Source organism: Hyla sarda, chromosome 2 (genome assembly GCF_029499605.1).
Source record: "Hyla sarda isolate aHylSar1 chromosome 2, aHylSar1.hap1, whole genome shotgun sequence".
NCBI lineage: Eukaryota > Metazoa > Chordata > Amphibia > Anura > Hylidae > Hyla > Hyla sarda.
Window position 1 is genome coordinate 361,883,001 of NC_079190.1, and position 576,716 is coordinate 362,459,716.

Consider the following 576,716-nt stretch of genomic DNA (forward strand, 5'->3'; position numbering starts at 1 on the left):
CACCCTGTCTCCTCATGTCCCCCATCATTCCCCCCTCATCATCCCCCCACCCTGTCTCATCATTCCCCCTCATCATCCCCCCACCCTGTCTCATCATGCCCCCCATCATTCCCCCCTCATCATTTCCCCCTGTCTCATCATCCCCCCACCCTGTCTCATCATGTCCTCCATCATTCCCCCCTCATCATCCCCCCACCCTGTCTCATCATTCCCCCTCATCATTTCCCCCTGTCTCATCATCCCCCACCCTGTCTCCTCATGTCCCCCATCATTCCCCCCTCATCATCCCCCCACCCTGTCTCATCATTCCCCCTCATCATCCCCCCACCCTGTCTCATCATTCCCCCTCATCATTTCCCCCTGTCTCATCATGCCCCCCATCATTCCCCCCTCATCATTTCCCCCTGTCTCATCATCCCCCACCCTGTCTCATCATGTCCCCCATCATTCCCCCCTCATCATCCCCCCAACCTGTCTCATCATCCCCCATCATTCCCCCCCTCATCATTTCACCCTGTCTCATTATCCCCCCATCATGTTTCTCCAGTGGTCTTCTACCTGCGGACCTCCAGATGTTGCAAAACTACAACTCCCAGCATGCCCGGACAGCCAACGGCTGTCCGGGCATGCTGGGAGTTGTAGTTTTGCAACATCTGGAGGTCCGTAGGTTGAAGACCACTGTATATGCTGTTCTTCCCCCTTCCTTACCTGGCTGCACTTCGGCTGTCTTGTGGGCTGCGGTCAGTGAAGCAGATGAATGGCGTCCTCTCCCGGCTCCTCCCGGCAGAGGACGTCACTCTTCTGCTTCACTGACCGCAGCCCACAAGACCCCCCGCCTGACCTGACCTGACGAAGCGCAGCCAGGTAAGGAAAATAAACAAAACTATGAAAAGCGGGGGGAAAAGGGGGAATGATGAGGGATGGGGGGGGGGGGGGGGGAAGCAAGAAAAATGAAAAGTAAAACTGTCACTTGTTTTCTCCCGCACTATCCACAGGTACTGGTGGATAGTGCGGGAGACGCTGATTAAAAGGTAGCGCAGATCCGGACAAGGTAGGGCTCATTTTAATCAGAGTCTCCCGCACTATCCACCACACCAGTACCTGTGGATCGTGCAGGAGAAAACAAGTGACAGTTTTCCAGAGTGCGGAGGAGACGCCGCTGGTCACTGATTTAAAGTGGCCGCGGCCGTGCTGCTAATACTTAACAAGCAGCCGCTGCTGCGGCCGCTTTAAATCAGTGACCAGAAGACTTATCGGCGTATAACACGCAGGCAGACTTTTTGCCTTAATTTTAAGTTTTAAAAGTGCATGTTGTACGCCAATAAATACGGTATTTTTCTCTGAATTAAACAGGGATATTGCCTCAATTATTGCCAAGACCAGCGCTGCACAAGATCCACTTTTTGCATTCTTTTTATCATTGATCATCTGACCGAGCAACTACTAGTCCTGTTCAGGGGGATCGCAAGCTGCAGGAATTGGCTATTATACGTGTAAAGAGCCATTGTGCTCTTAGCGCAATGCAAATAGGGGAATTCTTTCCTTACTCAGCACTATTTTGGGACATATTTCATCAAGGGTGCGGGTTGTTTTTCTTTTTTCTTTGTCTGAATAGAACTCTGACCTCAACATTTTAAAATGTCTTTGGGATAAACTAGAATAGAGATTGTTAGTCAGGCCTTCTACTAGGGTCTGACATATTCTTTTCTAGATAAATTGGAAAAAAAATCCTACAGACAAACTCCAAACTCTTGTAAAAAGTCTTCCCAGCAGAGTGGAAGCAGTTATATCTGCAAAGGGTGACCAACTCCATATTAATGCCTATGGATTTAGAATGGATTGTCCCAAAAGCTCATGTAGGTGGAATTTGTAGGTATCCTAATACTTTATTCCATATACAATCTAAATAATATCATAGTACCAAACTCATTTTTATCATCACTGAGTTAAAGGAGTATACCAGGAAAAAATGTTTAAAAAAAATTTCTATATCAACTGGCTCCGTAAATTGCATCTATTAAAAAATCTTAATCCATCCAATAGTTATCAGCTGCTGAAGTTGAGTTGTTCTTTTCTGTCTGATAACATTGCTCTCTGCTGACATCTCTGCTTGTCTCAGGAACTGTCCAGAGTAGGAGCAAATCTCCATAGCAAGCCTCTGCTTGCTATGGAGATTTGCTCCTACTCTGGACAGTTCCTGAGACAAGCAGAGGTGTCAGCAGAGAGCACTGTTGTCAGACAGAGAAGAACAACTCAACTTCAGCAGCTGATAACTACTGGAAGGGTTAAGATTATTAATAGAAGTAATTTACAAATCTGTTTAACTTTCTGGAGCCAGTTGATATATATATATACATATATATATATATATATATATATATATATATATATATATATATATAAAAGTTATTTCCTGAAATACCACTTTAATTTACTGGGCTGATGATTTAGTGCCTTTTTAATGCCATATCAACTGAACTTGTTCACATGTAGGTTGTGATTGTTTTTATAGTCCTTCTTTGTAAGGTAGCTTGTTGTTTATATAGGTTGATATTTTAGGGAACAATATTAATCATAGGCAAAACAAGTGCCCTAGTTATACAAGCTATGAAATCATAATGTTAACACGATCTGAGTTGAGTCCAAAATAATGATTGATGGGAACTTTTCTCCTTAAATTTAGATCTTCCACATGTAAATTTAAAGGTAGGTACTAACCAAAGTTCTACTTTATCAAGTTTGTGAATCTGAAATGTCTCCTTCAACGTGATGATAAACTAGACTGCTTGTAAGAAGGATGAGGTTCTGGCATATTTTAGATGACCATATCTCTTCCAAATGTACCATATCTGTGATTTGAAGCAGCAACACAGGCCCATAAAGGATACTAACATTTTATTTACCTTTACATCAATAAAAAATGTCTTTTCATGAAAGAAGCTTCCGCAAAAATAACTTCAGATGAACAGAACTGATTTTCAGTTGCAGAAATGTTTGGACCAATTCTTTAAATAAACAATCTTAAGGAACCTGATGAACTCCTTGATAGTTGGTTACTAATAAAATGCATGTTGTTATATTGTAAATATGTTCATTAGCTTGTTCCACATTGTACTGGATGAGATATTAGTTGTCCTCGGTAACATGACATATAAAGCTAAGCAACTTACAACCTTTAGTATTAGGCTATTTAATTTAAAAAGAATATGACAGCTGGTTTACCTGCACTAAATCCAATATACTGGGTTATAGTGTGGGTGCAGAGCTGTAAAATGAGGGGTCATTTTTTATTGCTGAATCTGTGCTGAATATGTGGCTAAAGATAATGCACTCCAGAGCACATTGATGGCTGGGAGCTGGCTCACCTAGCTCCCCTGCCTCCTCAATATTTCTCCCCTGGTTGCCCCCGCTCGAATATTCAGAGTATTTGGGGGGAGGTGAGTGCCTGCTCTGAGAGCAGAGCGCAACCACCGTTGCCTTGCTACACGCGAAAGTCGGGTGTAGTGAGGCTTCAGATAAGCCTTCCGCCCGTCGCAAGTTCTGAGTTCTGAGCAGACATGCTCTGGGCTAAAAACAGACACATCCATTTGCCCTACTAGTAAAAATGCCGGGAGCCGGGTGAAGGCTCATCAGAAACCTTGCTATACCCGACTTCCGGCTTCCCCATGCCATCTCTCGTGTCCTAGTGAATTTGGAATTTTAAAGCCAGGGGCCAGCCAGGGGAGGAATATTGAGGAGGCAGGGGAGCTGAGCAAGCCGGCTCCCCACCTCCAATGCACTCTGGAGTGCATTATCATTAACAACATAAACATCCATTACTCGGCACAGATGCGCGAAAAAAAAGTAAGTGACCCCTCATTTTAGAGCTCTTCAACTGCACTATAACCCAGCATATTGGTATTTGTGTGTGTGAAACAGATTTTCTTTAAGGTTCCTGCTTTTATCTTTGAAATAAAATATTGAATGTGTTTATTTATACATGTAAGAGCAACAAACAAAGGGTGCACTTACCATAAATATCACTCCTGTAGTTGCCATGAGCCTTTGGAAAGTTAGTTTAGCTTAGGTTGACCCAATCCTCTTTGCCATAGTATATGTGAACCTACATAGCTATCCCCTTAGATTTCTCAAAGGCGCAAAGGAAAATACAGAAATCAGGCGCTCCTGGAGTATTATCAAAGGAGATATGAGTGTAACCTGCAGTCATAAAATATATTCTCTATTTCTGGTATATGTTTTTATTTATTTTACATGTGCATGAAATAAAGAAAATAATTGTTTATACCATATGATAGTTACTGGAATTGTTTGGAACAGTGATTTGAGAAATGACCCAAATTGCGTAGTAAAAAAAATAAAAAATCATTGCTACCATTCCCTTTATATTGTAGGCACCAAGAAGTTAACCCAGGATGAGATGGGGTTTAACAAACCTTAGTATCACACAGTCCTATTCTTAAAAGAAAGTTACAGGGGCAACCCACACTCCTCTACAAAAAATGACTAAAGAAACAAGCCAAATAATAATCCCACATAGTTTTTTCCCCTGTGACTTTTCCTTCTCTATGGCACTCACATACACCGTCTGTGGTACATCAGATCAGCAATCTTTGGATAATCCATGACAGAAAAATATATCTTTACACTACCTTGAAGAAATAACAGCTATGGTCAGAAGGGTATTACATGAAAAATCTAAGCCCCTCTGTTGATGCTAGTTTATAACCTCAGATCCACTGTCCTGGGCCAAATGCATAGCACTTGTTACACCTTTACTCAGATCATTGGAAAGGGGGTAAGGATTAGCCTGAGACTGAACTACCCATTTCATGACCCTGAGGCTGGGATTACATAGTGCACTGGTTCTATATCACTGGTACATGTCTGGATACTGGCAATAAGCTATAGTGGTGTATACCACAGTGTAATAGCAGCTGCCCCATTCACTTTAAAGAACCAAACATAGTGATTATGCTTGGTTCATTTCCCGAAATTACAAGAATTCAAAAGTGGAGTCTGCTGCACTTTTAAGACCCACGTATTAAAGTATACCTTTGGAAAAAAAAGAACTCTACAACTTCCTCTGTAGTATACAGCAGCTGATAAGTACTGGAAGGATTAAGATTTTTTAATAGAAGTAACATACAAATCTGTTTAACTTTCTGGCACCAGTTGATTAAAAAAAAATAATGTGTTTTCCACCAGAGTACCCCTTTAAGGTTGCTTATTAGTTAACATTAGGGGTTTACCTACTAACAGTATTTATCCCTTATTCACAAGATACGTGATAGATGCACAATTGTTGGGGGTGCCACTACTATTTTCATTAATGATGGTGGGAGTAGCCATCATGAAAGTGTACTACCTCCTCATTACAGAGACTGAAATCCTTTTGGTTGGGTTTGCTTCCAAAGATCATTCATTCATCATCAATTGCAGGATAAATGCTATGAATGAACCAACCCCTCATATAACATATCTGTTGGTTTAGCATAGAGAAGATATAAAAAGTAGTTATCTAGGGCAACTAGGTGGATCTGTTATAACATTTTATTTAGTCTAAATTTAAAATATACAGAGCTCCAAATTTCTCAAAGACTACTCTATCTTTTTACAGCCACGACCACAGAGACTGGACTGCATAGCGATTTAGACAGCACCAATTGGACTCCACCATAACTTATCATCTAGGGTTAGCAGAAAGAATATTAAAGGGGTACTCCGCCCAAGGGATAGGGGATAAGATGTCTGCTCTCAGGGATCCCACTCCTGGGGACCCCCATAATCTCTCCTGCAACACCTGCTTGGGGTACTCCGCCCCTAGACATCTTATTCCCTAACCAAGGGATAGGGATAAGATGTCTGCTCTCAGGGATCCCACTCCTGGGGATCCCCATAATCTCTTCTGCAACACCTGCTTGGGGTACTCCGCCCCTAGACATCTTATTCCCTAACTAAGGGATAGGGGATAAGATATCTGATCGCAGGGATCCCACTCCTGGGAAAACCCCTGTAATCTCTCCTGCAACACCTGCTTGGGAGTACTCCGCCTCTAGACATCTTATCCCCCATCCAAAGGATATTGGATAAGATGTCTGATCGTGGGGGTCCCGCCGCTGGGGACCCTTGTAATCTCTCCTGCAGCACCTGCTTGTTATCAGTTGCACAGAGCAAAGATCGCTCCATGCTGATGACTCACGATATAGGGACCGGAGTATCGGGATGTCACGGCCCCGCTCCCTCCTGCTATCATGCCCCGCCCCCTCACTGCAAGCTTATGGGAGGGGCGTGGTGGCGTGCTGTCATGGCCCCACCCCCTTGTGCCATCACGCCCCCTCCCATAGGCTTGCATTGAGGGAGCAAGGCAGGACTTCACAAGGGTGGCCCGTGATGTCATGATACTCCGGCCCCTGTATCATGAGTCATCAGCACAGAGCGATTTTTGCTCCGTGCAGCTGAAAACAAGCAGGTGCTGCAGGAGAGATTGCGGCGGTCCCCAGCGGCAGGACCCCCGCGATCAGACATCTTATCCCCTATCCTTTGGTGTAGATTGAGGAATCCAGGTATTAGGAACCTCACCTTCTCTACTGTGCCACTGGCCTCAATGATATAAACATCATTCACTCCCAACTGCTATAAATGCTGATCAGGCACCTTAGTATGGTTGTATTTATTGATGCTGGTCTTACATAGTACTACACATTTTGACAGTTTTCTGTACCACAGTAAGCAAATAACATAATAAAAGATATCTTTTAATAAAGGTTCCTTTTTGTGGCATTTCAGTATGCCAAACTATAGGTTAAACACATCTTACATTATTGTTATCAACGTGAAAGTGTTTATGTTGTTTATGTAGAGTGAAATCGTATGTTGCTTTACTAGGAATAAGCTTGAACAAAAGGCAGTGATAAGCTTTTGTGTTCACTATAATTGGATGAGCATTGCCAAGCTATAGTCAAGACTGTGTCAACTCTAAATGCAGTACACACAAGAAGTGGGTAGACCATAGATCAGTGTGAACAATAGAATAAGATAAAGAAGCTGATCCACAAAACATTCACAAGCAAAAGGGCCACAGATGACATGCAGCATGTTATGTAAACACTGAACATTGCCTTTTTGTCATTGCTGTCTGTATTGATTTTTCCTGAGAGCAGTGCAGGGATCCGTGATATGTAAAGGATCGCCTTTGCATTAAGAGAATTGCATTCGAATGCACTCTTGAAATTTCAGTAAGCTGGGTGTAAAAAGATCAACCCCCATAAAAAGTTCAAAGTTAATGAACTGTTGTATTGTAAATAGCCTGTAAGGGTCACCCCAAGCATCCATAAAGCTCCAGATGTAAAAGCATTTCTCTTATTACACAAAATCATCAAAGACAACACAGGTCGATGATTATGTTGTCACATATAAAGGACATACAAGATCTTCAGAATACACTATAAATCGTAGTAATTCAATCCGCAGTCCTTCGTACCAGTGGAACTCTGGCTGATAGTAAAGAGTAATAATAATGCCATGTCAGTATTTCTCCCAGGTTTCCTGTGAAGAAGAACACTTCAATTTACATTCATCGCTCACATAACAACAAATATTCACACTGACATGAGTCTGCTTTAGTCCGCTCTTAAATCTCTCTCCGTTTGATTGTCCATTTTTTACCATGAAAACATCAATATATAACATTTCAGGAGACTACAGACCAAGACGAAACCAAATCACATGTACATGTTCCTGCTCTTTTCTTGAAGGTCATGTATGGACCATTTGACCTATTGGTTGTATGACTTGCTGTAAAGGAGGTAAGAGATCTTCTGCAGGATTCTCAAACAAGTACGGAAGTTGGTGCAAATATTCAGCCATTGAGCTTGGTTTTCTTTTCACGGAGTAGGTGGAGGTTTTGGTGAAGGGCATGAACCTTGACTGTCCAAACTAGCAGTTCGACCTTGCCACTGTGAAGAGAACAGGATATGTTAGAATCAGGAAACAATATCATCACATTTAAAAAATAAAATAAAAACACATTAATAGCACAGCTTTTTTCTTTAACCTCACTGGGTACTGATGTGATCTAAGAAGAATAAAGAAGATGTTTATGAGACTGATTTGGGTTAAGAGGTTAAAGGGGTACTCCGGTGGAAAACACATTTATTTCTAATCAACTGGGGGCAAAAAGTTAAATAGATTTGTAAATTATACAACGTAGAGAGTTAGAAAGGGAGAGAGCACACTAAAGGGTTACTGCACCTGTCATGGAGATACTGCGTGGTATCGGTGGCCTGTAATAAGTCTCCTGCGGGGAGCACATACGAAATGTATGACGTATCAATAAATGTAATAACAAAGGCACGTACGTGCACTCACCGCTCAACGGAGACAGCTCGGTATAATAGTCTGGTCCGCGGAAGGCTGGGTCACAGCATTGGTGCAGGTAAGTGGGCGCCTCCTATACCGAGCTGTCTCTGTTGAGTGGTGATTTCACGTACATGCCTTTGTTATTAGATATGTAAATTACTTCTATATAAAAATCTTAACCTTTCCAGTACTTATCAGCTGCGGTATACTGTACTTATCAGCTGCTGTATAGGAAGAAGTATTGTTCTTTTCTGTCTGACCACAGTGCTCTCTGCTGACACATCTGTCCATGTCAGGAACTGTCCAGAGCAGGAAAGGTTTGCTATAGGGATTTGCTCCTACTCTAGACAGTTCCATTTTGTTCAGAACGCTTGGAGCGGGTGGCCGTGATCATGACGTCACGGTCACACACCACTTGACGTCACACCATGCCCCCTTCATTCATGTCTATGGGAGGGAGTGTGTCACCCATCACCCCCCCTCTTATAGACATGAATGGAGGGGGAGTGGTGTTTGTTTAGAATGTCGGGTGCTGCGGGAGATTGCAGGGGGCCCCAGCAGTGGGACACCCCGCAACCAGTAATCCTATCCCCTATCTTTTGGATAGCACCAGAGTACCCCTTTAAAGGAGCCTTTGGCTGTTTGAGAATGATGGGGTTGTAGTTTAGCAACAGCTGGAGGCTCCCTGTTTCGGAACCCACTGGCAGAAAGGGTCTCTTCACATTATACATTTTTTAACATGTTTTGTTAAAACATAAAAACATGCTAAAAAGGCACAAAAAAGAAAATATGAACAGATCCAACTTAGGGTGCATTCACACCCCGTTTTGTACATACGGGTGCCGAATCTAGTGGGGGAGGGGCAAACCGGGTGCTCCTGTACCCCGGCCAGATCAGCCCGTAACTCCATTTACTTTAATGAGCTGACAAACGGTGACTCCGGTCGGCTCAGTTTTGACCCGTATGCGGTTTTGGACCGGACCTAAAACCGTAGTATACTATGGTTTTAGGTCCGGTCAGGAAACCGCATACGGTTTGCCCCTCCCCCCGTCGGATCCGGCACCCGTATGTACAAAACGTGGTGTGAATGCAGCCTTACCAACCTTGTTCCTGATGGTATTCTTCTGTAGCTCCGCCTCTAGTGATTTCATAATTAGAGGCAGGGCTACCGAAGACGAGGCCCGGACCCCTGGAAGGTTAGTAAGTAGATACGATTCAGCCCCTTTTTCTGCTGTCTATCATATTGATATGCTTTCAAATATGCTTGTTTCTAGTTGTATTTTGTTAAAACCTTGCAATTCATACTTACAACTATGGCTGTATTTCTTGTATATCCTGGCTGCTTTATGAAAATAAAGAATTGATAAAAAAAAATATAGATAATAATTTATATCCTCACTAAATTTAAGTGGAGCATTTAAATTTATGTTGATGGTAAAAAAGTTACATTGCTTTTACATCATATTCATTATTTATTGTATAATTGTGAGTCTTTAAAGGAAACGTCCATCTAAGCAGATCTAAGTATTTAAGTAAATTATTCAATTTACAAACATTACTTTGATAAAATCATAATGAAAAAGTCAGAGTGGTAGGTACAAACACGCTATATAGCAAAAACTGAATACTTATAATATATTTATTAAAGTGATAATATTAACCACTGATTATAAATTCATAATAAAGCAATTCATTATACACACAACATGGCTGTATTCAGCATTTCTTAGATGCAGAAGTCATTTCATTTATACAAACTGTGTAATAAATAAAAGTTTAAATGATCCAATAAATTATTCAATATGGTACTAGCAATATAATTTGGAAATTCATATTGATACAAAAAAGTATCAATAAATAAACAGTCAACAACAAAAAATGTTTGATGAAACTATCATAGACAGCTATTTCTTTGAAATTGGACACAGAGTTTTTTTTATTTGAGAAGACTTCCTCTAAAGAAGATATAAGGTGTAAGGCTAGGTTAACACAGCTGTTTGCATACAACCGGATAAAGGTCCAATTGGCTCTTTTTTTTAAAGCCGATTAGAAACGGGTCGGATGCAAATGGCTACTAACGGGTCATTACGAATCCCATTCACTTACATGGGGTCCATCGGTAACCCAGTAATAAAAAAATAAAAAAAGAGCTTGCACTATTTTTCTCCGCTAAACTCTCGTCCCTCTGGCCGGATTGCTGACGGAACTCGAATAGCGGAGTCCGAAGGCAATGTGAACAACTTGCGATCAAGTTACCTTAAATAGAGGAATATTGGATCGATCTGTACTTGGATCGAAATTTTTTTATGATTTTACGTTTTTATTGTACAGGTGTTTTTTCATCCCATAGTGTCAGCTTTTTATTCGATTAGGATATTCCCATATGGAAATCAATTCCCGGCCAGTAGTGTGCCATCAGAGTGGGTGTTTAGTGCGGCAGAGGCCATAGTCACCCCAAGGAGAACTTGTCTGTCCACGAAAAATGTGGAGAGACTGACCTTTTTGAAGATGAATCAGACATGAATCAGCCAGGATTTCAATCCACCAATGCCTGATGCATCAGAGTAGATTGACCATGGTGCCACACCAACACCCACTCTGATGGCACACTACTGGCCGGGCAGGACAGCTTTTCAAGGGCAAACCCTGCTAGTTGCAGTCACAATTCAAGATTGGCTGCCCAGAAGTCCAGCAGATCTTCAAGGTGTGTTGGCATGGTCATGTCAAGGTATGCCACCACCTGCTGGTTCAGAACCTGCTCCAGGTCTACCTGCTGCTTATGAGTTACTTCACTATGTGGGTGAAGAAAGCTACTTATCGGCGACTGCTGATGGAGCTGGTACTGCTCCTGCCAGCCCACCCCACCCCAGTTGCAGACATTCCTCAGCATCAGACCACAAGTAAGTATTTAGGATATGCATTAGCTAAAACTTAACTTTTCTTAGGATAAAATATATGCACCCCAATTTTTTTTTTAGAAATCAAACAAAATGAAAGGTGTGCAAAAAACACCATGTGCCACCTACACCACAAAGTATTGATGTGATGCAAAGACCTCTAAAAGGTGGAAGGGAACAACGTATGGTCCATTGTAACCGGTGGGGGTAAAAACCTCCCTTGTAAGGCCCTACTCTCGCATTATTAATTCCCTTCTTGGCAAGTGTTACTTGCCTTAAAAAAGGGTGGCCCCACACAGCACCCTCTCCCAATTTCCACCTACAAACACTGCCGTTTCACAGGGTTTTTAGGAGGAAAAAGGGAGAGTTACCTGTGTGGGGCCGCCCTTTTTAGGGCGAGTAACACTTGCCAAGAAGGGAATTAATAATGCGAGAGTAGGTCCTTACAGGGGAATTTTTTACCCCCACCGGTTACAATGAACCATATGTTGTTCCCTTCCATCTTCTAGAGGTCTTTGCATCACATCAATACTTGGTGGTGTAGGTGGCAAATCGTGTTTTTTGAACACCTTTCCTTTTGTTTGATTTAAAAAAAAAAAAATTGGGGTACATATATTTTATCCTAAGAAAATTATTACTGGTTAAGTTTAACGTAATGCATACCCTCAATACTTACTTGTGCACACTAAGACTTTTACAAAAGAGACCTTTTTCTTCTGCCTACCTGCCTCAACTACTATTCTGATCCTGCCAACCACCTGATGCCACACATCTGATGCCAAGTTCTCCTTTTTTTTACCCACCTTCATCACTGGATACTGGTATTGCCACCCACTGCCCCCCTATGTCACTGGATCACTTTCAGGACTCCTGATGCTGCTGATGTCACCTCCAGACTGTCTCATATTGCCACCATATGTTCTCCTCATGCTGATTCACAATAGCACAAACTCAACTGAGTTCCTCCTTATGCTGATGCCAGCTCCAAGTCATCTCATTCTGACACCATATGTTCTCCTCATGCTGCTGCCACCTCCAGGCTGTCTCATTCTGCAACTATATGATCTCCTCATGCTGCCGCCACCCCGATGCTGGGTCATTCAGCCACTATATGGTCTCCTCATGCTGCCGTCAACTACAGGCTGTCATTCAGCCACTATATGGTGTCCTCATACTGCCTCCACCGCCACGCAGTGTCATTCGGGCACTATATGGTCTCCTCATGCTGCCGCCAACTACAGGCTGTGTCATTCAGACACTATATGGTCTCCTCATGCTCCCGCCAACTTCAGACTGTGTCATTCAACCACAATACGGTCTACTCTTGCTGCCGCCAACTCCAGGCTGTGTCATTCAGCCATTATATGGTCTCTTTATGCTGCCGCCAACTACAGGCTGTGTCATTCAGCCACTATATGATCTCCTAATGCTGCTTCCACCTCCACACTGTGTCATTCAGACACTATATGGTTTCCTCATGCCGCTTCCAACTACAGGCTCTGTCATTCAGTCACTATATGTTCTCCTCATGCTTCTGCCACCTCCAGGCTGTGTCAGTGTGCCGCCATGTGGTCTCCACATGCTGCTGGCACATTAAATAAAACATTTTAGGTTCATCTATTTGAAATCTTTTAACATGTTTTAAATATTCGCTCATTTCTAATTACTACAGCTGATATGTAAGCAGTATAAACAAATAAATAATGTGAACAGCAAGGAGAGCCTTTCCGTGAACAAGAGGCAGTAGGAGACGTCAGAAACAAGAGGGGAAACATATACAGAGCAAAAAAGACATCAGCCACCACTATTATCTCAGAAAGCATCCCAAAGGGACCAGACTTCATTAAGACGGGCCAAAGTATTATTCAAACTAGTGGTCATATACTTTATGGTTTGCTACCCTAGAAATGTAATCAAGGGATGAGGAAGGGGAGGTGCACTTTCAGTGGAGAGGGTTAAGGCACCTTCCAGGCGTCAGCAAATGGACGAGCATCTTGGCACTGCCCACTGAAGGTTTTGAACAGTCATAGCTAATAGTAAATTAAGAGGAATGAGGGGAGATGTTAACATCAAGAACTGACCATATGGTGGATCATACCATCGTCTAATAGTCTTGAATGGCAGGGCAGTCCCAAAATACGTTGTGAAGTGTTGCGGGAGCCATTCAACATGACCAATTTTTTGCAATAAGAAGGGTTTGTGATATCACACATAAATAGCTTGTATTGAATCTCCTTATTTTGGATACAGACAGAGGATTTAGCAGTCTGCTGTCAGATGACGTGGTAGGCTGATATAGGTGGGGCTCACCGAGATCACGTTCCCACTTATAGGGGTACTACGGTGGATAAAAAAATGTTTTCAAATCAACTGGTGCCAGAAAGTTAAACAGATTTTCAAATTACTTCTATTTGAAAGTTATGTAGTTCTTTCCAGTCTGACCACAGTGCTCTCTGCTGCCACCTCTGTCCGTGTCAGGAACTGTCCAGAGAAGGATAGGTTTGCTATGGGGATTTGCTTCTACTCTGGACAGTTCCTGACACAGACAGAGGTGGCAGCAGAGATCACTGTGGTCAGACTGGAAAGAACTACACAACTTTTTCTTTAGTATAAAGCAGCTCATAAGTCCTGGAAGGCTAAAAATTTGAAATATAATTTATTTACAAATTTATTTAACTGTATGGCACCTTTTGATTTGAAAACATTTGTTTTTCACTGGAGTACCCCTTTAAGCATGTACACAAATTTAGGAAAAGTGTCAGAGCCCTGTAGTTTTAAAGTGGTTTTAAGTTGATGCAAAAGTTACGGTGGTAGGCAGTAACCTACGGTAACTAACAGCTTAATAAAAAACACATGGCACGATCGGATTTTATATAGTTTTTAACACTAATATAAAGCTGCATGAAGTATCTCTTTTTGTTGGCAGATGCCTGCCGGTGTTAAACAGATGTTTTGAAAGAAGCAATGGCTTTTTCCAAGGGTTCCAAAATGTTTCCTTTTTGAGAATTGCGATAGGATTGTTGACATTGTCTCAAATATAATAAAGTACTAGTAAATAGTGAACAAATAGCTTTTGTAAACATTGGAAAGTTGAACAAAATATCAAAAACTTTTCATTTTGGGCATTGTAAGCCTTCCAAAAATTCTTATTTTTGATAGAATTGGTGACCCAAAATAGTGATGAAGTAATAGTTTTTGTATCAAAAGCAAAAGAAAGTATCCCTTTTTTGGGAATCATGGGCTGTGCATGGGTAGGCCTGGCTGGTAGTAGCGGCAGCAAGTGTGATGGTCAACTGGTGGTAGTTGTAGCCAGCAGACAGCAGGCAGTAGTGGACTGGTGAGAGTTGTAGAACTCTGCGGACAGCAGGCAGTGGTGAACTGGTGGGCATTGAAGCAGCCAGAAGACAGCAAGCAGCAGTGGACAGGTGGGAGAAATAGTAGCCAGAGTACAGCAGGCAATAGCGGACTGGTGGGATCTGTAGTAGCCAGTGGACAGGAGGGGTAGGGATGGTACTGTCTAATCATTGGCATCAGTTAGTCAAGACAGAACACTCATGGCAAACTGGGCAAGTTCTGGTCAATGGTCTAATCTGGTGACCCAGAAGTCCCTGGGGTTAGGGGTCATGGTGTCTGTCAGCCTTTTTGTTCAGGTGGTGGTGTACATCCCTTTGGTGATGATTCATTTTAGGGTGGAATATGTAAGAACTTTGTCATCATGTACTCCAACGTGAAGCTGCTGCTGCTGTTCTTGCCTCTTGCAGGGGGAGTGCTGGCAAAGAAAAATAGAGTATTGCAGCTGGCAGCATAAAATCTCCCTATAAAATCTCATCTATCCTTCCTTTCGGAAGGTTAAAAAAATTCCCTCATTGTGGCTTTATACCAAGGGTCTAAGAGTATGGCTATCCAGTACTCATCTCTTTCCTTCAAGTGTGCCATATGCTTGTCCGTATGCAAGCAAGAAAATATACATCTCGCCATCTTGGCCAGCTTTTCTGAGGGCCCAGCTTGTTCTACCTCCATCCCATACTGCCAAGGTTTATTATCATGGTCCTCATCATTATCATCACCTTGTATATGTTCCTTATCCCTTTGACAGATTCCATCTTCGAATCCTGTTCCTCAGGTACCCCTACCCCATCTTCCTCATCCAACTCTTCTTCAAAAAGAACACTATACTGATAACAGTGGGATGTGAACCTTTAGTTGCCTAAATGCTGCGGAATCATCAAGATGGTATGGTAGCACCTGTACAACTAACAACTTTGTCAGGTGTGAACTAATGCACACATAAATAGGAATACTATTGTCATAGACTCTCCAATGGTAAACTGATGTGATAGAGTAGGAGGACAAGACAATAATGAGGACAAGACAGAGAATGTGCTGCCTGTGGATGAGGCCTGGCTGCTACACTGATCTGGAGGAGCAGCAACAGCAGGGACCAGGTTTTCTTCACACTGTGAGGCATCTCTACTGCCCAACACAGCCTTGTGATGCTGTTTCATGTGCCTAGGTAGAGATGTAGTTTCTATACTCATAACTTGGTCACAGCTGTTTGCAGAGATGACACAGTGCCATGTTTTTTGCATCTGGTAAGGTGGAAAATAATTTTTCTCATGGAAGAATACCCGACAGGACAGGTAAACCACCACATTTTTAACGTGTCAAGTCTAATGCACACTGTGCACACCAGGAAAAGTCTCATTGATAAAGTGATGCAGGAGGCCACTGAGTTCTTGAAAATGTTGAAGAATTTTTGGCTGATCATACCAACAGGCCTATGCCAGGTACATTTTGCAGATTTTCTGGCCCTACCTCTCCTACACTCTTCTTTGCACATTGTAGCAATACCCTCCTGCTCTAAACGTGTCACCTCCTCGTCATCTGGTTCCCATGTCCATCCAAAATGATGTCATCATCAAACTCCTCCTCCTCCTCATCCCAACCACTTCTCTCATCATGAACTTCTAATATCTGATCATGGGCATTTTGCTCCCCCTCAGCACATTCACCATAATGTCTCCCCCCCTCCCCCCCCACGCCTACCACCACCAATCCCACTAGTGCTATGCTCAGCTACAGCTTCCACCTCTACCAGAGGACATGGCATAGGTGCTCTTTCCTCTAGCCCTTCCTCTGTCAACCATTCCTTTAAGACACATTTATTTTAAATTAAAAAAGATTTGGAGGTTATTGTAATGCTGTGGAATGATTTGGATCTTACCAAATTGCCAAGTGGTGGAGAAACTGCCAGTCGACTTTCTCTCTCAATGCTTTTAAGGCCCCTTTCACACTGCCGTTGCTCCTCCGAGAACAGCTGTCAAAGTTTTTTTTCTTCTTTTTTTCTGATTTTAATGGCCATTCTCATTACGGGGAGCAACAGGCAACAACGAGTCCCAGTGTCTCCCATTTTCTATTATGGGGGCCACTATGCGCTGTTATGAATAGCGGGAGAAAAAGTCAGCACAAGCAAGTAATTCTTCTCCCGCTATTCTGCCCGGCTCTCCCGACGGCCGTCACACTGCCGTGTACTAACGACAGTGTGAAAGAAGCCTAACATGTATTTATGTTAAATCCAGATAGAAATGCTGTACTTTTATTAAACCCAGAAAATACATGTGACTTGTCCTTAGATAACTATACCACCTACACTCTCAACACTTTTAAATGCGTAGTTATGTTAAAGGGACATTCCAGTGGAAAAAGTTATACAGATTTGTAAATTATTTCTATTTAAAAATCTTTACCCGTCAAGTACTTATCAGTTGCTGTATGCTGCAGAGGAAGTTGTATAGTCTATATCACACAAGAAGGAGAGAAAAGCAGAGCGCTCACCGTTCTGAAGATCGGACAGGCATAGGAGACTTCGTCCATGGACTGAGTCGGTCTCAAGCAGGGAGGTGGCAGCTGGATCCGGGGGAGTTTCAGACGCTGGGCCACGGATCGTATCACGCCCCTAGGCGCTTCATCAGCCTGGTCCATGGCCCGGCATCTGAAACTCCCCTGGATCCAGCTGCCTCCTCCCTGCTTGAGACCGGCTCGGTCCATGGACGAAGTCTCCTATGTCTGTCCGATCTCGAGAACGGTGAGCGCTCCGCTTTTATCTCCTTCTTGTGTGATATCGTCATTTAACTCTGCAGCGTGTAGCGCCACCTTGATTGTGTACATTACTCACACACCTGAACTGTTACCTGCGCAGTACTCTAGTGGATATACGGGGTTAAGGCTGTGCCGGCTTATTCAGCTTCTTTTCTTTGGTGTTACATTGAAGTTGTACAGTCATTTTCTCTCTGACCACAGTGCTCTCTGCTGACACCTCTGTCCATGTCATGAATTGTCCAGAGCAGGATAGGTTTTCTCTGGGCATTTGCTTCTACTCTGGACAGTTACTGACATGGACAGAGGTGCCAGCAGAGAGCACTGTGGTCAGACAGAAAATAACTATATAACTTCCTCTTTAGTATATAGCAGCTAATAGGTACTGCAAGGATTAAGATTTTTAAATAGAAGTCATTTACAAATCTGTTTAACTTTTTGGTGCCATTTGATTTAAAAATATTCTTTTCCACCCAAGTACCACAGGATTCCCCACCATTTCCAGAATGCGGCCCAAGTTTTAATTATGAATTGAGCGGTGAGTTTTGTCCTGCTGTTCCATGCATTCTCTATGGGAACTGCAGCTTCGTATGAGTCAATGCTTCAATGAATAAAAGGGCAGCAAACATGCAAATCCCTGCTCCAATCATAATTATACCCATTTCCTGTTCTGGAGTTCCCAGAATCTTTATCCTTCCAGTACTTATTAGCAGCTGTATGCTACAGAGGAAATTCTTTGCTTTTTGAATTTCTTTTTTGTCTTGTCCACATTACTCTCTGCTGACACCTCTGTCCGTGTCAGGAACTTTCCAGAGTGGCATAGGTTTGCTATGGGGATTTTCACTTTCTTGGGTCATTTACCTAATAGTGGAGAATTATTTGCCTACTAGGGGCATCTGCCGAATGAGGGGAAATTTCCTACCTACTGGGGTAAACTACCTAATGGAAGGATCACCTACCCTCTGGGGACATACCTAACTGATCAACCTAACCCCCCGCCCCCTAACTGATACTATGCAGGGCACCAAGGGGCATTATTTGGGGCAATGAGAAAAAGTGTGGAGCTTAGATGTTTGTCTGGCAGTCACAAGTCATGACTGTCTTCATGGTGGTCTAAGTCAGATAGAGAAGAAAAAGAAAGAGAATGATTCAGAGAGAGGACGCCACCTGTAAGTTACTGGATGTAACTGCAATGTAACCTCTTATGCAGTGTGCAGAGCCTGTGTAGAGCTGGGATCCTCACTATGTTGTCATTGTATTAGGGATACTTATCTGTGCACAGTGGTTTTCATTCAGTGTCAGTACAGTGGTATAGTGGTGAGGATAACAATTTTAGCACGTATAATGTATTGTCAAGCGTTATATATGCTAAAATCTGCTGATTGGTTCCCTTTATGGTAGCCACCTGTTTTTACGTTAACCCCTTAAGGACCACGTTTTTTCGTTTTTGCACTTTCGTATCTTCCACCTCACCTTCTAAAAATCAGAACACTTTCAACTTTGTACTTACAGACCCATATGAGGGCTTGTTTATTGTGCCGCCAATTGTACTTTGTAATGAGAATTCAAATAGAGAAAACAGACATGGTCGCTCACCCACAACATGCACAATGATCTAAGGCTTCTCAGCAGCATTTATTAAAAATGGGATGGGACTTTGATGGGACTTTTTGATTGCTTTTTATGAAAAGATTTTAGGGTATTAAAAGTGACCAGAAATAAGCAATTTTTTTTTTTTTTTTACGTGTACGTCATTGACCGTGCGGTTTAGCTAACATTATATTTTTATAGTTTGGACATTTACGCACGTGGAGATACCACATATGCTTATTTTTTTACATATATATATTTTTTTAAATGGGAAGAGGGGGGTGATTCAAACTTTTATTCAGTAAGAGGTTAAATCACATTTATTCACTTTTTTTTAGCCCCCATAGGGGACTATTACATGCAATACTTTGATTGCATACACTGAACAATGCTATGCCATAGCATAGCATTGATCAGTGTAATCTGTGCTGGATTGCTTCAGCCTGGATCTCAGGCTTAGAGCAATAGAGCGATGATTGGACAGCGAGGAGCAAGGTAAGGCTCCTCCCACTGTCCTCTCAGCTGTTCGGGGCGCCGCTAACCGGCAGTATTTTCTCCCGGTTTAGACACCGTGATCAACTTAGATCGCTGCATGTAAAGGGTTAACACCGGACATCAGCCCGATCGGCGATGTCCGGTATTAGCAGCGGGTCCTGGTTGCTGATAGCAACTGGGACACAGAAGGTACGAAGCGTGCTCAGCTCCTGAGCCCGCTTCACATAATGAGAGTCGGCCATGGGCGTAAATATACGCTCATGGGGGGAGATTTATCAAAACCTGTCCAGAGGAAAAGTTGCCCAGTTGCCCATAGCAACCAATCAGATTGCTTCTTTCAGTTTGCAGGGGCCTTGTTAAAAATGAAAGAAGCGAGTTGATTGGTTGCTATGGGCAACTGGGCAACTTTTCCTCTGGACAGGTTTTGATAAATCTCCTTAATGGTCGTTAAGGGGTTAATGGCCTGGTTCAATTTTTCAAATCTGGCTTGTGTCTCTTTAAGCGGTAATATCTCCGATATTCTTTTAGTTAGCTTTTAGTTTTTTATGACATATTGCACTTTATACTTGACAATTTATATAGCTTTTTATGTTCCTTTTACAACATAATTTTTTTTCCCTTTTTTGTGTTGGCATGTTCTGACAGCCATAACTTTATTTTTCTTCCAACGCCATTGTGTGAGGGCTTATTTCTTGCCAGATTAGCTGTACTTTTTATTGGTACCATTTTTGTGATACAGGCTATCTTTTCATCTTTTTTTACTCCATGTTTTGGACCAAAATTAGCGATTTTTGCACTTTTTTGTTGTTGTGTTTTTTTTTTTACAGCGTTCACCTTGCAGGATGAATAACATTATCATTTTATTGTACAAATCATTAAGAAAGGGACATTTTAAAACCTTTTATTTTTATATTTTTCCCTTTTTCCTGTCATACTATGCTGCAGTACATCTGTACTGCAGCACAGTATAACTGTCAGTATACACTGATATGCAGTCTGTGTAATCCAGCCTATGGCTGGACCTCACAGGCTGCCATACTAAGCAGACAGGAGGTCATTAGCTGGCTACCTGCTGCCATGGCAACCAAGACCCCACGATCGTATAGCGGGATCGCTGATGGTGAACAGGGGGAGCCCTCTGCCCCTGTCAATCCCATAGATGTCGGGATCAGGACTGATCACAGAATCTTTGGGGTTAATGCTGCCGAGACCGGCGCGATCCCGGTCTTGGCAACTGCTGCGGGACCCTGGCTGTGATTGACAGCCGGGTCTCGCCAGCAATCTCCTGCAGTACATTGCGCTGAGCATGCGATTGCTATGACGTATGCATATGTCCAGTTACATTAATATATAGCTAACTGGTTGTATGCATACGTTCTGGGGCAGGATGGGGTAACTCTCCCCCATCATACTTGAGAGGATGAGAGTTGTGTCAAAACTTGTGTACACCAGAGATCCTCTGATACTCTAGTTGGGAATCCTGACTTTGATAGGAACTGTTTACAATAAAAGAGTAATCTAGAGATAGAAAATGTTTTACAATGGACTCGGGGTGCTTCCAACATAAAAAAAAAAGAAACCAATCTGCCCTATTTTGATTCCCTCCAATGGCTACTCTTCTGCTCCTGACTCTACTGTACTGCTCCTGTCCTCAATGTTCCTTAAAGGGGTACTCCGCTACTCAGCATTTGGAACAAACTGTTCCGAACGCTGGAGCAAGCGCCGGGAGCTTGTGACATCATAGCCCCGCCCCCTCATGAGGTCACCCCCCCCCCCCCCCCCGCCCCATCAATGCAAGTCTATGGGAGGGGGCGTGACAGACGTCACGCTCCCTCCCATAGACTTGCATTGAGGGGGTGGGCGTGATGTCATGAGGGGGCAGGGCTATGACATCACGAGGGGGCAGGGCTCTAACAGTTTGTTCCAAACTCTGAGCAGCGGAGTACCCCTTTAATGGTTCCTGCTTTCTCTTGTTGTCCCTTCAGGAAATACTTTCTTGGTCAGTCACTGTCTGCAGCCGTGAGCTGCCTTGATCACTGACTAGCTGGTGAGTATGGTTTCTTTGTGAGTATGGTTTCTGTGTCCGCGGTAAAACTTTTTCTATCTCCAGAATCCTTTCTAAATTCAGGTAACCAATATCCATTTCTAGGAAAAAGCTTCAATATTTACAAGTACTATTTTAGAATATTTTACTAAAGAACACTTTATTTAATTTAGCGCTCTACTTTTAGTTCCACTCCAAGTTTGTTTATATTTTGTACACTTGTTGATTATAGCAAACCTATTGAGAAAGCTACAGGATATTTCAAATGAAGCATGCCTCCATTATTTATGAGTCAAGAGGTTGAAAGAAAGCAGGTGCAAGAAGAATCGGATAAACAAATTATAAGTGCTTGAACTGCTTTAGAGGAAACCATTAGACATTTTGTTATTAAATGAGAGTACCATTAAGGACTGTAGAAAAGTGTGCTCTTCCCGAAAAATGGATTCTACTTGTAACCTTGTTTTTATATAGTGACAACCATATATATTTGACTAGAAAAGTCAGATAAAATGTTAGGTTTTCATTATGTCGCAGTCTCAGAGATAACATGGCATATGAAAGCTATGGAACAAACCTCTTTAAATGACTTCTTCATTTCTACCAATGGATGCCAGTGTGTTATAGGCTTTCGGGGATATGCCAACATTTCGTTCCAATGATCTCGTCCAAGGCCTTCTGTGTTATTACCAACTCGACACACCCCAATAATTTCATTATGTCCAACCCTAAATAGACAAGTGGAATGTACATTAAGAATTTTCAGTATTGTAATATTTCGAACAATGAACAAGTTACAAGGCATATTTTATACATTTCATTTTAGTTTTGTTACTTAAATGTATCAGCACCTTCAAATATATACAGTATATAGACTATTTTAAAGATTATCTTTCCTGAAGGCTCCCAGAATTTTCATCTTCCAATAACGATACACTGCCTTTAAAGGGGTTCTCCGGTAGAAAACAATTTATTTTAAATCAACTAGTGCCAGAAAGTTATACAGATTTGTAAATTACTTCTATTCATTTTTGTAACCCTTCCAGTATGTATCAGCTACTGTATGCTCCACAGGAAGTTATTTTCTTTTTGAATTTCTTTTACGACTGACCACAGTGCTCTCTGCTGACACCTCTGTCCATGTCAGGAACTGTCCAGAGCAGGATAGGTTTGCTGTGGGGATTTTCTCCTTCTGTGGACAGTTCCTGACATGAACAGATGTTTCAGCAGAGAGCTGAATAACTTTCTCTGTAGTATACAGCAGTTGATAAGTACTGGAAGGGTTAAGATTTTTTAATAGAAGAAATTTCCGAATCTGTTTAACTTTCTGGCACCAGTTGATTTAAAATAAATTGTTTTCCACTGGAGTACCCCTTTAAGCCTATGCTTTGGATCACTATGCACTGTCTAAGGGATCGATAGACCGTTTGCGAAAGTCCCCTAGGGGGATTAAAAAAAAATTGGAAGAAAGATATTAAAGGGCTACTCCAGTGGAAAACTTTTTTTTTTTTTTATCAATTGGTGCCAGAAAGTTAAACAGATTTGTAAATTACTTCTATTAAAAAAATCTTAATCCTTCCAGTGCTTATTAGCTGCTGAATACTACAGAGGAAATGAGGAAATTATTTTCCTTTTGGAACACAGAACTCTGTGCTGACATCATGACCACAGTGCTCTCTGCTGACATCTCTGTCCATTTTAAGAACTGTCCAGAGTAGGAGAACACCCCCATAGAAAACATATGCTGTTCTGGACAGTTCCCAAAATGGACAGAGATGTCAGCAGAGAGCACTGTGGTCATGATGTCAGCAGAGAGCTCTGTGCTCCAAAAAGAAAATAATTTCCTCTGTAGTATTCAGCAGCTAAGTACTGGAAAGATTAAGTTTTTTTAACAGAAGTAATTTACAAATCTGTTTAACTTTTCTGTTTAACTTTCTGTTCTGTTTAAAAAAAATTTTTCACCGGAGTACCCCTTTAAAATTCAAATCCCCCCCCCACCCCCAACCTTGCAATTTTTTAAATAAATGTACCTAAACTACAAAAAATGAGCAACTGATATTTCTGCTTGTGGAAATTCTTGAACTTCTTAAATATAACATTAATTATACGTATTAACAGAAGAAGAAAAGACAAGCAGCACTCACCACTTTATTCCAACTTCTAAAATACTCCCAGGTCTAGTAGGATGAAAGAAAGCTTCTACAGCAACAGACATTTTGCACAAAGTACCAAACTTTTTCAAGTAAGGTTTTGTTCCGAACGCTTGGAGCAGGCGGCGGGGGTCATGATGTCCTGCCATGCCCCTCGTGACATACACCACGCCCCCTTAATGCATTTCTATGGGAGGGGGTGTGGCGGCCACCACGCCCCCTACCATAGACTTGCATTGAGGGGAGCATGATGTGATATCACGAGGGGCCTGGCTTGACGTCACAAACCCCCGCCTCCCGCATCAAGCATTCTAAACGAACGCTGGGTGCTGCACGGAGATCGTGGGGGTCTTAGCTGCGGGACCCCCGTGATCAGACATCTTATCCTCTATCCTTTGGATAAGGGATAAGATGTCTAGGGGTGGAGTACCCCTTTAAGTGTTCAATGCCTGTTGCCAAAGTAGCTATTTGTCCTCCTACCCAATTTGGGCATCTTAGGAGATAAAATAAACCTTTTTATTTTTCTCCTTCTCTCAATATGTCAATCTGATCTAATACTATAGCTGAGCACCGCCATTACACAATTGTTTTTTCTCCGTTTGGTTGTGTAATAGAGAATTTTGGGACTTGACGTATCTTTCTGTGCATAATGTTATTTATCTTGCACAGTGAAGGTGGTAAATGATAAGAAAATATCCATTTATCAGAAATTTTTTGTCATCTGACCTCCCACAAAATCTATATATATAAAACTCAAGGTGTGTATGTGTGTGTGTATGTATGTATGTTCCAGCATCACGTCCAAACGGCTAAAGATATTAACATGAAACTTGGCACATATGTTATTTATATGTCAACAACAAACATAGGATAGGTGATTTAACCCTTAATCACCCCCATTTGCCAGGTGCGGGGTTTATGTTTAAAGTCCCATGCAAGTCAATGGGAAATATATGTTACTGCATAACTTCCAAACGGAGATATTTTGATAATACTTGGTCACATGTTACTTATATGTCCACTTAAAATATAGGATAGCTAACTTAACTCTTAACTACCCCCATTTGTGAGTGTCAGGGTTTTTGTTTAAAGTCCCATGCAAATCAATGGGAAATGTATGTTCCCACATAACATCCATAGGGCTGGAGAAATTTCAATACCTGGTACACATATTACGGGTTGGGATAGGAGGTTGGGATAGGAGGTCGAGATAGGAGGTCGAGATAGGTTGGGATAGGAGGTTGGGATAGGAGGTTGGGATAGGAGGTTGGGATAGGAGGTCTGGATAGGAGGTCGGGATAGGAGGTCGAGATAGGAGGTCGGATAGGAGGTTGGGATAGGAGATTGGGATAGGAGGTCGAGATAGAAGGTTGAGATAGGAAGTTGGGATAGGAGGTCGGGATAGGAGGTCGAGATAGGAGGTCGGGAAAGGAGGTCGACATAGGAGGTTGGGATAGGAGGTCGAGATAGGAGGACGAGATAGGAGGACGAGATAGGAGGTTGGGATAGGAGGTTGAGATAGGAGGACAAGATAGGAGGACGAGATAGGAGGTCGGGATAGGAGGTCGGGATAGGAGGTTGGGATAGGAGGTCGAGATAGGAGGACGAGATCGGAGGACGAGATAGGAGGTCGGGATAGTAGGTTGGGATAGGAAGTCAGGATAGGAGGTTGAGATAGGAGGACGGCATAGGAGGTCGGGATAGGAGGTCGAGATAGGAAGTCAGGATAGGAGGTCGAGATAGGAGGACGGCATAGGAGGTTGGGATAGGAGGTCGGGATAGGAGGTCGGGATAGGAGGACGGCATAGGAGGACGGGATAGGAGGTCGGCATAAGAGGATGGGATAGGAGGTCGGGATAGGAGGTCAGGATATGAGGACGGGATATGAGGACAGGATATGAGGTTAGGATATGACAACAATATATGAGGACGGGATATGAAGTCAAAAGCTTCCTGCGGCAATGCCGAGTATTAAGCTAGTATGGGAATAAAAAGTGAGAAAACAGTCACATTTTCTCTCAAATGGTAAAAATAGATCACTGGAAATAAATTTACCCTCACAGAACTCAACAGACCAAAAAACAAACATGTATAGGGGTAAAAATATGGCAATGTACAGCTCTTTTCTGTAGAACAAAATAAAAACTACCATATAAGCATTTGATGCCATAATCATACTGAACTTCAGAATAAATGTAACACGTCTTTTTTAACACAACATGTTTTGCAATACATTAGATTTAAAATGAAAAGTGCTGTTGAAAAGTACAACTTATACTGCACAAAATAAGTCTACATATAAACTTGCAGATGAAAAAAATAAATGATTACGGCTCTTAGAAGGTGAATAGGAAAACAGTGTGGTGGGAAGGGGTTAAGCTTTCTGTGGTGTAAGCTTTATTTGAATATGGCAATTTTTTTCTGCAGTCAACATTTATAATGTTGTTTACCTGTCATAATCCATAACTGAAATAAGCAGGCTGACTTGGTCCATGCTCTCTGGTGGGATGTCGAAGATAATGGCCTCGTTATATGTAGGGTTTAAGGTATTCTTCTTTATAGTTGTTTTCTTCTTTTTCAGCCTACGTCCATCACAAAGCAGGGACACTTTCACGTACGGATCTGTAGAGAAACATGATGACATTCCTTCTTAATCTTGTTTTCAACTGTTTTAACATTAGCAGAAAGCTCATATATTTTGGGGACAGAGACAAGTATATACTTAAGCACAAACACAAGTTATAATCATTCATGTGATGTCACTATCAGAGGTGAGGAAATCTACTGTAACTTTGGCCAAATACGAATCTAACAGATCACCCATGGATTAGTTTGGTCTTACCAAATTAGTTCTTACCAAAGTGCTTCATTTGCCTGGAAAATCCAGTATGACAACCTGAGATCTTCTGGAACTGTATCCACCTTTTCCTAACATGCTAAAAGTGGAATTAATTTTAACAACCGATCCATTCAGTCGATTGGGACACAACTATAGTCCTATAGTTACTGTTGTGCTTACCTCTAGTCACTGGTTTAAAACCTTAGGTAGACATGACATCTACCTATTTTTGTGAGTGCTGTTAGTCAATTGGGAAAGGCAGGATGGGTGAAAGGCCGACAAAGCAGAAAGTTCGACATCATCTCATATAACTGTTCCTTTTATCATAATATTAATTCCAAGCATGTATGACCTCCAACGAATCATTGGGTGAAAAGTGATCACCCTTGTAAATGGGGGAGCTAGGAACCATAAGTAAAGGGAAAGACATGGAAGAAAAAAGATGGCACTGCAGTGGCGCTACCCACATTTAATCAGTAGACAACCCCTGATCCATTGTGGATAGCCCCACTGCAGAGCCATCTTGTTTCTTTCTCATCCTGTCCTTAGTCATGGCTGTTTAGTGTTAAATCTTTGCGCAGATATTAAATCTATAATGACCCTCAATAAGTCTAACATAATTTAATGCTTCTGCAGGCATGTGTGTCCTGCATAATGAGCCCAAGACACTGGGCACACTGCGAATTTTTGACATAGTCACAAGGAGAGACACCAGCACAGGCCCACTCAGTATTCAAGCTGTTGGTGGTATCTGTAACATAGAAGCTCTATGTTGTCAGGTATAAAGACAAATCTGAAATATACCCGCACTCACCGCTCAATACGTGACTCGATGCTCCTCCATCCGGGGCTGACCGAGGATACGGGCTGCAGAGATGGACGGCGCTCAGAGGCTAACTAGCCGTGTTTTCGCGCAAGAATTCGCTTCATCTGCCTCATGGAGGCATTCTTGCACGAAAACACCGGTAGTTAGTATCTGAGCCCCGTCCATCTCTGCAGCCCGTATCCTCGGTCAGCCCCGGTTGGAGGAGCATCGAGTCACGTATTGAGCGGTGAGTGCGGGTATACTTCGGATTTGTCTTTATACTTCACATACTGATATCTACTCTATTGCATCCCGGCACCTCCGCAGACTCAATATTGGATAGAGGACTGGCTAAAGCTACCATCACACCATACCTGGTCAGCCATTATTAGCCGAATAGAGCGTGCTGCCTGAACCTGCATTTTGTCTATGTTGTCAGGTTTTAAGAGTATTGAGGGTAGTCTAGCCCTTTGGTTGTATTCCATTCACTTACCAGCTTGAAACATCAGAACTGTTAAAAAATGTGAAGAACTAATAGATGCATTATATCTTTTACAGAAAAACTGAAAAGTAAAAAATGGTTATAAATAACTTCTTAACCGAGCTATCAATTCCAGATGTAGGCAAAGTTGTAGTCCTATGTGGGTAGAATAGCAGATAGATTCATAGATAAGTATCATTAGCTTAGTTTCTAGTGCTAGGCGTATGTTGCTAAAACTATTGATAGACTGGTTTTTGCAGTGTGTAATTTATCATTAGTTGGAGTTCTCAGCTTTTTCATGGCCTGTGTGCTGGTACATAAACCATATAATACATTGTCCCTGGATTTAAGCTTGAAAATAAACTACCCCCTGTGTGATGTCAATAATGGGGCATTTACTAAATTCTGCACATAAATATAAATAAACCTGGTCCAAAAGGGAAGGTCACTATGAGTTGCATACATCTTTAAAAAAAAAAAAAGTCAAAACTTAAAATGCATCAATTCAAAGTAAAATACACAGCATATATCAGTAATAAGGTCTCCACCATGTTATTTAGTTTAAATGGGCCATGTCAGATTCAAAATTGTTTTATATGTTGTTTCTTATGAAAATTAAACACCTTTTGTAATTCGAAATAATTAATAAAGAAAATGGCTCCTGATATTCCCACCACTAGAGGTCCCCATACCTACTGGGACACTAGGCAGTCCTGCAGCAGCATTAGCTTGTCCATGAGTCATGGACAAGAGATGACTCATGGACAAGGCTGCACGAACAGACACATCAATCACCTCCCACCACCACAAGAGAAGGACACGCCCCGTTTCCCTGAGAGGATTACTAACACTGTGAGCTACTGAAAAGAGGTATTTTTATAATCGATATAGGGGAAAGAGGCATAAAAATTAGATGGTCTGGATTAGGTACTGAGTAACATATTAAATATTTTTTTTGTGTGACATCTGTTAGGTACGCTTTAAAGGGGTACTCCAGTGGAAAACTTTTTTTTTTAAATGAACTGGTGCCAAAAAGCTAAACAGATTTGTTAAATACTTTTATTAAAAAATCTTAATCCTTCCAGTACTTATTGGCTGCTGAATAGTACAGAGGAAATTATTTTCTTTTTGGATTTTATTTCTGTCTGCCCACAGTGCTCTCTGCTGACACCTCTGTCCATGTCAGGAACTGTCTGGAGCAGGAGAAAATCCCCATAGCAAACATATGCTGCTCTGGACAGTTCCTAAAATGGACAGAGGTGTCAGCATAGAGCACTGTGGACAGACAGAAAATAAATCCAAAAAGAAAAGAATTTCCTCTGTAGTATTCAGCAGCTGATAAGTACTGGAATCCTTAAAGGGGTTGTGCGTTGTCCTGACTTTCAGAGCTCCTCTCGCAGCGTTCGGAAGTTCATTACTCCGAACGCTGTGTGCGGGCTTCCGTGTTCGCGGCCGCCGGGCGTGACGTCACGCCCGGCCCCTCGTGACGTCTTGCCCGCCTCCTCGTGACGTCTCGCCTGCCCCCTCAACGAAAGTCTATGGGAAGGGGGCGCGACCGCTCACGAGGGGGCGGGCGAGACGTCACGAGGGGCCAGTCGTGACGTCACGCCCGGCGGCCGCGAACACGGAAGCCCGCACACAGCGCTCGGAGTAATGAACTTTCTGACGCTGAGAGCGGAGCTCCGAATGTCAGGGCAGCGCACAACCCCTTTAAGATTTTTTCAATAGAAGTAATTTACACATCTGTTTAACTTTATGTCACTAGTTTATTTAAAAAAAAATGTTTTCCACCGGAGTACCCCTTTAAGGTTTTTACTCTAGAAAATTGATACAAAAATGAGTCAGAAGTGGGGTAATAAATATAACAGGTCATAATTAATTAAATATTTACTTTTAAATGTATCCAGCGTTGACATGTGTTATGCATTTTATTTTTTTTTTTAATACTTTATTTTTGATTTATTATTTCCAACAGGGAACACAGATAAAAGAAGAACAGGGAAGGTCATATGGTCCATCCAATGTCAAATCTACAAGGAGTATACAGTTACGTAAATATACATAATAAGGTACAGAAGAATAAAAAAAAAAAAAGCAGGAATACAGGAAAGCAATACAGAAATCGTAATGTAAGGCACTACAACTGTTCGATCCAAGTAAACCATGCATCAATACGTTGTTTAGAAAGTCCTAACCGCTTAGCTATGAGTCCCTCAAGGGTGAGATTATTGCGTATCTCCGCTTTAATGGCTGGGAGGGCAGGAACGTCTGTTGACTTCCAGCACCTAGCAATCGCCGTTCGAGCCACAGTGAGAACCTGGAACAGGATCGTAGTGTGTGTGGGAAGCAACAATTCTACACCCAGAGTTAACAGGGCCACCTCTGGACCCCAAGGGAAGGGAACCATGAGTAAGGAGACAAGCAGGCTCCTCACTTGCTCCCAGAACGGTCGCACTTCAGGGCAAGTCCACCAGACATGTAACAGCGACCCCTCTTCCGCCCTGCATCTCCAACACAATGGGGGGACCGATGGGAACATCTTAGCCAATCTGACAGGGGTGTAGTACCATCTATATAGTAGCTTGCGGGACGCCTCAAAGTGAGAAGCACACCTAGAGTGTTTCTTAGGTAAAGAAAATGCTAACGCCCACTGTTCTGAGGAGAATGTCATATTCAGGTCCCGTTCCCACTTGTCCTGGAAGGGGTAACGCTCCGGGCAATCTAATTTCACTATCTCAGAGTATCCGATAGCAATGCCTCTCCGAAACGTCCCCCCATCCAGGAAATGGGATTCGTAAGTCGTTTTAAGGGGAACCACTGGCCACTGTAGGGATTGTATAAAATGTCTCAATCTAAGATATAGAAAAAAGTCCTTATTAGGAATCCCATATTTAGCAACTATCGTGGAGAAAGGAAGCAAGCCATCCCCATCGACTACATCAGAAAGGAATCTGATACCTCTAGTCACCCAGTGTCGGAAGTCAATGTCAGGAAGGTGCAGGCCAATTGCTTCCACAGGAACCAGGCTTATCCTAGGGGGGAGTAATCTATTGCATATAGTAGACCTACTCCACTGTCTGACTGCAGCAGCTATCGTAGTGTATGGAGAAGGGGGCGAAGAGGTAGGATTGAAGCGGAGAGTCCATAGGAAATAGAAAAGTGAAGGAGAGGACAGAAGAGATGCTTCAATTTCCACCCAATGCGGCGATTCCACCTGCCACCACCACTTCTTCAATTGATCTAATATAACCGCCTGATAGTAAGCCCTAATATTAGGGACTCCCATACCCCCCCTCTCTACAGACTGATACAATAAGGCTGCTCTAACCCTGGATCTCTTCCCCGCCCATATAAAGCGGAGTACCATCCTCTGGAGTTGTGCTATATAGAAAGCTGGTACTATTACCGGCAAATTCCTAAGGAAGTATAGGATTCTAGGTAGTATCATCATTTTAGCCGTGGCTATCCGCCCCGCCCATGAGATAGGAAGGGAACCGTACTGTTCCATATCTTTCACAAGTTGTGCCTTCAGGGTGGAAAAGTTCACTGCCACTAGGTTGTTGGGGTGGGGGGTTAAAGATATGCCTAAATAAGGTATCTTCTCTGAAGCCCACCTAAAGGGAAACTGCGTTTTCAGTGTATTCTCCAAATCTATAGGTACGTTAAGTGCCAGGATATTGGACTTAGACGCATTCAGTTTATAATAGCTAGCGTGACTGAAGTTCTCCAGTATCTCCATCACAGCTGGTAAGGAGACCTGAGGGCGGGAGAGGCACAGGATAACGTCATCGGCAAAAAGGCCGATTCGGTGATCTGTGGGGCCTACTCTAATGCCGGTGACAACGGAAGATTCTCTAATCCATTGTGCAAACGGCTCCATAACCAGGGTAAAAATTATTGGGGACAGGGGGCACCCCTGTCTCGTCCCGTTGGTCAGGGAAAATCCCTCAGAGAGGGCACCGGTCGAGAACACCCTAGCCGAAGGTAAGGTGTAGAGGGCCATGATCGCTCGCCCAAATGTGGGAGGAATGCAAAACTTACAAAGAACCGCTCGCAGATATCCCCAATGAACCCGATCGAACGCCTTCTCCGCATCCAAGGAGAGGAGCAGAGAAGGCGTTCGATCAGTGTGGGCCTTAGTAATCAGGCTCAGAAGGCGTCTCGTGCCATCTAGGGTCTGACGTCTCTGCACAAAGCCTACCTGGTCTCTATTCACAAGGGAAGGGAGAAAAACATTAAGTCGGGATGCCAACACCATAGCGTACAGCTTGATGTCACTATTAAGCAACGAAATGGGCCTATAACTACTCGGGTCATCAGGGGGTTTACCTTCCTTAGGGATGGTGACTATCAAAGCCTCTAACATCTCTTTTGGGGGCTGACCGGAATCACTAATATTGTTAAAGACCCTGGTTAAATAGGGGGCAACTAGCGTGTCAAACTTCTTATAAAAATCATTCAGGAGACCATCAGGTCCCGGCGACTTACCCTTTTTGAGGGAGCGGATACAAGAAATCACCTCCTCCTCCAAGAAAGGTCTACTAAGTTCTTCTGCTTGGTCAGGTGACAGAGTGGGCATAGACACAGACGAAAGGAATGAAGAGATAGTGTCAGCAGATGGTTGGTGTGTCAAGGGGTCCTGGCCTAGGTTGTATAATTTGCTATAGTAACCCGCAAAGCAATCGGCCATTCCCTTCGGGTCAGTAAGCTTGACACCTTGTGAGTTAGTCAGGTAAGCTATTCTAGATCTAGCCATCTTTTTCTTCAACTGCCTAGCCAATATGGAGCTCGTCTTATTACCCTGCCAATAATACGTCATTTTAAGCCTCCTAAGTGCCAACTCGTGTGAGTGTAAAGACAAGGCGTGTAGCTCAGCATGCAGCCGTGTGAGTTCAGCAGCAGCCGCCGGTGAGAAGCATTCTTTGTTATGCCTATGTAACTCAGCCATCCTCTGTTGCAATTGTAAAGTCCTGGACACTCTCACCTTTCGCTCATGTGACGTCTGGCTAATGAAGTGGCCCCTAATGGTAGCCTTAAAGGCACACCACAGGGTAGTGTCGGTCACGGACCTATCATCATTAATCTGGAAAAAGGCAGGGACGACTGCAGCTGTGGCCTCAGCATACTCAGGATTATGCAGAATCATGGGATTAAGTCGCCAGACCGAAGCTGGGTGATGTGTGTAAGTTTCCCTGATGGAAATACTAATGGGGGAGTGATCAGACCACTCCAGCGGCATGATCTTAGTTTGTGCTAGTAAAGGAAGCAGAGATCTAGACACCAAGGTATAATCTATGCGGGAGTAAGTCCCATGTGCAGTAGAATAGAATGTAAAGTCTTTCTCAGTAGGATGGGTCACCCTCCATGCATCATACAGCCCAAAGGCAGAAATCATAGAAAAAAAGCTAGTCGGGCCCGGCCTAGAGGATGGAGCTGTAGCGTCTACCTGCGGCCACATAGTCATATTAAAGTCGCCCAACAGTACCACATGTCCCTTTGCTACTTTTTCCACCTGACGTAGAAGTGACTTAAGGAACATACATTGATGACGATTAGGTGCATACAGAGCTACCAGCGTGTATAGCACACTATTGAGCGTGCATATCAAAATTATGTATCTGCCGTCAGCGTCAATCTGAGTATGTTGTACAGAAAAAGCCACCGAGTCCCGTATGGCAATGACCACCCCCCTCTTTTTGTGTTGAGCGTGAGAGTTAAACATGTGGGGGTACCTATGATGTTTTAGACGCCCGGCGTCTTCTACATTTAAATGAGTTTCTTGCAGGGAGAGAACATCGGCATGCAAGCGCTTGGCCTCATGCCACACTCGGGAACGCTTGAATGGCGAGTTCAATCCTCTAACATTAATAGAAACCAAGTTAAGTACCATTGCAAGGCATAGAAAATTTCACAATCACCGCTAACATTTTCTTAACAGTAACAAACATCAGCACTAGTAACTTCATCATATCTGTGCAAAAACAACCGTCAGGACTTGAAGACATGTACCTTAATGACCTAGACAGGACAGACCAACATACAGGGGTAAGACACCAACAAAGGGAGAACAAAAACAGGAAAACCACAAAAACACAAAAAACAATGAAGGCCATGTGGTAAGCCTCAATGGGGGACAGGAGAAATCGTAATATCCGCAGCTGGGCCTGCAAAAAAAGAAAAACTAGTCTGTCTAGGAGGTACCTAGCACAAGGCACAAAAAGGTTAAACAGGACCAGAGAAATTGTACCAGTTCCAGACGTAGCAACCCGTAGCAAGTAGTCCACACAGCATAGGGAAAAACCAGAGAACACAGCACCTTCACCTCACTTAGTGTTCTTTCGTTTGCGGTTAGTGACCACACTCCATTCCTCCTCCACCGCAGGAATGGAAGAAGTTCCAGAGGCCTTCTGGGATGGTGAGGTAGCAGATAAGTTCCATTCACTGCATAAGCGCTCCAGCTCAGCTGGCGTGGACACCACTTTCTTAGTGCCCTCATGAGTAACAATCAACTTGACAGGGAACCCCCATTTGTAGGGAATCCCTCGCTCCCGCAGAACTTTAGTACCAGCACTGAATTCCCGTCGCCTGGCAAGGGTGGCCGCTGAGAGATCCGTATACAATTGCAGTGCAGCAAATCGTTCAGGTAGGCCCGAGGCAGTACGAGCAGCTTGCATAAGGTGGTCTTTAATGTGGTAAAAGTGCATTCGGAGAATCACATCCCTCGGCACAGAGCCGGGGAGAGACTTCGGCTTAGGCAGTCTGTGCGCCCTGTCTATAAGCAGGTCAAGAGCAGTGGAATGAGGAAGAAGCAATGTGAAGAAGTCAGTCAGGTAGTCCTGAAGATCCTCCGTTTTGATAGACTCCGGCACCCCTCTAACCCTAAGATTGTTGCGGCGGGAGCGGTCCTCTACATCTGCAAGCTTTAATTTAAGGGCCAGCACCTCTTCCTCCAAGGAGCTAGTCACATCCACCACTGCATTATGTGAGGCCGTGAGCTCCGCCATTTTAGTCTCAATATGAGAGGTACGGTGCCCAATATTAGCCAGCTCAGACTGTATGCTTGTGACCGCCGTATTGAGGTCAGCCTGTATGGAGCGTTTCAGTTCCGATAGTAAGCCTCTCATGATCTGCTCTGTGAGCGGGGCTTGGGCACCCCCCTCAGAATCTCTCACAGGCAGACCCCCTGGCAGCTGGATATCTGAAGGCCCAGGGGAGAGTCGTACCTGAGGTGAGCCGGTCCGTGCTGCAGAGCCACCGGGAGCGGACAGAGCTGTGGACGTCAGAGCCAGGTGATGGTCGCTGCTTGCCCCGGAGGAGGTCGAAGCCGGAGAGACATTCCCCGCCGACGGTGATGTTGATCCGCTTGCAGAGGGCACTCCGGCCTGCCGAGGCGGGAATACCGCTGCGCCATCTTGGGAGGTCTCGGCGGCGGGGAAGAACGCCGTAAGTTTCATGGGGCTTTTCTTCTTGTTACCTCTCGTACGGGTCATGGTTCCTCTGGCAGATAGTTCCCCGACCAGCGGCGGTCCTTGAGGAGCAGATTAGGCAGGTACAGACGCTATGAAGCCGCTAGCAGGCCCAGAGGAGAGCGGAGCACAAGAGTTATGCGACCGCCGCCATGCGCTGCAGGACACGCTGTGTTATGCATTTTAGTATTCATATCCAATGCCCAGAACTCTTACAATTTCACAAAACCTAATAAAAAAACTTATTTTGGCTTTTATAAAAACTAGCCAAACATTAGTAGGTCAGTCATTGTTGGGCAGAAAATATATTTTTTATTTTCTTTTTTAATTTGAGTTACTTTTAGAGTCCATATGTAATATCAGCTTTTTTGTTTGATTATATTCTCAAATGAAACCTGTAATTACACGAAATGCATACTCCATGACTTGCTGCATCTATATTGATGTTTTACCACAGCATAAAGGACTATATCAAAACTTAAGGTCACCAAGAACGCTAAAACAGTAATGCAGAGAGAGAGACTTCTCCCGGCTCATAATGTATCAGCACTGTTATGTATAATTATAAGGTAGCCATTCACTGCATTCTGTTCTCAATTACAGATCATTATCCTATTAGCCATAGCTACTTAGAGCCATGCACATGTATTCCTGAATAGGGTTTTTATGCTCATTTACACCTTTAATGCACAGAGGGGTATTTGTTTAATTAGAAATGTAATTACAACTGAAAACATTACGTCATATTAACTGGTGTTAACAAAAATGGTACACTGTGAAATTATGCTAGAACAACATGTATACCAGTAACCCCACGCTTAAATAAATATGAAATTATTAGGTGTTAATTCCTACAATTTAAGGTTGATAAATAATTTAAAAGGTTGATAAAAGATTGATTTATAATGTAAATATATAATATCATTTAAAAGGGTTATCTGGCAGGAGGGTATTTTTTTTTTTTTTACAACTTTGTACATATATAAAAAAAAAAACCTTTACTTACCTTCAGAATTCACACGGTGCCTCCGGTGTACTGCTCTGATCCCTAGGTGTGATTCTTGTCCTGTCCTGGGGTGACGTTGGTGCCCAGAGTGTCGTCGGTGCCCATGCTCATCCTTAGCCAATCACTGGCTGAGACAGAACATCCCCTATATATATCTCATATTGCCCCAAACACCAGCATTCCTTAAAGACTTCTTACTTTATGGTAGTATTGATAAAATAGCCATAGTCAAAATCAGTGTCAAATCCATGGAACAGGTACAAGAAGAAAATCTCACAGCCTTTAGGCTAGGTTCAGACTACGGAATTTCCGCAGGAATTTTCACTTTGAAATTTCCGGCAGAAATTCCGCTTACTATAATGCATAGTGTAGTGAATGGTTTTCCGTTCACAAATTCACACTTCGGAATTTGTGAAGCGGAAAATCCGGATGAAAAATCCGCAAGAAAATTTCCGCATGAAGAAAGGGGTTGCTCTTTCTTCAGACAGAAATCCTAGCGGAACATATAGCAGTCTATAGGAGACTGCAGTGTCTGCGCGGTCCTGGTGCCGACTAATTCAGTCAGCGCAGGCGGAACTCGGAATCTCCGGGTGGAAATTTTCTGCCAAGAGTTTCCATAGTCTGAACCTAGCCTTAATTGTAGCCTAACATTTACTGTGCCAGCCCATGAGGGAGAAGTATATTATTTATAATGAATACTCAGTTAGAATAGGATTGGACATTCAAAACATGTCATCTGGGAACACTGGAAGAAGCATGCTTGGGGGATTTGGCATAGAATAGTTGATTTTTTTTTTTGTGTAAGTCCCTGGTTTATGCAAACATTTGAGACATTTGCCATTTTACAAAGAGCTAAATGGTTGTGGTTATTGAGACAGTTTGGTCTCATAAAACCTAGATTTAACTTTTTGGCCTCAACTCAAAGCATCATGTCTATAGGAAACCAGGCACTGCTCATCCCCTGCCAGATACCATCCCTACAGTGAAGTATGATGGTGGCAGAGTCACCAATCAGGAAATCTGATTAGTGACAAGGAACACACATATTCTTAATGAAAATTAGATCCAGAGCAGACTGGGCAGACCATTTATTCCCATTTCCTGTGTGTTGAGATTGGACCAGGAGATGGAGATCAATCCCGGTGAGTGTTAAAATGGCAGCGGTGGGTTGGAAGGTGAGTAAAGCTTATTTTCTTTTTTACCCAGTCGGCCCCTTTTAAAACTAAGACACGGGACTAGGTGAGTGGAGCTCCCCACCTAGGGGACTACTTACGGGTGTTGCGGGGAGCAGTTTATAAATTAATATTCTCACCACCCCTGCAGGCAGAAACGTCCGAGGATAAAGATTTTACCATACATAACCCTTTGCCAAGCATTATATAGGGTAAAATCTGATGATTGGTGCCCTTTAAATGGGAACTGTCAGCTTCAAAAACTTTCCATTTTTTGTACATCTTGGTAAAACATGAATATTTCTAATATACTTCATAAGAAAATGTTATTTTCTTTTTTTTTATAGAAATCATGGCTGATAAAATCATGGCTTTGTCCAAGCTGAAGCACAGGCATGGACAAAGTCCAGTAAGTGAGGGTGGACTAGCACTTATCTGTGCTCTCCCATGTCTGATAGGACATAAAAGAGCACATAGGAGTATTATCAGACAGGAGAGAGCACAGGGGAGTGCTATGAGACAGGAGAGAGCACAGAGGAGTACTATCAGACAGGAGAGAGCACAGAGGAGTACTATCAGATAGGAAAGAGTACAGAGGAGTGCTATCAGACAGGAGAGAGTACAGAGGAGTACTGTCAGACAGGAGAGAGAACAGAGGAGTACTATCAGACAGGAGAGAGCACAGAAGTGTACTATCAGACAGGAGAGAGAACTGAGGAGTCCTATCAGACAGGAGAGAGCACAAAAGGGGTGATATCAGACAGGAGAGAGTACAGAGGAATGCTATCAGGCAGGAGAGAGTACCGAGGAGTACTATCAGATAGGATAGAGCACAGAGGAGTCCTATCAGACAGGGGAGACCAGAGAGGAGTACTATCAGACAGGAGAGAGCACAGAGGAGTGCTATCAGACAGGAGAGAGCACAGAGGAGTACTATCAGACAGGAGAGAGCACAGAGGAGTACTAGCCCACCCTCACTTACTGGACTTTGTCCATGCCTTTGCTTCAGCTTGGACAAAGTCATGATTTTATAAGCCATAATTTCTATAAAATGTAAATAAAATGTATTTATTAAGTATATTAGAAAGATAATGTTTTGCCAAGAGGCACATCATATAAAAAGTTTTTGTACCGGACAGTGCCCATTTAAGTTTCATAACTACAATATCAAAAATGTAAAAACTGTCATGTGTTTACTTTTGTATTTTTCTGTTGTTATTTTTTTAGACCACATTGAGGGTTATAAATATGTAATGATGCAGGAAATCAGGAATGGGTGCAGTACTTTTTCACAACACTGAATACAGAAGTATACATATCACAGAGACATCCCAAGAAAAGAGGACCTAGTTCGGGTTAATTTATTAAACCTTTTACCAAAAAGTCATAGTTCATATAATCTGAAACTTTTGGTATTCATTTAAGTAAATTCCCCCAAATAGTTGCCACCATTTTAGTGATCAGAAGAAGGGTTAGGGTTCACATGGCCTTTATGCTAAGGTAAATGGAGCTTTGATGGTCAGTCCACTGAAAGAATAGACATGTGCATGTCCTATTTTTTTCCTCTGTAAAATACCGGATACCCTATAGCCCCCTTTTAAGTTAATGGGATCCATCTGGACCAGGCAGTGTGAGTTGTGCTCCGACCTATTTAGGATGCACTTGGCATATAAAATAGAACTGAATGGACCCTGAATGGGATGGTTCATAATGGCCGTGAAACTTAGCATTAGGCTTAAAGGGGTAATCCAGGCCAAACCTTTTTTATATATATATCAACTGGCTCCGGAAAGTTAAACAGATTTGTAAATTACTTCTATTAAAAAATCTTAATCCTTCCAATAGTTATTAGCTTCTGAAGTTGAGTTGTTGTTTTCTGTCTAACTGCTCAATGATGATGTCACATCCCGGGAGCTGTGCAGTTCCTATGGGGATATTCTCCCATCATGCACAGCTCCCCGGACGTGACATCATCATTGAAAAGTTAGACAGAAAACTTCAGAAACTAATAACTATTGGAAGGATTAAGAATTTTTAATAGAAGTAATTTACAAATCTGTTTAACTTTACGGAGCCAGTTGATATATAAAAAAAAGTTTTTGCCTGGAATACCCCTTTAAGGTTAGAGTTAGTAGGATTGGATGCAGTTGAGTACAGTCCTTAGAAATCTTAGAGTGTCATACAAGACTTTTCAGGTCAATTGGGGCACTTTCCGCTTGGATTGAATTTATTTGGTGCGAATCCAATACGATGAGCGATTCTACCAAATAGGAAGTTTTACTCTTATGACTTTTTTTTAACCCCAGCCATTCATGCTGTCCTTCATTTCTAGGGGGATAGGGGGGATAGCAATAGCAAGACTGTCCTGTCCCACAATGGTAAAACATAAAGCTCCGCACTGGTTGGATTATAGAAATTACCCAACTATTGACAGCTGTAATAATGAAAGTTTTAGCTTGTAAAATACATATTTTTTCACATCTCTAAGGCTTATATTGTCCTTAGTACTGTACATTTTTCCATTGGATAACATGTCTTGCACTTGTCAAAATAATTGTATTTCATCCTAGTGTGCAGATGAATTGATTCAGACCTCTCCTATTCGCTTATTAGGTCAGGTTTGGATTCTTAAATGATTGCAGTTTTATTTCTCTGTAGTCAGCATAAGAGGGAAGCATCGCCCTTCGACATAGTTCTAGCCAATGTGTCAATTATATGTATGGTGTTGCCATGTCGGTATAACACTCTAGCTTAATGGGGTCAGTAAGGCAATGCTCCCTTGTTACCTGACTTGACTACTTTTTAAATTAGTAGTCCACTATATATAGTCTTATGTTGTCTAGTTGTGGACTAATACCATCTAGAGTACATATCACATTTTCTAATTATGTTCTGTGTTGATCTCTGAGGTACTTTTCAGCCTGTCCTCCCTTCTAATATTATCAAGTACAATCCTCAGTGCTGCATAGTATAAATACATTGACCACAACCTTTCTGTCCTTTAGGTGGGGTTCACGCTGCATTTTTTCCTTATGTTTAATGTGTATGCTATGAAAGCTCCCATGTATATGCTAAGCATCTCCATAATGGTCCATAGTCACACAGAGTCTAACTTCAATATCACACAAAATGTATGGAACAGGGTTCTAAGCTACATTATTTTCATACTCCGCCCCTGGCATCTTATCCCCTATCCAAAGGATAGGGGATAAGTTGTCAGATCGCCGGGGGCCCGCTGCTGGGGACCCCGGGGATCGCCGCTGCGGCACCCCGCCATCATTATTGCATAGAGCGAGCTCGCTCTGCACGTACTGACAGGCAATACAGGGGCTGGAGCATCGTTACGTCACGGCTCCGCCCCTCGTGACATCACGGCCCGTCCCCTTAATGCAAGTCTATGGCAGGGGACGTGACGACCGCCACGCCCCCTTCCCATAGACTTGTATTGACGGGGGTGGGCCGTGACGTCACGAGGGGCGGGGCCGTGATGTAACGATGCTCCGGCCCCTGTATTTCCCGTCATTACGTGCAGAGCGAACTCGCTCTGCACAGTAATGATAGCAGGGTGCTGCAGCAGCGACTGCTTATTTTTTTTTGGGGACTTTTTTAAATCTTTTGATTGCATATTCTGTTCAATGCTGGCTTGGACTAGTAGATCGCGTGAGAGCGGTTTACACCCAGTTAAAGGGACCAGGGCGTACAGGCATGCCCTGAGATTTGGGAAAGGGGGTGTAGACATACGCCCGGCGTTTTCAAGGTGTTAATGACTTTTACAATAAAACAATAATGTTATTTATCCCACACGGTGAACAAAATAAAATAAAAAAGCCCAAGAATTGCTAATTTTGGTCCAAAATGTAAAATAAAATAACAAAAGGTAGCATGTATCGCAGTCACACTTTATCAGCCAGAAAATAGTTTTATTGTGCTGTCAGCAACAGTCAGATAGGTGTGGCCAGGTTTCGCAATGCCCCACATCCGCCACGCCTAACCCCTGTAAGTGAGCGCTGGGACCGCTGTGTGATTGACACACAGGTCCCCAGTTCAAGTGCCCTGATGTTCTCGATGTGCGGGCTGGTGTGACTCCACTGAGCCCTTACATATTATGTGCACCTTTATGATATACAGTGCCCGTTCTCCTCTTTGTGCTGGAGACGCGCGACTTCTGCTTTCACTAGAGGCGGAGAGATTGCTTGCTCCCTGCCTCTAGCACTGTACAGATGCACTGAGCTGGTGGCAGACAACTGGAGTGACCGCTTTCTCTCCGCCTCTAGTGAAAGCAGAAGAAGCGCGTCTCCGGCACCAGAAGAAAGAAGAGGAGAACGGGCACTGTATATCATAAAAGGTGCACATAATATGTAAAGGCTCAGTGGAGTCATGGCGGCTCGCACATCATGAACATCAGGGCGCTTGAATGTTCGGTCGGTCCCAGCGTTCACTTACAGGGGATAGGCGTGGCGGAGGTGGGGCATTACGATCCCCAGCCACGCCTATCTGACTGTTGCTGACCGCACGATAAAACTATTTTCCTGCTGATGATAAAGTGTGATAAACAGCAGCCAAAGGTATAGATGCATTACAAGTGTCATCATCTATACTATCCTGGTATTAGTCTGGGGGGTACAATATCCATGACAGTTGCGCTTTAAGGACTTAATCCCCCCCCCTTACCCAACTTAGGCTGGGTTCACACTACGTTTTCTCCCATACGGGAGCGCATACGGCAGGGGGGAGCTAAAACCTCGCGCTCCCGTATGCCTTCGTATGCGCTCCCGTGTGTCATTCATTTCAATGAGCCGGCCGGAGTGAAATGTTCGGTCAGCTCATTTTTGCGCCGTATGCGCTTTTACGACCGGACCTCAAACCGTGGTTGACCACAGTTTTAGGTCCGGGGGAAAATCGCATACGGCGCAAAAATGAGCCGACCGAACGTTTCACTCCGGCCGGCTCATTGAAATGAATGACACACGGGAGCGCATACGAAGGCATACGGGAGCGTGAGGTTTTAGCTCCCCCTGCCGTATGCGCTCCCGTATGGGAGAAAACGTAGTGTGAACCCACCCTCAGACACCAATATTGTAATGAGATGTGTGCATTGTGTTTATAAAACTACAACTCCCAGCAGGCCAAAGACTGGCCGGACATGCTGGGAGTTGTAGTTTAGCAACAGCTGGAGGCACCCTGGTTGGGAAACACTGGTATGTATGTGTGTGTGTGTGTGTATAGATAAATATATACACACACACACACATACACACACTCATCCCCCCTACCTCTCCTTCCCTGAAATTCAAGATAAGGCACTTACATCTTCATTCTTCCTCACTGACCTCACAGCAGCTGGGCAGTGTATACAGGACAGAGATTGCAGACATCCCCACTTTGCTGCTTTTTGTTAAAGGGACAGAATTTTTATCTTAAAGAAGATTTATAAAAAACAAAGAGATGCAGAGCAAGGGCAAAGAGGAGGAGACAGCCGAGCTGCTTAATTTATGCTGTCTCCTCTCCTAGCAGAACCAGGAGCCTGATCAGCAGTAGGCAGGGAGCCAAGAAGACAATCTGAGTGATCACAGCCCCTGCATCTATCCCCCTTCCCCCATTTGATAGTCTTGAGCAGCCCGGCCAGGAGCCAGCACTTAAAGGGGTTATCCAGGAAAAAACTTTTTTTTTATATATCAACTGGCTCCAGAAAGTTAAACAGATTTGTAAATTACTTCTATTAAAAAAATCTTAATCCTTTCAGTACTTATGAGCTTCTGAAGTTAAGGTTGTTCTTTTCTGTCTAAGTGCTCTCTGATGACATGTGTCTTGGGAACCGCCCAGTTTAGAGGAGGTTTGCTACTGGGATTTGCTTCTAAACTGGGCGGTTCCCGAGACACGTGTCATCAGAGAGCACTTAGACAGAAAAGAACAATCTTAACTTCAGAAGCTCATAAGTACTGAAAGGTTTAAGATTTTTTAATAGAAGTAATTTACAAATCTGTTTAACTTTCTGGAGCCAGTTGATATATATATATATATATATATATAAAAGTTTTTTTCCTGGACAACCCCTTTAACTCCTGTGGAAACAAGTCCTGTGGAAACAAGTAGAAAACAAATGTTTTCAAATCAACTGGTGCCGGAAAATGAAACAGATTTGTAAATTACGTCTATTAAAAAAAATATTAATCCTTCCAGTACTTATCAGTTGCTGTATACTACAGAGAAATTTGTGAATTTCTTTTCTGTCTGACAACAGTGCTCTCTGCTGACACCTCTGTCTGTGTCAGAAACTGTCCAGATTAGAAGTAAATCCCCATATCAAACCTCTTCTGCTCTGGACAGTTCCTGACACAGACAGAGGTGTCAGTAGAGAGCACTGTTATCAGGCTGCAAAGAACTTCACAAATTTCTCTGTAGTATATCTGTAGTATAGAGCAGCTGATAAGTACTAGTAGGGTTAAGATTTTTAAACAGAAGTGATTTACAAATCTGTTAAACTTTCTTGCACCAGTTGATTTGAAAACAATTTTTTTCCACCGGAGTACCCCTGTGTTCTCCTGTATTGCACAATGCCAGAGGATGGGACACAGAAACTACTCAGTACAGCCTCCAAAACACCCCCTTCCCTTGCATGGTGACGGCCCTGCACATAAAAGATTTTATTGATATAATCAACCATATTAAACCAAAAGGGGCACCTGGCAGAGGAGCATCAAACGGGCAGGGGCTCAAGCCCCCTTTCTAGTCTATGTGGGCACATCTCTTCTTATCTTATCTTAGTGTTCCCTTTATTTTTTTGAACAGTGTATACATATATATTTCCCCATATATGTTATTTCCTTTTGGGATCAGTATAAATTATCAGTTTAATCTTGGCAAGTGCAACTCACCATCAAGTGCTGCAACTACATTTTTTATTTTTGGGCCAGGGCAACACACCGTGCAATATTGACTATTAAACCGTTTTCTCCACTGCTTTACAATTTGTTATGCCATATCGAGTTTCCCCACCTGTGTTTTTTAACTTGTTCTGTGTATGTATGTTTTGGAAATTTTGTTTTGGGATATACTTTCTGTGATCATGTTTAATAAAATTTATTGAATAATGAATTGTTTTTGTGAATATTTATTGGCCATTTTTTTTGCTGTTTTTATTCCAAAACAAACCACCTCAGTCACGCCTTAATGGACCTTGCTTTGTTCTCTGGGTCACAGTCATGCTGAAACACAAAACAGTCTTTCCCAAACTGTTCCCACAAAGCATACACTTGTCCAAAATGTCTTTGTATTGTGAAGCGTTAAAGGGGTACTCTGCTGTTAGACATGTGATCTCCTGTCCAAAGTATAGGGGATAACATGTCTGATTGCAGGGTCCGGCTGCTGGGGACCCCTGCAATTTCTGCTGTGGCACCCCAGTCATTCAGTGCACAGAGCAAACTCTGCGCAGTGCCGGATGGCTTTGTACGAAACATCACGCCCCCTACCATAGACATGGTGACATCACGTCTCCAGTCCTGGAAAGAATGAGCTTTTAAAGACTGGAGACGCAGCCCTGCATAGAATGCGGGTGCTGCACAGAGATCGCAGGGGCTCCCAGTGGTGGACCCCCCATGATCAGACATCTGATCCCCTATCCTTTGGATAGGGGATAAGATGTCTTTGCCTGGATAACCCCTTTAAAGCATTAATGCCATTAATGTAAACCTTTGAGACTTGTTTCAAAAGTTTAGATTCCTCCAGGTCTTACAATAGTCCTAAGACCAGCTGCAATAGTAAGTAATAGCCAGATGAAGTGCACGCATTACTCCTCGACTGTCAGTCAAATCGGACTCATTCACTGCATTAGTCCATGGAGAGAATGAGTCAGATCTGTTGGTTGACCAGGCTTACCGCTATGACTTCTGCAAGCTATGACTCACAATTGCAGCGCCTCTCTAAAATGAGATCGAGACATCGTATCTAAACTTATGACATGTTTGGGCGATAACACATTAACTCTCTTTAGGATGAATGTTAGACTGATTTAAAGGGGTACTTCCGTGGAAAACTTTTCTTTTTTTTAAAATCAACTGGTGCCAGAAAGTTATACAGATTTGTAAATTACTTCTATTAAAAAAATCTTAATCCTTCCAGTACTTTTTAGGGGCTATACTACAGAGGAAATGCTTATCTTTTAAGATTTCTCTGATGTCATGACCACAGTGCTCTCTGCTGACCTCTGCTGTCCATTTTAGGAACTGTCCAGAGCAGGAGAAAATCCCCATAGCAAATATATGCTGCTCTGGACAGTTCCTAAAATGGACAGCAGAGGTCAGCAGAGAGCACTGTGGTCATGACATCAGAGAAATCTAAAAAGATAAGCATTTCCTCTGTAGTATAGCCCCTAAAAAGTACTGGAAGGATTAAGATTTTTAAATAGAAGTAATTTACAAATCTGTTTAACCTTCTGGCACCAGTTGATAAAAAAAAAAAAGTTTTCCATGGGAGTACCCCATTAAGTATGCTTTTATGTTAGGGGGCTTAAAGGCGTACTCCAGTGGAAAACTTTATTTTTTATTTTTTAAATCAACTGGTGCCAGAAAGTTAAACAGATTTGTAAATTAGAACAAAAAACTGTTTATTCGGATCCCATAAAACCGCATGCAAGCGGGACTCAGCCAGGCAACCGACAACCAATTATCAGCGTGGACGCGTTTCGGGTATACACCCTTTGTCTAGTGCTGAGACAAAGGGTGTATACCCGAAACGCATCCACGCTGATAATTGGTTGTTGGTTGCCTGGCTGAGTCCCGCTTGCATGCGGTTTTATGGGATCCGAATAAACAGTTTTTTCATCGTACCACTGGCTACCTATTTCTGTTCTGTTGCCTATGCTGGAGTCTACAGCCGTGTTGGGTGTCCTGAGAGCTGACCTCTCCTACTTTAGATTTGTAAATTACTTCTATTAAAAAGCCTAATCCTTGCAGTACTTATCAGCCACTAATAACTACTGGAAGGATTAAGATTTTTTAATAGAAGTAACTTACAAATATGTTCAACTTTCTGGCATCAGTTGATTTAAAAAAAATAAAAATAATAATAATAATTTCCACCAGAGTACCCCTTTAAGCAATTTTTTAGTTCAGTTTATTTTTTCTCAAATGCCTATATACTTTCTAAAAAATACATTTAGAATGATGATAAAATAATTAATAGTCTCTTTTCATTTCGTGTATGATGCCTTGTTAAATGAAAGAGCTAGCATGTCTAAGGAAACCCTTTCATCCATGGTAGACAGATCTTAACAGTGATGCCAGTCAAAACCTATTACTCATATTAGAGTGTAGAAATAGAGAACGATATAACAATACAAAATATCAATCCAGGCTGAACAAGGACACAATGATAAATTGATTCTATACTTTATGTTGGGAACAATGTGAATAAATGCAACTGAGTGAATGATAACATAGTGGCAGTAGATGAATAAATCTTGTCAGTAGGCACTATACACACCGTATAACAAAGGCTTTTGAAGTACAGAGGATGCTTTCAGAGTAGTTGGACTAAGACTATCTAATCCTCTGGATGCAACAAAAAAAATGACAAAAAAAAATTAGGAATATACATGTCATGACTGTAAAAGCATTTCTTTGAGAAGGGAATACTTGGCCTTACAGAGGGACCATTTTATGTGTATGGACCCAATGCGTACACTGTGCAATGGCATAAAGTTCTGGAGGTGCTGCCATGTTCACTTTGAACCAGAAGCAAAAAGAGAGGTAAAAATTGTACTTGATGTTTGCACCGTTGACTATTTGGCCAGAACACCCTGTAATTTACAGCTTCCTAGCTACATTTTTTGAGAAAGGTTCACTACTTATCAGCTCCCCCCTCAGATACTGTTTTAATGTAACTATTTTAAAGGGCTAAGGCTTTGGTGCACAAAAAAAAAAAATGTTATGGGGCTTTTCATGATAATATTTAGTTTTTTGCAACTGTGAAGGACAATAAAAATAATGGCAGCTGGAAAACATGTGAATCTCCCACTCTCCCATAGAAATGCATGGAAGGAGTGTGTCGGCCACTGTTCGGTGCTGTGGTTGACAATAGAGATGAGTGAATTTACAGTGATTCTATTCGTCACGATCTTCTCGGCTCGGCAGTTGCTGACTAGCCTGCATAAATTAGTTCAGCTTTCAGGTACTCCAGTGGGCTGAAAAAGGTTAATACAGTCCTAGGAGAGAGTCTCCAGACCACCAGAGCTGGAAAGCTGAACTAATTTATGCAGGCTAAAGTCAGCAACTGTCGAGCGAGAAGTTTGTGACGAATCAAATCACTGTAAATTTGCTCATCTTTAGTTAACAATGCTGCGTGCAAGAGGAAGGTAGGGGCGCCAAGCAGGAGATCACAGGAGAAACTTGTCCCCTATCCTGTGCATAAGGGATAAGCAGTTACAGTAAGTACCAGGGGGTTCCCCTTTAAGTGGAGAACTGAATTTGTTGGCACAGGCTAGCTGGTGACCCTTTATTTTTTTCATTTGGTCTGGGGCCCTGGGTTCATTACTGCCAGTATTGCTCTGATGGTGGACTGGACACCTGGCAACAATAGTAAAAGCTCCTGATTGAAGGTTAATTTTTATAACTTGCTAGGGTCTAAATGGAACCCTATTCAGCTGCCCCGGAAAAACAGACATTGTGTCACCATAGAAACATAGAATGTGTTGGCAGATAAGAACCATTTGGCCTATCTAGTCTGCCCAATAATCGGGATCCTATCAATAGCCCCCGGTCCTATCTTATATGAAGGATAGACTTATGCTTATCCCATGCATGTTTAAACTCCTTCACTGAATTTGCAGAAACCACTTCTGCAGGAATGCTATTCCATGCATCCACTACTCTCTCAGTAAAGTAATACTTCCAGATATGACTTTTAAACCTTTGCCCCTCTAATTTAAAACTATGGGGGAGATTTATCAAAACCTGTGCAGAGTTAAAGTTGTCCAGTTGCCTATAGCTTGCTTCTTACATTCTTAAAAAGGCCTGTGAAAAATGTAAGAAGCAAGCTGATTGGTTGTGTCAGGCCCAAGGCCTGATTATTAAAATCCGTTATGTGTATTATAATTGTAACTGTGTAATGTGTTATCCAAGACATGGGTGAGAGGTTATTCAGACTGTGTTTTGTGTATTGCATTTTATTGGCGGGTCTGGCTGTTTGTTTACATCTCCTTTGAAGTCAAAGGATTTTTTGAAGTTATGCATTCTGGTCCCATCATATAATCAAACAGATAAGGGGCCAGGAAGAGAGAAAACCCCCTGGTGGGGATCAGAGGGGAGGGGGAATGGAGTCTCCCTCCCAAGAAAGCAGATATGATATTCAAAACAGTGCTAGACTCAGGTTGTTCAAGGCTGTGCAACAAGCTGACAAGACCATTTTAAGAACAGCTGGAACTCACTCATGGACTGCTATATCATCATGCTGTAAGAACTTCATCTTTTGTTTTCTGAACTTGCCTTACTAAACTCTTTTATATATTTTGTAACTGTATGTCATTTGTTTCTGTATTTTTATATAGTCAGCACTGTGATACCTTTTATCCGATTAAATGTTTAATTAATCAGCTCTGGTTTTTGATCTCTAAATATATGAGCTCACGTTTCTGAAGGAGGCTCTGGTAAAACACGTTTATCTAAGGGTTAATTTGGTGATTTGCTGGGACTTGTAGTGGATACCCAGAGGTCTGGCGGTTTTAACCCTTGCACCATCACACTCTCTCTAATGTCTTGGCTGGACCGATAGGGTGTGATCGTGACACCTGGTGGCAGCTTCGGGATATATTTAGAGATTTTTAGTGCTTGCTGGATTTTACCTGTAAGGAAATCTTAGCAATAAAAAAGAAATTGCATACATCTTCTTGTGTGTAAATTCCAAAGACAGAGCTCAGTGCTGGTTTAAAAGACATACAAAAAGAGTGCAAGACAGTTCTGTCCTCCCCATCTCCTGTTTTACCTCCTCTGTCTCATCTCGGAAATATGGAGGCATATCCCAAGCAGTCCAAGCATGCACTGGAGCTAATGTGCCAAGAAAAGGACATCCCTACTGCAGGAAAGAACAAGGAACAACTTATTGCTGATCTTGTGGAGTATGATGCCCGTGCAGAAGAGCTGAGTGACATGAGACAAAGTCCTACAGCTGGAACTGCCATCCAAGGAATGATATCTACTGGGGAATACAACATTACTCCCCATCAGGACAGTACTCCACATGAAGCCTTGGACTCTTATATGCGGACTGCCTTACAGCACCTTGGGAATGTGGATGCCAATATTAAACTCCAACTGCTTCTCCAGTACCAAACTGCAGAGAGAGACACGAGTGGCAGAGAGAGAAGCCCAGGCACGAGCCGCAGAGAGAGTGGCACAGATACAAGCTGCAGATAGAGAGGCACGAGCCACAGAGAGAAAGGCGGCAGAGAGAGAGGCCCAGCGGAGGCATTAACTGGAGGTTCTGAGGCTGAGAGGGGATGCTTCATCCGCACGGAGTGATGTGCAGGATCAAGGAGACCACAAACCCCGCTTGGAAAATTTCCCCATGTTGGAGAAAGATGGTGATCTGGATGTGTTCCTGAGGGGATTTGCCGGCAGTTCCATCTACCTAAGGAACAGTGGGGACGATATCTAACCCCACGGTTGCGAGGGAAAGCTATAAATGTGTTTGCTTCGCTTCCCTCTGAAAGTGACCAGGACTATGAGGCAATAAAATCTGCCCTGCTAAAAAGTTTTAATCTGACTCCAGAGGCTTATCGGAAAAGATTTAGGACTTTGCAACAAAGCGCCACAGAAAGCTGCACTGAACATGCAGGTCAGCTAAGGACTGCATTCAGGCAATGGACTGGGGGCCTACAAGTCACTACCTATGAGGTCCTGGAGGACTTGATGGTACTGGATCAGTTTCTCCAAACACGGAGCTTTGAAGCCAGAGAGTGGATTTTGGACCGCAAGCCCAAGACAGCCATGGAAGCTTTGCCAACAACCGGGCGCCAGCAGCAAAGCGTGGATCTGCACAAGCTGGAGCAAGTACCTGGAGGGGAGCCACACAACCACAAAGCACCACCAGGTCAGCCGGGAAAATCTTGCCATCATTCCCAAAAGCAACAGGAGCCACATTGGGTCAGGGGGACACCCGCCGATGTTACAGATGCAACAATATTGGGCACCTGAGTGCCACTTGCCCGAACAAAAAGAATACTCCACCAGTAGCTGGAGGACACACAGCCGTTCTTCTGGTGTCCGGAGCGGTGGAGAAAAGAGCGGATAACCTGCAGAGTGTAACTGTGGGTGACCGGGTGACAGTGGGTTTGCGAGATTCTGGAGCCTCCTTTACCTTGGTGCAGCCTGAAGTGGTGGATACAGAGGACATCATCCCTGGAAGAACCATGGCTTTAAAAGGAATTGGAGGTGTGCGGCCTGCTGTGCCCATGGCTCGTGTGTACCTGGATTGGGGTACAGGCAAAGGTTTGAGGTGGGGGTCTCTGAGGACATCCCTGTTAATATTCTGCTTGGGAATGATTTGGGTCGGATGCTCTGTCATTATGCTCCAGAGGACACTACCTGCACACCGGAAGGGCTAGGAGAGAGCCCTGTTCATTCTGAGGTACTGTGCGAGACTTTGGGAGACACTGCGAGATGTGGAAACTGGGAAGGAGTGCAGGGGATTGATAATTGTTTACCTGTGACTGAACCAGTAATGTTTTCCAAAAGTGAAATGGGGTGTATTGAAAAATGTGGTGACAATGCATTGCCAATGCCAAAACCTAGTGGAGATGGGCTAGGGGGAGGGATTGGTGTGCCCCTGGTGACATGTAAGGATGAGGGAACAGCAGTGAGTTATATGTCCCAATCCTGTGAGCCTAAGAAGGAGGAGGGAAGGAGTGATAGCCCTGTTTATGATGCCTGTATTGTTATGTCTGGAACTGAGGGGGAGGAAGGTAAACCCCAGGGAGGCATACCAATGGTGCCAGTGGTAACGCGTCAGCAGCATGCCAGGGCTGCAGCTTTAACAGGAAGGGAGGATGGTGATGCAAGGGGCAAGCTGTGTGACTTGCAAGCCCCAGCAGAGGAAGGTGGAGATGCTAGTTCACCTGGGGGAAATGTGCTCCCTGATACCACAAGATGGGGGGAGGGAAATGAGCATTTCCGGGAAGCTCTGCGCAGTGACCCTTCCCTTGAAGGGCTGAGACAACTTGCTGAACATACAGGTGTTGACACAGATGGGCATCGGGTATATTGGGAAAATGATATCTTGTACTGGGAGTCCCTTTCCAAAGGCATGCTAGGGGCCCAGGAGAGAGAAGGCAGTTAGCGGTTCCTAGGCAGTACAGGAAAGAGCTGCTGAGGTTGGCCCATGAGACCCCCCTGGCAGGACATTTGGCAGTGGCCAAGACAAAGTCCAGGTTGACACACAATTTCTACTGGCCAGGTATGGGCACTGCTGTTGCCAATTATTGTAGATCTTGTCGTGTCTGCCAGAGGGTGGGTAAGTCTGGGGATGTTACTCGTGTTCCCCTAGTTCCCCTACCAGTCATATCTGTACCCTTTGAACGAGTGGCAGTGGATATTGTGGGACCTCTAGCTATATACAGCAGCACAGGGAAACAATTTATTCTCACTGTGGTGGATTATGCAACTAGGTACCCTGAAGCTGTTGCCTTATCCTCTGTCCGGGCAGATAAGGTGGCAGATGCACTGATCAGTATATTCTGCAGGGTGGGGTTCCCCAGAGAGATGCTCACTGATCAGGGCACCCAGTTCATGTCCAATCTCATGCAAAGTCTCTGTAAAAAGGTGAATGTACAGCACTTGGTAGCAAGCCCATACCACCCCCAAACAAATGGTCTCTGCGAGAGGTTCAATGGCACCTTGAAGCAAATGCTAAAAACATTTGTAGAATCGGAGGGCAGAGACTGGGAAAAGTATTTACCCCATCTGCTATTCGCTTACAGGGAGGCACCCCAAGAGTCTACAGGTTTCTAGCCTTTTGAGTTATTGTATGGTCGCAAAGAGCGGGGACCACTAGATTTAGTTAGGGGAGAATGGGAAGGGGGGGCTACATGCCCCTGAGACTTCTGTGGTGGAGTATGTTCTGAGATTCAGGGACAGGATGCAGACATTGACTGGGCTGGTACATGGCAACCTCACAGCAGCACAGTCCAGGCAGAAGTACTGGTACGATCGCAATGCAAGGGACTGGGTCTTTGAAGGGGGACAGAAGGTAATGGTCCTGAACCCCATTAGGCAGAATAAGTTGCAGGCGGCCTGGGAGGGTCCCTTTACCATTTTACGGTGCTTAGAACCCACCATGTATGTAGTAGCCCTTGATGAGAAAGGTCAGAGGCAGAGACAGTACCACATTAATATGCTGAAGGCATACTATGACCCTGAGGAGGTGGTACTCAGTGTATGTAGTGCACCAGAGGAAGGGCTGGGTAGTCATCCCTTACTTGATCTAGTGGAGGAAGCTAAGAGCCAGGGATCCCTTCAGGATGTGGAGATCAATCCACAGCTCTCAGATGAAAGGAGGAGGCAGCTTAATCAGGTACTATGCCCCTTCAGTGCGATCTTTGCCTGGGAATGCAGGGCCTGTGGTGTCAAGAAAAAAAATAGACGGTTAATGGAGACAGATCTATCAGCCTGGCAGGCAAGATCTCTCTGTCCCCATCTTAAAATCCTATCCTATTAAAATCCTATATGTGTATTATAATTGTAACTGTGTAATGTCTTATCCAAGACATGGGTGAGAGGTCATTTAGAATGTGTTTTGTGTATTGCATTTTATTGGGGGGGGGGGGGGGGGGGTCTGGCTGTTTATTTACATCTCCTTTGAAGTCAAAGGCTTTTTTGAAGTCATGCACTCTGGTCCCATCATATAATCAAACAGATAAGGGGCCAGGAAGAGAGAAGACCCCCTGGTGGGGATCAGAGGGGGGGGGGGGGGGAATGGAGTCTCCCTCCCAAGAAAGCAGATATGATATTTAAAACAGTGCTAGACTCAGGTTGTTCAAGGCTGTGCAGGATTTGCTGGGACTTCTAGTGGATACCCAGAGGTCTGGCGGCTTTAACCCTTGCACCATCACACTCTCTCTAGCGTCTTGGCTGGACTGATAGGGTGTGATCGTGACAGGTTGCTATGGGCAACTGGGCAACTTTGCCTCTGCACAGGTTTTGATAAATCTCTCCCTATATCTTCTTGAGGTAGTTTTTCTTCTTTTAAATATGCTCTCCTTCTTTACCGTGTTGATTCCCTTTATGCATTTAAAAGTCTCTATCATATCCCCTCTGTCTCTTCTTTCTTCCAAGCTATACATGTTAAGGTCCTTTAACCTTTCCTGTTAAGTTTTATCCTGCAATCCATGTACTAGTTTAGTAGCTCTTCTCTGAACTCTCTCTAGAGTATCTATATCCTTCTTGAGATACGGCCTCCAGTACTGTGCACAATACTCCAAGTGAGGTCTCACCAGTGTTCTGTACAGCAGCATGAGCACTTTTCTCTTTCTACTGCTTATACCTCTCCCTATACATCCAAGCATTCTGCTAGCATTTCCTGCTCCTCTATTACATTGTCTTCCTACCTTTAAGTCTTCTGAAATAATTACTCCTAAATCCCTTTCCTCCGATACTGAGGTCAGGACTGTGTCAAATATTCTATATTCTGCCCGAGGGTTTTTACACCCCAGGTGTATTATCTTGCACTTATCCACATAAAATTTCAGTTGCCACTCTTCTAGTTTTCATAAATCCTTTTCCATTTGGCATATCCCTCAAGGAACATCAAACCTGTTACATATCTTTGTGTCATCAGAAAAAGACATACCTTACCATCGAGATCTTTTGCAATATCACTAATGAAGATTAATGAAGACCTTGCTCTGAATAGTCTCCATTGACTACAACCCTCTGCAGTCACTCAGCCACCACCTAATCCACTCAAAAATATGGGAGTCCAAGCTCAATGGCTGTATTTTATTAATAAGTCTTCTACGACAGACAGTGTCAAAGGCCTTACTAAAATCTAGATATGCGATGTCTACTGCCCCTCCGCCATCTATTATTTCAGTCACCCAATCAAAAAAAAAATCTATAAGATTTGTTTGACAGGATCTCCCTGAAGTAAACCCATGTTGTTTTCATCTTGCAATCCATGGAATTTTAGATGTTCCACAATCGTCTCCTTTAGTAGGTTTTCCATTTATTTTCCCACTATTGATGTCAGACTTACTGGCTTATAGTTGCTTGATTCCTCCCTACTACCTTTCTTGTGAATGGGCACGACATTTGCTAATTTACAATCTTCCGGGACGACTCCTGTTACCAGTGATTGGTTAAATAAATCTGTTAATGGTTTTGCTAGCTCACCACTAAGCTCTTTTAATAATTTTGTGTGTATCACATCAGGCCCCTGTGACTTATTTGTCTTCACTTTAGACAGCAAACGTAGAACATGTTCATTTGTAAAGACATGCATCAAACGATTCATTAGTCTTCCTCCTTAATGGAGCTCCTTTTCCTTCTTTTTCTTCTGTGAAAACTGAACAGAAGTATTCATTAAGGCAGTCGGCTAGCCCTTTATTCTCTTCTACATACCTTCCTTTCTTTGTTTTTAATTTAGTTATCCCTTGTTTTAATTTCCTTTTTTCATTTATATATCTGAAGAATGTCTTATTCCCTTTTTTCACAGACTGAGCTAGTTTTACTTCTGCCTGCGCTTTAGAAGTTCTTCAAACTCGCTTGGCCTCTTTCTGCCTAGTCTTGTAGATTTCCCTATCTTCATTGTTCTGGGTTGTTTTATAATTACTAAATGCTAGCTTTTTGTTTTTTTATGATTCTGGCCACTTCTGCTGAGTACCACAGTGGTCTCTTCCTTTTTCTGCTTTTACCGACAAGTCTTATGCAATTTTCTGTTGCCTTAAATAATGCGTCTTTTAAGTAGTCCCATTTCTCCTGGACTCCATATAATCCATTCCAGTCTGATAAGGACTCATTAAGACTAATCTCATTTTTGAAAGATCTGTTTTTCTAAAATCTAAAACTTTTGTTTTTTTGTGGTGTGACTCCTTCACTGTTCTTATACTAAACCACACTGACTGGTGATCACTAGATCCCAAGCTTTCGCCTACAATAACATCATGCAAAATGGCATCCCTCTGGGTTGGCTCCTCAACCACTTGTTGTAGAGATAATCCCAGTTGGGAATTTAGAATATCTGTACTCCTGGCAGAATTAGCTAATCTGGTTTTCCAGTTTATATTTGGAAGATTGAAGTCTCCCATAATGATAACTTCTCCTTTCATTGGCATTTTAGCTATTTCTTCAACTAATTCTTTAACTTGGCCAGGTGGTCTATATATCACACCTACACCATTTACTGCATGATTACCAAACCCAAACTGACTCTATGTTGGCCTCACTAACTTGTATTAGGTTAGATTTTAGACTATCTTTAACATATAGGGCCACTCCTCCTTTCTTGCCTTCTCTGTCTCTTCTGTATAAAGAGTACCCTGTAATGGATATGTCCCAGTCATTACTTTCATTAAACCATGTCTCAGTAACAGCCACTAAATCTACACTACGTTTAGAAGTCCTTACATACAGTTATACCTCTTGATTTATTATTACAAAACTTTAGTTCCCATCTGGAGCAATAGATTTTATTTGATACTATATAACTTTGATCGCATGTTTATAAAAAATAATAGTTCTTTATCTGAGGTTACCAAAAAACACGGGGAATGAGTATTGCGCCTTTAATCTTGAGATAAATCAGAAGCATCACCTTGACATTACAAAATAAAGTCAATGTTGATTTTCGGATCATCTTATTATACAGATCCACATGTATTACCACAATTTGAATAAATCTATTAATCCGTTAGACACTGTGCGCAACCTCTATTTATGATAACATTTTTCAAAAAAGATAAAAAGGAAAAATGTTTTTACTCTTAATCTTCACATCTGGAGCTTACTGAGATTCGCTTATCTTTTACATAAACCTTTTGGGAAACAGACGTATTAGTATAAACATTACTCATGTAGACTGGGAAGTGCTTGGTATCAAGTTCCTCCATGATGCATGGCATGTAAGCCAGGATTGTGGTAGAGTAGTATAAACAACAATTATAACACCAAAATACAGATTACTTGTGACTGGCTTTTATTTGGCCTTCTCTGTAATTTCAATTAACAGTGTCACTGGCAGAAAAATACTTTGTTTAAATACATAAAGAGCAATGCTACTGTATATAGTAGTGCTGCTACCACCATCCAAAAAAGTTATGTACTGTACAATAGCAGTATCACACATTGTCACACAAACTAAGTACCATCATACAGTACTCAAATCATTCCCACATGCAGAAACTAAGTTAGATTTCTGTGCATAAAGTTATCAGATAACACTTATACAATGTAATCCACAAATACTGGTCCAGGGATGTACAATTTTCTCAAATATTCATCTACTTAGATTCCACGCAGATCCCAGTCATGCCGTCTCAGCAGTAACTTCCTGCTCAGCCAATCACTGGTCACAGTGACCTGCCTCACTCTATGATTTGGTGATTGGGCAGTTTCTGCTGAGAGGGTGCATCTCTGGAGCAGGAGGATGCATTGATGAGCAGGAACCAGGTGAGTAAGGATGATTTTTTATTACCAGACAACCGCTTTATGGTCTCTTAAAAACATATGTTTGCCAGGCCATATGAGCCTTCCAAAAAGGCAAGTAATTCAAACTGTGTGCACATTAGTCAGTATAGTTCTAGGTGCTAATCTACGTATACTTTTTTTTTAGTATATACTATACTGTGGTGGCCCAGTACAGGATGTTGTTTCCCCGTACTCTTCTCCTGCCCTGTCAGAGTACCATTATGTCCTCAGGGCCCCCTGCAGCGTAACCCCCATTGTAAATATGTTATTCCTTATAAAGAGTATTGTACCTTTAATAGTTTGTACCATGTGATTAAAGTTATACCATGTGATTGTTGACCAGGAGGCATTAGTGACCAGATGATCCCCCAAGTAACCTATCTGCTCAACCTTTATCACACTCAAAGTTGAAGCTGGTCTTAGCTGCTAGATTTCTTTCCAGTGGTCCTGGTGTGGGTAATGGCTGGCCCAGAGGACCAAAAGATCAACAACAACAATTACTGAGCAGGGATCGTGGGCATCCAATAGTAAAAGAGTGCACACACTCCATGGGCCAGACCAGAAAGTGCAGGGGAATAAGCCGTAGAGTTGTGGCCAACAGCAGAGAGTGGGTCATGGACCAGGAGCAGGCAGTGGTGAGTGACAACAGTAGGAACTGCAAAGGAATAGAGAGGGCGCAACCTAGCGCATTACCACTTAAAAATACAAGGGTGAACAGAGGTAAATACAATGCTCACCCAGGATGTTACACTCGCCAAGTGTAACAATGGAAAAAGGCTTGTGTGAAAGTGTGCCGGCAGCCGGTCCACCTCAGGACAGACAAAAAGCCAAGAATCCTCCAGGGGAGCGGCGGACATCAACAGGCGCTGGACACACTCGTGGGGTAGAATACACTTTAATCACCCATCATGCAACGCGTTTCACAGATTATCTGCTTCATCAGTAGGAACTGACCACTAGTGTCACAAACCTTACTACAGAATGGCAATGCTTTGTCTCCTTGCTGTGGATGTGCTGTCATTCTCATATATTTCTTGCCACAAGCAATAGGAAGTAAAATGGATGTGACAATGTGGGGAAACTCACCCTGTTTGACAGGGACATAAGGTGTAATAAAGATAGAATGGTCAGGGCACAGATCAATGCAGTCAGAAGGATTTGTAGCTTGACACATCCTTCATAGGTTATAATTTAAAGACATCGACTGTTCAAGTGAAAAAAAAATTATATTTTTCCTCTCATTTCTGGATTCAGCTGGGCAAAAGAAATAAAAAGTAGAGAGCTTCTGCCGCATAGATATTCTCCTTTGTGTGAAATGACAAATTGATAGAGTAAGGCTGAATTCACATTACGGTAAGTCACTACGGCTGCCGGGTTCCGCTGGGAAATTTAAAAACTGGGTGCTTCCGTACCCCAGCCAGACCGACGCCGAAACCCTTTCACTTTAATGAGCTGACCGGAGTCAGACAATGACTCTGGTAGGCTAATTTTTGCCCCGTATCTGGTTTTGTAACTGGACCTAAAACCGTAGTATACTGTCAAAACTGGGAGCTCCCGTATCCTAGCCTGACCTCCGGTCCGGCTGGGATAAGGGAGCTCCTGCTTTTGACATTCCCCAGCCAGACCCGGCAGCTGTAGTGACTAACAGTAATGTGAATGCAGCCTAAATACATTCATATAGATATTATGGAAACCAACTTTTCTGATGGATAGTACTTTGGCTTATATTATTACGAGCATATCAGATATGAAAATTCTTCTGGTGCAAAAGTTTACCAGCTTTGTGGGTTTTCTTTTATCATGTCCATTTAGATGCAAGTTTATTAAGATTTTCATTTTCATTGTATAAACAATCATACAGGAAAACTCACACAAAGTAAGCCAAGGGAAATCAGACTCTCCTCCCTGTTTATGTTAAAATAGTAAATATACAGAGATAAGCAAAATGCACCTATCATACAACACATTGTGCAACATAATAAAATGAATAAATAGACGGCAAGAATTTGTCAGCTCAACACACCGCAAAAGTTCTGTCTCCCATCGGGTGCACAGTAGTGTGAGAGCACTGATGAGTCTAATAGGAAGATACAACATGAAGTCCAGCACTACACAGGATTGAATAACAGGTATAAGCTATCATGAATAAAAATCATTTTTATCTTGCTGTTTGATAAAAATAAAGCAACAAGTTTTGATAGATAGTGCTGGACTCCATATTGTATATACCTATTATAATCTAATAAAATCTTCAATGTTTTCACTTAACCGTGTAACATAAAATAATGAGAATTTTCCATACCTGAATAACCAGTGATGTCCATTGCTTTTAGATTTCTACACTTTATTACTGTTAAGGTCAGTCGTCCTGCTGTAGGTAGGTAACATAAGGAAAACATGATTTCTCCAAGGTCCACACTTTCCTTAAAATATAAAAGAAATATTTTCTTAGTCATAGTTAAAAATATGAAATATATTGTATAAATATGTCAAACTTAAACTTTCTTAGTATGTCACAATATCTCGGCTAAGGGCCTTTTTAGACTGGTTGATAGGGGGCAGTCAAAGGGTGCTGGCCTTGCTAAATGGCCATCGTTCTCTGAACCTTCACAAGGGTGAATCAGTTTTAGGGCCCATAAAATTGAGCAATGACATCCGCACATCCCCTGTCTACACAGAGCGTGATATCGATGATTTAAATCCCCCAACAAACTCAATAATGAAGGTTCCAGAGTACCCCTGTTTCATGGAGAAGTAGTGCACAATTCAATTCACTGCAGGAGATGAGCAAACTTCATCAAACTATGACAACAAATTCTAGTTCTTACCAAACTAGTTCTGTCTGAGCCTGTATTTCCCCAACAGCCCAAAAATGTGTTATAACACTGTAAAAAAGCCCTTAAAGGGTACCTCTCATCAAATAAACTTTTGATATATTTAGATTAATGAATGTTGAATAACTTTCCAATAGCATGTTTATGAAAAATATGCTTCTTTCTATTGTATTTTTCCCGATCAGTCCTGTCAGCAAGCATTTCTGACTCATGCTGGAGTCCTAAACACTCAGAGCTGCCAGCCTGCTTTGTTCACAGCCAAACAGGCTGTGAACAAAGCAGGCTGGCAGCTCTGAGTGTTCTCCTTTGCGAACAAAGCAGACTGGCAGCTCGTAGTGTTTAGGACTCCAGCATGAGTCTGAAATGCTTGCTGCCAGGACTGGTAGGGAGACCCCTAGTGGTCATTTCTTCAAAGTGGAAAATTGAATAGAAAGAAGCATATTTTTTTAATAACATGCAATTGTAAAGTTATTCTGCATACATTAATCTATAATATATCAAAAGTTTTTTTGATGAGAGGTACCCTTTAAAGCCCAATATAACACTTTTAGGTCACCTAGTAGTGTATTTGTATACTTCTGAGCTTTTTTAAGGCAAAGTTAATTTCAAAGTTACAGAAACATGTATGGCTATGGGTAAACAGGTTGTGTGACTAGAACGTGAAGAAGCAGTGGCTTTTTACATGCGGTTATTCCTGTTTAGAAGCATAGCAACAGGATTGACATCCTAGAGAGTGCCCAAAAGTGACAAATATTATAAAACAAAAATAACCTGGCACGCAACTTTCAATTAAAACAGATTTTGCACTGAACAGCTGTGTTGATCAGTGCTTAGTTTCCCTCACAGAGATCTTCATCTAACACTTGTAGTGTCTAAAATGGCTGCTGAGACTATGTGCATGGGCTTTTATAGTCGCTTTGACATCAGCCCTATACTGCCTTCTGATTGCCTGGGAGAGCTGTTTGAAAGGCTTTACAGGATTCCCTGAGATACTGTCATCCTTCCTTCTTTTCCCTTCTGCCATGTGGCTGATTTATTTTGGTAAGTTCTGCCGAACCGAACTGCCTAAAGTACAAGTTGTAGCTAAACTGAACTTTTAGCTAAGTTCTGACCGAACTTGGATTCTACAGGTTCGGTTTGCTCATCTCTGTTCACTGCTATGGGATTGAGAGTCATAGCTAAGCACGATCTCCATCTGTCTCATAAGTGAAAAGAACAATGGCCATTCACACATGACACCCAGAGACCACTGATCTAGAGATTGTTCGGGATCAAGGTAGTCAAACCCCTGCAGTCACACACTCATCATCTATAGAATAGATCGTCATCAATCTGGTGATAAAAATTTGCGTTCCTTGGCTCAAGAAAGTCTTTTTCTCAATTTTTTTGTAAATGCAATTCTGCCTAATTCTCACAGTGTATTCTGAACAATTGATGTTGAGATGAGCTTAGTGAAGTATTTATTTGCCCTCTAAAGCCATATATGTTTGGCTAACAGCTAATCATCTAGACTCCACCGTATTCTCAGTATACACAGTACAGTGTACATCTTTATTTCAATAGACAAGTGAACAGCGAAAAATGGAACCTGGTACAGCGCTGAGATGTTCATTCATGACATATGTCATTTATGTCACAAATGAACATCTCTTGGATCCAGCGCTGTACCAAGTTCCATTTTTTGCTGTTCATTTGTCCATTACCATACTGGACCTGGTGTTCCTAGGACCGGGAGGAACACAGCTTGCAGGACCATATTATAATTTTCTACATGCTTACAGATTTTGTGCTCTTAGCGCAATTGTGCAGGGTGAGTGCGCTTATCCTGTATCCACTTTTATTTGGTATAAATACTTATTTTACTAGGGGCGCTTGTCTTCCTTGTTTTTTTTCTCTTTCTCTAATCTTTATTTCAATAGGAGAGGGGAATCAGTTGTTGCCAGACAACACATTTATTTCAATAAGAGATGTAAGAAGTCACTGTCAGACCCCCCTGGCAGCGGCTAAACTAGTGTTTCTCAAGCAAGGTCCTCAAGTACCCCCAACAGGTCATATTTTCAGGATTTCCTTAGTCTTTCACAGTGGATATAACCTTGGTGATGCCTGATTCACTGACCATAATTATATCACCCATGAAAGACTAAGGAAATCCAGAAAACATGACCTGTTGGTGGTCTTGAGAACCGCACTTGAGAAACACTCTGCTAAACTTTGTGTAGGAACAAGAATTTAAACTCGTGTGATATTATTTCTAACAAGAAAAATATACCACAAACCGTGTTAAAATGTTTCTATCTGTCTGGCACCTTTAACAGCTTTTTGTGCCTAAAGGAGAAAGGATTATAGCTCAAGAAACACATTTTCATCAGCATAATCCCACTCTGGCTGTAGACACAGTCTTGATAGTCCATGCCATGTAAGCATCCAGCGCAACAAGCTGCTAAATCATAAAAAAAAAAAAAATTTATATGTACATTTTAGGACATCTTTAGGTGTTGACTTTGGCCCTCTGAAGCCATATTTTTCCTTTCCTATAAAAAGTTATTGTTCATTTATGGTGTAACTAAGCAATAGTGTTGCTCGCGAATATTCGCAATGCAAATTTTATTCGCGAATATCACATATTCGTGAATTCGCGAATATTCGCGAATATAGCACTATATATTCGTAATTACGAATATTCATCTTTTTTTTTGTTTTTTTTCACAGTACACATCACAGTGATCATCCCTCTCTGCTTCCAGCTTGTGTGGTGTAAAGAAGGCTCTAATACTACTGTGTGAGACTGTCGTGCGAATTCTCGCACATACGAAAATTTGCATATGTAAATTTTCGCATATGTGAATTGTCGCTTATGCTAATTTTTGTATATGCTAATTTTCGTATACGCGAATTTTTCGCATACGCAAATTTTTCACATATACGAAAATAAAACGCGAATTTTTTCGCATATGCGAATTTAGCGAATATATGACGAATATTCGTCCATATATTCGCGAATATTCGCAAATTCGAATATGGCCTATGCCGCTCAACACTACTAAGCAATAATGAGACCATTTCCAATGCTTTATTCTAGTGAACTGGGGCATTATTAGTAGGTCTAACATATTTTTGTGTAATGTTCATTGCCAACATGTAAAAATTTGGGATTTTTTACATACCGACCTGAAGCAATACAAAGCAGAAATGGCTATTTCACAGAGCCTGAATAAACCAGTAATTCCAATAGATGTTATGTACACAACCAACAAGAGACCTTTATCCACAAAAAAGGGTATAAGTGTCTTATCAAAGGGTGTGTCCAACCACTGAAACCCCCCGCTATCTCCAGCCTGGCGCCCTGGTGATCTAAAGATTTGTGTTTAGAACATTGGCCTTGTGGATGGAGAGGCTGTGGTCTACACACCCTCTTCATGTACTGTCTATGGGAGAGCCGCAGATATATGAGTTCTGTACTCAAGTATGTCCAGCTCTCCCATTGACAAGGAGTGCCGGTGTTCTGCACACAAATCTTTAGAACACCATGGCATAGGGCAGAAGATTGCGGGATGTCCCAGCAGTTGCCCTACGCTGTGGATAGGGGATAAGAAGAAAAGCACTAAGGTTCCCCTTTAAGGCTTCTGAGAACTGTCTCATTTATGCATCATCAGTCTAAATTAGTCCACATTGGTGAAGAGTTCAATGGCACCAATAGCAGTGAGTTAACAGCATTCCTTTCTTTTCAGAGCAGATATCCCATGTTTGTAGCAGTTAGAGTAAGGCAGGGTTCACAATATGATTGTACCCCCCCCCCCCCCCCCCCCGTGGCGCGAATACATAGGCAACCTGTTAAAAAGGGGTTGCTAATATATATACGCGCACGGACAGACACCGGTACTAATGACTTCAGTGGTCTGGACTTAGCTAGTGACTAGGTTCAAGTACTCTAATTTCCACAACGAATACATGTTTGTACTTAGGCTCAAAAGTGCAACGGACCAGGCTTTTGCATTTGAGTCAATACACACATGCTTGCAGGAAATGATTCAAATTTTGTCACTATGGGACTATGTGAGGTGGCCCAGTATGGAGTTGTTACCCCGTACCCTTGCTGCCCTGTCAGGCAGCCTCTCAGCAGTGTCCCCTGCCCACTTTGTTCTACTGAAATTATATATTATTCCCTATGTTATGTATATAAGAATGTTGTATCTTTAAGAAAGGTTAACATGTGATCATCAGCTGTCATGTGAGTTGTGAAGTAATTGTTAACCAGGAGGTATCAGTGACTATGTGACCTAAGGGTAACCAATGGGACCCCACCAGAGTCTCCCCATAAAAGCCCTGGGAGGAGTCTCTTCTATCTCTTAGTTCCTGAGTCTTTGCTGAGGTGCAGTCGAGCCTAAGAGTGTGTCTGGAGTCATAGGAGGCCTCAAGTCAAGTCTGCAGCCACAAGCTACAAGTCTACAAGTAAGCTACAGTCACAGCCTAGTCTGTCTCCAGTCAAGTAAAGTCAGTCACTGTCAAGTCAAGTCAACGTGGCCTGCACTAACTTTTCCAAAACCACTGCAAGTCCCAGCAAGCCCTTAAGGTCTAAGAAGTCACTGGTCACCCCCTTGGGCCCGGCTACCCTGTATAGACTGTACCATATGCCACTCAGTAAAGCTACCATTGTCTGTAACTTGACTTCTTAGTCCTTATTGCCCCCCGTGCCTAGCCCAGGATCCATCGGTATACCTTAGGGTGGTATTGAGGATAAACCATGCCCTGGCGTCACGAATACAAGGGGTTAATGCCATCTACCCCTAGGGTAATTCCATCTACCCTGCATTTCACACCCCATACCATATATGTTTATGTCAAAAGGGGCCCGTGCCATACATCAGCAGGCATTTTGTCAAGTTGTTAACCTAAACATGCCAAGGAGGGCAAAATCATAGTGTAAATTTACCCAAAGCCTTATGGAAGAGGTTAAACTACTTTACACTTCCTTATTAAACTGCCTTTGGATATGAAATGATCTTTAGGGATTATTATTAGAAGTGGACTAGATATAACAACATTGCATTACTTATTATGTATTTATCTTAAAGGAACACTGTCAGCCTGTTCACTCTCACTAAATCCAATACACTGGGTTATACTGTGGGTGAACAGGAGTCCAATAAGTGGTCACTTACTTAAATATGTCCAGTAGGTCCTGAGATATGTCCCCCAGAAGATCTTCTGCTAAATTCAGTGAATCGCCCACAGGGGGAGGGGCAATTTGCATATACTTTGTCTGTGACTCTACTTCACTAGTAAGTGGAGTCACAGAAAATGAATATGTAAATTGAGCTGGTGAAGCCCTGCCCTTCACATAATTCACTGAATTTAGCAGAGAATCTTCTGGGGGACATATCTCAGGACCTACTGGACATATTTAAATAAGTGACCCCTCATTGGACTAACAAATTGGTGTTTGGATCACTAGAAATCAAGGGGGACATTTATCAAGGTGTTTAAAGCCTTTTTTTTTTGCTTATAAAATTTGCACATGCACCTTTTTTTTTGCTTACAAAAGTCGCACATGAGGTGCAGGGGAGCTGGACAGAAATACTAAACTACACTGTAATTTCATATTTACTAGGTGGTGCAGTGATTGGCCAAGACCAACCGGCCAATCATGGCACCGCCCGGGAAATATGAAATTACAGTGTAGTTTCATATTCCTGGTTGGCTCTGCAACCCGTCCGCCCACCCACAACTACCACCGACCCGCTAGCCATTGCGACTACAATTCCCAGCATGTCCTCACTGTTAGGGCATGCTGGAAGTTGTGGTCTTGCAACAGCTAGCGGGCGGGTTGTAGGTGCGGACCGGTGGCCAGTGAGCAGCTGGTGCCTCTGGCTCTTGCTAAACTACAACTCCCATGACGGGAGTGGTATTTTAGAATTGAGGAGCCTCCAGCTGTTGCTAACCTACAACTCCCATAACAGGAGATATAGTTTAGGAACAGGTTGCCTCCAGCTGTTGCTAAACTACAACTCCCATGATGGGAGTTGTAGTTTAGAATCAAGGTGCCTCCAGCTGTTGCTAAACTACAACTCCCATGATGGGAGTTGTAGTTTAGGAACGGGGTGCCTCTAGCTGTTGCATAACTACAACTCCCATGCCGGAAGTAGTAGTTTAGGAACGGGGTGCCTCCAGCTGTTGCTAAACAACAACTCCCATGAAGTGAGTTGTAGTTTAGGAATGGGGTGCTTCCAGCTGTTTCTAAATTACAACTCTCATGACGGAAGTTGTAGTTTAGGAACGGGGTGCCTCCAGCTGTTGCTAAACTACAACTCCCATGATGGGAGTTGTAGTTTACAAACAGCAAGACTCCATCTGTTGCTAAATTGCAAGTTATATATTGACATAATGATGGGAGTTGTGGTTTAGCAACAACTGGAGGCTCCCTATTTGGAAATGCTACTTTATGGGTGTTTTCCCTAAGGGAGGGCACCATAAATGTACTAACCAATTTTCCATGTTGTTTTCTTCTCATTTCAGATCCATGTATGCAGAGGACTTCTTCATAATCAGTGGACAACGTGGATAACTAGTATTTTTTTTTTAACATTAATAAAATGGTTAATGTGGGCTTGTGGGGGAGTGTTTTTTGAATAAATGTTTTTAAAAAGTGTTTTTTTTATTTACTTTACAGGTTTAGTAGTGGAAGCCGTCTGATAGACAGAGTCCTTTACTAAGCCAGGCTTAGCATTAGCCACAAAAACAGCTAGTGCTATCCCCCAATTATTACCCCGGTACCCACCGCCACAGGGGTGTCGGGAAGAGCTAGTACCAACAGGCTGGGAGCATCAAAAATGGCACTTCTGTGCCTAGGCAGTAATAGGCTGGCGTTATTTAGGCTGAGGAGGGCCAGTAACAATGGTCCTCGTCCACCCTGGTAATGTTAGGCTATTGCTGCTTGGTTGGTATTTAGCTGAGAAAGAAAAAAGGGGGAACCCATATTTTCATTCTCAGCCAGATACCAACCAAGCAGCAACAGCCTGACATTACCAAGGTGCGCTAGGGCCATTGTTACTGGCCCTCCGCAGCCTAAATAACACCAGCCCTAGGCCCCTGATCGCCATTTTTGATGCTTTGGGCCTGTTAGCACCGGCTCTTCCCAGCACCCTTGTGGCTATGGGTACTGGATTAGTAATTGGGGGTTATCACTAGCTGTTTTTGGGGCTAACGCTAAGCCCCGGCTTAGTAATGGATTCCGTCTATAAAGACAGATTCCACTACTAAGCCTGTAAAGTAAATAAATAAAAAAAAATAAAAAAAAACACAACACTTTTCAAAAACTTTTATTCCAAAAACACTCCCCCACAAGCCCTCGTTAACCATTTTATTATTATTATTATAAAAAAAAAAATGCTGGTCATGGATTTAGCTGCAAATGCTCTGCATACACGGATCTGAAATTATAAGAAAAAAAACACTGAAAATTGGTTAGTACATCTATAGAGCCCATAAACCAGCGTTTCCAAACAGGGAGCCTCCAGCTGTTGCTAAACTACAACCCCCATTATTTCCAGACAGCCTTTGAGTGTCTGGGAAAGATATAAGTTGTAATTTAGAAACAGCTGGAGCCTCGCTGTTTAAAAGCTACTCTTCCCGTTTTGAAAAAATGAGCCCTCACACATCCCCGTATATGGAAAAATAAAAAAGTTAGAGGAGTCAGAAGAGGACAATTTTAATTGTGCTAATTTTCATATAAATATATATATATATTTTTTTTTAAGTAAAACAAAATTAAACCTGTATAAGGCCCCTTTGATGGGAGTAACGGGAGGAAAAAATGTTGCATGATGTATTTTTCCTCCTGCTATTCTCTCTGGGTTCCCCACGGACATCTGTTGTGTCACAATAGCAGTGTTAAAGAAGACCAAGTTTGATATAATTTCAACTGTATGGACCTACAGAATACATAGAATGTGTCATTTTTACCAAAAAGTGCACTGGGTAGAAATGGAAAATCCTAAACGTTACAAAATGGCGTTTTTTTCCAATTTTTGTCCCACAAATAGATATATATTTTTTGTTTCACCATAGATCTTTTGGTGAAATTATTGATGTCATAACAAAGTAAAATTGGTGGTGCAAAAAACAAAGCCTTATATGTAAGGTGGAAAATTGAAAGCTTTATGATTTTAGGAAGGTGAGGAGAAAAAAAAACGAAATTTCAAAAACAAAAAACTCTTCGTCCTAAAGGGGTTAAAGAAAAAATAAAATAAAGAAAAAATAAATAAGTATATATATCTCGCATTTTTTACAGAGGAGAGGGTGGGGTTACAAAATGGTCTTCTGGAGTCATTTATTGGTTTTTGCTTATGTATGCCAAATTTATCAACCTCCTGCGATAGTATAAAAAATATGCCACACGCAAGCAAAACCAAAAGCAAGAAAAAAATGCCTACAGAACTCGCTTACCAAATTAACGATGATAAATGTCCATGCAAGAGATTGTCTTTAGGGATGAGCAAATCAAATCTTACAAATCCAAATTCGTTATGAATTTCCGGAAAAATTTGTTTAGCCACGAATGCGAATATCGCCGCAATTTGATCGCTTCATTAAACTCCATTTAGTGCAGTCCAGGCTCCAGGGCATCTAAAATGGCGGATCCATATGTCAGGACCTGGGGCAAGGAATCCTGGGAAGGTGGGAACAAGGGTAGGCGGAATGACCCAGAATCACGTGCAGCATGCAGCCTATCAGCAGCCAGTCGCCCCTGTGATGTCACAGCCATACATAAGGCAGCCATCTTGCGGTCAGTCACTTCAGCCTTTTATTGCAGAGAGAGAGAGAGAGACAGACAGCGCTGTGTGTTGCACAGAAAAACATTTTTCCATCAGCGATTCACCTCCTAGTCATATCAGCTTTCTGTTGCACAGAGAGAGGGACAGAGACCAGTGGGTGTTGCACAGAAAAGCTTTTTATTACAGCAGTGATTCACCTCAAGCCCAAATCCAGCCTAGAAGCACTAATAGGGAAGGGAGTGAGATTGAGAGAGAAAGTGAAATTTTGGGTGTAGTACACAGCAACTGTGTGCTGCAGCACTGGTGTGTACTGCTGGTGTTGTACACAAATACTGTTTTAAGTGTACTGGAGCGCATTTCCCTCCCCTAATAAGTGCATACCACATACGTACATCTAAGTGGTGTACTATTTTGTTGCTGTTAAAGCCTTAAGGGCCTAGATTCTGTGAAAGGCCAGGCAAAAGTACACACCTTCTGGTGTTGTAGACAAATACTATTTTAAGCATACTGGAGCTCATTGTACTCCCCTCATAAGTGCATACCACATATGTACATCTAAGTGGTGTACTATATTGTTCCTGTTAAAGTCTTAAGGGCCTAGATACTGTGAAAGGCCAGACAAAAATACACACCTGCTGGTGTTCTAGACAAATACTGTTTTAAGCGTAGTGGAGCACATTTTCCTCCCCTCATACGTGTATACCACATACGTACATCTCAGTGGTGTACAATTTTGTTCCTGTTAAAGTCTTAAGGGCCTAGATACTGTGAAAGGCCAGCCAAAAGTACACACCTGCTGGTGTTGTAGCCAAATACTGTTTTAAAAGGAGTGGAGCGCATTGTCCTCCCCTCATATACGCACTAAGTATGTCATAGAGATATTTGCTAGAATGTTCACAGAGGAGTGACGGAGGCCTGAATTCATAAGGCAGAGGACGCAGCAGACTAGGGGCGAGTGGCAGCAGGAGTCGCAGCGAGAGGCCTGAGCTCCCAGTATCAGCAAGCGGTCGTGTCTCGATCAGCAACCCATCTCCCGTCATCGATTGGTTAACACGGTAATCCACTTCATCACAAGTGACATCTGACAACCCCAGTCAACAGTCGGTAGGATCCTCAGACACAACCCTCAGTTGGCATGGCCCAGGAGCAGTCCCTGTCCTCCCCTTGCCTCTTTCCTATGCTGTTCCCTCCTTCAGAAGTATCTTATGCTGTGGGTTCAGCTCCACTATTTACTGAGGACGATCTAGAAGAGGACGGTTAGCAGCTACTGCCCAGCCAAGAAGTGGAGGAGACATCCACTGCTTCTTTCGCTAGGCGGGCAAGTAGTGATGAGGAGAGTGACGTGAGAGGTGGTGTTGCGAGCATTCAGGATCCTGAAGCAGACACTGTTGAGGAACCTGAGGAGGAAATCAGTGATGTGCAGAAACAACTCGATGATGATGAAGCCGATAGCACTTGGGAGCTGGGTGCAGAAGGGGCTTCATCATCATCATCATCAGGAGAAGAGGGTTGCAGGTTGACCATGAGGCAGCAGCTGAGCCAGCAAGGTAGTAGCATGGTTGGTAGTCAGCACGGTGGCAGAAGTGGAAAGTCTGGAGCCAAACGTGCCCGGGGGAGACCACCTGCTTTGCGGCAGCCTACTTCCCGGCAGTTAGTGGAACAGGGGTTCCTGGAGTCAGCGGCAGTAGCAGTCAATCAGTTCTGACTGTTGGTGGAAAAATCAGCTACTTGGCGGTGTGGCAGTTTTTCATCAAGCATCTGGAGGTTAACCTAGCCACATGCAAGATGTGTTGGCAGAAGGTAAAGCGTGGCCAGGGTCCCAATGTTGGCACCACGGCCCAGCATGAACATATGCATTGTCACCATAAAGTGGCCTGTAAGAACCGTGGCTCCGATCTGGTGGTCCAGCCTGCTGCATCAACCAGTGGTACGCCGCTCCCTTTTTCAGCCAGCCAAGGCTCCACCCCCTCAGCTGAAGGGAGCTGTGTGTCATACCCATCTTCTCTTGCTCCAGATGCTCCTGCTCCTCCTACTTCGAGTCAGTTACTCCGCCAGCAATCCATCAGGAAGCTATGTCCAAGAGGCAACAATATGCGCCCACTCATCCAACGGTGCAGAAGCTGAATGGGCTCCTGTCCGAGTGTCTGGTGCTGCAGTCCCTCCTTTTTCAAGTGGTGGACTCTGCACCTTTCAGAGAACTGATGGCTTGTGCCAAGCCATGGTGGAGTGTCCCAAGCCGTCATTTTTTTGCGAAAAAGGCAGTACCAGCCCTGCACAATTTTGTGGAACAGAAGGTGGACCAGTCCTTGAGCCTGTTGGTGTGTACCAAAGTGCACGGCAGCGCCGACGTGTGGAGCTGTAACTACGGTCAGGGACAATACATGTCCTTTACGGCCTGCTGGGTGAATGTGGTTCCTGCACAGCCACAACAGCAACTTGGACAGGTCACGCCGCTTCCGCCTCCATGCTCTCAGGCCGTTGGTCCTGTGACAGTGTGCAACTCGCCTCCTCATCCTCCACCATGTCCTCGGTCTCCACTGCCCAGACAAGTCTCAGTGCCCCTCCAGCATACCATGTGTGTAAGTCACGGCGGTGTCACGCAGTTCTTCACATGGTTTACCTTGGCAAACGGAGTCACATAGGGGAGGAGCTGCTAAAAGTAACTCATAAAGAAATTGGATCATGGCTTACTCCACAAAAACTGGAAATGGAAACCATGGTGACCGACAATGGGAAGAACATCGACAAGGAAGCCTGAGACATGCGCCCTGCATGGCACACGTGTTCAATCTGGTTGTCAAGCGGATCCTGAAGTGTTCCCCCCATCTACAAGACATCCTAACAATGGGAAGGAAACTTTGCATGCACTTCAGCCACTCGTACACTGCAAAGCACACCCTCCTTGAGCAGCAGCATCAGAACAGCATCCCCCTACATAGTCTGATTTGCGACGTTTCCATACGTTGGAATTCCACCCTGCATATATTGGACCGACTATGCGAACAGAGAAAAGCCATCACTGATTTCTTGATGATCCAAGCGGATAGGGGGACTCCCCTGTGTAACTTCAATGTCAACCAGTGGCAGCTTATCCGTGACACCTGCCGTTTGCTCAGGCCCTTTGAGGAAGCCACATTTTTAGTAAATTGCCAGGATTACGGGATGAATGACGTCATTCCACTGCTTCATCTACTACAACACGTGTTGGAAACAATGGCTGGTCAGGGCACTGGAGACGTCTCACGGCCACATGAGCCCTGTAGGTGCTGAACTGGAAGAGGAGGGGCACAGTGGAGCACAGTTTAGGTTTCGGGAGATGGGAGGTTTTTCTAGTTATCTGACAATCCCAACACACCTTGAAGATCCACTGGACTTCTGGGCAGCCGAACTTGATTTGTGGCCACAACTAGCAGAGTTTGCCCTGGAAAAGCTGCCAGTAGTGTGCCATCAGAGCAGAAGTTTAGTGCGGCAGGGGCCATAATAACCTCAAGGAGAACTGTCCACAAAAAATGTGGAGAGACTGATGTTTGTGAAGAGGAATCAGGCATGGATCAGCCAGGATTTCCACCCACCAATGCCTGATGCATGAAAGTATATTGACCATGGTGCCACACCAACACTTCACAAATATGGATAGTGCAAAACATATAGGTGCTGATCCACAGTTACAGACATTCCTCAACATCAGACACAAGTATTGAGTACATGCATTAGCTAAAACTAATACTTAATATACTTAACCCCTTAACGACGCAGGACGTATATTTACGTCCTGCGCCGGCTCCCGCGATATGAAGCGGGATCGCGCCGCGATCCTGCATCATATCGCGTCGGTCCCGGCGCTCATCAACGGCTGGGACCCGCGGCTAATACCACACATCGCCGATCGCGCCAATGTGCGCTATTGACCCTTTAGAAGCGGCGGTCAAAGCTGACCGCCTCTTCTAAAGTGAAACTGAAAGTGACCCGGCTGCTCAGTCGGGCTGTTCGGGACCGCCGCGGTGAAATCGCGGCGTCCCGAACAGCTGACCAGACACCGGGAGGGCCCTTACCTGCCTCCTCGGTGTCCGATCGACAAATGACTGCTCCGTGCCTGAGATCCAGGCAGGAGCAGTCAAGCGCCGATAATGCTGATCACAGGCGTGTTAATACACGCCAGTGATCAGCATAGGAGATCAGTGTGTGCAGTCTTATAGGTCCCTATGGGACCTATAACACTACAAAAAAAATGTAAAAAAAAAAGTGTTAATAAAGGTCATTTAACCCCTTCCCTAATAAAAGTTTGAATCACCCCCCTTTTCCCATGAAAAAAATAAAACAGTGTAAAAAAAATAATAAATAAACATATGTGGTATCGCTGCGTGTGTTAATGTCCGAACTATAAAAATATATAATTAATTAAACCGCTCGGTCAATGGCGTGCGCGCAAAAAAATTCCAAAGTCCAAAAAAGCGTATTTTGGTAACTTTTTATACCATTAAAAAATGAATAAAAAGTGATCAAAAAGTCTGATCAAAACAAAAATCATACCGATAAAAACTTCAGATCACGGCTCAAAAAATAAGCCCTCATACCGCCCTGTATGTGGAAAAATACAAAAGTTATAGGGGTCAGAAGATGACATTTTTAAACGTATAAATTTTCCTGCATGTAGTTATCATTTTTTCCAGAAGTGCGACAAAATCAAACCTATATAAGTAGGGTATCATTTTAACCGTATGGACCTACAGAATAATGATAAGGTGTAATTTTTACCGAAATATGCACTGCGTAGAAACGGAAGCCCCCAAAATTTACAAAATGGCGTTTTTTTTTCGATTTTGTCGCACAATGATTTTTTTTCCGTTTCACCGTGCATTTTTGGGTAAAATGACTAATGTCACTGCAAAGTAGAATTGGCGACGCAAAAAATAAGCCATAATATGGATTTTTAGGTGGAAAATTGAAAGGGTTATGATTTTTAAAAGGTAAGGAGGAGAAACGGAAAAACCCTTAAGGGGTTAAAGGGGTACTCCGGTGAAAAACTTTTTTTTTATTTTTTAAATCAACTGGTCCCAGTAAGTTAAACAGATTTGTAAATTACTTCTATTTAAAAATCTTAATCCTTCCTGTATTTATTAGCTGCCGAATACTACAGTGGAAATTATTTTCCATTTGAAACACATAGCTGTCTGCTGACATCATCAGCACAGTGCTCTCTGCTGACATCTGTCCATTTTAGGAACTGTCCAGAGTTAAAGGAAATCCCCTTAATTTCCGCTGTAGTATTCAACAGCTGATAAGTACAGGAAGGATTAAGATCTTTTAATAGAAGTAATTTACAAATCTGTTTAACTTTCTGGCACCAGTTGATTTAAAAAAATTTTTTTTCACCGGAGTACCCCTTTAACCAAAATGTTTTTGAAATCAAACAAAAGGAAAGATGTGCAAAAAATGCCATGTGCCACCTACACCACCAAGTATTGATGTGATACAAAGACCTCTAAAAGGTGGAAGGGAACAACGTATGGTCCATTCTAACCGGTGGGGGTAAAAACTAAGGAACGACCGATATCGATTTTTTAGGGCCGATACTGATAATCTGTGGCCTTTCAGGCCGATAGGCAATAACTTATACCGGTATTACAATATAAATTATCAGCTATTTCTCCACCCCCCCCCCCCCCCCCGGCCCCAAAGAAGCGGCTGCAGATCATTGATTTAAAGCGGGCGCTTTAAATCAATGAACTGCAGCGGCTTTTGCGGGGCCAGAGACCGCCGCCGCCCGCTTCTCTCCCCCTACCTGTCCTGGGGTCCTCCTGAGAACCAAACGATAAGGAGTTCAGGTCAACCCAAGAAGGGATCCAAATCCCCTTTTATTAACCCCTTAAGGACCGGGGTTTTTTCCGTTTTTGCATTTTCGTTTTTTGCTCCTTGCCTTTAAAAAATCATAACTCTTTCAATTTTGCACCTAAAAATCCATATGATTGCTTATTTTTTGCGCCACCAATTCTACTTTGTAATGACGTCAGTCATTTTGCCCCTAAAATCTACGGTGAAACGGAAAAAAAATCATTGTGCGACAAAATTTAAAAAAAAAAAACGCAGTTTTGTAACTTTTGGGGGCTTTTTCGGTAAAAATGACACCTTATCTTTATTCTGTAGGTCCATACGATTAAAATGATACCCTACTTATATAGGTTTGATTTTGTCGTACTTCTGGAAAAAAATCATAACTACATGCAGGAAAATTAATACGTTTAAAATTGTCATATTCTGACCCCTATAACTTTTTTATTTTTCCGTGTATGGGGCGGTATGAGGGCTCATTTTTTGCGCCGTGATCTGAAGTTTTTAACGGTACCATTTGTGCATTGATAGGACTTATGGATCGTTTTTATGATTCATTTTTAAATGATATAAAAAGTGACCAAAAATGCACTATTTTGGACTTTGGAATTTTTTTTGCGCATACGCCATTGACCGAGCGGTTTAATTAACGATATATTTTTATAATTCGGACATTTACGCACGCGGTTATACCATATATGTTTATTTTTATTTTTATTTACACTGTTTTTTTTTTATGGGAAAAGGGGGGTGATTCAAACTTTTAATAGGGGAGGGGGTTAAATGATATTCATTCACTTTTTTTTTTCACTTTTTTTTTTTGCAGTGTTATAGCTCCCATAGGGACCTATAACACTGCACACACTGATCTTTATCATTGATCACTGGTTTCTCATAGGAAACCAGTGATCGATGATTCTGCCACTTGACTGCTCATGCCTGGATCTCAGGCACTGAGCAGTCATTCGGCGATCGGACAGCGAGGAGGCAGGTAGGGACCCTCCCGCTGTCCTGTAAGCTGTTCGGGATGCCGCGATTTTGCCGCGGCTATCTAAAACAGCCCACTGAGTTAACCGTCACTTTTTACTTTCGCTTTTAGCTGCGTGGCTCAGCTCTGAGCGCGCGGCTAAAGGGTTAATAGCGCGCGGCGCAGCAATCGGCGCTGCGCGCTATTAGCGGCGGGTCCCGGCTTCACTATCACGCCGGGCCCGCCGTGATATCATGCGGGGTTACCGTGTAACCCCGAGTTATATCACGGGAGCAGGACAAAGGACGTACCTGTATGTCCTTGGTCCTTAAGGGGTTAATATATACTCCAAGGCAGCTCTTGATCAGATGGATCCTAACAAATCAATGTATATTCCGGCCTCATATGTACCGTCACACTACTTCTTAAATTTAAAGATTTTAAAGATTTTAAGGATAGGGACCTCCCAATGTCTCAGATAATGATAAATCCAATGACATCAAGGTCCAATTATTTCAATTCCGTTGCTTTCACACCTATATACTGATCAGGGCACGTCAGATGACCACTCCAGTCCCGATCCCTGCCAGTGGTCCACTCAGTGGTCCACTCCCTGCCAGTGGTCATTCAGACACTATATGGTCTCCTCATACTGCCGCCAACTCTAGGCTATGTCATTCAGCCACTACATTGTCCCCTCATGCGTCTGCCACCTCCACGCTGTGTCACTCAGCCACTATATGTTCTCCTTATGCTGCCACAAACTCCAGGCTGTGTCATTCAGCCACTATATGCCGCCGCCAACTCCAGGCTGTGTTATTCAGCAACTATGTGGTCTCCATATGCCTCCGCCAACTCCAGGCTGTGTCATTCATCCACTATATGTTCTCCTCATGCTGCTGCCACCTCCAGGTTGTGTCATTAAGCCACTATATGGTCTCTTCATGCTGCCACTAACTCCAGGCTGTGTCATTCAGCCACTATATGTTCTCCTCATGCTGCTGCCACCTCCATTCTGTGTCATTCAGCCACTTTATGGTCTCCTCATGCTTCCGCCACTTCCAGGCTGTGCCAATTCGCCACTATTTGATCTCCTCATGCTGCTGGAAACTCCAGGCTGTGTCATTCAGCCACTATATGCTGCTGCCAACTCCAGGCTGTGTCTTTCAGACACTATATGGTCTCCTCATACTGCCGCCAACTCTAGGCTGTGTCATTCAGCCACTACATTGTCTCCTCATGCTTCTGCCACCTCCACGCTGTGTCGCTCAGCCACTTTATGTTCTCCTTATGCTGCCGCAAACTCCAGGCTGTGTCATTCAGCCACTATATGCCGCCGCCAACTCCAGGCTGTGTTATTCAGCCACTATGTGGTCTCCTCATGCTGCCGCAAACTCCAGGCTGTGTCATTCAGGGAGAGTAACACTTGCCAAGAAGGGAATTAATAGGGCGAGAATAGGGCCTTAGAGAGGAAGTTTTTACCCCACCTGCTACAATGGACAATATGTTGTTCCCTTTTCGAGGAAAGTGTAAAAAGGGCGGCCCTACAGAGGAACCAATCCCTATTTCCACCTAAAACCATGGGAAATTGCAGTGTATGTAGGTGGAAATAGGGAGAGGTTCCTGTGTGGGGCTACCCTTTTTTGGGCGAGTAATAATTAAGAAGAAAGTAATTGATCATACGAGAGTAGAGCCCTACAGGGGAAGTTTTTACTCCCACCAGTTACAATGGACCATACGTTGTTCCCTTCCACCTTTTAGAGGTCTTTGCATCGCATCAATATTTAGTGGTGTAGGTGGCACATGGTGTTTTCTGCACACCTTTCCTTTTGTTCGATTTAAATAAAAAAATTGGTACAATATATTTTATGCTAATTGGGACAATATATTTTATCCTAAGCATATTATTAAAAGTTAAGTTTAACATAATGCATATCCTCAATACTTACTTTTACAAAAGTGACCGTTTTCTTCTGCCTACCTGCCTCAGCTACTATTCTGATCCTGCCACCCGCATGATGCCACACATTTGATGCCAAGTTTTCCATTTTTCACCCACCTTCGTCACGGGGTACTGGTATTGCCACCCACTGCAGCACTCTGTCACCGGGTCACTTCCGGGACCCCTGATGCTTCTGATGCCCCCTCCTCATTCTGCCACCATATGTTCTCCTCATGCTGATACCAGCTCCAGGCTGTCTCATTCTGTCACCATAGGTTCTCATCATGCTAATGCCAGCTCCAAGCTGCCTCATACTACCATATGTTCTCCTCATGCTGCTGCCACCTCCAGGCTGTGTCATTCAACCACTATATGGTCTCCTAATGCTTACACCACCTCCAGGCTGTGTCATTCAGCCACTATATGGTGTCCTCATGCTGCCGCAAACTCCAGGCTGTGTCATTCAGCCACTATGTGGTCTCCATATGCTGCCGCCAACTCCAGGCTGTGTCATTCATCCACTATATGTTCTCTTCATGCTGCTGCCCCCTCCAGGTTGTGTCATTAAGCCACTATATGGTCTCTTCATGCTGCCACTAACTCCAGGCTGTGTCATTCAGCCACTATATGTTCTCCTCATGCTGCTGCCACCTCCATTCTGTGTCATTCAGCCACTATATGGTCTCCTCATGCTTCCGCCACTTCCAGGCTGTGCCAATTCGCCACTATTTGAACTCCTCATGCTGCCGCAAACTCCAGGCTGTGTCATTCAGCCACTATATGCTGCCTCCAACTCCAGGCTGTGTTATTCAGCCACTATGTGGTCTCCTCATGCTGCTGCCAACTCCAGACTGTGTCATTCAGCCACTATATGGTATCCTCATGCTGCCGCAAACTCCAGACTGTGTCATTCAGCCACTATGTGGTCTCCATTTGCTGCCGCCAACTCCAGGCTGTGTCATTCATCCACTATATGTTCTCTTCATACTGCTGCCACCTCCAGGTTGTGTCATTAAGCCACTATATGGTCTCTTTATGCTGCCACTAACTCCAGGCTGTGTCATTCAGCCACTATATGTTCTCCTCATGCTGCTGCCACCTCCATTCTGTGTCATTCAGCCACTATATGGTCTCCTCATGCTTCCGCCACTTCCAGGCTGTGCCAATTCGCCACTATTTGATCTCCTCATGCTGCTGCAAACTCCAGGCTGTGTCATTCAGCCACTATATGCTGCCTCCAACTCCAGGCTATGTTATTCAGCCACTATGTGGTCTCCTCATGCTGCTGCCAACTCCAGGCTGTGTCTTTCAGACACTATATGGTCTCCTCATACTGCCGCCAACTCTAGGCTGTGTCATTCAGCCACTACATTGTCTCCTCATGCTTCTGCCACCTCCACGCTGTGTCACTCAGCCACTATATGTTCTCCTTATGCTGCCGCAAACTCCAGGCTGTGTCATTCAGCCACCATATGCTGCTGCCAATTTTAGGCTGTGTCATTCAGCCACTATATGCTGCTGCCAATTTTAGGCTGTGTCATTTAGCCATTATGTAGTCTCCTCATGCTGCTGCCAACTCCAGGCTGTGTCATTCAGCCACTATATGTTCTCTTCATGCTGGCACCACCTTCAGGCTGTGCCACTCATCCACTATGTGGTCTCCTCATGCTGCGGCCAGCTCCAGGCTGTGTCATTCAGCCCCTATATTTTCTCTTCATGCTGCTGCCATTAGTATTATTTCACTAAGCCAGCACACACCCTATGAGTGTTACAGCAAGTCAAAGTGTTCTACACCCCTATTGAGGCTCTCTGTAGGCCTGAAATAGCCATTTTTAATAGCGATTTGCCACAAATAAATTCAGATCAAACCAATTTTTTGTGAAAAATTCGGCGAATTGGCCGAATCAAATTTTTCGAAAATTCGCTCATCTCTTATTATCTTAGCAGTGAATAAAAAACTGCTCTTGTTATTCAAGTAAAATTCTATTCGTCAGCTTCAAAGTGTGGATAAAGGCCCTAAAGTGGTTATAACTCATTCTAAGTTGATGTCAGCAATCCTAACTGCAACAGGCTTCTGCCGTACACTGGTTTGCAGCTAGAAATCCGCTCATTTGAAATAACTACATTTAATGTCACAGAGTCAGCTATACTACTGTCATGTATTCATTTGGATGGTTAGCATTGTTTACTGTAGAAATACGAAAGATGCTGAATCAGACATTGTGATGCCAGCTGGAAGGCTTGCCTAGAATCTAACCACATGCTTCTGCACTAAAATATATACATCGGGCAAAAAAAGGGCTGATTGACGGAGAATAATTCCTTATAATTAAAACTCGGAGCTGGATTATTCTTAGCTTCAGGGAGATTGTTGTTATAGATATTAACTCATACTATGCAAATATGTCTGTAAAATAATATGGAGTGTGATTTGTTACAGTAAATATAATAAAGAATTTGTTTATATGTATGTAAATGAAAGTATATAATAAAACATAGATCTAACAGTTTAACATATCTAACACAGGACTCCTTATGACTTCACTTTATGTGTACACAGCAATACTTTACAGAACTCATCCATAGTGATGAGCGGCAGAGGCCATGTTTGAATTTGCGATATTTTGCGACTGTATGGATGAATATTTGTCCTATATTTGTGAATTTCGCATATTCATTCACTTTTTTTTCCATGCATAATTCGTAAAAATAAAAAATAAATCTTTCAACTAACTACTTTCCTGTTGGTTGCTAGGGATGTTGCTAAACTCTGTCAACTGTATTTGCATCCTTCTCATTGGCCCACAAGCTAAAAAATGGAGGGATCAGTGTCCTCTGGAAGTGCTGATAATTGCAATTTTTTGCATATTCGCCTTCTTTGGACAACAAGCTGGAAGCAAGGAGGACTGATCACTTTTTATTTACACAGTGCATATCATTGTGATGTGTACTGTGAAAATAAAACGTCATAACGTCATAACAAATATTGTTAGCTATATTCTAAATATTCGCGAAATCTCGAAGTGCCAATATTCGCTGTAAAAATTTGCTATATGAATATTCACGCTCAATACTTCTCATCCAGTTTTCTCTTTATTGTAAAGTTAGGATATCTAGATTACTAGATTATAACATTTATATTAAAAAGACTCTGTTAGAAATCACTTCAATGCTATATATATATATATATATATATATATATATATATATGTAGGGATCAAGTCCTGGGAAAAAAAAGTGTGGGAACTCACCCAAGATTTCTACTCAAGGGTTGGTCCTGCAGGACTGTTGCTAATGGGAACAGTGTGCCTGCTGTGGAAAAAGTGCAGGAACTCCATTCCCATGTGTTCCCATGTATTCCTGCAGGACTTGAGCCCTATATATATATATATATATATATATATATATATATATATATTATATATATATATATATATATATATATACATATATATATATATATATATATACAGTACAGACCAAAAGTTTGGACACACCTCATTCAGAGTTTTCTTTATTTTCATGACTATGAAAACTGTAGATTCACATTGAAGGCATTAAAACTATGAATTAACACATGTGGAATTATATACATAACAAAAAAGTGTAAAACAACTGAAAATATGTCATATTCTAGGTTCTTCAAAGTAGCCACCTTTTGCTTTGATTACTGCTTTGCACACTCTTGGCAATCTCTTGTTGAGATTCATGAGGTAGTCACCTGAAATGGTTTTCACTTCACAGGTGTGCTGGTTTGGAGGAGGAGGTGTGATGGTGTGGGGGTGCTTTGCTGTGACACTGTTGGGGATTTATTCAAAATTGAAGGCATACTGAACCAGCATGGCTACCACAGCATCTTGCAGCTGCATGCTATTCCATCCGCTTTGCCTTTAGTTGAACCATCATTTCTTTTTCAACAGGACAATGAACCCAAACACACCTCCAGGCTGTGTAAGTGCTATTTGACCAAGAAGGAGAGAGATGGCTGCATGCCAGATGACCTGGCCTCCACAGTCACCGGACCTGAACCCAACCGAGATGGTTTGGGGTGAGCTGGACCGCAGAGTGAAGGCAAAAGGGCCAACAAGTGCTAAGCATCTCTGGGAACTCCTTCAAGACTGTTGGAAGACCATTTCAGGTGACTATCTCTTGAAGCTCATCAAGAGAATGCCAGAGTGTGCAAAGGAGTAATCAAAGCAAAAGGTGGCTAGAACCTAGAATATTACATATTTTCACACTTTTTTGTTATGTATATAATTCCACATGTGTTAATTCATAGTTTTGATGCCTTCAGTGTGAATCTACAATTTTCATAGGCATGAAAATAAAGAAAACTCTGAATGAGAAGGGATGTCCAAACTTTTGGTCTGTACTGTATACATATACAGTATATACATATACACATGCACTACAGCTAATTTGCTTTATACATCTAAATGGTCTAAATAGACTTATTTCTGTAGTATGTGTATGGATTTCTGTGCATTCCACTCAGATGTAGGGAACAGTTGCAGAAATATGATATACAACTCATAGTAACCCACTCCACTATAAGCACTTTATCCATTAGCAGTTTCTAGCTCAATTGTTTTAAATGATTTGTGTGCAAAATTTCTAATAAACCTTGTGAGATTTTAATATATAGAAAAGATGGGTATTTATGGATTACCTAATTGGTAATCTATGGGTATATGAAATTAAATTTCCCTCCGTATATTGGTCTATGTATTGGTATTAAAGTGCTCCATTTAAACTGAACAAATTGATATTCTTGGTAGGTGGTATTTATATTGCGTCCAAGTGGCAATCTCCTGTTCTCTTGTTTTCTATGGTTGTTGAACAAGTTAATAAGATCATTATTTCGGAAAAGCTTTCTGCTATCCAGGCTGACCCTGGTTATCTTCCCCCTCATTCTCATGATGGGCCTTATTATTTGTCCTTGTGATTATTTTCACACCCTCTCTTGTTTTGTAATTCTATAGTTACCTTGCTCTGCCCCAGGATGGTTTTGTCTATCCAAAATTACTTCTCTTATTGTGTATCCCTATGTGTTATCCGTAACCTTTACTCTCAACACCCTCCCTTTCCACCCTACCCTTATTCCTCTGTTCTTGGACACACAATTTCATCGTATTGACTTATTCTTGTGGCTTAATAAATTTCTTTGTTTGGCACTTAAAACTATAATGGGATGGTTCGCATCACTTCCATGTTTTTGGATCCACTCATAGTTTTGGCTAGCAAATCTTAAAATAAAATACTGACTAAAATACTGCCATGTGAAAGGGACTTCACAATGATGCAATCTAGAATGTTATTCTATTGAGGAGTTAAAGGGGTAATCCAGTGGAAAACACATTTTTCTAATCGGTTAATGGCAGCAGGCTAAACAGATTTGTAATTTTTTTCTATTAAAAAACGTAATCCTTCCAGTACATATCAGCTGCTGTTTGTTCCAGAAGAAGTTGAGTTGTTCTTTCCAGTCTGACCACAGTGCTCTTTGCTGACACCTCTGTCCATGTCAGGAACTGTCTGGAGGAGGGGAGGTTTGCTATGGGGATTTGCTCCTACTCACAGTTCCTGACGTGGACAGGGGTGTCAGCAGAGAGCACTGTGGTCAGACCAAAAAGAACAACTTAACTTCCTTTGGAAAATAGAGTAGCAGATAAGTACTGGATGGGTTAATTTTGTTTAATATAAGTAATTTACAAATCTGTTTAACTTTCTGGCACCAGTTGATTTGAAAAAAATAAAATAAAATGTTTTCCATTGGAGTACCCCTTTACCCCTTTCAGATTCAGAATCTTTTTATATGTTTTCCATCTTGGCAAAACATCAACCTTTCTAATATACTTTATAAGAAAATTATTTCCTGGCTCATGGCTTATGAAATCATGGCTTTGTCCAAGCTGAAGCACAGACATGGACAAAGTCCAGTAAGTGAGGGTGGGCTAGCACTTCTCTGTGCTCTCTCCTGTCTGATAGCACTCCTCTGTGCTCTCCCCTGTCTGATAGGACTCCTCTGTGCTCTCCCCTGTCTGATAGCACTTCTCTGTGCTCTCTCCTGTCTGATAGTACTCCTCTGTGCTCTCTCCTGTCTGATAGGACTCCTCTGTGCTCTGTCCTGTCTGATAGGACTCCTCTGTGCTCTCCCCTGTCTGATAGCACTCCTCTGTGCTTTCTCCTGTCTGATAGGACTCCTCTGTGCTTTCTCCTGTCTGATATTACTCCTCTGTGCTCTCTCCTGTCTGATATTACTCCTCTGTGCTCTCTCCTGTCTGATAGTACTCCTCTGTATTCTCTCCTGTCTGATAGTACTCCTCTGAGCTCTCTCCTGTCTGATGGTATTTCTCTGCTCTCTCCTGTCTGATAGTACTCCTCTGTGCTCTATCCTGTCTGATAGCACTCCTCTGTGCTCTCTCCTGTCTGATAGTACTCCTCTGTGCTCTATCCTGTCTGATAGCACTCCTCTGTGCTCTTTCCTGTCTGATAGTACTTCTCTGTGCTTTCTCCTGTCTGATAGGACTCCTCTGTGCCCTCTCCTGTCTGATAGGACTCTTCTGTATTCTCTCCTGTTTGATAGTACTCCTCTGTGCTCTCTCCTTTCTGATAGGACTCCTCCGTGCTCTCTTCTGTCTGATAGAACTCCTCTGTGCTCTCTACTGTCTAATAGCACTTCTCTGTGCCCCCTCCTGTCTTATAGCACTCATCTGTGTTCTCTCCTGTCTGATAGGACTCCTCTGTGCTCTCTCCTGTCTGATAGCACTCCTTTGTGCTCTCACCTGTCTAATAGTACTCCTTTGTGCTCTCTCTCCTGTCTGATAGGACTCTTCTGTGCTCTCTCCTGTCTGATAGTACTCCTCTGTGCTCTCTTTTGTTTGACAGTACTCCTCTGTGCTCTCTCCTGTCTGATAGTACTCATCTGTGCTCTCTCCTGTCTGATTTGACTCCTCTGTGCTCTCTCCTGTCTGATTCGACTCCTCTGTGCTCTCTCCTGTCTGATAGGACTCCTCTGTGCTCTCTCCTGTCTGATAGGACTCCTCTGTGCTCTCTCCTGTCTGATAGCACTCCTTTGTGCTCTCACCTGTCTAATAGTACTCCTCTGTGCTCTCTCCTGTCTGATAGGACTCTTCTGTGCTCTCTCCTGTCTGATAGTACTCCTCTGTGCTCTCTTTTGTTTGACAGTACTCCTCTGTGCTCTCTCCTGTCTGATAGTACTCCTCTGTGCTCTCTCCTGTCTGATTTGACTCCTCTGTGCTCTCTCCTGTCTGATTCGACTCCTCTGTGCTCTCTCCTGTCTGATAGGACTCCTCTGTGCTCTCTCCTGTCTGATAGGACTCCTATGTGCTCTCTCCTGTCTGATAGCACTCCTCTGTGCTCTCTCCTGTCCTATTAGACACAGAGGAGTGCTAGCCCACCCTCACTTACAGAACGTTTTTCTATAAAAATAAATACTTATTGCGAAGTATATTAGAAAATGTAATGTTTTGCCAAGATGTACAACATATAAAAAGTTTTTGTAACTGACAGTGCCCATTTAAAAGGGGTTATCCAGAATTATAAAAAAACTGAGTTTATTTCCACCAAAAACAGCACCACATCTGACCCCAGGTTGTGTGTGGTCTTGTAGCTCAAGTGAATGGAGCCAATTGGTTATACCACTCACAATCTGAAAACAGGTGTGGTGCTGTTTTTTTTGGATAACCCCTTTAAAGAAAAGGAGTGATCAACATTTAGACTAGACCCTTAGTCCTCTTTGCAGATGCCAATGCTTTTTTTAAATCATATTTTAGCCCCTTTTAGCCCCTTTAAGAGCAAACTTGGATCTTTTGTAATGATACTTTATTTTAAAAGTAAAAGATAAAGTAAGTACTTATTAAGGAAAAAGAGGCTCTTAGCTACAAACTTTTCATATTTAAAATATTTCTTTTCAGAATGAGGCATCTGTGCAATACCTTGTTACTCTAAAAAGTCACTCTGCTGAATTGCTTTGATGGTACTCTTAGGATACACTTGCCTACAGAGGACTTGCAATAAGTGGATTTCAGAACAGACATAGAGTGTATATGGATGTATAGTGAGATTCATTAGAAAATACAAATGAATATTGATGAATTCCGCACAAAATTTTCTTTTACAAAGTAGCATTTCATCTTTCAAAATCATCTTCATTGTCCACTAGTGGACTGAGAATGCTTTTACGTATGGCATTTATATACAGTTTTTATTCAGTGTTTGAAGTGAAAACTTAGATTGGATTATAAACAATAAGTAGAATTAGGTTGTCGATAGTCAAAACTCCAAAAATCTAATTCTACTTCCTTTAAGATATACTTCTAACATTGTCTTCAAAAACTGCTTATAAAACTGAATCAAAAAAGCACATCTGAAGTACCATAATAAAGTGTTGAGCATAGGAAAGATTTATGAACTCATAAAAGTGCTTCACATAAAGTATCATAATGATATTTCAATAATTACAGTTCTATAAGCCATAAATGATTTTCAAAATTAACTTATATACTAAATGAGAATAGCTAATGACAGAGGCATAGCTTTTAGCACCTGGGCCCTGATGCAAAATCTGCAACAGGGCCCCATATGCCAATTATGATACTAGTCTCTTATGGGACAGATGTGCTTTCGGGCCCCCTTAGGCACCTGAGCCCGGTGCAACTGCTACCTCTGCTACCTCTAGAACTACGCCCCTGGCTAATGAATATGGTATATGCAGCATATTTAAGAGAATATATGCTTTGGCCATTCCCCTTTCTTTAGAAAAGAAAGATAAGCTGATCAGTGGGTGGCTGGCGGACTTCCAATGGTAAATTGTATCCTGTATCGTAATAAGACAGTGTCACTGTAGATGAAATAAAGCATTACATTTTCTTTAAAATCTGTTGGTCATCAATATACTACACCAACATACTGAGCTGTCTACAGTGAAATGCCCTTTGCTCTGGTACATAGATGAATGTCATAAACTGGTATCCCATTTTTTCACTTTCCCTAGAGAATATATCAAAACATTTGACTATATGACACTTCCTTTGAATAAAACCATACACCAATTGGCCATCATGTTAAATCTAATGACAGGTAAAAAGAATATCATTGAGTATCTTGTATCAATACAACCGGTGGGCTATAGTAGGGCACGACTGAATAGTCAGGTCTTGAAGCTGATGTTTTGGATGCAGAAAAAATTGTAAAATGGCAAAAAGAGAAAATGGCACATACCCAAATTTGTCCAAAAGTAATGTCTAGAACTTAGACATCAGATGCATTAAGTCTTGTAAGTCGGGAGGTGAGGACTCCTTGGACCAGACTTGGTTTCGTGACACATCCTGCAGATGCTCAGATGAAGATCTGAGGAGTTTGGAGCTCAACACTACAAGTTGATGTCAATAGTGTAAACTTTTTCGCATGTTGTTCAAACAATTCCGAACAACTTTTAGAGTATAGCATGGTGCATTATTCTGATGAAAGAATTATTAGAACATAATATTACCATGAGGTGCTTTCTCTGTCTTGGTAGGTGGTATGTGTCAAAGTAACACCCACATATCTGTAAATACCAGGACCAAGGTTTGCTCGAGAAATCTTGTCAACACTGCCTCAGCTAGATTGCCATCTTCCCATTCTGCTGCCATTTCCTTCTCAGGTAAGCAGCTCATGTGCACCCAGAAATGTGAAGGATGTAAAAGAAAATATAATTCATCCAACCAAGTCACCTTCTTTTATTGCTCCAAGGTTTAGTTCTAATTCTTATATGCTCATTGTAGTTGTTTTCATACAGATGAAAATCGAAAAATTAGAATATCGTGCAAAAGTTCATTTCTTTCAGTAAAACAACTTAAAAGGTGAAACTAATATATGAGAGAGACTCATTACATGCAGAGTAAGATAGTTCAAACCGTGATTTGTCATAATTGTAATGATTATGGCTTACAGCTCATAAAAATCCCAAATCCCCAATATATTACAGTATATGATTTAGGAAGCCATGTTATCTGCTGGAGTTGGTCCACTTCATTAAGTCCCTCTACCAGGAGATTTTGGAGAACTTCATGCTTCCTTCTGTAGATGTGTTGCATTACTGAAATAAATAAACTTTTGCATGATATTCAAATTTTTTACGTTTCACCTGTATGTGAACCTGAGCCAGCATAGGCTGTGTTCTGACATATTTCTATCATAGATAGCATTTATGTATTTTTAGCAATTAGTGGTACTGTAGCTCTACTGTGGAACTGGACCAGACAGGCTAGCCTTCACTTCCAGCAATCATTTATTGGTCATGGGTGGCCATGACGCTGACCTTACCTGTCTTTGCTTGGGCCACTGTTAACGGACAAAAAATTTGGCACTTGTCACTCAAGCATTTGCTTTCCCATATGTTTTGCTTCTAAGTCATTTAACTTAAGAATGTGAGCTAATATGAACTTATTATGAATTGGACAGGATACCATCCTTTTTCTATTTCTCAAAAACTCATTCAAGGGGAGTTAGTAATAGTGCTCATACATTTTCAATAACTGAACGTACAGCCTATCTCTCTGGGTCTTGCCAAATAGTGTTGCTCGCGAATATCGCATATTCACGAATTCGTGAATATTCACGAATATAGCACTATATATTCGTGATTACGAATATTCGTTTTTTTTTTTTTTCACAGTACACATCACAGTGATCATCCCTCTCTGCTCCCAGCTTGTGTGGTGTAAAGAAGGCTCTAATGCTACTGTGTGAGACTGGCATGCGAATTTTCGCATATGCGGAAATTAGCATATGCTAATTTTCGCATATGCAAATTTCCGCTTATGCTCATTTTTGTATATGCTAATTTTCGCATACGCTAATTTTCGCATATGCGAAAATAAAACGTGAATATTACGAATATGCAAATTTAGCCAATATATGACGACTATTCAACATATATTACCAAACATGTGAACATCTGAGACAACCGAATGTTCATGTGCTGTCTATGGGAAGGAGTAATCTAAAGCCAGATTTATTCTTTTGAGAACGAAATAGTTTGGTGGTGATAATCCAGCTTGCCTTACTCTTCTCTCCACCGAGAGTTGGCCAAACTCCCCACCAACATAGGTACTAGGTGTATGGGCATCTTAAGTCTAACTGTAAGGCCCCTTTCACACTACACTTCACACTTACTCCATTTTAAAGATCTTTACGAAGTTCCGTCTGAAATCAGCTATAAAACGGCAGTTACAAAATCCTATACGGCCGTTAGAAAATCCCATAGACTATAGCCTGTTATTAAAGGAAATCTGTCATCAGAATCACCCGCACTAAACCTGTTACACAGGCTTGTAGTGCGGGTGATCCTGATTAAAACGCTCCTTACCTGGTTAAAAACGGTTCAGCGGTTCTTCAGATATCTATATCTTTAGTTTTCTGTTATTCCCTGGCTTGGGACTCAGTGGGAGGTGTTATCATCTGGCACTCGGCCACACGTCATTCTAGCTGGGCGGAGCTGCCGCCCGGCTCATGAATATTCATGAACTTATCCTCATAGTCTAACTCCTTTTTCTAGGTCTGGTGGGGAGGGCCGCGAGGATAAGTTCATGAATATTCATGAGCCGGGCGGCAGCTCCGCCCAGCTATAATGACGTGTGGCCGAGTCCCAGATGATAACACCTCCCACTGAGTCCCAAGCCAGGGAATAACTGAAAACTAAAAATAAAGATATCTGAAGAACCGCTGAACCGTTTTTAACCAGGTAAGGAGTGTTTTAATCAGGATCACCCGCACTACAAGCCTGTGTAACAGGTTTAGTGCGGGTGATCCTGATGACAGATTTCCTTTAATAACGGGCTATAACAGGTTAAAATGGCTATTAGAAAAATCCAATGGACTATAATGGGATTTTCTAACAGCCGTATAGGATTTTGTAACTGCTGTTTTCAGCTGATTTTCAGACGGAACTTCGTACGGATCTTTAAAACGGAGTAATTTTGTAGTGTGAAACAAGCCTAACCTGTCAGCCATTAGACACCAGATAGACCCAAATAAGTAGGTCACTAATGTCTACAGACCAGCTTAAAGGGGTATTCCAGAAAAAAAAACTTTTTTTTATATCAACTGGCTCCAGAAAGTTAAACAGATTTGTAAATTACTTCTATTAAAAAATCTTAAACCTTTCAATCATTATCAGCTGCTGAAGTTGAGTTGTCGTTTTCTGTCTGGCAACAGTGATCTCTGCTGACATCTCTGCTTGTCTTGGGAACTGCACAGAGTAGAAGAGGTTTGCTATGGGGATTTGCTTGTAAACTGGGTGGTTCCCGAGACACATGTCATCAGAGAGCACTTAGACAGAAAATAACAACTCAACTTCAGCAGCTCATAAGTACTGAAAGGATTAAGATTTTTTAATAGAAGTAATTTACAAATCTGTTTAACTTTCTGGAGCCAGTTGATATATATATCTAAAGTTTTTTTTCCTGGATATCCCCTTTAAGTTTGAAGTGCAGTCATTTGTTTACCTCTTGACTGTGCATTATTACCTAGAGATATCACTACCTCTAGATCCACATGCAATGTAATGTAAATATATTCGGGAGTAGAAAAGAGAACAGTTCCCTATGTCTACAAATACCAAGCACATAGGGGAGATTTAGCCATACCTGTGCAGTAACAGTGGAATAGTTGCCCATAACAACGAATTAGATCTTTTTTTTTTAAATGTAAAGGCTCTGATAAATTGAAGATGAAATCTGATTGGTTGCTATGGACAACTGCACCACTGATCCCCTGCACAAGTCTTGATAAATCTCCCCATTATCTGTAGATTACAGACCTGTCAGGCTACTATATAGATAACAGGAAGTAATGAAATCTCTTGGAGTAAACCTATGTAGTAAAACAGATAATCTGGCAGAAGAATAATGAGATTCTTTTCTTTATGTTGTTATGAACTGTGTGGTCTGAAGGAATCCGGATTGTATAGCCAGGCAAACAAACAAATGATGTAATGTTCTGTATTGATCCAGTGGCATTCAGCTAAAATGCTAGATAATGGCATCAGCCCCTGTAGATTGCACATATGCTATTGCAGAATGATAAGATAGATGAACAGATTTGCTACTTGTATGCTTAGAGATGGTGTTGAATCAATTTCATTATGTCTGCAATGCGTTTGGGATAACAGATAGACTAATGTATCTATACTGGAACAGTGTTTCTATATTTCGCCATAAATATTGATGTAGCAAAGCTTATTTTCTTTACTTTTCAATATTTCTTTTTTGTACTGGGGTTACTGACATATTGGTAGCGTTATCTGATATGCGGTAGAATGGCATGCATAGGAGTTGTGGCAAATAGCTATAATTCTACTACATTTTATAGGATCTCTATCGCTTAAAAATACATAAACAAATAAAGTTAGTAAAGATAAGTTATCTACCTGATCCCCCACTGCTGCTGTTTAGACAGTGCCCGGTCCCCATTCATCACCGCTTTCTGCTTTCATCTCAATGTTTAGGATGTGCCGTGCAACACATCATTGGTCATAGTGGCAACCCGGTTCAGACAAAAGCAGGAAACACTGTTCAGAACGGACAATGTACCATCAGGTGGGGGATCCGTTAAGAGAGTATAGCTTATTTTTTATTTTTAAGCAAGCCTGAGCCCATTAAAAATTGTGGTACTTAAGTACCCCTGTGCTTTAGGGTCCAAGACGTAAAGATTCAGAAATTGACCAGCAGGTACAAGTCAACGATGTTTTGACAATTGTGGCCTAAGGGAGGACCTGACTGATGGGCATTGGTATGGAATGTGCGATTCACCAAATAAAAAAAAATAAAAAATTGTTTTGATCCAATAAAATTCTCGGTGAGTTTTTATTATTAATGTATTTTAATAATGTGTTTTATAAAGTGTGTGTGTTTCACTTTTTTCTCTATATTTTTACATTTTTTAGGTAGTACCCGTGCTAGTAGACAGATCGTCCCGTATAATGTATAGATGCGGGCGGTTTTCTCACATCCAGATAGGAGGGAGATGAGCAGTGGGGAATAGACTGACATATCCCTGCTGTGCCCTCTGAATGCGCTTGGAGCAGGTCAGGAATCGGTGGCGGCGGTGAATGAATGAGGCAGCGCACAGGGGGGACAGGTTAGGTACCAGCAGCAGCATGGAGTGGAGCGCTTTAACAGCACACAGAGGGGACATTCTCCGCTCCTCCTCACTGTCAGATACGGAGATGAGCAGCAGGGAATGGAATGGCATGTCGCTGCTGTGCGCTGTGACAGTGCTAGAAGATGACTGGGCAGCAGGCGGGGGGGGGGGATCATACATATACACATTGGGGGAATATAATTAATATACTTAAGTCAGGGGGAATGTGATTATACAGTAATTAGGCACACTGTAAGTTTATACAACCCGCCAGGAGCCCTGAATGGCTCCTCAGTACCAGCCATTCAGGGCTCCCGGCAGGGAATTAAAAAATGAAAGTAAAAACACATTGTACAGCGCAGGGGAGTGGGGCATGCCGCCCGCTCCTCTGTTTAATAACTTTTGAACGCATCGGGTCTCAGAAGTGAGACCCGATGCAATCAATCCCTCAGCCCCTGTACTACAACCCCCATCATGGAACATGAAGTGAGTCTGTTCCATGAAGGGTGTTAGTACAAACACTAATGTAGCCTCCCCAGCTGCCAGCAGACTCCCGCAGCAGACTCCCTCAGCCAGAAGTCTGTTCCATGATAGGAGTAGTAGTAGTCCCGGCTGCAGGAGTCTGCCGATGGCTGATACAAATGAATGAAAAACTGATGCAAATGGAGGCCACTAAATGGCATCCCTTTGCATCAGTTTGCATCTGTTATTAGAATGGTTCGTTTAGGAGGCAATAACGGAGAAAATATTAACTTTACCGATCCAAAAAAGTGATGGAGACACCTTTTTTAATGAAATTTCATAGGGTACCATTAAAAAAATGTTACCAAAAATACACTATTTTGGTCTTTGGAATTTTTCTGTGCATACGCCATTGACCGTGCAGTCTAATTAACGATAAGCATGCGGGGATACCACATATGTTTATTTGTATTCTTATTTACACAGTTTTTTTTTAAATGGGAAAAGGGGAGGTATATCTTACTTTAATTAGGGAAGGGGTTAAATGATCTTTATTAACTTTTTTCCCCCTTTTTTTCCCCCTTTTTTTTTTTGCAATGTTATAGCTCCCATAGGGTGTTTCTACTGCTTGACTGCTCATGCCTGGATCTCAGGCACAGAGCAGTCATTCGGCAATCGGACTCCAGCTGTTCGGGCGAAACAGCCCACTGAGCTAACCGGCACTTATTAGCTTTCACTTTAGACATGGCGATCAACTTTGAACGCTGCATCTAAAGGGTTAATAGCGCGCGGCACAGCAATCAGTGCCGCGCGCTATTAGCCACGGGTCCCGGACGTTGCCGTGGCCCCTCGTTATAGAAAGGGAAACTACCCAGGATGTACATGTACGTCCTGGGTCGGGAAGGAGTAAAAGGGGTACTCCGATGGAAAACCTTTTTTTTTCAACTGGTGCCAGAAAGTTAAACAGATTTGAAAATTACTTATTTTTAATCTTGAGCAGGCGGGTCCCGCAGAATCATGTGAAATGCCATAGGGGGCTGATGAAATGGCAATACGGGGAAATACAATTACACATTTTACACTTTTACATTTTCTATTAAAAAAATCTTAATCCTTCAAGTACTTATCAGCTGCTGTATACTACAGAGGGAGTCCTTTTCCTTTTAAATTTATTTTCTGTCTGACCACAGTGCTCTCTGCTGACACCTCTGTCTATGTCAGGAACTGTCCTATGGGTATCCTTTGTCAATTTGTTTATACTCTGGACAGTTTCTGACATGGACAGAGGGGTCAACAGAGAGCACTGTGGTCAGACAGAAAAGAAATTCAAAAAGAAAAGAACTTCCTCTGTAGTATACAGCAGCAAATAAGTACTGGAAGGATTAAGATTTTTAAATAGAAGTCATTTTAGGGATTCCTTGAAATGTCAAAATCCACTTCCACAGTTTCTTTGCTAATAGAAGATCATCTTTGGGTAGGTTGAATATTTCGCAAAAAAAAATATAGATAATAAATTCAGTGATATATTTTTGTTTCTGACAATGAATGAAATCATTTTTATTTTAAACATTAACGTCTTCTCCCAAACATCTAATAAAAAATGAAAAGTGAAATTTGTGCAGATGGTTTAAAGCTTCCTGGAATAAATGGCAAGGGAGTAAAGGTCCATTTGCTTTACCTCCTAACCTGGCAAACACAGGATAAATCATTTAAAGTACATTGTCAATCTAATTGTTCAAGTGCAATTATGCCTTTACTGCTCTTCTGATATGTTCCATATCTCGGAGGAATGACAAGAGTACACACTTAATTTGCTTTTTGTCAGTGAGCAAATTTAAACAGATAAATAAATACACTTACAAGGGCAGCAGGAGGCAAACAAGATGTGACAGCTTGGCATTACACATTTCATCTTGAAACAAATTAAAGTTATTTCTATAATACAATATCAAGTGAATTGTGCATGTAGTAATGCCATGCATAGCAACCCTTGAACCGTTTTCTCGAAAGCACATAAATAAAATCACATTTTCTAGAATGGTCATGGCCCTGCAAAAGGTTATATCCACTATCTACCCATGTTTCTACCTTACAAATCCTGCAAAATTGATATGTCCTTAAAGGGGTACTCTGCCCCTAGACATCTTATCCCCTATCCAAAGGAGAGGGGATAAGATTCCTGATCGCGGGGGTCCAGTCACTGGGGACCTCCGCAATCTCCCTGCTGCACCCGGTGTTTGTTCAGGTGCAGCGACAGAGGGTTGTGACGTCACAGCTACGCCCCGCTCGTGACATCAAGGACACTCCCCTCAATGCAAGTCTATGGGAGGGGGCGTGACGGCCATCACGCCCCCTCCCATAGACTTGCAATGAGGGGGCGTGGCCGAGATGCCACAAGCGGTGCGTAGCTGTGACGTCACGAGCCTCCGCATCGCCAGTCATCCAACACGGAGCGAAGTTCACTCGATGCACCAGAAGTCTGGGGTGCCGCAGCCGAGATCATGGGGGTCCCCCCTTTAGATAGGGGATAAGATGTCTAGGGGCGGACTACCCCTTTAAAGGTTTTGCCTCCTAATTTGGAAATTGACATGAGGATAAGCTGATCTCCACAGATCTATCTGCTAACATTTTGCCATGAAATTACCATCACCTGATCACACGTCTTGATGAGGCCACCACATGTGAAATGGGGTATTACAAGTGAGCCAATCAGATGAATAGCCAGCAATGTAATATATGAATGGCTTGACATTGCAAACAGAAAAAGTATTGGGCACTCACCAGTCTATAGAATTTTTTTTTTATTCGTCTCAGCATCATAACACATGAAGTTGTGGGGGATATGGAGACAGAACAGGGGTGTCATAAGCCTTTTGACACCTGTGCTCTGACTCAATACCCCCACAACCTCATGTGTAATATCACTGAGATGGATAAAATAACATTTTACAGAGTGGTGAGTGCCCAATACTTTTTCTGTTTGTAATGACAATATAACACTATTTTATGATGAGCAGCACCAATAGTCTGTTACTTTGCACTGCGGTTTCCTAAATGGCGTCTCGTATGGAGGATACCTATACCTGATGGTCTGTGGCAGTGTCACGTGTATTAGACTTGTGTGTGCGTGTATTATATAAATGGTCTGTGTCTCTCAGATTGAGAGTAAATACTTTATAGAGGCTTTTTAATTTTATTTTTTATTTTTTTTTAGAGGCAGTTTGGAGTTATGAAGTGAAAGAGTCATAATATTAGCACTTATAATGAAAAACAGGTGAAATTTTATAACCATGCAACATTTAATATGACCCACATCACTATCAATGTCTATGTATGGATATAAACTTTTATGCATCTGTCAGCAATGGATGCGAATGAAACACTTGAACTCAATTAGAATGTTTTTTAACGTACTAATTAATAAAAGACACAAATGCAACTGCATAATTAAAGGGAACTATCTATTTTTTAATGGGGAGTACACAGGGCTCTATATTATTGTGTGAGGGCACAAACAAGTCCAAAATTCTATGTGGATGAGACAAATTGGACCATATTGCTATGTAAAAATACAAAGGGGGGAATATAACTGTGTGGGGACACAAATGGAGCCATATTACTGGTTGTGGGACAGTAAGGGAAGTAATTTTACTGAGTGGGTACCAGAGCATTATTATGGATTGGGAAATAATACGAAGGAAAAAAGGTGAGGATGGAGCTGAAGATTTATGTAGAGATACACGATTCTATATAAATCCCAGCACAACTGAGGCTGCCCATGTACCCTTGCTAAAATCTATGCCAGCTCAGAGCTGGTGTAGATTTCAGCTACAATTTACACCTGCAGGTGTAATTATAGTAAATTAGGTATATTCGGGATGTAATGCCCCCTTTGCACAAAGCCATGCTCACCATATGCCAAGCCAGTTTGGCAAGCTCAGCACAAAGTGTCAAAAAGTCCCAACATTTTGCTCAAAGTGGATATTTGCACAAAAATTTTAGACTTTATGAAAAATGTCGCAGGTGATAAGTTTCCCCTAATGAGTCTAAGATGTTTGTCTAGAAGATTCTGCAGAGGCGAGTCATGACTGTAAGTAGTTATCATAGCAGTTTGGGCCAGATGGAGAAAAGGGAAAGTATATTATTACAATCAGTTAAGATGTCTTAGATGTTAAGATGTCACTGGATGTAACTGCATTGTAATAACTTATATGGTCTGCAGAGCATCTGTGAAAAGCTAGTACCACTACAGTAAAATCTCCACTAGCGAACACCTCCCAATAGGGGGCACCACTCATTAGCCGACAGTTTTTAATTCCCCGGCAGAGTCCCATAAGACTTAATGTATTTGCACCCTCCGAATAAGGGACACTCCCAATAGCGGAAGAGGACACTCCCAATAGGGGACAAAACAAACCCAATAGTGAACAAAACACACCCAATAGGGGACAACCAGGCTCTTATGCCGACCATACCTTGTACACAGGGCGGCCATCGGGAGGTACAGCCAAAACCCCAGTAAGAGGCCCAGGCTCCCAGGGGGCCTTGGCCCCTGCTGCACCCTCTGCAGCAGCCCCAGCACAGAAGCAGGAGACCACTGTTTAAACCCCCAGTGCCACTTTATTTCACCTGTGCCAAATCATCCCCCCCTTTATTATCCCCTGTGCCACATAATTTCCCACAGAGGGTGGTAAAGAGGGGGGGGGGTGATGAATTAGCACAGAGGGAAATGAAATGGCACAGGGAGGATCAATGGGGAAATTATGTGGCACAGAGGATAAGGGGGGATGATTTGGTAGAAGGCACACGGGGAATAAAGTGGCACAGGGTTTAAAGGGGGTGGGGATGAAATTGTACAGGGGGTGATAAGTGGTGATTAAACGGCACTGGGAGATTCTACTGTAATATTGCTTTTTATCATTTTTTATATGTAATTACACTCTGGAAGGAGAACAGTACATAATTTATTTATTTAGAAATATTTTTGAGCCATTTCTCCAAATAGAGGACATCTCTTAATAGCAGACATTTTTTATTCCCCTTGAGTGTCCACTATTGGGAGATTCTACTGTATATGGTCAGCATACAGGGAAAGCATTAGCCTTTGTATGGTGGTATTATTTAGTCACCGTGCGGTGGTAATATTTGATCATAGGAGGTGATATTATTTTCCCTTTGTATAGTGGTATCATTAGTAATGTTAGCATTAGTTCACTGGGTTTTGTACAGTAACAGTAAGGTGGTAATCAGGGGCAGACTGACAGGTCAGGCACTCGGGCTCTGCCAGATGTCCCGTGCCTGAGTGGGGGCCCAGCTAGCTGCCAGTATTTTTATATTTTTTTACCTTTTTAATCCTAAATCCCCCCCACATCATGCAGTTTCTGGTTGGGCAGTCACTGAGGAGCAGAGATCTCCACACACAACACAACAGCACTGACTACCCGACCGGGACCTGCTCTTTATCTGTGTAATGTCACAGTCATGTGACCACTGCATGTGGGGGCAGAACTGAAGGACCTGTGGTGATGTCACAATCATTGTACCACTACATGTGAGGGTGGAGCTGAAGGACCTGTTAAGCAAAGCAGCCAGAAGAGAAGAGGGAGTGACCCGGCAGTACAGCGGCCATTACAAAATAAGGGGAGAATAGCGGGACAAAAATTAGTGCATGTGCTGTCTTTTTCTCCAACTACCTCTTGCTATAAACAACAGCACCCAACAAACTCCGTTATAGTCAATGGGATCCATTGTGACCCATTGTTGCCCGTTGTGCCCCATCCTGATAAGGGTCTATGAAGACAAAAAAAAAAAAAGGTCTGAAAGGATGTTTTCGTTTGGGGAACAACAGCACTGTGAAAGAGGCCTTAGTTCTTCCTGTATTATACTCCCAGGGCTGCAGTCCCTTCTCTGGTATGTTGTAACTGTATAAAGTAAATATTCATGTACAGAGTAAGTAATCTAATTGTACACAGTGACTTCACCAGCAGAGCAGTGAGTGCAGCTCTAAAGTATACCCGATGTTACTCCTGAGTAGTGTTGAGCGGCATAGGCCATATTCGAATTCGCGAATATTCGCGAATATTCATCATATATTCGCGAATATTCGCATATTCGCAATATCCTCGTTTTATTTCCGCATATGAAATTTGCGTATGCGAAAATTAGCGTATGCGAAAATTAGCATATACAAATATTAGCATAAGCAAAAATTTGCATATGCGAACATTAGCATATGTTAATTTTCGCATATGCGAAAATTCGCACACCAGTCTCACGCAGTAGTATTAGAGCCTTCTTTACACCACACAAGCTGGAAGCAGAGAGGGATGATCACTGTGATGTGTACTGTGAAAAAAAAAACAAAAAAAAAAAAACAAATATTCGTAATTACGAATATATAGCGCTATATTCACGAATATTCGCGAATTCGCGAATATGCGATATTCGCGAATAAAATTCGTATTGCGAATATTCGCGAGCAACACTACTCCTGAGTTACATCTTGTATTAATCAGGAGCAACATCTGGTATACTACAGAGCTGTACTCACTATTCTGCTGGTGAAGTCACTATGTACATACATTACGCTTACTCACCAAGCTACCAGGCCCTTTAAAACTGCACAGTGGCTGGCTGGCGCAGGCACATCTGCAAAAAAGCAGCAAGACTTCCGTGTCCCACCAGAGAGAAGCACAGAGGAGAACGTGCCTCTGCCTTTTTCATCTGCTGCTGTAAACACATTTCTGGTCCAACATCCCGGCTGCTGGTTAGTTGTTTAATATTAATTGTACTAGAAGCGATGTCAGGAGTGATATCAAGGAGTACTCAGCGATATCAGGGGAGGATGTCGGGAAGGGTAAGGGGGGTACGGCGGGGGGCGATGTCAGCAATGATGTGAGGGGGCAATGTGCGGGGCTGATGTCAGGGGGTGATGTCAGGGGAGGACAGTGAATAGCGTAAACATAAAAATTGCTTATTTTTGGTCACTTTATATACCATAAAAATATTAACAAAAAGCATCAAAAGTCCCATTTAAACAAAAGTGGTACCAATAAAAACTACTATGAGCCAAAAACTTAGACCTCATACATCCCCGTATATGGAAAAATAAAAGTATTGTACGGGTCATAATACTGCAATTTTATGCATATTCATTTTCTTTTTTTTACAAAAAGTTATCAATTTTTTTTAAGTAGTAAGAAAAAATCCTATATAAACGAACCCCCCAAAAGTTGCAAAATTGTGTTGTTGCTTTTCAATTTTACAAATAATTTGTCTATATTTTTTTATGTATTAGAAAATGTCTTTATTGTATGTCAGCAGGGCATCTATATGGATGTGGCTTACACATAAAAGGGTGCATGGGGACCCCAACAATGATCCTCTATTGCCCAGTTTCTGAACTTTGAAATATATATGTACTACACATACATATAATTTATTTATTATATTTTTATATTTTTGGGGGGTGAGGGTAACCAAACATATTTGTATATACCCTGGAAATGCTGATGGGGGGGGGGGGGGGGAGGGTGTAGTTCAGATCCAAAAATTTCCCTAGGGATAAGGGATTTTAGTTTTGCCCCTGTCTTAAATTAAAAATTTTATCAAATAAATCTATCTATGTATTGTATAAACATAAAGGGGTGCACTTTTCCAAAAGTTGTCAGTATAATAGAAAAACTTTTTGATATCCTTACCTTGTAAAATCAGATTGAATCCCCTGCAGTTCTCCCTTGGCTCTCAGTAGTGAGCAGAGCTGATATGGCACAGTGAGGCATCAGATGAAGTGAATGATACAGCTAATCATTGAAAGCCATAGTGGGAACAGCTAATCTCATGCTATGAAAATGTTCTGATTTCTCTGCACTCCAGCAGTGATACCTTTTTATTGTCAACTTTGTTGTATGAGGCCTTGATTTTCACAGAACAAGTTACAGTTCTCTTAGGCTCTATTGTGTACATTTTTATTATGGGTTATGTTATTCTTTATTCATTTCCTTAAAGTTGTTCACTTTAAAAATATGTGCTATCTATACTGTGAGGAGTTCAGAAGTGTTCTTAGTGCCTCTGGCAAACCCCCCACCCCACTGTCACACCTTATGTCTTCTCTTATCGGCATCATCCTCTTTCCTTTTCTTCTCCATCGGGCTCTGACCGCCATGATGACTTCTTCAGCCAAAGATGTTTTCAGCATCTGCAGGACAAATATCTTAGACTCTGCATTTTTTCCGCCCCCTCCCCTTCTCTATACAATCTTCCCATCTATAGGCCTACAAAATGTAATAATGCCCCCATGGTGTCCTGCACAATAAACGTGTGTAGGATAGTAGGTCCAACTTTAAGTAGGTATATCCTCCCAAAATTGGCAGGTAATTACCCTATTAGGTACGTATTTCCTACAGCTGTTTGTTTCCTCATTAGGTAGTTCCCCATAGGTATGTATGGCCTTTGATAGGTAGTCCCCCTAATAGGCAAATACATCCTTAGTTTGGCAGATTGCGCTCCCCACTCAGTCCGAATCTATTCGATGCTTATCACTATTAAAAACTGCTATTTATGGCATAAAGAGAGCCTCAATGGGGGTGTAGAACTCTTTGCCTTGCTGTAACACGCATAGGGTGTGTGCTGTGTTAGTGAAATAATACTGTTATTCCATATGACAAGCAGATCTGAGGCGTTGCTTATAGAATTACTGTCGCAGAGCGGCACAATAACAAAGCCTGGAGGTGGCATCAGTAGGAGGAGACCATATTGTGGCTGAATGACACAGCGTGGATGTAGCTGAAACATGAGGAGACCATATAGCCGCTGAATGACACAGTGTGGAGGTGACGGCAGCATGAGGAGACCATATAGTGGCTGAATGACATAGCGTGGAGGTGGCGGCAGCATGAGGAGACCATATAGTGCCTGAATGACACAGTGTGGAGGTGGCGGCAGCATGAGTAGACTAGATAGTGGCTGAATGACACAGCGTGGAGGTAGTGGCAGCATGAAGAGACCATATAGTGGCTGAAAGACACAGCATGGAGGTGGCGGCAGCATGAGGAGAGCATATAGTGGAGAAGGAAAGGAAGTTCCGGCTCCCAAAGCTGGGTAAAATTTCAAGTTTATTTCTTCATATAAAAATCCAGTGCACGAGCAACAATAAAAACATAGAAAAAGAGCAACACAAAACGCACCAAAGCGTTTCGACTTAACGCTAAGTCTTAATCATGGCAACTACAATAACCAGCATGTCTTCCTTATATACCCTAATGTCCCATAATGAATAGAGGAAGGGTGGGGTATGTAACCCGCCCATGGGCTTAAACCCGCAGGTGAAGCATAAGTTCATCAAAGGACATCTGAATTTGTTCAAATGTATCAAAAGATATATATATCAAAAATGAAAAAATATATAGAAATATAAAAAAAGGAAAATATATAAATTAGATGCAGGGATACATATCACCAGACACTTATGCAAAACATTAGTAAATATAAGATAAATCATGTCTGTAGTTGAGTCCAGACGGGAAACGTGAGTCCATGCATAGGATCCAAAATGCTTCCCGTCTGAACAAAGCCTTACACCAATCTCCCCCTCTCCGGGGAGGGCGTACTCTCTCTAATCCTGTGACCTCTATCCTAGGGACAACGCCATCATGGTTATCAACTATATGTCTTGTTATGCCCGACATAGATCTATTAGTAAATTGGGTATTTGTAGATAAGTGTAAATGTTCCTGAATTCTAACTTTAAGCTTTCTACTGGTGCATCCCTGCATCTAGTTTATATATTTTCCTTTTTTTATATTTCTATATATTTTTTCATTTTTGATATATATATCTTTTGATACATTTGAACAAATTCAGATGTCCTTTGATGAACTTATGCTTCACCTGCGGGTTTACGCCCATGGGCGGGTTACATACCCCACCCTTCCTCTATTCATTATGGGACATTAGGGTATATAAGGAAGACATGCTGGTTATTGTAGTTGCCATGATTAAGACTTAGCGTTAAGTCGAAACGCATTGGTGCGTTTTGTGTTGCTCTTTTTCTATGTTTTTATTGTTGCTCGTGCACTGGATTTTTATATGAAGAAATAAACTTGAAATTTTACCCAGCTTTGGCAGCCGGAACTTCCTTTCCTTCTCCGTGATTACTCCACCTGAGGACTTGGCCTCAGAGATTCATCCGAAGCTCCCGCTGGTTCAGGTGTATTGTGCCACGATTCCTTGCATCTTGGATACGACTGGGTAAGCTGATATACCTTCCTTTTCTATTGCCGAGACCATATAGTGCCTGAATGATACAGCGTGGAGGTGGCGACAGCATGAGGAAACCATATAGTGGCTGAATGACACAGCTTGGAGGTGGCGGCAGCATGAGGAGACGATATAGTGGCTGAATAACACAGCCTGGAGATGGCGGAAGCATGAGGAGACCATATAGCGGCTGAATGACACAGCCTGGTGTTGGCGGCAGCATGAGGAGAACACATAGTGCCTGAGTGACACAGCGTGGAGGTGGCGGCAACATGAGGAGACCGTATAGTGGCTGAATGACACAGCGTGGAGGTGGCAGCAGCATGAAGAGACCATATAGTGGCTGAATGATACATTGTGGAGGTAGCGGCAGCATGAGGAGACCATATAGTGCCTGAGTGACACAGCATGGAGGTGGCGACAGCATGAGTAAACCATATAGTGGCTGAATGACACAGCGTGGAGGTGGCGGCAGCATGAAGAGACCAAATAGTGCCTGAATGACACAGCGTGGAAGTGGCGGCAGCATGAGAAGACCATATAGTGGCTACATGACACAACCTGGAGTTGTCGGCAGCATGAGGAGACCATGTAGTGGCTGAATGACACAGCCTGGAGTTTGCGGCATCATGAAGTGAACATATAGTGGCTGAATGACACAGCCTGGAGGTGGCAGAAGCATGAGGAGACTATAAAGTGCCTGAATGACACAGCGTGGAGGTGGCAGCAGCATGAGGAGAACATATAGTGGCTGAAGGACACAGCCTGGAGTTGGAGGCAGCATATAATGGCTGAATGACAGAGCCTGGAGGTGGCAGCAGCATGTGGAGAACATATGGTGGCAGTATGATACAGCTTGGAGCTGGCATCACCATGATGAGAACATATGGTGGCAGAATGAGAAAGCCTGGAGCTGTCATCAGCATGAGAACATATGGTGGCAGAATGACACAGCCTGGAGGTGGCATCAGCGGTGGCATAAGCACAAGGAGAACATATGGTGGCAGAATGAGACAGCCTGGAGGTGGCAGCAGCATCAGGAGTCCTGAAAGGGACTCGGTGACAGAGTAGTGCGGTGGGTGGCAATACCAGCACCCGGTGAGGAAGGTGGGTAAAAAAAGGAGAACTTGGCATCAGATCGGGGTGGCAGGATCAGATTAGTAGCTGAGGCAGGTAGGCAGAAGAAAACGGTCTCTTTTGTAAAAGTTAAAAATAAGGTGCAGCTCACAACAGAAGGACCGAGGCAGTTAAAGCTAAAGCCGGACCCCACGGCAACAATAATGTAAAATAATGAAAACCTATAGCTTATGCCTCTAGGACCTCACCAATGGTGCATAATGGTGGGGGCAAAGATAGATATAACAGCGTTTACTCAGAAATTGTTTTTAATTCGGATTATAAAATATAAAATATAATATATAAATAAGTAAAACAGTAACAAAATATCACATTACACTGGCACTATCTAATGAAAATCTTCCTGGGCCCTAGTGAGATATCCAAAATATAAAAAAGATATATGAATAAATTAATATTCTAATGAGTCCATAAATCTGCAGATAAAAAATGATAAAAATAAATCCGCAAAAGGTGTTTGGGTTTATGGCAAAATGATTGTAACATAAAGTCAATAAAAGAAGTTGATGAATGAATGATACAGAGTATCTCTCACCACTGCTTCTGGCTTGATGGATTGTGATAGATGAGCCTTGTGTTCCTCGTGTGCCCCAATAGGTGGAGGGGGGCACGAGTTGGTATGTCTCCCTTAGCAGCCCCGTTGGCAGGGGGGCGCAAATAGATGTTGCGTACCGTGAGCTCCGATAGCGGAGGAGCATGCAGCAGTTTCAGTGCTGGGGACCTCGTTCGCTGGCCGGCTTAGCACAGACGGCACTAGTCTGGCACTCCGGCAGGAGTGTCAGTCGGCTCGGGTGCGACAACGGGTCTGATGATGGTGGTACGGCGGGAGCAATGGAAGGTCCGGGATGAGGCTATGCGATGCAGTAGATGGTAAGGTTGCAGCCAGGCAGGGCGGAGTAGGACAGATTTAACTCCTCTGTTGCCAGTGTCCATCTGCAAACATCTTGGCAACAGATGAGTTAAATCTGTCCTACTCCGCCCTGCCTGGCTGCAACCTTACCATCTACTGCATCGTATAGCCTCATCTCCTGCTTCCACGTGGGACGCCAATCCCGGACCTTCCATTGCTCCCGGCGTACCACCATCATCAGACCCGTTGTCGCACCCGAGCCGACTGACACTCCTGCCGGAGTGCCAGACTAGTGCCGTCTGTGCTAAGCCGGCCAGCGAACGAGGTCCCCAGCGCTGAAACTGCTGCATGCTCCTCTGCTATCGGAGCTCACGGTACGCAACATCTATTTGCGCCCCCCTGCCAACGGGGCTGCTAAGGGAGACATACCAACTCGTACCCCCCTCCACCTATTTGGGCACATGAGGAACACAAGGCTGCGACTCATCTATCACAATCCATCAAGCCAGAAGCAGTGGTGAGAGAAACTCTGTATCATCCATTCATCAACTTCTTTTATTGACTTTATGTTACAATCATTTTGCCATAAACCCAAACACCTTTTGCGGATTTATTTTATTTTTATCATTTTTTATCTGCAGATTTATGGACTCATTAGAATATTAATTTATTCATATATCTTTTTTATATTTTGGATATCTCACTAGGGCCCAGTGAGATTTTCATTAGATAGTGCCAGTGTAATGTGATATTTTGTTACTGTTTTACTTATTTATATATTATATTTTATAATCTGAATTAAAAACAATTTCTGAGTAAACACTGTTATATCTATCTTTGCCCACACCATTATGCACCATTGGTGAGGTCCTAGAGGCATAAGCTATAGGTTTTCATTCTTTTGTAAAAGTCTTAGTGTGCACAAGTACGTATTAAGGATAAGAATTACGTAAAACTTAACTTTTAATAATATGCTTAGGATAAAATATATGGACCAAAATTTTTTTTCAAATCAAACAAAAGGAAAGGTGTTCAAAAACAGCATGTGCCACCTACACCAGCAAGTATTCATGTGATGCAAAGACCTCTAAAAGGTGGAAGGGAATAACGTCCATTGTAACTGGTGGGGGTAAAAACTTCCCCTGTAAGGCCCCACTCTCGCCCTATTAATTCCCTTCTGGCAAGTGTTCCTCACCATAAAAAGAGCGGCCACACACAGGAAACTCTCTCTATTTCCACCTAAAAACCTTGGGAAATGGCAGTGTTTGTAGGGGGAAATAGGAAAAGGTTCCTGTGTGGAGCTGCTCTTTTTAGGGCAAGTAACACTTGACAAGAAGGGAATTAATACTGCTAGAGTAGGGCCTTACAGGGGAAGTTGTTACCCCCACCGGTTACAATGGACCAGATGTTGTTCCTTTCCACCTTTTAGAGGCTTTACATTACATCAATACTTTGTGGTGTAGGTGGCAAATGGTGTCTATTGCACACCTTTCCTTTTGTTTCATTTAAAAAAAATTTTGGCTACATATATTTTATTTTTATCCTAAGAATATTATTAAAAATTAGATGAAGCAGTGGAATGATGTCGTTCATCCCATAATCCTGGCGACTGACTAAGAATGTGGCTTCCTCAAAGGGCCTGAGCAAACGGCAGGTGTCACGTATGAGCTGCCACTGGTTGACATTGAAGTTACACAGGGGAGTCGCCCTATCCACTTGGATCATCAAGAAATCGGTGATGGCTTTTCTCTGTTTGGTCCAACATATGGAGGGTGGAATTCCAACGTGTGGAAACGTCGCAAATCTGAATAAGTTGGGGATGCCGTTCTGATGCTGTAGCTCAAGGAAGGTGTGTTTGTGTACGAGTGGCTGAAGTGCATGCAGTTTCCTTCCCAGTGTTAGGATGTCTTGCAGATGGGGGGGAACACTTCAGGAACCACTTGACAACTAGATTAAACATGTGTGCCATGCAGGGTGCATGTCTTAGGCTTCCTTGTCACAGGGCAGACAAGATGTTCTTCCTGTTATCCGTCACCATGGTTCCCATTTCCAGTTTTCGTGGAGTAAGCCATGATTCGATTACTTGATGAATGACTTTCAGCAGTTCCTCCCCTGCGTGACTCCGTTCGCCAAGGCAAACTATGTGAACAACAGTGTGACACCACTGCGCCCTGCACACATGGTATGCTGGACTGGCACTGAGACTTGTCCGTGCAGTGAAGGCTGAGGACCCGATGGAAGATAATTAGGCGAGTCGCACACTGTCACAGGACCAATGGCCTGAGAGTGTGAAGGCGGAAGCGATGTGATCTGTCCAAGTTACTGTTGTGGCTGTGCAGGAACCACATTCACCCAGTGGGCAGTAAAGGACATGTATTGTCCCTGACCATATTTACAGCTCCACACGTCGGCGCTGCCGTGCACTTTGGTACACATGACAGGCTCAAGGACTGGCCCACCTTCTGTTTTACAAGATTGTGCAGGGCTGGTACTGCCTTCTTCGCAAAGAAATGTCGGCTTGGACTCTCCAGCTCGGCTCGGAACAAGCCATCAGTTCTCTGAAAGGTGCAGAGTTCACCACTTTAAAAGGGAGGGCCTGCATCACCAGCAACTTAGACAGGAGCACATTCAGCTTCTGCCCCATTGGATGAGTGAGCGCATACTGTTGTCTCTTGGACATGGCTTTGCCGATGGATTGCTGGCGGAATGACTCGAAGTAGGAGGAGCAGGAGCATCTGGAGCGACAGGAGATGGGTATGACACACAGCTCCCTTTGGCTGAGGTGGTGGAGCCTTGGCTGGCTGAAACAGACAATGGCGTGCCACTGGGTGATGCAGCAGGCTGGACCACCACATCGGAGCCACAGTTCTCCCAGGCTGTTTTATGGTGACGATGCATCCGAGTGACAAGTTGTGTCTGCACGTCACTGATGTCCTCCTCAGGTTCCTCAACAGTGTCTGCTTATGGAGCTTGAATGCTCACAACACCACCTCCCACGCTACACTGCTCATCACTACTTGCCCGCCTAATGGAGGAAGCGGCAGATGTCTCCTCCACTTCTTGGCTGGGCAGTAGCTGCTGACTGTCCTATAGTAGATCTTCCTCACTAAATAGTGGAGCTGAACCCACAGCTTAAGATACTTCCCAAGGGGAGAAAACAGCATAGGACAGAGGCAATGGGTGGACAGGGACTGGTCCCAGGCCATGCCAGCTGAGGTTTGTGTCTGAGGAACCTACCAACTGTTGACTGGGGGTGTCAGATGTCACTTGTGATGAAGTGGATGACCGTGTTAACCAATCGATGCTGGTCGAGACACGATCGCTTGCTGATACCGGAACCTCAGGCTTCTCGCTGTGACTCCTGCTGCCACTCACCTCAAGTCTGCTGCGACCTCTTTCTGATGAATTTAGGCCTCTGCCACGCCTCTGTGCACATCCTTGCACTTCTCTGCCTGACATACTTAGTATATGAGGGGAGAACAATGTGCTCCAGTACACTTAAAACAGTATTCGTCAACAACACCAGCAGGTGTGTACTTTTTCCTGGTGTTTCACAGTATCTAGGCCCCTGAGACTTTAACATGAACAAAATAGTACACCATTTAGATGTATGTATGTGGTATGCACTTATGAGGGGTGGACAATGCGCTCCCGTATGCTTAAAACAGTATTTGCCTACAACACCAGCAGGTGTGTACTTTTGCCTGGCCTTTCACAGTATCTAGGCCCTTAAGACTCTAACCCCTTAACTTTAACCCCTTAACTTTAACCCCTTAATATTTACGTCCTGCGCCGGCTCCCGCGATATGAAGCGCGACCCCGCATCACATCACGTCGGTCCCAGTGCTCATCAACGGCCGGGACCCGCGGCTAATACCACACATCGCCGATCGCGGCAATGTGCGGTATTAACCCTTTAGAATCGGCGGTCAAAGCTGACCGACGCTTCTAAAGTGAAAGAGAAACTATCCCGGCTAGTCAGTCGGGCTGTTCGGGACCGCCGCAGTGAAATCGCGGCGTCCCGAACAGCTTACAGGACACCAGGAGGGCCCTTACTTGCCTCCTCTGTGTTCGATCGAAGAATGACTGCTCCGTGCCTGAGATCCAGGCAGGAGCAGTCAAGCGCCGATAACACTGATCACAGGCGTGTTAGTACATGCCAGTGATAAGCATGAGAGATCAGTGTGTGCAGTGTTATAGGTCCCTATGGGACCTATAACACTGCAAAAAAAAAAGGAAAAAAAAGTGTTAATAAAGGTCATTTAACCCCTTCCCTAATAAAATTTTGAATCACCCCCCTTTTCCCATAAAAAAAATAAAACGGTGTAAATAAAAATAAAAATAAACATATGTGGTATCGCGGCGTGCGTAAATGTCCGAACTATAAAAATTCACACAAACACACAAAAAAATTCCAAAGTCCACAAAAGAGTATTTTGGTCATTTTTTATATCATGAAAAAATGAATAAAAAGTGATCAAAAAGTCCGATAAAATCAAATATCATACCGATAAAAACTTCAGATCACGGTGCAAAAAATTAGTCCTCATACCGCCCTGTACGTGGAAAAATAAAAAAGTTATAGGGGTCAGAAGTTTACATTTTTAAACGTATACATTTTCCTGCATGTAGTTATGATTTTTTCCAGAAGTACGACAAAATCAAACCTATTTAAGTATGGTATCATTTTAACCGTATGGACCTACAGAATAATGATTATGTGTAATTTTTACCGAAATATGCACTGCGTAGAAACGTAAGCCCCCAAAATTTACAAAATGGCTTTTTTTCTTCGATTTTGTCGCACAAGGATTTTTTTTCCATTTTGCCATGAATTTTTGGGTAAAATGACTAATGCCACTGCAAAGTAGAATTGGTGACGCAAAAAATAAGCCATAATATGGATTTTTAGGTGGAAAATTGAAAGGGTTATGATTTTTAAAAGGTAAGGAGGAAAAAACAAAAATGCAAAAACTGAAAAACTCTGAGTCCTTAAGGGGTTAACAGGAACAAAATGGTACACCACTTAGATGTACTCACAGGTTATACTTAATAGAGGACAATATGCTTTTAGTGCTCTGCTCAACCTAACTGGCTGGCTACTATTAGCTTTTCAGTTGTTGTACACACCAGTGCTGCAGCACACAGTCGCTGTGTACTACACCCAAAATTGCACTTTCTCTCTCAATCTGTCTCCCTTCCCTATCATTGCTTCTATCCTGGATTGGGGCTTGAGGTTAATTGCTGCTGTAAAAAAGCTTTTCTGTGCAATACACACTGCTCTCTGTCCCTCTCTCTCTGCAATAGAACACTGATGTGACTGGGATGTGAATCGCTGCTGTAAAAATTTGTTTCTGTGCAACACACACTGCTGTCTGTCCACCTCTCTCTCTGCAATAAAAGGCTGAAGTGACTGGCTGCAAGATGGCTGCCGATTATATAGGGCTGTGACATCACAGGGCTGTCTGGCTACTGGTAGGCTGCATGCTGCATGTGATTCAGGGTCATCCCACCAACCCTTGTTCCCGCCTTCCCAGGATTCCTTGCCCCATATCATCACATGTGGATCTGCTATTTTAGATGCCCTGGAGCCTGGACCGCACTAAATCGAGTTCAATATAGCGATTTGTACAATTTAATCGCAGCAATATTTGCATTTGTTGTAAATCAAATTTTTGCCTGAAATTCATAACAATTTCAGATTCACTCATCCCTACTCCCCACCGTTCAATTAGGTAAACATGTTGGTAGATAGCCAGACAGGTAGCTAGCTAAGTATGTAGATAGCCAGGAAGGTATGTAGCCTGATGTAGCTAGAAAGCTTGGTAGGAAGTTAAGTAGCTATGTATATAGGTGCGTAGATACATAGGTAGGTAGGTATCTGGGTAGGTAGGTAGCCAGGTAAGTAAGGTGATCAGTTAAGTAGTTAGGTAGGTAAATAAGTAGGTTGGTAGCTAGGTATCTAGGTAGCTGAGAAGGTAGGTAACCATGTAGCTAGGTAGATAAGTAGGTAGGTATGTAGCCAGATGGGTAGATAGCCAGCTGGGCAGGTCACCAAGAAGGTAGGTAGGTAGCCAGGTAAATTAGTAGGTAAGTAGCTTGGTAGGTAGCCAGGGAGATAGCTATGTTGGTGGGTATGTAGTAAGTTAATGAGGTAGTAAGCTGCCTATGTAGGTGGGTAGTTAGATAGGTTGCCAAGTAGATAGCTATGCCGGTAGGTAGCCAGGTATCAAGCTGTGAAAGTAGGTAGCCAGGTAGCTACTCAAGTAGTTATGTAGGTAGGTAGCCAGGTAGGTAAGCAGCTCATCCCCTCCCAAATAACAGGATGATAAAAACAATAAATACAAAAAAAAACCTTATGCTTACCTCATGTCCCACGCAGCAATCTCTGCAGCAATATAGCCTGGTCACGTCTTCTTTCCTCGACAATGCATGGGATAGAGGTCACAAGTCCCAGTGTAGGCCGGAGGCCTGTTGCTTACACTGAAAGGTGGCTTTCACCTGTATGTGTGTGTATGCATACAGCTAAAAGTGGCACTTGCTCGCCTGGGGATCTGGGATTCTCAATTAGAGAGAAATTGCATGTACCAGACGGGCTCCTGTGCTTTACCTATGCCTTTACTTCTTCGGGTAAGTGATTGCCAAAAGGTAGGTATGGCTACCTGTGCTGGGCATTGACACAAAGCAGGGAAGCAAAATCAGAGACTGCATTAATAATGTGAACCCCACAAGAACAATGCAGTTCCCTTGGTTAGAAGAGGTAAAGGACTTAAGTAAACATCATGATCACATAACCATAAGCCAACAGATACTGCACCCAGTCTGCAGAAGAGGTAAACTAACTCCTGACTCTCTCTCTATCCCACTTACAGGATCTCCTGTGCGTCTTCTAGTGATATATGCTTACTGCTGTTGCGGAAGCTGTGGTGCTTCTAGTGAGTATTATATGTCCTATGTAGTGGTATTTGGTTGGCATATCACTGTTATTTCTAAGACCTGAAAAGTTAGCTTAGAAATAAAAATACAATTCTAATATCTCTTCAAACTATTCTAAATTATAAATACATCTGAATAAAAATAATAATAATGCCATAACACAAGCTCAAAAATTAACATTCCTGCAGGGCAAGAAAAATAACTAAAAAATGACACATTTGCGAAAATATAAATACTGAATAACACGCCTGACATGCTGCGCAGTCACTTAAGGGGGAATTGTCACAAAGCGAGCTTTATCTCAAGGAAAAAAGAATCTCAAGATGCCAGATCTACTACTGGAAACCAATTAAACAATTGTTATGTCACTAAATGCTGACAGCCATATAGAATGTTACTTAATTAGCAGATGGTGAAGTGAGGGGTGCGCTGCCCCCTCTTACCTAACTTCTTGTTGTTCATAAAATGGTAATAAAGACTGATTCTGCTATTTCTAATAGGCTTAAATTATCTATGCTGTACAGGTACAAAGTATACATTGTTAGTATTCCCTGACATGGGTATTCCCTGACATGTCCCCCCCCCCCCCCCCCCCCATGTACCTAGTTCATGCCACAATAGTGGCCTTGTGGCATCTACTGGGGAAGTATATGTTGCCATAACTTTTTCTCACAGGAAAATGTGGCCTACTAAGCTTTTCTAAGCAAAGAAGGCAATAAAATGTGTACTGTGAGATCACTATTTTCCTTTCAAAATACTCAATATATTCATAAAACCTACTGGACCCTATTATAAGTTACTAAAGCCCATCAGATACCACTGGTATCCATTATATATTCGATATTGGGCAGAAGATTGCGGCTTCCAGCTCATCTACAGAATATTCTGTAATGCCTCATAGGTGGGGTTTACTCAGAATGAGAGTACAATATCCGTCAATGTCTAGAATATTAGGTACTTCATGGTAGATTTATACAAACTATGTAAATAAGGAAGGATTACTCCATTTTATGGATTTAATAATCAGTTTTTAACCAACACCAATAAATGGTGTTAATATACTTTCAAACTATCTCTGAAATCATCATGAAGTGGAAAAATACAGTGAAATATTCTAAATTGTTAACCAACAATGGATTGCACAATATATATATATATATATATATATATATATATATATATATATATATTGCAGTGCAGGCTATTATTAGATAATAATGTAGATACCGCTGCCCCAGCGTTTGTAACATTATGTTCCAAACACTTGGAGAAGGTGGCGGGATTGTGACATCATGATTATGCCCCCTGTGACTTCACACCAAGCCCCTTAAATCAATTTTATGGGAGTGGGCGTGAGGGCCGCAATGCCCCCTCCCATAGACTTTCATTGAGGGGGCATGGCATGACATCATGAGGTGCGTGGAAATGATGTCACAATCGGGCCACCCGCACCCAGCATTCTAAACGAATGTAGGGTGCTGCAAAGAGATCACAGAGGTCCCAGTGGTTGGACCCCCGTGATCAGACATTTTATCCCCTAAACTTTGGATAGGGTGTTAGATGTCTAGGAGTGGAGTACCCCTTTAATACATATTTTAGTTGATGTGGCACGCATGGGTTGTCCGTCATCTTGAATTCTATTTTCTCTCTGATATAGTTTTACTAATGCAGCTTACGCGATTGTGGTAGCCCTTGGGGGGTGTTGGTAGTGGGGGTATTGTTTCGGTAGATGAGGGGTTAAGGTTAACCCTATAGTTCGTGACGCCAGGCTGAGGGGTAGTATGCTGAGATAATTCTCTGACCTATCGCCGCCCTTCCCAGTAACGATAGGTGCATATAATAAAAATGACTGAAGATCCACAAGGTAGTTGAACTTTAACTTGAAGAACTTTACTTAAATGATTGCGGTACATCTAATGAACAATAACAGTCTCAGGCAAACAGTCTCTATTTATCTCAATGACTGACAATTTTTGCGGACCTTGAAATAAATTAAAGTCTCTGAATTTAGGGTAATTATTGCAGATCCATCCGGATTTAGGGGATAGATAAGGTCCGGTGATCCTGCAGAGTGCTTTGGGATTGATACACTCTCGATTCTAGATATATCAGCCGTTGCCGCAAGGCACAGGCCTAACTCACTGCGATATACAGCTGCGCAGATTCTGCTTGTTTGACAGCCTGGGAACAAGAGAGAGAACAATGGCCGCCGCTCCCTTATATGGGTAGAGGCGGGGCAATCTGATTGGTCCGAACATCCGTCACTCACTGTTACACAGTGTGATAGGATTGACTACGTCACAAGGACCTCCAAAGGTCCCAAAGCAGAAATACCATAGAGTTCACCTAACCACGTGACCTGCAGGTCCTGCTACGCTATAGACAGGTAATTAACTATTTATAGGCATTTATATCATATTTACATGCTTCCTAAGTAAGCTATTAGTGCAATAACTATCTGGATGAGAGGTGACTAGGAGTGAACTAGACAATGGGGCCCCCGACATCCTAGGGACTCTGGCTAAGGGGACCCACACACGCAGGTACCGGATAGGATACGGTACCGGGACACCACACGATGCTCTGGCTTTGCTGACATAGAGGGGGTGATGTCTCATCACTGCACTTGCTCTGACTCCTATCTAAGAACAGCAAGTGATAGATGGGTGTCATAGATATATGATACAGAATCAGCCTGTGTCCCTTACTGCCTGTCAGCTTTTACACACAGAACATGGGTGTCAGGTTGCATCTCATAGTACACAGTAAAGAATCTACACGCAGCAGAGACAGACAGTGAAGTTGAACAAATCTACAGCTAATCATTGTATATACTCATCTACTATATCACTGCTCTATTGGTCCCATAGATCTGGCATCAATGGAGTCTAAGGGATGCAAGGAGGAATCTGACAGATGATGATGTATACCTGTAATTTACAAAAAGTCAGTCACACTGGAGAGACAGACATCCTGCCTACACACCAGAGCATTATATTTCTTGATTGTCAAACTGGGATCATATAACTCCACTGCAGTGATGAAATGCATGGATACAGCTGAGTTGGGATAAAACAAAAAAACACTGCAGGAATATTGGTGGGGAATTTGCAGTATATGACAAAAACTAAACCACTTCTTAAAGTTAAAGTTTCCAGCCTGTTTATATCTGAAAACATGCAATATGTAACTCCTATTGGCATTAATAGAAGTTGCTAAAATGTTGTAGCCCTGTGAGCTTTACTGTTTACATAGCCCTCTGAGCTTTACTGTTTACATAACTTCCAAGGTGTTAAAAATTTGTTTTAGAAAAAGGAACACTGAATTGTCGGGATGGGAATAGTAAATCTGGGCCAGTGGGATACAGTGTCTGGAGATTATGTTAGGCTATGTTCACACAGTAGAAATTCTGTCATTCCGTTCCAATTCTGTTTTGCATAGCTTATGGCAGAATTTTTGCAGTTTTGCAGAATTTGAGCAGAATGTCAGTGGAATTTCTGTGTGCTTAAAATACACAATTCTGTGTTGAAGCCCTATTGACTTCAATGAGATTCCACCCGGAAGTCTGCAATATTTAAAGACATGTTCAATGTTTTTGCAGAATCCGGAAAGCAGAATTTCTGCTCTGGAATTTATGCAGCGAAAATTCAGCTGTGTGAATGAGACAGCAGAATCCCATTAAAAAATCCCCATGAAAACATTATATCATATATTTAGTGTAAATAAATGTGTAAAGATACACAACTCAAGGTACCAAAATAACTAATATACTACACCCAAACAAAGACCCACAGAAGTATGAAAAACAAATATAACTGATGATCAAACCCAAAGATACATCGAATACCAAACGGAGGCACAGACAATAGGATCCATGATGAAGAATAATGTGACCTGTGTTCCACTAAGACCCCATGGGTTCTGTGGTAAGCACAATTTCCTCGGGAGTTGTAATACCACACACAACATGAGGACAGGTGTGGCACTGTTGAGAATGGGGGAAAATGCAGTGTGTACAACAGCTCCCTCCTTCCTATAGAATATACTCTGCACAAGTGTATTCATTTAATACCACTCTGGATATTTTTGATCCAATGCAGGGCAAAATAATCAAGTAAAATATTTTACAATATTATGAATAAACTAATTGATTTATCCAAAGATGAAGAACTATGCAATTGGCAACATAGTAGGTGTGTAACAATCATAGTAAAATATTGATATCAGTTATGATCACTATGTAAATAGACACAATTTAGCTGTGAAATTTGGTCAAGGTGATAGTTGGCCTGTAGATGGCACCCACAGATCGCGAACATAATAGCTGCACATAGCGTAATGATGTATAATATAGATCGCCTTCAAATTATTGATGTACACTACAGATTGTGGTTGAATCACAGGGAACAGTCTACACTCTCTATAATGTATAGCACATAATGGTATATTGTGTAGTATTATAGCAATTATTTTAGTTATCATAAAACATGTACGAACAGTACATAAAAAATATCCTTGTTGTCAATTGCTTCTTATGTAATACCATGGTTGCCAAAGGGACAACTGCACAACTGCATGGGTAAACTGGTAAGACCATAGCAAAATACATTATCAGTAGTGTACTAAAAAAAAGTGTACCAATGCCTAAGAAGACATATCTGATTATATAAATAAATAATAGTAAAATAATAAATATAATAACAACCTGAAGTTATCTAAGTTTATTGTTTTCTTTATGGAACTACATGTTAGTCTTTTTACTCCATAGGTAGGTTCTATGTTATGAGCTCTGTGATTTCATTTAACGCTATGGGTTGAAGAGTGTGAAGGCGATAAATCCAGTACATCTCCTGTCTGGACAATGCCTCTGCTCTATTTGATATTTATGGAGAAATCTGGTCAATGTGGTAGATACAGATTGGAGAAGGGTCCCCAGAGAGGGTCTCCCTACAGTGTCAAGAGAGGCCATGGAGTTGATAGTTCTCTTTGATATTGCATTGATGCTGATTGAGTCTAATGTGCTCCTGTCTGGTCTACTGTTTCGGGCATTTGCAGACGATTATATATATGATAAAATTGGATTGGCAGTTAAAGAATTTTTTGATTGGGAATTGTTCTCCTGTCTGCTGTCTAGAGAAAGTTCGTAGCTTGTTGTAAAATGATACCAAAGCAGAGACATCATGCTTTCCCGCACTTGAAAAATCAATAAGGGTACTATGTTAGATGGACCATTTGACAATGTTGCTTTAGCTGGCTTGGAGCTAACATTAAGTTTAATGGCCCTCCTGAAGGTGACTACTGGCCTCTAGAGCAGGACAGGTTTGAAAAATGGATACAGGAATAAGACGTGCCAGTGCTTCCATAGTAACTTCTTCATCCCCTGGTGGGCATTGCCGTTGGTGGTAATGAGGTTGATATTATTGATTTGCCTCCTAGTGGTGTTGTTTGTAGTGGTATGAAGTTTACTAAGGCATTCATCCTGAGATCTGTCCTTAAGTTTTTTTGCATGCTTATTTTAGTAGTTGATCCGGTTAACCTTTTGCCCGTTTCTTAAAGGTCTGATTATCAGTATAGTTTTTCCTTATTCTTTTATATTGTACATATGGCACAATAACCTTCTACCTGTGTTGACCACTGTTGAAGGGTAAATACCTGTTTGTGTCCGCGGCCTTGAAGTAAGTAGACATATTAATCTTTTCACCTCTATACATGATGTCCAAGTCCAAGAATTCTATTTTAATATTGAAAGGGATATTCCAGGCAAAAACTTTTTTTTATATATCAACTGGCTCCGGAAAGTTAAACAGATTTGTAAATTACTTCTATTAAAAAATCTTAATCCTTCCAATAGTTATTAGCTTCTGAAGTTTTCTGTCTAACTGCTCATTGATGATGTCACGTCCCGGGAGCTGTGAATGATGGGAGAATATCCCCATAGGAACTGCACAGCTCCCAGGACGTGAGTCATCAGAGAGCAGTTAGACAGAAAACAACAACTCAACTTCAGAAGCTAATAACTATTGGAAGGATTAAGATTTTTTTAATCAAAGTAATTTACAAATCTGTTTCACTTTCCAGAGCCAGTTGATATATAAAAAATGTTTTTGCCTTGAATACCCCTTTAAATGTTTCATCCATTAAAATAGTTTCTGTTCTTCTCCAATAGTGCTTCAGCCCTTACCTGATTAACTCCATTGGATCACTTTAGTGTGCTCAGTCCAGGTTAACTGGCAGCCATCGGACATCTATATTGTAATGGGTCGTGGCAGTTGGTGGATCCTCTGGGCCTGTGTGGATGATGACGTGAGCCGTGCCAGGGAGCGGAGTCTAAGGTGCCGCTGGTTTTCACCAGAGACTGCCGCAAGGCGGCACCCAGGCCGCTACCCATGGCACGACTAGTCCACACAGGTTGCTGGGAGACTGGCAAAACATGGTCAAGGTAGCAGAAGGTCAGGGCAGTTGACACAGGTGCAGGGTCAGGTAACGAAACAAGAATCAGGAACACGCATATCAGGAACACAGAAACACAGTATGCTTTCTCTAGGCCACAATGGCAACAAAGATCCGGCAGGGAACAAAGGGAGGAGCTGATACTTATAACAAGATGACAGGTGATTACACTTAACCGAATGAGTACTGGCCCTTTAAATGTAAGAGCTCCGGCGCGCGCACCCTAGGAGGCAGGGGCACATGCTCCGGGGCTGCGGGAACAGAAAGACCAGGGAGGTGAGTGATGGGCTGGGATTCGCATGCGGGCACATCCCGCGATGCAAATCCCAGCCCCGCTGGCAGCGGGGACATAACAAGAGAGCGCTCACGGCCAGCGTGTCTGGCCGGAGTGCAGATGTTACATATCTTCTACATGCAAGGTTCAGTATTGCGCCCCGGGCGCGACATGTAGAGATGAGTGCATACAACACTGGATAATGGCACTTAGAGCGCTGATGTGTTCCTTTTTTTTCTTTCTTACATATAATTCAAACATTTTTTTTTTAAGGCTTTAACTTTCATTTCAATACATGATAATGCCTGGACCTCCCCAGCAGTCAACATCCATGCCAAAGGAGGTACATGTAAATTGCCACTAGTGCAGGCTGTAGCACCCCAGTTACCAAGTACTGTAGTACCATGTACCAGCTCCATTCAGCATAGCATAAAAGTGATTATCCAGAATAGAAAAACAGAACATTTTTTTTCCATAAACAGCACCACACCTATCCTCAGGTTGTGAGTGGTATTACAACTTGCCTTTCAATGAAACTGAACTGCAATACCATACACAACTATCTTCCAGAAAAAAGGAAGGTAACCTGTTATTTCTGTTCCTGTGCCAACTTGCACAAGATGTTTTCCTCAAGGAAGGAATTTACTATAGAAAATAAATTCTATAAAAGAAGCAGCAGCCACTGAATAAAATACTTTCAATGGAAGACGTCACACTTCATGAAAAATGGGTAGTGTCTGTTTAGTGATGTCTATGTCACAGTTTCAGATATGTTTTAGACAATTGCACTCCTCGTGAGCTACACATATCTATATATTCAATGTCGATTTGAACTCAATCAGGCAAAACAGAAAACAGTGTAAGTGTAGGACACGCTGTGCAATCTATATTGTTGTACTTGAGAAATGCATGCAAAGTAATAATGTATTGGATTTTCTACATGTATACATGCCAATTTATTAGCATCACTACTGTGTTTTTATTCTTGCTGTTTATTTCTCTTAACTAATTATAAAGAAACCCATCACATAAAATACTTTAATTACCCTTTCCAGTCTTTTATAAGCCAACAAAGGGTTTACTTTGGTAATTTCCTGCTATGAATTTAATTATATTTTCTCCATACAGCCCCGGAGTGTAGAGTACCATTTTTACGAGGTTCTACTTTGAAAGAAGTAATAATTATAGCACGTAAAAGCTATCATAAATTCATTCTCATGAGTACATTTCTGTCAGCCAACAGGTGGCAAAGACTTGATGCCCTCTTAAGGTTCTGTGAGGGTTTTCCGGCATTGCAATAATTCTATTCTAGTAGATTGGTCAATAAAATCGCCTTGGAAAAAGCCATTTGCTGAAAATTGTACATTGGTGAAAATAAATACTCTGTATGGTATTTCAAACTCGGAACTCAAAAACACACAGGCAAACATAACAGTATTCTATAAATAATGTAAATCTGATTTATTTTTATTTCATAGAGTTTAGTGACTAGAGATGAACGAATCGAATCTGATGAAGTCAAATTCATTCCGAATTTCCTGAAAAATTCGATTTGGACCGAATCAGACCTTCATCTCGATTCGAAATAATGAATTTCTTTATTAGCGACACGCCTACGACTGTCCTGTATTATGTATAGATGTGAGCGGCTTTCTCGCATCTAGATAAGACGATCGCAGGGGGTGTCAGGAGTGACATCCGCTGTGATCTGTCCTTAACTGCAGGTACTACTGCTCCCAACATGAAATACACTCTGCTCCATGCTGGGAGCTGTAGTATCTGCATTAATAGACAAATCGCAGCGGGTGTCACTTCTGACACCTGATGCAATCGTCCTGTATAATGTGTAGATACGGCAAGCCGCTCTTCTCTGGTCCCACCGTAGCATGAGTATATGCCATATGTATACAGTGTACCTATTATTCATATTTCCCACAGAGAGCTGTGAGTGGCTGGAACCATCTGGCCAATCACAGCTCTCTGCGGGAAATATGAATAAGTAATGTGAATTCTATTCACATAAATGGCCGGCCGGAGTATAGTGCAGAGATGCGAGCGCAGGAGAAAGCCGCTCCATCTCTACAATAGATAGGACAATCACATCGGGTGTCAGGAGTGATTCCCAGTTCGATCTGTCTATTAGTACAGGTACTACAGCTCCCATCATGGAACAGTCTGTTCCATGCTGGGAGTAGTAGTAATACCTTAAAAAAATAAAAAAAAGTGAAACAAACAAACACTTTATTAAACACAATATTAAAATACATTACTAATAAAACATTTAAAAAATGTATTATAAATTAAATTGTAAAATATATTATTTCTACATTTAAGTGGCCCCTTTCTACATTTTTATTATTGTCGGCTACATTTTTAGGTCCCTGTCTGCCCACATAAATTGATCCCTGTTTAAAAAATAACTAACATTTTTTTTTGGTGGGTTTATAATTTTTATACACCCAAGAATGGAGTCTACATTTTATTATATTCTGCCAGAGCAGAGAAAATCATTAACTGCAAAGGTCTCAGGTAAAATATGTGGTTAACCACACTTCATTTGCAGAATAAGTAGGTCAATTGACTGTTCTCTTGTGGTTTATCAAATATTTAACCTGTGACCTTTGTAGCTACTGTTTATTGATAATGATTATTTCAGCTCTGCGCTGAAAATAAAAATAATCTCTATGTGGATTTCAATAATTTCCTTATGTATCACAAAAATAAAGAAATAAAAGATGTAAAACTGATACTGTGGCCATGCCTTAATTTGTAGGCAACACAATTTAAATGTTTTAAAATGAAATAATTTTTTATTAAAAAGCAGTGAACAATTTTTGTGAGTTGGGAAGGGAACTGAGAGCCCCAACCATCCGATATTAATATGCAAAGCAGCCTTTGAAAATTATTAGAATACTGTAATATAGTATTACAGTAAAGGTTAAAATAGAAAAATAATATTCTTAGTCTGGTGCTTTATATATATATGTATATATATATATATATATATATATATATATATATGTATATATATATATATAGCATTCAATATTTCTAGCTGCGATGTTCTGCATAAATACTTTACACTGCCGTGTGCAGAAGATTGAATCAGCTTGTTGTACAGGTCTGCCGGGATGGATTTATTTTGCTAACATTTTTTAATAAGGGGGTATAGTGACAAAAAGTACCACTTTTATATATATATACTAGGTTTATATACAAAATACACCCCTACGACATAACAAAAGGTGCCATTTTTGTTTTCATCTGACTTTTTGATCACTTTTTATTCATTTTTTATATGGATTTCAGGCTTGGAGAAATCAATCGCCGATTGGACGTGCAGGAGAAAGGTAAGGCACCCTCCTGATGCGTCCTAGCTGATTGTGACATCGCAATTTTACCGTGATGGTCCCGATCAGCCCCACTGAGCTGCCGGGAAGCTTTCACTTCAGATACGGCAATCCGGACATCTTCCTGAGTGGCGATGTCTGACATTAGCCATGGGTCCTGGCTGCTGATAGCAGCCTGCACAGTGCAGGTATGATGCAAGCTCAGCTCCTGAGCTCGCTTCATAACCCTCCCATGCCGCAGCGCCATTTAGAAACAGTGTTTTGTGGCAAGGGGTTAAAAAATTTTAGCAAAATAAATCCATCCCAGCAGAACTGTAAAACAGGCTGATTCAATCTTCTGCACACAGCAGTGTAAACTATTTCTGCAGAACATCGCAGCTAGAAATATTGAATGCTATAAATATATAAAGCACCAGTCTAAGAATATTATTTGTCTATTCTAACCTTTACTGTAATACTATATTACAGTATTCTATTAATTTTGACATGCTGCTTTGCATGTTAATATCTGCTGGCTGGGTCTCTCAGTTTCCAGCCCCGCTTAAAAAAAATTTCACTGCTTTTTAAAAAAAAAATTATAAATTGTGTTGCCTACAAATTCAGGCATAGCCACAGCATCAGTTTTACATCTGTTATTTCTTTATTTTTGTGATACATAAGGAAATTATTGAAATCCACATAGCATACTTTTTTATTTTCAGCGCAGAGCTTTTCTCTATTTCTTTAAATGTTTTAAGTAGTACTACTACTCCCAGCATGGAACAGACTATTCCATGATGGAAGCTGTAGCACCTGTACTAATAAACAGATCACAGCAATTGACCCAATGCGATTGTCCTTTCTATTGCAGAGATAGTGCGGCTTTCTCCTGCGCTCGCATCTCTGCACTGTTCTCCGGCCAGCCAGTGATGTGAATAGAATTCACACCACTTATTCATATTTCCTACAGAGAGCTGTGATTGGCCAGATGGTTCCAGACACTCACAGCTCTCTGCGGGAAATACAAATAATATGTATATATATGGCATATACTCATACTACAGTGGGACCTGAGAAAAGTTGCCGGCTGGCCGCATCTATACATTATACAGGACGATCGCATCGGGTGTCAGAAGTGACACCGGCTGCGATCTGTCTATTAATGCAGATACTACAGCTCCCAGCATGGAGCAGAGTGTGCTCCATGTTGGGAGCAGTAGTATCTGCAGTTGAGGACAGATCACAGTAGGTGTCACTCCTGACACCCAATGTGATTATCCTATCTAGATGCGAGAAAGCTGCCCGCATCTATACATTACACAGGATGATCGCAGCAGGTGTCAGGAGTGACACGCAGGGCAATCTGTCTATTAGCACAGGTACTACTGCTACCATCATGGAACAGTCTGTTCCATGCTGGGAGTAGTAGTAATACCTAAAAAAAATAATAAATAGAGAAAAAAAGTGAAACACACACACACTTTATTAAACACATTATTAAAATACATTACTAATAAAATTCGCATAGAATTTATTCGGATCAAATCGATTTTTTTGAAAAATTTGGCAAATCGGCCGAATAAAATTTTTCTAAAATTCGCTCATCTCTATCGGTCACATAACTACGGAAAAACTATATTTTGCCCACTTTATTTTAATGTTTGTATTGGGAATATTTTTTGTCACAAAATGGGTCCGTGGCAGTACAGAGGGAAGAGAACCTTTAGAGAAGCAGAAAGGTAAGCTATACTGCTAAGGGTTGGATTGGGCCCTGTATGGGCATTGACTTTTCATTTGGGATAAAGAGAAACTATATACATTAATTACATAGGCAATTTATGCACTATTTTTATGGGCAATGAATGGCACAGTTAGACTGGACACAGTATGAACGCTTTTAACAAGCACTGTTTATCTAGGACTGAATGCATTATTTATCTGGAAACCATATGGCACATCTTAAGCTGATTACTGCAAGCACTATGCATCTATGGACTAGATAAGTTAATCATGGAGTTAATGTAATACTAACTTTCTGTATGTTTGGATTGGAACAACCATGGCATGGTATAAAAACTATGATTTTAGTTATCGGGCAGGATGAAAAAAAATGCATAGTTTATTTTTTGTTTCTAGATACAAGGTATATTTGGAGTATTTTAGTTGTTTATGTGACCTCATTAGTTTTGGAGGAACAGTATACCGGTTGGATTATTTTGTTGCATTCCTCAAATAATTCCCTCATCGGCCATTAATAGGAAACCTGCTGTATAAGATTTGTATCCTTAGTTTCATTAGTGACACACTTATTATATACAGAGGTCCCTAACTTACAATGGCCTTAACGTACAATATTTCCTGGATCATTGTAACTTGAAACCATACTCAACATACAATGCTACAGATAGTCCAGATCTGCAAAACGTATCAATGGCTGGAAGAACAGACCAATCAGAATGGGCATTTCACTGGGAAAACCCCGTGTATTATTGAAGCGTGTGCACTGACTGGCTGTGTAGTAGCGCCTCCCTACAGTACAGGGTGGTACTACATGTTTTGTACTACTCTTTATCTGTGCCAGGGTTAGCTGTTCCTTTGGATACTAGGTGAGGACAGCAGCATTTTACTTTCTTGGGGCACTGTGTACTGTAAAGGACCCTGAAGAAGCTCCTGTCCTCTAAATGAACAGTGATTTACAGCTTCAATCAGCTATTTCTAATTGTTATATGTAAGCACTTGCATTATCTATATTAGTCATCTACTTACATTTTCTTTAATCCTAACCTTTTCCTATTTTGGATGACATTTTGGGGGCTTCAGAACCAATAACCAGTTCTCCATAGAGCTACGGTCTCAACGTACAATTTGAAAGTATTTCTGAGATTATATATATATATATATATATATATATATATATATCTTAAAGGGGTTATCCAGCACAAAGGTTTTTTTTCAATAAATATATCCAGACTGTGTATTAACCTAAAAGAAGCCCATACTTACCTTCCATGCTCCACTGTAGTTTTGTTAGCATGCCATCCGGTCTCCGGTGGACTTCACTTCCTGAAGCTGCAAACAATACTTTACATTGCCGTTAGGCCAATCACTGGCTGCACTTGTGTCCCACTTCAGCCAATGACTGGCTAAGCGGCAATGAAAGGTATTGTCTGCTGCACCAGGAAGTGTAGTTCTCCAGAGACCAGGCTATCTGATAACGAAGCTGCAGGTGAGCAAGGAAGGTAAGTATAGGCTTTTAATTCTTTGTTTTGAATGTCTGTGTCAGGGAAAGCTATAATTGTATAAGTGACTCCTTCTTGAGGCATATTTATGAAATGCGATAAGCATAGATTAAATACTGTAAACTTACCAAGAGTAATAACGGACGTTATTTTGTGACGGGAGAAAGTAACGTGAGAAAAAGTGCATGCACTATTTCTCACGTTACTTTCTCCCGTCACAAAATAACGTCCGATATTAACAACGGGCTATGACGGGTTAAAACGGATAATGTTAAAATCCCATAGACTATAATGGGATTTTGTAACGGCCGTTTAACAGACGATTTTCAGGGTTTTCATAACGGATCATATAACGGATCTTTAAAAACGGATGAATGTATAGTGTAAAAGGAGCCTAACCTTAACAAATATCTTGAGATTTGAAAAATCAGGTTTCTGAGCTGCTTTGTGCAAAATCAGGAAAACATGACAGAAACACTAGAGAAATCTGTTGGGGAAACTCAAAACGGCAAAAAGGTTTAAAAAAAACTCTAAAAGGGTCAGAGTTCAATAATGTAACTCTGGCCTTTGTATAAAAATCATCACTAATTTTATTTTCATATTTTCTAGGAACACATTATTAGGTAAAAAATACTGCCTTTCATACCTATTTTACTGCATTTTTTCCCCTTTATTTTGCACTGTGTGACCTTAGCCTAAAAGTTTTTCTTGCTACCTTAGATGAACTCCTGGCTGCCTCAGATAATGAATTCTGAATATCATGTTTCAGATTTGTCTTGTCTCTTGTGCCATTGTTTAACACATCATTAGGTTTTACAGATTTAGATGCTTCTTTATGCCAATATCTGCTTCTGCAGGTTGTAAGTTTTGGCTGTTTCGTATACTATGATTATGCATAAAATAGTTCTCAGCTTCCTTAGTCTTAATACCTTGATTCATGCTTCTATAATCCCTATGCTTTCTTTAAACAATAGTGTCAGTGGAGTTGAACTGTTTAAACCTCATGACCCCTGCAGTCAGATTGATCTGCTTGCTTTGATGTCATTAGCACAGTCTGCCAGTGTATTAATCTGGAGCGACAGTGGGAAGACAAAATAAAGGAACTATTAATTCCTAGATACTTTTCTTTCTAAAGATTTCAAAATGCCACTGTATATTGTTGGAATTTCTAAAGGTCACTTTAATATTTTCTTTGCATGATTCACCATGCATTTTTAACATCTTCATTTTTTTATAAAAATTTGAACAGTTTCTCTTAGACACCTTGTAGCTGTCCCCTTACAGTTGTTGTCCTTCTGCTCTTCTACCCCCTTCTGTTTATCCCTTTCTTCTTGTATGCCTCCTTTTTCTCTTCACAGTTCGTCTGTTGCCTCCTGGACTGAATGAACTCCGAGCATTCCTGAGTCATGGTAAGTTGTTTCCATCCCCCTCCATTCCCAATGGCTGAAATTACATTGTCCACCCTTAATGCCAAGGATTTTAATACTCCCGAAAAGAGGGCTCAATTACTTTATAATTTCTACAAACAGAGGACATACATCCTATGCCTCCAAGAGAAGCATTTTGAAACTGGTAGCTCCCCTCTCATCTCGAACAGATGCTACCCAGATTGGTTACATAGCACCAACCCTGATGCCAGGATGAAAGGGGTCTCCCTGGGCTTCCATAGATCTCTCCCTACAACGGTTCTCAACTGCCAAATTGATTCCCTTGCCCGATATATCTTTGCCAATTGAGAACAAGCAGGACAGAGATTAGATAGCATATTCTGTCCTCACCACCTGCTTTCGAATGTCTCTTCTACTGAGATTGGTGTGATGTCACTTTCTGACCATGCCCCTGTTGCATTCTCCTTCTCACTACCCTCTTTTGCGAAGCCCCATGCGACATGGAAACTCAACAAATCTTTGTTACTGGACGCTCTTTGCCTCCAGGAACTCAAAGACTCAGTGACTAACTTTGCATCAGACCACAGTAATGACGATGCGTCTCCTACAATTCAGTGGGAAGTTCTGAAATGTGTCCTCAGAGGAGTCCTGATGCGGCATGGGGCGCGATTGACAAAAGAGGCGGCTGTGAAATATAGGGCCCTCCACTGCTTACACTTGAATCTCTTCATAAGAAAAATAGATCTGAGACAGTACTACGTGAACTCATACAGGTTCGTCACAACCTACTGGCCCATAGGAATAAACAGTATAGCTACTATAGACAAATCACAGGTAAGAAATTGTATGAATGGGGAAACAAAGCAGGGCAACTCCTGGCTAGGGCCCTGAGAGCTAAGAAGTTGTCATTGTTAATCCCCTCCATCCGCACTTTGGTACCCTAACACATCTGTCACATGACATTGCTGAGGTCTGTAGATCTTATAATTCTTCCCTCTATAACCTACCTAAACCCTACTCTCAATCCGATGGAGACGCTCATCCTCTTTCCCTGATTATGTCACCTCCACGGCTCTCCCTGCCCTCTCGCAAGAGACAATACAGGCACTGGAAACACCTTTCACCGTAGAAGAGCTAGAACTAAAAGCCCAGGCCCAGATGGCTACCTCCAAATTCTATAAATCCCTGCGCTCGGAACTCTCAGGTGCCCTGCTGTCAGCATTCAATGTGGTTGACTCCTCCACTCCGCTCCCACATTCCTTTCTTCGGGCCTTCATCACGGTTATCCTTAAAGAGGGGAAAGATCCATCCCTCTGTCCCAGCTATCACTCAATCTCCTTGATCAACACAGATGTGAAACTTTATGCAATACTCATTGCTAACCAGCTGTCTGGCCCCTTTGAGACCCTGATCCACCCAGATCAAATAGGCTTCATTCGTAACCACAAAGCTAGAGATAACACCTTGAGAGCGTTCTCTGTGATTCATCATGTTCACTGCACGAAAATCCCGCTGTTATTACTCTCATTGGACTCTGAAAAGGCTTTCGATCGGGTGGATTGGGGTTTCCTGGGGGCCACCCTGACACAGATTGGTATGGGTTCCCTAATGATGGCCAGAATAATGGCCCTTTACTCGCATACTGAAGCCCAAGTCTGCATTAAGAGCTTACTATTTCCTCCTTTTGAGATTGGTAATGGCACAAGAGAGGGATGCCCACTCTCCCATCTGTTCTTTATGTATGGAACATCTCCTGAATGATATTCATCAGAATCCATATATTAAGGGCCTGGCCACCCCCTCGTGCCATTACAAATGCTCTGCCTTTGCAGATAAACTCCTTTTATTTGTTTCTTCCCCCCAGACATCCCTCCCCTCTCTATTGGCTTCTCTTGCTCGCTACTCCTCAAGGCCCTTAACATTTCCCTCACTTAACAGATGGTCCAGCTCCTTTCTCTTTATATGCCACCCACATTCCCTGAAGTACTTAGGAATACAGGTCCCCTCTAATCTCTCCGACACCTTTAAACTGAACTTCTCCCCTACTTCAGTCTCTTGGATCAGATTTATCCAAATGGGATTGCAAGGATTTTTTGTGGCTGGGAAGAATTAATATATTAAAAATTAATTTTACTCCCCCGACTCCTATATCTATTTTCTGGTGTTCCAACCCATATACCACGTCCCTTTTTCCAAACCCTTGCAAAGCTCATATCTGGTTTTTTCTGGTCCAATTAATACCCACAAATTACTAGGAACATCTTGCTCCGGAGAAAATGTGACGAGGGACAAGCCCTTCCAGACTGTCGATCCTACTATATCTCTGCCGTTCTTACCTGAGTTCTAGATAGTTTCCATAACAGGAGATTGAAACAGTGGATTGCCCTGGAATCTTCCGGCACCCATTTGGACCCGAGAGCCCTACTCTGGCTTCCGCTGAGAGCATTACCTAAATCAGTAGTCTCTTCTATTCCCCCTGTTATGGCTTCTATCACTGTCTCACATATCTCCTATCTGCAGTGCTCACAAATTGTTCCCCCAAATGGCCCACTGTCTCCTCTTTTTGGTAATCTGGACTTCCCTCCAGCTCTAAAGGCCCTTTCCTTTCTGGGTAAGACACGTGACTTGGGTGCGGTTATCGGTGACCTTTTAGAGGGTTCAGCCCTAAAATCACTAGACAATCTAACTAAAAATGGTACCCCGTCTCTCACCTCCTCTTTTCAATATGCTCAATTGAGACACTTCCATGATGCCTCTAAGCTGCCGCTTTGACTCCATTGCCCCTTGACTCCTTTTGAAAAGTTATGCTCCTCCTCCTCTGTAGTGTATCGCCCAGTCAGCGCTGTCTATAATCTCTTTTTGAACTCCCTCAGGGAGACCCCACTTCCTTTTAAACTCAGTTGGGAAAAGGCCATAGGTTGCGTATTCACAGAAGAGGAATGGAAGTTAATGGTAGAATCATGCCATAAGACTTCTATCTTCTGTAAGGCCCAAAAGACCAACTACAAGGTATTGACTAGGTGATACAGGGTACCTGCCCTCCTTACGCACTCCTACCCGTCCCTACTTGACACCGGCTGGTGTTGTGGTCAACCTGGCAAAACAATCCAACACATATGGGTCAACTACCCCGCTCTCTCCACTTTCTGGTCAGAAGTACTGGACAAAACACACCTCATGACAGGGATGTTACTGCCTCTTGACTCTATCCCCCTTCTTCAGTCCATATTCCCACCTTCAGCCCCCAGGAGAGTCAAGACCCTCCTACACTTTCTCCTTTTGGCAGCGAGAACGATTGTGCCCCACCTTTGGAGATCACCCTCCCCCAACCCTTTTGTCCTGGCTTCAGGAGGTGGCCCATCTCCATAGAATGGAAGAGTTACTTGCTGACTCTCATCGCAGAATTGATTAACATACAGCTATTTGGTCCCCGTGGTTGGCCTGGATAGGTTCACCTGCCTTTCTTGATCCTCTCCCTCCTACCTCTGCCCAATTACATACCTTTCCCTCCCTCTAGTCCATTCCTTCTTTTCCCATAACTCCTTCATTGCTCATATCTAATCAAGGCCTTGGAGACGCCTGGAGTTGCAGTCATCCACAGAGGTAAGCTGTCCTGTTTTTCCCTCTCCCCTCTTGAACTGTGATTCTACACCTTCCCATGTCCCCCTCACCCTTTCTCTTCTTCTTCCCACCTTTTCCCTACCCACATTTACTACCATCCTCCTTTTCTTCACCCCTCTCTCCTTTCTTTCTTTTCTTCTCCATGTCTATCCTCCTCCTTTTTCCTTTCTGCTCTGAGTCTCCCCCCCTTTTTTTCATATGTGGGGTATTACTCCCCCCCCCCCACCCTTCCTTTGTCGGAGGATGATTCTACCACACATGTTAATACATTTATTGTTTTTGTGGAACCAGATCGGTTTGATGTGTTATTATTTATACTGACTTTTGTAACTTCTGCAATCCTCTATTTATGTTCCTTCTTTTACTTCAAAATAAAAATGTATGCTTTAAAAAAAAAATTTGAACAGCTTTGTGATTTTTTTACTGACATATTTAGGCCTAAATTACAAATGTAATGGTATATATTTGACAGCTCTTTTATTAAATTTAGGACAAACCCTTTAAGACAATTTTCACATCCTAAAGGTTTTTTCCCATCAACAACACCAATCATGGGAATGGTAATCCAGTATACCCCCTCGTGACTTTAGCAGTCATCAGACATGCAGGCTCCTGTTCCATTCAACTCCATGGTCTGGATGAAGACATGTATCACCACTCAGTACATACAGGGAGTAGGGAATTCTAGTAGAAACAGGAGTCCTTCATTCTTTAGGTAAATTCTATGGTGTGTTACGTTAATAGCTTAATGTGCCACAGAAAACAGTAATGTGCCACTAATCAAGTGGGTGGACACTACATTTATTTCTGGGGATAAAATGCTCACTACATCTATAAATGAGTACCTTAAGGGGTATTGCTGCTGAAATGACTTAACTTCGGGGGGGTATGTTTCCACTTTACCACAGGACTCTAGAAATGCAATATGATAACCAAAATAAGTTTGGTAAAATCTATGCTAAAAACCTCCAATGGTGATCTTTTTTCTGTTTTATGTCTCAATGCTAAAAATGATGTTCACAGACTGGTGGTTTCAAAATGCTTAATACACTCCTAGACACATTACTTTTGGGGCTCAATTATGGGAGTTTCACTGTACTGGTACCTCAAAGGTTCTGCAAATGCAACATGATGACAAAAATGGTGCTCATTCACTTCTGAACTCGACAATTTGCCCAAAGAAAAGTTTATGACTGCATATGAGATTCTAACAAAATTTCTAAGACACACTTTAAGGGTTAAAATGCTTACCTAACCCTTTTGATTCATTCCTTGAGGGATGTAGTTTTAAAAATCAAGTTTTTTTGGGGGTGTCTCTTATTTTATGGCATTACAAGACCTATGCAAACCTGGGATGGTCTTAAGAAACATCCTAATAAAAAGAGGGCCTATAAAGTACTCCTGCTGTCTGTAGTTAAATCAAGTGGCACTCTAGGGCAACAAAAAGGATATTTATTGCCTAATGTAAATTACAATGAGTCACCCAAAAACAGTCTCAGAATGGAAGCTGGATAAATAATGGCACCCTAAGGCAGCTGCCTAAGCTGCCTTACGGTAGCGCCAGTCTTGCATGAGCTGTCATTGGCTGTTATATGAAAACCAGACAGATCTGCCTTGAGACTGCCTAGTTTATTATGCAATAATCTGCAAAATAAATTAGGTTGGAGACATAAACATATGTGCAGTGCTTTTTAGTATCTTCTTTCTTGGAAAGTTTCCTGTTTCCTTCCTTAATATTCCCTTTCTACAAAGCTAAATAATAAAATGACCATCTATATCTAGATATTATTTATAGAAAGAATGCTGCAATAAGCAATTGTGTGGTACCACTTTGCAGAAGTCTATATGCCAATAATATGTTGTCTAATGAGATTAATTGTTTTATGACATACCATAGGTTTTCTTTATGTTCTGCCCATCCATTGAGGTTCACATTATTTTTTTGCAATGTGCAGCACTGTTGTCAATAATATCAGAAGCCTGATGGAAATGGACCCCATTGTAAGCCAATGAGGTCTGACAGGATTAATCAGTTACTATTGGAAAATAAATTGGAAATTGCTCCATTATATTGGAAGCCATGAGGCTAATGAGAGTAAATAATCTCTGGAGGTCTATTGTTCACATTGACTTTTTTTTGTAAAACATTGTGACTTGGAATACTGGTAACATAATGGCTTATAAACCTACAGAAACCATACTGATCTTGATTAGATATATTTTTTATGTATATATTTTTTTTCACGTACACACACACACGGTCATGGCCATAAATGTTGGCACCCCTGAAATTTTTCAAGAAAATGAAGTAATTTCTCACATAAAAGGATTGCAGTAATAATTGTTTATTCCCTTTGTGTGTATTGGAACTAAACCAAAAAGGGAGGAAGAAAGCTAATTGGACTTAATGTTATACCGAACTCCAAAAATGGACTGGACAAAATGATTGGCACCTGTAACTTAATACTTAACCCTTTGAAAAAAATAACTGAAATCACTCTCTTCCTATAACCATCAATAAGCTTCTTACACCTCTCAGACGGAATGTTGGACCACTCTTCCTTTGCAAACTGCTCCAGGTCTCTCTTATTGGAAGGGCGCCTTTTCCCAACAGCAATTTTAAGATCTCTCCACAGGTGTTGAATGGGATTTAGATCTGGACTCATTGCTGGACACTTCAGTACTCTCCAGCGCTTTGTTGCCATCCATTTCTGGATGCTTTTTGACATATGTTTGGGGTCATTGTCCTGCTGGAAGACTCAAGATCTCAAACGCAATACCAGCTTTCTGACACTGGGCTATATAGTGCGACCCAAAATCTGTTGGTAATCCTCAGATTTCATGATGCATTGCACACATTCAATGCACCCAGCACCAGAGGCAGCAAAACAACCCCAAAACATAATTGAACCTCCACCATATTTCACTGTAGGTACTGTGTTCTTTTCTTTGTAGGCCTCATTTCATTTTCGGTAAACAGTAGAATGATGTGCTTTACCAAAAAGCTTTATCTGCCCACAAGAAGTTTTCACAGAAGGATTTTGGTTTACTCAAGTTCATTTTGGCAAAATGTAGTCTTGCTTTTTTATGTCTCTGTGTCAGCAGTGGGGTCCTCTTGGGTCTCCTGCCATAGCGTTTCATTTCATTTAAATGTCGATGGATGGTTTGTGCTGACACTTATGCTCCCTGAGCCTGCAGGACAGCTTGAATATTATTGGAACTTGTTTGAGGCTGCTTATCCACCATCCGGACTATCCTGCATTGACACTTTTCATAAATTTTTCTCTTCCGTCCACGCCCAGGGAGATTAGCTACAGTGCCATGGGTTGCAAACTTCTTGATAATGTTGCACACTGTGCACAAAGGCATATCGAGATCTCTGGAGATGGAATTGTAACCTTGAGATTGTTTTTATGTTTCAACAATTTTGGTTCTCAAGTTCTCAGACAGTTCTCTTCTCCTCTTTCTGTTGTCCATGCTTAGTGTGGCACACACAGACACACAATGCAAAGACTAAGTGGACTTCTCTCCTTTTTATCTGCTTTCTGGTGTGATATTTATATTGACCATGCCTGTTACTTACCTCAGGTGAGTTTTAAGGAGCATCACATGTTTGAAACAATCTTATTTTTTCCCAATTTTGAAAGGGTGCCAATAGTTTTGTCCAGCCCATTTTTAGAGTTTGGTGTGACATTATGTCCAATTAGCTTTTTTTTCTTCCCATATTTGGTTTAGTTCCATTACACACAAAGGGAATAAACATGTGTAGAGCAAAACATGTGTTACTGTAATACTTTTCTGTGAGAAATACTTAATTTTCTAGAAAAATTTCAGGGGTGCCAACATTTACGGCCATGACTGTATATATTTATGTTTATAAATTTTTGTAGTATAGTGCAGTCAGTAAGTGTAAGTGTCACGGCAGTTGGTGGATCATCTGGGCCTATGTGGATGATGACGTGAGCCATGCCAGAGAGCAGAGTCTAAGGTGCCACTGGTTTTCACCAGAGCCCACTGCAAAGTGAGATCGTCTTGCTGCGGCAGGTGGCACCCAGGTCACTACCCCTGGCACGACTTGTCCACACAGGTTTCTGAGATGAAGCGTGGTACAATATGGATAAGTACAAGATGTGGTCAAGATAGCTGAAGGTCAGGGCAGGAAGCACAGTAGCAAGGTCAGGTCACGGAACAAGGATCAAGTACACGGATAACCAGGAACACAGGAACACAGTAGCTTTCTCTCCGGCACTAGGGCAACAAAGATCTGGCCCAGGGCAGGGGGAGGTGCACACACCTATGGGGAAGGAACAGGTGAAGACACTAATTAGGGCATACTGGCCCTTTAAATCACAGAGCCAGGAGGTGGGGGCAAGCGCGCCGGGACTGAGAACACGGAAGACCAGGGAGGTGAGTGACGGGCTGGAACTCGCATGCATGAACGTTTCGCGGGATGCGAATCCCAGCCCCGCCTTCAGCGGGAACATGGGAGGGGAGTGCTCACGGCCAGAGCGCTGATGTTACAGTACTCCCCTCTTCGGTCTCCCCCTCTTCTTGGAGGGATTTAGGAGTAGGCAAAGGCTATAAGTGGTCCGCAGGTTTCTGTAGACTAGTTTTGTTATGGGCACAGGTAGTGCAGGAACTAACAAAATCAGTGACATCGAGTTCAAGGTGCGGCCAACAGTAATGCCGGGAGATCAGTTGGATAGTCTTCTGTTTTCCAGGGTGAACAAGCAGCAAAGAAGAATGTCCCCAATTCAAGACTTTACATCTCAGTTTAGCAGGTACAAAATTTTCCAGGTGGAACTTGCCAAAAATAGGCAGGAGCTAAAGGAATCAATTGCTCAGGAGGAATATTATGCCTTGGCGTGGAGTCCAAACCTGTGACATCGGAGGACCTGGAAAAAGTGTCAGCCCTGAAGTCTTTGTTAGTCTTTGTTAGCAGGCCTAGGAGGAGAAAGAGTTTTAGACTGGATCACCACAAGACAATGATTTTGGCAAAACTGTCCCCAACAGATTTCCAGTTTAGTTGAGGAGAATGACGTTGAAGCCAAGGAAGACAAAGAAGAAGTTCAGAAGTACAATGTGGTAGCACATAGAACTCAATGTTTTCCTTATGGAAATCTCCTACTTGCATGATGAGAGGTTCAGTGCGGTATAGAACCTTACAGATCAGATTTTGTCCATTAACAAAGGAAATGTACAAGGGCTTGGCAAGACGAGTCACTGGAAGATGAAGTTTCTGGACCAGGGAGGCCCCCCAAGAAGTCGCCAGTGGAACCACAGTCCAAAAATGCAGAAGTGTTGAAAGATGTCTTAGCAGGAGAAAATACCTGAGCTGGAATGGTCACTTGAGGAGAGGTAATATTCACATCTAGGGACACCACTCTTACTTGTCCAAGATGCAAGCATTCTCCCGGACGTGGAGGAGATATAGAACAGTCTTTGAGAAAGTGCTCCAGACTGGCAAAATATAGGCACAAATTCTCATTGCGTCCAGGGGATCTTTCCTGATGCGAAAATGATACACCTCCCTAGCCTCTTCAGCAGGAGGCAAAGAAGATGGAAGAGGTGGAGGTTGGAACACAGGAGCCAGTCAGGGTAATCGCCGTGTTCGGGCAGGTTCTCTTTCCAAACAAAGTTCTTCCTGCATCTTGACAAAACGCACATCAATACGTGTGGACAAATGGATAAGTTTTCTCAGGTTAGTCGGAGGATCTCGAGCAGAGAGAGTATCCTTGATTATACTGGAGAGTCCATTTTTAAAGGTGGCACACAAGGTTTCATTGTTCAAAGCCAGTTCAGAAGCCAATGTGCGGAATTGAATAGCATAGTCGCGCACAGAGGAGTTACCTTGACAAAGAGTCAAAAGAGCCTTCTCAGCAGAGGAGGCTCATGTGGGTTCTTCAAATACTTTGTGGAATTCTGCAAGGAAGGCTGGCAGATTTGAGGAGAACAGATCTTTATGATCCCAGAGAGGTGTCGCCCAGGCCAGGGCTTTACCTGACAGTAGACTGACCACAAACGCCACTTTAGCCGGGAACTGATTCGCCATGAGTTCTAGATGCATAGAACACTGTATCACAAAGCCTCTACACAGTTTGGGATCTCCGTCAAACTTTGAGGGCAAGGATAAGTGAAGCTTGGACCTGGAAGAAACAGCTGACACAGGAGGAGGCTCAGGAACAGGTTGCTGCTGCTGTTGCTGTTGTTGCTGCTGAGTGGCAAGAAGCTGTTGCACCATAGAAGAAAGTGGATTCAGCTGTTGTGTTTGTCGAGCCAACTGCTGCGACTGTTAAGCCTTGATGGTGGAGAGATCCGAAACATCTGGCAGTGGCACCCCAGCGGGATCCATGGCCCAATCTTACTGTAAGGGTCACGGCAGGTGGTGTATCCTCGGGGCCTGTGTGGATGATGATGTGAGCCATGCCAGGGAGTGGAGTCTAAGGTGCTGCTGATTTTTACATGAGCCTGCCACAAAGTGGGATGGTCTTTCTGCACCCAGGTTGCTACCTCTGGCACGATTCGTCCACACAGGTTGCTGGGATGAAGCGTGGTACAGATGGAAAAGACATGGTCAGGTTAGCTGAAGGTCAGGGCAGGCGGCACAGTAGCAGGGTCAGGTCACAAACAAGGATCAGGTGCACGGATATCCAGGAACACAGTAGCTTTCACTCCGGCACTAGGGCAACAAAGATCTGGCCGAGGGCAAGGGGGGGTGCACACACTTATAGGAAAGGAACTGGTGAAGACATTAGGGCATACTGGCCCTTTAAATCACAGAGCTCTGGCTGAGAACACGGAAGACATCGGAGGTGAGTGACAGGCTGGAACTTGCATGCGGGAGCATCCCACAATGCGAATCCCAGACCCGCCGGCAGTGGGGACATAGGAGGAGAGCTCTCATGGCCAGCGTGTCTGGCCGGAACACTGATGTTACAGTAAGGCTCACATGGTTGACATGGCCATTGTGCTCTTTTTTTCACGCTGAACAGACCTCAAAACTTTGAATGGGTCGGAGCACAACTGACACCGCCATGTCCTGACAGATCCGATCGACTAAAATGGGGTCCATCAGATGTTCGATATTTTACAGAAGTCAAGACAAGAAAAAAGAATTGGACATCCGCTATTTTTATCTCCATTTAACTCCCATCCCCTCCATGGACTGAATGACGGAGCTCCCTTGTGAACAAGCCCTATGGTGTTACCACATGTAACAAGTCCGTATTTCTGTGTTCCCCTCTATTGTTTTTAATATGATTAAAGTGTATGTGTTTTTAGGGGGTAATTGCGAGGTATAATTATTTTATATTGCATAATTATGAATTTCTGTATAATTTTTTTGTTGGAGGGGTAATTTGTAGCTTTGTGGCACTAATACAAGATCTGTAACATGCCCCCTACTGTTTTTAAAGGAAAATGACAACCATACTTAGGTTTCCACGATCCGTGCTCCTGTTGCATCGGTATCTTCCTTTTGTTCAACCAGCAGGTTTGGGGCAAGAGTGGAGCTTCATGACATTACTGCTGCTGTTTCCCTAGGCCTGGTCCCAGCAAGGCCCAGCAGAGAAACCGCAGTGCTGAACACACAAAGCTCAGCCCGTGCCCCAAACCTGATGGCCAAACAGAGGGATCAGATGAAGATACCAATACAACGGGAGCACGGATCACAGACACGTAAGTATGGTTGTCATCAGTGTCACCCGCACTACCTGCCTGTAGCAGCAGATTAGTGAGTTGACACTGATGAGAGTTTTACTTTAATACTTGTACTGTATCTTATTCAATGATACAGTGGCAATAAGACCTCCTTAGACACTTGGGCTTGTATGTAACTACTGCTTCTGCTCTCCCGAAAGCTCCTGCACAGCTATCAATATATAATGTAAGCAGAAGCAGGTTTTAGTAAAAAGAGCATTAAGGTTGTTCTAGTGTGCATGACATTAGTTACTGTTCTTAGTAATGGCTGGGTCAAACCTAACTCCCAGCTGAATATTTGGAAGAGACATCATGTTTTCAGGTAAAGAAGACTGGCCATTTTCAGGCTTGCAATTTGCATCCAGATTGATCAATATGTTAGTTTAAGGAGGCCAAGTTCAATAAAATCTTATGAGGGGACCACAGGGGCAGCTGAGTTCCTCTTCTGCAGTTCCAAGGCTTAGGAATCAGTTAACGCATTTCAGCAGTAAAGGATGCAGGCGATCCTGCTTGCTTATGTATGAGGTGATTTGCATTTAATGAGCGTGTTTAAGAGACATACGGGTGTAATCTGCACACAGTCCATTATCTGTGCTCAAGGGCAGCTAATAGAGCTGGGGTTGTAAAGGGCTATAGGTATGCAAATAAATTGCAGGAATGTGTAAAAATGTATTAATTTTGCAAAGCAGTAATGGATGCCTGATGCATAAATGTAAAAAAAAAAAAAAAAGTCTTATAGGTTTAAACAATGGCTATTGTGTTAACAAGCATCTACATTACAAAGTATGGCATTATCTAGGAGGCAAATGAAATCTATCAAGCCCATGTTAATAGGTATTTTTTTTTTTTGCTAAATTAAATAAATCATTTATAGGTATTCCAATGGAATTTTAAAGAACTGTATAATCGGCATTGCTCAGAACTGATGAGCCATTCTTCTTACCCCCATGAACATTTCCAGAAGGCTTTGACATTTTTTTTTTATGTATCTAAAATTATTTACTTGTTTGTACTACCTTGGAGTTTACCAAAGAAGGAACTGGGCAGGACTTCAGCTGCTTAAAGGGGTACTCCAGTGAAAAAACTTTTTTTAAAATCAACTGGTGCCAGAAACAGATTTCTAATTGCTTCTATTTAAAAATCTTATTCTTTCCAGGACTCATCGGCTGCTGTATACTACAGAGGAAGTTCTTTTCTTTTTTAATTTATTTTCTGTCTGACCACAGTGCTCTCTACTGACACCTCTGTCCATGTCAGGAACTGTCCAGAGCAGGAGCGGTTTGTTATAGGGATTTGATCCTACTCTGGACAGTTCCTGACATGGACAAAGGTGTCAGCAGAGAGTACTGTGGTCAGACAGAAAATAAATTCAAAAAGAAAAGAACCTCATCTGTAGTATACAGCAGCTGATAAGTACTGGAAGGATTAATATTTTTTTATAGTAATTTACAAATCTGTTTAACTTTCTGGCACCAGTTGATTTAAAAAAAAAATAGTTTTCCACCGGAGTACACCTTTAGCCCGTCACAAATGCATAAAAAATATCATATGTGGTACAGCCGTGTGCATAACTGTCCAAACTATTAAAATATAAGTTTAGCTAAACCGCACGGCCGATGACGTACACGTAAAAAAATACCAAAGTCCAAAATTGTGCATTTTTGCTCACTGCATATACCAGAAAAAAAATTATAAAAAGCAATCAAAAAGTCCCATTAAACAAAAATGGTACTGATGAAAACTACAGACCATGGTGCATAAAATTAGCCTTCACATAGCCCCGTATGCGAAAAAATAAAAAAGTTATAGGGGTCAGAAAATAACAATTTTAAACATACTAATTTTGGCTGCCACGCCCCCTCCCATAGACATGCATTAAGGGGATGGGGCGTGATGTTATGAGGGGGCATCACCAGTCCTCAGGCACGAAACGAAGCTCGCTCCATGCACCAGATGACTGGGGGGGGGGGGCTGCAGGAAGATTGCAAGGGTTCCCAGCGGTGGGACCCCCGCAATCAGACATCTTACCCCCTATCCTTTGAATAGGGGATAAGATGTCTAGGGGCGGGTACCCCTTTAAGGTGAAAAAGAGCTGGGTCCTTAAGGTGTTAAGAGACCTCTCTATCTTGCCCAATACATTCAAAATAACAACATTACTGATATACCACTGTGGACAATACAGATAGATAAACAAGTACAATGTTATATTATTAAAAGGGGGTTTTAAAACTTGAAATATAGTTCTAAGTTTACATTTAAAATATATCTAATGCAATATAACATCTGGCATGGACCAACAATCACCAGGTTGCAAACAAAGCAGTAAATATTCAGAAAGCAGTAAAATATGACATCTTGGGAAGATCATGCTAGAAGCTAAAATATAAAGCTGCTTCTTAGTCTAGGGAAATGAATTCAACCTTTAAAGAGTACCTGTCATCAAACCATATTTTCTAAACTAACTCAGATTATATTCCCTAACTACTCCTAACACTCCTCCTGCCCTAAAAAAAATTCCGAGCTCTAAAAAGCTCTGTATCATATAGAGTACCCGGCTCACATTGATACAGAGTACCCTGCTCACATTTCCTGAGTACTCGGCAGGAGAAAGTGGGCGTTCCCCAACAGGCGCGACATCACTGAAACCTGCGAGAGCCGTGCCTTGCCATGCCCCGCACACACTTCCTGAGTTTGGACTTCTGCAAGTTCGGGTGATGACCAAACTAACTGTTTGACTTTTGCAGGGAACAGAACAGAGCCACCTAGTGGCCATTTTTTTATCACATTAAAAACATATAAAGGTTGGAATTTTAACAGCAAGTAAATAGTGTCTTATAATTACATAAGGAACAATATATTAAAAGGTTCATTTGGTGACAGGTTCTCTTTAAGAAGCTCATTTATCTGTTTTTTGGATTCACACAGCAAACATACATAATGGAATGTCATGATGCCTGACATATACATTCCAGTTTGTTTAATGAACCTTGAACAGATTAATGTGCCCAAGGTACCGGAGGAAATAAAATTAGCCTAAACACTTAGTAAATTGTTCTAATGTATAAAGACTGGTAGTATGTTACACATTTTAACCAGATCTTAGTATATATAGTCTCACAATATTTAGAAACACACACTTTGGTTTGCTTCTGAAATGAGTAAATATAACTTATTGTAGACAGTAAAGCTGCCCATCCTCCTAAGATAAATATAATGCTCAATGTAGCCTATAAGCTCACAGGTCTATTCAGACGCTGTCATGGATAATTGGGACCGCTATTTTCCTATAACTCCTGCAAGAAGGACCTTACAGCAAGACATAAGCAATCACGCTCCAGATGGTGGGAAATTTATAGTTGGGGTTTAGAACAGGCTGGCAGTGCCAGGTACGGTAATAGTTACCGTATTTTTCGCCGTATAAGACGCACTTTTTCTTCCCCAAAACTTGGGGGGAAAAGTTGGTGCGTCTTATACGGCGAATACCTGCGGCCATCAACGGCCGGGACCCGCGGCTAATACAGGACATCACCGATAGCGGTGATGCCCTCTATTAACCCTTCAGACACGGCGATCAAAGCTGACCGCCGCATCCGAAGTGAAAATAACTCTAAGCCGGCTGCTCAGTCAGGCTGTTCTGGACCGCCACGGTTAAATCGTGGCGTCCCGAACAGCTTAAAGGACACCGGGAGGGACCTTACTGCCTCCTCGGTGTCTGCTCCATGCCGGGATCCCCTGCATGGCCGGCGCTCTTCTTCGGCATCATCACATCGTCGCGCACGCCGTCCCGTCATCCAATAGGAGTGGCGTGCGTAGCGACGTGATGATGGCGACGGAGAGCGTGGATCCTGGGGAAGAAGACGTCCGGAGCATCGGGGACACCACGGGGATGCGGTGACAGCGATGGAGCGACATCCAGGGCAGCGGTGACGGGTCCGGAGCGGTGGGGACACGTGAGTATTACCTCCTATACCAGTGGTCTTCAACCTGCGGACCTCAAGATGTTGCAAAACTACAACTTCCAGCATGCCCGGACAGCCGTTGGCTGTCCGGGCACGCTGGGAGTTGTAGTTTTGTAACATCTGGAGGTCCGCAGGTTGAAGATCACTGTTGAATTCAGAATCTTTTTTTTCTAGATTTTGGACCTTTAAAATAGGGTGCCTCTTATATGCCGATGCGTCCTATAGGGCGAAAAATACGGTAATCTGGAGACACAGGGAAGTTCAGAACAGAAGTCTTTTAACAGATAGAGTACATTGGATCAAGCATAGTCAAGACCCACTGCTGGCACCTCACTATGGTTTAGCCATGATAAAAGGCAAGTGTACACCCACTTCTGACCATTTACAGTAGAGCAAACATGGCAATAAGTGCCAGTAGTACTGTATTTGTTATGGTCTATATATTTACATGCACCGGAGCAGACAACAGCAAGATTGAGCATATTGGGGATCAATGTATTTGATTATTTATTTGCATGCCAGATGTTGTTACCAAAGGAAAACTGACATTTGGTTCACGGTATTGAACTGGATTAAAATGATATATAAATTACCCAGATCAGTACCAGGGAAACTGGGCATGCGGGGTCATACCTCCATTGAGTAAAGGACAACATTTTCATATTAGCAACAGAGATGAATATAACCTGTATCTCTCGAATGGCAACATTGATCCAGGTAAAGTATACATCATTTTAATCTTGGTCAACAGCCAACAACTAGGTTAAAGGGGTACTCCGGCCATAGACCTCTTATCCTCTATCCAAAGAATAGGGGATAAGATGTCTGATCGCGGGAGTCCTGCCGCTAAAGACTCCCGCAATGTCTCCTGCAGCACCTGCTTGTTATCAGCTGCACGGAGTGAAGATCGCTCTATGAATATGACTAATGATACAGGGGCCCCCTCCCATAGACTTGCATTGAGGGGGCAGGGTGTGATGTCACGAGGGGACGGGGAACGCGATGTCACGATAATCCGGCCCCTGTATCGTCATTAGACATGGAGCGATCTTCACACCGTGCAGCTAATCACAAGTGAGTTCTGCAGGAGAGATTGTGGGGGACCCCAGCGGTGGGACCCCTGCAATCAGACATCTTATCCCCTATCCTTTGGATAGGGGATAAGATGGCGGAGTACCCCCTTAAGTGTGGTGAACTGTCAGTTTCCCGTTAAATGTGCAAAAATATTCTAATTACCAGCAGGTGCCACCATGGAGAGCCTAGAAGCTTACTGCATACAGCACTGTTTTAGTCCAGAGCTACAGGGAGATTTTTGGAGTAGGTCCATTTACAGCCTCAGTTTGAACTATTGAGTGACATTGGCAGTGCAGGGGAATACAAAGTTGTATGTGTCCTCTTACACTGCTATAGTTTAAAGGGGTACTCCAGAGAAAAAAAAAATTTTTAAACTCAACTAATGCAAGAATTTTATACAGATTTTAAAAAGCATGCGCCTTTCAGTAATTAACTGTTGTATGCTCCGAAGGAAGTTGTGTAGTTCTTTCCAGTCTGACCACAGTCAAAAACTGTCCAGAGCAGGAGCATATGCCATAGCAAACCCCTCTTGCTCTGGACAGTTCCTGACACAGACAGAGGTGACAGCAGCGAGCACTGTGGTCAAACTGGAAAGAACTACACAACTTCTTCTGGAGCATACAGCAGCCAATAATTTCAAAATCGGTATAGTTTTTGGCCACCAGTTGATCTGACAGGATTTATTTTTTACTCCGGAGTGCCCCTTTAACAGTCACTCCTGCAGCTGTAACACTACAGAAAGTTTCTGTAAAGCACTGGACTTCTTTTTCAATTCATTGTACAAGTTTTATGCAGTAAGAGAATATGTTTCCCCAAGTGTTAGCCGAAGGCAGCTAGAATGTTACCATTAATCACCTAAATGTTAATGCAGGGATTTGGATCACTGTATCGGAAAATTGAAGCTCCTATCCATCCTGTCTTCCATGTCTCTCAATAACTGCTGGGTTAGTTCAACTCTTAGGGATTTTCCATAGAACATGAATGCCCCCTCTGCCCCCTCTGCCCCTTGGTAAACTATTGTGGTATCACAAGAGTGATTCGGTCCAGTTGGCAACTGTGACATCACAAATGTGTTTTCATCACAGTGACATAACAATTGTGCTTCATTCAGACATGTTGCTGTGACATCACAACCGTTTCATTTAGATAAGCTATTGTTACACTTCAAGAGAGTTTATAACATTAAAGGGGTACTCCGCTGGGGGAAAAAAAATTAAATCAACTGGTGCCAGAAAGTTAAACAGATTTGTAAATTACTTTTATTTAAAAAAAAATCTTAATCTTCCAGTACTTATCAACTGCTATATGCTCCACAGGAAGTTCTTTTCTTTTTTAATTTCTTTTCTGTCTGACCACAGTGCTCTCTGCTCACACCTCTTTCCATATCAGGAACTGTCCAGAGTAGAAGCAAATCCCCATAGCAAACCTCTCCTTCTCTGGACAGTTCCTGACATGGACAGAGGTATCAGCAGAGAGCACTGTGGTCAGACAAAAACAGAAATTCAAAAAGTAAAGAACTTCCTCTGTAGTATACAGCAGCTGATAAGTACTGGAAGGAATAATATTTTTATATAGAAAGAATTTAAAAATCTGTTTAACTTTCTGGCGCCAGTTGATTGGAAAAAAAAAAAAAAAAAAAAGAAATCCTGTGGAGTACCCCTTTAAGCAGCCATGACATCACATCTGCGTTTCAGTAAGGTTACATACTAAATGACATCAAAAAATGTTTTACCAGGTAAGGAATGGGAATTCAAGGAACCTATATACCGTTCTTGCCCTGCAATAGTATCATTTCAGCAAGAGAATCTTACAAAGAATACAGCAGAGCCATAGTTATAGTCCTCTGTAGACCTCTCCCCATTAACCATAATTTGGTACCCATTAGTCACCGGTGAATTGGTGAAGAAGGAAGCTGGTAAACGTGTAGCTTGCGTTTCCCTAAAGAATATTCTCAGATTCTGCATTCTTTGTCGTGTTCATATGAGAAATACAAGGTTAATATAATCTGGGTTCCATTCCTCATTCCCACAGGCATCTATGAAACTGCTATTCACTAGACAGCTTGTTTAAAAAAATATCATCTTAAGTACAAGAGAAAATCTTTTATAAATTTTTTTTTTAATGTGAAATGCTTCAGGGAACTAATCGGAATAGAATGGTTGAAGAGACCATCATTTTTTCAATTTTTTTTACATCAGTAAACTAAACCTTAGAAGTTCACTTTTAGCCTTGTATGGAATGTGTTATGAAAATCAACTAAGACCTTATTGTGACATCACCATGAAGAATCAAAAGCATGGATGTTGAAATGCGTTGTACTATATAAAAGGAGTATTATCCTTAAAGGGGTACTCCGCCCCTAGACATCTTATCCCCTATCCAAAGGATAGGCGATAAGATGTCTGATCGTGGGGGTCCCGACGCTCGGGGGGCCCCGCAATCTCCCTGTGCTGCACACAAAGCTCTAAACCATTGCAGCAGGGAGATTGCAGGGGATCAGACATCTTTGGATAGGGGATAAGATGTCTAGGGGCGGAGTACGCCTTTAAGTTACAATCAGATCCTACAACTATTCCTTAGTTTCTTTTTTTTTTTTTCCTCCATCAAGTGACCCATGGATGTACTGTACGTACATACATAAATTATACCAGTGCCCGTTGTCCTCTTGACAAAGCTGCGGCTTGCAGCCAAACATGTTGTGGGGGGCTGAGAACTGATTTTAAACATAGTGCTGTCTCCATTCGCAGTGGATACTGCAGATGCATGCGACATTCATATACAGTGGTCAACATATGATGGTAATCCGTTCCAAACGGACCATCTTTTGTTGAAACCGTCGTATGTTGAGGGATCCGTGCAATGTAAAGTATAGGACAGTGGTCTACAACCTGCGGACCTCCAAATGTTGCAAAACTACAAGACCCAGCATGCCCGGACAGTCGTTGGCATAGGAAGTTGCACTCACCTGTCCCCGCCGCTCCGGACCGTCACCGCTGCCCTGGAGGTCGCCCTCCATCGCAGTCGCCGCGTCCCCAGGGTGTGCCCGACGCTCCAGCAAGGCCTCTTCTTCTCCGGCACCCTCGCTTTTTGTTGCCGCTCCCCGTCGCCGACATTACGTCGCTACGCACGCCGCTCCTATTGGATGACGGGGCGGCGTGCGCAGCGACGTGATGACGACGATGGAGAGCGCCGACCATGCAGGGGATCCCGAAAGAGGACGCGCCGGAGCCCCGAGGACAGGTAAGTGATCGTCAGCAGAGCACACAGGGCATCGTAAACGGCTATCCAGAGGCAGCTGAAGCAGTCTGCGCTGCTGGATAGCCGTTTATGTGATGGCCCCAACATAAAAAAGCATCGTATGTTGATGCTGCCTTCAACATGCGATGGCCTCTGAGAGGACATCGCATGTTGAAATTATCGTATGTCGGGGCCATCGTAGGTCGGGGGGTCACTGTAATTGGTTTAAGGTAGCCAGGCTGGCACTTATTGTGTTACTACATGGAGAGATTGGCACTTGAATTTTAATCTGTTTGTCCTGAGTGTGAAGCAATTAATAAAGTACAAGGTTTTTATATATATGGGAAACAAGTTTTTTTTGGATCACCACGGTGATCTATAAGTACTATGGATGTACTGTTCGTACATACATAAATTATAGCTGAGCTGTTGGTTTGGAAGAACCAATAGGAACATAATGACGCCGTGAGCAGAACACCAATAGGTCTATCTTCCTTTAGAGATATTACTACTGTACACCAAATCCCTGGGACTTTTGTCTTTTTTCTTTCTTTACTGTTCATCGTAGGGAAAGCATTTCACTTAGTCTAAGCTTGATGTCACTTGATCGCATTCATGAAGGTGCAGAGAACAAAGTAGAACATGATGTTTGGAAACTTTGTAAATCACGCTCAGAAGTACCAATGTGATTGCTGTTCTTTTCTTGGTTCCTTGACATTGATGGTAATGTCTTTCTGTAAAAATGTCTTGTGCATTTGAGCAAAGAAAACCTCTTATTCCTCATGAACCTCTTCCCTCTGGAGTACTCGTCTTGATGCATTTCCTTCCCTCCAGCTAAAGGTCCTTGATCTTTCTTATTGTATTGTAATCCCACTCCACACTTGTCTCATGGTGGGGAATTAGGATGACTTTTCCGTGACCTGTGTAGATGACTATCTCTATTGTTCTGGGTGTTTTTTTTTTTTTATTATGCTGATTTATCTCTTTACTTCTTTGTTGTCAGACAGAATTGTAATACCTAATGATGTACTACTGTCAAAGTCATAGTATGAAATATTAAGAGATACTTTCCAGGTCAGAACAAGGGAGGACATATCATATGCACAACCTGTTCAGCTTCATAGGAGCCCTGACTAGAGGATCACTGCTCTCCTAAAATAAGTAATAAGGCAACCACTGACCGGTAGACTGGCATACTATTGATATATAAATGATGTGTCCTATGGTTGCCCCTTATTTTAAATACATTAGCTGATATTACACTAGGAGCCCAACTAGTGTTCTTGCATGGGTGCCCTATATTGTTGGTGTTCATGTAATAACATAACAGGTTATAGTTACTGGATTCTTGAGTCAGAATTTATTTTAATTTCCAGATTTGGCCTCAGGAAGGAATATTTCTCCCTAAAATGAAAATGGTTGGCTTCTTCCTCATAGTGTTTTGCTTTCCTCCTCTGGACCAACACTATAGGGTAATAGGCTAAACTGGATGGATAGATGAATGTCTTTTTTGGCTTTGAAAACTATTTATCTATGTATGATAACTATTTAAACAATAGAAAATGAAATATATAAAAACTCCTTTCCCTGCCTTCTTAGAACACTCACCCTGACACCCTGATAAGGGCGAGCCCAACCACAGGGAGACCCCTAGAGACACTACACCTAGAAAAAGGGAAGCAAAGTAACAGAATCATCAGGCAATAGGTAGTCAGTGTTCAGTCAATGGGTCCAAAATGAAGTCCCATAACAACGGAATGAACAGGCAGCAGATCACCCAACCAAGTGCAAGGTCACGTAACAGGGATAGTGTGTCAGTGTCCAAATAAACAGGGAAACCAAAAAGAGGGTCAGATACCAGCAAGTCAGTGCACAGCTGGTCAGCATAGAATATAAAACACTAGTGATGCTCAGGAACAAGGGTAGATCATGGTCCAGAGTCCCAGCTCTCTGATTGGCTAACCAGTTTGGGCGTCACAGATGAAAAGATGCTGTGGATGCTGCATCTGTCGCTGGAGCTTGGACAGGTAAGTATAATAAATTTACACTCCAAGGGGAGATTTATTAAAACCTGTCCAGAGGAAAAGTTGCTGAGTTGCTCATAGCAACCAATCAGATCGCTTCCTTCATTTTTTCAGAGGCCCTTTAAAAAATTAAAGAAGCAATCTGATTGGTTGCTATGGGCAACTCAGCAACTTTTCCCCTGGACAGGTTTTGATAAATCTCCCCTATATGTCATGAGCAGTAAAATAGGTTCTGTGGAGCGTTTACCGTATTTTTCGCCGTATAAGACGCACTTTTTCTTCCCCAAAACTGGGGGTAAAAAGTTGGTGCGTCTTATACGGCGAATACACCCCTATCGCTAAGGTCCCTGCGGCCATCAACGGCCGGGACCCATGGCTAATACAGGCGGTGAAATCGGGCCGGTCCCGAACAGCCCGACTGAATAGCCAGGTTAGTGCTTACAGGACACCGGGAGGGACCTTACCTGCCTCCTCGATGTCTTCTCCGTTCAGGGATCCCCTGTATGGCCGGCGCTCTCCTTCCTCGTCATCACGTCGTCGAGTACGTGCGTCGGCGTGCGTAACGATGTGATGGCGGCGACGGAGAGCGAGGATACCCGGCCGGCAGCAGAGACGTTCCGGAGCGACGGGAACACGGAAACAGCGATGGAGCGACATCCAGGGCAGCGGTGACGGGTCCAGAGCGGCGGGGACACGTGAGTATTACCTCCTATGCAGTGGTCTTCAATCTGCGGACCTCCAGATGTTGCAAAACTAAAACTCCCAGCATGCCCGGACAGCCGTTGGCTGTCCGGGCATGCTGGGAGTTGTAGTTTTGCAACATCTGGAGGTCCGCAGGTTGAAGACCACTATTGGGTTCAAAATCTTTATTTTTTTAGATTTTGCACCTATAAATTGGGTGCATCTTATACGCCGGTGCGTCCTATAGGATGAAAAATACGGTAATTAAACATAACCATGTGACAGTCTAGAGGACGAATTCAGGTTTGGCAGAATAAAATTTGTATTCAATAAAAATTGACCTAGAATTTTTTTTCTGTCAGGCTGAATCCCTAAGTTGTAGTTTTAGAAGAAATCCCTCCCTTCTGGAGAAACCAGTTTTGATGCCTTGAATGTCCGTTTAAAATTATAAGGTGTTTTTATTCTATATTGAAAATACACTTTTACTTTTTAATATTTTTTTTTATATTTTAATGTGCAGTAGTTTAATTTAGTGTGGAAGATAAAGGACAACTGTCTAACTCTTCAGCAGTGTAAACTATACAGCCTAAAAATATGTCTAAAAATGACAACAGTGGCTCATGCTTGTTAGGTACATCTTTACATTTTCGAGACTATCCACTGTAGTCCTAACTCCTTGCTGGCCCGTCACATAGTGTTTAGCTCAACAAGGGATTAAAGGGGTACGCCGGTGGAATTTTTTTATTTTTTATTATTAAATCAACTGGTGCCAGAAAGTTAAACAGATTAAAAAAACCTTAATCCTTCCAGTACTTATTAGCTGCTGAATACTACAGAGGAAATTATTTTCTTTTTGAAAAAACAGAGCTCTATGCTGACATCATGACCACAGTGCTCTCTGCTGACATCTCTGTCTATTTTAGGAACTGGCCAGAGCAGCATATGTTTTCTATGGGGATTTTCTTCTACTCTGGAGAGTTCTTAAAATGGACAGAAGTATCAGCAGAGAGAACTGTTTTCTTGATGTCAGCAGAGAGCTCTGTGTTCCTAAAAGTAAAGTAAAGTATTCAGCAGCTAATAAGTACTGGAAGGATTAAGATTTTTTAATAGAAGTAATTTACAAATCTGTTTAACTTTCTGGCACCAATTGATTAAAAAAAAAAGTTTTCCACCGGAGTACCCCTTTAAAGCATGAGTTGTACCAACAGCTGTCTAGCTGTGAGCACAGCTCAGCTCCTACATTGCCAGGTTCGTGCGAGCTGAACCTGGCAATGTTTGAAAGTTTGGTGAGCAGTGCACCCTCCTAATTTCAGATCGAATCCGGGTTTAGGGGGCTCGGATCATTCAACTCTTGTTTAGACTATTGTTTGGCTTACTTTTAAACCAAAGGAACATTTAAAATTTGCTATTGTGCATCTTCATAGTATATTTCGGAGAAGCCCCACTTGCCTTCTGGTAAGCCACATTTCCTGTTTAGCAAAACTGTGTAAGGCAGGGATTCCACTTGGATTACTGCCACTGCAGTTTTCAAACCAAAGCAAGAAGTGAATTCATCAGAAATGAGAAGTAGAAATCTTTCTTTTCCCATTTTATTTGAGTACACTTCTGTTTTTGGCTCAAAAACTGCAGTCATGGTTTTCCAAAAAACTGCCAAGTGGAAACACTGCCTTTTTGTCCAAATTTCAACAGAATATTTTTTTTTTGTCAAGGTATTTTTACTTATCTGAAATGTCTATTCTTACAGCAGCATGTTATGTTATATTATTGTTATTTAGTTAATTTAACAGTATTCAGAATTTAAAAACATGACAATGTGTCAATTAATCTTTAGATGTTGTGTTTCTGTCTATAATAGTATGATATTCCTCCGATACCTAGATAATTATCTGGTATTCCATAAATATTAGTAACTGTCTTTTTGTTTTTCATTAAAGCATCAGTTGTCGCAATGAAAGTCTCTACATGGATAAACCCTCTTATAAAGGCATCATTAAGTACACACATCTGTCTCCTTTGTTCCAAACAGCTTGATTCTAAACCAGTCGAGCATTATGTAAGCCTATCAGCTGAGTGGTGTTTGTGCTCCAGAAATAGGTCTTGTATCTGTTCCTAAAACAAATGATCAGTATTTTACCTCAAAATATTTTCCTACCCCTCTCACCTATTGAACTGGAAGCACACATGCAGTTTTTTGAGCCAAAGCCAGAAGTAAATCCAAAATGATGAATACAATAAATAAAATATAAGAAATATTGATACGAGTACTCTCTTTTGGATCAACTTTTATGTTTGGTTGAGGAAACTACAGCAAAATCTTTAATGGAGCCTTTTTATAATTTCATGCTGCTTGAACCAAGGCAGGATGAAACACGATTGGAGCTCTTTTCCTGGCCGAAGATATCACTATGATTACTCCGAAACAGAATAGTCTTTCTATATGAAAGCCTGCAAGTGTTTCATGCTGTCTGTGGTTCAGGCAGCATGGAATTAGTCACAGGTTCCCTTAAAGAGGGTATCCTGGTGAAAAAAATTTTTTTCATCTAAATTGGCTCCAGAAAGTTAAACAGATTTGAAAATTACTTCTATTTAAAAATCTTAATCCTACCAGTACTTATCAGCTGCTGAAGTTGAGTTGCTCTCTGCTGACACCTTTGTCTGTCTCCGGAACTGTCCAGAGTAGGAGCAAATCCCCATAGAAAACCTCTCCTGATCTGGACAGTTCCTGAGACAGACAGATGCGTCTGTAGAGAGTAGTGTTGAGCGGCATAGGCCATATTCGAATTCGCGAATATTCGCGAATATATGGACGAATATTCATCATATACTCGCGAATATTCGCATATTCGTTATATTCTCGTTTTATTTTCGCGTATGCGAAAATACGCGCATGTGAAAATTAGCATATGTGGAAATTCGCATATGCGAAAATTAGCATATGCTAATTTTCGCATATGCGAATTTTCGCACGCCAGTCTCACACAGTAGTATTACAGCCTTCTTTACACCACACAAGCTGGAAGCAGAGAGGGGTGATCACTGTGATGTGTACTGTGAAGAAAAAAAAAAAACGAATATTCGTAATTACGAATATATAGCGCTATATTCGCGAAATTCGCGAATATGCGATATTCGCGAATAATATTCGAATTGCGAATATTCGCGAGCAACACTAGTAGAGAGCACGGTTGTCAGACAGAAGAGAAAAACTCAACTTGAGCAGCTGATAAGTACTGGTAGCATTAAGATTTTTTAATAGAAATAATTTACAAATCTATTTAACTTTATGGAGCCAGTTCATATGAAAAAAAAAATTTCACTGGAATACCCCTTTAAATAGGGCAGATAGGGCAGTGGTGCTCGTGTCATGCGCAGCCGTTCCCGGCTGCTATCAGCAACCAGGGACCCACCAGTCTTGGCCAACATCTGAAATCGCACTGATGTGTGCCATTAACCCCTCAGATGCCATGATTAATACATGGAACTTAATGGGGTTCTCCGGTGCTTAGACATCTTATCCCCTATCCAAAGGATAGGGGATAAGATGCCTGATCATGGGAGTCCCGCCGCTGGGGATCCCCTGGAGCTTGCACGCGGCACCCCGTTCATAATCAGTCCCTGGAGCGTGTTCGCTCCGGGTCTGATTACCGGTGACCACACGGCCGGCGGCGTGTGACGTCACGCCTCCGCCCCTGTGTGATATCACGCTCCGCCCCTCAATGCAAGCCTATGGGAGGGGGCATGATAGCTGTGACGCCCCCTCCCGTAGGCTTGCATTGAGGGGCGGAGCCTGACATCACACGGAGGGCGGAGACGTGACGTCACACGCCGCCCGCCATGTGGTCGCTGGTAATCAATGGCTCTCTGCTGACATCTCTGCTTGTCTCGGGAACTGCGCAGAGTAGAAGAGGTTTGCTATGGGGATTTGCTTCTAAACTGGGCGGTTCCTGAGACACATGTCATCGGAGAGTACTTAGACAGAAAAGAACAGCTCAACTTCAGCAGCTCATAAGTACTGAAAGGATTAAGATTTTTTAATAGAAGTAATTTACAAATCTGTTTAACTTTCTGGAGCCAGCTGATATATATTAAAAAAAAGTTTTTCCTGGATAACCTCTTTAAGTTGTCTAAGCACTGTATTATATATGTGAGCCAATGTATGATTCCAGCCTGTTGCCAGATCCACACAGGGAAAAAAAAAGTGTATTTTATGTGTTACATGTATATTAGTATCTAAATACTGTTTCTAAAATGCCATAAAACTAATATTAGCTTTCCAGACACTTTTATGAAGATGTACACACACATCTTCATAAATTTGTATTAATGCGCATAAAGAAGCCAAGGAAAGATGGAAAAATCTCCAAGAGGCATCAAATTACAGATTAGACATTCTTATGATATGTCAACAAAAGTTAGATTTTATTACCATCATTTACACTTTCAAAATAACAGAAAACAAAAAAATTGTATCTGCAAAAGTTTGGGCACCTTACAGAATTTACAGAATGCACTGCCCCCTTTGCAAAGCTGAATCCTGCCAGTGTCATGGATTGTTCTCAATCAACATCTGGGAAGACCAGGTGATGTCAATCTCAAAGGTTTTAAATGCCCAGAATCATCTGACCTTGCCCCAACAATCAGCACCATGGGTTCTTCTAAACAGTTTTCTAGAAATCTGAAACTGAAAATAGTTGATGCCCACAAAGCTGGAGAAGGCTATAAGAAGATAGCAAAAGTTTTCAGATGTCAATATCCTCTGTTGGGAATGTAATTAAGAAATGTCAGTCATCAGGAAAAGTGGAAGTTAAAGCAAGATCTGGAAGACCCAGAAAATATCAGACAGAACAGCTCGCAGGATTGTGACAAAAACAATTCAAAACCCATGTTTGACTGCACAATCCCTCCAGAAAGGTCTGGCAGACACTGGAGTTGTGGTACACTATTCCACTATGAAGAGATACTTGTACAAATATGGTCTTCATGGAAGAGTCATCAGTAGTGATGAGCGGTATTGCCCATTTTCGAATTCGCAATATTTCGCGAATATATAGACGAATATTCGTCCTATATTCGCGAATTTCACGTCTTCATTATATTCACATATGTGAATATGCGCATATGAGAATATTCACATATTCGAGGAAGAAAACAGTGAGGGGGTGGGCACCTTTACTACTGGTTGCTAGGGAAGTTGTTGATAACCCCTGACAAGTGTATTTGCATCATTCTAATATGCCCACAAGTGAAAAAAAGGAATATGCGAATATTCGCATATGCGAATATTCACATATACGAATATGCGCATATGCCGGAAAAAGCGAATATTCGCAATTTCGAATATATAGTGCTATATTCACAGTATTCATTAATTCACGAATGTGCGATATTCGCGCTTAAAATTCGAATTGCGAATATTCGTGAGCAACACTAGTCATCAGAAGAAAACCTCTACTACATCCTCACCACAAAAATCAGCGTTTGAACTTTGCAAATGAACATTTAGACAAGTCTGATGCATTTTGGAAACAAGTTCTGTGGACCGATAAGGTTAAAATTGAACTTTTTGGCCGGAATGAGCAAAGGTACGTTTGGAAAAGAAGGGGAACAGAATTTAATGAAAAGAACCTCTGTCCAACTGTTAAGCATGGGGGTGGCTCAATCATGCTTTGGGGTTGTATTGCAGCCAGTGGCACAGGGAACATCTCACGAGTAGAAGGAAAAATGGATTCAATAAAACTTCAACAAATTTTGGATGCTAACTTGATGCCATCTGTGTTAAAGCTGAAGTTAAAGAGAGGATGGCTTCTACGAATGGATAATGATCCTAAACACATCTCGAAATCCACGGGGATTACATCAAGAGGCGTAAACTGAAGGTTTTGCCATGGCCTTCCCAATCTCCTGACCTCAGCATAATTGAAAATCTATGGATAGACCTTAAAAGAGCAGTGCGTGACAGACAGCCCAGAAATCTCAAAGAACTGGAAGACTTTTGAAAGGAAGAATGGGCAAAGATACCTCAAACAAGAATTGAAAGACTCTTGGCTGGCTACGAAAAGTGTTTACAAGCTGTGATACTTGCCAAAGGGGGCAGTACAAGATATTAACTCTGCAGGGTGCCCAAACTTTTGCAGACGCCATTTTTTTCTGTTATTTTGAAAGTGTAAATGATGGAAATAAAATCTAACTTTTGTTGACATATTATAAGAATGTCTAATCTGCAATTTGATGCCTTTTGGAGATTTTTACATCTTTCCTTTGCTTTTTTATGCACATTAATACATATGTTTACCTGGGGTGCCCAAACTTTTGATCCCCACTGTGTATATATATATATATATATATATATATATATATATATATATATCACAGGAGAAGAGCCGCACAGCTTGCAGATAAAGTCCGGGTACCAGCAGGTGGAGTACCCAGGTCAGGGTCCTAATACATAGGCAAACACAAGAATCAAGTGCAGCAGTCCATTTGGTGAAAAAAGGTGGATAGCTTTTACCCCATCATGTGGACAGGATGCCCTTGCAACTAGAGATGAGCGAGCTTTAGAAAAATTAGATTTGTCCAATTCGCCAAATTTTTTCGAAAAAATTTGGTTCAGGTTGAATACTTTAGCGGCAAATCGCTATTAAAATTAGCGATTTCTGGCCTACTGCGAGCCTTAATAGGGATGTAGAGCACTTTGCCTTGTCCTAACACGCATAGGGTGTGTGCTGTGTCAGTGAAATTATACTGTTATTCAGTATGACATGCAGATTACAGGCATTGCTATTAGAATCCCTGTTGCAGAGCATCGATGTGGCAGCAGGAAGACCATATAGTGTCAAAATTTAAGAGAATAAAGACACTTTTTATGTAATTCTTATTTAATTTAATCTGAACTTATTAAAATTTTTAGAGTACCCATTCTGGTGAGCATCCAGCTGGTGGTCCTCCGCCAGGCGAGATACGATCTGTTCCAGCCCCTGCCTCTCAGCGCCCCCATGACTATGAAAGTGCAAATATTTTATTTAATCAGTTATGGTTCATTGCTATCGCTCCAAAATGTTTAATTGGATTCTTGTGATAATTCCACAGGTAATATGACGTTGACGACTAATAGGGCCTCAGTCTTGAAAAGATTACATTTTCTAAATTTACATTTAAGATTTATATTAGATTCCCAAGTTTAATGTCCTGGTGTTTGCTTTGAACTAATACTGTATGACCACAAAACCCAATCTAACAAGAAGTCACATGGCAGCACAATGACAGAGCCTAGAGGTGGCAGCAGCATGAGGAGACCATAATCTATCAGAATGACACAGCCTAGAATTGGCGGCAGCACGAGGAGACCATATAGTGGCTGAACGACACAACCTGGAATTGGCGGCAGCACGAGGAGACCATATAGTGGCAGAATGACCCAGTCTAGAGGTAGCAACAGCCTGACAAGAACATATGGCCTCACACTAGAGAAGATTAAAGATATTTTTTTTAAATTTAAATTGAAGATTTATGGTAGCTAGTGGTGCCAGAACATATATTTTAGATAATGTACCAGGCCCTGCAGCATCAGTAAACAATATAGTGGCTTAATGACACAGCCTGGAACTGGTGGCAGCATGAGTAGACAATAGGGCTTCACAATCTCTAAGATTAAAAGATGAATTTTAAAATTTAAATTGAATATTTTTGGTAGCTAGTGCTGCAATAACATATTTTTAGGTAATGTACCAGGCCCTGCTGCATCAGTAAAAAACTGTGGATGAATGACACAGCCTTCAGCTGGCGGCAGCATGAGTAGACAATAGGGCTTCACAATCCCTAAGATTAAATGATGAATTTCAAAATTTAAATCGAAGATTTCTGGTTGCTAGTGCTACCATAAAATATTTTTAGGAAATTGCCCAGGCCTGGAGGTGGCTGAAGCATGAGGAGACCATATAGTGCCTGAATGCCACACCCAGGAGGTGGCTGAAGGATGATGAGACCATATAGTGGCTGAATGGCACAGCCTGGAATTGGCTGAAGCATGAGGAGACCATGTAGTGGCTGAATGCCACAGCCTAGAGGTGGCTGAAGCATCAGGAGACCATATAGTGGCTGACTGCCACAGCCTAGAGGTGGGTGAAGCATGAGGAGACCATATAGTGGCTGAATGGTAAAGCCTGGAATTGGCTGAAGCATGAGGAGACCACTTAGTGGCTGAATGGCATAGTCCGGAGGTGGCTGAAGCATGAGGAGACCATGTAGTGGCTGAATGGTACAGCCTGGATTTGGCTAAAGCATGAGGAGACCATATAGTGGCTGAAGCCACAGCCTGGAGGTGGCTGAAGCATGAGGAGATCATATAGTGGCTTAATGGCACATCCTGGAATTGGCTGAAGAATGAGAAGACCACATAGTGGCTGAATAACACAGCCTGGGGGTGGTTGAAGCATGAGGAGACCATATAGTGTCTGAATGGCACAGCCTGGAATTGGCAGAAGCATGAGGAGACTGTATAGTGGCTGAATAGCACAGCCTGAAATTGACTGAAGCATGAGGAGACCATATAGTGGCTGAATGTCACAGCCTGGAGGTGGCTGAAGCATGAGAAGACCATATAGTGGCTGAATGCCACAGCCTGGAATTGGCTGAAACATGAAGAGATCGGATAGTGGCTCAATGGAACAGCCTGGAGTTGGCAGAAGCATGAGGAGATCATATAGTGGTGCAATGGCACAGCCTGGAGGTGGCAGCAGCATCAAGACTCCTGAAAGTGACACGGTGACAGAGTGGTGCGGTGGGTGGCAATACCAGTACCTGGTGACGAAGGTGAGTGAACAAAGGTCTGATGTGGAGGAATGTTTGTAACTGGGCAGCAGCACCTTAAATCTGTTTGGCACTATCCATATTTGTGAAGTGTTGGTGTGGCACCATGGTCAATCTACTCTGATGCATCAGGCATTGGTGGGTGGAAATCCTGGTTGATCTATGCCTGATTCATCTTCACAAAGGTCAGGCACTCCACAATTCTTGGGAACAGACGAGTTCCCTTTGGGTGACTATGGCCCCCGTCGCACTAAGCACCCACTCTGATGGCACACTACTGGCCGGGCAGGACATCTTTTCCAAGGCAAACTCTGCTAGTTGCGGGCACAAATCAAGTTTGGCTGCCCAGAAGTCCAGCGGATCTTCAAGGTGCGTTAGCATGGGCATGTCAAGGTATGCCACCACCTGCTGGTTCAGGTCCTGCTCCAGGTATACCTGCTGCTGATGAGTTGCTTCACTATGCGGGTGAAAAAAGGTACTAATCAACGACTGTAGACTCAGGAAGCTGCTGATGGAGCTGGTACTGCTCCTGCCACCCCACCCCTCCCCAGCAGCCATGGCATTGGGAGGTGAGCGCAGACGGCCCCCCCGAGTCAGACCTGCGAGAGGACGGACGACGTAGGATGTCTCTGTAGTAGGTCAGTTTGTCCTCCCTCTCAGTGGGTGTAAAAAAGGCCCCCATTTTGTGGCGGTAGCGAGGGTCCAATATGGTGGAGAACCAGAAGTCATCCCGCTGCCGAATGGTGACAATTCGGTGGTCACTACGCAAGCAAGTGAGCATGCATCATGCCATTTGTGCAAGTGACTCGGAGGGACTCCCTGACTCCATCTCCACTGCATACTGCCACGGTGTGTCTCAGTCCTCTGTCTCGCCTTCCTCATAGCCCTCTAGCTCCTCTGGCTGCTCCTGCTCCTCCTCTCCTGTCAGATGACTAGAAAAAACGCACATTTGGCGAAACCTAAACTGTGCTCCACTGTGCCCCTCCTCCTCCTCCTCCAGTTCAGCCCCCACAGGGCTCATGTGGCCATGAGATATAGGCACCACGTCTCCATTGCCCTGACCAGCCATTGTTTCCAACACGTGTTGTAAGAAATTAAGCAGTGGAATGATGTTGTTCATCCTGTAATCCTGGCAACTTACTAATAATGTGGCTTCCTCAAAGGGCCTGAGCAAACGGCAGGTGTCACGTATGAGCTGCCACTGGTTGAAATTGAAGTTACACAGGAGAGTACCCCTATCCGCTTTGATCATCAAGAAATCAGTGATGGCTTTTCTCTGTTCGTTTAGTCGGTCCAACATGTGGAAGGTGGAATTCCAACGTGTGGCAATGTCCAAAATCAGACTATATTGAGGGATACCATTCTGATGCTGAAGCTCAAGTATGGTGTACAAGTGGCTGAAGTGCATGCAAAGTTTCCTTCCCATTGTTAGGATGTCTTGCAAATGGGGGGAACCCTTCAGGAACTGCTTGACAACCAGATTGAACACATGTGCCATGCAGATTGAACACGTGTCCCTGTCGCAGCGCAGACAAGATGTTTTTCCCGTTGTCAGTAACCATGGTTCCCATTTCCAGTTTTCTTGGAGTAAGCCATGCTCCGATTATTTTATGAATTACTTTTAGCAATTCCTCCCCTGTGTGACTCAGTTCGCCAAGGCAAACCATGTGAAGAACAGCGTGACACCGCCATGGTATGTTGAAGGGGCACTGAGACTTGTCTGGGCAGTGGAGGCTGAGGACATGGTGGAGGATGAGTAAGCGGAATCGCACACTGTCACAGGACCAACGGCCTGAGAGCGTGGGGAAGGAAGCGGCGTGACCTGTCCAAGTTGGTGTTGTGGCTGTGCAGGAACCATATTCACTCAGTGAGCAGTAAAGGGCATGTATTGTCCCTGACCATAGTTACAGCTCCAGATGCCGGCGCTGCTGTGCACTTTGGTACACACCGACAGGCTCAAGGAATGGCCCACTTCGACTTCCACAAAATTGTGCAGGGCTGGCCTTCTTCACAAAGAAATGACGGCTTGGCACTCTACACCTCGGCTCGGCACAAGCCATCAGTTCTCTGAAAGGTGCAGAGTCCACCACTTGAAAAGGGAGGGACTGCAGAACCAGCAACTTGGACAGGAGCACATTCAGCTTCTGCGCCGTTGGATGAGTGGGCGCATACTATTGTCTCTTGGATATGGCTTCGCCGATGGATTGTTGGCGAAATGACTGTCTAAAAGTAAGAGGAGCAGGAGCCTCTGGAGCGACAGAAGGAGGGCATGACACACAGCTCCCTTCGGCTGAGGTGGTGGAGCCTTGGCTGGCTGAAAGAGCGAGCGGGTGATGCCGCTTTATGGTGGCGCAGCATATGTTGACGCAGGGCCATGGTGCCAACATTAGGACCCTGGCCACGCTTCACCTTCTGCCAACATATCCTGCATGTGGCTATGTCAACCTCCTCCAGATGCTTGATGAAAAACTGCCACACTGCCGAGTAGCTGATTTTCCGCACTAATTGACTGCTCCTGCTGCCATCTCCAGGAACCCCTGTTCCACTAATTCCCGGGAAGGTAGGCTGCCGTGAAGCAGGTTGTCTCCCCAGAGAACGTTTGGCTCCAGAATTTTCACTTCTGCCACCATGCTGACTGCCAACCATGCTACCAACTTGCTGGCTAGCTGCTGCCTCACGGACAACCTGCAACCCTCTTCTCCTGATGATGATGAAGCCCCTTCTGCACCCGGCTCCCAATTGCGATCGACTTCATCATCATCAACAAGTGTCTGCACATCATCCTCCTCAGATTCCTCAACAGTGTCTGCTTCAGGATCCTGAATGCTGGCAACACCGCCTCCCACGTCACTCTCCGCATCACTACTTGCCTGCCTAGTGGAGGAAGCGGCGCATGTATCCTCCCCTTCTTGGCTGGGCAGAAGCTGCTGACTGTCCTCACTGAATAGTGGAGCTCAACCCACAGCATAAGATACTTCTTTAGGGGAGGGAACAGCATAGGACAGAGGCAATGGGATGACAGGGACTGCTCCCGGGCCTTGCCAACTGAGGGTTGTGTCTGAGGAACCCACCGCCTGTTGACTGGGGGGTATCAGATGTCACTTGTGATGAAGTGGATGACCGTGTTAACCAATCGATGATGGCAGATGGGTTTCTGGTGGAGACACGACTGCTAGCTGATAACGGGAGCTCAGGCCTCTCGCTGCGACTGCTGCTTCCACTTGCCCCTAGTCTGCTACGATGTCTGCCTGTGCCAGAGGAATTTAGGCCTCTGCCACTCATCTGAGCATGTTCTGGAACTTCTCTGCCTGACATACTTAGTGCGTATAAAATAATACACTACTTAGATGTACGTATGTGGTGTGCACTCAAGAGGACAGAAAAATGCGCTACAGTACACTTCAAAAAAACGTATTGGAGTAAAACACCAGCTGGCGATTACTTTTGCCTGGACTTTCACAGTATGTAGGCCCTTGACAGATTAACAGGTACAAAATTGTACACCACTTAGATGTACATATGTGGTATGCACTTATGAGGGCAGAAAAATGTGCTACAGTACGCTTTAAAAAAATGTATTGGAGTAAAACACCAGCCGGTGATTACTTTTGCCTGGACTTTCACAGTATGTAGGCCCTTGACAGATTAATAGGTACAAACTACTTAGGTGTAGGTTTGTAATATGCACTTATGAGGGCAGAAAAAAGCGTTACAGTACACTTTAAAAAATTGTTATTTTTGCACAACACCAGCAGTACACTGTCGATGTGTACTAAACCCAAAATTGAACTCTCTCAAAGACTATTAGGAAAGGACTGCTGGGTATTATACCGTCTACAGACTAGTATAACCAGCACACATTTGTTGCGGAAAAAAAGACACAGAATTGCACTGAAAAATGATTCCTCCATCCTCTTAAGGTTCATCAAGATGAGCCAGCTTGTTGAAATGTATGAGGCAACACACAGCTCTCTGCCCCTCTCTGTAATACAATGCTGTAGAACGTGACTGGGAGGTTAATGGCTGCAGTAAAAAATATTTTCTGTGCAAAAAATGCACTGCTCTCTGACCACCAGAACACTGATGTGACTAGGAGGTGAAACGCTGCTGGAAAAAGCTTTTCTGTGTGACACACACACATGTCCGTCCTATCTCTCTGCAGTGAAAGGAAGAAGTGACTAGCCGGAATATGTGTCTGGTAGGGCTCTGTGCATGTTCCTGGCTTATCAATCAGCCAGCTGTGTGAGCCGAGAATATCTCACAGAGCCTCAGTGGAAAGAGCCTTGCTTGTCCTCAGTGAACAGAACCCTGCTTGTCCTCAGTGAACAGAACCCTGCTTGTCCTCAGTACACAGAGCCCTGCTTATCCTTAGTACACAGAGCCATGCCTGTTCTCAGTGAACAGATCCCTGCTTGTTCTCAGTGAACAGAGCCTTGCTTGTCCTCAGTGTACAGAGCCCTGCTTGTCCTCAATGAACAGAGCCCTGCTTGTCCTCAGTGTACAGAGCCCTGCTTGTCCTCAGTGTACAGAGCCCTGCTTGTCCACAGTGTACAGAGCCCTGCTTGTCCTCAGTGTACAGAGCCCTGCTTATCAGTGTACAGAGCCCTGCTTGTCCTCAGTGTACAGAGCCCCACTTGTCCTCAATGTGCAGAGCCCTGCTTGTCCTCAGTGTACAGAGTCCTGCTTGTCCTCAGTGTACAGAGCTCTGCTTGTCCTCAGTACACAAAGCCCCGCTTATCCTGTACAGAGCCACGCTTGTCCTCAGTGTACAGAGCCCTGCTTGTCCTCAGTGTACAGAGCCCTGCTTGTCCTCAGTGTACAGAGCTGTGCTTGTGCTCAGTACACAAAGCCCTGCTTGTCCTGAGTGGACAGAATCCTGCTTTTCCTCAGTACACAGAGCCCTGCTTGTCCTGCACAGAACCCTGCTTGTCCTCATTGAACAGAACCCTGCTTGTCCTCAATACACAGAGCCCTGCTTGTCCTGCAAAGAGCTGTACTTGTCCTCGGTGTACAGAGCCTTGCTTGACCTCAGTGTACAGAGCCTTGCTTGTCCTCAGTGTACGGAGACCTGCTTGTCCTCAGTGTACAGAGCCCTGCTTGTCCTCAGGGTACAGAGCCCTGGTTTTCCTCAGTGCACAGACCCCCTGCTTGTCCTCAGTGTGCAGAGCCCTCCTTGTCCTCAGTGCACAGAGCCCTGCTTGTCCTCAGTGTACAGAGCCTTGGTTTTCCTCAGTGCAAAGACCCCCTGCTTGTCCTTATTGCACAGAGCCCTGCCTGTCCTCAGTGCACAGAACCCTGCTTGTCCTCAGTACACAGAGCCCTGCTTATCCTTACTGCACAGAGCCCTGCCTGTCCTCAGTGCACAGAGCCCTGCTTGTCCTCAGCGCACAGAGCCCTACTTTTCCTCAGTGCACAGAGCCCTGCTTGTCCTCAGTGCACAAACCCCTGCTTGTCCTCAGTGCACAGACCCCTGCTTGTCCTCAGTGCACAGACCCCTGCTTGTCCTTAGTGCACAGAGCCCTGCCTGTCCTCAGTGCACAGAGCCCTGCTTGCCCTCAGTGAACAGAACCCTGCTTGTCCTCAGTACACAGAGCCCTGCTTGTCCTCAGTGCACATAGCCTTGCTTGTCCTCAATGTACAGAGCCCTGCTTGTCCTCAGTGTACAGAGCCCTGCTTGTCCTCAGTGTACAGAGCCCTGCTTGTCCTCAGTGTACAGAGCCCTGCTTGTCCTCAGTGTACAGAGCCCTGCTTGTCCTTAGTGTATAGAGCTCTGCTTGTCCTCAGTGCACTGAGCCCTGCTTATCCTCAGTGTACAGAGCCCTGCTTGTCCACAGTGTACAGAGCCCTGCTTGTCCTCAGTGTACAGAGCCATGCTTGTCCTCAGTGTACAGATGCCTGTTTGTCCTCAGTGTACAGAGCCCTGCTTGTCCTCAGTGTACAGAGCCCTCCCTGCTTGTACTCAGTGCACAGAGCCCTGCTTGTCCTCTGTGTACAGAGCCCTGCTGGTCCTCAGTGTACAGAGCCCTGCTTGTCCTCAGTGTACAGAGCCCTGCTTGTCCTCAGTGTACAGAGCCCTGCTTGTCCTCAGTGTACAGAGCCTTGCTTGTCCTCAGTGTACAAAGCCCTGCTTGTCCTCAGTGAACAGAGCCCTGCTTGTCCTCGGTGTACAGAGCCCTGCTTGTCCTCAGTGTACAGAGCCCTGCTTGTCCTCAGTTTACAGAGCCCTGCTTGTCAAACCTGGATAAACCTGGATTTTTTTCACCCAAAAATATGCATTTTTTCAACCAATGTATAACTACGCTGCATAATAAATGACTGTAGATATCTTGCAGATATAATAGAACTTAGGGTTGACACTTTGTACAAACTATTTACAGCAGTGACAAGCTCTAGGCTATGTAAAATTGATCAAAACAATAAAAAAAAGTCTACAATGACCAATGTTATAGCCAAGGGTGTCAGCTGCCGACTCTCCCATGACCTCACCATTTCCTTATATGTATTTATACAATATGTTCTTGGGTAGATTGCTTAGAAACATAGGGTACATAACATTAATTATTCAAATGCTTTTCAAATATCCTGTTATGTATTGCAGCCAAATGAAAAAGAATTCCCATTAAAAGCCATGTGTAAAATAGTGACATTTCTTCATTTAAATGATACATTTCTAGATATGGAGACTGCAAGCACCCCACTGCCTTAGAAATATCATTTTATGCTCTAAATCCCTCTAGGAAAAAGGTTATGGACATCCAATGCTGATATTGATACTACCCGTTACTTCTATTTATATTCCTATTATACAGTAATGTCCAATGATTGTTAATCTTTGCATTCAGCCTGCCCTGTCTGCCACCCATGATGGTTCTTAACCATGCGGTGATTGCTACGGCTGGATTTTTAACACTTTCAATAGTGCTGTCAAGATTGGCAACTGCATTTAAATGCATATTAAAGCTATCGTTTATGATGCAGTGGGTTAGATCTGCTGGTTGCAGCGCTATCGTGGCCAGGAGATCCGATGTTCCGGCAGCCAGAGAGCTTACCTGGACCCCGTGCTCTATTGATAGAGCCTGTCTGTAGCAGGCTCTACCAATAAACTGTTGATTTAATGAATCAATGCAGTACAGATGTACTGTATTAATTTGTATGAGATATCTAATCATAGCTCAAACAAGTTTCCTATGGGGACTAATACAGTGTAAAATAAATAAAGAAATAAACGAAATCCAAAATTGTTAGCCCCTATATAAATTAACCCCTTTTATAACAAAAGTTGAAATCAGCCCACCTTTACCATTTTTCAAATTAAAAAAAGAGTATGAAAAAAAAAAAGAAATAAACATGTGGTATTGGCATGTGTACAAATGTCTGAACTATTAAATTATAATGTTATTAAAACTGGACAGTAAATGGTGTAAATGCTAAAAAAAAACACCAAGTGCCATAATTGTGTTTTTTTATGAAACATAGCAAAATGGTACCGATAAATACTAAAGAATAACCAAAAAAATTTCATTATATATGAAAACTAAAGAGTTGTTTTAAAGTAGTGGGTTGTAGACTCCGTATTATGCTACCACTAGAGTAAAATCACTGCCAGCATTCAAAATTGACCAAAACATCAGCCAGGAAGCATAGGAACTGAGAATTGGTCTGTGGTCACCACCTGCAGTGCCACTCCTTTATTGGGGGTGTCTTGCTACTTACCTGTAATTTCCACCTGTTGTCTGTTCCATTTGCACCACAGCATGTGAAATTGATTGTCAATCAGTGTTGCTTCCTGAGTGGACAGTGTGATTTCACAGAAGTGTGATTGACTTGGAGTTACAATGTGTTGTGTAAGTGTTCCCTTTATTTTTTTGAGCAGTGTATTTAATAAAGAATACTACCTCCGAAAGTCCCACCACTAGGAGTCCCCATACCTACTGGGACACTAACCAGTCCTGCAGCAGCATCAGCTTTTCCATGACTCATCCCCTGAGAGCTACTGAAATGAGGTATTTTAAAATAAATATAGGTGATAGAGGCATACAAATGTTCATGGTCAGGATAAGGTAATGAGTAACATATTCATTCTTTTTTTTTTTGTGAGATCTGACAGCTACGCTTTAAATGTTTTGCTTTTAACTCACGCCACTAGGGAACATTATTACAGATTTATACCTTATAACAATCATAAAACAAACAAAAACTGCTTAAAAAAATAAAGTCAATCCCACTTCTGTGAAACCACACTGTCCACTCAGGAAGCAACATTGATTGACCGAAATTTCACATGCTGTTGTGCAAATGGAGCAGACAACAGGTGGAAATTATTGGCAATTAGCAAGACACCCCAATAAAGGAGTGGTTCTGCAGGTGGTGACAACTGACCGCTTCTCAGTTCCTATGCTTCCTGGCTGATGTTTTGGTCACTTTTGAATGCTGGCTGTGCTTTCACTCTAGTGGTTGCATGAGACGGAATCTACAACCCACACAAGTGACTCAGGTAGTGCAGCTCATCCAGGATGGCACATCAATGCGAGCTGTGGCAAGAAGGTTTGCTGTGTCTGTCAGCGTAGTGTCCAGAGCATGGAGGCGCTATCAGGAGACAGGCCAGTTCATCAGGACAGGAGGCCGTAGGAGGGCAACAACCCAGCAGCAGCACCACTTCCTCCACCTTTGTGCAAGGAGGAGCAGGAGGAGCACTGCCAGAGCCCTGCAAAATGACCTCCTGTAGGCCACAAATGTGCATGTGTCCACGCAAACAGTCAGAAACAGACTCTATGAGGGTGGTATGAGGGCCCGACGTCCACAGCCCAACACCGTGCAGGACATTTGGCAAATTCGCCACTGGTGCCCTGTGCTCTTCACAGATGAAAGCAAGTTCACACTGAGCACATGTGACAGACGTGACAGAGTCTGGAGACGCAGTGGAGAATGTTCTGCTGCCTGCAACATCTTCCAGCATGACCGGTTTGGCAGTGGGTCAGTAATGGTGTGGAGTGGCATTTCTTTGGGGGGCCTCTCAGCCCTCCATGTGCTTGCCAGAGGTAGCCTGACTGCCTTTAGGTACTGAGATGAGATCCTCAGACCCGTTTTGAGACCATATGCTAGTGCGGTTAGCCCTGGGTTCCTCCTAATGCAAGACAATGCTAGACCTCATGTGGCTCTAGTGTGAAGGCATTGATGCTATGGACTGGCCCGCCTGTCCCCCAGACCTGTATCCGATTGAGCATATCTGGGACATCATGTCTCGCTCCATCCACCAATGCCACGTTGCACCACAGACTGTCCAGGAGTTGGCAGATGCTTTAGTCCAGGTCTGGGAGGACATTCCTCAGGAGACCATCCACCACCTCATCAGGAGCATGCCCAGGCATTGTAGGGAGGTCATACGGGCACATGGAGGCCACACACACCACTGAGCCTCATTTTGACTTGTTTTAAGGACATTACATCAAAGTTGGATCAGCCTGTAGTGTGATTTTGAGTGTGGTTTTAATTTTGAGTGTGACTCCATATCCAGACCTCCATGGGTTGATAAATTTGATTTCCATTGATAATTTTTGTGTGATTTTGTTGTCAGCACATTCAACTATGTAAAGACGAAAGTATTTCATACGATTAGTTCATTCATTCAGATCTAGGATGTGTTATCTTAGTGTTCCCTTGATTTTTTTGAGCAGTGTATATATAATATTATTTTTGTAAGGAATCCCAATTAGTTGGTAGGTGCCCTAGATATATACAACTGTATATATTTATGTTATCATTCTCAGGTGACCCTAGTGATCCTGTTTATGATATAGGGAGTACATATATATAGTACTTGATTTACAAGTTCACATACTTACATCATCATTCATAACTGACCTTGGAAATAAGTCCCTAGCTCCAACAGATGTATATAGAAAGTTATATTCTTGATTTTTAACACAATATTCCACAACTTGTGTTGGTCCTTATCAACAAATAAATAAAAGTTGTGTTTTACATTTTGGGTACATGGGAATTTGGGGCTTCATAGGATAGGAGAAAAGGAAGCCCTTGAGCATTGGGCCTGGCAACATTGGCACAGGATGGGTGGTAGATGAGTACAGGTTTCTATGTCATACTGTAATTCTGGGCAATTTTTTACTCTTTTGTTATAAAATGTTAAATTGTCTCAACAGAATACCCATTTAACTGTGAAATGTTAAGACAATGCACTGTATACTGCAGAATATCCTCCCAAATATCTGTGTCACTTTATTATAAAGATTCTTTTTTTTTTTTTTACTAAAAGATCCCCAAGTGAACACAAAAAGATTCACTGCATCTTTTACGATATGCAGCCTCTTGTCAATGCACAATAAATAAATGAAGCATTAACAATGTACTGCTACACTATTTTGTGTCTGGCTTTTATTATTTGTAAAGCTTGTATAGAGATTTGGTTTGATAAATTGATCTAATGTGAATTTAGCAAAAGCAAAACACAGCATTTAATGTCAGATGTTATTTGTGATCTGTTTGAAACCCAGCAACTATGTATTAAAGTAAGAGACAGCAGAACTGCTGTAGTATGTACTTAAAGGCATGGCGGGTAGTCTATACAATGTATGTTACAGCTAATGATGTAAGGGATTATAACACTGATAATTAACGCAGAGATGACATCTATTGTTCTATTTTATTATAAGAAAAGAGTAAATAAGTATAAAGCAAACTATAAAACAATCTTTAGTGTGGGTACAGAGCCAACAGTCACACAGCCTTTATACATTTTTTTTGGCTATATAATTGATCCCTGTTTAAAAATTTACAATAAAAAAAATTTTTGTCTTTAAATTTTCGGGAGCGGGCAGGGACCAGAAAATTCAGCGCTCAATATTAAATATTAATAAGGAGTGCATTTCATAATTTTTTTTCTAGTTTTTTTCTTCACTTTTTTAGTCCCATTTATTACATTTTTTTCGGCCATTTAGATGTGCTGCCATAAATAATTGCAAGGGATAGAGACAAGCCGAGGACAGGGATATCAATAATATGTGTAATACAGTAGGCAAAAAAAAGGCTGAGTTTCCCTAATTTACCAAAAATCCATAAATTTACAGAGGTCTTCTATCAGAAATCAAAGATACTTCAAATTGTAATTTGCAGAGGCAGATGGCCGGGACAGTAATGTATGTATGTATTTAATGTAATTGTGAAGGACGATGTCATTGTAATTATACAGTATGAGCTGGTTTTAAAAGACAAATTACTGACAAAACTCTTTTTGTAATTCCAATGTCTCTGCATATGTAGGAAGACATGGATGGGAGCTATAATTTCAGTAGGATGGAAAGGACTTTTTCTTGCTGTAAGCTGTAGAAGGGAATATGTAACCATGGATGTGGGATCACCTTCTTAAAGAAGTAAAAAATATTTTATTTTTTATGTAGGGGATGATGGTAGTTGTAATTCTTGAATTCAAGTTGTCCTCCTATCTCGACCTCCTATCTCGACCTCCTATTCCGACCTCCTATTCCGACCTCCTATCCCAACCTCCTATCACGACCTCCTATCCTGTCCTCCTATCACGTCCTCCTATCCCGACCTCCTATCTCGACCTCCTATCCCGTCCTCCTATCTCATCCTCCTATCCTGACCTCCTATCCTGACCTCCTATCCTGACCTCCTATTCCGTCCTCTTATCTCGAGCGTCTGCCATTGGACCCTGGCCAATCTGGCAGCAGGTGAGCGCCGCCCCTGGAACCGGACCAGACATGAGTTATGTGCCTATTTAAGTGATTCACACTGTATTTTTGCACGACAGCACTGTTAATATGTAATGGGTGTATTGCAAAAGATGTGACACTGTTAATTGTATGACTGATCACGGTCATCTGAGTATCTTTTTCACTAATGTTTTGATTCTGTATGACACCCCCCCCTCATTTGCATGTAGGGGCCTATCAGAATCAGAATTTGGGTGAGTGCCCTCTCTCTCTTCATATCATCCATGGAATATACAAACATAAATATTATTTAACATGCATCTCTAAGTAAGTTGTTTATGCTTTAATCTGTCCGTCTAATCTTCTTTACATTGGTGAAACCACTCTTGAATTTCGTACTCGATTTAATCAACATCGGTACACCATCCGAAAAAAAAACGGATGGATTTACCAGTGTCCAGCCATTTCATTGAAAAGGGTCATACGGAACGTGACCTCTGCATTATGCTTATCGATCACATACCCATACCTCAGAGGGGCGGAGATCGTATCGCCTTACTTTATTTATGAATTGAATTCATTATGCCCCCATGGGCTTAATGCCAATTTCACTGTGCCTCCTGATTTACTGACAATATATGACTGGTCTAACACTGTTTGTATTGTTTGGCATCTTCTGTTTATTCAATTTAAATTTATTTTCTTTTTCTTTTTTTACAGATTACAGCAAGGACTAAAGAACTACACCACCAAATTTGTAATGCTATTATTTGTATTGTATTCCGGCTATTTGTTTACAACAGGGCCAATTCAATGTTTTTGTTCTTTATCTTAGGGCACCGTTCACCTTATACTATGTGTTGCATTGCGGCTTTTGCCTATGACAGCCACTGTCCCTTTAAGGCCAAATTATTTAACCCTTCACTCCTGATCCCAGGGTGGTGACCGCTATGTGGTCCCCACCTGGGTGTTGGTGACATGGATCCTGGCCTTCTGCGGGTTTCTCCTAGTGACCAGGTGACCTTGCGGGCATCAGAAAGGCATCGGGACAGCTGTGGCGACCTAGCGATATGTGCTGGTCAGGCCACTTATCATTTGCCCTCAACTTCTCTATACATCATGTGAACGGGTTCCCTTATCCAAGATGGCTGCCACCATCTCCCTCTAACCAAGCACGCATGCGCAAATCTGGGATGTCTGCGGATGACGTCTCTGTGTGTGATTGGCTTTGCTTGTAAGCGCTGACTTCCGGGCTCGGTGCCGGGATGCCGGTCCCCAAACAGGTTACGGAGCGAGTTGATTGCTTGTTATCTTTTAACACGATGCACCTGCAGCACTTTATTGTACTACATCTGTTCACATATTTACACTTATTGAGCATTAATGTTTGCTCTTGAAATGTACTTGCATTTGCACTTTGTACTATATGTTGTATTTTGCACCATGTAATTATATTTTTTTACTTATTTTAATGCAATTTTTTTGTAAATTGATGTAATTAAAGGGGTATTCCAGGCCCAAACTTTTTTTTCTATATCAACTGGCTCCGGAAAGTTAAACAGATTTGTAAATTACTTCTATTAAAAAATCTTAATCCTTCCAATAGTTATTAGCTTCTGAAGTTGAGTTGCTGTTGTCTGTCTAACTGCTTTCTGATGACTCACGTCCCGGGAGCTGTGCAGCTCCTATGGGGATATTTTCCCATCATGCACAGCTCCTGGGACGTGACATCATCATTGAGCAGTTAGACAGAAAACTTCAGAAGCTAATAACTATTGGAAGGATTAAGATTTTTTAATAGAAGTCATTTACAAATCTGTTTAACTTTCCAGTTGATATATATGTAAAAAAAAGTTTTTGCCTGGAATACCCCTTTAATGCACATGATTGTTATCCCTATATATATGATGCACTTCCTGCCACTCTATGCTTGATAATGGCTGAGTGAGTCAGCTGAAACGTTGCTTTCTTTGGATGGAATAAAGCTACACTTTTTTTTCACCATAACTTTGCTTGAGTGCTGCAACATTTTTTTTTTTGTATCTTGAAGAGTCCTGAACCAAGACTGTTTTTGCTGCTGGCACCTACACCTATGCATCTTGGTAGTGCTGTTTCTTAACATTGGATATATATATATATATATATATATATATATATATATATATATATATATATATATATATATATATATATAGATAGATAGATAGATATGTAGAGATATAAATCATATATCTGAATATATATTATAAATTTTTTTCACTCATACAGCAGACAGATGAATGGAGAAAAGGAAATAGGAGGGAAAGACCGTAATTGAATAATTATACCACAGCCAATTAACCCCTTCATGACCCAGCCCATTTTCACCTTCATGACCTGGGCATTTTTTGAAAATCTGACCACTGTCACTTTAAACATTAATAACTTTGGAATGCTTTTACTTATCATTCTGATTCCGAGATTGTTTTTTCGTGACATATTCTACTTTATGTTATTGGTAAAATTTCACTGATATTTGCATCCTTTCTTGGTAAAATATCTAAAAATTTCATGAAAATTTTTAAAATGTAGCATTTTTCTAACTTTGAAAGTCTCTGCTTGAAAGGAAAATGGATATTCCAAATAAATTACATATTGATTCACATATACAATATGTCTACTTTGTGTTTGCATAAAAAAATTGACAAGTTTTTACTTTTGGAAGACACCAGAGGGCTTCAAAGTTCCGCAGCAATTTTCCAATTTTTCTCAAGATTTTCAAAATCGTAATTTTTCAGGGCCCAGTTCAGGTTGGAAGTGGATTTTAAGGGTCTTCATATTAGAAATACCCCATAAATGACCCCATTATAAAAACTTCACCCCCCCAAAGTATTCAAAATGACATTCAGTAAGTGTTTTAACCCTTTAGGTGTTTCACAGGAATAGCAGCAAAGTGAAGGAGAAAATTCTAAATCTTCATTTTTTACACTCACATTTTCTTGTAGACCCAATTTTTGAATTTTTACAAGGGGTAAAAGGAGAGAAATCACCCTAAAATTTGTAACCCAATTTCTCTCGAGTAAGGAAATACCTCATATGCGTATGTAAAGTGTTCGGCGGGCGCAGTAGAGGGCTCAGAAGGGAAGAAGCGACAATGGGATTTTGGAGAGTGAGTTTATCTGAAAGGGTTTTTGGGGGGCATGTCCCATTTAGGAAGCCCCTATGGTGCCAAAACAGTGGACCCCCCCACATGTGACCCCATTTTGGAAACTATACCCCTCATGGAATTTAATAAGGGGTGCAGTGAGCATTTACACCCCACTGGCGTTTGACAGATATTTGAAATAGTGGACTGTGCAAATCAAAAATTTTATTTTTCATTTTCACAGACCACTGTTCCAAAAATCTGTCATACACCAGTGGGGTGTAAATGCTCACTGCACCCCTTATTACATTCCGTGAGGGGTGTAGTTTCCAAAATGGGGTCACATATGGATATTTATTGTTTTGCGTTTGTCAGAACTGCTGTAACAATCAGCCACCCCTGTGCAAATCACCTCAAATGTACATGGCGCACTCTCCCTTCTGAGCCTTGTTGTGCGCCCCCAGAGCACTTTGCGCCCACATATGGGGTATCTCCGTACTCGGGAGAAATTGCGTTACAAATTTAGAGGGTCTTTTTTCCCTTTTACCTCTTGTGAAAATGAAAAGTATAGGGCAACACCAGCATGTCAGTGTAAAAAATTTATTTTTTTACACTAACATGCGTGTGTAGACCCCAATTTCACCTTTTCATAAGGGGTTAAAGAAGAAAAAGCCCCCCAAAATTTGTAAGGCAATATCTCCCGAGTATGGCGATACCCCATATGTGTCCCAAAACTGTTGCCCTGAAATACGACAGGGCTCCAAAGTGAGAGAGCGCCATGCGCATTTGAGGCCTGAATTAGGGATTTGCATAGGGGTGGACATAGGGGTATTCTATGCCAATGATTCCCAAACAGGGTGCCTCCAGCGGTTGCAAAACTCCCAGCATGCCTGGACAGTCAGTGGCTGTCCGGCAATACTGGGAGTTATTATTTTGCAACAGCTGGAGGCACCGTTTTGGAAACAGTAGCGTACCAGATGTTTTTCATTTTTTGGGGAGGGGGGGCTGTGTAGGGATATGTGTATATGTAGTGTTTTTTACTTTTTATTTTAGGTTAGTGTAGTGTAGTGTTTTTAGGGTACAGTCACATGGGCAGAGGTTCACAGCAAGTTTGCCGCCGGAAGTTTGAGCTGCAGCGCAAAATTTGCGCCATCTCAAGCTTGCAGCACTCACTGTAAACCTCCACCCATGTGAGTGTACCCTGTACATTCCCATTGGGGGGAGGGGGCATCCAGCTGTTGCAAACTCCGAGCATGCCCTTTGGCTGTCCGTGCATGCTGGGAGTAGTAGTTTTGCAACAGCTGGAGGAACACTGGTTTGGAAACACTAAGTTAAGTAATAAACTTTCAAGTGTTTTGCAACCAAACTTAGTGTTTCCAAACCAGTGTGCCTCCAGCTGTTGCAAAACTACAACTCCCAGCATGCATGGTCTGTCAGTGCATGCTGGGAGTTATAGTTTTGCAACAATTGCAACAGCTGGAGCCACTGAGGTAGGAAACGGACAATGTTTCCCAACTATTGTGCCTCCAGTTGTTGCAAAACTACAACTCCCAGCATGCCCAGACTGCCCAGGCATGCTGGAAGTTGTAGTTCGGCAATATCTGAAGGATCAGATGTTGCCGAACTACAACTTCCAGCATGCTTGGGCAGTCTGGGCATGCTGGGAGTTGTAGTTTTGCAACATCTGGAGGTCCACAGTTTGGAGACCACTGTATAATGGTCTCCAATCTGTGCTCTTCCAGATGTTAGAGAACTACAACTCCCAGCATGCCTGGACAGACTGAGCATGCTGAGATTTGTAGTTTTGCAACATCTGGAAGAGCACAGATTAGAGACCATTATACAGTGGTCTCCAAACTGAGGACCTCCAGATGTTGCAAAACTATAACTTCCAGCATGCCCAGAAAGCCAAAGGCTGTCTGGGCATGCTGGGAGTTGCAGTTTTGAAACTCTCAGAGGCAGAAGTGAGATCGCTTTACGGCGATCTCACTGCTGCCAATGAAGATGCCGCAGGGACCGCATGGAGGACGCCGGGACCGCCGGGACCGCCGGGACCGCTCGGGACACCGCTCGGACGGGTAAGTGACGCGGGGGACGGGTCAGGGACACTTAGTAGAGCGGTGTGTGTCCCGATCCCTGTGATCGGAACTCACACACCGCGCTGCTAAGTATTTTCATAGCGAAACGCTGCTATCAGCTAGTCAGATTTGACCAGCTGATAGCAGCGATCGCTGGGGGGGGTGGGGGATGAAACCCCCCCCCCGTGGTCGCACGGTAAGATGGCTGGCTATCAGTGATAGCCACCATCTTTCCGGGCGCTGCGGGGTGCCGCGAGTAGCGGCAGTAATGTTCATGACGTACCTGTATGTCATGGGTCGGGAACACCTTGCCACCCATGACGTACAGGTATGTCATAGGTCGGGAAGGGGTTAAAGGGGTACTCCCCTGCTCAGTGTTTGGAATAAACTGTTCCGAACGTTGGAGTTAGCTTCAGGTGGCAGCCATCACGCCCCCTCCCATAGACTTGCATTGAGGGGGCGGGGCGTGATGTCATGAGGGGGCAGGGCTATGCTGTCACAAGCTCCCTGTTCTAGATACAGCGTTCGGAACAGTTTGTTCCAAATGCTGAGCAGAGGAGTTCCCCTTTAAGGTCAAACCACTTGACTTACATTCCTTTGATGTTCTATTACCTATTTGACCTTAATTGGCTGTAGTCTCATTATACAATTAACCTTAAATTTGCTCCAATTAGAGCAGCTGCTGTATATTTCAAAACTTTCTTTCTTCCATTCATAGGGCCCCAGTGACTCCCTGCAGGTCCCCGTTGCAACCACTGTGATTGCAAGCGGGGACAACTGGAATTCAAGAATTACAACTCCCATCATCCCCTACATAAAATTTAAAAGATTTTTCACATATATAAAAAGGTAATCCCACATCCCACATCCATGGTTACATATTACCATCTACCGCACAGCAATGAAAGGTCCTTTAAATTCTACTAAAATTATAGCTCCCATCCATGTCTTCCGTCATGTGCAGAGACATTGGAATTACAAGAAGAGTTTTACAGTAATTTGTCATTTAAATTTAGCTCATATTGTATAATGACACTTACATCATCCTTCACAACTACATTAAATACATACATACATACATACAAATTACAATTTGAAGTATCTTTAATTTCTGATAGAAGACCTCTGTAAATTTATGGATTTTTGGGAAATTAGGGAAACAGCCTTTTTTTGCCTACTGTATTAAACATATAACTGATGTCCCTGTCCTTGTATCGCCCCGCAATTATTCATGGCAGCACAAAATAAAATGACCGAAAAAAATTCAATAAAATTAATGGGGCTAAAAAAGTAAAGTGATAATAAAAAAAATTATGATTTAGAATAAAAACTAGAAAAAAATGAAATGCACTCCTCATTCATATTTAACATTGAGCGCTGAATTTTCTGGTCCCTGCCAACTGCCGAAAATTGAGAGACAATTTTTTTTTTATTGTTAATGTTAATTTTTAAACAGGGATCAATTTATGTGGGTGGGAAGGGACATAAAAATGTAGCTGACAATAATAAAAATGTAGAAAGGGGCCATTTAAATGTAAAAATAATATATTTTTAATAATTAATTTTTAACATTTTTGGCGTTTAATAAAGTGTGTGTATGTGTGTTTCACTTTTTTTTTCTATTTTATGCATTTTTTAGGTAGTACTACTACTCCCAGCCTGGAATAGACTGTTCCACGATGAGAGTTGTAGTACCACTAATAGATAGATCACAACAGGTATCACTCCTGACACCCTATAAGATCATCCTATCTATTGCAGAGATGGAGCGGCTTTCTCCTGCGCTCACATCTCTGTACTATACTCCGGCTTGCCAGTGATATGAATAGAATTCACATCACTTAGGCTGGGTTCACATCACGTTTTCTCCCATACGGGAGCGCATACTGCAAGGGGGAGCTGAACCTCACGCTCCCGTATGCCTTTCTATGCTCTCCCGTGTGTAATTCATTTCAATGAGTCGGCCGGAGTAAAAAGTTTGGTCCGGTCGGCTCATTTTTGTGTCAACTGTGGTCAACCACGGATTTAGGTCCGGTTGTAAAAGCGCATACGGCCGGCTCATTGTATGAATTACATACAGGAGCGCATAGAAAGGCATACGGGAGCGCAAGGTTTTAGCTCCCCCCTGCCGTATGCGCTCCCGTATGGGAGAAAACGTGATGTGAACCCAGCCTCCGTGGGGAGCTGTGATTGGCAAGATGGTTCCAGCCAATCACAGCTCTCTGCGGGAAATATGAGTAATAGGTATATATACGTCATATACCCATACTACAGTGGGGCCAGAGTAGAGCATCCGGCAGCCCGCATCTATACATTTATAAAGGACAATGTATACATTATACAGGACTACACCTGCTGTGATCTTTCCTTACCTGCAGGTACTACTGCTCCCAACATGGAGCACAATCTGCTCCATGCTGGGAGCTGTAGTATCTGCATTAATAGACAATTCACAACAGGTGTCAGAACTGACACCCACTGAAATCTGTCTATTAATGCAGGTACTACAGCTCCCAGCATGGAGCAGAGTGTGAGGACAGATCAAAGCGGGTGTCACTCTTGACATCCGATGAGATCGTACTATCTACTGCAGAGATGCGAGAAAGCAGCCTGCATCTATACATTATTATATAGATGACACCCAGGGCGATCGGTCTATTAGCACAGGTACTGCTCCCATCATGGAACAGTCTGCTCTCAGTCTGCTCTAGTACTACCTAAAAAAAAAATTTTTTTTAAATAGGAAAAAAAGAGTAACACACACTTTATTAGACACATTATTAAAATACATTACTAATAAAAAGTTGCCGCAAATGTATTCGAATTGAATAACCTTTTTTTTTCTTTTTATTCGGCGAATCAGCCTAATCGAATTTAAAAAAAAATTTGTTCTAATATACTTCATAAAATTGTTTTAGCTCATTTTTATAGAAATCATAGCTTATAAAACAGACCACTAGGGGTCGCCATATCATCCAGCCAGAAAATGGTCCTGCTAAGCTGCAGCATCATCTTTGCCCCAGCTGTAGCCAGAGGTGTAGCTTGTAGCTTCTGGGCCCTGATGTAAAATCTGCAACAGGGCCCCATATGCCAATGAAAATACTGGTTTTGGGACCCCCTTAGGCACCAGGGCCCCGGTGCAACTGCTACCTCTGCTACCTCTATAGCTATGCCCCTGGCTGTAGCACAAGCTGGGACAAAGTCCAGTAAGTAAGGGTGGGACTAGCACTTCTCTGTGCTCACTCCTGTCCTGTCAATCATACTTCTGTCTGAAAACAGAGAGGAGGTGTTACAGAGCAGTCTTCAGTGATTGGATGAAGAGACCCAAAGCAGCACAGCAGACTCAGGGAGGAAGTGAATACATGGTGAGTGAGGGTGGTCTCAATGCTTGTCTCATACAAGCCCATTCCTGAGCTGTGGATGTTAGAATAAGTGAGCAGCAGAACAGAAAGATTTGTAAGCCAAATACAGAAAGATAGACACATAAAAAAGGGCGTGCAAAAATCTGTATGACCTAGTGTATGATATATATAAGCCTTATTTTTTCTGTGATGATATGACAAATAATAAACATTATATCAAGTACCCCATACTGAAGTAAATTATTTCAGAATACCACCAAAGCTGTCATTATATACAAAGCTGCACATCAGAAGTATTCCATTAAATTGTGAGTCCTCCCTAGAGTTAGGACATGCTCCCCACAGAGAACACATAAGGCACGTACCCCTTGCTTCCCTGTACACACTCAAAGAATTCAACATGCTGCCTGCGTGACAAGTGCATTATTGGATAAAACTTAAAATCATTTCATTGTAGGGTTTATTTTAGAATTTCATTTGTCATGTACAAGTTTTCCTTTGCAAAATATTAGACAAACTAGCCATACATTGTTTAAAATGATAAGCTCAATATGGAGTAACCTCTATGTAGTAACCTGTTTTACAAATATTACTATATTAGTGGGAATTTGATCCTTCAGACAAAGGATCGATAAAGTGATCGACTACAAAGTAACCAACATGAAAAGTTATCACAAAAAAATCACTCAGTTGCAAGACAACTGGTTGTGTATTATTTGTTTTCTCCAATAAATGACCCTTAAAGATCTCTTACCGTAGTGGCGTACTGTATATCCTTCCAGATCGAACATTCTCTTGACAAATCTGAGGACTCAAACAAGTTCTCCAAAATAACCTCTCCTATCATGTCATGCCTTGAAAACCTATCAAAGTCAAACACACTGAGGTGAAGTTTTCGACTTGGTAACTCATCATATGGGACCGGGAAATGAAAAGATTCATCAAAAGTCGGGTTTAGAGTCTTTCTGTGTACACGAGTTTGAAACTTCCTCTTCCTATCGGGTAAAAGGTAAATCTTCACATAAGGATCAGAACTTCCACAAAAGTCCTTGGCAGGAAGGTCAAATGCTTTGAGAATTTTGACTATAAGGGTTTCGATTTCATAGTCATATTTTAGTGTAAAGTTGATCTTTCCACATGTTTTAGCGTCATCCTTCTTTGTGTCTTCGGAATCCACCGATTTTTGTTTGTACAACTCAGGTTTTATCCTTCCAATACTAGTTGGTTGCTCGGTCACTTCCAAAGTATCTGTTCCAAAGTCCACACTAGACACATGCATCTGACGATTCAAATGCCTTTTGAAAGAAATATGCCTGCAAAATATAGAAATACAACATTTCAATATTACACCTTCATATGGGCAAACTGCATCATATTGCCTGGGGCATAACTATTGCTTTTGCAGCCATAGAGGCTGTTAAAGGGTTTTCCATTTCTAGGGGGCCCAGGCTACAACTGCTAGCATTAAAGAAGCAGAGCTGCATCCATATGTTTCATTACTGTAACTGTGTCATGTGATCACCAGCCAGACAGAAAATCCATGTTTAATCTGTCAGGAAATGGTCTGTTCTGGTCAGCTGGCCTCCTATGAACTACAAGATGTCATCACCTATCAGATCCCTTCAAGCTGCTCACAGACCCCTCACCACTTCCCCTTCTCTTTCCAGTTGTATCTGTATGTTACTGCTGCATGTTACTTACTGCTGATATTTAGGAGTAAAACAGGAGGAATTTTTGCAACATTGATTTCTGTTTTTGTGGTGATTTTCCCTATTGTGACTATAGGTCACAATGAAGAAGGGGAAGGGTAGGCATTCAAAAGTTTGCTATGGGACCCTGCATTATATAGTTACACGCCTTCCCATAACCTACTTTGTATGCTGAAGTCTGTTCAAAAGAGACATGTAAGTGGCTGATCTTCTTAACAGTAAAGAAAGTGTGGAAGGAAATAAGCCCATGCGATGAGGGAACTATGGCATAGCAGCAAGATAGGGCACCATCATATTACTATTAAGAATACGTTGAAGAAAGAAGACTAAGAAGACGGCACTCACCATCCATACCCGCCTGTACCTGTGATGCTTACTTGGTCTGAATAAAGCATGTTTCTGGATGGTGAGTGCCGTCTTCTTTGCTCAACATATGTCTCTTCTCCCCTGGGCATAGCACCACCGCTATCAGAAAACCACAGGTCAGTTTGGACCTTATCCAGGATTGTGACGGCTTTATACTTAGTGAGGCTTGTGCCAGACTCGTTTTTCTACTGAATCCACTATTAAGAATACACTGCCACATTACTGAGGCACCGATAGTCATTAGTGGCTATTATGGCTTTCATTATAAGGATCTCATTATTAAGCCTTCTTGACTAGCACTAATATAGGGTTACTGTGGCTGACTCTTTCATTGAGGCACTGTTGGTACGGCAGAATATTGCTATGATTTAGAATTTGTTTTCAGAATATGTATTATGTATAAAAATGTGTCAATAAAAGTAGGCAAGTATACGCCTGATTTATGACTACCAGTCCTATTGGGCCGTATACCCCAAGCGTATTTTTATTTTTCATTGTTGCATTCCATTTGATATTTTTTGTCGATTTCATTTAAATTAGATTTTAATTTCGTTTTTCTATGGAAAATGTATTTTCTTCCAATTTTCTGAACACTTATTTTTAATAGCTGTACATTTTATTTCTTTACAACGACTTCACAATATGATATTTTGGTTGATGATATCATGCTTCACATCATTACTGTCTGTCAGGTAATCTATTTGGCAATCTGACAGGCCTTGGGTCCTATGCCTCACATTCCATGTCACCCTATGGGCAGCCTATTATCACGTTTATAAATAGTACATTGACACAATAAAAAAGACAAGGCATGTTGAAGACCTAAGAAAGTCCATACATTTCCTGACAAGTTCTTCTGCTATGTGTGTCATAATATTGGCTACCAATGACTTCTAGATAATAAACCTTGCTAAATGACAGCTGTAAAGCCAAGCCTATTGATTTTTGCCTGATGAATCCAGTGATATTTGTGTTTAGTCGAAGGCTGAATAAACATAAAGCTGTTGTATTACATAGTAACATCAATGCACTCATTATACTGTAATAACATTGTTATGTTTTCATGTATTCAGAAATTACATATAAATGGAGTCTAACTACCGTATGTAGATAGAACACTTTTTTGACTAAATGGAGGAAGATACTGAAACATATTCTTTTTTATTTTGGGATTGTATTTTTTTTTCTGTATATTATTAAGAGGGCAGCCATCTTGAGAGGATTACTGAGAAGTGTTCGCTTAGGTGGTTAGTGCACATCTAATAACATTCTCAACAATTTTCCAGGGACACTTTATATAATGAAAAAGGGAGTAAGAAAGAGACTATGCCAAATTCTTTCATCGTTTGGTAGGCATAACAGTACATGTGTGAATAGTAACATTTAGCGCTTAAGTTATTGTACAATGTACTGTTGTTTGGCAACATGGGGGAAGATTTATCAAAACCTGTGGAGAGGAAAGTTGCCCAGTTGCCCATAGCAACCAATCAGCTTACTTCTTACATTCTTAACAAGGCCTCTGCAAAATGAAAGAAGTGATCTGATTGGTTGCTATGGGCAACTGGGCAACTTTCCTCTCCACAGGTGCTGGAGAATTCCACTCTTGTGTGCCATGGCTGCCAATGGAATGCCGTTAAGCCATGCTTCCCTGATGATCATGTGACTAATAACATATTGGTCCACATATGCTAAGCTAAAACCGACTTTTTGTGGGGATATTTTGGCGCCTAGTGTCTGCGACATATCTGCGCCAGGAAAATACGGCAAACATGACACTGCATTATGAAAAAGCGAAAAAGAGGCGTAATCTGACGCAAAGGGGCATAGTCTGCCTGAAACTATTTACTATTTAATTTACAGAAAATCCTCTGAATAAATAGCTGGAAATTTCCACCTAGAAAAGCGAGGTGACTAGTTGGTCAGAAAATGTTCCAAACCTGTAAATCCCCATAGTAAAAAGCGTGGAAGTCAGAAACAACATTTCACACTAGTGAAAACATAACGCTTTTAGTAAATGAGGGCCATTGTCTCTGGCCTCATGGAATGCTGGGAAAGGTCAGAGGCATCAGTAAAATATAAAAGACTTGCACTATAGCACTTCCAGGTTTGGTTCCCGTGCTTTAAAATGGAACAAAGTGGCACAGACAGGTAATAAAAGTACATTACACAGTATTATAACTTGATGACATCATGGGTTCAAAGGCTTAGACACATTTTTGGCCCATAAAAACCATAAAAACACATAAAATTCCCCAAAACGGAAGCCAAACATACACATGTCAAAATTTGTATGCTAGTGTCACTGAATCAGGATTGGTTTTTAATCTTATAATCTAAACAATACTGTAAGAATTCCATTCACTGACAGTAAAAGAAGATTATGAAAACAATAAGGAATTGTAAAAAAAAATAGGTATCTAAGAAAACTGATGTTATGATTGTCGGGCACTACTTTTTCCCTTAATCCTGTGCAAAAAAAAAAAAATAATAATATATATATATATATAAAACACCTTAAACTCCCCTCTACCCCCTCCCCAATATCTATTTCCCTAGCAGGAGAGGTTTGCTATGGGGATTTGGGGATACAAAGTTGTATGCATCCTCTTACACTGCAAAAGGTTAAAGGTTAAAAAAATGTTTTTAACTCAACTAGTGCCAGAATTTTACACAGATTTTAAAAAACATATGCCTTTAAGTACTAATCAGCTGCTGTATGCTGAAAGGAAGTTGTGTAGTTCTTTCCAGTCTGACCACAGTCAAAAACTGTCCAGAGCAGGAGCAAATGCCCAAAGCAAATCCCTCCTGCTCTGGACAGTTTATGACAAGGACAGAAGTGTCAGCAGAGAGCACTGTGGTCAGACTGGAAAAAACTACACAACTTCCTGTGGAGCATACAGCAGCTGATAAGTATTGGAAGGGTTAAGATTTTTTAAACAACAAGGTAGAAAGAGATAGATCGGTACTAACTGCATGTAGCAGAATTCACTCAGTCACAGTTCACCTGTACAGCACTAGGAAGCACAGTTTAATGCCCGTCATTCCTGGTGCTCTTTCCCAGGAGAATACAGTGCAACATGGAACTTCAAAGAGAGAAATGACGGAAGGCACTCACGTTTCTGTAGCAATGCAGATTTCTTTATTCGGGGTATATTTGTTCCATTAGCGGGACGCCAGGTCGGATCAAACAAGCAACATGGTTATAGCCATTTCGCGCTACACAAACAGCGCTTCTTCAGATCACAGCGTGGTGTGAAGAAGCGCTGTTTGTGTAGCGCGAAATGGCTATAACCATGTTGCTTGTTTGATCCGACCTGGCGTCCCGCTAATAGAGCGAATACACCCCGAAGAATAAAGAAATCTGCATTGCTACAGAAACGTGAGTGCCTTCCGTCATTTCTCTCTTTGAAGTTAAGATTTTTCAATAGAATTAATTTGCAAGTCTGTATAACTTTCAGGCACCAGTTGTTTTGAAAACATTTTTATTCCCACAGGAGTACCCCTTTAAGCTGCTCTCCACTCCTCGAGTTAAAAACCCTGAACAGAGGACAACCCATTTAGCCCTTCAGAGAGTGCTGAAGGTCCCTTTTGCTCTATTAATTGGTAGGTGTCATTATAATGACGGGTTACAAACAGTATACTCACGCTTCATCTTGGCTAGTTCTTCATTCACTCATGTACCCACAGGAGCATCAAGCACTCATCAAGTCATATCATAAAACTCCACTATCTTTATTTTGTTATACACATAACAAAGCATGTTCTTAAAGGAAATATCCGAGTCATAGAGGCTACCCGGTTCAAGCCCCTCTGGCTCTTTTCAACACATGTAGTAACTTAGCATATTTAAAAGCAAGGTGACTCAACAACTTCAGAAACACCCCCTCGACACATGTACAAAACATTACACAAACACAATAACTGCTATACAATAGACTAACATAACTTCTTTATATAATCTTTATTTACTTCTTATTCTTAAAAATGATACAAGGATGTGGGGTGATTTTATATCATGACTACTGATAAAGAAGTTAACACTATCTCCAAAATGCGTTTAGTCTTCATGAGCTGTACTGATGGGCATGAGAATATTGCATTTGTGCTTTGCCACAATACTCTAATTTTTAAAGGTGTTATTCAGGATCAGAAAAAAAAACAATGCTGCTTTCCTCTAGAAATAGCACCCCTCTTGTCTTTGGGTTGTGTGTGGTATTGCAGCTCAGTTTTCTTGAAGTGAATAGAGCAAAGTTATAATACCAAATGCAATTTATGGGCAGATATGTTTGAACTGGTACTGTTTTTGGTACTGTCTTTGGAAGAAAGCAGCTATGTTTTTCTAAAAAACACATTTAACTATTCTTTACAATCCATCAGCATAATTCCAAAGTTCTCAGATAAAAAATAGAGAGACCACTCACAGCATAAAGGTCTTTACTGAGCATGCACAAAAGAAGCAGTTGACACCACCTCGGAGTTAGAGTGATGAAAAAGCTGTAGTGTGTGCTACTCACAAAGTCGTACAGGCCCATTTGAGGTGCTATAGTTAAAATTGTATACATCTGCATTGTATTTTATTACATTTTATTCTAAATGTATTTAATCATTTTGGAAATAGGTTTTGTGATGACAAATTTGTATTATATTTTTTTTCTATATGTTAATAACATGGATATTTTATGAACTTGTACTAAATTTGGATTTGCTTACCTTTAAGGAGCTGGCTTATTTTGGCTATGCCATGAACTCATGAACATGTTGTACCACCTTGCTTTTAAGTGGAGGTCCAGTGCAAGCTGTACATCAAACTTAGATGGGTGGCTAAGGTAATCAATGGTTTTCTGGACGTCATTATATTTCTTTCAGCTGCTGAAGGTCCTAGTTACTGTGTTTTCTGCATTATACATGTGTATGTCTAGATTTTTCTGTCATAATATGCATAAACTGAGTTCTCCAGGGTACAAAGGGTAAATTATTGCAAAAACCTCACATTACATTGCAATTTTGTAAAGAATAGGCAAGAATCTAGTCACATGCCAGACTCCTAGCTAACAGATGCAAGAATTGTCCAAACTACACACCCAGCCTTGGAGAAGAGGTTGACCTTGAGTCCTCTGTCTGAGTCTGAGTTTACTCATGGCCTAGCCAAAAGCATTTGTTAGTCCTGATAGCGTAGGTATAGTGAATGTCAGGCATGCATTCCTCTGTACTTCTGCCCATCCTGTCTGGCAGATCCAGCTCAATGTTCGTCATGTGTCCCCTCTCCCTAGAACTCTCTGATTGCATTTATTAATGTATTGTTCCATAAGAGTTAATATAATGTATTTTATATGTACTGTTGCCTTAAATCTGTGTTACTAAGGAGCCTTTGTTGTCAAGGGGAGTATGCAAGGTGAACAGGTGGCTTGTCAGTGTACCTCCTACATTGCCACAATCCTGTATTCAAGCAAGTTCATCGCTATATCTAGCTAAAGATCCTGCTGCAATGATTGTTCAGTTGTTTTGCACATTTAAAGGGGTACTCCGCTGCCCCAGTGTCTGTAACATTTAGTTCTGAACGCTGGGTGCAGGCTGTGGGGGTCTTGACGTCACAACCACATCCTTCGTGACATCACAACATGCCCCCTCAAAGCAAGTCTATGGGAGGGGTGTCACGCTCCCTCCCATAGACTTGCAATGAGGAGGTGTGGTGCGACGTCACAAGGGGCGTGCCCATTATGTCACGACCCCGAAGCCCACACCCAGCATTCAGAACGAAATGTTCCGGACACTGAGGCAGCGGAGTACCCCTTTAATCTTGTTTTGCTTCTGGTCAGACCAGTGCCCACCTGTTAAGTTGGAGTAACTTCACCTGGATGCACTTCTGAGAGTCATGCTGTGACTAAGTAATTAGGGCATTAAGCGAGTCCATTAATTAAAGATATGCTTACACCTGTCCTGTCTACATCTATCAACACCTGCATTAGACACATCACGTTCACATGCAAAAGCATACTCTGTCAACCTAAAGGGTCAGTAGCTGTTTCTCCTCATTCTCAAGTTGTATTCTGAAGCTGTACTTCTCCAAGCTACATTCAAGTATATGTACTATATTGAACTGCATCAGGAGTTAAAGGAGTACTCCGGTGAAATTTATTTTTCTTTTATTGTGCCTGGGCTGTAAAAAGCAAAATAACAAACTTTAACTCACCTTCTGCTGCTCCCTCGGTGTGCCGATATTGCTTTTCTGCCTTCTGGGCTCAGTCTTCTTCTGCATCTTGGTGCCCGACACATCACACTTCAATCAGCTTATCACCTCACCGGCCATAACGATGTTCTGCGGAACATCGCTGTGGCCGGCGATAAGCTGATCGTAGTGTGACACGCCGTGCTCCAACATGCGGAAGAAGACTGAGCCCAGAAGACAGAGAAGCTATATTGGCACTGTGGAAGGTGAGTTAAAGTTTTTTATTTTTTTTTACTTTTTGCAGCCTGGGCGCAATAGAAGGAAAATACATTTTACCAGAGTACTTAAATATAAATAATGTTTTGCACGGAAGCTCTGGCCATCAGAAGTTTCATTCTTTGGGCTTTGTATAACTCTGGGTTGCACTAGTTGATGCCATGTGACATATCAGGGATTACTATCCTCATTGTTCCAATCTACTCATCACTCCCGTAGCCACTACAGATGCACCTCCAGGCACTTGCCTTAGTGGTGGCTGAAATGCTACCTAGGTCATGCAACTTAGGTTTTAAGGGGTTAATACTCCTGACTGATTTCCATTAATTAGTATTGAACACAACTGCACAATACTGAATTGAAACCCCAAAAATATATTATCTCCATTAAAAAAATGCACATGGATTTTAAAGTATGGTGGAAAAAATTACTATGAGAATTCTGGGTAAAGTTGATTTTAATAGGACAATATTTACAAAAGATGACATTGTTATACAGGATTTCCAGTGATAAACTTACACTATTATCTTTCTGCTGATACATGTGGTTTTGGTCACTATGGTGTGAGTGTCTTTGCAAGACATTTCCACATTATTATCTTGAGGTCATCCTGATAACACTAAGATCCCCCCAAATGTAGCTCACAGCTAGCAGTAAATAATGACATTTAATTGATATTCCAGACATGATGTATAGACAAATAAAAAAGCTGCCCTGGCAGAGAGATCCTGCTGCCTTGTAGGCAATTTATAGAAAACATAAATAATGCAAAAGCAGAATACATTTTCTACAGGTCTCTATCTGGTCATTTAACAATAGGACTCTGAAGCTTACCAACATGTTTTTATTACAACACTAATAAAAAGGGAAACTGGTAACAAATACATTAGATCAGAATCCAACTGATATCACAAGTGCATGTGATACAGCTGGGGAAAGAATGCTGATAAAACACACATTGTTCCTTCAAGTGTGACATTGCTACTCCAACTAAAAATGAAGTATATTCTGTTGTATATTTTTATCACTTCTGTATTTCTGTAGAAATATTCTTTTTGGACTACTTTGGATATAAGAAGGGATGAGTTATATACCTAAAGTGCAAGGGGAACTGTAAAGTGACTAGTGATTTTTAGATAGAATACTGACACACTATAACCCATACTTGCCCATAGAAGTAATTTTGATGCAGTTTTATCCCATATAATGAATGGTTGAAGTGAACAACCAATAGCTTCAGCTTCTCAGACTTTTAATTGTGTTTACAAGGATAGATCTGCACGCCAATGCTTATGGATTATCTAGGTTGCCCTAACCTGATATACCTCCATAAAAAACCTCAAATAATTCAGCATCATAGGGGTTATTTGCTGTTGTACAATGCGAAAACCTTCCATTGACTGCAGAACAGATTCAGAGGTGCACTAGGAAGGACCCTATTCATTCTCAAGTTTATTTCGCGACACTATGGTGACGGAGGTACAATGTAATGACTCGTCTGTGTTTGACCTGAAGGGTTAAACTTTCTTGAGGTTTGGCTTGGCCTGGTTGCTTGGCTATGACCTAGCCAATCTGGGCTGTTAGCAGCTACCCAGGCTGAGCTTGCACCTGTAGAGATAGTTACCTAAGTCCAGCACACTCCGTTTGGAGTTGCCGGTGAAAGAACCCAGTTTGAGTAACCTGCATTGTTTGTTTTCTGTTATCTGGATATTGATCTTTGGCTTTTCTTATGACTCTTCTCTTGCTCTGTGTTCCTGTACTCCGCTATTTCCTGGTACTGACCTCTGCTAGTTTGACTACAGTGTATCTTAGTGTATCTCTGTTTGTGTGCCTCCAGCTGTTCCCCGACTCTGACTGTTTTGTACTTTATTATTTTGACAACACTGCCCCATCACTTAGCAGGGAGTGTCTGTCATTGTTGTTGTTGATCTGTCACTTAGGGTAGATAGGCAATGGGTAGGGACAGTGGCTGTGGATGAGTTAGGGCTTCACTGTTCCCTGCCCATACCGGACATACAAGTCTCAGTTAGCTCTTTTTATTACCGTTGCACAGAGATTATACTGGACAGTGGTTGTCTAATGTGGGGAATCACAGTTTTTGCTCCTTGAACAATCTACTTGTTTGACATATTGGAGTAGTAAAGATATAAGCACTACAAAAAATGTTTGTATATTTTATAAGCATCATGAGCATCATGAGAGGGTTCACAGGGTTGGAGTCAAATATGAGGCAGAGGCTGAGGTCAAATTAATTGAGGGAGAAGGAGGATGGTTGCTCCCCAATTTTCAACTATTGTCACGATGCCGGCTGGCAGGTAGTGGATCCTCTGTGCCAGAGAGGGATTGGCGTGGACCGTGCTAGTGGACCGGTTCTAAGCCACTACTGGTTTTCACCAGAGCCCGCCGCAAAGCGGGATGGTCTTGCTGCGGCGGTAGTGACCAGGTCGTATCCACTAGCAACGGCTCACCTCTCTGGCTGCTGAAGATAGGCGCGGTACAAGGGAGTAGGCAAAAGCAAGGTCGGACGTAGCAGAAGGTCGGGGCAGGCAGCAAGGATCGTAGTCAGGGGCAACGGCAGAAGGTCTGGAAACACAGGCAAGGAACACACAAGGAACGCTTTCACTGGCACTAAGGCAACAAGATCCGGCAAGGGAGTGCAGGGGAAGTGAGGTGATATAGGGAAGTGCACAGGTGAACACACTAATTGGAACCACTGCGCCAATCAGCGGCGCAGTGGCCCTTTAAATCGCAGAGACCCGGCGCGCGCGCGCCCTAGGGAGCGGGGCCGCGCGCGCCGGGACAGAACAGACGGAGAGCGAGTCAGGTAGGGGAGCCGGGGTGCGCATCGCGAGCGGGCGCTACCCGCATCGCGAATCGCATCCCGGCTGGCAGCGGAATCGCAGCGCCCCGGGTCAGAGGACGTGACCGGAGCGCTGCCGCGGGGAGAGTGAAGCGAGCGCTCCGGGGAGGAGCGGGGACCCGGAGCGCTCGGCGTAACAGTACCCCCCCCCTTGGGTCTCCCCCTCTTCTTAGAGCCTGAGAACCTGAGGAGCAGACTTTTGTCTAGGATGTTGTCCTCAGGTTCCCAGGATCTCTCTTCAGGACCACAACCCTCCCAGTCCACTAAAAAAAAATTTTTCCCTCTGACCTTTTTGGCAGCTAAGATTTCTTTGACCGAGAAGATGTCCGAGGAGCCGGAAACAGGAGTGGGAGGAACAGATTTGGGAGAAAAACGGTTGAGAATGAGTGGTTTGAGAAGAGAGACGTGAAAGGCATTAGGGATACGAAGAGAGGGAGGAAGAAGAAGTTTATAAGAGACAGGATTAATTTGACACAAAATTTTGAAAGGACCAAGATAGCGTGGTCCCAACTTGTAGCTAGGGACACGGAAGCGGACATATTTAGCGGAGAGCCATACCTTGTCTCCAGGGGAAAAAACGGGGGGAGCTCTTCTTTTCTTATCCGCGAACTTCTTCATGCGTGATGAAGCCTGTAAGAGAGAATTTTGGGTCTCTCTCCATATGATGGAAAGGTCACGAGAAATTTCATCCACAGCGGGCAGACCAGAGGGCAAGGGAGTAGGGAGGGGGGGAAGAGGGTGACGGCCGTACACCACGAAAAATGGGGATTTGGAGGAAGACTCAGAGACCCTGAAGTTATACGAGAATTCGGCCCATGGGAGGAGATCTGCCCAGTCATCCTGGCGGGAGGAAACAAAATGTCGCAAATAATCACCCAAGATCTGGTTAATCCTTTCTACTTGTCCATTGGACTGGGGATGATATGCAGAAGAAAAATTTAATTTAATCTTGAGTTGTTTACAGAGAGCCCTCCAGAATTTAGACACGAATTGGACGCCTCTATCCGAGACAATCTGCGTAGGCAACCCGTGAAGACGAAAAATGTGTACAAAAAATTGTTTAGCCAACTGAGGCGCAGAAGGAAGACCAGGAAGAGGGATGAAATGTGCCATTTTGGAGAATCGATCAACGACCACCCAAATAACAGTGTTGCCACGGGAAGGGGGTAAATCAGTAATAAAATCCATACCAATCAGAGACCAAGGCTGTTCGGGGATAGGCAGAGGATGAAGAAAACCAGCGGGCTTCTGGCGAGGAGTCTTATCCCGGGCACAGATAGTGCAGGCTCGCACAAAGTCCACAACATCCGTCTCCAGAGTCGGCCACCAATAGAAGCGGGAGATGAGTTGCACAGATTTCTTGATACCCGCATGACCTGCGAGATGGGAGGAGTGACCCCATTTGAGGATTCCGAGGCGTTGGCGAGGAGAAACAAAGGTCTTTCCTGGAGGAGTCTGCCTGATGGAGGCAGGAGAAGTGGAGATCAGGCAGTCAGGTGGAATGATGTGTTGCGGAGAGAGTTCAACTTCTGAGGCATCCGAGGAACGAGAGAGAGCATCGGCCCTAATGTTCTTATCGGCAGGACGAAAGTGAATCTCAAAATTAAATCGGGCAAAGAACAGAGACCACCGGGCCTGGCGAGGATTCAGCCGTTGGGCAGACTGGAGGTAGGAGAGGTTCTTGTGGTCGGTGTAGATAATAACAGGAGAACTTGATCCCTCCAGCAGATGCCTCCATTCCTCAAGTGCTAATTTAATGGCTAGAAGCTCTCGATCCCCGATGGAGTAGTTCCTCTCCGCTGGAGAGAAGGTCCTAGAGAAAAAACCACAAGTGACAGCATGCCCGGAAGAATTTTTTTGTAGAAGAACAGCTCCAGCTCCCACTGAGGAGGCATCAACCTCCAATAGGAAGGGTTTGGAAGGGTCAGGTCTGGAGAGGACGGGAGCCGAAGAAAAGGCAGACTTGAGTCGTTTAAAGGCGTCTTCTGCTTGAGGAGGCCAGGACTTGGGATCAGCATTTTTTTTGGTTAAAGCCACGATAGGAGCCACAATGGTAGAAAAATGTGGAATAAATTGCCTGTAATAATTGGCGAACCCCAAAAAGCGTTGGATAGCACGGAGTCCGGAGGGGCGTGGCCAATCTAAGACGGCAGAGAGTTTGTCTGGATCCATCTGTAGTCCCTGGCCAGAGACCAAATATCCTAGAAAAGGAAGAGATTGGCATTCAAACAGACATTTCTCAATTTTGGCATAGAGTTGGTTGTCACGAAGTCTCTGAAGAACCATACGGACATGCTGGCGGTGTTCTTCTAGATTGGCAGAAAAAATTAGGATATCGTCCAGATATACTACAACACAGGAGTATAACAGATCACGAAAAATTTCATTGACAAAGTCTTGGAAGACGGCAGGGGCGTTGCACAGTCCAAAGGGCATGACCAGATACTCAAAGTGTCCATCTCTGGTGTTAAATGCCGTTTTCCACTCGTCCCCCTCTCTGATGCGGATGAGGTTATAGGCGCCTCTTAAGTCCAATTTAGTGAAGATGTGGGCACCTTGGAGGCGATCAAAGAGTTCAGAGATGAGGGGTAAGGGGTAGCGGTTCTTAACCGTGATTTTATTAAGACCGCGGTAGTCAATGCAAGGACGTAGGGAGCCATCTTTTTTGGACACAAAGAAAAATCCGGCTCCGGCAGGAGAGGAGGATTTACGGATAAAGCCCTTTTTTAGATTCTCCTGGACGTATTCGGACATGGCAAGAGTCTCTGGGGCAGAGAGAGGATAAATTCTGCCCCGGGGTGGAGTAGTGCCCGGGAGGAGGTCGATAGGGCAATCATAAGGCCTGTGAGGAGGTAGAGTCTCAGCTTGTTTTTTGCAGAAAACATCCGCGAAGTCCATATAGGCCTTAGGGAGACCGGTTACTGGAGGAACCACAGAGTTACGGCAAGGGTTACTGGGAACCGGTTTTAGACAGTTCTTGGAACAAGAGGACCCCCAACTCTTGATCTCCCCAGTGGACCAATCCAGGGTAGGGGAATGAAGTTGAAGCCAGGGAAGTCCAAGGAGAATTTCCGAGGTGCAATTGGGGAGGACCAAAAGTTCAATCCTCTCATGATGAGATCCGATGCTCATAAGAAGGGGCTCCGTGCGGAAACGTATGGTACAGTCCAATCTTTCATTATTTACACAATTGATGTAGAGGGGTCTGGCGAGACTGGTCACCGGGATGTTGAACCTGTTGACGAGAGAGGCCAAAATAAAATTTCCTGCAGATCCAGAGTCCAAGAAGGCCACTGTAGAGAAGGAGAAGGCAGAGGCAGACATCCGCACAGGCACAGTAAGACGTGGAGAAGCAGAGTAGACATCAAGGACTGTTTCACCTTTGTGCGGAGTCAGCGTACGTCTTTCCAGGCGGGGAGGACGGATAGGACAATCTCTCAGGAAGTGTTCGGTACTAGCACAGTACAGGCAGAGGTTCTCCATACGGCGTCGTGTCCTCTCTTGAGGTGTCAGGCGAGACCGGTCGACCTGCATAGCCTCCACGGCGGGAGGCACAGGAACAGATTGCAGGGGACCAGAGGAGAGAGGAGCCGAGGAGAAGAAACGCCTCGTGCGAACAGAGTCCATATCTTGGCGGAGTTCCTGACGCCTTTCGGAAAAACGCATGTCAATGCGAGTGGCTAGGTGAATAAGTTCATGTAGATTAGCAGGAATTTCTCGTGCGGCCAGAACATCTTTAATGTTGCTGGATAGGCCTTTTTTGAAGGTCGCGCAGAGGGCCTCATTATTCCAGGACAATTCTGAAGCAAGAGTACGGAATTGTACGGCATACTCGCCAACGGAAGAATTACCCTGGACCAGGTTCAACAGGGCAGTCTCAGCAGAAGAGGCTCGGGCAGGTTCCTCAAAGACACTTCGGATTTCCGAGAAGAAGGAGTGTACAGAGGCAGTGACGGGGTCATTGCGGTCCCAGAGCGGTGTGGCCCATGACAGGGCTTTTCCGGACAGAAGGCTGACTACGAAAGCCACCTTAGACCTTTCAGTGGGAAACAGGTCCGACATCATCTCCAGATGCAGGGAACATTGGGAAAGAAAGCCACGGCAAAACTTAGAGTCCCCATCAAATTTATCCGGCAAGGAAAAGCGTATCCCAGGAGCGGCCACTCGCTGCGGAGGAGGTGCAGGAGCTGGCGGAGGAGATGACTGCTGAAGCTGTGGTAGTAACTGTTGTAGCATAACGGTCAGTTGAGACAGCTGTTGGCCTTGTTGCGCTATCTGTTGTGACTGCTGGGCGACCACCGTGGTGAGGTCAGCGACAACTGGCAGAGGAACTTCAGCGGGATCCATGGCCGGATCTACTGTCACGATGCCGGCTGGCAGGTAGTGGATCCTCTGTGCCAGAGAGGGATTGGCGTGGACCGTGCTAGTGGACCGGTTCTAAGCCACTACTGGTTTTCACCAGAGCCCGCCGCAAAGCGGGATGGTCTTGCTGCGGCGGTAGTGACCAGGTCGTATCCACTAGCAACGGCTCACCTCTCTGGCTGCTGAAGATAGGCGCGGTACAAGGGAGTAGGCAAAAGCAAGGTCGGACGTAGCAGAAGGTCGGGGCAGGCAGCAAGGATCGTAGTCAGGGGCAACGGCAGAAGGTCTGGAAACACAGGCAAGGAACACACAAGGAACGCTTTCACTGGCACTAAGGCAACAAGATCCGGCAAGGGAGTGCAGGGGAAGTGAGGTGATATAGGGAAGTGCACAGGTGAACACACTAATTGGAACCACTGCGCCAATCAGCGGCGCAGTGGCCCTTTAAATCGCAGAGACCCGGCGCGCGCGCGCCCTAGGGAGCGGGGCCGCGCGCGCCGGGACAGAACAGACGGAGAGCGAGTCAGGTAGGGGAGCCGGGGTGCGCATCGCGAGCGGGCGCTACCCGCATCGCGAATCGCATCCCGGCTGGCAGCGGAATCGCAGCGCCCCGGGTCAGAGGATGTGACCGGAGCGCTGCCGCGGGGAGAGTGAAGCGAGCGCTCCGGGGAGGAGCGGGGACCCGGAGCGCTCGGCGTAACAACTATATTTTCTTGCACTGAAGCCGAGGAAACTAAAAAAGGGCAGGAATATGGGGATTATTCCAAATTGTTTGAGGCCCATCCACCAAAGAATAACCCATGTTTGAAAGATTTTTCATCTTTAGAGTTGTACTGTAAGGTATGGGATAACATTAAAGGGCTATGTAATATAAGTGGGAGTTTGGAATGTGCACCGTTGTGGGACAACTATAAACTCAAATAGGTTATTCAAATAGTGCAGCATGGTAGACTAATATCTTTTAACCCCTTAAGGACTCATGACATACCGCTACGTCATGAGTCCGCTCCCGATCTATAATGCGGGGCCACGGCATGGCCCGCGTCATATCGGGTCACGCCTGGCCTCTAACAACAGCCGGGACCCGTGGCTAATAGCGTGTGGCACTGATCGCAGTGCGGCGTGCTATTAACCCTTTAGACGCGGCGATCAAAGTTGATTGCCGCGTCTGAAAACGAAAGTAAACCATTCACTGCAGCTCAGTCGGGCTGATCGGGACATCGCGATAAAATCCTGATGTTCCGATCAGCTGGGACGCAGGCGGAGGTCTCCTTACCTCTCTCCGCGGCGTCCGATCATCGATTGATTGCTCCAAGCCTGAGCTACAGGCTTGAGCAATCGACCACCTATCTGACTGATCCCTGCAAAGCTATGGCTTTACAGGTATCAGAATAGGAGATCAGTGTGTGCAGTGCTATAGGTCCCTATGAGAGCTATAACACTGCAAAAAAAAGTGGAAAAAAAAAGTTAACAAAGGTCATTTAACCCCTTCCCTATTAAAAGTTTGAATCACCCCCCTTTTCCCATAAAAAAAAACCAGTGTAAATAAAAATAAAAATAAACATATGTGGTATCGCTGCGTGCGAAAATGTCCGAACTATAAAAATATATTGTTAATTAAATTGCACAGTCAATGGCGTGTGCTCAAAAAAATTCCAAAGTCCATAATAGTGTATTTTTGGTCACTTTTTATATCATGAAAAAATGAATAAAAAGCGATCAAAAAGTCAGATCAATACAAAAATGGTACCAATAAAAACTTCAGAACATGGTGCAACAAATTAGTCCTCATACCGGCCCGTACGCGGAAAAAATAAAGTTATAGGGGTTAGAAGATGAGAATTTTTAACATATAAATTTTCCTGCATGTAGTTATGATTTTTTTCCGAAGTACGACAATATCCAACCTATATAAGTAGGGTATCATTTTAACCGTATGGACCTACAGAATAAAGATAAGGTGTTATTTTTACCGAAAAATGCACTGCGTAGAAACGGAAGCCCCCAAAAGTTACAAAATGAAATTTTTTCTTCAATTTTGTCGCACAATGATTTTTTTTCCCTTTCACCGTGGATTTTTTTGGTAAAATGACGAATGTCACTGCAAAGTAGAATTGGTGGCGCAAAAAATAAGCCATAATATGGATTTTTAGGTGCAAAATTGAAAGTGTTATGATTTTTAGAAGGTGATGAGGAAAGAATGAAAATGCAAAAATGGGAAAACCCTGAGCCCTTAAGGGGTTAATGTAATTAAACAAGAATTTGCCTTGGGTGATACACAATTAATATGGCATGCACAGTTACGAGAGGCTTTTCGGAGCACAGAAAACTAAAATGTTTTTAAAATTGTGTCACATGATCTAATTACGTTTTTGAGAGTGAAGTCTAGTAGCAGATACTCGCTGTGAAGTATCTATAGAAGCTTTATCCGAGAAATGTCACTGTGTTTTCAATTAAAAATTACGCGGGGGTGATTGAGGACACAGGGGTGATTGAGGATTTACTATTGGGAAGAATTTTTATGAATGTTAGGAAACGTTCAAATAATAAAAAAAATTTCTATATGCTCAATTAAAAATAATTTATTGCCTTTACTACTCAGCTAGGTTCTTACATGGGATTTGAACTTATTTACATTGGCAAAACAGGTGATCTTGAGGAAATGGCTTGATCCAGCCAGTCCAAAGGTACAACATTGGTGTAATGACCGTTTTTGTGTTTTTATGTCCTGGGGTCTGTTCAGACTTTGGTTTTTATGACTGAGCAGTTCTTGTTCTAATTCTTCCTAGCCTTAGAAGAGTTAAGGTTCTCATCCTATTGCAGCTCGGGTGTGGATTTAAAACCCTTTTTCTGCTGCACTCTGGTTGGTGGTGATTTGTGCAATTTTGTCCATGTCTGTTTTATCATGCACCTCTTATTTATATTGTGATATTATCTGAGTTTTAGCCATTTGTCGGTTTTTAGGATTATTGTATGTCCGTTCTGCTTTAGCCTTGTATATTAGTCTGTGTTCACACTGTGAGTCTGGCTTGTATATTCCCGTTCTGGTATCTTGATTCCTCCATGTTGTGGAGTTTTGGTTTTTGAATATTTCCTGTTTAGTATCCTGACCTGTGTTCCATCATGTTGTTGGGTTTGTTTTTTTCTTGTATCTGTTTTTTATAGAGTTCATGATTGCTTATCTAGAGTATATAGTGCATGCACTGACCATAGAGTACATGATCAATGATCTAGTGTTTCCTGTGCTTTACCATTGGTCTATAGTGTCCTCTGTGCTTACTCACTGATCTGTGTCCTCTGAACTTAATCAGTTTATGTAAGTTTAAAAGAAAAATCACTGTTACACTAAAACTTAACATTTATAAATTTACTAGAATAAAAACCAGAGGTACCATCACAAAATTCCACAAAAATCATCACAAATATGTGTGACAAAAATCCTCTAAATAAAGAAAGACCATCACCCACGCTAGTGAAACCACCAATGTTGGGTGTTTTTTCCCGGTGAACAATGTTACTTGTTGCGTGCACTAACAATGGGATCAAAATCAATACATGAAACCACCAATGACCTCCCTGCCCCACCGTATGCAGGCTTGGTTCATCGGCCATCATCCTATTATGGAAATACATGTACCAGTGAAGCCCCTTATCGTCCCCTGAGGAACTGGAGCTAGAAACAAGGCCCTGATTTTTCTGGGATCAGATGAGTTACAGTTTGCACATTTTTATCTTTGTTCATGGTATATCCCTTTTGGGATTGATGATCTTGCTCTACAAGAAAAGCCTTGTTAACACTGCATTTTTAGATGTGGTTTCTGTAGCTACATCTTATTTCATTTAGGGAAAACATTCTCTATGTTTTTTGTTGTGGTAACAGTGTTATAATATTAAATTGCTATCTATTTTCACCATTTGTGATAGGAGCTTCATCTGTTACTACCGCTTATTATATGGTTGAGTTATCTATATTCTGTGACTTTGAACAATATTAATAATACATTACCTGTGTGACTGTGGTATCATCTAATACATCAGTGAATGAAAAAACGATAATCATTGGCATTTGTAGCCAGCAGGTCCTCCATCTAAGGACACAGATGAGTAATGTTGATATGTCACTTTAGATTAATATCCGCTGAATCTACTTGCCTTTGCATATTGTGTAATCAAACAATGGGCTTCTGTAGGTTTGCTATCCTTCTCCTATCCCATCAGACAGATAGCAACCCCTTAGTGAGCTAGAGAGCACCTCATCCCTTTATTGTCGGTAACCAGGGACACCATAGATTAGAGGAGGGGTAGGTTCCAATGCGGGGCCACCCTTATCAGGGCGTCTACTCTGCCCTATATCTCAGGGGTGGAGTAAGGGAAGTACAGTAGCGACATATAGGTAGGGGGCGTACACATCAGGCCCTCCCCTTATTCCCTTAGTCGCCTCCCCCATTCCTTTCCCTACCTGCTACTCTCCATCTTTCCTTTAGCAGTAGCTGCATAATATCAGTAATATCCATTAAGATTTTATGCACAGTATTGTTTTTGATCCCATTGTTAGTGCACGCAACAGGTCACATTGTTCACTGGGAACAAACACTCAACATTGGTGGTTTCACTGGTGGGTGATGGTCTCTCTTTACTGAGAGGATTTGTGTCACACATATTTGTTATGATTTTTGGGTAATTTTGTGATGGTACCTCATTTTTATTCTAGTAAATTAATAAATGTTAAGTTTTAGTGTAACAGTGATTTTTGTTGGTTGGTGAACACTTAAGGAATATTGGATTTACAGTGATTTATTTATGTTAGTTATCTTAGTCCAGTGGGGACAGTGTTCTATGTTCCGGATTGGTTTAGTGTTTAACGTTCAGTTCTTCTGTTCATCCCCTGCATTTCCTGGTTTCTGCTGTTTAATCATTCTACTGTATACTTCTAGTCCAGTCTAGTTCATTTATTCATATTTGCTGTTTATCTGTATTCCAGTTTCTGAACTGTTTGTTAGTATACTATATTCTTCCCTGTTTGTTGTATTTATATTCTGTCTTTGGCTATATTAATTATTTTTAGTTTTACGCCCATTGCACTTTGGCATAGGTAGGGACCAGCACAGTGGTTGTCGATCCGCTGTTTAGGGCGGATGGGCAAGTAGGCAGGGAGAGTGTTATTAGGGTCAGATTAGGGCTCACTCTTCCGCACCAGCACAGTGGTTGTCGATCCGCTGTTTAGGGCGGATGGGCAAGTAGGCAGGGAGAGTGTTATTAGGGTCAGATTAGGGCTCACTCTTCCGCACCAAGTGGTGGGGGGTAGGGCGGTGGGGGGGCAGAATGCAGACATGTATGTAATGTAAAATTATTGTGTAAGAGGAACATTTTGTAATAGATATTTATTATATTAAAAAAAATTAAGCAATGGCTAGTTGCTTTGTATGGTGACATGGCATTGACTTACAAGTTAAACAACTAGCTCAATGCTTTCTTGGTTTATAGCAGGTACAAAAATTTTCGCATATGCAAATTTCCGCTTATGTTAATTTCTGTATATGCTAATTTTCGCATATGTAAGTTTTCGCATACACGAATTTTCGCACATGCGAAAATAAATCGAGAATATTACGAATATGCGAATATTCGCGAATATATGACGAATATTCGTCCATATATTCGCGAATTCGAATATGGCCTATGCCGCTCAACACTAGCGGGCACCGTGATTAAACCCCGCAAGTACAAAACGTAGTGTGAACCCAGCCTAATAAACCTTTTAGTTGTGGTTCATGCCTATTTCGATTGGCCAGAAGTGTTTCAAATGTCCTTTACAACAGCTTTGCAGAAAGCTGATGTACTAAGAGCACATTTTGCTAGAACAGGCATTCCAGAACAGCTTGTCAATATGACAATGACCCCAGTTTGTCTCAGAGCAATCCCAAATGTTTTTAAGGTTAAATGGAATACGACACATTACATATGTACCATATCAATACAGCTACCAATGGTTTGGCTGAAAGGCCTTAAACAGGCACTGTCATTAAAACTACTTTTTGTTATTGCACACCCTATAGTAAAAAATCTTTCTAATATACTTTGTTTAAAAAAAAAATAGCACATTTCCCCCTATCTCTTACACAGACTTTGGAGCCCTGTTTGCCTGGCAGAAGTCCAAAATTAGGAAATGCAGTCTGGAGTGCTGGGGGTGGGGGGAGGGGGGGTGCAGCCTTAGCAAATCTTAGTTCATCTCACACACTGAAGTGATCTGGTCTGTGTGTAGCAGAGTGAGGGAGGAAGTTCTCCCCTGTATGGCTTCAGATGATGTCACTCCTGCTGGGTAACGCCCCAAAGAGAAAGAGAACTAAAAAATAATAAAAATAAATTCAGGGGGTGTTTTATCATGATGGGGGCAGTGTACTGGGAGGATTATAAAATTTAACAAGACCATGAAAGGTACTCTTTAAAAGTTATGCCAGGGGAAAGTTTTACTTTGTCTCAGAAGCTTTTTATTTGATTTTCGGAATGCAAATCATTCTACCACAAATCAACCTCCGTCAAAATTGTTTCTAAGTCATTCTTTACATTCTAGATTAGATTTGCTTAGACAAAATCTCAGGAGAACTGTGGAACAAAAAAACTACAAAAATGGACAGGTCGATTTATAGAAGAATGCATCAGTTTGATGTAGGGCAAAGTGTCTGGCGCAAGAACAAGGGAGAACAAAAGAGGTTTCCTAAAAAGAACACAGCACAAACTGGCCCACTTACACAGTGGAGGTCTTTACTGGCATTGTCTGGAGACGTCATATCAATCAACAAAGTGAATTGAATTCAGCTGCTGTAGATAGGCCAAGTTCTATGCCTGCCTCATCTTATGTTCCACTTACCGTACCATCTACCTTGCCTGTGCTTGTTGTATCAGGTAGTGAGTCTCCTACTTGACCTGCTACTCTACTCTATAATCTCAGATGGAAGTTTGAGTCACTACTATCAACCTCCAGTCAGTCCACTACTATCAACCTCCAACCACTCCCACTGTCAACACAGAGAGACAATACACCACAAGAGTGAGAAATCCTACAGATTACATTTATAAAAAAAAAAAAGGAGACTTTTATTCTAGAGTGTTATGTATGTGTCACGATGCCGGCTGGCAGGTAGTGGATCCTCTGTGCCAGAGAGGGATTGGCGTGGACCGTGCTAGTGGATCGGTTCTAAGTCACTACTGGTTTTCACCAGAGCCCGCCGCAAAGCGGGATGGTCTTGCTGCGGCGGTAGTGACCAGGTCGTATCCACTAGCAACGGCTCAACCTCTCTGGCTGCTGAAGATAGGCGCGGTACAAGGGAGTAGACAGAAGCAAGGTCGGACGTAGCAGAAGGTCGGGGCAGGCAGCAAGGATCGTAGTCAGGGGCAACGGCAGGAGGTCTGGAACACAGGCTAGGAACACACAAGGAAACGCTTTCACTGGCACGATGGCAACAAGATCCGGCAAGGAAGTGCAGGGGAAGTGAGGTGATATAGGGAAGTGCACAGGTGATCAGACTAATTGGAACCACTGCGCCAATCAGCGGCGCAGTGGCCCTTTAAATCGCAAAGACCCGGCGCGCGCGCGCCCTAGGGAGCGGGGCCGCGCGCGCCGGGACAGGACCGACGGGGAGCGAGTCAGGTACGGGAGCCGGGGTGCGCATCGCGAGCGGGCGCTACCCGCATCGCGAATCGCATCCCGGCTGGAGGCGGTATCGCAGCGCCCCGGGTCAGTGGATCTGACCGGAGCGCTGCAGTGAGGAGAGTGTAGCGAGCGCTCCGGGGAGGAGCGGGGACCCGGAGCGCTCGGCGTAACAGTATGTGTATATATGTAATGTACAGGGTGGGCCATTTATATGGATACACCTTAATCCATTTATATGGATACACCTTAATATGGATACACGCACAGAGCAGGCAAATGGTTACACTTAAAGATAAAATAGAAAAGTTGCTGAGCAGCTCACCGGGTCCAAGGTAGAACGTCAGGCTTGTTACATTGCGGTCAGGCGGCAGAAAGACGGGGAGGCTGAGATGGTAGGGGGGGAATCAGATGTCGGGCAACAGCCGTATCGAACCCTTTGGTGCTTCGTCAGGCCCCTCGGGGCCTGACGAAGCACCGAAGGGTGCGATACGGCTGTGGCCCGACGTCTAATTCCCCCCCCTACCATCTCAGCCTCCCCGTCTTTCTGCCGCCTGACCGCGATGTAACAAGCCTGACCTTCTACCTTGGACCCGATGAGCTGCTCCGCAATTTTTATCTTTAAGTGTAACCATTTGCCTGCTCTGTGCGTATAGTACCACCTGTATTGATCCATGGACTTTCTGTGTTTGGCTATCAGCTTGCATATTTGTTGGTTTACACACATTGGGCCTCATTTACTAAGCTGAAACCGACCAGTTTTTGTCTGGTTATTTTGTCTTAGACATGTCTGTAACATGTCTGTGCCAGTGTGCGCCAGTGTGCGCCGGTGTGCGACAGTGTGCGCCTGAAAAATCCGGAAAACCCGAAAAAGGGGCGTGGTCTGTCGCAAAAGGGGGCGTGACCGGCCAAAAGGGTGCGTGGTTTAACAACCCGACCGATTTACTATGGAATTCACAGAAAATCCTGTGGGTAAATGGCTGGAAATATCGACCTAGAAAATGCTGGTCAGAAAATGTTCCCGACTTTTCCCCATAGTAAATAGAGAGGAATTCTGCAAGTCTGAAACAACTTTTGCCACTAGTAAAAACCCGACACTCTTAGTAAATGAGGCCCATTATGTGGAAAGTACAATAGCAGTGCCGGAACCTTCTCTTCTATTGTGGTTAGTATAAAAACACTTTGTATTGTGCCAAAAGTGTACGTGTATCTGCGTTGAGGCACACGTTGTGCAAAGTGTGAGCTGTAATCTCTAAAAGTGCCCATACATTGTATACTAAATTTAGCCAGTCATGTCGACTTTGCCCAACTATCTAAAGTGTATGGCTCCTTTTCAACTCTCTACCGACAGATGATGTCAGTGAAGAGAAGGTCAGGTGTGTTGACTTTTTGACACTGAACCCTTTTGTTTTGGGAAGAATAAGCTGGCACCAAAGTTATCTGGTTGCGGCTTACCCCTCCTTATAGTGGACACATGAACATTTAGCAATGCCACGCTGGGGAAGTTGAGACAGTTAATGAAAGTGTATACCAACTTAAGCATGTTGTCCCACTTAAAGTGGCAAAAACCATCAAGCATGCTGTAGCCCCCCATTTGTAAATTAAGTTATTTGCTGAGCAAAAAAACATCTGTGTCTTTTGCACCTTAAAGGGGTACTCCGGTGAAAAACGTTTCTTTTTTAAATCAACTGGTGCCAGAAAGTTAAACAGATTTGTAAATTACTTCTATTAAAAAATCTCAATCCTTCCTGTACTTATTAGCTGCTGAATACTACAGCGGAAATTCTTTTCTTTTTGAAAAACAGAGCTGTCTGCTGACATCACGAGCACAGTGCTCTCTGCTGACATCTCTGTCCATTTTATGAACTGTCCAGAACAGCATATGTTTGCTATGGGGATTTTCTTCTACTCTGGACAGTTCCTAAAATGGACAGAGATGTCAGCAGAGAGCACTGTGCTCATGATGTCAGCAGACAGCTCTGTGTTTCAAACGGAAAAGAATTTCCTCTGTAGTATTCAGCAGCTAATAAGTACAGGAAGGGCTAAGATTTTTTAATAAAAGTAATTTACAAATCTGTTTAACTTTCTGGCACAAGTTGATTTAAAAAAAAAAAAAAAAGTTTTTCACCGGAGTACCCCTTTAACTTGGGATTTTAGGACTTTAAAGGGGTATTCCAACATGAAGAAGTTAGTCACTACCTACAGGATTCTCAATCTTGAGAATAGGGACAAAATAGTTCCTAGAATGAGCCAATACTTTATTCATTCTCTAGAGGGAGCTTAACAATGTTTGACAGCCCCATAAAGAATAAATAAAGCCCTGTCAGTGCATGCTTAGTGCACACCATTTATTCTGGGAGCATTTATTCTTGATTCTGTTCTCAGCTTGTTATAACTATTTCCAATGGGAATACCTCTAGGGCTGGGGCCAAATGGCAATATTTGGTTGGCCGTTTCTGGTCTTGGCAAAGCATCTCATGCAAGTGGATTTCTTGAGACTGCGGGGTCGTGGTTGCAGTCACTTTTAGGTCGTAATGTGCCATAATATTGTGCAATCTTAGCAGTGTGACAGTGATTTTTGGCCATGCTATTAGATATGTAGTCCTAGGCGTAAATATTGACCTAGCCTTAGATGCATTGGGGCCAAACTCCCAGTACCCTGCTGATCAGATGACTGAAAGGGCCACGTCACTGATCTTGTCATTGTGACATTTCACTTGAATAGACCATCAACATTGGAGTCCCTGAAAATCCTTTTACTTTAAATGAGCTTTAATTTACCTGTAGTTCTTCCGTTTATTTTGGAGTACCTTAGTCCACTAGATGGCAGGGTAAGACGCCACACAGTTTATTCCATGCAAAGCAGGCAAATACCATCATTTGATGAATGAATATTATAGAATAAATCATAATACTATTGAACTACAAGCTGGTATATGACAGTGAACTATGAAAGTTACAGAAATGCAGGAATATGGATCTGCCAAGTGCTTTGCAAGAAAAGCATTCACCCTTAGAACCTTCATCTTTTAGTGTGAACCTCATTGAATCACAGTGGATTTAATTAGACCTTTCTGACACCAGACAGCAGAGAGACAAGGATTAACCCCTTAATGCTAACACTTTTTTATTTTTTTTATTTTGCCTCCCTTTAATCTGACAGAGATATATGAAATAGAGTCCTTATCTTTTAAAGCTGTACTGTAGACTTCAAGTGGCATTTCTGGAAACAGAAGAAAAAATTCTCACCACGTTCTGTGTTAAAATTTGGTGAAATAGTCTGAACTTGATGCATCAAACATAAGCACAGAAGCATTCAGCCGTATGCATATATATATATATACACATATGTTAATTTTTTTATTTTATATTTCCTTGTATATAATGTTAACATTATTCATTTGAAATACTTAAAGTGGACCTGTCAGTAGGTTTTAGGGTATAAAAATAAAGACACGGCTGTATAGGGCTTTTGACCCTGAATCCATACAGACTTCATTAGTTAACTGACCCCTCTATTGCTGAGATATCACAGTTTAAAAAGATAAAAATTTCGACATTGGAGCCCACTGGCGTTCCCCTTGTCTGATAGATTACAGGTGGGGATTACAGTAAAGATGAGTGGCCGTCAATCAGTAGGATGGAGGAGGTGACCAGCGCACAGAAGAGAGTGACTAACTGGTGAAGACTGGTGATGCCTGGTGAAGCGGAATTACTGCGGAACGCGTTGCATTATGGGTAATACAACATTTTAGCCCTCTGAACAGTACCAGTGCCCTGCTTGATCCTGTCATTACCTTGGAGGTGTGCTTGTTGGATCCGTTAACTGGTGAAGAGGTCGACTTTGCTTGGCTCTAGTAGCCGAGTGGAACACTGAATGGATTCCTAAATTTCATATCTTTTTAAACTGAAGGGGTCAATTAACTAATAAGAGGTCTGTACTGATTAAGGGTCAAAAGCTCTATACAGCCATGCCCTTTATTTGTATGCCCTAAAAACCTGCTGATATGTCCACTTTAACCCCTTTAGGATTTGAAGTATGCTCAGGAGCTGAGCACATTCATACCCAATGGGTTTTGCATCCAGGACTCACGGTTAATGTCGGGCATCGCCAATCGGGCCGATGCCCGGCATTAACCGTTTTGAAGAGGTGATCAAAGCTGATCGGGGCTTCTAAAATGCAGGGTTACCAGTGCTAGTTAGCTCACTGCAGCTGGTCGGGACATCCTCTGCAAAATCACAGGTCTTGATCAGCTAAGTTGACAGCGGCATGGCCTTTACCTGCCTCCTTGCCATTTGATCAGTGCTCTGAGGCTCTGGCCAGACTCTGCAGGCTAGAGCAGCAGAGCACCGATAACACAGATCAATGCTGAGCCAAAACATCGTTGTGCATGAGGGGTCAGTAACATTAAGTTTTAACCCCTTGCAGCAAACGGATGTTCATTAATGTCCATCTGTGGCTCCCGAGGTATGACTCGCAACCAGGACCCACGACAGACTGTTTACTTCCTACTTCCTTTAGCCCAGTACATCACACAGCACTTCAGCCTATCACTGGCCAAGACGGGACATCGCTGCGGCCAGTGATAGGCTGAAGCGCCGTGTGATGGAGTAAAGGAAGTAGGAAGCAGACAGCCCGGCCAACCGATCAGCTGTTACGGAGCTCCGGGAGAACATATGGAGGTAAGTGAAAGTTTGTTTTGTCTTTTTTTGCAGCCCGGACAGGACGGAATAGAAAAAGTCTGCGACAGACATCTCCTTTAACCCCTTAATGACGCAGGACGTATATTTACGTCCTGCGCCGTCTCCCGCGATATGAAGCGGGATCGCGCCGCGATCCTGCATCATATCGCGTCGGTCCCAGCGCTCATCAACGGCCGGGACCCGCGGCTAATACCACACATTGCCGATCGCGGCGATGTGCGGTATTAACCCTTTAAAAGCGGCGGTCAAAGCTGACCGCCGCTTCTAAAGTGAAACTGAAAGTGACCCGGCTGCTCAGTCGGGCTGTTCGGGACCGCCGCGGTGAAATTGCGGCGTCCCGAACAGCTGATCGGACACCGGGAGGGCCCTTACCTGCCTCCTCGGTGTCCGATCGACAAATGACTGCTCCGTGCCTGAGATCCAGGCAGGAGCAGTCAAGCGCCGATAATACTGATCACAGGCGTGATCACACGCCAGTGATCAGCATAGGAGATCAGTGTGTGCAGTGTTATAGGTCCCTATGGGACCTATCACACTGCAAAAAAAAAGTAAAAAAAAAGTGTTAATAAAGGTCATTTACCCCCTTCCCTAATAAAAGTTTGAATCACCCCCCTTTTCCCATCAAAAAAATAAAACAGTGTAAAAAAAAAAAAAAAATAAACATATGTGGTATCGCTGCGTGCATAAATGTCCAAACTATAAAAATATATCATTAATTAAACCGCACGGTCAATGGCGTACGCGAAAAAAAATTACAAAGTCCAAAAAAGCGTATTTTGGTCACTTTTTATACCATTAAAAAAATTAATAAAAAGTGATCAAAAAGTCCGATCAAAACAAAAATCATACCGATAAAAACTTCAGATCACGGCGCAAAAAATGAGTCCTCATACCGCCCTGTACGCGGAAAAATAAAAAAGTTATAAGGGTCAGAAGATGACATTTTTAAACGTATAAATTTTCCTGCATGTAGTTATGATTTTTTCCAGAAGTGCGACAAAATCAAACCTATATAAGTAGGGTATAATTTTAACCGTTTGGACCTACAGAATAATGATAAGGTGTAATTGTTACCGAAATATGCACTGCGTAGAAACGGAAGCCCCAAAAGTTACAAAATGGCGTTTTTTTTTTCGATTTTGTCGCACAATGATTTTTTTTTCCGTTTCGCCGTGCATTTTTGGGTAAAATGACTAATGTCACTGCAAATTAGAATTGGCGACGCAAAAAATAAGCCATAATATGGATTTTTAGGTGGAAAATTGAAAGGGTTATGATTTTTAAAAGGTAAGGAGGAAAAAACGAAAGTGCAAAAACGGAAAAACCCTGAGTCCTTAAGGGGTTAAAGTTTGACTCACCCCCCCTTTTCCCATTTAAATAAAAAAAAAAACTGTGTAAATAAAAATAAACATATGTGGTATCGTCATGTGCGTAAATGTCCGAAATATCAAATTATATTGTTAATCAAACCGCACGGTCAATGGCGTACATGTAAAAAAAATCCAAAATATCGTATTTTTGGACACATTTATACCATAAAAAAATGAATAAAAAGTGATCAAAAAGTCAGATCAAAACAAAAATGATACCAATAAAAACTTCAGATCACAGCGCAAAAAATGAGCCCTCATACTGCCCCTTATATGGAAAAATAGCAAAGTTATTGGGGTCAGAAGAGGACATTTTTTGGATGTATTACTTTTGGTGCATGTAGTTATAATTTTTTTTTGTAGTAAAATAAAATCAAACCTATAGAAATTGGGTATCCTTGCAACCATATGGACCTACAGAATAAATATAAGGTGCAATTTTTTTCCAAAAACTGCACTGCGTAGAAATGGAAGCCACTAAAAATAACAAAATTACTTTTTTTTTTTTCAATTTTGCCCCACAAAAATTTTTTTTCACTAGTTTTGCTGTAGATTTTGTAGGGAAATTATTAACGGAATTACAAAGTAAAATTGTTGGCACAAAGAACAAGTCCTCATATGGATTTTTAGGTGGAAAATTGAAAGTGTTATGATTTTTAGAAACAAAAGTGCAAAAATGAAACATGGCCAAAGAGGGAAGGGGTTAATAGTTTGAACATTTTTGCATGTGGCAATGCCACTAATGTTTGTTTGTTTGTATGTTTGTTTGCATACCCATTGTTCTATATGTGTAAATGGTTAAACTGGTAACCTAAGAAGCGCTGTGCTTGGGATTTTAATAGGAAATTCCCGGAGACATTCAATTATTGTGTGGAACAGATTAGGAACCAGCTTGTAGAAGAATTGGTGAGCAGAGATTATGTCGCTTTCACTTATGTACAAGGCATGAACCTACCTGAAAAACAACCTGACGCAGGCTAATGTTATCTGACAGCTTTCCCCAGGTTTAATATTACAACATTCTCCCTGGGACATAACTAAATTCATGTGACTGTGAGCATGCTGACAGGTCAACTTGCTAGAATTACAAGATGGTAGTGACAGGTGTAGTGCATTCACATTCACAGCAATGGCTTCATCTCGGTGATAGTCTTGTATTATAATGGGCTGATGTAAAAGACAATGAAAATCACTGTGTAAATGAGAAACAAAAGAAAGCCAATACAGAAGAACTGTGTGCATTGTTATACATCCATCTACCATACATACCAAGTCAATTATTGTGGATTTCTAGTGACAATATTATCTGTCAGGGGTCAATGGATTTATTAGGCAAGTGAACATTTAATTCTTGAATTGTATGTGTGGGAAGCAGAAAAAATGAGTGTAAGGCCATGTTCACAGTCAGTGCGGATATTCCACAGACGGCGGAGCAGAACATGCTGGCGCTAGGACCACTTGGAAATACACAGTCTCAGACAACAATGTACAGTGGTCCCTCAACATATGATGGTAATCCGTTCCAAACGGACCATTGTTTGTTGAAGCCATCGCATGTTGAGGGATCCGTGCAATGTAAAGTATAGGACAGTGGTCTACAACCTGCGGACCTCCAGATGTTGCAAAACTACAACACACAGCATGCCCGGACAGCCAACGGCTGTCCGGGCATGCTGGGAGTTGTAGTTTTGCAACATCTGGAGGTCCACAGGTTGAAGACCACTGTTAGAGGAAGTTGTACTCACCTGTCCCCGCCGCTCCGGACCGTCACCACTCGTCACCGCTGCCCGGGATGTCGCCGTCCATCGCTGTCGCCGCGTCCCCGGGGTGTCCCCGAGGCTCCAGCAAGGCCTCTGCTTCCCCGGCATCCGCGCTCTCCGTCGCCGCCATCACGTCGCTATGCACGCCGCTCCTATTGGATGACGGGACGGCGTGCGCAGCGACGTGATGACGACGATGGAGAGCGCCGACGATGCAGGGTATCCAGAAGAGGACGCGCCGGAGCCCCGAGGACAGGTAAGTGATCGTCAGCGGACCACACGGGGCACCGTAAACGGCTGTCCGGTGGTAGCTGAAGCAGTCTGTGCTGCCGGATAGCCGTTAATGCGATGGCCCCGACATACAAAAGCATCGTACGTTGATGCTGCCTTCAACATGCGATGGCCACTGATAGGTCATTGCATGTTGAAAGTATCGTATGTCGGGGCCATCGTAGGTCGAGGGGGTCACTGTATTTCCTTGAGAAATCCACAAAAAGATTACACGTCTATTCTTTCTGCAGATGCCGAAATCAGGATTTCTGCGGCAGTAACATCTGCTGTGTGAATTTTGCCCAGTGCAGCAGAATCACATTAAAATTAATAAATGTCCGTGCACCATTCTTCTGCGGAATTCCACATAGAAATTCCACTGTGTGAACATGACCTAAGGCTACATTCACATGTACAATTTACAATAACCCTTCGGGGGAGACCTCCTTTGGGAAAGAAGCCCTATTTCTATGGACTCACTAAAAAGTGAGTCCCTAGCATTAGGGCTCCTACCTCCAGGGGGTCTCCCCCGAAGAGTTATTGTAAATGATACTATTTACCCTGGGACTCATATGGGATTAATTATGATTGAATTACATTCGCACGTAAACTTCTAATATAACCTCTAATAAAAATACTAAGACTGCTTTTACACTGAAAAGTACCCGTTATATAACCCCCGTTGCCCGTTATTTTGTGACGGGCAAATAAACGGAAAAAATAGCGCATGTACTATTTCTCCTGTTACTATCTCCCGTCATAAAATAATGGCCGTTATGAATAACGGGCGATAACGGGTTAAAACGGCTATTAGAAAAATCCCATAGACTATAAAGGGATTTTCTAACGTATGTTAGGGATTTTCTAATGATGGTTTAACCCCGTGATCGCCTGCTATTTCATGACGGGTGTTATATAACGGGTACTTTTCACAGTGTGAAAGCAGCCTAACAAATGTGTTCTTATCATTTAAATCAAATCTGTACCACATGAATAAGGGCAACAAAAGTATGTTTTGTATTTTTATCAGATTACGAAGATTAAAGTTTTGTTGTGTAAAACTGAAATGTTTTCAATTATTATCGAACATCATTTTGTCATTGTAAAGAAATGAAAGTGTTGTAGAAATGTGTTACCTGGTAGAAGAAGCGGGCTCAGTGGTCTGTCTCTGTATTCTGGTGCGACGTATCATGTGCTCTTTCATTGACATCTGGACCTCTGCTGGGATATCTGGGGAGGTGTGGCTGATTTTGACCGCTGCTTCCAGGAATCCAAAGTTGCTTGCATCCTTAAACTTGTCAGCCATGACTTCTTTCTCACTGGTTATTCCACTGTAGGTGGCAACGTTCTGAGGTGCAGCCGGATTAGATGACACAGCCTTGTTCCTCCAGGGCACCCACCACAGCTTCCAAAAGAGAAAGAGAAAAACTGCCACCAGGGCCAGCCCACACACAATAACTATTACTGCAAGGAGGCTGACGGACAGGTCTACAGGAGCAGAAAGCAGGAAGTGACATTGACAGAGAGGAAGGGGCGGACATTAGACAACACCAGGGACAGCAGAGAGACAAAGGAAGGAAAAAAAAGAATGGTTGTGAGAAAAGCGTCAAGGTTTAAAGAAATCAAAAAGATGACAAAACTAAATTCTTAAGATTAACTAAGTGGGTTTCGTCTGAGATCTCAAATCATGTGTGAAGAAATGGAAAAAGTATTCATGGGCATGGTATGATATAACCAACTATTCGAGTGATTTTGGTGACAGGCTTACATTTTCTATTTTAACGCTATTGCAGTGGATTCCACTTCTTCCTATAGCAATGCTGTTCAAAAAGGATATGCTACCCTATTATACATCAAAGTGTAATCTATAATTGTTCTATATTCCTTGTTAATGATGTATTCTATAGTTTTGTGTACACAGCTTTTATGTGTCTCTGTGGAAACAAACTACAAACAAACCCTTTTTATTCTGATCCTGCATATGTCATATGTCACTACCTGCTGCTGCCTCTTCTACTCTCCATAGGGTAGCAGGAGGGAACCAATTGAGAGTGTCACAGGAAAAGACTACACAACTTTTTGTTTGTAGTCTATAGCCATAGAGACACATAGGTCTTTGCAGGAATAACTGGATGTTTTTAATCAAGTTTCTGATTTGTAACAGGAGTAAATTGTATCTGAAATCTACAACATAGAGTTCCGAGGCTGGTGTACATATTTTTTGGAGCCACACGCTTCTTTAGAAATCCAGTGTAATCCTACACTGATGGGGTTTACTTAAAGGGGTACACCATTACGCCCCCTCCCATAGACTTGCATTGAGGGGGCTGTGCGTGATGTCACATGGGGGCGGAGTCATGACATCACAATACTCTGTCCCCGTGGTTGGGAGGCATAAGACTTGGAGGCTCCAGCGCTTCCTGCAGTGCTCACAGGTGGGTGCTGCATGCTAGATTGCAGGGGTCCCCAGCGGCGGGACCCCCACGATCAGACATCTTATCCCCTATCCTTTGGATAGGGGATAAGATGTCTTAGGGCCGGAGTACCCCTTTAAGACCAGCTTTGTGAGACACCAGTTTTATTTAATTTCCCACACTGTATATACACAGAATGCATTACATTTTCTAACAATATTTGTTTCTGTATCTGTATCTATGGAAAATTAATTTAACACATTTTTACAGAGTTGCAAAAAGCACAAAAAAAATGTGTATTATGTGCTCATGTAATCCAATTACTACACAATATTGTAAGCTACGCACAGAAAATTCCTGTTATTCATGGGAAACAATAGTTTAATATATTTCTGGTTTGACCTGGAGCAGGATATGGCCTTGGTTTCTTTATTTAAGCTTTGCTTTCTATTACAACGTTAATAAGATTTTGTGGAACATAATAGTTATTCTGGTGTTTAATAACTTAGAAAGCTTTAAATGTTAAGTACTGAAGTATCATTGCCATAGTATATTCATGTACTAATGCAGAACTGTGGGACATTATTATATTTAAATATAAATACGTTGTAATAAAAAATATATTGGCCAACATTTATCATTGTCTTTAGACAGTTTTTTGGCGCAAAAAAAGCACAAGCAGGGTTTATTTGCGCCTTTCGGTTTACACATCTCTGCTGATTTTGAGTTGCAATCCACTGATTTTGGCAATACACATGAAATAGAGGGGTTTTATGAACTGCGCCTTTTTGTGGAAAGGCGCAAAAACAGGCACAAAGCCACTGAAAAGTCTCTAAAACTACACCAGCCCAGACTTAGCTTAGCTTTTTGGTGTACGTAACATAGTAACATAGTTCATAAGGTTGAAAAAAGACCAGAGTCCATAAAGTTCAACCTATAACTCTAATAAATCCCTACTGAGTTGAGTTGATCCAGAGGAAGGCAAAAAACCCTCGTACTAGAGGTAAAAATTCCTTCCCGACTCCAATATGGCATCAGAATAAATCCCTGGATCAACCTTCTGTCCCTATAAATCTAGTATACATAACCAGTAATGTTATTATTCTCCAAAAATGTATCCAGACCCCTTTTGAACTCTATAACAGAGTTCCCCATGACCACCTCCTCTGGCAGAGAATTCCACAGTCTCATTGCTCTTACAGTAAAGAACCCCGTCTGTGCTGGTGTAGAAAACTTCTTTCCTCTAGACGTAGAGGATGCCCCCTTGTTATAGATACAGTCCTGGGTATAAATAGATCATGGGAGAGATCTCTGTACGGTCCCCTGATATATTTATACATAGTTATTAGGTCATATATTTATACATAGTTATTAGGTCATATCTTTCACGTGAAGAAAGAGATTTCAGAAAATGTGACCTGCACAAAATTTATAAAATGATCTGTGACCATTTAATAAATTTGGTGCTCCTACACATTACCAGCACACAAAAAAGGTGTAGAAAAATGCTTCACTTAGGCTCCTTTCACATTCATCCGTTTTAAAGATCAGTTATATGTTCTGTCATGAAAACCCTGAAAATCGGCTGTTAAACGGCCGTTACAACATCCCATTATAGTCTAAGGGAATTTCACATTATTCGTTTTAACCCGTCATAGCCAGTTATTAATAACGGGCGTTATTTTGTGATGGGAGAAAGTAACGGGAGAAATAGTGCATGCATAACGGAACATTATAACGGATCTTTAAAACTGATGAATGTATAGTGTGAAAGGGGCCTTACACCTACAACAATAAATGCCGGCCATTGAATGCACAGTAGCCATTTTTTTGTGGCAGTTTATGAAAATACTTATCGGGCACTTTGTTTAGCTGTGATCCCCAAAAGTTGTCAGGGCATCAAATTGACTGGTACCAAAACATTATCCATGGTGTTTCCACCTCACAGCTCCCAGGACTTGTTGCTGACATTATGGTGCCAGATATCAATGATCACCTTTAGGCTATGTTGACATGATAGAATTTCCGTGCAGAATTTCGTATTGGAATTCCGCATGGAAATTCCGCAGCAGCAAAGTCCCATTGATTTCAATGGGATTCTGCTGTCCTGTTCACATAGCAGAATTTCCACACCGGAAACTTCTGGCGTGGAAATTCAAATTCCGATGTCTGCAGAAAGAATAGACATGTCTGTTCTTCTTGTGGACTCTGCATGGAAATGCAGTGCCGTCTATGAGACAGCGCATTTTTGAGCGGTCCTAGCACTGGTATGTACTGCCGGCACAAATTTTCCATGTGGACATTGCCTCTGTGAACAAAGCCTTAGATGTCTTATACAGTCCATGCCTCAGTGGCTTAGAACTTTTTTTATGCATGGGGGAGATATACACAATATTAAGGCAAAAAGGCTTTCATGTTAAGGCTTACTGGCTAATATGTACTGTATGCTTACAATATCTTTAAATAATGTAGAGAGCAATTTACTATTATAATTACAGTATTTATTGCCTTTCCCATGTTTTGTATGGAAACAAAAGCCATGTGTTATTGGTTAATAATCTTATATTTTCTTCCTACACAGCAATGGCTCTTTCCTAGTAAAATTCTGCTAATCCCACTGGTTTGTCTGGTGTAACACATCTGTTGCTGTCCATTTGTATGAACTAGGTCATTGCTAGGAATACATCCGCTATACACAATCCATTCTCATCTGTTTGCTGTAATAGGTCTCTTTTTTGTAGCCTTTGGTTGGATGTAAAATAATAACATAACATATTTTGCTGACCTCCTTACAGAGGTCTGTATTCCAGATATTTCATATTAAAAGGATACAATATACCATTACTGGGACATTATTCCTACTCATAACCCTTTCAATTTTGCACCTAAAAATCCATATGAGGGCTTATTTTTTGCTACGGCGAAACGAAAAAAAAATCATTGTGTGAAAAAATTGAAAAAAAAACACAATTTTGTATATTTTGGGGGCTTCCGTTTCTATGCCGTACATTTTTCGATAAAAATGACACTTAATCTTTATTTTGTAGGTCCATACGATTAAAATGATACCCTACTTATATAGGTTTGATTTTGTCGTACTTTTGGAAAAAATCATAACTACATGCACGAAAATTAATACATTTAAAATTGTCCTCTTCTGACCCTTATAACTTTTTCATTTTCCCGCGTACGGGATGGTATGAGGGCTAGTTTTTTGCGCCGTGATCTGAAGTTTTAATCAGTATATATCATTGTTTTTTTCAGACTTTTTGATCGCTTTTTATGCCTTTTTTTATGGTATGGAAAGTGAACACAAATACGCTATTTTGGACATTGGGATTTTTTTGGCGGGTACGCCATTGACCATGCAGTTTACTTTATGATATATTTTTATAGTTTGGACATTTACGTACGTGGCAATACCATATACGTTTATTTTTATTATGGTTTTATATTTTTTATATGGAATTTGGGAAAAGGGGGGTGATTTAAACTTTTAATAAGGAAGGGGTTAATGTGTGTGTTTTTAAACTTTTTTTAAACCTCAGCAGTGGATTGCATCGGGAGCCCGCTTCATACCCTGTTAACCGCACATGGAGACGTCCATGGTCGTTATCGGGTTAAGTGTGTCCCAGACTTGCTTGTGATTGCAGTTCTCCTGTATCACTAGTGCACGTACTCTTATTTGCTTTACTGCTTTGTCTGTGTTCTGATCTGTTGGCCTGCTTCCTGACTACTCTTCTGCCTGCCATCTTGTACTTTGTAGTCTGTCTGGTCTGACCTTCTGCCTGTACCTTGACCATTCTTCTAACTTGCTGATTTTGTACTTTGACCAATTGCTTGTTCCCCAACATTACTTTTTGCCTTGTGTGTTTGTACCCACTCGATTTTGGCTTTGATTCTAACCCACCTGCCATGCTTTATCTGTTTGTTTGTCAGTTGTTTGCTGTATACCGATTCTGTGTTTCCTGGTCTGTTCATTGATTAACCTGTTGTGTCCTGGCCTGTTCCCTGACCTGTTCCCTGTACTGTGTTCTTTGTTCCTTTGACTCCGCAACACTCTTACACCCAGGGTGTAAGTAAGCTCAGGGATGCACGTACCCCTGCCTGATGTGACAGAATTTTTTTGTCTTGTAGATTTCTACACCACACATTGTAGATTTCTACACCACTCATTCTACACCACACAGATTCATCAATCTGCCTGAGGGCAAAAACTGTCTGGTTTGCCCACAGCAACCAATCATAGCTCAGCTTTCATTTAAACAGAGTTTGTTAAATAAGTTATATAGAAATAGAAAGCAGAGCTAATTTTCAATAAAATTAGCACCACTCCTGTTCCAGGTTTAATGTGGTATTACAACTTGGCTCCATTAACTTCAATGGAACTGAGTTGCAATATCAAAAACAACCTGAGGACAGGTGTGGCGCTGTTTGTGGAAGAAATTAGCTTTGTTTTTTTAATACTAGATAACCACTTTAAGATATGAAAGCTGAGCTGTGATTGGTTGTTCAGGGGAAAAAAGACAGTTTTGGTTTCAGAATGTGGTTAACGCCATGAAAAGAACTTTTCTGGCACATTTGCAATGATAAATCTTCCCCTAAGGGTTGTATAAAGGTACAAGTAAAAGTAGGTAGACATTTGCTCTATTTGTCCTGGACTCCCCACATCTTACTGTGATATACTGTAATTTACTTCTTATTTACTGTTGTTTAAAGTACATCCATGAGGTTTAACTGGTTAAAAGGACAGTAAACTTTGTAAAATACTATGTCAAAAATTAGGAGATAGTGGCACTGTATGATTAAAACTTCATATTAATTCCAATTTAAATATTCATATGAAGCATGGTATATGGAAACAGAATGGCGTGGAGAAACACCTCTGCTGACATGTTTCCACCCCACCGAGTGGTTCCATGACTAAGGCCAGGTTAAGTAGAAACACGTTGGAAAAGGTGTTTCTCCACGCCATTTTGTTTGTCTGCACCACGTTTCTTTGGAATATTTTTAATGGATGAAATAAATATGAAGTTTTAATTATACAGTGCGGCTATCTCCAACTCTTTTGGCTTGTGTTCAGGACTGACTAAGGTTCTTTCAGCTGGCACGTATAGACGGTGAGCAACACGTTGCTTTTTCATGTTTGCCCTCAAATCCTTTAGTTAAGCTGATCATAGGCTTTTAAATTGCTGGTACTCCCAAAAGTCTGTTGTACTTCCCCGGAACACCACCACAGTTGGAATCACACTCCAGTAAATAAAACATAAACCTGAGTAGGTATTTATAAGTTTGAGGATAACTATATTTTACTATGCTATAAGTTTAGTGCAGAAATCTATCATCAACCCCACAAGTGTGCGTTTTTTCTGTATGTGTCTATTGTACTTCATTTATATAGAAGGTAACATCAGAGGGCATGCGATTTGAAACATGGCAACTGGCATTCAATGTGTCAAAACTAGAATCTGTAGGATCTATTTTTAAAGGTCAGCTAATTGAAAGGGGTACTTCGCCCCTAGACATCTTATCACCTATGCAACGATAGGGATAAGATATCTGATCGCAGGAGTCCTGCCGCTGGAACCCCTGCAATCTCTGTGCAGCACCCTGCATTCATTTAGACCATTGGGTGCGGGTAGCGGGGGTCGTGATGTCAAGACCACTCCCCTCATGACGTCACCCCACGCCTCCTCAATGCAAGTCTATGGGAGGGGGCGTGGCGGCCGTCACACCCCCTCCTATAGACTTACAGTGAGGGGGTGTGGTGTGACATCATGAGGGGTGTGTGGCCGTGACGTCAAGACCCCCGCCGCTCGCTCAAAACATTCAGAACAAAATGTTCCAAATGCTGGGGCATCGGAGTACCCCTTTAAGCATTTAGGTTCTTTTTACACCTTATTTGTGTTGTCCGTTAGCTGTATGCATCAGGAAATCTCCCAACGCATATAGCATATTACTCATAGACCTCAATTACCCAAAGGAGGTAAAACAAGTGTAAGAAGTACCTCAGATAATTGGTCTGCTTTAGTCTAGGGCTTTTATTCCCCAACCTGAGATGTTTGAGATTACATCACCTCTGAGTCATCTTTGGCATTCACACTTTAAACCTGTCCTTAAAACAGTTCTAAACGTTATGTAATACTTACAGTACATCTTCATTTTTCTACCATTAACCAACGTCTATCAAAAAGAAAGCCAATAAAGCTGTTTACCTTTCAAAATAAAATTGATATGTTGGCCATCCTTCAGAGGCTCCCATAACAATATTTTAAATAGTTGTAATAAACATTTAAAACTTTTATTTACATGTTTGTTCATAAGCTTTGGAACCTAGCCTTGAACGTATTCATCGGAGAGTTGTTATTAATATTCAAAAAGAACAGTTTGCAATTGAAAACTTGGAACACTTCCTAATGCAACTCAATGAGCGGAGCTCTGATGGATCTGTTCATTTATAATCCTGTTGTTGCCTCTGTACACGCTCAATATGTGTGTGTTGCAAGGACTTCTCTTTTTCTTGCTCTGCATCAGCAAAACAAACATATCACTAACACTTTTTGAATTAACTGTACATGGGAACGGAAAAAGCAATAAGCCATTCCATAAATGTAATTTCTGACTCCTCTTGAAGAGCTGATGTTATCGCGGCAAGACTGCACAAGGAGAGGAAAGCGGAGAAATATGCTGTAAAGTTGTATGCTATATCTTGCCCTCCCATCATTTAATCCCTACAAATAGAGGACAACAGTATTATTAAAAGGGAAATCTAGCTAGGTTAGGCAGAAATGCAATCAGAAGAAAAGGCTAGCTCAGCACCTTCAAAGGACTGCTTTAGATCACTTTGGTAATCCGCTCCTAATATGATTCACTTAGCCTTGAATTTGGAATTTTATCCACGGTGACCTCCCTCTTGTTCAGTCATATGTAACATGTTATTTAGTTACAGCAGTACCAATCATCCTAAACAGATTATCGTGATTATGGGGGAAACTCTGGAGCCTTCATGTCATTTTTATCTATTCCGGGAGTACGTACAAGCCTATATACAATACATTGCCTGAAAACATGATTAAGAAAAGAGATCAGTTGGAAATGATCCTGCGTATTAGTTCAGAGGGGTTTTATGTGGATATACAATTGATGTCCTTGGGAAATTCCCACGATCAGCCAAATAAAGGAGCCACAGCACATTCTGTTAGTTAGTGGGATCTGACCCAATGATCACATTGATGGCCTTTGGCGGGGATAAGTCATTTACTGCATGTATACATCTATAAAATCGATTTCATTTTCTTAGCCATGCTGAAAAAAATAACTATGGAATATATTGGCTTTAAACAATAATGCGGAAATATAGTGTAAAAGGGGTTATCCAGCATTTCTTTTTATTGTTTTATTTTGTCCGTGATGCTGCAAGAAAAAAAACAATCTTATTGATCTTCTGGTGCATTCTTGGGCCCGACATGTCACACTGCGCTGAGCTCACTGCCAGCCACAACAATGTCCAGCCTTGGCTGGTGATAGACTAAGCCGCATTGTCATGTAACAGGCCGGGGTACCAGGAAGAAGACCCCTCAGCATATCATCAGCTTTGGCGGGACAACAGTGTGGCTGGCAATATGCTCAGCACAGTGTGATGAATGCAGAAGAAGACCAGGGCCGAAGGAGGGGATAATGATTTCAGTGGCACCAGGGGACTGACAGAAGGTAGGTTAAAGTTAGGTCAAAGTTTTTCTTGTCACTGTACAGGCAGAATAAAACAATAAAAAAGACCTGGATAAACCCTTTAATACAAATGTAGCCAGAGTCAACTTCATAGTCAGAGCATTATATCTGGCACTTTGTGCTACAATACACTTGGAGCAAACTTTGCAAGGAGCATTGATACCTATGTCCATGCTGCCTCATACACTTTTTATGGTGTCCTGAATGGACACTCTCTGCCCCACTTAGGCATAAACCTGCATGCTTTATACATCACTGGTTCATGCTGTATCTGGTAAGGCACAGGATTTCCTGCTCAATAAGGTACAGATGTATTAACAGTAAGCCAGCAAAGTGAAGGAAGTATCACTGACTTACTGTGCAGTAAGTGTGGCGGATGTCTTATGTCAGACATAATAGTTTTTTAGAGGCCTTTTGGAAAACTTGTTGATACGGTTAATTACTCCAATTATATTTTATGCTACTTCCGACAAAGCTCCCACATTGTGTTAAAAATTTGATTTCTAAAAGTAACTATAGTAGGTACAGGGAAACAGAGAGCAGTGAACAAGACAATTGAAACAAGGCAAGTTCATGAAGAGTCTCATAAGGACAGACCTGAACAATTCCCACCATTTATTCTCTCTAAATAGAGTAACAAAAAATAATATAAATAAATGTTGACTATTGTACATTATGAGTTAACTTTCGATGTGCTGACATAATGTAGCATATATTTTACATTATTACAGAATCCCTTTATATAGACTTATTACCTACCATATATTATAGATTATGGAAAATGCATTGAACTCACAACTACATTACAAATAGGTAATGTAGACTAATAGCTGGCTGTCTTTATTATTCTACTGGAAGAAGTTATTAGAAAAGTCGAGCTCCCATGATAATATCTAGTGTAATTGCAATCAGTGAACAGGTAGAAGCTGCTGAATCAGCATTACCTGACATTTTACATTACTTTGAATCTCTATTATCAAATTACTCTCAGGGCTCCTGCACATTACCATATTTTGGCTCTATACAATCTGAGACTTGTACAGTAATTTGTTAAAGGACCTTTAGAACTTTATAGGTCATTTTCCCTTACATATGTCACCAGATTCATATGAAGATATATAGAGAATATTTCGGTCAGATGCTGTATAAATGAATTGATAGGAAAACAATTTTGGGGTGTCTACGACTCTCAAATACAAAGTCGCAGTCCGCTGTCTGCCTCTCTACTAGCTATGTCCAAAGCCATGCTTTCTATTTGGATTTATCAGACCTATTTCTAGATTAAGGCCATATGTTTTAAGACTAGCAGAAAGTTTGTTTCGTCACAAAGTTGGGTGTTGGGGGCGCACCCTCCTCACATACAACTTTAAAGGGGTACTCTGTCCCTAGACATCTTATCCCCTATCGAAAGGATAGGGGATAAGATGTCAGATTGTGGGGGTCCCCCCCCTGGGGACCCCCGGGATCTCGGCTGCAGGACCCACCTGTTGCGGCTTCCGGCAGCACTGGAGGCTCTCATCCTAATGCCTCGCGACCACGGTGACGTGAGAGCGTGACGTCACGACTCCGCCCCCATGTGACGTCACGCTACGCCCCCTCAATGCAAGTCTATGGGAGGGGGTGTGATGGCTGTCATGCCCCCTCCCATAGACTTGCATTGAGGGGCGGAGCGTGACATCACACAGGAGCGGAGTCGTGACGTCACGATCTCAGGTCACCGTGGTCAGGAGCTGAAGCCTCCAGCGTTTCTGGAAATCCAAAATATTTGTACTTCAGTATACCAAAGAAGCATCTGACAAATAGATCTAAAAATACTGAAGAAGAAAACATTGTGAAAATCAACATTTTTGGCAGTCTAAAAACATTTAGCCACAACTTTAAAGTACAGATTAACCCGATTACTATTACTTCTAATGAAAGTTCTAGTAGGAACTTGAAAAATACATTGCATAGTTATCTTTTTGGCTTAATTTCATTACCCCCTCCAGCACATCAATAAATATCATTTAATAAAAAGGTAAGGTTAAAGGGGTATTCACTTATCCCCTATCTACACGATAGGGGATAAGTGTCAGATCATGGGAGGTTTAACTCCAGGGACCCCTGAAATCTCAATAGCAGGGAAAAGAGTCTCCCATGGAAATGGAGCGGCAGCTTCAGTTGTGTGAGGACTGGACATAGATGCTGTATTCAGCTATCTCGCTGCTCCACTCTTTTGCCACTCGGCTCCCTGTTCTCGAGATACCAGAGGGTCCCAATGGTTTGATCTGACATTTATACCCTCTCCACAGAGGGGATTTAAGTTGGAATACCCCTTTAAGGGGTATTCTGGTGGAAAACACTTATTTTTTTCCATATGAACTGGCTCCAGAAGTGAAACTGATTTGTAAATTACTTCTATAAAAAAAATCTTAATCCTTCCAGTACTTATCAGCTGCTGTATACTACAGAGGAACTTGAGTCCTTCTTTTCTGTCTGACCACAGTGTTCTCTGCTGACAACTCTGTCTTTGTTAGGAACTGTCCAGAGTACAAGTAAACCTCTCCTGCTCCGGACAGTTCCGAACATGGACAGATGTGACATGTCAGCAGAGAGCACTGTGGTCGAACAGAAAAGAACGACTCAACTTCCTCTGTAGTATACAGCAGCTGATCAGTATTGGAAGGATTAAGATTTTTTAATAGAAGTAATTTACAAATCTGTTTAACTTTCTGGCACCAGTTGATATGAAAAAAAAAAAAAATAGTTTTCCACCGGAGTTCCCTTTTAAGTCCAAATGGAGCCATACAGGGGGTCACAAAATACTTCAGCATATGGTCGGAGTACCGTGATCATATATGAAACACAGATTGTCCAGTATGGAATTAGATTTGCTGATTTATGAGCAAGCGATCTGATTAGTGCTTAAGTCTATGGACTCTGCTGATTATTTGCTTACTATTGTTATTTTTATTTTTACTTTTGTTTTATTGTAAATACTGGAAAGTATAAGTGCTAGGGCCCAGCACTTTTTCCCTTTTTATACATTATAATAAATTGTACCAATTTTTGATCTATCCAAGTTTTCTCCATTTTTTTCTTTTCTCTGTCTCCCTTTTTTTTTCTTTCTTCTCTTTTTTCTTTTCTTTTTCTCTCATTTCACTACACCTATACACCAATTAATTACAATAACTACTCCTTCAAACTGATAATAACTTATTTACACTACACCACCAACAACTCATCAGTTCAAATCCATCTACATTACACCACCAACAATACTTCTCTAACTCTTAAAATTAATAATTAATACATCCATAACTACATTCATACATGTACACCATCTTTTCTTCTTAAGACCTTGAAAACCAGTCAATCTATCTTTTCTATTTTATACATTACTTCATTGGGGTAGAAAGGAGATTATACCCTGACTAGTAGTTCTCGGTCGTTCACCAGATTGAGTACATCCCAAACATTGTGCCTTTTCTCTACTTCAGCATACTGCTTTACTATGGTTTTGTAAAGCAGTTTTCTGTTTCAAAAACTGGAGGAGCATAGAAAGTTATTGCAAAACCATGACTTAATCTGGTTAACCCCTTAAGGACCAAACCCATTTTGACCTTAAGGACCAGGCCAATTTTTTTTTCCTCCTAATCTTCTAAAAATCATAACTCTTTTATATTTTCATCCACAGACTAGTATGAGGGCTTGTTTTTGTGCAACCAGTTGTCCTGCCTAATGACATCACTCATTTTACCATAAAATGTATGGCGCAACCCAAAAAATACTATTTGTGTGGAGAAATTAAAAATCAAACCTCAATTTAGTAAGGTTTTGTCTTCACGCCGTACAATTTACGGTAAAAATGACATGTGTTCTTTATTCTGTGGGTCAATACAATTAAAATAATACCCATGATTATATACTTTTCTATTATTGTTGTGCTTAAAAAAATCGCAAACTTTTTAACCAAATTAGTATGTCTAAAATCCTGCCATTTTGACAACTTATAACTTTTTCATTTTTCCGTATAAGCAGCAGTATGAGGGCTCATTTTTTGCGCCATAATCTGTACTTTTCAATTATACCACATTTGTGTATATAAAAGTTTTATAAATGTTTTAAAAATTAAATAAAATGTGACAAAAAAGCAGCAAATTTGCAAACCATAAATCTTATATTTAAATTTCAAAATTCATCTTTTAATATTAGGGATTGTGAGGCCCTATTGTCTCCTCATGCTGCCAACACCTCCAGGCTGTGTCATTCAGCCACTATATGGTCGCCTCATGATTCCAACACCTAACGCTGTGTCATTTAGCCACTATATGGTCTCCTCATACAGCCAACACCTCCACGATGTGTCATTCAGCCACTATATGGTCTCCTCATGCTGCCAACACCTCCAGGCTGTGTCATTCAGCCACTATATGGTCTCCTCATGATTCCAACACCTAACACTGTGTCATTTAAACACTATATGGTCTCCTCATACTGCCAACACCTCCACGCTGTGTCATTCAGCCACTATATGGTCTCCTCCTGCTGCCATCACCTCCGCGCTGTGTCATTTAGCCACTATATGATCTCCTCATGCTGCCAACACCTTCACGCTGTGTCATTCAGCCACTATATGGTCTCCTCATGCTTTAGCCACATCCAAGCCGTGTTATTCGGCCACTATATGGTCTCCTCATGCTGCCATCACCTCCATGCTGTGTCATTTAGCCACTATTTGCTTTCCTCATGCTCCAAACACCTCCACGCTGTGTCATTCGGCCACTATATGGTCTCCTCATGCTTCAGCCACCTCCATGCTGTGTCATTCAGCCACTATATGGTCTCCTCATGCTGCCATCACCTCCATGCTGTGTCATTTAGCCACTATATGGTCTCCTCATGCTCCCAACACCTCCACGCTGTGTCATTCAGCCACTATATGGTCTCCTCATGTTTCAGCCACATCCAAGCTGTGTCATTCAGCCACTATATGGTCTCATCATGCTGCCAACACCTCCACGCTGTGACTTTTATCTTTGGGGTTATCTCCAGGCAATTGTCTATGCTGTGAAGATACGAGATGTGTAGCACCTGAAACTACAGATACTGGAAGCCTGTGCTAGCATTTCTCCTGCGGTGTTGCTATCAGTGTGTGAAAAGTGGGAGAAGAAGGTTGCATTGACAATCCAACACAATGGGCAGCACATTGAACACATTTTATAAGTGGTCAGGAACTTGTAAATAACTCATGAAAGAATAAAGTAACGTTAAAACCAAGCACATTATTGTTTTCTTGTGAAATTCCTAATAAGTTTGATGTGTCACATGACCCTCTTCCTATGGAAAAAACAAAAGATGGATTCAAAATGGCCGACTTCAAAATGGCCACCATGGTCACCACCCATCTTGAAAAGTTCCCCCCCTCACATATACTAATGTGCCACAAACAGGAAGTTAATATCACCAACCATTCCCATTTTATTAAGGTGTATCCATATAAATGGCCCACCATGTACATCATTAAGAAATATTATCTTCTTTTTATAGAAATCATGGCTTATAAAATAAAGACCACTAGGGGTCCAAAACATAATCCTGTCTGGCTGCAGCATCATATTTGTCCCATCTAAAGCACAGGCTGGGATAAGGTCCAGTAAGTGAGGATGGGACTAGCACTCATCTGTGCTTACTCCTGTCCTATTAGACTGCAGCATGAAAAAAGAGAGGAGAGGTTACAAAGCAGCCTGCAGTGATTGGTTGAAGAGACCTAGCACAGCACTTTAGACTCAGAGAGGAAGTCAATCCGTGGTGAGTGAGGGCAGGCTCAGTGCTTACCTCTTCCACACCCCTGTGGATGTCAGAATGAGTGAGCAGCAGAATGTAGGGATTTTTAAATAAAATACAGAAGCTAGACACGTAAAAATGAAATGTTAAGCATCTGCATGATCTAGTGAGTAACATATATAGGCCTTATTTGTTTCTGGTACACATAAGGCCCTGCATTATGACATTTTTGAATCATGCAAAAACTTTATGTGGCTCAGTTTATGTTTACACTTTTTAAGTGGACTATTCATTTTAATGGACTGATCATAGCCTACTAGTGATTACATTCAATACAATTAACTAAATAGCACCCTTGGGGTACAAAACCGTTTTGACTGTATGTCAACATTTTCTCCTCAATGTAGTCCACTTAACAATTGTCAACCTAGCTTTATTTAAATATCTTCTTTAGATGCTTAAAGTCTGCAACCATCTTAACAGAGGCCTCTGGGAATCTAATCTGCAACAAGGGACATCTCACTGCCATACACTGTCACTGTATATAGCAGCATTTCCAATCAATTATTGATATCAATGACAGGGTGATGTACTTGCATGTTGATCAGTTGCTTGGAGATGTACAAGATGAAAGAAGACTTCTACCAGCAACAGGCAGCAATGTCCACCAAGGAGTTATAGGTTGTAATTTTGTTGCCTGATCTGTGTGCATTATTTTACAATATTGTACAGAAGCTCTGACACTTTTTACAGATCTCCCTAATTTCACTGCATCGCTTTTTACAGACATAAAGTATTATTGATCTTGATACCTATATGGCGCAGCAATGTAAAAACCAATGTAGTCAGTAATTGCCAAGGCTATTCCCTTAGGTCTGGTGTAGGAGGTTAAAGCTAAAAATACTATTAAATTTTATTAAATTAGGAACATGTTAAGAACATGTGTACATTTAGAAATGACATAGACCATGTAAAGATCTTGAGGCAAGAACCTAAAGCTGTATTTACAGTTTTGCAGCTTAAAGGATGAAATTCCCGTTTCTTGCAAAGTATATGTTAGCAGAGGGCTTTCTCTGATATTAAACATTCTGTAATACTCTCCGGCATGAAGCACAGTTTGCTCTGGTACACATGTACCGCATGACTGGGGTGCCGTGCCAAAGATCGTGGGGGGTCCCAGCAACCAAACCACGTGATCAGACATCTTATCCGCTATCCTTTGTATAATGGATAAGATGTCTAGGGGCAGAATATCCCTATAAGGTTATGTCTTAAAGGGAACATTAAAGAGGAACTTCCCTTGAAAACATTTTATTTAATCAACTGGAGCCAGAAAAATAAACAGATTTGTAAATTACTTCTATTTAAAAATCTCAATCCTTCCTGTATGTATCAGCTGTTGTATACTACAGAGGAAGTTATTTTTGAATTTCCTTTCTGTCTGGCCACAGTCAGGAACAGTCCAGAGCAAGAGAGGTTTTCTATGGGGATTTTCTTCTACTCTGGACAGTTCCTGAGATGGACAGAGGTGTCAGCAGAGAGCAATGTGGTCAGGCAGAAAGAAAATTAAAAAAGAAAAGAATTTCCTCTGTGGTACGCAACAGCTGAGAAGTACTGGAAGTATTAAGATTTTTAAATAGAAGTGATTTACAAATCTGTTTAACTTTCTGGCAGTTGATTTAAAAGAAAATGTTTTCCAGTGGAGTATCCCTTTAAGCCTGTCAACTGTGTCCAATAACTGCTAGCAGAATTATGACTACAGCTCTGCATTCTCATGCAGGCTGTAATTCAGAATCATTGCAGGATAAATATTCCACTGTATTTACAAATTCGTTCATCTGTTCAGATATAGATTATATGATCCTCTAAATTGGAAGCAGTAAATGTATACTTTTGCAAGTATTTTTTAGTAAAAAATAGTAAATTTGCAAGAAAACTTTTATAGAACATCAAATTCTGTCAATTCATACAGTATATAGTTAAATATATTCTCATTATTCGAAGTGAAGCAAACAACATTAATGTAGAGTTAGAAGATCCTTTGACTTAGCGATGTCCTGCTATCCATTCAAGGCTAGTTATTCCTGCCTACCACCTGCAGGACTGCCACCCTAACAATGGCAAACCTGTGCAGAAAACTCCTGCATAACCTGGTGTTCTGTACTCATGGTAGGTTCCAAAAAGTTACACAACAGGGACTGATAAACTGGGGAAGAGGACAAATATAGGCAGGCAAAAAATGTCTTGGCAGTGGAGCAATACCCAAAGGATATTAGTGTTATATTCTTTGTATTAGGAATCCTAAAATGTCCTAGAATTACCTACAGTGGGGCAAAAAAGTATTTAGTCAGCCACCAATTGTGCAAGTTCTCCCACTTAAAAAGATGAGAGAGGCCTGTAATTTTCATCATAGGTATACCTCAACTATGAGAGACATAATGAGAAAAAAAATCCATAAAATCACATTGTCTGATTTTTGTCTGAATCTGCAATAGGCAAGCATCTTGGTGTGAAGAAATTAACTGTGGGAGCAATTATTAGAAAGTGGATGACATACAAGACCACTGATAATCTCCCTCGATCTGGGGCTCCACACAAGATCTCACCCCGTGGTGCCAAAATGATCACAAGAATGGTGAGCAAAAATCCCAGAACCACACGGGGGGGACCTATTGAATGACCTGCAGACAGATGGGACCAAAGTAACAAAGGCTACCATCAGTAACACATTACGCTGCCATGGACTCAAATCATACAGTGCCAGACGTGTCCCCCTGCTTAAGCCATTACATGTCCGGGCCCGTCTGAAGTTTGCTAGAGAATATTTGGATGATCCAGAAGAGTATTGGGAAAATGTCATATGGTCAGATGAAACCAAAGTAGAACTTTTTGGTAAAAACACAACTCGTGTTTGGAGGAGAAAGAATGCTGAGTTGCATCCAAAGAACACCATACCTACTGTAAAGCATGGGGGTGGAAACGTCATGCTTTGGGGCTGTTTTCTGCTAAGGAACCAGGAGGACTGATCCGTGTAAAGGAAAGAATGAATGGGGCCATGTATCGTGAGATTTTGAGTGAAAACCTCCTTCCATCAGAAAGTGCATTGAAGATGAAATGTGGCTGGATCTTTCAGCATGACAATGATGCCAAACACACCGCCCGGGCAACAAAGGAGTGGCTTTGTAAGAAGCATTTCAAGGTCCTGGAGTGGCCTAGCTAGTCTCCAGATCTCAACCCCATGGAAAACCTTAGGAGGGAGTTGAAAGTCTGTGTTGCCCAGAGACAACCCCAAAACATCACTGCTCTAGAGGAGATCTACATGGAGGAATGGGCCAAAATACCAGCAACAGTGTGTGAAAACCTTGTGAAGACTTACAGAAAACGTTTGACCTCTGTCATTGCCAACAAAGGGTATATAACAAAGTATTGAGATGAACTTTTTTTTTTATTGACCAAATACTTATTTTCCACCATAATTTGCAAATAAATTCTTTGAAAATCAGACAATGTGATTTTATGGATTTTTTTTCTCATTATGTTTCTCATAGTTGAAGTATACCTATGATGAAAATTATAGGCCTCTCTCATCTTTTTAAGTGGGAGAACTTGCACAATTGGTGGCTGACTAAATACTTTTTTGCCCCACTGTATAGCCTGTTGGAACCAGCCTGTTATTGACCAAATCTATGTCCCGAATCCCCAGACTGGCCCCACTTCCCCTGCAGGCCCAATCATTAAGCCTCTGTGGATGATGCTAAGCAAGAAATTGGTATTATATATTGGTATGATATGAAATCTTACTACCTTACTACCACATTTTATCCTTAACAGTTACATCATACTGAAAACATCTGGCAATTATTTTAAACATGTAAAAAACTTGGAAAAAAAGAAATTGTTTCCTTTTATTTAATAAATAAAGTTCTAAACAGAAACCACAAGTCAGTTTATAAGGTCGCCATTGATTGTATCAATCAGTGGGCCAGATGTGCTAATGCTCTGTAGTGTTTATACACTTAAGTACACTTAAATGGGCACTGTCAGATTAAAAAACTTTCACATGCCCCTTCATGAGCAGTGGATGTCATAATTAGTGAGCAGTAGAATAAAGTGATTTGTGAGTCAAATAAAGCTAGATACATAAAAAAGACATAAAGAATCTGCATGACCTAGTGAGTGACATATATGAATTATTTTTATGTGATCTGACAGGTATGCTTGGAAATCACTGAGACACTTACACTTAGTTTTTGTGCATTTTCTCCTTTTTTTTTTCTCTCACATTTACTCTTTACATTTATTATGCATTTTCTGCATTTATTGATGCCTTTTGGCGTCCCTGTCATTTTCTTGTTTTGGACTAAAAAGGGTATGTTGTTTTATATTAATTTAGAAAAATTTTCTTCACCAGTGGCTGGTGAAGAAATCCACAAGGTAGAGATGTCCATGAAAAAATGCATGGATACATTTGGTGCATTCTACTTTAAATTGATGAATGGTAAAAGTACAAGCTAGAAAATTAAAAAAGGTGAAAATGACTTTTACTCTAAGGGCTCGTTCACAGGGCCATCTGTCCCCGTAATATTGCACCCGTCTGCTCTTATTTATGTTGCATGCAGTATTTTTTTTCCCAGTCAAACAGTGACTCCGGTCGGCTCATTTCTGACCTGTATCTGGTTTTGTGATCGGACCTAAAACTGCAGTAAACTACGGTTTTAGGTACGGTCACAAAACCGGATATGGGGCAAATGGAGTTTGGCGCTGGTCCGGCTGGGGTGCGGGAGTGCACGGTTTTCCCATCCCCCAGCCAGATCCTGCAGCCGTATGCTCCAACTACAGTGTGAATGCAGCCCTAGTATGGTCCATTTAGCAGCAATGAGGGGAGAATAGCGGGATGGGAGACAACGGCCATGTGAACCTAGCCTTTTGACCACAATTCTGGTACATATGAGCCACACGCTTTCTTCTAAACCTTACCCCAATTACCTTTAGCCTATATTACTTATTCAAACACGTTTAATCTGTTACAGAATCCAAAAAACATATGAACATCATCTTAGGACTCCTTTACATAGGAAACCTTTATGGCTATACATGGAGACTGTACAGCTCACTAGTATGAAGTCACATGGCTTCTGCCTGCTATAGGATTTGTCAGGTTCTTTCTATATGGAAAAATCCTTCCCTAGAAGCAATGCTGTTATGAGAAAATACATTAGGAAATCAATGGAGTATGCCACAATTTTTTTACGATGAAGGTATAGAGTAGTACAGGATTGGCCCATATACATATGTAGAAAGAACAACAATCAGCACAACCTGCAACTTGTAGCATAGACTTTAAACCCACTTTTGGAGCTCAACTTAACTCCTCGAAGGCATCACTGTTCAAAAATGTAAATATGCGGGAAATAGCACAAAACTAAACAGTTCATATATAGTACCCAACAGGGCAATCACTCACAGATCCATGGATATTCTGTTTCTGTTTATTTTATTTCTTTATAACCTAGTATAACAAACGTTCTTAAATAGTAGATACAGACACGGCATGCTGCAGTCTTTGCCTCTGACTCTCCCAGCCATGGACCGGATGGCATTTCGGGAGTAGACCCCCTTAATCATGCCATATACTGTACATATGGACAGCCTTTAATGGCACAGGTCCCTTTTTTGTTTATTTGTGTATACAGATCAATAAGAGAGCTGTATAATAATTTACCACAAAGGGAGATACAAGGAAAAGGTATTATCACAAAGAGATCCAGCCCTTCTGTCACATGAGCTTTTACTTAGAGCTACAGCTCTCAGTCATTGTCAATGCACGGCACTGCAAGAAGAGGTTGCACTATTCAGGTCAATGTAGAATGAGTGGATTATAATACAGATACATTTGTCCGTGAGGTTTCCTAGGGCTTACAATAATATATGCTATAAGCGGAGGTAGCCAGTCTTTGGAAGGCAATGAATGAAGCGCTGTGTTATCAATGACTTGCACGCTGATCATTATTCAGGTCAGCAAGAAATTACACGTAGGGCTTTACGGCTATTGCGACACATTACAACCTTATGTTATCCAGATTTCATCAGGAAAAAAGTCTAAAGTTTCCAAGGCAGATGGCATGAAAATGAAGATAATGAAATGAAGATAAATCAAATAAAACACAACGTATTCAGTCTGGAGCCTCCATCCCATGCAGCTGTAGTGATTAGCGGAGAAGTTACCATCCTGCACATCTGCTCCGCAATATCATTTAGTGGAGATGATCCATTAGCTTAACCCCTTGTCTGCTAAAATATGTGCTATTCACATGGGAATGTAGGACTATGAGGGTAAGAGGATGACTTTCCACCACGGAAATGTCTCTATGAATTTAAATATATTCCTTTTAAATTAACTTGTTAGACCGAACTGAAATTTTAGATAAACTTAAATTACTTTTTTCCCCTCAATACTTATAACAGAATTACAGCAAAGAATAAAGGGATTTTTCCATTTTTCTATGTGATTAAACTTTATTAGCCACAAACCTTTACGAGATAAACAGGACCATGATTAGGTTATTGTTAAATGCACATTTCCACACGTGTATAGTATGTTGGATTAAAAAAAAAAAAGTTAAATGGGTGAAAGAACCGCAAAATTATACATACAATAGGATTAGTAAAATTGGAGTGAGAAAAGGATTAAATTCATTACATTCAGGATAGAGATCCCTTTGGTACCTTTCTTTATTAGAACCCTATAAAGAATGACTATAATCATCAGCTCTTGCAGATGTCTATTGCTCTGCTGGGAATATTTCTGGAAACTTTAAAGATCTCCTGCTAGATACAATTAATTCAAGGTGCTCTACCCAGAAAACTTCCTGTGATATGTTTTCTAAATCTTTAAAGCATACCTGTCCTTTTGGTAAGTCTTCAAGATTAGCTGTCATATGTGTACCATTGTTTGCCATTATATTCTATTAACATCTATATAGCATTTTTATCAGAGTGCTGCTTGCAGGCTCCACTTCTTGTTGTCCACCTCTATAAGGGATTTTATACACTGCCAACAAACAGAAGAGGAAATCATTCTCCTCTATGTCTTCATGGTACACCATAAGTAGCTGAAGCAGAAGAGAAGATATCATAGAGCAGTACCGACTGCATAAAGCAGTCTTACAGTTTTAACTGTGCATTAAGCACTAAGGTGAGATCTAATACAGTAAGTAAACATGTATAGTCTCTTTGCAGTTTTTTGTTTACTTTTGACCATCTCCAATGAACCTACCCACCCTTCTACCTTCTTGTTTCTCCCCTGCTTCATAGAGAAGGGCAGCATGTAATCTGATCCCAAAGTAAGTTGCTAGTCTGTTTTGCTAAGGTGCACGACCTGAACCAAAAGCATAATTCCTAGATTCAAAGAACACCAAAGACCGAAATGTCCATTATTGTACCTACTAACACATGAATTTTGATTCTGCCACTGTTCCACATTCACCTGAGCATACCTGCCGGGCTGGTGTAAGAAGTCCTGTAGACTATGCAATTCTCTCTGCTCCAGAGGGAAACAACTTGCTTTCTGATGCCATATTGTGACATACTATGGTGATTAACATGTTATAGAGTCTTGAAACATAGCTAGGGATTATAAGCCAAGCCAGAATAGGAGGTATTTCTTTGGCAAGCACAGGAGTTTTGAGGACACATGGAGGTACTGGGAGAATGTAGACAAGTGGCTGGTACAACTCTTCAAGTATCTAGGCTAGGAAGGATGTGGCCGGGGGGTAGCCTCCTAAAGAGTCATAGTGGCGTTCTTGGTTTAGACAAGAGCCATTGGCCATTTGAATGAAACCTGCAAACTTTTTATATTTATGATGCTAAGAACTCCTAAAAGCTATAGAGTAACACATTCAGCAGATATTACAGAGCAGAATATGTTAGTGTGCAATAAAATAAACTTATGTTTGACAACACTTATATAAAACATGCATCAAAATATTATCATTTGTAGGAAATAATTCTGAGCTAGTAATAAAAAGATATAAAATTGCTAAAAACCGTCAAATTAATTTGAAATGAACGAGCGAGTCATTCGAGCTCCAGATTATTCTGTTTTGTGCAGAATAATTATTGCAGTTTGTCATGGCAACAAAAAATAAAGTCACTGTTTGTTTTGATTAGAACCTTGCTATTGCTCGGGAGCATGGAAATTGGCTATGCTCTAGTGTTGACGAACATGAAGTGTCTAATACGTTTTAAAGAAGCAAGTGAAAAAATAAAATTACAATATTTTCCTATTTTTCTATGATAGTTTGATTAAGATTAAGCAGAACTAATGCAAAACTGTAGGAAATGTGGTTACTAACATATATTTACATATTAAGTAGTGCTCTGCCCCTGAACCCAACTACATTTCAGTATTCATTTTAGTTCTACACTATCCAAGACAAAGATTATCACTATAATCGCGGAAGGGTCTCAGCGGGGGGTCTCAGCGGCCAGCTCCCATGCTCACATATCTTATCCCTATCCTTTGGAGGATTGCCACTTTGAGTAAGAGGTGAACTGGGGAAGAAGACTGGGTGCCACTAAAAGTTTTTTTAGGACACCCACCCGGAAATACTCTGGGGAAACTCTACACCCCTTGATCAAACCTTCACTATACTGATACTATTAACAGTAGTTTTTATAGTTCTTCACAGTGGTTGCCATAGTTCCCACATGGTTGGTCTCAAAGTAATGACTATGGGGGACATTTATCAATGTTTGCTTATGTATTCCTCTTTTTAGTTAAATTTTTCTTACAATTTTTTTTGCTTATGTGCGACTTATTTATCAACTGCTTTCAGCCTGGTGATAAATTTCTTTCACGTAAGCAATTTTTCTTTTTTTTGCTTTGGTAGTGGCTTTTTCTTCTCCATGTCTAAGCTGGAGTACATTTAGTAGGTTTTTTCATGAGATGCGACTTTTTTGCAACTTTTGCACTTGATAAATCTCTGACCACTGCAAGTCAAAAATCCCTTATTGCTTTGGTAAGCAAGATTTTTATTTTTTGCTTAGGACACTGCACAATCAAAAAGTCGCAGAAAAAAGAGAGTAGTCGCACGAGCCACTTTTTTGCGACAATTTTAAGCAAAAAAAAATCTATTAAATGCTTTGATAAATGTCCCCCTATGACTCTAGCCCTATAATATTTCTCATATTTCCAAACTCATAGTAATCTCCATGGTGCTAGATTTCCTTAGCCTATTACATATCACTCTTGAGGCCGTACATTGTAAAATTCAGGAATAGACGATGTGATTGCTACAACGCTTGACCTCTGTAGTTAGTGAGGGGCAATAATATGTTCCCCTTGTGATATAACAAGTAACATATTTTTTGTCTATAGGAGAAGGGGGCATCGAAGGTGTGTAGATAGGACTAAAATGGTTAAGAATTACAAAGTTTTAAAAATTGCAATATCCCTTGCATCTAAATCAGTACTTTAACTATGGTCCTAATTCTATTTATTCCTGTTTACATGTAAGAAAATTACAAAGTAAACACGTTGCATAGTGTCATATGAAGAGGATGGCTCTATGAAACAATGTCAATTTAACATTGATAAAATGTTTTATAAAAACCCTGATATTGTTAGCCTTGTTAGTCCATGTTCTTATAGAATAGGAAGAATAAAGAAAAACACACTGTGGGACATTTATCATTGCATTTGGAACTGTTTTGTTGTCTATATTCGGCAAAGTTTAGGCGCAGTGGTGTTTGTTTTTTTGCCCCTTTTCTGCGACTTTTCAAATAGACATTGTTTACAATGTTGTCTTGCAGTACACCATTTATCCTTTTCATCATGCATTGGTCACCTATTTATTAATTGTGACTTTCGTAAAAAGTCAAATTTTTTTGCGCAAGAACCACCAAAATGTTGCAAAAATACACGAGCCCAGACTTAGCTTAGTTTTCTGGTGTATACGAAGAGTGAAATTTTAGAAAATGTGTACCCTCACAAAATTTATCAAATGTCCTGTGACCATTTAATACATTTTGTGCACCTACACATTAGCAGCACATAAAAAAAGGTGCACAAAGAATGTCCCAATAACCTAGACTTTCATGGTTATAAATGGAAGAACAAAGGAGGTCCAAAAAATATTAGTTTGATATACAGTAGTGTGGGATTAATGAGTAATGGGAGTAATCACGCTGGGAGTAATATTTTTTGCATTTTCATTTTAATGTTATGAACATCTTAACAGGTTTGACCTTAAAAATATTATATATAAGGAGGATTGGTTAGTGTAGACTATTGTACCTTCAGGAAGAAACTACAGGTGAATAAAAAAAATCTTGTAATTTTTCTCATGGAGGTATAACGCACTGTTTTTAGGGAAACTATAATAGAGGATGGATATCATATGATCGATTTTGTTGCTAAAAGTTTGGTTAGAACTTCAGGTGGTTCGGTTTGGCAGAAACTGCTAAAATAACATCAGTCATGTGGAAGAAATTAGAAGGAGGAAGGATGACATAACATCAGGGATTCCTATTATTCCTTTCAATCAGCTATCCCTGTCAAGGATGCAGTATAGGGGTGACATTAAAGCCACTATGCACGTAACTTCAGGTGAAGATCTCTGTGAGGGACACTAAGCAGTGAGCAACTCATATAGGAGTAGGACAACAGATATGTTATAATTGTAGTAAAGCACCACTGCAGAGAGGGTTCTGCATCTGTTCTGTGAGTGCAAAATCTGTTGAAATTGGAAGTTAAGTGTGCCAGTTTTTTTTTTTTTTCTCACTAATTGTGAGGGAGTTGTGCATAGAGGGTTTTGTTTTCCTTTTGTGCACTTTCTAGAATCCTGTTGTTACAACTCCACATTAATGCCCTAGCGGGGACAAGGGTAAATTACATCTTGAAGCAACAAATCCCATTCCCGGGATCAAAATACCCTTAATATGCAACTGCTTCTTTGTATGCTACTGTGCTTTGCCAATCTGGCGTGACTGCGGCAAATAGGGTATATGTGATGGTCCTATTTAATATGTGAGACTGAGCTGGATGTAAATATTGGCTCATACCTCAAAATACCCTGCTAGATACAAGATTATTGGATTTCACCTTTCTACATCTTTTTTCATATTGTGACAGGAAGTAATGGCTAGGCTGATGTATATTAAAATATCGATAGTGGCTGTAAGTTTTTCACCACTATAGATAGACCATATTCAGGTGATGGTATTTTTACTGTTTGTGAGTCACATTTTGTTCACATCAAAGGGGTTCTGTTTTGAATGCATACCAATAAAATGTTATTTTAAAAAGCGGGCCAGATAGAGCTGTGAATCTTGTATGATTTGACCCTGTTAACAATACACTTTTTTTCAGGGCTGTGATAAATACCCTTAATATTACCCTACCCTGAAACATAATTTTATTAACGTGTTTCCTAAAAGGTATAACCCAAAAAAAATGTTTAAAAACACCAGTGTCACCAGTCCAACCGTAATAGGTATGTCATTGTGACATGAGGGGAATGCGTCTACAATCATATAACACTGGAAGATTCACTTCATATGTATTGTTGATGGCTGCAGTGCTAACAACAAGGATAATGCAAATATGACTGGTGACACAGGCTTATTAGGGGGCTATTTGCCTGAGCTTTTAATAAGCCTGTGTCACCAGTCATGTGAATTGGGTATTTACTGTTGGAGTTCCTTCCCTTAGACTACAAGTCCCAGGATCCCTTGTTTGTAAGTCTGAGGTCACTTTTCATCCCTCCCACACATCAGCCACCTCACCCATTGCAGTACAGCTGAGCTGAAATTCCCTGCAGCTCTGTGGAGAATAACCCCCCCCCCCCCCCCCCCCGCCCTTTAAAAGCAGTCTCTTCACCTATTGAAGCAAAGACAGGCTCCCTTTCAACACCTGACCAGTGATATAATGTCTTGGGCCGCACTGCAACCTGGGAAAACCCGAGACAACACTCACTTTAAAGCACCTGTAGCATTGTCAAAAAAACATCCAGCACATCCTTTTAAAGTTAAACAATTTGGCATACCATCATGGAGAAAAATAAACTTCACAAGAAAAGGCTTTTCTTAATAAGGATTAAATCAGCAATACATTTGTAAAGGACTAATAACTATATTAATTTTCATCAGATTCACCCGAGGCATCAGCATTCTATGAAATTGATTGAAAAGCTAAATATATTTTGCTCATTGAATTACATGATATCTTGGGAATGAGTTAGTTTGGCCTACTCCATTGATCACAGATGACACTGAACTACACTGCCCTGTATTTCTAGTGGATGTAATTGGTACTGGTGGATTTCCAGCAGACAATACTTATGTTCTGGGTAACTAGCAGATTAATCTAGGAAATGCCAGTATTAGCACTACCCTTTAAACACAGATGCTTTGTTCTTTTATTGCAGTAGGGATTATTGATCTGCGCTTTGCCAATAATTATAGATGTCCTTAATCTGTGATGCTAGCTTTATCTGGTCATTACTGTTGCTGCTGCTTCTAAGCAGAGATAAAACTAGGACGGTTTTCTTACCTCCACAGAAGTAACACTGCAGGGACTTTTTCTTTTACACCTAAGCTAAACTAACAAATTTCCTAATCTACAGAATGTGTACTTTGTAACAGTAAGATTTCTTGCAAACTCTTAACTTAGATGTATTGACTTGTATTAACTACTACAAATAAATATCATCAATTTAACTTGGATAATATAAACAAGCATAGAGGAGTAAATATATAAAAAAATTGTTTTTCATGCATTTTATGAATTTTCTATAATGAAGGAGAAAAGCCACAGATGCTTTTTGGTTGAATAATAAACATTTTTATGTTTATTCACAGAGAGGCACACCAAGTCTAGTGGTTACAGTTTATTACACAAGCTATACTCATGAGTGATGGGATAAATGCACTTGAGTATAACAGATACAATATGATCTGTAGCCAAGATGTCCCCTCGTTGTTCAGTCACTCCTTGCCATTTACTTAGTCTTGAGCTCTTTGGTTGTTGATTTGGCCAAAACTCCACTTACACTTCAGCAGGGCCCTGAGGGCCCTTGAGGGGGCATGGCCATGACGTCACGAGTGGGCTGGGACCACGATGTCATCCGGCACGGAGTGCGGTTCGTTCAGTGCACCGGATGTCTGGGATGCCGCAGCCGAGATCACGGGGGTCCCCCAGCAGCGGGAACCCGGTGATCAGACATTTTATCCTCTATCCTTTGTATGGGGGAGGAGTACCCCCTTAACACTAATAGCAACCAGGACCTTTAGGGCACTTGTGATTCACAACTGTAGCCTTCACAGTATCCTCCTTTATGAATGTGGGTGACATTACAACAGATAGACCTTTAAAGTATACCTGTCATGATGAGCTGCAGTAGGAAATGTTTATACATCCTGGGCAAATTCACAACTCGAGACTTGATCCAAGACTGATGCCATCAGGAGTTGGAATTCTGAAAGCCGTGTACAACTTAATGGAACTTCCAGTCTGGGAGCAAGACTTGGGCTACGAGATTGCCCAGGACATTTTACTATATCCTGCTGCTGCTCAGCGTGACAGTGACCATTTATGTACTTATTAATACTCAAGCTTGTTTGTCAGTAAATACTTGAGAACAGGGGTCAAGTCCTGGGGAAAAAAGTGTGGGAACTCACCCATGATTTCCATTCAAGGGCTAGTCCTGCAGGACTCCTGCTAATGGGAACAGTGTAGGAACTCCATTCCTGTGCGTTCCTGCAGGACTTGAGCCATGCTTGAGAATCTATCCATTGTGATCTGACCACTTTCATAATAGAGGATACTCCGAAAGGTTATGGTTGTGAGTCACAAGTGCCCTAAAGGTCCTACTGGTTAAATTGGAAAACTGTGTACTAGTACAATAACAACCGCACAGGATGCTAAAACATTGGCACCCACTGATAGACACCTAAAAACCTCCTCTTCACGCAGGATGGCATTAAGTAGCACCTAGGTTAGAATCACCAGGTAACAAAGGAATAAGCAACATCTTCGAGACAACAGTTCACAAAAACTTTTCCAACACAAACATAACAGTATTTTTTGTAAGGTGGAAAAGTATGGAAAACCTACAGTTCAATAAAGTCAGATGTAAGGATCTATATTGAAGCATCATATATATACATATATATATATATATATATATATATATAGATAGATAGATAGATATATATACCGTATTTTTCGCCACATAAGACACACATTTTCTTAAGTTGGTGCGTCTTATACGGCAAATACACGCCTATCGCGGCGGTCCCTGCGGCCATCAACGGCCGGGACCCGCGGCTAATACAGGACATCACCGATCGCGGTGATGCCCTGTATTAACCCTTCAGACACTGCGATCAAAGCTGACCGCCGCGTCTGAAGGGAAAGTGACACTAACCCGGCTGCTCAGTCAGGCTGTTCAGGACCGCCGCGGTGAAATTGCGGCGGTCCCGAACAGCTTACAGGACCTTACCTGCCTCCTCGGTGTCTGCTCCGTGCCGGGCTCCCCTGCTTGGCCGGCACTCTCCTTCGATGTCATCATGTTGTCGCGCACGCCGTCCCGTCATCCCATAGGAGCGGCGTGCGTAGCGACGTGATGACGGCGACGGAGAGCGTGGATCCCGGGGAAGAAGACGTCCGGAGAGTGGGGGACACCACGGGGACGCGGCGACAGCAATGGAGCGACATCCAGGGCAGCGGTGACGGGTCCGGAGCGGCGGGGACACGTGAGTACTACCTCCTATACCAGTGGTCTTCAACCTGTGGACCTCCAGATGTTGCAAAACTACAACTCCCAGCATGCCCGGACAGTCTTTGGCTGTCCGGACATGCTGGGCGTTGTAGTTTTGCAACATCTGGAGGTCCGCAGGTTGAAGACCACTGTTGGGTTCAGAATCTTTATTTTTTTAGATTTTGCACCTATAAATTGGGTGCGTCTTAAACGCCGGTGAGTCCTATAGGGCAAAAAATACGGTGTATATATATATATATATGCAGCGTAGCAATAAGGGAACCTTGAATGTAGATTTTTTTTTCCAAAGTAAATAAATTGATGACCAATCTGAAAGGTTCAGATACGGACACAGTTATTGTATATTCTCTCAACTCTATTTGCAACTTTATTGAAAGAAAAAAAAAAGTCATGTTTCATAAATATGTAAAAATTTGGGCCAAACAGTAAGCCATGCCACTTATCGTACTACATTTACAGACTGCCATAAGTCGCACAAATAGTCTTGAATTCTGGCACAGATAATCAGTAAATATGTTGCACACCCCGAAATGGCACATTAACCCCTTCAGGACCAAGCCCATTTTGGCCTTAAGGACCAGAGCGTTTTTTGCACATCTTACCACTGTCACTTTAAACATTAATAACTCTGGAATGCTTTTAGTTATCATTCTAATTCCGAGATTGTTTTTTCGTGACATATTCTACTTTAACATGGTGGTAAATTTTTGTGGTAACTTGCATCCTTTCCTTGTGAAAAATCCTAAAATTTGATGAAAATTTAGAAAATTTTGCATTTTTCTAACTTTGAAGCTCTCTGCTTGTAAGGAAAATGTATATTACAAATAAAAAAATTTTTTATTCACATATACAATATGTCTACTTTATGTCTGCATCATAAAAGTGACGAGTTTTTACTTTTGGAAGACACCAGAGGGCTTCAAAGTTCAGCAGCAATTTTCCAATTTTTCACAAAATTTTCAAACTCACTATTTTTCAGGGACCAGTTCAGGTTTGAAGTGGATTTGAAGGGTCTTCATATTAGAAATACCCCACAAAAGACCCCATTATAAAAACTGCACCCCCCAAAGTATTCAAAATGACATTCAGTCATCATTTTAACCCTTTAGGTGTTTCACAGGAATAGAAGCAAAGTGAAGGAGAAAATTCACAATCTTCATTTTTTACACTCGCATGTTCTTGTAGACCCAATTTTTGAATTTTTACAAGGGGTAAAAGGAGAAAATGTATACTTATATTTGTAGCCCAATTTCTCTTGAGTAAGCACATACCTCATATGTCTATGTAAATTGTTCGCAGTAGAGGGCTCAGAAGGGAAAGAGCGACAAGGGGATTTTGGAGAGTATGTTTTTCTGAAATGGTTTTTGGGGGGGCATGTTGCATTTAGGAAGCCCCTATGGTGCCAGAACATCAAAAAACCCTCACATGGCATACCATTTTGGAAACTAGACCCCTTGAGGAACATAACAAGGAATAAAGTGAGCCTTAATACCCCACAGGTGTTTCACGACTTTTGCATATGTAAAAAAAAAAATCTTTTTTTTCACTAAAATGTGTGTTTCCCCCCGAATTTCACATTTTTCCAAGGGTTAATAGCAGGAAATACCCCCCAATATTTGTAACCCCTTCTCTTCTGAGTATGGAGGTACCCCATAAGTTGACCTGAAGTGCACTATGGGCAAACTACAATGCTCAGAAGAGAAGGAGTCATATTTGGCTTTTTGAGAGCAAATTTTGCTCGGGGGGCATGTCGCATTTAGGAAGCCCCTATGGTGCCAGAACAGCAAAAAAAAACACATGGCATACCATTTTGGAAACTAGACCCCTTGAGGAATGTAACAAAGAATAAAGTGAGCCTTATTACCCCACAGGTGTTTCACGACTTTTGCATATGTAAAAAAAATAATAAATAATTTCCACTAAAATGTGTGTTTCCCCCCAAATTTCACATTTTTGCAAGGGTTAATAGCAGGAAAAACTTGTAAAAAAAGAAAATGGCAGCAGCACACTTGGTCAACAAAATGGAGGCTCTTAGCGCACTTTTTGATCAAAACGTGTCCCCCATCCACCACGCGGAGGTGGCCTCTTATCGGATGGGTCCCTAAACACTCACCTACCTCAGGCTGGGTGACATGTTGGATCCACTAACGATCCAAACCACCTCCTGTGAAAATAGGGGAGGGGATGCACGGCTACAGAGGGAGCCACTCCCCCCAAATTTGCACAGCAAAGAAAAAAAAAAAATGAAAATGTAGCCAGCACCTAAACCCAATACACGGGTGCACGCTGCTGTGGCAAGTACAAAACATGTAAAAAAAGAAAATGGCAGCAGCACACTTGGTCAACAAAATGGAGGCTCTTAGCGCACTTTTTGATCAAAACGTGTCCCCCATCCACCACGCGGAGGTGGCCTCTTATCGGATGGGTCCCTAAACACTCACCTACCTCAGGCTGGGTGACATGTTGGATCCACTAACGATCCAAACCACCTCCTGTGAAAATAGGGGAGGGGATGCACGGCTACAGAGGGAGCCACTCCCCCCAAATTTGCACAGCAAAGAAAAAAAAAAAAATGAAAATGTAGCCAGCACCTAAACCCAATACACGGGTGCACGCTGCTGGGGCAAGTACAAAACATGTAAAAAAAGAAAATGGCAGCAGCACACTTGGTCAACAAAATGGAGGCTCTTAGCGCACTTTTTGATCAAAAAAAAGAGGCCACCTCCGCGTGGTGGATGGGGGACACGTTTTGATCAAAAAGTGCGCTAAGAGCCTCCATTTTGTTGACCAAGTGTGCTGCTGCCATTTTCTTTTTTTACATGTTTTGTACTTGCCACAGCAGCGTGCACCCGTGTATTGGGTTTAGGTGCTGGCTACATTTTCATTTTTTTTTTTTTCTTTGCTGTGCAAACTTGGGGGGAGTGGCTCCCTCTGTAGCCGTGCATCCCCTCCCCTATTTTCACAGGAGGTGGTTTGGATCGTTAGTGGATCCAACATGTCACCCAGCCTGAGGTAGGTGAGTGTTTAGGGACCCATCCGATAAGAGGCCACATCCGCGTGGTGGATGGGGGACACGTTTTGATCAAAAAGTGCGCTAAGAGCCTCCATTTTGTTGACCAAGTGTGCTGCTGCCATTTTCTTTTTTTACATGTTTTGTACTTGCCACAGCAGCGTGCACCCGTGTATTGGGTTTAGGTGCTGGCTACATTTTCATTTTTTTTTTTTTCTTTAATAGCAGGAAATACCCACCAATATTTTTAACCCCTTCTCTTCTGAGTATGGAGGTACCCCATAAGTTGATCTGAAGTGCACTATGGGCGAACTACAATGCTCAGAAGAGAAGGAGTCATATTTGGCTTTTTGAGAGCAAATTTTGCTCGGGGGGCATATCGCATTTAGGATGCCCCTATGGTGCCAGAACAGCAAAAAAAAAATCACATGGCATACCATTTTGGAAACGAGACCCCTTGAGGAACGTAACAAGGGATACAGTGAGCATTTGCCCCCCACTGGTGTCTGACAGATCTTTGGAACAGTGGGCTGTACAAGTTTTCATTTTCACGGACCACTGTCCCAAAGATCCGTCAGACACCTGTGGGGGGTAAATTCTCACTGCACCCCTCATTACATTCCGTGAGCGGTGTCGTTTCCGAAATGGGGTCACATGTGTTTTTTGTTTTTTTTTTGCGTTTGTCAAAACCGCTGTAACAATCAGCCACCCCTGTGCAAATCACCTCAAATGTACATGGTGCGCTCTCCCTTCTGGGCCTTGTTGTGTGCCCCCAGAGCACTTTGCGCTCACATATGGGGTATCTCTGTAGTCGGGAGAAATTGCGTTACAAATTTTTTATTTTTTTTTCCCCTTTTACCTCTTGTGAAAATGTAAAGTATGGGGCAACATCAGCATGTTAGTGTAAAAAATTTAATTTTTTTACACTAACATTCTGGTGTAGACCCCAACATTTCCTTTTCATGAAGGGTTAAAGAAGAAAAAGCCCCCCAAACCTTGTAACGCAATTTCTCCCGAATACCCCATATGTCGCCCTAAACTGTTGCCTTGAAATACGACAGGGCTCCAAAGTGAGAGCGCCGTGCGCATTTGAGGCCTAAATTAGGGATTTGCATAGGGGTGGACATAGGGGTATTCTACGCCAGTGATTCCCAAACAGGGTGCCTCCAGCTGTTGCAAAACTCCCAGCATGCGTGGACAGTCAACGGCTGTCCGGCAATACTGGGAGTTGTTGTTTTTCAACAGCTGGAGGCTCTGCTTTGGAAACAGTGGCGTACCGGACGTTCTTATTGGGGAGGGGGGCTGTGTAGGGGTATGTGTATATGTAGTGTTTTTAACTTTTTATTTTATTTTGTGTTAGTGTAGTGTAGTGTTTTTAGGGTACAGTCACATGGGCGGGGGATTACAGCGAGTTTCCCGGCGCAAAATTTGCTGCATCTCAAGATCTCGCCCATGTGAATGTACCCTGTACATTCACAGGGGGGGGGGGGGTGCACCAGCTGTTGCAAAACCACAACTCCCAGCATGCATGGTCTGTTAGTGCATGCTGGGAGTTATAGTTTTGCAACAGCTGGAGGCACACAGGTTAGGAAACACTGAGTTAGAAATAGACAATGTTTCCCAACCAGTGTGTCTCCAGTTGTTGCAAAACTACAACTCCCAGCATGCCCAGACAGCTGAAGGGCATGCTGGGAGTTGTAGTTCGGCAACATCTGAAGGGCCAGATGTTGCTGAACTAAAACTCCCAGCATGCCTGGACAGTCAGTGCATACTGGGAGTTGTAGTTTTGCAACAGCTGGAAGAGCACAGATTGGAGACCATTATACAATGGTCTCCAAACGGGGGCCCTCCAGATGTTGCAAAACTACAACTCCCAGCATGCCCAGACAGCCAAAGGCTGTCTAGGCATGCTGGGAGTTGTAGTTTTCAGACTCCTAGAAGCAGCAGTGAAGATCTTCACTGCTGCTTCTGAGGACCATATACTCACCTGCCGGTCCCGTCGCTGCTCGTCCACTTGGCCGGTCCCGCGCTGCTCCTCGGTCCCGCCGCTGGATCTGGTAAGGCTGCCGGTCCCCTCGTGTTCCCCCCCTATGCTGCAGGTCCCCGCGAGCCCCCGCAGCCATCGTCCCCCGTACTGCCTGACTTCCAGGGGCGGGCAGTGCGGGGGATCTGAACTTTCACCCCAGATCACTGTGATCGCTGACCAGGACCATCAATGGATGGTCCTGGGGGTGAAGCAGAAGTTGTCCCCTGCTGGAAACAGCGGGACTTCTGCCAGTTAACCCGTGCGATGCTGCGCATCGCCGGGTTAACTGAATGTCATTTATAAAAGCCGGGATGCGCGAACGCACTGCACAACCCGGCGTTTATATATGACATTCTGCGGAAGGGGTTAATAAATGTGAGCCTATGACTACAGGATTAGTCTATATACATGGTTTGTTTGTAGTCTGTTACCATGGAGACACATATATCTTCATAAAAAAATCTCCCATAGAAGTCAATGAGTGGTCGTCAGACTATTGTTTCCTGTGCGAAGAAGACGATGATCCAGCACTTCATGAAAGACAGTTTTATTGAAGATCACATCACACTGGTAAAACCGACCATACCATCAGACGCGTTTTGAGCGCATGCGCTCTTCCTCGGTGATGTCAGTCTGTCTACAGTTGAGGAATTAAGTACCTGTGCAAAGGGCGGGGTATGCCTGTGCACTATTAACCATTCAAGTCCCCAAAAAGCAGACTGGTTGTATAACTTTTAGACAGAATGTAAAACACATAAAACCAACAAAGTTATAACGACATGAATCAGTTCATATGTGGAGTGAGTTTAGGGAGCTGACAATATTCAATAATGAAACAATAACTCAAGGAGGATATTCATACCCGATGGGGCTCTTGTGTAAAATGAGAATTGCCAAAATGCCTGCCTGTCGGACAATTTCTTACGCAGTTATCCCTTTCTAACTCCAACATTTACATGTTCAATTGCATATATTTTTTGAATCCGGTTACACTACCTCCATGTACAGAGTGAAAGTGTACAGAGGTGGCAGATTTGTTACTGGTTACATTACTGCTATCAATAATATGTTCCAATGCCTGTATTTGGAACTTGCGTGTGGTGTAACCCACATACATCAGATTATATAACACACATTCAACAATGTATACCACGTTGCTGTAATTTCAATTAATGTAGGTCTTTATGTTGAACGTTTTGGTGCCATCTGCATTTTTTAATTATAGTGCACAGGCATACCCCGCCCTTTGCACAAGTATTTAATTCCTCACCTGCAGACAGAATGACGTTACTGAGGAAGAGCGCATGTGCTCGAAATGCGTCAGATGGTCGGATTGGTTTTAACAGTGTAATGTGATCTTCAATAAAGCTGCCTTTCATGAAGTGCTGGATCATCGTCTTCTTCTTCCCATTGCTGTGTACCTTGCTGGCCACAGATCCGTGCACCATACTGAAGAGGGTGAGCTGGATTTTGGTTTCCTTACCTTGCACAAGTCTCCGACTGTTTCGGGCTCCCATCTCCACAGCTGACTTTATCGCTGTTCATTTGTAGTGTGCCTGAACTTCCTACCCACTGTTTGAACACCAACTAAGTTGTATCAGACTACATGTTATTTTTCTACCACCACAGTGCTCTCTGCTGACACCTCTGTCCATGTCAGGAACTGTCCAGAGCAGGACAGGTTTGCTATGGGGATTTACTACTATTCTGGACTGTTCCTAAAATGGACAGAGATGTCAGGAGAGAGCACTGTGGTCAGACAGAAAGAACATTTAAAAGAATAGAACTTCCTTTGTAGTATACAGATGCTGATAAGTACTGTAAGGATTAAGATTTTTAAATAGAAGTAATTTACAAATTTCAAACATGTGAGAGGGCATAGAAAATGAGCGGCACTCACCACAAACAGCTAGCGACAACTTCTTTATTCTTAGACATGCAGTTAAAAAATACAGGTGCAGGGAGACAGGAACGCCGGTGAATTCACCGGTGTTCCTGTCTCCCTGCACCTGTATGTTTTAACTGCACGTCTAAGAATAAAGAAGTTGTCGCTAGCTGTTTGTGGTGAGTGCCACTCATTTTCTATGCCCTCTCACACGTTTGATGTATGACGCTGTCCTGGCCGAGCACCCCACCAGCAGCGACATACATGCACACCTGTTCTACCAAGAGCGATCACTAGGCTGTACGGCTGGCAGTGCCGAACGCTGTTTCTTACTGCAAGCAATAATTTACAAATTTGTTTAACTTTCTGGCACCAGTTGATTACAAAATAAAAAAATAAAAAAAAATTTTCAGTGGAGCACCCCTTTAATTCTGCTGGCGGAAATTGCTTCTGCCCAAAGAATGAACATGCTAATTTCTTGGTCTGAGTTCCACCAGACTGCATTGCCATCTATGGAGGTGGCACTTATCCATGCAGTCTTACAGCTGATGTATTCAAGAAGAATTTCCATAGTGGGGATAAGCCCTAAGACTGGACAGCCACTTTAAAGGGGTACTCCGGTGAAAACCTTTTTTCTTTTAAATAAACTGGTGGCAGAAAGTTAAACATATTTGTAAATTACTTCTATTAAAAAATCTTAATCCTTTCAGTATTTATTAGCTGCTGAATGCTACAGAGGAAATTTTCTTTCTTTTTGGAACACTGATGACATCACGAACACAGTGCTCTCTGCTGACATCTCTGTCCATTTTAGCAACCATGCATAGCAGATGTATGCTAAGGGCAGCATGGTGGCTCAGTGGTTAGCAATGCTGCCTTGCAGTGCTGGGGACATGGGTTCAAATCACACTAAGGACAACAATCAATAAAGCGTTATTATTATTATAATAACGTCAGCAGAGAGAACTGTGCTCGTGATGTCATCAGAGAGCATTCCAAAAAGAAAAGAATTTCCTCTGTAGTATTCAGCAGCTAATAAGTACAGGAAGGATTAAGATTTTTTAATAGAAGTAATTTACAAATATGTTTAACTTTCTGCCACCAGTTGATTTAAAAGAAAAAAGGTTTTCACCGGAGTACCCCTTTAAAGCAACTTTTCACTGGTACGCTTGGGAATTTTATATGTTTGTCCAAATAGCTTCGATATAAGAGCAATATGGGTACCAAGAAGGAGCAGCAAGGGAAAATTCAGTAAACTATCACAAATAACACATTAAACTAAAACATTTAGAAACTCCATAGTTAAAGTACAAATAAATTTGTGTTAAAATATACAATATTAAAAGAGCTTGCATTTGATTACACCTGACTATGCTATAATCTCTCAGTAGGGGCTTCAAGTCTTAATATTCTTAAAATGACTAGGTTTGCTAACATTAAAGGGGCTCTCCCACAAAGGACATGTATCACCTCTGTACAGTATCAGAAGTTATGGAACCAGCATGAATCCTGTTAATGTTGGTGGATTAGCACAATGTACAGTCAGGTACTGTACAGTATACAAGCCAAGATACAGAAGCTTCGCTGAGGTCTACTGGGGAATAGATCAGAGACACAGATGCGGCACAGAGAGGGTGAAATTCTACTCCTTGGAGAGAATTGTTATTTACTAAAAAGCTGCCCTGTCTCACACAAGATCTAATTGGAAGTAAAGAAAAACAAGGCTCTGTGCCCCATGTAAATTATTATATAAGTTATTTGTCCAGACTGGAGCGAGAGGTGAATAATAAAATCATTTACAGGGAATGGCTATTATGAGCTTGTATTTGGTCATCACCAGTGCCGCTGGTCAGAAGAGCGATTGTGAAGGGCGATAAGATAGATAAATATAAAGGAATGTGAACACAAACATGTATCACATTCTAACATCTTTTCATTAAACCATCATTAATATAATAAGCACATGTTTTATTCAATAATAAAATATATTTTAGAAATAATATTTATTAAAGGGGTTAACCAGTGGGAGTTTTTATTCTTATTTTTTCAGGACTTAGCTAGTTAATAGCATAAAAAAAACAAAAAAAAACTTTTACTTACTTCCTGTGCTCCAGGGTGGCTCCGACGCCACGGCTGCACCCCTCTTCTGCTCAGAAATCATGACGGCTATGCCGTCAGGGACCAGAGTGTCTTACTGCCCCCATCCAATCAATAGCGGCGGCAATGTCCCGCCTCCGCCAGCGATTGGCTGAGGCACAGTGTGACATCCGGCCCCTGATGTCACTCTGGGCATGGGTGTCGCAATTTCTGAGTGATAGAAGAGCGCAGCCGTGGACCAGAGTGGGTCATTGGAGCCACCACTAGAGCATAGGAGTTACGTAAAAGTTAGTTTTTTTTTTTTATTCTGTTAACTGCCTAATCCCATGAAAAAAAAAAACCTTCCCTAAAAGTTTACATGCAGTAGTCACCAATAGAAATTACCAAATTGGTTCACTGAGCAGAAGGGCATGTAGTCTATGGATACTTCTCAGTGCGTAGTTTTCATGGCACCCTAGCATGGAGCACGACAGAAACTAGGTGAACGATGCAAGGACTTTCCTGTACAGTAAACATCTATTAATTAAAGGGGTTATCCAGGAAAAAAAACTTTTTATATATATATATATATATATATATATATATATCAACTGGCTCCAGAAAGTTAAACAGATTTGTAAATTACTTCTATTAAAAAATCTTAATCCTTTCAGTACTTGTGAGCTTCTGAAGTTAAGGTTGTTCTTTTCTGTCTAAGCCCTCTCTGATGACACCTGTCTCGGAAAACGCCCAGTTTAGAAGCAAATCCCCATAGCAAACCTCTTCTAAACTGGGCGTTTCCCGAGACAGGTGTCACCAGAGAGCACTTAGACAGAAAAGAACAACCTTAACTTCAGAAGCTCATAAGTACTGAAAGGATTAAGATTTTTTAATAGAAGTAATTTACAAATCTGTTTAACTTTCTGGAGCCAGTTGATATAGATATAAATTTTTTTTTTCCTGGAATACCCCTTTAACCCCTTAAGGACTCAGGGTTTTTCCGTTTTTGCACTTTCGTTTTTTCCTCCTTACCTTTTAAAAATCATAACCCTTTCAATTTTCCACCTAAAAATCCATATTATGGCTTATTTTTTGCATCGCCAATTCTACTTTGCAGTGACATTAGTCATTTTACCGAAAAATGCACGGCGAAACGGAAAAAACGCCATTTTGTAAATTTTGGGGGCTTCCGTTTCTACGCAGTGCATATTTCGGTAAAAATTACACCTTATCATTATTCTGTAGGTCCATACGGTTAAAATGATATCCTACTTATATAGGTTTGATTTTGTCGCACTTCTGGAAAAAATCATAACTACATGCAGGAAAATTTATACGTTTAAAAATGTCATCTTCTGACCCCTATAACTTTTTTATTTTTCCACGTATGGGGCGGTATGAGGACTCATTTTTTGCGCCGTGATCTGAAGTTTTTATTGGTATGATTTTTGTTTTGATCTGACATTTTGATCACTTTTTATTCATTTTTTAATGTTATAAAAAGTTACCAAAATACGCTTTTTTGGACTTTGGAATTTTTTTGCGCGTACGCCATTGACCGTCCGGCTTAATTAATGATATATTTTTATAGTTCGGACATTTACGCACGCGGCGATACCACATATGTTTATTTTTATTTTTTTTTACACTGTTTTATTTTTTTTATGGGAAAAGGGGGGTGATTCAAACTTTTATTAGGGAAGGGGTTAAATGACCTTTATTAACACTTTTTTTTTACTTTTTTTTTGCAGTGTTATAGGTCCCATAGGGACCTATAACACTGCACACACTGATCTCTCATCCTGATCACAGGCGTGTATTAACACGCCTGTGATCAGCATTATCGGCGCTTGACTGCTCCTGCCTGGATCTCAGGCACGGAGCAGTCATTCGTCGATCGGACACCGAGGAGGCAGGTAAGAGCCCTCCCGGTGTCCGATCAGCTGTTCGGGACGCCGCGATTTCACCGCGGCGGTCCCGAACAGCCCGACTGAGCAGCCGGGATACTTTCAGTTTCACTTTAGAAGGGTTAATACCGCACATCGCCGCGATCAGCGATGTGTGGTATTAGCCGCGGGTCCCGGCCGTTGATTAGCGCCGGGACCCACGCGATATGATGTGGGATCGCGGCGCGATCCCGCTTCATATCGCGGGAGCCGGCGCAGGACGTAAATATACGTCCTGCGTCGTTAATGGGTTAAAACCCCTTAACCCCTTAAGGACTCAGCCCATTTTGGCCTTAAGGACATAATTTTTATGTTTTCATTTTTTCCTCCTCGCCTTCTAAAAATCATAACTCTTTTATATTTTCATCCACAGACTAGTATGAGGGCTTGTTTTTTGCGCGACCAGTTGTCCTTTGTAATGACATAACTCATTATATCATAAAATGTATGGCGCAACCAAAAAACACTATTTTTGTGGGGAAATTAAAAAGAAAATCGCAATTTTGCTAATTTTGGAAGGTTTCGTTTTCACACCGTACAATTTATGGTAAAAATGACGTGTGTTCTTTATTCTGCGGGTCAATACGATTAAAATGATACCCATTATTACATACTTTTCTATTATTGTTGTGCTTAAAAAACAATCACAAACTTTTTAACCAAATTTGTACGTTTTTAATCCCTTTATTTTGATGACCTCTAACTTTTTTATTTTTCCGTATAAGCGGCGGTATGGGGGCTCATTTTTTGCGCCATGATCTGTACTTTTTTTTTATATCACATTTGCATGTAAAAAACTTTTAATAAATTTTTTATAATTTTTTTTTTAATAAAATGTATTAAAAAAGTAGCAATTTTGGACTTTTTATTTTTTCGTTCACGCCGTTCACCGTACGGGATCATTAACATTTTATTTTAACAGTTCTAGTTCGGACACTTACGCACTCGGCGATACCAAATATGTCTATAAAATTTATTTTTTATGCTTTTTGGGGTAAAATAGGAAAAAACGTTCGTTTTACATTTTATTGGGGGAGGGGATTTTTCACTTTTTTTTAACTTTTACTTTTCTAATTTTTTTTACATTTTTTTTGCACTTGAATAGTCCCCATTGCGGACTATTCATAGCAATACCATGATTGCTAATACTGATCTGTTCTATGTATAGGACATAGAACAGATCAGTGTTCTCGGCGATCTTCTGTTCTGGTCTGCTCGATCTCAGACCAGAGCAGGAGACGCCGGGAGCCAGAAGGAGGAAGGTGAGGGGACCTCCGTGCGGCATTCTGAATGATCGGATCCCCGCAGCAGCACTGCGGGCGATCCGATCATTCATTCAAATCGCGCACTGCCGCAGATGCCGATATCTGTATTGATCCCGGCACCTGAGGGGTTAATGGCGGACGCCCGCAAGATCGCGGGCGTCGGCCATTGCCGGCGGGTCCCTGGCTGCGATCAGCAGCCGGGATCAGCCGCGCATGACACGGGCATCGCTCCGATGCCCGCGGTTATGCACAGGACGTAAATGTACGTCCTGGTGCGTTAAGTACCACCGCACCAGGACGTACATTTACGTCCTGCGTCCTTAAGGGGTTAAGTATTGCTGCTTACTGTCTTGCCCAAAGAAGGTAAGCATTGATGCTATGTACCACCTCTTACATTCTAGGGGTTTTGATTACTACCTTTCTGAATGCTTTAAACATAGCACTCAATAAGCCCTGTGTGAGCAGTTTAGCAGGCAGCCCTGGCAATCACATGATGCCAGCTGTTGGGTAGCTGCAGCACCGTCTAGGCCAGTGGTCTTCAACCTGTGAACCTCCAGATGTTGCAAAACTACAACTCCCAGCATTCCCGGACAGCCAACGGCTGTCCGGGCATGCTGGGAATTGTAGTTTTGCAACATCTGGAGGTCCGCAGGTTGGAGACCACTGGTCTAGGCTTAACAGTCCCAGATCAGCTCTGCATTATATACTAGCTGGAGATTATTCCCCTTTGAACTATGGCTAACACATCAGCCAGAGTTACAGGGACATTAGCAATGAACAAAATATATTGTTAAACGAAAAGGCCACAAAAAAGACTTTTATCATCTGTGTTATTGGTTGGAATCTGCATAAAATAATTTCAGGGAAAAATAAATAAAAAGAAAAATGTTTTAAAAATAAATAATTAAAAATGAACATCAGAAGAAATCCCTATGTATCACAGAAAAATGCACAAAATGATTTCAATATCATATGAGTAATAACTTCTTGGAACATATTTGCATCCTAAAGTCCTGTTGAATTTTCATTGGTTTGCATGTTGGAGCACTTAGTATTTACATCATAATGTCCTGATCCATTTTCATTGGTTTGCTCTGCATTTAATGCACACCTGGCTGTGCCGATCTCTGGGATATCTCAGTGGTTAAAATGTGTGGTATAGTAGAAAGTCCACTCTAGGAAATGTATGTTGACTGTTTGCAGTGATCAGCTAATTCTCAAAAGTTATCAATACACCATGTGTGCAGAAAAGGAAAAAAAATGGGAACAAAGGGGGCACTATCTAAGTGCCGTAAATGATGATAATTGCAACGGATATACAAGATGCACGTAAAAAAATTGTGGGTTGACCTGATGAAGCAAGGGACCCTTGCAAAACGCGTCATCTGAATAAAGCCTTTTAAAACTTTCAATTGCTCCCGCACCTTCCTTCTTTAACCCTTACCTGGGTCGGAGGTTGGAACATCCACGTATCCGAGGGCGCCCCAGAGAAGCATCACCATCTTCACCAGGACTGGACAAGCACCTTGCCGAGGTTATCCAGCATCCACACCACTATGAATACACCATGGTATACCTGATACAGAGCTGTAGGCATGGACTCGAAACTGGGTGTTGAAACCACTTTGAGATGACCATTAAGATTAGTGTAAAAAATTGAGTAAACTGAACATTCCCACAGGAAAATCTGGTCTAGATGGAAGGTAGTGTTTTTCTATCGAGCTCCCTTTTCTGACACAAGGAAGCAGTGTAAGCAGTTTGGTGCTACCAAGGCCCTTCTAATTATGTGCCCCATATCAATGGTGTGATCTTCTTCTTTTGTACTGTAGTAGAAGTAATATCTGATCGGAGGCTCTAAGGATCATCAAGGAAAAAATGGATCATAATGGAGGAGCCACTTGCAAGCAGTAAATAAAAAGGTTTGATTAATCAAGAAATTTAAACATATGGACAACGTGTTTCAGGGGGCATAGTCCCTTCTTCCTCAGATCAATTTATCATATACTGAACTGAAGAAGAGGAAATTATGCCCCTCGAAAGGCAACGCCTGTGTTATATGTATTTTTAAATTATACATTGGTGAATTAAACCTTTTAGTTTACTCCTTGCGAGTATCTCCTCCACTAGGATCCAGTTTAACTGGAAGATCCATAGAGCCTCTGATCGGTTCTTTCTTTCTTCTACTGCTTTGTCTACACTTGTGCTTGCCCAAATGAGGAGAAGATACAGTCTTCTGGACTCACCTAAATGATGGATGTCCCATCTCTAATTGGTGTTGCACGCAGTGCGCAATATCAAGGAGAGTGCATAAGACTTACCTATACCTATGACATACCAATATCATGGGTAACTGCATATTTTCTCCTGCACACGTACATACTCGAGTTTTTCAGAATGATTTTTCGTGCTGAAAACACCCACCTCGGCTTATACTCGGGTGAGCTCTCCGCCTGTCAATCCCTTCTCAGTGGTCTTCAACTTGCGGACCTCCAGATGTTGCAAAACTACATCGGCTGTCCGGGCATGATGGGAGTTGTAGTTTTGAAATATCTGGAGGTCCGCAGGTTGAAGACCACTGCGGCCTTCGTCATCATCCAGACCCCCCTTTAGTTTTCTACTGATGAGCTGGTCCGGGCAATCTATTCTGCAGGGACCATCTGGTGAGTAGGGTTAGTCGTTCCGGGCTGTCCATTTTCCCCGGGAGGCCCTGTTCTCCGCTCCGGGCCGGCCTAGTGACATTGTCTTGACGACGACGCACAGGGATATTTATGCACAGGTGCGTCTGCTGCGCACGGACATCCCTGTGCGTCGTCGTCAAGGCAACGTCACTAAGCCGGGGCCGGCCCGGAGCGGAGAAGAGGGCCTCTCGGTGAAGATGGACAGCCTGGAACGACTAACCCTCCCCACCGGACATTCCTGCAGCATAGATGGCCCGGACCAGCTCACCCTTCCTTCCAACCGAGGGGAGGTGAGTAGAAAACTAAAGGGGGGTCTGGATTATGATGAATTCCGCAGTGGTCTTCAACCTGCAGACCTCCAGATGTTTCGAAACTACAACTCCCAGCATGCCCGGACAGCTGAAACAGTAGTTTTGTAACATCTGGAGGTCCGCAGGATGAAGACCACTGATGAAGGGATTGACAGGCGGTGATGATGAAGGGGGGGATGATGACGGGGGTGATGATGACGGGGGTCTGGATGATGACAGGGTGATGATGATGGGGGTGTTAATGATGGGGGTCTGGATGATGACGGGGGTCAGGATGATGACAGGGGGGATGATGTATTTCCCACCCTAGGCTTATAGTCGAGGCAATAACTTTTCCTGGGTTTTTGGGGTTAAATTAGGGGCCTCGGCTTATATTCGGGTCGGCTTATACTCGAGTATATACGGTACTTCTATGGCACTGCAGGCATACCACTGGGTGCATGCCCTGGATGAGATTTAAAGAATGCATCTAGAACCACAACCTTAGGCCTTGCACTAGATGTAACACGATCACGCATTCAGGTGACAATTGTCTTTTGTCCGTGGCTAATTTAACTTTCACTATTGTGGGTCAACATTGTTTATTCAGCATTAAAGCAGGGAACATCACCTGCTGAATATTGACTGTGGGTGCAGAACAAATGCCATGGCAGAGTTCTGTAGGTCGTGACTCGATCAGTTTAAATAAAAACAACATCCAGTTAATTAAAGAAAATCAATAGTCCAGTTATGTTTTACTTCTTGGGACATTGATCAAACCTTATTGATGTCAAGAAGCCATTGAAGTATGGATTTTCCTTCATAAATGGTATTTAATTATTTAGATTAGAAAGCGATCATTTATTTCTCCCGTAGTTTATTACTGTATATCACACTTTTCTAACATAATCTTCTGCTATTACACACAACAGACGGAAATGTCTGTACAGTTCATGATACTATAAATAAGGAGGGGCTGCCACATACTGTGGCAGCCCCTCCTTATTTATAGTATCATGAACTGTACAGACATTTCCGTCTGTTGTGTGTAATAGCAGAAGATTATGTTAGAAAAGTGTGATATACAGTAATAAACTACAAAATAGACTACAAGAATTCCTACAACCTGCCATATGCCTGCTTTTATTTTTTCCCCATTTTTCTTTCTTTTCTATTTGACAAACATATGGAGAACACAGGACAATATGTTGTAAAATGACAGTGGGATTATAAAACGTATCATTATTCCTATTTATCTGAGGGTATATTTAGGATAAATCTAAAGTAATTATGGCCATAAAAGGTATCTGTCAGCTGAACTTCACATTCCATATTGCTGACACTGTTAGATAGCTGTTAGGGCAAGGAGATGCATTGTACCTTTCCTATATCTGTCTGTAGTTCTATAATGTAGAAAAATGTTTTTATTCTCAGGTGTCAAGTTTTAACCCCTTAACGACGGAGGACGTAAATGTATGTCCTGGTGAGCTGGTACTTAACGCACCAGGACGTACATTTACGTCCTATGCATAACCGCGAGCATCGGAGCTATGCTCGCGTCATGCGCGGCAGGTCCTGGCTGCTGATAGCAGCCAGGGACCCTCCCGTAATGCCGGACATCTGCGATCGCGCGGATGTCTGCCATTAACCCCTCAGATGCTGTGATCAATACAGACATTCTGCAGACATTCTGCAGACTGCGGGCACTAATATGACATGTCGCCGTTAGGACCCCTCAGGAATACGACGTTTAACAGACGGCAATGCATTTAGAATCCGCAGAAAGAATGGGCATGTCCAGTTTTTCTGTGGACACCGGAATTTGAATTTCCACTCCGGATTTTTCTGGCAACAGAAATTCTGCTATGTGCACACCACACCAAAATCCCATTGAAGTCAAAGGGACTCTGCTGCTGCGGAATCTTCTTGCGGAGTTCCAATGCGGAATTCCGAAAATAAATTCTGGCATGTTAATATAGCCTTAGATATTTTGAGATTTTGATACAGGAGTCGACTTCCATCTGACTGTCAATCAAGCAGGGACAGGGATGAGAGAGAGGAGGGGTTCCAGCCCTCAACACTTCAGGGGCTTTTAAATGCCTCTTTGACTCTTGGAAGCAGAGAAAAATAAACATGTTCGCATGTAATAAAAGCACAGACAGATATATAAAAGACACCATGCGTCTACTAGTCCTAACAGCTATTCACCTGTGTCAGTAGGTTGCAACTGTGTATGTGGCACCCCCTCCTTATTGCAGCTGACAAACTGATCAGTGAAGTCTGTAAGCAAGGAAGACTGTAAAGTAAAGTTCCTCCATAGTTGCTAAGAAATTAGAAAAGGGGACATCCTTTTACCAATTTTACCAATTTAACCCCTAACTACCCCCATTTGTGAGGGTCAGGGTTTTTGTTTAAAGTTCCATGCAAATCAATAAGAAATGTATGTTCCCACATAACTTCCGTACGGCTGGAGATATTTCAATAATACCTGGTGCACATATTACTTATGTCAAATAAAAAGATATGAAAGTTAAATTAACCGTTACCTACACCCTTACATAAAAGATTTTTTTTGTTTCAAGTCCCATGTGAGTATATGGGACTTCCAGTACCTTACTCCACAAGCTCCTCTCTGCATCTCCTGGTGAATGTGTCAATCCGGCTTGCAAGCCACACCCCATCTGACAAAGAGAGGAGGTCGGGATAGGAGTTTGAGAGATGAGGATGGGATATGAGGTTGGGATATGAGGACAGGATATGAGGACGAGATATGAGGATGGGATATGAGGTTGAGATATGAGGATGAAATATGAGGACGGGATAGGAGGAGGGGATAGGATGATGGGATAGGAGGACTGGATAGGAGGTCAGGATATGAGATAGAGATATTAGGACGGCATATGAGGACGGGATATGAGGGTGGGATAGGAGGTCGAGATATGAGGTCGAGATATGAGGACGGGATAGGAGTTCAGGATATGAGGTCAGGATATGAGGTCAAGATATGAGGTCGGGATATGAGGACGGGATATGAGGTCAAGCTATGAGGATGGGATATGAGGATGGGATAGGAGGTTGGGATATGAGGACGGGATAGGAGGTTGGAATATGAGGTCAAGATATGAGGACGGGATAGGAGGACGGGATATGAGGTCGGGATATGAGGTCGGGAAATGAGGACGGGCTATGAGGTCGGGATATGAGGTTGAGATATGAGGACGGGATATAAGGACGGGATATGAGGTCGGGATATGAGGTTGAGATATGAGGACGGCATATGGGGATGGGATATGGGGTTGGGATAAGACAACAATATGTGAGGATGGGATATGAAGTCAAAAGCTTCTTCCTTTGTTGATTTTCCTCCCCAACAAGGATGAGGAAGGAAAAACCGGGCAACGCTGGGTACTCAGCTAGGAAGTAATAAAAATGCAGTCAGGGCTTGTGTTGTTTATATTAGACCATTGAGAAAACACCAATACTGCATGTCGCATTAGAATAAAAACATTGTCCCTGATTTACTAAGGAGTATAGTTTTATATGTGGGTTTTAATTCCCTACATATAATTTTCCATGGTATTTACTAAGGTTTCCCTACATTTTGCACTTTTCCCTACATTTTGCTTTTTATACACATGCTCTGATCTGTTGAGTTTTCCTCAGCTCAAATCCACCACATTTTCAGTGAAAACCTTAATACAGGCATAGGCAACTTTCAGCACTGCAGATGTTTTGGACTACATCTCCCATGGTGCTCTTTCAGCCAAAATGCTGCCAATGCATCATGGGAGATGTAGTCCAAAACATCTGCAGTGCCGAAGGTTGCCTATGGCTGCCTTAGTAAATGTGTTGGGATTTTTTTGAAAATGTCTGTGGCCACCCCCCCCCCCCCTTTTACTGGTGACCACACCCCTTTTTAGGGATTTCTGAGTGAAAATAGAGAGTTGGTCAGGTTTTTACATTTTTTGGTGCAATTTCTGGCGCACATTTTGGCGCAGACACAATTTGTGGCACAATGCGCCAAATTCTGGTGCACGACCCGACAGAACAGGTCAGGTTTACAATAGTAAATCAGAGCCATTATCTTATAACATTGTATTTCCTCTGAGATCTGTCTAAATTGTAAGTTGTTTATACTGTGTGTCCTACGTGAACTTCTTTCTCATATTCTCCTTTAAGGGCTTGAATCTACTTAAGAACATAAACATGATGGATGGAATGAGAATGGATTACCTCAAGATGGATAATTAAGAAAATATCATGAGGGTCATGGTCACAGCGGCTCAGGGCAAAGCATTATCTCATTCTCTGTAAATGTTGGACAGACCAAGGACATTTGGTCTGGATTTTATTAATTGAAAGTCCAGGCAGATCTTAAAAAGACTATGAATTGATGCAAATGTTCCTTACAGTAGATTTTTCAGATGGTTAAAGCTATTCCCTATGGAAGTCAATGGGAAACACACTTTCATGCAGAAACCCATAGACTAGGTTTCCACACAGGTTTTTTTTCTCGCGATTTTTGGAAAACTGCCACTACAGTTTTTGAGCTAAAGCCAGACGTTTTTTAAAAAGGAATGAGACATATAAAGGAAGGACTTCTACTTCTACTTTCTTCTGGATCCACTTCTGGCTCAAAAACTGCAGCGGCGGTGATCACAGGGACGGAGCATAGTGACGTCACGGCTCCGCCCCCGTGTGATGTCACGCTCCGTCCCCTCAATGTCACGCCCCCCCTCCATAGGCTTGCATTGAGGGGGCTGAGCTTGATGTCACACGGGGCGGAGCAGTGACATCACTATGCTCCGCCCCTGTGATCGCTAGTAATCAGACCCGGAGCGAGCACGCTCCGGGGGCTGATTCTAACGGGGTGCGGTGTGGAAGTTCACGGGGGTCCCCAGCGGCGGGACCCCCGCAATTATGCACCTTATCCCCTATCCTTTGGATAGGGGATAAGATGTCTTAGCGCCGGAGTACCCCTTTAAAGTATATAAGTTTCATACTAAGGGTCACATTGGTATTATTATCTTGTCTTCTGAAAGACTTTCAGGGATAAAGCTTTTGCTGTGAAACATGTCGTCTCAATGTTATAATCCTGATACAGTTGATTGACACTTTGATGGAGAAGAACTCTAATAAAATGCAACATACTGTAAAACAGGTCTTTATACCCTTCACTTCAATACTGAACGCTATATGATTCCCAATGCTAAATCAGTTTATGGAGAATAAATAAGTAACAGACATACCATTCAAGTTTTTTGTTGTTTTTTTTTTTTTTTGTATTAAGAGGTAGACTCTTAATATATACTGTATATTAGTGAATGGAAACGGAAAATACCATTGCTTATCTGTTAAGATATGACCAAAGGTTGACCTCTGCCAAATTAACAGGCTTGGTATAAGCACACAAGGCACGCACTCACTTGCGTGCCAAGAACACGTACATCTGGATCACTTAACGGCCACCAGATCTTGTCATGTTAAGATCAAAAGGTAAAAGGGACACAGCACTTGGTGGAAGAGAGTTCAGAGGATTAGTTATACGTGCACAAGAAATCAAGCGGCCAGATAATCGGGGGAACAGATGGAAGTCAAAGAGGGATGGAAGAATGTTTTCCTGCAAGAAGGAGTCATTGGAGTACAATGTATTCTAAGAGAGGACAGGGGCATAAGAAAGTGTTAGAATTTTTAAAGAAATGTTTTTGTACTAAAGCGTACACAGTAAACATGGATAGGGCTATTTACCCAATATTTGGAGTTGACTTAATTTGTAACATACCATACATATTTACAGTGGACAGAGCTCAGATTTACTAATACCGAGCTCCAACCTCCCTGCATAGGCATAAAAATAAATAAGGAGACACTACCAAAAAAGAAACCTACTTTAAGTAAGCTGCTAAAATCCCCCAAACTAACCAGCTTCAGTTTCACCTTATGCCCCCTCCTAGTGGTTGCTGCAGGTAGCAGAAATTATGATATTTGACTCTGTGTCACCCAAAAGGAGATTTGAAGCTCTTTATAATAAAATTTGAGCTCTGGGCAAGAGCTAAAGGGGTACTCCGGTGAAAAAAAATGTTCTCTAATCAATTGGTGCCAGCAAGTTATACGGATTTGGAAATTACTTCCAGTACTTATCAGCTGCTGTATGCTCCAGAGGTAGCTGAGTTGTTCTTTTCAGTCTGACCACAGTGCTCTCTGCTGACACCTCTGTCCATGTCAGGAACTGTCCAGAGCAGGAGAGGATTGCTATGGGGATTTGCTACTACTCTGAACAGTTCCTGACATGGACAAAGGTGTCAGCAGAAAGCACTGTGGTCAGACACAAAAGAACAACTGAACTTCCTTTGGAGCATTCAGCAGCTGATAAGTACTGGAAGGATTAAGATTTTGTAATGTAAGTAATTTACTAATCTGTATAACTTTCGGGCACCAGTTGATTTAATAACACTTGGTTTCCACTGGAGTACCCCTGAACCCTAAAGGTATGTTGAGAAATGAATAAGCAAAAGGCAAACAAAATACTTAAATCTTATTCCTGTATGAGCAGATAAATAGCTAGATAGATAGATAGATACAGTAGATAGATAGATAGATATGAGATAGATAGACAGACAGTTAGATAGATAGATGATAGACAGACAGAGAGATAGACAGACAGACAGATAGATAGATAGATAGATAGATAGATAGATAGACAGTTAGTTAGATAGATAGATAGATAGATAGATAGATAGATAAATAGATAGATGATAGACAGACAGACAGACAGATAGATAGATAGACAGATAGATAGTTTCCCCAGGAGAACATGACATCCAAATCCAGACAACCTGGAGGCATGCAAGGGTGCTAGAGCAGGTGTAGGAAGTTTGGGCAAGGCTAGTGCAGCACTCCATAAGGTGAAAAAATGTCAAAATGTATTCCATCAAAAAATGTGAAAGTAGCGACGTTTCGACCCTCTCCAGGGTCTTTCTCAAGTTTGAAAAAGACCCTGGAGAGGATTGAAACGTTGTTGTGTTCACATTTTTTAATGGAATACATTTTGACATTTTTTTTACCTTATGGAGAGCCTTGATTTGTATTGATGCAGAAGAATTGGTGGACTTGATTCGTTATAGTAGCTTGCACCCAATTTTTCTTTTTTGAGTGCTGTTGTATTTTTGGTTTAGATAGATAGATACATAGATAGATATGAACAGCACTTAAAAGGAAGACACTGACTGGCACTTCGAACAGGCATCTGAATACGCCTCAATACATGTGAATCAACTGTAGATCAGGTGAATGGAGTGGGAACTTAAGATGGGACCTGCTGCGGTGCTGAAATTGTAAAATAAGGCAAATCTTGAAAACGTAGAAGCAAATAATGTCACACTCACCGGTCCAATTCAAAGCTTCTTTATTGAAGGTAAGTCAGCGGGTATACAGGTCACTATAACGGGAACATCTCCACGGGACGGATGGTATCCGTTTCGTGTGCTCCGCACACAAAACCGATACCATCCGTCCCATGGAGACATTCCAGCTATAGTGACCTGTATACCCGCTGACTTACCTTCAATAAAGAATTTTTGAATTGGACCGGGGAATGCAGCATTCTTTGCTTCTATATTTTCAAAATATAGATATGAGATAGACAGATAGATATGAGACAGATAGATATGAGATGGATAGATAGATAGATAGATAGATAGATATGAGATAGATAGATATGAGATAGATAGATATAAGACAGATAGATATGAGATGGATAGATAGATATGAGATAGATAGATAGATAGATATGAGATAGACAGATAGATATGAGACAGATAGATGTTACGCCGAGCGCTCCGGGTCCCCGCTCCTCCCCGGAGCGCTCGCTACACTCTCCTCACTGCAGCGCTCCGGTCAGATCCACTGACCCGGGGCGCTGCGATACCGCCTCCAGCCGGGATGCGATTCGCGATGCGGGTAGCGCCCGCTCGCGATGCGCACCCCGGCTCCCGTACCTGACTCGCTCCCCGTCAGTCCTGTCCCGGCGCGCGCGGCCCCGCTCCCTAGGGCGCGCGCGTGCCGGGTCTTTGCGATTTAAAGGGCCACTGCGCCGCTGATTGGCGCAGTGGTTCCAATTAGTGTTTTCACCTGTGCACTTCCCTATATCACCTCACTTCCCCTGCACTCCCTTGCCGGATCTTGTTGCCATCGTGCCAGTGAAAGCGTTTCCTTGTGTGTTCCTAGCCTGTGTTCCAGACCTCCTGCCGTTGCCCCTGACTACGATCCTTGCTGCCTGCCCCGACCTTCTGCTACGTCCGACCTTGCTTCTGTCTACTCCCTTGTACCGCGCCTATCTTCAGCAGCCAGAGAGGTTGAGCCGTTGCTAGTGGATACGACCTGGTCACTACCGCCGCAGCAAGACCATCCCGCTTTGCGGCGGGCTCTGGTGAAAACCAGTAGTGACTTAGAACCGATCCACTAGCACGGTCCACGCCAATCCCTCTCTGGCACAGAGGATCCACTACCTGCCAGCCGGCATCGTGACAGTAGATCCGGCCATGGATCCCGCTGAAGTTCCTCTGCCAGTTGTCGCTGACCTCACCACGGTGGTCGCCCAGCAGTCACAACAGATAGCGCAACAAGGCCACCAGCTGTCTCAACTGACCGTGATGCTACAGCAGCTACTACCACAGCTTCAGCAATCATCTCCTCCGCCAGCTCCTGCACCTCCTCCGCAGCGAGTGGCCGCTTCTGGACTACGACTATCCTTGCCGGATAAATTTGATGGGGACTCTAAGTTTTGCCGTGGCTTTCTTTCCCAATGTTCATTGCACTTGGAGATGATGTCGGACCAGTTCCCCACTGAAAGGTCTAAGGTGGCTTTCGTAGTCAGCCTTCTGTCTGGAAAAGCCCTGTCTTGGGCCACACCGCTCTGGGACCGCAATGACCCCGTCACTGCCTCTGTACACTCCTTCTTCTCGGAAATTCGAAGTGTCTTTGAGGAACCTGCCCGAGCCTCTTCTGCTGAGACTGCCCTGTTGAACCTGGTCCAGGGTAATTCTTCCGTTGGCGAGTATGCCGTACAATTCCGTACTCTTGCTTCAGAATTATCCTGGAATAATGAGGCCCTCTGCGCGACCTTTAAAAAAGGCCTATCCAGCAACATTAAAGATGTTCTGGCCGCACGAGAAATCCCTGCTAATCTACATGAACTCATTCACCTAGCCACTCGCATTGACATGCGTTTTTCCGAAAGGCGTCAGGAGCTCCGCCAGGATATGGACTCTGTTCGCACGAGGCGTTTCTTCTCCCCGGCTCCTCTCTCCTCTGGTCCCCTGCAATCTGTTCCTGTGCCTCCCGCCGTGGAGGCTATGCAGGTCGACCGGTCTCGCCTGACACCTCAAGAGAGGACACGACGCCGCATGGAGAATCTCTGCCTGTACTGTGCTAGTACCGAACACTTCCTGAAGGATTGTCCTATCCGTCCTCCCCGCCTGGAAAGACGTACGCTGACTCCGCACAAAGGTGAGACAGTCCTTGATGTCTACTCTGCTTCTCCACGTCTTACTGTGCCTGTGCGGATATCTGCCTCTGCCTTCTCCTTCTCTACTATGGCCTTCTTGGACTCCGGATCTGCAGGAAATTTTATTTTGGCCTCTCTTGTCAACAAGTTCAACATCCCGGTGACCAGTCTCGCCAGACCCCTCTACATCAATTGTGTAAACAATGAAAGATTGGACTGTACCATACGTTTCCGCACGGAGCCCCTTCTAATGTGCATCGGATCTCATCACGAGAGGATTGAACTTTTGGTCCTCCCCAATTGCACTTCTGAAATTCTCCTTGGACTTCCCTGGCTTCAACTTCATTCCCCAACCCTGGATTGGTCCACTGGGGAGATCAAGAGTTGGGGGCCCTCTTGTTCCAAGGACTGCCTAAAACCGGTTTCCAGTAACCCTTGCCGTGACTCTGTGGTTCCTCCTGTAACCGGTCTCCCTAAGGCCTATATGGACTTTGCGGATGTTTTTTGCAAAAAACAAGCTGAGACTCTACCTCCTCACAGGCCTTATGATTGTCCTATCGACCTCCTCCCAGGCACTACTCCACCCCGGGGCAGAATCTATCCTCTCTCCGTCCCAGAGACTCTTGCCATGTCTGAATACGTCCAGGAAAATTTAAAAAAGGGCTTTATCCGTAAATCCTCCTCTCCTGCCGGAGCCGGATTTTTCTTTGTGTCCAAAAAAGATGGCTCTCTACGTCCTTGCATTGACTACCGCGGTCTTAATAAAATCACGGTTAAGAACCGCTACCCCCTACCCCTCATCTCTGAACTCTTTGATCGCCTCCAAGGTGCCCACATTTTTACCAAACTGGACTTAAGAGGTGCTTATAATCTCATCCGCATCAGAGAGGGGGATGAATGGAAAACGGCATTTAACACCAGAGATGGACACTTTGAGTATCTGGTCATGCCCTTTGGCCTGTGCAACGCCCCTGCCGTCTTCCAAGACTTTGTTAATGAAATTTTTCGTGATCTCCTATACTCCTGTGTTGTTGTATATCTGGACGATATCCTGATTTTTTCTGCCAATCTAGAAGAACACCGCCAGCATGTCCGTATGGTTCTTCAGAGACTTCGTGACAATCAACTCTATGCCAAAATAGAGAAATGTCTGTTTGAATGCCAATCTCTTCCTTTCCTAGGATACTTGGTCTCTGGCCAGGGACTACAAATGGATCCAGACAAACTCTCTGCTGTCCTAGATTGGCCACGCCCCTCCGGACTCCGTGCCATCCAACGTTTTTTGGGGTTCGCCAATTATTACAGGCAATTTATTCCACATTTTTCTACCGTTGTGGCTCCTATCGTGGCTTTAACCAGAAAAGATGCCGATCCCAAGTCTTGGCCTCCTCAAGCGGAAGACGCCTTTAAACAGCTCAAATCTGCCTTTTCTTCGGCTCCCGTGCTCTCCAGACCTGACCCATCTAAACCCTTCCTATTGGAGGTTGATGCCTCCTCAGTGGGAGCTGGAGCTGTCCTTCTACAAAAAAATTCTTCCGGGCATGCTGTTACTTGTGGTTTTTTTTCTAGGACCTTCTCTCCAGCGGAGAGGAACTACTCCATCGGGGATCGAGAGCTTCTAGCCATTAAATTAGCACTTGAGGAATGGAGGCATCTGCTGGAGGGATCAAGATTTCCAGTTATTATTTACACCGATCACAAGAACCTCTCCTACCTCCAGTCTGCCCAACGGCTGAATCCTCGCCAGGCCAGGTGGTCTCTGTTCTTTGCCCGATTTAATTTTGAAATTCACTTTCGGCCTGCCGACAAGAACATTAGGGCCGATGCTCTCTCTCGTTCCTCGGATGCCTCGGAAGTAGAGCTCTCTCCGCAACACATCATTCCTCCTGACTGCCTGATTTCCACTTCTCCAGCCTCCATCAGGCAAACTCCTCCAGGAAAGACCTTTGTTTCTCCTCGCCAACGCCTCGGAATCCTCAAATGGGGTCACTCCTCCCATTTCGCAGGTCATGCGGGCATCAAGAAATCTGTGCAACTCATCTCTCGCTTCTATTGGTGGCCAACCCTAGAGACAGATGTGGTGGACTTTGTGCGAGCCTGCACTATCTGTGCCCGGGATAAGACTCCTCGCCAGAAGCCCGCTGGTTTTCTTCATCCTCTGCCTGTCCCCGAACAGCCTTGGTCTCTGATTGGTATGGATTTTATTACTGACTTACCCCCATCCCGTGGCAACACTGTTGTTTGGGTGGTCGTTGATCGATTCTCCAAAATGGCACATTTCATCCCTCTTCCTGGTCTTCCTTCAGCGCCTCAGTTGGCTAAACAATTTTTTGTACACATTTTTCGTCTTCACGGGTTGCCTACGCAGATCGTCTCGGATAGAGGCGTCCAATTCGTGTCTAAATTCTGGAGGGCTCTCTGTAAACAACTCAAGATTAAATTAAATTTTTCTTCTGCATATCATCCTCAATCCAATGGACAAGTAGAAAGAATTAACCAGGTCTTGGGTGATTATTTACGACATTTTGTTTCCTCCCGCCAGGATGACTGGGCAGATCTTCTACCTTGGGCTGAATTCTCGTATAATTTCAGAGTCTCTGAATCTTCCTCCAAATCCCCATTTTTCGTGGTGTACGGCCGTCACCCTCTTCCCCCCCTCCCTACCCCCTTGCCCTCTGGTCTGCCCGCTGTGGATGAAATTTCTCGTGATCTCTCCGTCATATGGAGAGAGACCCAAAATTCTCTCTTACAGGCTTCATCACGCATGAAGAAATTTGCGGATAAGAAAAGAAGAGCCCCTCCCATTTTTTCCCCTGGAGACAAGGTATGGCTCTCCGCTAAATATGTCCGCTTCCGTGTCCCTAGCTATAAGTTGGGACCACGCTACCTTGGTCCTTTCAAAATTCTGTGCCAGATTAATCCTGTCTCTTACAAACTTCTTCTTCCTCCTTCTCTTCGTATTCCTAATGCCTTTCACGTTTCTCTCCTTAAACCACTTGTCATTAACCGTTTCTCTCCCAAATCTGTTCCTCCCACTCCTGTTTCCGGCTCCTCGGACATCTTCTCCGTCAAAGAGATTTTAGCATCCAAAAAGGTCAGAGGGAAAACCTTTTTTTTGGTGGATTGGGAGGGTTGTGGTCCAGAAGAGAGATCCTGGGAACCTGAGGACAACATCCTAGACAAAAGTCTGCTCCTCAGGTTCTCAGGCTCTAAGAAGAGGGGGAGACCCAAGGGGGGGGGTACTGTTACGCCGAGCGCTCCGGGTCCCCGCTCCTCCCCGGAGCGCTCGCTACACTCTCCTCACTGCAGCGCTCCGGTCAGATCCACTGACCCGGGGCGCTGCGATACCGCCTCCAGCCGGGATGCGATTCGCGATGCGGGTAGCGCCCGCTCGCGATGCGCACCCCGGCTCCCGTACCTGACTCGCTCCCCGTCAGTCCTGTCCCGGCGCGCGCGGCCCCGCTCCCTAGGGCGCGCGCGCGCCGGGTCTTTGCGATTTAAAGGGCCACTGCGCCGCTGATTGGCGCAGTGGTTCCAATTAGTGTTTTCACCTGTGCACTTCCCTATATCACCTCACTTCCCCTGCACTCCCTTGCCGGATCTTGTTGCCATCGTGCCAGTGAAAGCGTTTCCTTGTGTGTTCCTAGCCTGTGTTCCAGACCTCCTGCCGTTGCCCCTGACTACGATCCTTGCTGCCTGCCCCGACCTTCTGCTACGTCCGACCTTGCTTCTGTCTACTCCCTTGTACCGCGCCTATCTTCAGCAGCCAGAGAGGTTGAGCCGTTGCTAGTGGATACGACCTGGTCACTACCGCCGCAGCAAGACCATCCCGCTTTGCGGCGGGCTCTGGTGAAAACCAGTAGTGACTTAGAACCGATCCACTAGCACGGTCCACGCCAATCCCTCTCTGGCACAGAGGATCCACTACCTGCCAGCCGGCATCGTGACAATAGATATAAGATGGATAGATAGATAGATATGAGATAGATAGATAGATAGATAGATATGAGATAGATAGATAGATAGATAGATAGATATGAGACAGATAGATATGAGATGGATAGATAGATAGATAGATATGAGATAGATAGATATGAGATAGATAGATATGAGAGAGCGATAGATAGATATGAGATAGATAGACAGATAAATATGAGACAGATAGATATGAGATGGATAGATAGATATGAGATAGATAAATAGATAGATATTCCTAATCGTATCCTAAATTATATAGCTAACAATTTAGATCAACATTAACTTTTATTATCTGATATTATTATTTGAATTGACATCATTTAAACGAATCATAGGGAAACCAGTTATATTGCACGTTCCATCTTATTACTCATAACTTTAACAACCAGCTTTAGCTCAGCTCATGTATCACTTCTGCCAGTTCTTGGCAGAAAATATTATACTTCACAGAAGGCAAATCACCGGAGCATGTTTAGTTCAGACCCTGGTAATTAGAAAATATTTGGGAACATATTCTTTCCTTCATTTGCAATAAAATAATAAACCACAATAAAATAGTATTAATGGTAAAACCCAAACATTATTAAAACTCCAAATAAATAGATGTATAGATGAAAGGATAGCACTCACCACCTATGGAAAGTGTGATTCATCTTTATTGTCCGTGCTTAGCAAAGTGACATAGTGCGGCGAACAGTATATACTGCAGCAGGCATGGACGCTAGAGTGCTCCCGTTACTGGTGTGACAACTGTTTTGTAGGATATACCTACTTATTCAGACCACGCCTCCTGCCAACATCACCAGGTGGGCATGTAACAAAAGTGCTAGTGATTTAAAAACAGTTTGTTACACACCCACCTGGCGATGTCAGTCTCTACAGGTATTTAACTGGTACTGATGTCGGCAGAAGGCGTGGTCTGAAGAAGTAGGTATATCCTACGAAACAGCTGTCACACCAGTGTCGGGAGCACTTTTCGCCGCACTATGTCACTTTGCTAAGCACGGACAATAAAGAAGAATCACACTTTCCAGAGGTGGTGAGTGCTATCCTTTCGCCTACACACATATTTACTTGAATTCAGTATTTTGTGCATTACTGGAACAAGCATCTCCCCTCCATAGCTAGGTATCACACCTGAACACTGTGTCCAGCTAGGTACAATTGCAGTGCAGTGCCAGACACACTCGCCTACGTCTATTATTAAAACTCCATTTAATAGCATTACACATTGACATTTTAATGACATTTAAGCAAATGGCCCCTTCTCCAACCCCATTAACAAAAATAATCTGAATATCGAAAGACAAAAAATAAATTACAACTACAGTGTGGTGACATATTGAGAAACAGTGAATAGTTCTATCCTGATATATAAATATACTCACAGCCATTCATGATCATGTCAAACCCAATGCCATGGTTAACTAATTCTTGGCATAAAGATGCAATACTTGGGAAACAATAGTGTAGAAAAGCAAATAAAACACAGGTTATAAATGAAGGGGGTCTCTGTTTCAACCAACACCTGTTCAGGTATATCAGTGAAATAGACAGGGTTGGAGTAACCTTCATCAGTCAGATAGGGGACCCACTAAAAATAAAAGCTGATATAAAAGAGCGCACTGTATCACTGGACACAGTAAGGATTTAACAGGTGAGGATAGCTTCACCTTTTATCATAGCACAAGCCAAAGATGGGAAGATTTTTTAGTATGTCAGAAAACCCCTTTAAAATGTGATTTCCATTTTACAACATTGAATACAGTCGTAGTAAAGAATCTGATAGGCCATCAATATTTTATTAACTGGGATACGACTCCTAGTTCCCCCACTGATCATGTGTCTGAAGAATCTCTGGCACTCAGGATAGCACCGCTGCCCCTTTAATGTTTAAATGTGCACCATTCCTGCTGTACTGTTAGTAGTGGCAGTAAAAGGAACTGTAGTGTCATCCTACTCAATTGAAGGAGTTATGCTGCAGTACCCAGCACCACTGCTACTGAAAGTATGGAGAGTGCAGAAAGTAAATACATGCAAACATTAAAAAGAGAGTGGGGGGCATAGTCATTTTGCACTGTGTGTTCAGTCTATGCCACCCATAAGGTAGTAAAACTAAGGACTGGATATTTTTGGCACGTACTACTGAAAAGCACTACCCTTTACCTAAGGCCACAAACTATTCTGAAAATATCAGTGCACATGGTGCAAACTAAGCAAAATTCTTTGAAAAATGTGTGCTGCGCCTCTTTTTCAACCAATCTGGCACAGTTTACACAAAAAATGTGAATTCAGTTTTGAATATTCCCCCCTGTGTCACTATGCCAAGCACTGCAGCCCAATCAAACAGATGATCAGAGGAAGTGCTGGGAGTTGGCTCTCCCAACCTTAGATTGATGACCTATCTTGAGGATAGGTTATTAATTTTGAAAAACTAGGAAACCCTTTTAAGAAGGTAATTCCCATAATATGGCTTAAGTTATATTTCAGAATAGAAACTATTAGCAAACTAGCAAACTATTCCCGTAAAAACATTGCGCATAATGTGCTTATGATCAGGCAATTCAGAAGACTGCAGGGAAACCATAGATCATCATTGTGGATTTAGATAGAACAACCAGCAAGGGGCAATGATTTAGGCACTGTGAGCCTAATCAAATTGCCTACAGTGGCATAAGGGACAGACAGGAAGGGCAACATTTCTATAGTGATGAGTTGATATGATATGAGAAAGATTTATATATTAGCATTACAGTAGGTTAAGCTATTGTATCTGTTGTATTGAGCCAAATAGCCATAACTTACACCACATTCCTGTGCTTGTTACCTTTTATGTTCTATATCAGAGTCAGTTGCATGTAATATATTAGTTGGCATGCGGATTATGATATGACATGGATATACAATATGGTTGTCTCCTCACACTGTCCTTTTAAAGGGGAATTCCGGTGGAAAACTTTTTTTTTTTAAATCAGCTGATGCCAGAAAGTTAAAAAGATTTGTAAATTACTTCTATTAAAAATTCTTAATCCTTCCAGTACTTATTAGCGGCTGTATACTACAAAGGAAATTCTTTTCTTATGGGATTTATTTTCTGTCACGACCACAGTGCTTTCTGCTTACAGCTCTGTCCATGTCAGGAACTGTTCAGAGCAGGAGAAAATCCCCATAGCAAACATATGCTGCTCTGGACAGTTCATAAAATGGACAGAGGTGTCAACAGAGAGCACTGTGGTTGTGACAGGAAATAAATCCCAAAAGAAAATAATTTCCTCTGTAGTATACCACTGCTAATAAGTACTGGAAGGATTAAGAATTTTTAATAGAAGTAATTTACAAAATCTGTTTAACTTTCAGGCACCAGTTGATTAAAAAAAAAAAGTTTTCCACCAGAGTACTCCTTTAAGCAGACTTTCAGCATTGTTCCTAGAGATGGTGCGAGTGTAAACATCACCAATCCCACTTACTAAATCCAATAAAAGCTAAACATGGACAATCCTTGAATAAATGAAAATCGTTGATGTCACCAGAAGCATGAAATCCAATTTTATATTGAGAACAAACAAAAAGCTGAAATAAGATCTAAGATATAAGCTAAAATAGTTTAGTGCAACTTCAGCAGAATACTCATTTTATCTCTTCATTCTCAGCTGTAACGGTATCGGATTGTCTCCCGACAGCATTTCAAAAGAAATATTTGTTGCCAAGCCATGACCATTCAACAAAATCAGTTTTATTCTCTATAAAAACTACAGCATCACCTGAATAAAGTCCACAGAATGTCTTAGGTACTATGTATATATCTTAATTTGTATCTATAGATACTGTAAGATGCAAGAGGTACTACAATTATTATCATCATAAATGCTGACTGAATAGCAGTATGCAACTTTACTCAGGTACCGTATAATGTTGGCAGACAATTTACTATACTACACCTGTAATACACTGCTCAAAAAAATAAAGGGAACACTAAGATAAGACATCCTAGATCTGAATGAATGAACTAATCGTATGAAATACTTTAGTCTTTGCATAGTTGAATGTGCTGACAACAAAATCACACAAAAATTATCAATGAAAATCAAATGTATCAACCCATGGAGGTCTGGATATGGAGTCACACTCAAAATCAAAGTGGAAAACCACACTACAGGCTGACCCAACTTTGATGTAATGTCCTTAAAACAAGTCAAAATGAAGCTCAGTAGTGTATGTGGCCTCCACGTGCCCGTATGACGTCCCTACAATGCCTGGGCATGCTCCTGATGAGGTGGCGGATGGTCTCCTGAGGGATGTCCTCCCAGACCTGGACTAGAGCATCCGCCAACTCCTGGACAGTCTGTGGTACAACGTGACATTGGTGGATGGAGCGAGACATGATGTCCCAAATGTGCTTAATCGGATTCAGATCTAGGGAACGGGCGGGCGAGTACATAGCATCAATGCCTTCCTCCTGTAGGAACTGCTGACACACTCCAGCCACAGGTCTAGCATTATCTTGCATTAGGAGGAAACCAGGGCCAACCGCACCAGCATATGGTCTCACAAAGGGTCTGAGAATCTCATGTCGGCACCTAATGTCAGTCAGGCTACCTCTGGCAATCATATGGAGGGCTGTGCGGCCCCCAAAGAAATGCCACCCCACAACATTACTGACCCACTGCTAAACCGGTCATGCTGGAGGATGTTGCCGGCAGCAGAACATTCTCCATGGCATCTCCAGACTCTGTCACGTCTGTCACATGTGCTCAGTGTGAACCTGCTTTCATCTGTGAAGAGCACAGGGCACCAGTGGCGAATTTGCCAATCTTGGTATTCTCTGGCAAATGCCAAATGTCCTGCATAGTGTTGGCTGTAAGCACAACCCCCACCTGTGAACATAGGGCCCTCATACCACCCCATGGAGTCTGTTTCTGACCATTTGAGTAGACACATGCACATTTGTGGCCTGCTGGAGGTCATTTTGCAGGGTTCTGGCAGTGCTTCTCCTGCTCCTCCTTGCACAAAGGTGGAGGTAGCAGTCTTGCTGCTGTGTTGTTGCCCTCCTATGGCCTTCTCCACGTCTCCTGATGTACTGGCCTGTCTCCTGGTAGCGCCTCAATCCTCTGGACACTACGCTGACAGACATAGCAAACCTTCTTGCCACAGCTCGCATTGATGTGTCATCCTGATTGAGCTGCAATACCTGAGCCACTTGTGTGGGTTGTAGACTCTGTCTCATGCTACCACTAGAGTGAAAGCATCGCCAGCATTCAAAAGTAACCAAAACATCAGCCAGGAAGCATAGGAACTGAGAAGTGGTCTGTGGTCACCACCTGCAGAACCACTCCTTTATTGGTGGTGTCTTGCTAATTGCCTATAATTTCCACCTGTTGTCTGTTCCATTTGCACAACAGCATGTGAAATTGGTTGTCAATCAGTGTTGCTTCCTGAGTGGACAGTGTGATTTCACAGAAGTGTGATTGACTTGGAGTTACATTGTGTTGTGTAAGTGTTCTCTTAATTTTTTTGAGCAATGTATATCTATTAACAATCTTTCCTACTATAGGAATAAGTTAAAGGGGTACTCCACTGCCCCAGCATTCAGAAGATTTTGTTCCAAACTCTGGGTGCAGTCTGAGGGGGTCTTGACGTCACGTCCACGCCCCCTCAATGCAAGTCTACGGGAGGGGGTGTGGCATATGCCATACCCACTCCTGTAGAATTGCATTGATGGGGCGTGGCTGTTGCATCACGACCCCCGCAGCCCACACCCAGCGTTCGGAACAAAATGTTCCGAACGTTGGGGCAGTGGAATACCCCTTTAATGCAGTCAAAAATGACTATGACCACTTTTTTTTTTTAACGCTTTAATTCTCTTTGAATGAAAGTCATTTGGCAATATTCACCACAATAAAGCAAGACAGAACTGCCGAGGGACCTCCTACAAGGTTGTTTGAAAGTTTATGAACCCTTCATCATTTTCTCTGTTTCTGTCTAAATGTGACCTTAAACTACATCAGATTTTCATACCTAAAAGTAGATAGAGATCAAAAGTCAGTAAATATTAAAAATATTACACTTAGTGGTCAAGAAAAAGGAACCAATATTATCTATCTGTGAGTTATAAAGGTTTGTAAACCTTTAGGACTAGCAGATAATTTGAAGGTGATATAAGATGTTTTTGCTCCACAATGGGACATGCCAGATACTAACTTAAATGCAAAGGTTCACATACTTTTGCCACTAAAAGATAAGTGATATTGGGTCATCTCCCTAATAAATAAATGGCAAAGTCCAAACATTTTTTACAAATTTCTTAGCTTTGGTTCTCTTTATGTACTTTTTAGCAGTTTTAGTGTAGTTTTAGGTTAAATTTATGCAGAAACTTCTAAAAGATTCATAAATATCCAAGTACCATTTCGGTTGCTTTGAGTCCTTTATAGACAGTCAAAGCATAAGACATGTGCCTCTGAAAAGATCAAACTTATACTTAAAGCAATATTAATAGAAAATAGGGAAACGTATCTGTTACTGTGTATCTCCTGACCGCACAAAGGATCAGCTATTTAGACCAATCTAACATGCCCGATCTTGTTTCCTCTAACAGTAGAGAGCATGTGACGGTGGGTCTGCATTTATACACATTAGAGTGTTATCTGATCCTTATGACTTCCACCCTATTAAAGGAGAAGTATCATACCCAAAAACGTATCCCCTATCTGGGGAGAGTAGGGGGCCCATGCAGGAGATCGTGGGGGGCACCAGCGGTAAGATCCCCACACTCCCCTAAGATTTTGGGTATGATATATCTCCTCTAACCATGCATTTACATGTGGCTGGGGTAGAGTCTACTACCGAAACTATTACCCTCAACCTTGCTCCAAGAAAGCTGGCAAAGTTTATCACACCATACACAGAGCTTCAACAACTCCTACAAGGCTCGGACATATACACAATGCTATCAAACAACTAGGCCTCCTCTCCTTTATATATATTTCTACTAGTCACCAGGTTCTAACTTGCAATAACTGTGGCAAAATAAAAGTAAAACATGTGCCATTTAACCAATGTTACATATACACTTAAGTAATATATTTCGAATTTCCCAAATGAAGATCACCACCACAAGGCAAATAAGGGTGGTAAAACTGGACAGGGATCTTTCTATTACAGTGGTCCCTCAACATACAATATTAACCCCTTAAAGGGGTACTCCAGTGCTTACACATCTTATCCCCTATCCAAAGGATAGGGGATAAGATGCCTGATCGCGGGAGTCCCGCAGCTGGGGACGCCCGTGAACATGCATGCGGCACCCCGTTTGTAATCAGTCCCCGGAGCATGTTCGCTCCGGGTCTGATTACGGGCGACTACAGGGCCGGCGGCGTGTGACGTCACTCCTCCGCCCTGTGTGACATCACGCTCCGCCCCTCAATGCAAGCCTACGGCAGGGGGCGTGATAGGGGATAAGATGTGTAAGCACTGGAGTACCCCTTTAAAGGGGTTATCCACCATAAGGTGATGTTTAGGAAGGATGTGTGCTTGTCTTGGGGCTAAATGGCTATGTTGTGAGATTACCATAACACTGTGGCTAGCTTTTTGTGAACTGGTATTTCCTGTTTCAGTTTTCTTTTTTGACTAAAAATCCCATAATTCCATTTTCCTCCCTCCCACACATCAGCCACCCCACCCATTGAAACATAAATGAGCTGCATCCATCAAAAGACCTGTGGTTTTCAATCAAGGTGCCTACAGCTGTTGCATTAGTTGCAGATTGATCTCTCTCCCACCAAGCGATCGCTCCACCCATTGAAGCAGACAGGCTCCCTGTCATCAGCTGACTAGTGAGTCAGGTCTCGGCCACATTGCAACCTGGGAAAAATCTGAGACAACGGTCATTTTGTATGCTGTTAAAAATAAATATTGGGGTGAAAATCCCAGAAGAATTGTGAGAAAACCGTCACACACAGGTACAGACACTATATTATGAACTACACTAACTTTACAGCCCCTGGAGCATAGTCAAATAAAAAATTCCTGGGATACCCCTTTAAGTACGCAGTTTTTCAGTTTTTGCATTTCAATTTTTTCCTCATCACCTTCTAAACAGCAGTGACATTAGTAATTTTACGGAAAAATCGACGGCGAAACGGAAAAATTTTTTATTGTGCGACAAAAATGACAAAAAAATGCCATTTTGTAACTTTTGGGGGCTTCCGTTTCTACGCAGTGCATTTTTCGGTACAAATGACACCATATCTTTATTCTGTAGGTCCATACGGTTAAAATGATTCCCTACTTATATAGATTTGATTTTGTCGTACTTCTGAAAAAAATCATAACTACATGCAGGAAAATGTATACGTTTAAAATTGTCATCTTCTGACCCCTATAACTTTTTTTTTTTCACGTACGGGGTGATATGAGGGCTCACTTTTTTGCGCTGTGATCTGAATTTTTTAGGGGTTCCATTTTTGTATTGATTGGACTTTTCGATCAAAAATACGCTATTTTGGACTTTGGAATTTGTTTGCACGTACGCCATTGACAGTGAAGTTTAATTAACAATATATTTTCATAGTTCGGACATTTTCGCATGCGGCGATACCACATATGTTTATTTTTATTGAAAAGTTTTTTGGGGGAAACGTTTTTAATGGGAAAAGGGGGGGGGGTCATTCTTACTTTTATTAGGGAAGGGGTTGTTAAATGGTCTTTATTAACTTTTTTTCCACACTTTTTTTTAAAGTGTTATAGCCCCCTCTAGTGGCTATAGCACTGCACATACCGATCTTATACACAGATCAGCCCCATGCATTAACATGGAGATGATCAGTGTTATCGGCGGTCGATTGCTCAAGCCTCTGAGGCTTGCAGCAATCAATCACCGATCGGAGGTGACGGAGACAGGTAAGGGGACCTCCACTCGCGTTCTAGCTGATCGGGACATCTTGATTTCACCACGATGGTCCCGATCAGCCCGGAAGCTTTTTCTTTCATTTTAGAAGCAGCGATCAACTTTGAACGCTGCATCTAAATGGTTAATAGCGGGTGTCAAATGGATCGGTGCCGCACGCTATTCGCCCATTAGCTTTCATTAGCCACCAGGACCGATCGGATATGACGCAGGGTCACAGTGTGACCCCACGTTATATTCCGTACAGGTACGCCCTGAATACTTAAGAGGTTAATTGGTTCCGGGAGGACCATTGTATGTTGAAACCATTGTATGTTGAGACCATAACTCTATGGAAATCTGGTAATTGGTTCTGGAGCCTTGTAACCGTTGCATGTTGAGTCCATAACTCTATGGAAAACTGGAAAATGGTTCCTGAGTCCCCAAAATATCAAACCATGTCCAGATAAACCATGTCCTTACTTTTATTAGTCAGAAGGAGCAACTTTAAACTGTTTAATCAGTATAGTACTGTATACAGTGCTGACGTCACCCTCTGCCTCTATATGCAGTACTGTATTGAATAAGGGGGAATACTGAATAGGGGTAGTGTTGTGAATATGTGTACTGTTTTGTTCACATTACTGTACTGTACTTACTGCTTTGCTGATATCCCTGCAACTGCGGGCACACTAGAGGTACATTTGGACCCCTAGTGTGCGTGGGATGAGCAGGGCAGCTATGATTGATTGCTGCAACAGAAGCTGCAGGCTTATTGGATGCAGGGGGGGCTTGGTGACGGGTGTAGTGACGGGAGGCGGTGCAGGCAGCAGGGATTGGATGCAGTGGTGGTGTGAGCGGCATAGTGACGAGGGCTCTGCAGGCATCAGTGATTGGATGCAGTGCACTCATGGCCTGAGCCTGAGCAGCGAGGACAGGTGAGTGCCAGTGCAGCAGCAGGGCAGATCAAACAGCCCGCAGGTAACTGCAGCAGTCAGCGCCACCAGAGAACCATTTTCCAGGATGGCGCCGAGTTTCAGATGCATAGCAAGTCAATGCGGTATTCAACATACGATGTGCTCTCAGAGCCCATCGTATGTTGAAACCATCATATGTTGGGGCCATTGTATTTCGAGGGACCACTGTATTCCTATGGAACTTAACTTTTTTCTGACCCATGGCATACCTGTACTTTGTGGCTCAGGCTTTTGAATGTAGCACAGGTTCGGGAGTCGGACCTGCATCATAACTCGGCTTTAAGCAGCTGACATCACAACTGTATATGGTGTCATCCCTAGTGTCTAGTGCCCCCCAACGTGATGTAAATGTGTGTCCATGGGTTGCCAGGGCAGCTTGAGGCCTTACCTTGGCCTCGGTCTCCTTGGCTGGGAATTGTTGCAGCTTGCCTATGGCAGGCTGTAGCAACAGAATGCTGATCTGAATGATCAATGCTATGCAAAAATGCCACACACCAAAAATGCAGATTGACGATTTTTGGTCACATTACATCCCAGAAAAATGTAATAAAAAAATGATCACAGTGCAAAGAATGACCCCTAATGCAGATCCATAGGTGGAAAGATTTTAAAAAAAGTTATATGGGTTAGAACATGGTTATGCACGGATGTTTTTGTTTCTTTTTGAGCTTTTATTTTTATTTTTTTATGCAAAATGAAACAAAAATATGTAAATATGGTACCACTGGAAACCTGAAGAATAAACTTAGTATGTCACATTTACCGTATTGCCCCACAAAATTGTGCAGTTCTTTTTATTGTTAATATTTTTTTTATTTTGCCCTACAGTTGATTTTTTTTTCTGGCTTCGTAATATTTTATATAGTAAAAGAAAGGATGGCAGTGAAAAGTTAAATTTGTCCCACAAAAAGTAAGCCATAATACAAATTACAAATGTCAGTGTAAAAGAAAACAGTTATGGGTCTCAGAAGGTGATAAGGAAAAAAATGTAAGCCATAAATTGAAATTTTGGGGGTCGTTAGGGGGTTAAGGGAATGTATGATCAAAAAAAACAACCTATTGCTAAAAGGGGTTATCCAGAAATAGAAAAACAGAGATACTTTCTTTCAAAAACAGCTCCATGTCTGTCCCCAGGTTGGGTGTGGTATTACAGCTGGGCTCTATGCACTGTAATGGAACTGAGCCGAAGAATCACTCCCAACCTGGAGACAGAGGGGAAGCGTTTTTTTTTTTTTTTTTTTAATTAGCTCTTTAAATCAAGATTGGTTATGTTTTTATGTATAAAGCATGTATTCTAAAAAAAAATGTAATGATGTTTTTCTTATTTTCCCTTTTACTCTCTATATTATAAAATAATCCTGGGATATTGCAGTTTTCAGTCTGGCCACTAGCCCTTATAATAAGCTGACAATTCTCTGTACTGAAAACATTTTACAGTAGTCTTCTCACGATCACAGACTGGATTATAGATTTGATAGGAATAGGTCATTCACAATAGGAAATGGACATGGATGACATTCTTCCCTGCATGCACAATGACCTATGCAAAGGTCGCAGTGCATGCTTAGAAAACTGTCCCATAGAAGTCAATAGGGTCCCCTCCAGTCTATTGCTCCTATGTCTATGGGACATAAAGCATTATTGTGAATGCTGTTAAAAGGAGCTTAGGCTCCTATAACAATGTACAAAATATGAAATATTTTCAGTGAGTGCTTTTAATTAGAATATAAAAAAATTTAGGTGATATATTCATTTTAAAGGGATTGCCATTCATAAAATGCACAAATAGCTGAACGGCTCTCCCATAGAGATACATGGAGGGATGTGTCGGCCGTCGCTTTGTGCGGGGGTCAACACGCTCCGTTCCCGGGAGGAGTTGGGGTCCCTTTGGATAGGGGATAAGTATTTCTGCGAGATATATCTCCTTTAGTTACATTGTTGCACTAGGAGTTCACCTTGTTTTTTGTATACATTTTAATCTTTTCAAGTACATTCCTAATAGACATCACAGTAGATTCGCAACATTACCATGGTGAAAGTAAAATGAAATGCAAACACAGTGTAGAAAGCAATGATGAGAAAAGCTGCAACCAAAATACATTGCTGGGTATCCACATTATTCTTTTCCAACCATAGTTAGTTATATTGGTATGAGGATTCCTTTGGCCCCATGTATGCTTATTAAAGCCCCCTGGACTTGAAATGGCAAATATAAAGTAAAAAGAGAACGTGGCTGCTTACCTTGAGCTCGCCTGCTTGTATAAGAAGTGTGAGGACAAATTGTGAAAAGTGTTATCAAAGTTCGTCTGTAATGAAGGCCCTTGGGTCTCCTCTATTACAACCATGTAACTAATGAAGGCTCTGGAGTGCCCTGTAATGTTAGATAAATAGGCACTGGCACTTGCTTTGTTAAAGAACATAATGCAGATGTGTGTGGTTATACATTATGCATGTTTTGAAGGGTATGTGTGCTTAGAAAGCTGAATGGAGAAGGGGGTGGGGGGGTCTGATATTCACGGGATTAGGTCATGGGCAGAGTGTGCAACATTATTACTACTTTAACATAAGCCTGATCCTATCTGGAGGCACAAAAAAGAGCACTCAATAAGAAGTACAAGTGTATTTGTCTTTGTTATAAGAAAAGGGTTTTCTTAGCTTTATATCTCCATAAATAAAAACTAGCCCATATTGTAAATGTGCCCAGTAGGGAAAGACATGCTATTAGAAAGTCAGTCATCAAATCCAAAAATTGTGGAATCACTATTGTAAACAACGGATTTATTTATATATATATATATATATATATATATATATATATATATATATATATATATAGATATATATATATATATATATATATATATATATATATATATATATATATATATATAAAACACAAATTACAACTCTACAAGTAAACCCGACAACAAGTGTGAATATGCTCTTCTCCTTTTTCAATAATAATTATTTCTGACTTCATGAAATATTGAAAATGTTGATGACTGTTATGAAAGTACAAAGGATATGTAAAGCAGCTCTCATGACAGCTTTTAGAAGTAGATTCCCTTTAAAGCCACTGTCTGACTTGACTTCAGTAAGAAGCCTTAGGACATGATTGGGTATGTTGGCCAAGTCAGAAATTTCTCCAAAAGGAGAGTATATCCATTTTTAGACAACCAACTATTTGGGGTTTTCTTTCTCTTTCTCAGTACAGAGCAAGGTGCTGGCTAGCTCCAGAGCAGTGTGGGTGGGGGGGGGGGGGGGGGGGGGGACAGCGGGCAATTGACCCCTCCCAGGCTCCCACGAGGGCCCTCCCTGCTACTCTTCCAAGTGCTGAGATTTTCCGTGCGGACATTCCCCCATGCAAATATAGCCTGATAGGGCCTCTCTCGAGATTAGACTCTGGATGTGCCACTGATCCTGAGAGGCCTTTTCTTCCTGGGACCAAAGGGATAATGTGTAACTATTATCCATTTGGTCCTACTGGTCAATTGCATTTATATCAATATCCTATGTAAACATTTTCATCATGAACATCATAAACCATATAGCAATAGTAATACACAAACACTGTCATTGAGGAAGTTGTGAATGGCCCAAGTACTCGGAGTTCCCAGTCGCACCACATCTTTTTCTCCATAACCAATCCTAGAGAGTAAATGCTGTGCTTATCTATGGAGAGTGATTATAAATGAAGCCTTTTGAGTGCTCTGATAGCAGGCTGTGATATTGTGTTGAACTAGTTTCTCAAGAAATTAGAATCCGTAACTAAAAGGTAAAAAAAAAGGTGGTAAGGGTGGAAACATCTGTATGGGTCACTCTATCTCTGATGGGTTGAAAACCATCACAATACGTGCCACCTATAGCCCCCTTTCCACTGCCTAAAAGTGAACAGCAAAAAAAAAGTAACTCCTCACGCTACCTAAATTGGCTGTTGCCGGTCTGTTAAGGTGTACAGATGTGTGCCTATACAAGTGTATAGAACTGTCACATCTGGAGCTGAGCTACAGTACAAAAACAAAAAACAGGTGTGGAGCTGCTTATAGAAGAAAGTAGTCATGATTTTGTAATCCTCTATAGACCTTTGAAGCATTTTTTACATTTTTGTTTTAACCCGATAACGACCATGGACATCTATGCTCGTCCAATGGCTGTTAATGGGGTATGACGCGGGCTCCCGACTCGAGCCCGCGTCATACCGGCTGGCCTCTAGCTGATCCTTGTAGCTGGGGGCTGGCATTAATAGCCGACATGCGGGTGGCTATTAACCCTTTAGATCGCCACTGTCAAAGTTGACAGCGGCGTCTAAAGGTGCCTGTATCCCGTCCCTGGTGGTCCAATGGGGTGGATCGCCCGCCCACAGTGCGATAACGGGGCAGGGGGGGGGGGGGATCCACTGCTGAGGTAGCCTGAGTGCTTACCTCTCCTGCTGCAGCGGCTCCGGTGCTCAGAATGTTAAAGCCTGGCAGGACCAGGCTTTATCAATCTAGCGCAGAGCACACAGATCAATGGGATTATATGTAACCCCATTGATCATTGATCTGTATGATGAATCAAATGATTCCTCCTAAAAGTCCCCTATGACTAAAAGTGTAAAAAAAAAGAGTTTAAAAAAAGTTTACAAACACACACATTAACCCCGTCCTTATTAAAGGGGTAGTCCAGTGGTGAAAACGTATCCCCTATCCTACCGCTGGGGCCCCCTGCGATCTCTCTGTACGGGGGCCAGGCTCTCCGGCCAGATAGCGGGTGTCGACCCCCGCACGAAGTGGTGGCCGACACGCCCCCTCAATACATCTCTATGGCAGAGCCGGAGATTGCCGAAGGCAGCGCTTCGGCTCTGCCATAGAGTTGTATTGAGGGCGCGTGTCGGCCGCCGCTTCGTGCGGAGGTCGACACGCCCCCTTTCGCGGGCTGTCGGGGCTCCGTACAGGAGATCGCAGGGGGCCCCAGCGGTCAGACCTCCCGCGATCTGCAACTTATCCCCTATCCTTAGGATAGGGGATAAGTTGTTCACCACTGGGTCACCACTGGACTACTCCTTTAAAAGTTTAAATCTCCCCCCTTTTCCCAAATTCCATATAAAAAATATATAAACATAATAAAAATAAACATATATGGTATTGCCATGTGCATAAATGTCTTAACTATAAAAATATATAGTAAATTAAACCGCATGGTCAATGACGTACGCGCCAAAAAATTTCAAAGTCCAAAATAGCATATTTTTGGTCACTTTTCATACCATTAAAAAAAAGAATAAAAAGCGATCAAAAAGTCCAGTCAGAAAACAAAAATGGTACCAATTAAAACTTCAGATCATGGCGCAAAAAATTAGCTCTCAAATAACCCCATTTGTGGAAAAATAAAAAAGTTATAGGGGTCAGAAGAGGACAATTTTAAATGTATAAATTTTCATGCATGTAGTTGTGATTTTTTCCAAAAGTACAACAAAATCAAACCTATATAAGTAGGGTACCATTTTAATCGTATGGACCTACAGAATAAAGAGAAAGTGTCATTTTTACCTAAAAATGTACGGCGTAGAAACAAAAGCCCCCAAAAGTTACAAAATTGTGTTTTTTCTTCAATTTTGTCGCACAATGATTTTTTTTTCTGTTTCGCTGTAGATTTTTGGGTAAAATGATTGATCTCATTACAAAGTAGAATTGGTGGTACAAAAAATGAGCCCTCATATGGATTTTTAGGTGCAAAATTAAAAGAGTTATGATTTTTAAAAGGTAAGGAGGAAAAAATGAAAGTGCAAAAACAGAAAAACGCTGTCCTTAAGGGGTTAAATTACTAAAAAAAAACTAAACTCTGTCCTAAATGAGAGTTTACCAATAATGTTAAAAACAACATTAAAATGATGGTTCCTTTGCAAAGCAAATGAATCACTTGGCTGCTCTTCTATGAGTTCAGAATCTGCCACACATTAGGCAGAACTAAAGTTTCCTTCTCTCGTCTTTTTCTATTTGGTAATGTTCCAGATATTTTGGCAGAAGATTATTGCGTGTACCTTTGTTTTCTTTATACCTTCATAAAAAGGCAACACTTAACATGTGGTTTGTTAAACAAACATTTCAATGCATGCTGAGTTCTTTATCTTTTGTTTACCCGCTGTATTTTTCCTTTCACAAGTAACACATATTTTATAAAAAGCAAGTCATGTAAACTAAGCTACTACATAAACCTCAAATTTACAACTTAATTCTTTTATATGCTTCTTACAGCAGAAACAAACACGGTGACCAGATATTATGATTGGATTAAAAAAATCTTAATTACTTTTAAAAAATGTTTACTGTGATTTTTTTTTTAAACCACAGCAATCCTTACTGCCATCACGTCACAATGGGAGTTAGGTTAAAGGGGTTATCTACCATAAGGTGTTTTTAGTACCTACCTGCCAGACAATAATGGACATGCTTAGAAAGGATCTATGCTTGTCTTTGGGCTAAATGGCTATGTTATGAGTCTACCATACCGCTGCTGCTTTCTTTTTGTGAAATAACTATTCCCTGTTGTAGTTCCCTCCCTCCAACTACAAATCCCAAGATCCCTTGTTTGTAAATGTGAGAGTGGTGTCTACAGTTGGAATGTGGTTAAAATGCAAACTTTGTGACACCAGGGCAACATTAACCTACTTGTTTCGAGGATGAGATAGCTCTCCTGGGCCAAGGGCAGGGATAATGATGAACATGATGCCAAGTTACGGAAAACTTTCTTTACTGAGGCAGGAATGTTGTTAAATCCTTTGCAGTACAGATTTTGGCTTCAGAGGGAAGTGCAGAGTAAGCCCGGGAAAAATGTCATCTTGCTGGGACTTTTAGTTGCTAAAGCTGCAAACTTGTAATTAATGGCAGCCCATGTCGAATAAAAGACTGTATTCTGATTGACTGAAGGCTATTAAAAAGACAGTAACATAATATATCATAACATAACAAGAAATAACAGTACAATGCAACAGAATATGCCATGGAGCTCTTGCCCCAAAACAGTGACACAAGGGATGGCTGAGGCAACATTTAGCCCACAGGACAACATCCTGTACTGGGACACCACATGAGTTTCATTTTTTCCTCCCACACATAAGCCACCCCACCCATTGCAGCACACCTGAGATGCCTTGCATGCTGTGCTGCAAACTACAATTCACTGCAGCCCATTGGAGAATGATCTCCCACCCATCCAGCGGTCGCTTCACCCATTGAAACTCAGACAGGCTCCCTTTCAACATCTGTCTATTGATGTAATGTCTTGGGCCGCACTGCAACCTGGCAAAACCTGAACCTGAGACAACACTTATTTTGTATGCTGCTAAATAATTACCATCAGAGCAAAGATCATATATTGCAAGACCAGCCATAAAACACAGGTACAAACACTTTTTTGTGAACTACACAAACTTTATAGCCCTTGTAATAAAAAAATCTGGAATACCCCTTTAACAAATGTGTAGAGGGGAACACAGACCCCTCTGAGACTTGGGTCCCCATATGATAGGGTTTCACTTACACAAATGTAGAATGTTGTTGCTGTGGATCTCCGGGGATTTTTTACATGAAGAAGACTGAATACATTTAGAGCAGGATCCACATCAGATAATCCACAGAAAATTGTGCACATTTTTATGTTTATTTGTTGCAGATTCTTTATTGCAGATTTTAGTATGGATTATGCTAATTAAATAAATGAATTAAAAAAATGGGTGATTTCATTTGTCAGTCTTATGTGAAAGGGTGCTCCTGCCAGCCCAAATAATTGAGCCGGCCTCTTAATAAATCTGGCGTTTCTGTGGCTGCCTTAGCCCAGAGTTGGTGTACTCTGGCTCCCCTGTACCGCTTGGCTCTTTTTCAAAAGGTGCTGGCTTGACATAAAGCAGGTAGAATGTTGAAGTTTTGGCGCAAAAAGACAACTGCGCAAAAATGTGGGCCTTTTTTTTACACCAAACTCCTTACACCAATGGATAAATTTTCCCAGTGTGTTTGAGAAAGAATAGTTGAAGATTGGCTACAGATCCCCAGCATAATCCGCCACACTGTGGATCTGTATGGTAAATTCACACATGCTAATTTTGCAGCATATTTTGTTACAGATTTTGTGCAGAAAAAATACGCACCATGTGAACATACCCTTACAAATTTTGACCATCCCTATGAAGTCAAATAATAGTAATGGTGTTTCCACCAATGTCTAAACTAACATGCTTATTTAGCTTGACTATACACATGTTAACTGTGTGGGGATAAGGAAAGGTTAATGGCACTGATTGGGACTGCCTTGATATGTATACTTCCCAATGACAAATCAGTTACCTGTAAATAAAGGGATTTTTAGCGTGCTGAAATCCATTCTCATTATATCTTACCTCAAAGATTGTCTATCTTTTGTACATCTATATGCTACTAACTTACCTACCGTATTTTTCGCCCTATAGGACGCACCGGCGTATAAGACGCACCCAATTTATAGGTGCAAAATCTAAAAAAATAAAGATTTTGAACCCAATAGTGGTCTTCAACCTGCGGACCTCCAGATGTTGCAAAACTACAACTCCCAGCATGCCCGGACAGCCAACGGCTGTCCGGGCATGCTGGGAGTTGCTGTTTTGCAACATCTGGAGGTCCGCAGATTGACGACCACTGCATAGGAGGTAATACTCACGTGTCCCCGCCGCTCCGGACCCGTCACCGCTGCCCTGGATGTCGCTCCATCGCTGTCGCCGTGTCCCTGTCGCTCCGGAACGTCTCTGCTGCCGGCCGGGTATCCTTGCTCTCCGTCACCGCCATCACGTCGTTACGCACGTACGCGACGACGTGATGACAAGGAAGGAGAGCGCCGGCCATACAGGGGATCCCTGAACGGAGAAGACACCGAGGAGGCAGGTAAGGTCCCTCCCGGTGTCCTGTAAGCACTAACCCGGCTATTCAGTCGGGCTGTTCGGGACCGCCGCGGTGAAATTGCGGCGGTCCCGAACAGCCCGACTGAACAGCCGGGTTAGTGTCACTTTCCCTTCAGACGCGGCGGTCAGCTTTGATCACCGCATCTGAAGGGTTAATACAGGGCATCAGCGCGATCGGTGATGTCCTGTATTAGCCGCGGGTCCCGGCCGTTGATGGCCGCAGGGACCGCCGCGATAGGGGTGTATTCGCCGTATAAGACGCACCGACTTTTCCCCCCCAGTTTTGGGGAAGAAAAAGTGCGTCTTATACGGCGAAAAATACAGTATATACTGTGCATGACCTACAGTATGTGCCTAAACTCCATTATGTCACATGGTATGGGCATAAAATAAAAGCTCTCCTATGTAGGAGGTAGAAAACGTCATCAGTCATTCACAGTGTCATGTGCCATTTCTATCAGAAAAGATACACTATTTTGGGATATGAAGAGGTAATAGCCATCCTGTCTTATCTGATCAGAAAGACTCATGTACCCCGGGTTATGATACAAGGATATCACTGCCTGCATTAAACTGTGTTTTCTGTTTGTCTATTGCACATTTTAGGCGCAGCCTTAGGATTATGTCTCATTTCTGACAACTACATTTCTATTGTATCTCAGCTACATGACTTGAATAAAAGGACGCAAAATAACGTTGCCGTGTTCTAAAAGCCGATGTAAAAAGGATAAAGTTAATATAACTGTTCATGAGTATTTTTGATTTCTGTTAGAAATGAAACATACAAAACTAAAAAGGAAAATCTGGATAAATAAACAAAAAACGAAACAAAACACTTTTATACATAAAAGCTTTAAAGGCCAAGTAGAAGAGAGGCTGAGTGAACTTTTATGATACATTTTATTTTATTGATATTACACTTTTATTTTATCATTAATAGCTCTGAAGGATGCAATGGTTAATGCCACAAAGGAGGAGTCCTCATGGGTTTTCAGTTCTCTGTCTGTTTGCAAACAAAAGAACCTGTTCCTGAGGGAATCAATTGTATAATACGGCAGCAATACATTCTACCTCGTCCTTTTGTCTCATATGTTTTTTCATTAGCAAATATTATAAGAATACATACAAAACTCTTCAAGTTAGAATATTGCCCACCCTGCCAACCCATGGCACACATTTTTCTGGGATTAAAAAATGAATAAATAAAATAATTAATTAATTAATAAATAAATACCGTAACTGAAGAAATGCAAGCAATGTTAATGGTTATTATATGGGAATTTAAAATGAAAACATATTTAGAATTCGGTTATTTTCTGGAACAAAACTAAATTTACACCAGACATTCTTTAATGATATATCTACAGTATACGGCAGTAAATGGAACCTGTCACCAGGAATTAGCACAAGTAACCACTGGGATTCCCTACTATATCTTGGAGCATAGTTTCAATTATCCAAAATGCCACAAAACCATAGTATGCAAATTAGCCCCAAGTAGGCATTGGGCAGGGCACAGGGCAGAGGGCACAACTAGACACCGCTCTTTGCCCTGTGATAACTCTCTGCAAGCATGATTGAAAGGCAAAGAGACCTCTATGTCCGGGCAGTGAGAGATGTAGAAGCCTCTTTGCCTGTCAATTACAGGGCAAGGCGACATGACTGGTAGTGCCCTGCTCCACTCCCTGAAGCCTACTTAAAGCTAATTTAGATATGGACGCACATGCATAAAACTATTATTTCTGGCATTTTGGATGCCTGAAACTTTGCTACAGGACATGATAGGGAATCTTTTAATAGCACCTACAATGCATATCTAGTGGTTTCATATGCTTAATCCTGCTGACAGTTTCCCTTTAAAGCAGTACCTGCTACTTTACATGTTATCCTTTATTAACAGTATAGAGGATAAATGTTTGATTGAGACCCTCCGCAATCTCCTGCACGGTAGGGGGAGCATTGACCCTGTACAAGAAGAGCTGGAAGGCCTACAGGAGAACGTGGAGGTCCCAGCAGTCTAAGCCCACATGATCAGACACTTATTCCCTAGCCTGTGGACAGGGGATAAGAAGTAAATTAGCAGAAGACTTCTTTCCCAATGTCAAATCTTGGAGGTTTTTATTTAAAGGGGTACCCCCACAATATATAGTTAATTATCCAACACTCCATTAATTGGATATGGTGCAACACTAGGCAATATTTGGCTTGAGACCTTTGCCAAGTGCTTTTGTGTGGATAATGAATAGAGAGCTGGCCGCCAATGTGTGGTCCTCTTGTTTCATTGCGGGGGACATTTCTCCTTTGTTCTGTAGCTCAGCTTCATTCCAAGCATAGGATCACCTTGCCCAAACTGGCCCAGTCAGTCCAAGCATGATGTATATATTTTTAATATACACAATAAGCAAAGATCATGTTTTTACATGGAATCAGCGTACTGGACTTTTTTTTTTCATACCTGACACAAATTAGATGGTTTACGAAAGCCACCCCATGGTATATTCTGAAATTTTTCCATAACTTTCTCCCAAACACAATACAGTTTTGAATCTCAGTTAAAAGGTAAGTCGGCACTGTTCTACTGAGTGGTAAGGCATATGTTCCCGTGCAGTCGTTGACCTGTTGGGTGAACCTGTAGCCTGACCTGACTGCAATAAATTCCACACATTGCTGCAAGATCATGAGTGCCATCTCCTTTTTCTTACTACATATTGGACAATATAGTTTTGGGTACTTTGGAAAATAGATGGATAAGATCTCCTTTTACTTTTTTACATCTTAGGCTTTTTTACACAGTGAAGATTTGTAGCACAACTAATTGATTTCAACACCCGTTGAGTTCTATGGAATCTTGTAGACTGCAGTTGTCGAGTTCAGTACAGAAAATTTACTTTCTCCACCCTGATTCCTTGACTTATTCTGCCTAACCATATCCATTACTATAATGATATAAAAAATAAAAGATTATTATAACTGCCAATTAAGAATTTCTGAAAATGCTGAAAAACATTCAGTTTTGTTTGTAAGGGTAAATAAATCAATGCTGTAAAATATTCAGTGAACAGTAAACAATAGTTAGGGGATAAAAATACTTTTTTGACTTAAGTAAGATGCAAATCAATTTATAACTTATTTGAAATGTGTTTTTCTGGATTTTTGGAGTTGTTATTCTATCTCTCACTGTTTAAATAAACCTACGAATACAATTATTGACTGATCGTTTCCTTGGAAGTGGGCAAACATACATTGGTTACTTTGCTTTCTGCCCATGTATTTTTGTATCCGTGATCAGCACATATGATTTTATCTGCATCCTGCATGCTGATACAATTCAGTATTATATAGCAAGTGGGTAAGAAATCACTCACACTCTTCAAAAGAAAAAGTAATGATCCCTAGGCACCTCACATGCTGTAAACAACAGAAGGAGAGAACATCTGCACTCACCGCTCAGTATCGGCCGTTGCGTCCGGGAGTCTGGGATCACAGGCGCTGCATGTAGCAGGAAGCGCTCAGAGACTATACCGGTATCTCGCACAACAGTGTGCTTCGTCCGGTCTCTCGAGACCGGACAAAGCACACTGTTGTGCGAAATACCGGTATAGTCTCTGAGCGCTTCCTGCTACATGCAGCGCCTGTGATCCCAGACTCCCGGACACAACGGCCGATACTGAGCGGTGAGTGCAGATGTTCTCTCCTTCTGTTGTTTACTTTATGATTCTGTCATGAGTTTTCTGCCCCCCGCAGATCGGCTTCACTTTGAACTCCCTGGTACTCCAGAGCCGCTGAAGGGCTTACAAGTTAGTACCTGCCATACGTTGTCTGTCTTTCCCTACCTATTAGTATGCTCTCCTCATGCTTGTAGTACATTATACCTCACATGCTGTAATGGCACTAGCAGTAGGTTTTGCCTAGGTTCAGATGTAGCCCTGACTAATCCTTTGTCAGCTCAACTATACCATTTTATGTTTGACCTGTAGGCTTTGCCTTTACAGGTGCAGATGTTGTATGGTGCTCCTTGAGATGTTTAACCCCATGACCTGCGGTTTTTCTGTTTTTGCACTTTTGTTTTGCACTTTTGCTCCTTACCTTTATGATATCATAATGCTTTCAAATTTGCACCTAAAAATCCATATGATGGCTAATTCTACTTTGTAATGACATTAGTCATTTTACCGAAAAATCTTCAGCAAAAGCGAAAAAAAAAACTTTGTGCGACAAAATTGAAGAAAAAACAACAATTAGTACAGTAACTTTTGGGGGCTTCTGTTTCTATGCAGTACATTGTTCAGTAAAAATGACACCTTATCTTTATTCTGTAGGTCCATACGTTTAAAATGATACCCTACTTATATAGGTTTGATTTTGTTGTACTTCTGGAAAAAATCATAACTACAGACAAGAAAATGTGTATGTTTAAAATTGTCATCTTCTAACCCCTATAACTTTTTTAATTTTTCCACGGACAGAGTGGTAGGAGGGCTAATTTTTTGGTACCATTTTTGTATTGATTGGGCTTTTTGATCGCTTTTTATTCATTTTTTTCATGATATAAAAAGTGACCAAAAAGATGCTATTTTGGACCTTTGAATTTTTTTTGCGTGGATGCTATTGACTGTGCGGTTTAATTAACAATACATTTTTATAATTCGGAAATTTCCTTACATATCACATATGTTTATTTTTATTTAAACAGTTTTTTTTTAAATGGAAAAAGGGGGGTGATTCAAACTATTATTAGGGAAGGGGTTAAATGATCTATGTTAACTTTTTTTTCACTTTTTTTTTTGCAATGTTATAGTCTCCATAGCATAGCATTGATCAGTGTTTCTGCCGCTTTACTGCTCATGCTTGGATCTCAGGCACTGAGCAGTCATTTGGCAAACAGACACAGAGGAGGAAGGTAAGGCACCTCCTCGTGTCCTCCAGTTGTTCCGGATGCCGCGATTTCGCTGCGCCCGTCCCAAACAGCCCACTGAGCTAACCATGGCCCCAAAAGGACCCAGGACGTACCGATACGTCCTGGGTCGGGAAGGAGTTAAAGCTTGGGATATAAATTTATATATATTTTTATAACCTAATCCTGTTTTGTATTTTTCAACTTTCCCCAGGCCTGTTTGGTAAGCTCCCTGCTCTTCATGCTGCTCTTTGTTTAGTAATGCTCTCTATCAAACTCTGAGGCCAGTGGGCTATCTTTTTATAGATGGCAAATGTTGTATGTGGTGATGAGCGGCAGGGGCCATATTCGAATTCACGATATTTCACAAGTATATTGACGATTATTCGTCCTATGTTCGCAAAATTCGCATATTCGCTATGTTTGTAAATTTTTCTTCATGCCAAAATTTGCATAAAACTTAGCATAAAAATTTGCATGTAAAAAAACACAAAAAACACGAATATTCGTCATTATGAATATATAGCACTATATTCTAAATATTTGCTAAATCGCGAAGTGCAGATATTCGTGATAGAAATTTACATTACAAATATTTGTGCTCAACACTAGTTGTATGGTCCTTTGTGAAATGGGATATTTTTCTAATCTTTCTTTGTACTTTTCCACAACCTAATCAATGACTTGTTTGGGAGCTCATTGGTCTTCATGCTGCTGTTTGTTTAGTAATGCACTCTAACAAACTCTGAAGCCTTTAGAGAACAGGTATATTTGTGCTGAGTTTACAACTAAATTATTTTGCATGCCTGTTTACTCTTGGCCACCTGCATCCTCCACCTTTGGGTATTATGGAAAAATGAAATGTGTTTTTATAGCCCTTATTTTTTTATTTTTTTTTTATATTAAAATAAAGAAGAAATGCAGAAACATATAACATAATGGGGCATTTATCACCCTGGCTTAAAAATAAATAAATAAACAAATGCCATACTTCATCTAGAACCTTTTTCTTCATGAAATATGAGTTTGAAGAAATGAGAATGACTTATCTTTTCCCATCAATTCTAGGTGAGGAGCAGAAGGCTCATGAAAGATTACTGTTGAATCACAATGTCAGTCACCCTATGGTTGATATTATTATTCTGCAAATTAGAAATTTACACTACCAGTTTCAACTCAAAACATAATTCACATCAATATGACAGGATAACAGCGACTAAGAGCAGATTACCGATGCTGAGACAGTTTCATTCCAAATTACAAGACTATTGCTGCAATCTAAAGTAGGTATTACAGAAGCTAAATCCATAGTTAATTCCCAAATCATTGTGTTTGGCTTCTGTCTGCAAAATGTGAAAGAACTTGAACAAGTTCTGGAAATAATGAGTATGTCAGTATACATATTTATAACATGCAAGCAATGTGCTTGAGGACACAATTCCCTCAATACGTTATGATGTGGCATGACAAAGGTAGCTTCATAAATATGCTGAAAAAAAGCAAATTCGCAACATAATGTAAAGCGATAAATAAAAAAAAGTACATATTTCATGCATTATACAAAAATATTACCAAGTACTAAAATAAGAGCAGTAGTAAACATTAGTGTTGCTCGCGAATATTCGCAATGCAAATTTTATTCGAAAATATTGCATATTCGCGAATTCACGAATATTCACGAATATAGCACTATATATTCGTAATTACGAATATTCTTAATTACTATAATTAATATATATATATATATATATATATATATATATATATATATATATATATATATATAAGAAATTTGTAGAGCAGCACTCCCAGGTTGAAGTGAAGAAAAAGTAAATGGGTGCAAGCGGTCTCAGGGATCCCTGTCCTGGATCCAATATTTGTAGGTACAATAGAAGGCAACTGCAGCACACCAACTTAAAGTGCAAGGAAGTGATTTATTCCAGAAAATACAGGCAACGTTTCTGTGGCCTCACACCACCATTTTCAAGCTTGAAAATGGTGGTGTGAGGCCACAGAAACGTTGCCTGTATTTTCTGGAATAAATCACTTCCTTGCACTTTAAGTTGGTGTGCTGCAGTTGCCTTCTATTGTACCTATATATATATATATATATATATATATATATATATATATATATATATGTTATATAAATAAATTAGACCATATTAGATTTGCAATATAAGGATTGAAACATGTTTAAGTAATCTTTTGTAAGTAATAACTACTATCCCAAAAAGGGGACAGAATGGGCATTTGGGCACTACCTTGTAATAGTGAGGGCTAGGAGACCAGCTGCCTTTCTTCTAGAATTGGAACCATATAGGGGTATTCCAGGCAAAACCTTTTTTTTATATATATATATCAACTGGCTCCGGAAAGTTAAACAGATTTGTAAATTACTTCTATTAAAAAAATCTTAATCCTTCCAATAGTTATTAGCTTCTGAAGTTTTCTGTCTAACTGCTCAATGATGATGTCACGTCCCGGGAGCTGTGCATGATGGGAGCATATCCCCATAGGAACTGCACAGCTCCCGGGACGTGAGTCATCAGAGAGCAGTTAGACAGAAAACAACAACTCAACTTCAGAAGCTAATAACTATTGGAGGGATTAAGATTTTTTAATAGAAGAAATCTGTTTAACTTTCCGGAGCCAGTTGATATATATATATATATATATATATATATATATATATATATATATAAAAAAAAGTTTTGGCCTGGAATACCCCTTTAATCTGTAATCTTCACAAGTTATCTCAAATTTACAATGTGTCAACGACTGCAGGCCATGGGAGTGTTTGTCGCATCAATGTTTTATTCGACTTTCTAAAGGAGCTGTTACTCACATTGCCACTATCATAACCCATTGACATTGGTGGCTTTGGCTCTCCAGACAGCCGCCTGCCATGTCTGGATGTGTCAACAACAAGGCAATCTGACTCCTCTCTTCTCTTCCCTGTGGCCATAGATCCCTTCTTTCAACCACTAGGCATGGCAGCTTTTTAACACCTATTGATGACATTCGACATGGTGGCCTTTTTAATAGAACATCAACATTTCTTCCTACCTTCTTCAGCATTCCTCCCACAAGTCAATAAATCTTCTGGAGACCACATCTTTTAACCCCTTATCCTGTGTTGTAAATATTTTGATAAAAGAGCAGTATAATAAATGCTTGATATACACTTACCATGGCCCCCCCGCAGCTACCGTTACAATGCATTCCATTCCCCCACTGTCACCATTTGTTCCTGCTTCTGAGGCATTAAGATATCTCAGCAGGACCAGTGAATGGCTGCACAGGAAGGTTCTCAGAAGCAGGAATAATCACTTTTTTTTAAAAAAAATTAAATGTATATACTGGGGGGATTTTTAATATTCCCTGATCACTGATATTATTATTATTATTATTATTGTAAATACCACTGCCGCTTATCTAAGTTGAAGCACTTCACAATGAAAACAAAATGTACTAAGAAGATCTCCTGTGGATAAAGAGGTTTTAGGTGCTATGCACTGCTCACCAACTGGGGCTCTAGTTATCTGATGCCAGCAGTTTCATGCCGGAGGACCAGAAGTCCCATAATGCCTTGGATCACGCAAGCAAAGCATGTGGCTACAGGCAAATAGAAGTGCTGACAACGTTGATTGCCATCAAGCAGTTGCCGGCAGTAGAAGTGCTGTGCAAGCCAACCGAGTAAGCAAGTGCTATTGGTACCGGATTTCCAACCAGGGGGAAGGTGCAAGGAACTTGATTAAGATGTTCACAGTCAGGTTCATTAGACAAGATGTGGGGGTGTAAGTTGCAGGGTTCTCAGGCTTGAGGAGCATTCGCTCTGTTGATTGACAGATGGAAGAGAGAACTTGTGTAGTGGGTGATTGGTGGCCTGGCTAGGCAGTATTGTGTCTTATAGATAGGCTGTATGCGTTTGGGGGGGGGGGGGGGGGGGTCAGAGACAGGACCCCTGCGATCAGACATCTTATTACCATAAGATGTCTAGGAGCCGAGTACCCCTTTAAGGTATATTCATAAGAGAAAACACAAAAAGTACTGTTTCTTTAAGCAACACGTTTCCCTAAAATAACCATCTATTGGATCTACTGAGTGCCAATGCTTTTTAATATTGTATGTTCAATATTCTGTCGGAATTAAGGTCTTCAAAACCCATTGAAATTAAAGACAGAATCCATTTGGAATTCCTCAAGGATATTCATGTGGATTCTCCTCAGTGTAAACAGGGACTAATTAACCCCTTAAGGACTCAGCCCATTTTGGCCTTAAGGACTCAGACAATTTAATTTTTACGTTTTAATTTTTTCCTCCTCGCCTTCTAAAAATCATAACTCTTTTATATTTTCATCCACAGACTAGTATGAGGGCTTGTTTTTTGCGCGACCAGTTGTCCTTTGTAATGACATAACTCATTATATCATAAAATGTATGGCGCAACCAAAAAAACACAATTTTTGTGGGGAAATTAAAGCGAAAAACGCAATTTTGCTAATTTTGGAAGGTTTCGTTTTCACGCCGTACAATTTATGGTAAAAATGACATGTGTTCTTTATTCTGAGGGTCAATATGATTAAAATGATACCCATTATTACATACTTTTATATTATTGTTGCGCTTAAAAAAAATCACAAACTTTTTAACCAAATTAGTACGTTTATAATCCCTTTATTTTGATGACCCCTAACTTTTTTATTTTTCCGTATAAGCGGCGGTATGGGGGCTCATTTTTTGCGCCATGATCTGTACTTTTTTTTGATACCACATTTGCATATAAAAAACTTTTAATACATTTTTTATAATTTTTTTTTAAATAAAATGTATTAAAAAAGTAGGAATTTTGGACTTTTAATTTTTTTTTTCGTTCACGCCGTTAACCGTACGGGATCATTAACATTTTATTTTAATAGTTCGGACATTTACGCATGCGGCGATACCAAATATGTCTATAAAAAAAAATTTACGCTTTTTGGGGGTAAAATAGGAAAAAACGGACGTTTTAACTTTTTTATTGGGGGAGGGGATTTTTCACTTTTTTTTTACTTTTACTTTTACATTTTTTTAATTTTTTTTTTACACTTGAATAGTCCCCATAGGGGACTATTCATAGCAATACCATGATTGCTAATACTGATCTGTTCTATGTATAGGACATAGAACAGATCAGTATTTTCGGTCATCTCCTGCTCTGGTCTGCTCGATCACAGACCAGAGCAAGAGACGTCGGGAGCCGCACGGAGGAAGGTGAGGGGACCTCCGTGCGGCGTTATGAATGATCGGATCCCCGCAGCAGCGCTGCGGGCGATCCGATCATTCATTCAAATCGCGCACTGCCGCAGATGCCGGGATCTGTATTGATCCCGGCACCTGAGGGGTTAATGGCGGACGCCCGCGAGATCGCGGGCGTCGGCCATTGCCGGCGGGTCCCTGGCTGCGATCAGCAGCCGGGATCAGCCGCGCATAACACGGGCATCGCTCCGATGCCCGCGGTTATGCACAGGACGTAAATGTACGTCCTGGTGCGTTAAGTACCACCACACCAGGACGTACATTTACGTCCTGCGTCCTTAAGGGGTTAATAAAACGCTGCCATCAGTTTTAGGGCAGCATAAGAGCTTGCTCTTTGCTAGTTACTGTCTATGGCTGTCAGCCTGGGATAAGTATAGGGGATAAGATGTCTAACCACAGGGGCCTGCTGCTGGGGACCCCTGCATTCCCCACTATGGCACCCCTGTCATCCAGTGCACGGAGAAAACAATTTTCTGTGCCGGAAGACTGGGGACTACAGCCGCCATGACCTCCATTTATGTCTGTTAAAGGAGGTGTGACTGCTACGTCCAAGCTTCGGTGTTCTAGACGCTGCCGCTGCCGGCCGGAGATTGTGGGAAGGTGCCAGGTGCAGTAAATATGTAGGAGACGTTATGGGTCTAGTAGCTGGTTAACATAGACCTCCACAAAATACATTCGTTGAGTATAGAAATTTTAAACACTTATGTATAAACTCTGTGCAGTGATTGCACACAATGCTAGTCACAATCAAGCAACATCCAACACGTTTTGTTGTGTTGCATAGCCAAGCGGCACAACTCATCAGGGACTAGTGCAGAGGAAGCAAGAGTAGAATCAATACTATAGACTCCTGTCACTCATCTCACTGAACAATAATTGTGCTGGGGTGATCGCCTATAGACATAAAGGTGGTCTATAGGCGATCACCCCGGCAACCATATCCATGGCTTTTCCCTCTTTCAGGATCAATATTATAACCGCTTCCCGCATTGAGTCCAGTAATTTCCCGGTCACCATGCTGGTCTCAATCACTCTATGTAATGCCGGGATCAAAATTCTGCCAAACCTTCTATATACCTCAAAGGTTAGTCCATCGCTTCCAGGTGTTGTATTACCCCTAATCTGATCTAGTGCTTTATTCAGTTCTATTCTACTTAATGGAGCATCTAAGGTTTGTTTTTCCATTTCGGGGAGTCTAGGGAGTTCCATTTGGTCCAAATAATTTTGCATTTCCTTTCTTTCCTTATTATATTCAGATCTATATAATAACTCATAATATTCTCTAAATTCCCTTATTATTTCCTTATTTTCCATACACCAATCTCCTTTTTTATTCCTTATCCCAGAAATTCTTTGCTTAGTGTGTTGATTTGAGACAATTGCCATCAAATACTTGTTAGGCTTCCCTGCCTGTACAAATCTTTGCTGGCCTTGAAAAATCTCTTTATTTTTCCTCTTTTCCAACATATATTCATTAAATTCATTTTGTAGCTTATTTAATTTTTCCTTACTCTCTTCTGATGAATTTTGTGTATGTTCCTTCTCTGTATCCCTAAGATTACTTATTAAGCCCTCCTCTGTTGATTTAAACTCTTTTTTTCCAACTTTATTGCTCTTATTATTTCCCCTCTTAGGTAAGCTTTACAGGTCTCCCAGACAACCGGGTCACTTGCTGTGCCCCAGTTGTTTGCAAAAAAACTCCCTCAAGTTTTTTTCTATTGTGGCATTCTCTATCAAATTTAACCAGTTAGGGTTAATTTTCTGGAACCCATCTCTTATCTCTTCCTCTGTTTTTATCAGTACTTCTAGAGCCGCGTGGTCCGACTAATGTATTTTTATCACCCTATTTAAACTAGAGTAATTTCCCAGACATATATCTATTCTGGACATAGTCTGACAGGTCTTGTTCCAACATGAATATTCTTTCTTTTGAGGGTTGTAAATCCTCCAAATATCGCTGAGTCCCAGTTCATTACATACTTTCGCCAGTGGAGTGCAACCCACCTCTCCTTTACTCCCGCTTTCCCTCCATCTATCTAATCTCTCATCTGGGACACAGTTCATATCCCCCATGGCAAACACAGGGAATTTTCCGCAACTCACACAAAAATCTAATAATTTAAGAAGGACCGCGGATGAGAAAGGCGGGGGTATATACACAAATGCTAATACACATCTTAAATTTTCTAGTCTTCCATATAAAAAAAACCAACCTCCCCTCATCATCTACCCTTTTTCTAATTAATTCCCAATTTAAGTTTCTACGGATTAACACCGAAACCCCCCTTGAATATGCTGTATGAAGAGAATGGTAATAATGTCCCCAAACATTACGATTCAAAACCATTACTGTTTCTCTCGTTAAATGTGTCTCAACTGACCCGACTATACCTGGTGCGTGCTTCATAATAACTCCCATTACCGCTGATCTTTTAATTTTATCCCCAAGTCCTCGTACATTCCATACCACAGCCTTAACAGTCATCCGCAGTCATTCTCTTACAGTCCAGTTGAACACAATAAACACTGTAGTGAGAAGGAAGAGAAAAGGGAAAAAAAACTTGTTCTCCCCTGACATCCTCTGTACTTCAGATTTTAACTTATGGACCTCATCTTCCACACCCGACACTCTCGTCTCCACCTCTGTACACCTCTCCCTGACTTTCTTTAGATCTTCCCTGATCAAATTGATTTCCATGCTGATAACCCCCATTTGATTGGACAGAACATCTATGGAAGTATTACATTTTGCAACTGCCACTAATATTTTATCTAAGGCGGGTTGGGGAACATCCCCTTCCTTCTCCATTATAGAGCCATCTAATCCCAGATCTCCTGCATTGGTTTTATTTTGTCCACGATTTTATTTTGTCCCCCCCCCCCCCCCCCCGAGACAAAATATTTATCCACTTTCCCAGCTGCTTTAGTGTCCTTTGTTGGGCTATGTGTTTTATTCAGCTTGGGAGCCATCTTAATCTCCAGTTGTCAATATATTGTCCCACCCAGAACAGTCACGTCTATTTCATAAGCTGTGCCAGGAGATCCAGAAAAGATTACCAACTAAATGTTTCCAAAGGACACTTTCAGCTTGTTGTATCACAGGAGAAGCTCAGTTATCTGCAGACTATAGACCTGCTCCTGCAGTGCTACAGGTGTTTCACCAGGTGTCGTTTATACTGAGGAGAGAGAAAAAAAATACACTGTTCCAATTAGGGTTTTCCACCCAAATCCAGTTAAATTCTTATTTCTTATGCAGAATGACCTTCTTTATCGGCTTTAAACTGACAAGGCGAACGTGGCAGCGTTCACCTCCACAGCTATAATCGCCACGAGGGGGATTTATTATTAAGTGAGCAAAACTTGCCCCCACGCCTATTCTTTTAGTACAGTTTGTTCACTGTGGCAGCAGTTTCATCCTTATAACAACACAGATATGAGAGGATCTCACCCGAATCTCAGCTGGGTCCCTGGAGCAGCCATGGATCAGCCTCCTCAGTGTGTCTTCCTCCAGTAGCTCCAGGGTCACACTCTCACTCTGTCTGCATTCTCAGCACAACACAGAACCGGGTTCCTCCCACTCACTGCCTCTTCTGAGCCTCCACTCCAGATCACAGCATTGTCAGCACCTGTGCGTGCTGTTGTTCGTGTGGGGGCCACTATGCTCACAGTCCACTGCTCCCTGCTCGCTACTGCTGTGTCAGGTCAGGTCCCTCTGCTCCTCCGCCATACAGCACACTCACATCCCAGCTTTCAGCGCAGCTGAGCGGTGTCCCGGACCAGCATCATGTGTTTGGTCCATGGAGGGGGCAGGAAGCGGGGGGGAGGAGCCTCTCAACCTCCTCGCATCACGTCCTGTCCACCTGTGCCCACCCAGATAAAGAGGATATGGGGTCGTATAGACCCATATCGTTAATAAATACGGATAGCAAGATTTTCGCCAAATCATTAGCCATTAGATTACAGAGTAATATCACATAGTTAATTCGGGAAGATCAGTGCGGGTTTATCCCGGGAAGAATGGCCCGACACAATATATATAGAGTCCTTACGAATATAGATAGGGAAAAATTACAGGGTGGGGAATCCCACTCCATCCTGTCTTTAGATGCCACTAAGGCTTACAACAGGGTGGAGTGGGAGTTCTTTTGGGCAGTATTAGAAAAATGCGGCTTTGGGAAAACATATATAGACATGATCCGACTGTTATACTCCGAACCTAAGGCAAGAGTGTTGATCAATGGGAAATTATCGGAGCAATTTTCGCTCTAAAGAGGCACCAGACAGGGATGCCTTCTCTTCCACTTGCTGTTTGCTATGAGCATGGAACCTTTGGCTGTTAAGATCAGAGAGAAGAAGGAGATTGGCAAGTTTGGTGCAAGGAGGAGAGAAGACAAAATATCCTTATAATATGCAGACGATATCCTGCTTTTTTTGGAAAAACTGTCGGATCTGACCGGAGTGATGGAGATTATCAAGGAATATGGGAGTTTTCTCAGGGTTAGTACTCCTTCCATTGGGGGAGAATAATATATTCATAGAAAACGAAATAAAAATATTAGAAAAAGACGAGCACCTTAAATACTTAGGTATACAAATCTCAGGTAAATTAGAAGATCATTATAAATTAAACCTAGAACCCTTAATAAATAACATGGAAAAGAAAATTAAAATATGGAGCAACTTCAAAATTTCTAAAGCAGACCGAATGATATTAATTAAAACTATTATTTTGCCGAAAATATTATACGTATTAAGTGCTTCACCCATTTGGTGTGATGAATTTTTTTTTTTAAAGAATGCTGTCAATCTTCAATGCTTTGATAGGGGGCCGAAGAAGGGTGAGGATTAAGAAAGAATATTTATGTCTACCCAGAAGAGAAGGGGGAATGGCGTTTCCGGACGTGAAAAAGTATTTTTTAGCCGCCCAATTATACTTTATTAGGGACTGGAGGAGATCTCATATGATTGAGTATTTGATGGAACGATGTAGAGGATCATATGATGATATTTACCAGTTACTGGAGTCAGGGTAATTAGAAGAGAAAGGATTGAAAAACTGTATAACAATAGCTGCCTTGAAAAGAACGTGGAAAATGGTAAAAAGGGAGGTGGGAATAACTGGGATATTGGATATAGCCCTCATTTGGAATAATAAAGTAGAGGAAATAAATAGATAAAAATTTCGAAAACTAGCTGCGCTGAAAGCTGGGATGTGAGAGTTAAAAAAGGGTAGAGAAGTTGGGGTTGGGACATGGTTTGAATATAAGAGATTAAGAGGTATAGTAAAAGATACGGTAGATAAGGGGAAGAAAATAGAAATAGTAAAAGGTAGTTTTTTTGATAAGATGGTGAATACATAGATGGGAAAAAAAGAGTTGTCAAAGATATATAGAGCACTTAATAAATTTTCTATATTAAAGAGAAATCATCACAGTAGAAAAATATGGCAAAAAGAATTGGGTGAGATAGAAGAAGCACAGTGGGGGAAAATACACGAAAGAATTACTTTTATTCCATTAAATGCGAATCATAGGGTGATACAGTTTAATATAGTTTATAGGCTGTACTATACACCTCTCTTTTTGTATAAAATAGGTAAAGAGAACTCGAGTGCCTGCTCAAAATGTGGGTAAGAAGAGGCAGGATTGTTGCATATGCTTTGGACATGTCCAGAAATAAAGAAATTTTGGGAGGAAGTTATACAATTAGTTGAGAAAAGTTGGAAGGTTAGAATAAAATTAACACCAATAAATGCGATCCTGGGAGGTGATATTGGGACAGAAATAAAAAGGGATTGGGGAAAAAAAATTCAAAGGTCACTTTTTTATGCCAGATTAATTATAGTAAAACAGTGGATATCTGTAGCAGGCCCGAGTGTGCATCAATGGAGGGAGAGGTTGAGGAGGGAATATAGAATTGAGATACAGAGAACTGAAAAGCTGAGCCACGGGGTCCGATAAGACATTTTTGACCTTTTCCTTCTTCCTTTTTTTATTTTTTTTATTTTATTTATCTTTTTATTTAATTTTTTCTCTTTTCTTCTTCTTCCTCTAGGGGGGATAGGGGGTGGGGGGGATGGGTGGGAGGAGGGTTTAAAAAAGAAAAAAGAAAAAAATTGTATAAAAAAAAAAAAAAAAAAAAACATATCCATGGCTCCAATATCCTAAACTGGATGCTGTTTATGTAGTCATCTTTATATTTTATTCCTTTGTCTCCTCCTCATTATATCCCATAACTGCCAGTGCCTATATTGTTTATATTTTTTTTATAGGTTCTATCTCTATATTGAGACCACTGGTAGGACCCTATCTTAAAGGGGTATTCCAGGCCAAAACTTTTTTTTTATATATCAACTGGCTCCGGAAAGTTAAACAGATTTGTAAATTACTTCTATTAAAAAATCTTAATCCTTCCAATAGTTTTTAGCTTCTGAAGTTGAGTTTTTGTTTTCTGCCTAGCTGCTCTCTGATGACTCACGTCCCGGGAGCTGTGCATGATGGGAGAATATCCCCACAGGAACTGCACAGCTCCCGGGACGTGACATCATCATTGAGCAGTTAGACAGAAAACTTCAGAAGCTAATAACTATTGGAAGGATTAAGATTTTTTAATAGAAGTAATATACAAATCTGATTAACTTTCCGGAGCCAGTTGATATATAAAAAAAAGTATATATATATATAAAAAGGTTTTGCCTGGAATACCCCTTTAATGAATATCACCCCAAGTAGAGGTATATACGTCTCTTTACATACTTATCTTTCCCTATAGTGATTACACATGTACTAAATTATCTCAATACCAATTCAATAGTCCTGTGTATGCTCACCTTTTCAAGCAATAGATGCTACCTACCCATACACTTGTCAGTTGAACCTTAAGCTCACATTAAGAGGTAAGTGCATGGGTGCTAATTTATTGGTAAATCTCTACCTATTTAGCTCTAAATCCACTATACCTACTATACTATTTTCATTTATTTACAGGAACATGAATGTATGCCTATCTACTAATGGGAAAATAATTATTTTAGACTACCACCTTTATAATATTTACCTTGGGTCTTCCCATCAGAGTATACCAGATATCTATCAATACCTCCTTTTGTCATATTGTGACAATTATTATTCAGTGAGATGAGTGACAGGAGTCTATAGTATTGATTCTACTTCTGCTTCCTCTACACTAGTCCCTGATGAGTTGTGCGGCTTGGCTATGCGACACAACGAAACGCGTTGTTTTTTTCTTGATTGTGACTAGCATAGTATGTAATCACTGCACAGAGTGTATATAAGTGTTTACAATTTCCATACTCACCGAATGTATTTTGTGGAGGTCTATGTTAACCAGCTACTAGACCACTAACGGTCTCCTACATATTTACTGCACCTGGCACCTTCCCGTTCCCTCCGTTACTAGGCAGAGATAGGAGGTTCCGGATGCATGTTGGCACTCTCCAGGAAGGCCTCTCTGCATTAACAGGTAGGAGGTCCACACGGACTCGGGGACTAGGGGCCGTTGGTAACTGATCTAGCATCAAGGATCACCTATTATGCTCTAAGCCTACACACAGGTCCATACGCATCAGACACTCTCCCTTTAGTTTATTCAGATAAAGGGAAACACTATCTTGTATATATTTAACTATGGAATGCCCTTAGGAAGGAGAAAGATAACGAGAAACTGAAGATAGAAAATCAGGAGGTTATAGATTTTTTGATAGGTCAGCAAAGGGGGACAAAGAGCTTGGATAAAATAAATAAATTAATTGTTATAGAAAGACAGGTGATCCATGTCTTTAAGAGTAAAGAAGGCTAGAATAAGAACATAGGTGATAGAAGAGGAGGTTGGAAGAGGAGGAATGGAATATGGTTTATGAAAATGTAAAAAAATCTTCAATAAATAATAACCACACGCCAGTTAGGTTAAAAAGGATGGGGGTCAGGACAAACTCAATTTGCCCTAAAATGCAATGAAGAAGAAGCAGGGGTGACACATATGCTATGAAATTGTTCAAAAATTCCACAATTTTGGAGAGAGGTTTATAAGAAAATATAGATGGAGTACAATGTTAGGATGAAATTAAGACTGCGCTAATGGGTCTAAATATAGGGAATGGGATACATAAAGAAATAATCCTGAAATTATTGTGTTTAGCGAAAATTATTATCTTGAGAAATTGGATTACATCTGTAGCACCAGGAAGAAGAAAATGGATCACAATTGTAGGGAAGGTTAAAAGATTTGAGGAGTTATACTTTAGTGGGAAAAAAAGAGAAACAAAATGGTAAACTTTGGGAATTGTGGAAGAGTGGACCAGTAAGAGTTAAGGAAAGTAGGGTTGTGCCAGGCTAGGGGAGGAGAGGGAGGGAGGGGGTTGTTTTGTTTTATGTACTTGTTTGTAATGTTATGAAAATGTTGCATTTTTGAAAATAAAATATAATTAAAAAAAAAAGTTTACAAAATCAACTTTTTTTTATTTAAAATGATGTTTTTGTGGCAAAGTTAAATATCTCTAGTGATTTTGTGTGGCCTTATGACCTAAATGGTACTCTAGGTTTTCTAACTTACTTTTCTAAATTGGAGATTACTATATAATACTTGTGTCCAGTAAAGCTCTCATAAAACCTCTCTATTATTTCATTAGATTTTTATCAATCTGGAGAAAGGGATCTAAATGGATTATTAGGCATTTTATATTATCTAGATTCTAATGCTCTTTAGGGCATATCATCCATGCACATATTCTCTCTTTGTTGCTGTTAACATTATTGATTTGACAGACATCTTCTTGGAAATCTTTCTAGGGAAGATGAAATGAGCATTCATGAGTGATTTAACTGAATTATTCAGATCCTTCTCTGGTTTTTCTAAACTTTAAAGAGTTTATATTATACACTGCTCAAAAAAATAAAGGGAACACTAAGATAAGACATCCTAGATCTGAATGAATAAACTAATCGTATGAAATACTTTCGTCTTTACATAGTTGAATGTGCTGACAACAAAATCACACAAAAATTATCAATGGAAATCAAATGTATCAACCCATGGAGGTCTGGATATGGAGTCACACTCAAAATTAAAACCACACTCAAAATCACACTACAGGCTGATCCAACTTTGATGTAATGTACTTAAAACAAGTCAAAATAAGTCTCAGTAGTGTCTGTGGTCTCCACATGCCCGTATGACCTCCCTACAATGCCTGGGCATGATCCTGATGAGGTGGCAGATGGTCTCCTGAGGGAGGTCCTCCCAGACTTGGACTAAAGCATCCTCCAACTCCTGGACAGTCTGTGGTGCAACATGGCGTTGGTGGATGGAGCGAGACATGATGTCCCAGATGTGCTCAATTGGATTAAGGTCTGGGGAACGGGCGGGCCAGTCCATAGCATCAATGCCTTCCTCTTGCAGGAACTGCTGACACACTCCAGCCACATGAGGTCTAGCATTGTCTTGCATTAGGCGGAACCCAGGGCCAACTGCACCAGCATATAGTCTCACAGTGTATGAAATATTTCATTTGCTATATATAGCTTTCAAATATTAAATTCTCCTATTTAATATATCACAGATTTGAACAGGGATTTATCATACCTATGTCAACCTTACTCTGTCCATATAGACGGCATCTGAGCCATGGATAAAGTTCAACTATGATCAAAATAGGAAACTGTGTGTTTAACACTTTCTGTAAAATGTTGGCAAATGCCATTTATTATGGAACTTATTATATGCTGGTGTAGCGTCCAGAGTTCCATGTGTCATGTTGCTTTGGATCAATAAACATTTGTCCCAAATGTCATTTTAATTTCAATTTTCCTGCCTACAGTAAATGACAAGATTTCTGGATCTCCCAAAATGTATAAGCTTTGTACACTGGCACTGTCTAGAACAGACTCCTACTTGAGCCATACAACACCTTTACGATACTGTTTTTTTTATTTAGTATTCCATGAAATGTATAGAGAAATGTGAACAGTGTTCCCCACAGCTACACCCCATAGAAGATATATTCTTACTGCCACAATGACAGAGCCCTTGACCGAACCCTAACACATACGATTACAAGCCATAGTCAAACAGCTGTCACCATCTGCATGGAAGCCACAAAGTTAGTGTGACCTGAATCTAATACTCAAATAAAAAAACTAAAAAAATAAACACACACACACACACACACACACACACACACACACACACACACACACACACACATATATATATATATATATATATATATATATATATATAAAATTTAGTTTTAAAGTGTCCCTGTCCTTTGACAAATCTTTATATCTGGTCCCCGACCTATTGGGGGAGGAGTTAGGGGGGTGGGGCTCCATTATACTGGCATCAGAGAGGAAATGGGAAATGTGAGAGAGTGTCCTTTTTTATTTACGGTATTTATTTTACTATCTCCTCCCTGACCATATTTTTATCCAAAGTTTTTTGCCAGACTATTCCTTTAAGGCTTTCAAGTAAAGACAACACAGTCATATTCCTAACTACTTTTAGTTATACGGTAGTAATAATAATAATAATAAGTAGTACTTTACAAATGTAAAGGGTGCAAATACAGACAAATATGAGACATTACATTACTCCACACTAGATATTAAACATAAGAAGAGTTAGGTCTCTGCCCTTGAGAGCTTACAATCCATGAGGAATGGAATAGAGACAAAAGATAACAAGTGCTTAATTTAAAATATGGTCCGGTCATGCTTAATAAACAGTGTACAATACCTATGGTGAGTGAACCAGCGACCAGCCAATTGTTTTAAGTATAAAGTGCATAGAGAATGGAGGGACACTGCCAAGTAATGTGAAGAAAGATAGCGATAAAAGAGGAGACCAAACTTATGGAATGACATGTGTCTTTAGGGCCTGTTTCTCTAAACAATTAACCATTATACATTGGGTAAGAACTTAAAGGGGTACTACAACTTATCCCCTATCTAAAGGATCCCGTCACTGGGGACCCGCCAGGATAGGGGATAAGTTGCCTGATCGCACCGGGGTCACATGCAGCACCCCGCTCTCATCAGGCCCCGGAGCGAACATCCGCCCCCCTGCCATAGACTTATATTGAGGGGGCGGAGCGTGACATCACATGGGGCGGAGCCGTGACATCACGATACTCCGGCCCCGTGATCGGCACTCATCAGAACCGGAGCGATGTTCGCTCCGGGGCCTGATGAGAGCGGGGTGCTGCGTGCGAGATAGCGGGGGTCCCCAGCGGCGGGACCCCGTGCGATCAGACAACTTATCCCCTATCCTTTAGATAGGGATAAGTTGTCAGCACAGTTGTACCCCTTTAAACCATGAATGTAAATTATAATGATTTTAGAAATGCATATATTAGGGGATAAGACAGAAGCTTATATTTAAACATATTTCATAACAACAGGAGACTTCCACCTGTGGTCTCCTGTACAGGACCCAGCTGCTTTCTCATCCTCGGGGCACTCCAACCCCTATCTTTCAGTCTCCGAGGGTGGGGGCCGGAGTGTGCTGAGGAGTAGCTGCCCCCCAATAGATGAAACCATGGGGGGCCCCAGTAGTCAGACCCCCTTCACCTTGTTATCAGAAACGTATCCCCAATGCTGTGGATAGAAGAAAATGTTTTTTCTCTCTAAAGTAACCCTTTAAGGACACATGAATTTCATAAACATGGATTTGACTAGAAAAATTTTGTGTAAATACTTTAAAATCTTTCATCTTTAATTGTCTCTAAGAGCGTTCTCCATTTTTTTTTTCAAGTTTGGAGAGTTGTATGAAACTGTGTAGGTTTAAATTTCGAAATGTTCCTTGTGAAGCCAAACTTTTGACAGGCTCTTTATTGTTTTAATTGATGTCTACCATCATATTTAACAATAGTTTTGATTTTGTCAGCCTCCCCACTTGTAATATTGTACATATTGATGAGTCAGCCGTTCCCACCTGTGATGCCATATTTAGTCTTATTCTAGTCTGATGAGGCACAGGCTTCTTTGTTTCCATCTTCACAAAATACAAGATAACTATGAGATTCGTTCTAATTACAGTATGCTGATCAATGCATTATATAATTACAATGACAGACGTACATCTTTTGTTCTAGATGCGTTCGTTGGCTTGTGGCAAATATCTCAATATGTACAGAAGTTCAATGATATTTTCTCTTCTGTGATGATAGATAACCTGAAACATCATTACAAAATTATTTATTGTTTTTCATAATAGATAAATAAATAAGTAAATTACAAAATTCAGGAGATTATGAAGATGGAGGAACTCACAGCTTCATTGTAAGGTAAACACAAGAAATCTCTTAAAACTTGGAATTACTGGCTAGAATTTCAGGAGTCTCTGGACTATTGTTCGTTTCAGTAAAGACCAATGGGTTTTGTAGACTTGCACACGTAATCCCTCCGCATCTCCCTTCTTTTCCATCCCCCTCATTCTTTTATTTTTCCTTTTCTCCTCTCCCCTCCCCTGGGGAGCATTCTCTTCTACATTTGCTTATTGTATTCTACATTTCCTCTCCCATTTTATTGTTGTACATTTTCTTTCTTCATTTGGTGTTGACAGCCTAGTAAATCAATGCAGGATATTGAGTTAAAATTCTCATTCACACTCCTATTTGCTTGTCCTACAGGCCTAACAATGTTCTTGTTGTGCTATTGGCCCCTAGGTTACTCACATTTTTCCATATTCATATAATTATTCACCTCTGTTGCTCCTCATTTCTATGCTCTGTTCTTTTAATATGGGCTGCATACTTTTGTCAATGTGTTGATTTTGTGAGCCACTTTGGAGCCAAAGATAGTCTGCAATTTAACTCCTTAAGAACAACGGATGTAAATGTACAGTGGTGCCAGAACAGTGAAAACTCCCCTCATGTGACCCCATTTTGGAAACTACATCCCTCAAGGAATGTAATAATGGGGTGCAGTGAGTATTTACACCCCATTGGCGTTTGCCAGATCTTTTGAGCAGTGGGCTGTGCATATGAAAAATAAAATGGATAATGGATCCACAGTGTATTTTATGCTGCAGATCTGCCGGTGATCCGACCCATTTTGTGCCTCCAGCTGTTGCCACCCCCGTTCCCCCACTTGCTCTGCCCGAGGCCTGGTTGCAGCGGCAATCCTCCACTACAAGCAGTCGCACAGGGGGCCTGCGAGTCAGTGAGTCCACTCTGACATCGCGGAGCAGCCGCGATGTCTGAGTGCACTGCGCATGTGCAGTGTTCTCAGACATTGCGGCTGCTCAAGCAGGCCAAGGGCGGAGCGAGACGGGGGGAACGGGGATTGCAAGAGCTGGAGGCACAAAATGGGTCGGCCCACCGGCAGATCTGCAGCGTAAAATATGCTGCGGATCCATTACGCGTGACCCTACCCTAACTTAGAGTTTCCCCACCAGTGTGCCTCCAGTTGTTGCAAACAAGTGGTACAACAATAGATAAGTATCTAGCCATGAGTATAATTTTAATCGTATTGACCCACAGTATAAAGAAACACGTAATTTTTACCGTAAAGTGTAGAGTGTGAAAACGAAACCCTTTAAAATGTGCTAAATTGTGGTTTTCATTTAAATTTGCTTCCTAAAAAAATATTTTTTGGGGTTCGCCATACATTTTATGGTAAAGTGAGAGGTTTCATTACAAAGTCTGTAGATGGAAATAAAAAAGAGTTTAGAAGGAGAAGGAAAAAACTAAAACTCTAAAATAAAATTGGCCTGGTCCTTAACCACTTAAGGACCTAGGGCGTATGGATACGCCTTGACGTCCTGGTACTTAAGGACCCAGGGCGTATCCATACGCCCGTGGGAATTTCGGTCCCCGCCGCGCGCCGTGCGGGGACCGGGCCGGGGTGACTGCTGATATCTATCAGCAGGCACCCCGTGCAAATGCCCAGGGGGGTCATCAGACCCCCCCACGTCGGCGATCGGCGCAAATCGCAAGTTAATTCACACTTGCGATTTGCGCCGATTCCGGGTCATACGGGTCTATTGTGACCCGGTGACCCGGAATAGAAGGGGGATCGCGGTTGTCTAAGACACCCACGATCCCCCTGTAGGCATAGGAGTGAGGTGGCAGGGTTGCCACCCCTCCTATCCCTGCTATTGGTCTGCTATTGATCGTCAGAGGCGACGACCAATAGCAGACCGGGGGCGGGGGGGTTAACTTTCGTTTTCCCCGTCCTGCCCACCCACAATAGGCGGGGCAGAACGGGGAATCGAAGGGGACTGGGCGCCGACGTCCACTTACCCGTCCGGAGGCTGCGGTGACGTTGATCGGCGGGCGGCGTCACGTGCGTCTGAAGAGGACGGCTGCCGGGATCCTACGGAAGCCGGTAAGTAGATCTGGAGGGCTACAGTCTGAGACCGTGGTCTCTAACTGTAGCCCTCCAGATGTTGCAAAACTACAACTCCCAGCATGCCCAGACAGCTGTTTGGGCATGCTGGAATATGTAGTTTTGCAACAGCTGGAGGGCTGCAGTTTGAGACCACTATACAGTGGTCTCTAAACTATATCCCTCCAGATGTTGCAAAACTACAACTCCTAGCATGCCCACATAGCTGTTTGTTGTCTGGACATGCTGGGAGTTGTAGTTTTGCAACATCTGGAGGTCCACAGTTTGGAGATCACTGTGCAGTGGTCTAAAAACTGTAGCTCTCCAGATGTTGCAAAACTGCAATTCCCAGCATGCCCAGAAAGCAAACAGCTGTCTCGGCATGCTGGGAGTTGTAGTTGGGTACCTCCAGCTATTGCATAACTACATCTCCCAGCATGCCCTTCGGTGATTAGTACATGCTGGGAGTTGTAGTTTTGCAACAGCTGGAGGCACACTGGTCGGAAAATACTGAGTTAGGTAACAGAACCTAACTGAAGGTTTTCCAACCAGTGTGCCTCCAGCTGTTGCAAAACTACAACTCCCAGGATGCACGGTCTGTCAGTACATGCTGGGAGTTGTAGTTTTGAAACAGCTGGAGGTTTGCCCCCCCCCCCATGTGAACGTACAGGGTACATTCACATAGGCGGGTTTACAGTAAATTTCCTGCTTCAAGTTTGGGCTGCGTCAAACTTTTTGCCGCAGTGCAAACTCCTAGTGGGAAATTCACCGTAACCCGCCATTGTGAATGTACCCTAAAAACACTACACTACACTACCACCTAATAAAGAGTAAAACACTACATATACACCCCCTTACACTGTCCCCCCCCCCCAATAAACAATTTAAAACGTCTTGTATGGCAGGGTTTCCAAAACGGAGCCTCCAGCTGTTGCAAAACAACAACTCCCAGCATTTCTGGACAGCCACTGACTGTCCAGGCATGCTGGGAGTTTAGCAACAGCTGGAGGCACCCTGTTTGGGAATCACTGGCGTAGAATACCCCTATGCAATCCCTAATTTAGTCCTCAAATGCGCATGGTGCTCTCTTACTTCGGAGCCCTGTCGTATTTCAAGGAAACAGTTTAGGGCCACATATGGGGTTTCTCCGTACTCGGGAGAAATTACACTACAAATTTTGGGGGGCTTTTTTTCCTTTTACCGCTTGTGAAAAGGAAAAGTTGGGGGCTACACCAGCCTGTTAGTGTAAATTTTTTTTATTTTTTTACACTAACATGCTGGTGTTGCCCCATACTTTTTATTTCCACAAGTGGTAAAAGGAAAAAAAGACCCCCAAAATTTGTAACGCAATTTCTCCTGAGTACAGAAATACCCCAGATGTGGGCGTAAAATGCTCTGCGGGCACACAACAAGGCTCAGGAGTGAGAGTGCACCATGTACATTTGGTGATTTGCACAGGGGTGGCTGATTTTACAGCGGTTCTGACAAACGCAAAAAAAAAATAATACCCACATGTGACCCCATTTTGGAAACTACACCCCTCACCGAACGTGACAAGGGGTATAGTGAGCCTGAACACCCCACAGGTGTTTGACGAATTTTCATTAAAGTTGGATGGGAAAATGAAAAAAATTATATTTTTTCACTAAAATGCTGGTGTTACCCTAAATTTTTCATTTTCACATCGGGAAATAGGAAAAAAGCCCCACCAAATTTGTAGACCCATCTCTTCTGAGTAAGAACATACCCCATATGTGAATTTAAAGTGCTCTGCGGGCGAACTACAATGCTCAGAAGAGAAGGAGCGCCATTGGGATTTTGTAGAGAAAATTTGTCCGGCATTGAAGGCCACATGTGTTTACAAAGCCCCCATAGTGCCAGAACAATGGACCCCCGACACATGTGACCCCATTTTGGAAACTACACCCCTCACGTAATGTAATAAGGGGTACATTGAGAATTTAAGCCCCACAGATGTCTGACAGATTTTTGGAACAGTGGTCCGTAAAAATGAAAAATAAACTTTTTCATTTGCACAGCCCACTGTTCCAAAGTCCTGTGGGGTGTAAATACTCACTGCACCCCTTATTAAATTCTGTGAGGGGTGTAGTTTCCAAAATGGGGTCACATGTGGGGGGTTCCACTGTTCTGGCACCACGGGGGGCTTTGTAAACGCACATGGCCCCTGACTACCATTCCAAACTAATTCTCTTTCCAAAAGCTCAATGGCGCTCCTCCTCTTCTGAGCATTGTAGTTCGCCAGCAGAGCATTTTACGTCCTAACATGGGGTATTTCCATACTCATAAGAAATGGGGTTACACATTTTGGGGGTCATTTTCTCCTATTACCCCTTGTAAAAATGTAAAATTTTGGGGAAAAACTGCATTTTAGTAAAAAAAAAATAATTTTTCATTTACACATCCAAATTTAACGAAAAGTCGTCAAACACCTGTGGGGTGTTAAGGCTCAGCGGACACCTTGTTACGTTCCTTGAGGGGTGTAGTTTCCAAAATAGTATGCCATGTGGGTATTTTTTGCTGTTCTGGCACCACAGGGGCTTCCTAAATGCGACATTCCCCCAAAAAACCATTTCAGCAAAAGTTGCTTTCAAAAAGCCAAATGTGACTCCTTCTCTTCTGAGCATTGTAGTTTGCCCGCAAAGCATTTTACATCCTAACATGGGGTATTTCCATACTCAGAAGAGATGGGGTTACAAATTTGGGGGGGCATTTTCTCCCATTACCCTTTGTAAAAATGGTAAATTTGGGGGAAAAACTGCACTTTAGTGAAAAATTTTTTTTTTTCATTTACACATCCGACTTTAACGAAAAGTCGTCAAACACCTGTGGGGTGTTAAGGCTCACTGGACCCCTTGTTACGTGCCTTGAGGGGTCTAGTTTCCAAAATGGTATGCCATGTTGGGGTTTTCTGCTGTTCTGGCACCATAGGGGCTTCCTAAATGTGACATGCCCCCCAAAAACCATTTCAGCAAAATTCCCTCTCCAAAATCCTATTGTCGCTCCTTCCCTTCTGAGCCCTCTAGTGCACCCGCCGAACACTTGACATACACATATGAGGTATTTCCTTACTCGAGAGAAATTGGGTTACAAATTTTGGGGGGATTTTTCATCTATTACCCCTTGTAAAAATTCAAAAACTGGGTCTACAAGAACATGCGAGTGTAAAAAATGAAGATTTTGAATTTTCTCCTTCACTTTGCTGCTATTCCTGTGAAACACCTAAAGGGTTAACACACTTACTGAATGTCATTTTGAATACTTTGAGGGGTGCAGTTTTTATAATGGGGTCATTTGTGGGGCATTTCTAATATGAAGGCCCTTCAAATCCACTTCAAAACTGAACTGGTCCCTGAAAAATTCTGATTTTGAAAATTTTGTGAAAAATTGGAAAATTGCTGCTGAAATTTGAAGCCTTCTGATGTCTTCCAAAAGTAAAAACATGTCAATTTTATGATGCAAACATAAAGTAGACATATTGTATATGTGAATCAATGTATAATTTATTTGGAATATCCATTTTCCTTACAAGCAGTGAGCTTCAAAGTAAAAAAAATGCAAAATTTTCAATTTTTTCATCAAATTTTGGAATTTTTCACCAAGAAATGATGCAAGTATCGACAAAATTTTATCACTAACATAAAGTAGAATATGTCACGAAAAAACAATCTCGGAATCAGAATGAAAGGTAAAAGCATTCCAGAGTTATTAATGCTTAAAGTGACAGTGGTCAGATGTTCAAAAAATGGCCGGGTCCTTAAGGTATATTTGGGCTGGGTCCTTAAGGGGTTAAGGGGTTAGGGTTTGACCCATAGAATAATAAGAGCCTTTTTACTGTAAAGTGCACTATGTAAAAACGGAACCCTCCAAAAGTTGTATTTCATTTTTCTTTTCAATTTCCCCACAAAATAATATTTTTTGGTTATGCCGTACATTTTATGCTAAAATAAAAAATGTCATTACAAAGTACAACTGGTCATGCAAAAAAACAAGCCCTCATATGGGTCTGTAGATGGAAAAATTAAAAAGTTACTGATTTTAGAAGGCGAGGAGGAGAAAAACAAAAACGCAAAATAAAAAGGAAACTGGCTTTCTCCTTAAGGCCAAAATGGGCTGTGTCCTTAGTGGGTTAATCTGTGTCATGTTCACTGTTCCCACATTTGTATTATATATTTTAACCCTTATCAAATGTAAAGTTCCCTGGAACCAAGAACATTAAATAAATAATATTCATAATTTTTGCAAATAATTTAGTTGGTCATTTAAAAAGAGGATGGTCCCCTAAAAAAAAGAACAAAATGCACAAACAGTAGGAGATTTTCTAAAATCTCTTCTAGATGGGAGATGGCATTTAAAGATGGTCTTTTGCAGATTTATGACTTTATGTTTCACACTTGGTGGTGTGAAAATGACACCTATGTAAGTGTATTCCCATACTCTATAGTTAGGAAGTGGTTTGCAGATGACCTTCAAGGACCAAGATAGTAAAACTGAAAGCAAGGTGACAAAAGGTCACTTAGAAATCTCAGCTCCTGTAACAACAGAACATCACTGTACCAGCTTTTACAAATATTTTATTAGATGTTAAATATTAAGGATTAGGCTTAACATTAGGAAGCTAGACAATAATACATTTACATATTTTTAGAAGGCTGTTGAAGTGTTGGGAACAGTAACAAGTGATTTTAATAAGCCAAAGTGCTCTTCAGTGTTCTGGGGAGCGATCAAAATGATCCTTTCCTTTTCTCATAATAATAAAGCCATATAAAAGGCAGTAAAGTGCGCTTAGCATAGAAGTGCTATTCAGTACTTGGGTGAGTAATGGAAACAAATCTTCCTTTTGCTCATAGAAAATGGAAGCATCAGCACCATCCTACTTTGAAAACAATAGAGGCACAGGAAGAATTCAGAGCAGGCTAAGGTCTTATTGTAAACACATGGCATGTTGGTTGAAATTGTCCACATTTTGTAGGTGCCAGGGGAAGCCTTAAAGGGGTACTCCGGCGAAAACATCTTATCCCCTATCCGAAGGATAGGGGATACGATGTCTGATCGCGGGGGTCCTGCAGCTGGATACCGCCGCGATCTCCGGTGTGGCACCCCGGTCATCCTTGCATGGAGCAAACTCCACTCCGTGCTGGATGACTAGTGACTACAGCCGCCATGCCCCCTCCATTCATGTCTATGGGAGGAGGCGTGACGGCTAGTACCTATAATCATGAATGGAGGGGGCGTGGTGTGACGTCACAAACACAGAAGCTCCAAGCTTCCGTGTTCCGGACTCCGCCGCTGCCGGCCCGGAGATCGCGGGGGTCCCATGCGGCAGGACCCCAGCGATCAGAAATCTTATCCCCTATGTGTACAACACATTTCTGGCTCAATCCTATTGTTACGTACCTGACAAAGCAGAAGTAGAAACCTGTTTTATTTTATTTTTTTAATAAATATTTCAGCTTCCTATACTCCGTCCTTCCTGGATTCCTACTCCTATGCTTAAAAATGTTGTACCTCAGATTGTAAATTGTTGAGCTGTTTTCAAATTTCATTGTTGGTTAAGAGTTTGTTACCCTCTATATTAAGAAGCGCTCAGGGACATAGCCATGAGGGTGCAGAGGTATCATTCACACCGGGGCCCTGGTGCCTAAGGGGGCCCCAAAGCACATTTCCCCCATAATAGACCATATTATAATTTGCACATCGGCCTTGTTGCAGATTTGGCATTGGCCAAGCTAAAAGTTTCCTCTTTGGGAGCACTCATATCCATAGTTTTTTAGTTTATTGACTGGACAGTGTTATTTAGTCAACTGTCTGGCTGTGTTATTTCAGCATCTTATAGCAATGGTACTTGGGCAGTTTAGGCACTGTATAATATGTTTTTTGTACACTAAACAGGATAGGTGATACATGTGTTATTGTTGGCAGCCCCATTAATCACAAAAATTGGGGTCCCAAGCCCCTGGTCCCTAACTATGTCATAACCATGCTAGGTGGTGGGTATTTATCTTACTTCAACCCCAGGTTACAACAACAGGACCAAGGTGGGGAAATTCTTCTCTCAATCAATAGCACATTTAATCATGGAAGAGCTTCCTGAACCCTGGTCCTGACCACTTTTAGCACAAACCAAAACTTTTTTATTGTTTTCTTACAGGGAAGGGCAAAGGTTTGGTGTCCATAGTATAGATAAAAAAACATTTTAACCCCTTAATATTTAAGGACTCAGCCCATTTTCACCTTAAAGGGGTACTCCACTGGAAAACATTTTTTAATAAATCAACTGGTGACAGAAAGTTAAACAGATTTGTAAATTACTTCTATTAAAAAAATCTTAATCCTTCCAGTACTTATCAGCTGCTGTATGTTCCGGAGGAAGTTCTTTTCTTTTTGAATTTCCTTTCTGTCTGACCACAGTGCTCTTTGCTGACACCTCTGTACATTTTAGGAACTGTCCAGAGCAGGATAGGTTTCCTATGGGGATTTGCTTTTACTCTTTACTTCACTTTTTACTTTCTATTTCTTAGCTCCCAAAGGGGGCTATATCATGAAATCTTGTGATTGCATACACTGTTCAATGCTATGCCATAGCATAGCATTGGTCAGTGTTATCGGAGCTCTGCTGCTCCAGCCAGAATGGCTGGCTGTGAGAAGTAGTGGACCGATCGGATGGTAAGGAGGCAGGTAAGGGCCCTCCTGCCGTCCTCTCAGCTGAACGGGACATCGCAATTTCATCATGATGGCCCCGATCAGCTCTGCTGAGCTGCCGGGATGCTTTGACTTTCATTTTAGACGCCGCAATCCACTTTGATTGCGGCATCTAAAGGGTTAATGCCGGGCTTTGGACAGATTGGTGATGCCCGGCATTAGCCCTGGGCCCTACCTGCTTATTGCAGTCAGGACCCACCAGGTTTAAATCACTCTCAGCCCATGAGCGTGTTTTAAATACCGCTAACAGGACCAGGGCATACATGTACACCCTGCGTCCTCAAGGATTTGGGCGCAAGGGCATACCTGGATGTTTTTCTGGAAAAATATAATATTAGTTATAGATATTAGATTTGTGTGGATAGAACAATGATTCAGGGATTTATTCTGATTGCCATATTGGAGTGGGGAAGTAATTTTTCCTCTGTTAGGGTAGGGTCACACGTAACGGATCTGCATGGTATTTTACACTGCGGATCTGCTGGTGACCCGACCCATATTGTGCCTCCAGCTGTTGCAGAAAAATGCAGTGTACTCAGACATCACAGCTACACCGCGATGTCTGAGTACACTCGGAGACTCATGGATCCCGAGTGTGGCTGTTCAGAGTGGCGGATTGCCGCGGGGCAACAGCTAGAGGCACAATATGGGTCAGGTCACTGGCTGATCTGCAGTGTAAAATACGCTGCAGATACTTTTTATGTGACCCTACCCTTATAGGGCAATTGGCATCAGTCTAATAGGGTTTTTTGCCTGCCTCTTGATCAACAGAGTAGAATTGTAGGTTTAACTTGATGCATGCTGGTTTTTGTTTTAACCTTAATAACTTATAACCATGTAAATGTTCGAACTAAATGTCGATATTCACTTTCAGATTCATTGCTGCAGATTTATTATTCTAAAAAAGCTAGAATTCTGGCTTAAGTTTAACACACACAGACACACAAAAAACTGTCTAAAATGCTTTGTATCACATTTATGTTTGTTAGATACTTTTTGTGCCTTGTCAAACAAGGGCTGAAGCTTATAGCAATGGTTGTGGCTTTACAGTAAGAGGTGTGTCTTGACATGCACCACCATGAATCTAGAAAATTGGTTTCAAATAAGTGAACCAAAAGGGGTGTAAAATTAAACATTTTAACATCAACATCTTAGCAAAGTCAATGTGTAATTATACAAACATTAATACAAGGCAGGTGTTTGTGTGGTTAAAATGGAAGTTACATTCATATCTATATTCATGAAAAAAATTAATTTGCAACTTCAGGGAATTGATACATATTCATGTAGAACTCCTGGAACCATTTCACGGTGGTATAGTCAGGTTTTCTGCATAGCAATGTCTTTAAGGATTTTCTTCACATCGGAAATTGAGGTAGAAAATGCAGATTTCATTTGCAAACTTCCAGTTGACAAAGCAAATTAATTGAAAATTCTTGAATGTGTGTTAGTATTTGTATCTGTTTTTTTTTTTTTTTTTTTTTATATGTTAAGCCTACCCTTCAACTCCTGGTTAAATTTCGTTAAAATTCTGTATTTGTATGTACATGACTTTATTCACATACTTATTATATGTATACATGTAAAACAAATACTAATAATAACATATATTATAATTCTGATTATTCCTTTTTTAGGGTGAGCTTAAATAGTGGTCATTGTAATAATAACAATAATACAAAAAATCATAAATCCATCAAGTACAAAGACTGACTGAGGGATCGCATAACATGCTGCCCTTAAAAGTCTATGGAGTGGGAAGAGAGGAAGAGTGGGAGTGGTAGAGAACCAAACATAGTACATCAGCTCACTGTGAGTATTAAATTTCACCCAGCGCTTGATTCACATCTTACAGTGATCAGAACTGCTCTAAAATTTTCATCATCCTGCTGCAGATTTTAAGGCTGAAGACAACTAAGAGCAATATCCAGTTCTGTGTTCTTAGTGAATGTGAGCCATTATAGAGGCCAGGTTTTACCCCATAGCAAAGGGAAAACTAAATAAAAGATGGAGGCTGCAGAGCAGAAATCTGATGAATATGCCATTTACAACATATATAATGAATATATTGTTGTTTTTTCTATTGGTGACCAACCAATAGACTTAGTTCATACATGGTGGATGTGTGTAGAAATTTTTATTCTTCAAATAACAATATAATATGTGTGGAATCACAATTTACAATTAGGAGAAAAATCCTCTGTGATAAAATATTCTGTGCATTTTCAAATCTGCAGATCGCTCATAATTGTAGAATTGCTGCAGATGATTTACGTGATTTCTCAGAGGATTTTACCCTTTCAGTGTGTTGCCACTCAGATGAGGTCTAAGTGCTGAAACCCCCAATGATCCAGACAATGGGGGTCCAAAATGCTCCTGTTTGAATGGAGGGGCAGTCGGGTAAGGCTCCTTTCCCACTATGAGTATTCATCTGTTATTAAACATCTGTTTTCTGTGTAAAAACAGATGTATAATAATGGATGAAATAATGGGTGCTAACGGCTGAATAATGTCCGTCAAAATAACGGGCATATTCATCTGTTAAGACCCGTTATAACCTCCCTTATGTACGGCCGTCTTAACACCTCTGCCTACAGATGATGGGAGTAATAGTAACCCGGCTGCGGGAGTCTTCCGGTGGCTGGGGAGGCTACATTAGTGTTTGTACTACTACCTCCATCATGTAACAAACTCTATTCCATGATGGGGGTTGTAGTACAGGGGCAGAGGGTTTGATCGCACCGGGTCTCACTTTTGAGACCCGATGCGATTAAAAGTTATTAAACAGGGAAGTGGGCGGCACGCTCCATTCCCCTGTGATTTAAATTCGCCACTGGGAGCCCTGAATGGCCGGTACTGAGGAGCCATCCAGGGCTCCCGGCTGGGTTTTCAAATAGAAGCACTGCGGTGGGGAAAGATGTATAGAATCGCTATGGGAGGTGGTAGGGGTGGGTATATGTCTGGACCCCACCGTGCTTCTATATATCTTGCCCCCCGCAGTGCATTTATATATTTCTCCCCCCCCCCCGCAGCGCTATCATAAGTCCCTGCAAAGTATTCTATTAGCAGCGCATCGGGCCGTCCCGAAGCGCTGCTGAAAGATTACTTGTCATGTACATAGAAGCATTGTGGGGGCCAGTTAACGCTATATGTCTGGCCCTCACAGCGCTTCTATAATCATATGCCTTCGCAGTGCTATGAATGAAAAACATTCTCTCCACAGCCCCTTTGGGCCGGCCAGATGCGCTGCTGTTAGAATACTTTTCATTCATAGCTCTGCGGAGGCATATAATTATAGAATTGCTGTGGGGACCAGACATATGGATATATGCCTGACCCCCGAAGCGCTTCTATACACAGATGCCGCCACAGTGCTATGAATGACAAGTATTCTTTCAGCAGCGCATCGGGCCAGCCAGCTTCCCGGCCCGATGCACTGCTAATAGAATACATTTCATTCATAATGCTGCCGGGGGCTTAAGATAGCACTGCGGGGGGGAAATATATAAATGTGCTGCGGGGGGGGGGGGGGACATATATATATATATATATGCGCTGCGGGGGGCAAGACTTATATAGCGCAACAGGGAGCAAGATATATAGAAGCACTGCGGGGGCCAGACAAACTGTATACCCCCCCACCCGCGATTCTATATATCTTTCCCCACTGCAGTGCTTCTATTTGAAAACCCCGCCGGGATCCCTGAATGGCTCATCAGTACTGGCCATTCAGGGCTCCTGGCAGGAAATGTAAAGATGTAAGTAAAATACATCGTACATCACAGGGGAGTGGAGCATGCCGCCCACTCCCCGTTTAATGACTTCTAATTGCATCAGGTCTCAGAAGTGACACCCGATGCGATCAATCCCTCAGCCCTTGCACTACAACCCCCATCATGGAACAGAGTCTGTTCCATGATGGGAGTTGTAGTACAAATACTAATGTAGCCTCCCCAGCTACCGGCAGACTCCCGCAGCCAGGGAATTACTACACCCATCATGGAAACAAGTCTGTTCCATGATGGGAGTAGTAGTCCCTCAGCACTGCAGGAGTCTGCTGATGTCACCTCTTCTGAGCATGCTCAGAAGTAATAACGGATATTACAAACCAGGTAAAAAACGGATGACATAAAGGCTAATTCGTTAGCCATAGACTTCAATGTTAAAAATAACGGCCGTTAATTTACCCGTTTCTTGTGACGGAAGAAAAATTTGTACATGTGCCATTTTTTCTTCCGTCACAAATAACGTCTGTTATTCATAATGGGCTATAAGTGGTCATAACAGATCATCAGAAAATCCCATAGACTTGAATGGGATTTTGTGACTGCTGTTTAACATCCGTTTTTAAGGCTTTTCTAATGGAAGTTTATAACAGATCTTTTAACGGAGCAACTTTATAGTGTGAAAGGGGCCTAAGATGGCTTATATTTATAACATTAAAACACATGTAAGGCTAATGTCTGTCTATATGGGGTCTCTTTCCCTTGAGTAAAGTCATGTTTGAATTTTGCAAATAGCGTAAGGTTTTCCTTCATTTTCTCTCAGCAAATGATAAATGATTTTAGATTTTACATCCAAGCAAAGGTCTCCTCCAAGGTCCCTTGTACATCCCAGGAATTAACATACAAACCCGTTTATCAAAAACATCATTAAGAACCTTGATGATTTGTAGTGACAAGCACAGATGCTGAATACAGAATGTGACTACCTATGTTCTCCATTGTGGTGAATCTGGCTTCAATCTCGAAACATCTGCCACTCTTTTCCCTTAGGAGCCTGTTGTCTAAGAGTAACTATAAACTAACAACAGCTTGCCAAAATATATCAGAAATACTGCTATATTTCTGCTAAGCTAAATAGTATCCAAATTGCTTCCACAACAATGGCTTGCACATTTCTCATCTGACAAAAGGAAAACAGTATTGTCCACAAGCCAAAACATGAGCATAGCTGGTCCGAGTTATGCTATTTAGTGTTCACAAGTATAGAAAAAAGGTAAGTGTCAGCTCACCCTCGTGCCTTACTGCTGCTCGTACTGGCATGGAGACCGCCAATACTTGCATTTAGAAGAAACCGATTGGCCAGCGCTGTGACTCTTCAGAACAGTGTTATCTTTATTCACATTAAAACCACACAGAAAAGAAAGACATCACTGGACCAGTGACGCGTTTTGGCCACACAAAATGGTCTTACTCATACAACTGATACAGTTATGGGATCATATATGTAGGGTAGGAGGGGGTTAATGATAACCACCCCCTCCCCTACATATATGATCTCATAACTGTGTATCAGTTGTATGAGTAAGGTCATTTTTTTATGTGAAATTTGATGTGATTTTTTATTTCATGTGAAATTTCATTTCAAGTTAAATGTGAGTAAAGTTTACAATGTTCTGAAGAGTCACTGTGCTGGACAATCAGTTTCTTCTAGTGTTCCCAAGTGTCAAATTTGTATCTCCTATGGGGCAGAGAGGCCCCTTAGGACCCATGCACTCTACAGAAGTTTCAGTTTTCAGAATATTTAGGATTTTAGGTTTGTGCAGCAACACATCAGAGCAGGAGCTGTGAAGAGTATAATAGTAAGGATAACATTTGGGAAGTGTATTTTTGTCTTCACATATCAAAACTGTCAGAGGAACAATATGTTGACTGTAATGGTAAATAAGCTATAATTTTATAATGCATTTTCGGAAATGTAAAATAGGAATCACTACGGGGGGAATTTATTATTGATTTTAACCTGTTGTGTGGTGTTGGTTTTTCACACGATTTGTTGCAGTTGCTGTTTAGAGACTTTTCATTATGATCTTTTTGTCTGGTTAACTTTTTGCAGTGGTCATGAACTTATCATGTGCGGTTTGTTAATCCCTTTAATTTGTTCCAAATCGACACCTGGCTGTGAACAAAACTGTCTGTGAACAGCATTTGTAAAGCAAAATCGTACATTTTGGAGCAATGAGTGAAAAAGTCAGAGAGGAGAAATCATACAAAGGGGTGTACTGCAATCGAATTACAAAAAAGGTCTCCTAGCCCAAAATTTATCACAGGCCATGCAACCATTTAATAAATTTGGTGTACATACACATTGCCACCACACAAAAAAAGGTGCAGAAAAATTTTCCCCTACATCATTATTGATTAATTTCTCCCTAAGAGTCTATTCAAAGTCTTACCTAGTTTAAGTCTAATAAATAATTAATATATTAATAAATTAATATTATTGTCTGTCAGCAATACTGGAGGCATCATGAAAGCATGGGAGGTAAGTAAATGTTTTTTTTTTTTTCACACCTGATAAAATGGGCATAATGAAAAAACTCCCTATCACTGCATAACAGTACATAGCAGGTGTCATCAGGAGGCACAAATAATAGCAAAATAGAGACCGATAATACAGGATTATTGTGCAAAATCCTATATTCTTATATATATGTTAAAAGTCACAGACCTCTATTAAAATATATGACATGGTTTAATGTGACCTAGGAGCCTGTAAAAAAAAAAAAAAAAGGAACTCTCCCTACAGTGCATGCTCATTAAGAGCTAATTCACATTGTGGCATAGACTTGTAGCGGTGAATCCTGTGGGAGAGAAAAGGCTATCCCTAATTGTCACAGCTTATGTCATAGGAGGTCTGTGGCAGATCACAACTGAGTTCCCAAGTTCCACGGTTAGCTGATCTGCATAGCGTGTAGACGCTTCCCAGCTTGTAGCCGGGTACCGGAGGTGTCCAGATCCTCTCGCCTGCTGCGGCAAGAACTGGCGTCTGACCAGTTCAGATGCCAGTTCTCACCGCAGCAGGCGAGAGGATCCGGACACCTTCGGTACCTGGCTACAAGCTGGGAAGCGTCTATACGCTATGCAGATCAGCTAACCGTGGAAATCGGGAACTCAGTTGTGATCTGCTACAGACCTCCTATGACATAAGCTGTGACAATTAGGGATAGCCTTTTCTCTCCCACAGGATACACCGCTACAAGTCTATGCCACAATGTGAATTAGCTCTTAATGAGCATGCACTGTAGGGAGAGTTCCCTTTTTTCTTTTACAGGCTCCTGGGTCACATTAAACCATGTCATATATTTTAATAGAGGTCTGTGACTTTTAACAGATATATAAGAATATAGGATTTTGCACTATAATCCTGTATTATCGGTCTCTATTTTGCTATTATTTGTACCTCCTGATGACACCTGCTATGTACCAGTAGGTAGAAACGCGTTGTGGTTTGTGGAATTTGCTTACCCTGTGGTGTCTTATTTAACTACACCCATAGTGATAGGTCGGACTGGGCTGGCTGGGCCCTGCAGAGCCCAGTGACTGACCATTGATAATATTTTGACCGAATATACTATACATCACATAGATAATCACCGTGTAAGATTTGATTATTTTTGGATAATAAATAAAAGTTACGTTTTATAGCACATCCCGAGCACTGCCTTTGCTCTTACCTTCTGATTTTGATGCTGGATGTCTCTTGGTTGACTCTTGGGGGGCACGTGGACCCCTAACTACTGTTTCTTGCGCTATAAGTGACATGTGGTTACAGACAACTGTTCTGTAGAAAGCACCTGTTGTCTGTTACCCCATATCACTAAAGAAGAAACTTGCCTTGGTAAGTGCGGTTTTCTTTTACACTACACTTCCATTACTGTTTATTTACCAACCACATCTGCAGGAAGTTTGCTCCAAGCATCTACTAGATTTTTCCGCTTTGGCTACACTGTGACTTTTGTAGCTACAGTCCTTGACAATCTTGTATTCAATCTTGTGGACTGCAGCTGTCACTACCCATTTATGGAATCCTTTTGCTCTAATAGAAATGGGACAACCACTTTTAGGAAATGATTGAATATACTGCTATTCACTCTTTATTCCTATGCTGCTTTTACAACCCTGGAAGCAGTCTTGCATATTTGTCAACATTTTCTCCAGTTCTGAAATGGTAAAAAAAATTACTTTCTCCAGGGGCCAATACTAATACAAATAACACAGCTTCTCAGCAATTTTAGGTAACAGAAAGAGCAACATGAAATGAGAAATTGAAAAGAAAAAAAATCTAACACATTTAGCTGCTTATTTGTACTTCTATTGGAAAAAATGATGATACAGAACTATCACCAAGCTCTGCTTTTAGTAATGCAAGGCAAGCCAGATCAGTGCAGTGTAAACATTAAGAAAACAGGCAACAGTCTATGGCAGGCAAAATGTGATGGGGAATATAGCAGTGTCACTCTTAATATAAAAACAAAACAGGAGAGTGCAGCAGGTAATCCACACGGTGAATGATAGGCTCTTACCTTAGTTGGTTGTGTGAGCTCACAAACAATGGTCAGCATGAGTGACAATGGGGTCCCATCTGCAGCCTTTCCTGACCAAATGAACAATTTCATATAGAGACTTCATGGGGTAGGGCAGGATCAAAGTGGCACTGACCAGGACAGGCACAAGAAATGAGGTAGGAACGGTTTATTTGATAAAATGTGACGCGTTTCACCAAGCTTGCACGGTTTCATTAGGCATTGTCACGATTCCGGCTGGCAGGTAGTGGATCCTCTGTGTCAGCGAGGGATTGGCGTGGACCGTGCTAGTGGACCGGTTCTAAGAGGCTACTGGTTTTCACCAGAGCCCGCCGCAAAGCGGGATGGTCTTGCTGCGGCAGTAGCAACCAGGTCGTATCCACTAGCAACGGCTCTACCTCGCTGACTGCTGAGAAGGCGTGGGACAGAAGGACTAGGCAGAGGCAAGGTCAGACGTAGCAGAAGGTCGGGGGCAGGCGGCAAGGTTCGTAGTCAGGATGGGTAGCAGAAGTTCAGGTACACAGGCTTTGGACACACTAAACGCTTTCACTGGCACAAGGCAACAAGATCCGGCAAGGGAGTGCAAGGGAGGAGACTAGATATATCCAGGGAACAGGTGGGAACCAATTAAGCTAATTGGGCCAGGCACCAATCATTGGTGCACTGGCCCTTTAAGTCTCAGAGAGCTGGCGCGCGCGCGCCCTAGAGAGCGGAGCCGCGCGCGCCAGCACAAGACAGCAGGGGACCGGGACGGGTAAGTGACCTGGGATGCGATTCGCGAGCGGGCGCGTCCCGCTGTGCGAATCGCATCCCCAACGGCCATGACAGTGCGGCGCTCCCGGTCAGCGGGACCGACCGGAGCGCTGCAGGGAGAAAGACGCCGTGAGCGCTCCGGGGAGGAGCGGGGACCCGGAGCGCTAGGCGTAACAGTACCCCCCCCCTTAGGTCTCCCCTTCTCTTTGTTCAGTAACTGCCTCCCCTGGGATGAGGACACCGGGAAAGAATGGAGGGTTTCCTCAACGGCAGGCAGTACAACAGGAGTGGGAATGGGGAGGGAGGGCAGAGGGCGAGACCTGGCACGGGGCAGTGTGACACCAGGACGGGGGCCATGGGGTGGCACAGAGGCTTGCCTGACGGGACTGGGAGGGGGGGAGAGGCACTTCCTGTGGCAGGCAGAGTCCCAGTTCCTGATCTCCCCGGTGGTCCAATCAATGGTGGGGGAATGAAGCCGGAGCCAAGGCAGACCGAGGAGAACCTCAGAGGTACAGTTGGGGAGAATGAAAAATTCAATCCTCTCAAGGTGGGGTCCAATAGACATGAGGAGGGGCTCAGTGCGGTAACGCACGGTGCAGTCCAATCTGGCTCCGTTGACCGCGGAAATGTAGAGCGGCTTGACGAGACGGGTCACCGGGATGCTGAATTTATTAACAAATGACTCCAAAATAAAATTTCCTGAGGCACCGGAGTCCAAGCAGGCCACGGCTGAGAGGGAGGAGCTGGCTGAAGAAGAAATCCGCACGGGTACCGTGAGACGTGGAGGAGCAGACTTGGAACCAAGAGACGCCACACCCACGTGAGCTGGGTGCGTGCGTGCGTTTCCCAGGCGTGGAGGGCGGATAGGGCAATCCACCAAGAAATGCTCGGTACTGGCACAGTAAAGACAGAGATTTTCTTCCCTGCGGCGATTCCTCTCTTCCTGGGTCAGGCGAGACTTATCCACTTGCATGGCCTCCTCGGCGGGAGGCCCAGGCGTAGATTGCAACGGATACTGTGGGAGAGGTGCCCAGAGATCTAAGTCTTTTTCCTGGCGGAGCTCTTGGTGTCGCTCAGAAAAACGCATGTCAATGCGGGTAGCTAGATGGATGAGTTCTTGCAGATTGGCAGGAATCTCTCGTGCGGCCAGCACATCCTTGATGCGACTGGATAGGCCTTTTTTAAAGGTCGCGCAGAGAGCCTCGTTATTCCAGGATAGTTCTGAAGCAAGAGTACGGAATTGTACGGCATACTCGCCAACGGAAGAATTACCCTGGACCAGGTTCAACAGGGCAGTCTCGGCAGAAGAAGCTCGGGCTGGTTCCTCGAAGACACTCCGGAGTTCAGTGAAGAAGGCCTGGACTGTGGCTGTGGCAGGATCATTGCGGTCCCAGAGCGGTGTGGCCCAAGACAACAAGATCCGGCAAGGGAGTGCAAGGGAGGAGACTAGATATATCCAGGGAACAGGTGGGAACCAATTAAGCTAATTGGGCCAGGCACCAATCATTGGTGCACTGGCCCTTTAAGTCTCAGAGAGCTGGCGCGCGCGCGCCCTAGAGAGCGGAGCCGCGCGCGCCAGCACAAGACAGCAGGGGACCGGGACGGGTAAGTGACCTGGGATGCGATTCGCGAGCGGGCGCGTCCCGCTGTGCGAATCGCATCCCCAACGGCCATGACAGTGCGGCGCTCCCGGTCAGCGGGACCGACCGGAGCGCTGCAGGGAGAAAGACGCCGTGAGCGCTCCGGGGAGGAGCGGGGACCCGGAGCGCTAGGCGTAACAGGCATCTACGCCTGATGAAACCACGCAAGCATGGTGAAACGCATTGCAAACCGTTCCTACCTGATTTAATGTGCATGTCCTGGTTAGTGCCGCATGGATCCTGCCCTACCCCACAAAGTCACCACTCACCATAGGAAACTAATAATATAGACATAAAACTGTACAGCCCAATGATAATGTAATCACTGAACTACAATGACATGCTAAGAATGGGTGGATTTAGATTCTGTTCACACTGAGAAAATTCAGTGATGAATTTCCTTGCTAAATCTCCTAATTGATCCACCTTGTGAATTGGCCACAGACATAAGCGCTGTCCCATTGGCAGACTGTACTTCTTTGTTTAAGATTTGGTTTTGGAAGTACCCCTTCTGGCCTGCAATTGCCCACATAAACTACCTGCTCCTGTAACAGGACACCTAGTGGTGGTACATTTTGGCTGGGCTAAGTACAAAGCCTGGAACCAGCGAATGCAGCCACTGTATGCCGAGATGCATGCGTCGCTGCATATCTCCGGCCACTTAGTGTACAGAAGCAGGGACTCCTGCCTTTGATAGGAATCCCTGTTCCTGAATGAGCAAATCATTGAAACAAATCACAAAAAGTTTGTATCTGTATCAAATTAATTTGCACATCTCTAGTTATCACTGTAAACCTGGAAACATTTCCTCTGTTACCCCAGTTTTTGGATGTTTACTTGTAGACTCTGTGTCTATTAGTCCTCTTTCTTTGTACAGTTTACAGCAGTTTTCCTCTGCATAGCTTCTAATAGTTTTGGGATTTATCATAGACTAGCTGAGTACCTGGTGTTGCCCATTTTTTCCTACCTAAACCTTGTGGAGGAGGAAAAACAACAAAGGAGGAAGTTTTTGTCCTCACATCCTAACCCCATATCCCCTCCTCATATCCCCACCCCATATTCCCTCTTCATATCCCAACCCCATATCCTCTCCTTATATCCCATCCTCATATCCCAACCCCATATCCCCTCCTTATATCCCGACCTAACATTTTGACCTTTTATTCTGTCCTTATATGCCAACCTCATATCCTGTACCCATATCCTGTCCTCATATCTCATCCTCATATCCTGTTCTCATATCCCGTCTTCAGGTGGGGCTAAGTTGTGATGAAAATATTGTAGGCCAAAAATAGAAGGAGGCGTGGCTTTGTGGGAGTGGGCGTGATTTGCAAGCCTGACCAAAGCACAAAAAGGTAGAAAGTAAAAAGGGATGTGTCTTAAATGGTGGGAGTGTATTTGCAAGATGAGGCGTGGCATGTGGGGGTTTGTGGCTTGCAAGCAGGAGGGATGCGCTCTCCAAGAGATGCAGAGTGGAGCTTGTGGAGTGAGGTACCAGAAGTCTAATATATTTGCAAAGGACTTCAAAAAAAAAAACCCATCCTTCATGTAATGGGGGTAGGTTAGGGCTAATTTAACTGTTGTATATTTTTAGTTGACATATAAGTAACATGTGACCAAGTATCATCTAACTATCTCCAGCTGTTTGGGAGTTATGCAGTAAAATATATTTCCCATAGACTTGTATGGGAGTTTAAACAAAAACCCAACCCTTGCAAGTAGGGGTGGGTTAGGGTTAATTTACCTATCCAATATTTTTAGTTGACATATAAGTAACATGTGTACCAAGTAGCATGGCAAAATCTTTAGCCATTTGGAAGTGATGCTTGAACATACACACATAACCACATATATATATATATATATATATATATATATATATATATATATTGCCCTGTCTGTAGTATCACTTAATTGTATTTGTAGGGAGCTGTTCCCAATTACTTGTGAAGGACTAGGAAACATAGCTTAAAGTCAGAAACCATAGGCAGTCATCAATTTCTAACTTTATCTGCAAGAAGCACAGAGATGGGGTCCATACACATCACATTTTGAGACTCTGGCACAGGACTGGCAGAACAAGCTCAAAACCACCTCCTGACATATCTGTGCTGGACCAGGACCATACTCCATTCAATCCAATGACCCAAGGACCTGATTGGAGTCACTAGCTGGCTCTCTTTGGGTTATTGGATTGAATGGTGTATGGTCCAGGTTTGACACAGATGCGTCGATAGGCAGTTTTAAGCTTCTTCTGCCAGATCCATGCCACAGAGGCAAAAAACGTGATGTACATGCCTTAGTGGGTGTCCTGGGTCAGTAAACAAAGTTGTTTAGTTTTAAAGAGGCACTGTCATTGTTAAAAACTTTTCATATATTGCAGGACTCATTATAATATGACATTTTACAATATACACCTGTTAAAAAATGTTTACATGTTCACCTGAAATTCAAGCTCAAAATAGCCACCACTTGGGGTCACCTGTCTTTTAGCCAGACAGACTAGTCTAGATTTTACAGCATACTGGATACCGGTATCCAGTATAGGAGATTTCTATTGTGTATGCAAAACTACAGATAAAGGATGTGTGGACATGCTGGGAGCTGTAGTTTTAAAACAGCTGGTTGCAACACTGCTCTAACACAGTTATTTACAAACATTGCAGCTTCAGTTGTTACTAAACTACAACTCCCAGCATGCTGAAATAGTCAAAGCTTTCTCGGACTCCTGAATGACAAAGAAGTTGATCAGACATTCAGGAGTCTGTGAAAGAGGAATGACACACATAGTGACAACTATGCTGATTAGTAGTGTTGCTCGCGAATATTCGCAATTCGAATATTATTCGCGAATATCGTATATTCGCGAATTCGCGAATTTCGCGAATATAGCGCTATATATTCGTAATTACGAATATTCATTTTTTTTTTTGTTTTTTTTTGTTTTTTTTTCTTCACAGTACACATCACAGTGATCACCCCTCTCTGCCTCCAGCTTGTGTGGTGTAAAGAAGGCTGTAATACTACTGTGTGAGACTGGCGTGCAAAAATTCGCATATGCGAAAATTAGCATATGCTAATTTTCGCATATACGAATTTCCACATATGCTAATTTTCGCATGTGCGTATTTTCGCATACGCGAAAATAAAACGAGAATATAACGAATATGCGAATATTCGCGAATATATGACGAATATTCGTCCATATATTAGCGAATATTCGCGAATTCGAATATGGCCTATGCCGCTCAACACTACTGATTAGCATCCAGCTTTACTAGAAGATAAAACAGATAGAAAATGTATTCATAAAAATGCTGTACTTTTATCTAAAAAATCCGTGCACTAATTTTCTAAAGATCTATTCTTATATTTATACATTTTATCATGTTATGAATTCACCATAATGTCTTCTGATTACTGCAGGCAAGCTCCAAGTATCTTCCTCTGACACATGACACAGCATAAAACCAGAGAGGAAAGGGTTACAGAGTAGAGAGTACTGATTGGCTGACTGCACAGGCTTGCTCCTGTGAGGGAGACAGACTGACACGCCCCCTCCAGCCTGCACAATGAAAAAGTAACTCACCAGCAGATAAATGCTTATATCTCTGGATATGTAGGTCCGAGACACATAAAAATTATATGCACATGATCAGGATGGGGTCCTGTGTAACATATCACTTTTTTTGCACTATGACAGGTAAGCTTTAATTATGAGCTGACATGAAACTGAATGAACTCAGTCTCTAATTTTGAAACACTGTAATTGGAACATAAAGCTTAAAAATATTAATATCTTATACATTTGCTTCAAATAAGAAGCTATAATATTGAATTGTAGGTATCTATTTATCAGTATCCTATGCAATCATCTGTATAAAAATATGCATTAAAGGACATCTGCAGGGTAAGACACTTATCCCCTAGGGGGATAAGTGTCTGATCGTGGGGGGTCCAAACGCTGGGAACCCCCATGATCTCCTGCACAGGGCCCCGGCATTGCCGTGGCTCTCCCATGCAGGAAGCATGTCGGCCGCAGCATGACGTTGTGGCTGACACGCCCCCTCCATACATCTCTATGGGAGAGGTGGGGATGCAGGGTTTGTCCCTCCCACCTCTCCCATAGAGCTGTATGGTCGACAACACGCGCATTAGCTGGCGCACAGCATGGCAATGCCGGAGCCCCATTCAGAAGATTGCGGAGGGTCCCAGCGTCGAACCCCCCCCCCCTCCCCGATCAGACACTTGTTGATGGGAGGTAAGTGTCTTTACACTGCAGATGTCCTTTAAGAAAAGTGTAACTGTCTGTCATTTTTTTAGTCTGCTCTGTACAGCTGGATACAGGTGTGTGTGTGTGTGTGTGTGTGTTTAACAATTGGTTGTATTTTGATTCTATTTATCTATATTTCTGGCCATGTATTTGAGATGCCTGTGAAGTATCAATGGCATTGTCTTTTCTTGGATTATGTGTATAGAGGTGATAAGGTGGCCACAATAATCCTTTGCATCTATAACACAATTATAGTAAATTAATGTTTAGCTGGGATGTCATCTAACTAGAACATGATTTCCATACACACACCCCAGTCATCATTGGATAACATAATATTTGTTTGGGTGGACCCTAACAGGAAACAGGTTAAAACATGGATGAGTGAGACATAGGGCATGCTCATCACAGGAAAAAACACAGATCCTCATCACAGAAGCATCAAAGAAGTTCCTAGAAGCTACCTGAAGGGGCGGTGCAATGAAGAGTCAGGGAGAGAGCTTTTATCCCATAATAATTTCTATCTGATGACCAGCTATGACTACAGGCGTTTACATGGACCCCAGACAGCCATCTTTCTTTTATCCAGAAGTACTATTTATACTCTCAGTATAAGATACACAGGTTTCTTATTTGATTAAGTTACCTCCTTTTTAATGTGGATGGGATTATGTCCTGTAGCTGAGCAGACCTGGCTTATAAATAATCTCCATCATAAGATGGTAATAATAGTGTATAAGCCACACCGCCTTCTACTGCAGATGAACGGGTAATCAATGCAATGATCATATTACATATTAGCATAGTCTAAAGGGATCTTCCTCTGCTCCACCACATGATATAGTAATTCCCACGAGGAAACTTAATTTAAGTCTTCCTAATTAGTAGTGTCCTAAATTATATATTTAGTGCCGTATCTTACCAGAGATAGTTGTGCTTAGAACTGGGCGGGGTTTACTCCCTTTTTATATATGTAAAATGATCATTGTATATCATTTGATATAATGATCTCTATACAAATTAATATAAAGGATTTCTGAACTAACCTACTTCTGTGACTAAGTTTAGTATTATTAAATAACATACTAATACATCATTGATTTATATATGACATAACATCATTGATATTCTTTATACATACATACATATATATATATATATATATATATATATATATATTATGGTCTATTTTTATCTATACATATGTATATATATATATGTATATATATATATATATATATATATATATATATATAAATAACTCAACGTGTGTGTGTATGTATGTATGTATGTGTGTATGTTCGACAAAAACTTTCAAACGGCTAAAGATATTAACATGAAACTTGGCACACATGTTACTTATATGTCAACAACAAACATAGGATAGGTAATTTAACCCTTACTCACCCCCCATTTGCCAGGGGCGGGGCTTATGTTTAATGTCCCATGCAAGTTAATGGGAAATATATGTTACTGCATAACTTCCAAACAGCTGGTGATATTTTGATAACACTTGGTCACATGTTACTTATATATGCACTTAAAATATAGGATAGTTAATTTAACCCTTAACTACCCCCATTTGTGAGGGTCGGGGTTTTTGTTTAAAGTCCCATGCAAATCAATGGGAAATGTATGTTACCACATAACTTCCTTACGGCTGGAGATATTTTAATACCTGGTACACATATTACGTGTTGGCATATGAGGTCGGGATAGGAGGTCGGGATAGGAGGATGGGATAGGAGGTCGGGATAGTAGGACTGGATAGGAGGACCGGGATAGGAGGACGCGATAGGAGGACCGGGATAGGAGATCGGGTTAGGAGGTCGGGATAGGAGGACGGGAAAAGGAGGACGGGAAAAGGAGGACGGGAAAAGGAGGACGGGAAAAGGAGGACGGGATAGGAGGACGGGATAGGAGGACAGGATAGGAGGACAGGATAGGAGGTCGGGATAGGAGGTCGGGATAGGAGGTCAGGATTGGAGGACGGGATAGGAGGACGCAATAGGAGGACGGGAAAGGAGGTCGAGATAGGAGGACGGGATAGGAGGTTGGGATAGGAGGTCGGGATAGGAGGTCGGGATACGATGACGGGATAGGAGGTCGGGATATGACAACAATATATGAGGACGGGATATGAAGTCAAAAGCTTCCTTTGTTTATTAGGAAGGAAAAACCGGGCAACGCCGGGTACTCAGCTAGTTACTCTATAATGTTGATCAAGTGTAACCAATAAATGTACATATCATTTTTATAATAACTGTGCTATTATTTTATTGTATTGCAAAAGTTACTTCTACACCTACTTCATAGGACTCATATCTGGGAAAATAGTAGGGCCCAGATATGGTGAATTGCATGGTTTGTATATTTTTTGCAATTCATAATGGTCATAATATTTTTTTTATATTTTGCTGACCATAATTAATAATTCATAATTTGTAGATTAGTTATTAACCCGACAGTAGTTATTTCTTAAAACAAGAAATGGGGTATAACATTTGCTTTAAAGGGATTGTCCAGGGCTGTGTCTGTTCTCGTAGGCAACTTATCCCTTTTCCTTTCCTGGCAATAAAGTCATTTTCATGAATCACAAAACAGGGACACGGGTCAGTATAATTGGGACTGACCACAATGACGCAAATGTCAAAAGTGTCACGTTAAATTACAGATCATAAGACATATCATGCAGTAGCGTAACATTATTCCATTAACAAGAGGGGACACAAGAGAGCTAAAGATGTACAGGAATTTAGGCTGCTCAGAATATAATATTGGCGCACAGTGTAGTAGTTTTGCTTATCCAACACTTTATAGAGCTAAAACAACACAGGAGCAGAACTGGCCACTGGAGAATGTGAGCTGTGTGATGTGTTTACTAAACAGATTAATGTGTTTTTAATGTATCTCATTAACATTCAGAGATTGTTCTGGATTCACCAATAAATATTCGTTTGCACTTGACAGATATAACATTTTATCATACTGAATTTCAGCCTACGTTTTAAGATTTAATGAATTACCGAGAAATTATTTTGAATCCATCCAGGCATAGTAAATATTAGTAATCTTAATATGTGGAAGGATGGTTTTGCTGGTAATAATATACACAATTATATTACTTATACACTATATGGTGAAACCTCTCCTAAACACCACCTTCTTATTAGCACCACAGGGGATATTTATCAAATGTGGATCATTTGCCCTAGACAGAAGATGGCATAGTTGTGTGTATTTTGGTACTGAGTGCTGCACCACAACACTGTTAGGAGGGAAAGATAGGAGTCATTAAAAGGGGTTATTCAGGAATTGAAAAACAGAGTTAGTTTCTTTCAAAAACCGCTCCCTGTCTGTCTACAGGTTGTGTGTGGTATTACAACTTGGCTCTATTCACTTCAATGGAACTGAGCTGAAGAGCCACACCCAACCTGGAGACAGAGAGGAAGAGGTTTTTGAAAGAAACTGGCTCTGTTTTTCGAATCCTGGATAACCCCTTTAACAGACAGTCTTTATAGTGTAATTTGGTGTGCACAGTGCAACAAGTGCAATGCCAGAGGAGTCTATTCTAGATCTTTGGGTTGACTAGCTCCAGTCCTGTTCTAGATCTTTGAGTTGGCTAGGTCTGGTCCTGTTCTAGATGCTTGAATGCAGTGATGTGTATGTCACGTGATCCTCCATAGACAGCCATGTATGGATGGGGGAGCTACCTGGCCAAACACAGAGATTTGGCAGAGCAACATCATTATAACAAATAAGACTGTGACTGTACACATTGCATGAGCAAGGGCCTCACTTTCAAGTTTAGTATGCCTTCCCATAAAGTTCAACCACTTTAACTCATGTATGATGGCTTTAAAGAAAACTTATTTGAAGACATAATATTTTTTCAAGCAGACTTTTTGTGAGTGGTTACCTTTGCCTATATTTTATTCTTATATCACATGCATTTTGGGTCGTTGAGTTGGCTTGTTATTGGTTATACTTTCAGTTTCTTTTTAGTTTTATTATTCTTGTGCTTTTACATTTTCTTTTTCTTTTATATGGCATCCCTAAAAAGTCAGAACACTGATATGTATTGTGAGATACAGTATGTCACACCAATAGTTACTGCCTGGTCATTTTGTACAGGGTCAAAAAAAAAGAGAAACATTGCCACTTGTACAGTAAACCACAAAATACAGTATAATGAGTGTTGTGCATAAAATGTGAAGGAATAAGTATTTTAAAACCACATCTGCCTTCTCACTTGGCAGTCATTGATAGTTCCCGAACACCATAAAAAAGACACCTTTACACTGTGACTGGCCAAGATAAAAGAACTTGGTTGACCATTGTGTTAAAGTACAGTATATAAATCAGTTAGAATAAATCAATGGAGCTATATGATTTTCCTCAATGGCATTAATAATTTACCAACAGCATTCCTGCTCTGTAGGATCCGTTGTCAACTTAGCTTTCGTTATTTTTTCTGTTGGATCCCATCTGAGATCAGATGTACACAAGTTTGGGGTCATAGACCATAGGTGTCATCTGATGGTTCTATTCTACTTGGAAAGGGTACATTGAGTGATACAGCTGTATGCATGAGGACTTAAAGGGGATATCCATGTTTAAAATAAAATTTTAAATAGCCCCAAAACATAAAAACAACAAACTAGCTGATACTCACATCTGGGATCCCGTGCTGAGCTGTTGTTCAATCTCCAGTCAGTACTCCAGGCTTGCTTAAGGAGCGGAGGTCATGTGACCATCACAGTCAATCAGCGGCCACTGGGTCATGCTCCGAGCTCCTGGCATGACTGTTGATTGATGGGAGCCAGGAGTATAACTGCAGATACCACTGATTGGCCACAGCGGTCACGTGACCTCTTCTCCTAAAGTAAGACTGGAGTACTGACCAGAGGATGAACAGGGGCTCAGTCAGGATCCCAGAGGTAAGTATCATCTAGTTTATTGTTTAATACGTTTAGGGGCTTTTAATAATTTTACTTAAATCATGGATAACCCCTTTAAAGTAATGGGTATAAGGATTCCTTATGTTTCAAATGCAAGCTTTAGCAGTCCTCTTCACAAGAAAAAAAATACAGCGAGATAAGAGAATTAATAAGAGAAGTTGCGGTTATTACAAATTCTCTTTAAAATGTTGTCAAAAGCAAATGCACTGCTCAAAAAGATAAAGGGAACACTAAGATAACACATCTAGATCTGAATGAATGAACTAAATCGTGTAAAATACTTTCGTCTTTACATAGTTGAATGTGCTGACAACAAAATCACACAACAATTATCAATGGAAATCAAATTTATCAACCCATGGAGGTCTGGATATGGAGTCAGAATCAAAATCACAGTGGAAAACCACACTACAGGCTGATCCAACTTTGATGTAATGTCCTTACAACAAGTCAAAATGATGCTCAGTAGTAAGTGTGGCCTCCACTTGCCCGTATGACCTCCCTACAACACCGGGACATTCTCTTGATGAGGTGGCAGATGGTCTCCTGAGGGATGTCTTCCCAGACCTGGACTGAAGCATCCACCAACTACTGGACAGTCTGTGGTGCAACGTGGCGTTGGTGGATGGAGTGAGACATGATGTCCCAGATGTGCTCAATCGGATTCAGGTCTGGGGAATGGGCAGGCCAGTCCATAGCATCAATGCCATCCTGCTTACAACTGCTTAAACACTCCAGACACATGAGGTCTAGCATTGTCTTGCAATAGGAGGAACCCAAGGCCAACCGCACCAGCAGATCGTCTCACAAGGGGTCTGAGGATCTCATCTCAGCACCTAATGGCTACCTCTGGCATGCACATGGAGGGCTGTGCGGCCCCCCAAAGAAATGCCACCCCACACCATTACTGACCCACTGCCAAAACTGTCATGCTGAAGGCTGTTGCATGCAGCAGAACGTTCTCCACAGTGTCTCCAGACCTCTCACGTCTGTCACATGTGCTCAGGGTGAACCTGCTTTCATCTGTGAAGAGCACTGCGTGCCAGTGGCAAATTTTGCCAATCTTGGTGTTCTCTGGCAAATGCCAAACGTCCTGCACGGTGTTGGGCTGTAAGAACAACCCCCACCTGTGGATGTCGGGCCCTCATGGAGTCTGTTTCTGACCGTTTGAGTGGACACATGCACATTTGTGGCCTGCTGGAGGTCATTTTTGCAGGGCTCTGGCAGTGCTCCTCCTGCTTGCACAAAGTCGGAGGTATCGGTCCTGCTGCTGGGTTGTTGCACTCCTATGGCCTCCTCCACGTCTCCTGATGTACTGGCCTGTCTCCTGGTAGTGCCTCCATGCTGTGGACACTACGCTGACAGACACAGCTAATTTCTTGCTGCAGCTCGCATTGATGTGCCATCCTGGATGAGCTGCACTACCTGAGCCACTTGTGTGGGTTGTAGGCTCTGCCTCATGCTACCACTAGAGTGAAAGCACCGCCAACATTCAAAAGTGACCAAAACATCAGCAAGGAAGCATAGGAACTGAGAAGTGGTCTGTCGTCACCACTTGCAGAACCACTCCTTTATTGAGGGGTGTCTTGTTAATTGTCTATAATTTCCACTTGTTGTTTGTTCCATTTGTACAACAGCATGTGAAATTGATTGTCAATCAGTGTTGCTTTCTGAGTGGACAGTGTGATCTCACAGAAGTGTGATTGACTTGGAGTTACATTGTGTTGTTTAAGTGTTCCCTTTATTTTCATGAGCAGTGTAAATAAAAAAGAGCTCTGTAATTAGACCAAAGGCTATACAGCCGGCCTGTCAGGGAGACACTTGTAGACTAAGAGTTAAAACAAAGAAAATAATTAGCCTTAAACTGACACAGCTGGAAGGTAAACTTGAAACCCTATAATCTTTTCTTCTTCCTATAATGTGGGTTCAGCCATAGATACATTATAATGTTCTTTACAGCGCCATAATTGTAGTTCTGCTTGTACATTGTTAGATGTTTGGAATAGCTACATTTTTTACATCCATGTGTGAAGTCAACAATTGTCTATTTCACTGCAGTATATGAGATGATACATATTAAAGGGAATCTAACATGTGTATCACATGCACTTATCTGTTATTACAGGCTTGTACTGATGAAAATCCTACTTACCGTTCTCGGCTCGGCACCGCCATTCCACCATAATCCCTGCTCTTCTGGATATGCTAATGACCTGCTTGGTACACAGTGACATCTGGCCGGCATTTTCATTGTAACCCTTCCTTTCTTGTGCTGAACTTACTATGCTGCAGAGTGGAGCTCCATTCTGCAGCATAGTAAACTCAGCACAGAGCAGGAGATATGACAAAATGTTGGCCAAACATCACAGTACATGTAGGGCGGGGGAGGGATTTGAAACACTTTTGTGCACCAAGAAGGTCATTTACATATCCAGAAGATTACAAAATTACGAATAGAAGCACAGATCGGGGACTGAAAGTAGGATTTTCATCAGTATCTCCTGCAGTACAAGCCTGTACCATTCTTGATTCATTCTATAGAAGGTTTTATTGATCACATCTTTAACCTGTTAGGGACGGAGGGTGTACAGGTGCACCCTGGTCCCGTTACCAGGGTTTGAGGCGCGCTCACGAGCTGAGCACGCTTCAAACCCAGTGGGTCCCGACTGCTATCAGCAGCCAGGACCCAGGGTTAATGCTGGGCATCATCAATTGGGCCGATGTCCGGCATTAACCGTTTAGACGCTGCGATCAAAATTGATTGCAGCGTTTAAACCAAAGGTAAAAGTATCCCGGAAGCTCAGCGGAGCTGATCGGGACCATCGCGGGGGATCCGTGATGTCCCGATCAGTTGAGAGGATGGCGGGAGGGCCCTTACCTGCCTTCTCGCCATTCGATCAGTGATCTGCTGCTTCCAGCCTGCTATGCAGCAGAGCGCCGATAACACTGATCAATGATGTGCTATGGCATAGCATTGATGAGTATATGCAATCAAAAGATTGCATGTTATAGCCCCCTGTGAGGGCTATAAAAATAAAAGAAAAGTGTTAAAAAAGTTAATGAAAGTGAATTAACCCCTTCCTAAAAAAATGTAATCCCCTCCTTCTTCCATTTTTTAAATTAAAAATAAAATAAATTTTTTAAAATCATATGTGGTACCGCCATGTGTGTAAATATAAGGGTAGTTAAACCACATGGTCGATGGCATACACGTAAAATAATTACCAAAGTCCAAAATTGTGCGTTTTTGGTCCCTTCATTTACAATAAAAAAATTAATAAAAAACTATCAAAAACTCCCATCAAAACAAATGTGGTACCGATAAAAACTACAGACCATGGCACAAAATATATGAGCCTTCAAACATCCCCTTATAAGGAAAAATAAAAAAGTTATAGGGGTCAGAAGCTGACAATTTTAAACATACAAATTTTGGTGCATGTAGTTATAATTTTTTTTAAGTAGTAAACTAAAATAAAACCTACATAAATTGGGTATCCTTGTAACTGTATGGACCTTCAGAAAAAATATAAGGTGTCATTTTTTACCAAAAAAGTGCACTGCGTAGAATCGGAAGCCCCAAATAGTTACAAAATGGCTGGGTGTTTTTTTTTTATTTCACCCCACAAAGTATTTTTTTGCTTTGTCGCTTTTGTTATAAAATAAGTGATGTCATTACAAAGAACAATTGGTGACGCAAAAAAACAAGCCATTATATATGACTGTAGGTGCAAAAATGAAAGCTTTATGATTTTTAGAAGGGGAGGAGGTAAAAACGGAAGAGTAAAAACGAAAATTGGCCTCGTCCTTAAAGGGGTACTCCGGTGAAAAACTTTTTTTTTAAATCAACTGGTGCCAGAAAGTTAAACAGATTTGTAAATTACTTCTATTAAAAAATCTTAATCCTTCCTGTACTTATTAGCTGCGGAATACTACAGCGGAAATTCTTTTCTTTTTGAAACACAGAACTGTCTGCTGACATCACGAGCACAGTGCATCATATCACGGCGGGTCCGGCGTCATAGTGAAGCCGGGACCCGCCTCTAATAGCGTGCAGCGCCGATCGCGGTACCGCGTGCTATTAACCCTTTAGCCGCGCGGCTAAAACCGAAAGCGAAAGTTACCGGTTAACTCAGTGGGCTGTTTGGGATAGCTGCATCCCGAATAGCTTACAGGACAGCGGGAGGGCCCCTACCTGCCTCCTCGCTGTCCGATCGCCGAATGACTGCTCAGTGCCTGAGATCCAGGCATGAGCAGTCATGCGGCAGAATCGTCGATCACTGGTTTCCGATGAGAAACCAGTGATCAATGATGAAGATCAGTGTGTGCAGTGTTATAGGTCCCTATGGGACCTATAACACTGCAAAAAAAAAGTGGAAAAAAAAAGTGAATAAAGATCATTTAACTCCTCCCCTATTAAAAGTTTGAATCACCCCCCTTTTCCCATAAAAAAAAAAACACAGTGTAAATAAACATATATGGTATCACCGCGTGCGGAAATGTCCGAATTATAAAAATATATCATTAATTAAACCGCTCGGTCAATGGTGTGCGCGCAAAAAAATTCCAAAGTCCAAAATAGTGCATTTTTTGGTCACTTTTTATATAATTTAAAAATGAATAAAAAGCGATCAATAAGTCCTATTAATGCAAAAATGGTACCGTTAAAAAGTTCAGATCACGGCGCAAAAAATGAGTCTTCAAACCGCCCCATACACGGAAAAATAAAAAAGTTATGGAGGTCAGAAGATGACAATTTTAAACGTATTAATTTTCCTGCATGTAGTTATGATTTTTTCCAGAAGTCCGACAAAATCAAACCTATATAAGTTGGTTATCATTTTAATCGTATGGACCTACAGAATAAAGATAAGGTGTCATTTTTACCGAAAAATGTACTACGTAGAAACAAAAGCCCCCAAAAGTTACAAAACTGTGTTTTTTTTTTCCAATTTTGTCGCACAATGATTTTTTTTCCATTTCACCGTCGATTTTTGAGCAAAATGACTGATGTCATTACAAAGTAGAATTGGTGGCGCAAAAAATAAGCCATCATATGGATTTTTAGGTGCAAAATTGAAAGAGTTATGATTTTTTAAAGGCAAGGAGCAAAAAACGAAAATGCAAAAACGGAAAAACCCCCGGTCCTTAAGGGGTTGAGATCAAAATGGGCTTTGTCTCCAAGGGGTTAAAGGGAACCTGTTACATGGAAAATGCTGTCCAATCTGCAAGCATCATGTTATAGAGCAGGATGAGCTGAACAGGTTGATGTATAGTTATATACGGGAAGGTGTTTTTGCTTTACATATCTCTTAGCTGCACTGACTGGGCTACATTGTGTGTTATATGTGTCAGTTTCATGTATAAGTTCAGCATTTCTGTATGAATACTGATGTAAAAATAGGTGCATATACTAAGAAAAAAAAAGCATTTGACCCAATCTCTGTCCTAATTATTTTCCCATGTGGTTTATCCTCTAGTTCGGTCAGAGAATGCTCAATGAATCGTTGATGCTGTACAGTTATAAGCTACAGCGTCCACTCTAAAAATATTTACAACATTTCAATAGTCAAGGAATATATAGTAGTTTGTGGTACAGTGAATGCACAGAAGCTGTGGATGGATTCATCATGTACATATGATATGTGCAAACATCCCTGTTACTTGCAGTTCCTGTTTTTGCTGACCTTGTCATTGTCCAATTTCTTTTTACTGTAACAAACATTTTACATTTACATGGAGTTATGATCCCATTGATCCCATTAGAATGATAGAGATTACGCTATGTTTCATAACAGATACTGTCTAATAAATGCACTCAAGCCCTTCCCACACCTGGACGTTACTGCCGTGGGGTATTGCTTAGTGCGACTCGATATGCAGTTATAAAAGATTATCTGACAACTGAGACCCCCTAGCACATGGCAGGGACCCGATCCCAGTGGTTGTCCATGATTATTGAGGTCTATGCAGACTCCGTATCTCATGAATGTTAATGGAAAGTTTTGTGAAAATGCCAACTGTGGCCTGATTTTTTCAGTATGTGCCAGGGAAGTGACCAGAGCCCCTATTGTCTTATTGCCCCCTCAGTAAATTAACATCCCCAATTGAGGGCTACAATTAATCCCTACAGTGCCTTTTTGAAAGTGATCATATTGTACCCCTCATATTATTAACATTGAGGGTTAGTTACTTAACCCCTTAAGGACTCAGCCCATTTTGGCCTTAAGGACTCAGACAATTTAATTTTTACGTTTTCATTTTTTCCTCCTCGCCTTCTAAAAATCATAACTCTTTTATATTTTCATCCACAGACTAGTATGAGGGCTTGTTTTTTGCGCGACCAGTTGTCCTTTGTAATGACATCACTCATTATATCATAAAATGTATGGCGCAACAAAAAAACACTATTTTCGTGGGGAAATTAAAACGAAAAGCGCAATTTTGCTAATTTTGGAAGGTTTCGTTTTCACGCCATACAATTTATGGTAAAAATGACATGTGTTCTTTATTCTGAGGGTCAATACGATTAAAATGATACCCATTATTATATACTTTTATATTATTGTTGCGCTTAAAAAAAATCACAAACTTTTTAACCAAATTAGTACGTTTATAATCCCTTTATTTTGATGACCTATAACTTTTTTATTTTTCCGTATAAGCGGCGGTATGGGGGCTAATTTTTTGCGCCATGATCTGTACTTTTTTTGATACCACATTTGCATATAAAAAACTTTTAATACATTTTTTATAATTTTTTTTTTAATAAAATGTATTAAAAAAGTAGGAATTTTGGACTTTTTTAATTGTTTTTCGTTCACGCCGTTAACCGTACGGGATCATTAACATTTTATTTTAATAGTTCGGAACTTTACGCACGCGGCGATACCAAATATGTCTATAAAAAATGTTTTTTACGCTTTTTGGGGGTAAAATAGGAAAAAACGGACGCTTTACTTTTTTTGGGGGGGAGGGGATTTTTCACTTTTTTTTTACTTTGACTTTTACATTTTAAAAAATTTTTTTTTACACTTGAATAGTCCCCATAGGGGACTATTCATAGCAATACCATGATTGCTAATACTGATCTGTTCTATGTATAGGACATAGAACAGATCAGTATTATCGGTCATCTCCTGCTCTGGTCTGCTCGATCACAGACCAGAGCAGGAGATGTCGGGAGCCGCACGGAGGAAGGAGAGGGGACCTCCGTGCGGCGTTATGAATGATCGGATCCCCGCAGCAGCGCTGCGGGCGATCCGATCGTTCATTTAAATCGCGAACTGCCGCAGATGCCGGGATCTGTATTGATCCCGGCACCTGAGGGGTTAATGGCGGACGCCCGCGAGATCGCGGGCGCCGGCCATTGCCGGCGGGTCCCTGGCTGCGATCAGCAGCCGGGATCAGCCGCGCATGACACGGGCATCGCTCCGATGCCCGCGGTTATGCTTAGGACGTAAATGTACGTCCTGGTGCGTTAAGTACCACCGCACCAGGACGTACATTTACGTCCTGCGTCCTTAAGGGGTTAAAGGAGTATTCTGCTGCGCACATCTTGTCCCTGGCTGGCACCCCTGTCATTCATGTCAAGGAGCAAACTCCGCTCCGTGCACGATGACTGGCAATAAAGGCCGCCATGCCCCCTCTATCCAAGTCTATGGGAGGAGGCGTGACGGCTCTGTACTAGCCATCATGTCCCCTCCCATAGATATGTATGGAGGGGGCGTGGCGTCTCGAACGCAGAAGCTACAAGCTTCCGTGTTCCGGACGCCACATTTGCTGGCCCAGAGATTGCGAGGGTCCCGCTGCTAGGGACCCCCGCAATTTAAAATCTTATCCTCTATCCTTTCGATAGGGGATAAGATGTGTGCAGCAGAGTACCCCTTTAAATCGACCTATACATAGGCTGATTAAAAGTATAGAAAAGAAATGTATATACAACACAGTTAGATTTGATGGGCTCATATCTTTCTTTAGTGATTAGTCGATGTTAACATACCAAGCCAGTTACAAGAGCCTGTCAGTTCATGAAATCCTAATTCAAACTATTCGGATCCTAATATATACTATTCCCTTTGAAAGCATTCACAGACCCTTTCTCTTTCTTCAGATTTTGTTGTTGCAGCCTTGTGCTAAAATGGAAAAATAATTATTAAAGTTTCCCATCATTCTGCTGTCAAAAAATGTTTTAAATATTTTTGCTAATACATTGAAAAGTATTAGTATCGACATAATTATTCAGACCCTTTACTCTGTACCTAGCCGAAGCACCTTTAGCAGCGATTACAGCCCCCAGTATTCTTGGGTAGGATTCCAGAAGATTTGCACATCTAGATTTGAGCATTTCTGCCATTCTTCTCTGCAGATACTTTCAAGGTTAATAAGTAGTGTTGAGCACAAATATTCAAAATGCTAATTTTACCACAAATATCGGCACTTCGCAATTTTGTCAATATTTAGAATATATTGCTATCTATTCGTAATGACGAATATTCGTTTTTTTTTTCTTCACAGTACACATCACAACAATGATGTGTGCTGTGTAAAAAATAAAAGTGATCATCCCTCCCTGCTTCCAGCTTGTAGTCCAAAGAAGGCTCCAATATTATTTACTGTTTGAGTCAGTGTGGAGCGTGAATATTTTGTTTATGCAAATATTCGTGAATATCGGCACTTCCAGAGGACACTGATCCCTCCCTTCTTTTAGCTTTTGATAGGGTAGGTTAGTTTAGCAGATAGGTTCTAATGTAGGGTATAGTTTTAGTTAGTTGAAAGATATAATCGCGCATGCGCACTATACAAATTTCAATTAGATTTTCGTATGGAAAAAAAGTGAATGAACATAGCGAATATGTGAATTTTGCGAGCATAGGACGAATATTCATCCATATATTCGCAAAATATTACCAATTTGACTATGGCCCCTGCCGCTCATCACTATTAAAGGGGTAGTCCAGTGGTGAAAAACTTATCCCCTATCCTAAGGAAAGAGGATAAGTTTGAGATCGAGGGGGGTCCGACCGCTGGGGCCCTCTGCGATCTCTCTGTACGGGGGCCAAGCTCTCCGGCCAGATAGCGGGTGTCGACCTCCGCACGAAGCGGTGGCCGACATGCCCCCTCAATACATCTCTATGGCAGAGCCAGAGATTGCCGAAGGCAGCGCTTCGGCTCTGCCATAGAGTTGTATTGAGGGGGCGTGTCGGCCGCCGCTTCGTGCGTAGGTCAACACGCCCCCTTCCCGCGGGCTGTCGGGGCTCCGTACAGGAGATCGCAGGGGCCCCAGCGGTCGGACCCCCCGCGATCTCAAACTTATCCCCTATCCATAGGATAGGGGATAAGTTGTTCACCACTGGGTCACCACTGGACTACTCCTTTAATACTACTGGACTACTCCTTTAATAAGGTTGTATGGGAGACATCAGTGGAAGCCATTTTTAGGTCTCTGCAAAGATGTTTAATTGGGCTTAAGTTAGGGCTCTGGCTTTGTCACTTAAGGACATTCACAGAGTTGTCCCTAAGCCACTCCAGTGTTGTCTTAGCTGTGTGCTAAGTGTCATTGTCTTGGTGGAAGGTATATCTTTGGCCTGGTCTGAGGTCTAGAGCACTCTTGATCAAGTTTACATTAAAAATATCTTTGTACTGACGAACGTTATGCCAACAACTTCTTATGTTTCTTTGTACTCATGCTCTTGATGTCCCACAAGTTTGAGTCTTGTCTTAAGTACTTTATACTTGTTTAACAAAACAAAACATGTTCTTCCATTTTCAATGTGTTTGACTTACTACCCTTGCTTACTATCCCTGCTACATGCTTCACTGCAGGGATGGTTTCTTCCAGATATGATAGTTAGATGGTTTAATGTTGGTTTATTTAGACCAGAAAATCCTGTTTTCATGAGTTTTTACTAAGGAGAGGCTTTCTTCTTGCCACTCTACCATAAAGCCCAGATTGGTAATGTGCTGCAGTGATGGTTGCCTTCCTGGAAGTTTCTCCTATCTGCACACAGGATCTTTGGAGCTCAGCCAGAGTGACCATTGGATTCCTCATTACTTCTCTTATCAAGGACCTTCTTCCCTTATACCAAGTGTTGGTTGTTCCAAACTTCTTCTATTTACAAATTATGGAGGCCACTGTGTTTCCTCACTTCTCAACATCCATGCATCCACACAATCCTGTCTCTAAGCTCTACAGGCAGTTCTTTCCACTTTATGCTTTGGTTTTTGCTCTAATATGCATTGTCAGCAGTGAGATCTTATATAGACAGGACTATGTCATTCCAAATGATGTCCAGTCAACAGAATTTACCATTGGTGACTCTAATTAAGAAACATCCCAAAGATTACCAGGGATAAATGTTAAGCATCACTGTAATGTCCGTTTATTTGTTTTTGCATTTTTCTATTTTAGGCCCTGTTCAGACCTTGTTTTTCATTCACTATCTTTTTTCAGTGCTTTCCTTTCCAGACGTAGAAGAGTTAAAGGGGTACTCCACTGGAATACATTTTTTTTTTAAATCAACTGGTGCCAGAAAGTTAAAAAGATTTGTAAATTACTTCTATTTAAAAATCTTTATCCTTCCAGTACTTATCATCTGCTATTTGTTCCAGAGGTAGTTATTTTCTTTTTGAATTTCCTTTCTGCCTGACCACAGTGCTCTCTGCTGATACCTCTGTCCATTTTAGGAACTGTCCAGAGCAGGAACATATCCCCATAGCAAACCTCTCCTGCTCTGGACAGTTCCTAAAATGGACAGAGGTGTCAGCAGAGAGCAATACTACTATGATTGTCTGTGCAATATATTTCCAAGTCTGCTTGAGCATGCACCTTGTATTTATCTTGTATCATTATCTGAGTTTTTAGCCATGGTTAAATAGACTTGTTTATTGTAGTTATTTATTTTTAGTCTGTTACATTTGTTGGTTTTAGGATGTATGTTTGTTCTGCTTTGTCAGTGTTCACACTGTGAAAATCCTGTTCTGCATTCCTCCTCTTAGTGGAGTTTGATTTTGAGAAATATCCTGTTTAGTATCCTGAGCAGAGTTCCTCTACGTTGTAGAGTTTGGTTTTCTCACACCCGTGTTTATGAAGTTTCATGCATTATATTTCTGTTTCCTACTTGGTCAGCATCCTGATCACACAGTGGAGTGTACAGTTTGTTTGTTCTGTGTCCCAGTGTTAACAGTGTCTTATGTTACCTGATCAGTTTTGTGTTTTAGCTCTAAGTTCTTCTGTCCCTCTGCATTTCCTGGAATCTGCAGTATTCCTGTCCTAGTATTGTTGATTTTATCATGTCTGACGTTTATCTGATATCTTGCTTATGAGCTATTTGATAATACACTATATTCTGCCTTGTTAGTATTTGTATCTTGTCTGGTATATCTGGTTGTCTGGTAGTTCTCCTGTTTCCGTTTATGGCCTATGACCAACTATGTTTATTATTTGTTTTTACGCCACTGCACTGTAGCGCAGGGAGGGACCATCTTCAAGTTGTTGAATCCCCGCTTAGGGTGTTTGGGCAAGTAGGCAGGGAAAGTGTCACTAGTGACAGCTTAGGGATCACTCTCCCTGTCCCTCCAGTCGGTCCTCACAATCACATCATAGGGACGGAATACTTATGCACATGCGAAATTTTAATGTTTCCTTCTTCATAATTTTGCAAAAATTTGGTATTTCAGGTGTGGCCACCATTAATCATGATAGTATGATTAAGGGAAGCCACGCCCCAAAAAGCATGACTTGTTCACATTACTTATGTCTCTACCTTGATCTTTTAAGCACAATAGACTGGATATCTGCACTGCAAGTTAACTGTGCTGGACATTGTTCCTTTATATGCTTTGACTTTCGAGTTGCAGTCGGGGACTCCAGGAAGTGAGCTGAATTCAGTGTGTGTGTATTCCAAAAATATTAATTCTATCAAATCATCATCAAAAGAAACTACAATGTGTGATAAAAAAATCATTGCCACATTATTGTCAGATAGATTGACACGTACCATATTTCTAAAACCTGACTTCCTCCTGAAGCTCCAAAAAATGGTCTAAAGGGATTAATACTAAAAGACAGTAATTTATAAAACAGTAATTGAAAGTTTGTATTCCTCCAGGCCATTTCTTATGAATTGAACTAGTAAACAATCAGGAAGCTAGGAGCACGATTTACATACAATAAAGCAATATATTTTCTTATATATCTTGAAGACAATGGCCCTGGTTTACTTAGAGTGGAGTGTAGTTTTCTTTGTGTTTTTTTTTTTTCCCCAACAGGCATTTGCCTGATGCCTGATAAAGCAGCCAGCTGTGGTGCGAAACGCGTTGCATTCTGGGTAATAAAAATCTTTAAAGATCTCACTCCCTGATTGTGTCCGGCACGGTGTTGTTCCACCCTTTTGAAGCAAGCTTCCTCTACATATTGGTGGTTACTCTGGTGGAAAGGCTGCAGGACACTTATCCTTTTAAGCTGGTTCCATTTGGGGTAAGCGGACTCTTTATTGTTTGCCTCCCCATTATTAATTACCTTGAACATACTATGCTATGGAGCGCCCTGTTTTTATGCCTTTTGTGGTAGACAGTTTTGATAAATGAGGTACAATTTGTGATTTCTCAGAACCAGTGCAGATAATTACATTTAAAATTTGTGTCTCCTTTTCAGAACTTCTATTGGAAGTAAGAAGAGCTTAGTTATCAAATCCTAAATATATCTTTATGAATAATCTACACAAAATTCTAGTAAGGCTTTGTGATCATCAGGATAAATAATTGATATGGACACAGTTGTTTACTGGCACTAGTCTTTACAGATGGACCTGCAATTGTTGGAAATATAAACCTTGCTGAAAGAAAAGAGGCCACCAGACTATACTATGGGCATATTAGTGTACTGGGGACATTAATGCATTCTATGGCTATATGACTCAGGAATGCCAATAAATGTTTCATGGTTAGATGAAACTGAATGACTTATTTAATACAGGATAGTTGTCTTTGATTAATGGAGTAAGGTAAGGAGACTTGCTCTTTTTAACATAAGAATTGTCGGAAATTGATGGAGGCATACAATTGTATTGTAACGTGCGGTGCTCCGGTCGGACATACCAGCCGTGAGCGCATCTCCCCTCATGTGTCAGCTCCCGGCGGGCTGGGATTCACCTTGCGGGACGCGCCCGCATGCGAGTCCCAGCCCGTCACTCACCTCCGTCCCCGGCCTCTGTCCTTCAGCTCCGATGCGCGCCCCCACCTCCTAGCGCGCGTGCCGGAGCTTTGATATTTCAAGGCCAGTGCGCCCGTAATTAATGTTTGCACCTGCACCTTTCTTATAAGTTTTTGCTCCTCCCTTGTACCCCTGCTGGATCTTTGTTTGCCTTGCACCTTAGAGAAAGCAGTTCTTGTTATTCCTTGCCATGTACCAGTCCTTTGTATTCCATGACCCGACCGTGATTCTAACCGCCAGCCTACTGACCTTCTGCTACCCTACTGACTACGCTCCCATGCCGTCTGCCCTGATCACTAGTCTGCCTGACTACGTCCTGCCTATTCCTTTGGTACCACGCTTCAGCTCAGCCACCTGTGTGGTTGAGTCGTGCCAGGGGTAGCGAACTGGGTGTCGCCTGCCGCAGCAAGTCCAACCCACCTTGTGGCGGGCTCTGGTGAAAACCAGCGGCACCTTAGACTCCGCTCCCTGGCACGGCCCGCCTCATCTGCCACACAGGTCCAGCGGATCACCTGTTCCAGACTACCGTGGTTTTACGGATCATCTACTCCCTGGGTACCTGCCGTCTGCGGTGAGTCTTACATGTATATCTATTGTATGCCTAAAGAAGTGATTTACAGATCCCAGCAGATCTTTCTTACTTTTATATGTAAAGATTTGCTTTATCTATATCAGTTATCTACTTATTTTTCTTTACTCCTCACTTTTTCCTATTTTAGATGACATTTTGGTGGCTTCAGAACCAATTACAAGGTTTCCATATAGTTATGGTCCCAAAATACAATGGCTTCAACATACAACGGTCATCCTGGAACCAACTAATATTGTAACTTGAGGGACCACTGTACTGCAAAGACAGCAGAACCAACTATATAAGAAGATGAATATGTGCTTGTTCTGCGTAGACATTGAGGGGGAGATTTATCAAACCTATGCAGAGGAAAAGTTGTCCAGTTGTCCATAACAACCAATCAGATCACTTCTTTCATTTTTATAGAGGCATGTGAAAAATGAAAGAAGCTATCTGATTGGTTGCTATGGGCAACTGGACAACTTTTCCTCTGCACAGGTTTTGATAAATTTCCCCCTGAGTCTTTTTCCAAAATTTCTAATTTTAAGTCCACTACCTCTAGAAACTCATAAAGGAGTGACCTGAAGATTTTACTGTCCCTCATTTGTTCAGACAGCTTGATCAATTCAGTGTTCACAGTGATTTTTACATGTCTTTCATGTCATATATAGTAAAGTAGTCTATGATACTAATCTTAGTAAGAGTGTTTTTGGTTTCTGAAAAATAAAGAAAAAATTTGAGCTGGAAAAAATGAGATCCATTTGGAAGACCAATGAGGGATGTGCTTGCAAATGGCCCTTCGTTCTTCTGGGGTGCGCATCGGGAATATGAGGGAACAATACCACTCCAGACAGGAACTTTACTGCATTAATGGCACCATGATGTAATCACATTACATTTATAGGTTTTGTTCCACCATTAACACTTAGAGAGAAATAGCAGTTTGCAAAACCAAAATCTAACACTATCCAGGCAGTGGTGTAATACAGATAAATTGGAGTCCACTTACACAGACAAGTTTCCGCTTTAACCAACATCTGGTGCTCAACTTCAGAGAATTAAGAAATTCAGACTGTCATTTTAGAAGATGAGTAAGGCTGGGCCCGGCATAGGTGAACTCAACCTAAATCTTGATGCAATTAATGCCGCAACTGACGACAATGTGCATCAGTTGTCCTCAGTTTATGGCATCCGGCGTCCATTCATTCTGGCAACGGCGTGTCCAAGCATCCGGTGTCAAAATTGGGATGCTGGGTGATTGTGAACTTACCCATTCAAATGAATGGGATCAGTTCTAGCAACAGTTTCCCTCCGGTGCAAGATGGAGGGAAACTATGCCGGATAACTGATATATGTGAATCCAGCCTAAGTGGCACTCACCAGTGGAATACAGCAAAGTCTTTTTATTCAAGTGCAGGTAACATCTTAGTCTGGTTGGAATAATGTGCAACATTATGCAAGGATGTCCGAAGGGTTTCCATGGATATGTTGTTCCAGGTATCGTGTCGCAGGACCTCAGTTGTGTAAGTAATGTCTACATACTGTACCTTAGTGAGCCAATCTGTAACTACCCTCATAAGTAGTTTTAGTCATTTTGGACATTAAGAACATATTATGACTTCTTTAGTCATAACATTCCAAGCTAAATAAAAGAACCTCAAGATTGCTAAGTTCAGTAAAGCTTCTACAAAAGCATCCATCAAAGGGATAGTGACCAAATATCCATTCTTTTGCCTAAAATGTTGCAACATTCCAAACTGTATCAAAGCAATTGTATTTTTTTGGGAATTGCACCAGAAGTTTTAGTAGAAGTATTCATATTGCTTCACAGAATCCTAGTTTTCAGAGTTTTTATTACTGCACTTTGCATATGGGAACAGCTTTCTTAACAAAAGGTTATGATTGGATCATAGGGAACAATACGATGAAAAAATGGCACTTCAATAAAATAGGTTTACTGTGTCCTACTGGTGAGTGCTACCTACTTGATTTGTACAGTTATAGTCACGATTAACAATTATGCCCTATCCACAGGATAAGAAATAAGTGTATCATCACAAGGGGCCAACTGTTGTGATCTCCCTTAAGCTTGAGAATGGGGGTCACAAATCTACTGTCAGAATGGAGTGGCAGTCACAGGTGAGTTGTTGGCTATAGGACTGCCAGAGATAGCCAAGCATCATATCATGACCAACCACTTTCATCAGTCTGGTAGTTCAGCCGATAACCCCAGCTCTATTCCCCTAGGAGACTTGGAGTGCGCATTTTCAAAATTCCAGGGATGAGGGGTGGGGGAGCATGTTAGGTCACAGCACTTGGACCCTTCCTCAACACCCCATCGATCATACACTTAGCAGATTTGGAGATGTTGGGACAACCCCTTTAATGGGAATGCTCAGTTCTACCAAAATTTATTTGCATCACCTGTTGTAGTAATGTTGAGTAATGTTATATGCTAATGTTTTTTGTGTTAAGTGGTAAAACTTTTGCATGAAACCCAAGGTCCTACTTTGTATACCTATAATCAGAATGGGTCATATTTACTTGAATTTTCTATGCCATGTGTACTGTATACAGTGCAGCCAGCTACTGAACTGAGGCAGGATTCTTTATCTTACAACAGATCTCTGTGGTGTATTTTCTGTAAATATAAATGACTTTGCCCTTCATAGGTATAAAGCAAAGGAATGCAGAATTTGATAAATAAGGACTTTAGCATGCATGCCGGTTTACAATACAAGTGCACCAGAAAACTAGTGCAACTTTTTTTTTTTTATGAGCAGTCATGTATTTATTTATAGGCTTGACAGTGATAAATGGTTATATATACTGAGCTGAGCCATTCCATGTCTTCAGGATTACTGATTGCAAACAACTTTCTATGGTTATGAAAGCTTCTGTACTGTACATCACAACTTTATTAAAAGGATACAAATAATACAAATTTGAATTCCATCCTGGGTTCACACAGGGTTTTGTATTTTGTATCTGTAGGCGCTATATAAATAAATAAATAAATAAATGCATTTTGTATATATTAATGTGAAATATTCCATAGTGATTCAATTGTAAGGGAGTGAAGAACAAACACATTAGATATAATATAATATAATATATATATATATATATATATATATATATATATATATATATACACACAAAGGAAATTCAGCACTACTTATCCATTAGAAATTGCGGTGGGTGCCAACGCTTTTATACCTGATCAAGGTCCATGTAGATAGCAAACCAAAAATACGCACAACACTACAAAGATGCAAAAAAATCAACGGTGGTTTTATTCACTCATGGCAAAAGACAGCTATAGCTGTCTTTTGCCATGAGTGAATAAAACCACCGGTGATTTTTTTTTTTTTGCTTCTTTGGAGTGCTTTGCGAATTTTTGGTTTGAGATATATATATATATATATATATATATATATATATATATATATATATATATATAACAAAATCAAGAGGTATGGGGAGCACCGTGAAACAGGATTCAAGATCCACGTGGGTGCCAGGCTCCGGGAACAGACCAATTCCCACGAAGTATAGATAAAAGGTAGAAGCGGCACTCCGGCTTGTAGGTGAAATAATCACAAAATGTATTCACACATCTGTGCAGGCAACGTTTCGGCTCGACAATAGAGCCTTTCTCAAGCAGTGAGCTTGAGAAAGGCTCTATTGTCGAGCCGAAACGTTGCCTGCACAGATGTGTGAATACATTTTGTGATTATTTCACCTACAAGCCGGAGTGCCGCTTCTACCTTTTATCTATATATATATATATATATAATATAAATTATGCCCTTATAATTCTTATATTGTTATCCTTATTATCAATATTATCATTATTATCAATAATAATAATAATAATAATACATCTTTTTGTTGGCCTATGGTCGGAGTTAGTGCTGCATGGCTTCCATGTCACAAATATTTCTCTGGATATGTCCTTTCAGATTATTTATGTTATTTTAGAGATTGAGAATATATTACACCTACATTAGTCATTGAACTGAAGTAATTTAACTCTAAAAAGCACCTCAAGATTGCTAAGTTCAGTAAAGCTTCTACAAAAACATCCATTACAGGGACAGTGACCAAATATCCATTCTTCTGCCTAAAATTTTGCAACATTCCAAGCTGGTCTAATTCCTGCATGTTGTATATGGGAACATCTTCCTTAACAAAAGGTTGTGGTTGGATCACATGGAACCCTGGGGTAGCTACACCACCCTGCCACGTGAAAATACTTTATTAAAAGGATACAAAAAAATCTCAGCTTTTACCTTCACTCCAATAAAATTAAATACGTTTATTATATCTCACTAGTGAATGCCACCTACTTGTCTTCTAAAGTTATAGCCACCATTAACACTTATTACAGAGGTCCAACCATTTTGACAAATCTATTTGCTCTGTATATCCCTGCACTGTACATTGTACCAATTATCAATTTGTATGTTAGTCAGTCTGTCACAAGCCGACAGATGTAATTCAATGCTTTAGTGGTATTGAATGATAGAATGTGGCCCTGTATAGACTGTACTTTCCCATCTAGTAGTTATTTATGTCACAGTCTTTTCAAATAGCTGTAAAGACTTATTCACATACATTGGTTTTGCTTTCCATCATGCCAATCGTATTACTTGCACTGTGCAGTGTTGCATTTATATCTTTACATGTCAATACAGCATCTGGAAATTCTTAAGAACCAATGGTTTACATCTCTATTGTCTGTGATGTCATCCATGAATAATAGCTTTTTTAATTATTCACTAGTATGATGTCACACTTATAAATTATAAAGGAGAATTCAACATTCAGACTGCTGTAGGCTGTTTTTTTCCCTCTATGGGCAATTTCCAACAGAAGAATAAAAAGAAGAATAAAAGCTACCGTGCTAAAAATAACATATGAAAGAGCAATAAGTGAAGTCATATAAAGAGAAACGCTGAACACATAGAGGTTGCAGGGTACTCTCACACTGCTCCTGGCACTTTCCAGTATAAAAGAACCTTGTTTTTGAATGGATGGATTTTCCAGATGCTAAAATAATGATCTTCACAAGTTGAAAACCAACTCAGTCCAGTAAAAGCCATTTTGTTTCACATCAAGAAAATGTATATTGTCACTAAAAATATATATCTCCAAAAAGTCTTCAGATGGATTACTTACAGTCATGGCCGTAAATGTTGGCATCCCTGAAATTTTTCTAGAAAATGAAGTATTTCTCACAGAAAAGGATTGCAGTAACACATGTTTTGCTATACACATGTTTATTCCCTTTGTGTGTATTGGAACTAAACCAAAAAAGGGAGGAAAAAAAAGCAAATTGGACATAATGTCACACCAAACTCCAAAAATGGGCTGGACAAAATGATTGGCACCCTTAACTTAATATTTGGTTGCACACCCGTTGGGAAAAAAAACTGAAAGCAGTCGCTTCCTATAACCATTAATAAGCTTCTTACACCTCTCAGCCGGAATGTTGGACCACTCTTCTTTTGCAAACTGCTCCAGGTCTCTTATTGGAAGGGCGCCTTTTCCCAACAGCAATTTTAAGATCTCTCCACAGGTGTTCAATGGGATTTAGATCTGGACTCATTGCTGGCCACTTCAGAACTTTCCAGCACTTTTTTGCCATCCATTTCTGGGTGCTTTTTGACATATTTTTGGGGTCATTGTCCTGCTGGCAGACCCAAGATCGCAGAGGCAAACCCAGCTTTCTGACACTGGGCTGTACAGTGCAACCCAAAATCCATTGGTGATCCCCAGATTTCATGATGCCTTGCACACATTCAAGGCACCCAGTGCCAGAGGCAGCAAAAGAACCCCAAAACATCATTGAACCTCCACCATATTTCACTGTTGGTACTGTATTATTTTCTTTGGAGGCCTCATTCCATTTTCGATAAACAGTAGAATGATGTGCTTTACCAAAAAGCTCTATCTCTGTGTCTTCTGTCCACAAGATGTTTTCCCTGAAGGATTTTGGCTTACTCTAGTTCATTTGGTCAAAATGTAGTCTTGCTTTTTTATGTCTCTGTGTCAGCAGTGGGGTCCTCCTGGGTCCCCTGTCATAGCGTTTCATTTTATTTAAATGTTGACGGATAGTTTGCACTGACACTGATGCTCCCTGAGCCTGCAGGATGGCTTGAATATCTTTGGAACTTGTTTGTGGCTGCTTATCCACCATCCGGACTATCCTGAGTTGACACCTTTCATAAATTTTTCTCTTCCGTCCACACCCTGGGAGATTAGCTACAATGCCATGGGTTGCAAAATTCTTAATAATGTTGCCCACTGTGAATGAAGGGAAATCTAAATCTCGGGAGATGGACTTGTAACCTTGAGATTGTTGATATTTTTCCACAGTTTTGGTTCTCAAGTCCTCAGATAGTTATCTTCCCCTCTTTCAGTTGTCCATGCTTAGTGTGGCACACACAGACAAACAATGCAAAGAGTAAGTGAACTTCTCTCCTTTTTATCTGCTTTCAGGTGTGGTTTTTATATTGCCCACACCTGTTACTTGCCTCAGGTGAGTTTAAAGGAGCTTGAAACAATCTTATTTTTCCACAATTTTGAAAGGGTGCCAATAACTTTGTCCAGCCCAATTTTGGAGTTTGGTGTGACATTATGTCCAATTAGCTTTTTTTCCTCCCTTTTTTGGTTTAGTTCCAATACACACAAAGGGAATAAACATGTGTGTAGCAAAACTGCAATCCTTTTCTGTGAGAAATACTTAATTTTCATGAAAAATTTCAGGGGTGCTAACAATTACGGCCATGACTGTATCTATCACATTCACTGATTAAAACTGAAACAAATAGGTGGAACATTAGGCAAAAATAAACCATTCTCAATGTACTTGTAAATCCAGGTCCATGATATATATTAAACTGACACTGTTGTTTTAAACTATTTTCCTCCATTTTATAGCCAATGAGATTTCTTACATATTTGCTATTGACTTCATCATGACTGCATTCAGAAAAAAAAGCCCTAAATTCTTGGACACTAGGTGTCTCACTTCTTTGCAATATGGAGAGAGAGAGATCAACATCTGGAGGTCCGCAGGTTGAAGACCACTGGTAGGAGGTAATACTCACATGTCGCTGCAGCTCCGGACCCGTCACCGCTGCCCTGGATGTCACTCCATCACTGTTGCCGCATCCCCGTGGTGTCACCGATGCTCTGGACATCTTCATCCCCGTGATCCACGCTCTCAGTCGCCGTCATCACGTCGCTATGCACGCCGCTCCTATTGGATGACGTCGAAGGAGAGCGCCGCCATGCAGGGGATCCCGGCCCGGAGCAGACACCGAGGAGGCAGGTAAGGTCCCTCCCGGTGTCCTGTAAGCTGTTCGGGATGCCGCGATTTCACCGTGGTGGTCCCGAACAGCCCGACTCAGCAGCCGGGTTAGTGTCACTTACGCTTCAGACGCAGCGGTCAGCTTTGATCGCCGCGTCTGAAGGGTTAATACAGGGCATCACCGCGATCAGTGATGTCCTGTATTAGCCACGGGTCCCGGCCGTTGATGGCCGCAGGGACCGACCCGATAGGTGTGTGTATTCACCGTATAAGACGCACCAACTTTTCCCCGTATAAAAGTGCGTCTTATACGGTGAAAAATACGGTAGTTAAAATCCTTAGAGTTAAAATGCACTTTAACCATCTAGTTCTCCACACAACTTTTTTTTTTTTTTTTTAGCTTTTATATATTTGAACAGGCAAAGCAATCAGGGACTGCGGACTTAAAAATAAATAGATGCAAAATAACCGATTACCATTCACACACTGATAGATGCACATTGACCATCATTATTGGACTGTTTCATTTAAAAAGTATGTGCACTTTTCTGGCCAATTTCACCTCCATTACTTTAAATTAGTTTAGAGCAGATCTGACCTGATTAGAACAAAGATAATGTATTACTAGAACCCTGTTGATACATGAGAATCAATGTGAATATGAGTATCATCCATCTGAGCATTAAACAAAAGGTTACATTTCACTCCCTTGTCGTTTTATATCAACAGTGATCTTACATTCTTAAGGGCCAAGTCTGCTTGGGCTGATAACAGGGCCATGCATTATTAATAAGTCTCGCTACATAACTGTTTATCTGCACTGACAACTCTGTACTGGAAGGGTCATCGCGAGAAAGAAATTTCACTGAGGCAAAGTAAAAATAGGAAAAAAAAATAAAAAAATTTAACTAAAGTTTGACAGGGAATAAGCCTTAAACATTGGCAAGAGATGTTGACTCTACGTATCCTGCATGGAAAGAAGAGTTTCATTGTAAACAATAATCTATGCAATGTATGAGCTTATATCGGTACAGACAATGCTGTTGAAGGCATCATTTGGAGCTTCTGTGCCCCGGAGTAAAATATAGAATGTGCCCCCCAACCTATCGTGTCATTTGTAATCCTTTGGACCTTGTCAACCATCAGGACAAGAGTCCAACTGCTTCCACTTCTTTATTCCATACATTTTAGCTATGTTCCAAGAGAGAAGTGTTCCTAAACAATGTAAGCTGTATAAACCATTATTCAGTAAAATTCTCTAAGTGGCAGCTGCTGAGATGAGAAGGAAGCATTGATTTACCTTGCACAGACAGTGCAGCTCTTCTGGATGCTTACAGAGGCTGGTATACAGTCTTTTCCTGTCTCCTTCTCTTCTACACAGAGCACATCTCTAAGCCTCACAACCACTTCCTGTGTTCTGTCCTGATCTAGCTGTTACTAACGACAGATTCTCTTGACAACAGGCAGTGGACAGTAGACAAGTGAGATACCTAGTGGCCAGAAATTTAGGATTGTTTATCTGGGGTAAGAAGTAATTTTTGGGGCCTGACGAAGCACTAATTGCGCGATACGGACTGTCGACCAACCCACTCCCCCATTCCTCTGCACCTGTGCGCTCTCCCGCACATGTTGGAACGCTACCAAGCAAATATGAAATAAAGAAGTTTGCTGAAAAACCTGGTGAGTGCTCTATTCTTTTGTTGTCTTTTGTGGAATAAGTCATGGACTGTCATATGTGAGCACCGGAAAGATTATTGTACCAGAAAAGCCTAGCGGGATAGACTTTAGTGAAGCAGCAGTGCCAGGTATTATCTGTTGTGGAGTGTTTGAGGTTTAAAGTATAATGTCAGTAACGAACGCTAATAGCAGGATGGATTGTAATAACCTCTCAGATTTTTACCTCAAAATAGGAGTCATAGCACCATGCTGTGCACCACAGACTTTCTGAAAGTATATTTGACAGTGATTTATACAGTATAAAACCAAATACTACAGTTGTCCGCTTAGTGCCCATCATAAGGTAATATAGAGCAATGCACATGCTCCCCCACCATTACATACTACTCCTTCATATAACATCATGGTGAGGAGGAAGGAAGACCTGTTGTCCCCTGTTCAAATAATCATTTGGTGTCCCAGTGGCTAGACCATTATAAATTTTACATTTAGGACCTATGCCGTCAATGAAGATTGCTGGAATAGTCTTCATATAAGTATTAAAAAATTATTTTAACATAGCATGGAGAAAGACTATGGCATCTATGCAAACAAAGAGTTAAACATTAGGGTACATATTTTACATATAAATATTGCAGTTCTGAGCAATGCTTTACAATAAACTCATAAGTTATTTAACACTTCAATGTATTTATGGCCCCAGTACCACTGTATGAAGAGGCATCATCAATGCTCTAGAGCAGGCATAGGCACCTTCAGCACTGCAGATGTTTTGGACTACATCTTCCATGATGCTCTTACAGCCAAAATACTGACAAAGCATCATGGGATATGTAGTCCAAAACATCTGCAGTGCCGAAGGTTGTCTATGCCTGCTCCAGAGCAACATACCTCTTGATTATAGAGCTTAGATTGTTTCCCTATTAAAACACAGTATGCATAAGGGTTAATATTGATCGTGACAGCGTGCCGCATTTTTAGTCCTCAATGGCTCTGCCAGCCCACAAGTAAAGTCCTCTATAAAATATATGGATACATAAAAACAAAACACCCTCCACTAAATAAAAATGTCATAATACCATAACAACATAACATATCAGGTAGCAGCTAGAACTTAAGATTCCTATTAAAATCATTTTCTTATAAGTTTCTGGTAACACAATATATCAGGATCATTCCGAATAGTAAATGCCATAAAAAGAGAAAATGTTTGTTTTTGTTCATCTTCACCAAGTGTAGCTCTATGTGTCTTTTTATGTTCCTAAAGACAGCCTGCAAAATCTCTAGCTGCTTACTGGGAACCTTGACACCAAGCTTGGATTCACACTGGTAACATTGTTACAGAAATGTATTCTTCATGTTGCAATTCAAGGGAAGGGGGTATACTTTACTTTCAAAAGTTTTACCATTCCTTTGCTACTGCTTATTAGCTCCAACCCCCCACCCAATTCACACACAAATTTTTCTTCATGCCATTGTCAGGGATTGCTTGAGGTGAGGCATTCAAATATGAGTGACCACTGCTGCATATGCTGAGGGCCAGCGCAACAGATTCACACCAGACAGGATGTTGGTATAATATCTCCTTACTCAGCATACTCACAAAGGAGCTGCCCAAGGAGTTCTGTTTAATTCAGGAAGTACATTTGGTTTTTACATATGAAAAAAGAGGAGGGTTAGTTATGATGTCAAAAATCAGCATGTTACATTTTGATTGGTTATTTAAGCTTTATCTCTGTATAAATTAGCATATTTTGTATTTTCTTTCTTGGCTAAAGTTCATTTATGCAGCCCTCTCGCCCTAATACAGGAAAATTCCAGTTCTTTGCCCTTCTTATACAATCTGCATCTTCCTCAAATGTTTTGACTTCCAACGTCTCATCTTGGGCCTTCTGGCATCATTCCAAGGTCACAAGCAGATTGCAAGCTCAGGAACATGGTGCATAGTTTAAAAGTAGGTAACAGATATCTTTTTTCAGCATTAGAAATGACATATAAATATATAAGTATTAATATATATATATATATATATATATATATATATATATATATATATATATATAAAGGGCGATTGCAGCACACCAGGAGTTTCAAGGGAAAAAAGGTTTTATTCCAAGTGAACAAGCTATGTTTCTGTGGTCTCACACCACCTTTGTCAAGCCTGGACCCGGGACCGGGGACTGGGGTCCCAGAGATTGCTGGCACCCACCTATTTATTGCAATTTGGAAGTGCTGCTCTTCCACACATGAAATATATATATATATTGATCGGCAGGGAAAATCATTCTAATCAACTTGACACCATCACACTGACTATCATGTAGGCACGCCAACCAAACATGGCTGCTATAGTAACAAGTTGACCATAATGATGCCAAATAATTGTGCAGGAGTGCTGACCAATTAATTTTAGGGGGGGGGGGGGGGGTTAGAAATGTCTAGGTCGGAATACTCCTGTATTGAGGTATTGATGAATGAGGGACAACCAAGGAATATCTACAGAGTAAGAGGAACTTGTGGCCCCATTAGGCTGAAGGAGCCTGCCGAAAAGTGTATAAGAACAGGAAATGGCTGTGGTAGTCGCATAAAAAGCCTATTCTGTACATCCCTCTTGTGCACTATTCCTTTTATACCATTACAGGATCTAAATAAAAATTTCCCATTTGCTAATATAGTGCACATTGGCTACCATTTCAAAAGTGGCAAAACAACTGAGAAGGCTAATATTACCAGTGTTGTCTTGAAAGAATCGCTTCGTAAACAAGGAAAACCATACCTGCAAGCTGCGGTCAATGACTGCACCCATATAAGGGTGTGGTTTCATTCACATGTAATAAACGAGATACAGTAAACAAGACCGAGTAATTCCGCGAAGGCATGGAGGTGGAAGTGGATCACCACAAAGCAGGAAAAGGTAATACCTTCCCAGGAAAACCCGCAAGACAGTGTAAAAACATAGGAAGAAATGAGACGATAGTAGAAACTGGATATTTCAATGACATAACATGCACAAGAGATCCCATACATTTCTAGGAAACTTAGAATTGATGACAAAGTACAAAAGGGTGAACAATAAAAACTAGTGTGAAAAGAAAAGCGCTATGGGTTTTTATCCTGTACATAAGTGTTATCATTGATCTGATACAAAATGATTACCGTATTTTTTGTCATACAAGACACTCCGGCATATAAGACGCACCTAATTTTATAGGATAAAAATCTAGAAAATAAAGATTCTGAACCAAATACAATGTAAAGTATAGGACAGTGATCTTCAACCTGTGAACCTTCAGTTGTTGCAAAACTACAACTCCCAGCATGCCCGGACAGCCGTTGGCTGTCCGGGCATGCTGGGAGTTGTAGTTTTGTAACATCTGGAGGTCCACAGGTTGAAGACCGCTGGTATAAGAGGTAATACTCACGCGTCCCCGCCGCTCCGGACCCGTCACCGCTCTTCACCGCTGCCCTAGATGTCGCTCTCCATCGCTGTAGCCATGTCCCCGTCGCTCCGGAACGTCTATGCTGCCCGGTATCCTCGCTCTCCGTCGCTGCCATGACGTCGCTACGCGCGCTGCTCCTATTGGATGACGGGACGGCATATGCGACGACGTGATGACGACGGAGAGTGCCGGCCATGCAGGGGATGCCGGCACGGAGTAGACACTGAGCAGGCAGGTAAGGTCCCTCCCGGTGTCCTGTAAGCTGTTCAGGACGCCACGATTTCACCGCGGGTCCCGAAAAGCCCGACTGAACAGCCTAGTTAGTTTTATTTTCGCTTCAGATGCTGCGTTCAGCTTTGATCGCCGCGTCTGAAAGGTTAAAACAGGGCATCACCGCGATCGGTGATGTCCTGTATTAGCCGCGGGTCCCGGCCGTTGATGGCTGCATGGACCACCGCGATAGGTGTGTATTCGCCGTATAAGACACACCAACTTTTATACGGCGAAAAATACGGTATTTTTTTTACCCGTTTACATCCCATAGAAATGAATGGCTTCCATTCTAAAGGGAAGCCATTATGGCACTCACTTCTCTCACTCCTCAGAGATTAGCGATCACCAGGGAACGCTGCGTCTAGACACATTACATGGCGGCTATTCAATGCACGGACCTCCATAGTAAGATTGTATTTTGACTGCATAAATAACATTTATCTGATCTTGGGTTTGTCTGATCTCTGTATCGATGCTTTGAACCTTTTTGCTTTCAAGTAATGTTTGATTATTTTAGCAGTAACTGGAGCGAAATGCGTGATTCTCATTGGGACCTCATTGTGACACCTGGATATAAGCTTTCTTCAATGCTACATGACAATAGATTTATCAAGGCTGTTTTCAGTAAACTGCAAAAAAGAAATGTGTCTTTCCTCCTCAACATGTAATGTAGTAACACGGTTATTATCATTTGGTGAACAGGTTCCATCATAAAACAGACACTGAGTGCAGAATTTTGACCTTAAGATTTAAGTGCTAATGCACCATAATAATTCATACCTGCAGCGGTAGAACTGAATATGAATATTAAGATTATTCTGTTTGCCTATAGGATAGAGAAAAAAAACCTTTTGTGCTGAAAAAAGAAAATCAATTTCAGACTTGAGACTATCTTGTCAGCCATATGGTAACATGTTTTGTTCTCTACAGTAAACTAAATCTCTAAAAGGAAAAGCCGCCAGAATGATAAGGTAGATACTCTACACTCCCATTGTCATAGAAACTGCAAATTAAGGACATTATACAAAAGTCTGGGGCAAAAAAGCAAAAACAGGACACCTTTAGGGTAGGAAAAAAGAAGCAATTCTCATCTCAGCAGTATGCGAAACCCTGCATGCATAGTCAGAAATATACATATACGCCTCAACCGGACTAAGCGCATGGAAGACATTTTCACAAGTTGAGCTGCAAATATATACATAGATTATATTACATGTATAGATTACATGCTGGTGCCGCCATATGTTGTGAAATGAAGTCTAATAAAACGTTTTTTTTCCAAAGAGCTCAAGTGTTCAGGAGGTAGGACACTTGTGCTTAAAAGAGTACTCTGGTGGAATTATTATTTTTTTTAATCAACTGGTGACAGAAAGTTAAGCAGATTTGTAAATTACTTCTATTTAATAATCTTAAACCTTCCAGTACTTATCAGCTGCTGTATGCTACGGAGGAAGTTCTTTTTTTTTTTTTTATTTCCTTTCTGTCTGACCACAGTGCTCTCTGCTGACACCTTTGTCCATGTCAGGAACTGTCCAGAGCAGGAGAGGTTTGCTATGGGGATTTGCTCTTAGTCTGGACAGTTCCTGACATGGACAGAGGTGTCAGCAGAGAGATAGTCAGATAGAAAAGGAATTCAGAAAGAAAAGAACTTCCTCTGGAGCATACAGCAGCTGATAAGTTGTAAGGGGTAAGATTTTTAAATAGAAGTAATTTACAAATCTGTTTAACTTTCTGGCACTGTTTGATTTAAAAACAAAATAGTTTTTCAGTGGAGTACACCTTTAAGTGTTAAAGCATCACGCTGTGTTTTGTTGCCATTAAACATATATGTTTTTTACACTTCAAAAGCAATAAGTTTTTGTATACAGCAAAATTTTATGTACTGTAATGTAAAAAGTTAAACAGCAGCAAAAGCACAGTGTGAACCCAGCCTGATGTACACTGGAATTCCGGACATAGACCACTGCACCAGGGATTTATTCTAATTTGCCATATACAGGATCTACAAGAAAGTTTTCTTCTAATAAGGCATCTTCATGTACACTACTAAAGGGTGCCCGACAGACCTCATTCAAGCCCCACAGATCTGTTGAGACCCAAACCTGAACCAATTGGAGCATACCGACCATGTGAACCTAGCCAAAATCATAGAGTTGTTTTCTTTCCTCTGGATCATCACAATAGGATTATCAGAGGAACTTGAGACCTTTTTACAACTCTCTTTTTACCCCTTAACGACCAAGGATGTATATTTACGTCCTTGGCCGGCTCTGGCGATATAACGCGGGGTCACGCGGTGACCCCGCGTCATATCAGGTCGGTCCCGGCATGTATCCGATTACGGGACCCGGGGCTAATAGTGGTGCCGCGCGCTATTAACCCTTTAGACGCGGCATTCAAAGTTGAACGCCGCGTCTGAAACGAAAGTGAAAGCTGCCCGGCTGCTCAGCTGGGCTGATCGGGACCACCGCAGTGAAAATGTGGTGTCCCGATCAGCTGGGACATGAGCGGAGGTCCGGTGTGTCCCCTCGGCGATTGATTGCTCCAAGCCTGAGATCCAGGCTTGAGCAATCGACCGCCGATAACGCTGATCATTGCAAAGCTATGGCTTTGCAGTGAACAGTGCTGGCAATCAGTGTGTGCAGTGTTATAGGTCCCTATGGGAGCTATAACACTGCAAAAAAAAAGTGTAAAAAAAAGATGATAAATGTGATTTAACCCTTTCCTTAATAAAAGTTCATATCACCCCCCTTTTCCTATAAAAAAAACACCATGTAAATAAAATAAATATAAACATATGTGGTATCGCCGCGTGCGTAAAAGTCCGAACTATAAAAATATATAATTAATTAAACCACACGGTCAATGGCGTATGCGCAAAAAAATAAAAAATTCCAAAATAACGTATTTTTGGTCCCTTTTTATATCATGAAAAAATGAATAAAAAGCGATAAAAAAAAGTCTGATCAATACAAAAATGGTACCGTTAAAAACTTCAGATCACGGTGCAAAAAATGAGCCCACATACCGCCCCATATGCATAAAAATAAAAAAGTTATAGGGGTCAGAATGTGACAATTTTAAACATATACATTTTTCTGCATGTAGTTATGATTTTTTACAGAAGTACGACAAAATCCAACCTATAAAAGTAGGGTACCATTTTAACCGAATGGACCTACAGAATAAAGGTAAGGTGTCATTTTTACCTAAAAATGTACTACGTAGAAACGCAAGCCCCCAAAAGTTACAAAATGGCGTTTTTTCTTCAATTTCGTCGCACAATGATTTTTTATTCCGTTTTGCCGTAGATTTTTGGATAAAATGACTGATGTCACTGCAAAGTAGAATTGGTGGCACAAAAAATAAGCCATCATATGGATTTTTAGGTGCAAAATTTAAAGGGTTATGATTTTTAAAAGGTGAGGAGGAAAAAACGAAAGTGCAAAAACGGAAAAACTCGTGGTGCTTAAGGGGTTACATTTTTGCATCCAATTTTCATGCAAATTGAACCCAAGCAACAATACAAACTTCTTGTATTATTTGTACTGGAAACCTCTTTTTGTAACATTATAATACAATGGCACCTTCCAAAGACTGTTTCATTCATACCATTATAATAAGATTAAAGGGGTTCTCTGCCAGAAAGAATCTTATCCCCTATCTAAAGGATAGGGCATATGATGCCTGATCATGGGGGTCTCCCCGCTGGGGACCCGCGCGTTCTCCGGGCCAGCAGTGGCGGCGTCGGGAAAACGGAAGCTTGGAGCTTCTGTGTTTGTGACATCACACACACTCCCTCTATTCATGTCTATGGGAGGGAGCATGACGGCTACTACGTAACCATCATGCCTCCTCCCATAGACATGAATCGAGGGGGCGTGGCGGATGTGTCAGCAGTCATCTGGCATGGAGTTGAGTTCACTCTGGCGTGCCGCAGCGGAGAACCCCCATGATTAGACTGGGGACCCCTCGATTAGACGTCTTATCCCCTATCCAAAGGATAGGGGATAAGATGTCTAATCGAGGGGTCCCCAGTCTCCTTTAACTATTACAGGTTGGATTATCCGACGGAGTACTCCTTTCACTATTACAGGTTGGCTCATGTCATTTGGATATTTCTAGGGTATCAATTTGAAGTCAACTACCATGGATTGCGTATCATTCAACGTCTTTGTATCCAGAATAAGGAGTCAACAAGTCACAAACTCAATGCTGCACAAAGTAGAAATGAAGCAGGAAAGATAAAGAAAGACTGGCCAGTCAGTCAAAAGGAAAGTGCACAGAGATTTAATTTCCTCTCCAACAGGAAAACTACAGTGAGCTAATGTTAGCATAAAGATTATTTGCCAAAGATCAGAAAATCCAATTATCTGTGGTACATTCGGATATAACCAGCAGGCATTCGTGAGTTTCTGGCTGTCAAGAGAAGCCAATGAGATACAGAGAAGAGGTCAACATATCAATGGTAGATAGGTATCACTTGAAGCAAAAGTTTTTACACACTTTTAATTTTTTGCCCTATTAAGTAACAAAGCAGCTTTCATTTACAGTATTTAAGTTTTCCAATTTCCTGAGGAAAAGAAAGATGAAATACAAGACTAATAATATGAGACAAGGTCAATCCCATTGACCAGACACTAAGGCCGTTAAATTCTTGTAGGAAATAGAAATATTAAGAAACCATGAATGTTAGTGGTGTTTTAGATTTTGAGGTAACATTTGTTTCAAAACAGTAAGTTTTTCAGTTGTCAAGAGAACTTTCTTCTATACAATAACTTCTACTATTTATGAAGGACAAACATAGGCTTCTTAATTGATTTGGACTAGTTGGGGATTACTATGCTGACTGGCTGCACCAAGGCTGCCTTAGGGTGTCTTGTAACGCACTGGTTTTGTTACATGATTTTTTCTTGATTTGTACATGTTGGTTAGGCTTCAAGGTAAAGCATTAGTCATGTGACTTTGGGTAACAGCAAGTAAAAAATATTCATGAAGTTGTACTGTATGTAAGACATCATACAAAGTAATACATTAATATTCCAGCACTACTATACCCAAGGGCTAACAGCTGAATAATGGCATTTTACAAACTTCAAGCAGTACAGAGCCATGCCCCAACATTATATTGAGGTATTTTTCTGTTAGATTCCATACAAATTGGACAGACTTAAAGGGGTACTTCACTAGAATTATATTTATTTTTTTCAAATCAACTGGTGCCAGAAAGTTAAACCGATTTGTGAATGTAATCTTAATCCTTCCAGTACTTTTTTTTTATTTCCTTTCTGTCTGACCACAGTGCTCTCTGCTGAGGCCTCTGTCCATTTTAGGAACTGTCCAGAGTAGAAGCAAATGCCCATAGCCAACCTTTCCTGCACTGGACAGTTCCTAAAATGGACAGAGGTTGCAGCAGAGAGCACTCTGGTTAGATAGAAAGGAACTTCAAAAAGAAAAGAACTTTCTGTGGAGCATAAAACAGCTGATAAATACTGGAAGGATTAAGATTTTTAATAGTCGTAATTTACAATTCTGTTTAACTTTCTGGCACCAGATTTAAAAAATAAAAATAAATAAATAAATAAAAATTCCAGTGGAGTATCCCTTTAAGACTGCTCTATGTTCCATCTGATTCCATATGTAAGGAAGTACTCTCATATAAAGGCATCTGTATCACTCTGTATCGTTGTGTATCTATGCCCATTTGGCTTATTGCTATGGAGCCTTATGGCCTCCATGCACTACCATAAATGTTTAGTGCACATGGCTCTTGACAATTAGCTGATAACAAAGTTGTTATCTGTGGGGAAACCTAGTAAGGCTAGGTTCAAACTATGGAATTTCCAAGCAATATTCTGCTTACAAATTCCACTTGGAAATTCTAGTGAAGCAGACCCCTGTTGCTGTCAATGGGATTCCGCTGCATAGTCCACACTTCAGAATTTCAGTGGAATTTCATCCCTATTTGGTATATGAATTTTTTTTCCTAAACTTTACAAGTCATGTCTCAGGCCTGACCACTGTATTCAAAACTCTATTAAAGGAAGCCAATCATCAGATTTTACCCTATATAACGCTTGGCAAAGGGCTATATGGGGTAAATTCTTTATCCTCACTCTCCCTGGGGTACACTCCTGCCTGCAGGGATAGTGAAGATTTGAATTTATAAACTTTTCACCGCCATGGCCGTAAGTAGTCCCCTGGGCTGGGAGCTCCTATTACCTACACCTGTTACTTCTGCCGGCAGTGACGTCCTCTTGGCTTGATTGATGGGTCGCGTCATCGCTCTGCTCCGTCTATTCAGTGAGCAGAGCGATGACGCGGCCCACTCCGATATAGAAGTGAAGGTCAGGCAGGTGTGTGTGTTTGTGAATACATATTTATCTACGCACACCAGCCAGACCCCCTCTTCTAGAGTGAAGTGCAAGACTGTAACCTGGCCAATGAGATTTCAACATGGGGAGGAAAGGAGGAATATCAGGAAAAGAAGACAAGTTTTCTAACTTTTCTAATGCGCTTGCAAAAATATTTATATTGACGAGACCTACAAGTTTAACTACCGTTTATACTCGAGTATAAGCCGAGTTTTTCTGCACGATTTTTCATGCTGAAAAGTCCCCCTCGGCTTATACTCGAGTGAACTCTCCTCCTGTCAATCCCTTCCCAGGGGTCTTCAACTTGCGGACCTCCAGATGTTGCAAAACTACAACTCCCAGCATGCCCGGACAGCCATCAGCTGTCCGGACATGCTGGGAGTAGTAGTTTTGAAACATCTGGAGGTCCGCAGGTTGAAGACCACTGCCGGGCCTTTGTCATCATCCAGAACCCCCTTTTAGTTTTCTACTCACCTCCCCTCGGTGGGAAGGAAGGGTGAGCTGTTCCGGGCCATCTATGCTGCAGGGACAGTCCGGTGGGGAGGGTAAGTCATTCCGGGCTGTCCATTTTCACCGGGAGCCCCTCTTCTCCGCTCCGGGCCGGCCCCGGACTGCCGACGTTGCCTTGACGACGACGCACAAGGACATTCGTGCGCAGGTACGTCTGCTGCACACGGACGTCCCTGTGCGTCATCATTAAGGACACGTCACTAGTCCGGGGCCGGCCGGGGAGGAGAAGAGGGTCTCCCGGTGAAAATGTACAGCCCCGAACGACTAACCCTCCCCACTGGACGGTCCCTGCAGCATAGATGGCCCGGACCAGCTCACCCTTCCTTCCCACCGAGGGGAGGTGTGTAGAAAACTAAAGGGGGGGGGGGGGATCTGGATGGCCGATGGCTGTCCGGGCATGCTGGGAGTTGTAGTTTTGCAACATCTGGAGGTCTGCAGGTTGAAGACCACTGATTGAAGGGATGACAGGCGGTGATGATGAAGGGGGGGATGATGACAGGGTGATGATGACGGGGGTCTGGATGATGACAGGGTGAGGATGATGGGGGTCTTAATGATGACAGGGTGAAGATGACGGGGGTCTGGATGATGACAGGGTGATGATGACGGGGGTCTGGATGATGACAGGGTGATGATGATGGGGGTCTTGATGATGACACGGTGATGATGACGGGGGTCTTGATGATGACAGGGTGATGATGACAGGGGTGTTAATGACGGGGGTCTGGATGATGACAGGGGGGATGATGTATTTCCCACCCTAGGCTTATAGTCGGGTCAATAACTTTTCCTGTTTTTTTGGGGTGAAATTAGGGGCCTCGGCTTATATTCGGGTCGGCTTATACTCGAGTATATACAGTATGTTAGTTGAAATGGGAATACCCCTTTAAGAGTAGCATACAGAGGCGTCAATGAAATGTTATGATGTATTTTGCATCATACTTTTTGGGGTTGTTGCTGCCATCATTGTTGCTTTTACTAAAAGGTCTATACACATTCATAGTGTATTTCATAATATACACTGTATACAGCTCAAACTGTACACAATAATAAATATGTATGCAATAAAATCCCAATCTCACCCAGCCACTGGACGTTTACAACTTTATAGTGATATAAAAGGAAGAAGAGGATTTGAAGCTCTGCATCAGAAGTCATATGATAGAAAGAATAAGCACAGACATTGGACAGAAACGTGAAATGGCGTTAGACAGCGGACATTAGCTTTATACATTGATATGGAAAAAACCTCATGTCAGCATCTCAATAGAATGTGATGGATACTGTGATAAAACATTCATAACAAAGGAACATTTTAAAATGCAAACTTTTTCTATATTTAGATAACTATTCAATATAGAGTCCCATGTAGAGTTTACTTCAAGATAAAATAATCAATTTACTACTGAATTACATATTAGATTGCTAGTGTATAATATATCTGTATTTTGCTGGACTGCATATAGGCAGATAAGAAATACATTTCGGTCAAAGGCATTGTAGATTGAAATAGCTTTGCAGAAATCTCCAATTTACTGTGAAATAATATTTTATGATAATGTTTTGTTCAATGGATTGTACAGTCATCACAACTGCTTGATGGTGCCAGTTGTAAATAAAATATGAAATAGCTGTGTAATAAAAGAGCACATTTACTGGATAAGTGGGAAATGGAAGATTAAAGCTTTCAAGATCATTTCACTTTCTGCCAGGCATGTTATGCATCATTAGTAAGAGCGCTAGCTAGTACGTCTCCTGATATGTATTTATCAGGTCATAGGAGATTTGGTTTTTCTCAAATATAAAGGTTCTGGGGCTGGTGGGACATAACTGGAGGTGTGGACCTGCCAGTGGCATATTGCATAGCTATCATTACTGATTCATTCATTAATCATTTTCTAGTATTTTCTAGTTTGTTCATTATGTTTCCATCTGGTTGGCATGTGCATCATAGTAGTCTAAAACTGACCTAAGGCCACTTGTACAGTGTCCATTTTAGGACATCGTCAGTTGTCAGACGTAACCCCGTCCTCCGTCAGGTGAAACTGGGTCCGTCAGGCGTCAGCCGCAACTCCCTCCTTTGTCATCCTAAAGTCTCTCATCCGAAACTCTGTCATCCCTCAGACGAAAAACTTTCCTGCCGTGTAGCACAGCCGAGTCAGTGTCGGCTCTCTGCTATACGGGTTCTGCTGTACACGCTATTCACTTTCGGCTCTGCTATACAGACTCTGTAGCACATGTAGTGTCTGTAGTACATGTGCAGTGTTGGCTCTGCTATGCGGCAGGAAGTTGCGTCTGAGGTAGAATCATCTGAGGCATGACAGCGTTTTGGACGACTGAGGATGGAGTTGTGGCTGATGGAGGACGGCGATTGATGTTAGGGAGGAATCGGGACGCCATTTCACCTGAGGCAGGAAGGAGTTGCGGCTGACGACTGACGGCAATTGGTTCGAGGGAGGAGGCGGGACGCCGTTTCACTTGATGGAGGACAGAGTTATGCCTGATGACTGACGATGTCCTAAAATGGACGCCGTACACTTGCATACATTGTAGACTGAGTGACAATTTTGCAGGAATATATGAGTTAAAATACAGGAATACATCAATCTTTTATTATGCTTTTTGTGGTTAGATTTGGCTCCAGGTTATGATATTCACTAAGGGACCTTAAAGGGGTTCTCCGGTGGCCAATGTGTTTTTTCAGTTTCTACTTACCCTTGCAGGTGAGTTTTCTTCTTATCTCTGGTCTCGTGCTTGCTCTTTGTTCGTCTTTCTTTTCCTTTCTTTGCACAAGTGTGTCCATGTAGTGTAGCATCTATTTCCGTTTTGCCTTTGTTTTAGAAACTACAGTTCCCAGCATGCCTTGTAGCCTGTGTCCTCTTTCAGTGTCCTGCCCAACTTGTTTTGCGTTGCCGCCCAGTCCTGTTTGTGGCCAGCTTTTTTTATTTCTCCCTTTAGCACACCCTTTCCCCGCCCTGCTAATTAGTATACTCACCCCACCCTCACTGTCAGCTTCTCACCCCACATCAGGGAATGAATGAATAGTCAGCCACAGCTTCCCCCACATCGGGGAACTAATCATATGTGACCCGTGGGCACTGTTGTGCTTCTACTCCCCCCCAAAAGCAATGTCCCCGCATCGGGAAAGGGTTAACTGTGATCCGCAGCACTGCCCATTCTCCCTATGTTGGGGAATGAATGAATTGTCAGCCGCAGCATGCTGTCCCCACAACGGGGAGCTAATCATATGTGACCCACAGGCGCTGCTCTGCTTCCTCCCCTGCCCCCCCCAAAAGCAATGCCCCCGGGGTTAACTTTGAGCTGCAGCACTGAACATTCTCCCCTCATAGGAGAATGAATGATTTGTGAGCCGTGGGCGCAGGGCTTCTCTTCTCTTCTGATCAGAGAACCGAATCTCTCACCTCCCCCTGCAAGCGCTGAAAACCAGTGATGCGCGAGCACTGCAGACCTTCTGCTCTGCACTGCCCATGGCTCACACTGGCTTCCTGCTCAGCTCACTGACTTTCAGCACTTGCAGGGGGAGGTGACAGCTTCGGTTCTCTGATCAGAAGAGAATAGAAGCCCTGCACCAGCGGCTCACAAATCTGTGCAGCGCTGCAGCTCCCAGTTAACCCTTTTCCAGATGCGGGGACATCGCTTTTGGGGAGGTGGGAAGGGGAGGAAGCAGAGCAGAGCCCACGGGTCACATATGATTAGTTCCCCGATGTGGGGACAGCGTGCTGCGGCTGACAATTCATTCATTCCCTGATGTGGGGACTGCGGGGTGAGAAGCGGACAGAGCGCCCGCAGGGGGGGGGGGGGGGATTAATGATAGTGCTGCTGCTGCCATTACTAATTCCCCCGCCATGGGGACTGTGCGCCCACGGGGAAAATCATGATAGCCAATTCCCCTGATCCCCCCCCGCGGGCGTACGGTCCCCATGGCGGGAAGGGGTTACATGTCAGCCGCAGATAAAGGGTATTCAGTACACTGTGAGCCGCAGGCCCTGGGCTGGCTGACAGAAGGAGGAAACATCCATCCTCCTGCAACAATTCAATGAATATTCATTACTGGGGTGTGGAAGAGGGGTGAAAGTATTGCAAGAGAAAAAAAAACAGCAACGCCTGCAGCAGTGACGTCTTGTCCATGACAGTGAACAAACATGGCCGCAGGTGTGGACGACAATCAAAAGCAACCTGAAAAATTACTGAACTTCCGTCACAGAAAAGAGGTCAGTAAAAAACAGATATGCTGTGGACAGATGTATAACATGTGAATTACAATAGTGCTCAACTTGCTACAAACACACTAGATAACCATAAAGCTGTGGAACCGGAGTACCCCAGGGGACTCTAGCTTGGGAAAAAAAACTCCAATATAAACAGTTTAACAAATTTTTTTTTTTAGCTTTAGAGGGTATGGGCTCCCATTCAGGCCACTGTTACCCTATCAGGAATTCTTATGGCTTTCAATTATATCTGGGAGTCTAATGAGGTCCCTCATCTGCCATCCTTTTAATCCCAAATAGCCCTGCCTAATAGAAGTATTATGCCTGCCTTTTACTGACAGCATAATACACTGCACTGCGAAAGCAATCTAACGATCATGTGTCCTCTAGTGGTATTAATAGGTAATGTAAAAAAAGGTTGGATAAAAAGGTTCTTCCAAAAAAAAAAAATTTGGAATAAAGTAATGATTAAAAAAAGTAAATCCTCTGATGACACCCGCAGGTTATCAAAAATTGCCAGATGTTTTAGTTGCATTGGATGCCGAAAAGTCATTTGATCAGCTCCCATTAGTATTATGGACCACTGAGGACATCGCTGGCATTCCCATAGGTCCCACCTTTCTATGTCTCACTCTGGAAAGACAACATTATTTAATCTCTGGCTCATCATACCCAAGCTCTGTTTTTTCTCATCTGTTTCTAAGAAATAAAAATAAAATAAAGAACATTCAAAAATTCACATGTACCCAATAGTGAAAACTTAAAAACTGAAAGAAAAAAAAACAACAAAAAATAAACGGTATGGGTCTTAGAATGTAAAAACACCAAACAAATACTTTCTTTTAAAGTTTTTTGTTTAGTTTTTTTAACACAAAGGTAAATGAACTCTATCAATCCAGAGAATCAACTGATTGTGTTATTTATTCTGCAAGGTAAATGCTGTTTACAGAAAAGTGGCAGACTAGTGTTTTCCACCCCAATAAAAATAAATGTATATAACTTGTATATTACATCATATGTACCGCAATTGGTACAATGAAAAATACAGCTTCTGTTGTAAAAAAACATGGCCTTATACACGTGTTGATCAAAAAGTAAAAATGTTAATGCTCTTTGAATGAAAGAGCGGAAAAATTGCCATCTGTATTTGCTGCCAAGAACTGCAGATGATGTTGGATAGCATTAAGGGAGTTAAAGCAGACTGTAGGATCTGATGGTGGTTGTCAATCTTATAAAATTGCCTCTTTATTTCTCAGCTAAGTGTCATGGAGGCAGAACCAAACTACTCAAGTGCCACAGCCTGGCATGCCTCTTCCCTTGCTCCCACCTTCAGCCAACTCTTTGACTGATATGCAGGTCTGAGAGCATTAGTCAAGGAAAGGGTGGAAGGTGAGGGCAAACGAGGCGGCAAGACAGTCTGTGGCACTTAAAGGGGTATTCCACCCCTAGACATCTTATCCCCTATCCAAAGGATAGGGGATAAGATGTCTGATCACAGGGGCCTGCAGCTGGGGACCCCCGTGATCACCATGCTGCACCCGGCGTTTGTTTAGGACATCGGGTTCAGCTCCGGAGGCTGTGACTTCACAGCCACGCCCCCTCAATGAAAGTCTATGGAAGGGGGCGTGGCGGTCATCACACCCCTCCCATAGACTTGCATTGAGGGGGCATAGCCGTGACGTCATGAGCGGGGCGTGGCTATTGCATCACAAGCCTCCGCCCGCATCGCCAGTCATCTGGTATGAAGCAAATTTCGCTCCGTGCATCAGATGTCTGGGGTGCCGCAGCCAAGATCGCGGGGGTCCCCAGCAGCGGGTCCCCTACGATCAGACATCTTATCCCTTATCCTTTTGGATAGGGGAATAATATATCTAGGGGCGGAGTACCCCTTTAAGCCGCAAGTTTCAGCCACCTTGACACTTGGTGGAGAAATTAAAAAGCCTATTTTACAAGGGGGGTAAAAACCAATGATAAAAAATGCTGAGTACGCATTTCATTAATAGAGGACCTACTGATTGTCTTCACGTATTTCCTACAGGCAGTTTACATGCCATACAAATGCATCACAGAGTGGCACCCTCTGGGGCAATTTCACTATATTTACACATTATGATTTCCAGGAATGCCCTCTAAGTATATAGAATATTGTAACCTGAAGGCATTATAATTTAAGGTATCACTGTATATATAATACCTCATTTAAGATACAGAGGAATTCAGCATACACCAAATAACGTATGGCTCAAATGAGCATGACCATTACACGGCTATGTCTATATACCAACTTAAAGGATAGGTATCATGAAAAAAAATTTATTCCGTATCCAAATATGCGATCTCCTGTTTAAAACCCCGGCTCTCCTATACAGCGGCGCGTCACGACTCCTGCCCGAACCGGGGACCACCACGCCCCATCTATATAGTTCTATGGGAGAGCCGAAGATTGCCGAATGGCTCTCCCATAGAGCTATATGGAGGGGCAGTGGGGGTCCTAAACAGGAGATTGCGGGGGGGCCCAGCGCTCGGACCCCCCCATGATCTAAAACCTATAAGTTATTTTTCATGATACTTATCCTTTAATCATATGAATAGAATTCTTATGTTTTACAAAGCAAATATATGTTGACTGCTCCTCATATAATTACAGTAAATTAATTCAGGAAAACATCTGCCCCATGATGAATATTATGTCTTCAGTTCTAAGATACGTATTTATCTCTGCTATTATCTGTTTTATACGCCGTAAACCTTCGTAAAGTGTCCTTTGAAGAACATTTTTCTACTAGTTTGCAGAGGATTTGTTAGAACCATATGATTCTTGGTGATTCTCCAAGATAGATATCTAGTAGCTCTGCCACATAATCAGAATAGTATAGATGCATCTTTGCAGGCAGTAATATCCATGTGCTATCTACAATATGAAATAAATGATGCCTGAATCCAGCGGACTATCCATGCCGATAATTACCAGGAATATTTCCTCTCCTGCTCAGTGTAAAAATTTATAGCAAAAGCCTTTTAAAGATCTGTACGACTTGTCAGCCTTGGGATATTTATACAGCTTACTAACCCTCAGCCTGAAAAGATTTAAAATCAGAATTCAAGGAGCACTAAACAGCACAATAAGACTATTGCCCAGCATTATGCGATTTGCTATAAATAATAACTCACAGTATACAGAATTGCAGATAAGAGATCCTGACACAAAATATGAGTAGAAATACTCAAAGTAAGCATCCTAAAGATCAACAGATACTTGCATACTATTTTCATATACCGTATATACTCGAGTATAAGCCGACCCGAATATAAGCCGAGGCCCCTAATTTCCCCCCCAGGAACCCAGGAAAAGTTATAGACTATAAGCCTAGGGTGGGAAATTCATCATCCCCCCATGTCATCATCCCCCCTGTCATCATCCAGACCCCCGTCATCATCACCCTGTCATTATCGCCCCAGTCATCTTCACCCTGTCATCATCCCCCCTGTCATCATCCAGACCCCCGTCTTCATCACCCCCGTCATCATTCCCCCCCCTCCTTCATTATCACCGCCTGTCAATCCCTTCATCAGTGGTCTTCAACCTGCTGACCTCCAGATGTTGCAAAACTACAATTCCCAGCATGCCCGGACAGCCATCGGCATGCTGGGAGATGTAGTTTTGAAACATCTGGAGGTCCACAGGTTGAAGACCACTGCGACCTTCGTCATCATCCAGACCCCCCTTTAGTTTTCTACTCACCTCCCCTCGGTGGGAAGGAAGGGTGAGCTGGTCCGGGCCATCTATGCTACAGGGACCGTCCGGTGGGGAGGGTTAGTCATTCCGGGCTGTCCATTTTGACCGGGAGGCCCTCTTCTCTGCTCCGGGCTGGCCCCAGACTAGTGACGTTGCCTTGACGACTACGCACAGGGACGTTCATGCGCAGGTACGTCTGCTGTGCACGGACGTCCCTGTGCGTCGTCGTCAAGGCAACGTCACTAGTCTGGGGCCAGCCCAGAGCGGAGAAGGGGGCCTCCCGGTGAAAATGGAAAGCCCGGAATTACTAACCCTCCCCACCGGACGGTCTCTGCAGCATAGATGGCCCGGACCAGCTCACCCTTCCTTCCCACCGAGGGGAGGTGAGTAGAAAACTAAAGGGGGGGGGGGGGGTCTGGATGGTGACGAAGGGATTGACAGGCGGAGAGTTCACTCTAGTATAAGCCGAGAAGTGTGTTTTCAGCATGAAGAATCGTGCTGAAAAACTCGACTTCTACTCGAGTATATACAGTACATATTCATATTTGAGTCTTATAAGTTTACCATGGCTAATTTGGAAAATTATTAATAATTCCAACAAAGACCTGGAGCAATATAATGGAGTTTGTTTCAAACTTCTACTCCATATTCCAACAACCATAGTTTCTCCCAAAGATTTACCCCTCGTCCGCCCATCGCTTTCAGTAAACTCTTCCTTGTGACACAACAAATGCTCACATACAGTATATTTGTGGACTACACATTCCTCTCCCATCTATGTAATGTTTCTAAATAATTCTGACATCTAACTGCTAAAGCACCTTCTATTTGACTACTGAACCTTTATAAACTGTAGTGTTAAAACTCTTGCAAGGAGATTGGTAAAGTGTTAGCGTTGTGGTCTGCTTGGAAGTGATAAAAATTCTAGTTAAAAAATGGTTCTGTAATAGCTTTGGGGCCAAAGGTCACCTCTCACTGGTCCTGAGGAAAATGTAGGATGTAGAGAACACACATTTCCACTCTAGCCTTTGCCATACTTATCAAAACTGCTCAGATGGTGCCTCGGGGCAGGTTAGTAGTTTATGAACAATACATGAACTTATGTCTAAAAAAGGATAATTATTGTACAAACCATACACAGTTGCAAAGGCCAAATGCAAATAGACTGGGAATGACTTCCGTATCTATAGTGAAGGCTATATTGATTGTTCAAAATATTAAAAAAAAAACACATTAGAAGAAATAATACTATATAACTCAATAGCTCTGAAAAAAGGAAAATATACAAATGAGCTGATTTGTTTCAGGGAATTTTAAATTAGTAACCATTATTAGTAAATTTTCTCGATCCATATGCATTTCCGTGTAATTCTGTGATTCACTGTCCACCCCTGGCCTGGTATTTAAAGGGTTCATTTACTATAGTTGTCACTGATGACCCAGCTGTTAGTCATATCCTATGACTTATGACTTGATTGTGCACTCCTAGTAGTGCACTATATTTAGTGTTTAGCAGCCAGGCTCAGACTGAAGATAGTAAACTCTACGATTAGCCCTTACAAGGACTGAGCATTTCTTAGTCTATTAGAGATTAAATGGGTTACTCAGAGGTAAAAAATATTAAAATCTATGTCATGGAGTAGTGTAAAAAATAAATAAAAACAAATAAAAAATGTTATAATACTTACCTAAACCCCTCCTCCCCCAGCTGCCACACTGATGCTCCTGGTTTCAAACCCATCATTGCTATTTCCTGGTTCATGGTGAAGTATCAATTTCCCCACCTTAGCTAGTCTCTGGCAGCAGCAGTTTCAAGCCTCAGTGACTAAGAGAGTGGGCACTTCTTGGAGGGGTGATACGTCATATTCAGAGAGTCAGCATGGCAATTGTGGGAGCTTGGGATAGGTGAGTATTACATCTTTATTATTTTTACATAACCCCAGACATAAATACATTTTTTGAAATTATTTTTTTATACCTGGACAACCCTTTTTTGTCTATTTTTTTTTTCTTGGGCTTCTAACTTAAATGGTCACTCATTAAAACTAATTTTTGCTATTGCACTCCTTATGGTAAATGAAAAATATTTCTTATATACTTTGTTTAAAAAAAATGAAGTTTTCTATGTTTTATTTGTGCTTAAAAAAGCTCAAGACCACATTTTCCCCCATCTCATACACAGACTTTGGTCCGAAGTCCAAACACAGGAAGTGCCGTCTGAAGTGCTGAGGGGGGGGGGGTTGGGTTGTCAAACCAACAGCATATGGCAGTTATGTGTGAGAGGAGCTATGATTGGATGAGGCTGGACACCCCCCCCCCCCTCAGCACTCCAGGCGGCACTTCCTGTGTTCGGACTTTGGTCCAAAGTCTGTGTATGAGATGGGGGAAAATGTGCTCTTGAGCTTTTTTAAGCACAAGTAAAACATAGAAAACTTCATTTTTTTAAACAAAGTTTATTAGAAATATTTTTCATTTACCATAAGGAGTGCAATAGCAAAAATCAGTTTTAATGAGAGTGACCCTTTAAACTTATAGTTAATAGTGTCTGTTAAAGTCCAATAAACTTAATAAAAATGAACTACCTGACACAATGTATTTATACCATATTAGGGGAATTATTATTATTTTTTTTAATATACAAAATAAGACAACTATTGATAAGAAAACGTATTGTCCTGCAGAAATATAGCTACTTTTTTGGAAGTGCAAAGACTTTGATGCAAAAATGATGTCTGAGTGTTAGATCAGCTATGCCTCATAAGGACTATGGGGGAGATTTATCAAAACCTATCCAGAGGAAAAGTCGTCCAGTTGCCCATAGCAACCAATCAGCTTCCTTCTTTCATTTTTAACAAGGCCTCTGCAAAATGAAAGAAGCGATCTGATTGGTTGCTATGGGCAACTGGGCAAATTTTCCTATGCACAGGTTTTGATAAATCTCCCCCTATATTTTCATTAATTTCTTAAATTTGTCTCTAAAAATGTGAAACAATTGTGAACTTTACTCATTCTTGTCTCTTTGTGCCATTTAGAAACCTTTTTTCTTACTGAAAACCAACAGATCATGCCCATTGCCCACCCATAGCAGATATTGTCCCAGCTGCATTCTGCCGCTGTCTCTATTTACTGATGTGGGTTATTAAGTCTCAATAGTCATCTCAATGATTTGCGGTTGTACCCAGTAATCAAAGCCTACAAAATACTCCTGGATGTGTAAATCAATCCAAGGAACACCCCTGGCCATTCCTGACAGACCATATTTTCTATCTGCCCACTCTTGAAGTGAGACATGACCTTTTGGTGGAATTGTCTGAAGTATATTGTATCATTGCATAGTTTAGATAACGCTATGTTCATGAAGGGAATGCGATAGCACTTTCAGTTTAATGAGCTGTCAGTGTTATCTTTGTGCCCATGTTTAATTGACATGATTTAACAGAGAATAAACCGAAATTGAGGTATTCCCTGGACTGCATATCAAATAACCCTTACAGTTTGCAGGCAAAATGGGACAAATTATTTTAATTGACACTAGGAGCTGTGCTATGTAAGTCTTATCATTATTAATATTAGAACAGAGATATTCTATACCTGATTTATAAAAGAAATAAGTGCGGTATTGTATATTTACCAGACTAGAGCACTCCTAGTACAGTGTAGTATACCAGATAAAGCTGTCAGTAATATATGCATCGACAAATTAATAAAATGAATTAAAATTATGCAGCATGGGAAGCTTTATTCGTTCTCATACACATTCACATACGCAATTCTATACACATGTATCATGTTTTGTGGAACATGGAGTGACTATAGTTCCATAGTACAAACCTATAGGCTCAGTTTATCAATTGTATCTATCCTCCTACCACCTTACTTTTAAGGTAATCTGCCAGGTATGAAGCTGTAGATCCCAACAGATAGGTGGGAACCAAACCTTTTGTTTAGCTGTTTGTAAAGTTATAAAATGCTTTTTTTTAATAGCAGCTGAAGAGTAAAACTGATGTCGCTAAGCTTCTGCAACAGCCCCCTCCCCCCATCTACTGCCCCACCTTGACTGATTAACATACAGGGCTGAAAGCCGAGCCCTGCACAGCAATCATGCAGAGTCATATAGACTCAAATGGAATACCGTTAGAGACAGGGACGGCACTCACCAGTAAGCTTTTCTTTATTAATTCACAACATCACAAAGCAGGTAGGAGCCGGAATGGCGGGGGGGGGGGGGGGGGTGGGGAGGGGGGGGGGGTTGTGCTCAGCACCCCTCGCCATTCCTGCTCCTACCTGCTTTGTGATGATGTGAATTAATAAAGAAGAAAAACTTACAGGTGAGTGCCATCCCTATCTCTTACTGTATTGGATTTTACACCTGCCTTGACTGAGCACCACTTGTTACAGTGTAGCTTACTCCTCCTGTTTGTGTGGACTGAACCCTGTAGACCATAGTGTCGGCTTCACCTGTTTCTACTCTTGACTATAGACTTAAATAGGACTTCAGGCAAATCTATATCCTGATTGCCGTAGTCTAGGGCAAGTTTTGGGCTTTGAAGTTTCAGAGGATTTAAACAGATATAATGCCACCGGAGCGTGATCGGTGTTATGCTTTAACCATTCCCTTGTTACACAACATGTATTGCACAGGTTTTATGGCTGGGTACATCTAGTCATACCTCCATAACACCATGTTATGTTGTATCTGTGTCAGAAGAATTTCCTTTCTGCTGCTCATTAAACATTAATGCCACTGAAGTAGCTGCTGTCAACAAATGGTGACTGTGGGTAAATATGCTGGACCCATAAAGCAAATACTCTGCTCATTCATTCTTTGTTGCATTATTTACAACCATACAAACAAATGTTCTGAGTACACTAACAAAGAGCAGCCACTGGTTGATCATGAAGATAACTTCATTAAGCTAAACAGCTTGTATGTGATAAGAATAAAAACTACGCTTATTTTCCAACACTCTTGTATGTGAATCCCTATTCATTGTTATTGGATAAAAAAAGAAAAACAGATTTACAATCTCTTTTTACAATCTCTTTAATTTTGATATATATCTAAAAGACGTTAGAATTTATACTTTAAGCCTGTAATACCAAATTTGAAGTATTAAATATATTTAATTACTTACATAATATTGTTTCATATAATAAAAATTGTTACTTTTTGGGGGGGATCATGGCGGGTTGGTGGACTGGTGGTAGGTGTAGTAGCCAGCGGACAGCATGTAGTTGTGGACTGGTGGTAGTTGTAGTAGCCAGGGGACAGCAGGAGGGGGTGGACTGGTTAAAGTTGTAACAGCCAGCGGACAGCAGGCAGTGGTGGACTAGTGCTAGTTGTGGCAAGCAGACACTAGGCATTGGTGGAGTTGTAGCCAGGCCATGTGATGCTGCTCCATGTGCTTAAGTTTTCTGCATCTGGTAAGGTGGAAAAGAATTTACACGCAGCAGAACAATGGATAGATACAGTGGGGCAAAAAAGTATTCAGCCACCAATTGTGCAAGTTCTCACACTTAAAATGAGAGAGGCCTGTAATTTGCATCATAGGTATACCTCAACCATGAGAGACATAATGAGAAAGAAAAAAATAAATAAACATAAAATCACATTGTCTGATTTTTAAAGAATTTATTTGCAAATTATGGTGGAAAATAAGTATTTGGTCACCTACAAACAAGCAAGATTTCTGGCTCTCACAGACCTGGAACTTCTCCTTTAAGAGTCTCTTCTGTCCTCCATGTGTTACCTGTATTAATGGTGCCTGTTTGAACTTATCAGTATAAAAGACACCTGTCCACAACCTCAAACAGTCACACTCCAAACTCCTCTATGGCCAAGACCAAAGAGCTGTCGAAGGACAGAAGGAGCTAATGATACCAGCAGACCTACTTCTTGTACTTTGTACAGATGTTATGGCCTTCCTTCTAATCCTCTTTTCATCACTAACAGTACCACTACCCTTCTTCGCTGTCCTGGTACTGCAACCAACATGCTTAGTGGTGCTCTTTCCTCTACCCAGTCCTTGTTCAACCATTCCTTTACCAGACATATTCTTTTTTTTATAAATGAAAACTTTCACACTCATCGCTAGAAATGTTTTTTTTTTATTTGTTAAGCTTAGTTAGAATTGCTCTATATTTTGTAAAACCCTAAAATATAGGTCAAGGGATATAACATGCCCAGTGAACTTTTATTCTCACCCTTAGATATCTATTTTTTGTTAAACAAAGCTAGAAATGCTTTATTTTTTGTAATACCCAGAAAATACAGGTAAAATTCAGGTCGGCACATGCGGTCATGTGATTTTGCCAAAAGCTGCAGAATATTCTTGGCTACCCTGACATCTGGGTGATTCTATTTCCTCACCCTATTCTGAAATATGTTCCTCCTCCTTTCTTATACAATAGCGCCGATACCAAGCTTGTGTGAACCAAGCCTGGCAAACTTATAATGTTCGCTGATCATCATTTTAGGGCAAAGTTTTGAGCGAGACCGGATTCTACAGGCTTGACTCGCTCACCTCTATAAGGAAGCTAGCCAGGGAAGGATGTAAGTTAGAAGTAGATGTTTTTTTTTTAGGCTTCAAGAATGCAATTATGGGGAAGGGGGATACATTTTTTTTATTTATTTGTTAAAGCCAGATTTTGTCTTTTTAAACTAATTAGCAATTCATAATAGCACTTGGGATTTGCAGGAAAAGGTGCACCTCTCAGAGACCAATTGGAGAGGGGTGGGGTTCTGATCACTTCCTTGGGCAACATAAATCTGCATAGAATCTATAAGGTTATATATTCCTCCGAAATGTGTTGATCTAACAATCATACCAGTCAAAATCTTATACCACCATTTTTTTCAGTACACTATGTAAATTTAGGATGGGGGCTCATACGCATGACCATATTATAGCTCCTAGTGCCCTAGGAACTTGAACTGAATGCACCCCATTAGGGTAATTCCACATGCTTCAGATTTGTTTAAGTAGATCTGTCACAAATACCCAACAAAAACCGGGTGTGTTGTATTTACATTTCGTTGCAGATTTACCTTGAACCTTGCCCCTATAAAAACATAAAGAAACATAGAATGTGTCGGCAGAGAAGAGCCATTTGGCCCATCTAGTCTGCCCAATATTCAGAAGACTTATGAACAGTCCTCGTCCCTACCTTATATGAAGGAGAGTATTATACCTAGTTCGATCTTATCTAGGGGTTAGCCTTATGCGTGCTTAAAGAGGCACTGTCATTGTTAAAAACTTTTTATATATTGCAGGACTAATTATAATATGACATTTCACAATATACACCTGTTAGAAAAAATGTAAATTTTCACCTGAAATTCAAGCTCAAAATAGCCGCCACTAGGGGTCGCCTGTCTTTTAGCCAAACAGACTAGTCTAGATTTTACAGCATACTGGATACCGGCCATAAAGCATACCGGTATCCAGTATAGGAGATTTCTATTGAGTGTATGCAAAACTACAGATAAAGGAGTTTTACAACAGCTGGAGGCAACACTGCTCTAACACAGTTATTTACAAACATTGCAGCTTCAGTTGTTACTAAACTACAACTCCCAGAATGCTGAAATAGTCAAAGCTTTCTCGGACTCCTGAATGACAAAGAAGTTGATCAGACATTCAGGAGTCTGTGAAAGATGAATGACACACATGGTGACAGCTATGCTTATTAGCATCCAGCTTTACTAGGAGAAGATAAAACAGACAGAACATGTATTCATAAAAATGCTGTACTTTTATCTAAAAAATCCTTGCACTAATTTTATAAAGATCTATTCTTATATTTATACATTTTATCCTGTTATGAATTCACCATAATGTCTTCTGATTACTGCAGGCAAGCTCCAAATATATTTCTCTGTGTAACATGAAAGCATAAAACCAGAGAGGAAAGAGTTACAGAGTAGAGAGTACTGATTGGCTGACTGCACAGGCTTGCTCCTGTGAGGGAGACAGACTGACACGCCCCCTCCAGCCTGCACAATGAAAAAGTAACTCACCAGCAGATAAATGCTTATATCTCTGGATATATAGGTCCGAGACACATAAAAATGATATGCACATGATCAGGATTGGGTCCTGAGTAACATGTCACTTTTTTTATTTTTTTTTGCACTATGACCGGTACGCTTTAAACTCCTTCACTGTATTTGCAGCTACCACTTCTACAGGAAGGCTATTCCATGTATCCAATACAAAACTCTGTCCTCTATAGAAAATGATTAAATCAACACAAATTCATAACACAGAGCATGGTGAAAATCTCTGCTGCTGGGGACCCCCGCAATATAGCATGCGGCACCCACCTGTTTCTTGTTTGGAAGCGCTGGATGGTCTGGGTCGTGACCAGGGGAACGGAAGTCTGTGAAGTCACGACTTCGTCATCCCGTGTGACGTCACGCCCCATCCCCTCAATGCAAGTCTATGGGAGGGGGCGTGACGGCCGTCACGCTCCCTCCCATAGACTTGCATTGAGGGGACGGGGCGTGACGTCGCACGGGGGCGGAGTCGTGACGTCACGGACTTCCGTTCCCGTGGTCGCGACCCAGCCCCTCCAGCGCTTCCAAACAAGAAACAGGTGGGTGCCGCATGCTATATTGCGGGGGTCCCCAGCGGTGGGACCCCCGCGATCAGACATCTTATCCCCTATCCTTTGGATAGGGGATAAGATGTCTAGGGGTGGAGTACCCCTTTAACTAAATGCTACACACACTACTGGTAGAGTCAATCATGAGTAAAAGAAAAAGAGTGGATAAAGGAGCATACATCTCGGGCAGACAGAGTATTAGTATGTATGACCTGTGCAGTCATCCTGCACTAGTCTCATGTTAAATCCTATTCACAGAAGGACAGGATATCTCTTTCTTTGAACCACATGTGCAGCAATAATGAAATCTATGACTGTAATTGAGCACTAGTCTCCTTTCTGAGAGAAAAGGCAGTGCTATCTGCTCAGACACAGATGCCTTCATTACCCTGTATTGTTTGAATGTATTGTAAGCGCAAAACTTACCTTGAAAAGTTCTACCGGGAAACAAAATGAATTATTAGGTTGTTAATGACAAGACAGAGAAATGGGATTTTTAACCATTAATTGCATAGCATCCATTACTGCTGCTGACACAAGTAGACATTGATTTCGCCACAGGCCTTTCTGAAGCTATATATTTATCCTAGACTAAAATGAATAGTGCTAAAGTTTTCCAATCACTTTTGAAAAGTACAAAAGAAAAGTACATTAGTATTTTTGTAGAAAACCTGCATCACAATTCTTTTAATAGCAGGTTAAGAAATCTTGAGTACAAACAGGGAGAAACAAGGTCTTGTGGGCAAAATATGGTTTCCTTTACAATGGTTTTTAACCCCTTAAGGACCCAGCCCAAATATACCTTAAGGACCCGGCCATTTTTTTAACATCTGACCACTGTCACTTCAAGCATTAATAACTCTGGGATGCTTTTACCTTTTATTCTGATTCCGAGATTGTTTTTTCGTGACATATTCTACTTTATGTTAGCAGTAAAAGTTTGTCGATACTTGTATCATTTCTTGGTGAAAAATTCCAAAATATGATGAAAAAATTGAAAATTTAGCATTTTTTTAACTTTGAAGCTCTCTGCTTATAAGGAAAATCTATATTCCAAATAAATTATATATTGATTCACATATAAAATATGTCTACTTTATGTTTGCATCATAAAGTTGACAAGTTTTTACTTTTGAAAGACATCAGAGGGCTTCAAAGTTCAGCAGCAATTTTCCACTTTTTCACAAAATTTTCAAAATTTGATTTTTTCAGGGACCAGTTCTGTTTAGAAGTGGATTTGAGGGGCCTTCTTATTAGAAATACCCCATAAATGACACCATTATAAAAACTGCACCCCTCAAAGTATTCAAAATGACATTCAAAAGGTTTGTTAACCCTTTTGGTGTTTCACAGGAATAGCCGCAAGTTGAAGGAGAAAATTCAAAATCTTCATTTTTTACACTCGCATGTTCCTGTAAACCCAGTTTTTGCATTTTTACAAGGGGTAAAAAGAGAGAAATTTTCTTAAAATGTGTAACCCAATTTCTCTCGAGTAAGGACATACCTCATATGTGTATGTCAAGTGTTCGGCGGGCGCAGTAGAGGGCTCATAAGGGAAGGAGCGACAGTGGCATTTTGATGAGTGAGTTTTTCTGAAATGGTTTTTGGGGGGCATGTCACATTTAGGAAGCCCCTATGGTGCCAGAACAGCAAAAAAAAAACACATGGCATACCATTTTGGAAACTAGACCCCTTGAGGAACGTAACAAGGAATAAAGTGAGCCTTAATACCCCACAGGGGTTTCACGACTTTTGCATATGTAAAAAAAATATATATGTTTTTCACAAAAATGTGTGTTTCCCCCCAAATTTCCCATTTTTGCAAGGGTTAATAGCAGAAAATACCCCCCAAAATTTGTAACCCCATCTCTTATGAGTATGGAGGTACCCCATAAGTTGACCTGAAGTGCACTTTGGGCGAACTACAATGCTCAGAAGAGAAGGAGTCATATTTGGCTTTTTGAGAGCAAATTTTGCTCGGGGGGCATGTTGTATTTAGGAAGCCCCTATGGTGCCAGAACAGCAAAAAAAAACACATGGCATACCATTTTGGAAACTAGACCCCTTGAGGAACGTAACAAGGAATAAAGTGAGCCTTAATACCCCACAGGGGTTTCACGACTTTTGCATATGTAAAAAAAATATATATGTTTTTCACAAAAATGTGTGTTTCCCCCCAAATTTCCCATTTTTGCAAGGGTTAATAGCAGAAAATACCCCCCAAAATTTGTAACCCCATCTCTTATGAGTATGGAGGTACCCCATAAGTTGACCTGAAGTGCACTTTGGGCGAACTACAATGCTCAGAAGAGAAGGAGTCATATTTGGCTTTTTGAGAGCAAATTTTGCTCGGGGGGCATGTTGTATTTAGGAAGCCCCTATGGTGCCAGAACAGCAAAAAAAAACACATGGCATACCATTTTGGAAACTAGACCCCTTGAGGAACGTAACAAGGAATAAAGTGAGCCTTAATACCCCACAGGGGTTTCACGACTTTTGCATATGTAAAAAAAATATATTTTTTTTTCACTAAAATGTGTGTTTCCCCCCAAATTTCACATTTTTGCAAGGGTTAAAAACAGAAAATACCCCCCAAAATTTGTAACCCCATCTCTTCTGAGTATGGAGGTACCCCATAAGTTGACATGAAGTGCACTTCGGGCGAACTACAATGCTCAGAAGAGAAGGAGTCATATTTGGCTTTTTGAGAGCAAATTTTGCTCGGGGGGCATGTTGCATTTAGGAAGCCCCTATGGTGCCAGAACAGCAAAAAAAAAAACACATGGCATACCATTTTGGAAACTAGACCCCTTGAGGAACGTAACAAGGAATAAAGTGAGCCTTAATACCCCACAGGGGTTTCACGACTTTTGCATATGTAAAAAAAATATATATTTTTTTCACTAAAATGTGTGTTTCCCCCCAAATTTCAAATTTTTGCAAGGGTTAATAGCAGAAAATACCCCCCCAAATTTGTAACTCCATCTCTTCTGAGTATGGAGGTACCCCATAAGTTGACCTGAAGCGCACTTCGGGTGAACTACAATGCTCAGAAGAGAAGGAGTCATATTTGGCTTTTTGAGAGCAAATTTTGCTCGGGGGGCATGTTGCATTTAGGAAGCCCCTATGGTGCGAGAACAGCAAAAAAAAAAACACATGGCATACCATTTTGGAAACTAGACCCCTTGAGGAACGTAACAAGGAATAAAGTGAGCCTTAATACCTCACAGGGGTTTCACGACTTTTGCATATGTAAAAAAAATATATATTTTTTTCACTAAAATGTGTGTTTCCCCCCAAATTTCACATTTTTGCAAGGGTTAATAGCATAAAATACCCCCCAAAATGTGTAACCCCATCTCTTCTGAGTATGGAGGTACCCCATAAGTGGATGTCAAATGCACTGCAGGAGCGCTACAATGCTCAGAAGAGAAAGAGTCACATTTGCTAATTTTGCTGAAATGGGGGGGGGGGGGGGGCATGTCGCATTTACTGCCAGAAAAGCAAAAAATGTAAATACATTTCTTTGGAAAAAGGACATACCTCATATCTGGGCGTAAAACAGATCTCCGGGTGCACACTGGTCACGGAGGAACAGGAGGGCAGTCAGGGGCCTTGAGCTTCTGCCTATGGAGCCAGAACAGTGGGACCCCCCCTCAAGGGGCATTATATGGGGTACGCTAATAACTAACAAGGGGTACAGTGGGACATAAAAGGATAAAACAGGTTATGTTCCCAGAATGATGACCCAGAGCATAGCCAAAACTAAAAAATATGTCCACCCCAAACCCTATGCTCTGAATCATCATTCTGGGAATGTGATGTGTATGGCCGTCCCTAACCTGTTGCCTCAAATGCGCACCCCGCTCAGGTGGAGATAGAGAGCACTGCACATTTGAGGCAACATAAAAAGTCCCCGATGATAGTGACTCAGTGACCCATGACCCAGAGAAAAAAATACCCCCAGAGGTCTTATCAGTTTTTTTTTTTTATGAGAGTTTTTTGGGCAATTTAGTGGTTTTATGGGGTTAAAACTTGGAATGTACTCTGGACTTGGTACATTGGGGTCAAATTATGGAAAATTAAGATGAAAAGGGAAAATTTAGTACTGCATGGAAGTGTGATACTCCCTGAAGCAGTTTTTAATGCAGAGGCCCGGATGATCAGGGCAAGTGTCACATTGATAGGTGGTGTCCTTCCGTATCCCCCTCCTGTTACACACTCTGCATTTTTTCTGGGATCGTCCCTTCTTTCCAGTGTGGGGGACCTCACCTGGAAAGTGTTGGCCTGGGACGATCCTGGCACCTATTACTCCAGTTCCTTCTGAACTCCGGCCTGCTCTTTCCCGGTCAGCAAAGATCAGGACCTTTAGGACTTCTTCTTGGAACTGAAGGTATGTCCCTGTGTTGCCAGCGTTCTGGTACAGTACAAAAGAGTTGTACATGGCAACCTGTACCAAGTAGACCGCAACTTTCTTGTACCATACACGTGTTTTCCGCATGGCGTTATATGGCTTCAGGATTTGATCAGAAAGATCAACTCCCCCCATATACCGATTGTAGTCCAGAATACAATCGGGCTTGAGGACCGTTGTTGTGGTACCTCGCACAGGGACAGGTGAGCTGCCGTTACCATGAATAGTGGTCAGCATAAGGACATCCCTCTTATCCTTATACTTGACCAGCAACAGGTTTTCATGGGTAAGGGCACGGGACTCACCCTTGGGCATAGGTGTCTGAACAAAATTTAGAGGGAGGCCTCTCTGATTCTTCCGCACGGTCCCACAAGCGGACGTCGATCTGGCGGCAAGGGATGTGAAGAGAGGGATGCTGGTATAAAAGTTGTCCACGTACACGTGGTAACCCTTATCCAGCAATGGGTACATAAGGTCCCAAACGATTTTCCCGCTAACACCCAGAGTGGGGGAACAATCTGGGGGTTCAATATGGGAATCTCGTCCCTCATACACCCTAAACTTGAGAGTGTACCCGGAGGTACTCTCACAAAGTTTATATAGCTTCACGCCATATCGCGCCCGCTTCGAGGGAATATACTGGCGGAAGATGAGTCTCCCCTTAAAACTGATGAGAGACTCATCTACAGAGAGCTCCCTAAGCGGTACATAGGCCTCCAAAAATTTGGCCCCAAAGTGATCGATGACCGGCCTCACTTTGTAAAGCCGGTCATAGGTGGGATCACTTCGGGGTGGACATGCCGCATTATCTGCATAATGCAGGCATTTCCGAATGGCCTCGAACCGCTTCCGTGCCATGGCCATACTGTACAGCGGGGTCTGGTATAGGACGTCCCCGCTCCAGTACTGCCTGACACTTGGCTTTTTGATCAGGCCCATGTGCAGCAAGAGGCCCCAAAATGTCCTCATTTCTGCTGCACTGACAGCGTACCATTCATTGGACCTGGCCAAAAAAGAATCAGGGTGGTGGGCGATGAACTGCCTGGCGTACAGATTCGTCTGCTCCACCATGTGATTGACCAGGCTCTCACTGAAAAAATAACTGAAAAAGTCAAATTCAGTGAATCCAGCCGTGTCAATCCGGATTCCGGAGTCGCCAACATACTCAGGAATCCGTGGCTGATAACCCTCTGGGGGTCTCCAGACAGGTTCACCGGAAGGGAGCTCCGGTAAAATTGCCTGGGGGGTCGGACTCCTAGTACGAGCGGCATCACCACTCGCACTAGTGCCAGCCACTGGGGCACTTTCATGGGGGGTGAGTGGCCTCGCCTGGCGGCGTCTCCGCCGCCGTGCAGGGGGCTCATCATCAGTACTAGATGATGAGGAGGACGATGAAGAACACAGGAATGTTGGATCTTCATCGTCCTCACTGACAGATTCGGAGTCGGAGGCAAGAAAAGCGTATGCCTCCGCTACCGAAAATGCCCGGCGAGCCATCGCCTTTTTCTACGGTGGCGGGGGGCGGTGGTGGGGGAGAGGGGTGGGAGGGGGTGTGTGTGGGGGGTGGCGGGGATGTATGTAGTGTGTGTGCTTGGTGTATACTATATATATAACGGTGTGTGATTAGAAATCACACACCGTTATATGAACAAAAATAAACAGCTGCGGCCAAAAAAAAAAGGGGGGCCAAATGCAGCGCCCTGAACCCCTAATAGGGCCCAGGTCAAGCTAAAAAATCTCAGGCAGACCCTTGGGGACCTATTAGGGGGTCAGGGGGGGGGGGGATTTTTTTTTTTTACTTTTATTTTACTGTTTTACACTATTTTTTCCTACCTTTCCCTGGGGGTTTTTCTGTCCCTGCTCTATGGGGGATCGTCGGTCCTGAGGGGGCTCCAATCCTCACAGGGGGGGGTCCCTGGCACCTCCGAGCAGCTTTGCCCGCTGACTGAACTCAGCTAACGGGCAGAGCTGCAAGAAGATGCAGTTAACCCCTCCCCCGCCGGCTGCTATTGGCTGGACGATCGTCCAGCCAATAGCAGCTCTCCTGGGGGGGTGACGAAATCGCCACCTCCCCATAGATACAGTGGGTGATAGGGGGTGTATTGTACACCCCCGATCACCTTGTATCTTCGGGTCAGCGGGTCACATGTGACCCGTATGACCCGAATCGCGGCAGATCGTTAGTGTGAATTCACCAACGATCTGCCGCGATCGCCGACATGGGGGGGTCTAATGACCCCCCTGGGCATTTGCGCGGGATGCCTGCTGAACGATATCAGCAGGCATCCCGGTCCGGTCCCCGCCCGGCGTGCGGCGGGGACCGAAATTCCCACGGGCGTATGGATACGCCCTCGGTCCTTAAGTACCAGGACGTCAAGGCGTATCCATACGCCCTAGGTCCTTAAGTGGTTAAGGATTACTACAAAAATAATAACACATATCAGAAAACTGGTATGGTATACTGGCAAACCTCTTTACATTGGCCTTAAAGGGGTATTCCAGGAAAAAACTTTTATATATATATATATATATATATATATATATATATATATCAACTGGCTCCAGAAAGTTAAACAGATTTGTAAATTACTTCTATTAAAAAATCTTATTCCTTTCAGTACTTATGAGCTTCTGAAGTTATGGTTGTTCTTTTCTGTCTAAATCCTCTCTGATGACACCTGTCTCGGGAAACGCCCAGTTTAGAAGAGGTTTGCTATGGGGATTTGCTTCTAAACTGGGCGTTTCCCGAGACAGGTGTCATCAGAGAGGATTTAGACAGAAAAGAACAACCTTAATTTCAGAAGCTCATAAGTACTGAAAGGATTAAGATTTTTTAATAGACGTAATTTACAATTCTGTTTAACTTTCTGGAGCCAGATGATATATATAGAAAAAGTTTTTTCCTGGATAACCCCTTTAATGCTCTCATGAAGCCATATAGCAGAGGCGTAGCTTGTAGCTTCTGGGTCCCGATGCAAAATCTGCAACAGGACCCCAAATGCCAAATATATTACTGGTCTCTAATGGGACAGATCTACTTTGGGGCCCCCTTAGGCACCAGGGCCCCGGTGCGACTGCTTCCTCTGCAACCTTTATAGCTATGCCTCTGCCATACAGTGCTCAAATAATAGCACAAGTTAGTGTTACCTATGATAAGATTACATCTTGACCTCCCAGAGAAAAAATTTCAAAAAATTCTGGTGGGGTATCAGTAAGATTTATTTGCTGCTAAGGCCTGCAGACACCACTACCTTTTATTTGCATTTTAATCTCTTAACCAAAAGTCAAGGAGGCGGGGCCAAGGTATTTAAATCACCACAGCCTGACACACCTCCTCACTTGCTCTTACTTCCCTGTGCCTTTTTGGTTGATTAACCCCTAAAGGACACAGCCAATTTTATATTAGCGTTTTTGTTTTTTCCTCCTCGTCTTCTAAAATCCATAACCCTTTTATATTTCCATTCACAGACCCATATGAGGGCTTGTTTTTTGTGTAACTAGTTGTACTTTGTAGTGACATCACTCATGTTACCCTAAAATGTATGGTAAACTCCCCAAAATTTTTTCTCTGTAAAGAAATGTAAACGAAAATCTTAATTTTGCTGATTTGCAAATTTTTTGTTTCCACGATGTACACTTTACAGTAAAATGTTTTCTTTATTTTCTGGGCGAATATGATTAAAATAATACTCATGGTTAAATACATTTCTATTATTGTACTGCTTTAAAAAAAAAAATCCCAAACTTTTTTTTTTTTACAAAATCAGTACGTTTAAAATTGCCTTATTTTGACCACCTCTAACTTTCTTATTTTTCCATATTCAGGGATGTGTGAGGGCTAATTTTTTGCGCCATGATCTGTAGTTTTAGTTTTAGTACTATATTTGTGTATATGTGACTTTTTGATTGCTATTCATTAAAAAAAAATTGCTGTTTGATGTGACAAAAAAGCAGAAATTTTGGATTTTTTCAATGTTTACACCATTTGCCATAGGGGATCATTAACATTATATTTTTTATAGTTCGGACATTTACACACGGGATGATACCAAATATTTTTATTATTTATAGTTTTTTTTACGCTTTTTTTCTTTTAATATGGGGAGAGGGGTGATTTAAAACTTTATTGGGGAAGGGGCAATTAAAATTTTTTTTCACTTATTTTGAAACTTTTTTTTGTCTCCATAGGGGACTATTTTTAGCAATGGTTAGATTGCTAATACTGTTCAGTGCTATGCATAGGGCATAGTACTGATCAGTATTATCGGCGATCTTCTGCTCTGGTCTGCTGAAAGGCAGATCAGTGCAGAAGACCCCGGGAGATGGAGGAGGCAGGTGAGGGGACCTCCGTCCGCCATCTTGGCTGATCTAATCCCCAGGACAGTGCCGCGGGCGATCATATCAGCCATTTTAAGTGCCGCACTGCCGCATATGCTGTGAGGTCACGGCATCTGAGGGGTTAGTGGTGGACATCAGCGCGATCGCTGATGTCCGCCATTACCGGCAGGTCCGCAGCTGCTGTTTCCAGCAGTGAATGAATCGAGCGCAGCTCCTGCGCTCGCGACAGAGTTGCGCCGTAAATGTACATCACTGTACACTAAGTAGAGTTATGCAGCACCGTACATTTATGACACATGTAAAGAGCCCTGTACCTCAGTCAAGGAAAGACTGGAAGTTCAGAGTGAGTAAGCAGGTCTAGAATTTTGTGGCATTTGGTAAGCTTAGCCCTGCCTCCTTGACACATTAGTTTCTCAGCCAATATCAGCTTTAGGAAAGCTACAGTTTGCTTTTATACCCTAACAGCTATCCAACTATGTCTGCAGCAAATATGACAGAATTTTTATGCAGACAGCACTCATTCTCTCATGCTAGATCAGTTGGTATTCTATTACATTGACCCTGCTTATCTAGTCTTGTATTTTTCGTGCAGTTTATTTTTATTCTTCACATGCTCACAGATTCTGGCATTTCAGATATTGATCAGGAATAGTTTTAATTACAAATCAAATGACTTTCACAGTCAATACCAAAGGGTATGTGTGAATGCCAGTATCTGCTTGAGCATTGTGAATGTGGGCCCCTGAGCCACTTTATTCTCAATAGGCCCTTGTCTACCCTAGCTTACCCTACCCTTACCTAGATGTGCGTAGAGCATGTTTACTCAGATGTACAATGTGCACTAATGTCCAAGAGAACTATACTATCAGTCACAGTTACTGAATTCTTGTTTATCTATTACTGACTAGATTTCACAAAAAAAGGGCCAAAGGGCCAAACTTAATACAGAATAGATATTTCTGTAGAGTTGAGTTTAGCTAATAAAACTATCTTCAATGTAAAGTGTGTAATGGCAGGGGTCCAGGGCTCCCATAGAGATACATAGAGGGGGCATGTCAACGCCTACTCCAGGCACCAGGAGAGTCAGGGCAACATGCAGGAGATCACAGGGGGTCACAGCAGCCAGACCCCCTACTATCAGACATTTACAGTGGATAGGGTATAAGGAATAAAATGCTGGACTACCCCTTTAGCAATGGTATACAGGTGAAATTCGAAAAATTTGAATATCGTGCAAAAGTTCATTTATTTCAGTAATGCAACTCGTCTGAAATGCTCCAAAATCTCCTGGTAGACGGAGGTGTTGACCCTGGACTTAATGAAGCACAATGGACCAACACCAGCAGATGACATGGCTTCCCAGATCATAGTAATTGGGGGGGCTTTCATGAGCTGTATCCATAATCATCACAAGTATGACAAATCACGGCTTGAACTATGTTGCTTTGTATGTAATGAGTCTCTCTCAGATATTAATTTCACCTTTTAAGTTGCTTTATTGCTTTACTGAAATAAATGAACTTTGCACAATATTCTCATTTTTCGAGTTTCACCTGTATGTTATATTTGCTAACTAGACTGAATGGGAAGTTTTTATTTGTTTATTCCTAACACGTTCTCTTTCCCTTATTATTTAAAGGGGTACTCCGCTGCCCTGTGTCAGAAGCTCCGCTGCCGGACGCTGTCTGCGGGCTTCCATGTTCAGGGCTGCCCTCGTGACGTCACGCCCGCCTCCTTTGTGATGTCACGCCCGCCCCCTCAGCGAAAGTCTATGGGAAGGGGGCGCGATGGCCGTCACGACCCTTCCCATAGACTTTCGTTGAGAGGGGCAGCCCTGAACACGGAAGCCCGCACACAGCGTCCGGAACAATAAACTTCCGGACACTGGGGAGCGGAGCTTCCGACACAGGGCAGCGGAGTACCCCTTTAACAAAAAAAGGAAGAGATCCCAGCTGAGAGAAAAAGGAAAATCTTTATGTGCAGGAAAAAGTTTTCTTCCTTATCTCTTTTTTTTTTTTTTTTTAGGAAAAGAAATATTCAATCTCATGTGTGGTTATTTATGTCTATGCTATCTATGAGTTTTAATATATAAACATGAATAACTAAACATGAATTCCTCCAGTATTACCTCAAATTGTTTCAGTAATAAAATAAAGATTGAGTTTTTGCTCAGCCCCCCCCCCCCCCCCCCCGATTCATTCAGTGATAACCTAGTAGGACTGGGGTACCGAGTACATTTAGGCTAGGGCTACAAAGTGACTTGTGGGTTGCAATGTGACCTAAATCACTTGTTAGCTATGATGCAGCATGGTCACTGCAGTGCAACACAGCATTTTTGGCCGCTGAAAGGGGTACTCTCATGGAAAAAAAAAAATTTGTATATCAAATGGCTCCAGAAAGTTAAACAGATTTGAAAATTACTTCTATTAAAAAATCTTAATCCTTCCAGTATTTATGAGCTGCTGTATTCTCCAGAGGAAGTTGTAAGTTTCTTTTCTGTCTGACCACAGTGCTCTCTGCTGACACCTCTGTTTGTGTCAGGAACTGTCCAGAGTAGGAGCAAATCCCCATAGCAAACCTCTCCTGCTCTCAACAGTTTTTGACACAGGCAGAGGTGTCAGCAGAGAGCACTGTGGTCAGACTGAAAATAACTATACAACTTCCTCTGTAGTATACAGAAGCTGATAAGTACTAGATGGATTTAGATTTTTATATAGAAGTAATTTACAAATCTGCATAATTTTCTGGCACCAGTTGATTTGAATTTTTTCTTTCTACTGGAGTACCCCTTTAACCACTGTGGTGGCCAAAATCAATGTGTAGCCCGACCTTAAAGGAGATATACAATAGTGAAAAATATCTGAAAATAAGTACCAGCCACAGGTTAGACCTTGACTCCATGATGCCACCGCACTTTTCATTATATGTCTGCCCCATCCCGTTTGTATGCTATGCCACTGTGAATATAGCAACACTTCCTGGTTATGGAGCCTGAGCTCCCATCATCCTCTTCACTCTGAAAAAAATGACTTCCTCTCAAGTCTGTAACATAATGTACACCCCCAAAGCCTGCCCATATCACCCCCTACTGTGCTAAATCTCTGCCCTTCTTATTGCTCACCAATCACAGCACTCACATATTGAACCAATCACAGGACTCACATATTGAACCAATCACAGCACTCACATATTGAACCAATCACAGCACTCACATATTGAACCAATCACAGCACTCACATATTGAACCAATCACAGCACTCACATATTGAACCAATCACAGCACTCCTGCTTGAGCCCGAATGAGGACTTACACAACTCCTCCCCTCCCCCGCTCTGTTTACACAGGACCTAATTTATCATGGGAAGGTTTCAAGTTTGCATGGGGGGAGGGGGGGAGATGATTTCTATATGTGAGGAGACATATTACACTGCAGGGGCTGGGGATGTATAGACTACAGGGAATAAATATCATACTGGGGATGATTTCTATGTGTGTGTGTGGGGGGGGGGGGGGACTCCTGAATGACATGCTGGGAGTTGTAGTCCCTGTTATGTGTGTGTATGCCAGGGTTTCCCAACCAGGGAATGCTGGGAGTAGTAGTTTTGCAACATCTGGAGGCACCCTGGTTGGGAAACACTAGTGTAACATGATGTGTATGCTGAATAGGCTAGAACAGTGTTTCCCAACCAGTGTGCCTCCAGCTGTTGCAAATCTACAACTCCCAGCATGCCCAAAGTCTGTCAGGGCATGCTGGGAGTTGTAGTTTTGCAACAGCTGGAGGCACACTGGTTTGTAAACACTAACATAAACACACATAACAGGGACTACAACTCCCAGCATGTCATTCAGGAGTCCCCCCCCCTCAGAAATATAAATCATGCCCAGTATGATATTTATTCCGCTGCAGTCTATACATCCCCAGCCTGTGTAATATGTCTTCTCACACACGTCCTCCCCTCCCCCCATGCAAACTTGAAACCTCCCCATGATAAATTAGGTCCTGTGTAAACAGAGCTGGGAGGGGAGGGGCTGTGTCAGTCCTCATTCTCCCCCTCACACTTCTCCTGGCTAAGGCTGGGTTCACACTACGTTTTCTCCCATACGGGAGCGTATACGGCAGGGGGGAGCTAAAACCTCGTGCTCCCGTATGCCTTCGTACGCGCTCCCGTATGTCATTCATTTCAATGAGCCAGCCGGAGTGAAACATTCGGTCCGGTCGGCTCATTTTTGCGCCGTATGCGCTTTTACGACCGGACCTCAAACCATGGTTGACCACAGTTTTAGGTCCGGGGGAAAAGCGCATACGGCGCAAAAATGAGCCGACCGGACCGAATGTTTCACTCCGGCTGGCTCATTGAAATGAATGACATACGGGAGCGCATACGAAGGCATACGGGAGCGCGAGGTTTTAGCTCCACCCTGCCGTATGCGCTCCCGTATGGGACAAAACGTAGTGTGAACCCACCCTTACAGCACGGCACCCACGTGACCAGGCTCAAGCAGGAGTGCTGTGATTGGTTCAATGTGTGAGTGCTGTGATTGGTTCAATGTGTGAGTGCTGTGATTGGTTCAATGTGTGAGTGCTGTGATTGGTTCAATGTGTGAGTGCTGAGATTGGTTCAATGTGTGAGTGCTGAGATTGGTTCAATGTGTGAGTGCTGTGAGTGGTTCAATGTGTGAGTGCTGTGATTGGTTCAATGTGTGAGTGCTGTGATTGGTTCAATGTGTGAGTGCTGTGATTGGTTCAATGTGTGAGTGCTGTGATTGGTTCAATGTGTGAGTGCTGTGATTGGTTCAATGTGTGAGTGCTGAGATTGGTTCAATGTGTGAGTGCTGAGATTGGTTCAATGTGTGAGTGCTGTGATTGGTTCAATGTGTGAGTGCTGTGATTGGTTCAATGTGTGAGTGCTGTGATTGGTTCAATGTGTGAGTGCTGAGATTGGTTCAATGTGTGAGTGCTGTGATTGGTTCAATGTGTGAGTGCTGAGATTGGTTCAATGTGTGAGTGCTGAGATTGGTTCAATGTGTGAGTGCTGTGATTGGTTCAATGTGTGAGTGCTGTGATTGGTTCAATGTGTGAGTGCTGTGATTGGTTCAATGTGTGAGTGCTGTGATTGGTTCAATGTGTGAGTGCTGTGATTGGTTCAATGTGTGAGTGCTGTGATTGGTTCAATGTGTGAGTGCTGAGATTGGTTCAATGTGTGAGTGCTGTGATTGGTTCAATGTGTGAGTGCTGTGATTGGTTCAATGTGTGAGTGCTGTGATTGGTTCAATGTGTGAGTGCTGTGATTGGTTCAATGTGTGAGTGCTGTGATTGGTTCAATGTGTAAGTGCTGTGATTGGTTCAATGTGTGAGTGCTGTGATTGGTTCAATGTGTGAGTGCTGTGATTGGTTCAATGTGTGAGTGCTGTGATTGGTTCAATGTGTGAGTGCTGAGATTGGTTCAATGTGTGAGTGCTGAGATTGGTTCAATGTGTGAGTGCTGTGATTGGTTCAATGTGTGAGTGCTGTGATTGGTTCAATGTGTGAGCGCTGTGATTGGTGAGCACTCACATATTGAGAACTATGAGGAAAGGAATGAGGAGCTGACCACAGGCTGTAGAAGAAGTGTAGGTTGAGTTGCTGGATTATGAGCTTCCTGTCTAGAGAGAAATCACTGATAAAGGTATTTTCCGTTCCAGATGGGTTATGTGAGTATATTACAAAGTTATATAACTTATTAAACTGTTGCTAACTGTATAGAATTGTTCACCATTGGACTACTCCTTTAAGGGCACCAGTGACCCCACCATAGATACACAGTCTTTATCCCCTTCATTACTTTGCTATTTGTTATCCGCAAATTTGCTTTGCATTGTGATATTCTGACTCCTATAACTTTTATATTTTTCCGTTGTAAAGGGCTGTGTAAGGGCTCATTTTGACCTGTCATTTTTATTGATATCATTTTGGGGTAGATGGGATTTTTGATATTGTTTTATACCGTGATGTTTCTTTCTTGTACAATCCACTGCAATATATATCTCCCACCACCCATACAGTATGTCAGATTGTGAAAAGTGGTTAAATGGGCTGTCCAACCGTTACATTTTTTAGTAAAAAAATAACCAGCCCACAGTTTTGTTCAATAATGAAAGAAGTAGCAATTTCCTTAATACTTTGACATTTAAAGCCGGTCTCTACTTCTTGGTCCCTGTTGACACAGACTTGGGACTGCTGCAGTCAATCACTGAATGTAAAGGGTAACTTTGGCAGCCAGTGGTTGGCTGAAGCTGTCACATGTGATGTCGGAATGGACCAGGAATAAAAGATCGTGAACGACATGGAAAACACTGGAATGGAATTGATGGGAATGAACACTACTGCATTTCTATTTCATAACATTGTGAGCATTTAAAAAAAAAATGAATGAAGGGGCTGGAAAACCCCTTTAAACAATATTCTAACCCCTGGATGCTATTATCATGATGATCATGTTCTTCACCAGTGGCCCCAAAAGCACAAAATCTCTCTTCAAAATAGTTCACACACATGAGCTTTAGACATTGTAGTGCATATCCAGGGTTTCTAAAAATGCATTTGTCAAGCTGTAAATTACTTTTTATACTGAGACATCAAAGCCAAAGACCAAAACAAGAGAGTCAGGCACAATTCTTCGATAGAAAACTGCCCCAATAATAAATTGATCAAAGAGTGTTCTGCTGTTGGGGCTTCCAGCGGCCATCAAAAATCTGTAAGGGACCCCATGGACAAGCAATTCTTCTGGGTAAATACATGTGATCCCCCGACCATACGATCATTTCAACATACGATGGCCTCTCAGAGGCCATCGCATGTTGAAGGCAGCATCAACATACGATGCTTTTGTATGTCGGGGCCATCGCATAAACGGCTATCCGGCAGCGCAGACTGCTTCAGCTGCCACCGTATAGCCGTTTACGGTGCCCCGTGTGCTCCGGTGATGGTCTCTTACCTGTCCTCGGGGCTCCGGCGCGTCCTCTTCCGGATCCCCTGCATCGTCGGTGCTCTCCCTCGTCATCATCATGTCGATGCACACGCTGTCCCGTCATCCAATAGGAGTGGCGTGCGTAGCGACGTGATGGCGGCAACGTGAGAGCGAGGATTCCGGGGAAGCAGAGGCCTTGCCGGAGTGTCGGGGACACCCCGGGGACGCGGCGACAGTGAGGGAAGGCGACATCCACGGCAGCGGTGATGAGCTGTGACGGTCCGTAGCGGTGGGGACACTTGAGTATATTCTCCAATACCAGTGGTCTTCAACCTGCGGACCTCCGGATGTTGCAAAACTACAACTTCTAGCATGCCCGGACAGCCGTTGGCTGTCCGGGCATGCTGGGTGTTGTAGTTTTGCAACATCTGGAGGTCCGCAGGTTGTAGACCACTGTCCTATACTTTACATTGCATGGATCCCTCAACATACGATGATTTCAACAAACGATGGTCCATTTGGAACGGATTACCATCGTATGTTGAGGGACCACTGTACAATATTATTAATACAGTACTCCAGGGTAAATACGGTATTATTAATGCACAGGTACCCCAGGTCATCCATAGATAGAGATTATTTTTAAAGCTCCTCTGAAGGGTCCTAACTGTACACCTCCCCCCTCCTCCATTTTATCAACTCAGAATTCCGTAACAGAATGTAAAAAATAAGTCAAGTCAAAAAATCAAGTCCAAGAACCAACATTTTAGACACATAGGGGGGTATGTATGAAGCTTTTTCCCCTGTTTTTTTGTCTGTGATTTGTCGCAATTTTTACTTTATGTAATTTTTTTGCGACAAACAATTGCGCCAAATGGTTTAGAACAAAATCACTGATTTCACTTTGTTAATCATGATTTCAGTTACAATCATTCTGTGGTCTGGAATTCATTAATTGCGACTTTTCGATTTGGCGCCAGTTTAGGCGCAAATACCTTCATTTAGGCGCAAATCTACACCATGAATCAAGTGACAGAGAAAATAGCTACAACAATAAAACGTCCCAAAGTCAGATTTACTGCCTGGAATTCTGGGGTCTGCGCCTTTTGTAGGGCTACATTTGTGCCAAAATTACAAACTTGCGTACGACAATTGATAATTTTGGCGCAAATATGCTCCATTTGACGCAAAAAAAAACATACATAAAATCACACATTGCTACACCATTATTGATCCATGTCCCCCATAGAGAACACAACATTTCTCCCCCTTTTTAAGAACATCAGGTGGCACTTATGAAGGAGTGAGAACTTACCAACATGGGGTCTGAAACAGAATTGTAACCAAATAAACTGTTGCATAATATAAACATAAGGGGATATTTGTCATGGGCTTCATGCATTTTATCACAGCTTACAGCCTACATAAGAACGGTGTCACACCTACCTTCTACAGATAACAGCATTAAAGTATAATCCCCTTTTATTTTGCCCTGACAACTTGAGCAAAACTCAAGAAATATTTGAGAAGTTAAGTATTTTCTTACAATATTTCAGCAAAAAGAAAGATAACACGAATCACCGACAGTACAACTCCTCTCATCCACTGCCGCAAGAAGACAACATGACAGGTAAAGCCTCTAGATACACATGCGAAGAGATTTAGTGGTGCAGAGCTCAAATCTTACAAAAGCTCCAAAATACGGAGAAATAAGAGGATTACGTGAGCTAATGTTTGCACATCGCAACCCTATATTCCTGCATTTGGAAGAGAAGTTTTCTCCACAAGGCTTACCATGCAGTGTGTTGTCCCTGTCTCTTCCCTCTCTGTCCTCTGCCTGCTCTGCTTACAATTAACCCAGCCAGCAATGTGTTTTCTTGTTTCTATGGAGTTCTGCAGTGTCTTGACTATGTATGAGCGAAGTACAGCTGCGCCGAGACACGGCCACAAGTGAGCAGAAGACCCCCCCAATCTAATCTGATGACTGCAATGATATTGGATTGTGGTGAGAATTTCAATCGAGCTTTCTGCGTTATCCCGTTTCCCGTGGAAAGGTGATGAGAAATGTCTACAGTGACAGAAGGGAAGTTGAGATGTTCAATATTTTTGACAAATCTATTATTTGTACTCTTGCATTACAATGGCCAATAAGTTGCTAGAATCACATATACCCCACTGCTATGAATCAATACTGTAACTGTTATTCTGTCAAAGGGATTGAAAGGAGTGAAGTATTTTTGATTTCTTCTTTCCACCACAACTTAACCTGAAGTTCTGATTTGGAACCACTTTACTGAGGATCTGTCAACTCTCCTGACATGTTTTAGGTTCACTACAAAATTTCAATTCTGAAACATTTTTTCCTAGGCTTTGTTCACATACTATTGGATCTTTCTAACAGAAATGTTACTACAATTTAGACTTTAGTGAGTATCATGTTTACATTTTCGTAAAGGTTTTTGACACTGTCCCACATAGAAGATTTAGGCCCAGATTTATCAAAGAATGTCTACGGTAGAGCTATTTTCCCACGTTTATTTGGATGGTGGGTTTGACTAGCGTGCATCTTATTTATCAAGAAGGTGCAGCAGGATGATGAATTTTGCGCAGCTCTGCTGTGGTGGGAAAAGCTCTACCACATACACTTTTTCTAGACAATTGTGAGGGAGGGAAGTAGACACTTTCCCGGGGTCCTAAATTTGGAAGGTTAGGTGTTTTTGCTCAATTTCACAGAGCTGCCTGGACATTTTTATCTGCATTTTAGATGTTACAATCAAATTTGATTGCGGTGTCTAAGGGGTTAAAGCCAGGCATCACCGTGATCGGTGATGTCTGGCATTTGAGATGGGTCCTGGTGGCAGATAGCTGCCAGGACCACCCGGCTATGACCAGCGCTCAGCTCCTGAGCTCGTGTCATAGAAGGGGAGTGGGACGCTGTCGTCCACAAGAGGTTAAAGGTTGAATTGCGGAAGGTTGAAGTGATTCTCTTCAGGTAGGTGGTTTAGCTTTGTGCCTAAAAAAGTACACAAAATAGCCACTTTTGACAAAAGTCGCAAATGTTAAATACGTGACCACTGCATGGCCAAAAAAAAAAAGTTCTACGGGTAGGCCAAAAGAGTGAAACTGTCCATATCAAAAGGTGCATAAAAGTCACTAAATATGCTGCTCACCTCAGGCTGAGTGACATGCTGGATCCACTAACAACCCAAAACCACCTCCTGTGAAATAGGGGAGGGGATGCATGGCTACAGAGGGAGCCACTCCTCCCAAATTGCTCTTCAAAAACAAAAAAACTAAAATGTAGCCAGCACCTAAACCCAACACACGGGTGCACGCTGCTGTGGCAAGTACAAAACATGTAAAAAAGGAAAATGGCAGCAGCACATTTGGTCAACAAAATGGATGTTTTGTACTTGCCACAGCAGCAACTTCACCCGTGTGTTGGGTTTAGGTGCTGGCTACATTTTAGTTTTTTTGTTTTTGAAGAGCTACTAGCACATGGACTGCAAGATAAAACTTACTAGGAGAAGTAATATCAGGAAGTAGTGGATGCATGGAATAGCCTTGCAGCAGAAGTGGTAGCTACAAATACAGTAAAAGATCTTAAAAAAAAATAAAAAATTATAATAATCAACTGGTGCCAGAAAGTTAAACGGATTTGTAAATTACTTATATTTAAAAATCTTAATCCTTCTAGTACTTATCAGCTGCTGTATACTACAGAGGAAGTTCTGAATTTCTTTTGTCTGACCACAGTGCTCTCTGCTGACACCTCTGTCCATGTCAGGAACTGTCCAGAGCAGGCTAAAATCCCCATAGCAAACCTATCCTGCTCTAGACAGTTCCTGACACGGACAGAAGTGTCAGAAGAGAGCACAGTGGTCAGACAGAAAAGAAATTCAAAAAGAAAATAACTTCTTGTGGAGCATACAGCAGCTGATAAGTAGTAGAAGGATTAAGATTTTTATATAAAAGTAATTTACAAATCTGTTTACCTTTCTGGCACCAACTGATTTGGGATAGGCAACATGCTATCCTTCATATACCATAAGGTCAGGGAATATTAACATTATTCAGAATGTTTGGCAGGCTAGATGGTTCGAAGGGTTTTCATCTACCAACAAGTTCTATGTGTGTCTTTCTGTAAGGCTGGGTTCACACTACGTTTTGTCCCATACGGGAGCGCATACGGCAGGGGGGAGCTAAAATCTCGCGCTCCCGTATGTGACCGTATGCGCTCCCGTATGCCATTCATTTCAATGAGCCGACCGGAGTGAAACGTTCGGTCCGGTCGGCTCATTTTTGCGCCGTATGCGCTTTTACAACCGGACCTAAAACTGTGGTCAACCACGGTTTTAGGTCCGGTTGTAAAAGCGCATACGGCGCAAAAATGAGCCGACCGGACCGAACGTTTCACTCCGGTCGGCTCATTGAAATGAATGGCATACGGGAGCGCATACGGTAACATACGGGAGCGCGAGCTTTTAGCTCCCCCCTGCCGTATGCGCTCCCGTATGGGACAAAACGTAGTGTGAACCCAGCCTAAATCCTGCTCAGTTATAAATCTGACCAGAGGCTATCATTTCATAGTAATACCGTGGCATACCACACCAATAGGCTTCCATTGAAAAACAAATAGGATGTCAAAAGGGTCAATAGGGTATATCCATACACAGTCTCAGTCTATATGCATTATAAAAAAAAATATATATATATATATATATATATATATATATATATATATAGCCTTTTTTGTGTCCTAGATTTATGGCTAAAAAGTCTGTTTTTAGTCAAAGAAGAAATGCCTAATGTTTCCATTTATTTATTTATATTTATTTCTTGCTTTTTGTTCATTTGGGCACTGGCTTTCCAATGTTTAAGATAGGAGGGAGAAGGAATTACATTCAGAATTCAGCACTGTGTACATGTTAAGAACACTAGCATTTACAAAAGGGACACTGCCCAAAAAAAGGGGGGGCGGAGGTAAGAGAAAAGGGTGAAGCCTTGATCACACACAAAGATAAGGTGAAAAGATCTCTAATGTTTCAATAAAGTCCATAGTATGCACATACAGACATTCAGAGTGTGGATATGTATATTCAAGGACTTCTTCATAACCTAGTATTCACTGTAAATTATAGATTAAAGGAAATCTGTCATCAGTGTCACCTACACTAACCTGTTGGTACAGAGACAAATAGGGCAGGTGACACTAATGACAACGATACTTACCTTGTCCTTTCCGTGCTGTCGTTCTCTGCCAATCCTCTTCAGAATCTTCAGCTCCGGGCCCATTGGAGCATGGACGGAGCTTAGTGACGTCACCGCTGCTGTTTACTAGCAGCAGGACCCAGCAGAGAATAGCAGCGGTGATGTCACTAAGCTCCGCCTATGCTCCAAGTCGGGCCTGGAGCTGAAGACACCAGAGAGGATTGCTGGAGAACAACAGCATGGAACGGGACCAGGTAAGTACTGTTGTCATCAGTTTCCCCTGCAATACTTGTCTGTACCGACTGGTTAGTGCAGGTGAGTTTTCCTTTAAATAGATGGCACCACATTATTTAATTTTTTGTATTGTGAATATAGATCCCTCTTAGTAAATAAAATTGATACAACTAAACTTTAGCCATAAACAGAATAAAGCTCTTCTAAGCATCTTAAGCTACTTTCATATTATTATTGTATTGTTAAAGATTTTATGTCTGAGGTTTGTACTCCCTGCATCATTCATTATTATCTGGGGAGGGTCAAATGAGCAAATGCTGGAAATTATTTTTTCTCCGGAAATCATTGAAATTCATTTAGTAAAGCAGATTTATAATACCGGCATGAGCTGCTCTTGGACCACAGCTTATTAATAACTGGAAGAAAGCATGTTCTGCCTATCAATGAAAAAGAAAGGACTGCTCTATTACTTTTATCATTTTATTCCTGCAAAGGTCTGAAAAAGGCTTATTTGAAATATTTTGTATTAGACAGAATTGTTACTAAATGTTTTCATCTGTATATACATATTTATGCATAACCTAAATTCACCGAACTCCACAGTAAAGTCAGGGATGGGTCCAAACCTTTGTATGGAATTTTTCTCACTTAAAGGGGTACTCCGGTGAAAACCTTTTTTCTTTTAAATCAACTGGTGGCAGAAAGTTAAACATATTTGTAAATGACTTCTATTAAAAAATCTTAATCCTTCTTGTACTGATTAGCTGCTGAATACTACAGAGGAAATTCTTTTCTTTTTGGAATGCTCTCTGATGCCATCACGAGCACAGTGCTCTCTGCTGATGTTATTATAATAATAAGTCTTTATTTATTTATTGTTGTCCTTAGTGGGATTTGAACCCAATACCCCAGCACTGCAAGGCAGCAGTGCTAGCCACTGAGCCACCATGCTACCCTTAGCATACATCTGCTATGCACGGTTGCTAAAATGGACAGAGATGTCAGCAGAGAGCACTGTGCTCGTGATGTCATCAGTGTTCCAAAAAGAAAGGAATTTCCTCTGTAGCATTCAGCAGCTAATAAGTACTGGAAGGATAAAGATTTTTTAATAGAAGTCATTTACAAATATGTTTAACTTTCTGCCACCAGTTGATTTAAATGAAAAAAGGTTTTCACCGTAGTACCCCTTTAAGTTGTGCATACTTTCTTCTACAATTGGTTTGGAATTGGCTAAAATTCCATGGTGTGAACTTAACATTAGTGTGAATGGGTCTCTGCGAGACCTGTTCACACTCCGGAATTTACGCAGCGGACAATTCCACCGCTGAAATCGTTCCACGCAAAGAAAGAACATGTTCATTCTTTGCGCGGATTACACGAGCACTGCATAGCCATCAATGGTGATGGCTCAGCGCTCCGCTGCCCTAGCGCCGAAGCATCCACGGTGGCGGCTAGGTGGCCCTAGGGGATAAGATGTCTGATTGCAGGGATCCCACTGCTGGGAACCCCCGCAATCTCTCCTGCAGCACCCCTGTCATCTAATGCACGATGCCTGATGCCTGGCGTTGCAGCGGCTGGAGGATCATGATGCCATGCCCCACTCCTCGTGACTTCACGCCCCACCTCCTCAATGAAAGTCTATGGGAAGGGGCGTGCCACACCCCATCCCATAGACTTGCATTGAGGGGGTGGGCCGTGATATCTCGAGGGGGCAGGGCCGTGACATCACGATACTCTGGCCCCTGTATCGCTTGTCATCAGGCACGGAGTGAAGTTCGCTCTGTGCAGCAGATGACACAGGGTGCTGCAGGAGAGATCTCAGGGTTTCCCAGCGGCAAAACCCCCACGATCAGACATCTTATCCCTTAGCCTTTGGATAGGGGATAAGATGTCTAGGGACGGAGTACCCCTTTTAAGGTTTTGCCTTTTGGGAAAAATATTTTCTTAAAAAGGGCTGACTGAATCTGCCACTGCCATTCTGATGTCTACCAGGTCCACACTGATCTCAACTTCCTGGTTCTCTACTGGCTGTGAGGGGGGGAATGCAGTAAGGCGAGTAGTGGATTTAAAGTACAGTATAGTTTTACAGCTACCACTAAGTGCCTTTACCCACAGTTGTTAGCAGAAAGATTCTTATCATGTAACTCTAAAGCTATGTAGTTGTCTCAAGTAGGCAGCACTGTTCCTGCTCTGGAGTCCGCACCCTAAACCTCTGAGGCCCATAACAACTATTCTTTGACTGTAGATACACCCAAGTATGTACGTGTATTATTGAATTTTTATGCTTTTCATCCATGTATTATTTCCCCTCTGTAATTTCTCTATTGTCATTTTTTAGAATGGAATCACAGAATGTTTTGACCAAGACCACACAACCAAGTTATTTCACTACAAATAAGCCTTGCAATAGTTTTCAGAAAAGGTATAGACCATGAGTTACTGCTGGAAAAAAAAAGCCACATAGTCAATTTTAATGCATTGCTATACCATCAGATGTCAGCCATCAGTCATTTACTGCAGGAGACAATATTTACCTATTTATTTTCAATGTACATACTTCTGTATCAATTCTCTTACTATCTAGCATTTTAGTAACAAGCCTCAAACATAAAGGACTTGAAGGGGTTATCCACCATAAGGTGATTTTAGTACTTACCTGCAGACAGCAATGGGCATGCTTACAAAGGATCCGTGCTTGTCTTGGGGCTAAATGGCTGCATTGCAAGTCCCCCAAAAAGCTTCTGATTTCTTTTTGTGAAATAACTATTTCCTACTGGAGTTCCCTACCTCCAACTACAAGTCCCAGGATCCCTTGTTTGTAAACGTGAATTCACTTATCTTCCTCCTACACATCCTCCCCTCTACCCTTTGTTCATAAAACTACAAATCCTTACAGCCCAGTGGAGAATGATCTTCTTCCCACCCAGCGGTCTCTCCACCTATTGAAGCAGACAGGCTGCCTTTCAACACCTGATTAGTGATGTAATGTCTCGGGCCGCAATGTAACCTGGGAAAAGCTGAGACAACACTCATTTTGTATGCTGCTAAAAATAAACACTGGGGCACAGATCACATAATAATTGTGATATCAGCCATCAAACACAGGTACGGACACTATATAATGAACCAAACTAACTTTACAGCCCATATATATATATATATATATATATATATATATATATATATATCATAGTAAAATGCCATTTTACCTATTTGAATGAAACTATCTAAGAATAGTGAAGAAATGCAGTCTCTTTCTTCACATTTGATAATGCGCCTTACTGATGAACTATCATGTTTTACACGCCCAAATATTTTAGTGCAGGTTAGAAATATGATTTGCTCTGGATTTGTAAAGGCTTATTCCTTGTTAAGTAGGAGGAAAAAAATACTACTATGGACAACATGATTTGGCAAGCGGCCAGGGAAATTTTAAAACCACTTGTCTGTCTGGGGAATCAGGAAAGCATTGCTACTAAAGTGCTTAATAGCTAAATATGTATAAATATGTCATTCTCATCAAGTTTTAATAAAGTTTATAGTTTTCTTATACTTATTTGTTATAGGCATTGACCCAGTTTGGTCTATACCAACAAACAGTAACATATGCAGGTTATATCACAGTACATTTATAGAAAATATACTTAAGCACATATAAAAATAATCTTCCGTTGAACGAATGTATATACAGTGGTCCCTCAAGTTACAATATTAATCGGTTCCAGGACGACCATTGTATGCTGAAACCATTGTATGTTGAGGCCATAACTCTATGGAAACCTGGTAATTGGTTCTGAAGCCACCAAAATGTCATATAAAATAGGAAAAAGTGAGGATTGAAGAAAAATAAGTAGATAACAAATAGAGATAAAGCAAATAATTACGAAAGTAAGAGAAAGATCTGCTGGGAGCTGTTATCACTGTCTAGGTCAGTGTTTTCCAACCAGGGTGCCTCCAGCTGTTGTAAAACTACTATTCCCAGCATGCCCGGACAGCCTTTGGCTGTCCGGGCATGCTGGGAGTTGTAGTTTTGCAATAGCTGGAGGTTCCCCCGTTGGGAAACACTGGTCTATGTAGAGGACAGGAGCTTCTTCAGGGTCCTGTACAGTACACAATGTCCTAAAAAAGTAAAATGGAGCCGCCCTCACCCGGTGTCCAAAGGAGCAGCTAACCCTGGCATAGGTTAAAAGTAGTACAGAACATGTAATACCTCCCTGTACTGTAGGGGGCACTATCAGACACCAGTCAGTGCATACGCTTCAGTAATACAGGTTAAAGAGTACAGAACATGTAATACCTCCCTGTACTATAGGGGGTGCTCCCAGACACAAGTCAGTGCATGGACTTTAGGAATATACGGGTTTTACCAGTGAATGCCCATTCTGATTGGTCGGTTCTTCCAGCCATTGACATGTTTCACAGATTCCGTAGCATTGTATGTTGAGTCTGGCTTCAAGTTACAATGGTCCAGAAAAGACCATTGTATGTTGAAACTATTGTATGTTGAGGTCATTGTAAGTTGAGGGATCACTGTATATATAAATGTTTTTAATTTTTTTTCACTTTTTTTTTTTTATTATTTTTTTTTATTACTATTATTTTTTTCCATGACTAAAATATGCTGTTTCTTGCTAGACAGTTCCTGCCTGATCAATGGGAGTTCATAGGTTGCTAGGATGAAGGGACTGCTTATAGTTTCTTTTAATCACATTATAAGTATAGAGCATACTCTGTGGAGGGTAAGTTCCAGATAACCTAATAAAATGCAATCATTTAACAGCTTATAAGCTGTTTACATGCACTTTTTAACACTGTTTACACGTATAGGACTGTCTTCATTTTATGGCAGTAGTTTAGTACTTAACCAGAAACATTTTAGTAGTGTTCTGTGGGATCAACACCTTACAATACAAACAACTGATTCCAACTTTCGGTGTCTACTGTATTACAAAGGAATCCAAAGATATATGATAAAAATGCCAAAAAGTCTCCCCGCTGCTGGGGACCCCCGGGATCTCGTCTGCAGCACCCACCTCAACGGCTTCCGGCAACGCTGGAGGCTTCGGATCCCAACCACGTGAGTGGAAGAGCGTGACGTCACGACTCCGCCCCCGTGTGAGGTCACGCCCCGTCCCTCAATGCAAGTCTATGGGAAGGGGCGTGACAGCCGTCACGCCCCCTCCCATAGACTTGCATTGAGGGGCGGGGCGTGAAGCCTCCAGCATTTTAGGAACTGTTCAGAGCAGGATAGGTTTGCTATGGAGATTTGCTCCTACTCTGGACAGTTCCTGACATGGACAGAGGTGTCAGCAGAGAGCACTGTGGTCAGACAGAAAGAAAATTCAAAAAGAAAAAAACTTCCTCATGAACATACAGAAGCTGATAAGTACTGGAAGGGTTAAGATTTTTAAATAGAAGTAATTTACAAATCTGTTTAACTTTCTGGCACCGGTTGATTTAAAAAAACATTTTTTGGAGTACCCTTCCTTCCTTAGGTGATACTGGGGGGGGAATTCATCAAGCTGTGCTTACGTACACGACTTACGTACACTGTTTTCCATGGTGTAAGTGTTTCTTACGTGTTACACATTTATCATACTATCACAGGGAGGTTGATCAATTTGGCATACATAAGCAAAAACACCTTTTTAACAAAAAAACAAGAAATGACTTCAGAACACCACTTCTGAAATGGCAGGAAAAAATGGCAAACACTATAGGCATGGTGAAATATAGAAAATAAAATAAAAACAAATATACTCGAATAATCAAGACAAATCAGTTTCAGTCCTTGAATCGGCAGTTTTCTTTGCCAAACATCTTGCTTAAAACCAAGTACAGCTAAAACTTCATGTTGACTTAAAGATACTGCCAGTTTAAAGATGTTCATTCCTCACTATCTGAATCTACAATGGGGCGTTCATCCAATTCCTGAGTCAGGAGGTTTTTGAGACTCACACACTGCCTGTTTCCTTGGTGAGAAAAAAAAATTGCAACAAATCTAAAAAGAAAACAACAAAGTATACTTATATTTTATTCTTTTTTTTAAATCATTTTTTAATTCTGTGTTGGTTTATTTTCTTTGGCCTTATAGGGATAGGAGCCCTGTTATTTTCAGGGAAGATAAATAAAACAGATTTACTGTTACTGTATTAAGACACGTGTCATCAGAGAGAACTTAGAAAATAACAACTCAACTTCAGAAGCTCATAAGTACTGAAAGGATTAAGATTTTTTAATAGAAGTAATTTACATATCTATTTAACTTTCTGGAGCCAGTTGATATATAAAAAAAGTTTTTTTTCCTGGATAACCCCTTTAACTATGGGGGAGATTTATCAAAACCTGTCCAGAGGAGAAGTTGCCCAGTTGTCCATTTCAACCAATCAGATCGCTTCTTTCATTTTTTTAAATGTCTCTGAAAAATGAAAGAAGCAATTTGATTGGTTGCTATGGGCAACTCAGCAATTTTTCCTCTGGGCAGGTTTTGATAAATCTCCCCCTACGTCTCCACTCTATGTGTACCAAAGCTTTTCCTGGTGTAGCAAGGGAGTGGCACCTGCGCTTTGCTACAATAGCAGAAAGTTCACATAACGGCAGTGAAGCACATCGAATTCTAGATCAAGGGGCAGGCATTGCACATGATAAAGAGGGGGCAGGGAAGATTGGCAAGAAGGCTCCCTGCCTCCATTGCGCAGAGAAGAGCTGTAGCAATACAGCAACAGAGGGACCATATCTTGTCAATGCCTTCACCAACATTGTTTTTCTTCTGTTCACCCGTATTATAACCCAGTGTATCAGGTTTAGTGTGGATAAAAAGCCTTTCAGTTCCCCTTCCTTTAATCTATCTATCTATCTTTGAACCAATCAAATTGATTCTTTCCTTTTTCAGAGGCCTTTTCAAGGAAGAATGAAGGAAGCGATGTGATAGATTGTACTTTGGAATATAATAATATTTCAGTGTTCTATTACTTCTCACAAGTGTTAGAGATTGATTATTTATATAGAATCGTACTCTCAGCACTATGGGGGAGATTTATCCAAACCTGTACAAAGGAAAAGTTGACCAGTTGCCCATAGCCACCAATCAGATCGCTTCTTTCCTTTTGCAGAGGCCTTGTTAGGGTACACGGGTCACACGTACACAGATTTGATGCGCAGGATTTGATGCGCAGGATTTTCTGCTGCAGATTTCAATGTAAACTAAATGACTGAGCACAGCTTCTAATCTGCAGTTACAAATCCTGCACATCAGATCTGCACAGGATCCTGTATGAGTGAATGTACCCTTAAAAATGAAAGAAGCGAGCTGATTGGTTGTGATGTATTGTTACTAAACTACAACTACCATCATGGGAGTTGTAGTTAAGCAACAGCCAGGGAAGCCCGCTTATCTCCCACCACCTGGCCGCATGACTACAGCTTCCAGCATGTCCTCACTGTAAAGGCATGCTGGGGGTTGTAGTTGTGAGGCGCGGGCTGGTGGGAAATGTGCAGCCGGGTGACAGAGAAGCTTGTCAACCATTCGCACATCTCCCACCCGTCTGCGCCACATGACTATAACTCCCAGCTGCCCTTACAGTAAGGACATGCTGCGAGTTGTAGTTGTGTGGTGTGCGGGCGGCGGGTAATAGATGCGGGAGCAATACCACAAATACCCTTATTAGGGAAGACAATAAATGGTAAAAACCAGGTGCCATCCAGGCACAAAAGAGCCGGTGTACCCCTAATAATAAAACATAACTTTTATTGATTATAACTTAATATTTAAGTAAGTTAAAATACACCTATATTGTCACAGTATAAATATTCAATAAGTATCACACTGTGAAATTATGTTGAAAAGTGTATCCAACACTGAGGCCAATGCCCCATCACTGAGATGTATCACATATGTGCCATTGGCCCAAGGCTGCAGTCCCTAAGCTCTAATACCGTGACAACAAGGAATTGTAAAAACAAACAGACACTGCCACCTAACTAGTTTCACTCAAGAGCTTCCTCAGAGGTGCAGGAAAGTGACTTGATTATTTATACCGTGACAATATAGCTGTATTTTATCTTACATGAATATTAAGTTATAATAAATGCGGGCGGGCGTTGGGGAGCAGAGCCGACCGGAACCTTGAATATAATACTACAGCATTGTCATTTCATATTCCCCGCCTGGAGCTGTGATTGGCCGAGGGATCTTGGCCAATCACAGCTTCAGGAGGGAAGAATTTCATATTCATGGTAACCGGCCGGGGAGCGGATCGCTTGTCACCTGCGCCGCATGACTACAACTCTCAGCATGTGCTTACAGTAAGGGCATGCTGGGAGTTGAAGTTGTGAGGTGCGGGCAGGTGACAAGCGCTTCACTCCCGGGCGGCTACCATGAATATGAAACTACAGCACTGTAGTTTAATTTTTCCCTCCTGAAGCTGTGATTGGCCAAAAACCCTCGGCCAATCACAGCTCCGGGCGGGTAAAATGAAATTACAATGTTCTAGTATTATATTCATGGTTGCCAGCCGGCCGGCTCCGCCTGCCCACATCTATCACCCGCTGCCCCTCGCATATACCACCCGCCGCCCGCAGTATGCCACCACATCACCCCCCCATATATCACCCGACGCCCGCATATACCACCCGCCACATGCATATACCACCCACTGACCGGCCGCATTTAACACCCGCCAGCTAGCAAGACTACAACTACCAGCATGTAATCACTGTAAGGGCCTGCTGGGAGTTGTAGTCTTACAACAGCGGGTGGTATATGCAGGCAGCCAGTGATCCATGCGGGTGGCAGGTGATAGATGCGGGCAGCCAGCGGGCGTTATATGCGGGTGGGACTTTACGCTACTTTTTGTAAGCCAGGTGTTTTTTTGCTGTATATTTGCGACTTTTTAACCCACTTGCAACTTTTTTGTGACTTTTACCAAAGTCTACAGCTAAGCAAAAACAGATCTCCTGTAAAACAGCTGGATTGTGAGAAATAGTGCAGGCCGGCGTACCACTAAAAGTCGCACAAAAGTCACATGTGCAACTTTTTTGCGACAAATATACACCAAAAATCCTGTGTAAATCCCTTGATGAATTCCCCGATAATCTTTATGATCCCACATGGTGAACATCGAATATATAAAAAAAATACTTAAATGGGTATTCCAGCCAAGGGATAAGATGTCTGATCGTGGGGGGCCACCACTGGGACCCCCTGCGATCTCTGTGCAGCACCCGCATTCTATGTGGGGCTGATTTTCCAGTCTCGTAAACTTTGTAATTGTCCTGAATACCCCTTTAACACCAGAATTGATTATTTTTGGTCACATAATTTATCAGAAAAAAAAAATTAGGAAAAAGCTTTAAGAAAGTTCTATCAAAACAAAGATAGTACCAATAAAAACTATGGAGCAAAAAAAATTAAAAAAATTCATTAAACCTCATACATCCCTCATCCCTGTATAAGGAAAATAAAAAAAAAAGTTATGGGGGTCAGAATAAGACAATTCTAACATGCTTATTTTGTCAAATAAGTTTAACTTTTTTAAAATTAGCACAATAAAAGACAAGCCATGGGTATTACTTCAATTATATTGAACCACAGAATAAGAATTACATGTCAATTCTACTGTAAAGTGCAATAGTTAAAAATGACCCCCCCCCCCCAAATAAATAAATAAATAAAAAGGCTGTATGGCATGGACTCAAGCCCACACCATATCAGGCAGCCCTCGTCTAATTACTGTAGCTTAGGGCTGGTTATTAAAGGGGTACTCCGGTGGAAAACTTTTTTTTTTTTTTTTTAAATCAACTGGTGCAACAAAGTTAAACAGATTTGTAAATTACTTCTATTAAAAAAATCTTAATCCTTCCAGTACTTATTATCTGCTGAATACTACAGAGGAAATTATTTTCTTTTTGGAACACAGAGTTCTCTGCTGACATCATGAGCACAGTGCTCTCTGCTGACATCTCTGTCCATTTTAAGAACTGTCCAGAGTAGGAGAAAATCCCCATAGCAAACATATGCTGCTCTGGACAGTTACTAAAATTGACAGAGATGTCAGCAGAGAACACTGTGGTCAGGATGTCAGGAGAGAGCTCTGTGTTCCATAAAGAAAATAATTTCCTCTGTAGTATATAGCAGCTAATAAGTACTGGAAGGATTAAGATTTTTTAATAGAAGTAATTTACAAATCTGTTTAACTTTTTTGCACCAGTTGATTTAAAAAAAAAAGTTTTCCTCCGGAGTACCCCTTTAACGCTTGAGATTGCCACTGTCAAAGCTGACAGCGAAGTTTAAAGGGTCATTTAAAAGGCCCCTGCTGGTAAAGTGGGGTGGATCGCCAACCCACACCACCCCCCTAACGTGCCACCAGCAACAGCAGGGGGTGGTGCAATCCATTGAAGAGGTAGCAGGAGGGCTTACCTCTCTATCCATCTTGGCTGTGACTCTGCAATTGATGTAGCCAACATTATTTTGATTCCTGGTGCCTTAAGATATTGTACTGTAAGCCTAAAGTTGAGAAGTTATCCTATCAAGTTGCACAAACCTAATTTTAACTCTATTCCTCAATTACTGGAACCACAGGAGCTATAAAAATAAATGATAATTATAATAATAGTAATCATCAGTGCATTAGTATATCCCAACATAACATATTGCTGTGTTGTGGTAACATGTTCAAGATATCTGTGTGTGTATGTATATATATATATATATATATATATATATATATATATATATATATATACTCGGGTATAAGCCGAGTTTTTCAGCATGATTTTTCGTGCTGAAAACGCCCCCCCTCGGCTTATACTTGGGTGAACTCTCTGCCTTTCAATCCCTTCTCAGTGGTCTTCCTGGTGAAAATGGACAGCCCGGAACGACTAACCCTCCCCACCGGACGGTCCCTGCAACATAGATGGCCCGGACTAGCTCACCCTTCCTTCCCACCGAGAAGAAAACTAAAAGGGTGTCTGGATGATGACGAAGGCTGCAGTGGTCTTCAACCTGCGGACCTCCAGATGTTTCAAAACTACAACTCCCAGCATGCTGGGAGTTGTAGTTTTGCAACATCTGGAGGTCCACAGGTTCAAGACCACTGATGAAGGGTTTGACAGGCAGTGATGATGAAGGGGGGGATGATGATGGGGTGATGATGATGGGGGTCTGGATGATGACAGGGGGTGATGATGACAGGGTGATGATGACGGGGTTGTTAATGACGGGGGTCTGGATGATGACGGGGGGGTGATGACAGGGTGACAATGACGGGGGTGTTAATGACGGGGGTCTGGATGATGACGGGGGGGTGATGACAGGGTGATTATGACGGGGGTGTTAATGAAGGGGGTCTGGATGATGACATGGGGGGATGATGTATTTCCCACCCTAGGCTTATAGTCGAGTCAATAACTTTTCCTGGGTTTTTGGGGTGAAATTAGGGGCCTCGGCTTATATTCGGGTCGGCTTACACTCGAGTATATACGGTGTGTATATATATATATATATATATATATATATATATATATATATATATATATCTAGTGGCAATAATGTGAGTTTAATAAATATTATTATAAATGTATGGGAAGATCATTATTCAGCCATGTGGAATACTCCATTTGTCCTCATTTCTATGTAACATATAATGTAAGGGCTAGCTTTATGTTTGCTATAGGAAATGTCCCTTCCTTTTTAGTGGACTGTGAGAGATTGTGCAACAGGACTGAGTGGATAAGGAGCCAAAACAAATAAGTATGCCAGCAGTTCATGACCTGTTCATATCAGGTACACTTTAAGAGGCTTACGGGAGAAACTAAAAGCCCCCCAATCACGCACTATGGGTCAGGTGACTTAAGCCACAAACAGGATTTTTCTTATTACTTATTTGCTGCCATTGACTCATCCAAGGGGCAAAGGAGGACATAGGGTAGGAGGAATCTTGGGGATTTTTTTGCTTCTTTTGCTTTTGTGATGTTTGATATCGCCCATCAAGAGATGTTGCATATGTTTTTCTGAGGCATATAGCATGTCCTGAATAGGATCCTGACCTCATTTTGCTCTTTATTTGTTCTTTTGAAAATCAACAAAATGTTAACAAATGGAGCTTTGATCCTCACAATGGCGCATTGTGAAATAAATTAGCGCAGAATTTTTGATCTACTTAGATAAAGAAGGAATGAATAAAGGCTACATATAAAGGCTGGTAAAATAGAGCTCAATGAAAATGTATGGAAGGTAGATATTCTGTCTTATAACAGGGAGAATAGAGGCTATAGAGAGTGAGGTAGCTGTAAGGGAACAGTTGCGCAGAACCTCAGAGGTTGTTACCAAAGCATCCAGAACCAGTAGTGTACATATTGGAACTGGATGCTTTGGTAACAACCGCTGAGGTTTTGCAATACAATTTTTTGTTTGTTTGTTATTTGCTTCTTAAATGCAAAAATAAGGAACTTTCTAAATAGCCTTCGTGACAAACGCCCTGTTTTAGATGTCTGCTACCTCCCTCCATTTTAGAGGACTGCTTCTGGCTGTGTCAGCTCTCTCTGCCCTCACCTACCGATTCTCTGTTTTAGAGATAGCAAGTAGAAGGGGTGTTACACAGGCACTTTATGTATACAAAGAGAAGAGAGATGACGGCACTCACCATCCAGAAGATAGCTTTATTTCAAGCTAGCAGTGCATAATTGGTATACACGGAAGTAGTAGAGCTGGCGAGGGCACTCCGGGACAGATTGTCTCGGAGTGCCCCCGCCAGCTCTGCTACATCTGTTTATGCCTGTTATACACTGCTGGCTTGAAATAAAACTTTCTTCTGGATGGTGAGTGCCGTCATCTGTCTTATCTTTGTATACATACAGTATTTGAAGCTATAGACTGAGCACCATTGTAGACCAATAAATATAGTCTGCTGAATTCCCTCTTTTTTGGTTACAAGTGAACTGTTCCTGTTGGTGTAGTGGACGGTCCCTCACCTGTTTTTTTTCTGCAAGGATTACTCCGGCACTTAGCTAGTGAAGAGGGCAGAAAGCATCCAAGTCAACAGGTAACAAAAGATTTACCTAATCTGCATATAGATTGTAGATAGGGGGAGAGAGTGAAGCACACAGGCTCTGTATCTATGTAGAGACAGGAGAGCCCCCACAGCAGACTGTGCAGGGGAGAGAGGGACAATTACACAATTGGCCTCAGAGTCTGTCATCACAAGGGAGAAAAGATTTCTCATTAAAAAGGGAAAATCATAATAAGAATGAAACAGTGCTAATACATGAAGGCTAACGGCAGCAGTATATTGGGCATACATATCAAACCTATATTGCTGACAGGGACATGCTTAGATGAAAAAAGTCTAGAACTAGGAGCAAGTTGCAAACTGAGTATCAAGGGACCACAAATGAATAAAGGTATAATAATAGCAGCAGCTGAAATTTTGTGCAACCTTTTTAGCTCATAGTAACCTCTAGCATACAATGTCAAAACCCCTTTTTAACAAGTCTGACTTTAAATACAACATTTTTTGTGTGCATTTTTTTTTCCAGACAGATGTTGCTATGTAAACTATTATTAATCCACAAGATACATTGCATATTGGTTTGTGGGGTATTTGTAGCACATATTTTTTGTTGTTATTTTTCCCAGATGCTTCTCTATAGCTTCTTTATATATTAAATATGCAATACATTCAAAGGGGTATTCTGAGTTAAGTTTACTTATTCCCTATCCATAGGATAAGGCATAAGTGTCAGATTGCATGGGGTCTGACCTCTGGGACCCCTGCAATCTCCAGGATGAGACCCTGGGTTTTGTTCTAAAAGGAGCTCATGGAACTCCTTTCATTCTCAATGGGAGCTGTTAAAGGTAGTGTTGTGCTTGGTCCTTTTGGCAGCTCCATACACAATTGATGGAGCAGTGGCCCACATGCGTGACTTACTGCTCCATTTTAAACATATCCTGTCGATAGGGGATAAGTGAATTAAACTAGGAATACCTCTTTAATGTATCTTTCTGATTATAACATTGAACAAAATTAAATTGTGCTAAAAAAAAAAAAATCTCAATTTTGATGTCAGATGGTTAGACACACCGGACAATGGACGCCGGATGCCATACTCCGGAAACAATGGACATCGGATTCCATACTCCAGAAGCAATGGATGCCGGATGCCATACTCCAGAAATAATGGACGCCGGATACCATACTCCAGAAACAATGGACGCCGGATGCCATACTCTAGAAACAATGGACACCGGATGCCATACTCTAGAAACAATGGATGCCGGAGGCCATACTCCAGAAACAATGGTTGTCGGATGCCATACTCCAGAAACAATGGACGCCGGATGCCATACTCCAGAAACAATGGATGTCGGATGCCATACTCCAGAAACAATGGACGCCAGATGCCATACTCCAAAAACAATGGACACCGGATGCCATACTCCAGAAACAATGGATGTCGGATGCCATACTCCAGAAACAATGGACGCCAGATGCCATACTCCAAAAACAATGGACGCCGGATGCCATACTCCCGAAACAATGGATGCCGGATGCCATACTCCAGAAACAATGGATGCCGGATGCCATACTCTAGAAACAATGGACACCGGACGCCATACTCCAGAAACAATGGTTGCCGGATGCCATACTCCAGAAACAATGGACGCCGGATGCCATACTCCAGAAACAATGGATGCCGGATGCCATACTCTAGAAACAATGGACACCGGATGCCATACAACTGATGAAAACTGATGCACGTCACTGTTGTCATCAGTCATGGCATCCGTTGCATCAAGTTGCTGGACATATGTGAACTCAGCCTTACAAGATAATTCAAATGAATAATAATTTATGTAATATAGTGCACAGATACTCCAAAAATTAGGAAATAAGTTATTGAAACAAGACAACATATTTAATGGTTCAGATCAGTACACTGTTGACTGCAATTCTGTGTTGTCTTTATTTTAAGTTCGCAATGTCATGTTACTACAGTGCATCTCCATTAGACTGTCTCCTAACATAAGACCCTCTTTACAACAGTACACTCATCATATATATGAGAGGTTAATGCATTTTCCAGTTCTCTAATGCTCTTATATAAAATACCTTATCCTCTCTTCCAGACTGCAAGCTAACCTAACTTTTTTTTTTCCTCAAACATAAACACAGATACAATAAAAAACCCATAGCACTAATAACATGTAATTGCAGACAAAAAACAAAGGAAAAAAAAACTAGGCTTTGAAGGGGCTGTGCATATGTGGTGATCACACAAAACACACTGACTCATGTTTAATAGATGATGTACTGCACTGTTGCGTAACACACATCCTTAGTAGCTTACATTCGAAATGCTTAAAAACAATGATCATTGCAAACAATTTCAGCTTTTCTTCTTAAAAGAACAGAAGTTGTGTTTAATTCATGTCATTCCTTACACCATTCACACCTAACCCCAATACAGCCACAGTCCTAAGAAGAATTAGTCCAACACACTAGGGTACTCAGATAGACAACCCCCATTGGCCACCATCTATTCAACCTGTTAATAAGAAGAGGACTGAATGAATTCATGCTGGTCACTTACCCTCCATAAGGAATCCCAGTCATATTTCCATCTCCAGCACAAGGAAGAAAGAAAGCTTTGCAATAGGCAGTAACAAAAAAGCTTCTGAGGGAGTTAAATCTGCTACAGTAAGCTTAAATAAAGCAGAGCACGTGGCCTCAGAGTTTACTGCCTGCATTCAAAGGCAGATGTTCCTGTTAGAGCACTGGGCTACTCCACTCCACACAGTAATGCTTTTGGCTAGTGTTACTGCACTACACAAAACATTTCCCTCAAAGACAAAATAAACACATTCTGCAGATCAGGGTTTAGCTCTTCTACTTTTTCCAATGTACAATTGCAATTTTTGCAGTACTTTTCCGTATAGTATGTATAGTGACGTATAGTACAAGATACATGTATATCTATGGGCTTTCGTCACTAGTGCATACATTAGTAATGTTACAAACTAAAGCTGTATTCAATGTAATGATGAATGAGATAATGCCACTTATTGTTACAATGCCAAATGAGGGTTACCTCTGTCAAAACACCTGCAAGGTGGTGAGGAGACCGATGACTTTTGGCCATAGTTAAATAGTTAGTATGGTCAAAAAAAAGACATACGTCCATCAAGTTTAAAGAAAGGAATTGAAGGGAAGGGTTGTGGATGAAGGGGAAGTGATTATATTTATGCATAAGCATTAATGTTATTTTGTTCTAGGAATGTATCTAACCCTGTTTTAAAGCTTTCAACTGTTTCTGCTGTGACCAGTTCCTGAGGTAGACTGTTCCATAAATTTACAGTTCTTATGGTAAAGAAGGCGTGTCACCCCTTGAGGCCAAACCTTTTCTTCTCCAGTTGGAGTAAGTGCCTCCTTGTCCTTTGAGGGGGTTTAACCTGGAACAGTTTTTCCGAATGGACACTATATATATATATTATAATAAATAAAATTATATATATATATATATATATATATATATATATATATTAATTATGAGGATAAGAAGGAGCAAAAGTTATTGCTGAAACTTATACATGTGACATGTTCGTACTGTGCAGACAATGCTGCCTTTATTAATGACATAGTGAGGGACATAACTTTCATTATATTATGCTGCAACATTGTGTGTGACAAAGAGCTCATCCTTTAAATGTAAAGAAATGTTGTTTTCTGTGTAGGCTGGAATTGTTTTGTCATGGACACCAACAAGAAAGATGTATTCCTGCCTTGGCTGCTGGCTGATTCACCCCTTGGTTTCTGTCTGGGGACCCCATGGTTTAGGGAGTTTGTACTGTTTTCTCATCCCCTCTGTCACTGGGGTGTGGAATGAGAGAAATGATTTAAGGTGCACACATGTGAGGGTTCCTGAACTTTAGCACATGTGATTGAGAGGTGCAAGTGCAATGTTGTGTAAGGGTTAAATTTGTCTATACTGCTACAAATAGTGGAATATTGTTACTGTGTATTAGTATTGGGTCACATGACTTTCCTTCAGACAGACTTTTTGATTAGAAGGCTCTAGAATGTTCTGAGAGAGGAGTCTTCAAGTCCAACCCTCTCTCCCTAAAGGGTACAAATAGGAAGTGTCCTGATCTAGACTAGGAAAGAACAAGGAGATCTAGGTCTAGTCTACTGTGTGTCTCTTGCTCTGCCAAAGAAATTAATCCTGGTCAAGTCAGCTCTGTGGACTAGGGCACTGGGTGACATTTAGGTGGTTTATCACTCAAGAACTGGGTCAACCTGAGGGGCTTTCTTGGGCACCTGGCTGCAATGAAAACCTATTGAGCAGCACGGTGGCTCAGTGGTTAGCACTGTTGCCTTGCAGTTTGTATGTTGCCTTGCAGTTTGTGTCGGTTTCCTCCGGGTACTCCCATTTCCTCCTACACTTCAAAAACATATGGATAGATTGTGAGCCCCTATGGGGACAGGGACCAATTTGAGTGTATAGTGCTGCAAAATCTGTGTGCGCTATTCAAATAAAGAGTTATTATTGTAAAATTGCAATTGCAATGTGGGGACACAGATGAAGTGACAGAGGGAGCCCATTCCCCTAACTCAGTAGATGCCATGTTATCTCTGATACCATCTTTTGCAGCTGATATCTGCTGCAGAAGATCTTGCCATAGCTCCTGGGCCCACACCATACCTGCACCATATACTTACATTGCTAGGAAAAAAACGATATACCACCATTGCTGTTAATGCATGTCAGATGATGCCAATGGGTTATCCATATCCTTTATTTGGACATACATCCTTTCTAAAAGACCTGGATCTGGGGGGGGGGGGGGGTAATGATGAGCAGGGGGAGAATGATGAGCAGGGGGGAGAATGATGAGCAGGGGGGGTAATGATGAGCAGTGGGGGTAATAATGAGCAGGGGGGGGGGTGATAATGAGCAGGGGCATAATAATGAGCAGGGGGGGTAATAATGAGCAGGGGTGGTAATGATGAGCAGGGGGGTAATAATGAGCAGGGGGGTAATGATGAGCAGGGGGGAGAATGATGAGCAGGGGGGTAATGATGAGCAGGGGGGGAGAATGATGAGCAGGGGGGAGAATGATGAGCAGACGGGGAATGATGAGCAGGGGAAAACACGGGAAAGGAGACGGGGGGGGGGGGTTAAATATGACACAGAGGCAGATAAAAGGGGGAGGAAAACTGAGGGTCAAGGGGAATCAAAGTTGGGGGGATGATGAGGCATATAGTTCAGAGCTATAGTCATTTATTTTACATTTATTTTTTTCCCCTTAAATTTTCCTGTGAAAATGAGGGTACGTGTTATACGCAGATAAATAGTTATTCCCCCCCCCCCCCCCCCCCTCACATTCAGGAGGACATCCCTGTGTCCTGAAAGATCTTTTCGGGACACAAGGATGTCCAGGTTACCTTTCTGTGGCCCCGCAATAACTTTAAAAATGCAGGGAGGTAGCGCACGCAGGGACATCACTGACGTCCCGTGCGTGCGCCCATACGAGCGGAGCAACGAGGATGCACGCATGATAAGTTACCTACATGTCATCTTCAGTGCTCCGATCATCGCTCCTCCGGTCCCGGGACCTGTTGCTATGGCCCCTAGGCCATTGCAGTAGATCATGACCCCGGACCAGAGGAGCGTTGGTTGGAGCACTGAAGTGGGGCAGTAAACAGACATACAGTTCTCCAGCCATACACTGTATATGACTGGAGGCTGCATGTCTGTGGGGGGACACTGCCAACATAATGTGGGGGGACTACAACCTAATGCGGGGGAACTGCAACCTACTGTGGGGGAACTACAACCTAATGTGGGGGAACTGGGGGTGGGGTTGGTGGAGAAAAGTGTAGTGGAGAAGGACCAGGAGGGCATGGGGGGCTGAAGTGAGGTTGTTTGGGGGGGTGGGGTGGGGGGTGAGGTAAGGTAAGTGTGGGTTTGGTAAAGGGGGCAGAGGATTGTGAAGGGGACTGAGGGGGGGGGTAGGGGTGCAGAGAAGTGGAATAGTGGAGAAGGTCCAGGAGTGTTGAAGGGGGGACTTAAAGGGGTACTCCACCCCAAGACATCTTATCCCCTATCCTTTGGATAGGGGATAAGATGTCTAGGGGTGGAGTACCCCTTTAAGGAGCAGGGGAGGACTAAGGCTAAGTTTCCAGGGAAGGCAAAAGCACAAGAAGAAAATGCCAAAAAATTACCATCACACAGGAAAAAGCAGTAGCAGTTTTTCTGTGTTTTTGCAGGTAAAAAAAGGGGGAAACCTAGCCTTAGGGCTCTCTGGGAGCAGGAGTCTGGAGGAGGACTTAGGGGTCTGGGAGGGCAGAGAGGTCTGGGGGAATTAGGGCTCATCCACACTACGAACTTCCGCCAGCAGAATTTTGCTTGTTTTCAATGGGAAGCTGCTGCTCTTTGCACACTACGGAAGGCACAGTGTGTAGTAGTATTATTTTTAGAGGGCATGATGTTTGGCAGTATGATAAACAGGGTACACAGGGTTTGGCAGTATTATATTTTGGAAGCACAGTCTCTTGAAGGGTTATAATGATTGTTGTCTTTATACAGAGGATGAGGATCGGCGGGCAAAGTGAGGAACCAATGATGTCCAGGTGTCAAACTTTACAGAGGAAGATGGAGCTGGAAGAAGACATGGCGTCCGGAGCAGATGAAGAAGACATGGCGTCTGGACCAGATGAAGAAGAAAAGGAAAGAGAACAGAGAAGACGTCTCCTGTGAGTCATTTGATGTTTGTGTATTCTCCTGACTGTCCCATTAGATCTCTCGTCTGTACCCCAATTTGAGGCTCCAGCTGTTACAAAACTACAACTCCTATAACACCTAAAGCTCTCTAGACATAATGGGTGTTGTAGCTTTGCAACAGCTGGAAAGAGTGACTTGAACTGAAGTGATTTTAGACCATGCAGCCATTTTATTTTAACGGGGGCCTGACTCCTGTGACACCCACCAAAAAAAAAAAGGGGACATAGTTTAATATACCCAGGCCTATTTTTGGTCTCAGTCTGTTCCTTACTTGACAGGCCCGCAACAGGCCTCAGTGGAAGGGAAGGGGGACTATCGGGGGAGGGGGGGCCCGCCCGGGGGGCCCGCCCTGGGGGAGGGGGGGGGCCCCATCATAATGAAGTGCTCCGTCTTCCAGGCAGTCTTAATCTGGCCCTGCCTGCAGGGCAGCTTGAATATCTTTGGAACTTGTTTGGGGCTGCTTATCTACCATCCGGACTATCCTGCATTGACACCTATCAACAATTTTTCTCTTTCGTCCACACCCAGGGAGATTAGCTACAATGCCATTGGTTGCAAATTTCTTGATAATGTTGCGCACTGTGGACAAAGGCAAATCTAAATCTCTGGAGATGGACTTGTAACCTTGAGATTGTTGATATTTTTCCACAATTTTGGTTCTCAAGTCCTCAGACAGTTCTCTTCTCTTTCTGTTGTCCATGCTTAGTGTGGCACACACAGACACACAATGCAAAGACTAAGTGAACTTCTCTCCTTTTTATCTGCTTTCATGTGTTATTTTTATATTGTCCCCACCTGTTACTTGCCCCAGGTGAGTTTAAAGGAGCATCACATGCTTAAAAAAATCTTATTTTTCCACAATTTTGAAAGGATGCCAATAATTTTGTCCAGCCCATTTTTGGAGTTTGGTGTGACATTCTGTCCAATTTGCTTTTTTTCCCTCCCTTTTTTGGTTTAGATCCAATACACACAAAGGGAGTAAACCTGTGTATAGCAAAACATGTGTTACTGCAATCCTTTTCTGTGAGAAATACTTCCTTTTCTTGAAAAATGTCAGGGGTGCTTACATTTATGGCCATGACTATATCTAGACAAAAGAGTTGAATACTGGCAATATAGAATGGCAAGCCATGGCTGATGGTTGTGCTGGCTTATTTGGAAAGGGAGTGAATTATAAGTTTGTCAACATAAGAGAAATACAGGTCAAACAATGCAATGTGAACTATGGTAAGTATTGCTGGTATGGCTATATGTTCTACACTGTAAACATTACCTGTGTGATAGATTGTTATATATTATTAAGCTTATAATATAGTGGCTACACTGCTAGACAGACTGTGCTTTCATCCACTGCATAAAATCATGCTTAAGTAATGGTTACTTAATTTACAGTTTACAGCTATTTAAACTATCACTTAGGGCATCATTTATTAGCAAGTAAAGGTCAGGCACCTCCTAAGTAAATAAGCCATTCCTGTGAAGTTCCTTAAACGACGTGGGTTTAGTTTTGCTGTATATAAATAGTATTTGTTATTTCATATTTAAATTAGAATTGATAGCATTTATACAATATGTGAAAATATATAAGTTATTAGAAGTAGTAAGTAGTTATTTTTATATTTTTTTACAATATTTTCCATGTTAAAGTACGGTAATTAATAAGATAGGTGGGGTCCAATTACTGTGACCTTCACTGATGGAAAGGACAATGGACCTCATTGCCCCATTCCTCCCCAGCCAAAAGACTGGGTAAGGTGAAGTCTGAATGAAACGTTAGCCCTGCTCCTCCAATAAAAGTCTACAGCACTGGTGAGCGCATGCTCACAGAAATACTCCTGTCAGCAGCCAGGGAACCGCGGGCAATGGCGGACATCAGCTTTCGTGTTGATGTCCGCCATTAACCCCTCAGCTACGAAGGTGGCTGGAGGTCTCCTTACCTGCCTCCTGCTGCCATCATCGTGTCTTCTTCTCTGGTCTGCCATCGAGCAAACCAAAGAAGTAGATCACAGATAGCACTGATCAGTGAATCTATAGGTTGCATGCAATATATAGTCCCCTATGGGGATTAAGAAAGTGTAAAAAAAAAAAAAAGTGTTCATAAAAGTGAATAAGCCCCTCCCCCAATAAAATAAAATTTCCCTATTTTCGCATTAAAAAAAGGGGAATAAAATTAACATACGTAGTATCGCCACGTGCAGAAATGTCCATTCTATTGAAATATTATGTTATTTATCACATATGGTGAAACGCATAACCATAAAAAATACCTAAGTCCAAAAATAGAGATTTTTAATCACATTATATATATATATATATATATATATATATATATATATATATATATATATATATATATATATAAAACTGAATGTAATGTGATTGAAAAAAAAACCATCAAAATAAGTATGGTACCAATAAAAACTACAGATCATGGTGCAAAAAAAAAAAAGAGCTCTCATTTATCCCCGTATACAGAAGAGGACAATTTTAAATATACGGATTTTGCTGAATAGAGTTTGACTTCTTATTAAAGTAGTACAATATAAAAACTATGAAAAGTGGGAATCGTTTTAACCACATTGACCCACAGAATATAAATAATGTATCATTATTACCAATGTTACAAAAGCGAAAACACTAAAGTGGAAATTTCCTGTGTCCCCGAGTCCTTAAAGGGATATTCCAGGATTTTTTTTTTATTTGACTATGCTACAGGGGCCGTAAAGTTAGTGTAGTTCATAATATAGTGTCTTTACTTGTGTGTGATGGTTTTCTCATAATTCTTCTGTGATTTTCACCCCACTATTTATTTTTAACAGCATACAAAATGACTGTTGTCTCGGATTTTTCCCAGCTTGCAATGTGGTCGATACCTGACTCACTAGTCAGCTGATGACAGGGAACCTGTCTGCTTCAATGGGTGGAGAGAGCAATCTGTAAGTAATGCAACAGCTGGAGGCACCCTGATTGAAAACCACAGGTCTGCAGCTCATTTATGTTTCAATGGGTGGGGTGGCTGATGTGTGGGAAGGAGGAAAATGGAATCATGGGATTTGTAGGCAAACAAGAAAACTGAAAACAGGAAATACAAGTTCACAGAAAGCTAGCCACAGTGTTATGGTAATCTCATCTCATAGCCATTTATCCCAAGACAAGCGCAGATCCTTCCTAAGCATACCCATTACTGCCTGCCAGGTACGTACTAAAATCACCTTATGCTGGATAAACCCTTTAAAAGTCCTTAAATCAACTGGTGACAGAAAGTTAAACACATTTGTAAATTATTTATATTTAAGAATCTTAATCCATCCAGTACTTATCAGCTGCTGTATGCTCCAGGGGATGTTGTATTATTCTTTTCAGTCTGACCACCGTGCTCTCTGCTGTCACCTCTGTCCATGTCAGGAACTGTCCAAAGCAGGAGAGGTTTACTATGGGGATTTTCTTGCACTCTGGACAGATCCTGGCACAGACAGAGGTGTCAGCAGAGAGCACTGTGTCAGACTGAAAAGAACTACACAACTTTCTCTGTAATATACAGCAGCTGATAAGTACTGGAAGATTTTGAAATAGAAGTCATTTACAAATTTGTTTAACTTTCTGGTTTTGAAAAAAACGTTTTCCATCGGATTGGCCCTTTTGAGGGGTAAAAAAGAAGAACTTAAACTATAGAAAGGTAACCTGCCATTTTTACAGCAATAATAAAGCCATAAAAAGGAATCCATACTAAATGGTGTTGTTTTCTCTCTTCATTCCATCTCAGAAACAATTTCTGTCAGTTTTGCAATGTAATAAAATAAACATTGCCATTAAAAACTACATATTTTTCTGCAAAGCTTCAATTGCATCTGTCAATGAAAAACTAAGGTTATGGCTACTTGGAAGCAAGGAGGAAAAATAACCATAATGTTGTCATCAAATAAAGCAGAAATAAAATGACAGATTGTTTGTTCTGTTTAATTTTTAAATGACTGTGCAACATTTATAGAACCAACACCTATCCGATCCCATTAACACCCTGGATTAACCGAAGTTTACTCCTCATATCATTTTAGTGCACAATCATGTCCCTAAAAGCAATGCTGTTTAACCAGTAATAGTCGCTATTTGTCATGTTTAATTCATATTCACACCTCGACAAAAGTAAAGTGTGAAGTTTACTGTTAGGAAGGTTGCTGCTTTATTAACAACAGAAGTGCTTTTACAGAAATTACTACTTCTCAGAATTTATATACTTTTTTTTACTCTTGTTCAAAGATACACTGTGCGCTTGGATGTTCTATGTATAACTGTTCTATGGAAAAATATTTAAAAGGTGCACACCATGACATTTCCAATCACACTTTAAAGTGTACCTGTCATTAACAAAAACGTTTCATATAATGTACAGTAGATAATACCGGTATATGTATATTTGTAATATACATTGATTAAAAAATATGTATATTTTTGGGTGAAAAAATACTGTGCCTGCAGCTATTGTCTGTATGTCTCTATGAGGAGTCCAAATACAGGAAGTGAGGGCAGGAGAAGCAGGGCTCTGTGCAGGCTCCTGGCTTATCAATCATCCTGCTGTGTGAGCCGGGGGCGTGTCATAGAGCTTCACTGCACAGAGCCCTGCTTGTCCTCAGTGTACAGAGCCCTGCTTGTCCACCTTCACTTCCTGTATTTGGACTCCTCACAGAGACACACAGGCAATAGCTGTAGGGACAAAAATATACAACTTTTTTAATCAATGTATATTACAAATATACATATAATGGTATGTCCTAGAGACAAAACTTTAGACATATCTCTACAACATGTCAAAAGTCTTTTTTAAAGGGACAGTGCTGATTTAAGCATTTCACACTAACATTACGTTAGAGTACCTGCCACTAACTTAATTTTCCTTAAATCACCCCTATATGCTTCCTTACCTCAATCTACTACCCCTCCTGCTATAAAAAAAATCATAGCTTTAAAACCCTTTTTTACATACCTTCTGGTATACTGAGTGGCTGCGCGCTCTGAGCAGAGGGAGGGGGCATTCCCCGACAGGCACGACATCATCTGAGGTCTACCGGGGGTCATTTCCACCCTTCCTCATCTATACCTGCTCCCGAGACAGAGCGCAGCATAGATGTGAAAGGGCAGAAGTGACCCATTTTGCGGGGCAGGCTGCTGATGAATCTTCTTTCTGTTTAGCACTGCACTGTGCTATACAGAGAGGAGGAAGATCACAGCAGAGATCTGCTGTGCCGTGCCGCCGCTGCTGGCTCATTACCATGGGGGGCGGGGACATGCAAATTGGGCCCATGCACGTAGCTCACTCTCGCCTGTTTCATATACAGGCAGAGCACAAGCTGTGCTGAGACTTAGTCCAGACTGCATTTCGGACTTTTGCCTGCACTACTGGCCTGCACGCGGGCAACTAGAGTCCAAAGTCTGTGCACAAGAGGGGTGGAAAATGCGGTCTGGAAAAATTACGGCAACATCTTGTGGCTGTTTGTTAAACACAAAATAAACTTAGAAATCGTCAGATTCTGTGAAGCAAGTACATTAGGAATATTCTTTTTTCACATAAAGAGTGCAATATTAAAATTTAGCTTTTATGAAAGTGCACATTTAAAGGGGTACTCCGGTGCTTAGACATCTTATCTTAGGGGATAAGATGCCTGATCGCGGGAGTCCCGCCACTGGGGACCCCCGGAATCATGCACGCGGCATCCCGTTTGTAATCAGTCCCCGGAGCGTGTTCGCTCTGGGACTGATTACCGGCTACTACAGGGCGGGCGGCGTGTGATGTCACGGCCCCGCCCCCGTGAGATGTCACGCTCCGCCCCTCAATGCAAGCCTACGGGAGGCTTGCATTGAGGGGCGGAGCGTGACATCACACGGGGGCGGAGGCATGACGTCACACGCCGCCCGCCCTGTAGTCGCTGGTAATCAGTCCCGGAGTGAACACGCTCCAGGGACTGATTACAAATGGGGTGCCATGTGCATGATCCCGGGGGTCCCCAGCGGCGGGACTCCCGCGATCAGGCATCTTATCCCCTATCCTTTGAATAGGGAATAAGATGTCTAAGCACCGGAGTACCCCTTTAAGCATTACACTTTATTACTACTACATTTAGAAGGATATCAAAGCAGATCAGTGATTATAGTAACCTTTATTAGATGTCTGCAGGTACAACTTCAATCATGAACTGTTATATTATATGTACAGTGACCCCCCAACCTACGATGGCCCCGACATACGATCATTTCAACATACGATGTCCTCTCAAAGGTCATTGCATGTTGAAGGCAGCATCAATATACGATGCTTTTGTATGTTGGGGCCAACGCATAAACGGCTATCCGGCAGCGCAGACTGCTTCAGCTGCCACCGGATAGCCGTTTACGGTGCCCCGTGTGGTCTGCTGACGATCACTTACCTGTCCTCGGGGCTCCGGTGCATCCTCTTCGGGATCCCCTGCATCGTCGGCGCACTCCATCGTTGTCATCACGTCGTTGCGCATGCCGTCCCGTCATCCAATAGGAGCGGCGTGCGTAGCGACGGAGAGCGAGGATGCCGGGGAAGCAGAAGCCTTGCCGGAGCGTCGGGGACACCCCGGGGACGTGGCGACAGTGATAGAAGGCAACATCCAGGGCAGCGGTGATGGTCCGGATCGTCGGGGACACGTGAGTATAACCTCCAATACCAGTGGTCTTCAACCTGCGGACCTCCAGATGTTGCAAAACTACAACTCCCAGCATGCTCGGACAACCGTTGGCTGTCCGGGCATGCTGGGTGTTGTAGTTTTGCAACATCTGGAGGTCCGCAGGTTGTAGACCACTGTCCTATACTTGTGCACAGATCCCTCAACATACGACGGTTTCAACAAACGATGGTCCATTTGGAACGGATTACCATCGTATGTTGAGGGACCACTGTATTTGAATCAAAAAGAAGGTGGAGATAGATCATAACTAAGTGCCATTACCAGTGGCTAATATAAAGATGTATGCGTGAGATAAAAATGCATTGGGGGCGCAACACCTACAGTATCACATAAAAATTAAAGATGCAAGGTCTGCCTGTTTCTCGGCTGATGATACTGCTAGCAGTATATGCTTCCCTATATCCTTCCTGTCAATACAAGCCTGGGTAGTTCAATAGAAGATATGGTGACTGGGGTAGTGGTCCCAGTGATCACCCAAGAAAAACTGGACACTTCTCAGCACCAATCAATATATGGAAGCAGATATTTTCAAAGTATAAGCAATACTGTATTAGGGGTTCATGAGCAATGCGTTTCGAATGGTGATAGTCCACTCTTATCGAAAACAATGTTTTTGTTATGAGCATTCATGCCTATTTTCACACATCCTATGCCTTTAGTCTTGGCAGCAGTTTTGCACTGGTTGCTGAATTTTAAGTGTTACTGTCATTTAAATAAATGCTTGACATGTCACATAGACATACCACAAATTTAGATCAGTCAGGGTCTCAATGCTGAGAAGGTTTATCTGAATAACAGTAACTCTTTAACTGTTTACTGTTTGCCAAGATCCCAAAGTCTCTTTCAGTGGTTATCCAATGTTTTACTGTTAAATATATAAATATTAAATGGGTATTCCAGGAAAAAAAAACTTTTTTATATATATATATATCAACTGGCTCCAGAAAGTTAAACAGATTTGTAAATTACTTCTATTAAAAAACCTTAATCCTTTCAGTACTTATGAGCTTCTGAAGTTAAGGTTGTTCTTTTCTGTCTAAGTGCTCTCTGAGGACATCCGTCTCGGGAAACGCCCAGTTTAGAAGAGGTTTGCTATGGGGATTTGCTTCTAAACTGGGCATTTCCCGAGACAGGTGTCATCAGAGAGGACTTAGACAGAAAAGAACAACCTTAACTTCAGAAGCTCATAAGTACTGAAAGGATTAAGATTTTTTAATAGAAGTAATTTACAAATCTGTTTAACTTTCTGGAGCCAGTTTATATATATAAAAACGTTTTTTCCTGGAATACCCCTTTAAGTGTATTTTTTTCTGTTCCAATACATGCCTTTCCATTTACATGCCATTTCTCTAAGCCTCCAGCTTCCACAGATCCCTATGTAAATTTTTTATACAAAATCCTCTATCTCTCGTGTAAAACAGATTTTGATTTTGCATGTAAAAATCTACTAAAAACAGCCATGGATTTACTTTTCATTAGCCTCTAGCCACACAATATACAATATTTCATAAAAGTAAGTACCCCCCTCTTATCTTTTCATGTGACACTACAATGTAATGTAATGGGAGTTAAAGAAACAACATTAGTATTATCACCAATAATATAGAATCAGCATCTTTGGCCGAAGCACTAGTGACCATTATGAAAATGTATGCTATAGGTTGTTACGGAGGTCATGGTATTGTACGCTATTTTTAATACACAAAGGTGGAGATTTATCAAAATCTGTGTTGAGGAAGTGTGGTGCAGGTGCTCTTACCAATCAGATCGCTTCTTTCATTTTTAAATGGCCTCTGAAAAGTGAAAGAAGCAATCTGATTGGTTTCTATGAGCCTATGACTCTTCCTCTACACAGGTTTTAATAAATCTCCCCATTATATATAGGCAATAAGCATTAATCTGTGAGTTCCCCCTTACAATTCGGGAGCACTATACAATTTTGGAGCCTGTGGCCAATGGAGGATCCTGGTGTTGACTGGGGGCCAAGTCTTACTCTGTGAGGCACCAACAAGGGGCAGGTTGCAAAGGAAAACCCTAATATAGCCATTTTCACTAGTATTAGTTATTTTTATAGGCACAATACATGCTGATAAAGAACATGTTGGGAGATCCCTATTAAATGAGATATAATGTGGGAAATCAGGGTACGTTTAATTAAATTACCAGCTTGCTGTATCGCAATTCATTTTGACGCCACCGAGGAACATTTATTGAACTCTTTCACTTACTTCATTTTAATTAGGAAAAATAAACTGATTGCATCTGTAGGAATAAATATTCTTCATTATTAGATCGCTCTCAGTCATCTTCTCATACAAGCTGTGTTATTTTAATAGAGTGTGAAATTTAAACATTGGAAACCCTATAATGAGGCTTACTTCTGCCCCAGGCTGTAAGATTTGGTGGGGGCAACATTTGACAATAAATCTCAGGGGAACTATTAAGCAAAATAATATTTTCTCAAGACCAGTGACTGAACTAAAAGTTAACAAACTGTCAATAGAAAGAATGTCAACCCGGTGAAACCAGATGAACCCTGTATAACCAATGTGCATTACAGGGGTTACCCCAGGATTACATGTTATTCACTATCAACATGGATAACTAGCTGAATAATGAGAGTCAATCACTAGAAACCCACAGGGATACCAAGAACCGAGGATGACTTTCTTCAAAAAGCTTAGATCAGTAACATTCATTCATAGGCCAAGGCCATCACCTGGTTATCCCCTATAATTTGGATACATTTGGATCTTGGGATAACTACTTTATTGCTCCTAGTAAAAAGGGAATCTGTCATCAGTATTAACTGCACTAACCTGTTGGTACAGGCTTGTAGTGCGGGTGACACTGATGACACTTGTTACTTACTTTATAGCTTCATTCCACCGCAACCCCCATTGTCCATTATATGCAAATTACCTGCTTGGTGCATAGGGGGTGTTTCCAAGCTCCCCATGCACGATGAGGTCTGGCTGGCATCTTTCCATTCATTCCTCCATCCCTTTGCAAAACCTCCTCTGTTGCAGAATGGAACTCCACCCTGCAGCATATAATGCCTCTGGCCTGCTGAATTCTGCAGAGTGGAGCTCCATTCTGCTGCATAGTAATCTCAGCACAGGGGAGGATGTCACTGTGCATGGAGAACTTGGGAGCATACCCCATGCACCAAGCAGATCATTTGTGGCGGAACGGAGGCACAGAGCGGGGGATCGGTAAGTATCATTGACATCAGTCTCACCCGCACTACAAACCTGTACCAACAGGTTAGTGTGGGCAACACTGTTGACAGATCCCCTTTAAAGGGAATCTGCTACCAAACACATGACTTCAATGAGGAGTATCTATGAGATATTAATTGCAATGTGCTTTAGTGGGTGTTTTTGTCAAATATCATGGTTAAGTTCATTCACACAATGGGATGTATTAAGTCTCTAGTGTTATTCAATATGCCTTACATTTTCTAAATTCATTCTATGATCCATTGGATACCAGTTTTATGGAGGTAGTCTCCTCTAGAAACAAAGGTTTATATTACGAATCTACAAGCATATAGCTCCATACAAAATGAAAACAATGGAGTCCATATACCAGAAAATGGAAGCCATACAGACCTCTATGAGGTGGCCATACAGCCTCTTTTAACATATTCAGTTTCCAGACACACAACTCTGCTTCTTTACATAACAGTTCACTGTATAGCTCCTATTGTTTCATGATATAATTCAGTTCTCACTGTTAAGCCTCATCAGCCTTGTTCTTCCAGTGTACAGTAGAATCTCACAATAGCGGACACTCACAAGGAATTAAAAAGTGTCTGCTATTGAGAGATGTCCACTGTGTTACATTGTTTCCCATTGATCTCCCTGTGCCATTTCATTCCCCCATTATTACCCTCTGTGTAAATTCATCAACCCCTCTGGGGTGTAAAGGGGGAATGAAATAGCACAGGGTGGGATCAAGAGGCAATGATGTGACACAGGGGGTAAAAAAGGGGGGGGGATGATTTGACACAGGGGGAATAAAGTGGCACAGGGGGATCAGGGAAGAAGGGGGTGAATGATGTGGCCGGCGGATGTATAGAAGCATGAAACCACTGAGGTCTTCTACTGGGGTATTGGCTGTACCCCTATGATGGTGACCCTGTGTACAAGGTAGGGCCAACACATAAGTCTGATTGTCCCCTATTGTTTCCTATTGGGAGTGTTTTGTCCACTTTTGTCCCCTATTGGGTGTGTCCACGTCCACTATTAGGAATGTCCCCTATTCAGAGGGTGCAAATACATTAAGTCTTATGGGACTCTGCCGGGGAATTAAAAACTGTCCACTATTGGGTGGTGTCTCCTATTGGGAGGTGTCCACTAAGGGAGATTTCACTGTATAAGGAAATTACACCAAAACCTTTAGGGATGCAACAGAAGTGAAATGCGTAGGGAGTGCTCATGTTTACAAGCTGTGCCATGACCTATGAATTAGAAACAAACATGGAGCACTGTCCGCAGAAAAAGATCGCCTGGTCCATCTAGTCTGCCCTGACATTATTGCTCACTTAAATATAGAACAAAGCTCACTAAACAGATACCCAATGTGTCAATAAAGGGATTAAAATATAACTTGCCTTCTTCGTGGTATTACTTTCATGGGTATTGGAAGCAATATACAGTGGTCCCTCAAGTTACAATATTAATTGGTTCCAGGACGAACATTGTATGTTGAAACCATTGTATGTTGAGACCATAAATCTATAGAAACCTGGTAATTGGTTCTAAAGGCCCCAAAATGTCATCCAAAAATAGGAAAAAGTGAGAATTGAAGAAAAATAAGTAGATAACTAATAAAGATATAGCAAGTCCTTACATATAAAAGTAAGAAAGATCTGCTGGAAGCTGTAAATCACTGTCTATGTCAGTGTTTCCCAAGCAGGGAGCCTCCAGCTGTTGCAAAACTACAACTCCCAGCATGCCTGGACTGCCAAAGGCTGTCCGGGCATGCTGAGAGTTGTAGTTTTGCAACAGCTGGGGGCACCCTGCTTGGGAAGCACTGGTCTATGTAGAGTACAGGAGCTTCTTCGGGGTCCTGTACAGAACACGCAATGTCCTAAAAAAAGTAACATGGGGCCACCCTCACCTGGTGTCCAAAGGAGTAGCTAACCCTGGCCCAAAGAGTAGTACAGAACATGTAATACCTCCCTGTACTGTAGGGGGCGCTACCAGACACCAGTCAGTGCATACGCTTCAGTAATATAGTTTTACCAGTTTTACCAGTGAATGCCCATTCTGATTGGTCAGTTCATTGACACGATTCACAGATCTGCACTGTCCATAGCATTGTATGTTGAGTCTGGTTTCAACTTACGATGGTCCAGAAAAGACCATTGTATGTTGAAACTATTGTATGTTGAGGCCATTGTAAGTTGAGGGATCACTGTACTTTCTTGCAGCTCTGAATCCACAGGAAGAGAAATCTAGTATATTTTACCCATGACTGACACAGTGGGAACCTTCATTTATTGCATGTATTTGCACTCTATCAGTTATAATAGGAAATTACAGAAACCCCCCTTGTATATATACTAGACATTGCAATAGAATTAGTTATAACCTACAGGATACATTTTTACCGGTTACATATAGATAAGATAATAGAGGCTATTATAGTGTTAAAGCTGCCCATATGGTCTTGTTCTTTAAACAAACGCATTGATCTGGCTGAGCCTGTGTGTGATCTAGTGTTTCCCTCTAGTGTTCACTTTACTGTTCATACAGCTCCTTCCATTATATGTCACCTGAACAAATACAGAAAAGAGTCATTCTGCTTTAGTAATTCCAGCCACAGCCACAATACCATATTTCATTTACACAGTCTTTCTACAGATATTTGCACTGTGAATGTCCATTTTACCTATAGAATATAGTGTGGAAATATAACATAATTTCTTTCTTTCTACTTCAGCATTTGATGTGCAGACTAATCTCATCTGGGAAACAGAACATAATAGCCCAGAAACCCAAAATAGTAGCCCTAAAACTGTCTAATTCTTATAATTGTTATATCTACATGCACGTGTGTGTATATATATATATATATATATATATATATATATATATATTGTTTTCATCTCGTATTTAGTGCAAAGTTTGGAGCAAATTATACTAAAATGATAAAATGAAAGTGGTTTAACTATGTCTCTTTTCAATTGTTTAAAATATCTTAAACATTGTAATGCACCAAATTCACTGAGCAGTATGCAGCAAAAAAGTAAATCAGGCAAAAAGTAAGCATCACACGATTAGCGCCTCCAAGGCATGGATATGTTTGCAGAAACTCAAATATTGGCTGCCGATATATATGCTCGGATCCATGTAGTCACCTAGGGGGGAGATTTATCAAAATATGGCCAGAGGAACCAATAACAACCATAACAATAACAATCTGCCCATAACAACCAATCAGATCACAATTTTTCAGAAGCCTTTTCAATAATGAAAGAAGTGATCTGATTGGTTGCTATGGGCAACTCAGCAACTTTTCCTCTGGACAGATTTTGATAAATCCTCCCCCCCCCTAGTGATGGTGCTCAGGTCATTTTCCAGGTGTATGCGACTTTTGGCTTTGACTAAAAATTGTGACCCAGTCATGGCACAAATTAGATCTGTGCCTGGCCCAGTAAATGTGTACTGATCAGCAGGTACACATTGTATGCTTCATTGCTAAGTAAGTGTGGATTTATGTTTAGCAAATGCCTAAAGAATTTGGATTCAGACAAATCCACATTTTTGTTAAAAATCAATTTGCTTATCTGTATAGTATAAAAATGGGTTCACGAGGGATCGATGCATTAACCCCTTAAGGATGCAGGGTTTTTCCATTTTCATTTTTTCCTCCTCACCTTCTAAAAATCATAACGCTTTCAATTTTGCACCTAAAATTCCATATTATGGCTTATTTTTTGCACCACCAATTCTACTTTGCAGTGACATTAGTCATTTTACCAAAATATCCACGACGAATATCTACGCAGTGCATTTTTTCGGTAAAAATGACATCTTATCTTTATTCTGTAGGTCTATACGCTTAAAATGATACCCTACTCATGTAGGTTTGATTTTGTATTACGTCTAAAAAAAAAATCATAACTACATGCAGGAAAATGTTTACATTTAAAATTGTCATCTTCTGACCTCTATAACTTTTTTTATTTTGCCGCGTACGGGCCGGTATAAGGGTTAATTTTTTGAATGTGATCTGAAGTTTTTATCAGTACCATTTTTGTATTGATCGTACTTTTTGATCGTTTTTTATTCATTTTTTTCATGATATAAAAATTTACCAAAAATATGCTATTTTGGACTTTGGAATTTTTTGCGCGTATGCCATTGACTGCGCAGTTTAATTAATGATACATTTTTACAGTTCAGACATTTCCGCACGCGGCGATACCACATATGTTTATTTTTATTTACACAGTTTTTTTTTTTTATGGGAAAAGGTGAGTGATTCTTACTTTTATTAACTTTTTTTTTTTGCAGTGTTATAGCTCCCCCAGCGGCTATTTCACTGCACATACCGATCTCATACACAGATCATTGCAGTGGCAAAGATTAGTGTAATCGGCGGTCAATTGCCTTGATCTCAGGCTTGGAGCAATCAATCGCCGATACGATGCGACGGAGGCAGGTGAGGGGAACTCTGCTTGTGTTCTAGCTGCGATGGTCCCGATCAGCCCGACTGAGCTGCCGGGAAGCTTTACCTTTCATTTTAAACATGGTGATCAACTTTGAATGCCCGCGTCTAAAGGGTTAATCAGTGCCGCACGCTATTAGCCCAGGGTCCCGGCTATCAATAGCCGCCGGGACCAACCCGGTATGATGCAGGGTCACGGCGTGACCCCGCATTTTATACCTGGAACGGGTGCAGGGTGCACAGGTACACCCTGCGTCCTTAAAGGGGTACTCCGGTGAAAAACTTTTTTTTTAAATCAACTGGTGCCAGAAAGTTAAACAAATTTGTAAATGACTTCTATTAAAAAAATCTTAATCCTTCCTGTACTTATTAGCTGCTGAATACTACAGCGGAAATTCTTTTCTTCTTGAAACACAGAGCCGTCTGCTGACATCATGAGCACAGTGCTCTCTGCTGACATCTCTGTCCATTTTAGGAACTGTCCAGAACAGCATATGTTTGCTATGGGGATTTTCTCCTACTCTGGACAGTTCCTAAAATGGACAGAGATGTCAGGAGAGAGCACTGTGCTAATGATGTCAGCAGACAGCTCTGTGTTTCAAACGGAAAATAATTTCCACTATAGTATTCAGCAGCTAACAAGTACACTAAAGATTAAGATTTTTTAATAGAAGAAATTTACAAATCTGTTTAACTTTCGAGCACCAGTTGATTTAACCCCTTAACGCCAATGGACGTAAATGTACGTCATGGTGACGTGGTACTTAATGCACCATGAAGTACATTTATGCGCTGACATGATCGCGAGCAACGAAGCGGTGCTTGCGTCATGCCCGGCAGGTCCCGGCGGTAATGGCGGAAATCCGCGATCGCGACATCATCGCGACATGATTACAGTCAGAGCAGTGGGACTACTTATGGGGCTGACAGGGGACACTTTTAAACATCATATCCTCACCATCCCTGCAGGGGATGGTGAAGAAGATTTTACCATACATAACGCATTACTACGCGTTATATATGGTAAAATCTGATGACAGGTTCCCTTTTAGTTCTGTTTTCACTATCCAATTAATCATTTCACTCCAGAACATTTAATTAATTTCCCATCAGTCCTTGTCATAACAATAAGGTTCCCAGATTCCTGTTTTGTGCAAAGTTGTTCTGAAAATCAATTTAAACTGATGTTCAGCTCAACTGCTGAATGTCCTGACCTACAAATCATCCAACATGGTGTCTGCCTGCCTTGTTCTTGGCCCCATCCAACATAATGACTATACTCTACTTGCACACGAAGCAAGAGAAAACCAGCAACTGATGCACACCCACAACAATCTTTTATGAGTAGCGCTGTGGCCAGACGTGCTGGCCGCGAGCGCACTCCTGCCCCGTCCTTCCGTGCTGGCTCTGCTGCGGTTTGCATGATGGGACGTGCCCGCGTGCGAATGTCGGGCCGTCACTTCTCTCCCTGCGTCTTTGTCCCCTCTGCTGTCCCTGGCCGCCGGCGCATGCGTCCCCACCTCCTAGGGTGCGCGCGTGCCAGCTTCCTCTTGACCCCTGCCAAATCTTTAATCTCAATATGACTCCGTCTCATTCCTTCTGTGCCACGCATCTCTTCAGCAGCTTTTGTGGACGAGTCGTGCCAGGGGTAGCGACCTCGGAGCCGCATGCCGCAAAAAGTCCATTCCGCTCACTGGTATGGCTTACGCCATCATCTACAACAGGTATAGTGGATCCACACCACCTGCCGTTACAGTAAGATTTGGCCATGGATCCTGCTGAGGGGCCTTTGCCTAATGTTGCTGATCTCACCACTATCGTGGTTCAACAGTCGCAGCAGCTAGCTTATCAAGCGCAACAGTTGAATCAATTATCCGCAATGATGCAGCAGCTTCTCTCCATTGAACAGCCGCAGCAGCCTCAACCTGTTCCTGTGTCTCCTTCAGTGTCTGCAGCTTCCATGGCCCCCGTCGGCTCAAAGCTACGTCTGTCCCTGCCGACAAAGTACCAAGGTAATCCAAAATTGTGCAGAGGGTTTGTGACTCAGTGTTCCATGCATCTGGAATTAATGGCTGACCAGTTCCCGACGGAGCAAGCTAAGGTGGCTTTTGTGGTCAGTCTACACTCCAGGAAAGGCCTGGCCTGAGCTACTCCTCTCTGGGACCAAAATGATCCTGTATCTTCCTCTCAGTTTCTGCAGAGTTCTTGAAGTGCCTGCATGGGCCTCCTCGGCCAAAACCGCACTACTGAACCCCTGCCAAGGGGACTCAACTGTTGGTGACTATCCGGTCCAGATCCGTACCCTAGCCTCCGAATTGGCCTGGAATAATGAGGCCCATTGTGCTGCCTTTAAAAAAGGACTTTCCAGGAGAGTGAAGGATGCTCTCGCTGCACGAGATCCTCCATCTTCCCTGAGTGACCTCATTCAGTTATCCACTCGAATAGATGTGCGTTTTGCCAAGAGGCAGGAGGAACTTCACCAAGAACGTAAACCAGTTCAGAAACATCGTCTTCTCCATTTGGCACCTGTGTTCCAGCAGCCACCTCAACCATCCTTCTTGCCCGCAGCCGAAGAAGCTATGCAGGTGGATTGTGCCTGTCTAATCCCGCAGGAGAGGTTCCGCTGAAGAAATTAAAATTTGTGTCTCTACTGTGCCAGTCCAGAGCATTTCCTCAAAGATTGTCCTTTATGACCACCATGTCTGGGAAACGCACACAGCTAGGAAACGCTGGAGAGGAGTGAATTCCACCTCCCCTCGATTGACCACACTGGTTAAAGTCTATCCCTCTACCAGTGCTTCGTTCTTCGCCTCAGCCTTTCTGGACTCAGGTTCTGCTGGGAACTTTATTAACGCCTCCCTGGTCAATCAATTGAGAATGCCTAAACTATGCTGTGCAATTGCGCACTGAACCTCTTTTATTGCAAGTGGGAGTATTTCACAAGGAGAAGATCGAGTTCTATGTGCTTCCTCATTGTACTTCAGAATTTCTTCTCGGTCTCCCTTGGCTATAAAGTCATGCCCCGGCTCTTGAATGGCAAACTGGTGAATTCACCAGCTGGGGGTCCTACTGCCAGAACCACTGTCTGGTGACTCTGCAACCCAAGAGTGTCTCGCTGCCTTCTTCCCTGCCAGGCCTGCCTCTTCCTTATCAGGACTTTACAGATGTGTTCTGTGAAAAGCAGGCTGAAAGTCTTCCTCCACACCATCCCAATATTGCCTGATTGACCTTCTGCCTTGGACTATGCCTCCTCGAGGAAGAATCTACCCCTTGTCTGTTCCAGAAATGTAAGCTATGGCTCAATACATCAAGGAGAATCTCCAGAAGGGCTTAAATCCGAAAATCCTCCTCCGCTGCCGGTGCTGGATTCTTATTTGTGGAAAAGAAGAATGGCTCTCTCCGCCCTTGTATTGACTACCGAGGACTTAATAAAATCACTGTCAAGAATCGATACCCCGTATCTTTGATTGCCTACGGGGTGCCAAGATCTTCTCTAAGCTGGATCTGTCAGGAGCGTACAACCTCATCAGAATACGGGAAGGAGATGAATGGAAGACGGATTTTAATACCCGTGATGAGCACTTCGAGTACCTTGTGATGCCATTTGGTCTCTGTAACGCCCCGGCCGTTTTCAAATAATTTGTCACTTACATCTTCCGTGATCTTCTCTACACATGTGTTGTGGATGACATCCTGATCTTCTCACCCAACTTGGAGCTTCATCGCACACATGTATGACAGGTCCTATGAAGCCTACGGGACAATCGTCTCTACACAAAACTAAAGAAATGCCTTTTTAATAAGACAAATCTTCAATTTCTTGGATATATAGTCTCCAATCAAGGCCTCCAAATGAACCCTGATAAGTTGTCTTTGGTTCTTAACTGGCCTCGACCTCCTGGCCTGCAGGCTATACAACACTTTCTGGGGTTTTCCAATTATTATCCACAGTTAATTCCACACTTTTCCTCCTTGGTTGCTTCGATAGTGGCTCTTAATAAGAAGTGGGATGAATAGGTTAGAGAGGGGTCAGGACATAATGGTGGGTGGAGAGGAGTCCTGTGGGGGGAGGTTAAGAGCAGTGGATAAGGAGACTCATGCGTTACAAACCAGCTGTAAAAATAAATGTAGCCCGAAAAATTGTAATTCCAATAATTCAAAAAATTCCATTAGCCCTAATAACTCAATAACTACAATAAGCCCCATTAACTCAAAAAATACCGTTAGCCCCAATAACTTAAATTACAACGTTAGACGCAATAACGCAAAAAATCCCATTAGCCCCAATAACTCAAATAATAATGTTAGACCCAATAACTCAAAAAATCCCATTAGCCCCAATAACTTAAATAGTACAATTAGCCCTTATAACTCAAATAATAACATTAACCCTAATAACTCAGAAAATCCCATTAGTGAGACTATATGTGTAAAACTTAATGGAAATGTAAAGTGTATGTTCACAAATGCCAGAAGCCTAGCAAATAAAATGGGGGAGCTTGAGGCCTTGATACTGGAGGAACATATTGATATAGTTGGGGTCACTGAGACATGGCTGGACTCCTCGCATGACTGGGCTGTTAATCTGCAGGGGTTTACATTGTTTCGCAAGGATAGAATGAACAGAAAAGGTGGTGGAGTCTGTCTGTATGTAAGAAGTGGTATGAAAGTCAGTGTGAACGATGCCATAGTGTGTGATGATTCTGAGGATGTGGAATCACTGTGGGTAGAATTACAAAAGGAGGGAAATACTGAAAAAATAATATTTGGTGTAATCTACAGACCCCCTAATATCAGTGAAGAGATAGAAGGTCAGCTGCATAAACAAATAGAGAGGGCCGCCCGGGCAGGTACAGTGGTAATAATGGGAGATTTTAACTATCCAGATATAGATTGGGGCCGGGGGTTGGCTAAAACTACAAAGGGGAGAAAATTTCTAAATTTATTGCAGGATAATTTTATGGGCCAGTTTGTGGAGGACCCAACAAGAAGTGATGCCTTGTTGGATCTGATCATTTCCAACAACGCAGAGCTGGTTGGTAATGTAACTGTGCGGGAAAACCTTGGTAATAGCGACCACAATATAGTTACTTTTGACTTAAAATGTAGAAAACAAAGACAGACGGGGAAAGCAAAAACATATAACTTTAAAAAGGCAAACTTCCCTGGGCTGAGGGCTGCACTACAGGACATAGACTGGGGGAGGTGTTCTCAAATACTGATACAGAAGGTAAATGGGACATCTTTAAATCAACTCTAAATAACTATACAGCTAAATATATACCAAAGGGGAACAAATATAAACGATTAAAACTAAATCCTACATGGCTGACAAATTAGGTTAAAAGAGCAATAAACAACAAAAAAATAGCCTTCAAAAAATACAAATCTGATGGGTCAGCTATAACATTTAAACAGTACAAAGAGCTTAATAAAATCTGTAAAAATGTAATAAAAACAGCAAAAATTCTAAATGAGAGACAGGTGGCCAAAGAAAGCAAAACGAATCCTAAATATTTTTTTAGATATATAAATACAAAAAAACCAAGGACAGAGCATGTAGGACACCTTAATAATGATAATGGGGAGGTTGTCACGGGCAATCAAGAGAAGGCGGAGCTACTGAATGGGTTCTTTAGTTCTGTATATACTATGGAAGAAGGAGCTGACATTGGCCAGGTCAGTGCTGGTAACACATCATATAATGTATTGAACTGGCTTAATGTAGAGATGGTACAAGGTAAGTTAAGTAAAGTAAATGTAAGCAAATCTCCAGGGCTGGATGGACTACACACAAGAGTTCTTAGAGAGGTAAGTTCAGTAATATCTGTACCCTTGTTCATGATATTTAGAGATTCTCTGGTGTCTGGTATTGTGCCAAGGGACTGGCGCAAGGCTAATGTGGTACCAATCTTCAAGAAGGGCTCTAGGTCTTCGCCAGGCAATTATAGACCGGTAAGTCTAACGTGCATTGTGGGTAAATTGTTTGAAGGACTTATAAGGGATTACATACAGGAATACATAGGGGATAATAGTATTATAAGTGATAGCCAGCATGGGTTTACTAAGGATAGAAGTTGTCAAACCAATCTAATTTGCTTTTTTGAAGAGGTGAGTAGAAGCCTTGACAGAGGAATGGCTGTGGATATAGTGTTTCTGGATTTTGCCAAAGCGTTTGATACTGTCCCTCACAGACGTCTGACAGGTAAGTTAAGGTCCTTGGGCTTGGAAACTTTAGTTTGTAACTGGATTGAACACTGGCTCATGGATCATACCCAGAGAGTGGTGGTCAATGATTCGTACTCTGATTGGTCCCCGGTTATTAGTGGTGTACCCCAAGGTTCAGTACTGGGCCCACTGCTGTTTAATTTATTTATCAATGATATAGAGGATGGTATTAACAGCTCTGTTTCTATCTTTGCAGATGACACCAAGCTTTGTAGCACGGTACAGTCTATAGAGGATGTGCATAAGTTACAAGATGACTTGGATAGACTAAGTGTCTGGGCATCCACTTGGCAAATGAGGTTCAATGTGGATAAATGTAAAGTTATGTATCTGGGTACTAATAACCTGCATGCGTCATATGTCTTAGGGGGGATTAAACTGGCAGAGTCACTGGTAGAGAAGGATCTGGGTGTACTTGTAGATCACAGACTACAGAATAGCATGCAATGTCAGGCTGCTGCTTCCAAAGCCGGCAGGATATTGTCATGTATCAAAAGAGGCATGGACTCAAGGGACAGGGACATAATACTCCCCCTTTAAAAAGCATTGGTACGGCCTCACCTGGAATATGCTGTTCAGTTTTGGTCGCCTGTTCATAAAAGGGACACTGCGGAGTTGGAAAGGGTGCAGAGACGCGCGACTAAACTAATATGGGGCATGGAACATCTTAGCTATGAGGAGCGATTAAAGGAGTTACAATTGTTTAGTCTTGAGAAGAGACGTTTAAGGGGGGATATGATAAACGTATATAAGTATATAAATGGCCCATACAAAACATATGGAGAAAAACTGTTCCAGGTTAAACCCCCCCAAAGGACGAGGGGGCACTCCCTCCGTCTGGAGAAGAAAAGGTTTAGTCTAAAGGGGCGACACGCCTTCTTTACCGTTAGGACTGTGAATTTATGGAACGGTCTACCTCAGGAACTGGTCATAGCAGGAACAATGAACAGCTTTAAAACAGGGTTAGATACATTCCTGGAACAAAATAACATTAATGCTTATGCAGAATTATAAAACTATATCCCTTTCCCTTATCCCCTTACACCCTTCCCTTCAATTCCCTGGTTGGACTTGATGGACGTATGTCTTTTTTCAACCATACTAACTATGTAACTATGTAACTATGTAACAGTAACCCCAAATCCAGGCCTCCTGAGGCTGAAGAAGCCTTCTCACGATTGAAATTGGCGTTTGCCTTTGCTCCAGTTTTATCGAGACCTGACCCAGAAAAACCCTTCTTTCTCAAAGCAGATGCCTCTTTGGTAGGAGCTGGAGCTATTCTGACCCAAAAGACCTCCAGGGATAAAACTGTGACTTGTGTTTTTTCCCCAAGACCTTTTCGCCTGCCGAGAGGAATTATTCCATTGGAGATCGTGTACTGCTGGCCATTAAGCTCGCCTTGGAAAAATGGCATCACCTACTCGAAGGCTCTACTCATCCAGTCAGTATCTACACAGACCATAAGAACCTTTTGTACCTTCAGTCTACTCTGCACCTGAATCCCCGGCAGGCCAGGTGGTCTCTTTTCTTCTCCGGATTCAATTTTCTTATCCATTTTCAGCCCACGGATAAGAATATCAAGGCCGATGCTCTCTCCAGGGCTTCTGATGTGGTGGGTTTGGACTCCTCCCCTCGGCACACAGTGCCTCCTGAACATTTGGTTTCTATGGCACCTCTTGACCTACAGCAAGTTCCACCTGGGAAGTCTTTTGTACCAACCCGCCTAAGAATTAAGGTATTGAATTGGGGATATTCTTCTCTATTGGCCAGGCACCCCAGAATTCGAAAGTCTACTCAGCTCCTCTCTCGTCATTATTGGTGGCCGAACTTGGAACACAATGTTTCTGATTTTGTCCATTCCTGCACTACTTGTGCCAGAGACAAGACTCTACGTCTTGAGCCTGCAGGCCTTCTTCAACCTTTGTCCATTCCAGAGTACCCTTGGACACACATTGCCATGGACTTCATCACTGACCTACCATCCTCCTCTAATAACACAGTCATCTGGGTTGTCACAGATCATTTCTCCAAAATGTCCCATTTTGTTCCTTTGCCTGGACTACCCTCTGATGGATCAAATCTTCAGGCATATTTGCTGTTTACATGGTTTGCCGTTACACATTGTCCCTGACCGAGGGGTACAATTTGTCTCCAAATTCTGACCAGATCCAGGATTTCATGGCTATTTGGCAGGAGACTTGATGGTCCTTGGTACACGCCTCTACCCTTATGAAGTCTCACACAGACAAGAGAAGAAGACCACCTCCAATCTTCTCTCCTGGAGATAAAGTTTGGCTGTCTGCCAAATACGTTCGACTGAAGATCCCCAGCTACAAACTTGGTCCTCGTCTCCTCGGTCCTTTTAGGATCTTACGTCAAATCAATCTGGTCTCCTATAAGCTCTGCCTGCCTCCTTCCTTATGCATTCCAAATTCCTTCCACGTCTCTCTCTTAAAGCCACTGGTCCTCAACCGTTTCTCCCAGGGCAAAGTTTCTCCTAGCAATGGGAAGAAAAGTCCAGCTCACTTCTACTTCGGGGCACGGACCGGTGCCTGGCTAGGCACTAAACAACATGAAGAAAAGGCAGGAGATCCAGCACCTCAATCACAGGCAGCTTTATTGTAGAAATGACCCACAGTAAAAGCAGTAGACAGACACGTTTGAGCGCATGCACTCTTCCTCGGTGACGTCAGTGTATACTCAGGTGAGTCTTAAATACCTGAGAATGAGGCGGAGAGTATGTGGATGATACCTCCCACCTCACTGGAGATAAAACTGATTATAGGATCAGCATTCAAAGGTAAAAAAGAGTTTTTAAAACACATAAATGCACATGAATTACATCTTTGTAAAACTTACCAATGTATAAAGCCTGAGAGGAGGATGGAATTCAGTAATGGAATAATAGTTGATGGCGGACATTCAGGCCCGTAGGGGCACGAGTCCCCAAGGTGAACTGCCAATATGCTTCTCTATCAGCCAACTTTTTTACAAATACATCCCCCTCTCGTTCCTACATTTACATGTTCTATGGCATATATCTTGAAGAAACTTACATTTCCATTATGCACCGTTTGAAAATGAACCGGTGCTGCTGATCTCTATCTTACAGATGTGGTGCTGCTGTCATTGTGATGTTCTAGTGTTCATCTCAATGACAGCAGCACCACATATGTAAGACAAAGATCATCAGCATCCGTTCATTTTCAAATGGAGCATTATGGAAATGTAAGTTTCTTCAAAATACTGTATATGCCATAGAACATGTACCGTATATACTCGAGTATAAGCCGACCCGAGTATAAGCCGAGACCCCTAATTTCAACCCAAAATCCCAGGAAAAGTTATTGACTCGAGTATAAGCCTAGGGTGGGAAATACCTCATCCCCTCTGTCATCATCCAGACCCGTCATTAACATCCTCATCATCATCCCCTTGTCATCATCCCACACATCCCCCCTTCATCATCCCCTTATCATCCCACACATCCCCCCTTCATCATCCTCTTATCATCCCACACATCCCCCCTTCATCATCCCCTTGTCAACATCCCACACATCCCCCCTTCATCATCCCCTTATCATCCCACACATCCCCCCTTCATCATCCCCTTATCATCCCACACATCCCCCCTTCATCATCCCCTTATCATCCCGCACATCCCCCCTTCATCATCCCCTTATCATCCCACACCCCCCCCCTTCATCATCCCCACCCCCCTTCATCATCCCCACACCCCCCCTTCATCATCCTCTTCTCATCATTCGCCCTCAGTGGTCTTCAACCTGCGGACCTCCAGAGGTTTCAAAACTACAACTTCCAGCAAGCCCGGGCAGCCATCGGCTGTCCGGGCTTGCTGGGAGTTGTAGTTTTGAAACCTCCGGAGGTCCGCAGGTTGAAGACCACTGCGGCCTTCAACATCATCCAGCCCCCCTCTCACCCCCTTTAGTTCTGAGTACTCACCTCCGCTCGGCGCTGGTCCGGTCCTGCAGGGCTGTCCGGTGGGGAGGTCGTCCGGTGAGGAGGTGGTCCGGGCTGCTATCTTCACCGGGGGGCCTCTTCTCCGCGCTTCCGGCCCGGAATAGAGGCGTTGCCTTGACAATGACGCAGAAGTACGTTGGCAATGAACGCACCTCTGCGTCGTTGTCACGGCAACATGACTATTCTGAGGCCGGGCCCGAAGCGCTTAGAAGAGGCCTCCCCGGTGAAGATAGCAGCCCGGAACCAGTATCCCACCGGACCACCTCCTCTCCGGACAGCCCTGCAGGACCGGACCAGCGCCGAGCGGAGGTGAGTACTCAGAACTAAAGGGGGTGAGAGGGGGCTGGATGATGTTGAAGGCCGCAGTGGTCTTCAACCTGCGGACCTCCGGAGGTTTCAAAACTACAACTCCCAGCAAGCCCGGACAGCCGATGGCTGCCCGGGCTTGCTGGGAGTTGTAGTTTTGAAACCTCTGGAGGTCCGCAGGTTGAAGACCACTGCGGGTGGGGGAGTTCACTCGAGTATAAGCCGAGGGGGGTGTTTTCAGCACGAAAAATCGTGCTGAAAAACTCGGCTTATACTCGAGTATATACGGTAAATGTAAAAACGAGAGGGGGATGTAATCGTAAAAAATTGGTCGATAGAGAAGCACATTGGCAGTTCACCTTGGGGACTCGTGCCCCTATGGCCCTGAATGTCCGCCGTGAACTATTATTCCATTACTGAATTCCATCCTTCTCTCGTGCTACATACATTGGTCATTTTTACAAAGATGTAAATCATGTGCATTTATGTATTTTAAAAACTTTTTTTTACCTTTGAATGTTGATCCTTTAATCAGTTGTATCTCCGGTGAAGTGGGAGGTATTTAAGCCTCACCTGAGTATACACTGATGTCACCGAGGAAGAGCGCATGCGCTCGAAAGGCGTTGGACTACCACTTTTACTGTGTGTCATTTCTACAATAAAGCTGCCTTTGATCGTGCTGGATCTCCTGCCTTTTCTCAAAATCTCTCCTACTCCCGTGTCCGGCACTGCTGATGTTTATGAGGTTAAGGAGATTCTTGCCACCAAGACCATCAGGGAGAAACTGTACTTCTTGGTGGATTGGAAGGGTTTTGGTCCTGAGAAGAGGTCCTGGGAACCCGACGAGAACATCTTAGATCAGGATCTGGTGCTGAGGTTCCTGCAGCCCAAAAATAGGGGGAGACCTAAGGGGGGGATACTGTTATGAGTAGCACTGCAGCCAGATGCGCTGTCCATTAGCATACTCCTTTTCCATCCACCCGTGTTGGCTCTGCTGCGGTTCACCTCGTGGGAAGCGCCCGCATGAGAATGCCGGGCCGTCACTCACCTCCCCGAGTCTTTGCCCCCTCTGCTGTCCCTGGCAGCTGGCTCGTGCATCCCCGCCTCCTAGGGCGCGTGCATGCCGGCTTCCTGTGATTTAAAGGACCAGTGCACCATTGATTAGTGCTTGTCTGATACTGACCTTATTTCCTCTTGACCCTTGCCAGATCTTTGTGCCTTTTCAGCCTAAGAGAAAGCGTACTGTTTGTGTCTTGCCTTGCCATGTATCTGACCCCATTGCTACATATCCTGACCTTGCTCCTGTGCTGCCTGCCCTCTGACCTCTTCCTATGTGACCTTACCATGCTACAGTTCCGCCAGTCCTGACCTCCTGTCTGTCCCTCACTACGACTCTGTCTCATTCCTTCTGTGCCACGTATATATACTCATCAGCCTTTGTGGATGAGTTGTGCCAGGGGTAGCGACCTGGGAGCCGCCTGCCACAGCAAGTCCATCCCGCTTTGCGACGGGCTCTGGTGAAAACCAGCGGCTCCTTAGACTCTGCTCCCTGGTACGACTCACGCCATCGTCCACAACAGGTAAAGTGGATCCACACCACCTGCCGTTACACAATCGATGAAAGTGATAAATCAATTACATTTTAGTGGATACAATACAAAGTACAAGACAATTAAAAACATTTACAATATACACACAAAATGAAGGAATGTAATTCCACTACACTAAACCCTGTGTGGGGTAAGTTAACCTCAAAAAGACCCCCAGTCCCACAATAAAAAGAATATATTCTACAATGATCCTTAAGATATATATAGTGAAAACACAGTCTCATAGTAAATAAAGTGCCTATATATACAAAAACATGCTTGATGCAAAAAGAAAAGTGCTAGAGTGACAGCAATAAACAAGGAAGCTACTGGGGTGCCTACGCGCTATCCAATTCTTTTCAGCGACTGGGTGCACCCTTGGAATTTGCACTTTGAGTGGTGCTCATCTTTCAATATATTTATTCTAAACTCTACTTGCATTGACCTCTGACTTCCTGTCTACACAATTTGTTTATTCCATTGGCATGGATTTATCAGCTCTTGCTAATGGAGACTACTGAGGGTTTCCTGTAGGGAAGGTAAGATCCCTTAATAGGGGTTAAGGGATGAAAACTAGGGGATCCAATTGACTCCACTCCAAAAGCCTATATATATATATATATATATATATATATATATATATATATATATATATAGAACAAAAGGGATGACCGCAGCACTCCATAAGGTGAAAGAAAAAAGTATCTTTATTCCGTGAACAAAATTTGGTGCGATGTTTCGGTGTCCTCATAACACCATTCTCAAGCATAATAATATATATAATAATAAGATAATATATATTATCCCATAAAAAACAAGAAAAATTTAATCTTAATGATAACATTTTTACGGCTGACAAAATATGAGGTGGCAAAAACATATTCCCTCAGTCATTAAATAGTTTTGCTTGTCCATTTACAACTCTATGATACTCTATGATACTGAATATTCGCGAATATAGCACTATATATTAGCAATAACAAATATTTATTTATTTATTTATTTTAATATTTTTTTTTTCACAGTGCACATCACAGTGATCATCCCTCTCTGCTTCCAGCTTATGTGGTGTAAAGAAGGCTCTAATACTACTGTGTTAGACTGGCGTGCAAATTTTCGCATATTCCAATTTCCGCATATGCTAATTTTTGTATATGCTAATTTTCCCATATGCGAATTCTAGCATATGCAAATTTTTGCATATGCGAATATGCTGCGAATATTACGAATATGCAAATTTAGCGAATATATGACAAATATTCGTCCATATATTCGCGAAATATCGCGAATTCGAATATGGCCTATGCCGCTCAACACTAATACTGACAGATATTATGATAGGGCTTCATAACATATAGAGTCTTCCAAATTGAAGCTTTAGTGATGCACATCAATGTGAAACAAATCTGTACATAACCTTTTGGGCTGCACTGCTTGATACCAAAACATGAAAAGCATCTAATCCACTGTGTACAGTACTGGAATAGAAATAAATGAGATATAAGTTTGAAGTCAATTTTAACAGATAGAAGAACTATTTGCATGAGGCAAAATGCACAGCTCCCCTTGTAGATATGAGCAGATACTGTGTACTTTGTAAATCCCAAATGACTGACAAAATAAGCAGAACATGGAAGTGCAAATTTCTCTGAAGTGTGATAAATATAACACAACATCATAATGTGCTAACCAATGCAAATTCAAGATAATAAACTAAAAATAATTTAGAAAGGCATTGGTGTTATCGTCTAGCAATGTATATGGATGACACATCCTAATCTCTGGGCTCCTGTTGAGATCTGGATTGGTCAGCCATAATCTGTATGGCAAGTATTGGTGCAGATACCATGGCAGCTATTTCTCTGTGCTGGAAGGAAAATATCTTTACTGAGGCTTAGAAAGCCCTGTAAAGGACAAAACCTATAATTTTGCCTTATTTATTTGAAAATCCAGGTAATTTATCTAGTATGTCAGGCTATGCTTTCAATACCTGTATCCTGTATGTGTGTCCACCATTCTGGGAAACCATTTTTTTACACTATGTCCATATCCTATAGCAGGCTGAACATATGACAAAACAGAGTCCTTTTGGCTTACATCTGACCAGTTTAAACCATACCTGTTCATACCATACCCTTCAGATTTTAGTGCTCCTACTACTGTTATTGAGCCCCTGCATGGTGCACAGTTATTTCTCCATTTCAGTAGTCAGGCCAGAGCTGAATTGTTTGCTTGCAGTACAAAAATAGGTTTTTACTTTTTCTTACTTGTCTGGCCAATCACAATACAGCACCTGCTCACACTACTATGCCATTAAATAATGCTGATAAAATGCAATGGGCTGAAAATGATCGATCTTTGCTGGGGATAATATATAGATCTCAAGTCTTCAGTAGTATTTGTTACCTTATCTTAATGTATGCTGTAATGCATGGTATGTGTTACTGTGCATTGTATTCATGTTGTAACAGCCCCATTTAATGGCACTTTGCATACTCTGAAAGTCTGTATGTAATTCCCCTTTTGACCCATTTAAGGTACCATAGCTGTATCATCATCAGCTTAGCCCATAGTTGTCATCTTTCTCATTGACAGCCATTCAGTTAACTACAAAGAGCCATCAGCATCCAAAGCCAACCTCTCCATTCAAGAGTATGTATCACCCTCTCCTTGAAAAGTAGAAGTTGCTTTGTTAATAAATTGTCATACACTACGATAGATGGAATGTGGGGGGAGCACTGGGTTTGTAAAGGAACCAAATGGAAAGAAACAACAGCAGCACAGCAAGGAAGGGGTTACCTTAAGCACTGATCTGCTGTTTGGAATCATATAGGCTGCAGGTAAATTGTTTAAAATGACAGCAGTCCTTTAAATTGGCTTTATCTGTATTGATAAGCAAACAACACAAAAATTCCCACAAAAATATATGCAACAAAAGCCACTGGTCAACATATTCAACCTTTTAGTATAACACAAAGCTGCACATGTTACATAGTTACATAGTTACATAGTTAGTATGGTTGAAAAGTCCAACCAGAGAATAGGGTCTTTATATTTGAAAGCATTGTATTTAATTATAACATTGTATATTATTTTTTAACACAATAAAAAAAAAGCTTTTTTACATTATTAATAGCCTATTAGTTTTTTGCTTTTTTTGTATTGCAACATCTGAGGGCGGCATTTTAGAGGGAAAAGTCCACTCTCTTATGAGCTCAAAAGGAGTAATAAAAATGTTGTGCTATTTGGGGCAGTGGAAATCTGGACGGGTCAATTAATTATGTTGCTTTTACATGCGCAGCACATTCATGTGAAAATTTTACTTCAACTGCCAAAACAACTAAACGGCTAAAACTTTGTGCACTGCACCATAATGTGCGAGAAAAAGTTAAAAACAACAAGATGGACCCAAAGAGATTATGAGTTGGGGGTCCAGTGAATAATAATAATAGAGATTACCATATCTATGCAAAGAGTAAAATTACAGAACCTTTTAGTTTTTTAAACAAAGTAAAATGAGGACACAGCCTATGGCTACTTCCCCTTCACAAGTTATTTCAATGGTGGGATTAATGCGTTCAAAATTTTTTCTCCTCCTGTTATATTTCAACAAAAGAGCAGAGCTTTATGAACTTCATGAATACCATGACCTTCTTTTTGGATTATGATGCTTTGTAGTTTGGGCTTTATGCATGTTTACTGCATGGGATGTAGTCTGTTACACATTTGAGATGGTGTTTCATGGTGATTTATATAATTCAGTATGCTTATTTGTTATGAGACATTAAAACACCGGTAGCCAAAAGGTAGATAGCATTTTACTAGAACAGCAGTTGATGTTGGGTCACACAGAAGATGGAAACCTTTCTCCTTATGGTGAATGTCACCATCACCACACTTTTCTAGTGAAAGGCCCAGTGCAAATTAATTTAGGGTCTAATGACTTTTATACAGAGCTATCAGCAGACAGTTCCTAATAGTTGAGGTTTGGACTGTGGTGATCTATGTGCTTAGACCCCCCACCAATCACTATAATGAAGAGACAGAAGCACTGAAGTACTGTTCCCCGTTATTTCTGATTGGCTTTTAGAAGAGCCAAACATGTGATATATGGATCATAAAAACTCTATATACTCTGCACACCACTTGCTCAGTTCTCTAAGGAGAGCCAAGCAGATCTTACCAGAAATAAAGGTGCATAGCACTCATCTACTCATTTAGATATGAGGTGGTCTCAGCACCCAGATTCACACTGAGCTAAAGTTCTTCTGACATGTCACTAATAAGTACCCTTTAATATCCACTCTAACACAAAGAAGGACGGAAACACAGCTGTAAAGATAATGTAATACATAAGTAACTATAGTGGCTCTAAATAATGAGCCAATATAAGGACACCTAAATAAATTGGTGCAATGCCTCTCATGTGCCTTTCTGTCACTGGCTTATAGTAAGTCACCAAACTGAGGCCCCACAAAAAATCAATGATATACTATAGATGGTATGTCAATACAATGATCCATTCTTATAGAATATGGTGCATCCTAAGTCACTTATTTTCACATCCTCATGAAACCAACACCAGGACTATAATACAAAATGAAATCTATGAAAGTCAACAGGTTCTCGGCACCAGAGTATGAGTATGTGGGAGGTCGCTAGGAGACAATGAAATATGGATGCCCGTGGAAAGCTGATAAGGGGGTGCAGTCTTCAGAGAATAAGGTGTGTACAATACCCTGTATACAGCAAACGTGAAGGGACTTTATTTGGACATCACAGTGCAAACATCAGACGGGGGAAACGAAGAAACGCAGCTCAGGAGAGCTGCGGGAAGAGCGGCGACGGCCCCGTTTCATGGTCAAACACACGCCTATGGGGAAACGAAGAAACCCAGCTCAGAAGAGCTGCGGGAGGAGCGGCGACGGCCTATGGCGTTACCAAGCGGTGTGTTTGACTGCGAAACGGGGCCGTCGCCGCTCCTCCCACAGCTCTCCTGAGCTGCGTTTCTTCATTTCCCCCGTCTGATGTTTGCACTGTGATGTCCAAATAAAGTCCCTTCACATTTGCTGTATACAGGGTGAGTGCGTCTTTTTAACATTTATAATGCAAAATGGAACTCCTCAAGCTAGCCGGGAGTAGTGGCTTTCCAGTCCACTGTGGAGTTCCACAATCTCTGATGCTAAAACTACAGAAAAACTCCACAGGATTCTTCTGAAACCTTTACTAGATCACATGCAACACATCATGGCAAAGAGAAAATAAAGAAGGCAAAAGTGCCTTTGAAGCATATTGCATGTGATCTAATATACAGTTGGTTTTAAAAGAATCGTAAGGATTTTTCAGGTGGTCTCAGTATCAGAGATTGTGGCACTCTATGGTGGACTGGAGAACAACAGCAAGCTTGAAGGTTCTAGCAGGTAATGCCGATCACTCCTGAGGGTGCAGCAGTAGATATTACCCTCTGAGTGCTACATAGAGTTGTTTCTATCGTGATCAGAAGAATCTACACTTGGAGGTACACACCACACCTCCCTTGTCTCTTTTGTTGTTTCAGTCATTTTCATCCCACATAAGATAAATCTGCTTAAATAGGAGAATGCTTCAGCCAAACTGATAATGACAGGTCCATGACATCTTATAATTAAGTATTTATGAAGCATTGGAAAGTTGGAAAAGGGTGACAGGTGAAATATCCTCTAGGCCTCACTTGTTTAATAGGATGACACAGAGAGTTTTAATGCAACAAGTAATCAGCTTTGCCCTGCAGATCTAGTTTTCATTAAACAGCTATAGCAATAATGTATGTATTACCTAGCTTTAGACTCCATCTATGTTACAGCCTAGCATTAGAAATTGATTGCTTGTGTTACTTCAAGGTGTATTCCGGGCAAAAACATTTTATCCCCTATCCAAAGGATAGGGAATAAGATGTCTGATCATGGGGGCCTGCTGCTGAGACCCCCGCGATCTCCCTGCAGCACCCGCATTCTATGTGGGTGCTGAATCTCGAGTTTTGGAAAACTCCGGGTTTCTGGGACTGGGGATGTGACGCCACGCCCCCTCCGTTCATGTCTATGGTAGGGGGCGTGACGGCCATCACGCCCCCTCCCATAGACATGAATGGAGGGGGCATGGTGTGACGTCACGTCCCCAGTCCCGGAAGTTTCCGAAACTGGAGATTCAGCACCCACATAGAATGCGGGTGCTGCAGGGAGATCGCGGGGGGTCTCAGCAGCAGGCCCCCGTGATCAGACATCTTATCCCCTATCCTTTGGATAGGGGATAAAAAGTTTTTGCCTGGAATACCCCGTTAAGCCATTTCCTAGCAGCATTAGGGTCCTCAATTTAAACATTATATATCAAAAGTTACATGAGGTGTAGTGTTCCTCTCGTTCTTATGTTTGCTATATCTCAATAATCCAGTTTCCTATCACGACTGAGAACACATATTAATAATAAGTCACTTGGCTTCCTATCAGTTTGACCCACGTGTATGATATAAAAAAAGGAGTCTTATTGTGGATAGGACCCATGTAAAATAAAACAACATTGTGCCCAATGTTGCAGAATAAGTTGGTGGTATATGAGCAATAGGAAAACAGTCATAAATAAAAAATAAACATCTGTCTATTCATTCTGTCTTGCCCTTAGTCCAACCCATTGAGAGCCTTGGAGTTGGCAGAAGGACAGACTAAATTACCATGAATATCGGTGCAGCTTGATAAGGATGGGTTCAAATAAAATCCTCAACAGCAAGTGGAGTTTGGCACCAACAAGGGAGCGACGCACATTATTGATCGGTACACTCTATCAGCAAGATGTCCTCAGGCAAAATACTAGGAAGCTTTTCTAAGCTACTTCATGCCACAGCATGTGTTATGGACTCTTATCAATCATGAAAGGAGAATGTTCCACTTGGCAATAATATTCTTTATGAAAAGCGTCTGGATGGGCCTTCATTCACCATATTCAGCCCAGAAACCATGAATACATCAAAGATCTAACAGTATCAAGCGCTCAGCTGGAAAAAGAGCATTGGAAGAATGAGGATTTTAGAACATGAGCAATGTGCCATAATCCGGCAAGCTTCTGTAGAAGAGCTAAGCGCCTGTCTTCTAAACTTTAATTTACTCCCATCACAATCCTAACACGTTAGACTGTGTAGGGTGTGACATATCCTGCAGTATGCGATGGGTTAGCATAATCAGCTTATCAACAAGCACACTGGAGGGGATGATCTGGACAACCAATAAACGAAGAACATAAAATAAACCATGAGATTTAAAAAGGATGTATATGCAAAATGTGGTCACTGTAGATGAGTCTATTAAATTCTGCAGCCTGAGTGATCTGAACTAACGACAATGATAAATGGCACGTAGACTATTATTTAATAGGTTACATGAACAGAGCCTTGGCTTGTCAGTCACTTCTCTACCCCCTTCCTTGCAGATGTCTTAACATGCAGAATCCTATAGCAGCATGCTATTTATTTCTTGGCCAATATTAACATTTCAATTTCAGCTCCAAAGTGCTGGATGCCACCATGCTGAATAGTTGTGCTATTTAAGTGTGTTCTTTTATTAAACTCCTGCTGTAGTGGAGTGTGTGAATACAACCCTTCTATAAAGATATAACAAAGTGCTAAACGAGTTATCACAACACATACGTATTAGTGTTCACATGATGTATTGTCAATGAAAATGAGTGGAGTATTGGTTAATGTTTGGGGGGGTATATTAATGAATGAAGGAGAACACCATGACCAGGACAAGGCAATGTGATTTTGTAAGATAATGCGATTCCTGTAATATAATGCTATCTTTGCTGCATTAACTTCAAAATTCTTGTTGCCTTAAGGGCTGGAAAGGCGAAAAATAAAATGAATGAGACATGTGCGCTGTCCATGGTGCTGAAATTTCCCATGGCTGTAACATTCATAATCAGCTGAACTCTATTGATGATTAAAGACTTATGGCGCATATAGCTATTGTGTTCTTATACACCACGATGTATCTATACATTTTTTATGTGTAGGTGTAGCAGAGCCAAGAGTGAAAGGGCTGAGTTTGTCATTTATCGTATCAGGATGCAGCAACAAGGCAGCGCCAAAGTGTTCAATGTCAATTTCAGCTCTGCTACACCTGTAAAGAAGAACAGATGATGCCTTTCCCCGAGCAGTATCTAAATTACCAAATAAACTTAATAACTATTTGAATGTGAATACAATACAACACTACAGCACATGCAAGACAAATGCATTCTCCTTTACCTGGCTCAGTTATATGTAGCTTTTGGTCTGAGGGTAATAGTAAAAGAAACTCTGTGCAAGTTCTCTGTTCCAAGTCAGCCACTTGCTTCTTGCAAAGATCTTTGATGATGTGTATTGCCTTGTGACACAAGTTTGCATCTTCTCCTGTTGCCGTATTCATTTCCCACACAGCATCCTTCCCTGCTCTGGCTTTTCTCTCTCCCTCTCTCTTTCCAAACCAACCAAAGATTGTGTAGGGAGGGGGGGGGGGGGGGGGGGGGGGATCAACAATTCATAATATCAAGGGAAGAAAACATATATCTGTCAGGATTTTGACGTACTGCCTTATGTGGCTGCAACATCCACAGGGAATTTAGGGATTGAAGCATTCATTGGAGTTCACAGGGAGTCTGATTGTCTTATTGCCTGGGATCAGATATCTCATTTACTGCTGAGGCGGTTCCTACCCCAAGATCCTCCTACTACATTAAATTGTTTGATTCTCTAAAGCTACATTTTTTTTTCTGAAGCTGAAAAGCAAAGAGCTGTTAACCTCTTAATAACTCAGATGTGTTTTACTGGCTTCAAGTGGACCAGCTGTACACAGGCAATGGCTATAAATCTTTCAACAAGCTGTTTTCAATTGTTGGTTTCTGCTGGGCAGTTAGATAACAAGGCAGCGCAGCTAGAAGGAACACAAATATTATACAATTACTGATACATTGTCTCCTCTATTAGGTAAATACTGAGCAAATCTACACCAGGCAATGATAATAAGATGTTACAAGTATTACGACTGACAAGTCTGTTTTTGATTATATCACAATCTAATTTACATTAAGCAAAGGAAAAGATAATTTTCTCTATTAACTGTTTTACAAATACAGTGACCCCCCCCCCCGACCTACGATGGCCCCGACATACGATAATTTCAACATACGATGTCCTCTCAGAGGCCATCGCATGTTGAAGGCAGCATCAACATACGATGCTTTTGTATGTCGTGGTCATCGTATAAATGGCTATCCAGCAGACTGCTTCAGCTACCACCGGATAGCCATTTACGTTGCCCCGCGTGCGCCGGTGATAGTCTCCTACCTGTTCTCGGGACTCGGGCGCGTCCTCTTCGGGATCCTCTGCATGGTCGGCATTCTCCATCGTCGTCATCACGTCGCTGCGCACGCCGTCCCTTCATCCAATAGGAGTGGCGTGCGTAACGACGTGATGGCGGCGACAGAGAGAGAAGATGCTGGGGAAGCATAGGCCTTGCTGGAGCGTCGGGGATACCCGGGGACGCAGCGACAGCAATGGATGGCGACATCCAGAATTGCGGTGACGAGCGGTGAAGGTCCGGAGCGACAGGGACAGGTAAGTACAACTTCCTCTACCAGTAGTCTTCAACCTGCGGACCTCCAGATGTTGCAAAACTACAACCCCCACCATGCCCGGACAGCCGTTGGCTGTCAGCCGTTGTACAAGAGCCGTTGGCTGTCCGGGCATGCTGGGTGTTGTAGTTTTGCAACATCTGGAGGTCCGCAGGTTGTAGACCACTGTCCTATACTTTACATTGCACGGATCCCTCAACATACGATGGTTTCAACAAACGATGGTCCGTTTGGAATGGATTACCATTGTATGTTGAGGGACCACTGTAGAACAAAAGCAGATACAAGGACCTGTCTATGGAGAATAAGATATATGATCAGTGTTTTACTGCTGCTGATACAGTAAATCCTTATAGGACTTGATCTCAACAAAACAAATCGCTTACTCCCTCCTACCTCTTTAATAGTGCTATAGGGGGTTACTCCCCTGGGACTCCCCACTATTGTACTATTTATACTCATTGCTTACAAATAGCCACACTCGGTGCTGTTCAGGAGATGCCGGATGCCACGCTCTAATTGAAAAACATAGAGAGAATGTAAAATATTCATGTCACGATGCCGGCTGGCAGGAGGTGGATCCTCTGTGCCAGAGAGGAATAGCGAGGACCGTGCTAGTGGACCGGTTCTAAGACACTACAGGTTTTCACCAGAGCCCGCCGCAAAGCGGGATGGTCTTGCTGCGGCGGTAGTGACCAGGTCGTATCCACTAGCAACGGCTCACCTCTCTGGCTGCTGAAGATAGGCGAGGTACAAGGGAGTAGGCAGAAGCAAAGTCGGACGTAGCAGAAGGTCGGGGGCAGGCGGCAAGGTTCGTAGTCAGGGGAGATAACAGAAGGTCTGGTACACAGGGTATAAACACACAAAAACGCTTTCACTAGGCTCAAGGCAACAAGATCCGGCAAGGGAGTGCAAGGGAGGAGACTAGATATAAGCAGGGAACAGGTGGGAACCAATTAAGCTAATTGGGCCAGGCACCAATCATTGGTGCACTGGCCCTTTAAGTCTCAGGGAGCTGGCGCGCGCGCGCCCTAGAGAGCGGAGCCGCGCGCGCCAGCACATGACCGCAGGAGACGGGAACGGGTAAGTGACCTGGGATGCGACTCGCGAGCGGGCGCGTCCCGCTGTGCGAATCGCATCCCCAACGGCCATGAGAGAGCAGCGCTCCCGGTCAGCGGGACTGACCGGGGAGCTGCAGGGAAAGAGACGCCGTGAGCGCTCCGGGGAGGAGCGGGGACCCGGAGCGCTAGGCGTAACAGTACCCCCCCCCTTAGGTCTCCCCTTCTCTTTATCGGGTAACTGCCTCCCCTGGGATGAGGACACCGGGAAAGGATGGAGGGATTCCTCAACGGCAGGCAGAACCGCAGGAGTAGGAATGGGGAGAGAGGGCAGAGGGCGGGACCTGGCACGGGGCAGTGTGACACCAGGACGAGGGCCATGAGGGGACACAGAAGCTTGCCTGATGGAACTGGGAGGGGGGGAGGGGCATTTCCTGTGGCAGGCAGAGTCCTTAATGACCTTAGGGGGACCAGATACAGGAGGAACCACAGAGTTACGGCAAGGGTTACTGGGAACCGGTTTTAGACAGTTCTTGGAACAAGAGGACCCCCAACTCTTGATCTCCCCAGTGGACCAATCCAGGGTTGGGGAATGAAGTTGAAGCCAGGGAAGTCCAAGGAGAATTTCCGAGGTGCAATTGGGGAGGACCAAAAGTTCAATCCTCTCGTGATGAGATCCGATGCTCATAAGAAGGGGCTCCGTGCGGAAACGTATGGTACAGTCCAACCTGGCTCCGTTGACCGCGGAGATGCGGAGTGGCTTGACAAGACGGGTCACCGGAATATGGAATTTATTCACAAAGGACTCCCGAATAAAATTCCCAGAAGCTCCAGAGTCCAGGCAGGCCACGGCTGAGAGGGGAGAGCTGGCTGAAGTGGAAATCCGAACAGGTACCGTGAGACGTGGAGAAGCCGACTTGGCATCAAGAGACGCCACACCCACGAGAGCTGAGTGCGAGCGTGCGTTTCCCAGACGTGGAGGACGGATTGGGCAATCCACCAGAAAATGTTCAGTACTGGCACAGTACAAACAAAGATTCTCTTCCTTACGGCGATTCCTCTCTTCCAGGGTCAGGCGAGACCGATCCACTTGCATGGCCTCCTCGGCGGGAGGCCTAGGCGCAGATTGCAGTGGAGACTGTGGGAGAGGTGGCCAGAGATCTAAGTCTTTTTCCTGGCGGAGCTCTTGATGCCTCTCAGAAAAACGCATGTCAATGCGAGTGGCTAGATGAATGAGTTCATGCAGGCTAGCAGGAGTCTCTCGTGCGGCCAGAACATCTTTAATGTTGCTGGATAGGCCTTTTTTAAAGGTCGCGCAGAGAGCCTCATTATTCCAGGAAAGTTCAGAAGCAAGAGTACGGAATTGTATGGCGTACTCGCCAACGGAAGAATTACCCTGGACCAGGTTCAGCAGGGCAGTCTCAGCAGAAGAGGCTCGGGCAGGTTCCTCAAAGACACTTCGAATTTCCGAGAAGAAGGAGTGTACAGAGGCAGTGACGGGGTCATCGCGGTCCCAGAGCGGTGTGGCCCATGACAGGGCTTTTCCAGACAGAAGGCTGACTACGAAAGCCACCTTAGACCTTTCAGTAGGAAACTGATCCGACATCATCTCTAAGTGCAAGGAACATTGCGAAAGAAAGCCACGGCAAAACTTAGAGTCCCCATTAAATTTGTCCGGCAAGGACAGGCGGAGGCTAGGAGCGGCCACTCGCCGCGGAAGGGGTGCTGGAGCTGGCGGAGGAGATGATTGTTGCTGCTGTAGCTGCGACTGTACTTGCTGTAGTTGTGACTGGAGTTGCTGTGTCATGGTAGTCAAGTACGACAGCTGGTGATCTTGTTGCGCTATCTGTTGCGACTGCTGGGCGATCTGACGAGCTTGCTGGGCGACCAGCGTAGGGAGGTCAGCGACCCCTGGCAGAGGAACTTCAGCGGGATCCATGGCCGGATCTACTGTCACGATGCCGGCTGGCAGGAGGTGGATCCTCTGTGCCAGAGAGGAATAGCGAGGACCGTGCTAGTGGACCGGTTCTAAGACACTACAGGTTTTCACCAGAGCCCGCCGCAAAGCGGGATGGTCTTGCTGCGGCGGTAGTGACCAGGTCGTATCCACTAGCAACGGCTCACCTCTCTGGCTGCTGAAGATAGGCGAGGTACAAGGGAGTAGGCAGAAGCAAAGTCGGACGTAGCAGAAGGTCGGGGGCAGGCGGCAAGGTTCGTAGTCAGGGGAGATAACAGAAGGTCTGGTACACAGGGTATAAACACACAAAAACGCTTTCACTAGGCTCAAGGCAACAAGATCCGGCAAGGGAGTGCAAGGGAGGAGACTAGATATAAGCAGGGAACAGGTGGGAACCAATTAAGCTAATTGGGCCAGGCACCAATCATTGGTGCACTGGCCCTTTAAGTCTCAGGGAGCTGGCGCGCGCGCGCCCTAGAGAGCGGAGCCGCGCGCGCCAGCACATGACCGCAGGAGACGGGAACGGGTAAGTGACCTGGGATGCGACTCGCGAGCGGGCGCGTCCCGCTGTGCGAATCGCATCCCCAACGGCCATGAGAGAGCAGCGCTCCCGGTCAGCGGGACTGACCGGGGAGCTGCAGGGAAAGAGACGCCGTGAGCGCTCCGGGGAGGAGCGGGGACCCGGAGCGCTAGGCGTAACAATTCACCAGAGGTTTCTTGTATATAAGGTTTCCTGGGTCCTGAGGAATTATAGAGGGATATCACATTTTGAGGCACGATGCCCCTTAGTATGGAAGAAATAGATAGGCTGTCTTGTGTAACAGTAATAATTAGGAAATAAAATATTGACTTGGATTTATCCAGGGAATAATTGAATATCATTTGGATTTTTTCACCCGGTAAATTAAAATTAGCAGCTGGAGTGGATTTCATTTGCCTTTCCCTATATTGACTTAGCAATAGATATGTAAAACTGCCTTTGAAACACAAATTTTGATAGCCGGGAAAATGCATCTCTTAAGCTTTGAAGTTTCAGTGCAGATTCTATGACACAGGAATATATAGCAGTAGGCCTGGCATAAGGTCACATATCTTTTACTCCAAAGAATCAGACAATTCTAATATATGCTTTAGGTTATTGATAATGATGAACTTGTGGATGGACTTATGCCCTCTCCCTGGCTAGAGGGATAGAACGGCTGCATATAAATGTGTTAGATGTGAATAATTTTTCTTTTCATATAATCAGAACGGTTTAATACTGTAGTGCCTGCAGTTCCCTCTACCAGTCTCCTGCTCCCCCTGAAGTCCCTGTGTCATGTTAACAGCTCCTTCAAGCCAGTGTCATGCTCTCCCTGACTGCTACAGCCACCAATTTACCTTCTGCCAATGTGGTCCAGTTACTTCTGTCTCTGCCTTTGTAGTTCCCATCTCTGCCTATAGGGTGCGCATGCTTCCTCTCAACATCTTAACCCCTTAAGGACCGGAGGTTTTTCCGTTTTTGCATTTTCGTTTTTTGCTCCTTGCCTTTAAAAAATCATAACTCTTTCAAATTTACACCTAAAAATCCATATGATGGCTTATTTTTTGCGCCACCAATTCTACTTTGTAATGACGTCAGTCATTTTGCCCAAAAATCTATGGTGAAGCGGGAAAAAAAATCATTGTGCGACAAAATTGAAAAAAAAACGCTGTTTTGTAACTTTTGGGGGCTTCCGTTTCTACGTGGTACATTTTTCGGTAAAAATGACACCTTATCTTTATTCTGTAGGTCCATACGATTAAAATGATACCCTACTTATATAGGTTTGATTTTGTCGGACTTCTGGAAAAAATCATAACTACATGCAGGAAAATTAATACGTTTAAAATTGTCATCTTCTGACCCCTATAACTTTTTTATTTTTCCGTGTATGGGGCGGTATGAGGGCTCATTTTTTGCGCCGTGATCTGAAGTTTTTAACGGTACCATTTTTGCATTGATAGGACTTATTAATCACTTTTTATTCATTTTTAAATGATATAAAAAGTGACCAAAAATGCACTATTTTGGACTTTGGAATTCTTTTGCGCGCACGCCATTGACCGAGCAGTTTAATTAATGATATATTTTTATAATTCGGACATTTCCGCACGCGGTGATACCACATATGTTTATTTTTATTCTTATTTACACTGTGTTTTTTTTTTTATTGGAAAAGGGGGGTGATTCAAACTTTTAATAGGGGAGGAGTTAAATGATCTTTATTCACTTTTTTTTTCACTTTTTTTTTGCAGTGTTATAGGTCCCATAGGGACCTATAACACTGCACACACTGATCTTCTATGTTGATCACTGGTTTCTCATAAGAAACCAGTGATCAACGATTCTGCCGTATGACTGCTCATGCCTGGATCTCAGGCACTGAGCAGTCATTCGGCGATCGGACAGCGAGGAGGCAGGAAGGGGCCCTCCCGCTGTCCTGTCAGCTGTTCGGGAGGCCGCGATCAGCCGCGGCTATCCCGAACAGCTCGACTGAGCTAGTCGGGAACTTTCACTTTCAGCCGCGCGGCTCAGCTCTGAGCGCGCGGCTAAAGGGTTAATAGCGCGCGGCGCCGCGATCGGCGCTGCGCGCTATTAGAGGCGAGTCCCGGCTTCACTATGACGCCGGGCCCGCCATGATATGACGCGGGGTTACTGTGTAACCCCGCGTTATATCAGAAGAGCAGGACCAAGGACGTACCGGTACGTCCTTGGACCTTAAGGGGTTAAAGGGGTACTCCGGTGAAAACTTTTTTTTTTAAATCAACTGGTGCCAGAAAGTTAAACATATTTGTAAATTACTTCTACTAAAAAATCTTAATCCTTCCTGTACTTATTAGCTGCTGAATACTACAGTGGAAATTATTTTCCGTTTGAAACACAGAGCTGTCTGCTGACATCATGAGCACAGTGCTCTCTGCTGACATCTCTGTCCATTTTAGGAACTGTCTAGGGTAAAAGGAAATCCCCATAGAAAATATATGCTGTTCTGTACAGTTCCTAAAATGGACAGAGATGTCAGCAGAGAGCACTGTGCTCGTGATGTCAGCAGACAGTTCTGTGTTTAAAAAAGAAAACCATTTCCTCTGTAGTATTCAGCAGCTAATAAGTACAGGAAGGATTATACATTTTTAATAGAAGTAACTTACAAGTCTGTTTAACTTTCTGGCACCAGTTGATTTAAAAAAAAAATAGTTTTCACTGGAGAACCCCTTTAACGACGGTCCCGGCGCTCATCAATGGCCGAGACCCGTGGCTAATACCACACATCGCCGATCGCGGTAATGTGCGGTATTAACCGTTTAGAAGCGGCGGTCAAAGCTGACCGCCGCTTCTAAAGAGAAAGTATCCCGGCTAATCAGTCGGGCTGTTCGGGACCGCCGCGGTGAAATCGCGGCGTCCCGAACAGCTTGCAGGACACCGGGAGGGCCCTTACCTGCCTCCTCGGTGTCCGATCGACGAATGACTGCTCCATGCCGGAGATCCAGGCAGGAGCAGTCAAGCGCCGATAACGCTGATCACAGGCGTGTTAATACACGCCTGTGATCAACATAGGAGATCAGTGTGTGCAGTGTTATAGGTCCCTATGGGACCTATAACAATGCAAAAAAAAAGTTAAAAAAAAGTGTTAATAAAGGTCATTTAACCCCTTCCCTAATAAAAGTTTGAATCACCTCCCTTTTCCCATAAAAAAAAATAAAACAGTGTTAATAAAAATAAAGATATGTGGTATCGCCGTGTGCGTAAATGCCCGAACTATAAAAATATATCGTCAATTAAACTGCACGGTCAATGGCGTACCCGCAAAAAAATTCCAAAGTCCAAAAAAGCGTATTTTGGTCACTTTTTATACCATTAAAAAATGAATAAAAAGTGATCAAAAAGTACAATCAAAAATTGTACCGATAAAAACTTCAGATTACGGCGCAAAAAATAAGCCCTCATACCGCCCTATACGTGGAAAAATAAAAAAATTATAGGGGTCAGAAGATGACATTTTTAAACGTATAAATTTTCCTGCATGTAGTTATGATTTTTTCCAGAAGTACGACAAAATCAAACCTATATAATTAGGGTATCATTTTAACCGTATGGACCTACAGAATAATGATAAGGTGTCATTTTTACCGAAATATGCACTGCATAGAAACGGAAGCCCCCAAAAGTTACAAAATGGCGTTTTTTCTTCGATTTTGTCGCACAATGATTTTTTTTCCCGTTTCGTCGTGAATTTTTGGGTAAAATGACTGATGTCACTGCAAAGTAGAATTGGCGACGCAAAAAATAAGCCATATTATGGATTTTTAGGTGGAAAATTGAAAGGGTTATGATTTTTAAAAGGTAAGGAGGAAAAAACGAAAGTGCAAAAACAGAAAAACCCTGAGTCCTTAAGGGGTTAAAGAGCCAACACATGCCCCAAAATCTTTCCTTTTTTCCCTTACTTTCCATCTCAAGCTATATGAGGCAGCTCCACCCATCACTACCGCCTGGGCGATAGGGTTCCTCAATGTTCCAGTGAAGATGTTTTGTGTTAATGGTCCATATTCTGAGTTTGACCCTAGATTGCTTCTTTGACTTTGTTTCCTTTTGTTCTCTTGTACAATGTTTTGTCTCTTCTGTGTTTGACCATCATCTGATTGAATACAAACCCATGCTTCTCGCCTTGACCAGTTTGAATGTTTCTGACCACACACAAACTCTACCAGCCCAACACCTTAGCCAGTACCCTGTGACATCTCTGCCTGTCCACTTATTTGGGAAAGGCTCAAAGTTAAACCAGTTAAGTAGCACAGTATGTATGCATCCTTTTCCTTATTATAAATACACTAAAAACTGAAATGCTTCTATTTTAATACCATTTTAGAGTGTGTATAACTACAATCTACATACAAGTAGAGCGACTTTATAAACAGGTTGTATAATTAGCTTGGAATGACCCCAAATTACAGCTTGTATGATGGTATAAGGCTATATTCACAATTCTGCAGGCTTCAGAGCTTAAATTCCCATACATACCGTTGGCTCAATTTTTGTATTGAAATTGTTCTGATTTTTATTCTGTGAATTTTCATCTTTAAACCAGAATACAATAATTGATGTAAAAAACAAACATCTTTGCTAAACATACCTATTGATGACTTTTTCTTTCCATAACCAACAGATTCACTCTATAGGGGTGATTTATTAATATTGGTGTGCCAAATAGCTAGTGTGCCAAATCAGGGCTGGTGCAAGTATTTTTGCCACTATAGGCAAGTCCTCATTTTGCTGCCCCTTGGCCCTGTCCCTCAGCCATACCTCTTTTTTGCACCAGTCATCTGTTTAATAATTGTTACAGTATACACTGAGAATTGGTTTCACGCAGCCTACAGGCAGCCTGGCTCAGCAACCAGCAGCTCAGATAAAAGATTTAGGAGCTGCTACTGGAGCCTGTTACTGCCATGGGAGACTTGGAGACAGAGGATCTGTCTGCCATTCCCAGACAGGAATTTTAAAATCAGCTGCCGACTGAATATGAATATGAAACCTGGGGACAGAACGTGTAGATGCAGCAGTGGTGGGAAATTTAAAGCAGCTCCCTCTTTTCAGAGTACTCTTTCTCTTCCTTTTCAGAATGTATATGATCAAAAATGATTGGATAAGGCTGGACACAACCCCCTCAGCACTCCAGGCTGCATTTCCTTTGTTTGGACTTCTGCCCGGCCAGCGGGAGTCCAAAGTCTGTGCATGAGATGGGAGGGAAATGTGCTCTGGACAAGTAGGGAGACACCTAGCGGCAACTTTTTTTTTTAAAAACAGAAATAAAACATAGAAATCTTTTTATTTTTTATTTTTTTAAACCAAGTATATTAGAAAGATTTTGCAATAGCAAAAATTAGTTTTAAAGAGAGTGCCCATTTAAGGGGTTAATCTCTTCCAGTAAAGGGACATCAATTGCAGAGATTCCCCTTATAAAAATCACAATCTTGGATGTTGATCTAATATAGCCTCAGTAATCACTACCAGTGATAGATCATTTTGGAGAGAATTTAGATACACAGCATAGCTTTTAAAGCCTGTGTTTTTTCCTTTTTTTTTTTTTCTATTTTAAATCAATAAAGCATTTGCTTATAGCTTACCAATTTAGTGATTGAAAATTAGGGTTTAGTGACCACCTTTTAGGTGGTGTTAAGGATTGCGAGCGCTTTGCCCCTGCTGTCGGCAGGGCTGGGATTCGCATCGCGGGACGTGCCCGCATGTGAGTCCCAGCCTGTAACTTACAAGGCTCCTCTGACTCCTCCGTTGCTGCTTCTCAACTCCGATGCATGTGTCCCCTAGGACGTGTGCTCTGAAATTTAAAGGGCCACTATGCCCATAATTATGTCACACACCTGACACTTGTCTATAAGTTCCTGCACCTCCCCCTCTTCCCTGCCAGACCTTCAGTGCCACTAGCCTGAGATTAAGCATTCCTTATTGCCTGTTTTGCCTTATTCGTGTATCCAGACCTTCCTGCTACATTATTTGACTTTGCACCTTTGCGCCTGCCTTGACCTTCTGCTACTATGCTACTGCCTTATCCTTCGGTACCTCTCCTTGCCCAGCTATCTGTGTGGTCAAGCCGTGTCGACGGTAGCGAACTGGGTGTTGCCTGCTGCAGCAAGCCCATCCTGCCTTGAGGCGGGCCCTGGTGAAGACCAGCGACACCCTAAACTCCTCTCCCCGATACGATCCGAGTCATCAGCCACACAGGTTAGAGGATCCACATCCAGCTCCGTAACAGGTGGTTTATGGTATTTGATTGTGTAATTGACCCTCCATACATAGGTCTCTCATTTCTTGTCATATAGTAGACGTGGCTCCTCTGTGCGCCCATATAGTAATTAGGACCCACACTGTGCCACTCCCTCACACTGTGTCACCATATAGTGTTAAAGAACATAGGACAAAGAGTGCTCCCTGGTGCAAAACAACCTTAAGCTTGCTAAAAAGCAAGCAAGACAGAGATAGAGGCACAACACTAAAACGGCTTCTCAAATCCAATTACAGATGTCTCGGATGCAGCAGCTTTCCATGTCGACTCATAGAAGTGTGACAATACAGACAAAAGAAGCACACTTAAAGGTAGCTTAATTTCTCACTGCCAACAGTTCAAACGTCAGGAACAATGTTTTCAAACAACGGACACACATTTTAATATATTTCTAACGTGTTTCTGGGCAAGAGCCCTTTCATCAGCACGCCTGATGAAGCTTTTTGCTACACATCTTCTTGGAGTAAAGGCTTTCTTGGTGCCTGTCAAAAAATCCCATCTTTTTCTTGGAGACATAGCAAAAACAAAGCTTTGACATGTGTAGAATCCTCTGTAGCATGTGTAAATACAAGAAACCACTTACCTACGTGAGTTATGCAAAAGCCGGCACAACTGATATAATAGCAAGCAAAGGTTCAGATCACAGTAGGGCTGCTGTTCCACCCCAAAAATAGAAAACAATAGAATGGGCATGAACACAATAGAAATTAGCTATCAACACTTCCTTCTCAGGAAAAATTGGGTGCTACCCTTGGAAACTCACAATTACTCCCCATTTCAGACACCTCTGTCCCTCTCTGACCCCTATGTCCCTCCCTTACAGACTCCTCTTTCCCCCGGTGTCCCCTGTATAGACCCCTCTTTCCTCCAAATTACAGATTGCTTTTTCCTCCTGTCTCCCCCATACAGACCAGACAACTCTGTTCTCCACCAAACTCCTCTTACCCCCTTGTTTCTCTCTTACAGACCTCTCTTTCCTCCTCCATATCTCTTTGTCCTTCCCTAGAACACCTCACTTTCCAATTTAACAAAAATCCTCTTTCTCCGCCTTACACACTCCTTTTACCCCCTCAGGATCCCTCTGTCTCCTCTTTACAGACGCATCTGCCCCCCTCTTAGACTCCTTTGTCCTTCTCCACACCCCTGTGTCTCCCCCACACTCATCTGTATTTAGGATGTCTGATGTCTGTAGATAGGCTGCAGTTGCTGTACTGGGTTCTGGTGGGTTTCTGGTATCTGGCACACAGCAGATGAAAGTCAGGCCACGTCACCAGCCTTTACTCTGCCTCTGTGCTTGCCCTACCATCTGGCATAGTAGTTTAGCCCCGCCACAGTGTGGCAGTGGCTTGTGAGCTAAGAAACCCCCTGCCATGCAGGCAGGTGGCACAGGTGGGCAGCAAACCAGCTAATCTCACTGCTGGTGGTGGCAATTTGATTGGTTGCTATGGGAAACTGTACCACTTTTCTTCTGCCTCCCCTATATATTTTCTACAGGAAAGCAACTAGAAGAAGCCATTAAAGGAAAAAATAAAAATAATTAACTGTAAGTAATAAGGATGAGCAAATCAAATCTGACACATTTTAAGTGTACTGGAGAGCAAGTGGTGTACTATTTTGTTCCTGTTAAAGTCTCAAGGGCCTAAATACTGTGAAAGGCCAGGCAAAAGTACACACCAGCTGGTGTTTTACACAAATACTTTTTTAAGCGTACTGGAGAGCATTGCACTCCCCTCATAAGTGCATACCACATACGTACATCTCAGTAATGTACTATTTTGTTCCGGTTAAAGTCTCAAGGGCCTACCTATATACTTTGAAATGCCACGTTTTTAAGCCTACTGTAGAGCATTGTCCTCCCCTCATGAGTGCATACCAAATACATACAACTCAATGATGTACTATTTTGCTCCTGTTAAAGTCTCAAGGGAATAAATACTGTGAAAGGCAAGGCAAAAGTACTCATCGGCTGGTGTTGTACACAAATACTTTTTTGAGTGTAGATGAGTGTATTGTACTTACATCATATGAGCACTAAGTATGTCAGGCAGAGAAGTGCCAGTACGTGCACAGATGAATGACAGGGGCCTAAATTCATCAGACAGAGGTCGCAGCAGATTAAGGGAGAGTGGCAGCAGGAGTTGCAGCGAGAGGCCCATTTGCTTCCGGTATCAGCTAGCGGTCATGTATCGACCAGCAACCCATCTGCCATCATCAATTGGTTAACAAGGTCATCCACTTCATCACAAGTGACATCTGACACCCCCAGTCAACAGTCTGTGAGTTCTTCAGACACAACCCTCAGTTGGCATGGCCCGCAAGCAGTCCCTGTCCTCCCATTGCCTCTGTCCTATGCTGTTCTTATGCTGTGGGTTCAACTCCACTATTTAGTGATGCCGATCTAGAGGACAGTCAGCAGCTACTGCCCATCCAAGAATTGGAGGAGACATCCGCCACTTCCTATGCTAGACGGGCAAGTAGTGATGAGGAGAGTGGCGTGGGAGGTGGTGTTGAGAGAATTCAGGCTCCTGAAGAAGACACTGTTGAGAACCTGAGAAGGACATCAGCGACATGCAGACACAACTTGATATGATGATGAAGCCGATCGCACTTGGAGGCCGGGTGCAGAAGGGGCTTCATCATCATCAAGAGAAGAGGTTTGCAGGTTGCCCGTAAGGTAGCAGCTGAGCCAGCCAGGTGGTAGCATGGTTGGCAGTCAGCATGGTGGCAGAAGTGGAAAGTCTGGAGACAAATGTGCCCGGGGTAGACCACCTGCTTTGCGGCAACCTACCTACCCAGGAGGTAGAAAAACAGGGGTTCCTGAAATCAGCTGCAGTAGAAGTTAATCAGAGCAGACTGTTGGTGGGAAAATCAGCTACTCGGCGGTGTGGCAGTTTTTTTTATCAAGCATCCGGAGGAGGTTAACCTGGCCACATGCAAGATGTGTCGGCAGAAGGTGAAGCGTGGCCAGGGTCCCAATGTTGGCACCATGGCCCTAGTCAACATAAAGCGTCACCATAAAGCGGCCTGGGAGAACCGTGGCACTGATGTGGTGGTCCAGCCTGCTGCATCACCCAGTAGTATGCCACTTTTTGTTTCAGCCACCCAAGGCTCCACCACCTCAGCTGAAGGGAGCTGTGTGTAATATTCATCTCCTGTAGCTCCAGTTGGTCCTGCTCCTCCTACTTCGAGTCAGTCATACCACCAGCAATCAATCGGGGAAGCCATGTCCAAGAGACAACAGTACGCGCCCACTCATCCAGCAGCGCAAAAGCTGAATGTGCTCCTATCCAAGTTAACGGTGCTGCAGTCCCTCCCTTTTCAAGTGGTGGACTCTGCACCTTTCAGAGAACTGATTGCTTGTGCCGAGCCGAGGTGGAGAGCGCCAAGCTGTCATTTCTTTGCGAAGAAAGCAGTACCAGCCCTGCACAATTTTGTGGAAGAGAAGGTGGGCCCCAGGACTGGCTCAAAGTGTACCAAAGTGCACGGCAGTGCCAATGTGTGGAGCTGTAACTATGGTCAGGGACAATACATGTCCTTTACAGCTCACTGGGTGAATGTAGTTCCTGCACAGCCACAACAACAGCAATTTGGACAGGTCACACCACTTCTGCCTCCATGCTCTCTGGCCGTTGGTCCTGTGACAGTGTGCGACTCTGCCTCCTCATCCTCGGCTGTGTCTTCAGCCTCCACTGCATGGACAAGTCTCAGTGCCCCTCCAGCATACCATGTGTGCAGGGCACAGCGGTGTCACGCTGTTCTTCACATGGTTTGCTTTGGCGAACGGAGTCACATAGGGGAGGAACTGCTAAAATTCATCAAGAAATCAAATCATGGCTTACTCCATGAAAACTGGAAATGGGAACCATGGGGACCAACAATGGGAAGAACATCTTGTCTGCGCTGCGACAAGGAAGCCTGAGACCTGTGCCCTGCATGGCACACGTGTTCAATCTGGTTCTCAAGCGGTTCCTGAAGTGTTCCCCCCATCTCCAAGACATCCTAACAATGGGACGGAAACTTTGCATGCACTTCAGCCACTCGTACACCGCAAAGCACACCCTCCTGCAGCGTCAGAACGGTATCCCCCAACATAATCTGCTTTGTGACGTTTCCACACGTTGGAATTCCACCCTCCATATGTTGGAATGACTATACGAACAGAGAAAAGCCATCACCGATTTCTTGATGATCCAAGTGGATAGGGGGACTCCCCTGTGTAACTTCAATGTCAACCAGTGGCAGCTCATACATGACACCTGCTGTTTGCTCAGGCCCTTTGAGAAAGTCACATTATTAGTCAGACACCAGGATTACAGGATGAATAACGTCATTCCACTGCTTCATTTCCTACAACATGTGTTGGAAACAATGGCTGGTCAGGGCACTGGAGACGTGGTGCCTTCATATCATGGCCACATGAGCACTGTGGGGGCTGAACTGGAGGAGGAGGGGCACAGTGGAGCACAGTTTAGGTTTTGCAAGATGGGCGGTTTTTCTAGTCATCTGACAGGAGAGGAGGAGAAGGAGCAGCTAGAAGAGCTAGAGGGTTATGAGGAAGGCAAGGCGGAGGACTCAGACACACAGTGGCAGTATGCAGTGGATATGGAGGCAGGGAGTCCCCCAGAGTCTCTTTTACAAATGGCATGATGCATGCTCACTTACTTGCGTAGTGACCGCCGAATTGTCACCATTCGGCAGTGGGATGACTTCTGGCTCTCCACCTTATTGGACCCTCACTACCGGCACAAAATGGGTGCCTTTTTTACACCCACTGAGAGGGAGGACAAACTGACCTACTGCAGAGACATCCTACATAGTCAGTTGGCCAATGCCTACCTGTGCCATCGTCCATCCTCTCGCAGGTCTAACTCGGGGGGTACTCTGTGCTCACCTTCCACTGCCATGGCTACCTGGGAGGGGTGGGGTGGCAGGAGCAGTACCAGCTGCATCAGCCTGAGTCTACAGTCGCTGATAGACCTGGAGCAAGAAATTAACCAGCAGGTTATGGCATACCTTAACATGACTGTGCAAACACACCTTGAAGATCCGCTGGACTTCTGGGCAGCCAAACTTGATTTGATGCCACAACTAGCAAAGTTTTCCCTGGAAAAGCTGTCCTGCCCTGCCAGTAGTGTGCCATCAGAGTGGGTGTTTAGTGCAGCGGGGGCCATAGTAACTCCAAAGAGAACTCATCTGTCCACAAAAATGTGGAGAGACTGACCTTTGTGAAGATGAATCAGGCATGGATCTGCTAGGATTTCCACCCACCAATGCTTGATGCATGAGAGTAGACTGACCATGGTGCCACACCAACACTTCACAAATATGTATAGGGCAAAACATGTTTAAGGTGCTGCTCCCCAGTTACAGACATTCCTCCGCATCAGGCCACAAGTAAGTATTAAGGATATGCATTAGCTAAAACTTAACTTTCCTTAGGATAAAATATATGTAATCAAAAATTTGTTGAAATCAAACAAAACAAAGAAGTCACCGGGTCACTTTCAGGGTTCCTGACACTGCTGCTGCCACCTCAAGGCTGTCTCATACTGCGCCCATAAGTTCTCCTCATGGTGCTGCCAATACCAGGCTGTGTCATTCAGCCACTATATGTTCTCCTCATGCTGCCGCCACCTCTACACTGTGTCATTCAGCCACTATATGGTCTTCTCAAGCTGCCGCCAACTCCAGGCTTTGTCATTCAGCCACTATATGTTCTCCTCATGCCGCCGCAAACTCCAGGCTGTGTCATTCAGCCACTATATCGTCTCCTCATACTAATGCCTGGAGTTGTCATTGTGCCTCCATCTGACATGTGACTCATGACGCTGGACGGAGAGAGTCCTTTCCATTGTTACTGCGCATGCGCCTGTCCCTTGCTACACCCGCAAGTCGGGAGTAGCGAGGCTTCGGCGAGAGGGTGAAAGTTTAGGCTCATGCGCTCTGTGGTTTAAGTGCATCACAAGGAATGAGACTCCATGTCACTAGGATGTGGAGTTGAAGGCAATGATTATGCTAAGTAAGGGGGCAAGCTTAGGACGCGTCAGAGGCTGACAGCCAGCGGGGGCCCCGTGTTGAAGCGCGATGCTGGGGACAAACAACGGAAGAGAAATGGAGGGAGAAAAGTAAGTGACCCCTCATTGGAGTACTGTTCACCTAAACTATAACACAGTGTATTGGGTTTAGTGTGGGTGAGCTTGGTGACAGTTTTCCTTTAGGGAACCAAGCACAAGGCAAGTTACTTGTCATGAATGTATGAACATAAAGCAGTGTGAACTCCAAAGACATTAGATTTTCAGCAGATCACACAGAAATTAGCTGCATTTGCAAAATACAAATGGGGTTAACAGAGCTAATTTCTTTCAAAAACAGCACAACAAGTGTCCTCATGTTGTGTGTGGTATTACAACTTGGCTTCCCCACCCAGCTCTATTTGTATACTGGCCCACATTTATCATTGTCTTTAGACTGTTTTTTTTTTTGTGTCTGAAAAGGGGCAAAAAAAGGAGCAAGCAGGGTTTTTTGCTCCCTTCTTGTGCTTTTTTTTTTTTTTTTTACACATCTCTGCTGATTTTGAGTTGCAATCCACTGATTTTGGCAATACACATGATATGGAAGGATTTTATCAGCTGTGCCTTTTTGTGAAAAGGAGCAAAAAACGGCGTACAGCCACTGAAAAGTCTCTAAAACTACACACAGAAATTTCAGAAAATGTGACCTGCACAAATTTTATCAAATGCAAATGAATGTGGTGCTCCTACACATTACCAGCACACACAAAAAAAAAAAGGTGTAAAAAAATGCTTCACTTACACTACAATGATAAATGTGGGCCACTATGTGTAATATTGTGAGTATTATTGAAGGCATACTTTGGAACTTAGGGAATCCACTGGGAGACCTGTAACTTATTTCCCAGCACTAACTATACATATAAAACTACCCTGTCTACACAGGTGACTTACTACTTGCCCCCAACACAACAGTCAATGAATGTGTTACTCGCACAGGTTAAAATGTCCCATTTTTGAGGTTGCAATCCTCTGGAATTAAATTCTCATCAGTAATACAGATTCTTCAAAACCTAACTTCCAGACTGACTCTCAACTAGTTTTAAAGCCCAGTGATGAGCTGTCTTCAGCACCTGTGCTGATCAAGGTTAGTCTGAAAACTTGAAGTAGCCCAGGAAGCTAAATAAAGGCCCCACTACAAAACCTGTCTTTTAGCCCATAACAGTGTCCAATTACCAATGTCCCTAGCCAACTAAGTCTTGCCAGGCATTTGAACTCTTTCTGGATTCCCCGCCAGCTTTCCCTTGATGAGATACGTGCTTCCTGAAACCTGGTATCTACATAAGACAGGCATCTGGGGGAAATATTGTGATCCCTGACAACCAATCCTGTCACTGCCTCACAGTGCCTTTTGGCAGATTAACTTATCAAGTGTAGATTGTGTAGAAGGAAATGAAACTGAGTAAATAATGAGTCACTTAGGTCACTTAGGTAACCTAACAATAAGTTAGGTTAATTCTTGACTGGGTCAATGTTAGGTTAGCACTCTGGTCAGACACAGACTAGTCAATGTAAGTTAAAGAGTATCAGATCCTATTTACAGGGCTCTCCGTGCCCCTCTTATTTACCTAGCATTAGAACACAGGGGGAAACTGAATTTTCCTAGTGGCATGTTGCCTAACCACAGAGAAACATAAACAATGTTAATACAAAGTCAATACTATAGGCGCAAAAAATAAAAAAAATTTCAGCATATTAGCATAAAAGGGAGACTTAAAAGTGTACCTGTTACTTGTTTTAGCTTGTAAAAATTTTTGATTGGTTGGGGTCTGAGGGTGCAAACCCTAACTGAGCGCTAGAACAAGCAGGATGAGAAGCATGATTGAGACAGTCCCATAGACTTACATTGGGAGTCCACCTCGGTCACACGGCACTGAGCTAAGGAGTCGACGTGTTTAGCATGTACTTCTCCCAATTTGTTCTAGTAGTCATTTGGGGTCTGAACAGTCAGACTCCGATAGATCAAAATTTTTCATAGGTCTCAATAACATGTCAACAGTTCTTTTTTTGTTTTTGTTTTGTTTTTTACAGTGACCGTGCCCATTTTAAGAAAGTAACAATTGTGATCATGTCGGTAATTTTATACAAGAAATCAAACCTCAACTATAAAATATGGTCAAACAAAAGTTATAAAGTATGACCTGGCGAATTGCAGAAAAATATAATCAATGAAATGGACATCTGAGCCAACTATTTTTCAGATATGTTACATTCTTTTTGATGATCTGGGATGAAAGTAATGCTAGGAAGGTAGTTGTACAATATAATAAAAAAATTACACAGGTATTTTAACCCTTTCAGGACTCAGGGTTTTTCCATTTTGCACTTTCCTTTTTCCTCCTCACCTTCTAAAAATCATAACGCTTTCAGTTTTCCACCTACAGACCTATATGAGGGCTTGTTTTATGGGTTACCAATTTTACTTTGTAAGGACATCAGTCATTTTACCACAAAGTAAAAAAAAAAAAAGATAATTATTTGTGGGACAAAAAAAAACATTTTGTAAATTATTGTGGCTTTCATTTCTATGCAGTGCACTTTTCGGTAAAAATTACACCTTATATTTATTCTGTACCCAATTTATGTAAGTTTTAATTATTTTTACCAATTAAAAAAAATGTGTATCTACATGCACCAAAATTAGTATGTTTAAAATTATCTTCTGACCCCTATAACTTTTTTATTTTTCCGTGGTCTATAGTTTTTATCGGTACTATTTTGGTTTTGATGGCACTTTTTTTTTATCACTTTTTATAAAATTTTTTAGGGTATACAAAATGAATAAAAATACGCAATTTTGGACTTTGGAATTTTTTTACATATACGCCATTGACCGTGCTGTTTAATTAACATTATATTTTTATAGTTCGGACATTTACGCATGCGGTGATACCACATATTTTTATTTTCTTTACATATTTTTATATTTGAGTCAAAGCACCAAAAAACGGGGGAAGGAGATATGTTCATAGATGTATAGGGTCCTGTGGTAAACACTCTAAATATGAAAGCAAAAAGAAAAGAAACCACTTGAAAACGGACCATGTATAAACTAAAATGAATTTTATTTAGAATAATATAAAGACATATAATGATTACACACACAGCGTGGACAAACAGAGGTGGGAACCAGGGAGCAGGGGGAGATAAAAAGAAGGTAACAATAGTATATATAGTGTGTCCAAGTGTGCTGAACAATTTAAAGTGCCAGCAGCGTGCCAAATAAATAGATAGGACCAATATGTTTAAAAACGCACACAAAACGGATCACAGAGAAAACCAGATGTAGTAGTGGCATAGAACAGTAACACTCCCTTCGCTCCCCAGTTACCCACCAGACCTCCAACGCGTTTCACCCAACGGGGCTTTAACCAGGAGTCAAAGCCCCGTTGGGTGAAACGCGTTGGAGGTCTGGTGGGTAACTGGGGAGCGGAGGGATTGTTACTGTTCTATGCCACTACTACATCTGGTTTTCTCTGTGATCCGTTTTGTGTGCGTTTTTAAACATATTGGTCCTATCTATTTATTTGGCACGCTGCTGGCACTTTAAATTGTTCAGCACACTTGGACACACTATATATACTATTGTTACCTTCTTTTTATCTCCCCCTGCTCTCTGGTTCCCACCTCTGTTTGCCCACGCTGTGTGTGTAATCATTATATGTCTTTATATTATTCTAAATAAAATTCATTTTAGTTTATACATGGTCCGTTTTCAAGTGGTTTCTTTTCTTTTTGGTTTCATATTTTTATATTTATATAATATATATATATATATATATATATATATATATATATATATATATTGGCAAAAGGGGGGGGATTTAAACTTTTAGTAGGGAAGGGGTTAATTCACATTTATTAACTTTTTTTTAAACTTTTTTTTACACCATTTTTTAGTTCCCATAGGGGACTATTACATGCAATCTTCTGATTGCATACACTGTTCATTGCTATGGCATAGTATAGCATTGATCAGTGCTTTCTGCGCTCGATTGCTCCAGTCATCGCCGAAGAGATCAGACAGCAAGGAGGTAGGGAAGGGCACGATAAGCCCGACTAAACCTTGTCTGTAGAAACATCATTTGAGATCAATTAGATAAGGCAAAGTGATGAAAGTCTATAAATCTACTGTATAAGCAATAACTCGGTGCTTTTCTATAGACAAGGATAGAAGGGTAGAATATGAGATTCCTCCCCTTCCCCACCATCCTAAGACTACAATCTCAATATTGAGATTATTAATTTTAAAAAAAGAATGCCAATGTTAATTGATATACTTTCATCCATGTGTTAAAAATATGAAGCTATTTGTAGCTTGATGAGATCATGTGAAATCTAACTTCTGCACCCTGGAATGCTAGGAAGCCATTGTTTTACCACCATGTGGGCATGTCAGATGAGGCATGGCTTCCTTGTTGAAGACTTCCCCATATTTTTTTCTGATTGTGTTGCGGATACTGGAAGCCTGTGCTAGCATTTCTCCTGCGGTGTTGTTATCAGTGTGTAAAGAGTGGAAGAAGAGGGTTGCATTGACAATCCAACACAATGGTCAGCACATTGAACACATTTTATAAGTGGTCAGAAACTTGTAAATAACTCATGAAATAATAAAGTTACGTTAAAACCAAGCACATCATTGTTTTTCTTGTCAAATTCCCAATGTTTGATGTGTCACAAGACCCTCTTCCTATTGAAAAAATAAAAGTTGGATTCAAAATGGCTGACTTCAAAATGGCCACCATGGTCACCACCCATCTTGAAAAGTTTCCCCCCCTCACATATAGTAATGTGCCACAAACACGAAGTTAATATCACCAACAATTCCCATTTTATTAAGGTGTATCCATATAAATGGCCAACCCTGTATATAGCATAACTATATGCAGTGTGTGATATAACATAATGGTCCTCATTTACTAAGCTATCATTGTGAAAAGCTGAAAAGTGTGTGTGGTCTGCAGCGGTGGCTCTAGACTTTGTGAGACCTTAGGGGAAACTTAAACACGAGGCCCTCACTGACAAGATGTCACAATGTAGTGTGAGTTGGCAGCACCCGAGCTAAGTGACAGTATAGTGTTAAATACTGGGCAGCTGACTGGGTACAGGTATCACTGATGCCAAGTCACAGAGCGGGTCACTACAGCCGCTCCACCCAATAAAAAAACCTCACTAGTAGACTTTTGCACCATCACATAAAATACAGCAAAATGTCAGAATCTATCAAATCCACATATATCTTCTATACTGATGACAGACAACTGAGATGTCACTTTGGTGCCAGGGAGTGTAACAGGAGTACTCACAACTGTGTGTCAGGCCAGCAGGGTGCTGTGAGATGCAGAATGGGACAGGACCTGAACGGACCTCATCAGGGCAGACTGACACCACTCAGGGCCCCCGGACCAAAAAAAGCAAAGGCCCCCAGCAAGACTCCACCCCTGGCCCCACCCACCTCTGCCCACCCCTATTCCCCCCAGTATGTACATGAATATTTGCTATAGAAAGGAATAGGGGGTGCAGTGTGCTTGAGGCTATGGTGTACTTTGAGGGATGGCAATGCCAATCACCTTAAAAACACTGAACTATCCTCCTCCTTTTTATGCCAACTTGGGATCTGTCTGTGATACCCAGTCCAACTTGGCTCCAGCCTTCACTCACCTTAAAGGGGTACTCCGATGGAAAATATATTTTTTTAAATCAACTGGTGCCAGAAAGTTAAACAGATTTGTAAATGACTTCTATTAAAAAATCGTAATCCTTCCAATACTTATTAGCGGCTGCATACTACAAAGGAAATTATTTTCTTTTTGGATTTATTTTCTGTCACAACCACAGTGCTCTCTGCTGACACCTCTGCCCATTTTAGGAAAGTCCAGAGCAGCATATGTTTGCTATGGGGAATTTCTCCTGCTTTGGACAGTTACTGACATAGACAGAGGTGTCAGCAGAGAGCACCATGGTCGTGACAGAAGAGAAATTCAAAAAGAAAAGAATTTCCTCTGTAGTATACAGCCACTAATAAGTACTGGAAGGATTAAGATTTTTTTTAATAGAAGTAATTTACTGCTTAACTTTCTAGCATCAGTTGATTTAAAAAAAGAAAAGAAAAGTTTTCCCACCAGAGAACGTGCCTTTCACCGCTCACTACATGATGGCACAGTCAGACACTGTATATAACTCATCTCTGACTGTGCCATCATATAGTGAGCAGTGAAAGGCAGGTAAAAAAAAAAAAAAACTGGTCCAATTATAAGCCACACACTTTACCTTTTTTGCCCCCTGCTTGGGTGAGACTGAGGCCTCTTTGATTTATTAAAGAAATAGCACAGCAGCACAGAGTATTTCTGGATAGAACTGTAGTGAGGCAAATTGTCTGCTTCATTACAGTTCCTGCCAGAAATACTGTGTGCTGCTGAGAAGCCTACTCCCTCTTCTACCTGCCTTTCACCACCCCCTACATGATGGTACAGTCAGAGATATAAGTTGTATTTCACATATAACTTATAAGTCAGACTGTGCCATCATGTAGGGGGTGGTGAAAGGTAGAAGATGTATACAAGATGTATACAAGATGTATACAACTATACAATTCATAAGCAGGGCTCTGTACACTGAGGACAAGCAGGGCTCTGTACACTGAGGACAAGCAGGACCCTGTACACTGAGGACAAGCAGGGCTCTGTACACTGAGGACAAGCAGGGCTCTGTACACTGAGGACAAGCAGGGCTCTGTACACAGAGGACAAGCAGGGCACTGTACACTGAGGACAAGCAGGGCTATGTACACTGAGGACAAGCAGGGCTCTGTGCACTGAGGACAAGCAGGGCTCTGTTCACTGAGGACAAGCAGCGCTCTGTACACTGAGGACAAGCAGGGCTCTGTACACTGAGGACAAGCAGGGCTCTGTACACTGAGGACAAGCAGGGCTCTGTACACTCAGGACAAGCAGGGCTCTGTGCACTGAGGACATGCAGGGCTCTGTACACTGAGAACATGCAGGGCTCTGTACACTGAGGACAATCAGGGCCCTGTACACTGAGGACAAACGAGGCTCCGTACACTGAGGACAAGCATGGCTCTGTACACTGAGGACAAGAAGGGCTCTGTACACTGAGGACAAGCAGGGCTCTGTACACTGAGGACAGGCAGGGCTCTGCACACTGAAGACAAACAGGGCCCTGTACACTGAGGACAAGCAGAGCTCTGTACACTGAGGACAAGCAGGGCCCTGTACACTGAGGACAAGCAGGGCCCTGTACACTGAGGACAAGCAGGGCTCTGTACACTGAGGACAAGCAGGGCTCTGTACACTGAGAACATGCAGGGCTCTGTACACTGAGGACAATCAGGGCCCTGTACACTGAGGACAAACGAGGCTCCGTACACTGAGGACAAGCATGGCTCTGTACACTGAGGACAAGAAGGGCTCTGTACACTGAGGACAAGCAGGGCTCTGTACACTGAGGACAAGCAGGGCTCTGTACACTGAGGACAGGCAGGGCTCTGCACACTGAAGACAAACAGGGCCCTGTACACTGAGGACAAGCAGAGCTCTGTACACTGAGGACAAGCAGGGCCCTGTACACTGAGGACAAGCAGGGCCCTGTACACTGAGGACAAGCAGGGCTCTGTACACTGAGGACAAGCAGGGCCCTGTACACTGAGGACAAGCAGGGTTCTGTACCTGAGGACAAGCCAGGCGGGCACACTGAGGACAAACGAGGCTCCGAACACTGAGGACAGGCAGGGCGGGCACACCGGTCTTCGGTGGTGGCAGCAGTAGGGATCCCTGGCGCTACTGCACTTAGACGTGAGGTTCACGTCACCGTGGGGCGTGACTGAAGCACCTCTCCCCGACAGCCGCTGCTCCAGTGGCTGTCTGGGAGCGGAATAGCTCTGGGCCCGGCCACTGGCAGGCGTGGCGGACCCGGCTATTATATATATATATATATATATATATATTTCTTTTTTTTTTTTTTCAAGATTTCATATGACAGGTGGCGGACAGCGGGCCCTTTTCCCGGCCGGGCCTTCAGACAACGTCCGAATGGACCGGCCGGTCAGTCTGCCCCTGGACCTCATAGTGACAGACAGGGATGCTTCCTAAGGCTCTGCTGCCCTGTATGTCTTTTTCTCCCTGACTCGCACCTGAGGAACCTTCCCCTGTCCTGCAGGTCTTTACCTGCAAGCCCTATAAATATTCAGTCACCCACTTCCCAGAGACTCCTTGTCCACCCTCTGTTGGACCCTTCCTCCTGATCATCCACTAATAGGTGCCCTTATAGACCCCTCCACTCCTCCTGTTCCCCTCTAAAGACCCTTCTTCTCCACCTTTCCCTTCCTAAATACCCCTTCTCTCTCTTCTGTACCCACTTATATGGAGTACTCTTCTCCTTTTGTACCCCCTTATATAGAGCCCTCTTCTTCTCCTGTAGTACCCTCTTAAATAGAGCCCTATCCTCTCCTTCTGCACCCCTTATATAGAGTCTGGCATTAAATACTTGTCATCTTGTCCCCCCTTACAGACTCCTCCTATCCACCTTAATAGTGACCCTGCTTCCTTTAATATTTCCCCTGTCTCCCACTTTCTTAATTTCTGTTCCCCCGCAGTTATTGTCCTCTTGCCTGCTGTCCGGTGTCAATGCTCTCTGCAACATTGCTCAGTCTTAGCTCTGGAGCCACCACTCCCCGTCCTCCTCCCGGACCTAAGTCTGTTCTAGTGCAGGTCACTCACAATGACATGATGTAATTGCGATCAGCCTGCACGGTTAGAGCTGTGGAGCTGTGATGAAGTACAAAAGCAGGGACTCTTGTTCCCTATTCCTGTACAATACCAAGTGATGATGCATACATTTTATGATTAGACACACAGGTATAGGGCGCAACTCCAGCTGACACGCCGGCAACAGGATTTTAGGTGAGTATACACATGAATGTTCTGACTCACGGTTTAGTAGAAAATGTCTTTCTTGTTTATTCAAGTATATTCGGGTATTGTCTCGCAGGACATCAGGTTAGCAGCATAATATGCAAGCAGCAAAGGTGGATACAAGCTCCGTGCTCCCTTCAGTCATGGCCCAACGTTTCAGGGGCAAGCCCCCTTAGTCATGCGCAATGGCTGCCCGGAACATGAGTCAGAACATTCATGTGTATACTCACCTAAAATCCTGTTGCCGGCGTGTCAGCTGGAGTTGCGCCCTATACCTGTGTGTCTAATCATGAACTATTGAACAGAGAGGCTGGAGCTCTGTCGTATAGGAGTTTTATATACGCTCTATACATTGAAATAACTCGGTTACTACTGTGTATACTAGATGCATACATTTTACACATTGCCACTTATTTTACTTTCTTAGGGGGGTAAGTCAGGCGGCCGCGACACCCTCGTAGATGTGAGGCCTTAGGTGGCCCCTAACTTGCCTAATATTAGAGCCGCCTCTTGTGGTCTGTCACAAAGGGGGTGTGGTCGGCCCAAAAAGGGGCATGGTTTTACAACCCAACCTATTTACTATTGAATTCATGGAAAATCCTGTGAGTAAATGGCTGAAAATTTCCACCTAGAAAAAGCTGGTGAGAACATTTTCCCGACTTGTAAATCTGTTGCTCCCCATAGTAAATAGAGGGGAATCCTGCAGGTCTGAAACAACATTTCACACTAGTAAAAACCCAACTAAGAGGGGAGAGGAGTGTAGTTTTCTGTGTACATATTTTGCCATGGTATTTACAAATTGTTCCCTATGTTTTGCCCTTTTCCTAACATTTTGCTTTTTTTTACTTCCTTTAGTTATAAAATATTGGCTATGTATGATATAAATTCCAAATATTGACTAATGTGAAATACTTAGTATAGGAAATATACAAAGATACACATGAAAGTATATGTGGCTTTGGATAGTAATGTTTTTTTTTTTTAACCAGGGTTCACAACAATAATGTGGTCGGTCACCAGCTGCCACACTGGGAACTCCAGCAATCATCTGTAATATGTGGTGGATACAAGAAGCAAATGTTCGATTCCCCTGCAGTGCCACCACAGGGGAAATGAAACATTACAGCTTGCTTATTTAAATGACTGAGTTATTTGCATAATGTGCAGTCCTCTAGAGTGAAAGATGCTCTTTTTAGTTGCTTACTGAACTAATACATAATGGTCTTGAACAGGAGAGTCCATCTATAATCCCCTTTAAAGTCTACATGACAGTATAAACAGCACAAAATGAAAAGTGTTAACAAAAATGTCAGGAAATATAGGATATAACATCCATGCTAATTTTCAGAGCCACAAATATCCCAGATCAGAACTTCCTAATGCATACTAGCATTTTTTTCTGTACAGTTTAGCTGCTTTTTGAGGTCATGATAAATTTCATTTAATGTAAGGGATACTATAACATTGCCGTAGGCCTTCCATTTTGCTTTGCCAGCCCTGTACAGTAAAGCATGTTTACAGAAGCAGCTCAATCAATATAATAAAATATGCAATCCCATGCTGTATATATGTTAAATAAGCAATCCCAAAGCCCCAAAGTTCTTATTAATTCAACACATAAATAATGCTAAACTCAGCAGCTTCACAAGAAATCTAGATATCTGAAAATAACAAGCAAACCTAAGATATGTTAAACTTGCAACAACGATGATGAGATTTTTGTAGTGTTCCCTACATGCACATTTCCTTGACTTCACCTCAACTTGAACGTTGACTTGTTAAAGGAGTATTCCCCTGCCCCAGCGTTCGGAACATTTTGTTCCAAACGCTGGGTGTAGTCTGTGAGGGGGCTGCAACGCCCCCTCCCATAGACTTGCATTGAGGGGGCGAGACCATGACGTCACGACCCCAGCAGCCCTCACCCAGCGTTCAGAACAAAATGTTCCGAATGCTGGGGCAGTGGAGTACCCCTTTAAGTGGAAAATGGGGTCTGGAGTGTTGAAAAGGTTGAATTAACAGGTAGGAATTGAGAAGCGTGCTTTTTTGTAGTGTCGTGCGGTAATAACTCAATTATGGATTATGGTCATAAAAATATTAATTATGAAAATTTAAAATTATGAAAATTATTAAAAATATCAAAATTATGACCTGGTAAATTGTAGACAAAGCCAATATACATCTGAGTTCGACTATTTCCTCAGATATTAACAAGTTATTTTTATGATGGGATGACATTAACGCTATGGATGTAGTTTTGCAATATACAATAATACACAGGTATTATAAAAGTATGCAGATTTATTGGATATAAGGATATAAACATAAATGAGTAATAAACACAATGATATATAAGGATATAGAACATGGAAAAACTATGATATACTTCCACCCCATTCTGGACTATTTTCTATACATGATCTTGGTAATACATTAAGACAAATAGCAGAGTTTTATGACCTCGCTAGACTATATTTTAGGAGGAAGAACTTGAAGCAAGTTTCCTGTGTGGGAAATTTACTTATAACCCTTAGTTTGGCGAGTAGGAATTCTATCAATATGTATAAGCATTTATTTAATGCTTTGATAGATTATGAGTCTTGATTCTTCTGCAGGTAGAATGAAGTCTCACAATACCCTCAAACTATAATCTCAATATGGAGATAATTGATTAATTATTTTATTTAATTAATGTATCCATCAATCTAAATGGTATAATTCCACATTATCCAAATTGGTCTTAATTAAATGGAATACCATTTCATGTATTCTATGTAAGAGCCTTGCTTCTGGTCCTAGGAAAATTGACCAGTCCATCTCATCATCAAGGATAGCCATTGGTCTGGTACCGTGTGATAAGTCTGGCTTGCTAGGATCTCACATGGCTTTTCCACCTGATATATTGCCACTGAAGAAGGGGACTCCCCGAAACGCATTTGACATTCACTAGACCCTATGCCACCTTGCTATAAGACTGTACCACCCTGCAAGCAGACTATTTTCCTACTCGGAAATTCTCAACAGCTGCAACCCCTCTGTTCCTGGACCACTGCACAAGCACGCACAGTCCTCTGCTCTACTCCATGAGGACATCGCTTCCCGACACTCACCCCACCACCCATTCATCTTCGGCCAGCTGCTACTCTGTGCCAACTCCGCAGGATTACCATCTGAAGGTTTTGAGTACGTGAACATCTACATCTACGCAGAATCACAGCCAGGCCGGCCGCTGGTCCGTGCCAGTCTGCGGGGCATCGCGCAACCTTCACACACGGAGCTCCTATGGGTGGTGAGTGGTGCAGTGCATCGGTCATTATTGCACATCTCACAGTGGAACTTTATGCATTATTGGGGAATTTGTGTCATACTTACAGCGGACGTCAAAGGGAATTCAGCATTTGTGGCAAATAGCTTCACATCAACGCCTATACACTATAAGACATTTATTTAATACCTGCTGATACTGTATTATGCACTGCATTGCACTTTATTTAGTTGCCGGTGGCTATTAACAAATGGTCTATATTATTTTATCAATTTCTATCATTGATATTTTTAATTATATTTTATTCTTTGGGTATTTTCTGGCAAGGACCCTGTCAGTATACGTATGCATGTTTAAATAAAATCTTATTTTTGTTCACACACTGGTCATATTCTTAGCATTTATATCCCTAGAGGACTGTTCTTCAAATTTTATTCACAGCTTTTCCACCTTGTTGGACCTCTTTCCTGTGTCTTTGTGTGTTCTTTACAGACCCTAGCTTTAATTAGTTAGACACACCTCCCTAAATTGGAATTCCCCAATGAATGTAGGTTTGGTGTGTACATATGGTAATGACTATGACATCACTATAATACCCAGAATGCATTGAGCATATCACCCATAATGCCTTTCCTATCGGTGTAATGTCAACTACCCATACGCTAGGGGGTGCTATTGCATAAACAATTAGCATCCTTACCATTAAGGGTTAACTGTCAATAACTGGTCTTAAACCCACATTCCACACTTAACATGTGGAGCACTATATTATAAATTCAGGGATTATTTTTGACATCGATAAGTAATCAAAACATGGTTTCTCCAGACATAGAGTAACCAACTAGACATTTTCAACACTATTAAATTCATGGGAAAGATAATAATACAATGGATGATTCTCTAACACAGATATGGGAATGTCTAAAGAATGTAACTACCCCCCTTATCTGTCTTATCTAAACAGCCCAAAAATCAAGAACAACATATTTCATATGCAATATATTTATTAGTTAAAGTACAACACTGTATTCGTGTAGCGACTGGTGTGGGCCAGTATAATTTACATACACAAAATTGGGTAGTATACATTGGGTCAAAGAAGAGTACGGCATGACTGGTATATCCCTTACATCTCTTACATCTATCATTGCCCACTGGGTACACCTATGCAAAAGTGTCTATACCTACTCTACCTCATCTACGTTTGAGTGGGGACTCCCTTCATCATCATATAAAGAGGAGTTACCAAGCACCTGGACCCAAGATTGATACTTATACGCAGCTGTCCAGATCAGTGCGTCACTTTCACTATACCATCATAGAAGTATATCTACTGTACGCTTCTTCATTCTACATGTGATGATGCATTGCTACTATATGTACGGTCTCTATATGTACGGACTCTATTTCTGCAGTATTCTCTAATATAATTCCTGAGGAGCTATCTGTACCCACACGGATTAGCGAAACGCGTTGGTTTAATGCAATCTCTGTCAAATGCATATGTATACTTTTATCTCTGCAACACATACAACTGTGGGTTTGAAACGTGAATACTATTACATACCCCTGGCTACCATCCTCGGGTCTTGATATCGTATTGTACTGTATTTACCACATGTATGTCTATTTTTGAATCATTTTCAGTGTGCTATACCTAATATATTATACTTTATATTGGATGTATTGGGCCAATAGCCTTACTCAACCGCTCCCTGGCGACGCAGCATTATTGTTTAACTGTCCCCTCTGTAGCCTAGGGTCACTAGGAGGTTCCAGTGTGGGCCCAGGTCATTAGGACAGGGGACCTACAGTATCGCCAGGCAGGGCTATTAGATAGGGATATACCAGTCACGCCGTACTCTTTTTTGACCCAATGTATACTACCCAATTTTGTGTATGCAAATAATACTGGCCCACACCAGTCGCTACACGAATACAGTGTTGTACTTTAATTAATAAATATATTGCATATGAAATATGTTGTTCTTGATTTTTGTAATGTTGTTCTAACATATTTCCTCCTACCCTAGACGAGTAACGTCTACACAAGTTACGTCTATGCGCTTCTTACCTAAACAGCCATAAATATCTAAAGAGACAACAAGTATTCTCTCAGACTGGCACTTTTTGTTGAGATGAAACTTTAGAATACACTGTGGTCTATTTAGAACATACAACATGGCGGACACATCATGCTATTATTCTATTAAACATAGTGATTCATTTTTGGGACCTACAATAAGCTTGACAGTAGGTGTGGAATTATTTCTTTAACTAATCCCCCCTTCATGAGTAGAATTACACTAGCTATCTAATACAAGCTACAGTACAATATGAATTTGCACACTGCATGACCTACCTAAAACTTTGTCATAAACCTTCCATTTCGCTGTAGGCCTTCCATACACATTTCTGTCACACTTTTTAGTGAGGTCATCAAGGGACACGGAGCAGTACGTTAAATTCATAGATTAAATAAAGGAAATAGGAGCATAAGAAAGTTTATCAGACTTACCTCGTTCCTATTACAAATAAATGGATGTCCTGTCAAGAAAACACAGTCGGCACTGCAGCAACGTCCACTTCATCACACCTTAGCTTTGACTCAACCCGTAAATGCATCAAGCCAACAGTAAGTGCATCAAGCCAACAGTAAATGCAGCAAGCCAACAGTAAATGCAGCAAGCCAACAGTTTATTGCATAAAACAATCCAGTGCTCTGTGAGATAATTTAGAGACAGAATTCATACCAGATTGAATATAGCTTGAAGAAAACTCACTGCACTCGAGGTTCATGCTTCATCCATTTAATTCCCACAGGAGGTAGTTACATGTTGGGAGGGGGATAACGGGACTCTCCCGACATGTAACTACCTCCTGTGGGAATCAAATGGATGAAGCATGAACCTCGAGTGCCGGGAGTTTTCTTCAAGCTATATCCAAACAAATAAATGGATGTTGATGACAAACTAGCTATTGTCCAGGTACTAACTCGATAACCAATAACTTATATAATCGTTCTGTTACGTAATCATCTACAGTGCTAGCCAGGTCAAGGGATCTGTTAAAGATGCCCGGTTTTGCCTCCATTTTTCTGCCGGGTTCTGCTTTAACAGAGGGCTGAGCAGAGTTCAAACAGCTTTCCACCATTTGATAGCTTATGTGATCTATAAGATATTTAGAAATCATGTCATTTAACCTGTCACCAAACTAAACTTTTAATATATTGTTCCTTATGTTATTATAAGACACTTTGCTATTTACATGCTGTTAAAATTCTCAACCTTTATATGTTTTTAATGTGATTGAAAAAACGGCCACTAGGTGGCTCTGCTCTGTTCCCAAACAGTTAATTTGGTCTCAATCCAGACTTGCAGGAGTCCAAACTCAGGTTGTGGGTGCGCGGCATGGCGGGGCACAGCTCTCGCAGGCTTCAGTGACGTAGCCCCTGCTGGGGAACACAATGCGAGCAAGGGGAAAGGTATAGATACAGAGCTTTTTAAAGCTTTTACAATTTTCTTTTTTTAGGGCAGGAGGGGTGTTAGGAGTAATAAGTGAATATAATATGAGTTAGTTTAGAAAATGTGGTTTGATGACAGGTACTCAAAGGAAAACTTACCTTAGAAAAAAGCTCCTTACCTTAAAACGGCTGTCTACTGTTTGTTTGAGGAATTTCATGTCTAGCAACAGAGAGAATATCGTACACAAGAAGCAGGGGTGGGGCTTACCCTGTGTTATGTGCAGGAGAGAGCCTGGAGTAGAGGAAAACAAGCTGAGCCTGTCTTCTGAACAGTGTCCACAGTGTACCAAAAGGTAAATCAATTCTTCTCTCTTATCCCTGACTACCCATAAGTTTCTGGGCAGCTTTCTTTTGTAAAGCTCGTCATCACCATAATCAGCAGAAGTTTACTGCTTAGACCAGGGATACTTTTGTTATTGAATTCCCTCTTGTTTTAATCCTCTTTCCCCCCTCATTTTAGCTCATTATCATCCTTATCAAGAACAGTGTTTTACTGCATAAACCAGAGATGAATTTGTGATGTAACCCCTTCTTTGCTGCAATGTTGTTGCTATATTCCTCGCTGTTCACATAGCATCTCGAAAATCCTTCTCTCTCCACATCTATAGTAGTGTACAGAAAATGATCCCTTAAAACAGTTCCAGTAAGTTAAGTACAATGTACTTTCCCCAGCACTATGTAATGTAACAAATGAGTGGAGTAGGTGCTGTCCTGGGATTGGCCAAACAAGGGAAAGGAAATCCCTGTGTGAGTAAGGATTGGTCCCACTCGTTGAAATAGAGAGAATGAAAAATGGCTTTGCATCATAGAGGGGACAATCAGGGACACAGTAACAGTAGTGAGAGCACTAAAATGCCCTTGACATTACTCTGTAGGGTTAATGTAACAAAACTATATGAGTTTTTAAAGTTCTTTTGAAAGTAAATGTATGTCAATTTTTTTAATGTTTCATGATATACATTCAGTAATTGCAACATGCTAGCAAAACCCTAATCGAGCTGCATTTCACATCATAACCATTGGTTGGCCACAGTACCATTTGCAACTCCCGACAGAGTATTGCATAATAATGTTTAGCTACTCTCACATTTGGCTTATAATGTACTATGAGGAAAGGTAAGAGAGGATACACCATATTTATCGGCATATAACATGCACTGGCATATAACACGCACCCTGATTTTAGGAAATTGGAGTAAAAAAAAACACATAAGTAAAATTTGGCATCGGAGAGGATGCGTGAGAGAGTTGTGCAGGGGAAGGCTGTTCATCAGCATACACAACCGGACCATGTTATACCCTGACATAAATCGGCATATAACATGCAGGTAGGGATTCAGCTCCAAATTGTAGATTAAAAACTGTTTATCTGCCGATCAAATAAGTGCAAGTGTAGATCCTAAAGTTAAATTAGAAGTGTTCAGTATAATGATACTTTCACTTGTAAATATACTTAATAATACATTTAAAACTGGTTAAATTCTGAGGAAATTAGTACCTTTCAGCAAACATGTCTCCCCGAAATAGCCTACTCAGTCACAAGGGGTGCAACAGCCTACTCAGTCACAAGGGGAGCAACAGCCTACTCAGTCACAAGGGGTGCAACATAAAGATCTTTCCCTTTATAAGTGTAAGACTCATGCTGCTAAAGGGGCAAAGAGAGGATCATGTTACTGTGTGAGTACATGGAGGGGGGGGGGGGGGGGCATCAAGAAGAAGACATCTGATTGGTCAGAGCACATAGCAGAGCTCCACTCCAGAAGGAAGCCACTCACCCAACAAGTGCAGAGAAAGAAAAGAAAAAAATTACAAAAATTTACAAAATTTTATAAATGGGATGAAAAAGGAGAAACGAGAAACAAGTTTTGGTTTTCTAGCAATAGGCATACATTATGTATAGGGATGGATATGATACCAGATGCAAACAACTATTAAGCTTCTTTATTGCATTCACTGTGATCATTGCCTACAGCCTGAAGAGAAATGAGCTACAGTGGCATGAAAATTGCACATGAACTTTAGAAGCATATTCAGGCAATGCATACATTAGCATGGAAATCAGTGCAGTAAACACCTATACAGCAGAAGAGTTTACAGTCAGGATGATAGATTAATATGAGTTCATGTGTAACATTCAAAGCTAAAGCTTAGAGGAAACTTCCTATAAGTGTTCTACTAAAGGCCAATAGAGGACATGGAATATCAGCAAACAGGCTTAGTTGTTTACTTCTGTGCAGGGAAAACAGTACCAGAGCTATAAAACTACCACTTTTGTATAGTTGTGGAAAAACATCTTTGCTTGTGGTCTGCCTGGTTTAAAGGGGTACTCCGGCGCTTAGACATGTTATCCCCTATCCAAAGGATAGGGGATAAGATGTCTGATTGCGGGGGTCCCGCCCCCTCCCAGCTGCCATGCCCTCTCCCATAGGCTTGCATTGAGGGGGCCCCGTGATTGACAGTAATCAGACTCCGGGGACTGATTATAAACGGGGTGTGGCGTGCGAGATCACGGGGGTCCCCAGCGTTGGGACCCCCGCGATCAGGCATCTCATCCCCTATCCGGAGTACCCCTTTAATGTTAAGCACTGAAAATTCAGCAAAAAATAAAGATAAAATAAAAACTATTCAAAAAGCTTTTTTTTTTTTTTTTTACTTTTATAAACCCTAAGAGTAGGGCTGGGCGTTATGGCCAAATATGTGTTTTGCTGTATTTTTGTAACTTATGACGGTCCCACTATATATAACGTTACTCCCCCCTCTCCCACTCCCCCCCCCCAAAAAAAATTTTTATTATTAGCCCAGCGCTGCGCTGTCGCCATCAGGGTACTACTCACGTCACCTGCAAGGGCTGCCTCTTCGTCCTCCTGTTTGTTGCGGCTGCCGGCACTGACACTCTATACTGTATCCCTATGCCCGGGCTGCAAAAGGTAAACAAAAATAAACTAACGCATGTTCCGACGTCGGCCTTTCGCTGGGGACGTGAATGTCGGAGAGCCATCAGCCTATCACCGGCCGCAGCAATGTTCCGCCTCGGCCGGTGATAGGCTGAGCCCACTGTCATGTAAGAAGCCGGCTTCTTACATAACAGTGGGCTCAACCAATCACCAGCCGAGGCAGAACATTGTTGTGGCCAGTGATAGGCTGACGGCTGTCTGACGTTCCATTTCCTAGGAAGCAAGTCCGGACCGACGGGGAAGGTGAGTTAAAGTTTATTTTGTTTACCTTTTGCAGCCCGGGCATAGGGATACAGTATAGAGCGGTGGTCTTCAACCTGCGGACCTCCAGATGTTGCAAAACTACAACTTCCAGCATGCCCGGACAGCCAACGGCTGTCCGGGCATGCTGGGAGTTGTAGTTTTGCAACATCTGGAGGTTGAAGACCACTGGTATAGAGTGTCGGCGCCGGCGGCCGCAACAAACAGGAGGACAAGGAGGGCATAGCTTGCAGGTGACATATGTGAGTAGTACCCCGATGGGGACAGGGCAGCGCTGGGCTAATAATTAATTGGGGGGGGGGGGGGTAGAGCATCGCTCGCAGGTCACATATGATTAGTTCCCCGATGTGGGGACAGCGCGCTATGGCTGATAATTAATTCATTCCCGAGGGGGAGGGGCCAAACCAGAATTGCAGTATGGGTGACAATTCATATCGTGCAGCACAAAAATTTCGGTATTCGAGAGCATTTTAACCAGACAAGGGCAGACTAGATGGGTTCTTATCTGCCGACATATTCTATGTTCCTTTGTTTCTATATAGGAATTACCTGGTAAAATAAGTTGCAATTTGCTGTTAATAAATATATAACAGGACATCTATTTGTCAATCATGTACATAGGCTCATAATGGGATACTGTGTTCTTAACTCAAAACACAGAATAAATGTATTTTCTGAAATACACCTTCGTGGAGTGCGATGGCTTATACATTACTAACTGCAACATCAGATAAGTCATCCACTCTATACATGACAATGACATATATATATATATATATATATATATATATATATATATATATATGGGTCAGCAACCTGTACACCATCCTACCCACTTGGTTGTTTGTTGATGTAAAAGTGTATACATGACTACACTTCATTCCACTCTATCTAGTCAATGAACCTCTGAAGGCAAACTGCATAATGATCGATTCCTCCAGCTGTATATCAAAACATAGGACCTGAAGTTTCACTTGTATTAATTCATTCTCTATCATACATTCTCAGTTCACAGTAAACAAGAAAGAGCTATATAAACTGTTCCATAGTTTCCAACCAAGAAAAATTTTTCTTAATTATTATTATTCTTAATTATTATTATTATTATTATATATTTTGTTATTAATATTGTTTTGTAACATTGTATTTATATATACATTTAGTTATGTGAACACATAGTAGTGATAGTACGGTAGTACAGTATACTATTAGTAGTAGCTTAAATAGTTATTAGAGTAGATTAAATTAAAGTACTTAACATTTATTAAAAAGCCCTGTAAATGCCAATATTGCCCAGAGAGGTTTCCGTCTTCCCTGAGCTTGCTACGAAAAATATGCACACAATTATGCTCAGATATACACTTATGCCCTTTTTGTCAAGACAGTTGAGACACCCCACAATGTGAGGAAAACCTTGACTATTCTGATGCTCCTTCTCCAGATCCCTCTTAGCTGACTTTCAGCAAGGCCTTGTCCCCATGTAGCGCATTCTCTGTCTTGTCCTTATCAGTGTTGCGTCCTCCTCCTCTATTCCATCAGTTATGTATTGGGTAATCTATGACATACAGATAACACTATTCCCCCAGTTACACTGTTGTAGTGTGCCCTAGTCGGACCTGGCCAAGTTGTCGGCGGTGCAGCGGTCTTGTACAATCTTGTTGACTCCATGGCCTTGAGGCAACTAATGGGGTTTTCCCAGCCCAGGTGGCCTAACCCGTTACCATAATTTTTCCAAACAAGCCGTCCCTACTTTGCAAATTCATGTGGCGGAGGGGGTGGGTCACTCCATGCAGTTGTCTGTGTGCAGAAGAGTGCCATGGTAGATACTTGAAGTAGTAGCTATGGTCAGGGCCAATAAATATCTTTTATGGCCCACTGAGTAAACATCCTGCAGAGTGAGGACAGGAAATAGTAGTGACACCCACACGATTGCACCAATCCGGTTCAACTATGAACAGGGGTCCACTTTCCATTCTTTGCTGAGTCACCGCTCCACTCTCTCTACGAGCACCCCCAATGCAAGAGGCAGGAGCAGCAGCAGGAGTAGTATCTTCATGTTCAGGATGACAAAGTTATTTCATAACTGAATCATCCCCAATGGGATGTATACCACTACCTGAAAAACCAGGTTGATGCATAACTAAGCTGTGCCCTTTCTCTGACAGACACCATGAGCCCAGATTCTATGGACTTCTGGGTCACCAGATTAGACCTTTGGCCACAACTTGCTCATTTTACCCTGGGTGTTCTGTCTTGTCAACCTACCAGTGTAGCATCAAAGAGAGTGCTCAGCACATCAGACGGCATCCTCACCTCTAAGCACACAAGATTGAATGCCAGCAACATGGATAAAATCACATTTGTTATAATAAATCAATGCCACTGATTGGACAGCACTACCACCACTGCCTGCTGTCTGTTGGCTTCTAAAACTCCCACCAGCCTATCAGTGTCTGCTGTCTGCTGGTTACAACTCCCAACAGTCCACCATCACCCTTGCTGGTGCCATTACTACCAGCCAGACCTGCGCATACACAACCCTAAAAAAGGGATCATTTTTTCAGCTTTTCATACAAAAGCTTTTTCTTCTTGACTATTTTAGGACACCAATCCTGTTACCACTCCTTAAAGGGAGAATTTTTTGAATGCTCGGAAAATTCCATTTGCGTCTTCACTTGCCAGATTCAAAAACCATGGGTTACCGCATGTTGTCCTAACTTTGACATTAACCTCTTAAGGACGTAGGGCGTACCTGTACGCCCTACGCCCGGTCCCGGTGTTAAAAACGGGGTCACACCATGACCCCGCATCACACCGGGTCGGTCCCGGCTGCTAATCATAACCAGGGCCCTGGGCTAACAGCGCGCGGCATTGATCGTTGTGCCGCGCGCTGTTAACCCTTCAGATGCGGCGATCAAAGTTGACCGCCGCGTCTGAAAACGAAAGTAAACGCTTCCCGGCAGCTCAGTCAGGCTAATCAGGACATCGCAATAAAATCGCGATGTCCCGATCAGCTGGGACGCAGGCGGAGGTCTCCTTACCTCTGTCCGTGGCGTCCGATCATCGATTGATTGCTCCAAGCCTGAGCTACAGGCTTGAGCAATCAAGCCCCTATCTGACTGATCTGTGCATAGCTATGGCTTTGCAGGGATCAGCATAGGAGATCAGTGTGTGCAGTGTTATAGGTCCCTATGGGAGCTATAGCACTGCAAAAAAAAAGTGAAAAAAAAAGTTAACAAAGGTCATTTAACCCCTTCCCTAATAAAAGTTTGAATCACTCCCATAAAAAAAAAAACTGTGTGAATAAAAATAAAAATATGTGGTATCGCCGCGTGCGAAAATGTCCGAACTATAAAAATATATTGTTAGTTAAATCGCACGGTCAATGGTGTGCGCGCAAAAAAATTCCAAAGTCCAAAATAGTGTATTTTTGGTCACTTTTTATATAATGAAAAAATGAATAAAAAGCGATCAAAAAGTCCGATCAATACAAAAATGGCACCGATAAAAACTTCAGAACACGGTGCAAAAAATTAGTCATCATACCGGCCCGTACACAGAAAAATAAAAAAAGTTATAGGGGTTAGAAGATGAGAATTTTTTACATATAAATTTTCCTGCATGTAGTTATGATTTTTTTTCGAAGTACGACAATATCCAACCTATATAAGTAGGGTATCATTTTAACCGTATGGACCTAAAGAATAAAGATAAGGGGTTATTTTTATCAAAAAATGCACTGCGTAGAAACAGAAGCCCCCAAAAGTTACAAAATGACATTTTTTCTTCAATTTTGTCGCACAATGAATTTTTTTTCCATTTCGCCGTGGATTTTAGGGTAAAATGACTAATGTCACTGCAAAGTAGAATTGGTGGCACAAAAAATAAGTTATATGGAATTTTATGTGCAAAATTGAAAGCGTTATGATTTTTAGACGGTGATGAGGAAAAAATGAAAACGCAAAAACGGAAAAACCCTGCGTCCTTAAGGGGTTAAATTAGCCTTAAAACCACTTAAATACATTCCTGCCCTTACGTAGTGTTATATGAATGTCTTGAGGCTTATTTCATTACCAGTTCTGGTTCTCCACAAAAAAAAAAAAACTTTTTTGAAAAGTTCAGCGAGCCAGCCAAACCAAACTTTTGATAAGTTCTCTTAAAGGGCTACTCCGCAGAAAAACATCTTATCCCCTATCCAAAGTATAGGGGATAAAATGTCTGATCGCTGAGGTCCCGCCACTGGAGACCCACGCTATCTCCGGGACGGCAGCGGTGGCATCAGGAACATGGTAGCTTCCGCGATCGTGATGTCATGCCACACCCCCTCCATTCATGTCTATGGGTGGGGGCGTGGCAGCTAGTAAGTAGACATGAATGGAGGGAGCATGGTGGCTGTAGTCACCAGTCATCCAGAATGGAGCGGACCCCCGCAATCGGACATCTTATCCCCTATCCTTTGAATAGGGTATAAGATGTTTTTCGGCAAAGTACCCCTTTAACACTAGTCACTTCATATAGCATCCATAACTGACATTTGTTAGTCCCCTCACTGTCATGTTTAACCATTGGTCCTAGTAATGGGGGGGCCATAGTCAACTTTGTTTCAATCTTTTAGATGAAGCAGTCAATATCTAACATGGTGTCTAAGTGGCCGAGATTGATATTATCTCCAACCTTGGACATTTCTTCAAGACTCTGGATACCAATCACAGCTGTCCTCCCATGGGTGATGCTACGGGCACACTATTCATCATCACTACAGTATACCATCCATTTCCTGATGTTCTTTAATAGCAGGTTTCCAGTAAAGCAAATGTATTTATTTCAGGGGTTCATTCTCTATATAATATTCTAACAATATAGAAGTCATTTTTAAATCTTATGATTTAAATATTAGTTAATGCCATAAGAGAATACTTACTGTATATAAACATTAATCTTATATTTTTCTCATAAAATCTACAACAAAAATATTTCTCCATTCTGCTTATGTATTTACTTAATAAAAGTGTAGTAGCAGAAAATGTCTGTACCCTATTATATAAAACATGCTTTGGAAAAGCAGCATGAGAATAAGAAGCCCAGCCATATTGCTACAGTAAACAGCGTTGCACCAGGAACAAATCTGTAATTTACTTTATAAGCTAATGTATAGCAAGATGTTGACATTGGTCCCAAAACAAGTCTTTGCTCTTAAATGACCCTATTGCTGTTGAATTAGAGCCAACTCCCGGGTGAGTGCTATACTCTAATACAATTACTTTCAAGGAACTTGGGTTAACCTAAGTTTAGCTTAGGTCAAGGGTCACCTGTCATCCAAGAAGGTATACAAACAGGAAGAAATGGACAAAGTATTAGATGTTTCTAATCTGCTTCTACAAAGTATACACAGCACAGAAACATGTAACCCTCTGGCTCAGAGGGGATTGCATTAAGTCCTTACAAGACTCCCCTACCAACAGCTAATGAGTTAAAAATCGTATTCTTTTCCTGGGGCATGTGTTACTATAGTAACTAGAGCCCATTGCGTTAACAAAGCATTGATTTGCTGTTAAACATAAAAACATTTATGGCATTTTTAACGTTATGGAGGATTATGCCTTGAATGGCCTTTTGAAAAGGACTCAATAGTATATGAGTCTCCAAAGGGGGAGAGGAGGTGATTAAGCAAAGCCCTGACTGTGTATACGATGGCTCTAAATAAGGTGAGAGCTCCTGCATGGTCTTCACAGCCAACATTTATTTGCCCTAACACAGTAAAAGATCATGTATAAGTTTCAACAATTAGATTAAATAACACTTTGCCCTTTCGAAGACCTGCAAAAATTGTATGCAAATAAAAAAGAAATGTATTGTCTGTACCAAAAAGGTTAGAAAAGGTTTTCTTTGTTTTGGCAATGGTTTTTGCAGTAATATTGGGAAGTATTACTTTACTGAGAGAGTAGTGGATGCATGGAATAGTATAGGGCTATACTTCATATAAAACAGGACCAGGGACTGTTTATAGCTTTTAGATTATTGGGAAGACTAGATAGACCAAATGATTGTTATCTGCGACACATTCTATGTTTTTATGTTTTGTTAACACCTTAAAGGAAAACTGTCACATATTTTCTCCCGCACTATCCACAGGCATTGGTGGATAGTGCGGGAGACGCTGATTAAAACGAGCCCTACCTTGGTCTGATCCGCGCCGCCGTTCGCCCGCAATTGTAGTTTTAATCTCTGTGTATATCCTGCTGTAACTGGCAAAGGCGGGGCTTCTGCGGGCTAACGGACACTGGCGTCGGCGCCGCTCATGAATATTCATCCCTCCCTCTGGTTAGTAGCGGCGAAGAGAGGGAGAACAGGAGGGATGAATATTCATGAGCGGCACTGACGTCAGTGTCCGTTAGCCCGCGGAAGCCCCGCCTTTGCCAGTTACAGCAGGATATACACAGAGATTAAAACTATAATTGCGGGCGAACGGCGGCGCGAATCAGTCCAAGGTAGGGCTCATTTTAATCAGCGTCTCTCGCACTATCCACCAATATCTGTGGATAGTGCGGGAGAAAATATGTAAGGACCTGGCCAGTTTTAGTTTTGGCACTTTCATTTTTTCCTTCTGCCCTTCTAAAAATCATAACACTTTTAACACAAAATCTATTGCAAAACTAAAAAAAAAAAAATATTTATGGGGTGAAATTTTGTAAATTTTTGGGGCTTCTGCTACTACGCAGTGTACTTTTTGTTAATAATGACACCTTATCTTTATTCTTATATTGATAGAATATACGGCACTCTCTGTAAGGGCATGGGTGCACAGTTAGGGTCCCAATCCATGCAATACTCAAAGAAATGATAACATAGCACTCCACTTACGGTGAAAAATAGAGGTAAATTATATTCTTGCAATCCAAAAAATGAATGTGACGTTTCGGTCAATAATGCTGTGGAGGAGAAGAGAAAGTAAGGAAAAACGGTATCGGATAACCGTCCAAAAGGTTACAAGGATACCCAATTTATAAAGGTTTAATTTTATTTTAAAATAACTACATGCACCAAAATTAGTATGGACCCCCCCCCACATGTGACCCCATTTTGGAAACTACACCCCTCACAGAATTTAATAAGGGGTGCAGTGAGTATTTACACCCCACTGGCGTTTGACAGATCTTTGGAACAGTGGGCTGAGCAAATGAAAAATTAAATTTTTCATTTTCACGGACTACTGTTCCAAAAATCTGTCAGACACCTGTGGGGCGTAAATGCTCACTGTACCCCTTACTACATTACATGAGGAGTGTAGTTTCCAAAATGGGGTCACATGTGGGCGGGGTCCATTGATCTGGCCCTATGGGGGCTTTGTAAACACATGTGGCCTTCAATTCCGGACACATTTTCTCTTGAAAATCCCAATGGCGCTCCTTCTCTTCTGAGCATTGTAGTTCACCCGCAGAGCACTTTGCATCCACATATGGGGAATGTTCTTGCTCAGAAGAAATGGGGTTACAAATTTTGGGGGGCTTTTTTCCTATTTTCCCTTGTGAAAATGAAAAATTTAGGGTAACACCAGCATTTTAGTGAAAAAAAATATTTTTTTTCATTTTTCCATCCAACTTTAACGAAAATTTGTCAAACACCTGTGGGGTGTTAAGGCTCACTATACCCCTTGTCATATTCCGTGAGGGGTGTAGTTTCCAAAATGGGGTCACATGTCGCTATTTATTTTTTTGCATTTATGTCAGATCCGCTGTAAAATCAGCCACCCATGTGCAAATCACCAATTTAGGCCTCAAATGTACATGGTGCGCTCTCACTCCTGAGCCTTGTGCGCCCGCAGAGCATTTTACGTCCACATTTGGGGTATTTCCGTACTCAGGAGAAACTGCGTTACAAATTTTGGGGGTATTTTTTTCCTTTTACCTCTTGTGAAAATAAAAAGTAAAGGGCAACACTAGCATGTTAGTGTAAACATTTTTTTTTACATTAACAGGCTTGTGTAGACCCCAACTTTTCCTTTTCATAAGGGGTAAAAGGAGAAAAAGCCTCCCAAAATTTGTAGTGTAATTTCTCCCGATTACGGAAATACCCCATATGTGACCCTAAACTGTTTCCTTGAAATACGACAGGGCTCTGAATTGAGAGAGTGCCATGTGCATTTGAGGACTAAATTAGGGAGTGCATAGGGGTGGACATAGGGGTATTCTACGCCAGTGATTCCTAAACAGGGTGCCTCCAGCTGTTGTTAAACTCCCAGCATGCCTGGACAGTCAGTGGCTGTCCAGAAATGCTGGGAGTTGTTGTTTTGCAGTTCCTCGCTAGGAGTTTGAGCTGCGGCAAAAAATTTGCCGCAGCTCATACCTGAAGCAGGAAACTTACTGTAAACCTGCCCGTGTGTACCCCGTACTTTCACATGGGGGGACAAACCTCCAGCTGTTTCAAAACTACAACTCCCAGCATGTACTGACAGACCGTGCATGCTGGGAGTTGTACTTTTGCAACAGCTGGAGGCACACTGGTTGGAAAACCTTCAGTTAGGTTCTGTTATCTAACTCAGTATTTTCCAACCAGTGTGCCTCCAGCTGTTGCAAAACTACAACTCCCAGCATGCACTGATCGCAAAAGGGCATGCTGGAAGATGTAGTTATGCAACAGCTGGATGGATCGCAACTACAACTGACAGCATGCTGGGATTTGCAGTTTTGCAACATCTGGAGAGCTACAGTATAGAGACCACTGCAAACTGTGGACCTCCAGATGTTGCAAAACTACAAATCCCAGCATGCCCAGACAGCAAACAGTTGTGTGGGCATGCTAGGAGTTCTGGAGGGCTATAGTTTAGAGACTACTGTATAGTGGTCTCAAACCGTAGCCCTCCCGTTGTTTCAAAACTATAAATCCCAGCATGCCCAAACAGCTGTCTGGGCATGCTGGGAGTTGTAGTTTTGCAACATCTGGAGTGCTAGAGTATAGAGACCACTGTATAGTGGTCTCAAACTGTAGCCCTCCAGATGTTGCTAGGCAACTTACCGGCTTCCGTCGGATCCAGGGAGCCAGCTGCACGACATGCCGCCCGCCGATCTCCGACCGATCATCGCCCGCAGCCTCGCCCGTAGGATAAGTGGACTCCTGTCAGTTTCCCCGTTCTGCCCCGCCTATTGTGGGTGGGCAGAAAGGGGAAAATGAAGGTTAAACCCCCGTCCCCGATCTGCTATTGGTCGTCGCGTCTATACGACCAATAGCAGGGATAGGAGGGGTAGCACCCCTGCCACCTCACTCCTATCCCTTCAGGGGGATCGTGGGTGTCTTGGACAACCGCGATCCCCCTTATATTCGTATGTCACCATAGACCCGTAATGACCCTTGCGATTTGCGCCGATCGCCAACATGGGGGGGTCGGATGACCCCCCTGGGCATTTGCGCGGGGTGACTGCTGATCGATATCAGCAGTCATCCTGGTCCGGTCCCCGCCCGACCTCGGCAGGGACCGAAATTCCCACGGACGTACGTTCTTGGTCCTTAACTACCAGGGTCCTTAGATGTGCGCGTACGTCCATGGTCCTTAAGGCGTTAAAGAGGTACTCCGGTGGAAACCTTTTTTTTTTTTTTTAAATCAACTGGTGCCAGAAAGTTAAACAGATTTGTAAATTACTTCTGTTAAAAAATCTTAATCCTTCCAGTATTTATTAACTGCTGAATACTACAGAGGAAATTATTTTCTTTTTGGAACACAGAGCTCTCTGCTGACATCATGAGCACAGTGCTCTCTGCTGACATCTCAGTCCATTTTAAGAACTGTCCAGAGTAGGAGAAAATCCCCAAAGCAAACATATGCTGCTCTGGACAGTACCTAAAATGGACAGAGATGTCAGCAGAGAGCACTGTGGTCAGGATGTCAGGAGAGAGCACTGTGTTCCGTAAAGAAAATAATTTCCTCTGTAGTATATAGCAGCTAATAAGTACTGGAAGGATTAAGATTTTTTAATAGAAGCAATTTACAAATCTGTTTAACTTTCTGGCTCCAGTTTATTTAAAAAATAAAAGTTTTCCACCGGAGTACCCCTTTAAAATTGTCCTCTTCTGACCCCTATTTTTTTTTTGTTTTATGCATACAGGGATGAGGGCAAATTTTTTGGTTTTGTGATTTGTGTTTTTACTGGTACCATTTTTGTTTTCATTGGACTTTTAACTAACCATATATTTTAGCAGATCGGACATTTACACATGCAGCGGTACCACATATGATTATGTTTATTTTTGATTACATTGTTTTATTAACAAAATGGGAAAAGGTGAGGGGGGGTTGATTCAAACTTTTATTAGGGTAGGGGTTAATTTAATAAACTTTTTTTAACCCCTTAAGGACTCAGGGTTTTTCCGTTTTTGCACTTTCATTTTTTCCTCCTTACCTTTTAAAAATCATAACCCTTTCAATTTTCCACCTAAAAATCCATATTATGGCTTATTTTTTGCGCCGCCAATTCTACTTTGCAGTGACATTAGTCATTTTACCCAAAAATGCACGGCGAAACGGAAAAAAAATCATTGTGCGACAAAATCGAAGAAAAAATGCCATTTTGTAACTTTTGGGGGCTTCCGTTTCTACGCAGTGCATATTTCGGTAAAAATGACACCTTATCATTATTCTGTAGGTCCATACGGTTAAAATGATACCCTACTTATATAGGTTTGATTTTGTCGCACTTCTGGAAAAAATCATAACTACATGCAGGAAAATGTATACGTTTAAAAATATCATCTTCTGACCCCTATAACTTTTTTATTTTTCCACTTACAGGGCGGTATGATGACTCATTTTTTGCGCCATGATCTGAAGTTTTTATTGGCATGATTTTTGTTTTTATCAGACTTTTTTATCACTTTTTATTCATTTTTTAATGGTATAAAAAGTGACCAAAATACGCTTTTTTGGACTTTGGAATTTTTTTGCGCGTACGCCATTGACCGTGCGGTTTAATTAATGATATATTTTTATAGTTCGGACATTTACGCACGCGGCGATACCACATATGTTTATTTTTAATTTTTTTTACACTGTTTTATTTTTTTTATGGGAAAAGGGGGGTGATTCAAACTTTTATTAGGGAAGGGGTTAAAAGACCTTTATTAACACTTTTTTTTTGCAGTGTTATAGGTACCATAGGGACCTATAACACTGCACACACTGATCTTTTACACAGATCACAGGCGTGTATTAACACGCCTGTGATCAGTGTTATCGGCGCTTGACTGCTCCTGCCTGGCTCTCAGGCACGGAGCAGTCATTCGCCGATCGGACACCGAGGAGGCAGGTAAGGGCCCTCCCGGTGTCCGGTCAGCTGTTCGGGACACCGCGATTTCACCGCGGCGGTCCCGAACAGCCCGACTGAGCAGCCGGGTCACTTTCACTTTAGAAGCGGCGGTCAGCTTTGACCGCCGCTTCTAAAGGGTTAATACCGCACATCGCCGCGATCGGCGATGTGTGGTATTAGCCGCGGGTTCCGGCCATTGATGAGCGCCGGGACCGACGCGACATGATGCGGGATTGCGGCGCGATCCCGCTTCATATATCGGGAGCCGGCGCAGGACGTAAATATACGTCCTGCGTCGTTAAGGGGTTAAATAGCATGCAATCTTTTGTTTGCATACACTGTTCAATGCTGAGCTTTGGCTCAGCGTTGATGAGTGTTACTGGTGCTCTGCTGCTCTAGCCTGCAGAGTCTGGCCAGAGCCTCAGAGCATCGATCAGATGGTGAGGAGGCAGGTAAGGGCCCTCCTGCCATCCACCCAACTGATCGGGATGCGTGATTTCACCATGGATGTCCTGATCAGCTCGGTTTGCAGCGCCTAAAGGGATAATGTTGGGTATCAGCCCGATCGGCGATGTCTGGCATTCACCGTGGGTTCTGCCAATAGCAACCGGGACCCAACGTTAAGGTGCGTGCTCAGCTCTTAAACACTCCTCAAACTTCGGTAATGGGACCATGGCATACAGGTACGCCCTTGGTCCTTAAAGCGCAACTGTCATGAACTTTTACTGCAATAACCTGCACACAGCATGTGTACTGTGTGCAGGTGGTTTGTATAACAACCTTTATACCTAATAGTTCCCGGGTTTTATTACCCTAAAAAAGGCTTTTTATGAAACCCATGGACAGTCGGGTAGGCTGTAATTCAGCTCTGGGACTCTGTGTGATTGACGCGCCGCTACGTATAATGCTTGCGAGCGCTCGCTTCCCCAGTGAGCGCTTGCTCCCGTTGCCGTCTTTCTACTCAGGGTGCCTGCGCAGAGCGCCCTGAGTAGAAAGACGGCAGCAGGAGCGAGCACTCGCTGGGGGAGCGAGCGCTCGCAAGCATGATACGAAGTGGCGCGCACGTTAGAAGAAATGAACGGCGCATGCGCTGGAACCTGTGTGTCAATCACACAGAGTCCCAGAACTGAATTACAGTCGTTGGGCGTGGCTAGCGGCGGGGCATCGCGGACCTCGAGCCATGCCTACCCGTCTGTCAATGGCTTTCATAAAAAGCCTTTTTTAGGGTAATAAAAACCGGGAACTATTAGGTAGAAAGGTTGTTATACAAATCACCTGCACACAATACACATGCTGTGTGCAGGTTATTGCAGTAAAGGTTCATGACAGTTGAGCTTTAAGTACCAGGACGCAAGAGCGTACCTGTATGTCTTTCATTAAAAAAAAAACTGCTGCTCACCGTGTTTGATACTTGGTTATAATCAGGACTAAAGTCTGTCAGGAACGCATGGGAACTGAATTTCTGTACTTTTTCCACAGCAGGAACACTGTTCCCATTAGCAGGAGTCCTGCGGGGCCAGCACTTGAGTGGAAATTTTGGTTAGAGTTCCCTCACTGTTTTTCCCAGGGCTTGACCCCTGGTTATAATGTAAATGAACAGGAGTAGAATTAGGGAACATTTACATAAATTCATCCAGTACTTTAGAAATGATGGCCCCCGTAGCTTGAATGCAGAGGATGCAGAGCTTTGCTGCTCCTCCTCCTGTATACAGCATACGGCCTGTCTAGTTTTTGAATATTCATGAATATGCACTCTCATGGCCCTGTTTGTGCCCTTGTCTGTGTAACTAAGGTTAACCCAACTTTATCCACAGGTAGATTCAAAGTGCTACATGCCACTCCAAATTCCAGTGTAGGTCTACAGCTTATTTCCAATCCAATTGGACATCATCTGATCAGTAACAGAAATGTCAGTGAGTGCTCAAGGACCTCCTCAGGAAGAACTCTGAACAGCTTTGTTCATTGTGACCAGAAAGCTAATGATGTACATATGAGTGCACTGCAGGGGCGGACATATCACTTGTTCAGCCGGTTCAGCTGCACAGGGGCCCAGCGTGTTAGGGGGCCCCCCTAGTAGCCCAGGTCACAGCCTGGGCCTCACAGTTTGGGCCCCTGCAGGGCCCCCTGCCAGTACTTCATACTCTATGCTGGTCCCGGACCTGCCGCTGACAGCAGTAATTTACCTTTAAACCGGCCAGGCGAGGCGGACAGGCCAGGGGCTGATGGGAACAGACGTGCCCCGTGCAGGCACGCACGTCTGTTCCAAGCCCCTGACGTCAAGTGTCATGGCCTCTGACCCCAGCAGAAGCGACAGGAGCAGCAAACCCTCCCGCCTCACACGGCTGCATCACTGAGCAGATAAGGTGAGGAGAGTGACGGTTGGGTGCAGGGCGGTGGGGGGTTGGGGAGGGGATTGTAATGATGATGAAGAGGACAGGAGGGGTGTTGAAGAGGTTGGTGGTGTAATGATAAGAAGGATTGGGGGTCTGGGAGAGCGTAGTGTTGATAAGGAGGACCAGAAGGGGGGTCAGGGGTGTAGTGATTAGGGGGTTTAATGTTGATGAGAAAGACTGGGGGGGTGTCAGCTGTGTAATACTGATGAGGTGCTTAAGGTATATTGGGTGATGAGGAGACTGAGGATGGAGTGCGTGGGGTGTATTGGGGTGATGAGGATGGAGTGCATGGGGTGATGAGGAGACTGAGGATGAAGTGCATGGGGTGATGAGGAGACTAAGGATGGAGTGCATGGGGTGATGAGGAGACTGAGGATGGAGTGCATAGGGTGATGAGGAGACTGAGGATGGAGTGCATGGGGTGATGAGGAGACTGAGGATGGAGTGCATGGGGTGATGAGGAGACTGAGGATGGAGTGCATAGGGTGATGAGGAGACTGAAGATGGAGTGCATGGGGGGATGAGGAGACTGAGGATGGAGTGCATAGGGTGATGAGGAGACTGAAGATGGAGCGCATGGGGTGATTAGGAGACTGATGATGGAGTGCATGGGGTGTATGCGGTGATGAAGAGACTGAGGATGGAGTGCATGGGGTGAGGAGGAGACTGAGGATGGAGTGCATGGGGTGATGAGGAGACTGAGGATGGAGTGCATGGGGTAATGAGGAGACTGAGGATGGAGTGTATGGGGTGATGAGGAGACTGAGGATGGAGTGCATGGGGTGATGAGGAGACTGAGGATGGGGTGCATGGGGTGATGAGGAGACTGAGGATGGGGTGCGTGGGGTGTATGGGGTGATGAGGAGACTGAAGATGGGGTGTATGGGGTGATGAGGAGACTGAGGATGGGGTGTATGGGGTGATGAGGAGACCGAGGATGGGTTGTGTGGGGTGTATGGGGTGATGAGACTGAAGATGGGGTGCGTGGGGTGTATGGGGGTGATGAGACTGAGGATGGGGTGCGTGGGGTGTATGGGGTGATGAGGAGACTGAGGATGGGGTATATGGGGGTGATGAGGAGACCGAGGATGGGTTGTGTGGGGTGTATGGGGTGATGAGACTGAGGATGGGGTGCGTGGGGTGATGATTAGACTGAGAATGGGTTGTATGGGGTGTATGGGGGGATGAGACTGAGGATGGGGTGCGTGGGGTGTATGGGGTGATTCAGTGGTGTATTGTGGTTGGCAGTATTATATTGATAGAGTACAGTGGTTGGCAGTATTATATTCAGGGGTACAGTATTTGGCAGTATTATATTCGGGGGTACAGTGGTTGGCAGTATTATATTCAGGGGTACAGTGGTTGGCAGTATTCAGGGGGTACAGTGGTTGGCAGTATTATATTCAGGGGGTACAGTATTTGGCAAGGTTATAATGATTATTGTCATCATACAGAGGATGAGGATCTACTGACAAATTAAGGAACCAATGATGTCCAGGTGTCAGACTCTGCAGAGAAGATGGAAGAAGTCCTGGTGTCTGGACCAGATGAAAAAGAAAAGTAAAGCCAACAGAGAAGACGTCACTCAGGTCAGTGATATCATTGTGTATTTTCCTTACTGTCCCATCAGAGCTGTAGTCACTGATATCATTGTGTAGTCTCCTGACTGTCCCATCAGCTGTAGTCACTTCAGACATGATGGGAGTTGCAGCTTTCCAACATCTCGGGAGCCACTTGAACCAAGGTGATTGGTGGGGGTCCCATGAGTCAGACCCCAACCATAAAAATGGGCTGTTTATTTTAAAATGCCTGGGCCTATTTTTGGTCCCAGTCTGGCCCTGCCTGTAAGTCACTTCTATCACTATGGATAAGAAGCCAAGGAACCAGGGGGTGCCAAGGGGTGTCGTGCTAAGTCCAGGGGTGCGAATGTTACCAGCTAGATACGGGTCAGGCTGACCCGGGGGAGTACTCACTGGGCCGCACACTGAGAGGGACAGGGGCCACCCGGAGCCCACCTCAGGAGCCGTTCCATCCACCTGTGGTGGACAAGGCAAGTGGCGACACTACACGCGCGGGATAAGCGGAGGCCCTCCGGTGGGGTCTAGGTACATGAGGGGGCACAGTGCTGTGTGTGGGGGGGGGGGGGGCACAGTGCTGTGGGGGGGGGGGGGGCCCAGGCACATTCTTTGCACAGGGGCCCTCTGCTGTCTGTGTCCGCCCCTGGTGCACTGTAACATGTTTTTGATTCAAATTAAACTTTCATCAGGTTTAGGCATGAACTAACACACTATAGACACCATAATAGCAAACCTTTTTCTCAACAGGTGTTGAAAATAAAGGGCTTTATTTACTAACTTTAAATGGGTCTCTAAATAAAACCATAAATCACAGACTGAAAATAGACAAGATTTATATTGAAATCACAGAAACAAAAGAAAAACTTTTTCTTAAAATATTTAAAATACACAAGTCTCAGTTACCTATTGTAATGAGCATCACAACACTACACTGGTCACTTTCCCTCTAAACAGGTTTTGAGAAACCTCCCCCATTGAGTATATATATTTTTTGAGTTTTTACCGAACCAAGGCCCTGGGGGAAGTGTCCAGGAGACTTTTCCCTCCCAGCTCAGCTTGATTATCAAAGTCAGAAGAGATCAATCGAGCTAAGAGAGATAGGTAAAATGGGGAGATTGCATCCTGGGCACTTCCTCTATGACACAGTATAGCTTGGTTTAAAGCATACCTTTCATATCACAGAATAAAATAATGCTTATAAATGTTCCTCATTAGGTCATGCTGATGCTTTACATGTACACTGCTCAAAAAATAAAGGGAACACTAAGATAACACATACTAGATCTGAATGAATGAACTAATCGTATGAAATACTTTCGTCTTTACATAGTTGAATGTGCTGACAACAAAATCACACAAAAATTATCAATGGAAATCAAATTTATTAACCCATGGAGGTCTGGATATGGAGTCACACTCAAAATCAAAGTGGAAAATCACACTACAGGCTGATCCAACTTTGATGTAATGTCCTTAAAACAAGTCAAAATGAGGCTCAGTAGTGTGTGTGGCCTCCACGTGCCCGTATGACCTCAGTACGTCTGGGCATGTTCCTGATGATGGTCTTTGAGGGATGTCCTCCCAGACCTGGACTAAAGCATCCGCCAGCTCCTGGACAGTCTGTGGTACAGTGTGGCATTGGTTGATGGAGCGAGACATGATGTCCCAGATGTGCTCAATCGGATTCAGGTCTGGGGAAGGGGCGGGCCAGTCCATAGCATTAATGCCTTCCTCCTGCAGGAACTGCTGACACACTCCAGCCACATGAGGTCTAGCATTTTCTTGCATTAGGAGGAACCCAGGGCCAACCGCACCAGCATATGGTCTCACAAGTGGTCTGGGGATCTCATCTCGGTACCTAATGGCAGTCAGGCTACCTCTGGCAAGCATATGGAGGGCTGTGCGGCCCCCCAAAGAAATTCTACCCCACACCATTACTGACCCACTGCCAAACCGGTCATGCTGGAGGATGTTGCAGTGTGCAGTGTGAACCTGCTTTAATCTTTGAAGAGGACAGGGCGCCATTGGCGAATTTGCCAATCTTGGTGTTCTCTGGCAAATGCCAAACGTCCTGCGCGGTGTTGGGCTGTAAGCACAACCCCCACCTGTCGAAGCTGGGCCCTCATACCACCCTCATGGAGTCTGTTTCTGACCGTTTGAGTGGACACATGCACATTTGTGGCCAGCTGGAAGTCATTTTGCAGGGCTCCGGCAGTGCTCCTCCTGCTCCTCCTTGCACAAAGGCAGAAGTAGTGGTCCTTCTGCTGGGTTGTTGCCCTCCTACGGCTTCCTCCACATCTCCTGATGTACTGGCCTTTCTCCTGGTAGTGCCTCCATGCTCTGGACACTACGCTGACAGACACAGCAAACCTTCTTGCCACAGCTCGCATTGATGTGCCATCCTGGATGAGCTGCACTACCTGAGCCACTTGTGTGGGTTGTAGAATCCGTCTCATGCTACCACTTAAGTGAAAGCACCGCCAGCATTCAATAGTGACCAAAACATCAGCCAGGAAGCATAGGAACTGAGAAGTGGTCTGTGGTCACCACCTGCAGAACCACTCCTTTATTGGGGGTATATTGCTTATTGCCTATAATTTCCACCTGTTGTCTGTTCCATTTGCACAACAGCATGTGAAATTGATTGTCAATCAGTGTTGCTTCCTGAGTGGACAGTGTGATTTCACAGAAGTGTGATTGACTTGGAGATACATTGTGTTGTTTAAGTGTGCCCTTTATTTTTTTTGGGCAGAGTATATTTATCTACTATTTGGCTCACAAATGCCTCTGTAATGTTGCCCACTCATTCTGATATCCACTGCTCAGGAAGTAGCCTGTCAGAGGCAAGCACTGAGCCGGCTTTCAAACACCATCCATTCACTTTCACCAAAAGTCTGCTGTGTTGTACTGGGTCTCTTCAACCAATCACTGCAGGCTGCTGTGTAACCCCCTCCTCTCTGTTTTTATGCTGCAGGCTGATAGGACAGGAGTGAGCACAGAGGATTGCTAGTCCTCCCTCACTTACTGGACTTTGAGGGGAATTCATCAAGCTTTTTAGACTGTTCTTTTCTATCTATAAAAGTTGCATTAAAAGTCTCAGTCGTTTCACCTGTGACTTTTGCTATAGATCATATCTGAAATTTACTTCAGCCTTGAAAAGTACTCTAAGCGACCAAGCCCCCCCCCCCCCCCCTCCATGGGATGATGTTGCCAGTCCCTCTCCCTACAGATGTCTGTCTCTGCTACACACCACCAATCCACCCCCCCCCCCCACCACACACGTGACAGCCGCCATTCTGTGCTGGGAGTTGTGCAAAAGCTGAATGCAGATGACCGTCCCTGCTACACAACACCTCCCCGCAACCCCAACTTTTAACAGAGTTGTTTCAGAGCTTATTTTTAAAGTTCAACATGGAACCCCCATGTCAAATCTTAGAAATTCTCACAATGTTGAACTCTAAGGATAAGTTCTGAAACATGACAGATGATTATAGAATTACTCACCGTGCCTGAACAGGTGGTAAATGTAGGAGAACTGTGAGGTAAATGTTCATCAGGGGTGTATGACTTTTCATGAATTTGGCGCAGGGAGTTAAACAAAACAAGGCGACTTTTCATGACTAAAATTGTTTGTGATTATAACAGTGTCCAATTGAAACTAAGTTTTTCTCTGAAACCCCACAGCATTATAGAGTAAAACTTAGCTGTCAGTAATGAGGGACTCTTTGGCCATGGTCACACGACCGATTCCGTGCGAAATGTCCCCCTGGAAAACACGGGCAGAAATCCTGCACATTTGAATGATTTGGCGGGCACTAGGACCACTTGGAAATGTGCAACAAAAAGAAAATACATGACTATTCATTCTGTGAATGCCAGAATTGGGATTTTTGTGGTAGAAACATCGGTCGTGGAAATCCCGCTGTGTGCACAGCGCAGCAGAATCCCATTGAAATCAATCGATTTGTAACAAAATGTTCCGAATGCTTAGAGCCGGCGCCAGGATCTTGTGATGTCATAGCCCGCCCCTCATGACGTGACACCGTCCCCCTCAATGCAAGTCTATGGGAGGGGACTTGCATTGAGGGGGGGGCGTGATGTCATGAAGGGTGGGGCTATGACATCACGAGATCCCGGTGCCGGCTCTAAGCATTCAGAACATTTTGTTCCAAACTCAGAGCAGCGGAGTACCCCTTTAAGGGGTTAAAGTTATCACCTATCCATAGTATGCATGTATTCATAAGCAGCAGAAGCAATCCAAAGCAGAAGACAATCATAATTTATCCTGCTTCAAAGTGAGTACATAATATGCTAAATGCTAACTATACATGATAGGTTAGAACTAGAGATGCACATTGTTAGTTTGGTGTGAATGTATAGTTTATATTGCATTGTTATTTAATGTAGAATATGGGATGTTAACTCTTCCAACCATCTCAAGGTCCATCTACAAATAACTACATAAGTACATATGTAGCGTACTGCCCCCTGTATGTGGCATTTAGCTCCCACACCTGCTGTAATGTTCCATTGTAAGTCGAATGCTTTTGATATTGTTCCATACTCATCTCTTTATTGTTACCTTTCAACAATCAGATCCTAGAAAAGATTTTCAAAGACCTTTGCTAGTAGAACAGAATGCAAACCAGGTATTTCCTTGATATTTGCTGATGTGAAACACTTAGCAGATTCTTGTGTCTTTTGTATGAAAGGGTACAAGCCCCATCGTGAGATGTCTCGGTGGCAGGGATTTGTAGAGCAGAATATAATACAGCTAAGCCTTCACAGCATTGCAGATTGCCGGGCTTGTTTTGATGCTTCAAGGACTCTTTTTCCTATAGGGAGACAATGAGATTGAGTTATATGTTGCAGCAATTATGCTGTGACTGTCAGGTAATACCATGTCAATAAAGAGCCATAGTCTAAATATTAACCCTTTAAGGCCTGGGTCCTTTTTCATTTTTGCACTTTAGTTTTTTCCTCCTTGCCTTCTAAAAATCATAACACTTTCAATTTTCCACCTACAGACCCATATGAGGGCTTGTTTTTTGTGCCACCAATTTTGTAATACCATTAATCATTTCACCACAAAATCTACAGCAAAAGCAGAAAAAAATTGAAAGAAAACTAATCCTTTTTGTAAATTTTGGGGGTTTCCGCTTCTACGCAGTGCACTTTCCATTAAAAATGACACCTTATATTTTATTCTTTTGGTCCATACAGTTACAAGGATACCCGATTTATGTAGGTTCTATTTTATTTTACTACTTTAAAGAAATTATAACTACATGCACCAAAATTAATATGTTTAAAATTGTCATCTTCTGACCCCTATAACTTTTTTTATTTTTCCTTATGCATGGGGGCTTATTTTTGTGCCATGATCTGTAGTTTTTATCGGGACCATTTTTATTTTAATGGCACCTTTTGATCGCGTTTTATTCATTTTTTTCTAGTATATCAAGTGACCAAAAATATGGTCTTTGGCATTTGGAATTTTTTACGCTTGCACCTTTGAACATGTGGTTTAATTACCATTATGTTTTAATTGTTTGGACATTTATGCACGCTGCAATACCACACACGTTTATTTATTTATTTGAAAAATGAAAAAAGGGGTGATTTAAAGGGTTTAATGCATATTTATTAGTTGTTTTTTTTTCACTAGAAAATTGATTGTGGCGTCTAAAGGGTTAATGCTGGACATCAGCCTGATCAGTGATGTCCTGCATTAGCCGTGGGTCCCGATTGCTGATAGCAAATGAGACCCTCCCGGTATGATGCGTGCTCAGCTACTGAGCGTGTGTCATACAGCAGGAGCTCGCAGTAGACTTACATATACATCCATTTGCAGGAAGGGGTTAAAGGAAACCTGTTGTGTGTTTTAAACTGTCCATACAGGGAGAGTGAAGCAGACACTTGGGCATTTCAGAGAAATAATAGTTTTACAAAGACGTCGGGACCTGGATAAGTAGTCATGGTAGGTGGTACCCACAGCTGCTTCCTGCCCCACTGACGCTGAGTGATGCATCTCTCCCTATCTATGTATAAGGAAAGACACTTCACTCAGTGTAGTCTCAGGATCTGTTTTATGCTGCCTATTTATTTACATGAATTACATATAATAGGGAAGACAAATACGGATGACAGGGCTGTATGAACTATGAAGACAATGAATACTGCAGCAATATCACAAAATATATCCCTGTTAAACCATAAACTGGATTATATACTCCTGAATACCATCACTGTGTCTATTCTCTTACTCATAAGGTATGGCACCCAGAAGTAGTGTTGGGAGCAAATATTCACGTTTCAAATTTTTATCGCCAATATCGCAAATTCTGCGAATATATTCGCTATATATTCGAAATTACGAATATTCACTTTTTTCCACATATGCACATATTCGCATATGGGAATATTTGTATATTTCATCTTTTCTTTGTGGGCCAATTAGAATGATGCAAATACACTTGTCAGAGGTTATCAACAACATCCCTAGCAACCAATAGTAAAGTTGCCCACCCCCTCACTGTTTTCTTCCTTGAATATGCGAATATGACAAATACGTGAAATACGCGAATATAGGATGAATATTCGTCTATATATTTGCAAAATATCGCGAATTCGGCCAATGCCGCTCATCACTACCGAGAAGTACAGAAAAGGAACACAACATGCACATACAGGCAAGGAGATGCCAGCCCTTTACATTATATACTGATATATGTATTTTCTTTAGACATATAGGGGGAGATTTATCAAAACATGTCCAGAGGAAAAGTTGCTGAGTTGCCCATAGCAACCAATCAGATCGCTTCTTTCATTTTCATGAAGGCCTGTGAAAAATGAAAGAAGCGATCTGATTGGTTGCTATGGGCAACTGGACAACTTTTCCTCTACACAGGTTTTGATAAATCTCCCCCATAGTTGATACAACCAGAGCATTTCTTCCCTTACTTTGCATGCGTCTTTTCCCAGTTTCATATAATTTATGCAAATATTTTATATTGCATTGAATAAAGTACTTTTTGAGCTCTTATTTGGTATACCTATTGTTTGTGTGTAACATGTAGGCCAGAATCGGCACTATGAATGAACTCCCAGTCCAAAAAAGGGTCCTCTGCAACTCAAGGCCAGACTCCAAGTCCCATCTCACACAATCCAAAGAAGTAGGGAAGCGGCACTCCAATGTAGCATGAAAAAGATAATTTATTCACCCATCCATGTAACAGACAGCTATATTTCTGTCTCTCAATGAGACCTTTCTCAAGCCATTGACTTGAGAAAGGTCTCATTGGGAGACCGAAACGTAGCTGTCTGTTACATGGATGGATGAATAAATAACTTTTTTCATGCTACATTGGAGTGCCGCTTCCCTACTTCTTTGGAGGCCCTCTTCTTTGCCGGCCAGCCTGCCGGCCAGGCCATCCTTCTTCACTGCAGGGACTATCCAACTAGTGAGGCTGCATTGACGCAGCCGCACAGGGACGTCCATGCGCAGCAGACGTCCATGACGTCAGGGGCGTCCCTGCGCATGGACGTCCCAGCGCGATGGCGTGAATGCAGTGCCACTAGTCTGGGGCCAGCCCGGAGCAGAGAAGAGGGCCTCCCGGTGAAGATGGACGGCCCAGACCAGCTCACCCTCCCCACCAGAATGCAGACGGTCCCTGCAGCTACTAAGCAACAGGACAGAGAGAACTGTGGAGGTAAGTAGACAACGAGGGGGGCCTATATGATGACAGAGTGGGCGGTCTTGATGATGGCAGGGGGGATATAGACTGGGGGTGATGATGACAGGGGGGGTTTGACAGGGGGTGATGATGATAGGGGTCTGGATGATGACAGGGGGGGGGTGATGTATTTTCCCCCCTAGGCTTATACTTGAGTGAATAAGTTTTCCCAGGTTTTGGGGGTGAATGTAGGGGCCTGGGCTTATATTCTGGTCGGCTAATACTCGAGTATATACAGTATTTGTTCTTCTTGGAGCCCTTTCCCTCTTTCCTATTGGATTTAAGCCCAATGTAGTTTGTTTATTCCACTGGGCATGCTAAACATGAAATTGAACTTAAGCAGGGGTGGAGTAAAGGCCCAACTAACTTTTATAGATGATCTATTGTTACTCAATACATAACAGAGCAGTAATATAGTAATATAGGTTTCCATGAATGAGCACAGTGCAGCCTGGTTTTATGTATAGCAGCTGAACTATTTTAACATCTTCTCAGACATAATACATATACATTGGTCAAATATATGTCAAAAGGTTACATTTTGGGTATGCATTTGTACAGCAGGCGTACATAGAAAAGTAAATAGTGGAAGAATTATCTAGGACAAATGTTGCATACATAACACGAATGAAGCCTTATAACAGTATTTTCACGACCAAAGTCAATGCAAAAGACGACTTTATTGGGAATATAACTGGATAACACGTTTAGGCAATATCCCGTGCCTTCCTCAGGTCCACAAGAGCGACTGATGCAGCGTCTGAGACTGTGCAGACAGGATCATAGATGCACAGAGCAGGACGCTGCATCAGTTACTCTGCGGACATGAGGAAGGCACATGATACTGGGGAAACGTGTTGTTCAGTTATATTCCCAATAAAGTCGTTATCGTCCTGTGCATTGCATGTGGTCATGTTTATGCCAGTTTCTAAAGGCACTTCTAAAACCTACTTTTGCCTCCTACCATTCATTTATGTGCTGTGAATCTGCTTCTATAAGAAGTATGCTTAGGTCAGTGTGCAGCAGCATGCTCACTATTCATCGTCTTTTATAGAGTTGTGTCTATTGCTAGCACGACTCCACAAAGTCACTTTAGTGTGGTGGTGGTGGGATATACACCTTTTGATATACTGTACTACACAAGGGAGCACCCCCTTTTTTTTCCCCCTCATTGATTATTCTTATAGCAATCCAATATGGTTTCATGCAAATCACCTTAATAATTTGTATTCACGATGCTTGTGGGATGCAATACATGTTAAGACCAAACAAAAGCAATCTGTAGGGGGCATTACTATAAATGGAAACATTCATATACAGTAGATGAAATCTTTTTCTTCTGTAGACACAACTGGGTTTCTATTTTTTGGAATAAAATTGACCTTTTTTGTCTTCCTCTGTTGTGGGACTCATTAAACAAGCTCCTCTGTCTAGACATAGCAGGGGCTGTAACATTCACCTGGAAAGCTGCAATGCTTTCCCTTAATACCGTAAAATACAGCGTACCGCCCTTTGATTAATAAACCCCAAAATGTTATGATCTCATTAAAATAAATCAATGGCCACACAAGTATATTGATCCGTGCAGAGGGAGATTTGTTATGGTTCAATGTAAACAAGAAAATAGATTTTTTTTTGTCTTTTAATAGAACTCTTTATATTTTCTAGCACCCGAGTGTCCTGCTACACATTGATTTACTAAAGAAAAGATTAACAGTGTCTGAAACTAAGTAAAGTATAGAGAATGCCAAAGACTAATATTAGTAGGGTGGGCATAAAAGTGTCTAAAATTAATAGATTTAATATGACAATCCCAAAGAATATTCACCTAGGAATATTGTATATTGTCTGTTTGTTCTTTAACATATTCTCAAGCTATTATTAGAGAAGCACTATTATTTTGTAGAGGTTATTGTATATGCCTGGTGCTTATGCTTACCTGTTTTAGCTGATGTGGCAACAATGAATAAGGCTCCATATTGGATGCAATCCAATAAATCCTCTGGCTTTGCAGAGAGATTGGGTGTGGTGTTTGATCACTGCACCTGGGCATTTAATTAGGCTTCTGGTGCTGGGGTTTACCCAGGTTAACTGAGTAGACTTATAAGTGGGTTAAAGGGGTATTCCAGCTTTAGACATTTTATCCCCTATCCAAAGGATAGGGGATAAGATGTCTGATCGTGTGGAGCCTGCTGCTGGGACCCTCGTGATCTCCCTGCAGCACCCGCATTATGTGCGGAGCTGCACCTCCAGGCTTGGAAACATCTCCAGGCCCCTATCGTGATGTAACATCATGTCCCCTCCCAACATGTCTATGGGAGGGGACAAAATGATGGGGGCGTGGCGTTACATCACGTCTCCAGTCCCGAAAACTTCTGGTTTCCGAGCCTGGAGACACAGCTTCGCACATAATGCGATAAAGGGGATAAAATGTCTAAAGCCGGAATACCCCTTTAAGGGTAGTTCACATGATGTGCAGTTTTCATGCATTTTCTTATTCATAGCATGTTTTTTAGAGAAATATTGCCATGAGGTGGAAGTCATTTGACCTATAATTACAATTGAGGTGCTTTATGAAGATTTGAAGTCTTTAGGCTGTGTTTGCGAATTTTTCTGCATTTTACACGTTTTTACAGCTTTTTTGGCTGTTTTTACTTGACTTTCCAAATTCGTTGTAGATATACCTTATTTTTTCTGTGTTTTGTGCAATTGCAATAAAGTAGCACCATTTTTGCCATGATTTTGAAAAAAATCTATGCAACATTAGAGAAAAAAAAACATTTAAAAAAAAACTTTTTGAAACATTTTTGAACACAGCCTCAGGAGAGGTAAATGTCTACTATAAATCCTTATCCATTAGAGATAGCAGCCGCAGTTTACAGATGAGAGGAGAGGTAAGGGATCTGGGAGCTAGCAGAAGTGATTTGTTAATAGGAAGTCAGCTGATCACATATGATTTACTTCTTCTGACACATTAGGCACAGATTTTCTGTGGACCGGACTGAAGATCACATGAAAAGTCCCTTGGAGAGATTTGAAAAACTTACAAAATAAAAAAAACTTCCCCATCAAGCCACCATTTTCCCATTTTTCAAATAAAAGATAAATAAATAAATAAATACGAGCATATTTTGTGTGTGAAATTATCCAAACTATTAAAAAATAACATTATTGATCCCATACAGTGAATGGATTAAGTGAAAAAGAAACAAAAAAAAAAAATAATAAACTAAAAAACAAACAGAATTGCTGATTTTTGGTCACATCATTTATCAGAAAAAATATATAAATTGCGATAAAAAAATTTGACACCAAAATGGTACCAATCGAAACCAATAATGGCTCATAACAGCCCCATAAAGAGAAAAATAAAAAGGTATAGGGTCAGACTAGGGTGATTTTAGCATATCTATTTAAAAAAAAAAAATGGGCAAAAAGAGAACTTGCATAGAAATTTTGTGCGGCCTTGCCACTTCGTGATGGGGCGGGGCAGGGCAGGGGTCAAGTCCTGGGAAAAAAAAGTGTGGGAACTCACCCAAGATTTCCATTCAAGTGCTGGTACTGCTAATAGGAAAGGTGTTCCTGCTGTAGAAAAAGTGCAGGAACTCAGTTCCCACACGTTCCTGCAGGACTTTAGCCCTGGGGCAGGGAATTGTAAATTCCCTCAAAAATACATTAGAGAGTATAGCATTTAATATATATAAGCATTAAAGGGGTACTCCACTGGAAAACATTTTCTTTTAAATCAATTTAAATTAAACAGATTTGTAAATTACTTCTATTAAAAAAATCCCAATCCTTCTAGTACTTATTTTTTAATTTCCTTTCTGCCTGACCACAGTGCTCTCTGCTGACACCTCTGTCCATTTTAGGAACTGTCCAGAGTAGGAGCTAATCTCCATAGCAATCCTTTCTTGCTCTGGACAGTTCCTGACATGGACAGAGGTGTCAGCAGAGAGAACTTGTGGTCAGGCAGAAAGGAAATTGAAAAAGAAAAGAACTTCTTGTGGAGCATTCAGCAGCTGATAAGTACTGGAAGGATTAGGCTTTTTTTTTATAGAAGTAATTTACAAATCTGTTTAACTTTCTGGCATCAGTTGATTTAAAAAAAAAATGTTTTCCAGTGGAGTACCCCTTTAAGCCGTATATATATAAAACAAAAAAAAAAGGGGCACTTATGAAAGTTTGCTTAGGTATGCTATATTTTAGTTTGTTTTTTCTCACTTCCATTCTGCTTACGTGCGACAAATTTACTATATTGTTGCACGGCGTTAATACATTTTTCGAAGGTAAGCAAAAGCGGGAGTTTTTTCTCACGTAAGTGAAAACAATAGTCAGTTTCTGTTATTTAAGCCAAGGTTTGGCTGGAGTATATTTAGTAGGTTTTTAAAGCCTTAGCGACTTTTTTGCGAATGTCGCAGTTGATAAATTTCTGACTATGGCAAGTCAAAATTGTAAAAACGCTTATTTACGGCGATTTGAAAAAAATGCTTTTCTCGCTCTCGTGGCAGATTGTCGCCTGGCAGATGTGGCGCAATTGCAAATTTTTTCCGACAATTTTATGGGAAAAAAACTCGGGTTGATAAATGTCTGTCATAGTCTAGGAACTTCCACAGTCTAGTAACTTCCAGGGCTTCATGATTCTGTATGCAGGTATACATGCACTAATACACTCATACATTATCCAGATAAGAGTCAATGTAAGAAATGGAAACATGTGTTAACCTTTACCATCTAGTAAGTTATTCACTATTTTCAGGTTACATAACTACAGCATGCTCTGGAGTTTGTCTGCTGTCATTGTTTATTATTTAAAACATTATTGTCATCCTTAATGGTAAAATATTTATGCATTGATTTATTTATAGTAATATTTGTCCAATATCTATCAAAAAGATGTTTTATTTCAAACTATCCATTCATCATAGAAATAAAACATCTTCTTGTAAGTAAATTATATGTTTTTACCATTTAAAATTTTTTAACAATAATAAAAAGTATTTTCAGAAGTGTATTACTGTATATACTCGAGTATAAGCCGAGTTTTTCAGCACAATTTTTCGTGCTAAAATCGCCCCCCTCGGCTTATCCTTGAGTGAACTGTTTGCCTGTCAATCCCTTTTAGTGGTCTTCAACCTGCGGACCTCCAGATGTTGCAAAACGACAACTCCTAGCATGCCCGGAAAGCCATCCGGGCATGCTGGGAGTTGTAGTTTTGAAACATCTGGAGGTCCGCAGGTTGAAGACCACTGCGGCCTTCGTCATCATCCAGACCCCCCCTTCAGTTTTCTACTCATCTCACCTCGGTGGGAAGGAAGGGTGAGCTGGTCCGGGCCATCTATGCTGCAGGGACCATCCGGTGGGGAGGGTTAGTCGTTCCGGGCTGTCCATTTTCACGGGGAGGCCCCCTTCTCGGCTCCGGGCCGGCCCTTGACTAGTGATGTTGCCTTGATGACGACGCACAGGGATGTCTGTGTGCAGCAGACGTCCCTGCGCATGAACGTCCCTGTGCGTCGTCGTCAAGGCAACGTTGCTAGTCTGGGTCCGGCCCGGAGCGGAGAAGAGGGCCTCACGGTGAAAATGGACAGCCCGGAAAAACAACTAACCCTCCCCACCGGACGGTCCCTGCAGCATAGATGACCCGGACCAGCTCACCCTTCCTTCCCACCGAGGGGAGGTGAGTAGAAAACTAGAGGGGCGTCTGGATGATGACGAAGGCCGCAGTGGTCTTCAACCTGCGGACCTCCAGATCTAAACTACAACTCCCAGCATACCCGGACAGCCATCGGCTGGGAGTTGTAGTTTTGCAACATCTGGAGGTCCGCGGGTTGAAGCCCACTGATCATTGAAGGGATTGACAGGCGGTGATGATGAAGGGAGGGGGATGATGACGGGGTGATGATGATGGGGGGAAAATGACAGGGTGATGATGACGGGGGTGTTAATGATGGGGGTCTGGATGATGACGGGGTGATGATGACTGGGGTGAAAATGACAGGGTGATGATGACAGGGTGATGATGACGGGGGTGTTAATGACGGGGGTCTGGATGATGACAGGGGGGGATGATGTATTTCCCACCCTAGGCTTATAGTCGAGTCAATGACTTTTCCAGGGTTTTTGGGTGAAATAAGGGGCCTCGGCTTATATTAGGGTCGGCTTATACTTGAGTATATACGGTAATATATTTTTTAAGACTATCATAGAGATTCGTGATTTTATTTGGCAGTGCAGACAATACAATGCAATAATAAAATAATGTATGGGAAAAATAATGCAGGAGATTTAGACTAATGCCTGAAATACATATTTTTTTTCTTTTGTACAAGCTTTTTAGGTCTATAGCTGAACTGATTCCACGTATGAAAAATAACCGGCATGCAGCATTGCACGCACTATAAAGCAATAGCTACCATGTATGCATTCTTAGGCTGGTTTCCACACAGGTTTTTTTCTGGCATTCTTTGGATATCTGCCACTGCAGATTCTGATACAGCTCTCACGTGACTACTTTCAGCAGTCAGAGCTCTCACATCATCAGGACATGAGAGCTGTATGTAAACTGCTGGCGCATGCGCTCTACCAACAGAGCGCAGCGCACATGCCACTCACGTCACTAGGACGGGGAGTCGCAGAATATGAATATGTTAATTAGGGGACGGAAAGAAGCAGGAGCAGCCAGCCAGCGGGGGCCCCGCCTCCTGTGCGCAATTACCTGAATTCAGAAGGGGAACTTCCCCAGCCAATATCTCAGAAACTCCGGCACCGATTATAGCAAGTGACCCCTCTTTGGACTCCTGGTCACCCACACTATAACCCAGTGTATTTGGTTTAGTGTGAGTGATCAGGGTTACAGTTTTCCTTTAATGCTCTATTGCAGCTTAAGATTTAGTGTAAGGTCACATGTGCCATATTTTGCTGGGTATTTTCTGCTGCATATTTTCCTACAAATTGAAGTTAATGGGTAGCAAAATATGCAGCTGATTTTGCTACCCATTGACTTCAATGGGAAGGAAAATACCCAGCAGCAAATATGCAGCAAAAAACGACATGTTGGACCCTACCCTTAAAGAGGTTACATAGTTACATAGTTAGTATGGTTGAAAAAAGACATACGTCCATCAAGTCCAACCAGGGAATTGAAGGGAAGGGTGTAAGGGGATAAAGGAAAGGGATTTAGTTTTACAATTCTGCATAAGATTTAATGTTATTTTGTTCCAGGAATGTATCTAACCCTGTTTAAAAGCTGTTAATTGTTCCTGCTGTGACCAGTTCCTGAGGTAGACCGTTCCATAAATTCACAGTCCTCACGGTAAAGAAGGTGTCGCCCCTTTAGACTAAACCTTTTCTTCTCCAGACGGAGGGAGTGCCCCCTCGTCCTTTGGGGGGGTTTAACCTGGAACAGTTTTTCTCCATATTTTTTGTATGGGCCATTAATATACTTATATACGTTTATCATATCCCCCCTTAAACGTCTCTTCTCAAGACTAAACAATTGTAACTCCTTTAATCGCTCCTCATAGCTAAGATGTTCCATGCCCCATATTAGTTTAGTCGCTCGTCTCTGCACCCTTTCCAACTCCGCAGTGTCCCTTTTATGAACAGGCGACCAAAACTGAACAGCATATTCCAGGTGAGGCCGTACCAATGCTTTATAAAGGGGGAGTATTATGTCCCTGTCCCTTGAGTCCATGCCTCTTTTGATACATGACAATATCCTGCCAGCTTTGGAAGCAGCAGCCTGACATTGCATGCTATTCTGTAGTCTGTGATCTACAAGTACACCCAGATCCTTCTCTACCAGTGACTCTGCCAGTTTAATCCCCCCTAAGACATACGATGCATGCAGGTTATTAGTACCCAGATGCATAACTTTACATTTTCCACATTGAACCTCATTTGCCAAGTGGATGCCCAGACACTTAGTCTATCCAAGTCATCTTGTAACTTATGCACATCCTCTATAGACTGTACTGTGCTACAAAGCTTGGTGTCATCTGCAAAGATAGAAACAGAGCTGTTAATACCATCCTCTATATCATTGATAAATAAATTAAACAGCAGCGGTCCCAGTACTGAACCTTGGGGTACACCACTAATTACCGGGGACCAATCAGAGTACGAATCATTGACAACCATTCTCTGGGTACGATCCATGAGCCAGTGTTCAATCCAGTTACAAACTAAAATTTTCAAACCCAAAGACCTTAATTTACCTGTCAGACGTCTATGAGGGACAGTATCAAACGCTTTGGCAAAATCCAGAAACACTATATCCACAGCCATTCCTCTGTCAAGGCTTCTACTCACATCTTCATAAAAGCAAATTAGATTGGTTTGACAACTTCTATCCTTAGTAAACCCATGCTGGCTATCACTTATAATACAATTATCCCCTATGTATTCCTGTATGTAATCCCTTATAAGTCCTTCAAACAATTTACCCACAATGCACGTTAGACTTACCGGTCTATAGTTTCCTGGTGAAGACCTAGAGCCCTTCTCGAAGATTGGTACCACATTCGCCTTGCGCCAGTCCCTTGGCACAATACCAGACACCAGAGAATCTCTAAATATCATGAACAAGGGTACAGATATTACTGAACTTACCTCTCTAAGAACTCTTGTGTGTAGTCCATCCAGCCCTGGAGATTTGCTTACATTTACTTTACTTAACTTACCTTGTACCATCTCTACATTAAGCCAGTTCAGTACATTACATGATGTGTTACCAGCTCTGACCTGGCCAATGTCAGCTCCTTCTTCCATAGTATATACAGAACTAAAGAACCCATTCAGTAGCTCCGCCTTCTCTTGATCGCCCGTGACAACCTCCCCATTATCATTATTAAGGGGTCCTACATGCTCTGTCCTTGGTTTTTTTGTATTTATATACCTAAAAAAATATTTAGGATTAGTTTTGCTTTCTTTGGCCACCTGTCTCTCATTTTGAATTTTTGCTGTTTTTATTACATTTTTACAGATTTTATTAAGCTCTTTGTACTGTTTAAATGTTATAGCTGACCCATCAGATTTGTATTTTTTGAAGGCTATTTTTTTGTTGTTTATTGCTCTTTTAACCTCATTTGTCAGCCATGTAGGATTTAGTTTTAATCGTTTATATTTGTTCCCCTTTGGTATATATTTAGCTGTATAGTTATTTAGAGTTGATTTAAAGATGTCCCATTTACCTTCTGTATCAGTATTTGAGAACACCTCCCCCAGTCTATGTCCTGTAGTGCAGCTCTCAGCCCAGGGAAATTTGCCTTTTTAAAGTTATATGTTTTTATTTCCCCGTATGTCTTTGTTTTCAACATTTTAAGTCAAAAGTAACTATATTGTGGTCGCTATTACCAAGGTTTTCCCGCACAGTCACATTACCAACCAGCTCTGCGTTGTTGGAAATGATCAGATCCAACAAGGCATCACTTCTTGTTGGGTCCTCCACAAACTGGCCCATAAAATTATCCTGCAATAAATTTAGGAATTGTCGCCCCTTTGTAGTTTTAGCCAACCCTGGACCCCAATCTATATCTGGATAGTTAAAATCTCCCATTATTACCACTGTACCTGCCCGGGCGGCCCTCTCTATTTGTTTATGAAGCCGAACTATCTCTTCAGTGATATTAGGGGGTCTGTAGATTACACCAAATATTATTTTTTCAGTATTTCCCTCCTTTTGTAATTCTACCCACAGTGATTCCACATCCTCAGAATCATCACACACTATGGCATCGTTCACACTGACTTTCATACCCCTTCTTACATACAGACAGACTCCACCACCTTTTCTGTTCATTATATCTTTGCGAAACAATGTAAACCCCTGCAGATTGACAGCCCAGTCATGCGAGGAGTCCAGCCATGTCTCAGTGACCCCAACTATATCAATATGTTCCTCCAGTATCAAGGCCTCAAGCTCCCCCATTTTATTTGCTAGGCTTCTGGCATTTGTGAACATACACTTTCCATTTCCATTAAGTTTTACACATATAGTCTCACTAATGGGATTTTCAGAGTTATTGGGGTTAATGTTATTTTTTGAGTTATAAGGGCTAATTGTACTATTTAAGTTTTTGGGGCTAATGGTATTTTTTGAGTTATTGGGTCTAACGTTATTATTTAAGCTATAGGGGCTAATGGGATTTTTTGCGTTATTGCGTCTAACGTTGTTATTTAAGTTATTGGGGCTAACGGTATTTTTTTTGTTAATGGGGCTTATTGTAGTTATTGAGTTATTGGGGCTAATGGAATTTTTTTAATTATAGGGATTACAATTTTCCGGGCTACATTTATTTTTACAGCTGGTTTGTAACGCATGAATCTCCTTATCCACTTCTCTTAACCTCCCCCCACAGGACTCCTCTCCACCCACCATTATGTCCTGACCCCTCTCTAACCTATCCATCCCACTGTCTGCTTTCTTTGCTTTATTATTCTCCCCCCACTCACCTAGTTTAAATACTCAGCCACCCCTTCCAGGTTATCCAGGAAAAAACTTTTTTTTCTATATCAACTAGCTCCAGAAAGTTAAACAGATTTGTAAATTACTGCTGCAATGCTGCAAAATGTGTCCTTTATTTTACGGTTCCATACATCAGTGCGGAGACGCTCATACAGGTGTGCTTCTACAAACTACGGTCCGTTTCTCGCGATAGTTCACGCTTCAACAGGTTTGTAACTCTTTTTGATTACGTAATTTACAAATCTGTTTAACTTTCTGGAGCCAGTTGATATATATAAAAAAGTTTTTTCCTGGAATACCCCTTTAAGGGTAGGGGCACACATGCTGTATTTTCCTGCATATTTTGCTGCATATTTCATGCTGCATATTTTCCTACCTATTAAAGTCAGCGGGCAGCATAATCAGCTGCAGAAAATATGCAACAACCTACACAGCAAAATACAGCACATATGACCCTTCCCTAAGGGTATGTTCACAGACGGATTACCTGCAGTATTTCTGCATTTTATTTGCTATGGAAAATCTGCAGCGTATTTTGCTACCATTGACTTCAATGGGTCCGAAGGAAAATCTGCAAATCTGTCTCTATTGCGGATTTTCTGCTTACCCATTGAAGTCAATGGTAGCAAAATCCGCTGGGGATTTTCCGCAGCAAATACGCTGCAGAAATTCTGCAGGTAATCCGTCCATGTGAACACATCCTAAATATGAATCTTTATGTACATTGTTATTGTGCAATGCTTTGTTACAATGAAAACTTTTACAGTGTAAAATTTTGTCTACACTTTAAGTGTTCAGTCAAACTGTGTTTAGAAATATATTAGGCTCCCATGCTCTATTTGTACATATATGATATATTATATAGGGAGGGAACCTGCCTACCTTATAAAAGGGTATAAGAATCATACACTGTCTGAAACTATCACTGGATCCCAGAGTACAGATCATCTTATTAATAAGCTGAAAATAGATGAACGAGCGTTATCTTGAAGACAGAATGAGAAGTGACTTGTGTATAAAACAATTGTATGGGCAACATCTGTCTACACTAGATTTCATGGAGAGTGTCTAATAAATTTACCATGTTGACGTCTGTGTACGGTAGTTGTCACATAGGTTTGACAATGCACAGTTCAATGGATAATTGGAACAGTATAGTAGCTATACAGGGTATAGGGATTGCAGTTTCAACTAGACTATATAGCAAACATAGAAAGAAAAAAAAGGTACCCGCATTCACCGCAAGGAAACAGCAGACCGACTTCTATGGCATCTCCGACAGCTCCGACTTCAGGCTGACAGGAGGGCACTCAGAGGCGCGATCTGCGCAAAACTTTGCCGGCAGTCGTCTCCACTCTGAGCGCCCTGCTCTCAGCCTGAAGTCGGATTTGTCCGAGATGCCATAGAAGTCGGTCTGCTGTTTCCTTGCGGTGAGTGCGGGTACTTTTTTGTCTTTCTATGTTTGCTATTGAGTGACTTTGGGTTTCTTGGTTCCCAGCACTAGTGTTGCTCGCGAATATTCGCAATTCGAATATTATTCGCGAATAACGCATATTCGCGAATTCGCGAATTTCGCGAATATAGCGCTATATATTCATAATTACGAATATTCGTTTTTTTTTTTTTTTTTTTCTTCACAGTACACATCACAGTGATCACCCCTCTCTGCTTCCAGCTTGTGTGGTGTAAAGAAGGCTGTAATACTACTGTGTGAGACTGGCGTGCGAAAATTCGCATATGTGAAAATTAGCATATACTAATTTTCGCATATGCGAATGTTCATTAATGTTAATTTTTGCATACGCGAAAATAAAACGAGAATATAACGAATATGCGAATATTCGCGAATATATGACGAATATTCATCCATATATTCGCGAATATTCGCGAATTCGAATATGGCCTATGCCGCTCAACACTACCCAGCACCTCCGGACCCACAGGCATCAGGACTCCGCGTTGTTATAGTGACAGAATGTTAGCCTCCACAGTACATGCTGACATAATTGGTCTTTCTCTACAGCAGTGCCCTCTAGCTTGTGTTAGTTAGTCAACTAGACTATAAGTTTGCCTATAGGGGCATAGCTATAGGGGGTGCACAGTTAGCAGTCGCGTCGGAGCCCTGGTGCCTAAGGCAGCCCCAAAGCATATTTGCATCATAAGAAACCATTATTATAATGAGCACATGGGGCGCTGCTGCCGATTTTAACATTGGGGCCCAGAACCTACAAGTTATGCCTCTGACTGCCTATAATTTTTTATAGCAAAAGTAATAGACATGCTAAGGGCTTGTATGCAGTAGACATATTGGGGTTTCTGTGCAATAGATGTATTGGGGCATTGAAACTTTCACATTATATGTACAGTATGCCACATTCCCTTGTCATACCATGGATAAATATCTTTAAAGGGGTACTCCGGTGAAAACCTTTTTTCTTTTAAATCAACTGGTGGCAGAAAGTTAAACATATTTGTAAATTACTTCTATTAAAAAATCTTAATTCTTCCAGTACTTATTAGCTGCTGAATGCTACAGAGGAAATTCCTTTCTTTTTGGAAAACTGATGACATCACGAGCACAGTGCTCTCTGCTGACATCTCTGTCCATTTTAGCAACCATGCATAGCAGATGTATGCTAAGGGCAGCATGGTGGCTCAGTGGTTAGCACTGCTGCCTTGCAGTGCTGGGGACTTGGGTTCAAATCCCACTAAGGACAACAATAAATAAAGTGTTATTATTATTATAATAACGTCAGCAGAGAGAACTGTGCTCGTGATGTCATCATGCTCTCTGCATTCCAAAAAGAAAATAATTTCCTCTGTAGTATTCAGCAGCTAATAAGTACAAGAAGGATTAAGATTTTTTAATAGAAGTAATGTACAAATATGTTTAACTTTATGCCACCATTTGATTTAAAAGAAAAAAGGTTTTCACCGGAGTACCCCTTTAACAGGTTCTATATAGTGTTTTCTGGTCAACTCAATTAACATCTATTATTCACATCCTAGTCAGTTATTTATACCTAAAGCAGTGGTCTTCAACCAGAGGAGCTCCAGATGTTGCAAAACTACAACTCCCAGCATGCTGGGAGTTGTAGTTTTGCAACATCCGGAGGTCCGCAGGTTGAAGACCACTGACCTAAAGGCATAGTACAATAGTAGAAATATTCATTTCCATCACACTCGTGTTCCCTCCCCCATGTGTCATCATTTAAATGTGTCTTCTTAATGTATATGTTTTTTATGGGTTTCTTGGAAGGATTTAGTTTGTGTCTTGCTACTTCTATAATGACATGGTATGCAGACATAGGGGGAGATTTATCAAAACCTGTGCAGAGGAAAACTTGCCCAGTTGCCCATAGCAACCAATCAGCTTGCTTCTTTCATTTTTCTGAAGGCCTGTGAAAAATGAAAGAAGCGATCTGATTGGTTGCTATGGGAAACTGGGCAAGTTTTCCTCTGCACAGGTTTCGATAAATCTCCCCCTATAATGATTATTCCAGTTAATTGCACATTTTTGCTATAGACAGATATCCGACTAAGCAAATAAATATGTCGGTTTAGAGGCCAAACAGCATCATGTTTTACCACTGACCTAAAATGAGTTTAAATATATGGCAGGAGCACACACCTTATTTGCTCTTAAGAATGAGCATAGAGATAGATACTTTGCCAAATGAACTACACTAGACCAGCGAACAACCTTCCATAGAAAAGGACAATATAACTTTTGTGTAAAAATGATGTGATAGCCTGGAGGGAGTAGGGTATGGGGAGTGTAGCTGTGCGGTGACTAAAGGGTACTTGTTAACCCTTGCTATTCGTGATGCTAGGGTGAGGGCTCCTCAGTAATGCTTGTCCTACAGCCACTCTTCCCAAGAGCAATAGGGAGGTAGATAATAATAGAATGTCCACAACCGGAGAGTTTTCTGAAACAGGTATAACTTTTACTGAAGATTTTCTGCAAGCTTCATAAACGGAACAGTCTCTATGCATACAACTGCTTTATTTGGAGATTGACAAAGGTTGGGACTTTAGCAATTTAGAGTCTTTAAGGTATTATGCGCTGTTCCACTGGATTTAGGGGATTTAGTTGCGGTCCAGTAGTCACGCTTGCTTTAGCGGGGGTAGTTTAGAACTCACGGTTTTAGTTCAGCTGAGGCCGGTAGGTTTTCAGGCCTAGCGTGTCTTTGCAAGTTGCGCAGATCCGTCCTGCTAGTCCGGCATCCACGAGAGCAGCAACCCAAGAGAGCGATAATTGGCTACAGCTCCCTTATATGGGCAGGGGCTGAAATAGTGCTAATTGGTCCAATACTGCTGTCAATTACCATTACAGAGAATGCTGGGTATCACGTGACTCAAGGACCTCCAAATGTCCTCCAACATACCATAGAGGATATTAACATGGTCACATGACCGAAGGTCCTGCGACGCTAAACAAGGTAAGTACTATACATTATATTAGATATACATTATTATTAAATATATACAGGTATTAACATTAGAGAATTAGAGTAGAGGAGAGGCGACTAGGGGCTGTCCCACCTGAGTAACCCTACCTGAACGTAGTTACTCTGACTTTGGGGATCTCTACACTAGGTACGGTATGCAATACGGTACCGGGACACCACAATGATATATACTGGTGCTCTAGATCTGCTCAAGATATTTAGGCATAAATAATAGGGATACAGAGGAGTTTACTAATGCAGATTCTATATATTTTAATAACTGAAATACGGAATATATAAAATAGTGCCTTAGTTAGAATAATTTATATACCAGTCATGCCCTTGTGCCCTTGCAGATGAGAGCTTCTCAGGGTAGGATAAAATAACAATAAAAAAAATAATAATAATAATGCTTCTCATGGATAGGCTGTAGTACCATACTTAAAATGAATATGCTCCCTAGGCTATTGCATTTGTTTCAGACTTTACCCATATAGCTTCCCTACTTTTTCTTCACTAAACTTAAAGGAGTACTCCGGCGCGCACTTTTTTCCTTTTATCCCGTCCGGGCTGCAAAATAAAAGAAAACACACTTTCTTTTACCTGCCAACGAGCCCCCGGAGCTCCGGTACAGGTGTTCGGTCCCCGGGCTGTATTCTTCTTACTTCCTGTTAGCCCGTCACATCACACAGAGTTTCAGCCTATCACCAGCCGAGGCGGGACATCGCTGCGGCCGGTGATAGGCTGAAGCTCCGTGTGACGTGCCGGGCTAACAGGAAGTAAGAAGAATACAGCCCGGGGACCGAACACCTGTACCGGAGTGTACCGGAGCTCCGGGGGCTCGTTGGCAGGTAAAAGAAAGTGTGTTTTCTTTTATTTTGCAGCCCGGACGGGATAAAAGGAAAAAAGTGCACGCCGGAGTACTCCTTTAACACTTCTTTCTCTTCTTTTGTTTGGTCTCAAAAGCCACCCCGGATTGCCCATGGGATTCTGGTTAGATGCATACAGACGGGTGGTTTAGGCATCCTGGATTGTTTTACATATTACTTGGCCTCCACAATTTCACGTTTATTAGATGGTTTCTATGCTGGCAATACTAAACTATGGGTACAATTGGAATCTCTGTCCTTACGGTTTTCTTTTACTGGTCTTTCATGGTTGCCTCTTTTGGCACTCCCAGCTATTTCAGCCACACTTTCTCCTATTTCTTCTTCCTTATGAGCAATTTGCCGGAGATATCTTGCTAAATCCCCTTTGCTTCCTAAGGATGACCCCTCTTTTTGGAAATATAATGTACAAGTGTCGGAGCTCTACGTAAAATACAAGAGACCGAAACCGAGGATACTGCGTTGCACAAAAAAAAAATGGAAAAATAGCAGTCCTACTAGGCTAGGAAAATGTAGAATAAGGCAGAATAAATAGAGATAAATAGAGATAAATAAAAAAAGAAAGAAGGGAAGTGTCTGATAATAAGATAATAAGATATAAAATATAATTAGATTTATTGAATAACACTGTGAGGTCTGGGGCAGGGCCCTTGCCACAGACAGCTCACTAAAATAGAATGGTAAAAGTTAGTTATAAACATTTAAAACATGACGTTAGAATAGTATTGCACTTAAACGGTGGGACAATGGTGGGGTTTATAGTACAATGTTTGTAAAAGGATATGTCCAATAAACAGTTTTTGTAGCGCTGGAGGCTCAGTTACGAGCCCACTGAGTATACTTGTATGCTCAATAGCGCTAAAGATCTATCGTCTATACCCCGACGGCACGGGGACAAAGTACAAGAGGAAAAATAGATCAAAGTCAGGCACATAGTGCCTCTTACCGGCTCTGGCGAAAGCAGTTATATGCGCATAGCAGCACTTAACGGTGATCCGGATTGATGCCTCTCAGCCCTGACTGTGTCTTTGCATATACACCAATGAAAAAGGGGACGCTGCTCCCTGAAACGCGTCTGGTCCAAGACTGCCTTTGCACAAGAAGTCAGGACTATTTGGATTATTTGTCCACCACTATTGGTCTTTTACTGCCCTCTCAGCTTCTCCCCGTGCCGTCGGGGGAGAGAGGGATCCCACACCATAGACCTCCAGCGCTGCCACACGCTACAAATGAACATTACCTTTTCCAGCAGACTACGCAATAACCATCTGTACCGGACATCTTCACCTCTCCTACACCTTCCCCGTGCTGTCTGGGCTGAGAGGCATCAATCCGGATCACCGTTAAGCGCTGCTATGCGCATATGACTGCTTTCGCCAGAGCCAGTAAGAGGCACTAAGTGCCTGACTTTGATCTATTTTTCCTCTTGTACTTTGTCCCTGTCCCGTCGGGGTATAGAGGATAGATCTTTAGCGCTACTGTGCATACAAGTATACTCAGTGGGCTCGTAACTGCGAGCCTCCAGCGCTGCAAAAACTGTTTATTGGACATATCCTATTACAAACATTGGACTATAAACCCCCACCATTGTCCCACCGTTTAAGTGCAATACTATTCTAACATCACGTTTTAAATGTTTATAACTAACTTTTACCATTCTATTTTAGTGAGCTGTCTGTGGCAAGGGCCCTGCCCCAGACCTCACTGTATCATTCAATAAATGTAATTATATTTTATATCTTATTATCAGACCCTTTCTTTCTTTTTTATTTATCTCTATTTATTTTTTTCGGAAATAGTTTTTTTTTTTGCCAGGTTTGGGTATGCCATCCTTTCTTGAGTGCCTACCCTGGCTCCTTGTTAGACATGCTTAATCAGGCCCTTCTCTGAAGCTCCTCTCTGAACTGGTGTCAGACAGGCCCCTTAAGAACAAAGCCCTTTTAGAATATGCATAACTGAGGCACTTTGTTGCCACTGAAGGGGACAAACTTGCTTTCTCAAGGGTACCGGACCTCTTTTGAGTCTTTGTGTGTTTCTTCTCAACCTCCTGTTAAACCTATTTCTCTCATATATGCTCTCCTCATTGATTTACAGAGAGATCTAAAGCCTGCTTTTATTGCAGGGTGGGATAAATAGTTAGATCATATTTTTGAAAATTTTTGCCCTGAGCCATATGATGTCGCTATTCGGAAGTATCCAGGAGACAAACTAAAGAATAGTATTCAGGTGGTATAGAGTACCGGCCCTTCCATACAAAATGTTCCCCAAATCTTCTGCTCAGTGCTGGCGTTGTAACTGTGACATAGGTACCATGTTCCATATCTGGTAGTCCTGCCCATTACAATAGCCATTTGGTCTCAGGTCTTAGAAATTAAAAATTACAGGGCATTCTATTGTTAATGACCCAGCCCCACTGCTCCTATCCATCTTCCTCAGTGGTACTTCCCCTAAAGTGATACCTCTCTTTCCTTTCTTCATATTAGCGGCTAAAGTGGTGATCCCTAGGTTATGGAAGGTCTCGAGATTCACTGAGTGGTTCGCAGAGATTAATAGGATAGGATTCATAGGATGGAAGCACTATTAGTAGCAAATACTCCAAGAGCTGACTCTCTCATGCAGCTTTATGGCTTCCATGGGTGAAATTGACCTATTCCTCACAGTATACTACTATACATCCCTGTCGCTTGCTAGTTTTCACACTGTAGCGGCCTGTGCTCTCTCTCGGAAACTTATTTTGGTTGATCTGGCTAGCTATGATAGACTACCCTGTTGTTCTTATTTGCTCCTTTTATGTGATGTGTTACTTCAGTCCCACCCCCTTTCTTTTTTTCTTTTGTTTTGTTGGTGTATTGTTCTTATTTTTTCTTTCCTTTTGCCTTTTTTGTAATATGAGTATATGGGTATACTGTTTTATTTTATCCTACACTTCATGACTGGTATATTAATTATTCTAACTAAGGAATTATTTTATATATTCCGTATTCCAGTTATTAAAATATATAGAATCTGTATCATTAAACTCCTCTGTATCCTTATTATTTATACCTACATATCTTGATTGGATCTAGAGCGCCAGCACATAAACATTTTTATGATTAAAAAAAATTGCAGTTTACAAATCACTGACCGCTAAAAACCATGAAATATAAGACTTTCATCCATTGCACAAAAAATAGCAACTTTTTAATACCAAAGGAAAAGAGTAAAATAAAAAATACATCCCAAAAATGTTCATGATTTTTGTTTTTAGATTAAACATTCTAAGTTGGTTAGTAAGATATCTATCTATCTATCTATCTATCTATCTATCTATCTATCTATCTATATATATATATATATATATATATATGCTTTATTTTGCTGACACAAAATCATATCACCTTTTTCTATTGCAGATTTGTCGCTGGTCTTAACACTTCATTGTCAGATTGCCTTGTCTGCAATGGTCAATCGAAATACAATTTTTGATGTTGTGTGCTTCACAGAGCACATTTTGCTCATTTAAACATTATTTAAAGGGGTTATCCACCATAAGGTGATTTTAGTATACTGTATACCTGCTAGACAGTAATGGACATGCTTAGGAAGGATCTGCACTTGTCTTGGGGCTAAATGGCTATGTTTTGCGATTACCATAACACTGTGGCTAGCTTTTTGTGAACTGCTATTTTCTTGTTTGAGTTTCCTTCCTTCAATTTTCCTCCCTCCCACACATCAGCCACCCCACCCATTGAAACAGAAATGAGCTGCATCCATTCAAAAGACCTGAGTTTTCCAATCAGGGTGCCAACAGCTATTGCAAAAATACAATTAGATGCAGAATGATCTCTCTTCCACCAAGTGATCGCTCCACCCATTGAACCAGACAGGCTACCTGTCATCAGCTGACTGGTGATGTTAGGTCACGGCTGCATTGCAACCTGGTAAAAACCTGAGACCTGAGAAGTAATTTTGTATGCCGTTAAAAATAAATATTGGGGCGAAAATCACAGAATTGCAAGACTACCATCACACACAGGTACAGACACTATATAATGAACTAAACTAACTTTACAGCCCCTGTAGCATAGTTAAATAAAAATAAAAATCCTGGTATACCCCTTTAAGATGCTCTTAGGTTTGTAAGCTGTTCTCAGTGGCGTTGCTAGGGTTGGTGTCACCCGGTGCGATAGAAAATGGTGTCACCCCATACCTAACCCCCCCCCCCCCCAAAGTAATGCTTTATCCTGTTCAGACAGACGCCACTGGTGTAGCATAATAATCAAATATACCAACTGCCAGGTAAGTGGAAAGCGCTAAAGATGTTTTAACCATGTGAAACTACAACTCCCAGTATGATATAAGCAGTGGTGAGGAAATGCTGGGAGTAGTAGTTTCACTAAACATAACTGCAGAATGTACAAGTGACACAATCAGGACAATACAGCATGATATTATAGACTCACACGGGCGTCTTCTCTGACCGGAGCCTTTTCTTCTCTATCCGATCAAGACCATCATAATGACTTCTCCACTTCTCCCACCATGGCTCGTCTCCACAGAACCTGCCAGACAAACATTTTAGGCTCTTTTCTCTAGGACAATTCTCACTTCTATATAACCCCCACCCCCCCCTTGTATTGCCCCACAGTAATAGTGCCCACATATATAGTTATAGGCCCCTGTGTTATAGGCCCCATATATAGTTATAGGCCCTCACTATAATACATGATATAACTCAGGATCAGTACAGGATAAGTAATGTAATGTAAGTACGCAGTGACCTCACCAGCAGAATAGTGAGTGCAGCTCTGGAGTATAATACAGAATATAACTCAGGATCAGTACAGGATAAGTAATGTAATGTATGTACACAGTGATCTCACCAGCAGAATAGTGAGTACAGCTCTGGAGTATAATACAGGATATAACTCAGGATCAGTACAGGATAAGTAATGTAATGTAAGTACACAGTGACCTCACCAGCAGAATAGTGAGTACAGCTCTGGAGTATAATACAGGATATAACTCAGGATCAGTACAGGATAAGTAATGTAATGTATGTACACAGTGATCTCACCAGCAGAATAGTGAGTACAGCTCTGGAGTATAATACAGGACATAACTCAGGATCAGTATAGGATAAGTAATGTATGTACACAGTGATCTCACCAGCAGAATAGTGAGTACAGCTCTGGAGTATAATACAGAACATAACTCAGGATCAGTATAGGATAAGTAATGTATGTACACAGTGATCTCACCAGCAGAATAGTGAGTACACCTCTGAAGTATAAAACAGATTATAACTCAGGATCAGTACAGGATAAGTAATGTAATGTATGTACACAGTGATCTCACCAGCAGAATAGTGAGTACAGCTCTGGAGTATGATACAGGATATAACTCAGGATCAGTACAGGATAAGTAATGTAATGTATCTACACAGTGACCTCACCAGCAGAATAGTGAGTACAGCTCTGGATTATGCCAAATGTTACTCCTGATCTTGCATTACATCCTATAATGAATATATATTAACATTAGATATACTTCAGAGATGCCCTCATTGTTCTGCTGGTGGGGTCAATGGGGGAGATTTATCAAAACTTGTGCAGAAGAAAACATTGCCCAGTTGCCCATAGCAACAAATCAGATGTCTTCTTTCATTTTGCAGAGGCCTTGTTAAAAATGAAAGAAGCAAGCTGATTGGTTGCTATGGGCAACTGGGAACTTTTCCTCTGCACAGGTTTTGATAAATCTCCCCCAATGTATACAATTACATTACTTACCCTTTACATGGATTCACATTATAGTGTATATACCATATAACAGTATTTCCCAACTAGGGTGCCTCCAACTACAACTCCCAGCAAAAAGGCTGTCCAGGCATGCTTTAAGTTGTAGTTTTGCAACAGCTGAAGGCACCCTGGTTGGGAAACACTACTGTACTAGCAGTGACTACAGCCCTAGGAATAAACAACAACCTTTAGGGGTCACCCCCCAAGGGGTTAGCCCTAAACTAGGGCTGAATTTTCCTGCATAAATTAGTTCAGCTTTCCGGTGCTCCGGTGGGCTGGAAAAGGTGGATACAGTCCTAGGAAAGAGTCACGAATTTATGCAGGAAAAGCCATCAACTGCCGAGCCAAGAAGTTCGTGACGAATCGAATTTACTGTAAGTTCGCTCATCTCTAGTAACTACCGTAGTAGTCTGCTGGATGCACTATATTCTATAACTGAAGGATGTGTGGTGTATGTGATTATACTGACTGTAAGGACTGCTGGTTATAACACATCTCTAACAGCCCTAAGAACTCACCAGACTCTCTCTCTCTTTCCCCACGCTCAGGATGTTCTTCAGCTCCGCCCCAAGTCCTGGTCACATGATTGTGACATCACCAAAGGTCCTTCATCTTTTGCATTTTGCATCACAGTGCAGGTCCTTGACGGCAGTCACTACTATTGTGCTCTGTGACTGACCAACCAGGACCTGCATGATGCAGGGAGGTGAGGAGATTACAGCTTCGGCGCTCCTGGCTTTTGGCCGGTGCCCCAATAAATCAGCCTAGTGGCGCCCCTGGGTGGGGGGAGTTGCTAGCGCACGTAGCGCCGGTCAGCTGGGGGTGTCGAGCATCGTGGTGTCACCCCATCAGGCTGGTGTAACCCGGTGCGAGCCGAACCCCCCGCACCCCGCTTGCTACACCACTGGCTGTTCTTGCTTGTTTTCAGCCTCTATCTAATTGTTTATTTACATTTGTAATATACAGTATATATACAGTCATGGCCTTAAATGTTGGCACCCCTGAAATATTTCTAGAAAATGAAGTATTTCTCACAGAAAAGGATTGCAGTAACACATGTTTTTCTTTATTTGTTTGTATTTGAACTAAACAAAAAAAGGGAGGAAAAAAAGCAAATTGGACATAATGTCACCAGACTCCAAAAATGGTCTGGACATAATTATTGGCACCCTTAACTTAATATTTGGTTGCACACCCTTTGGAAAAAATAACTTTAATTGAAACTGAAAATGTTGGACCACTCTTCACACTCTTCATTTGCAAACTGCTCCAGATCTCTCTTATTGGAAGTCGCCTTTTCCCAAAAACAATTTTAAGATCTCTCCACAGGTGTTCAATGGGATTTAGATCTGGACTCATTGCTGGCCACTTCAGAACTCTCCAGCACTTTGTTTCCATCCATTTCTGGGTGTTTTTTAACATGTGTTTGGGATCCTTGTCCTGCTTGAAGACCCAAGATCTCAGACGCAAACCCAGCTTTCTGACACTGGGCTGTACAGTGCGACCCAAAATCCGTTAGTAATCCTCAGATTTCATGATGCCTTGCACACATTCAAGGCACCCAGTGCCAGAGGCAGCAAAACAACCCCAAAACATCATTGAACCTCCACCATATTTCACTGTAGGTACTGTGTTCTCTTCTTTGTAGGCCTCATTCCATTTTCGGTAAACAGTAGAATGATGTGCTTTACCAAAAAGCTCCATCTTGGTCTCATCTGTCCACAAGACATTTTCCCAGGAGAATTTTAGCTTACTCAAGTTCATTTTGGCAAAATGTAGTCTTGCTTTTTTATGTATCTGTGTCAGCAGTGGGATCCTCCTGGGTCTCCTGCCATAGCATTTCATTTAATTTAAATGTTAACAGATAGTTCGCGCTGACACTGATGCTCCCCGAGTCTGCAGGACAGCTTGAATATCTTTGGAACTTGTTTGGAGCTGCTTATCCATCATCCGGACTATCCTGCGTTGAAACCTTTCATCAATTTTTCTCTTCCAGCCACGCCCAGGGAGATTAGCTACAGTGCCATGGGTTACAAACTTCTTGATAATGTTGCGTACTGTGGACAAAGGCAAATCTAGATCTCTGGAGATGGACTTGTAACCTTGAGATTGTTGATATTTTTCCACAATTTTGGTTCTCAAGTCCTCAGACAGTTCTCTTCTCCTCTTTCTGTTGTCCATGCTTAGTGTGGCACACACAGACACACAATGCAAAGACTAATTGAACTTCTCTCCTTTTTATCTGCTTGCAGATGTTATTTTATATTGCCCACACCTGTTACTTCCCCCCGGTGAGTTTAAAGGAACATCACATGCTTGAAACAATCATAATTTTCCACAATTTTGAAATTTAGACATTTTTAAAATCATTTTGTCCAGCCTATTTTTGGAGTTTGGTGTGACATTATCTCCAATTTGCTTTTTGTCCTCCCTTTTTTTGGTTTAGTTTCAATACACACATAGGGAATAAACATGTGTATAGCAAAACCTGTGTTATTGCAATCCTTTTCTGTGAGAAATATTTCATTTTCTTGAAAAATTTCAGGGGTGCCAACATTTACGGCCATGACTGTATATAGAATATTTCTTTAAATGCTATTTATAACCAAGTATTTGTTATGCTGCTCCAAAACTAGTGTAAATATAAAGTGTCCTTTACGTTCCTTTAACACAATGGGATATTGTTCTGAACTCTATGTTTTGTGAACAAGATTTCTTTTTACTACAGTCAAAATTTTGTTATTTAAAATCAACGCATCACTTTCTAATGTATTCCCACTGAATGATTCTATGGTCCGATGTTTGGTTTACAACTGTAATTGGCTTTGTTATATTGATCTGTGCAGCTATGTATTTTTCCTGAGCACAACGGCTTTTGCCAACCTCATAATGATCCCTGAGGAAGTTATATGAGCAGCTGAAGCTAATGGCATATTGGTCATACTCGGCTCCAAGGTACTGCCTAACTATGTCGCTTGAAAATACAACAGCTATAATCATTTTACTTTCTCCCCGAGGAGTCTCTGCTTGTCTGCCCCCCTTACACAGAATTCACTTCAAATGATGTGTACTCTGAAAAGTTCTCTTATACATCTTCAGAACAGACAGTTGTTCTGCTTTTTCAGAACCTTTCACCAATTGGCCAGCTTAGGTTTATTAGCGGAAGATCTTAGAAATCAGATGGAAACACGTATGAGTGGCATTTTATTTTAACATTGCAAGACAATTTTGCCTGGCACTTTTCTGTAGGGTAGATGCATCTTCTAAGCTTATTCAGTATGGATTTATCCAAGTACTGATTCAAGTTTCATTGTAGAAGGTTTTTAAAATATAAATAAGCCCCTCCTCTAATAATAATGGAACTTTCCTCCCCTTTCCCATTTTACAAATAAAAATAAACATATTTGGTACTGATGTGTGAGGAACTGTCAGAACCATTAAAGGGGTTTTCCAGGAAAAATTTTTATTTTTTAATGTCAACTGGCTCCAGAAAGTTAAGCAGATTTGTAAATTACCATATTTATCGCCCTATAGGACGCACCGGCATATAAGACGCACCCAATTTTAAAGGTGCAAAATCTAGAAAAAAAAGATTCTGCACCCAACAGTGATCTTCAACCTGCGGACCTCCAGATGTTGCAAAACTACAACTCCCAGCATGCCCGGACAGCCAACGGCTGTCCGGGCATGTTGGGAGTTGTAGTTTTGCAACATCTGGAGGTCCGCAGGTTGAAGACCACTGGATAGGAGGTAGTACTCACCTGTCCCCGCCGCTCCGGACCCGTCACCGCTGCCCTGGATGTCACTCCATCGCTGTCGCCGCGTCCCCGTGGTGTCCCCGACTGAACAGCCGGGTTAGTGTTATTTTCGCATCAGACGCGGCGGTCAGCTATTTGATCGCCGTGTCTGAAGGGTTAATACAGGGCATCACCGCGATCGGGGATGTCCTGTATTAGCCGCGGGTCCCGGCCGTTGATGGCCGAAGGTATTCGCCGTATAAGACGCACCAACTTTTCCCCCCCATTTTTGGGGAAGAAAAAGTGCGTCTTATACGGCGAAAAATATGGTACTAATATTAAAAAATCTTAATCCTTTCAATAATTATCAGCTGCTGAAGTTGAGTTGTTGTTTTCTGTCTGGCAACAGTGCTCTCTGCTGACATCTCTGCTTGTCTCGGGAACTGCACAGAGTAGGAAAGGTTTGCTATGGGGATTTGCTTCTACTCTGGACAGTTCCCTAGACACGTGTCATCAGAGAGCACTTAGACAGAAAAGAACAACTCAACTTCATCAGCTCAGAAGTACTTAAAGGATTAAGATTTTTGAACTATTTTTTTATCTATTTAACTTTCTGGAGCCAGTTGATATACAAAAAAAAGTTTTTTTCCTGAATAACCCCCTTAAAATATAATGTTATAAGTGACCGTTAATGGTAAATGTTAACAGTGAGCAGTGTAAACATACTAAATTGTGGATTGTTGTTCAAAAAATAGAATAAAAAGCGATGAAGTGCGTGCCCCCCCCCCCCCCCCACAGGGTGTTTTCAATTGCCCTCCACAAATGATATGTATATATATATTTTTTTTCACAGTATATTTTATAGTATAATGAAAGGTGTCATTACAAAGTACAATAAGTTGTGCAAAAAAAAAAAAAAAAGCACTCATATGGGTCTGTAAATGGAAAAATAAAAGAAGTATGTGTCTTAAAAGGCAAGGGGGAAAGAAAACAAAGACAAATATCAAAATTGTCTGTGTCCTCAATGCCAACATGGACAGTGTCCTTAAAGAGGTACTCCGCCCCTAGACATCTTATCCCCTCAATGCAAGTCTATGGGAGGGGGCGTGACGGCCTTCACGCCCCCTCCCACAGACTTGCATTGAGGGGCGGGGCGTGACGCCACATGGGGGCGGAGTCGTGAAGCCACGCTCTTCCGCTCGCGTGGTTGGGATCCAAAGCCTCCAGCGTTGCCGGAAGCCATTGAGGTGGGTGCTGCAGCCAAGATCCCGGGGGTCCCCAGTAGTGGGACCCCCGCGATCTGACATCTTATCCCCTATCCTTATGATAGGGGATAAGATGTCTAGGGGCGGAGTACCCCTTTAACAGGTGAAGGGATTAAAAAAAGAAAACAAAGCTAGACTCGCCTCTCGCGGCTCCTCTGGTGCCTCCCGTATCCTGCTCCTGGCCTTTGCAATCTTTTTTCTGCTTCTTGTGGTTGATCCGCCACACTGTGGCACAGCTAATCGCTGGCTGCAGTGATGTCCTGAGTGGCAGTGTGAAGTATTGAGCCCCAGTATTCTTTCTGGTTCTGGGGCTCAATATGACGTCACTGGCCAAAGCAGAACATTGGTATGTAGGGGCAACCACAAGAAACAGAAAGAAGTCTACAGTGGAGTCAGGGAGCTGGATACCGGAGGCACCAGGGGAGTGGCGGGAGGTACATTTTTAAACAGAAGGAATTCTTGGCACAATTGCCAACTAAAGCATGCCATGGCTTTTATCCAGTTAAAACATTAGGAAGACAGTTGATACGACTAACCTCAATATTTTCACTGGACTCTTGAGAATTACATCTGGAAGGTTATTATTTTTAGCTTGGTGTAAAGTTTATGCAAACACCAGAATAATGTTCAGCTTGGGAGTTTCGGTTAGAACCGTGTACATGTGCCATGTTGCTGACCCCTACAAATGAGCTGACGCCAGTTTATACACAACAATACATTTCATTGTTGAGTGAGTTAAACATATAAACGCTTTATGATTGAAAAAGGCGGATTACATCACATTCTGATTCTGTTTTACCTATTTCTCTCTTTCCCCAATGTATGAAAAAGAATGAAGCTTTTCTAGCAGAAGCAAGCTTTTAATTCATACTGTTTACGCCGAGGCCTTCACAGCTATTACAGCAATCATTGTAACAATAAGATGTAGAAACCGGCAAAAATATCTGTCACATTGCAGCTGTAGCAGAAAATCCTCTGAAAATCCAACTGTGGCAGATATAGATTCCAGGCACTTCCCTGTCTATCTCTATGAGGGAGATTTATCAAGGAATTTAAAGGGGTTTCGATAGGGGATATGATGTCTAGGGTCGGAGTACCCCTTTAAGCAGTTGTGGTAAGCTGTAGGGGTGCAGGGTGAACAGGGGTGTTGCAGAGTAGTGATACAGGGTGTAGCATTAACCCTTGATTGTCGTGACGCCAGGGTGCGGGCTTCCTCTATGTATATGTCCTACCGCCACTCATCCCAGGAACGATAGGGAGAAATAAAGGATTGTCCACTGCAGAAGTTGTAGTACACTAGAAAGAACTTTACTGCAGATTTTATGCAGAGGCAGATAACAAACAGTTTTTTTTACAAAAGGACCAGGATACAGTCTCCTGACAGGTTGGCTGGGATTTTTTAGTGAAATAAGCTTTGATTTTGCTGTACGCTGTTCCACAGAATTTAGGGGTATGTTTAGATTCAGTAGTCACGTAGGATTGGTAAGATTGGAGTTGGATTAACCCACGGTTTAGAAGGCTGCTGAAGTTGACGGCTTAAGGCTAGGTTTCCACTTTTTTTTTTTTCTGGCAGTTTTTGGAATACTGCCACTGCAGTTTTTGAGCCAAAGCCAGAAGTGTATTCAAAAGGAATGGGAAATATAAAGGAAGGACTTACACTTCTCCTCCCTTATGGATCCACTTCTGACTTTGGCTCAAAAACTGCAGTGGCAGATATCCAAAAACTGCCAGAAAAAAAAACAAGTAGAAACCTAGCCTCAGGCTTAACTTGACTTGAAGAATTGTACGGAGTTGTGCTTGCTTTCATATCCCGAGGGAAAAAGAGCAAATTATTGGATACATCGCCCTTATATACTGAGGGGGCAGGATCAAAGCTTATTGGTTCCCAGACCTGTCGGTTCTGACCCAAAGCATTATGGTCACATCACATGACCCCATCACATGACCCAAAGGTCCTTGAACCTTGCATAACACAATTCACTAGTGATCACATGACCTAAGGTCCTGTACATTTATTACACTATGACAAAATATATTAAATATATACACCTTTGAATAGCATTATGAGGCGACTATGAGTTAACCCACCAGGAGAGCCTCGAAAGCCTGGAGGAACTCTGACTGTGGGGACATACGACAAAGGTATGGGACCAAGTCCAGTACCGGGACACCACGCAGCTTTTTTTCTTACAACAGTCGCACAAAAAGTTGCACGTGCGCCTAAGCTATTTTTTTTTTTGCGACTTTTGTGGGTAAGCAAAAAATACCAATCTGCCCTACCTTTTCAGTTTTTACTTTGCAGTGTTCCTGGATTTATCATTGCGAAAGTCACACGTAAGCAAATAAAAGTCGCAAACCCCCATCAAAAAGTCGCAGGTGTAAGGCCTGGTTTACAAACTTGCCTATCACAGCATTTTCAAACAGTCGCAGGTGAGACTTTTTGTGCAATTTTTTTACTTTCATTTTCACAGGCACGGTGGGACGAGCTTGTCACCCGCCCGCACATCTCCCGCCCACGCAACACTACTACAACTTCCAACATGTCCTTACTGTAAGGATATTCTGGGAATTGTAGCTGTGCGGCATGGGGGGGGAGTCTGTTAGATGGGTGGGCGGATGACAATCTTGTCACCCGCCCGCGCCACATGACTACAACTCCCATCATGTCCGAGTTGTAGTCATGCAGTGGGGGCAGGTGACAAGCTTATGACTGCAACTCCCATTAAGTCCTTACTGTAAGAGCATGCTGGGAGTTGTAGTCATGCGGTTTGTCAACACCTTTAACATCACAAGGGTATTGCTGTTAAAGGAGTAGTTCCACGCTGTGGCACAAGAGCAGCTTGGTCCGTTTCCTTAACACTTGGCTGAGAAATAAAAAAGGCTATTTTAAAAGATAAAACTCCGGGAAAGATAAAGTTTTCTTTTATCCTGTAACAACTGTCCAACAGTTTCAACAGCAAACCGAGCTGACAGATTCCCTTTAAGTTATTATGTTGAGAATTGCAAATTTTGTATTAACAATTTTTATTTGCATTTGAAAAGCCATCCATGTGAACTGTGATATTTCATAGTTACAAGGATCACCTTTTCTGGGATCAAAGGACACAGCAGCAAAGTCAGCCTTCACAGTAAGGAATAGGTTTAATCTGACTCGTGGTCATTTTATATAAAAGGTTAACTACAAAACAAAACAACCTAAAAGCGGAATAAATCCCTGTCTTTCTCACTATGTCTTTCTTCTTAGGGTACATTCCCACACGGCGTATTTGCTACGTATTTGCTGCTGCGTATTTTATTTTCTCTGTTGAAGTCAATGGGTAGGAAAATACGCAGCACCAAATACGCAGCACCAAATACGCAGCAAATACGCAGCAAAATACGCCGTGTGGGAACGTACCCATATACTGATTTTCTCAGTGTTTTTCTCACAGTTCTCCACTCAAAGCTCTAAACAGATTATGCCCCTAGGACTCCATTGAAACCTGGTTGTGACAGGGTTTTTATGCACATAGAAAACAACAAAAAAACATTTTTTTTCTTTTTTTTTCTTTTTATGAGTCACACCTTTTGGCTGAAGTCATGCACAGCGGCACAGATTTACTATTGCAAATGCGCCAGAATTCATGTGCAACTTGCAGCAAAAAACATGACTTTTAGAGAGATTTAGGCTAGGATTCCACCTGGTTTTATTTCCACCATTTTTTTTTCACAAAAAAAAAAATGCCAGAAAAAGCACCAGTGCAATATCCTGTGTCTGACGTTTTTACTGGCATTTTTGCATTTGAGTTGAAATAGCATTTTTGGCCCCTTTGGCGTTTTTTTGAAAATGTGCTGGGTACCAAAAAAAAAAAAAAAAAGGCAGTAGGGATAGGAAATTTTTTTAAGGAAATTTTCATTTTTTTTATAATGAACTTCTAATAAATTTTTAATAAAGTGTGTATGTGTGTTTCACTTTTTTTTCTCAAATTTTATTTTTTTACACTTTTAGGTAGTACTACTTCTCCCAGCATGGAACAGACTGTTCCATGATGGGAGCTGTAGTACCTGTACTAATAGACATATCGCCCCCAGTGTCAGTCCTGACACTCCTGACACCCGCTGTGATTCTCCAGTATAATGTATAGATGCGGGCACTCTTCTATGGTCCCCTGCACTGATGTATACATACACATATTCATATTTCCCACAGAGAGTTGTGATTGGCTGGAACCATCTGACCAATCACAACTCTCTGTGGGAAATATGACACCCTGATGCGATCGTCCATAATATAGCAGAGATGTGGAGCGGCTCTATACAGGGCTCTCATCTCTGCACTATACTCCGGCCAGTGATGTGAATAGGTCATCATATTTTTTGCCCAGAGTGGGGATTGGCCGGATGGTTGCAGCCAATCACCTCTCTGAGGGAAATATGAATGAGTGATGTTCTATTCACATCACTGGCCGGAGTATAGTGCAGATGTGCGGAGCGCAGGAGAAAGCTGCTCCCCACCACTGCAATAGAAAGGACGAACGTATCGGGTGTCAGGAGTGACACCCACTGTGATCTGTCCTTAACTGCAGGTACTACTAATCCCATCATGGAGCACGCTCTGCTCCATGTTGGGAGCTGTAGTACCTGCAGTTAAGGAAAGATCACAGCGGATGACACTCCTGATACCCGCTGTGATTCTCCTGTATAATGTATAGATGCGGGCACTCTTCTATGGTCCCCTGCACTGATGTATATATACACCTATTCATATTTCCCACAGAGAGTTGTGAGTGGCTGGAACCATCTGACCAATCACAACTCTCTGTGGGAAATATGAATATGTGTATATATACGTCAGTGCAGGGGACCATAGAAGCACCATGATTTAAGGGAGAAAAACGCCATAGGCTTAACATGCTGCGATTTTGCAAAACTGCCAAGGAGCTGAAAAACGCCAAAAAAGAGTGAAAAACGCCAAAAGGATTTAAAAAACGGCAAACTGAAAAATGCCAACTGGAAAAAGAAGTTAGCGATTTCTCATTGATTTACTGCTAACATCTGGCCGCAGCGTATTTTGTCAGAATTGGCGTTTTTCTTGCCGTCCCCCCCCCCCCCATAAAAAACTGGTAAAAAAGTGGAATTCCAGCCTTAGACAGGTTTTTTATGGAACCAACTGAGCGTATATGCATTCTTAACCCCTTAAAGGGGTACTCTGCTGCTCAGCATTTGGAACAAACTATTCCGAATGCTGGAGCCGACTCCAGGAGCTTGTGACATAATAGCCCCGCCCCCCTCATGATGTCACACATGAGCAAAAACCAAGAAATCACTTTTAAATACCATTTTTTTCTCACACATAAGCAAAAACCAAATAATGACTACAGAACACCACTTTGCAGCTTTGAAAAAAAATGTGTATATATATATATATATATATATATATATATATATATAATATATATAATGTATGTGTGTGTGTTTATTACATTTTTTTTAACACAGTTAAAAAATGTGTGTGTATATATATATATATATATATATATATAATATATATAATGTATGTGTGTGTGTTTATTACATTTTTTTAACACAGTTTTTTCTCCCTAAATGTACTTACTCTTTTTTTTTTTTGTTACTTTTTCTACAGATCCGTGTATCCTGTGGACTCCTTCGGATTCGGTGGACTACTTCGACGACCAGCATTTTTCTTTGCTTTATGTTAATAAAATGGTTAATGAGGGCTTGTGGGGGAGTGCTTTTTGTAATAACATTTTTTTTTAAACCTGTTGTGTTTTTTTTTTTTTTTACTTACTTGACAGGATTAATAGTGGAAGCTGTCTTACAGACGGAGTCCATTACTAAGCCGGGCTTAGCGTTAGCCACAAAAACAGCTAGCGCTAACCCCCAATTATTACCCTGGTACCCAACACCACAGGGGTGCCCGTAAGAGCCGGTACTAACAGGCCCGGAGCGTCAAAAATGGCGCTCCTGCGCCTAGGCTGTAACAGGCTGGCATTATTTAGGCTGGGGAGGGCCAGTAACAAGGGTCCTCACCCACCCTGGTATCGACAGGCTGTTACTGTTTGGTTGGTATTTGGCTGAGAATAAAAATAGGGGGGACCCTATGTGTTTTTTTTTTTATATTTAATATTTATTAAAAAAAACGCATAGGGTCCCCCCTATTTTTATTCTCAGCCAAATACCAACCAAACAGTAACAGCCTGACGTTACCAGGGTGGGCGAGGACCATTGTTACTGGCCCTCTCCAGCCTAAATAACGCCAGTCTGTTACCGCCTAGGCCCAGGAGCGCCATTTTTAACGCTCCGGGCCTGTTGGTACCGGCTCTTCCCAGCACCTCTGTGGCGTTGGGTACCGGGATAATAATTGGGGGTTAGCACTAGCTGTTTTTGTGGCTAACGCTAAGCCCAGCTTAGTAATGGACTCCGTTTATAAGACAGCTTCCACTACTAAGCCTGTCAAGTAAAGTAAGGAAAAAACACAACAGGTTTAAAAAAAAAATTTATACAAAAAACACTCTCCCACCAGCCCTCGTTAACCATTTTATTAAAATCAAACAAAGAAAAACGCTGGTCATCGAAGTAGTCCACCGAATCCGAAGGAGTCCACAGGATACACTGATCTGAAATGAGAAATAAAAATAAAAATGGGTTAGTACATTTATTATCACCTGTGTGTGACTCTCTGTGTGTGTGTGCCCGGGCTCCCTTTACACGACTACAACTCCCAGCATGCCCTTACAGTAAGGACATGCTGGTAGTTGTAGTTGTGTGGTGCAGGAGATGTGTGGGCAAGTGACAAGCTTGTCCCTTGCCCCCAGCTGCAGGTCTACAACTCCCAGCATGCCCTTACAGTAAGGACATGCTGGGAGTTGTAGTCCTGCAGCGGGGGGCAGGGGACAAGCTTGTCATTCGCCAGCACTGCACAACTACAACTCCGAGCATGTCCTTACAGTAAGGGCATGCTGGGAGTTGTAGTCCTGCAAAGGGAGCACGGGCACACACACAGAGAGTCACACACAGTCACACACACAGAGTCACACACAGACAGTCACACACAGACAGAGACACACAGACAGAGATAGAGACAAACAGAGAGACAGACACACACACTCATTCATCCAGCGCAGCGCTCCTTCTCTCCGGGCGCCCTGGGAGTGACGTCACTGACGGAGGGACGTCAGGCCGGCGCAACCGAAGACGTGGGAGCGGAGGCCGTGCACAGTGCAGGTGAAGGCCTGGGGGCAGGGGGGTGTAGAGGGGTACTGGTGGGGGCGGAGGCCGGGCACTGTGCAAGTGAAGGCCGGGGGGGTTACGGACGGGCACAGCGCAGGTGAAGGGGGGGGTTGTATGCTGACGGACCCCCCCCCCCCCGACAGACTCCTATATCCCCTAATCATGTCACTGTTCTGGTCGGGTCCTGTGATTGGCTGCTGATCCTGGCCAATCACAGGACCCAGCGGGAAATGTGAAATGACAGCAGGGGATTTTGGAGTCTGCGGTGCCGGTATATGTTATAAGGAGCCCGGGCTGACATTACAGTGCAGCCGCCCTGGCTCCTCATACTGCCTCCCCGCTACTCTCACTTATAGGGACACTGATATACATCCCCCCCTTGTCTCCCGCCCGCGTCACTCAGCTCCCGCTGCTACAAGACTACAACTCCCAGCGTGTCCTCACTGTAAGGGCATTCTGGGACTTGTAGTCTTGCAACAGTTAGCAGACAGATGGGAGTTGTGTGGCGCTGGCAGGTGAGAGGAGGGGATGTAAATCACTGCAGTGACCCTGTAGCGAAGTGAGGGTAGCGGGGAGAAAGTATGTCGGAGCCCGGGCGGCAGTAGCTTTTCCTTCTCCATGTTGGAGCTGGAGTAAATATAGTCAATTTTTAAGGCAGTTGCGACTTTTTATTTTCGCAGTTAATAAATACCTGACTAAAGCAAATCCATTTTGAAAAATTAACTACATGAGCAAGTTTGAATTTTCTTGCTTTTCTTGTTCACGCAAATTGTCGCATGAAAACACACGTAGTCGCAGTTGCGACAATTTTGCAACAATTATAGTAAAAAAAAACCTGACTAAACCCCTTAATAAATGTCCCCCATTATCTTTATAATGTAGTTCTACAGGATTAAAATGGTAACCAATTTATTAAGGTTTTATTTCATTTTACTACTTTTACAAAATTATAACTTTTTGTACGAAAATTGTATGCCTAAAATTATCCTCTTCTGACCCACTGTAACTATATTTTTTTGGATATGGGGCATTTTTTACACAGTAGTCTGTTGTTTTTATTGATACCATTGTGGTATTTATCTGACTTTTTGATCATTTTTTTTTCAGATTTTTTTATGGGATGTGATAAAAAAAAGCAAATTCTGGGGTTTGATATTTTTTTTACATTTACACCATTTACCATATGGGATAAATAATGTTATATTTTAGTAGTTTGGACAATTATACATGCAGCAATACCTAATATGTTATCATGTTATCATGTTTTTTTATGGAAAATGGGAGGGGGGGGGGGGGATTTGAACTTTTAATATGAAAGGGCTAATGTTTGTTTTTAGACCTTCATTAGACTGTGTTTCAACACTTTATTAGTCCCCTTAGGGCACTTTTAGGAGGAATCATTAGATTCCTCCGACAGATCAATGCAGTTCTATGAACTGCATTGATCATTGTAATCTGCACTCCATTGGTAGAGCCTGGAGCATGAAGAGCCACAGACAGGAGCCGGGTATGGAGTGGGCTTAAGTCAGTAGATCGCTTTACACACTCTGAGCGGCACCATGACAGATTAGATCCGTCAAGGGTTGCAAAGGGGTTAAAAGAGTGATGGCCTTTGTGTGCCAATATTTTACTGCTAAATTCTGTTTTGAAGTAAGCCAGATGTTTTTGTAAGGGCCCATTTCCACTAGATATTTTCCTAGCAGAATTCTGCTCCAGAGTTCCGCTGCAGAAAATACGGTGCAGCAGGCTCCCATTGTATTTAATATGATTCTACTGCACCATTCACACTAAGGAATTTCTGCAGGAGACATTCTGCCAAAGAAAATCCGGAGCCCAGACTGTGCCGAAAGAATAAACATCTTCATTCTTTTGAAATCGCGGCGCCCCGAACAGCTTGCAGGACACCGGGAGGGCCCTTACCTGCCTCCTCGGTGTCCGATCGGCGAATGACTGCTCCGTGCCTGAGATCCAGGCAGGAGCAGTCAAGCGCCGATAACACTGATCACAGGCGTGTTAATACACGCCTGTGATCTGTGTAAAAGATCAGTGTGTGCAGTGTTATAGGTCCCTATGGGACCTATAACACTGCAAAAAAAAAGTAAAAAAAAAGTGTTAATAAAGGTCATTTAACCCCTTCCCTAATAAAAGTTTGAATCACCCCCCTTTTCCCATAAAAAAAAATAAAACGGTGTAAAAAAAATAAAAATAAACATATGTGGTATCGCCGCGTGTGTAAATGTCCGAACTATAAAAATGTATCATTAATTAAACTGCACGGTCAATGGCGTACGCGCAAAAAAATTCCAAAGTCAATTTTTGGTCACTTTTTATACCATTAAAAAATGAATAAAAAGTGATCAAAAAGTCCGATCAAAACTAAAATTGTACCGAATAAAACTTCAGATCACGGCGCAAAAAATGAGTCCTCATACCGCCCTGTATGTGGAAAAATAAAAAAGTTATAGGGGTCAGAAGATTACATTTTTAAACGTATACATTTTCCTGCATGTAGTTATGATTTTTTCCAGAAGTGCGACAAAATCAAACCTATATAAGTAGGGTATCATTTTAACCGTATGGACCTACAGAATAATGATAAGGTGTCATTTTTACCGAAATATGCACTGCGTAGAAACGGAAACTCCCAAAATTTACAAAATGGCGTTTTTTCTTCGATTTTGTCGCACAATGATTTTTTTTTTCGTTTCGCCGTGCATTTTTGGGTAAAATGACTAATGTCACTGCAAAGTAGAATTGCGACGCAAAAAATAAGCCATAATATGGATTTTTAGATGGAAAATTGAAAGGGTTATGATTTTTAAAAGGTAAGGAGGAAAAAACGAAAGTGCAAAAACGGAAAAACCCAGAGTCCTTAAGGGGTTAAACAGTTAGCCTGTAAGTAACTACTGGGGAAGCTAAAAGTTAGTGGATCTCACTCCTAGGGACCCATTCACACTACCAAATCCCCAGGTGAAGATTCAATCTGTCACAGGCCCTGACTGAATAAACTGGGATTGTTTGGAAATGTGCTGTCTCCATAGATGGATTCTGCCAAAAGTCTGTGATCCACAATTTCCGTGGTGGAACATCTGTGGTGAAAATGCTGTAGTGTGAATGGACAAGCAGACTTCCATTGAAAACAATGGGAGGCTGCTGCACCCGAATTTCTGAGCAGAATTCATAGTGTGAATGGGCCCTAAGAGCTTAAAGGGGTACTCTGGTGGAAAACTTTTTTTTTTTTAAATCAACTGGTGCCAGAAAGTTAAACAGATTTGTAAATTATTATTAAAAAATTGTTAATCCTTCTAGTAATTATTAGCAGCTGTATACTACAGAGAAAATTCTTTTCTTTTGGGATTTCTTTTCTGTCACGACCACAGTGCTCTCTGCTGATACCTCTGTCCATTTTAGGAAGCAGCATATGTTTGCTATGGGGATTTTCTTCTGCTCTGGACAGTTCCTGACATGAACAGAGGTGTCAGCAGAGAGCACTGTGGTCAGACAGAAAAGAAATCCAAAAAGAAAAGAATTTCCTCTGTAGTATACAGCCACTAATAAGTACTGAAAGGATTAAGATGTTTTTAATTGAAGTAATTTACAAATCTGGGAAGAAAAGTGCAGGAGCGAGCGGTATAATAAACTTCACCTTTATTCATAATCCATATAAAACTTTGACATGGCGTCTCAAAATACCAACGATAAAACCTCCTCCTGGATAAGCAACATGACGCGTTTCAGGTCATGTGACCTTTCATCAGATGCGTGCATCTGATGAAAGGTCACATGACCTGGAATGCGTCATGTTGCTTATCCAGAAGGAGGTTTTATCGTTTGTATTTTAAGACACCATGTCAAAGTTTTATATGGATTACGAATAAAGGTGAAGATTATTATACCGCTCGCTCCTGCACTCTTCTTCCTGAATTGGAGGTCTTCTTGTCGTGCGGAGGATCGGGTGAGCTGACAATCCTCGTTAATTTACAAATCTGTTTAGCTTTCTGGCATCAGTTGATAAAAAAAAAAAAAAAAAGGGTCCGGGTGTGGATCGGGGCTAAGCTATGCGTTTAACTCATTCACTGCACTGTGATAATGTCAAACTTCCTTAATGTATTGTATTTCACTATGAGGTAAAGATAAAAAATGTATGCACTCAATACAAAAAAACATAGTTTATGTGAATGGTGATTTCAGGGTATATGGACATCATATAGGAAACCCTTTTATAAACTGCAACAGAGATATGACGGCAGACCCCATTCTGGCCGGCTAGAACCACGCTTGCTATATGTACCATATTTGTGCTGCAGCAGCTGTTCTTTGAAAGTTGACTTTGACAGGACAACCCCTCTAACAGAAATAGTGGATTTTCAAAGAATACATCACATATTGTGTAATTCTCCAATGCTCTGACAAGAAACTACTATATTTCTATGGTACATACTGCAGCGTGATCCCCGTTCTTGTAGGTGGGATGTTTAGTAGAATAATCAAAGACAGTCTTTGATGTAGAGACTCCCCTTTATCCTAGAGTAAAACTCCTGCTTCTGTACTTAGAACAAGACTTTTACAAAAAGAGTAAATATATATTCCAGGCCGAGTTCTATCTCTGTACGTGGCAGGGAGAGATGAGCTGCACTGAATAGGAGTAATAATAGCCAGGCAGTAGCATAGTACTTTTCATCTTTGGATCACAAAGCTCTTTAGAGATTCAAATAATACACTAGTACAGTCCTTATTATACAGCTATAATTGGTATGGGTTTTATCTACCGCTGAGGAATTAAATACAACTTTCTATCTCCTGCTGGTTCAATAGGCGACTGGTGTAAGTAGTTCTGGCCCTTTCTGTAGAGAGTTGATAACCACTTCATATTCCCACTTAAAACAAACACTATTATGCATATGGTTTACATAATGCTATATCATATTATAGACATATATAACAAACTGATGTCTTAAAGTAAACGACACCTAATACTTAAAGTGAACCTGTACTTTCAAAGGAATTTTAAATACGTTCCTGGTTTCGTTACATTAACCCTTCCGTGGGGTGACTCACCCTTGGACTTTCTTGTCTTTTTTTTTTCTAGCCAATCACACAACAGGACCTACTCCTTGCTGCTCTGCCGTCACATAATGCTGGAGAAAATGCACTGGATTGAGCAGGTTGTCACTTTGATAGGGGTTAATTTACAGTACACTACTATCTATAGCATTTGGTGAAAGAAGGGGGGCCCTGTCTTTGTACAATGCTTTATGGGGAGAAAGGATCACAGCAAGGCAGAGGTTAAATTATATAAGCAGCTTTAAACTAATTTGGGAACTGGTGCCGCTGATGGTAATCTAAGGGAAGAGGGAAAGGGGATTACACAATGTTATATGTCAAAAAAGCAGCCCTGGACTAAGTTATGAACTGCTACTGCTAATAGAGAGACAAGCTACACAAACAGGCAGGTGTTCAAAAATAGGAAGATTTTACCATTCAAGCACAGTGTGCAAACAAGTGAAAGCTTGTATGTACATTGGCCCTTCTTTACTAAGAGTGTTGTGTAGGTTTCTTTGTGGGTTTTAATTCCCTACAATTTATTTTCCACGGTATTTTCTAAGGTTTCCCTACATTTTCCACTTTCCCTACACTTTGCTTTCTTTTACACATGTTCTGATCTGTCGGGTTTTCCTCAGCTCAAATCCACCACATTTTATGTGGAAACCTTAGTAAATATGTTGGGTTTTTGTGAAAATGTCGGGAACACGGCCCTTTTCAGAGACCACGCCCCCTTTTCCGGTTTTCTTAGCAAAATGGAGAGTTAGTCGGGGTTTTTTCAATTCTGGCGAAAGATCTAGCGCAGACAGAATTTCTGGCACAATGCAACAGAATCTGGCGCACAACCCGACAAAACATGCCGGGTTTGCAATAGTAAATGAGGTCTGGGGTTTATCATGCACATAGAAATTGTTAAACTCTGATGCCACTTATTCCATATTGTTTTCTATTTTACTAGAGACAGACTGAGCCTAACAACAGGCAATGAACTAAAAGTGAGACCACTTTTAGTTGAAACTTTAGGCCCATTTTTGGAGAGTGAGGCTAAGTCTCCACTTGTTTTTTTTTTTTTTTTGCAAAACGCAAAGAAAAACGCCAATTCTGCCACATGGCGTTTTTTTGGTCAAAAAACGCTGCGGCCAGATGTTAGCTGTAAGTCAATGAGAAATCGCAAATTTCGAATTCCACTTTGCGTTTTTTCAGTTTGGCGTTTTTTTAATCCTTTTGGCGTTTTTTTCACTTTTTCTGCGTTTTTTCCGCTCTTTGGCTTTTTGAAAAAAACACTGTAGTTCCCTCAAACTAGCGTTTTTTGTCAAAATCATGGCGTTTTGCTCCAATGGAAGTCTATGGGAGTGAGAAAACGCCAAGAAAAACGGTATGTGGTTTTTAACTTTGGCGTTTTTGCAGGCGGTTTTTAATCTTTATTGGACTTTAGCGATCCAAAAAAGTGATGTAGATAGCTGTTTTTAATAAAATTTCGTAGGGTACCATTAAAAAATTTTTCCCGAAAATATACAGTAGTGAAGGAAAAAATTGTAACGAAATGCATATTATTGAAAAAAAAAAACTATTACTTTTTAAACAGGGATCAATTTATGTGTGCGGGGAAATAAAAAATGTAGCCGACAATTATAAAAATGTATTGTGTGTGTGTTTTTCACTTTTTTGCTTTATTTTTTACATTTTTTTTAGTTAGTACTACTACTCCCAGCATGAAACACACTGTTCCATGATGGGAGTAGTACTACCTGTACAAATAGACAGATCGCCTGCTGCGATCTTTCTGTATAATATATAGATGCGGCGGCCGCTCTTCTATGGTCCTCTGCACTGACGTATATTTACACTTATTCATATTTCCCACAGAGCTGTGATTGGCCAGATGGTTCCAGCCAATCACAGCTCTCTGTGAGAAATAGGAACATGTGTATATATACGGCCGTGCAGGGGACCATAGGAGAGCGCCAGCTGCATCTATACATTATACAGGAGGATCACAGCGGGTGTCAGGAGGAGTGATACCCGCTGTGATCTTTCCATAACTGCAGGTAATACTACTCCCAACATGGAGTACACTCTGCCTCATGCTGGGAGCTGTAGTACCTGCATTAATAGACAGATCAAAGCGGGTGAAGTTACACTTGCTGCGATCTGTCTATTAATACAGGTACTACAGCTCCCAGCATGGAGCAGAGTGTGCTCCATGTTGGGAGTAGTAGTGCCTGCTTAAGGACACATCACAGTGGATGTCACTACTGACATCACTATGTAGTAGTAGTACTACATAAAAAATTTTAAAAATGTATATAAAAAAAAGTGAAACACACACTATTAAAAAATAATAAAAATTGGGTTGTAAAATATATACATTGTGTTTAATAAAAAAAATTCCATCACTGCTGCATCCTTTTTTTTTTTGGGTACCCAAGAAATTTTGGGTACCAAAAAAAAAAAAAAAAACGTCAAGGTGCAATTTCCACACAAATGAAGAAAACGCCTTAAAAAACGCCAGAAAAAATGCAAGAAAAAATGCATGATGACGTCACTTGCAATGGCGATTTTTCAGGCGTTTTTTTTAATCCCTAAAAATGCAGTGCAAAAAACCAAGTGGAGACTTAGCCTAAGGAATGTTTCCTAATTATGTGACACAAAAGTAGTCTTTCCAGCCTGACCACAGTGCTCTCTGCTGCCACCTCTGTCTATGTCAAGAACTGTCCAGAACATGATCAAATACCCATAGCAAACCTCTCCTGCTCTGTATCGTTCCTGATGCAGAGTTGGCAGCACTGTGGTCAGACTGTACTGCACTGTATGCCCTGGATCTGCCTCCAGAGCATACAGAAGCTGATAAATACTGGAAGGCTTGAGATTAGTTAAAAAGAAGTATTTTTTAAATGTGTATAACTTTCTGCCACCAGTTGATGTAAATATTTTAGTCCAGGAAACATCAGTACAGTCCCCAGTGACTTCTGCCTGCCCTACTGGCTTTAATTGATAGATCTGTTCCTAAAGCCAAACAGGGAGAACTCTATCAATGAAAGCTGGTGGGTAGGGAGAAGCACCTAGGGATTTTAAATAAATGTTTTTTGTTTAGTACTTTTTCCAAATAAATTCTGCTTGGGAATCAACAGTGGCAAATCCATACTGGCAGATTTGTAGTATGGATTTCCCTGAGGATTTGGAGCAAAATTGCTGCACACATTTTCAGCAGACATTTCATTTTATTTTAATACTGCCATATCGTAGCCTATGAAAATTACCAAACAACGACTTGCTTGCTTTGATTGTTTACATACTTAATGTTATATAATACTATCCAAGATCCAAACAAAAATACAATATAAAAGCTAAGAGCCAAAGAATACTGCCTGAGAGTGTCTGAAGAATACTACAACTGATATCATATAGTATATTTGTAATAAACCATCAAAGAGGAAGACTAGAGTGACAGGAATTTTTTTTATTTTATTTTATTGTGTTTCAACAGCTGTACCTGTGATTGATGGTGGTCTTGCAATTCTTATGTGATCTTTGCCCCCATGTTAATTTTTATCAGCATACAAAATTAGTTCTGTCTCAGCTATTCCCAGGTTGCAGCCAGAGACATAAATCACTAGTCAGGTGTTGAAATGGAGCCTGTCTGAGCTTCAATGGGTGGAGCAACTGCTGGGAGGGAGATCATTCTCCACAGGGCTGCAGGGATTTGCAGATTTAAGCACAGCACAGCATGCAAGGCAGCTGCAATGGGAGGGGTAACTGATGTGTGGGAGGAAGAAAAGTGACCTCATGCTTACAAACAAGGGATCCTGGCACTTGTAGTTGGAGGGAGGGAACTTCAACAGTAAATAGCTATTTCACAAAAAGAAATCAGCAGCGATATGGTAGACTCACAACAAAGCCATTTAACCCCAAGACAAGCACAGATGCTTCCTAAACATGTCCATTACTGTCTAGCAGGTAAGTACTAAATCACTTATGGTGGATAACGCCTTTAAGTAATTCAGGCACCAGACCTATCAGCTTTATTTTATTTTCCTAATGCTATATAAACTACTATTGTGTAAAACAAGAGAGAGAAAAAACTAGTTTCAGGTACAGTAGCTATAATGCTGAAGCTTTTTACTGTCTACTCTAATCACATGAGTTTTATTAAAACTTGGAAGAAGCATCACCATCCTAAAATATTAACCTATGTACCCTTATAGTCTACCTGGTGGGATCTGAATACATTTAAAAATTAAATCATTTAAAACAATAGATAAAGACAGAAAAAAGCTACAATATTGGCCTGTGAAATGTTATATGTTGAGAGCACAGCCTACAAATTCATATCTTTACAAAAAAGTTTGAATGACGGGAGTGAAATGCACTGGAATAATTACACGAGTCATTGTTAGGATCAAAATAATGAGAATGACGCTATATGGGATCTGTGTGTCCAGGGCCAGCTTGATATATTTCCATGCCCTCGAAACCTTGGCTGTCTGAACTCATCAAGGAAATATGAAGAATGAAAACAAGAGCTAAGAAGCAGAAGATATTCAGATATATTAAAGCCTGACATATTCCACCTGGGGCCGATGATTTGGAAGAGCAACAAGACGAAGGAAGGCTTAATCAGGCCGCGCATATCTTGTAACTTGGAAACCAATAGATTATAAGCAGCAGGCTTAACCATTCATCATTTCTGCCTCCATAACATACATTCACATGCAAGTAGAAAAAGAGATGATGCATGTCGTTACTATAGGCATATTTCTGTAGCTTAAAATATCATCTTTTAAATGAAGCGCTCAAGGAAATTATTTTTATTCTTATATATATAATTTAGAGGTTCTTATGTATGCCTTGTGCTCACCTGTTTTAGCTGATGTGGCAGGCATGAGTTTTCAGACATGTTTGTTTTTGATTCAGAGCAGAAATAAATGTGTCATGCTGCCTGCATTTCCTGTGAATCCTTTGGCTTTGGAAAGAAAGGGGTAGGAGTCACCTGACTGGACTCCAGCAACCAGAAGCTCTTATGTTGGTTGGTGTCAGTATACACTACATGCAACTTTGATGTTATTTCCTTTACTAAGTACATTCATAAAGGAATATTGCTATACGATAAAAAGGCATTAGACCTATAATGACAGTCAAGGTGTTTTTATAAAGATGTGAAATATTTAGGTTGTGTTTGCATGTAAAATTTGTACTGCATTTCGGTTGTTTCTGCTGCGATTTTTCAAAATTTGCACAAATGTGGTAATTGATTTGCACAAGTGTAGTAAAATGTAATAAAATGTGCCTGGTGCTGCAACATAGTATTATTGAGTCCTTTTCACTTGAATGAGAGAAGGTGAAGTACCAGGCAATAAAGTAAATGTGTCAGAAAACTTGCTCAATTTTTTATCCTAATCTGATAAAATAAAAGCTAAAATCTGGTTGTTTGTTTTTGGAAACTTGACATTTGAAAAGAACCTGTCACCAAATAAACTGTTTTAAACGAATTCCCTAACTACTCCTAACACCCCTCCAGCCCTTAAAGGAGTAGTCCAGTGCTGAAAAACTTATCTCCTATCCTAAGGATAAGGGATAAGTTTCAGATCGCAGGGGATCCACCCGCTGGGGCCCCCACAATCTCATGTACAGGGCCCCGGCTCGCTGGACAGATAATGGGTATCGACCACCGCATAAAGCGGCGGCCGACATGCCCCCTCAATACAGTGTTATGGCAGAGCCGGAGATTGCCGAAGGCAACGCTCCAGCTCTGCCACAGAGTTGAATTGAGGGGGAATGTCACCTGCCGCTTTGTGCAGGGGTCGATACTCGTTATCTGGCCAGCGAGCTGGGGCCCTGTACAGGAGATCGTTTTTCAGCACTGGACTGAAGTTTGCTGGGGGACCACTTCCGTCCTTACATGGTTGCAGTGCTGTAATGCATAGAAGACCTCAAGCTCTGTGCCTCTTTCAGTCTGTGTTGCTATCAGTGAGGCTCTCCTGCAGGTTTCAGTCTGTGCAGCTTTCTGTGAGAATCTGTGGAGCTTTCACTTTCTGTCAATTAAGCACAGTGCAGCCAGAAGCACTTCCTGAGTTCTGACTCCTGCTAGGCCTATTAATTGTGACAGGGAACAGAACAGAGCCAAGTGAATTGGAAAGGGTCTGCTAATTAGAGATTTGTAAATTACTTCTATTTAAAAATCTTAACCCTTCCAGTACTTATCAGCTGCTGTATGCTCCACAGGAAGTTATTTTCTTTTTAAATTTATTTTCTGTCTGACCACAGTGCTCTCTGTTGACAACTATCAAGAGCAAGAGAAAATCTCCATAGCAAACCTATCCTGCTCTTAACAGTTCCTGAGACAGAGGTGTCAGCAGAGAGCATTGTGGTCAGACAGAAAATTTTAAAAGAAAAGAACTTCCTGTGGAGCATACAGCAGCTGATAAGTACTGGAAGGGTTAAGATTTTTAAATATGAGTAATTTACAAATCTGTTTAACTTTCTGCCACCAGTTGATAAAAAAAAAATCACCAGAGTACCCCTTTAATTTAGTCAAAAAGCTGTCTTTATGCTTGTGGAATGAATTTCTTCTTCTTTCATGTCTAAAGCTAAGTCATAACATTTTTGTTTTACTATCACATGACAATAAAACAAGATGTCATGTGTCTAATACCGTATATCCCGGCGTATAAGATGAATTTTTAACCCCAAATTTTCTTCTGAAAAGTCGGGGGTCGTCTTATACGCCGGGTATTGAGGTCCGGGATAGGAAAACTTCTGATTATCTGTGTGTGGTTGCAGGCGGGGGCTGGCCAGAGCAAGTAAAATCTAATACTGTACACTAAAAACCAAGGTGCCTCCAGCTGTTGTGAAACTACAACTCCCAGCACGGCAAAGGCTGTCCGGGCATGCTGGGAGTTGTAGTTTTACAACAGCTGGAGGCCCCCTGGTTTTCAGTATACAGTATTAGTTTTTAGCTGCTCTGGCCGGCCCCCGCCTGCAGCCACACACAGGAGACAGCCCGGGCAGATAATCATAGGTATTCCTATGCCGGACATCCCTGTGTCCCGAAAAATCTTTTCGGGACATAAGGATGTCCGCCGGTCACTTACCATTCCCCTGCGTCCTCCTACCATCCTCCTTCGGTCCTCCTGCGGTCCGGTCGTCCGTCTCTATGGTTGTACATGCCTACAACCATAGAGGCAGAGGAGCGCAGGATCAGGAGGACCGCAAGAGGACACGCGTCGACCGGGTCCTGGTGAGTGACCGGCCGTGCTATCTTAAGTGATCCGGTCACCGCTCCCCGGTCCCGGCACCTAGATGGTGACCCGGGCCAGAGGAGCGGTGATTGGAACACAGTGGGGGCAGACCAGTACAGACATACAGCCTGCAGCCATACACTGTATATGGCTGGAAGCTGTATGTCTGTTGGGGGGAGCTGCCAATCTAATGTGGGGGGAGCTGCCTACAAATGTGGGGGGAACTGCCTACTATTGTGGGGGAAATGCTGACCTAATGTGGGGGAATTGCCTACAAATGTGGGGGGAGCTGCCTACTATTGTGTGGGGAACTGCTGACCTAATGTGGGGGGAGCTGCCTACAAATGTGGGGGAGCTGCCTACTAATGTGGGGGAGCTGCCTACTAATGTGGGGTAACTGCTGACCTAATGTGGGGTAACTCCCGACCTATTGTGGGGGAGCTGCCTACTATTGTGGGGGAACTGCCAACCTAATATGGGGGAACTGCCGACCTAATGTGGGGGAGCTGGCAATCTAATTTGGGGGAGCTGGCAATCTAATGTGGGGGAACTGGCAACCTAATGTGGGGGAACTGGCAACCTAATGTAGAGGAACTGGCAACTTAATGTGGGGGAACTGCCAACTTAATGTGGGGGGAACTATACTGTCTACCTAATGTGGGGGGAACTATACTGCCTACCTAATGTGGTGGAACATGATGCCTACCAAATGTGGGGGTAAATACAAGGTACCGTTCATCGCGGTAGGAGGGGTAGTCTTATATGGCGAGTATATCCCAAACTTTATATTTTAACTGTAAAAGTTGCGGGTCGTCTTATACGCTGGCATATACGGTAGGTATCAGTATGTGTATAATTACATAAAACACAATTACCTAACTTTGGCTATTGCACTCATTTATCGGTGTATTACTTTAAAGGGGTACTCCGGGAGAAAACAATGTATTTTAAATTAACTGGTGCCAGAAAGTTAAACAGATTCATAAATTACTTTTATTTAAAAAAAATCTTAATCCTTCCAGTACTTATCAGCTGCTGTTTACTACAGAGAAAGTTCTTTTCTCTTTGAATTTCTTTTCTGTCTGACCACATTGCTCTCTGCTGACACCTCTGTCCATGTCAGGAACTGTCCAGAGCAGGAACAAATCCTTATAGCAAACCTCTCCTGCTCTGGACAGTTCCTGACATGAACAGAGGTGTCAGCAGAGAGCACTGTGGACAGACAGAAAGAAATTCAAAAAGAAAAGAACTTTCTCTGTAGTATACAGCAGCTGATAAGTACTGGAAGGGTTAAGATTTTTTAATAGAAGTAATTTACAAATCTGTACAACTTTCTGGCACCAGTTGATTTAAAATAAACAGTTTTCCACTGGAGTACCCCTTTAAGGCCAATAAAATTTTTCTCTTAATAACATAATTTATGTCCCAGGGAAATGAAAAAAAAAAAAAAAAAAACAAGCAAGCCAGCTGGCAAGACAGAAGTTCATTTTCGGTTCCCAACACCAGTTAAACTGAGCTACATTACCAAAATGTTAAACACTATTGTGACCTGGCTGTGTTGTGTACCACAAGTTAGTGCTGGCACACAAAAGTGCAGTGTCCCAGTAACATCTCTCTTACATGTCTAACACTGCATACACTGAAGTATTTTGATTGTGTTAGGGTCTATTCATACAGCAGAATTTCCACATGTGGAATTCCACACAGATTCCGGGTGCGAATTCCGCCTCAAATTAACCCCTTAACGATGAAGGACGTAAATGTACGTCCTGGTGATGCGGTACTTAACGCACCAGGACGTACATTTACGTCCTAAGCATAACTGCGGGCATCGGAGCGATGCCCGGATCATGCGCGGCAGGTCCCGGCTGTTGATCGCAGCCAGGGACCCGCTGGTAATGGCGGACACCCGCGATACCGCGGATGTCTGCCATTAACCCCTCAGATGCCGTGATCAATACCAATCACGGCATCTGCAGCATCGCGGTCACTTAATTGGATGATCGGATCGCCCGCAGCACTGCCGCGGCAATCCGATCATCCAGCACGGCAGCCGGAGGTTCCCTCACCTGTCTACGCTGTCTTCCGGGAGTCTTCTGCTCTGATCTGCCTTCCCGCAGACCAGAGCAGAAGATGACCGATAACACTGATCAGTGCTATGTTCTATACATAGCACTGAATAGGATTAGCAATCGAGTCATTGCTATAAATAGTCCCCTATGGGGACTATTAAAGTGTAAAAATAAAAGTAAAAAAAGTAAAAAAATAAAGTAAAAAAAATGTGAAAAACCCCCTCCCCCAATAAAAATGTAAATTGCCCCATTTTCCCTATTTCACCCCCAAAAAGTGCTAACATATTTGGTATCGCCGCGTGCATAAATATCTGAACTATTAAAATAAAATGTTAATGATACCGTTCGGTGAACGTAAAAAAAAAAGTCAAAAATAGCTGCTTTTTTATAACATTTTATTCCCAAATTTTTTTTTATAAAAAATGTATTAAAAGTTTTATATAAGCAAATATGATATCAATAAAAAGTACAGATCACGGTGCAAAAAATGAGCCCTCATACCGCCGCTTATACGGAAAAATGAAAAAGTTATAGGTCTTAAAAATAGGGGGATCTTAAACGTACTAATTTGGTTAAAAAGTTTGTGATTTTTTTTTTAAATAGAAAAGTATGTTATCACGGGTATCATTTTAATCATATTGACCCAAAGAATAAAGAGCACATGTCACTTTTACCATAAATTGTACGGCGTGAAAACGAAACCTTCCAAAATTAGCAAAATTGCGTTTTCTTTTTAATTTCCCCACACAAATAGTATTTTTTGGGTTGCGCCATACATTTTATGGTAAAGTGAGTGATGGCGTTACAACGAACAACTGGTAGCGCAAAAAACAAGCCCTCATACTAGTCTGTGGATGAAAATATAAAAGAGTTATGATTTTTTGAAGGCGAGGGGGAAAAAATGAAAACGTAAAAATAAAATTTTCTGCGTCCTTAAGGCCAAAATGGGCTTCGTCCTTAAGGGGTTAAAGCGCAATAGACTTCTATGGGATTCCACACTCCCATTCACACTAATGAATTTCCGCTTGCAGATTCCGCACCAATTCCACACAAAATACGCATAAACTAGAAACCACCCAAATGATTGCGGAATCAGAATTGGTGCAGATGTGCAGACATTCTGCAGTGTGAATAGACCCTAAGGGTTGACATACTGCTCTTTGCTGCCACCATTAGTTAGCTAGTGATGAGCGGCAGGGGCCATATTCGAATTTGCGATATTTCGCGAATATATTGACGATTATTCCCCCTACGTTCGTGAAATTCGCATATTCGCTATGTTCATCCACTTTTTTTTTCCATGCAAAAATTCACATAGAAAATTTGCATGGAAAATTTGCATAAAAGTGTGAAAAAAACACAAAAAAATTTATATTCGTGATCACGAATATATAGCACCAAATATTTGCAAAATCACAAAGTACCGATATTCGCAATAAAAATTTGCATTACAAATATTTGTGCATAAATATTACACATAGGTATGTGTAAAAATTTATTTCTAAGCAGAAACTATAAGAAAATATTAGAAGGCTGAGAAGTACCCAGAGGGCTGGAAACAGTTGAGTCTGACATTAGCCAGAAAAGTCTCCCAGCTCTGCTCCTGCTGGGTAGACAGACCAGCTTAGGCTAGGTTCACACTACGTTTTGTACTTACGGTTCCCGTATACAGCTGGGAGGAGGGGGGGCGGGGCTTAATCGCGGCACACGCACTCAGCCGTATAGGGGAACCGTATTTAATGCATGTCTATGAGCCGACCAGAGTGAACCGCAGCCTCCGGTCGGCTGTGTTTTCGGCCGTATGTGGTTTCCCGACCGTAGGCAAAAACGCGGTTGACCACGTTTTTGCCTGCGGTCGGGAAACCGCATACGGCCGAAAACGCAGCCGACCGGAGGCTGCGGTTCACTCCGGTCGGCTCATAGACATGCATTAAATACGGTTCCCGTATACGGCTGAGTGCGGGCGCCGCGATTAAGCCCTGCCCCCCTCCTCCCAGCCGTATACGGGAACCGTAAGTACAAAACGTAGTGTGAATCTAGCCTTACTAAGAGTTTGTAATGCTAGACCTTTTTTAGGAAAGTTTAGACCTAAATAACATATTGCTTAAGTTAAAGGGGTATTCCAGGAAAAAACTTTTTTTTATATATCAACTGGCTCCGGAAAGTTAAACAGATTTGTAAATTACTTCTATTAAAAAATCTTAATCCTTCCAATAGTTATTAGCTTCTGAAGTTTTCTGTCTATCTGCTCAATGATGATGTCACGTCCCGGGAGCTGTGCATGATGGGAGAATATCCCCATAGGAGCTGGACAGCTCCCGGGACGTGAGTCATCAGAGAGCAGTTAGACAGAAAACAACAACTCAACTTCAGAAGCTAATAACTATTGGAAGGATTAAGATTTTTTAATAGAAGTAATTTACAAATCTGTTTAACTTTCCGGAGCCAGTTGATATATAAAAAAAAGTTTTGGCCTGGAATACCCCTTTAAAGCCTATAAGCTTTTCCAGTACCAGTTGCTAGAATCACCCTAAGGGTGCGTTCACACTGCGGAATCTCTGCTCGCTGAATTCCCCGACCGAAGATTCCGCCTGGCGGCCGCCGCCTGGTTTGCTTTGGCACTAGGGACGGCTATGGAGTGCTTGCGGAATCCGCGCAAAGAATGAACATGTTCTTTCTTTGCGCGGAACAATTTCAGCAGCGGAATTGTCCGCTGCAGAAATTCCGCAGTGTTAATGGGTCTGCAGTGTTAATGAGACCCATTCACACTAATGTTAAGTTCACACCGCGGTATTCGCTCGATCTGAGTCAGATCACAGTGATTACAGCAGTGTGTAGAGTTCAGAAGGAATTCTCACAAGATTGTCTCCAGTCCACATTGAAAGGGCATTTATCTTTTACATTATTTACAAAACTCTGAGTGAAGACTTTGCCTCAGTAAACCAACCAGTGTAGGCCTTATTCAGTAGAGTATCACCTATTTTATTGTAACTAACTTTGCAAGAAACATCACCAAAAGTGCTATCAGTCTATCTAGAGACTTTTAGTTGGTATGTCTGCTTACAAAGGAAACTGTGATCCAAATTGTATACACTCAGTCTTAAAGGGGTACTCTGCTGCTCAGCGTTTGTAACAAACTGTTCCGAACGCTGGAGCCAGCGCCGAGAGCTCGTGATGTCGTAGCCCCGCCCCTCATTACGTCACACCCGCCCCCTCGATGCAAATCTTTTGGAGGGGGCGTGACGGCTGTCACGCCCCCTCCCATAGACTTGCATCGAGGGGGCGGGGCGTGATGTCATGAGGGGGTGGGGCTATGACATCACAAGCTCTCGGCGCCGGCTCCAGCGTTCGGAACAGTTCAAACTTTTAACATTTTAACCCCTTAAGGACCAGGACCATTTTGGTCTTAAGGACCAGACCAATTTTATTTTTGCATTTCCGTTTTTTCCTCCTCGCCTTCTAAAAATCATAACTCTTTTATATTTCCATCCACAGACCCATATGAGGGGTTGTTTTTTTGCATCACCAACTGTACTTTGTAATTACATCGCTTATTTTACCATAAAATGTACGGCGCAACCAAACTATTATTTTTGTGGGAAAATTGAAACGGCACTCATCAGTGAATAGGACTGTTTGAAAATTAGTCTTCATGTATTTATCTGCCCAATGCAGCCGTGTCTGCTTGTGAGTATTGGTTGGGGGTGGCTGAATAGAAGGTTTATGCACAGGTGCAAGACTCTGGAGGACTCTACACCTTTATGTCCATGGGACTCCAGAGGCACCAGCAGGTTCCAATATCTGTTTGCTGCTATGTAATGGTATTGTAGCAGCTGCTCTCTTGATCCGATGCATGGATCTGGCAGAAATCTTTCTCAATGTGCCTTTATCTGCACAAACCCGTCTGTGCTCTGAATCAGCCACAAATCTCTAAATAGTGCAATGATCACGCTTAAGTTTTTGTGAAATATCTAATGTTTTAATACCTCGTCCAAGGCATTGAACTATTTCACTCTTTTAAGCAGCAGAGAGATCCCTTTTCTTCCCCATATTGCTTGAAAATGGTGTTCAGCTTAATAATGGGGAACACACACCTTTGAAAATTTTTCCTTAAATTGGGCTCACCTGGCAATCTAATTGTCACAGGTGTCTGAGATAAGACTATGACATTATTCAACATTTACATTATTCAACCCACACGATGAACGTTGTAAAAAAAATAAAAATAAATTCCTTGCCAAATTTATGGCTTTATATCAATGCCGCCTCTGTAAAACTAAAATAAAAGTGATTAAATTGTCCCATGTACCTCAAAATGGTACCACTAAAAACGTCAACCCCTCACAGAAAAAATTTGCTATCATACAACATGTTGGCATAAAAATAAAAAATACACCTCTCAGAAAATAGTGATGCACTAACAAGATTTTTATCAAAAATAGTTTTAAGAGTGTAAATAGAATAAACAATCAAATAAAGTACATAAATGAGTTATCACCATAATTGTACTGACCTGCAGATTAAATTACCACGTCATTGATACTGCATGGAGAACACCATAAAAAAATTATAATAATAATAATCTTTCCAAAATTACTGCTTTTTGGTAATCCCGCCTCACTAAAAATGTAATAAAAAGTGATCAAAATGTCAGACATACCCCAAAATAGTACTATTCAAAATAACTATTTATCCCACAAAAAATAAGCCCTCATACTGTTCCATTGGTGAAAAAATAAAAACATTACAGATCTTAGAATAAGATGACACTAACTCACTAAAAAATATGTCTGAGGCCTGTAGCACACAAGGGCCACATATGGGATATTTCTAAATATGTCAGAATTAGGGGAATAAATAGAGTTGTATATTTCTGTCAGCGCCTGCTGTGTTGCAGAAGAAAATGGAGCAAAGTGGCACATTTGCAAAAAAAAAAATTTTAATTTTGAATTCCACTTCCACTTTACTTTAACCTGTTCAGGACCCAAGACGTATGCATACGTCTTGGGACCCTGGTACTTAAGGACCCAGGACGTATGTATACGTCCTGAGTCATTCCGGTCTCCGCCGCTCGCCGGGCGGAGATTGGAAGCAATTGCCTGCTGAAATCATTCAGCAGGCATCCAGGGCAAACGCCGTGGGGGGCCATGTAGGCCCCCCATGTCGGCGATCGCTACAAATCGCTGCTGAAATCACAACAGCGATCTGCGGCGATACCGGTCTGATCGGGTCTCTGGGACCCGACCACCCAGTAATATGGCATGATCCCGGTTGTCACAAACAGCCAGGACCATGCTCCTATCCCCTGCGATCCGACGGTTAGCTAACCGACCAATCGCAGGGGGGGGGGGGGGTTACTTCCTCCCGCCCTGCCTGGCCCCTGGAAGTCCGGAGAGAACGGGAGGAAGACCCGAGGACGCGACGGGGGAGTGCTGGGGCCCGGTCCTGGTACTTACCTCGTCCCTGAAGACCCGGATCCCGGCGGCGGAGACGCCGGCGGTGGCGGCAGGTGAGTGGATCTTCGGCGGCGTCACGGGACCTTTGCAGCAGTCCAGACCACCGTAAAGCGATCTGGACTGCTCCATCTGGTCCCCTTACACTACAACTCCCAGCATGCCCAGACAGCCCTTGGCGTCCGGGCATGCTGGGAGTTGCAGTTTTGCAACATCTGGAGGTCC

The 576,716-nt window shown here is 42.2% G+C and overlaps 1 protein-coding gene and 2 long non-coding RNA genes across 9 annotated transcripts; 1 reads left to right on the forward strand and 2 right to left on the reverse strand.

The window, feature by feature from the left end:
* Positions 1 to 2,416: 2,416 nt before the first annotated feature.
* On the reverse strand, positions 2,417 to 463,915 carry SYT6 (synaptotagmin 6). Of its 5 annotated transcripts, none has more exons than XM_056558356.1 (8): positions 405,474 to 405,601; positions 209,857 to 210,125; positions 177,984 to 178,542; positions 59,369 to 59,489; positions 26,078 to 26,249; positions 22,055 to 22,205; positions 9,668 to 9,700; positions 2,417 to 7,955 (listed from the first exon to the last, which is right to left on the reverse strand). In XM_056558356.1, the coding sequence occupies exons 1-8, from the start codon at positions 405,474 to 405,476 to the stop codon at positions 7,884 to 7,886; spliced, it is 1,380 nt and encodes a 459-aa protein (XP_056414331.1). In that variant the 5' UTR covers positions 405,477 to 405,601; the 3' UTR covers positions 2,417 to 7,883. The 5 variants fall into 5 exon arrangements, with proteins under 5 accessions (XP_056414331.1, XP_056414328.1, XP_056414327.1 ...); XM_056558353.1 differs by lacking the exon at positions 405,474 to 405,601 and adding an exon at positions 463,673 to 463,915 and having other exon boundaries at positions 2,418 to 7,955; positions 9,668 to 9,697; positions 209,857 to 210,208; XM_056558352.1 differs by lacking the exon at positions 405,474 to 405,601 and adding an exon at positions 463,673 to 463,915 and having other exon boundaries at positions 2,418 to 7,955; positions 209,857 to 210,208.
* On the forward strand, positions 180,909 to 199,886 carry LOC130356600 (uncharacterized). The gene is made up of 3 exons (XR_008888931.1): positions 180,909 to 181,452; positions 184,022 to 184,130; positions 199,540 to 199,886. It is a non-coding gene; the product is annotated as an uncharacterized LOC130356600 (long non-coding RNA).
* Positions 463,916 to 519,394: 55,479 nt separating the features above from the next.
* On the reverse strand, positions 519,395 to 545,035 carry LOC130357955 (uncharacterized). 3 transcript variants are annotated; one of them, XR_008889338.1, is made up of 3 exons: positions 544,923 to 544,955; positions 543,119 to 543,217; positions 519,395 to 519,969 (listed from the first exon to the last, which is right to left on the reverse strand). It is a non-coding gene; the product is annotated as an uncharacterized LOC130357955 (long non-coding RNA). The 3 variants fall into 3 exon arrangements; XR_008889339.1 differs by lacking the exon at positions 544,923 to 544,955 and adding an exon at positions 544,855 to 544,874; XR_008889337.1 differs by lacking the exon at positions 544,923 to 544,955 and adding an exon at positions 544,972 to 545,035 and having other exon boundaries at positions 519,401 to 519,969.
* Positions 545,036 to 576,716: the final 31,681 nt, after the last annotated feature.

Coding starts and splice junctions, on each gene's coding strand:
- SYT6 (XM_056558352.1), bottom strand. CDS start 463,832: ATGAATACGGCAACAGGAGAAGATGCAAACTTGTGTCACAAGGCAATA. Junction 59,490..177,983: donor ATATACAGTACGCCACTACG/GTAAGAGATCTT, acceptor TTATATTTTAAG/GAAAGTGTGGACCTTGGAGA. Junction 7,956..9,667: donor CAAGAAATACAGCCATAGTT/GTAAGTATGAAT, acceptor TTCTCTTCACAG/TGGCAAGGTCGAACTGCTAG.